General features: G+C 46.8%; 10 protein-coding genes, 1 long non-coding RNA gene, 3 other non-coding genes and 1 pseudogene across 45 annotated transcripts; 8 read left to right on the forward strand and 7 right to left on the reverse strand.

Moving 5' to 3' along the window:
- Positions 1-8,646: 8,646 nt before the first annotated feature.
- METTL16 (methyltransferase like 16) lies at positions 8,647-82,331 on the forward strand. 2 transcript variants are annotated; one of them, XM_027625846.1, is made up of 10 exons: positions 8,647-8,793; positions 16,526-16,653; positions 37,936-38,135; positions 42,682-42,822; positions 45,236-45,351; positions 47,669-47,811; positions 67,738-67,807; positions 68,844-68,933; positions 81,274-81,450; positions 81,582-82,331. In XM_027625846.1, exons 2-10 carry the CDS (start codon positions 16,526-16,528, stop codon positions 82,203-82,205), a joined length of 1,689 nt encoding a protein of 562 aa, XP_027481647.1. In that variant the 5' UTR covers positions 8,647-8,793; the 3' UTR covers positions 82,206-82,331. The 2 variants fall into 2 exon arrangements, with proteins under 2 accessions (XP_027481647.1, XP_027481648.1); XM_027625847.1 differs by lacking the exon at positions 8,647-8,793 and adding an exon at positions 9,532-9,550 and having other exon boundaries at positions 81,582-82,205.
- Positions 82,332-97,035: 14,704 nt separating this feature from the next.
- MNT (MAX network transcriptional repressor) lies at positions 97,036-113,237 on the forward strand. Of its 2 annotated transcripts, none has more exons than XM_027624869.2 (6): positions 97,036-97,559; positions 102,789-103,356; positions 103,920-103,961; positions 104,112-104,223; positions 109,251-109,443; positions 109,589-113,237. In XM_027624869.2, exons 1-6 carry the CDS (start codon positions 97,487-97,489, stop codon positions 110,344-110,346), a joined length of 1,746 nt encoding a protein of 581 aa, XP_027480670.1. In that variant the 5' UTR covers positions 97,036-97,486; the 3' UTR covers positions 110,347-113,237. The 2 variants fall into 2 exon arrangements, with proteins under 2 accessions (XP_027480670.1, XP_027480672.1); XM_027624871.2 differs by lacking the exon at positions 97,036-97,559 and adding an exon at positions 101,324-101,671.
- Positions 109,073-149,930, reverse strand: SGSM2 (small G protein signaling modulator 2). 9 transcript variants are annotated; one of them, XM_027624857.2, is made up of 27 exons: positions 149,542-149,930; positions 145,619-145,694; positions 132,852-133,014; positions 132,407-132,568; positions 132,065-132,132; positions 131,822-131,967; positions 131,348-131,482; positions 130,692-130,816; positions 130,260-130,327; positions 129,889-130,049; positions 129,600-129,726; positions 127,855-127,989; positions 123,910-124,063; positions 123,035-123,099; positions 122,801-122,946; positions 122,156-122,284; positions 121,930-121,952; positions 121,770-121,824; positions 119,625-120,011; positions 119,264-119,388; positions 118,775-118,857; positions 118,447-118,556; positions 117,923-118,019; positions 117,231-117,398; positions 116,979-117,040; positions 113,654-113,770; positions 109,099-109,253 (listed from the first exon to the last, which is right to left on the reverse strand). In XM_027624857.2, the coding sequence occupies exons 1-27, from the start codon at positions 149,596-149,598 to the stop codon at positions 109,215-109,217; spliced, it is 3,183 nt and encodes a 1,060-aa protein (XP_027480658.1). In that variant the 5' UTR covers positions 149,599-149,930; the 3' UTR covers positions 109,099-109,214. The 9 variants fall into 9 exon arrangements, with proteins under 9 accessions (XP_027480663.1, XP_027480658.1, XP_027480659.1 ...); XM_027624855.2 differs by having other exon boundaries at positions 109,102-109,253; positions 121,770-121,952; positions 149,542-149,921; XM_027624856.2 differs by lacking the exon at positions 109,099-109,253 and adding an exon at positions 113,323-113,343 and having other exon boundaries at positions 121,770-121,952; positions 149,542-149,920.
- Positions 149,931-150,518: 588 nt separating this feature from the next.
- Positions 150,519-159,818, forward strand: TSR1 (TSR1 ribosome maturation factor). Of its 3 annotated transcripts, none has more exons than XM_035724469.1 (15): positions 150,519-150,725; positions 151,139-151,242; positions 151,553-151,772; positions 151,889-152,023; positions 152,419-152,843; positions 153,644-153,803; positions 154,245-154,399; positions 154,835-155,031; positions 155,851-156,013; positions 156,354-156,464; positions 157,194-157,326; positions 158,632-158,748; positions 159,161-159,301; positions 159,406-159,480; positions 159,608-159,818. In XM_035724469.1, exons 3-15 carry the CDS (start codon positions 151,718-151,720, stop codon positions 159,784-159,786), a joined length of 2,046 nt encoding a protein of 681 aa, XP_035580362.1. In that variant the 5' UTR covers positions 150,519-150,725; positions 151,139-151,242; positions 151,553-151,717; the 3' UTR covers positions 159,787-159,818. The 3 variants fall into 3 exon arrangements, with proteins under 3 accessions (XP_035580362.1, XP_027480666.1, XP_027480667.1); XM_027624865.2 differs by lacking the exon at positions 150,519-150,725 and adding an exon at positions 150,801-150,956; XM_027624866.2 differs by lacking the exon at positions 150,519-150,725 and adding an exon at positions 150,814-150,956 and having other exon boundaries at positions 151,148-151,242.
- On the forward strand, positions 156,613-156,704 carry LOC113908387. The gene has a single exon (XR_003515460.1). It is a non-coding gene; the product is annotated as a small nucleolar RNA SNORD91 family (small nucleolar RNA).
- On the forward strand, positions 157,463-157,557 carry LOC113908386. The gene has a single exon (XR_003515459.1). It is a non-coding gene; the product is annotated as a small nucleolar RNA SNORD91 family (small nucleolar RNA).
- Positions 159,819-160,094: 276 nt separating the features above from the next.
- SRR (serine racemase) lies at positions 160,095-177,331 on the reverse strand. Of its 5 annotated transcripts, XM_027624873.2 has the most exons (10): positions 175,654-175,764; positions 170,709-170,893; positions 165,825-165,911; positions 165,149-165,320; positions 163,530-163,656; positions 163,238-163,341; positions 161,575-161,694; positions 161,376-161,450; positions 160,671-160,880; positions 160,095-160,340 (listed from the first exon to the last, which is right to left on the reverse strand). In XM_027624873.2, exons 3-10 carry the CDS (start codon positions 165,842-165,844, stop codon positions 160,125-160,127), a joined length of 1,044 nt encoding a protein of 347 aa, XP_027480674.1. In that variant the 5' UTR covers positions 165,845-165,911; positions 170,709-170,893; positions 175,654-175,764; the 3' UTR covers positions 160,095-160,124. The 5 variants fall into 5 exon arrangements, with proteins under 5 accessions (XP_027480674.1, XP_027480673.1, XP_027480676.1 ...); XM_027624872.2 differs by lacking the exon at positions 165,825-165,911 and having other exon boundaries at positions 175,654-175,763; XM_027624875.2 differs by lacking the exons at positions 165,825-165,911; positions 170,709-170,893; positions 175,654-175,764 and adding an exon at positions 177,225-177,331.
- Positions 175,781-404,129, forward strand: SMG6 (SMG6 nonsense mediated mRNA decay factor). Of its 8 annotated transcripts, none has more exons than XM_027624846.1 (19): positions 175,781-176,017; positions 178,174-179,914; positions 180,459-180,651; positions 181,128-181,238; positions 184,186-184,292; positions 184,548-184,626; positions 192,059-192,169; positions 192,541-192,753; positions 223,451-223,512; positions 230,530-230,675; positions 275,125-275,241; positions 276,800-276,968; positions 289,269-289,470; positions 381,313-381,489; positions 385,458-385,604; positions 395,426-395,579; positions 398,564-398,775; positions 399,079-399,160; positions 402,327-404,129. In XM_027624846.1, the coding sequence occupies exons 1-19, from the start codon at positions 175,930-175,932 to the stop codon at positions 402,455-402,457; spliced, it is 4,242 nt and encodes a 1,413-aa protein (XP_027480647.1). In that variant the 5' UTR covers positions 175,781-175,929; the 3' UTR covers positions 402,458-404,129. The 8 variants fall into 8 exon arrangements, with proteins under 8 accessions (XP_027480647.1, XP_027480650.1, XP_027480653.1 ...); XM_027624848.2 differs by lacking the exon at positions 175,781-176,017 and adding an exon at positions 176,308-176,901; XM_027624847.1 differs by lacking the exon at positions 175,781-176,017 and adding an exon at positions 177,461-177,540 and having other exon boundaries at positions 402,327-404,124.
- On the reverse strand, positions 217,524-217,901 carry LOC113939200 (annotated as a pseudogene).
- TRNAK-CUU lies at positions 225,580-225,652 on the forward strand. Its single transcript has one exon. It is a non-coding gene; the product is annotated as a tRNA-Lys (tRNA).
- Positions 404,130-404,231: 102 nt separating the features above from the next.
- HIC1 (HIC ZBTB transcriptional repressor 1) lies at positions 404,232-408,994 on the reverse strand. Of its 2 annotated transcripts, none has more exons than XM_027624868.2 (2): positions 408,838-408,994; positions 404,232-407,323 (listed from the first exon to the last, which is right to left on the reverse strand). In XM_027624868.2, exon 2 carries the CDS (start codon positions 407,301-407,303, stop codon positions 405,150-405,152), a length of 2,154 nt encoding a protein of 717 aa, XP_027480669.1. In that variant the 5' UTR covers positions 407,304-407,323; positions 408,838-408,994; the 3' UTR covers positions 404,232-405,149. The 2 variants fall into 2 exon arrangements, with proteins under 2 accessions (XP_027480669.1, XP_027480668.1); XM_027624867.2 differs by lacking the exon at positions 408,838-408,994 and adding an exon at positions 407,684-407,949.
- A 9,345-nt stretch (positions 408,995-418,339) lies between these two features.
- On the reverse strand, positions 418,340-419,837 carry OVCA2 (OVCA2 serine hydrolase domain containing). Its single transcript, XM_027625679.2, has 2 exons — positions 419,508-419,837; positions 418,340-419,174 (listed from the first exon to the last, which is right to left on the reverse strand). Exons 1-2 carry the CDS (start codon positions 419,815-419,817, stop codon positions 418,675-418,677), a joined length of 810 nt encoding a protein of 269 aa, XP_027481480.1. The 5' UTR covers positions 419,818-419,837; the 3' UTR covers positions 418,340-418,674.
- Positions 419,038-429,086, reverse strand: DPH1 (diphthamide biosynthesis 1). Of its 5 annotated transcripts, none has more exons than XM_027625674.2 (13): positions 428,312-429,086; positions 426,392-426,544; positions 426,211-426,274; positions 424,513-424,634; positions 423,928-424,085; positions 423,678-423,799; positions 422,097-422,165; positions 421,534-421,690; positions 421,301-421,401; positions 420,722-420,800; positions 420,126-420,266; positions 419,862-419,963; positions 419,038-419,174 (listed from the first exon to the last, which is right to left on the reverse strand). In XM_027625674.2, the coding sequence occupies exons 1-12, from the start codon at positions 428,370-428,372 to the stop codon at positions 419,880-419,882; spliced, it is 1,311 nt and encodes a 436-aa protein (XP_027481475.1). In that variant the 5' UTR covers positions 428,373-429,086; the 3' UTR covers positions 419,038-419,174; positions 419,862-419,879. The 5 variants fall into 5 exon arrangements, with proteins under 5 accessions (XP_027481475.1, XP_027481476.1, XP_027481478.1 ...); XM_027625675.2 differs by having other exon boundaries at positions 427,451-429,084; XM_027625677.1 differs by having other exon boundaries at positions 426,392-426,578; positions 428,312-428,363.
- Positions 429,087-432,229: 3,143 nt separating this feature from the next.
- RTN4RL1 (reticulon 4 receptor like 1) lies at positions 432,230-500,041 on the forward strand. Of its 4 annotated transcripts, none has more exons than XR_003525263.1 (2): positions 432,230-432,630; positions 447,684-448,865. XR_003525263.1 is itself a non-coding variant. In XM_027625673.1 (2 exons), exons 1-2 carry the CDS (start codon positions 432,618-432,620, stop codon positions 498,293-498,295), a joined length of 1,338 nt encoding a protein of 445 aa, XP_027481474.1. In that variant the 5' UTR covers positions 432,230-432,617; the 3' UTR covers positions 498,296-500,041. The 4 variants fall into 4 exon arrangements, 1 of the variants encoding a protein (XP_027481474.1); XM_027625673.1 differs by lacking the exon at positions 447,684-448,865 and adding an exon at positions 496,971-500,041; XR_003525262.1 differs by lacking the exon at positions 432,230-432,630 and adding an exon at positions 433,807-433,903.
- Positions 469,658-477,543, reverse strand: LOC113939495. Its single transcript, XR_003525266.1, has 3 exons — positions 477,189-477,543; positions 471,253-471,511; positions 469,658-469,784 (listed from the first exon to the last, which is right to left on the reverse strand). It is a non-coding gene; the product is annotated as an uncharacterized LOC113939495 (long non-coding RNA).
- Positions 500,042-525,186: the final 25,145 nt, after the last annotated feature.

Raw genomic sequence — 525,186 nt, forward strand, 5'->3', positions numbered from 1 at the left:
AAAAAAAGTATATGCATGCAAAATATTGATGTCAGAGCCCCACCTCAGGCCTACAAAGTCAGAATTTCCTGAAATGGGATCGAAGCATGTGGCTTTTTAAGAAAAAACCCTGGATTCTGATGTATACTCTTTGTTGAAACCTATTGCGTTAATGCAAAATTGTTGATTGTGGACCAATAAGAGAAGAACACAAGTAACTACAGAGAGAAAATTGGGGTGGGTACCTTAATAAAGACACACTTTTTTTTGGCTAGGGAGATTCAGGTCACATCTGGATGGAGGAATCAGGAAGTATTTGGGTGATGTGGCAATTTGTGACGGGACATAGGACGAGTAGGATGTGAACCAATAGAAATTGTGAGAAGAAGAGGAAGACATTTCAGGATGAAAGACCAACCTGAGCAAAGAAAGAGAGTCAGAAGAGAGCATGAAGTACATTTGGAAAACAGATTCTTAGGGAGTTTGACTGGAAGGAGACTAAACATGGCTGGAAAAGGAAGGACTCTGCTATGAATTGTCTTGTATGCCTGGATGAAGTCTTATTAAATACAAATGGAAGAGCCAATATTGTGGAGATGCTGATCTTCTCAGACTTGATCTGTATATTTAATGTAATGACAATTAAAAAAAAAATCCCCAAAGGATTTTTGTAGAAAACTTCACAAAATGGTTCTAGAGTTTATTTGGAAGCATAAACCTGTGAGAGAAGAGTTAGAAAATAGAAAGCTACGATAATTAAGACAAATGTGTACATGTGTGGAAATAGGTAGACAGGTCAGGAAAACAAGTCTAGAAATAAACCCAAGCATATGTGGGAACTAATAAATTACTAAGAGGACAATCCAAATCAATGGGTTAAAATGGTATTCAAATGAGATAAGCCAGTCATAAGAATACAAATACTGTATGATTCCACTATATAAGCTATGTAAAATAGCCAAATTCATGGAAACAGAAGGTAGAATGGTGGTTACCAATGCCTGGGGGAGGAGGAAGAGGGGAGGTGATGTTTAATGGTTTTAGTTTTGCAAATTGCAAAACTTCCAGATCTGTTTCACAACAATGTTCAAAGTTAGCACTACCTAACTGAACACTTAAAAATGGTTATGATGAGGGGCACCTGGGTGGCTCAGTCTACCTTCAGCTCAGGTCATGATCCTGGGGTCCTGGGATTGAGCCCCACATTGGGCTCCCTGCTCGTCGGGAAGCCTGCTTCTCCCTCTCTCACTCCCCCTGCTTGTATTCCCTCTCTTGCTACCTCTCGGTCAAATAAAATCTTAAAAAAAAAATGGTTATGATGGCAAATTTTATGTTACGTGTAATTCACCACAATAAACACAATTTTTAAAATGGTATTCAAAGGGGCGCCTGGGTGGCTTGGTCATTAAGCATCTGTCTTTGGCTCAGGTCATGATCCCAGGGTCCTGGGATCGAGCCCTGCATCAGGCTCCCTGCTCCGTGGGAAGCCTGCTTCTCCCTCTCCCACTCCCCGCGCTGTGTTCCCTCTCTCGCTGTGTCTCTCTCTATCAAATAAATAAATAAAATCTTAAAAAAAAAATAAAAGGCATCCAATTTGGAAAGAAGGAAGTAAAATGAGCTATATTGACCGATAACATGATCTTACATGTAGAAACCCTAGAGATTCACCAAAAGACTGTTAGAATGAATTTTAAAAATTGGCAAAGTTTCAGGATGCAAAATTAACATGCAAAAACAGTTGCATTTTTATACACTAAAAATAAGTAAAAGAAAATTAAGAAAACAATTACACTTACAATAGCAACAAAAAGAATAAAATACTTAATAAAAAATGCAACCAAGTAGCTGCATTCGTTTGCTAGGGCTGCTGTAACAACAACAACAACAAAAAACAAAACAAAAAAACACAGACTGGTAGTTTAAAAAGGCGAAAGATTTATGCGATCTGAAGAGAAACCAGAGTGTTCAGACTGGGTAGTTTAAACAACAAAGATTTATTTTCTCACAATTCTGGAGGCTAGAAATCCAAGATCAAGGTGCTGGGAGATTTTGTTTCTTCTGAGGCCTCTTTCCTTGGCTCACAGATGGCTGTCTTTTTGCTGTGCCCTCATATGGTTGTTCCTCTGTCTGCATTGTTTGTGACCTTACTCTCCTCTCCTAATAAGGACACCAGTCATATTGGACTAGACTTCATCCTAACAACTTGGCCTTTTAGAATTCATTCAGTTTGGTACACGATGAACTCTTCCAATTTCAAGACTTTTATCATTCTCAGCTTTAGGAAATTTTCTTCCATTATTCCTTTTTTTCTTCCACTATTCTTTTCTGTGTTTTTACCTTCTGGAACTCCTACTAAACAGAGTTGGAGCTTCTGGATATATCTTCTAAATCTCTTTTATCTCCTATTATCTAACATTGTTTTCCCTTCCAAGCTGTCGTTTCTTTCTTTCTTTCTTTCTTTTTTTTAAGACTTTTTTATTTATTTATTTGACAGAGAGAGAGAGAGCACAAGCAGGTAGAGCAGCAAGCAGAGGGAGAGGGAGAAGCAGGCTCCCCACTGAGCAAGGAGCCTGATGTGGGGCTCGATCCCAGGACCCTGGGATCATGACCTGAGCCGAAGGCAGGTTAACCAACAAAGCCACCCAGGTAACCTGAAGCTGTGTTTTTTTGGCAAACCTGATTTTGTCTTCTTTCCTTTTTCTTTTTATTATTTTAGATCTACTTTCAAGTTATACAAATATATCTTATCATTGTAAAATACTTAAGTGATGCAGAAAAAACATTTAAAACTCTCATGCCCCACCTCTAACATTCCAATTCAGTTTCTGCAAGTTAACCACTACTATTAGTTTAGTTTTTCCTTCCAGATCTTTCACTCTGGTTACTTTTATGTTTATATTTTCATATTAAATATGTGTTTTGTTTTTGCTTTATATAAGTGGTATCAAACTGAACTTACTGTTTCACAATTTCCTTTGTCCTTATTTTATATGTTGGAGTTTTATCGATGTATTTATTTATAACACTTACATAGCATTCCATAATAAACAATGTAACAACGAACATCTTTGTACCTACCTCAACCTCACTGTAAATATGTATTTCTTTGGGACATAACTTAAAAAAATTGAATTGCTGGTTAGAAGAATATGTACATATTTATTTATTTTCTCAATATACCCTTAGTACAAAATTCAAAAGGTACAAAATCAGTGCTATTGTGAAGCAAGTCTTCTTCCTATTTGTGTCTCCCAGTCATTAGTTCTTCACTCCAGAAGCAATCACTGGTATCAGTTTCTTCCTTTCACAGGTATTCTTGGCCTGGATATTTTGGGTTTTAATATGTATGTTTCCAAATGAGGCTTCAAAAGGCAATTTATACTAGCTATGATAAATTACAATTGGCCATAGATTCTTTGCTGTTCCTTCTGCCCAGAGGTGAATTCTGTTTCCCCACTCCTTGCATTTAGGTTGGCCTAGGCCTTAAGAGCGATTGCAGCTTACTTTCTCACTCCCTTGGAATGTTGCTGCCCTGTGAGTAAACCCAGTGTATGCTAATGGATCGTGAGAAACTGTGAAGCAGAGACAAGCACTCCCAGCTTGGGTTTCCTAGACCAGGGGTTGGCAGACTTTCCGTAAAGGGCCACATGGTAAATATTTTCAGCTTTTGGGCTATGCGGCCTCTCTTGCAACGACTCAACTTTGTTGCTGTGTTGTGAGAACAGCCATAAACAATATGTAACTAGATAGGTGTGGCCAGATTTGGCCCAGTGGGAGTAGTTTGCTGACCCTGACCCTGGACCAACCAGCCTGCCAACTGCCAGGCCTTTGAATAAGGTCATCCTAGACCATCCAAGCCCCAGCTTAACCTCCAGCAAACTGCAGAGATCAGTGAACCAGAATAACTGCCCAGCTGATGTACAGAATTGTGAGTGATAGTTAATGCTGTTGTTTTAAGCCACTAAGTTTTAGGATGGCTTGTTACACAGCAAAAGCTAACTAACAACTAACCTTTGCCATAATTGGACATTATCAATATATTTTTAAAGGATTCTATTTACTTATTTTTGTCAGAGAGAGAGCAAGAGACAGCACAAGCCGGGGGAGTGGCAGGCAGAGGGAGAGGCAGAAGCAGGTTCCCAGCCAAGCAGGGAGCCCGATGTGGGACTTGATCCCAGGACCCTGGGGCCATGACCTGAGCCAAAAGCAGATGCTCAACAGACTGAGCCATCCAGGCATCCTTATCAATATTTTTTATTTTTATTAATATGATGTGTTACAAATGGTATAGTTATTTAACTATGCCTTTCTATGATTACTTATGCATTTGAGCCTTTTTTCATATATATTCATTGGTTTACTATATATACTCTTGTGAATTTCTTTTTCATATCCATTGTTCATTTTAACATTGGATTATTATTGATTTGACATTGTTTGAGAATGTACCTTGGATAATAACTGTTACATATATTGCAAATATTTTCTCCCTGCTCATTGTCAATTATTTGTAGTATTTTTTATTATATTGAATTTTTAAATTTTTGTATAATCAAATTTAGCAATCATTTCCCTTATGGTTTTTGAGTTTTGTGTCTTTAGGAGACCTTCCCTATTCTTTTTATAAAAAACATTCTTCTACATTCTTCTAACACCTCTATAGTTGATTTTGTTTCCATAAATATTTTGTTTATTATCCATATGGGCTTTATTTTATGTGTGGTATAATTTTTTTTCCAACTGGAAAAATTAGCTGTTCTTGCACATTTTGTTTTCCAGATATATTTCAAAATCATCTGTAGTTTCCTATAAAAATCTCTTGGCATTTCAGTTGTTATTCCTATTTGTGTCCTGTTTTTTCAGAGTATCCTCAAAGTTTCTGGTCTGTCAATGGCACTATTTCTGGGTGTTCAGTCCTATTTGGAATTTCTTGTTTTTTAAATTAATATACTCTGTTTTATGAGACTTGGAACAGGAAGGAGAGTAGTCAGATGTACATTTAGATCCAGTTCTTCCACCAGGTATTAATTTTTGAAATTTATTTTTCAAGTCTTTAAAGAATTCAGCACTATTATCATTATTATTATTTAAAGATTTATTTGTTTATTTATTTGAGAGACAGAAACAGAGAGTGTGCACGGTTGGGGGGAGGGACAGAGAGAGAGGGAGAGAAACTTTAGCAGATTTCCACACTGAGCGCAGAGCCTAACACCGGGCTCGATCCCAGGACCCTAATATCACAACCTGAGCTGAAACCAAGAATCTGATATTTAATCAATTTTGCCACCCAGGCGCCCCATTATTATCATTATTTTTTAAAGATTTATTAGGGTGTCTGGGTGGCTCAGTCAGTTAAGCGTCTGACTCTTTTATTTATTTTAGAGAGAAAGAGTGCATGTGTGGCACAGGGGGTTAGGAGGTAGAGGCCAAGAAAGAGGGAAAGAGAGAATCTCAAGCAGGCTCCCCACTGAGTGTGGAGCCCAATGCAGGGCTCAATCCCACCACCTCAAGACCATGACCCCAGCCAAAATCAAGAGTCAGATGCTCAATCAACTGAGCCACCCAGGTGCCCCACAGCATTATTTATAAAATGAAAAATATAAAGCATCACTTGAGTAGCTCTCTCAGTTATGTAAATGTAGGCTGAGAAACAGTCATTGTTTTGGAATTAGAGTGTAGCTTTTGTGAATTAATTAAGGTGGCCATTAGATCTCTGACAAACTAACTTAGTCCCCAAGAAAGAACTGAATACATTTACATAAGTAAGTCATGGTCTTCTGGGGTATAAGGAATTGATACTCAATCATTACTCTCTAAGACATGAAGTTAGAGAGACCTGTGGATGTTGTCTGGCTGGCACCCACCAAAGGAGAGTGGCAGGGTAGAGTAACAAGTTCTTTGAAATCGTTAACTTCAGTAAAGTGGGAGTTCAGGATGATGCCCTCAAGGTTGATTTCAGCCCAGGCAATGGCTGATGCTGAAAGCAGGTCTGGTAGCAACTATGCAACATTTCAGAATTAGCAGCATTACCCACCAAATGTGCAGAATCAGTTTCCTACTACAAAGCAGGAGCAAAAAGCAAAGGATGTAATAGACTAATCGAATGCCTATACTGTCATTGATGGGGTATTGAAGTTGGACAGACTTCTCTTACAAGATTAAATTCTTGGGGATTTGAGGGTAAGTCAGAGAGATAAGCCCTAAGAGGCAGATGTTGAATATGTTACTAATCTCCACAAAATTGTGGAGTCTCTAAACAATATTCATTTAATGTAAACAAATTTTTTTAAAATGAGATGTATTTATCATTGTACCATAATTGTAGGAATAGGCCAATCTATGCCCACCTATAGGGAAATTAGTTTTAAAAATAATGGCACATCCATTCAATGGAATACTATGCTCCCATCACAAAGGATAATATAGAAATACAGAGGCGCCTGGGTGGCTCAGTCGTTAAGCATCTGCCTTCGGCTCAGGTCATGATCTCAGGGTCCTGGGATCGAGCCCCGCATCGGGCTCCCTGCTCTGCGGGAAGCCTGCTTCTCCCTCTCCCTCTCCCCCTGCTTGTGTTCCCTCTCTCGCTGTGTCTCTCTCTGTCAAATAAATAAATAAAATCTTTAAAAATATATATATATTAATTGAGGTAGGACAACCTCCAAGACTTATATCTGAGAAAAAAATATATGCTATTTCTATAAAAAAGTTTAGTTATAGATCCATATAAATATATATATATTTCATATAGAGGTCTGGAAGTAAGGTTAACAAATTTTGGTAATTGGCTCTAGGTGGTGAGATTTTAGATAATTTTTGCTTTCTTATAGTTTCCTGTATTATTTAAAATTTTTACAAAATTTTCTATAATGAACAAGTTTTATCATTATGAAATAATTTTTAAAAATGGAAACTGACCAAAGAAATTATAAGGAATAATAATAATACTAATGATAGCTTACTATGTGCCAGAAGCTATGCTATTTTATATGTATTATCTGATTTAATTCTCACAACAACCCTATGAGATTACTAACCTGTTTGGCAATATTGAACAAACCCAGGCTTGAACAGTTTAAGTAAACTGTCCATCATCACAGGGTTAGTATGTGGTTGGGGGCATGATTAAAGCTGATATTCCCTGGCTATAGAGCTAGAATCTCTCTGGTTTGGCCCATGGGGGAGTTGGATCTCTGTTTGGAGCAGATAGAGAAATTTGCCAGCATCTAAAATATAATCCACTTACAACCCTACAGTCATACCTCCAATGCCATTTTCTCTTTTACCTTTCCAGAAGCAAGCACTAAATACTGTGAAAATAACCAGTACCAAAATCACTACCAACCAAAGACAAAAAACTTTCTGTGGTGTTCTGTTCATTGGTAGATCCAGTGAACCATGGCTTGCAGTACTGTAGTGTATCCTGGCATAGTCCCCTCCTCTTGAATCTGGGCTGGCCCTTTGACTTGCTTTGACAAATAGAATTGAGTGAATAATGAAAGCACCAGTCTGGGCCTAAGCCTTAAGAAAGCCTAGCAGCTTACACTTTGCCCTTTTGGGAGCCCTGAGCTAACATGTAAGAAATCTGGCTACTCTGCTGGAGAAATTATATGGAAAGGTCACAGGGAGAGGGAGAGAATTTGAGACTACAGGGAGAGGGGAGCCCAGCCACTCCAGCTGAACCAGCCACCAGCTGATGCTACCATCAACAGCAAGTACAGAACAAGAATGGTTGGGCTAATTCCAACCCAGACTGCAGAAAAATGAGCAAATAAAAGAGCTGTTGTTTTAAGCTATACATTTTGGGGTGGTTTGTTACACAGTAGATAATGAGAACACCTCCTTGCTTTCCTTGCGTGACAAATGGTACACTTTGTTCTACATAAAACTTAAATCTTCATTTCTTTCTTATCTCTCAATTTTATAGCAATGCTTTGCCAGAAGCTTTCGCATTAAATACTGGGACACAGGAAAGCTTTAATGGAGTTACTAGGTGGGGGTCCAGAGGCTGACTTTAGTCCTAGCCTTAACTGTATCTTTTGAAAGTGATTTACCTTTTTGTCTCAATTGTGAAATGAGACTAATGCTCACTCTACTGGCCAGAGAGTAAAAATTAGTATAACCGAGTTGAAAAGAAAAACGAAAAGCATTTAATAGAGCTTCCAGCTCGAGAGGCAGGCGAGGAAACAAAAAGAACATGGATTTGATGTCATCTGGGTGTAAGATCTTGAACAAATTACTTAATATTTCTGATCCCCAGTTTTTCCTCTGTAAATGAGATTACTCCTTCTCATATCACAGGTTTATCTGTGATGATTAAATGAGACAACACATGAAGCAAGAGACCTGTTGCAGAAAAAACGCTAACTGTCCGCCATCAAATCCTAAAGCTCCCCGCCTCCGCCATCCTCATATTCCCGCCTAACCCCACAGAGTGTGATTCAGTAAGTCTGACGTGAGACCCAGAAAGCTACATCTTCATTTTTTAAAACCTACATTACAAAACAAACAAGGTCCCAAACAAATTCTAACGCAGGTGTCCTCACGCAAAAGACTCCGCTTGCTACCACGCCCCTTCCTTGGGTCAGGAGCGGCAAACTCCAGGTCTCGCGAGGGATTTTCTTTCTTCACACTCTGTTACGGGTCGCGCGAGAGTGCTTCGTCCAATCACGAGGCTGGATGCTTGCCCAACATGGCGGCGCGCTAGGAGCGTAACATCTGCGTTTCTAGGCGCTTCGCTCTGCGGGTGGCTTACGACTCTGGAGTTATAGAGGCCTAATCCAAACCGGTCATCTGGAAGAAACTTTGACTTCAGATGTGAGTCGTTTATCAACTGTCGGGCGGGTCGAGAGGTCATTTAACCTATGTATGGCCCAAGTTCCTTATTCTTGGGTTCTGGGCTGGTGAGTGGCTGACTTGGGGCCTAGGGAGACAGACGTGATGGGTGGGTGGCTTTGTGTCTGTGTATGTTGCGTGCGTGTTGCGCGCGCGGGTTCTGTACTGGTGAGGTGCTGGCTTGCGGTCTAGGGAGACAGACCACATGGGTGAGTGAATGGGCTGGATGGGTGGGTATGTTGCGTGCGCGCGCGCACGTGGAGGAGGATAATGGTGGTGGGATAGATGGGAGGAGTTGGCGCCTAGAATGGAGACTAGGATTGAAGTACGAAAGACCCCAGGGGCTGAGGAGGTTTAGAGAGATGCGAAACTGATGCGGGAAGACTGAGTGGATAAGATGAGCGTGTGGGAGGAGATGGAGAAATGGCACTGGCGGAACTAGAGGAAAAAGTCGGATTTATGAAGGAAGGCGACGAGAGAAAACGGCGTTTGGGGTTGAACTGGGAGAGATCTGTGCAGAAGGAATTCAAAGTTAGAAGCGGAAATTAGAATTCGAAGCGGAATTTAGAGTCTTTTGAATGTTAAGATAAACGGTAGTTGAAGAGTATTATTAAGGGTCAGGAGAAACCAAGGAAACAGTAGACCATGCAAAGAAAGTCGAAGCGTCAGCTTCAAGGGTGTACTGCTTTGGCTTTCAGGACTGATTTGGATAACCCAGAAGAAAAAGCTCCAGCCCTAAGTAGGGCTGATCCTTTTTGAGTGTCACGATGAGGACTGTTTACAAAAAACGAGAGTGCTGTGTTTCAGTGGCTTGGGACAGTGAAAAGAGTTCCATCATGTTTTCAGTAAACAACTTATGAGTGGTAACTCTCCCAGTCCCTAATTTAGGCAGTGGGATATTGCAGTGAACAAGATAGACAAAATATTTTCCCTCATGAAACTTAACTGGCAGGGCAGATTTTAAAAAGTAAGTAAGTGCTGTATATGGAATGTCAGATGGGTAAGTTCTGTGTTGAAGACTTTGAAAGTGTTAAGGGAGAGGAGTGTGTTCACTCACTGCACATGTAAGTGTTCACTCATTGCACTAAGAAAAGGCATCAGGGGTGCCTGGCTGGCTCAGTCCATAGAGTATGCTGCCCTTGATCTTGGGTAGTGAGTTCAAGCCCCAAGTTGAGCATAGAGCTTACTTTAAAAAGAGGTGGGGGGGGGAGAGGCAGTGAGAAGGTGAGATTTTATCAAAGGCCTGAACAAGGCGAGAGTACCTTGTACGTATGTATTTCTGGGGGAAGAGCAGTCCATACCGACCAAGTACAAAATCCCTGATGCAGGAGTGTGCCACACTTGGTTAAAAACAAACAAAAAACACCCCCAAAACCAAGGAGACTAATGTGGCTAGATAAGAATGAGCCAGGAAGAGAAAAATAGGCTAGAGAGAAGGGGGAGTGACAGTGTTAATGCCAGGTAAGAGTTAACACTGGGTTAAATTCTGAGAAATCGGATAGATTTAGCTAAGATTCCTTTGCCTTTAGGAGGTTGGTTAGCAAAAAAGTGGCTTTATTGACTCTTATCTGTTCTGACCAGAAAGTTTGATTAATGTAGGATATAAATTGAACCTGCCGTATCTGTAATTTAATTTGTTCCACATATGTTCAAAGTGTCATGTGTGTACACTGATGTCATCTGTGCAGTCTTTAGAATCTTAATGTGTTGCAGAGCTCTAACATACCAGTGTCTTTTGAAATTACTGTTAGAGTACTTTTTTTTGTTGTTGCTTGCCAGAACCACAAGAAAGGAAAACATTTTCCTTTTAAACTTTTTCTTTTTTTTTAAGATTTTTTAAAGTAATCTCTGCAGCCAATGTGGGGCTTGAACTTACAACCCTGAGATCAAGAGTTGCATGCTCCACTGACTGAGCCAGCCAGGCACCCCTTTTCAACTTTTTCATGGGAACTGGTTCTTATCCTAATTCTATGCTCCCCTCTTTTTTTTTTTAAGATTTTATTTATTTGAGAGAGAGAATGAGAGATAGAGAGCACGAGAGGGAAGAGGGTCAGAGGCAGAAGCAGACTCCCTGCTGAGCAGGGAGCCCGATGTGAGACTCGATCCCGGGACTCCGGGATCATGACCTGAGCCGAAGGCAGTCGCTTAACCAACTGAGCCACCCAGGCGCCCAATGCTCCCCTCTTTTTTGATAGTCTGTAAAGGGTATGTTAATGTTAGGAAATTGCAACTTGTATATAGTGAGTTTCTGTGATAATGTTAGGGGCAAAAGGTGGTAGCTTAGTATGCTGAAAAACTTCCAGGTGACTATTAATTCCTCTAAATTCTGAATTATTCACTCGAGTATTTATTGTATGCCAGTTGCTGGAGGATACAGTGAAGAATAAGATGGACATGGTTGCAGCCTGGAAGGTGGGGTGGAGGACAGGACAGACATTGTAAACTTAAGAGCTTTGAGGGAAAGCATAGAATGCTTTGAAAGTATATAGAGTGGGCATCTGATTGGATGTGTGGTGTCAGAGAAAGTCTACCTGAGAAAATGATGCTTAGGGTGTGATTTGAAGGACTAGTGGGCCTTCACAAGGAGAATGGATGGTAGGAGAGTGAAGAGAACCTCTTAGGCAGTAAGAATAACAGATGGTGGGACAGATCATTATACAGCAGAGAAAATGAAAAGACAAGTGTGTCTGGAGCATAGTGGCAACAAATGAGGTTGGAGGGATAGGCAAGTCTAGATTATGTATGCCTTGTTAATGATTTTGGACTTTATAAGCCTAATAGCTTTAGGAAGCCACTGAAGGGATTTAGCAAGGACTCCAGATTTGCATGGAGGGAGGGAGGGAAGACCTGTCTGTCAGGTGAAAAGTGGATGGCAAAGGCAAGAGTGATTATAGAGAGATCAGTTAGAGGCTATTATAGTAACCCAAGGGAGATGATAATGATCTGGGGGTAGAGTTGTGGAGTTGTGACAGAAATGGGTAGGGTCAAGAAATAATTAGAAGGTAGAGAATATTCAGGACATGGTGTGTTTGGAATGGGGGAGATGGGGTGGAGAAGATGCTAAAGATTTCTGGCCTGAGCACCACAAGAAAGGTAGTGGTGTTATTTGGCAAAAAAGGGATGATTAGAAAAGGACCAGTTTGAGGTGGGTAGAAATGACTTAATTTTGGACATTGTACATGAAGTACTTCTGAGCCATTCAAGTGACAAGTCGGGTAGGCAGTTGGATATATGATTTGGAAAGGTCCACGATGAAGACAGCTCTTTTTTGAAAATGGTTGTTAAATTTTCAGTGTAGAGGTTGATATTTGCAAATGACATATCCAGTAAGAGGTCAGTATCCAAAATACATAAAAAACTTATACAACTCAACACCAAAAAGCCCAAATAATCCAATTAGAAAATGGGCAGGGGCACCTGGGTGGCTCAGTCGTTAAGCGTCTGCCTTCAGCTCAGGTCATGATCCCAGGGTCCGCATCGGGCTCCCTGCTCGGCAGGAAGCCTGTTTCTCCCTCTCCCACTCCCCCTGCTTGTGTTCTCTCTCTCGCTGTCTCTGTCAAATAAATAAATAAAATCTTTAAAAAAAAAAAAGAAAATGGGCAGAGGACCCGAATAGACATTTTTCCAAAGAAGACATATGGATGGCCAACAGACATGTGAAAAGATGCTTAACATCACTGATCATCAGAGAAATTAAAATCAAAGCCATAATGAGATATCACCTCATGCCTGTCAGGATGGCTAAAATCAAAAACACAGGAAATAACAAGTGTTGGCAGGGATGTGGAGAAAAAGAAACGTTCCTGCACTATTGGTTGGAATGCAAATTGGTGCAGCCACTGTGGAAAACAGTACAGAGGTTCCTCAAAAAATTAAAAATAGAATTACCAGGCACCTGGGTGGCTCAGTTGGTTAAGCGACTGCCTTCAGCTCAGGTCATGATCCCGGAGTCTCAGGATCGAATCCTGCATCCAGCTCCCTGCTCAGCTTCTCCCTCTGACCCTCCCCCTTCTCATGCTCTCTCTCACTCTCTCTCTCAAATAAAGAAATAAAATTAAAAAAAAAATAGAATTACCATTTGGGGTACCTGGGTGGCTTAGTTGGTTAAGTGTCCAACTCAACTCACGTCTTGATCTCAGGGTTCTGAGTTCAAGCCCAAAAATGAAAAAAGAATTACCATCTAATCCAGTAATTCTGCCACTGGGTATTTACCTAAAGGAAATAAAAACACTAATTCAAAATGATACATGCACCCCTATATTTATGGCAGCATTGTATACAAGAGCAAAGATAAGGAAGCAACCCAAATGTCTATCAGTAGATGAATGGATGAAAAAGGTATAGAAAAAGACACATACCATATGATTTCACTCATGTGGAATTTGAGAAACAAAACAGATGAACATAGGGGAAGGGAAGGAAAAATAAGATAAAAACAGAGAGGGAGGCAAACCATAAGAGACTCTTAACTATAGGGAATAAACAGAGTTGCTGGTGGTGAGTGCGTGGGAGGATGGGGTAATTGGGTGATGGGTATTAAGGAGGGCACTGGATATAATGAGATGTTAATGTATAACTGATGAGTCACTAAATTCTACCCGTGAAACTAATAGTACACTATATGTTAACTAAACTGGAAAAAAAAAGGTATGTATATACACAATGGAATATTACTCAGCCATCAAAAAGAATGCAGTCTTGCCATTTGCAACAACATGGATGGACCTAGAGGGTATAATGCTAAGTGAAATAAGTCAAAGAAAGACAAATACCATATGATTTCACTCGTGGAATTTAAAAAAACACAAAAAAGGGAGACCAGCAAAAAAACACTTTTTTTTTTTTTTTTAAGATTTTACTCATTTATTTGACAGAGAGAGATAGCGAGAGCAGGAACACAAGCAGGGGGAGTGGGAGAGGGAGAAGCAGGCCTCCCGCAGAGTAGGGAGCCCGATGTGGGGCTCGATCCCAGGACGCTGGGATCATGACCTGAGCCGAAGGCAGATGCTTAATGACTGAGCCACCCAGGCGCCCCCAGAAAACAGACTCTTAAATGCAGAGAACAAGCTGGTGGTTGCCAGAGGGGAGGTGGATGGGGGGGATGGATGAAATAAAGGGGATTAAGAGTACACTTATCTTGATGAGCACTGAAGAATATATAGAATTGTTGAACCATTATATCGTATACTGAAACTAATATAACACTGTTAGTTATACTTGAATTAAAAAATTAAAAAATTTTTTCAGTGTAGAAAGCTGTCAAAAAATCCTTCTGAAATAGAGTGTTAGCGAATCTATTACTATGTAAAGTTATATCTCTAATAAAACCTACAAAGGAAGGGTGCTTGTTGCTAGGAAACTTTATAATAGGGGATATGACTTAACCAGGGGCATTAGGGAAGGAAAAACTTACCTGAAGAAGAGATGCTTGAATTGAGTAAGGATGAGTAGGAATTCATCAGGTGAGAAGGAGGAGGAAAAAACATTACAAAGGGAATAAACTGTAAAGACCCAATTACCAGAGTGGAGGGACAGAAAGAAGAGCAATGGGAGTTATGGCTTAACCTGATGGTGAAAAAATAGTTAAGGCCACACCATGCTGGCCCTTATATGTATGCTGAAGTAATGATTTTTGTTTTTAATCCTAAGTAAAATTTTGAGCAAGTGGGCATAGGAGAAGGAAGACATAGTGAGATTTGTGTTTAGGAGATGATCTCTGCAAGGTGGAAAAAGGAAATGTGAGAGAGTAAGAGTGGAGTCAATGTGACCAAGTAAGAGGCTGTCATAAATTCAGGTGACTTGTACTGGGCTGATATGGGTGGAGATAGGGAAAAACAGATGGATTTGAGAGGTATTTAGCAGGTAAAATCCACATGACTGTTGATTTCTTGGGGGTATGAGGGGTATAGAACTATCCAGTGATGCCTACGATTCTGGCTTACATAACACTGTTTAGATGAGTGCACCTTAGAAAAAAGTGGAAAATACAGAATGGGATATAACGAAGAAAATACAAATCACTTACCACCCAGAGATATGCACTAAAATAATTTTTAAAATTACCAACTGTATAACTTACTAAGCCACTACAATCAGGGCGTCTGGGTGGTTCTGTCAGTTGGGTGTCTGCCTTTGGCTCAGGTCGTGATCCCGGAGTCCCTGGATCGAGCCCCGCAGCAGGGAGCCTGCTTCTCCCTCTGCCCCTCACCCTGCTCGTGCTCACTCTCTCTTGCTCTCTCAGATGGATAAATAAAATCTTAAAAAAAAAAAAAACTACAATCAATGGCTTTTCTTCAGTTTTATATCTTGCTATAAATGTGTTAATTTTTTTTTTTGTAATCTGGAAGGAGACAAAATTGTTTTCATTTGGTTTTAGCTACCTAGGAATGACAAGACTGAAATTTATAAAATAGAAGATATTATTTTGAAACATTAGTGACTTTATGATGTGCTACCAAGTATTCAGTCCATACAAGACCCCTATAAAAACTAACCTCTGACTATTAGTTCTTGGCTATAGATTATACTGCCTTCTGCCCCTTTGATGCTTTCAAAAGAATAGTTTCCAGTTTTCATGGTTTAAAAAAAAACCCATATGTTGCGTATGCATTTCAAGCTGTGATAAAATATACATAACATAAAATTTACCATTTTAAGCATTTTTAAGTGTACTGTTCAGTCGCATTAAGTACATTCACACTGTTGTATAACCATCACCACTGTCCATTTCTAGAAGTTTTTCATCATCCTAAACAGAAACCCATTAAATAACAACTCAACATTCATACCTCCTCCCCAAACCCTGGTAACCTCTATTCTACTCTCTTTATGAATTTGCCTATTCTTGGTATTTACTATGAGTGGGATAATACAGCATTTGTCCTTTTGAATATGGCTTCTTTTCCTTAGCATAATTTTTTTTTTAACATTTTATTTATTTATTTGAGAAAGAGAGGGAGAGTGAGAGGGAGAAGCAGACTCTCTGCTGAGCAGGGAACCCATTATGGGACCTGATCCAAGGACCCTGGGATCATGACCTGAGCTGAAGACAGATGCTTAACCGACTGAGCCACCCAAGTGTCCCAGCATAATGTTTTTAAGGTTCATCCATGTTGTAGGATGTATCAGAATTTTATTCCTTTTTTTGGCTGAAGGACATTGCATTATATGTATGTACCACATTTTCTTTATCCATTTATGGACACTTGGGGTTGTTTCTACTTTTTTGGCTGTTGTGAATAATGCTGCTGTGAACATTGATGTGCAAATGCTGTTTGAATCCCTTCTTCAGTTCTCTTGGGTGTATACCTAGGAGTGGAATTGCTGGATCATATGGTGGTAATTCTATGTTTAACTTTTTAAGAACCGCTGAGCTGTTTCCACAGCCATTGTATATGTTCCCACCTGCAATGATCCAATTTCCTAACATCCTCACCAACACTTCTCTTAACTTTTTTTTTCTTTTTTAATAATAGCCATCCTACTGGGTATGAAGTGATACTGTGGTTTTGATTTGCATTTCCCTAATGACTCATTATGATGTTAAGCATATTTTAATGTGCTTATTTGTCGTGTACATTTGAAAAATATAATTTCTACTTTCTCAGTTGATTGGCAAAAATATATTGGCTATAACTGTTGACTTGGCAACCACAGCTTTTTCCCATTAATGTATTTTTTGACTAAATATGCTTTCCTTTTTTTCTTTTTAAAGATGGCTCTGAGTAAATCAATGCATGCAAGAAATAGATACAAGGACAAACCTCCTGACTTTGCATATCTGGCAACCAAATATCCAGATTTTAAGCAGCATGTTCAGATAAATCTGAATGGAAGAGTGAGGTAGGTAACATGAAGAATTCTTAATACTCTATTATTCTAGTATAATCTGAATGGACACAGGGTAGTGGAAAGCATACTGGACTGATAGTACACCTGAATGCAATGCTAGATATTTCCTGAAATTTCTCATCTGATCTTGGACAAATCACTTAACCTGTCTGGGTTTCATCCCTATGTTGGTGCGGGGAGAGGGAGAGAGAGAATCTTAAGTAGTCTCCACGCCCAGTGAGAAGCCCTACGTCGGGCTTGATCTAACAACTCTGAGATCATGACCTGAGCCGAAATGAAGAGTCGGATAATTAACTGACTGAGCCACCTAGGCACTCCTGGGTTTCATCTTTTCAAGTTATAAAATGAGAGGATTGGACCAAATACTTTCAGTTTCTTTCTGGCTTTAAGAAAACTTGATGTCCAAATTATTGCTTACCCAATAGGGATCCCAGAGTAAGTGCAGAAACCTTGGGATTGTGCTCTAAAACATGCTGATAAGGGCCTAGAGTTCTTATTTTATTTACTTGCTTATTTTTAGTGAGGATTATTTTGTTTATTTTTAATTTTTATTTATTTATTTTTTATTTAAATTAGAGTCCTTGTTTTAAGTGTGTTTTTACTTTGATGTAGGTAGGAAAATAATAACCAGACATCAAAACTGATTTCATAGATACTATTACTTAGGATGTCAATAAATTTATTAAAAAAAATTTTTTTTTTTAATTTGAGAGAGAGAGAATGAGAGCACGAGTGGGGCGGGGGGGGCGTGTGGGGATGAGCAGAGGCAGAGGGAAAAGCAGACTCCCCCCCCCGCCCCGAGCAAGGTGCCCGATGTGGGGCTCGATCCCGGCACTCTGGGATTATGACCTGAGCCAAAGGCTGCTGCTTAACCAACTAAGCCACCTAGGCGTCCTGGGATGTCGATAAATTTAAAGTTTAGTTAAGGGGCACTTGGGTGCTCCATTGGTTCAGTGTCTGTTGATTTCGGCTCAAGTCATGTGAGATCAAGCCCCGCACTGGGCTCTGTGCTCAGTGTGGTCCAGCTTGTCCCTCTCCCTCTGCTCCTCCCCCCGCTCACACTCTCTTTCTCTGTCTCGCTTTCAAATAAATAAATAAAATCCTTTTAAAAAAGTTAAATTTAGTTCAAAAGTTGCTTTTAAAAATTAAGAAAATAGGAGCGCCTGGGTGGCTCAGTCGTTAAGCGTCCGCCTTCGGCTGAGGTCATGGTCCCAGGGTCCTGGGATCGAGCCCTGCATTGGGCTCTCTGCTCCTTGGGAAGCCTGCTTCTCCCACTCCCCCTGCTTGTGTTCCCTCTCTCGCTGTGTCTCTCTCTCTGTCAAATGAATAAATAAAATCTTTTTAAAAAAATTAAGAAAATAATGAGTGCTTTGGGAAATGGCAAATATGATAATGGTGTGGGAATAACTGATGTGTGTATTACACCTTTGAGAAGGTAATCTTTAACTGCATTCCTAAACTCTATAGGAATTATAGGCTGGACATTCCAAGCCTTCCTGGGGAAAGATGTAGTGATTTAACTGTGAGGGACAGGAGGAGCAGGGTTGTGGAGAAAAGGGAAGGTAAGGAATAATAGTATCACAGGACTTGAGGCATTTTGATGACCTCTTCCTACTAGCTGTTTCCTTATGGCTTTAGAAATGGAGGTCCTAGGGCAGGATTTAGCCTGAGGGGCAAGATAGCCTAGAAATCACATAAAATCTGAAAAATATGTGTATTTAGGGACGCCTGGGTGGCTCACTTGGTTAAGTGTCTGCCTTCGGCTCAGGTCATGATCCCAGAGTCCTGGGATCGAGCCCCACGTCAGGCTCCCTGCTCAGTGGGGAGCCTGCTTCTCCCTCTGCACGCACACTGGCTCTCACTCTCTCTGTCAAATAAATAAAATCATTAAAATACATGTATATTTATACTCATTTTTCTGGGAGATAATCCTTAGTTTTCATCAGATACTGAAAGAGATCTGGGCTCCCTTCCTCCCCCAATACACAGAGGTTAAGATCAAATGCCCTAGAGTATGGCTTCCAAGCTTTTTTGTCTACTCAGTTCAAAGTTGAGGATAGTTCCATATCACTGCTTGTATAGGGGACTCTGTTAATATTAAGCACATTAAAAAACATAATTCAAACTAAAAATTAAACATTTAAATAAGAGTTCTAATATTTCCTTTGCATACTCTAACCTTAGCGAGATTGAGTTAGTATTTCTTCTTGTTTAGATCATCCCTACCATTGTTCTTAAATCTTTGTTCCATAATTATGTATGTGAATGTTTTATTTAGTCCATATAGTGTTAGGACAGCTACAGTTTTGTTATTCTTTGTTTTCTCTGTATACCTATCATTGTACTTAAGTACTTAAATACCTATTGATTAACCATTTTGTGCTAAGTTTTAGGAAAGCCATAATAAACAAGAAAGACAGTGACTACTGCATTTGGAGTTCACACATTAGTGGGGGAAGTGGACACATAAATAAGCGGTCAAGCTTTTGGTATGGCAGAACCTGTGGAATCACATAGAAGGGAGACCTGACCGTGACTTTGCAATTTAGAGAATGATTTGAAACAGAAGTGGGTCTTGGTTGTGGTGAAGAATGAATAGGAGTTAGCCAGATAGAAGTGTGTTACAGGCAGAGGGGGCAGTCTGCAGAGCACTGAGCAGTAAAGGAACTGGAAAAGCCGAGTGTGTCTAAGATGTTGTGGACAAATGACAGGAGGTAAGGCTGGGGAGGATTATGCTTGTACTTTATAAGGCCCACTTAGGAGTTTGGATTTTATTTTTATTTTTTTAGATTTTATTTATTTGAGAGAAAGAGTAAAAGAGAGAGCACGAGTGGGAAGAGCAGAGGGAGAGGGAGAACCAGAGCAGGGAGCCCTATGTAGGCTTGATCCTGCAACTACGGGATCATGACCTTAGCTGAAGGCAGATGCTTAACCAACGAAGCCACCCAGGTGCCCTAACTTTGTTCTTTTTAAGAGAGAGAGTGATCCCACATGGGAGTGAGGGACAGAGGGAGAGGGAGAGTTAAGTAAGCTCCACACCCAGTGCGGAGCAGAGCTCAGTCTCATGACCTGAGCTGAAATTAAGAGTTGGATGCTTAACCACCTGAGCCACTTAGGTGACCTAAGGAGTTTGGAATTTATTTTAAGGACATGGTGTGGAGGGTTCTTGTATCTTCAGAGTTACCCATCCCTGTCCTTATCCACTAAAGTTTAAAAGCAGAGGAATAACATGTTCAGAGTTGTGTTTAGATAAAAGTATTCTAGGAGCATTGGGGAGGATGGGTTGCAGGGGAAATTAAGATTGGAGGTATAGGGAAGTGAGTAGGAAATGGTTTCAGTAATCTGGATTAGACAGACATTGGTGGCCAAACTAGGTAGAGGCAGGAGGGATAGAAATCACTGATGAGTTTGACTGAAATTCATGAAGAGAATTAGCAGGACATGGTGGAAGTTAAGGAGTCTGAGCCAGATATAGTGCTTGTGATTTTTTTTTTTAAAGATTTTATTTATTTATTTGACAGAGACACAGCAAGAGAGGGAACACAAGCAGGGGGAGTGGGAGAGGGAGAAGGAGGCTTCCCGCGGAGCAGGGAGCCTGATGCGGGGCTCGATCCCAGGACTCTGGGATCATAACCTCAGCTGAAGGCAGATGCTTAACAGCTGAGCCACCCAGGTGCCCCAGGTGCTTGTGATTTTAGTTTACCAAGAGGATGGGTGGTAGTACCTAGTTTACTGAGTTAGGGAACAAGGGAAAACGAGCTCATTTGTGGGGAGATGAGAGTTTCAGTTTGGGGCATATGGAATCTGAGAAGGCTGTGGGATATTCAAGTAGGGTTATTGTGTTGGCAGTTGAAAGTTGGAAGAGAGGGACAAAGCAGTGATGTGGAGGGAAGGCCATGGGTCTTCGAGCTAAATCCTGATGAATGAATAGAAGAGGGAAAGAATTCGGGTATAGAGAACAGATTTTTGTGAAAGGTGTGTTTAAGTTTGGAGAACTGCGTGTAGGTGGGGTTGAAGTGGATATAGGATATCGGGTTGAGAAATAACGAGACTGAAAGGAAAACAAAGAACAGGTCACAAAGAGCCTTTTATAGCATGCAAGTTCACTTGACTGCTCAGACACCGGAGGAACCAGAGGAGGGTTTTTAAGATGGTTTAGGATTAATATTTTTTAAAATATCGCTCAGAGCAAACCAAACAGATCTGTTATTACAATGTATTTGAATGGATTAAAGGTGTCTGGCAAGTAATAGACATTCAATAAATTTGTTAAACTCTCGAGAATAATTCCTCCGTAAACTCTAACTCTGTGCCAATTACAAGTGGCATACTTATTTCTTCCTCCAAGTTTTTAAGTTCCACCTAATTAACATACATTGTAATATTAGTTTCAGGTATAGGATTTAGTGACTCATCACTTACATAGGCTATACTAGGCAAATGAGAGTTCCCCCAAATTAGAAAAAGTAAAATAGAAGGCAAAAAAGCATCAAATTGGAAAAAAGAGGGCTAGTTTACATTAATAAAAGCAATAATTTTGGGGCGCCTGGGTGGCTTAGTTGGTTGTGTCTGCCTTCGGCTCAGGTCATGATCCCAGAGTCCAGGGATCAAGCCCCGCATCGGGCTCCCTGCTCAGTGGGAAGCCTGCTTCTCCCTCTCCCACTCCCCCTGCTTGTGTTCCCTTTCTTGCTGTGTCTCTCTCTGTCAAAAAAATAAATAAAATCTTTAAAAAAAATTTGATTCAACGATGTATTTTGAATGTTTAACGTATAAATGTGAACATTCTCTCTTTTTTTTAAGATTATTAATTTTAGAGAGAGACAGCTTGCAAGCAGGGGGAGGGGTAGAGGGAGAGGGTAAAGTACAGAATCTCAAGCAGACTCCCTGCTGAGTGTGGAGCTGGGTGCAGGGCTTGATCTTAGGACCCTGAGGTCATGACCTAAGCTGAAGTCAAGAGTTGGATGCTTAACTGACTGAGCTACTCAGGTGCCCCACTTTTTTTAAAGTTTCATTTATTTAAGTAATCTCTACCCAATGTGGGGCTCAAACTCGTGACCCCAAGATCAAGAGTTGCATGCTCTGCCGACTGAGCCAGCCTGGCACCCCATCAATGTACATTCTTTTAAAATGACTTGCCCAGGCTTGTAACAATAAGAAATGACTGAGCTGGGGCGCCTGGGTGGCTCCTCAGTTGAGTGTCTGCCTTTGGCTCGGGTCATGACTCTGGGATCAAGTCCTGGGATGGGCTCCCTGCTCAGCAGGAGGGTCTGCTTCTCCCTCTCCCTCTGCCCATAGCCCTGCTTGCGCTCACGCTCTCTCAAATAAATAAATGAATAAAATCTTAGGAAAAAAAAGTGTATATATATGTGTGTGTTTTGTGTGTGTGTATGTATACACACATATATAAATATATAACTGTATATATATATATATATATATATATACATATACACATATATAAAAGTGTTGCTGCTTTCCCCAATCAAAATCCCTGTTTTTGGGAGACAAGATAGGTATAATGTTTCCAAAATTCAAAGAAAAGATGCTCAAAGCAATAAAAGAGTAATGGGTGGTAGAAAGGTGTAAGTGTGTGAACTTTAAGTTCACAATATATTTAAATATCTACCGGGATATTTAAGTTAAGATATTTAACATCCAGATATTTAAGTTAGAGTAATTAAAACATTAGTACAGTATTGGAGCAAGAATGGGCCATCAGAGTGGCATTCTGAAACACATCTAAGTCTAAATAGCAGAACAGTTGCATGTGCACATTAAGTGGTGGGATGATTCCTGCCTGTCACTTGACTCAATAGCGTACCTCCCAGAAGGAGTACAAAGTGAACAGGGTGACTCTTCCTTTCTTAATCAGTCTTGACTCTTGTGTATTTCTCATCGTGTGAATATCATACAGTGCTATAAATGATTAAAGAGATTTTCCAGTGTAAAATTTTGACCATATTGGATTTTCAGTTTATGTGCTTACTTGAGATCCTTTCAAGTAAGGTACCACCCTATGGTGAAAAGCTATAGTGTAGAATAGGGAAGCATTTCAGTTCATTAGGGGTGAGGCAGACAGTAATGAGTTTTTTTCAGTAATGCATTTTTTTTCTTTTGAGAGAGAGAGTGAGCAGACACTTAACCCACTGAACCACCCAGGCGCCCCTTTAGATAATTTTCTTAACTTTACTGAGACTAAATTTCCTCATCTAAAGAAGGGGGATAAAAGGACATACTTTGGATATTTGTTGTAAAGGTTGGTGATAATGCAGGTAAAGTGACATTATAGACACTTAGCAAATGATAGGTACTCTTACTGTTGTTATGCCTGGTATAATTGATAAGGTGACTAAGATTGCTAGTGTGATGTCCCTTTCTGTTTTTCTTCCCTGTACCTATCACTGCTTTGTTGTAATCATATCTGACGATTGTAAGTAGATTTTAGTTCATACTTTTTTCACGGTAACCAGCTCCATGGAGATAATCCTGCAATTTACTTGAACCCTGTCAGTTGAGCATTGAAGTTTTTTTTTTTTAAAGATTTTATTTATTTATTTGACAGAGAGAGACACAGCGAGAGAGGGAACACAAGCAGGGGGAGTGGGAGAGGGAGAAGCAGGCTTCCGCGGAGCAGGGAGTCCAATGCGGGGCTCGATCCCAGGACCCTGGGATCATGACCTGAGCCAAAGGCAGATGCTTAACCGACTGAGCCACCCAGGCACCCTTTGAAGGGTTTTCTCATACATTATGACTGTACATTTTTAACCCCTCAGTGAAGATCTAATTAATAGAAACCAGTGCCGGAAAATTAGGTTGGGAGGCTCTAGCCTTTATTGTTGTTACATGAGGTTCAGTCTCTGTAGTGTTAGAATGATTGTTAACCATGGGTCACAGAGTGTGTCCTTCCAAACTCTATCTATAATGGTAATACTGTATTTTTCAGTAGCAGAGCAGGAGTCATTCTGGGGAAATTGGACATGAGCCTGTTGACAATAGGCTATTTTGTGAAGCTGGATGTGTTAAACAGCAAAGACTTGATGGAGTAAATTGCTAATTTCCACGTGAGAGCTAATTTTAGTTCCGGTGATCTCAGAAATGAGAATGAGAAAAGGTTTTGCCTGTGTTCAGGATTTTTTAATGTCCCAGGGTGCTACGGTGACCTAGATATTTAGCTAGTAAAGCTGGATGACTAGACTTTGTCCTACAAAAGGATTTCCAACCCTTAGATTAGTGTCTGTGTTTTCTTGGAAGAAAGTGAATATTTGCCTTGCTAACAAAGTGTAAGAATCAGCTCTTCATAGATTTTTTTTCAGTTTCTTTAATTACACTAGTCTCTGCTTGATGTCTTGTACATTTTGGTGATTAGGATGTAGTTCCTTATTGGGACACCTGGGTGGCTCAGTAGGGTAAGCATCTGACTCCTAATATCAGCTCAGGTCATGATCTCAGGGTCGTGAATTCAAGCCCCGCATTGGGCTCCACACTGGGCATGGAGCCTACTTTAAAAAAAAAAAAAAAAGATGTAGTTCCTTATTAATAAATTGTATGCTGTAGTCCCTCAAGGTGAACATATATATATTTTTTCATAACAAAAATTGTTTATATAAACAACAACTCTCTTTGAAGACACTAAGAAAACATTAATTACAATGCTGTTTCTCTTGCTCCAAATGTTTCACGAAGCTGTGTAATTAATGCTTAGACTGCAGTACTCTCCTTGGTGATTGTTGTCACCGTGGGAAATCTCCTGGTTTGGTTTCCAACAGAATTGTCCCTCTTCCGTGGAAAAGTATCCTGGAGCCAGGGGCCTGTTTTCCGTTTTTGGGAAAGGGGATTTTTCTTTTTTGAAATTATACAGACATTATAGAACCCTTAATGGGAAAATTATAGAAATATATCCTTCCTAACTACATTTATGATGGTAATGTTGCAGACATAAAAGAAAAATGTCACCATTCTTCCACCCCCAGAAGACCAAATTGCTTTGTGTTCCTTTCAAAGTCCTTGTCCTTATGCATGTGTAGTATTTTTTGTGATTGTAATTTTGATACAGGTATAATAATAAGACTTTTTCTTCCCCCCACGTGACATTATGAGCATTTTCCATATGGTTATAAAACGCTGTTATGAAGGTGATATGTCAAATGTATTCAGATAAAACAAAAATATGAGGAGAGTGGAAGTGTCTACCCTATTCATCCACCTATTTGCATATCCAGAAGTGGCTCTTAACCCTTTCGGATTTTTTAGGGTGCCTGGGTGGCTCCGATGGTTAAGCGTCTGCCTTCAGCTCAGGTCATGATCCCAGAATTCTGGGATCGAGTCCCGCATCGGGCCCCCTGCTCCTTGGGAGCCTGCTTCTCCCTCTGCCTCTCTCTCTCTGTCTCTCATGAATAAATAAATAAAAATCTTAAAAAAAAAAAACCCTGGGCGCCTGGGTGGCTCAGTTGGTTAAGCAACTGCCTTCGGCTCAGGTCATGATCCTAGAGTCCCAGGATCGAGTCCCGCATCGGGCTCCCTGCTCAGCAGGGAGTCTGCTTCTCCCTCTGACTCTCTTCCCTCTCGTGCTCTCTGTCTCTCATTCTCTCTCTCTCAAATAAACAAATAAAATCTTTAAAAAAAAAAAACCCTTTCAGACTTTTTTTTATATATATACACACACGGGATCGTATTTTTCTTTTTAAGATTTTATTTATTTGAGAGAGAATGAGTGAGAGAGAAAGAGAGAGCACATGAGAGGGGAAAGGGTCAGAGGGAGAAGCAGGCTCCCTTGCTAAGCAAGGAGCCCGATGTGGGACTCATTCCTGGGACTCCAGGATCATGACCTGAGCTGAAGGCAGTCGCTTAACCAGTTGAGCCACCCAGGCGCCCCACACAGGATCATTTTTGTTTGGTTTTTGTAGGGTCTTTTTGTACAAGAATGTGATCATGATGTATGTATATGCTTTTATTCAAAGGTGTTTTTTTTTTCATATATACATATATATATATATATCTCTCTCTCTTCATACAATAATATGTGGCCCAGCCCAGTCTTACTCTTTTTTTTTTTTTAAGGTTTTATTAATTTATTTGAGAGAGAAAGAGTGAAAGTGAGGAGAGCACAAGCGGGGGTTGGGGGGACAGAGGGAGAGGGAGCCTGACATGGGGCTTGATCCCAGGACCCTGGGATCACAACCCGAGCCAAAGGCAGATGCTTAACTGACTGAGCCACCAGGCGCCTCTCAGTCTTAGTCCTTTTAGTGACTGCATACTAATCTCATTGATTACTTTTAGATTGTTCCTAAAATTTCTGTAATATGAAACTTAAATTTTTTTAAGGTTCTCTTACTGCTGAACTTTATAAAAGTTTGGGTTTTTTTTTTTTAAAGATTTCATTTATTAGAGAGAGGGAGAGAGTGAGCACAAGCAGGGGGGAGCAGCAGACAGAGAGAGAGGGAGAACCGGGCTCCCTGCTGAGTGGGGAGCCTGATGCAGGACTCAATCCCCGGACCCAGAGATTCTGACCTGAACTGAAGGCAGACACTTAACCGACTGAGCCACCCAAATGCCCCCCAAACTTTTTTTTAAAGATGTATTTACTTACTTGAGAGAGAGTGCAGGGGTGGGGCTGGGCAGAGGGAGAGGGAGCAGACTCTCTGCTGAGTGTGGAGCCAGACGTGGGGCTCTGTGGGGCTTGATCCCAGACTCTGAAATCTTGACCTGAGCTAAAATCTAGAAACAGCTGCTTAACTGACTGAGCCACCCAGGTTCTCCCAAAGTTTTTTTTTTTTTCTAAGTATTTTGTTTTTTGTTTTTAAAGTGAATTTAAGGTAAGTCACTGGGCTTTGCTAGAAAAGTTGCAGTACTCTTAACTGTACTTGGAAGGCCAAAGAGGTGTTTGGATGACTAGGTTTTTATTTCCTGTCATCTGCTTTTTAGCACAGGGATCTGCATTTAAGAGATCAGTTTGATCACAGTTTCTTGTAATTTTGCAAGTAGGATTTTGGGTTCTTTGGTTAGTCTAAGGTTGTTAATAATAGTCATTTCCACTGTTCCAGGATCTCTTTTTTTTTTTGTATGATATTACTATCTAATTGCTTATTTGACCTATGGGATGTTAAAGTTAAAAATTTTTAGGGGGTTGCCTTGGTGGCTAAGTTGGTTAAATGTACAACTCCTGATTTTGGCTCAGGTTGTGAGATCGAGCCCCATGTTGGGGTCCACTCTGGGCATGGAGCCTGCTTAAAATTCTCTCTCTCTCTCTGCCCACTTCTCTCCTCTTTCTCTCACCCCCCCCACCAAAAAATCAGTCATGGTTAAGTATGAGTTGGTGGAAAACACAACAAAAGACCATGGGTCTGCTTTTGGTTTTATTCAACAAATTATTATTCATAATTCTCACTGTTACTATTATTACTATATCCTAATCAGATCTGTCATGTGGATCCCATACTCTCCCTTCTTCTCAGGAACCTTCGTCTAATTTTCCTTCTACTAATTATTTAATCTCTCTCTATCAACTGGCTTCTTCTCTGACTTTTTAGAAATTTGAGATATAATTCACATACTATAAAATCATTTTATTTATTTTTTAAGGATTTATTTGAGAGAGAGAAAGAGAAAATGCATGCGCACAGCTGGGAGGGGCGGAGGGAGAGGGAAACCCAAGGAGACTCTGCAGTTGGCGCAGAGCCCCATTTGGGGCTCGATCCCACAACCGTGATATCACAACCCAAGCTGAAACCAAGAGTCAGATGCTCAACCAACTACGCCACCCAGGCGGCCCTAAAATCAGTGTACAGTTCAATTGTTCTTAATATGTCACAGGGTTGTGCAAGCATCACCACTAATTCCAGAACATTTTCGTCACCCTGGAAAGAAACCTATTCAGCAGTCCCTCCCAAATCCTTCCTCTCTCTCTTTAGCCCCTGGCAACCACTAATCTGCTTACTTTCTCTATATATTTGCATGTTTTGGACATTTCGTATAAATAGAATCATAATAGGTGGTCTTTGTGACTTCCCATTGACTTTAAACATTTTTGTCTTCAATTAAAAATTACTAATAGGGGTCTGCCTTCGGCTTAGGTCATGATCCCGGGGTCCTGGGATCGAGCCCCACATCGGGCTCCCTGCTCAGTGGGGGAGCCTGCTTCTCCCTCTCCCTCTGCCGCTCCCCCTGCTTGTGCTCTCTCTCTCTCTGTCAAGTAAATAAAGTCTTAAAAAAAATACTAATAAAATCTCTCCATCAGCACTACCACTTACACTGCCCCATCTCACTTCTCTCTTGGGTAACAACTTCTTGAAGAATTGTTTATTTTTACACACCATACTTAATCGTCAGCTCATTCTAGGGTGGTTTCTAATTCCATCACTACCAAAGCAGCTCTTGAAAAAGGTCTCCAGTGATCTTGTGTCACTAAATGCAATTTTGGTTTTCAGTTGACTTTTGAGAAGCACATTACTTTGCTGACACTGTTCTTCATGGACATTCTATTCCCTTGGCTTCCTTGGCACCACACTATTCTACCCTTTCTGTCCTTTTGTAGCTTCCTTTGTAATGATTGTATATACAGACATTCAAGGAGTCTTCAAGGCTTAGTGCAGAGCTCTCTTTTCTTCTAATTTCGTATTTTCCCCTTAAGCATTCTCATCCCTCCAGGACCTGACTTGTTTGCAAATCACCCATACATTTGTTTTCCCCAGACCAGTTTTCTGGGCTCTATACCTAGAGGTCACTGCTTCCTCAGTATCTCCACTTGGATGTCTCAGATTCAGCTCAGATTTATGATATTTATCCTAAAAAATGGTTTTCTGTCAGAGTTCCCAATTTTAGTGAATGGCAAGGTCTATCCTGTTGAACAAGCCAGAACCCTAGGGGATATCTATGTATACATCCTTTCTCTCACATACAAGTCCATCACCAAATCTTATAAATTTTCCCTCCTGAATGTCTCTTAATTCTTTTCACTTTCCCCTGGCTTTGCCACCACCACCTTTATCCAGCCTCTTAACCCATGTTAATGCGGTGTTCCCTTCCCTTAGTTCGTTCTTTCTTAATTTTTATTCTGCTCTCAGTTATTAGCTCAGTTACCTTTTCTGATTTTTCTAAGGTAGTTCTACTAATTACGTAGATTTCACAGCACCTTGTACCTATCTTTTACAGCATTGAGCACAGTGACAATTTTACATGTATTTGAGTGATTCTTGGATGAATACCTAACCTCTACCAGACTGTCACTGTCGTGAAGGGAGAGATCATGTCTGTATTTGCATACTGCAGTATCTCTAGCACTTTGCACAATGCCTAGCACATAGTTGATGCATGATAAATGTCTGTCGAATGAATAAAGGAATAAATGCCCACTGTCACAACTTCTTAAAAATCTATTCTGTATAACTCAGTTGAACAAAGTAAAGTAATCTCTACACCCAACGTGGGGCTCAGACTCACAACCCTGAGATTAAGTCAGCCAGGCACCCTGGGATTGAAACATTTTTATACCTCATCTTTTTTTTTAATGTTTTATTTATTTATTCATGAAAGTCAGAGAGAGAGAGAGAGAGAGAGAGAGAGAGGCAGAGGCAGAGGGAGAAGCAGGCTCCCCGCCTAGCAGGGAGCCCGATGCGGGACTCGATCCTAGGACTCTGGGATCATGACCTGAGCCGAAGGCAGATGCTTAACCATCTGAGCCACCCAGGCGCCCTATACTTACTTCATCTTTAAAAAAGCATAGGGGAGCCAAGTATCCCAGCTTTTTTTTTTTTTTTTTTTTTTTTTTTTAGAATTCCACTGTTTACAATATAGGTTACAACCTGTCAGCCTGTGAATTGTGTAAGGCTTGCAGTTGTTTATTGCCCACATAGATTTTAAGAATCAGGGAAATTTCATATAAAATTATGGTTTGTTGGTTTCCTTTGAAAATTTTAGAGATCTGGCAAAATGGCTGGTAAACTCAGTTGACATTAACTACCTGGAATTGAGTGGTGATCGTAATCTTTGAAATGGCCATTTGTGTCATCTAGCATAATGCTACTAAAAGTGTGGTTATTGAACTAGTGGCTTGTCCACAAACTATTTGTTACTGTCTGCAGAGATAAGGGCCTTGTGCTACATGTTTAAGTTCAACAGACGTTTCCTTGGTTGAATGCCTTTCTTCGGTGTGCTGATGTACAGGCTAGCACAAGCTCTGTGTCTTGTTAGGGACTGGCATTTTGAGTAACACCATGTAAATATTTGAGTGTGCAGTCCCTGACTTTCATAATTTTATTCAAAATGCCAATGCAAAGTAACATTCAGAAGTTATGGAATAGTAATTATGTCATGTCAGGGGTCCTGCTGTTGCTGTTACACTGTTCAAGCTTATTTTATAAGGTATCTAGGCTATTAAGTTTCTTTGATAGAAAAGTTGTGAATTTTTACATTTTGGATTTTAAGGCTTTGAACATAGACACTATATTGGGGCATAATTTGTATGTTTAGCAGTGAAGCTAAATAGATTAAGCTACTGTTATAGAATAAAGGATGTGAATTCATTTGAATGCCTTATTGTGGTACTCAGATGTAAACTTTCCATATGTAAAAATTTGGTTTTTATTTCTCTCTTATTGAAGGAAATGGAGTTGTCCCATCTTTTTCACATACTTGACAGATTTCACAGGAGTAAAATATAACATTTTTATTAGAATTAAAAGTAAAGTTTTTATAGATTTAATACCTCCCCCCTTTTATTTTTGCTACATCATTTATCTTGTTGAATCTGAGATTGTACTGCTTTTTTTTTTTTTTTTAAGATTTTATTTGAGAGAGAGAGAATGAGAGAGAGAGAAAGCACATGAGGTGGGGGGAGAGTCAGAGGGAGAAGCAGACTTGGGAGCCCGATGCGGGTCTCCAGGATCATGACCTGAGCCGAAGGCAGTCGCTTAACCAACTGAGCCACCCAGGCGCCCTGTACTGCTTTTAATTGAGGAAGAAATCCAAAGGTAATACAAGTCATTTTTTTTGAAAATTGAGTGAGGCAATTGCTGTGCAATTGAGTGAAGCAGAAATGTGTTTATGGTTGCTTTGCCATGGACTGATTCTCTTTTATCAGCCCCCACAAATGACAAAATTAATATATAACTACTTAGATGTCTAGGAATAGATTTAATTCCCCTTTAAATAGGCTTAATATATTTTTAATGAGACTTTTTATTGCTAGCCTATATTGATACAGTAAACTTCTACTTGCATTGTTTTGTAGAAACTAGTCTTTAAAAGCTCACCAATCCCCACCTAAATGGAAAGGGGTTATCACTTTTGAAATTACTGTCCTCCCCAGGGTGCCTTGCTAGCTCAGTTGCCAGAGCATGTGATTCTTGATCTTGAGGTCATGAGTTGAGCCCCAAGTGGGGGTAAAGTTTACTTTAAAAAACAAAAACAAAAAAAGGAAGAAATTACTATTCTCTGGACTTCGCTCTGGCATTTCGTATTTCTGACTCTTCCTACACAGTTGCTTCTTCATCTCATTGAGTGCTTTTTATTCCCCCTCAGAATTGATGGTTATCTAGTGAAAGGTAATGCCTGCCGGTTTCTCTTTTCCTTACAGTTGGCTGGTATACTTTTGCTTAAACTTTTATTTTCAATCTTTGGATCACTGTGTTTTGGCATAGTTTTTGTTTACAGGATAGATTAGTGGTTTTGTCTTTATAATCTAATCTGAGAGTCTTATAATAGAGTTTACCATTCACATTTATTTTACAATGTGCTTTGTTTTGATGCTTCTTTTTTCTCTCTTTACACTTTGTGATCTGGTTTTCATCTCCCTTTTCTTCACCACCTGATTTTATTTGATTATATTATTTCTCTTAATTTTCTAGTGTTTATATTCTTTTTTATATTCTTAAATGTGTACTTCTGTCTCTGCTATTATCAGCTTTGCATGAAATCTTTTGACCCATGTTGAGGAAATAATGTATTTAAATACCTCTTCTTTTTCCATCTCCCCTCAGTTTTAATTATGTGTACATGATTATGGTTTACAAACATTTACATTCTGTGGTGTAGCCACAGATTGTTTTAATCTTAGTTCTTTGGTTAAAATAGTTCACTGCTAGTCTATTGCCCCAATTTCTTTTTTTTTTTTTAAAGATTTTATTTATTTATTTGACAGAGAGATAGAGAGCACAGATAGGCAGAGCGGCAGGCAGAGGGAGAGGGAGAAGCAGGCTGTCTGCTGAGCAGGGAGCCCGACGCAGGGCTCAGTCCCAGGACTCTGAGATCATGACCTGAGCCGAAGGCAGCTGCTTAACCGACTGAGCCACCCAGGTGCCCCTGCCCTAGTTTCTTTCTTTGTCCCTTGGTTGGTTGAACTTTTCCATTAGGATTGTTTTTTTCCACAAAGGGATCATGGAAGCTATGTTCCTTGAGTTCTTGTATGCTCAAAAAATGTCATACTTGTACAATTTTGCTAAGTATAAAATTGTTTATGTGTTGTCATACTTAAAGTACAATTTTGCTAAGTATAAAATTGTTGAGTGACATTTCCCCCCCACCAAGGGCTTTGTAGTCTGTGTCCTTTTCTTTTCTGCTATTGAATAGTGCTGTGGAAGTCTGAAGCCAGTCTTTTCTGTTTGTTTAAGATTTTATTTTTTAAGTAATCTCTGTGCCCAGTGTGGAGCTTGAATTTACAACCCGGAGATCAAGGGGAGTTGCTTGCTCTGCCCACTGAGCCACGCACCCCCCTGAAGCCAGTCATTTTACCTTGCTGCCCTTCTTTCCCCAATAGGTGGTTTAACTTTTTTCCTAGATGTGTAGTTTTTTTCTCTTAATCCTTAAAGTCTAGTACTTTTCTGGTATATGTGTTGGTATTGCTAATTCTGAATTGGTTTTTCTTCTAAGGGCTCGGTTAATCTTTTGAGGAGAGGGGATTATCTTCTTTGGGTCTCTTATTCAGGAACACCAATTCTGTGTATGAGGGGTCTCTGTTATCTGCCTCTCCCATATTATTTTTTCTCTAGCTTTTTTTTTTTTTTTAAGATTTATTTATTTGAGAGAGAGAGCATGAGCGGTGGGGGTGGGGACTTGGCAGGCAGTGGCAGAGGTGGAGGGAAAGGGACAAGCAGACTCCCCACCGAGGCAGGGCTCTGGAGGCGGGGCTTGATCCCATGACCCTGAGATCATGGCCTGAGCTGAAACCAAGAGTCAGACGTTTAACTGACTGAGCCACCCAGGTGCCCCAATTATTTTTTCTCTGATTTTTAACTTCATGTTCATTTTATTTATTTTGATATAGTTCACATACTGTAAAATTCACCTTTTTAAATTGTATAAATCAGTGGTTTTTAGTATGTGGACAGTATTGTGCTGTTATCACCACTGTCTCATTCCTGAATTCCATTTCATTTTGCATGCTTTTTTTTTTTTAAGATTTTATTTATTTATTGTCATTGAGAGAGAGAGCACAAGCAGGGGGAGTGGCAGACAGAGGGAGAAGCAGGCTCCCCGCTGAGCAGGGAGCCTAATGTGGGGCTTGATCCCAGGGATCATGACCTGAGCAGAAGGCACATGCTCAACTGACTGAGCCACATGCTTAACCACCTGAGCTACCCAGGCACCCCTGTTTTGTCCTTCTTGATGTTTCATTGAAGCATATGATGTCAGTTTGTCCCATAATTAGTGGTGTTAACTTTGATCGCATAAGGTGGTATTCATCAGATTTCTTCATTATAGAGTTACTGTTTTCTCCTTTGTAATTGATAATTTGTGGGGAAGTACTTTGAGACCTTGTAAATACTCTGTTTGTCATTGAACTTTTATCTACTGTTTTTAGCATCCATTGATGATTCTTTTTTTTTACTTAAAGATTTTATTTATTTATTTGACAGAGACACAGTGAGAGAGGGAACACAAGCAGGGGGAGTGGGAGGAGAAGCAGGCTTCCCGCGGAGCAGGGAGCCCGATGTGGGGCGATGTGGGGCTCGATCCCAGAAGCCTGGGATCATGACCTGAGCGGAAGGCAGACGCCTAATGACTGACCACCCAGGCATCCCCGTTGATGAATCTTAATTGAAACAGGAACATGGTGATTGCCAAGTGTAATTTTCTAGCTCCTTCATTTCTTCTACATTTGTTCATTATCATCCCACTGTAAATAAGAGCTGTGTTTTCTCCCCCATTTATTTATGTAAGTATGGACTCTTGTATCTTTCTTTTATTCTGTGGCTATAATCCCTTGATAGCATTCTTCATTCAAATTGTGCCAGATTTGGTCAGTGGGAGCCTCATTGACTGGCCCATGTCCTTTTGACTTTCCTCATCTTTGAGCATGTCCTGTTTTCTGATATAACAAAGTGTTCCAGGCTCATCTTAAACTTTCTCCTACTTCATACCTGAAATAGCCATTCAGCTAAGGACCTCTGATTCCTTTTAGTGGGAGTGGTATTTGGAAACCAAGATTTGGAACACTAGGTATGCTCATTGCTTCTAGGTTCTGATTATATCTCTTGAGATTCCACGATAGCCATCTTCTTTCTGTTTGCTATAGATTATATTAAAATTTCATTTTTTAAAACTGAGGTGTAACTGACATATATCAGTTTTAGGTATATAACCTGATGGTTCAATATTTGTATATATCAAAAAGGATCACAATAAGTATATCTGTCATCATATAGTCACAAAATTTTTCTTGTGATGAGAACTTTTAAGATTCTCTTAGCAACTTTCAAATTTGCAATATAGTATTTACTGTAGCCACCATGCTGTGCATTACATCTCCATGACTTATTTATTTTATAAGTGGAAATCTATACCTTTTGACCCCCTTCGCCATTTCACCTACCCTCTGTCTCTGGCAACCACCAATCTGTTTCCTATCTATGACGGGGTTTTTTTGTTTTTGTTTTTTAAATAAACTCTACCCACAGTGTGGGGCTTGGGCTCAACCCTAAGATCAAGAGTTGTATGCTCTACTGACTGAACCTCCCAGGTACCCCTATGAGGTGTTTTTTGTTTTTCATTTTAGATTCTGCATTTAAGTGAGATCATACGATATTTGCCTTTCTCTGTCTGATCCATTTTACTTGGCACGATGCCAAGGTCCACCATTGTTGTTGCAGATGGCAAGATTTCACTCATTTATGGCTGAATAGTATTCCTCTGTGTGTGTGTGTGTGTGTGTGTGTGTGGTTTCACATTTTTTAATCCATTTATTCATCGATGGACATGTAGGTTGTTTACATGTCTTAACTATTGTAAATAATGCTGCAGTGAACTTAGGGGTGCATATATCTTTTTGAGTTAGTGTTTTCATTTTCTTTGGATACTCAGAAGTGGAATTGCTGGCCCATATGGTAGTTCTATTTTTTTTTAAATTCCAGTATAGTTTATATTACAGTTTTATATTAGTTTCCAGGTATATAATAATAGCGTTTCAACAGTTCTATACATTATTCAGTACTCATCACAGCATGTTCATTCCTTAATCCCTATCACCTATTTCAGACCTCTGATGGTAACCATCAGTTCTCTAGTTAAGAGTCTGTTTCTTGGTTTGTCTCTCTCTCTCTCTCTCTCTCAGTAGTTCTATTTTTAATTTTTTGAGGAACCACCATACTGTTTTCCATAGTGGCTGCGCCAATTTACGCTCCCAGTGAAAGCTTTGTTCTTAATATCTTTTACTTTTTTACTACAAACTAGTACCCTGAAACATTCTTGTTTTTGTTTTTGTTTTGTTTTGTTTTAAGATTTTATTTATTTGAGAGTGAGAATGAGCACGAGCTGGGGTGGGGAGGGCAAAGGGAGAGGGAGAAGCAGACTCCCTGCTGAGCAGGGAGCCCGATGTGGGGCTCCATCCCAGGACCCTGAGAGCATGACCTGAACCAAAATCAAGATTCGGATGCTTAACTGACTGAGCCACCCAGGTTCCCAACCCTGAAGCATTCTTAAAGGTCATAAGAAACCATATATTCAAGTAATAGAGTGCAGTTTTTGTATAGATAACAAATTTTGTATATATTCCTGAAATCTAATCCTGCTCATCATCACTCTTTGCAAATTCTTTTACTTACTAAAATTGTGTTTTTCTGAACAGTTTTTTTAAAGGGTAGATCATGTCTCTCAGGGTTGAGATTGAGCCCTGTGTTGGCTCCATGCTGGGAGTGTAGCCTGCTTAAGATTCTTTCTCCCTCTGCACCCGCCCTTAAAAAAATAAAGAGTAGGTCATGTCATCTACAACCATTGATTGTATATTCCTTAATATATGTTTAATAGTGTTATTAAATGCTTACTATCATAAAGCAGAAGAATAAAGATTTTGTTAGGTATCAGACTGGAGGATAATGGAAATGTTTACTGGTGTTTGGTTATCCTGTGTCTTCGGTAACTATTGATTGTTCCACGTCTCTGTAATTTGCTCTACAAATATTTAAGTGAATACCATTTTACTAATTCATAGTATACATCATAAACCCTTAAAATTTTACCTGGAAGCATTTTTTTGATTTTTGGTTTGGATTTTTATTATGTCTTAATTCCTTAGTTTTATAGATGGAGAAACTGAGACCTAAGAATTGAAGTGACCTTCAGTCCATGGCTAGTTGATTGCAGACTCTAAATTAGAGTCCAGATTTCTGAACTCCCATACTCTAGAATATTTTTGCTGTGGGTGATGGTGGAGCTTGGGTCCATGGTATCTCCCTGAAGTTTCCATGGTATCCAGGTGGATAAAGCGCTCTTCCTTCCATCTGGGCATTGAGTTTTTCAGAATGATTGGTCAATTGATGGCTAAGATGGGAACATAGAACTTTAGGCCAAAATTTAGAGCAGTTTCAAAGCTCCTTTTTTTTTTTTTTTTTTTAAAGATCTTATTTACTTGACAGAGAGAGAGACAGCAAGAGAGGGAACACAAGCAGGGGGAGTGGGAGAGGGAGAAGCAGGCTTCCTGCCGAGCAGGGAGCCTGATGTGGGGCTCGATCCCAGGACCCCTGGAATCATGACCTGAGCTGAAGGCAGACGCTTAATGACTGAGCCACCCAGGCACCCCTCAAAGCTCCTTTCTTAGTTTCAGTCCCATCTCCTGGCTTTCTGCTCTCTTTTCATTGCCCCATTTATAAATAAGGTCTTCAGTTTTGTTTTAAGGTTTCCACTTTAGGAACATTTTAACATTAAAATAATTATATTGGCACAAGTTTCTTAAAAAGTTAAATGTAAATATCATATATGAGTAATATCATACGAACACTTGCATGAGAATATTTAAAGTGCCATTGTTCATGAGAGCCAAAAGTGAAAGAATCCAAATGTTCATTAAGTGGTGAATGGATAAACAAACCACTAATGCGGTTATTCCTATAATGGAATGTTATTTGGCCATGTAAAGGAATGAAGTACTGATACATGCTACACTATGGGTGAACCTCAAAGGTTGTGGTAAGTAAAAGAATCGAGACATAAAGGCCACATATTGTATGATTTCATTTAGTTAAAATGTCCACAAGAAGCAAATCTGTGGAGACAGAAAGTACATTAGTGGTTGCCTAGAGCTGACAGTGGAAATAAAGAATGGCTTGCAAATGGGCACGAGGTATCTTTTTTGGGGTGATGGAAGTGTTCTAAAACTGGATTGTAGTGATGGTTGTCCAACTCTTAATATAATAAAAACTGTTGAATTGTATACTTATGAATTTTATGTAAATTATACCTCAGTAAAGCTGCTAAAAATACATTTTAAAATTGTTATCTATAATATTTAAGTATCTTACCCTGTTTTCATTATTAAGCATTTTATACTGCTTTCTTTCCACTTTTAAATATGATTTTTAAAAAGTGCTAAAGTCAAATGATGTTAATGATAATAGTAAAAATAGCCAGTGTTTGTATAATAGTTACTATGTACTGGGCATTATGCTAACTTTTCTCAGGTTATCTCACAGCAACACTATGATACAGGTATTATTATCCCCATTTTACAGCTGAGGAAATAGTCCCATGGAGGTTAAATAACTTGTCCAAAGTCACATTAACTAAGTAAGGAGATAATCGGGCAGGAATTGGAACAGAGGCACTCCTGTCCTCCATGTTCCTTGTATGAAAATGCAGTGTTTTCAGTGGAAATTTATACTGCCTTTCATATACTGTGGCTGTGTTAAGCACCCATATGTGTTTGTCACTGCGCTGAATGCTCTACATAGCTATGTATGTGTGGTCTCCTAGAAATCCAAGTGGGTGTTTGGTACTGTCTGGCCGCCATAGAGCTTGTATAGCACCGTGAATCTTACTAATCAGTTTTCTTTCTTTTTCTCCACTCCTCAGTCTTAATTTTAAAGACCCAGAAGCAGTCAGAGCTCTGACCTGTACTCTTCTAAAGGAAGATTTTGGACTTTCTATTGATATCCCGTTGGAAAGACTGATTCCTACAGTTCCCTTGAGACTCAACTACATTCATTGGGTGGAAGATCTGATTGGTCATCAGGACTCTGAGAAACATACTCTCCGAAGAGGAATTGACATAGGTATATATGGTTTTAAATTCTCTCTTTTTTTTAAGATTTTATTTACTTTTGAGAGAGAGAGAGCATGAGCAAGGGGGAGGGGCAGAGGAAGAAGCAGACTCCCCGTCTAGCAGGGAGCCGGATGCAGGGCTCGATCCCAGGACCCTGGTAGTTGCCTAATCGACTGAGCCACCCAGGTGTGCCCTGTTTTTAGCCCTTTTTTTTTTAAATGTTTTTATTTATTTATTCATGAGAGTCAGAGAGAGAGAGAGGCAGAGGCAGGGGGAGAAGCAGGCTCCCCGCCTAGTAGGAGCCCGATGCGGGACTCAGTCCCAGGACCCTGGGATCATGACCTGAGCCGAAGGCAGACGCTTAACCATCTGAGCCACCCAGGCGCCCCTAGCCCTTTCTTATTCAGCATCCTAACTCTAGGCAATTTCATCCACATCTATGACTATTTTCCACCTCCATGCAAATAACCCACAAATTTATGTAGTCTGCCTACTCAGATCTTGAGCTCTAGTTCCAAATGTCAGAAATACGGATATCTCAAGAACATCTCAGACTTTGCCATGTCCAAGACCAGACTCATACTCTTTTCTTTCTGATCTTGGTCCTCTTTCTTCATTCCTTATTTCAATGAATCTACCACAGTCCACCCTGTCATCCTTGATATTCCTTGATACATCTCCCCATTTTCACCAAGACTGTCTATTATCATTTCCTGTTGTTTTTTTTTTAAATTTTATTATGTTATGTTAATCACCATACATTACATCATTAGTTTTTGATGTAGTGTTCCCTGATTCATTGTGTATAACACCCAGTGCTCCATTCAATACGTGCCCTGCTGGTTTTGTCTCTCAAATATTTTTTGGGATGCCTGGGTGGCTCAGTTGGTTAAATGTCTGCCTTCAGCTCAGGTCATGATCCTGGGGTGCTGGGATTAAGTCCTGCTCCTTGCTCATTGGGGAGTCTGCTTCTCCCTCTGCCTCCTGCTCAGCCTGCTTGTGCCTTCTGTCTGTCTCTCTCTGACAAATAAATAAATAAATCTTTAAAAAAATATATTTCTTAAATCATCTACTTCTCTCCATTTCCAGTGTCACCATCTCAGTCCAAATCACTGTCATCTCTCATGGTCTAAAGAATTACTTTTTTGTTTAAGATTTTATTTATTTGTCAGAGAGAGAGCGCATGCGTGCAGGCAGAGGAAGAAGCTGGCTCCCCACTGAGCAAGGACCCCAACACGGGACTCAATCCCAGCACCCCGGGATCATGACCTGAGCCGAAGGCAGATGCTTAACCAACTGAGCCACCCAGGCATCCCCAGAATTACTTTTTAACTACTCTTCTCATCTACTCTGTTTCCTCTCCATTTCATTTTTCAGAAACTCTGTACCATACCTGGTCACATGTTTATCACTTTAATGACTTCCTATTGCTTCTGTGAGAAACACCCAATTAGGACTTGATCTGTTAGCATGTCCATTGTCTGTTCTCTGCCCTCTTCTTTGAGCTTCTCTAAGCCTCATCCAGTGTGCTTCCTTGTTTTTTACACTTGTGGTCTTTAGATCTTCTGATAAGTAAGACACCATGATTTTAGGCCTTTGTACTGTTGTTCCCTCTGCCTGTAACTTCACCACCGTTACCTTGTTAATCTCATTTATCCTGTAGTTGTCAACTCAAGCCTTATTTCCTCAAGAAAGCCTTCTCTGACCTTCCAGCAGAAGACAGTTTTCTTGATTATGAGCTTTAGAAAACCATGTTTCTTCCTTCATGGTATTTGATTTATTTTTAACCACACATTCACTTGTCTGATTAATGTCTTTCTTGACCACTAGATTACCAAGTGCAGAGCCTGTTACTTTTGTGCTTACTATAATATCCCAAGGCCCAGCAAAGTTTCTGGCACATTGTAGGTGTCCAATAAATAATTTGTTGAATGTTCATGGATAAATACATCATTCTTTTCTTTTTTAAAAATATATTTATTGGGGCACCTGGGTGGCTCAGTTGTTAAGCACCTGCCTTCAGCTCAGGTCACCGAGCCCCGCATTGGGCTCCTTGCTCTGTGGGAAGCCTGCTTTTCCCTCTCCCACTTCCCTGATTATGTTCCCTCTCTCGCTGTGTCTCTCTCTGTCAAATAAATAAATAAAAAATCTTTAAAGAAAAAAATACTATTTATGTATTAGAGTGTGAGAGCAAGAGAGATCACAGAGGGAGAGGGAGAAGCAGACTTGCTGTTGAGCAGGGAGCCTGATGTGGGGCTCGATCCCAGGACCTGGAGATCATGACCCGAGCTGAAGGTAGACGCTCAACTGACTCAGCCACCCAGGTGCCCCTAAATACATCATTCTTCAACATTCAGTCTCTGAACGCCCCATATGAGCTAAGCACTATGTAAAAATGAGGGGTTTAACAAAAGCTCTGCCCTTTTATGTTCATGGCAGATTGGCTGATGGGTATAGAAAGGTTAAAAAGCATAAGAGCCTACTTGGTACTAATTTATTTTAATTATGCCCCAAACTGTCTAAAGTAACACTTGAGGATATAGGAGGTTAATGGATTTTAGCTCTTCACAAGGGGCACTCTTGCTGAAATCACATTCATTCTAATTAGGATTTTACATAAATTCTTCCCCCAGACTCCATCAGTTTGCTTTAATTCTATGATTATACACTTTCCATTTTTATTTATCATTACAAGGATTATTACCCATTTTAAAATGTCATTCAGCTTTCTGAGGGTGTTAGAATTCAAGTCTTTTTGGTCTTAAGAATTGAGAAATTTGATTTTTTTGGCAGAGGACAGGTCCTTTACCTGTATTTATTACCCTGGAGGTACCTGATCTTTGGGCAGTTGAAGAAAAGTACTTTTTCTTTTTTGCTGTTTGCTTTTAAATGAATTGAAGTATGAAGAGAAAGGCAGTTGTGTGAGAATCAAGGCTTGGCATCTGGTCCAGGTATTTTTTTCCTACAGAGCTTCTTCCTTACTCTTAATGACTCTGGCTTACCAGAATGGCTAGCAGGGACTAAATAATTGTGGCCTCTGAGAGGAGCTTGAGTTCCCTTTACCACCCGTTCCTTCACTACCTCATACATCCCCAAGGAGGTGTTTGCCCAGTAGCCTCAGGGCCAGGATGATATAAGTAAACATGATAGGAAGTATAGCAGTCACGGTGACTGTCAGAGGGCTGTTAGTTATTGTCCTGTCTTTTTCTTTTTTTTAAGATTTTGTCAGAGAGAGAGAGAGTGAGTGAGCAGAAGCAAGGGGAGCAGCAGGCAGAGGGAGAAGCAACTGCTGAGCAAGGAGTCATCTCTCATGGTCTAAAGAATTACTTTTTTGTTTAAGATTTTATTTATTTGTCAGAGAGAGAGAGAGCGCATGCGTGCAGGCAGAGGAAGAAGCTGGCTCCCCACTGAGCAAGGACCCCAACACGGGACTCAATCCCAGAACCCCTGGGATCATGACCTGAGCCGAAGGCAGACGCTTAAGCAACTGAGCCACCCAGGCGCCCCTTTTGTCCTGTCTTTTATCATCCTGTTCAGAATACTTAATGAAGAAGCAGTACGATGACCCTGGGTTTCCTCTGGGTGAAGAGTATCTCTAGCCCTCATCTCTTCTTGCCAAATCCTTATAAGACTAGACTGGCACCAAGATGTGGTCAGGGGAGAGCAGGCCTGGAGTGGCTGGTAGGTGCTGACCACCATAGGCCTTCAGGAGAATCACTGGCTTTTCTTCTCTTGAATGTGTGCTTTGGATCTTATTGGCCAATATTAGTCAGTGGTCATAAAAGCAGTATTTGTGGTTAGTATATAGTCCAGTCTATGCTTGGGGGATACAAGTTTAGGACCAAACCCTAGTTGTCAAAGAGTGATTTTTGCCTGGAACATTTGCCTTCAAATGTCTCCCTTGAAACCATGGTGGGGCAAGCAGTGATTGATGTTTTGGATCTGGATCAGATGTCTTTCCATGTCATCACATCTAAGAAATGAAATCTCTCTTTAGTTGTTTTTGTTGTGGTTGTTGTTTTTAGGTTTTTTTTGTTTTAACTTTGATTTCCTTGAAGTAACAACTTACAGATATGTGGGGAATTGGTCATTTAAAAAATCTTAAAAATTTTACATCCTATGTATTTTTTTCTGCTTTTGGGGAACGGGATATACATTGATCTATTTTAAGCTTTGATTTCATTTAAGAAAATCGAGTTTTGTGTGAGATTTAAAATGAAAAATTTTATAAAGTAAATTAACGTGTTTTGATAATTTTTAATCAGTCCTGTAGTCCTTGATCACCAGCCTGGTAGCACACTTCATTTTAAATACAACATACAAAAGAAGAGGATGCTGTCCTCTAAGAAATTTGAATCCCATTATGAGGTAAGACTGACATACCTGAAATGACTAGAGAACCCAGCAGCTACAGTATGTATGTAATCAGGTACCAGCTTAGGATTTAAACTGTTAAGGTTACAAGAATTCTAAGAAGAGAAGAATGGTGTTTTGGCTTGTTATTCTCACCTCTCCCTCTGGTGTGTGCAACATGTTTTGCATTTTCGTTTTACTAGGTACTGGGGCATCCTGCATCTATCCTTTACTTGGAACAACCTTAAATGGCTGGTATTTCCTTGCAACAGAAGTAGATGACATGTGCTTCAACTATGCGAAGAAAAATGTGGAACAGAATAATTTGTCTGATCTTATAAAAGGTTAGCTCTACAGAATAAATACCCCTTTCAAGCACTGTTTAATAATCTGTTTTTATAATTTAACACATCTCATTTTTTGCTTTAATATACAGACTTTGGTAATTTTTAAAAAATATGGTATATTGTGGAAGGAAAAATAAAATAAGATAAAACAGAGAGGGAGGCAAACCATAAGAGACTCTTAACGTTGGAGAACAAACTGAGGGTTGCTGTAGGGGAGGTGGGTGAGGGATGGGCTAAATGGGTGATGGGAATTAAGGAGGGCACTTGTGATGAGCACTGGGTGTTATATGTAAGTGATGAATCACTAAATTCTACTGAAACTAATACTACACTATATGTTAACTAACTTGAGTTTAAATGAAATCTTGGAAGAAGAAAATAAATGAAACAAGTAGAACAGAAAAAATAAGGTACATTGTAATGGGGTTTTCAGCTTTGTTATCAGAGTTAACTCAGAAGGAAATATGGTAAATATAGTCGATCCTCATAATTTGTGGATTCTGTATTTGTGAATTTCCCTGCTTGGGGTTATGTTTAACCCCAAAATCAATAATCGAGGTACTTTTAGGGTCATTTACAGACATGTGCAGAGTGGCAAAAAATTTGAGTCATCCAACACGCACGTTCCCAGCTGAAATTGAACAAGGTGATGCTCTGCCTTTTTGTTTCAGCTCTCTGCTATAAACAAGTGTCCTTTTCATAGTCTATTTAATGTCACTTTTTTTTTTCATTTTTGTACTTTTTCTTGGTGATTTTGCTGTTTAAAATGGCCCCTAAAGAAACTGCTTAAGTGGTATCTAGTAGGTGTTCCTTCAATATAAGAAGAATGTGACAAACCTTACAGGGAAAATACATGTGTTAGATAAGCTTCATTCAGACATGAGTTCTAGTGCTGTGGGCCATCATTTCAGTATTAATGAATCAGCAGTGTATGTTAAAATAAGGTGTCTTTTAAAAATAAATAAGTGTCGGAGACGAACCATGAGAGATGATGGACTCTGAAAAACAAACTGAGGGTTCTAGAGGGGAGGGGGGTAGGGGGATGGGTTAGCCTGGTGATGGGCATTGAGGAGGGCACGTTCTGCATGGAGCACTGGGTGTTATGAACAAACAATGAATCATGGAACACTGCACCAAAAACTAATGATGTAATATATGGTGATTAACATAACAATAAAAAATTAAAAAAAAAATAAAAGTGAAAACTGAAAAAAAAATAAATAAATGTCTTTAAACAGAAATACACATAAAATAAAATTATATATTGATCAGTTGTTGAGACTGTTTGACCAGAGGCTCATAGTTACCTAACCTTACATTTCTCTTAGGAGCCATTGGTTCCAGTTCAGTGTTCATGGTGACTTTATAAAACAGAACTACCACGAGTAATGGAAATCAACTGTACATGAAGTAACCTAGTCACCAAGATTTTATTTTTTGTCATTTTAGAGAGAGCACGAGTGGAGGGAGGGGCAGAGGGAGAGGGAGAAAAGCAGACTCCCTGCCGAGCAGGGAGCCTGATGGGGGGCTCGATATTCCTACCCTGGGATCATAACCTGAGCTGAAACCAAGAGTCGGACACTTAACCAACTGAGCTCCCCAGGTGCCCCGTCACCAAGATTTTAAAAGGGAAACCCTGCTGTTGATTAAAGTGTACCATCTTTTTTATTTCAGTACATGGAACTGTGCCACAGATAGTCAAGTCCCCTTAGTGACCAGTTACTTTTAATTTTATGCTTACTGTATATTTGAAGAGCTGTTCATATTTGCTTTTTTTCATTAAAGAGAATTTATGTCTCTTTATGGAAAAACAAGGCTTTTCTTACTAGTGTTAAGCATATCATTATAAGGGGAGATACTAACATTGTTAATGTGTTTTTCAGTTGTCCATTTCTGTGTTACAAATTACTCCAAAATCTAGCAACTTTAAACAAATATCTCATAGATTGTGTGGGCCGGAAATTTGGGCATGGCCTACTTGGGTGGTTCTGGTTTAGTCTGATGAATTTGCAGTCATCTGAAGGATTGACTGGGGATAAGAGATTTGCTCCCAAGATGGTTCATATAACTTGGTCATTGGTAGTAGGCTAGATTCATTCTCGTGGATCTCTCCTCTAGGCTACTTGAGCAACCTTACAGTGTGTCAGCCTGGCTTCTCTTAGTGCAAGTAATTCAAGAAATAGGGCAAGGAGGAAGCCATTTTTCTTTTATGACCTAGCCTCAGAAGTGACATCCTTTCACTTCATATTCATTCTGTTCAGTAAAAGTGAGTCACTGAGTATAGCCTATACTCAAGGAGAGGGAAATTAAACTCTACCCATTGAAGAAACTAGTGTCATAGAATCTGTGGTCATATTTGAAAACTACCACAGCATTAATAGTAGTTAACAGTTCCTATTTTTTCTCCTAGTGGTAAAAGTACCACAGAAGACACTCCTGATGGATGCTCTTAAAGAAGAATCTGAGATAATCTATGATTTTTGCATGTGCAACCCTCCCTTTTTTGCCAATCAGTTGGAAGCCAAGGTAAAGTACCTTCTGCTTTAAGACAAATGACTAGGGGCACCTGGGTGGCTCATTCGGTTAAGCGTCTGTGTTTTTGGCTCAGGTCATGATCCCAGGGTCCTGGGATGGAGCCCCGTGTTGGGCTCCCTGCTCAGCGAGGAGCCTGCTTCTCCCTCTCCCTCTGCTGCTCCCCCTGGTTGTGCTCTCTCTCAGATCAATCAATCAATAAATAAAATCTTAAAAAAAAAGATAATTGACTTACTTACCTTGTTGACATTTGCAAAGATAAGAGCAGACAACAGCTTTTATTTTGGAAGCTATATGAGGATGTTTCTGGTATCAAGCACCTGAGGACTCAATTCATATTGACTTAATAAAGGAAGTTTATTGGCTTACATATCTGAGGAATCCAGCAGCAGTATATTTTATGTATATATGAAGATATATACATAAAGGTACCCATGCCATAAGTGTAAATTGGCTTTTCCAAAGTGAACACTCCTGTGGAACCAGCATCCAGATGAAGAAATAGAATATTACTAGCATCAGAACTAAATTTCTTTTTATATCAGTTTTATTGAGATATAATTCACATGCCATACAATTTACCCACTTAAAGGGTAGAATTTAGTTATTCTTAGTATATTCACAGAGTTGTGCAGCTATCATCACAGTCCATTTTAGAACATGATTTCATCACTCCCCTACCCCCCCATCCCCATTAGCAGTTACTCTGTTTCCCATAGCTCCTATAGTCCCCGGTAACCACCAGTCTGCTTTCTGTCTTTATGGATTTGCCTATTTTGGACATTTCATGTAAGTGGAATCATACAATATGTGGTCTTTTGTTACTGTGACTAAACATAGTACATTTTCAAGGTTCATCCCTACTGTAGCATGTATCAGTACTTAATTTCCTTTTATTGCCAAATAGTATTCCATTGTATGGAAATACCACATTTTACTTATCCATTCATTCATTGATGGACATTTGGGTTGTCTTTACTTTTTGGCTGTTACGAATAATGCTAATGTGAGCATTCATGTACACATGTTTGTGTAGACATTTCTCCTTGGTATATACCTAGGAGTAGAATTGCTGAGTCAAATGGTAACTCTGTTTAGTTGTTTGAAGAACTGCCAGACTGTTCTCCAAAGTGGCTGCATCATTTTTCATTCCACCAGCAGCAGTATATGAGGGTTCCACTTTCCAGTTTCTCCACGTGCTTGTTAACACTTGTTATTATATTGTCTTAATCATAGCCATCCTAGTGGGTATGAAGTGGTATCTCATCTTGGTTTTGATGTTTATTTCCTTGATGACTAATTATGTTAAACATCTTTTCATGTGCTTATTGGCAATTTGTATATATTCTTTCGAGAAATGACTGTTCAGATCCTTTACCCATTTAAAAATTGGATTATTTTTCTTTTTATTATTGTTGTAAGAATTCTTTATGTATTCTAAACATAAGTTCCTTATTAGATTTATTATTTGCAAACATTTTCTCCTGTGGGTTGTCTTTTCATTTTTTTTTTTTTTTTAAGATTTTATTTATTTGAGAGAGAGAGAGCGTGAGAGCAAGAGCACAAGCGCGGGGTTGGGGGGGGGCAGGTCAGAAGGAGAGGAAGAAGAGAGAAGAAGGCTCCTGGCTGAGTAAGGAGCCTGACTCAGGGCTCAGTCCCAGACCCTGGGATCATGACCCGAGTCGAAGGCAGACGCTTAACCCACTGAGCCACCTAGGCACCTCATATTTTCACTTTCTTGGTGTCCTTTGCAGCCTATAAGTTAAATTTTAAGGAGTACAATTTCTCTAAGAGACCATTGCCTAATCGAAGGTCATGAAGATTTACTTCTATGTTTTCTTTGGAAATTTTATGATTTTAGCTTTTATATTTAGATCTTTATTTAATTTTTTAATATGATTTGAGGTAGGAGGGGATTAAATATTTAAATTTAAAAAGTGAGATCATAAGAGTACTAGAAGAAAACATAAGTAAATATTTATATAATCTTTGGGTGCAGTATTTTCTGTGCATGATACTAAGACAAAACATAAAGAAAAGTGACAGATTAGGCTACATAAAAAAGGTAAAGTTTTTATATGTTAAATCACAAAGATGGAAGGTAAAAAAGACCCTGGGGAAGAATATTAGCATGAATCCAGTTGCTTAAAATGTAATATTACAATGGCTGAATGATTTTTAAATCCTAGATTTAGCATGATATTTGGAAACTAAATTACATCTCAGCATTCTTACTTTGAACTAGATTATAGTCAAAGACTTGGTCTCACGGTATAAGAATTTTTCACCACATGTTGTTGTTGTCGTGCAGGGAGTAAACTCTCGAAATCCTCGGAGACCTCCACCTAGTTCCGTAAATACAGGAGGTATCACAGAAATCATGGCAGAAGGAGGTGAATTAGAGTTTGTTAAAAGGATCATCCATGACAGTTTACAACTTAAAAAAAGATTAAGGTAAGTTAGTTATTACAACACGGGACTATTTTCTCCCCATGTAATTCTAAAAGAAACCATGTCACTTAGAGGAAATGTAATCATAGTAGTCTAAAGAATAAACAGATAAAGATGGAAAAGATTGCAGATTCCACAGCCTGTAAAGACCCTGTTTCTGAGGATGCTCTTACGGTTCTAATTGATTTGTTTTTCTTGTACTACATGGATAGAAAGGAGGAAAATACTGTATGATTGTATTGCTCCCATTGGCATGGTACTGTGGTGGAACAAAACTGATTCAAATATGGCTTTTGATTAGAAAACAGATGGGTTCAGATCTGTCCCATGAACCAGAATAAATTTGTTGCCTAGTCCTTGATGCAATTTATGTTCTTGGAATCAGTCTCCCAAACAATGACAGATGTGAGGACATTGAGCTGTCAAGAACTTAATGAAGGGAAACTGAGATCACTAACCAGTTCCAGAGGAGAGTTAAGGCTATTCCTTTTTAAAAGCTAATTATTTCAGGGGCACCTGGGTGGCTCAGTCGTTAAGTGTCTGCCTTCGGCTCAGGTCATGATCCCGGGGTCCTGGGATCGAGCCCCGCATCGGGCTCCCTGCTCAGTGGGGAGCCTGCTTCTCCCTCTCCCACTCCCCCTGCTTGTGTTCCCTCTCTCGCTGTGTCTCTCTCTGTCAAAATAAATAAATAAAATCTTTAAAAAATAAAATAAAATAAAAGCTAATTATTTCGGACAACACACCTGTAATTAAGCAGCATAAGGTACTCGAAAAGTGCTATTTGTCTCGCTTGACTTCTCACCCTGCCAAGTGTTGTTGAAATGATGGATAATGTGGTAGTTCAAAAGTGAAAGGGTTTATAACCCTAGGATTTAGTTTGGGACATAGAGAAGATTTTTAAAAATTTTAATAAAATACACATAACATGAAATTGATAGTTTATAAAACTATTAAAGTGTACAGTTTAGAAGTGTTAAGTACATTTATATTGTTATGCAGTGAATCTCCAGAACTCATTCTTATAAAACTTAAACTCTCTACACATTAAACAGCATTCCCTCATTCCTTCCTCTCACCCCAATGTCTGGCAAACACGATTCTTTCTGTCTCTGTGAATTCGATTATTCTGGGGACTTTTTATAGTGTTTGTCCTTTCGTGACTGGCTTCTTTCACTTACCATATGTGTCCTCAGTGTTCATCCATGTTAGAGCATGTATCACAATTTCCTTCCTTTTTAAGGCTGAATAATATTAATATTCCATTGTATGTATATACCACATTTTGTTTATTCATTTATTTTTTGATGGACATTTGGGTTGCTTTCCCCTTTTGGCTATTGTGAATAATGTTGCTGTGAACACAGGAATGCAAATATCTCGTAAGACCCTGCTTTCAATTCTTTTGTGTATAAACCCAGTGAAATTGCCAGATAAAGAATACTTTTTCTTTTGGATTTATATGTGTTTAAAGCTGCTTATTTTACTTAAAGGCCAATTCCAAAACAATGAATATCCTAATTTGTTAAATGTGAGTTTATACATTTGCGGGAAGCAACTGGATTATTGGGTGGTTTGCCTCTCAGAAGATTTACACATCGTTGAAGCCAAAGGTTAATAAATTTCTGCATTAAATTGATTTCTTCAAAGACCTGATAGGGTATGAAGAAGAAAGTGACGTAAGTTACACTGAGCATTGAGAAGAGTTTGAATAAGTAAAATAAGCTTAAAGGAGGTAACAAAGCACTGAAACTGTGAAAAGATGTAACCAGGGCCATGTGGCTGCTTCAGAATCTACTGTCGGCTTTTGAGGGACTGGAGCCGACCAGGGAAATGGGGAAGGTTGTTTTCAGGAGGCTTTTAATTGGTAAATTTCTATTATTTCTGAAGTCCCATTCGAACTACAAAAGTATGTTTTATTTTTATTTTGGGGGGGGATGTAGGGCAGAGGGAGAGGGAGAGAGAATCTTAAGCAGACTCCATCTCCTCGGCATGGAGCCCTGATACGGTGCTCCATCTCACAACCCTGAGATCATGACCTGAGCCGAAATCAAGAGTCACTCAGATGCGTAACCGACTGAGCCACCCAGGTGCCCCAGAACTACAAGAATATGTTTTGAAGAAACACCATTATTTTATTTTTTTAAGATTTTATTTATTTATTTGTCAGAGAGAGAGGTGGGGAGAGGCAGGCAGAGGGAGAAGCAGGCTCCCCGCTGAGCAGGGATTCCCAATGCAGGGTTTGATCCCAGGACCCTGGGATCATGACCTGAGCTGAGGGCAGATGCTTAACTGACTGAACCACCCAGGCGCCCAGGAACAGCAGGGAGAGAAATTGATCACTATGTTCCAAGTCTGCCTATACCTGGTTCAGTGGCAGCCCCCAAATTGAATGAAAGGTACATGTTTGCTAGGAAGGATAAATTGCTAGAGCCCATCATATCTCGTGAGAGTTGACCATTTTGAACTTGGTATCATAGAAGGAAAACATTGTCCATTTATGATTTATTTAAACATAGGGTTCAGCAGTCTTGTCTGCTCTGTTAGGACGCAGGCAGTTTGAGAGAGATAATAAAAGGAAGAGAAGAAATTAACTCATTTTTATTGAAAAGAGACTAAAACAATGTTTTTTAAGAGTATTTCTCATGTTGTTTACAATTTCACATTTGTTCCATGCTGATTTTCATTTGTACATAGTACCAGTTCGTGTCCTCCTACATATTTTTATAGTTGACATAATGTTTGTACCACTCTGCAACTCTCAAATTTTAGAATGCTGTGAAAACTGTATGCAGCCATACCTTGGAGATACTGTGGATTTGGTTCTAGACCACAGCAATGAAGTGAATATTGCAATATGAAACAAGTTAAATGAATGGTTTCCTGGTACATATGTTACATGCACATACTATAGTCTAGTAAATGTGCAGTAGCATTATATCTAAAAAAATGTACAGACCTTATTAAAAATACTTCATTGCTAAAAAATGCTGACTCTCATTTAAGCTTTCAATGAGTTGTAAGCTCTGCTGGTGGGGGAATTTTGTCTTGGTGTTGATGGCCGCTCACTGGTGGTGGCTGAAAGTTGGAGTGGCTGTGGCAGTTTCTTTAAATAAGACAACAATGAAGATTGCTGCATTGACTCTTTCACACCATTTCTTTGTAGAATGTGATGCTGTTTGATAACATTCCACTCACAGCAGAACTTCTTTCAAAATTAGAGTCAATTCTCTCAAACCCTGCTGCCACTTCTATACTAAGTTTATGTAAAATTCTAAATCCTTTGTTGTTATTTCAACAGTCTTCATAGCATCTTCACTAGGAATAGATTCTAGCTCAAGAAGCTACTTTCTTTGCTCATCCACAAAAAGCATCTCCTCATCCATTCAAGTTTTATCATGAGATTGCAGCTATTGAGTCACATCTTCAAGTTCTACTTCTAATTCTGATTCTCTTGCGATTTCCACCACATCTCTTCCTCCACTAAAGTCTTAAGGCCCCAAAAGTCATTCATGTGGGATGGAATCGGCTTCATTCCAAACTTTTGTTAATGTTGTTATTTTGACCTCTTTCTGTGAATCCCAAATGTTCTTAATGGCATCTAGAATGGTGAAGCCTTTCCAGAAGGTATTCCGTATACTTTGTCCAGATCCATGAGAGGAATCACTATCTATGGCAGCTAGAGCTTTATGAAAGGTATTTCATAAATATAAGATTTGAAAGTCAAAATTACTGCTTGATCCACGGGCTGCAGAGTGGATGTTGTGTTAGCAGGCATGAAAACATCATTTATCTCATTGTGCGTCTCCATCAGGGCTCTTGGGTGATGAGGTGCATTGTCAGTGAGCAGCAATATTTTGAAAGGAATCTTTTATTCTGAGCACTAGGTCTCAATGGTGGGCTTAAAATATTCAGTAAACTATGTTGTAAACATTGTGTTGTCACCCAGGCTTTTGTTCCATTTATAGAGCTCAAGCAGAGTAAATTTAGCATAATTCTTAAGGGCCCTAGGATTTTCTGAATGTTCAGTGAGCATTGGCTTCAACTTAAATCACTCAGCTGCATTGGCCCCTAACAAGAGAGTCATCCTGTCCTTTGAAGCTCTCTAGCTATGAAAGCCCTAGATGACATCTTGTTTCAATATAAGATTGTTTCATCTACATGGAACATCTATTGTTTAATGTAGTCACCTTCATTAATGATCTTAGCTAAATCTTCAGGATAACTTGCTGCAACTTCTGCATCAGCACTTGCCGCTTCACCTTGCATTTTTATGTTCTGAAGATGGCTTCTTTCCTTAAAACCTCATGAATGAACCTCTGCTAGCCTCAAGCTTTTCTTGGCAGCTTCCTCACCTTTCTCAACCTTCATAGAATTGAAGAGAAATAGGACCCAACTCTAGATTAGCCTTTGGTTTAAGAGAATGTTGCAGCTGGTGTGATTGTCTATCCAGACCACTAAAACTTTCTCTATATCAGCAAACTGTTTTGCTTTCTTATCATTAATGTGTTCACTAGGGTAGCACTTCTAATTTCCTTCAAGAAATTTTTCTTTGCATTCACAACTTGGCTAACAGTCACAAGAGGCCTAGCTTTTGGCCTATCTTGCCTTTTGACATGCCTTCCTCACTGAGCTTAATCACCTCTAGCGTTTGATTGAAAGTGAGAGAAGTGGACCCCCCTTTCATTTGAACACTTCGAGGCTGTTGTAGGATTGTTAATTGGCCTAATTTCAGTATCATAGTGTTTCAGGGAATAGAGAAGAGAGGGAGAGGGATGGGAGAACAGCTGGTTGGTAGAGCAGTCAAACACACAAAACATTCACTGATCAAGTTCACCATTTTACGTGGGTGTGATTTGTGACACCCCAAAATAATTACAGTAGTACTATCACAGACCATCATAACAAATACTATAATAATGAAAACGTTTGAAATACTGGGAGATTTACCAAAATGTGACACAGAGACACAAATTGAGCAACGGCTATTGGGAAAATGGTGTCAGTAGAGTTGCTCAATGCAGGATTGCCCCAAATTTCAATTTGTTAAAAAAAAGAAAAATCTGTGAAGTGCAATAAAAGAAGGCACAAAAAATGAGGTATGCCTATATTTTGAAGCTCTGAATAAGTGACTAAAAACAAGTATTTTAACCCTACCATCTGCTGCTTATCCCTCTAGAATTTTTTTCTTCTTATTACTGAAAAAGTGTAGGAACTAAGCAGAATTTGTAACATGGGGTGAAATCAGTTAAATTTGTTGGACTGATCTCAGTGGTGGCACTCAAGATGCCTCATCTCCCTGTTACAATTCATGCCTCACCTAAGTCATGCTCAGCAGCACCTGCAGTGTGGTTGTGTACCTTAAAGAATTTTACAGCCGGGAGGCTCTTGGGAGGTAAAGTTATCCAGTATCTTAGTTTTACAGATTAGAAGCTCGGGACCTGGATCTCCTGATTCTGGTCTAGTACTCTTCCCACCACCCTCTGCGGCAGCTGCAGCTCCAGCATGTGGCTAGACTTCTGAGTAGATAGCCTTTCTAGTGCTGATGAAGATTTATAAGTGCTTGTCATCCTTACCTTTCATGTTTTGTGCCTGTGACTTGAGCTTACTTCATAGCATTTTCTTTTTTAGAGACTCACTCACCAAAGCTTCTAAATAGATCAGCAGACTTGGTCAGACTCCTCATGGCCTTAATTCCAGTCTTGTCATTGGTTATTAGGTCTGAAGCTGATGCCCTTTATGGCAGTTATTTTACGATTTTTCCAGGAACCAGAGATCTGTATCTGCAAAGTTCTTTTTTTTTTTTTTTTTAAGATTTTATTTATTTGACAGAGACACAGTGAGAGAGGGAACACAAGCAGAGGGAGCGGGAGCAGGAGAGGGAGAAGTAGGCTTCCCGCCGAGCAGGGAGCCTAATGTGGGGCTCGATCCCAGGACCCTGGGATCATGACCTGAGCCGAAGGCAGACGCTTAATGACTGAGCCACCCAGGCGCCCCTGTATCTGCAAAGTTCTAACTTAATACAGATTTTACCATTTTTCCTCTTTTTGCTTTTTCCTTTCTAATCCCTACCCCCTACCAGATGGTAGATACTTCTTGGGTCTGTATATACTCTACATATTTGGTGATGGGCAATAAATCGAATAATCTGTGCCTTTTGAATGTAATTCTTTGACTTAAATTTTGTTTTCTTATTGGTAAAATGGGATAATAATAGTGGGTCATAGAATTAAATGAACACATATTTGATATAATGAATATCAAAGAGGATCATCTTAACTGTTGTAGGAATTCAGTAGATTTACATGTGTGGTCCACTGTGTTGAAAGGATGTTGCAAGTACTTTGTTATGTTATTTTAATAAAGAACTCCCCCTCCCCTTCTGTTTATTTTTTTATTTTTAAGATTTTATTTATTTATTTGAGAGTGAGAGAGAGAGAGAGCAAGCATGGGGGGGTGCAGAGGGAGGGAGAAGCAGGCTCCCCGCTGAGCAGGGAGCCCGATGCAGGGCTGGAACCCAGGATCCTGGGATCATGACCTGAGCCAAAGGCATATGTTTAACTGACTGAGCCACCCAGGCACCCCTCCCCTCTTGTTTTTTTAAAGTAGGTGCTAGTATAGTTATGGGGTACTATAAGTAATAGTTGCAGGGAATAATTGTAGATTTTATAACTGGGCTTTTAATCAGTTCTTCAGCTGAAAGACTCCATTTTCCTATAAACTTTGACTTGTCTTTATAAAAGGGTAAGCCACTTGATTTTTCTTGTCTATGAGATTGGGATAATACCTCCTACAGTTAGTTGTTCAGAGAATAAAGAGAAATTACATATGAATGTACATGTAAACTGAAGTGCTATCTAAATATTAGATGTTACTACTATTTTTTATAATTTTATCTTTCCTTTAAAAAAAAAGATTTATTTATTTATTTTAGAGAGAGTGTGCACGAGTCAGGGGAGGGATGGAGAGAGAGAGACAGTCTCTCAAGCAGACTCCCCATTGAGTGTGGAGCCTGACATGGGGCTTGATCTCACAACCCAGAGATCATGACCTGAGCCAAAACCAAGAGTTGGATGCTTAACTGATTGAGCCACCCAGGTGCCCCTATAATTTTAATCTTTTTAAAATAATCACCCTTAGAGAAAATTAGAAAATGAAGAAAACATTGATCTCAGCACTTTGACACACTATGAACTTATTTTGGGTGCATTTCCTGCCAATTTCCCCTTTTTTCATTCCCACAGTTGTAATCATGAATACCAATAATTTTGTCTTCTGCTTTTGTTTTTAACTTTATTTTTTTCATTCCTTTGTTTCTTTGTGGTTAATGGTATGTGCATAGCAGTAATTTTAAATAGCTTGACAACAGTCCATAATTAAGTAATTCCTTATAATTGGGCATTATATTTATTCTTTTTCTCATTGTTACAAAAAACATACCACTTCTCGTTTGTTACTGAACTGCTACAGATAAATCTAATGAGACTATTGTGAATGGCTGTCTTTGACCTCTGGTTTCATCTTTGATTGGGACCCATTGTAGGGTTGCAAATCAATAAAAGTGTTTTTTGGGTGTCATTAGAAAGAAATGCACCCCTTGCTCCAGTGTACCAACTCACTACACAGATACAGGATGTAGAAATGTATTAGGGGACAGATAGTATACCAGCCTATTCTCCAGGTAGAAGAGCTTTTTTCTCAATTTAAACCTAAAAGTATTTCTTAATTGTGAGCTCCACAGGAGACAGATGCTGTATTTTGATTTTTTTCTTCCTACTCAAGTAGGAGGATGAAGAATAAGCAGCTTGAAGGATGAGGGGCTACTATATGATTTTTTTTTTTAATGAATCAGTTTATGTGCTTTTCATCACCTTAATTTATGTATCATAGTTTAATTCCTTTCAAGTTTGATGTGGCAGAGCGTTGTTGATTGGTGACTGCTCAGGTCTTAGGGAGAAAAGGTTGAATCCAGTTGCTCATGCCATGACGAGCTAGCTGTATCTGTTTTTATGGCATATCCACCTATAGTAGGTAGTCACTGGTTCTACTTTAAGCGGTCAGAGAAGAGAGTTGTTACAATAAAACATGTATTTTTAGTTCATCAGGCAATTACAAAAAGGAATACCAAGGGGCGCCTGGGTGGCTCAGTTGGTTAAGTGTCTAACTTTGGCTCAGGTCGTGGTCTCAGCATCCAGCAATTGAGCCCTTATCAAGCCCTGCATCGGGCTCCATACTCAGTGGGGAGTCTGCTTCTCCCTGTCTCTCTGCCCATCCCCACACTCATGCGCTCTCTCTCTCAAATAAATAAATAAAATGTAAAAAAATGTTTAAATAGAAAGAAATACCAAAGAATGAAAAGCCTTGGCCCCACTCTTGGAGAATCTTGTTATAGTGTTTCTTGCACATGTAAAAATGTGTGTGAATTTACTTTTTTAAGAAAAACATAGAATGAAAGTTTATTTTTAGCCATGTGGATTTGTAATTTACGGTACTTTAAATATAAAATTTTGAGACTGGATAGACATTAGGGCTACTCTGCTGCATACTTAGGGGCATTTATTCTGGTAATTTGTTATAGGCAGCAAAATGTTAGGTTCTACAGCTAGAGAAGTTTTTAGACTATGCTCATTGCCACTTAACATGCCAAACCTCTGCTTCTATCTGTTTTTCTACATTACACTTCAGATTAAGATTTGGTGTTTTAAAATAACCAATCCCGGGGTGCCTGGGTGGCTCAGTCGGCTAAGCGTCTGCCTTCGGCTCAGGTCATGATCTCAGGGTCCTGGGATTGGGCCCCGCATTGGGGCTCCCTGCTCAGTGAGGAGTCTGCTTTTCCCTCTGCCCCTCCCTCTGCTCATGCTCGTTTGCTCGCTCTCTCTCTCTCAAATAAATAATCTTTTAAAAAGTAAATAAATATAAAATAACCAATCCCCACTAAAAAGAACCAGGCCCCTTGGAGAAATGGGTGATTCCAGTGCTGGGTAAAGGTAAGTTTAAGAGCCTGGAATGTCTTATAATACCAAAAAATAAGCAAGTGCTCAAAATACGACATGTCAAAAGGATATAGGAGCCAGTTCAAGCCAAATCTGTGACAATATGATTTTCTTTTTTTTATTACGTTAATCACCATACATTATATCATTAGTTTTTGATGTAGTGTTCCATGATTCATTATTTGCGTATAACACCTAGTGCTCCATGCAGAACGTGCCCTCTTTAATACCCATCACCAGGCTAACCCATCCTCCCGCCCCCCTCCCCTCTAGAACCCTCAGTTTGTTTTTCAGAGTCCATCATCTCTCATGGTTCATTTCCCCCTCCGATTTTCCCCTTCATTCTTCCTCTCCTGCTATCTTCTTCTTCTTTTTTTAATTTTTTATTGTTATGTTAATCACCATACATTACATCATTAGTTTTTGATGTAGTGTTCCATGATTCATTGTTTGTGCATAACACCCAGTGCTCCATGCAGAACGTGCTCTCTTTAACCAGGCTAACCCATCCCCCTACCCCCCTCCCCTCTAGAACCCTCAGTTTGTTTTTCAGAGTCCATCGTCTCTCATGGTTTGTCTACCCCTCCGATTTAGTCCCCTTCATTCTTCCCCTCCTGCTATCTTCTTTTTTTTTTTTTAAACATACACTGTATTATTTGTTTCAGAGTTACAGATCTGTGATTCAACAGTCTTGCACAATTCACAGCGCTCACCATAGCACATACCCTCCCCAGTGTCTATCACCCAGCTGCCCCATGCCTCCCCCCCCACCACTCCAGGAACCCTCAGTTTGTTTCCTGAGATTAAGAATTCCTCATATCAGTGAGGTCATGTGATACATGTCTTTCTCTGATTGACTTATTTCGCTCAGCATAACACTCTCCAGTTCTATCCATGTCGTTGCAAATGGCAAGATCTCATTCCTTTTGATGGCTGCATAATAATTCCATTGTGTATATATACCACTTCTTCTTTATCCATTCATCTGTCGATGGACTTCTTGGCTCTTTCCACAGTTTGGCTATTATGGACATTGCTGCTATAAACATTGGGGTGCACGTACCCCTTCGGATCCCTACATTTGTATCTTTGTGGTAAATACCCCATAGTGCCATTGCTGGATCGTATGGTAGCTCTATTTTCAACTTTTTGAAGAACCTCCATACTGTTTTCCAGAGTGGCTGCACCAGCTTGCATTCCCACCAACAGTGTAGGAGGGTTCCCCTTTCTCCACATCCCCGCCAACATCTATCATTTCCTGACTTGTTAATTTTAGCCATTCTGACTGGTGTGAGGTGATATCTCATTGAGGTTTTGATTTGGATTTCCCTGATGCCGAGCGATGTTGAGCACTTTTTCGTGTGTCTGTTGGCCATTTGGATGTCTTCTTTGGAAAAATGTCTGTTCATGTCTTCTGCGCATTTCTTGATTGGATCATTTGTTCTTTGGGTGTTGAGTTTGATAAGTTCTTTATAGATTTTGGATACTAGCCCTTTATCTGATATGTCGTTTGCAAGTATCTTGTCCCATTCTGTCGGTTGTCTTTTGGTTCTGTTGACTGTTTCTTTTGCTGTGCTTTTTATCTTGATGAGGTCCCAATAGTTCATTTTTGCCCTTGCTTCCCTTTCCTTTGGCGATGTTTCTAGGAAGAAGTTGCTGCGGCTGAGGTCGAAGAGGTTGCTGCCTGTGTTCTCCTTTAGGATGTTGATGGACTCCTGTTTCACATTGAGGTCTTTCAACCATTTGGAGTCTATTTTTGTGTGTGGTGTAAGGAAATGGTCCAGTTTCATTCTTCTGCATGTGGCTGTCCAATTTTCCCAACACCGTTTGTTGAAGAGACTGTCTTTTTTCCACTGGATATTCTTTCCTGCTTTGTCAAAGATGAGTTGACCATAGAGTTGAGGGTCCATTTCTGGGCTCTCTCTTCTGTTCCATTGATCTATGTGTCTGTTTTTGTGCCACTACCATACTGTCTTGATGATGACAGCTTTGTAATAGAGCTTGAAGTCCGGAATTGTGATGCTGCCAGCTTTACTTTTCTTTTTCAGCATTCCTCTGGCTATTCGGGGTCTTTTCTGGTTCCATACAAATATTAGGATTATTTGTTCCATTTCTTTGAAAAAAGTGGATGGTATTTTGATGGGGATTGCATTGAATGTGTAGATTGCTCTAGGTAGCATTGACATTTTCACAATATTTGTTCTTCCAATCCATGAGCATGGAACGTTTTTCCATTTCTTTGTGTCTTCCTCAATTTGTTTCATGAGTATTTTATAGTTTTCTGAGTACAAATTCTTTGCCTCTTTGGTTAGATTTATTCCTAGGTATCTTATGTTTTGGGTGCAATTGTAAATGGGATCGACTCCTTAATTTCTCTCTCTTCTGTCTTCTTGTTGGTGTATAGGAATGCCACTGATTTCTGTGCATTTTATATCCTGCCACTTTACTGAATTCCTGTATGAGTTCTAGCAGTTTTGGGGTGGAGACAATATGATTTTCATAATAAATAATGACAATAATGGGTTTTAAGCCATTAAATAAAATAAGCAAAGAGGAGAGAGGAAAAGTTGTTATAGTAGAATGCCAACTAATACATGTAGAAAGAATAAAGTTAGAAAAATCACCATTTGGCCATTATTTTATTTTATTTTTTATTTTTTTAAAGGTTTTATTTATTTATTTGCCAGAGATAGTACAAGTAGGCAGAGAGGCAGGCAGAGAGGCAGGCAGAGGGAGAGGGAGAAGCAGGCTCCCCGCCGAGCAGGGAGCCCAATGCAGGACTCGATCCCAGGACCCTGGGATCATGACCTGAGCCAAAGGCAGCTGCTTAACCGCCTGAGCCACCCAGGCGCCCCTGCCATCATTATTTTAATAATTGATTCATGGAAGATCAACAGTGGAAAATTTGAAGAGAAACAGGATGTTAATAGTTTCAGAGTATCTCCCCACAGATGACTTATAATCACAAAGAAATATGGTAACCTTACAGTAGAGAAGCCTGGGGGATTCCACCTTGAGCGGGTGATCACCTTTCTGATGCGCTGCACCCAGAAGGACACAATAGCACTCTGCTCTTTATGCCCATTGTGTATAGCTTCAACCTAACTCTGAGGAAACTTCAGACAAACCAACTTGGAAGGGTTTTGTAAAATATTTCTCCAGAAATATAAAGGTCATGAAAAAAAAAAAGGCTGAATGAGGAACTGTTCAGGATTGAAGGAGACTAAAGAGACTTGACACAGAAATGAAATGCAGGATCTTAGATTGGATCTTGTATCGGGGGAGAAAATTGCCATGAAGGACATTATAGGGATAATTGGTGACATTTGAAAATGGACTGTATTCCCAATATAAATAGTACTATGCAAGTGTTAAATTTTCTCAATTTGATAATTGTTCTGTGGTTATGTGGGAGAATGTCCTTGTTTTTAAAATGTACGTGCCAAAATATTTAGGGTGAAAGGGGCATGATGATGCTAACTCTCAATTGGTTTTAAAAAAACACAGAGCAAGCAAATGGAGGAAAATGTTGATTGATGAATCTGGGTGAAGAGTATACTGGAATCGTTTGTACTAATCTTGCAACTCTTCTGTACACTTGAAATTATTTCAAAATAATTTTTCTTGAAAGCTACTGTCTCAGAGGAGTTACTAAATGCTGTAATGACTAGAGTGCTACTTTCATCATTAAAATAGTGTAATGGGTTCAGAGTCTCCTGGGTAACTAGATTTTCCTTTTGTTCATTTTTTTTTTCTACTTGCATTTTGATTAGTTGTCACAAGATGCCTGTTGAGAGTAGCTAGGATCTAATGGGTAGGCATTTTCTGAAGTGAAGTCAACTCAGAATTTTAATACACCCTGTTACTTTTTTTTTTTTAAGATTTTATTTATAACTTATTTGAAAGAGAGAGCGAGTGAGCACAAGAGCAGGAACACAAGCAGGGGGAGTGGAAGAGGGAGAAGCAGGCATCCCACTGAGCAGGAAGCCCAATATGGGACTCCATCCCAGGACCCTGGGATCATGACCCGAGCCGAAGGCAGAGGCTTAATGACTGAGCCACCCAGGCGCCCTTCTGCTTTTCCTTTAAGAAATATAAATGCTGCAGAAAAGTTATTGATGAGATTAAATCTTAAAAGATTCCAATATAGTATTCAGCTTACAGCAAGGTTAAAAGAAATGTGAACTCTACCAAGCTATTGTTAACTACCAAGGACATATTTAACTGTGAGAAGACTTACTTATATAAATATTTACTTTCCTTCATCTCCTGAGGAAATGTATACTATCTTTCTTTTGTCTTTGTTCTGGGCTGTTTCTTGGTTTCTGGTGATTCTGATCTAATATGTTCAGGAATGCTAATTTTAAAGGAAAGGTGTTAACCTATTTTATATGGTTACTGTGTGAGCACTAATTGCTCTTAATTTCTTTTTTCCATCTTGTTCCTAACGTACCAAAGGCTTTTAATTCCTGGTTAATGATTTCTCTGTTGAAATAATGAGTTCTCTACTGTCTTCTTAAAGGGAGCATATTGTTTTTGTCCCAAACATTTTAAAGCCACCAAATGAAATTGATTATGCTATAAGTAAATTTACCCAGGTTTGTTTAAAGTAGTTTAGGTTAAACAATAATTTGTCTTTTCAAAGGGAAAACTGATTGACTAAACAAAAATAGGGGCAGTCACCTATTGTTAAATCCACAAACAATGAAAACAAAATATTGGTTAGTGCAAACTATTTCTATAGCAATATAATAGTATTTCTCATACTTCTATAAACAATGAGATTTTTATTTCTATTATTTAATGTATTAAGTTGGAACCAACTGCCAGTGTACTTACAATACAAAGCCAGAGGGGCGCCTGGGTGGCTCATTTGTTGGGCGTCTGCCTTCAGCTCAGGTCATGATCCCGGGGTCCTGAGATCGAGTCCCACATCGGGCTCCCTCCTCGCAGGGAGGCCCGCTTCTCCCTCTCCCACTCCCCCTGCTTGTGTTCCTGCTCTTGCTATCTCTGTCTCTGTCAAATGGATAAAATCTTTAAAAAAAAAAAAAATACAAAGCCAGATAAAAAAAAATTCTCTGTGATTGCATTTATGTGAAAGTCTGGAATAGGCAAAACGATTAAGACAGAATGACCGGCGGCCACTAGAGGCTGGGGTAGGGGGGCAAAGACTGCAGTGGGTCACTAGGGAACTTTTTAGGGTGATGTAAATGTTCTATATCGTGATTGTGGTGGTGGTAATATACACATTTGTCAAAACTCATTGAATTATATACTTAAAATTGGATAATTTTACTATATATGCTATATTTTGATAAAACTTGTAAATATAAAAATTCCTTCATGTTCCTTATATCTTTGCTGTCATTCATTTATACGTATATATTTATTAGCATACATAATCAAATACATTGTTGGTATTGTTATTTTTAACAAACTGTTACCTGTTACAGCCATTAAAAATTTTAAAAGTTTTGAAAAACAGTGAAAATAAAAATAAAAAGTTTTGGGACTCTTGGGTGGCTCAGCCAGTTAGTGTCTGCCTTCAGCTCAGGTCATGATCCTGGGGTCCTGGGATCGAGTCCCGCATCGAGCTCCCCACTCAGCAGAGAGTCTGCTTCTCCCTCTACCCCTTCCCCTGCTCGCGTGTGTGCTCTCTCTCATATAAATAAATAAAATCATTTTTTGAAAAAAAAAATAACTTTTAGGTTTTTTTTTTAAACCTTCACTTATTTCTTCTTCTCCCTTGTTCTCCATTTTTCTTATATAGATCTGAGTTTCTGACCCGATACCATTTTTCTTCTTGTAAGGTCTTGTAAATGTCAAGAGAAGTTCTCTAGAAAAGGAACTGGCAACAAATTCCCTCAATTTCTGTTTGAGGAAGTCTTATTTTGCCTTCACTTTTGAAGGGCATTTTGCAAGGAATAGAATTCTAGGTTGGTGGGTTTTTTCCTCTCAGTGTTTTAAACATTTCACTCCACTCTCTTCTTGCTTGCATGGTTCTTAAGAGAAGTTTGATGTAATTCTTTCCTTTGTTCCTCTGTAAATAGTGTAGCTTTTTCCCTCTGGCTTCTTTCAGGATTTTTTCTTTGTTTGGTTTTCTGTATTTTGAAAATCATATGTCTTAGGTATAATTTTTTTGGCATTTTGCCTGCTCAGTGATCTCTGAGCTTCCTGAATCTGTGATTTGGTGTCTGACATGAACTTGGTGGAAATTCTCAGCCATTATGGTTTCAGATATTTTTTCTGCACCTTTCTTTTTCTTCTGGAATTCCAGTCACACATACTTTACACCTTTTGTAGTTGTCCCATAGTTCCTGGATATTGTATTGTGTTTTTTTGTTTTGTTTTGTTTTCCTGTGCCTTTACTCTTTGCTTTTCACTTTTGGCAGTTTTATTGAGATAGCCTCAGACTCAGAGATTCTTTCTTCCTCTGGGTCCAGTCTACTGATGAGCCCATTAAAGGCATTCTTCCTTTCTGTTACAGTGTTTTTGATCTCTAGCATTTCTTTTTGGTTCTTTTTTAGAATTTCCATCTCTCTGCTTACATTGCCCATCTGTTTTTTCATGCTCTCTGCTGTATCCATTAGAGCCCTTTAGCATCTTGTGTGTGTTTTTTTTTTTTAAAGATTTTATTTGTCAGAGAGTGAGAGAGCACAAGCAGGGGGATGTGGCAGGCAGAGGGAGAAGCAGGCTCCCTGCTCAGCGAGGAGCCCGATGCAGGACTCAGTCCCAGGACCCTGGGATCATGACTTGAGCCTAAGGCCAACACTTAACCAACTGAACCACCCAGGCGTCCTGAGCCCTTAGCGTCTTAATCATAGTTGTTTTAAATTCCTAGTCCGATAACTCCAACACTCTTACCATGTATGGTTCTGATGCTAGCTCTGTCTCTTCAAACTGTTTTTTGCCTTTTAGTATGTTTTGTAATTCTTCTTTTTTTTTTAAAGATTTTATTTATTTATTTGAGAGAGAGAGAATGAGAGATAGAAAGCACGAGAGGGAAGAGGGTCAGAGGGAGAAGCAGACTCCCCGCTGAACTGGGAGCCCGATGTGGGACTCGATCCCGGGACTCCAGGATCATGACCTGGGCCGAAGGCAGTTGCTCAACCAACTGAGCCACCCAGGCACCCTGTAATTTTTTCTTGATAGAAGGACATAATATACTGGGTAGAAGGAACTGCTGTAAATATAAATAGGCCTTTGTAATGTGGTGGTGAGGTGTGGGGAGAGGGGAAACATGTCCTGTGAGTAGGTCTCCGTCTTTTAGTGAGTCTGTGCCTCTGGATTGTGAACTTCACACATGCTTCTCAGTCCCTCCTTACCTCCTCCCCCTCTCCCTTGTTGGGACAGGATTGCTAAAGTAGGCTGGAGTTGGATGATGCCATTCCTCCAGGTCAGTTAGGTTCTCATAATACCCCAACAGGCTAGGATCTGGTTAACTAGTTTCTCTTGAGGTCAGGCCTTGTTAAGAAGAGGATGCTCTAGCCTATTTCAAAATTACCCCTTTTTCTCTTTTCCTGCTGGAAGCACAGAGATTTTTTTCTCCCATATTCACTGTGGACCTGGTCAAGCTCCTGGAGGTAAAATTCACAGAAGTTTGGGGTCCTGATGATGGAGTCCTCCTGGGGTTTTTATTTCTCAGACTTGTCAATGCTGCGTCTCCAGCAATTTTTCAGTTACAATTCAGGTTTCCCTAGCTTAGCAATGATTGCCATGGTGGTTTGCTCCTGGATTTCTGTTTAGTGAGTTGTGGTTCTTTATATTCACCTGGTAGTCTAATTTTAGAGGCAGTTGTTTTCCTTTTGAGTTGCTCTGTGATGGATGTAGGAAGAGTTTTTAGTTTTTCAAATGGTTAGGTTTTTTACTTTAAACAGTGTACTGACTTCTGACTTCTTACATGTTGGACTAGAAACTAGAAGTCTCCCTGTATCTCTTTTTATCTGTTTATTAATCTTACTAAGTTTAGGAGTTCCTTATATATGCTGGATACAAGCCCTTTGTCAGATGTATTTTGCAAGTATTTCCTCCCAGTCTGTGGTTTGCCTTTTTAATTTTATAACAGTGTCTTTTGAAAAGTAAGCTTTGGGTACTTTGGTTTAAAATCAACTGATAATATAAGTGAATCTGTTTCTGGACTACATTCCATTCTCTTGATCTGTATGTCTATATTTATGCCATTACCATATTGTCTTAATATCAGAGCTTTATAATAAGTCTTGAATTCAGTAGTGTAAGTCCTCCAGTTTTGTTGTTCTTTTTCAAAAAATTGTTGTGGCTATTTGAAATCTTTCATTTCCGTATAAATTTTAGAATCAGTTTATCAATTTCTATGAAAAATCCTACGGGGATTTTGGTTGGGATTTTATCAATTTTTATAGATCAAATTGGAGAGAACTGATAGCTTACCAATGTTAAATCTTCATCCCAACATGGCATAGCTCTTCATTTATTTAGATCTTAGAATTCTTTCAGCAGTGTTTGATGGTTTTCTTGCACATATTGTGTTAATTTTATTCCTAAGTATTTCATGTATTTTGAAGCTATTGTAAATTGAATTTTTAAATTTTAATTTCTAGTTATGTATTGCTACTATAAGGAAATACAGTTGATTTTATATTGAGCTTTTATCCTGTGACCTTGCTGAATTCATTTACTCTAGTAGCTTTTCCCTAGATTTCAAAGAAATTTCTACATAGATGGTCATGTCTTCTGTTAAGAAAGACAGTTTTCTTTCTTTGCAGTCTGTATGCATTTTACCACTTTTTTGTACTGACTAGAATCTCTAGTACGATTTTTGAATAGAAGTGGAGGGTGGATATCATTCCCAATGTCGTCATACTTTAAACATTTTATATAAGATTTAAATGTTTAAGAAAACTATGATTCTCTTGTTACTGTTTCTAGTCTAATTAATTATTATTATACCCCTTTTCTGAAACACCACTTAATGTGTGCTGCTTGATACTGTCCCACAGGTCACGTCGTGCTGTGTGTGTGTTGTTTTTTTTTCCCAGTCTTTTTTCCCCCCATGTGCTTTATTTTGGATAGTTTCTGTTGCTGTGTCTTCCACAGGTCTTTTCTTTTGCAGAGTCTGGTATGTTGTTAATCCCATCCAGTGAATTTTTCATTTTAGGTATCATAATTTTCATGTCTAAAAGTTCCATTTGGTTGGTTTTTATATCTTCCCTCATGCTCCTCACCATGTCCATGTTTTGTTAATATCTGGTTATTTTTATTGGATACTAGACATTGCAAATCTTACTTATGTTTTGGGGTGCTGTATCATCGTGTTCCTTTAAAGAATGTCAGATTCTGATGCTTAAGTTACTTGTGATCTTTGAGCCTTTTGAGTTTTACTTTTAAGCTTCAATAGGGTAAATATAGAATAGCCTCTAGACTCATTACAAAGCAGTATCCTTTCTAGGACTCCACTAGATAGATGCCCTTTTTATTAACAAGGGCTTTCTGCTCTGGCCAGTAGAACTGCAAACTAGTCTAGCTATGTCTGGACTCCAGGAATTGTTCAGCTTATTGCTTTTTGGGATTTTTTTTTTTTAATATTTATTTTAGAGAGTTGGGGGTGGGGAGAGAATCCTTAAGCAGACTCCTTGTTGAGCGTGTAGCCCAACGCAGGGCTTGGTCCCAGGACCCTGACATCATGACCAGAGCGGAAATCAAAGTTGGATGCTTAATCGATTGAGCCACTCAGGGGCCCCTCTGGGAATTTTTTCCCTGGTTTCATGGAGTTCCACCTCACAAGTGCAAATCCTTATTCTGTAAAATATTCCAGGGAACTTTTCTGCAGATGCCTAGAATTCTCTCTCTGTGCAAGTCCTTCCTCTCTTGTATTTTGCTCTTCAAATCCTTACTGCCTGGGCCTTTGAAATCCAGGCTCTTGCTCAAAAATTCAAGATTATTGGACTCTGAGTTTCCTTTCCCTGTATTGCTGCTTGGAAATTTCCTTTAGGCAGTAAGCTTTGTCAATTATGGGACTCACCTGGTTTCTCTCCTGGAGATTATAGGTTTTCACTGCAGTTGTCCTATGTCTGAAAAACAACTGTTACATATATTTTGCCAGGTTTCCTAGTTGCTTATGATAGAATGTATAGTAGTTAATCTTTCATAGGCTGAATTCTATTTTACCTTTTAACCAGTTCATTCCATCTTCTCCCCACTCCCTCTTCTAGATTTGTGTTTACTATAGAAGAAATTGACTTCATATTCTTTTGAAACACTAATACATATCCTTAAATCATTTGCAGATGAGGCCATCTCAGAGTATAGGTACATGCCAGATTTTACAGTTTTTATTAAGATGGTATGGGGGGTGTTTATACTTTTTTTAGTTGAGGTATAATTTGACATACACTGTAGTAGTTTCAGGTATACATGTTTTTATTGTTATTTATTAACTAATTTCTGTCCTAAAGGCCAAATGGCCTTTATTCTGAGTGTCACAGGGGAGTCTCTCTTTTTCACTCTCTTTCCAAATATGTACAGCCCTGAATCATTGGAGAGGCTAAGTGGTTTTTGGTTTTTTTAAGTTGCTTTTGGCTTGTTTTCCCTTACTTTATTATTATTATTTTTTTAAGATTTTATTTATTTATGTGAGAGAGAGAGCACGAGCAGCGGGGGAGGGGCAGAGGGAGAAGCAGACTCCCCACTGAGCGGGGAGCCCGACTCAGGACTTGATCCCAGGACCTCAGGATCATGACCTGAGCTGAGGGCAGACGCTTAATGGACTGAGCCACCCAGGTGCCTTTGTTTTCCTTTGCTAGGTTTGCTCTTTGTCTAAATAAAATTTTTGTTATTGTTACTTATAACTTAACTCAAAAATTTTTTGCTGTGAGTTCCCATTTTTTTCATGTGAAAAATGGTTAATTTAAAAATGTAACCATGTAAACAGTGTTTTACTTCTCTGATTTTTTTTCCCTAGGTGGTATAGCTGTATGCTCGGGAAAAAATGCAGCTTGGCTCCTCTGAAGGAAGAACTTCGCATACAAGGGGTAAGTCTTTGTCAATACTATTCTGATACATCTACTTTGGATGGGAGTTAGAGTATGGAATTTTCCTTTATACCTTAAAACTCTAAATGTGTTTTGTTTTTATTTTTTAATTTTGTAAAAGAAGCTTTTTATAAATTATTTTTAAAAGGCCTTCTTTGACAATTAGAGAAAAGATGGAGGCAAACAAGATGGGTACAATGTCAGAGAGATACCAGAAATCAGAACACTTGGTTCTGCCTGCCACTCACTCCACATCTGACTGCTTTATGATCGCAGAAACTGACATACGTTAGGGGCCTGTTCTGGGTCACATACCTAGTTATCAAAGATCAGCTAGAACTAGAATGATACTCGTGCAAGTTTGCTTCCCTTTATGGTGCAGTCCACATGAATTCAGCCCCTTGCTTCTCTTTTGAAAAGCAGGTGGCAAATTAATACTGCCCCTTGACTCCGCTCCCAGTTTATGGTGTTTGGGCACAAGTAAGCATAAACCAGATGACTTTTCAGAGAAGGGGGTCAAATGTGTGGTCAGTGGTAGAGACCAAGTTTCTGATTTCTGGTTTCTCTCAGACATTGTACCCATCCTGTTTTCCCTATCACACCTTTTCTTTTTTAAAATTCTAACAGCAACAAAGTGGTTTCATTTTTTTTCCCCTAAAATCCGAGACAAAAGGGAGACTGCATAGTTGTATCTAGCCAGGCTTTGGTGGCTCTCTTTCCGAAAAGAAAAGAAAAAAACCATTTGAATCATTTACCAGTGGTTCTTTGAAGAACTGTGTTATTTTGGGTGTTTTGAATATTTGGACTTTGAAACCAGAACTCTAAATTCTCTCTAATGTTTTAGGAGAGAAAAAACAAAACAAAACACAACTTTGTTGGGAGATAATTTAGATAGCTATGCATAACTGTTTTGGGATAGTAGTGTTTGTTAACTGATAAAAAGAAAAACCAACACATAATTAACATGAGGCAACAACCCAAAACATACTGGTAGAATTACTTCAGTTTGATAAGATGACATGTTTGTTGGTTTCAGGTTCCTAAAGTTACCTACACTGAGTTCTGTCAAGGTCGGACAATGAGATGGGCTTTAGCTTGGAGTTTTTATGATGATGTTACAGTACCAGTAAGTAAAGACTTTGCTTTAGCTTCTCCAAATTCCAGCACATGATGGGTTTTAGTAGATCACAAATGAACTAAATCTGTACTGCCTTGGTTTCCCTGAAGTTTGCCCCAAATGCTTATTTCAGAATGGGAAATGGTTGTGAAATAAGACAGTCCTGGGGCGCCTGGGTGGCTCAGTTGTTAAGCGTCTGCCTTCAGCTCAGGTTATGATCCCAGCGTCCTGGGATCAAGCGCCACGTCTGGCTCCCTGCTCAGCGGGAAGCCTGCTTCTCCCTCTCCCATTCTCCCTGCTTGTGTTCACTCTCTTGCTGTGTCTCTCTCTCTATTAAATAAATAAATAAAATCTTTAAAAAAAAAAAAAGTCCTAGAAGGCTGACTTTGGTGACCATGGAGCCTTTCTCTGGGTTTGTGCAACACATTCTTGCTCAGCATATATAAATGAATTAGAAGTGTGTCTTTCGGGAATTAAAAGTTCAGGTAATATAACCTGTAGAAACACCTTGCAAATGTAATTATTCTGTTGGATATTCTTTAAGGACTGAAATTGAAGTCTGTTTAGTTTGATACTTTCATAGAGAAGCTGTTTCCTGGGGTTATTGGGGAATACAGAAATTGCTGTTTGGAGTTGCAGGCTTTTTATATGTAACATTCAGGGATCATTCCAGTAAAAGGTTCTGTGTTAGCTTTAAAATTACCAGTAGAATATTGGTCAGTTTTGAAGCTGGGTAATAGGTCATTATTCTAGTCTCTCTACTTTGCATCTGCTTAATAAGCTTGAACATTTTCTGGAATAGAATGTTTTTGTTGTTGTTTTTGTTTTTTAAGATTTTATTTATTTAGAGAGAGAGAGAGAGTGCACAAACGGCGGGGAGGGGCAGACAGGGAGGGAGAGGCAGACTCCCTGCTGAGCAGAGAACCCGATGCAATGCGGGACTCGATCCCAGGGTCCTGGGATTCATGACCTGAGCCTAAGGCAGATGCCCAACTGACTAAGCCACCCAGGTGCCCCTGGAATAGAATGTTTTAAAAAATAATTTGTTCTATACATCAAAAACTAATGATGTAATGTATGGTGATTAACATAACATAATAATAAAAATAATAATAATTTGTTGTACCAACTTCTCTTTGTCCTCTGTGCTATTGTGGGTAAAGGAAAAATACTTCTGAACTGGTTAGACTGAATAATTTTTCTGGGCTGTACTGAGAGGTGGTAATAGAATAGCATCTGTTTATTCTCAAAGTTCCTTCACAAGAGTGATCAACCTTTTTGCTGGAGCCATGGTTCCATGTTAAGTTTATGTGTACATTGCTCGGCGCTGTACTCCTGTAGTATTTGTGGGGGCCTGATACCTGGTCCTCCAGCTTTCTGACCCCCTGTCCATACAATATGCGTGTTCTGGGTGCTCCTCTCCCAAAGGCTTAGTTGCACTTGGTCTTTCAAGTCACCTTAAATGTTGCTGTGTCTAGAGCAGTAGAGACATGTGCAGAAACCACAACAGTTTGCAGATGCTTCTGATACATGGGCTCACATTGAAAACTCAGCCTGTCCTTTCTGCACTTTGCTACTAGGTGTGCTGCTGGGTTGAAAGAAGTCTCCCAGGGGCACCTGGGTGGCTCATCGGTTAAGCGTCTGCCTTCGGCTCAGGTCATGATCCCAGGGCCCTGGGATCAAGCCCCACGTCGGGCTCCCTGCTCAGCTGGGACCTGCTTCTCCTCTGCCTGCCGCTCCCCGTTTGTGCTCTCGCTCTCTCTTTCTCTGACAAATAAATAAATAAAATCTTAAAAAAAAAAAAGAAAGAAAGAAATGTGTCTCCCAGTCAAGTTTGAATGACCTATCATGTAGAAGTCTATACCTCTATACAATGCAGTAGGGAAGCTAGAGGTCAGTGTTTGAAATGTCCACTGTTTAAAAAAATGATCCTAATTTTTTTTTACCTCCCTATAGGATTATCCTTTCTGTCATTTTCTAGAATATTGGGGTTTTCACACCAAATTGTTAAAATCATTAGTAATGCCCTAGGTTATCCCTCTTTAGACACTGGGTTATCCCTGTGAGGATACTAACAGTTGCAGGAAGGTGGAACTGCGCCTGTTTCCAAATGCTTTTTGTTTAATCTGCTTCCTGCATTTGTTGGCACCGCAGGTGCAAGAGCTTATAATGGGCTCTGGCACTTTCCATGCCATCTCAGAGCCCAGAGTTACCTTTGCCCTCTTCGATTAGTAGGCATTTCAGATCAAAATATCAAAGGGCACTGTGTTTCTGTGTCAGCAGAATTAGCTTATTTTGAAAAGGAACCTTCTCCCTCCCTGTCTTCTAGGCCATGCTTGAGCTCTATTTGTAGTTTCAACCATCAAAGAATGCCTCTTGCAAAGAGGCATTCTTGCAAAGGGCCTTGGGTTTCTCCCATGCCAGAGTACTCCCTCCCCACCACTACCCTCAACTCAAAGCTGTTAATAATGCGTTCCCAAGTGTTCCATTAGGTGCACTCAAACTGCTACAGGGAAAATGGCAATTTCTGATTTGCAGTAACCCAGCAACAGTTTCTTAGCACTGGTTCCCTTGATCAGCAGCTGCTTTCCCAGGGGTAGTCCCAGGGCACTGGTGAGGTTTTCAGTGGGCTCTCCTCTTGGTTCTCCTTCCCTCCACCTGGACCTCTCCCCACCCCTTGCATTTTGAAATGCCTATCTGACTTTTTCCCCTCTTGTTCACGTTAGGGATGGGGAGATAGGAGGATGCTGCTTTCAATGAGAGGAAGCCAAGGACTAGAGAAGTAGAAATATTGACCTACTTCCCCACCCCACCCCCACTCCTGCCTTTTTAGGGTAAATGCGCAAGTTACTATGGCAACTTCTGTTTTCACTTATCTCAGGCCCACTGACTGTGTTTCTGTTGGTGCTGAATGCTAAAAAAAATTCTGATTCAAGTGCCTACACTAAGTCCACTGCTCTTGTCTGGATTTATTTTAGCAACAAAACGATGAGTCTTAGTGTTGATAGAATTTTTGTACAATCATTCCTGACTGATGATGAATATAAGGAAGCATATCGTGAGGACTGTTCTTTACAAATTTAACAAGCCACTTAGAATGTCTCTTTGTCCCAGCTTCTCCTCTAATTGCTCAGGGTGTTATTTTAGCTTTGCTTTGCTTTCAGAAGTTTTTTTATTTTTTTTATTTTTTTTATTTATTTGACAGGGAGAGACAGCAATGGAGGGAACACAAGCAGGGGGAGTGGGAGAGGGAGAAGCAGGCTTCCCGCTGAGCAGGGAGCCCGATGCGGGGCTCAATCCCAGGACCCTGGGATCATGACCTGAGCCGAAGGCAGACGCTTAATGACTGAGCCACCCAAGGGCCCCTGCTTTCAGAAGTTTAACACTTGTTAAAATAAGAAGGAAAAATAATGTGGTCCCAGTAAGTTGTGCACTCTTGGTATGAGCATTGCTCTAGAACTCTGGTTTTAAAAAAATTAGCCCTCTGTGTTCAAGACATTTCTTTTAAGCCTGGAGACTTTCCTGTCTAGGGAGTAAAACTAGAGGGATTTTGGAAAGCAGATGGAGGGAAAGGGTCAAATTAATCAGGTAACCTTGTTAGTGTCAGAGCTGGGTTCTGGCAGTACTGTCCTTACTACTGCATAGGTATTCACACTGGTTCTAGATAGATCAGGGATTCTGTGTAGGGTGCTACAGGGGAATGACAGCTGGGGCAGATGTCAGGTTAGTACTTCCGGCCTTGCTCTCATTTTAACCAGAGCTGATCTGCTTGCATCAATGTTAGTATTGATTTTATTTCTTGAAAAGATGCTGCTGTTAAATGGTTTGAAAACCAGTACTATACCGGGCTATACAGCAGGCTGTAAAACAGATGCATGGATTAAGGAGCTGAGCTTTGAGCAAAACCAGAGCCAGAGTCCGGAAGGACTCTTTTCTTAGTTACTTATTAAGTATGATCTTCATTGTGATAATACCGAAGAAAAAACACACCATTTTCTGTCCTTTCAGTGACAAGTTTTATGGGTGGGAAGCACACACAAAGCATTGCTATGGAATTATAACTGAGTAAGTGCTGAAATGAATGGTCAGGCGTTAGGGAGTTCCCAAAATGAAAGCAGATCTGGCTGGTCTAGTCAGAGCTGACTTCATGGAGGAGTTGTCAGTATCTGACTGGTGCTCAGTAAGTTTTCTTTGAATGTTAAAAGGAATGGTGTAGGGTTTGTACTAAGGTGCAACATTGTGAACAGGACATTAATAGATCTAATAGATTTGAAGCACTGGAGGTAGTCTCTGTTGTTATTTGAATGCATCACACACATTAATGTCATTTTTATTTAAACCTGACAACAGTCAAGTGAAAGTAGATGGTATTATCCCCACTTTCTATATGAGGAAACTGGGGGCTCTAAAAAGGTTAGTCCTCGGGGCGCCTGGGTGGCTCAGTTGTTAAGCGTCTGCCTTCGGCTCAGGTCATGATCCCGGGGTCCTGGGATTGACCCCCACATCAGGCTCCCTGCTCCGCGGGAGGCCTGCTTCTCCCTCTCCCACTCCCCCTGCTTGTGTTCCTGCTCTTGCTGTCTCTCACTCGTTCTGTCAAATAAATAAAATCTTAAAAAAAAAAAAAAACAGGCTAGTCCTCAACCATGCTAACATAATTATTCGTTTTGACCCACATTTCACCACAGCAGTTTCAAAAAGTTTTTATCGCTAATGATTTTTTAAATTTAAATGCAATTAATTAACATATAATGTATTATTGATTTCAGAGATAGAGGTCAGTGATTCATCAGTCTTATACGCAGTGCTCATTACGTCATGTGCCCTCCTTAATGTCCATCACCCAGTTACCCCATCCCCCCACCTCCCTCCCCTCCAACACCCCTCAGTTTGTTTCCTATGATTAACAGTTTCTTATGGTTTATCTCCCTCTCTGGTTTCATCTTGTTTTATTTTTTCCTCTCATCCCCTATGATGCTCTGTTTTGTTTCTTAAATTCCACATATCAGTGAGATCATATGATAATTGTCTTTCTCTGATTTATTTCACTTAGCGTAATACCCTCTAGTTCCATCCACATCGTTGCAAATGGCAAGATTTCATATTTTTTGATGGCTGAGTAGTATTCCATTGTATATATGCACCCATCTTTATCCATTCGTCTTTCTATGGACATCTGGGTTCTTTCCATAGTTTGGCTATTGTGGACATTGCTGTTATAAACATTGGGGTGCAGGTGCCCCTTCGGATCACTACATTTGTATCTTTGGGGTAAATACCCAGGAGTGCAATTGCTGGGTTATAGGGTAGCTCTATTTTCAACTTTTCCCGGGTGGCTCTGTATTCAAGTTTTCCAGAATGGTTTTACCAGCTTGCATTCCCACCAGCAGTGTAAGAGGGTTCCCCTTTCTCCACATCCTCTCTAACATCTGTTGTTTCCTGACTTGTTAATTTTAGCCATTCTGACCAGTGTGAGGTGGTATCTCATTGTGGTTTTGATTTGTATTTCTCTGATGCTGAGCGATGTTGAGCATTTTTTCATGTGTCTGTTGGCCATTTGGATGTCTTCTTTGGAGAAATGTTTGTTCATGTCTTCCAGCAGTCTCAAAATTAACATTACCATCAGCAAAATGATTTGTGAAAATAACTATTTTGTTCTTTTTTTCATTTCTTTTGTCCTTACGGACTGACTCCTGATAGATTTTAAAGTCATTTGGAATGTTTCTTTGTGGATTTATGCCACCAAGCCCATACACAGTTAGTAGGTTCATTTGTTTCATTTCTTAGGGATTTCTTTTTGTGAGCTATTTAATTTTGTAATTGTGAAAGATACATGGCTTCAAAGTCAAATCTCAAAAAAAAAAAAAGGTATAGTCAGTAGTCTAGCTTCTCTTGTCTCTTTGAAACATCCTAATCCTTCCCTTCTCCATGGGTCATTATAATTTATCCTTCCATTGTGTGTGTGTGTGTGTGTGTGTGTGTGTGTGTGTGTGTGTGTGTGTGTGTGTGTGTGTGTTTTAACATAGGAAATATACATGTAGGGTTCAGACTACCACGACTGGTTGGGTCATTTGGAAGAGCATGAGACTCTTGAATTTGGGGTCATGAGTTTGAGCCCCATGGTGGGTGTGGCGATTACTTTAAAAGAAAAGAGTCTTTATTTATTTATTTGGGGGGAGAGGTGGAGGTGGGAAGAGAGAGAATCTTAAGCAGGCTCCATGCCCAGTGCAGAGCCTGACCCGGGGCTCAATCCCACAACCCAGAGATCATGACCTGAGTCGAAATCAAGAGTCAGTTGCTTAACCAATTGAGCCACCCAGGTGCCCCCCGCAAAAAAACTTAAATAAATAAATAAATAAAACCAGCCCTTCTTAGATAGCATTCTACATAGACTTTTCTGCCCCTTGCTTTTTTACTTTTTACCGTTATTACATATATCCCAGGGATGATTTCAGGACATTTTATTTTATTATTTTTTTAAGTAATCTCTACACCCAGTGTGGGACTTGAACTCACAATCCCTGAGATCAAGAGTCACAAGCTCTTAGGGGTGCTTAGCTGGCTCAGTTGGTAGAGCATGCGACTCTTGATCTCAGGGTTGTGAGTTCAAGCCCCATATTGGGTGTAGAGATTATTTAAAAATAAAATCATTTTTAAAACAAATCATGGGGCGCCTGAGTGGCTCAGTCAGTTAAGCGTCTGCCTTTGGCTCAGGTCATGATGTCAGGGTCCTGGGATCGAGTCCTTCATCGGGCTCCCCGAAGCCTGCTTCTCCCTCTCCCACTCCCCCTGCTTGTGTTCCCTCTCTCGTGTGTCTCTCTGTCAAATAAATAAAATCTTAAAAAAAAAATCATTTAAAAAAAAGTAATGGGTACCTGGGTGGCTCAGTTAGCCTTGGGCTCAGGTCATGATCCTGGGGTCCTGGAATCAAGCCCCAGTCAGACTCCCTGCTGGGCATGGAGCCTGCTTCCCCTCTCCTCTGCTCCTCCCCCTGCTCTCTCTCAAATAAAATCTTCAAAAAAAAAAATAATAATAAAAAAGAGTCACATGCTCTATTGACTCAGCCAGCCAGCCAGGTGCCCCGATTTCAGGACATTTTAAACAGTAACCTGTCAGATTAAGATAGCAGTAGATATGCCCACTGAACTGTTTGTTAATAAGGGAGTTCACCCTTAGACAACAAAATATTCAGTCTACTTCGTGGCAGCAGAGCTGATACACATTCAAATAAGGCATAGTTGGTAAGATAGTCTGACTGTCCCTCCCGGCACACCTCCTGTCGATATTCAGGTGTCACTGTTGGCCCTTGGCTCTCTTTCTCCAAATAGTGAGAGCCTGTGCAGAATTACAGCTCTCAGGCATTCAGCTTCTTTCTGGAGGGCCGGGCGAGCGGCATCAGCCATTCAGAGTACAGCAGAACAGCAAGGACTCCACTGCAGTGGCCAAGAGCAAGAGCACTCCTGTCCGCTCAAGACCATTCTGGAGGTTGCTTTGTTAAAACAAGGAGTCTGTGGCTACAGCAGATCTCTAGTGAATGACTCCCATCTTTTCCTGCAGATCCTAGGGAGAACTTAATGATCTCTTGTAGCTTGTGGCTTCTCTGGGAGGTTTTGCCTTAGCTATAGTTAACAACAGGCAGCATAGCAGGTGCTACGTGGATCTGTGTCAAGTTGTACCTCATTTGAAAGTCTCTCGACTGATTGCATCACTGAGATCTAGAAATTAAGAGGGAGGATTCAAGAGATTTATAGAGAGCTCTGCTAGGTAAAGCATATTTTAAAATTTAAGAACTGTTATTGTTCAGTTTATGGTTTCGATCTACTGTATTTTCAATCTACTGTATTTTCAATGATGCAACAAAGTAGCACTTGAGGCCCCTCCCGCTGATTGTTATTCATTAAATCCTTGTAATTCAAAAGATACAAAGCCAATATCCCCTGTGGAGTCTAGAGTTCCTCACCAAACTTTCACATTGTCCTTTCAAGCTGGGGAATACAGTAGTACATCTTCTAATCCAAAATCAGTTGTAAGTTCACCTTCCAGTTCTTCACATTAAACTGAACTAGCCGTTGTAAATAAGTGATTTTGTTTTACAGTTTAAAATGTTGAATTATTTATGTTATCTTGCCTGTTTAAAGTACATTATGATAGTTTGAGTATAGCACTCTTCATTTAAAATATTTGTGGTTTTGGGTGCCTGGGTGGCTCAGTTGGTTAAGCGTCTGCCTTCAGCTTGGGTCATGATCATGGAGTCCCGGGATCGAGTCCCGCATAGGTCTCCCTGCTCAGCGGGAAGTCTGCTTCTCCCTCTGACCTGCACCCTGCTCTTGTTCTCTCTCTCACTCTCTCAAATAAATAAAATCTTTAAAAAATATAAAATATTTGTAGTTTGAGATCATAAGCATATTTGCAAATAAGTTCATCTCAATTGGGAGAAAACAGTTTCTATACTAGTGTTGTGGCAGGGTATAAAATTACTTGCTACTAGAGACCTGTGGGGTTGAATTTAAATATTAATTTCTCAAGGCCTACCTCTGTTTAGATTTTAGTCTGGCCCTGCCTACTAAGAAGTTTCAGTACAAACACGAGGGGGAAAGGAATAATTGCTGTAAGCCAGCTTATGATAAACTTCAATCATTTAAAAACTTTGAGAATTTCTAGGGGCTGCCTGCGTGGCTCAGTGGGTTAAGCGTTTGACTCTTGATTTCAGCTCAAGTCATGATCTCAGGGTCGTGGGATCAAGCCCCGTGTTGGGGCTCCACACTCAGCAGGGAGTCTGCTTCTCTCTCCCTCTTCCTCCTTTCCCTCTGCCCCTCCTCCTGCTCTTGTGTGCATTTCTGTCTCTCTCAGATAAATGGGTAAATCTTTTTAAAAATGTTTAAAAACTGGGAATCTCAGGACGCCTGGGTGGCTTAGTCATTTAAGCGTCTGCCTTTGGATCAGGTCATTATCCCAGGGTCCTTGGATCGAGTCCTGCATGCTGAGCAAGGAGCCTGCTTCTCCCTCTGCCTGCCGCTCCCCCTGGTTGTGCTCTCTCTCCCTTCTCTCTCTCTGACAAATAAATAAAATCTTTTTTTAAAAAATACAATAAAAAAATAAAAACTGAATTCTAGATTATGAATTATCTGTCTCTTGAGTGCCTAGTTTCTATAGTAGAATAAAACTGAAACGGTCCTGACTATGTTTATGTACGTGTGTGTTAAAGCAATTCACTAAAGGGGTGCCTGGGTGGCTCAGTTGGTTGAATGTCCAACTCTTGATTTTGGCTCAGGGTCATGGGATGGAGCCCAGCTGACCCTGAGCTCAGCAGGGAGTCTGCTTGAGATTCTCTCCCTCTGCCCCTCTCCCTGTGTGCGCGTGCGCATGCACATGCACTCATCTCAAATAAATAAATAAATGAAATCTTTAAAGCAATTCACTGAAAATATTCAGAAGTACCAGATTTATCAGTTGTCCATTACATATGAAAAACTGGGGCCACAGTGCCAGGTAAAGGAGCTTGTATTTGAGATACAGAAGTTTTCATTTTCATCCTGGGGTAATAGGGTAACAAATTGCCTATTTTGTTATTTCTGACTCCCTCAGAGCTTGGAAAGTGGATCCATGATAGAGCTCTTAACTAGGTTTGGTGAGGATGCATTTCTTTCCTTTAAGTTCTAGAAATGATAATGAGTCCTTTCTTTTTTTTGGAGAAAGACTATTGTAGGCCAGCTCTAGCATGACAAATTGAAAAACAGCAACATCTGCACTATGCTCGTTGGAATTTAAGCCCAAATGATTACCATCTCTGTCAGAAGAGATACGAGGTGCTGTCCTTTAGCCATAATTCTCAGTGGCCTTTGGTGTGCTGAGTGGGCTGTCAGGGATGATCCTGTTACAGTGACCTGTCCATAGTAACAGCCTTGGATATTGGGGAATCTGGTTCTTGTCCTCCAGCCCCCTCCTGCACACCATGAACTTTCTTCCTCCCCAACTTAAGCTCCTTAGTGAAAAGTATTAGACTCTCAGTAGACTGTAGGAATTATCTTTCTTATGTTGGGTGATTGAGTAATAACAATACTTCTGTGTTAATATGAATTTCTCTCATCTTGTCTGAAACATTAATTGAGCAAGTTCAGACTCAGAGCTTGGAGTCCATGATTCATTTTTCAAGAACAACTTCTTTTTTTTTAAGATTATTTATTTATTTATTTGACAGAACAAGAGAGAGAGACAGAGAGGGAACAGAAGCAGGGGGAGTGGGAGAGGGAGAAGCGGGCTTCCTGCCGAGCAGGGAGCCCGACGCGGGGCTCGATCCCAGGACCCTGGGATCATGACCCGAGCCGAAGGCAGACGCTTAACGACTGAGCCACCCAGGCGCCCCAAGAACAAATTCTTAAGTCATATACGTACCCTTTGTTTTTGGTCCTTTTCTTTTCTTTTTTTAAGATTTTATGTATTTATTTGACAGAGAAGAGCGCGCAGGAGAGCTCACAAGTGGGTGGGGAAGGGCAGAGGGAGAGGGAAAAGCAGACTCCCCAGTGAGTAGCAATGAGGGGGGCTGGATCCCAGGACCTCGGGATCATGACCTAAGCCAAAGGCAGAGGCTTAACTGACTGAGCCACCCAGGCGCCCCTGGTCCTTTTCTCCTAAGCTTGTTTTCTAGTGTTTAATTTCCTTTTTTTATTTTTATTTTTTTTTTAGTCAATATCTGGTATAAAGGGAAAATACAGATTATTTCTTAGAAGTATGATCTAGAAGTTTTCTAGCATAGAAAAAACTGCCTGTTGTGTATTTATGAGATGTGGAGTTGCTGGGTAGTTTGTACAAGGCCTTGCAGTAAGTGGGCCTGACTGTGTGTGTACGCATGTGTCTGTGTGTGTCTCCAGTGGAGTTGCATTTAGCGACACCAGCACTGAGGGGCTGCTGTTTGCGGGAAGTTCTTCAAAGCTGATAAGGTGTTTTCTCTTTATGAGCCTTCTCCTTATAATCCTTGCCTGCTCATTTTGACCCTAACCTTTAGAATTATCTTCATTTTTTTAAAGTTTTGATAGATTTTGCTGACAGGTACAGATCTGTCTCTTAAAGTGTTCATAATATGTCTGGTCTTAGCTAAGAGTCATTAAAAAAATTTAGTAAATTTTGGGGCACCTGGGTGGCTCAGTCATTAAGCGTCTGCCTTCGGCTCAGGTCATGATCCCAGGGTCCTGGGATCGAGCCCCGCATTGGGCTCCCTGCTCCGCGGGAAGCCTGCTTCTCCCTCTCCCACTCCCCCTGCTTGTGTTCCCTCTCTCCCTGTCTCTCTCTCTGACAAATAAATAAGTAAAATCTTAAAAAAAAAAAATTAGTAAAGTTTTACTTTATAAAAATAAGTTTTAAATACAGCAATGTCATTTAGTTTTTAAAATGGAACTTGAGTCCCTCTAGTGGGTAGAGTATAATTCACTTCCTAAGCTTGAAATCGAAAGACGACACTTGAATGATGTGGAACTAGCTTTTAAATCCACTCTTCTTGTCACTACTGGTGTCTCCTCTTCCAGCAGAGGCAGTGCTCAGCTAACTGTTGGCTTGTTCCTAACATTAGCCAAGATTCAGCAGGCCTCCTTCTCTGCCCATGTGACCCTAGTGGCCCTGGTCATTCCTCGAATGTGATCTCACAGGCTGTGGCTAACCAGCTGCTTTCCTTCAAGCCTCAGCAAGTATCAACTTAGACTACATATAGGCGATTTTAAACCATGCAGTTCTTTTTTTTTTTTTTTTTAAGATTTTATTTATTTATTTGAGAAAGAGAGCATGAGCAGGGGGAGGGGCAGAGCAGGGAGCCTGACTTGGACTTGGACTTGCGGCTTGATCCCAGGACCCCCTGGATCACGACCCAAGCCAAAGGCAGATGCTCAACCGAGTGAGACACCCAAGTGCCCCTAAACCACGCAGTTCTTTAAAGAAGAGAACACAGTGCTCCCAGAGCCTTTGAGTTGCCATGAAATAAATAATTGTACAGGTGTGTGTTGGGCACAACACGTAGATTAAGAACATTTAGTAATTGGAGGGTGTTATATACCGATAGCCTATGGCAAAGAACCTGGTTTTGGAGTTCAATTCTAACTTTGCAAATTACTAGCTGTGTGACCCTGATATGGTTACATATCTTTGTATCTTAATTTTCCTTTCTATAAAATGAGGAGGTGATAAATCTGTTTGGCAGAGTTGTTTTAAGTATTGAAAGTAAACATGCAAAGGCCTTTTGTTTTTAGTGCTCTGCATTTGGTAGTAGAAATCATGGAAATGTCCCTGGTTGAGTTCATTATAATGCATGGGATTTGATTGTTTGGATTACTTTCCCTTCTTCCCGCATGCCTTCTTTTTCTTTCAGTCGCCACCCAGTAAGCGAAGAAAATTAGAGAAGTCAAGGAAACCCATTACATTTGTAGTGTTGGAGTCTGTGATGAAAGAATTGTCCCTTAAAGCATCATCGTCCCTGGGCTCTGAGACAGTGGAAGGCATAGTAGTTGTGACAGCATGGATTGAAAAAATCCTCACCGACCTGAAGGTACCTGGTTAAGCACATTGAAGAAGTACTTAAAACAATCTCTTTTTTCCTTCCTCCTCTTTTTTTTTTTTTTAAGGAGTTTTGAGAGGAGAAAAGTGATTTCCTCTAAAATTCTGTTTTTCCTCCAATAGGTCCAGCATAAGCGAGTTCCCTGTGGAAAGGAAGAAGTTAGCCTTTTTCTAACAGCAATAGAAAACTCCTGGATTCATTTAAGGAGAAAGAAAAGAGAACGAGTGAGACAATTGAGAGAAGTTCCCCGAGCTCCTGAGGATGTCATCCAAGCCTTGGAGGAGAAAAAGTCCACCCCCAAAGAGTCTGGCAGTAGCCAAGATTTGGCCCAGGGCCCCCAGGAGAGTGTCCCATGTGGGCCTGCTTCACAGGAAGGCGAGTCTGCCACTGTTGAGGGCCATTGCTCAAACCAGGATCTGCTTTCCCAGGAAGAAAACCCAGAACCCATGGAGGATGAAAGGAATGAGGAAAAGGGAGGGATGGAGGTTTTGGAGAGTTGTAAAGGCTCTAGCAATGGAGCCCAGGACCGAGAGGCTTCTGAGCAGTTCAGCAGTCCAGTGTCTGAAAAGGGGAGCCATCTCCAAGGAGTGGCTGGACATTACCTATTCAAGTGTTTGATAAACGTGAAGAAGGAGGTGGATGATGCTTTAGTTGAAATGCATTGGGTTGAGGGCCAGAACAGGGATTTGATGAACCAGCTTTGTACCTATATACGTAACCAAATTTTCAGACTTGTTGCTAGTTAACTTCTTGCACAGTTGGGAAAGTTTCTATAAAGTAGCCTGCTTTGGGGTGGCAAGAGGCATTCCACCATAGGCCCACTGATAACATGTGCAATTATCTTTAAAATAAAATAAATCTATTTTAAAACACTCCCCACCCCCACCCCTTTAAAGTTATTGGACATTAGTATGGTAGTTCATGAGGAAAAATTGTTACCAGCATCAACAAAAAACTATCAGTAAACCCAGGAGGGATTTAAACCTTTAAGCTGACCACCTTAAATTTAGGCTGAGGCCGAAAGAATTGTTTTTGGAGTCTGGTCTGTGTCGGAACTACAGAGCATCCTGCTCGGTCATTCCTAGTTGCTTCTTGAGGAGGGATGGCTTTCTCGTTCTCTGAATGGAGGCAGTACATCGGACAGATAGGCCCTGTGCCCACTTCTAGAGTCACCTGCAAGGCTTCTCTGGGTACATAGGATTGATTACCCCTGCATCAGTCCTGAGGAAGGAACTGGCCTAATGGTAGGTGGTGGGAGAGTCAGGGAGAGAAAGTTTAGTAATGCCAGGAAGAAGGGCTGACCTGGGAGGGTGCCTGGAAGCGTCACATTCCTGATTCATGTCTGTTTTGGTGCTGCTTATTTCAGAAAACAGAATTAGGTAAGCAAAACTCCCACCAGATGTGACTGAGACACAACAGAATGAAGCCATACCGCTACCTCCAACCTGTTTGAAAGTACTGTTTTGTAGTGGTTTTACTGTTGTATGATTTTTTTTCTTTTGACATTTGAAGTGGAGCTTTGTTTTATTTTTAATATAAGAACATGCAGAATTGAAATCTGTCAATCCCGTTTGAATCCTGGGATTCGGGGGAATATTTCCATAGATGTGAATGGATAAATGACTGATGATAGAAATAAGAAATGGAGCAAGATAGTTATGAGCAGTAGGTTGCTTAAGAAAGTCTCATCTATTGGCGGACAAGTTGTAGCTGATCACATACTGCTTTTTGTGGGTTCCCTTGTAATCTCTTCGGTGCTTACCTGTTCACACTAGAAATTCTGAGGCCGGGATGACCATGTTCTTAAAACATGTTTCTCATTGGAATGTCTCAGGGCTCAGCAAGAAAATACCTCTGGAAAGGGGGTCTCTCTCTCTCTTTTTTTTTTTTTTTTTGTTCTCTTGGTGTCTCAGTTACCCTCTGCTGTGCTTAACTTTCACACCTTGAGTTTGATTTTACACCAGTGGTCCTAAGGCTGTGTCTAGACTGAACTCTTTGAGTACAGTGCCAGAGCCCCTTCTTATCCTCAAAGACTGGGGCTGAGTAGTTAAGCCATGCTTTTGAAAGGTGGCTATTGGTTAGGGCAGAAAACTGATGGACTTGGCCCGTCTTGGCAGCACCTAGACCTGGCCCTCAGCAGAGATAAAAGAACTAAAAATAGGACTATACTGTACTTCCCCCCTGTCAGTAGAGACAGAGCTGCCCAATAGAACATATTAACTGGTGTTCTTCACTAGAAGTCCTAGGACCTCTAGAGAATCCATAAACCTCCTGGATTACTTCAGAAAGCTCTGTGAACACCCCCTCCCCGCCACCCCTTCAGAGAGAAGAATCTCTGACAGGATGAGAAAACCAGTACCCAGGGTCACACAGAGTGCATGTGCTCATTAAAGATTTGGAAAATGAGAGTAGAAAACAGCAACAGAATCACCCCCTTGTCGCAGTCTTATGACGATTATTGTAGTTTAGTGTTTCCTTCTAGTCTCTCTTTCTGTAGATGATCTGGGTGCACAAGGGTGTGGGCTTAACTTTGTACTCATGCTGTGTATTTAATTTTATATTACACTTCTCTACATTTAATGTCTTGTATTTTTCTGTGTTAGAGCAATAGTGTATTTACATACATTCCCTGCCTGTTCAAAATGCATTTCAGGCACAGTACTAACTTTAGTTTAAGTCTGGTACTGAGGGCTGCCGGGAAAGTGCTCTGTGTGACTGGAGGCACAGAAGATGCGTCTTGCTTCTATATGTGCTTCAGTGTCCCAGGTTTAAGGCTCAGTGTCCTGGAGGAGGTTTTATAGGTGGTGAGCTCACGCTCTTAGAATTTAAAAACTGAATGATGAGGCTTGAAGCTTCCAACTGGAGCTGTGAGTGCCTTCTTTGCACTTGGATGTCTTCGTTTTCTTCTCTGAGAAGAACAGCTTATTTCTAACGAGAATATTGAAGACATTTTTAAAAGACATCCAGCAATTGTTTTAATAATGCATATGTTTTATAATTGCGTTATGTGTGGTAGCATACACTCTGGTATAAGGGAAAAAGGATTTTTCTTTTTAAGATTTTATTTATTTGACAGCACAAGCAGGGGAACGGCAGAGAGGGAGAAGCAGGCTTCCCGCTGAGCAGGGAGCTGGATGCAGAGTTTGCTTGGTCCCAGGACCCTGAGATCATGACCTGAGCCAAAGGCCGCCACCCAACCAACTGAGCCACGCAAGCGCCTTGGAATTTTTTTTCTTTCAAGAAATAGGTTATTGACCAATGTATCATAAGGTTGAGTGATGCTTGCCTTAGGTGCCTAGAGGTCACGTTCATGTTGATGGATTTTATGGACTTAAATCTTTGTGGTATTTATCTTAAATTCTAATTCTGGTCCCTGGCATTGGCTTCTGATCTCTTGGTAACTAAAGTAGAAACAGAAGCTGAACTTACTCTCCAAGGGGGACCAAAGCTGCTTTTGTTCTTTGGAATCTGCTTTGCTTCTAGCAGTTTGGTTCCTTCACCAGAGCACTGCTGCGTGTCCTAGAAGGGTTGGTGTCACCATGGTGGAATTTCAGCTGATCTGAAGGGTTCATGCTTGTCACTTAAAATTTTAGTATCTATTTTTTGATATAATGAAACCTCTCTTCTCTTGATGGAAATAATGTGAGCACACCACCTTCTAAGCTCTGACTAGTAATAAAACTGCAAGATGTGGAAAAGATGCAAAAGCCTATGGAAAATCCGAGCCCTCTTAAAAGAAGGGAGTAGGTAGCCCTTCATCTAACCTAACCCACAGCATTTTCCTCTCTAGCCACATGAGGGCATCTTTGGCCCTTTGATCAAGCACCTTCACTTTGCTGCAGGAATGGATAAAATGTGTCCTTGGTATTTTTTTTGAAATATCCATCTGCTACCCAGATAATATTTTTTATGCAAACAAGTAAATTTTCACATAAATAAAATTTGAAAACTAAAAGTAGAAAGAGGGAAAAACCCACCACCCCATGGTCTTTTTATCTGGGCATAGTATTTCAACCTTTTTATGTTTCTTTATGGTCTCAGTTGACAATATTTTATTTCCATGTGTCCTGCTGCTCTAGAAGATATCCAGGTTGGGTCAGTCTTTGGATTAACTTTTATCTAGTTAATGGAGGTACTGGGGGGGCTATACAGTAGTTTTGCAGAAGTCTTGGGTTCCAGGAAGAGTTAATATAGAGAGTTCTAAGAAACTGTTTTCATTGTTCTTTTGTCTTTAAATTCTTGCTTTGGTTTATCTGGTTGACTGGCATATATGTTGTTTACTTCAGAAGTTGGCACAGTTGGGTCTGTGTTTTGTACATTATATTGGTGAGCTAGGCCTTGTTTCCCACAAGGGATGTTTCTCTAGAACATAGATATTACTAACTCTGGGGTCTGTGTGGGTAAAGGAAAAGTTCCATCTACCCTTATCGTTATGGCACAGAATGAGAGAGGCCCCCCAACAGATCTGTCTGCACATTAGGAGGGAAAAGGTCCAGTTTGGAAAACTAAGGAGCCTCTTTGGAGAAGGAAAGTCTCAAAGGTGCCGCAGGTTTGCAGCCATCCAGGAGGTGCCCCTAGGAAAGGGACGTGACATACCTTGTTTAAAGAAGTTGGTGCCAGGAGATTGGGTTTGCTGAATGGGCACTAGCCCCCGTAAAATGCAGAAGACATTTACTCCTGAGACTGAATTGGCTTTTGCCTCCTGGAGCAGAGCGTGGATTGTCTGGAACCTTTCTGAATACTCCCCAGTACCAAGTCTTGGCGCCGGTGCCAGCACAGTATTCGAAAGCCCTGTGTGGGGCTCAGCCCACTAGCAGCAGGGCCTCACGCACATACCCAACAGCTCCCACTCTGCTCTGTGGAGACATTCAGATCCTCTGCCGTGACTCACCCAAATGACTAAAACAGCAGTTTATTTTTTTAATTACTGGTTGGAACAGCTAATGCTCCCTTTTAGAACAGCTAACGCTGCCTTATGGAGGCTGTGCTTTTACTGCATTGGGACTGAGTGAGGGCCTTGCACCTCTGTGCCCTTTGAGGTGTGGCCTATCTGCCTCTCAGTACAAACAAAAACATCAGGGACTCTAGGCTCTCGCCTGGGAAGTGGAGGGTCATGGGGGCTTGCTGTGAGCCAAGAAATTGTGATAAGAAGGAGTGGACCCGAAACTGCTGCTGGACTTGGCAGAATTGGCTTGTATATGATGTTCCCAGGAGGGCAAAGGATATTTAATCCCAGATGCTTCTCCAGCACCCTAGGAGAATGAAGAGCAGGAAAGAGACTTTGCATCATCAGACCTGGCTTTGTGTTCCAGTTCCACTCGCAGGGTAAGTCAGTTTCACTAAGCCTTGGCTTCCTCGTACAAAAGATGAGGGATTCTTGCTTCGCAGAGTTGTAGCGGCAGTGAAGTGAGAAGTACTAAGACACCTGGAGGAGTGCATAAGCAGAGCGGTCTTCTCAACTTGCTCATCTCTTTGTATTCTTCTTTGAGTTTTCCATTTCTGGTCAGAACATCTTCTACCCATAGACTCATGTCCGAAGGCCAAGACCTCAAGTGTGGAACTGCAGGTGTAGAGTACCACTTCTTGACCAAGAACAAACCCCCCGCTTCCATGTACTGGAGTGACAAACGGGGAACCAAATTGATTGGTCATCTTCTACATAAATTGTCTCGTTTAGTAACTCAGCACAGTGGTGGGGTGTCCCTCTGTGATAGCTTTAAAAAATGGAAGCTCGGAGAGCTTAAGTGACTTCCCCTAAGGTTATCCACAGAGCTAAGTCATGGAGATGGGGTTTGAACTTGGGTCCAGAAATCTGAGACTGGGGTCTTGTACCAAATCTCAAGATTTGTAACAAATGCTACACTTAAATGGAAATGGGCTTTTAGACTCATTTGACCTACCTCTGGGGAAGGAGACTTCTATTACATGGCACAAAGAAGAGAGAAGAAGCATCTCTCAACCAGCTTCATTTCATTTAGCACTTTAAGGTAGTATTTTCAAGCCTGGGATCAGTGAGCAAGATTTGATAAATGAAATTGCTTATAATTAATTCTTAATTTATGCTACCAAATCTTCATAGAATTTTGTATTTGGCAGCAGTGCAGATAATTAAGTAGTTAGTGGAACCACGTAATAAAATGTCTAGTGCAAGCACATGTTGGATCAGAATCAATGTAAAATAACTGATAATTAGGTAATGACTCTTTGATAATACATAATTGTATAATAATGGAAGAAGGGTTTTACTTTTTTAATATTTTAATAGGCAGCTCCAAATATTTCACTTACAGAGTTGTGCTTTTTGATCTTGCTGGAGAAAGTCACAATTGTCAAAAAAAACAGCAAGTCATCTTCCCCAGGTAGGGTGAATGAACTCACGGAAGTCTAGAGGAAAGAAGGGCTGCCTGCCATCTGGTGGACCCATTCAGGGAGTGTGGCCCAAGAGTCTAGAAACTAGAGCCAGGAAATTCCCAGCTAGGGGACTTGGCTGGCTTCAGCAGCCAATTAGCCCCCAGGGAAATGGCAGCTTATGCTACTGCTGTCCAAAAAGAGAAGGCTCTGCGGGGAGCACTGTGGAGCCAGACCCCTCCCGGGACAGTGGAGGAGGCATGGGCCTGCTCCCATAGATTCTGTGATTCAAGAGATTGGATGTCTCTTGCTGGGAAAGGGGGGTTCCCAGTCTGCTCTGGGGTAGGATCCTTAATTCAGGTGTGTTTGTCCTAGGATTCCTGCCTTCAGGGGCACACGTGGGGCTTTTGAACCAAACTCTAGCCTGTATTTCTCTGAACTCTAGATGAGCACTAATAAGGACTTGATTCATTCACAAAGGGAAGTATTTCCTCATCCTCTACAGTAGGGGCCAGGCAAGAAGGGATAGAGCTCATATTCTGACTAAAAGGGATTCCCATTGGTTGTTGCCATGCAAAAATAGTGTTTCTTGGATCTTCTGATTTTTTTTGCAAGAAGCCAGAAATCCAGATTTATGAGAAATTTACTTAATTGTAAATCCTGACAGCTAATTCAGTATTCTGTAAAAACGTGGTAGACCATCAGTTTTGTGACCTCTTCCACCACAGGTGGTAGAACTGTCTAAATATTTGCTGCCTCCACTTCCCTAACTCTCATTAACCTCACCTACTCAGGTTGGCTTGCATGCCTGCCTGCCTGTCTGCCTGTCTTTTTTATAAAAGAGTCCTTCTCACCTCTTAGGAGAGAATCCCGAAGATTCCATCCAGGGTCCTTGTTTGCTCTTTGCTCCTAGCACTTCTGGCTGATGGCATCCACTCCCATGACTTGTTCACCCATGGATTCATCATTCCCAAATCTAGACCTTTCCTGAACTTTTAACATCCAGTACCTAACCACCTACTGGACATCTCCCCCAGGACCACGGCAGTGTCAAACTCACCTTACTGTTTAAACCTGCTTCTCTCCCGGGATGCCTGGGTGGCTCAGACTGTTAAGCGTCTGCCTTCGGCTCAGGTCATGATCCCAGGGTCCTGGGATTGAGTCCCACATCGGGCTCCTTGCTTGGCAGGGAGCCTGCTTCTCCCTCTGCCTGCCACTCCCCATGCTTGTGTGCTCTCTCTCTCTAATAAATAAACTCTTAAAAAAAAAAAAAAAACCTTCTTTCCCATGTTCTTGATCACCATCCATCCAGCTGCCCAGATTAGGAATCGCTGTTCCTCTCTGTCCTTCACCACCAGGGACTAAAATCTTTCACGTTAGAAATATCTCCCAAATTCAGCCCAGTCTCTCCATCCAGACTGCCACTACCTTTGTGCTCTTCCTCATCTCTCATCTGGACTGGAAGGGTCGCCTGAACCATTTCTGGGGAACTTCAGAGCTGAATAGCAGAAAGAGATTTAGATAGATTTGGTGGTGGGGAGGGAGATGAAGAAACCCATGTTGGGGGGTGAAACAGGAGCACTTTCAGAAGAAGGACTGGGGTGGGAAGTAGATCCATAGCAACATGTCACATTGAGATCAAGAGATATGAGGCCCTTCCTGAGCGAGCACAGGAGAATTTTTTCCTCTTTAACTTGTTTCATAGTTACAAAGGTAATGCATTCTCATTATAAGAATTTAGAAAATAATGGATAAAAATTTATAATTCCACTATTCAAATGGAGTTATTTTATATGTTAGTATTTTTATATGCATATATATTTTTAAATAGCAAATGTGAGATATTGTATATGACTTTTTATAATCTTTTTCATGTAGCAATATATTGTGATAACTTTCTGATTATAAAACTAATCTGTGTCAGAAAACTTGTAAAAATAAAAATTACCAGTAATCACACTGCCCAGAGACAACCACCACTAATATTTTGGTTTGCTGACAACCTGTTTTCTTTACGTGCCATATTGTGAGTGTTACTTCACTGCCTTGCTGGAAATTTTAGTTTTCTGGTTTTCACTATTGTAAATAATGCTTTAGTGAATATCTTTGTATAAAAATCTTTATATGTGTGGGGGGGCTCCTGACTGACTCAGTAGAGCAAGGGAGGGACTCTTGATCTCCCCGTCTGAGTTCAAGCCCCACATTAGGAGTAGAGTTTCTTGAAAATCTTACTGTGCTTTCTTATTGCTTTAGGATAAACTTACATAAAAATTACTGAAGCAGAGGAACCTTTTTAAAGGTTCTTTGTGTATATTGCCAATTTGGTCACTAAAAAGGTTGTGCTAGTTTACATTTCCATTAAGTGCCAGTTTTTACCACTTCTTTGATAGCACTACAAGGCTAATTTTTAGTGTCGTTTTTTTAAGCTATTTATTTATTTATTTATTTATTTATTTATTTATTTATTTAAGAGCATAAACGAGCTGGGGGAGGGGCAGAGGAGAGGGAGAGAGAATCTCAAGCAAACTGCGCTGAGCACTGAGCCTGAGGCAGAGCTTGATCTCACAACCCTGAGATTATGGCCTGAACCAAAATCAAGAGCCACATGCTCAACTCACTGAGCCACCCAGGCACCCCAAGGCTAATTTTTTAAAAACCCTCTATTAGGATGCCTCGCACGCTGGTAGAACATGCGACCCTTGATCTGAGGGTTGTAGGTTTGAGCCCCACGTTGAGTGTAGAGATTATTTAGAAATAAAATCTTAAGGGCGCCTGGGTGGCTCAAGTCGGTTAAGCATCTGCCTTTGGCTCAAGTCATGATTCCAGCGTCCTGGGATTGAGCCCCACATCGGGCTCCCTAATCAGGGGGGAGTCTGCTTCTCCCTCTCCCGCTCTCCCTATTTGTGCTGGCTGTCAAATTTTAAAAAATCTTAAAAAAAAACCTAAAATCTTTAAAAAAAAGTCCCTTATCAGTTGATAGACAAGAATTTCCAGTGTTTTAATTTTATTATGGTATTGGCAAGGTTAGACATTTTCATATATTTATACCTACTTATGTTACATGTTATTTCATATATTTTATAAAATTTAGATTATGTTCATTTTTCTAGACAAGTGTTCTTTTTGTTATTGAACTGCAAGAGCACATTTGCCAATATTTCCCTCCATTTTGTCATTTACCTTTCCCCTTTATTTATGGTGATTTTGTTTTGTTTTTACAGTTAGGAGCTTGTAGAGGTTTTTTTTTTTTTTTTAAGATTTTAAGTATTTGACACAGAGAGCACAAGCGGGGGCGGGGGCGACAGGCAGAGGGAGAGGGAGAAGCAGGCTTCCCACGGAGCAGGGAGCCCGATGTGGGGCTCGATCCCAGGACCCTGGGATCGTGACCTGAGCTGAAGGCACACGCTTAACCGACTGAGCCACCCAGGCGTCCCAGGAGCTTGTAGAGGGTTTATGTAATCAAATCTGTCATGCCTCTGCCTTTATATTTTCATTTTTTATATATTTTTATTTACTTTTTTTTTTTTTTTTTTGAGAGAGAGAGAGTACACAAGGGAGGCATGGTGGGCAGAGGAAGAGGGAGAAAGGGAGAATCCCAAGCTGACTGCCCTCCCGACCCGAGGCTTGATCTCAAGACCCTGAGATCATGACCTGAGCCGAAATCAAGAGTTGTATGCTTAACCGACCAAGCCACCCAGGCGTCCCATCTGCCTTTATATTTTCTTTGTTTGCCTTCATGGGTAGAAATCTTCACTGCTCTTGGAGCAGAAAAAAATGTTTCCTTGTATTTTCTTATGGCTCCTTTTGGCATTTTTTACATGTAACATTTGAATTGATGTTGGTATATGATGTGACATTTAAGAACCTAACTGTGTTTAACGAATGCTTCTAGTCATCACAGAGTAACTCTCTGAGCAGTGACTGGGACGCTTTAGCACTGCTGTCTGAGGTGTCTGGGATGGGAAAGGTATGCCTTTGGGTGGGGGGGTGAGGTCATGTACTCTTATCAGCCCCCAGCCTGGAAGTGGGAGGAGAGGCATGGGCTGGTATGTGGCTCCTGGAGTGTCCTCGATTGTCCCCAGCACTGTCCAGTAGAGACTTTCCCAGTGGGCCCTGGGCCTTTAGAAAGAAGTCCAGTTGTGGAGCTGAGCCCTGGATCTAGGCAGTCCAGTCATTGACAGGCCACTGCTCAGAGCCTTACGTACTGTTCTGAGAGGGCGTCAGTTATGAGCACAGGGAGCTGATCTCTTGGGTTTTAAAGACTTGACTGCAGCCTGCCTTTTAGGTATGAGCTTGGATTGCTGGGACAGTCAACCTCAGTCCTTTCCATGGGGCATTACAGTCCAGTTCCTCTGCCCTTGGGGGGCCTCCCCTGTCATGGACACCCCCAACCCCACCCCCACTTGACCCAGTTGGCTCTTGACTCAGAAGACTATACCTTGCTCTGCTCATAACCTTGCCCCATCTCACTCTCAATGACCTGAATTAATTTTCTCTCATAAAGCCACCTCTTTTAGCTGAAGTTCTTGTCTTTTCCCTCGTGCCTTTCTGCTTTGATCAGCTTCTTCCTACCAAGTCGCCTATAGCCCCCATCTTTAGCTGCAGTGTCTAAGTAGCCTCTTTGGTTTCTCAGAAAAGCTCAAAGTGCGTGGCTCCTCCCATTTAGCTTCGGAACTGCATTTCTTTCCTTATTACTCAGTGTCCACACCCAGGGCGGTTGCCTGGATAAAAATCTGCCCCTTTCCCCAGTCACCTTTTCAGGCCAGACATAGGCACTAGTGAGGAATGGCTTTCTACCCAGGCCCAGTTAGAAGCTCTTAATTCCTCAGTGGCCTGAGTCTCAGATAGTCTGAGCCTCTGGATCCTAAGTCTGGTTCTTTTTCCTTCCCTTCTCATTCATCTGCTAAGTTTGTTTATTGGGCACCACTAAGCAAAGTTAATGATTATTCCTGTCTTTAGCCAGAAGGGGAGAAGTTCTCTCCTGTCATCACCCATTTCTGTGAGGTTATCAAGGACTCTGGACCCACTTCCCAGGTTTGGCTATCCAACGCAGTCAAGGGAGAACCAGGCTGCTCTCATCCCAGCTGACACTAAGCAGCTTTGTGACGTTGGATAAGACAGCTTCTCTTGGGAGGTTTGACTAGATAATTTCAACTCTTCGGGCTGGGAGATCATATGAGGCAAGGAAGAGGGGAAAGTCCGTGACTTGACTGTACCTGTTCTGAGGGTTCAGGAGAAGTCCATTCCTCAATGGGAGTGGAGGAAAGTAGGTGAGGACTTTGGTGGAAACTGCCAGCTCTGAGGAGCGCACCTCACTGATGACTGGATGAATACCATATGGGAAATACCTCTATCAAAGCGATTCAGAATCCTCATCATTCAGACTGGGCTTGTCAGGAATCAGGTTCGGTCCACTTAATTTCTTCTTCTCCTTCTTAGAAAAGTATGATGATCTGGGAACCTAACCTAAATGAGTACGTCAGCATGCTTATGGTCTTTGTGTGGTCATAGGATCTCTTATGCTATGTCCAGCACAGTGGTGGTAGAAGAGCAAACCTAAGCTTTTCCAGGTATTACTGTGGAGTTGAGTTCTGCTTTGTGACCTTTTACCCCACCCTGGCTTACCAAAGGTCACCTGGCCTTGGCTACAAGGTTACCTAGCCCAGTGCCTGGCACATGTTAGGCACACAATAAATATTTGTTAAGTGAATGTGCTGTTACCCTGGGTGTACTACTAGTCTTCTGTCCCTTCTCTTCGTCCTGGCTGGCTTTCTTTCTCCCTTTGGTCTTGTCTTAATTATGATACGTGAAAAGCTCCTTAAAACAAAACAAAAAAAACCCACTTGCAGAATTTTGAGAAGTTGGTCCTGAACAGTTAGGACATCTTCTGGGATCTAATATAAAATACCTGTACTTTGGCTTTACGTCCTTTCTGCCGTCTCATTATGTATGCATCTTAGGGGTCAGGAAACTGATTTTCATAGCTCTTGGAGTTGCATATGTATGTAATTCTTTGTTTGAGGGAGTGGGGTGGGGTGGAGGATGGAAGACCGTCTCATTAAGGGAATGTCTCTAGTTTGGCATATTAAAAAATTGAGGGATTTGAACTGGGCATTAGGATGCACCGACTTGAGGAAGACTGAAAATAGAAATCCTTTCGTGAGAAAGTACACATGAAACAACTTTTTGGAGATGGCTGGGCTTTGGATCATTCCCATGAAGTGCTCACCTTTCTGCTGAAACATCAGAAGACTTCTTTTCACTTTCCTTTGAATGAATACAGTTGCCAGTTTCTACCCCAGTTCCATCCCTTTGGAACAGGAAGCTGGGGCTAAAATGTTAAACGGCTCTCCTATTAATTCCCCTCTCCTTTTATACACCCCTTATAGGTATCTCCCACCCCAGTTGTGTCCATTCCCCAACTGGGGAAACCCTGGCTGATAAGAAATTCTGTTTAGCTATTTTCAGGCTCCTGTAGGCAACAACAGGCTTAGAAAAAAAGCCTCCTTTCTAAACCCTTGCTTTTGCCTAACATCCCCTGGCTGCTGTCCCCACATGACCCGAATAAACATGATCATGTGAAGCCAGTAAGGCTGTTTGTTTTAAATAGCAAGCATCTCGACTAAGCTCTGGAGCAGATGGGGTATTGGGGGCAAGGGAGAGACTGGCATTTGACTCTGTTCACCCCACTTTTATCTCTTGCTTACCCACCCCTGACGGAAAAGGTGTCTTCAGAATGCTCCTTTTCAGAGGAGTGTCTTCTTAATGTAATAGAGCTGGTACCTGACAAAGAAGAGTCAAAAATTGGGCTTTGACCTCTACAAGAGACTTCAGGACTACATGAGTGCTATGACCACTTGAGGAAAGCCGAAGTATGTATAGCTGGATGGAGCTCTCTGAGCATCTTGGGCCACTGGACAGAATAGTACAGTCTGACCCCAAACAAAATGAAAACTTGGTCAACAACGTTATTTCAGGTCACTATTATGTATATTACATACACTGTTTAGCACCCCATCCCAACACACACACCTGTGTATTGCCTTTAAACTTCTCATTTTCCTTGGTTGTGCAGTGGGCCAGGCCCAACCACACTAGTAGCAGGTGGCAGACATCTAAAAGGAAGCAATGTCAGGACCAGCACAGATCTCGCCCTCCCAAGAAAAGGGCATTTATTCCAGGGCACCTGGGCTACGTTGTTCCCACCCCCTCCCCCACCTTCCTTTCCAGCTCCATTGTAAGCAAAGCTAGTGGCACCTGGACGTGTGTAATGGCCTCTGCTCAGCTACAAACTCTGGGGCATTAAATGTGTAAAGATCAGATCCCTCTGTAGACTGCTGCTGGCAAACAACCCCCTTCCTTCTGTTCACTAGGGTCTTGATTTCCAAGATCTGTGCAAATTTTCTTTCCTTAGTATGCATTATGCCCTCAAAGGAAGGGAGCAAAGCCAGCAGGCATGCATTTGTACCGGCTTTCTGTGCCTCTAAGCTAGACCCCCAAATAGGAACATACCTAAGGGCACAGTGGGGATGGAATAGAAATGGGATGGGATGAGATAGATTGGCAGGGTGGTCTGCCACTTAGCTGTCCTCATAAAGTTTTGCTTTGTAGCTTTGTGTGATGGTGAAGCCCAGGCTGCAGGACCCTGAACCCAGCTGGCATTGTCCCACTCTGAACTGGTAGCAAAAAGAATCCGAGGCTAGGCCCCGAGGGCCATAGGACTGCTGGCATTAGGCCAGCAGAGCTGTACATGCTCCAGGGTGCCACCAGAGTGCCTTCAGCCGGCCTTTGTGTCACCACCAACTGTACCAGTGAGGCTTGTGTGGCCTGCACCAAAGAAGAACAGCGGGGTTTCAGGTGAAGATTTTGGAGACCCTGACGACAGTAAGTGGGCAGACCACTTCCCATGCAGGCAGTTTGATATTCCCCCATGATTTTTTTCGAATTGGGTGCCCTGCCCCAGAACTGCCTTCAGAAGAGTCGTCCATGGGGTCAAGGATAAATACTCCTCCCTCCAGGGCATGCAGCAACTGGAATACTGAGTGACTTTAGACAAATCCTCTCCGGTCTCTGGGCCTCAGTTTCCTTATCTGCAAAATGAGAGGATTTGGGTACCCTGACAAAGGTCTAACTTTCTGATTGTACCCGCAGGCGCCCCCAAATACTAGCGCAAGAGCGGCGTCCAGCGAGCGCCAGCCGGGGGTCCCGCCGTCTTGGCGAGCGCCGTGGACACCAGGCTGAGCGTCCCGACCCCACGCCCCGCCCGCGGCCTCAGTCGCCCAGCGGCTGGCAGGGCCAGGCTTCCGCCCTCCACGTTGTTGTTCCCGATTTGGGCCCCGCCCCCTTGGTCCGGGCTTCGGACGCCTTGCCTCAACTGCCCCCGCCCCGGCCCCAGAGCAAAGGGTGGCCTCTGGGCCATCCACATTAGACACGCGTGGACAAAGACAAGAATTTGGGGGAAGAAAAGAGAGAGACTTGGTTTTGAAGGGAGAGTGATGAAGGGTAATGGGTAGGCCAGGGCACAACTGCAGAATTTCCCTCTCGGCGTCCCACCCTCCGTTCTTACAGTGGACCCATCCGCACCCACGAATGTGACCGTGTTAGACTGGCCCTTTAAACAGAAGGCTGGCGGCGCGGGGTGTCCATGTGGAGCTGCTCCATGCCGTGTTGTCCTGCCCGCCCATTGGCCCGCGGCCCGGTGACGTCGCCTAATAGGATGCGAACGCACTGCGGGGGGAGGAACGGAGGCAAAACGCGGAACCGGATCATCACTCCGCTCCCTCCGCTAGTCTCTGGCAGCCTCCTGCCGTCAGCTCCGCCCACGGGCGGATCCCGGGGGAATTGCGACAGCCGGGTGGTTGCAGGAATTAGGTCACGTGTGGGTAGGGAGCGGAGACCCAGGGATCAGGTCAGTCTCTACCATCGTAAGGTTTCCCTGACCTGGAATATCCTTATTTGAGCTAACTTAAGTCTTAAAATTTTCCACCCTTCTTTTCCTTCAGCAGGACACACTTCGTTGTGAATGACCGCAACACGCAGCCCTTGCTCAACTTGTGGCTTCCCATCGGGGCGGGGCGAGGCGAGAAAGCGGAAATGCAGGGCGCGAGCGGGGCTGGATATTCTCCCACCCCCACCCAGGCCACGTGTGCGCGCGCCGTCTATAGTGGGCGGGGCCAGCCCGCTCGGGACCCCGCCCCTCCCTTCCTGAGACGCCGCGGCCCTGCGGGCGGGGGCTCCGGTCCGGGCTTTGGCTGCGGCCCCGGTGTAGTAGCGGGGGCGGCGGCCGGGGGCAGCGCGGCTCCTTCCCTTGTTGTGTGTGTCGGTGCCTCCTCGCCATCTTGTTGCAAAGCCTTTTCTTGTCGGCGGGACTCCCGGGGGCCGCGGGGAGGGAGGCATCAGAGGAGGAAAAAGAGAGGGAGGGGAAGGAGGGAGGCAGTGCCGCCTTTTGTTTTTTTGCATCACAATTTTTTTAATTTGTAAATTATATTTTGCAAATATTTTGGGAAACAATTTTTTCTCTCCGTGCTCTCCCGTTCTTCCCTGCGGAGTGCGCTGCGCCGCCCAGCCCTGTCGCCCCCCGGAGGTGATCCCTCCCTCCTGCCTGCCCGCCAGCCTGACCTGTGCCCGGCTCGCGGGCCGCAGTCTCGGCCCCGGCGCGCCCCCGGCAGCTCTCGGCGCGATGAGCATAGAGACGCTACTGGAGGCGGCCCGCTTCCTGGAATGGCAAGCGCAGCAACAACAGAGAGCACGTGGTGAGCGGCCGGGCTGGGCCCCTGGGGCACCGGGGAAGGGGAGACGAGCGACCCTGGTCTCTGAACCCACGCGAAACCGCGGGCAGGACCCCTTCCCGGGCGGCCTGCGAAGCCGAGCAGCGCAAGGTTCCTCACAGGAGCCGCCGCCCGGGGAGGAATGTTAGGGGCAGTAAAATTAATTAATGAATTCATTACCGTGCAGTGAGGGACCCGGCTCCTGTGGGCGCCACCTCAGCTGCCTGCCACCCCGTGTGCACCTTTCGTGGGGGCTCCTTTCGTGGGGGCTCCTTTCGCGTGGGTCAGCGGCGCCCTCGGTAGCGCCGAGGATGTGTGAGTCGGTGGGGGGTGGGGTGTGGAATGGTGTTGCGTGGGGGTGGCAGACCCGCGTGTGCGTGCGTGTGTGCACGGGGGAATGTGTGATGTGAGCCTCGAAGAGAGCGGATGAACGGACGTGTACACGGGCGAGTGTATAGTGCACACGAGTGGGCGTGTGTGTAACGGAGTGGGGGGTGGGAATTACTCTACGCCGAGCAGCTCCCCGGCTTCCCTGGCCCTGTGGGGAGGGTGCGGGGGGCGCTCCCGGCCGATCTACGCGCCGCTTGGGGCGGAGGCGGCCTTTGCAGAATGAAATGACATCGCGTGTCTTATGATCCTGGCCAGCCCCGCCTGACCCCGCCTCCCAGAGCTGGGCTGGGTCGCGCTTCAGGGGTTTGGGTGAGAGCTGGGCTGATTGGGTGTCTGCGAAACGGCCCGCAGGTCGCTGGGGGCAGTCCCCGGGCCCCCCTTGCTGCGCCCCACTTTAGCCGGTGTGGAATGTGGCGTGTCTGCGCGTTCCAAACCCGCTCTCGGCTGGAATGTTGCGTGTGCCTGCGTTCCAAGCCCGTTGGTTACACCGGGTGGTGACGTGGACGGGCCCCGCCTCCGACCACGTGCACGGGGGACACTCCCGCTGGGGACAGAGCAGCCCGGCCCCTCCCAGCTGCCTCGCGCTCGGCCGGGGGCGGGGCCTGGGCGGGGCTGGCGAGTGGCCTTGCGCCGGGTTGGGCCCTGGCTGCGGCCGCCGGGCACCTCCCAGGGAGAGCCGCTGGAAGGAGGAGCCGCTGAGCTCACCTGTCCATTCTCGCCCCAACCTCCTGTTTTTGATCCTGGGGCGAGGGAAACCCTCAGAATCGCAGGGCGACAGGACATTTAGAGCTCACATATGCCCACTGACGTTTTGGGGAACGTTCTCACCAGGACCTCCTGGCAATACTCCTAGCCACATTGTGGAATGAGCCAGGCTGAGAAGGGGCAAACTTTGGCGTTCCCTCGGCAGGAAACGAGGATTTCAGATGCTTCCCATCCCACCCGCTCTGTCGGTGGTCCCCAGCTTCAGGGCGCTGCAGGAATAGGGGTTGGAGGCAGAGACCTCCGTTTTCCGGACCCTTGAGAGGGCCTCGGCCCTGGATCGGTGTGTGTGCAGTATCCGGGGACTCATGTCCCCTCCAACCTCCCCTCCCCTCCTTCTGCCGGGTTCGTTGTGGTGGAGAGAGTGCTTCGCCCTCCTTTCCTTTCTCTCTGCCTATTGTTGCTTCAATGATGAGTCATGCAGGAGGTAGTAGTGTGTGTTTTGTGCGCGCGCGCCCTGCAGCTTTTGCCGCGGCCGCGGCGGCGGAGGGGGTGGGGTGGGGGGGAGCGGCAGCGGGCCAGGGGCGGGGGGAGCGGCGGGTCCGCCCGGCCTAGTCACTGGTCGACCGGCCTCTCAAGGTCAGGAGTCCCTCGAGATCTTTGAGACTGAGATGCTTAGGTTTTACGGAATTGATGGGCCGGGACATCGGCCAGCGTGCCCCTCCCCCTTATCTTCTGGGTCCCGAGCAGGGTCAGGCCCTGGACAGTGATGGTGGTGACTGAGAATGTCCTGTTTGCGGGCGCAGCGAAGGGGCGAGGGGAGGGGGGTACGTGCACAAGAATTGGAGAGACTTGAGTCACCTGCTGCCACCAGCAGAGTGCAATTCAGGAGTACCTATTGTGTCCTTGCTGTGTATCAGGCACTGTGCTAAGAGGTGAACAGGGTTGATCCTGCTTTTTCCCCAAGGGAACAACCACTTCACCTTCACTTTATCCTCAGACTGATTGGTCTTATGGGGAAGGGGAGAAGATCCCCCAACTGTCATCTCCCCCACCCTTTCCAAAATATGAAGTCCAGAGCTGACAGTAAGAAGGACAGGGATGATGTGTGCAACACTGTGAAGGAGCCTGGGAATGGTTCTCTCCTAAGAAGTTGCAGAGCTCTCCCCTCCCCCAGGTGGTGAGAACTGGGGGCAGGGAGCTGAGCAGAGAGGCCCAGTTTAACTGACCACTCACAGTTCCTTCTTGGTGGGGCCGGGGGATGGATGGTGCAAAGCCACATCTGCTCCAAAAGCTCACGTGCAGATGGCTAGACTTAGCCCCAGCACGTCAATCTCAAATTCATTTTTTCCCCTTCCTTGAGGTTCTGTCTTCTGACTTGGGGTGGGGACAGTGGGAGAGAAGGGGTCATGTGTGGACCTGCTGACCAGAACTGCTTTCCTGGGTATGTACCTGATGAACAGCTCTGAACAGGGATCCTCTTATCCATGTCCCCTTTCAGTTTCAAGGGTGGGTTTCCTGACTTAGACCAGCCGGATTGTTCCCATGATGCGCCTGAGAATGTGTGCGCACATGTATGTGTGAGAGGGAAAAAGTGGTCAGCAGGAGGGCCTGGTCATTTCCAGCTGAATTCATGGAGGTGGCTCAAATGGACCCTCTTCTACCTGACCTAGTCACATCCTGGGGCCTGCCTTATGCACCAAGTTTCCTATTAGCCTGAAGAAGGGGAGAACTCCCCCTGAACACGGGGCTACCTAGTGTAGACTCCTCAGGCCCCAGCCCTGTGCCTGCTGTGGCCCCTGAATCACCCCAGACGTGTCATGCTAACTTCTCTGGGGCCAGCGTCGTGGGCATGTTTGTGAGCGGGAGAGGGAGTGCACCCCTGGGTGCCGCAGAGCATTATTTTACAGAGCCTGAATCTGTTCTGTTCCTGAGGGAGTCCCCTGAGTGACTGCCAGCTTGCTCCCCCCACTTTGTTTCCCCCTCCCCAGGGCATAGGAAGAGGGTCACTGCTGGGTGGGGAGGAGGCAGGAAGCCTTGGTGGGCTGCATCTGGCCTGGGACACCCCCTCTTCACCACCAGTCAAGGTTTTTCATGCTGATCCAGGTGTGATACAGCCTGGCCATTCACCTGGGTCCCTCCCGGCACCTGTGAGGCATGGCTGCCTGACTCTGGAAAAGAGAGGGTAGGTGAGGTTGCCATCTCCTGGATGAGCTGTGGGTTCCTTTAAAATATGGGGAATATGAGGTTTACTTTGTCTGGGTTCCCAGGGCACCTGTCTTTGGGGCTTGGGGCCCTCTCTGTCCCACTGCTAATGGGAGAGTGGAACCCTGGTCCCAAAGCCAATGGAAGTTTGGGTCCCGGCTCAAAGGAATGAAGGTGGGCTGTGTTGGGCCCTGGAGCTGAGGGGAAGGGGATGGGAAGGGGGGAGGGGGGAGCAGGGTAGGGGATGGACTAGGTAGCTGGTCGGTGGCCTTGCGCAGACCACTCTGCCTGCGGGGTCTCTGGGCAGCTGGAGGGCAGAGAGCTGGTTTTCTCTGGGGCTGTAACAGAAGCCAGTGCCGGCTGGAAGGGCCTGGGAGAGCGCTGCCATCATTGGAGCAGGCCTGGCAGCTCCCCTTCCTGAAGGGCAGGGGCTACGGAAGAGGCCTGTGCTGCTGGGAAACCACTGAGCGCTTCCCTCTCACGACACCGCTCGACTTCCTCCTTCGCCCCTGCGGGAGGGAGGGCCTCCGAGCCGGCGGGGCTCACACTCACTTTGTCGGTTGGCCTAAGGGCCCCAGTGGGGGGTTGATGCCCTCCTCCGTAGGGGCGTGTGTGCCGGCTCCGCTGTCAGCTCAGTCAGTCGGCAGCGTGGCCAATCCCGGACCGCAGGAGCGCTGGTTGACCAGCCGGCTCCCTGGCCTGGGGGCTACGGCTGCTCCCCAGGGTCCCTGCCCAGCCCTGTGGCCAGGGAACCGGAATGGTGGGGCCTGGAGAGCACCGGGCAGGGTGGAGATGGAGAGGTACTTCTGGCTCAGGAAGGGCTCTCCCCTTCCCCTGGTCCCAGCCAGCTCCAGAGCAGGCCTCACCTTGCAGCAGGGCTTGCAGCCGAGATGCTGAACGGACAGGTGCAGGGCTGTCTTCCTTTCCTCTTTGCTTGCCTCTTACACTCTGGCTGTGCTGCTGGTGGGGCGGGTGGCTGGGGAGGGATCTGGGAGCAGTGAATTCTAGCACACAAAGGGCAGAGGAGGGCCGAATGTGTTTTGTGTGGTTGCTGAGGAAACCAGACACTGGGCCCTGGCCTGGGACTCCTGGGCCTGATGTCCTCATGTGCGAACTGAAGGTGATGTCCCAGCCCTGCCTGTGGCATGGACTCTTGTGAGGACCCAGGTGTGTGTGTGTGTGTGTGTGTGTGTGTGTGTGTGTGTGTGTGTGTGTGTGTGTGTACAGACGCCTAGTTAGCATGTGCTTACACAGCAGGTATGGGCATCTGCCAGGTGTCAGGATTCCTGGCTGGGTCTGGTTTCAGTGTTACCTGTGACTTGCTCTGTGACTCTCAGTAAATCACTTTGCCTCTCTGAGCTCATTTATTTCATCTTGAAATGAAGATGCTGCCTGCCCTCTGGAAGGTACTTGGTAAAAACTGTTGAAGGCCTTCCTCAGAAGCTATGATCTGTCCACCCCTCCTCCATTCTCCTGTAGTGGCGTGTGAGGTCTTTCACTGACTGGCCTCTGCCCACCTTATGGGGTGACAGCACCCCACTCCCCTCAGCCTTGTTGTTCCTGAACTTCCCTGCACCAGCCTAACCCCTCAGTCTTCAGGTTGCCAGGCCTCCAGCATCCTCGCTGACCACTCCTGCTCTTTCTACAGCCTCTCTCCTCTCCCAGCCTAGATTGTTCTCTGTTACTTGTCCTTCCCCTCATCTAAAGGCAGAGACCAGGTCTCTTCTGTTGTTCACTGCTGTGCCCCCCCGGCACTTAGCCCCAGTGCCTGGCTGGCTGTAGATAGGTATTTGTGGTGTCTCAGGCTGAGCACTGACTGGGACAGGGTCAGAGGCCGCGTTACGCTTGAAAGACTTCAGAAGCTGGAGGCCAGGACTGCCGGCCCGCTGAGACGCCCCTTGTGTTCTCTCTGCACAGAGGAGCAGGAGCGGCTCCGCTTGGAGCGGGACAGAGAGCAGGAGCAGAAGAAGGCCAGCAGCCTGGCCAGGCTGGCCCACGCCCTGCCTGTGGAGGAACCCCGCATTGAAGCACCACCCCTACCTCTGTCCCCCCCAGCGCCCCCCCCAGCACCTCCACCCCCACTTGCCACCCCCACCCCACTGACTGTCATTCCTATTCCAGTAGTGACCAACTCTCCTCAGCCTCTGCCCCCGCCCCCACCACTGCCTCCTGCAGCCCAGCCTTTGCCCCTGGCGCCTCGCCAGCCAACCCTGGTTAGCACCCCTGGACTCAGCATTAAGGAGTCTGCTCCCTTGCCCACCAGGCCACAGGTGCCCAACCCTGCTCCCCTGCTGCCAGACTCCAAGACCACTGGCAGCCCCAAGCCTTTGCAGCCCCTCCCCACACCCATCCTGACCATAGCACCTCACCCTGGAGTTCAGCCCCAGCTGGCCCCCCAGCAGCCACCCCCACCCACTCTTGGGACCCTGAAGTTGGCACCAGCCGAAGAAGTCAAATCCAGCGAACAGAAGAAGAGGCCTGGGGGGTGAGTGAGGTGTGGCCGAGTCCAGGCTGGTGGGATGGAGAGCTGCCCACACTCTGGGCTGTGTGTGCAAGAGAAAGTAGTCCCTCCTAAGCTCATCCTTCAAAGCCATGTCCTTTCTCTCCAACTGAGAAGCATCATACTATATTTGGACAGTTCTCACTGTGCCTATGTCCATTCCCCATTTCCTCTGTTGTTGTCAGGCTTCCGTGTTCTCTGACCCCCTCAAGGATGGGCCGATGGCATTGCCAGGCCTTTGGACAGAGTATTGGATTGGGGATCTCTTGGGTGAGGGCTGGGGTCAACTGGCTATTTCTGTGAGCCCCAGGAGGCCTTCTGTCTCCTCACAGGTGGACAAGGGCAGGATGGAGGATTAAAGGGATTGTGAATTATGAGCATACATGTGCCTTCCAGGGGGTATACGCGCCTCCGCACAGGGTGAATCTCTCCCATTGCTGCTTTGTACGGCGAATAAACCACCTGTGGCATTTGGGGAGTGGGGGCAGGAAGGCCACCTAATTGGGCCCTCCTCCCTGAACCTCCTTTGCTGTCTGTCTGGGTTTCAGGATCGGAACCAGAGAAGTCCACAACAAATTGGAGAAGAACAGGTGTGTGCGCGCGCGCGTGTGGGCCCGCCCCGCCCCCTACCGGGACTGGTCCCACCCTTGGTCCCCCAAGCTCTCCTGGGGCCTGCTCCCCCGCCCCCAGCCCCCGCCCCCCCCAGGCGCTGGCTAACCAGCGCCACTCCCTCTTCCCAGGAGGGCCCATCTGAAGGAATGCTTTGAGACCCTGAAGCGCAACATCCCCAACGTGGATGACAAGAAGACGTCGAATCTGAGTGTGCTGCGGACAGCGCTGCGGTACATCCAGGTATGGGGGAGGGAGGCACCGCCGAGAGGAGGGCGGGCGGTGGCCACAGCGCCAGCTTCCTCCCCACTCTCGCCCGCCCTCTTCCCCTCGCCGCGGCCCCGCCCCGCCCCGCCCTGCCCTCGCTCCCTCTCCGGCTCCCCCGCCCGCCTCCACGCGGGCGCTGAGCACATGGCCTGGTTGACGTCAGCGGGGCTCCCCGCCCGCCAGGGGGCGGGGGGACGGGCGCGCGTGCGCGGGGGAGGGCGGCCGCGGTGTTCCCCTCTACCCCTTCCCCCGCCGGGCCGCCCGCAGAGCCCCGCCATCTGCGCCGCCCCCGCAGCTCGGTCCCCCGGGGCCCGGGTCCGCGCTACCACCTTGCGTTGTTAATGCCCCCGCGGGTGAGAAGGGCGTGGCGCGGCCCCGGCGCCTCCACCGCGCCCGCAGTGCCTGGGCGGGAACCCGGACTCGGCCCGAGAGTCTGTAGCTCGTGGTGGGGTGGGGAGTCGCCTGGGCGTGGCTCCCTGCAGACGGCGGCGCGCCGGTGAGGCCCCCCCCCCACTCTGACCCCAGAATGATTAAGAGCCTTCCAGTGAGAGCACTGAGGTGCCACGACTCGAGTTTGGGGGTTAAACCGGGGAAATGTGGTGGTCTGGGTGACCAAAATAGTCCTGGGGTCACCGAACCTTTCAAAAATTACGCTCTCTTGCCTGGGTTTTTAAAAGCCCCTTTTCAAGGGGCCCTCCTGGCCGTGTGTTCCTCTCCCTTTTGGGCACTGGCTTCCCTCCGCAGTACGGGGTGGGGGGCTCCCGCCAGATAAGACAGTTGCCATGACGGCCCCGTGTCTCGGTTTCCCTGGAAACCGGCCGAGGGTTCCGTGTGCCGGGAAAGAAGCTGTGGGGGTGGGGCGGGCGGCTACGCTCGGCTGCCGCGGAGACGGAGTCGGAACCGAGCCGTTGGGGAGTGGGAGGGACTTAGCGCTGCCTACCCGCGCGGGGTGGGGGCGGGGGAAGCTTGGGGTCCCCCTGTCCGCGCGCTTGGGCAGCTGTTGGGGGGGGCGGGCAGCGACAAGGTCCCGCTGGGGTGGGGGTCAGGGAGGGTTCGACCGAAGTAGGAGCCAGAGGCATGGCCGTACCCCTCCCCCGGCCAAGACTGCGGGGTCACAGCCCTGAGGTAACCGGAGCCTGACTCGTTCGGGGGGTGGAGGCGCTGCTACGCGACTGCTCCCGGCCGGCGGCTCCCCCCCCCGCCTCCCGCGAACGCGCGCCCTTCCGCCCGCCCTGCGGGTGAGGGGGAGTGGCTGGCGCGCCTCCAGGCTGCTTCCCGGCACCCGGGAGGGGCGGAGCCGGGCTCGGGGATTGGCGGGGCCGGGTTGGGGGCGGGGCTTCCGCGCGCTGAGCGGTGGGGTGCCGCGGGCTGGGAGTGACGCTGCAAAGCCGGGTCCGCGTGGGTGCGCGCGTGCTCCGGGAGGGGCGGGGCCTCGCTTGCAGCAGGTCTGGCCTCGGAGGAGGAGGGGCCCGAGGGGTGGGGATTGGAGGGTCCCCGGGAGGCCTACTTCCTACATGTTTTTGTAGAACGTGATTTTGAGAATATTACTGGTTCTTCAGTTATTCCTAATCATATGGCCTAGGAGCAAATCCTTGTCAAGTGCTGTGACGTTCTCTTGACTATCAGTTTTTTTCTGTACTGCCACTTTGCTAAATAGGAAAGAAAAAGTATCTTCGTCATGGGGATGTTAGGAGGATGCGTCCTCTATAAGTACCAACTTCATAGCAATTACTGAGACACAGGAAGGATGGAATAGCACATTCCATTTTATAGACACATACTTAGGAAGGGGAGCCTTGTTTGCGTGACAATTGAAAATAAATTGGAAATAGAGACTCAGTAGAACCAGCAGGCATGGGCCTGGGCTGAGTAGGCAGTTAGGATTACCCAGGCTGTTCCTAAGAGATATTTGTCCTGGGGCAGTGGAAGCAGAAATAGAATACTTAACGAGGCTTTCTAAATCCTTAACCTCACTCATATATTTATTCATTTAGGTACTTTGGACAGCTCTGTGTCTGACTCTGAGAATAAAGCAGGAAGCAAAGAAAAAAGCGTGGGTCTGTGTCTTCATAGGTTTGGTCTTGATGGCAGATTATAAACAAACAAAACAAAGGACTGTGCCATGAGGATGTAAAACGGTCCGGGATCACAGAATCTGTTCTAGGGAGTGAGGGAAGTTGTTGCTGAGGAAGGGGCATTCGAGCTGAGACCTGAAGGTTTCAGGGTGACCTAGGCAAAACAGAGGGCAGAAGGCCCAGCGCAGGCCAGTTTCTCCAACAGGGGGGAGCAGGATGCAGTTTTGGAAGTTAAAGGTGGTCGTGAGGGTTGCCACGTGGAGATGGAGGCAGCAGGGCACTAGATGGGAGTCAAAAGGGAGTAGTAGAGAGACCACCTTAGCTCTGTAGACTGAAGGCTTTGGGTGTGTGCTGAGGTGGGAAGCTGTAGCCCCCAGGCAGACGCAGAGTGGCTAGGAGGTGCGAAAGGGTTTGAAGAAAGCCACAGTGAAGTGGACAAAAACAGGAAGAGGAGTAGGCAGGTAGCAAACTGTGCATCCAGGCAGTCTTAGGAAATGTGTTTAAAATGAAGCAATGTGGACAAAAATTAGACTCTGGGGAAACTTTCCAGTGGCCTCTGGGCCTGTGGAGAACTGGGCTCGTTAAGAAAAAGAGGTCTTGACCTCTGAGTTTCTCCCAGAGCCAGAAATCAACTCTCCTTGCTGGTGGGTAGAGTTCAGGATGGTCACTTCCAGCCCCCAGCAGCCAGGTTCAAGTGAGAGCTGACTCACCCTAGGCCCCATCATTGGTATGGCCTCATCTGATGTCATGTCCAGCAAACTGGCCTCTCAGGGTAGAGCCAGGTGAGAAGCCAGCCGTGTGTGTGTGTATGTGTTTGCATGTGCCTCTGTGTGTAAGGGAGGGATCTTTCTGGCAGAACTGTGGCGAGAAGCAGGTTAAATCTCAAAAGCCAGGATGTAGGGGAGGCCATGTGTGGCCTGGGACTGCGGGCAGAATTGTAAAGCTACCAGGTTTCAGGCCAGAACAGAGTATGGTTGTATCTGGGTTATGTGTTGCAGGCACTAATGGTTTGAGGCATTTCTGAGTGGTGAGATCAGAAATACAAGGAGTTTGGGGCTCCCGGAGGGAGTGGGTGAAGTTGAGGATCTTGCCATACCCAGGGGGGGCGAGGGGCAAGTGAACAGTCAGGAAGGCTGCTGTGAGACTGCTTGTAGTAAATGGAATCGGGGCAAACTCAGTCCATGGGGTGACTGATTCCCTGTGACAGAGGGACAGGACAGAGTTGGGAATCCACATGCCCACATCCTGACAGATCCTTCCCCCAGGGCTAAGATACGCATAGTTCTGTCCTGGCCGCTGGTAGGTTTGAGGGGAAAAAGCTAATTATGGAATAGTCCTTGCCCTTACTCACTGCGTTGGACGGGGACCGTGTGTACTGAGGTGGGAAAACAAAACATGAAGTTTTTAGGGGTCATCTGAGCCAATGTCTGATTAAGTACTGATGGTCTTCTTAAGTGCTTGAGTGTGCGCTGCCGCGGCAGGAAGAGCTCAAGGGCCTGGGACAGGGAAGGGTGGTGGGGGCTCGGGTGTGGGCTTGGAACACAAGCAGATAAGATGCAGGGGGGGCGAGAAAGGAGGATCTGTGTGTGGGATGGGGTTCAGAGAGGAGAACCAAGACGAGCTGGAGAGTTTGGTGTGTGCAGGGTCCATGGGTTCTGCACCTGCCGGGACCGGCAAACCTTGGAAGCCAGGAGCTCAGGAGCAGCGCAGGTTCGGAGGTTTTGGGGTGCGGGAGGGCAAGCGTGCCCGTGTTCAGTGGCCCCAGTGCTCGTGACGTGCCTGGGCCAAGGAGAAGCTGGCAGCAGGGAGGTCTGCAAGACTTCGAGGAGTCCGTTTAATAGGGCGTCAGAGTCAGGAGGTCATGGAGGACACAAGCTGGCCTTTTGGAGCTGCAAATAAGTCCTGTGTGAGGGGAAACTGGAGACACTTCCGACAGGGGAGGCTCGGCTCATGGCCCCTGTGTGAGCACCCCCCACACGCACAGCTTCCTGTGGCCCGGACAGCCTTGGGCTCCGTGGCCAAGGGCGCTCCCTCCTGGTGCTCTTAGTGAGCGGGGTGGCCTCAGGGTCACGGGGCAGGGCCAACCCGGAACCTGGGGTGAAGGACAGAAGTGTCTCTGGTGGTGCTCAGTGTCAGAGGTGATCAGAGCAGCTCAGCTACAGGTGTGGAAGGAGGGGGCACGTTCCAGGGCTGGGGGATCCGTCAGCAGCCTGGGGACTCTGGAGGGCGGCAGGCGGGGTGAAACCAGTGTTGGTGAGAGGCAGCGCAGGTAGGCATCTTGGGGAGCGGCCCCGGGCCGGGCGGAGGGTGCAGACCAGCAGCTGCCCGCGCCGAGTCAGACAGAGGCGGGTGGAGAAGAAATGTGGGGGGCGGGGGGGACTCCTCAGGGACACTGGAGGAGACTAGGGAATGATGCTGTGGAGGGAGGGGCAGGATCGTTGGGGGTTCTTTGGGGAATGAGTTCCAAGGAGGGTAGCTTGAGGCACGGTGACTGACTGCGCGGTTTGAGTGTGCCGGGGGCCTTGAGCGGCCTTGAGCGAGAAGTGTTTCCCCTTCTGTCCTCCGCAGGATGGAGCAAAGAGGCTGCAGGGCAGGTGGATGGGGCCAGAGGCCAAGAAGCTCCTCCGGACAAAGTTGTTGTGGGTGGGGGCGGGGGAGGGCGTTCATCCCGGGGACGAGCTGACCTGCAGCTGTGCTTTCTGTCCGTGGTGCCTGCTGGAGAGCCCGCAGTGCACAGGCCGGGGGGCCTCGTGGGGCCCTGGGCGCGGACCAGGGGCGGGTGTGGTCTCCTGCAGCCCCCTCACTGCAGACCTGGCCCTGGGGGCTGAGTGGCCAGGAGACCAGCGTGGCCGTGGGGAGAGGTTTCCGTACTGGGGGCCTTCTAGCTCCTGCTCAGGGTATCCTTCGGGCCCTTGCCTTGTTCTCCAGTCTCTGAAGAGGAAGGAGAAGGAATATGAGCATGAGATGGAGCGCCTGGCTCGGGAGAAGATCGCCACACAGCAGCGGCTGACAGAGCTCAAGCATGAGCTGAGCCAGTGGATGGACGTGCTGGAGATCGACCGCGTGCTCCGGCAGACCGGCCAGCCCGAGGACGACCAGGCCTCCACCTCCACGGCCTCTGGTGAGCCCGCCCCTCCCTGGCCAGGCTCTCCCCGCCCCACCCCGCCCCCCGGCTCCACGCCCCCCAGACCCCAGGGGCATTTACTCCTCCAGCCTCGAGTTTCCCAAGCCCTTCTGACCTGTCCCTGTCCCCTGCCCCCCCACAGAGGGTGAGGACAACATAGACGAGGATATGGAGGAGGACCAGGCCGGCCTGGGCCCACCTAAACTGAGCCATCGCCCCCACCCGGAGCTGCCGAAGCCACCGCCCAGCGCCGCGCCTGCGCCTCTGCCTCCCCATGCACACCCGCACTCCCAGCCTGTGGCCCTGTCCCCCGTCCCCCTGCCTGGGCAGCAGCCGCCAACACAGCAGAAGACCGCTCTGCCGGCCCCTCCTCCCCCACCGGCTGCCCCTGCGCAGACGCTGGTGCCGGCCCCAGCCCACCTGGTGGCTGCAGCTGGCGGGGGCTCCACGGTCATCGCCCACACAGCCACCACCCATGCCTCAGTCATCCAGACTGTGAACCACGTTCTCCAGGGCCCGGGCGGCAAGCACGTCGCCCACATTGCGCCCTCAGCCCCCAGCCCTGCTGTGCAGCTGGCGCCCGCCACGCCCCCCATCGGCCACATCACAGTGCACCCTGCCGCCCTCAACCACGTGGCCCACCTCGGCTCCCAGCTGCCCCTGTACCCGCAGCCCGTGGCGGTGAGCCAGCCCGTGGCGGTGAGCCACATTGCCCACACCCTCTCACACCAGCAAGTGAATGGCACAGCCGGGCTGGGGCCCCCAGCCACGGTCATGGCAAAGCCGGCCGTGGGGGCTCAGGTGGTGCACCACCCCCAGCTGGTGGGCCAGACAGTGCTCAACCCTGTGACCATGGTCACCATGCCCTCCTTCCCGGTCAGCACGCTCAAGCTGGCTTGAGGAGGAGGGCCACTCAGAGGCCCCCAGTGGGGGCAGGGAGGGGGAACCCGTCCCCCACTCTCTCCCACCCACCAGCTCCACACATTCCAGCCAGGCCGAGGCCCGCCGCACCCACCCCCACCCCCAGGCCTCTTAGGGGAAGGGGGTGCAGAGACTCTGAGCCAGGGGAGGGCGGGCCACCCCGGGGAGCTGGGCACGGGGCAGGGGGTCTGCCCTAGGACTTGAGCATGTGATGAGACACTCTGGTGAATGTGCCACTCGCCTGGCCTGGTGCCGGCTCCAGTGCCCTTCCTGCCTCCCCACCTTGTCTCCTGAAGCCCTGCGCCATGGGTGTTGTGTTTTGCAGACCTCCCCGCCCCGCCTGCCTCCCAGTGCTGCCGCTGCTCGTGAGGGGGCCGCGGGCCCAGGGCCTCCGTCCGGAGCCTCAGCCTTGGCTTCCCAGGCCTTTCCGGGGCTGGGGGGGTGGGGGGGAGCGGGCAGGGAGCAGAAGGAAAGCAACTTGGCCCAGAAAGCTGGGTGGGAGGGGGGCACTGCTCTGAGTGCAGGTGACAGATCCTAGGATGGGGCTGTGCTGCGGTCCCATCCAGGCAGGTGGGCCCCCCGGCCTAGGGCTCTCCGACCCAGCTGCGGTCACTGATTCGTTACCGCAGAAGCTAGTTAAGAGGAGTCGCTACCAACAACTACCCCATGCTGTTGCTAAGCTCCCTGAGGCCCCCCCCCCCGGCCCCCAGTCCTTGCCACTGGGCTCCTGACCTCGGGAGGGTAGGCTGAGGGTGGGGGCTGGGAAGGAAGGGCTTGGCTGGCCTGTTGCCATGCTGGCCCTTCCCACCACTGGCCTGGGTCTGGGCTGAGGAGAGAGCTCTGGACCGCCTGGCCCCACCCCTGGGCCTGGCTTTTGGCTTCCCAAAGGCAAGAGGGGATGGGGTGCTGTCGCATCTGGCGCCCTGCTTCCCTGGCCTCTGCTCAGTGCTATGTGCTCCCCCGAGTGCCTCCTGTAGCCTCGAGCTGGCGTCTGGTCTGGGTTCTGGGAGCCTGAAGCCACACTGCTGAGGCCCTCAGGAAGTCAGAATCTGGGGGCTGGGCCAAATGCCCAGGGCCCTTCCCAGATGCTCTCGGCGGGGACCTGTAGAGCAGGGAGGAGGGCTGCTACTTCTGCCCCAACTAATCTGTCTCTGGCATCATCTCTGTCTTTCCCCCGAACATCCACTTTTCTCCAGTGCGCTCTTCTGAGTGTGCCACAACCTTCCTCTCAGGAAGGTCCTTCGTTGGATCTAGGGCAGGGCTGAGCTTGGGGTGGGGAGGAGTGAGGGGGCCTGTGTGCAGGGCCTGCTGCTTTCCCTGCCTCTGCCGACTGCTTTGGCTTCTCTTTTTATGTGGGTATTTATTACAAGTGGCCTTGTGTCAGACACACACTCAGTTGTACACACATGCACACTCGCCTCCCCACCTGGACACACACAGTGGCCAGTGGCCTTTCGATGTGGGGAGGGGAAGCCAGTGTCCCCAGGTGTGACCTTTGCTTTGATGGGCAGGGGGAGTGACCTGCAGGATACTGCGGAGGCTCACAAAGGTCTTGAACAGATTTGGACACCTCAGAACTCTGTTCTTTCCTAGTCCTGGAGACTTCCCCGGGGCCTGTTCTCCGTCTCACCTGCGGTGGGGAAAGGGAAGGCCTCTGGTCATCTAGAAGCCCCCAGGAGGGAGCCTCACACCTGCCCCAGCATAGCACTCCCCACCCCACCAGCTTGCTGCCTTCCTGCCCCTGCAGCCACCACCCGCCACCCTGGTTCTTGGGGAAACCAGCGCCTGCTCTTCCCCGAGAGATTACAACTGAGGGAGTCTGATGGGCCTGGTGCCCAGGGTACAGAGAAGCACTGGGGAACCTGCCCTTTCCAGCTCTGCTCACCTCCCTGCATTCTGAGGCCATTCCGGAGTTGAAAGCGTGTCAGCCAGGGGCCTCTCGGGCCTGCACAGATACCTCATCCGCCCGCTCACCGCCCCCGCCCCTCCCCACCCCAGCAGTGGGGGCCTTCGAATCTAGTGCCGAATGACTATGTCCAGATTGGTGACGATGGGTGTTGTTGCTGTTGTTTTTGTTGTTGTTTGTGAACGCTGTGATGCTGTGTGCCCGAGAGGGCAGCCACCGCCCAGCCCTCCCTTGGGCATCTATCTCCCCTCTGAGAGCTGTCAGGACCACATCTGTCCTCACCCTGTGGGACCGCCAGCCCCTCCCCCTCCCTAGCCCTTCCAGCCTGGGGGACGCGTGCGTGCACACACATACACACACACACACACCTTACCTCTCATGCGTGTTTTACTTTTTGATGTTAAGAGTGGCTCACTGGCTGGGAGCCTTTACCTCGGGGAGAGGGGGAGGTTGGTTCCTTGGGGGGCCAAAGAAGGGCAGGGAGTGCCTGGAGGGGAATGAGGGGTCATCATAACCCCTGCTCTCCAGGAACAGCTTCTCCCCCATCCCAGGGTTCCATCCCCATCCCCCAAAGAGGTGGCCCTTGTTTACAGTGAGGACTCGGTCACTGTGTCTCCGTTTCCTGAAATACAAACTGTAGCGACCCCAGACTGTAGAGATTTTTATGTGTTTGGATACATCTGCTGTGTGGGAAAAAAAAAAAAAACCCTACAAAAACCCTAATTTTGTACATATTGTATTTTTACTATTGAACTGTATTCTAGTGGCTGTTCATGCTCCAAGACTTTAGGTATTGAGACATGAATACTATCCATGTAATAAGCACTTGCCTGGAATAAAATATAAAACTGAAATAAACCTGCACTGAAACCAGAGATGGAGCCGCCAGGCTGCAGCATCCGGGTCACTCTGTTGCAACAGGAGGCCTCCACCTATCAGGAAAGACCTCCGGCAAGAAGCATGGGGGCCTTACCTTGTCCTTTTGAGGGATGCGGGTTCCTCCAGCAGCTTTGATGCTGGTCAATTTTAGAAGATTCGGGACCTTCCGGTTCTGATGCCAATGTTCAATCCTAAACAAGCTCTGAGAACTGCAGTTCTGGTCTTCCTTATGCTTTTGTAATACTTTCTACTTCCTCAAACCATTTTTACAGACACTATCTTGTTTCATCTCTTAACAGCATGGTGGAGTACATAAGCCAAGAACTAGCCCTGTTCTGGCAGGTAAGGAAACAGGTTTGAGGTGGCCAAGTGACTTGTACAGTCACACAGGCTAGTAGCCTGGGAGCTTGGGGAGCTGCAGTCAGATCTGACAACTACGGCAGAGTTCCCCAGCGTGTGTCACGAAGCCCTGGGGCCCGCCGCAGAGCTGGGGATCCTGACCTTGAGAAAGTTCCAATAGGAAAGGTGGAGAGGGAGCGCCCTGGATCGGTGCACAGGACGGGGAGAGGCTTCTTGAGAGGGGATGTGCTTCTGAGGTGGTAAGTCAGGCCAGGTCATCTGGGGAGTCCATGAGGGAAAGGAACAAGAGGAGGAAGAAGTCGGAGGTCAGTACTCAAAGAACCGGGTTCTAAGATGGGCCTGGAAGACCCTTGTCCTTATAACTACATCTCTCCCGGTTTAGGGGAAATCAGCTCTTTGCAGGCTGTCTCAGGAGGAAGTGGGGAGGTGAGGAAGAGGCTTAGCTATAGCCCAGGCGCCGCCTCGTCCAACGCCCTGACCACACCTTCCCCACTCCCAGCCCCAGCCAGAGGAATGGACTCGACTTCTCTTCCTGGGAGGGATTATCCTTAGGGAAGGACGTGGTGGCCACGAATGTCTTGGGGTCCCCTTCTCTGAGGAAGCGCTAACTCAAGAAAGGCCAGACCCAAGTGCCCCTCCGCGGCCAGCCCCTTCACTTGTGAGATGCTGGCTCCCTCTGCTGGCAGCTCTAGGAAGAGCGGAGTCTCTCAGCTTTAGGGAAGGCCTAGGGTTAGGAGTCCCACTGTCTGGCACTGGGGACAAGGATGAAGCCTCTGCCCCTGACAGTGCTGACCCAGCATCACCTGAGGGCTATTGCTAGATCTTAAGGGTAGGCAGGAACTCCCCCAGCCCAGCTGGAGCCTGCCAGAGAGGGGCCTGTGATCAGAGTAACGAAAGTCCTGAGTAGGAATCCAGGTGCCTCTGTTTAGCAGCTCTGTGCGAGAGGGGCTTCCAGGGTTGGAGGGTCCCCGGGGGGGGGGTGTGTTCCTACTTGCACTTCGTGCTCCCCTTAATCTGCCTGTGGTGTTGCCCTCAGCAGACCCATCGCTGTGGCTGCAGGATTCCCTCTGGTCCTGGAAGCCCAGCTGAGGGGGTAGGGAGTGCCGACGATTGTGGGCCAAGAGGGAGCGGGGGGCGGGGGGGGGGGGGAGTGTAGAGGAACCGGGCCACTGCCAGGCTAGTTTAGCAGGGGCCTTGGTGAGCTTCTTTCAGGTGGAGTCCCAGCACAGGAAATTCTGAATGTTCTAGGCAACAGGATGGGGGGGTGTGGGGGGGTGCCTTGAGGAGCTTGTAAGGTTCCCTGGACCCAGATTTCCCCGTGTCAACCAGTTCTGTTGCTTTGGCAGCTCTGAGTTGCCCTAATGCCCAGAAAGCCCGTGTCTAGACCAGACCACATGCTGTGGCTGGAGAGCGCTCCACCTGGAGCCACTGACGATGGGGGGCCGTAGTCCTCTGGGGTGGGGGATGGCAGGTGGAAACGTGCTATTATGGCTGGGCCCTTTCCATGCCTCAGCCGCTTTGGTCCCTCCTGACAGTGTCCTCACACCCCAGCCTGAAGCAGGCAGCCTGGAGGGCTCCGTGGGAGCCAGGAACCAGAGCCAGAGGGGCAGGGTTCTTCCCCACTGGCTGGAGGGCCCAGGACGCTCCTACAGATTCCCATTCAAGCACCAACTCATCATTGTAGCTGGTCAAGAGGGCAGGCAGGCTGGGGAAGGGGTGGGACAGGGACCTAGGTCCGGAGGCTGGACAGGTCATTGGTCGGTCTGGGACAGGACCCCTGGCTCTGAGGTGAGGCCCCCCCCCCCCCCCCGCCCCACTGAGTACTCAGGGTCTGGCTGTCACACCTGCCCCTGGCCAGCCCACAGCAGAGGTCCCTCTCTCCTGGAAACTTTGGTTCTCTGTTCTCACCAACCTTGTCTTGCGGGGCTGGGTCTCCTTACAGCTCAATTGTGGAGCTTCTAGAATTTCCCAATACACAAAGTCACTCCATGTCCAGTGCCAGCCCACAAGCAGCCCCCAGAGCCTCAGGCATTGCCAAATGCTGGGTTTATTGGTCTGTTAACACTGAAGAGTATAGTTTCTGAGCCAAAAACACATACACACTCTGCTTCTCACAAAACCACTGAATCACTAAGGCACGCACACAATGGCCACCATGCTTGGTGGCAGCCAAGGACTCACGGACAACAGGGGTAGGCAATGGGGCGGCTGGCCCCCAGACTGGCTGTGCAGTGCCCAGGAGAGGGGTGGGCTGGGGAGACTGTGCTGGATGCAGAAGGGCCGCGGGGCCCTTTCCCGGCTTCTCAGATGCAGGGAGTCTCCAGACCGAAGGGACTGCTGCACAGGCCCTGGCCCCTGTGGCAGAGTGGCCTCCTCGCCCCAGGGCAAAGCCCTGGCCTCAGGTGTTTAGGGGCGGAGGGGGTGTGGGGACGGCACAGCAAGCAGCGCGCTAGGAGCTAGGCCCTTCCCAGCACCCCTGGGTGAGGCTCCTCCAAGGGCGCTTCCAGGCCTCTTGGCCTCTCCGCACCCTCAGCAGCCCGTGGCCGGCAGAGCTAGCCTTGCTTCTCACCAGGGACAAACAGGGGAGACCCAGGCATCCTCCCCTGCCCCCAGACCCAGGGCCTCAGCAGGTGCCTGAGATGGGCAATGGGCTGTCCCGAAGCGCAGGGCCTGTCCCTGAGAGGAGGCTATGAGAGGGTTTCTTCTCCGCTCAAGAGCCCCCCTGGGATTCCTCTGCAGCGAGAAATGCCCCCACCGCGCTCCAGATCACCCAGCGGGCAAAAGCGTCACTTACACAGTTGTCAGGGAAGGGACTAATGCATAAAGCGAGAGCCAGGCGGTGAGAGGGGACCCGTTCAGGTGCACGTGGGTGCCCTGGGCGGGCCGGGCCGGGCTCACCGCGGGCGGCCAGAGGCAGTAGCAGCGCCGCTGAGGTGGGCTGCTCCTGCACCCGTTCTGGCTGCCCCCACGGGGGCTGCGCTGGGCACAGGCATGCCGCCTGCCAAGGGACTCGAAGAAGAGGTACAGCACGGAGTCCGTTGGCTCACATGACCTGCGCCGGCTGGGGCCAGGCAGCTCCAGCCCTGTTAACTCTCCTAGGAGAGGCCGAGGCTACAGGTGACAGGGGGTTATTCCCAGGTGTTGGAGACGGGAGCAGAGTAGGTGTCCCCCAAGGCAGCCGCTCCCTGAGGCCAACCCACCCCCTCCCTACCCCTCCCCGGCCTGAGGCATCCAGGCCCCTGACTCGCCCCCCTCGCAGGGCCAGCACTGCCCGGAGTCGGATCTCAGGCTCACAAGCACTTTGTTAGGAACTCAGGTGGGCAGGCGGGGCCAGCTGGGGGTCGGGCAGCCTCAGCAGCGCTGCCCTGCACCTCTCCCTGTGCAGCCCGGGGGCCTGGAGCCCAGGCCCTAGTTGGCCGCAGCTTCCCGGCCGCAGCCCTCACTTGTTCTCTATGAGCATCTGCACCTTGTGGACGAGCTCCCGGGCAATCTGCAGGATCTCCTGGGCATCGTGATGCTCAGCCCGTTCTGGGGGAAACACACAGACCCTGTGGGGTTGCTGGAGCGGGGGCCGGAGTCTGGGAGGAGCCCGTGGCTGCCCACCCTGCTGTTTCCACCTGCTTCCAGGGAAGGGAGCCCTTCCAACCCTGCCCAGGCCAGGAGTGGAGGCCCCCATGCCGCTGCTGGGGGCAGCCCGGATGGCCGGAGCAGCTCCTACCGTTGAAGAACTTGATGATATCGGTGAAGTCCATGTTGTTGTCCCGGATAATCTCACGGTAGGCCTCCACCAGGGCCAGGGCGATGAACAGGACAAAGTGCTCTGACGAGATGTGCCGGGCCGCCCAGATCACCTCCCACACGGCAAACACATCCTCATAGAGCAGCTCTGGGAATTGCAAGGGGCTAAGGCTGAGCCTGGCTCCCCATGGGTCTCTAGATGGAGCCAAAGGTGGAGACAGAGCTCCAGGGACCCCAGTCCTGGGATTCTCCCCATTACACAGAGCCTAGTCCAAGAGGAGGGTTCCGGGCCCCAGGTCAAGACCCTGCCCTTCCCTAGGTGACTGACTCCTTGCACACCGGGCTCGGGCTGACTTCACACCTGCACTCTTGTCAGCTGAAGCACCTCTACTTGTACAGGCTTTGCTGCTTGAGAAGATTTGGTTTGAAAACAGTTCCCAAAACCACTGGTTTAGGGTGATTGTTGGCAGCACTTGGGAGTCACCGAAGGAGCTTTTAAAATTGTGATTGCCCAGGCAGCCGAGCTTCCTACGTCTGGGGCTAGGTGGGGCCAAGGCGCTGGCATTTCTAAAAGGCTCCCCAGGTGGTTCCAAAGTGCAGTTAGGGTTAGGAACCACTGACTCTGGCCGGGAAGGATCTCCCATGCCCTGACTACTAACCCACACCGCTTACCTCTTTTAAAATCCAGCAAGAACCAGCGGTAACAGAAGTAAAAGTGGGTGTAGTCTCCATTCTGATGCATCAGCTCGAACAGCTCTGAGTCCAGGATCTTACAGAAGTAAAGAAAGGGAGTGGGACTGAGCGCCGCTGCCTCTCCCGGCTGCCGTCCTTGCGCTCGACCGGGCCCCTTGGCTGCTCAGGCCGCCTGCCATCGCTCCCAAGCCCCTCTAGTCTCCTTGGGTGGAGGTTGCGCTCTGCTGCCCCACCCGTCTCTCTGGGAGCTACTCTTTTTGGAATTGTACCATTTTCTGGGTGTTTGATTCACTGTCAACCACACCGCTCACCAGAACTTTCATGAGCACAGTATTCACATGCTGACATTCCCCCTTGATTTGTAACATTGAAACATGGTTCTCAAATGAAAGACACTAAGCTTATATGGAAAGGGCATTGTTGGAACACTCCCTGGCCTCCTGTGGGTGATGGATGAGCCCAGTGGTGCTGGTCACGAGCCCACAGGCAGCTGCTGACCTCACCTGGATGAGGGAGCGCATGTTGGCAAAGTGGGTGTCCATGGCGCCCCCATTGGGGAAGTTCTGGCTCATCCTCTTCATGAGGTGGCTGAAACAGCTGTAGGCCAGCTGATCTGAGGGGAAACGGGAGTGAGGCTGGCAAGGCAGGTGACCCCAGGACCTCACTTCACAGGGGAGTCCTGTGCCCAGGGGACAGGGCTGGCTTACACCCCCACCCTTCTAGACCTAGTGGGGTCTTTTCCTTTCTCCAGCTTGCGTCAGCCCAATCCCAACAGCACTCTGGGAATGTGCTCTACCACCCACTCCCCCACCCCCGGGCTCGGTCCCTCACCGTTGTCCAGGATGACCAGGAGAGGTGCCAGCAGGTCGCACATGCCCTGCACATAACCCACGTCCAGGTGCTCCCACACGTAGCTGAAATGTCGGTATATGGTCACTACAGGGGGAATCCCTGGGGAGATGATCCCTAGAATAGCCTGCTACCCAGAAGTCAGCCTTTCCATGACCCTGAAATACTGGGAAGACCGTGGTCAACAGCCCACGACCTCGGTCCTCGAGGCCCTCAGAGGAAGAGACCATGAACTGGCTGGGGCGAGGGCAATCAGCTAGGCTTCCTGGAGGAGTCTGGCTGACGCTGTGATGTGACAGACCTCGAAAAAGGAAGAGGGGTGGGCTGGGGGGCACAGCAGGGAAAGCGTTCCAGGCAGATAGCGCCGAGTGTGATTCAGTGCGAGGGAGAGGAGCAGGGCACCTGCCGGACCTAACCGTTCCCACAGCAGGGCCCCTGCCTCCCACCCTGAACCCCACCCCAGAGTGGCACCTGCACATGATGTCTCTGAGCCTCTCGAGGTTGGGGGATGTGAAGTACCAGTAATTGCGGTCACAGCGCTGCACATCCTTGTCTATACGGTGCAGATTTAAGGCCATAGTATCCAGTAATTCTATCTGAAAGAGCGGGGGGCCCTCAGGAGTGAGTGGGGGCTGGCAGGGATGCCTATATAACCAAGGGACTCTGAGAACAGAGCCCTCCGGGGATGCCGAGGGATGGGCCCAGTGCCCCCTACAGGATGGTCAGGGCACCCCCCCACCTGCCACCCACCAGCCCCCGTCCGCAAGCCTCCCAGGGTGCCAGGAGGGCCTCTGGGGCTGGCTGACACAGTGCCCGGGGAACGTCCACGTACGGTGTAGGCAGCAGTGCACACGGCCACCAGCTCGGCCCCTGCCTCCAGCTCGCTGGCCCGCGAGGCCTTGTGCGGGCTGGTGTCCTGGGGCTCGGAGAAAGCGCCGGCTGCTGGGACCAGCCCACTGGAGCCTTCCTCCCCACCGCCATCCTCCTCCTCAAAGCCCATGCTCTGCCCCTCGTCTATGCTCGACTGGATGCCCGAGGTCACGGAGTAATTTCGAGAGGATGGCAGTCCCGAGTCGGGGGAGTCAAACTCCACGGACTGCTGCCGTTCCGCCACGGCAGTGCCCGGGGGCCCCGCTTCCAGCTCCTGCTCAGGTTCGGGTCTGCAATCTTCAGTGCCCGGGGGCCCTGGGGGCTCCAGGTCATCCACAGAGATAAATACCTGGTGGGGGTGAAGAGATGGTGGGGCTCACAGCCCTCCTCCAGCCCCTTCCCTCAGCTTGCTGTCTCCTTCCTGGGGTCCGAAGCAGGCCACGTCACGGCCTCCACACTGCGCCCCCACCCGGCTTGCCAAGCCTCCCCTTCTGACCCACACAGCCAGCTGGAGAGCCATCAGGCTCCAGGCAAACAGGACAACACCATCTTTGGCCCTATCCAGCGCCCCGCCCCCCCCCCCCCCCCCCCCCGCCCCGGCCCAGCCTCTCTCTGGGGCCTGAGAAAAAGCTGGAAGCACTCCAGGATTCCCGTGGCGGATGCAGGGAAGGACAACTGGAGGCTCAGACACCGGATGGCCAACGTGAGCCACGTGTAGTTCTACAAACACCAGCAGTCACAAGGCTGCCTCAGGGTAGGAGAGCTGTGCACGACCGAAGGCCGCCACGGGCCCTGGTGAGCCTGCTAAGGCAGCCCGGTGGGCGGCAGGCTGGACGTGTGAGGAGAACAAGTTCTTCCTATGTTCAGTACTGGACGTTTAGCAGGAAAGACAGGAAATTTCTCCAGCAATTGCCTAATCAGTTACAGGAGCTTCACACAAGCTCAGGAAGGGGGGTAAGAAGGGCAAGGTAACCTGTTCTAGATTTAAAACAGCCTGCCACTGTCGACAAGTCCTAGGGAAAAGAAAAGAGACACATGCAGATTGTTCTGTTTTTCTATTTGGACTACACAGGGAAAGGGACGCTAAAAGGCGTTTTCACTTTGGCAAGAAGCATGAAGCATTGGGTTAGCATCAGGTAAGGCAGCACCGAGCCTCACGTCGGTGGCAGCAAGGAAAGCTACTGCTGCTCATGGGCTAAGCAGCGAGGGCGCTGGTACGGACTCAGGACGGCACAAAACCCAAAGCCAGAGAGAGAGAGCATGTTCACGAGTAGGGGAGTAAGAACAAGGCACGTGGGAAGGAGCACAAGGAATTCCCTTGGTAGTTATATTTCTTTAAGTCTTGTTCCAGCTTCAGTTCTCTGTTAGTGTAAGGATTTAGTAAAGTAACAAGAATAGACGTTATCTAGAGAGACAATTTTAAAGAAAAAAACATGTAAGTTAATAAAAGAATATCCTTAAAATGGAAACTTCTTATCGTTTCTGGTTTGGCCCCACAGCCGTGGTCTGGGACTCACTGTTCATCTAAAGGCCGGGGTGATGCCAGAAGGACTATGTAGGCTCTGAACTAGCATATCAGTTCCACGTGGGGAGGGAGGACACCGTGGTGGGTGGGGGATGCTGCCAGTAGGCACCGATGGGGGCCCTCTGAGTGCTGTCCTGGTCTCTGACCAACAGCTCTTGGTGAAACCTCCACGGTCAGAGGGTAGCAGAGCTGAGAGGGACACCAGGGCCCAGAGGAAAGAAGTCATCTTACTGGCCGTGGACCTGGGATTCCAACCCTGCGCTGCCTGTTTCTAGCCTTGAGAGACCTCTCCCTGTAGGAAGGAGTGCCTCCCTAGATCCTGATACATCCTTCTTTCCCTGTTTGCCCATTAAACCAGAACACAGTGTACTATCTCATTTTATTCCTGCAACACTCAAGAGACGGGGGCGGCAGGGGGGGCCGTCATCGGGCTTCTCAGCAGAAGAAAATGAGACACAGACACATTAAGCCACATTCTCCCAGTGACTCCTAGAGTTCGGGCTGGTGCTCAGGACTCCGCTTTACTCCTATAAAACGCTGGTGGCCCCTGCCCCCGGCTCCCCCAGGTCCCGTCAGGCTCACGTCATTGCTGATGGTGGAATCTCGGTGCACGAGGCGCTGCACGTGGCTGTCGATGCTGCTGCCCGAGGAGAACTTGGTGAGTGGGGCCGGCTGAGCCTCCCGCTCCCGCTGCCTCACCACCGCCTCGCAGGCCTTCCACTCCGCCAGCACCCGCTTGTACCTTGCTGCCACTGCCGAGTCCGCCTGTCTCAGAGCACACCGTGACCATGGAGTGGGGGACCCCGGGGCCCAGCAGCGGGGGGGGCACAGTGGGGCTGCCCTGCTAACGCCTTCCTCCGCCGAGTTTCCTTCCAGCTGGGGCGGCACCGAGGCTGCAGAGGCCCCTTCCTGGGGTCCCTAGGCCCAGCTCCCCAGCCCCCTGCCCCATGGGAGTGCGGTCCCCTTACCTGCTCCATGTCTTTCTTGCTCATGCCAAACTTGTAGTGGCCAAGCAGAAAGGGCCAGACGTCCTTACGGATCTCGTGCTCCACGCCTCCACAGTAAACTTGCCGTAGCAGCTCCAGCTCCTTGTAGTTCTGAGGGGCGCAGGAAGTGAAGGCCGTACAGCCCCCACGGACACCGCAGCCCAGCTGGGTGACCCTATCCGCCTCCCCCCGTGGAGTGCGGGGGCTGGGGACAATGATTCCGTCACTCTGCCGAAGCCCAGGCAAACCCTGCTTTGGGATGGGCACGTCCTCCCTGCCCCAGATTACAGCTGGATGAGATCCAGTTCAACCTCCTTCCCTTCCAGGACAGGCAACGGAGCCCAGAGAGATGTAGAGATTTGCCCAAGGTTTCACAATAATGTGGATGCACACGAGAACCAGTCCAGCCCCCTTCCCATGGAAACCCACAGACCCAGCTGCCTGAGACTCTACCATGACCTGGGCCACCCCAAGGCCATCAGTCCCGAGCTCTACGACATTTTACTTGAATGCCCACCTGGTGTATGAGAGCTGCTCCGAGGGCAGGCTGCCCCTTACTCGCTGCTGCTCCCCGACCCCACCAGCCCCTTGACCCAGCCTCTGGCCCTGGCTCCCCAGAGTGTGCACCTTTTCGTCCTTCTGATACTTGCTCCACACATCCTTGGTGAGGCCCCCTGAGGCCCCCGGGGGCCGGGCAGGAGGGATGATGTTGTGACGCACCAGTGCTGACAGATGGGTCCGCACCGTGGACAGGTGGCGGCAGTAGGCCAGCCCTGTGGGGGGCAGGGGGAGCCAGGACCCATGACAATGGTACCTCCCCCAGCTCCCACCCCTCTTGGCCCCACCTCACCCTACACTCACAGCCATAGAAAGCCCGGGACACAATCTGCCTCTTCATGCTCTCACACAGCAGCCTGAGGGGCAACCTGTGGAAATAACCTGGCTCAGAGGGGAGGGGCTATGGCCCCTCTGGTGGGAGGAGGTTGAGAGAGAAGGACATTCTGGCCTGGGGGCAGGTAAGGTGCTTGGGCGGTGTGAGGAGGATCCACAGCCCAGCAGCACCTCTGCGGGCTCCCTGCGTCTGTCGGTCACCCTAAGTAGACCTGCTGGGGACCTAGCCCAGCCCCCAACCACCCAAGGGACTTTGGGCAACTAACTTCACTTCATGTTAGTGAACCTTGGTTTCATGTGAAAATGGAGAGAACCATCTCAGGGTCACGAGGAGTAGCAGGCAAAAAATGAAGTTAGGAGGTAAAAGAGAACAGCCCTATCATCAGGCGCTGGCTAGGACCCTCACACAAATGCTGTTCATACACCATTCCTGGCACATGGCAGATGCGCAGATACCTGGTGTGTGTCCTCAGAGGTATAGCCTGAGGGCAGCGTCCATGTCCACACTGGGAAGGACAGCTCCTGCGTACTGAGTAGCTACTATGTGCCGGGCACAGCTCTGGGCGCTCACTGAGTCACACACCTCATTTTGTCCTCACCAGTACCTTAGGAAGCAGGTGGTATTATTCCCATTTTACAGATGAGGAAACTGAGGCTCAGAAACGTAGAGGCTCACAGAGACTCAGTAACTTGTCAAAGTCACATAGGTAGCAAAAGGGAAATAGAACCCAGGTCTGTCCAACTTGAGGCCACCCTGTCACACAAGTGCCACAGCCCCTCAGGGCAGAATGCGCACAGGCAGACCCAGCCACAGGGAGCTGGTGTTCTGGGCCCTGCCCACTCACCGGTCGGGGACACAGCTGCAGCGGCTGGGGGTGGCATATGGGGAGCTGCGGGTAGAGCAGAAGAGGCAGGAGGAGCCCTGGCTGCACAGGGACTCCGGGTGGCAGGCTGGCAGGCTGGGCCCAAAGCCCTGCATTTCGATCATGTCACCAGCATCTGAGGACAGGAAGGGGGCCATGGTCAGGGCCTGGCAGGCCTCCTTCCCACAAGCACCCTGTAGCATGCCCACCTCTGTGCCCAGAGCTGCAGCATGAAGTCACCCACTGGTGGAAAACCACCAAGGTGGCACCTGCCTGATCCAGAGCCCAGAAATGGAAATGGTGGAGAGAGAGGGTGCCTGACACTTCCCACCCTCCACCTAGTCTTTCTGCGTGGGATAAAATACTTGGGCTGAGTTGTGGACACTTGTGTCTGTTCTCTCCATCTTGCTGTCAGCAATGGAATGAGCACTTGCTTTTCTAGAGGGAGGAGGAAAAAAGAGAACAAAAGCCTAAGCTCTCTAAAGCGCCGCCAGCTGGCTTGGCCCGCGACGGTGCAGCCTGGTCCTCCTGCACAGACTCTGAGATGGGTAGGAAGGTGCCTGGGACGCTGCAATGCTTTGAACCTCTCCACATCAGGAGTCTCCACTGTTCAACGCTCCCGAGGATCCCAGAGCCACTTGTCCCGGTCACCAGGCCTTGCCCCTCGGAGGGTTTCAGACCCTGTCACAGGTTAAGGAGGAGCAGTGCTCCCCCACCCAGCGCAGGTGCCCTTGCTGCCAACTCACATGGGTTCTTCCTGAGTTCCCCATCCTTGCCCTGCCTGACTGCATTTGGCATGGTGGCCTCCTCCAACCACGCAGGTGAGCTGGCAGGAAGAGCAAAAGTCCCAGTGCTGTCAGGCCACTGTGGGGGCGGTGCTGGGCACCTCGTTTCCCCCCCCTCCCCCCGGAAGAAGGTGCCTGCTGCAGCCTCGGAAGACGCCTCCTTGGACACATCTACCCCACCAGTGGATGGAGCCTTCTCAGCCAGCGCAGCTGGTCTGAGTCAGAACTCAAGACCCTTGAGAGATCCTAGGGCCCAATTGGGGCAGGACACTGCCCACAGGGGACTCTGGCAGGTCCAGTGAGTCACAAAGACGAAGCAAAGTAAGGGCAGAAAGCGTGAGGACCAGGAGATGACGCCGGGAGGGAAGGGGAGAGCAGAGAAGAGGGAAGAGGAGGAAAGAGAGCTGTATGTGTGGAGAAGAGGCTTTTCTCAAACAGCATTTGGTCGTACGAATCCCAGCCTGGGCGCTGGCCTGCTAGGAGTCTGAAGCAGACCTGGGCCCGGTTTTTGTCAGAGCCAGACTCCAGCTCTGGGTGTGTCTTGGTGGGGAGGGCTGAGCTGAGCCCCCTCCAGTCCCCTCAGGGGATGCCCTTTCTTGGCCTGAGACTCTCCTTCTCAGACCCACAGCTGGGGTTTCTGTAGATATCTGGCCCTTCAGCTCCACCAGGAGGCAAATTAAGGGAACATACGTGGTGTGGAGGGGCTGTGGCTCCGGAAGCGAGGAGTTGCAAGCCATGCCCAAAACTGGGAAGAAGGGGGAGGGGACAAATGCAGGTGGGGTGGGGCAGGAGCCCAGCTCATGCCCCTGCAACAGGCAGGAGAGAGGCCAGTCATGGGAGGGGGGTTTGGGAACAGGCCCAGCCAGGCAGGCAGCAGGCAACAGGCGGGCAGGCGGGGGGGTGGGGGAGGGAAAGGGGGTACGACAGGTGCAGAGGATGAATGGTGGGCACATAGGGAAACAAGCTCAAGCCCAGAAAGTAGGGCCCAACCAAGGCAAGAGTCCTGGGTCAATGCTCTTCACCTTAATTCTCCAGGAAGGAGCTGAACCAGCCAGCATTGAACACTGCATCTCTGAATTAACCCAGTGCAGACAGCTGGAGCTCTGGAGTGACTGGGTGAGGGGCAGCAGGCTGGACATGGGGGGAGTGGGGGGATCTGCTGGGCCAGCTTTGACTCTGACTCTCTCCTCTGAGCATGAGGAAAGTTTGAAGCAAAAATGATCAGGGTGGTTGAACCCCACAGCCCCTAAGACTCCGAGTGAAAGGTGCCTGGCCTGGAGCAGAATTAGAGTGAACAGCATCTCTGCTCTGTGGGGAGGTAGCAGGGAAAGGAGGAGAGGTGGGGGGAGGGAGAGGAGAGTCTGGACACCCGCCACTTGATTCACATGCACAAGTCAAGCATGTGGCAGGCCTGAAAAGCAACGGCTAGTAGAACGGACTCAACAGTGTTGTCATTATGGACTGGGGTGGAGGTGGGGGCTCCCACATCAAATCCCCAACCACCTGCCAATTCTCCTCTCAGGTCTCCTCTCCTTTCCCCAAGTACTGGGGGCCCAGGGGCTGTATATTGGGTTGGTCTGGTTCCCGAGTTCCCCGAGAGGAAGCCCAGACAAGCCTCGAGGCCTCTGAACTCCATGGGCACGGGGGCTTCTCTGACCCTGGAGGCCTCGGCCCTAAGACTAGTCGGGGTTGGGCTTCCTAGTGCCAAGTCTGCCAAGACAGGGGCTCTGTTGGGACCCCCAGCCTCCAGCCTGATATCAGTTCATGCAGTAAGAAAGGGATCCCTGACCTTCCTGACTCAGCCTTCCTACACTGCTCCAAGTCCCTTAACCTGTAAATAAGCATCAGCCCCGAGCCCAGGTTTGCAAGGAGTCAGACGGCGGGCTGTGTGCAGGCAAATTCAGAAGTGAGGCTCCCCTGGACTCCCACCCAAGGGGGCCTGTGGGTCCTGCCAGGAGGGCTACGAGGGAGGCGAGGCACAAGGGCAGGCATGTGGTAGGTGGGGGCAGCTGCGAGGGCTGTGCTGAGGGTCTGCTAGATGTGTGCTAGGCCATAGACTTAGTTTCCCAGGGAATGGGCCGGGCGGGGGACCTCACTGCTGATTTGGTGGCTGGGCTAAGGAACTGGGCTGTTTGGCAGAAGTTTGTGGAAGCATAAGGGGAGTGTCACATATTCTTAGATACCCTCTGTAGGGGCAGGAAAAGGGGAGAAGAAATTAATTCTGTGGCATGGGAATGGGTGGGGATAGGGAAGTTCCCTTAAGCTCCAAGAAAGCTGGCTTCATCCCCTTCATAACCAATTTTCCCTTGAGCATCTGGCCTAGACTTCTCAGGTCCCCTGGCCAATCACTTTCTGTAAAGAGTAGGGTTCTCCTCCTCTACCAACCTAACTCTATGCTAAGAAGGATGGGTGGTGGACAGAGGGACCAATGTGGAGGAACTCGGCACTGCGCAGGGTCGTTTACAGTGAAGGGACCTCCTCTGTCATCATGGACTCTGAGGTCTACGAGGGTCGGAAACACCTGTTTTAGACCTCTGGCACATTTATTTCTAGATTTCATGCTCCAGGCAGTACCTGCTAGAGCCATCAGCTCTGCTGAGTAAACCCAGCCCTGGGGCTCTTTCCATGGTGGCTCCAACACCTCACCTGAGCCACAGGACTCATTCGTGTGAGCTGTCCAGCCCCCATCCCTGCCCAGGAGGGGCCTGTACCTCTATCCTGTTTCTGTTAAGTCAGAAGTCAGAGGTCCAGGGCCGGGAGGCCAGTCTTCCCAGCCAGCAGGGGAGAAAGAAAGAGACAATGCCTCAGGTTGGCTAGCATGACCCTCAGGAGTGGGTGTAGTGCTTGGAAAGACATTCGGGGTTCCCCAGAGGCGACCAGATAGTCAGATCTTCCTACCGGAGGATCCTCACTCTCAGGCATGAAGCCCTCTCCCTTCCAGACTCACTGGGGGAGCCCCGAGCCCCCTGCTCTTTGTACCATCCCCTCTTCTTGCCAGCGCCTCTTTCCGCCCTCCCTGACCTGCCTCCTGGTGGGGGACCACCCCAGTCCCATAATGCCAACACTGCCGTCCGAGCCCCTGCGGTGGGTGGCAGGTGGGCCAGGGGATGGGGCGGGGCAGGGGCGGGGCAGGGATAAAAACCTTTCATCGGATTGGGAGCTGTGAGGTTCCGCGAGCAGATCATTGAGAGCATCGCGTGCAGTTTATCCTCCTCTTCCTCATCATCGTCCACCGAGGCCGCGCGGCTGGCCGCCAGGTGGTGGTAGTTAATAGTGACTGCTCAAAGAGAACAGCGAGAGAGGCAGAGGCATGAGGACCCGGTGCTGGCAGGAGGCACCAGACTCCCTCCTCACAAGGAGGGGACCAGGGTCTGGGTCGCCTCGAACCTGCTGGGCACTGAGAACGGGCTGGGGGGGACTGAGAGCTCTCGGGATGATTACGGGGGAGAGTGTGGAAGAGAGTGAGGGGAAGGCGGCAGCTCCAGAGCTCCCCTGGAGGAGGCCCTGTCCAGGAAGAGCAGAAGATGGAGAGCTGACGGGGGGGTAAGGGGAGTGAAAGACAGGGGCCAGTGGGGACAGGCCGGTGGCTCAGGAGCCCCCTAGCCCTGGCCAAAGGAGGGCCCGACTGTTGGCAGATGGATCCTGATCATTCCTCAGCTCACATCATGGTCAGGCTGAAGCAAGTCTGCAGGTTACCCCAAATCCCCCTCCTCAGACTGTAAATCCCAGCCTCCTCAAGGTCTGCCCAGAGCTGCACTTGAGCAGCCTGAGTCACTCCACCGGTCCCAACTCCCGGGGCCCTGGCTCGCCCTCTGAGGATGCAGTCCTTGAAGCAAAGTGACCAGAACTGGGCGATGCCAAGTCTTAGAGAGGGGACGTGGAGACTGAGTCATCTCAGCCGAGCAGCAGCCCGAGATTAAATGCCAGCTTTGCAAACACATTCTGACACAAGGCATGGCTCCTAGTTAGGCACCTCGGGGAGGGGGACCGCCGCGGCTTGGGCCCGTCAGGCCTGCTGGGGCTATCTGTGCTACGGCTGTGTGCTTGCCGTCTGGGTTGTCTGTCTGCTAATACAGAGACAACTCCCTGACAACTTCTGGCACCAGTTAGGAAATTTAGGGAGCAGGTGGTTCAGTTGGCAATAAATGCTCCGCGCTGGTAAATCCCCGGACCTCACCCCAAGGCCGGGGACTCTGGCCCAGAGAAACCTATAGAGGGCAATGGCACTCACACCAGAAAGGGAAGTCCGGTGTTGGCGGATACCTACACACAGGCCCCGTGGACCCAAAGGTGTGCGTCCAGGTGCGGCAGGACCCATGCGTGCCAAGCCATCTCTCAGCCCCCCCCCAGTCCCCAAGGTCCCCCGGCCAGCTCCAAGTTTCACCTTCTTCAGGTGCACCCCTACTCCAGCTAAAGCTCCTCTGACCAGTAGCTGGTCCGAGGAGGGCTCTGGCTCTAGGGGAGTCAGTGAACAATTTGCACCATCCAAAAAGCAGCACTAATCCTGCACCCAGGCTGCCTTGTGGAGGTCAGGCCACGGGCCAGGTTGGAATGGAGTTCTTCAACTTCTCTTTCTAGTCTCACCACGTTTTTTTTCCTTGGGCCAGGGCAGGAAAGGCTAAGAGAATATTGGACGATATTGGCTGAGCCAAGAATCTTGGGGTGATGAGGTGGGGGAAGACAGCTAGGTAGAAGAGAGGCAGCTTCTCAGAGGGATGATCCGCAGGGGAAGGTCTGGTGAGAGGCTGAGTAATGAACTGCCCCTCTCCACCTGGCCTGGTCAGTGAGTGGATCCTGCCTGCCACCCCTCCCGGGTTAGCACTGCACTCCCCCACCTCCCTGAGCGTCTTTCTCGCTTCCTCCACGGATGAAGCCTGAGACACTCACTGTGCTCGTGCCTGTGGCCGGGGTAAATGATCCGGAACACGTAGTCTGTGGCCCGCCCGGTGCCCATCTCCTCCACATCCACGGTCCGTATGCTGCTGCGTTTCCGTAGCTTGGGGAACACTTTCCCCTACGGAGGGAAGGGTGGGTGGTCAGCCTGTGCAGGGCAGCGTCTGATCCAAGGCCCCACCCAAGGCAGCCGCTAAGAACTCCATGTGGGGAAAGGAAGTACGTGAGCAGAGAACCCCCTTCACACATGCCTTTACTCAGAGTGTCCCAAGCCCTGAGGTACCTTCCCCTGCTGGGTCCAGAGTGGGGGCTCTAGCTGTCCTCGGGGCAGCAGCCCATTCTCCAGACAGGACAGAAAGGACAGCAGGTGTCCTCCCGGTGGGAAGTGCAGTGGTGGCCTCTGGACGCCATCCTGGCTCACCAGCACGAGCGTGCCGCCACCCTCTGTGGAGTGTACATGGGTGGGTGAGGCCAGGCCTCCCTGACACCCCCGGTCATCACCACAGCCCAGTCAGCCAGGCCTCCCGACTGGGTGCACGGGCATGACAGGAGGACAGGACATCCAATGGGCCATGCGCGGTATGTGGCTGGGAGAGGGCAGTCTCTCTCTCTCTCTCTCTCCTCAACCCTGTGCCCAGGACAAGGGAGGCTCACTTTGCTGGTGGCAGTGGATGCAGACGATCTGACTGAGGGGAACAACCAGGGCATAGTCCCAGTAAACGCTGGAAAGGAACCAGATCGATGTCACTGTGTTGCAAGGCCTGTCATCCCGCTTTCTTCATTTCCCACCGCCAAAACCTGTAAAATGACCCTAAAGACAGGAGGACCATGGCCGAGAAGTGACCTCAGCCAGCCATGTCCGTCTGGGCCCGTGCTGTCATGGCACAGAGCCTGGCAGTCTCAGCTGCCTAGAGCTTGGCTCGGACTAACCTCTTCATGCCCAGGCCTGGCTTGATCTTAGAGAGCTTGGGAATCTCTCCAGGCAGCCTATTCCTGCAATTCTTGGCATCGGGATAAGGAGTGAGGCCTGCCTCCTGGAGCAAGCGGAGTCTGTCCACCCCCTGCCTGGAGTCCCAGAGCCCCCACCTTTTCTCCAGCTCGGAGTCCCCCAGAGTCCCGTTCATGAGCTGGTTGGGGGTCCACTTCAGAGTTAGGCTCTCTGCAGACTGGTGCAGGGAGAGGTAGCCAGGGACGGCCTCCATGTCCTCCTTCTATGGGGAGGAGACACAGCAGAAGGCAGAGGTGACAAGGTGCTGAGGCTCCCAGGAGAGGCCTATGAGACATAAGCTCCAGGCGGGAGCTGGGGAGCCTGAGCTAGTACAGTCACAGGCTCCCGGAGTGGAGGCCAGGAGGAAGGACGGGAGAACATGAGCCACGCGCAGATGTGGGCACCTCCTCCCCCCGGCTGGCCTGGTGCTACTGGCCCTGTCCTGTCAGCCTCCCGGACGCCAGGTATGTCCTGGGCCAGCTGTACCCAAGCCAGGTGTTCACCCTGCCTGCCGGTTGCCATTCCCACCTTTGGACAGCCTGGTTCTCAGCTAGCAGGGCAGATGCTAACTGAGTTGGCTCCTGCCAACTCAAGGCTGGGCACGAGGCATGTGAAACTGTGAAGTGAGGGGTAGGGCCCTTCTCCCCCCTTCTCTCTAGTCAAGCTCTGAGGAAGGGGACTTTCCAGTCAGGGGAAGGTTCCAGTCCTGGGCCTTTCAGAAAAGGGAGAGGGGGTGGGCATTAAGTTCGCTTACCGGCTGCACCAGCACGTTGTTCTTGCCATAGAGCAGCCGTGTCCTTGAATTCTGGTGCAGGGACTCCACATACTCGCGGGCGCAGGCAGCCAGCCTGTCTTCTGACGCACTGCCACTCGAATGCCGCTTCCGAATCTGGGCAGAAAGGCACAGCTCAGCGCCCGGCCCTGGGAAATCCGCCTCAGACAACCTGAGGCCTCCACGCGGAGCCTCTCTAGCTGACCCAGGGGTCCATTCTGTCCGGGGTCTGCTCTCGGCCACCCTCTGCTCTCCAGCCATGGACCAGTGGTGGGCTCCTGGCATTTATGTAAGTGCCAGCAGGGATAAAAGGCTCTCCTGAGGTAGCCGCGACCTTGGTGCATCTCTTAAGGTCCAGCCTGTGTCTGCAAGGAACATGGAGGCCAAGCTGCCCTCCCCTACAGGCCTATGGGCATAGCCTGGATAAGTATAAGAGGTGGGGAGAGGGATACCTACTCCTAGGGCTGGGCGCTTTGCAGGGGAGTCCTGGCGACTGGGGGGACCCCGGATACGGTGCCTCTGGACAAGCTCATCAGCAGAGGGGTCAGTCCAGTAGTGATCAGCTGTCTTGAGCTTGGTGTACTCCAAGGCACAGGGTCCCACTGTGAAGACAGGGACAGTTAGCTCAGATGGTGCCCCCTCAGCACCTGCCCCTCAGCCCCCACTGGCCCAGCACAGGCCTCTCTGCTCTCAGCTCACCTAGAAGAGAGGCCAAGATGGGGCCAAACACAGGATCTGCCAGTAATGCCTCCTTCTCGTAGTACTTGCTGCCAGGGGGAGAGACAGACTCATTCCAGGGCAGTCAGCCCACCAAGTATGGCCATCCCCACAAGGACCCTTTCGTGTGAATCACTAAGAAATGAGTCCACAAGGACTGAGCTCTGGGGGGTGCCCTGTGTGGTCTATGCTTTCCGGGTGCTAGAGGGGAAGACAGGCACGCCTATACACTGTTGGGGACAATTACGCATGCTGAGGGAGGGCTGAAGGACTGCTCAGGAGGTGAGCCCCAGGGAGGGGCTGCTTGGGGGACGGGGCAGTCACCTGCAGTTCTCCACCAGGTACTGCATGACCTTGTCCAACACTTTCTCGATGAGCGCTGTGCGCACCCATACGTGCTTTAAGGCCTGTAGGCTGAGAGCTGGGGCCTTCCCGCTGGCAGAGCCCTGTCTCCGCAGGGCATCCTGGGTGCCTGCTAAGGGTTTCCTGCAAAGAGAGGGTGGGCTTCAGGAGTGGAGGGCCGGGGGGTAAGCCCCAGAGAGGTGGCGTTAGGAGCAGAGTTTGGTGCCACAAGAACCCAGAGGACTGACCAAGATGAGGGATTGAAGTGGGGGCTTGTGTCCAAAAGGAGCCAACCCCCCACCCTTAGGCTGGTCTCTCACGCAAGGGACCCTACAAGAAATGAGCCCAGGGAGCCAACCTGGGAGGGAGCAAATGACAAGTGCAAAGAGCAGATGGGAGTGATGGCAGGAGCTGGCCCAGGGCTCACCTGCCCTCTGCTTGTTGCTGTAGCTCCTGTACCTTGTGGCAAATCTCCCCAGCCACTGGGCACGTCTTCCCCACCTTGGTGAACAGGGCTGCCATCTTGTCACTGCGCAGGAAGCCCGCAGCACGGCGTCTCAGCTGATGTAGGAGGCAAGCCTCCACTGCACCTGAGCCACAAAGAAAGCCAGCACCTGAGCCTGGGCACGAGGGGGAAAGGGAGAAACACTCCTCTTCCGCACGCCTATGGAGAGCAGAGGGCAAAGGCAGGCCCTGACCCATGCCGGGAGGAGGGAGAGAGGTTTCAGTCAGAGGCAGGCCAGGCAGGACCTTCAGGGGCTGATATGCCATACCATCCCTCACCTGGTGGGCACATGCCTCCCGTGTGCAGCACTGCCCTGGGGCTGTGAGGACCAAAGCTGCCAGTTCCAGTGGCTCCCACCCCCGCCCACAGGGCAAGCATGGACAGGGGATGCAGGGAGCACACGGCCCAGCAGCCCTCCTGGAAAGCATGGATGATGTGGTTGCTAAGGAACAGGGCTATGGGAAGGAGGTGAAATATGGATGAGGCCACTACAGAGATCAGACCCAACAGTGGCTCCTGAATTATGGATGAGCCCTGCAGCCGAGAGAGATTTCTATTTCCCATGCTGGGAGGATTTCCCTTCACTCATTCATGTTTTTAGGGGCTAGGCTTATACTCTCCATCTGGCTCCTGCAGGGAGGAAAGAAGGACTTTGGGGGGAAAGGGTGGGGAGTTGCCCCAGGCATGTGTAGAGTCTAAAAATAGTATGTATGGGGCGGGGGGTGTGCGGCCATTATGAGGGAAAGGCCCAGAAAGGGGAAGGGAGTTGATCACAGTCATGTAGTGGCAGAGCCAGAACCATGACCCACGACCCCAAACCCTAGCCCAGCCCCTTTCACTTCCTCCAGGTGTGTTGGGGGGCCCACAGGTGGGAGGAGGAGCGCTCCCCTCATGTCACAGGTGCTCTTTCTCTACGGACTGACAACAGTGCTTTGCCGGAGATGGGAGTCAGAACAGGGTCTGGAGCTTAGCACAGCCACTCACCACCCCTGGGAAATGTGGGGGAAAACACTCTGAGCCTGTTTTTCATCTACGAAATGGGGCTACTTCTTAGGACTGGCATGAAACATTGCACCGGATGAACAGGGTAAAGTCCTTGCACGAGTCTGGAACCCAGGAGGCACTCCATCCTTGTTGGTTCCTGAGTCCTCAGCCCTTTTTGGCGAGATCCCGTTCCACAGTTAACCTGCAAGGGCTGTGTTTTTGCAAGACCTCTCCCTGGCGGGAAGACAGGGGTGGGGGGAGCCCCACAGGCTGCCCAGAGGTGGGTGGAGATGCCGTTCTCTCAGGAAGAGGGGAACTAAGGCCCCATCAACTTGACTGTGACTAGTGTTGTTAGAATATGAAGCCTGGCCTCAGGAAATAACCACCTTCCCAGGCTCTCACCTGGTTTTTGTTCTCATTTTCAGTAACTGACAGGCAGTCACTGCTGTCCTTAGGAGTTTTGTCTGGGGGCGCCCGGGTGGCTCAGTTGTTAAGTGTCTGCGTTCAGCTCAGGTCATGATCCCAGGGTCCTGGGGGATCGAGCCCCGCATCGGGCTCCCAGCTCCACAGGAAGCCTGCTTCTCCCTCTCCCACTCCCCCTGCTTGTGTTCCCTCTCGCTGTGCCTCTGTCAAATAAATAAATAAAACCTTTAAAAAAAAAAAAAAGAGTTTTGTCTGGCCCTCTCTGGTACTGAAGTCAAGAAGTTGGAAAGAGTCCCGGGGACTGACCTGGAGGCTGGACCAGGTAAGAGCATCCCAAGGGAGGGGAAATAAGGCAGGACCCTCCCTCTTTTAGGAGCTTCCTGCTGTGCTCTTCCCTGCTCAGGCCTCAGAGGACTTTATTTTATAAGGCACAGCCTTTCCCTCACAGCGTGTTCACACGTGTATGTGCACAAGTGTATATACACAGATATACCTACACATATCATGTGTATATGGGGCATGTGGGGGAATCTCTACTTGTGTCCACATACTCCACTCCATGACTGTCCCCTTGGTCCCCAGAGGTCCTGTGTGGCCCTGTGATGTACAGGTGAGTGAGTCCCAGTCACTTGGTCCTGGGGTTGCAGCATCTGTAGGAAAGTGGTGGCCATTTCCTGGGATTGCACTCCCCATTCAGAGTGGGAGAGAAGCAGCACTGAACACGGCCAGGATGGCAGGAGGTGGCACCAGTCCTGGAGGGAATCATGTGCCTCAGTGATGTGACTAATTGCTGGCATAATGAACCATTAGCCTTCCCACCTTCCCCAGGAGATTGCAAATGCAGCCAGGCTGGGGAGCCTGGGAATGGTGGGTAGTAGTGCTCCCATCCCGCCTGGCCTCCCCCACACTCTCAGGCAGCCTCTGAGCACAGGCATTAGGGTTCTCTGGGGTGAGCAGAGGCATCCCTCAGCAATTATGGCAAGTAGAGAATATCGAGAGAAGCCCAAGCATCATGCCCAGTACCCTCCTGCTCACCCCATGGCCCCTAAGTTCCTTCTGTGAAATGCAGGCAAGGTGCCAGGCAATGTCTGGGGAAGGAGAAATCACTCTCAACTCTTTACCTTCCAAGCAACGTAAACGACCATCTATGCCAGGTATTCTTAACCCAGTTCCAAGGGCTTCTTGGCCAGTGACTGTTCAAACTATACTTGTCCCTCCCCATTCCCACAGGGTTGCCTGCCCCTCCATCCTCCGAAAGTCAGCACATGCAATGAAAAATATTGCGTGCAACATGTAGAGAAAATAGTAATAACAATAACACTAACAATAATTGAGAACTACTATCCTAAGAGGAAAATCATTGGTGTGCTCCAGCATGCTAACCTGAGTGTTTTTCTGGATAAAGTATCTATGATTTTTAGCTCCTAAAAGGGGTACTTGATCCCCAAAAGCTTTAGAATCCTTGCTCTAAGACTTTTGGGTTGAGCTGAACCACAGACAGTGGTCAAAACTCAGAGGTGCAAGTATAAAGACTCTCCCTGCCCCACAATGTACAGTGAACACCACTCAGAACTCAGTTGCAGCGCCATCAGCAATGAGGTCCAATTCTCTCGCTGCCCTGGCTCCCCAGGGAGGGCCTCTCACAGACTGTCAAGCACCCCTTCCCAGGAGAAACCATCCAGAGGTCCATGCCTTGCCTTTCCTGACCGAACCAGAGCACCAAGCAGAACTCCAGCACCTCATTCTGCTTTCTGCCCCAGACTGCCACCATGACCCCTCCCCAGGGTAGAGGGCTGTGGCAGAAGATGGTCATCATGGCTTAAGCACCAAGCCAACCCAACCCATCCTCCTTCTACTTTTTTTTTAAGATTTTATTTATTTATTTGTCCGAGAGAGACAGAAAGAGAGAGAGAGAGAGAGAGAGAGAGGAAGAGCACAAGCAGGGAGAGCGGCAGGCAGAGGGAGAAGCAGGCTCCTCACTGAGCAAAGAGCCTGACGTGGGACTCGATCCCAGGACCCCGGGATCATGACCTGAGCCGAAGGCAGATGCTTAACCGACTGAGCCACCCAGGCGCCCCACCCATCCTCCTTCTAAGTGAAGGCTCAGGAACCCCTGTTCCACTAGGTCCCGGTACCACCTACAGCAATCCTGGATCCACCAGAAGAGGGATGAGACATCCCTGACATCATCTAGCTCGTTTCATATGGGACAAATGTGTACTAATTAATACAAATCAACACTATTTTTGGTCATTGGTTGTACTGGAAAGGTTTGCGTGAATAAAGAGAAACAAAACAGAGAAACAGACATGGTTCGATAAGCATAACCCTCTCACTCCTCACCTTGGTCTTCCAGTAGAACTTTGGAGCTATGGTGCCAGATGAGCCCATGGTACCCTCTCTACTCTGTCATCCCATCCCACTGACAAGAAGGCTCAGGGAACTATAAGAACCTTGCTGTGGACATCTCTCCCAAAAGGCGTGGCACCATCTTCCCAGGGAAAAGCTTGGAATGATAGGCCAAGACTAGCCCTGGAACTTTCCTTCACCAGCCTCTGATGTCCCAATAAGATCTATTAAAAGTTACGGGGTTTAACAAATGCTAAATGGGCTGGAGGCCACAAGTGCTAACGGAAGCCTCTAGGGCCCCTCCCACAAATCCTTACACACTGATTTAACGATTCCAAGGAGTCCAGTTTAGAATAGAGAAGACATTGGTAGACAGAGATGGAAGGGACCCGGGAAGTTACTAAATCTTCTCAGACCTCGCTGTGGGGAGAGCTGACTGGCACCATGCACCACTCCTGCGGGGCAGTGTGACACTATCCATCAGTAGTGCAAATAACCTCTAACCTAGTAACCCCTCTTCTGAGAACCTAGTCCACAGATATACCTGCAAGAGACTGGAAACTATCCTCACGTCCATCAATGGGGACAGGTTAAGTAAATATGGTATATTCACACACTAGCTCTGAAAACGAGGGAGGATGCTTCCTAGGAACTAACAATGAAAAGTTTCCTAAAGCAAGATGCAGGGCAGAATGATTGCATACCTTTTCATTACAAAAGGGGTGTGTACGGGGGAAACAGAGAATATAATTTCTTTTACTAGGATAAAAAATTCTGGAAGGATGCATAAGAAGCAAAAGTGGCAGCGGTTACCTGGGTGGAAATGGGTAAGTAGAGGGAAAGTGGGATGTGAATGGAGCTCAGTAAAGGAGTAAACTTTACACCGTATACCTTCTGTACAGTTTTGATTTATGAACCAGGTAATATATTATCAAATCAGAATAATAATTATAATAAACAGGTGACCATTCCAACCCAGATACCACGATTCTATTGTGAGATGATGCTAGAAACTTTCTCTAGCCTGGAGGTGAATCAAAACTCACAAAACCCAGAAAAGCTGGGTCTGTCCATGGGCACCCAGCCCTTCACCAGCTCCCTCAGCAATCCCTCCCAACTGGCTTGGTTCCCCACCCCCACAAGAGCACCAGGGCTCTGCTTAGCTTAGCCACAGGTGATCTGAGCTAGGCAAGGACCAGAGAAAATTCAGTGGGCTGGGACAAGCTACAGTATCTCCAGGGCCCATAAGAATGGACTAAAACGATGGTTGCCCAGGACATGCAGCAGTGGTTAGAAGGGTCCTCCATCAGCCCAGGGAGCTTCAGCAACAACCCTGGCTCTCACATACATACCTGTTTTCAAATTGTGCTCAGCAGCCAAGGGGCCTGGTAATAGAGGGATCCACTGAATGGCCTTTGGAGAACTAGGCCAGTTGGTTGAGACACAGGGACACTGCATCCAGAGTCAGCACAGCCTGACATGAAGGCTAAGCCCAAGGCTCTGAGCCAAGAAGGGATGGTAACGGGAAGAGCAGGAGTGGCAAGTAACTGCTGCTCCCCCACCTCTGCTGGCTGCCATCTGTGCAACGGGGGAGTTGGGTGGTTGTAGTTTCCATAGAGAATCCAAGTGAGGAAAGTGAGGGGTGGAGCAGTCAGCCACAGGTGGCTGGTTTGGATCCTGGAGTTTTTGAGGATACTACTTAGAGCAGAATTTTTATTTTTTTTATTTTTATTATTATTAAAAATATTTTATTTATTTATTTGAGAGAGAGTGTGCGCATGAGCAGGGGGTAGGGGCAGACTCCCCGCTGAGCAGGGAGCCGGATGCCGGGCTCAATCCCAGGACCCCAGGGTCATGACCCCGAGCTGAAGGCAGATGCTTAACCGACTGAGCCACCCAGGCGCCCCTTAAAAAATATTTTTAAAGTAATCCCTATGCTCAACGTGGGGCTCAAACTCACGACCCCAAGATCAAGAGGCGCATGTTCCAAGGACTGAGCTAGCCGGGTGCTCCGAGCAGAATTTTTAAAAGCAGAATGGCTTGGATGCAGCAGCCTCTCTGGAGTTAAAGGAGTGGGTGGGATGGGCAGCCTTTTTTTTAAGGCGGAACTTCCTCCAACTGCCAATGGGAGAAATCAATATTTTGTCTGTAGCAGATGAAGTGGGAAGAGCAAAGGGGAGAGGGCAGGCCTCCCCCACCTCTGTCCTCCCCACGTCCCTGGCTGGCTATTTCCACCCAGGATCTACAGCAGCTGCTTCGACCCGGAACGAGCATTTCTATGGTAACTAGAGTATATTTTCTGTCCGCCAGCCCTAGTGACGCTGACTGCTTCAGCTTTCAGAGGCAGTCAGCCTGGTTCAGTGCCCTAAGACAAGAAAGCAACTCTCCCATTCAGACTTTCTTCGTGAGGAGAAAGCACTGCCCTGATAATCCAGACCCCAGCAGGTGAGGAAAATGAAATTCCTCCCACATACATCTATCTTCTTCACCCCGATGGAGATGCAGGGCAGAATCTGCATGTACAGCACTCACAATGGCTTTCCAGGGAACTGGGCCAGTGCTGGCCTCGCTCAGCTCAGCGAGGACCCACTGTCTCCCAGAGTATCTCTGAACACCCCGAGTCCACTGTTCGGTGACCTGAGCCATGTCTCCACAAGGGCCAACTGCTCCGCAATGCCCCACACCTCAGGGCTCCTCTCCTAGGTAGGCCACACAGGTGGACCCATCCTTGGGTAGCAAGGGCTTTGGAGCAAGACGGATATGGATTCAAACTCTGGCTCCTTTCCCTACTCGCTACTGACTTTGTGCAAACCACTAAATCTCTCTGAGCTTCAGCTGCAATGAGGGAAAGGAACAGGTCCCATCTCCATAGGTTTTTGAGTGACTACAAGCAATAGGCTATGCAGAAGTGCAAAAGGCTCCTTTATTACTTCTCAAGCACCCTGAAGGTGATCATTAGCATTGGCGTCTTTCCTCCCTGCACCTCAGGCCCAGCCCCTGCCTTTTTCCTGTCCCTACAGATGGTCTGTGTGCTCCTCTCTAAGGCACCCTGTCTACCTACACACTGGGTTTCAGCCCCTTTCACCTCTCAAGAACATCATTCCAGCAAACACCACTTCTCTTCCCTGTATCTTTAATGTTTCCCCATTAGGTTCTTCCCATTTGTACATAAACATTCTATAACTTATCCAACTTAAAAACAAAAACAAAAACAAAAACAAAAACAAACCCCCCCACCACCACTACCACCTCCCTTGGCCCTATATCCCCATTCAGGTACTGAACCATTTAGCTGCTCCCCTTCATGTAAAATTTCTCAGGAGAGTCGTCTATACTCACTGTATCTCTTCCTCCTCCTTTAAAAAAAAAACAAAAAAACTTCACTATGGAAAATTCCAAATATATACAAAAGTAAAGAGGATGACAGAATGAACACCATGTACCCATCACCTAACTCAAGCAATGGACAGGTGGGTCATGACCCATCTTGTTTCAACTATACCACCTCCAACCACTTTTTCACTTATCCCCAGGTTATTTTGAAGCAAATTTTAGATATCATATATTTCTATCTATGACTACTTCAGTAGATATCTGTAAAAGAGATACATAAAAAAAGAGATACATAATACCTTTACAAAGTTATTAAAAAAGAGATACATAAAAGATACATAATACCTTGATTGCACCTACAAAATTAATAAAAATTTCTTAATATTATTGAGTTCCTGGAGTTCAAATTTCTCTAATTGTTTAGATGCTCCAAACTCTCAGAAACATGGATTCTCGGATGAAATCCTGGAGCAGGTTCTAGAAGGCTTGATGGGGAAGGTTATAGGATCACTTTTTTTTTTTAATTCCAATGTAATTAACATGCAGTGTTATATTAGTTTCAGATGTAAAACCTACCGACCCAACAGTTCTATATATTATTCAGTGCCCACCATGGTAAATGTCCTCTTAATCCCCTTCACTTATTTCACCCATCTCCCCACCCTGTAGGATCACTCTGAAGAACAAAGTAGAAAGTTGCTGGTGGTGGTGATGATGATAACGGCAACATTTACTGAGCACCTACTGTGTACCTGGCTCCATGCTGTGTGCTTTACCTGTGTCACTCCGTTGGTCCTCACATCAACATTCTGGGGTAGGTTCAGAGCTGCTGAGTAACTGGCCATGGTCACACATTTAGTGTGTGACCACCACCACAGGCCCACAGCCTCGTCCCAGTGCAGGGTGAGAGGAGTCACTTCCCCACAGGGGCCTTCCTTCCTACTCTGATTTTTTGCAGGTGAAAGGCAGAAGCCAGATACCCTGAGAATGAGCTGTTCATTCAGTATGGGTGGGAAGAAGAGAGAAGGAATCCCTTTCACAGACTAAAAACTGCCTGGAGTCTGAATCTCAGCATGTGCTGAAAGAGCTCTGCTGCAATGTCTCAGGTGAGAGGCGATCCTTCCAGAGCATTTGCTTCTCTCCCAGCTCATTAGCATCTCCTCACCATTCCCCAGAGGAGCTCACCACAGCCGACCTTCCAGTCTAATGAAAGCTGCTTAGCAACGGGGAGCGGGTCGTTAATAAAGCCCTGCTGCTCTTCCCAGCTCCACAGACTCCACCCCTGTCTCCCATCACAGCCCATCTTCAGCCCGAAGCAACAATCCGCAGATTGAGGATGTGCGCAGGGAGAGCTGGGACCCCGGTGACTGAGGGGCAGGGCTGACCTGGGCCTGGGTCCTGCCCCCAATGCCTTGCGTGGGGAGCAGAAGAGACATTATGAGTCTGAGAACCTGCTGCGCCAGGCCAGCTCTGTAAACCTGTTTTACCCAGCAAAGGTTACAATCCAAAGTCGGTGCCCAATCAGAGCAGAGCACACAGAAATACTGTGAAGGCAGCCACACCTAGCCATGAGCCCGAGGAAGGGCAGGTCCAGAGAAATGGCGGCTTCTCCAGTGCTCAAGGGTTGATGCCTGAATTACCTTAGATCCCCGACGGGAAGAGAGTAAAGTGTCCTTTTTAAGCATCGTACACTATTATTAGAAACGCAGAGTTCAAAGGCGAAATCTGGGACAGTTTGGTGTTTAACCTAACCTTGAGTTGCCCAAAAGCAAAAGTTAAAAGCACCATGGGTCACCTGGCTGGCTCAACAGGAGGAGACTCTTGATCTTGCGGATGTGAGTTTAAGCCCTACGTGGGGTACTTATCAAATAAATAAAACTTAAAAAAAGTTAAAAGCGCCTTGCCCTTGGGGTAGGAGGTGGCAGGAGACATCAGCTTACATCTGGGGATTTAAGAAGCCGCAGGAAAAACAAGGTGCATTAATTTGATTCAACAGGAGGTCTTTATATTAAACATTTCAAAGACCATTTTATGAAATGAAATGCAAACTTGACAAGCCTTTTTAAGATAAAAAAGTGAGATATCAGAGACTCCTTTCCTGCAGTGGTAGGTTTGGGCCTACTCCGCGAGCCCCAGCCTCTGGCTGCGGGCCTGATGCTGACAGCCATGCTGTGTGGTTGGAGAACAGCACACAGAGAAGCCCTCCCCACTGCCAGCCAGGGCTTGCCAGCAAAGCTTCCTCACAAGGTTTCCACCTACAGGGGCCTGACCAGCTTCTGGACAAACAGGTTTAGGAACAACCACAGCACACACACAAGAAACACACACTCTAACCAGTCCTGGGAGTCTGCCTCCTCCCGTGGGTAGTAGAAAAAGGGGTCTGGCACAACTTTCCTGGGTTTGCCCAGGGTCAGAGCTCACAGCACTCACAATGGCTTTCCAGGGAACTGGGCCAGTGCTGGCCTGGGATTCTTCAGTTCCATTTCTAAGGCTCTCCAGGAAGAGTCTGTTTCCAGTTCAAGTATCTCTAGTCTAAGGAAGCTGAGAGCAGCTCATCTTGCCCAGGCCCTGCCCTCCCCTGCCAATAACAGAGGGGCCCAGGGCCCCAGTGCTCTCCAAGGCTCTAGGGAATGTGGCCACTCCGTGGTTAATCCAACCTCCACAGCTTTTGCTCTGCTCAGATCTCTCAGTACCTTCTCTGCACTCCAGTTCCTCCCAGAACAAAGTTGAATTCTGGATGTGGTTGGGACAACAGCAGGACCCAGTATAAGACTGGATCTACTTCAGACTAGAAATGCATTTCTGAGCATTTGCCCAGGGGTGAAGGAGACTGGCACATCAAAATCTTCAAAAAACCAAAGGGGTGCAGTTTTCCATCAATACATCTCTATTCTTTCCTCTACCTCCTCCCAAAAATCCCCGATTATGATTCTATTGTATGATGCATGTAAATGGCTTGCAGTCAGGAAAAAAGTTTGATAGTCACTGCTTTAAACATACCTTATTTTGAGCCCAAATTGGGATTTACCTCAACACTGAATACCAATTTTGACAAAGCCCAAGGATTCCTTTTTCCATGGGCTTGACTTAGCTTTATACTGTTGGCAACCCCTCCTGCTAACATTCCCCTCAGTGACAGCACTGAGCCCAAGACAGGGGCAGCAAAACTGGCAGAGGCTTGGAGATGCCTTTTGTTTGGCCCACACATTTTTTAAAAATGGGAATTTTGGGGTGCCTGGGTGGCTCAGTCCATTAAGCATCCAACTCTTGATCTCAGGGTCACGAGTTCAAGTCCTGTATTGTGCCCCATGCGCCGACTTAGAATAAATAAAAAAACAAATACATAATGGGAATTAGTTGTCAACCTTTGAAAATTGGGAAATTTCATATAAAAGCCCAGACTTATGGCTTCTCCTAAAATAAAACAAAGGCCATGGCAAGGCTGGGCTGGCATTCCTGCAGGAGCTGAATGGTGGTAAAGCAATACTCAGTTCACCCCAGTCCCCACCACCACTGCCTGCAGACTCACACCCAGACAGCTTCTTATGTGGACCGTTCTAGTCTGATTGTGGTCATTTAAGTTTGCACTGGCAGACCTAAGGCACCTTCCTGAGATCCAGCAGAACCCTGGAGACTTGGGTCTATTTCACAGACCCCTGTTCTGTTTCAGCAACTACAACTGGCTGAAAGTAGAAGCATCATTCCTTTTGAGGGTAGTATCTCTGCCTGCTAGAAAGAGCCCTGGGCTTCCAGGCAGGAGACAAAAGTGAAAGCTCCACGGCTTCCTGGGGGCCCCTGGACTGATCAGAGGAGAGCTGACAGTTTGCTCATCCTAATTGGCCTGAATGTGGGATACCCACAACTCTTGTCCCTGCCTCTCTTTCCCCTATTCCCCCTTGGCCACCCACATGTGGTGCCCATGCACAAGCTGTTTGTGCTATTTTATTCTGTTTTCTGTATGTGTTTTATGTGGTCTGGATGAGGAATTAAGCCACGCATAACTGGGCCACCAGCAGAGCCCTTCTGGTGACAACGACAGATAGTGGCTGATGTCAAGGGGCACACAACACAAGTGGGAAGGAGTAGAGTTCTAATATTCTTCGAAGCCACTTATTGCAGACTACCATGCTTCTCCCCTAACGTAGGTTCTGCCTTGAGATTAGATTGCTCCTTGTAACTCTGGGAATCATAACATCTCAAAGAATTGGGAAACTTACCCAAAAGGAAGATGGTGGGAACTCAAATCCTGCACACCTAGTTTCAGCCTCAACATCCAAAGAAGGAAAGACAGACATTGCCTGAGCTCTTACAGTGCTAGAAATGCTCACATGCATCATCTCAATCCCCACAAAAATTCCTTGAGATAGGAATCCGTCCTCTTTTTAGGGGAGCAAACTAAGGGTGACAGAAGTTAAGAAACTTGTCCAAGATGACGTAAATAAGCAGAGCACCAGGATTCACGTGAATCCTTAGTCTGTCACTCAGGCTCTGCTCACAGGCCATCTCTCCCCAGCTGCTCTCCCTCATCTCTCTGCTTTATTTTTCTTCATACCTTTATTACAGGATATATTTATGTGTACATTTGGTTTTCTCTCTCCCCACAAAATGTAAGCCCTTGGGGGCAGAGACTCTATCTTGTTACTGCTGTTTCCCTATCCGGAGAACAGGATCTGGCTTGTGGCAGACCCTCAGCATTTGTTGCTAGATTGATGGTGGGCAGCTCTATCTGCCACACCACGGTACTGTCAAACAGTGCTCTTTCCCTTACTCACTCCTTTCGTTCCTTCCTCTCAAGAAATACACAACCTCCCTTCCACAAATCCCGAACACCAATCTCAGAGGCCAAGGAAAACAACATAGAGATGGCAAGCTGCCCCCTCAGAAAGGGAGCTGAAAGGAAGATTGAATTCCTGGAAACCCAAGAAAACTCTATTGTATGTAGAGACAGGCTTGCCGCTGCAAAGGCAAAAGTCTTCACAGTGAGGAGGAAGGGATGCTTCATTACGGACTTTTTCCCTTGTAAGGCAGGAGGGCTTTTGGCTTTCCCTCCTATCGTAGCCCATGTTGTTTTGCACCCAATCCAGTGCTTGGAGAGCTGGGATGCCAGAGCAACACAGGTGGGATTAATTAGAAAGTAGATGTGGCACAGAAAGCACCCAAAACTACAAACCCTTCCCCCAAAGTTAAAGTAAAAATAAACCAGAGCAGTGATTCCCAAACCAGAATTACCTAGGTCAGTGGTTCTCAAGGTGTGGTCCCTGGACCAGCAGCAGCAGAACCATCTGTCAGAAATGCAAATTCTCAGGCCTACCCCAGACCTACCAGAATCAGAAATTCCAGGGCTGGGACTCAGGAATCCGTCTTTGAACAAGCTCTTTCGGTGACTCTGATGCACACAAAGGATCAAAGGAACTAGATATACGTAGATCCTTGGGCCCTGGAGATCCTGATTCAGGACCAGGCTCAGGGAGATCTCAAATGTTTCAAGAGTTGGATTCTAACCATATTTGAAAACTACTAAACCTGAGGAGTGTTCTTTCCTCGGCCTAGGACAGTGTCTGCAGTTCTAAACCCACTTCCCGCAGCCCCCAGTCACTCACCACACAGAGCAATGATGTGGCTGCTATCCTCATGCACAAACTTCCTGGTGACAGCCTCCTCCATGATTTGCTTCACCTGTGGACAAACAGGCAGCATCTTATTTATTTTTCCGATCAAAGGCCTGTGGGCAAGTAAACGGTTTGGCCCTGCTCTCCTGGTCTGGATTCAGACACTTGCAAAATAGAGAGTAAATAGGGATAGGAGGGGTGGGGAAGCAAAGCGTTTCCTTGGAAAGGCAACCAGGAAGAGAGATGTCATAAATCCACCAAGCAATCAGTGCAGATGGTTCAGTCCAGGAGGAAGTACCCCACTGTGGAGAAGGGGAGGATGCCATTTACTCATCTGTACTTAGCTGGAGAAGGGCTTCTGGGCAGGCACACTGTCCTTTAGGGACAAACTAGCTCACTACAGGGTATAGACAAACAGCCTGCCCCTCATTTACTCCCTCTTCTCCAAGGTTAGGGTTCATGCAGGCCTCAGAGACACTCTCCACATGCTTGCAAGCCCAGCCTTCTTTCTGTCTCAATAAAATCCTGATGTTTTGGGTTCCTACCTGGATATAAAAGCTTCCAAATACCTTGTAAGATGAGCAGTCACATCTTTCTTTAAGAAAGCACTTTTAAAAAAACTACATGCATACAAAACTTTTTTATTGGATAGTAAAACTATAGAGAAAAGTATATATCATAATTATACAACTTGATGAATTTTCACAAGTTGAACACACCTGTCAAACCAAGACAGATGAAGAAACAGAACATGTGACCAGCACCCTCAAGCACCCACCACTGTCATACTTCCTTTCAGTCACTACTCCCTTCAAGGATTCCTGCTATCCTGACTTCTTATATCATAGAGTCGTTTTGTGGGTTTTTATACTTTTTATAGATGAAATCAGTGTGTAGTGTTTTGTGACTGGGTTTCCTTATTTATTTATTTATTTTTAAGATTTTATTTATTTATTTGAGAGAGAGAGAGAGAGCATGAGAGGGGAGAGGGTCAGAGGGAGAAGCAGACTCCCCACTGAGCGGGGAGCCCAATGTGGGACTCGATCCTGGGACTCCAGGATCATGACCTGAGCTGAAGGCAGTCGCTTAACCAATTGAGCCACCCAGGTGCCCTCCTTTTTTTTTTTTTAAAAGATTTTATTTATTTATTTGACAGAGAGAAACACAGCGAGAGAGGGAACACAAGCAGGGGGAGTGGGAGAGGGAGAAGCAGGCTTTCTGCTGAGCAGGGAGCCCGATGCGGGGCTCGATCCCAGGACCCTGGGATCATGACCTGAGCCGAAAAGGCAGATGCATAACCGACTGAGCCACCCAGGTGCCCCTGTGATTGGGTTTCTTTTGCTCTCTGGTATGATTGTAAGATGTGTTCATGTTGTATGTAGCTGTGGATCGTTCATTCTCTATTGTGTTAACATAGCGCAATTGACTGGCATTTGGGTAGTTTCCAATTTGGAGCTGTCATGAATAGCGCTACTGTGAACATTACAGATATGTTTTTTAGTGAACATAGGTGCTCATTTCCTTGGATTTATATTTCTAGACAAGGAATTTCTGATACCTATATTCCACTTTACTAGATTTTGCCAAATAGCTCTCCAAAGTGGTTATAAATTTACACTCCCATTAGCAATGTATGAGGTTCTAGTTGCTCTCAACACTTAAGCCAAGCATTTTTGATGTCCTGGGGGAACCTGCCAAGAGACAGATAGTAATACTGGAGATTAGAGGGACGGATTACCTCAACCCCAGCATAAAATCTTACAGATAAACTAAGCTCTAGGTAGTGTGTGGTTGACATTCTTTGGACAACACATGCAGTGTTCTGATGCTGCCTTGTTCCCAAGGCCCTAGGACTGTACAGTTTGGAAAATGGTAAAGCTTCTAAAGCCCGGGGAGGAGGGAGGAAGGACCTGGAGGCTTCTCTCTATTGGAAACTGCTCATGATTAGCAGTTAGAGGGAAATCAGATTGATCCTGCACTCTAAACTTTCTTCCCAAGGGGTGTTTTTATTAAACAGAGCATAAAGTCACAGCTCAAAGACCTACAGGCATCTGAAACAGGTGGGTAGGGCAGATCTGGGGGCTAGAAGGGCCTATAGATGACTCTAGAATTATACCAGAGGTTTTGTGTTGAAAGACCAGCCTTGCCTAAAATTATCCCCAGTTTCTACTCATAGAAGAGGAAAAGATATGTTTCTCTCTAAATCAAGTGCTGAAGAGAGAAAGGAGCTAAGAATTGAGAGAAGGTTAGACTTTGTCAGGTAATATACATAGCTGTGACATATTTTGGACATTTCTCACAATTGTTTAGTAATCATTCTTGGAGTAGTATAAAGAGCCTTCTAAGTATTGAAAAAAGAATCACGGTCTTCTAAGAAATCTTTCCTATATCACCCATCAACCCTAAATTTGGATCACACCAACAATCCTAGCACATCTGTCCATAGTTTAGGTATGGCTACTTTTTTTGTTCTTGTTTATACTGTTCATATGAGTCTCTGTCACTAGATTGCTTGTTTCCTTAGGATAACCTGAGACTTGGGATTTCACTTTTCCTTGGGAGACCAGGGCTGGGGTTTAAATGCCGATTTGATAATACTCCTGGCCTAAAATACTTTCTTGGCCACTTCACAGGAAAGTCACAACGGAGTTCTCACACACAGCTGGAAAGGTGATGGCTTCAACTTCTTCTTTGCCAGCAAGAGGGAAGGGAACAAATAAATGTTAGGGCACAGTAGCCAGGCCATAGTTAATGTAAGAGAACCATCCAGAGCCTTCCAGAAGTTTAAGAACCCAGAGTCTTCTCCAATCCTGAAACTCCAGGAAGGGGTAAAGGAACCAATATGGTAAACTTTTATATATGAAGTACATATCCTTCTTTCAGAAATGAAGAAATTAAGACTCAGAGAGGTTAAGTAACTCATTCAAGTCGCACAGAGCTAGGTTCATAGTATTCCAAGGTTATGAATGCCCACCATCTTGCAGTCTCCAAGATATTTACCAAACATTCATTGAATGCCTACTGTGTGCCAGGTCCTGAATACAGAACAGTGGACACAACAGACGGTTTCCTGCCCTCATGGAGATTGCACATCTGGTAAAAGACAGCCACAAAGGTAGGTGCGGAGTTCATGGTTCCAGAGGCCTAATCCATTCTAATCCACGCTGCAGTTTGAGCTCTCCAGCTCTCATACTCTCTGAGTCATTCATATGGGTACACCCCCACACACAATGAAATTGAAATGGGCTTTAGGGCAGGACCAAGGAAAAGGACATTAGTAGAGGGGAGGACTCCCGTCTTCCTGACATTTGGGTTGAGGGTTCCCTCAAACGGGGAAAAAAAATCTTAGTCTTAAAAACCATTCTCAAGCCGCCTCCCCCGTGGTTTCTGGGTAGGAACGTGGGCGTGGAGTGAGAAGCAGTGAGGTGTGCGACGAACCCCCCCGAAGCCGAAGCCGCGACTCGGTTCCCAGAGGGATCCCTGAATTGGGTGTAGGGCAAACCCAAGCTAAGCCCCCAAACCACCGGTTTAGCCTTGTCTGAGGCCTCGCGGGGCCCCGCCCCCTCCCCAGGAGGCGCGGGCAATGAATGGGCAGCACCACCTCTCCAGAAATCGCCGCCACCCCTTCCCCGACCTTGGTCTCCCAGGGCTGTTGCCGTCATAGGGTGGGGAACTGCGGGATCGCGGAGCAAACAAGCGCCGGAGGGCCGGCCTGGCCCCTGGGACCGAGGGGTGCTGTTCCCACATCCGGGAGGGAGGCGGGAGCCGCAGCCAGTCCAGGACCCCGCCCCCGCCAGGCCCAGGGCCGTGAGCTCCCGCGCCCTGAGAGGGGGAGGGCGGACCTTTTCGAGCCCCCCCAGTCCCGGGCCCGCGGGCACGGACGCGAGCCCCGGGGGTCCTTGCCCCGACTTTACCTCCTTTTTCACGTTCCACAGCAGTTTCTCTTTGACTGCGTCCTCCGCGCTGCCCATGGTGCGGCGGGTGGCAGGGAGGCGTCGCCGAGCTGCGCCCCCAAGCCCCCCGCGCTCCCTAGCCGCCTCTGCGCCTCTCAGCTCAGCGCCCCACGCGCAAGGCGGAGCCCCCGCCCGCTGCGCTCCCCGCCCGCCGCCGCCGCCGCCGCAGCCACTGCCCGGTGCTGGGCTCCGCAGCCATCTTCCGAGCCCCGCACAGACGTCAGGCGGCTGGCCCGGCCCCTTCCCACAGCTGGGGGCGGGGGGTGCGCTCTGCAACCGGGAGGGGAGGGGGAGGGGTCGGGGCGGGGGGAGCCTGCGCGCGCCTGGAGGTGGCGGGCCCCCCCCCCGGGCGCGCGCCTCGCGTGCCGCTGTCATGGCAACGCGCAGGCTCCCGCCCCGAGGGTGCGAACCCGCATTGTGAGCGCCCGCAGCCAGTTTCGCGCAGCGCTGCGCGGAGTGGTTGGCGCGCCCTGGACCCCACGGCTGAGGGAAAGTTGCTCACATCGGAGCTGGCCTCAACCCAGCTAGACGCTCCTTGATTTCTACTCGCTCGTTTTCCCGACGGGAAGGGCCGGGGTCCCTCGCACCTCGAGTATGGCTACGGGGAAGCCAGCGTTATTCTCCTGGCTGAAAGGCCAGAGCTCCCTCGTTCCTCTAAACCCCCCTGAGGGCTCGAGTGTCAAGGCCAGCTCTCCCTCTCCTGTCCCGTCCTTCCTGAAGCTACGTGAGAGGTGGGGGCGCGGGATGGAATAAATGAGATCAGCGGGAACTTATACGGAGCCCGTGAAGGTGAGAAAAGTGCCTTTCACGCGATTGGCCTTGTAGACTTGAGCAGCCCCACAAGAGAAACAAAGGGTTGCTCAAGATGGTAACCCCTGCTGCTGCAAACTGAGGAGTTACGTGCACAAATCTAGATGAGAGGTGGGGCTTAGCCCTCTTTCGCACGAATGGAGAAACTTCAACAGCTTCCTGATACAACTTGATAGCGCAAAAAAATGAAAATACGGGTAGCAAAAAGCCCTTCAGGACCTAGAACCCAAACCTCGAATCTACATCCGATTTTTCAAGGTCCCCAGCCCCAGACCGCCGCGTGGGAAAAGTTTACTCGGCACTTTTGCAGGGACCGAAGTGTCTCACTCTCTGAGGTTGGTTGGGAAAACTCTCGCGAGGGGAAACGGTGAGCCCCGCCCCGCCACGGGGCGGGCAGCTCAGAGGGAACCGGAAGCGCTAAGTCCGGCCCGGAACTGGTGCTGACTGGGTACACGTGAGCAGCGGCGGCATGGCGGCTCACCGTTCTGGCCCGCTGAAGCAGCAGAATAAAGCTCATAAAGGCGGGCGCCATCGGGGTCGGGGATCCGCGCAGCGGGATGGCAAGGGTGAGAGGATAGGGTTGGAGGAAGAAGGGCTGTTTAGTCGATATTAACTGCTTTCCTTTATGTCCAGACTGAGCTCCTTCCTCCGGCCTGGACCCCGCACAGAGGCTCTAAGGTGGGCCGAGAGGGTCCCCGTTCTTGACCCTCTGGTACCTTGCACAAGATCCCTTACTGATCTTCTCTAGGTCGTCTAGCACTGAAAATCCTAAGCAAGAAGGTGAGAAAAGAGCTCAGCAGAGTAGACCAGAGGCATCGCGCCAACCAACTCCGAAAGCAGAAGAAGGAGGCGGTGAGAGGAGCAGGGATTGGGGATTGGTGTGACTTCACAACTGTTCTAGGTGGATAATGCCTCGAACTAAAAAATGTGACCCTGGGAAGGGGTTGAGGATGTCACACGTCAGGCGTGCAGATCTAGGGTCATGCTACGACATTCTTTGCCTTGGTCCGAGTTCCGGCCCACTCTCCAGGCATACATGCTTCCTTTCACAAGAAAAATGCGGTGGGCTGGGAGTGGGGAGTGGGGGGTGAGGAAGGGGCATCCATACTGTGGGAAAGGCAATAGTGAAACGAAGTACTGAAACATCGATTCGTTCTGTTAGGTTCTGGCAGAGAAGAGACAGCTGGGCAGCAAGGATGGTCCTCTTCATCAGGTACTGGTGGTGCCCCTGCATGAAAGGATTTCCCTGCCAGAGGCCTTTCGGTTGCTTCAGGATAAGGACACCGGAACAGTACACGTGAATGAATGGGGAAGCACCCATAGCTTTATGCTGTTATGCCCCCGCTTGAAACATCGGTGGTTTTTCACATCTGCAAGGCCAGGTTAGAGCATACAACAGTATTTTCTATTGTTATGTTTTGAGTAGTGGTAATATTCTTACGGTATAATGTGCTGATGCCAAATACTGCTTCCCGCTAACTTTGTTTTGTATGTCTAGGGGATCTGCACACTGTGTTAGACATGGCCAAAGTCGCAGATACCATCGTTTTCCTCCTTGACCCACTAGAAGGCTGGGACAGCACTGGGGATTACTGCCTTTCCTGCCTCTTTGCTCAGGGCCTTCCCACCTATAGTAAGTGACTTGGGAGTATTAGAGGCAAAGGAGGGAAATGAATCAGCATTTATTATGCACCCCTAATTTGCCAGGCATTATGTCCGACACGATACAGTAATATAACAGGTGGATTGTATTTGGCTGATGGTGGGTTGTACCGGAATGGCCTAAATTTGGTCCATCATTTAGCAATTATCTATCAAGGTCCCTTTTTATTTCTGGAATGCCCTTTGCCCAGAGGAAGAAGAACATGAGCTTTAGTTTCACTATAAAAATTTTTAGGGTAGTTGAGTGTTGTGTTTCTTCGTGATTTCTGGGCTCACAACTGAACTGTTAGCTTGTCTGTGAACTACAGGGGGAAGTTACATGTAGTAAAGCAACAGGTAACAAAGCCTTTTCTCTCTTGTTCACAGCACTAGCTGTCCAGGGTGTTTCTGGCCTCCCACCAAGGAAACAAATAGATGCCAGAAAGAAGCTAAGTAAAGCAGTAGAGAAGCGTTTTCCTGATGACAAACTTCTCCTATTAGACACTCAACAGGAGGCAGAGATGCTGCTCAGGCAGTTGGCTAACCAAAAGCAACGGCATCTTGCCTTTCGAGATCGACGGGCCTACCTGTTTGCTCATGCAGCTGACTTTGTGCCAAGTGAAGAAAATAACTTGGTGGGCACCTTGAAAATCTCAGGCTATGTTCGTGGGCAGACTCTGAATGTAAATAGCTTGCTGCATATCATCGGACAGGGTGATTTCCAGATGAAACAGATAGATGCCCCTATGGACCCTTTCCCTTTAAATCCCAGAGTGATCAAATCCCAAAAGGACCCAGGCATGGCAATGGAGGTAAGACTGATGTTCTTAAAGATTGTGTACTTTTTTTTTTAAGACTGTGTATTGTAGATTCATGTGTAAGCTGGTGTAGGATGTGAACTAATGTCAGAGAAGGTAGTCTGAACTCCTAGACAACTATATTAGTCTTTGGAGGTAACTGCCAGTTTGAAGTAAGGCAGTTGTCAACTATGAACATGTTGACATATTACATCTTTATCCAGCACCTACAGGTGCCTTGCACAGCAATTGGCTTTGAGTTTATAGAAGACACACAAGATGTGGTCTTTCTCCTTGGACAACTTAATGAGGTCAGAAAAAATGGCAAACAGCTGTGCAATAAAGATTGAAAAAGTGTGGTTAAGGTATAGACCTGCTATGGAAGTTGAGAAAGTAGACTAGGAGCTTCATAGAAATCAGACTTGAGTCAGGTGTTGAGAGGGATGAATGTGATTTGTGAGTTGAAGAGAGATGAAACAGTATCAAAGAAGATAGAGACAGCATGAACTTAGGCACAGTGATAGATCAGAGGGTTTCTTTGAACTCTGAAGAAATCAGCTTGATGGAAGTAAGGTATGTAATAAATAGATAGGAGTGAGACCAGATTATGAAAGGCCTCAAAAGCAAGCAGAGGTATAGTCTTAAAATGCTAGGAAATTGAACGTTTGAAACATTTGACAAGTTTTGGCTTTCCATTTTATTGTTTCATTCTTTTACTTGAGAACTATGTTATTTTTGGATCTTTCTGGTTACTGTGTTAGATTTGGTAGATTTTTGGGTAACGTTTGACTGCTGTCAACTATTTTGGTTTTCAGATTTGTGCTCCGGATGCTGTAGCTGATATGGAGGAAGACCTTAAGGTCCTAATGAAAGCAGACCCTGATAAACAAGAATCTTTGCAAACAGAGGTTATCCCAGATCCAATGGAAGGGGAACAAACCTGGCCCACAGAGGAGGAGCTGAGTGAGGCTAATGGTTGGTATTGGCAAACTTGTTTGTAATTCGTCGGGCCTGGAATTGTGGATTTTCTCTAGCGCTGACAGGGTAGAGTGGAATGAGGATGTTATTTGGAGGTCAGTTTTTCTCTTCTAAGCTCTAAAGTCTGTATGTTTATGTGAAGCAAACATTGGACACAGCGTTGCTCCATTTTTCAAAATTACTTGTGTTATTGTTTCCTAGCAAACAGATGACTTTTATTTCTTGCTAAGTTATTTATCTGTGTAGTATTGCTAGTTGTTTTTCTCTCTTTTTTTTCTGAGGCAGCTGAATTAAATTTGAAAGTAGTCTCTTCTCATAGTGTCTGTTAGACTTTCTGGTGTTGGTAGCAATATCTAGTATCTTGCCTAGCTGAGAATACCCAGAGTAGTAGTGGAAAGGAGGTATATAATTTAGCTTAACTTGTTTGGGCTTTTACAGACTTCTTGAAGAAAAGTTCCAAGGTGGTAAAGAAGGTTCCCAAAGGGACATCCAATTACCAAGCTGAATGGATTTTGGATGAGGATGGTGAAAGTGGTGGGGAAGATGAATATGATGATATTGAACATGAGGATTTTATTGAAGAGGAATCTCAGGTAAAGAAATGGATCCTTGGGCCACTTCTGTGTACAGCCCCATATGCAAGGCAAAGTGCAATCCTGGAGGTGTGTGTGTGATCGGTTTCCTAGGAATGACTTGTAACTGCCAGAAATGAGACTTTGTCTCAATCTGTATTAGAATTGATGTTGGTTTGGACTGGGTGTCTAGTAAAATTATTTTATTTATTTATTTTTTTAAGATTTTATTTACTTATTATAGCACGAATGGGGTAAGGGGAAGAGGGAGAAGCAGACTCCTGCTGAGCAGGGAGCCCAATGTGGGGCTCGATCCGGGGACTCCAGGATTATGACCTGAGCCAAAGGCAGATGCTTAACTGACTGAGCCACCCAGGCGCTCCAAAATTATTTTATTTCTAGTTCAGTGGCCTGTAAGGTAGAGACAGGTGTGAAACTATAATCTTTATTCTATAGGATGAGGGCAGTGAAAAGGAAGAGGAGGAGGAATATGAAACTATGACTATGGGAGAGTCTGTGCATGATGATCTGGATGATGAGAACGTGGATGATGAGGCTGAGGAAAAAATGTTGGAGAAATATAAACAAGAAAGACTGCAAGAGATGTTTCCAGATGAAGTAGATACCCCCCGTGATGTGGCTGCAAGAATTCGGTTAGTCAGCAAGTCTAAAGTCAGTATGTTTTTATTTCAAATTTATGTGGCTCAGAACTATGTCAGTGTGATGCAAAAGAAGAAAACACATCGTCCTTGCTCCTGAAGGGCTAACATTTTATATGGGAAAGTAAGACGCACATACAGGAAACAGTAATATATAATCAAGTTCTAGACTGTATGGTAAAAACTAACAGTGTTACAGTACTGTAATGAAAGAGAAATACTAAGATGAATCAGCAAATGCTTCCTATAGGAGCTAATACTAAAAGTATAAAACATTTGTAGATTTGGGGGAGTTTGGGCAAGAATAAACGCATGAAGAGTAGATGATCATTGTCTGTTCTGGAGGCGAGTGACTAAAGCCAGAGGGTTTATGGTGGATATTAGGGAGGTAAGACTTTTATCAAGGACCTTGTTTGCCAGATTAAAGAGCTGCTCCCTGAAGGAGCCATTGTAAGGACTTTGTCAGTGAGGGACTGGGGCTTGGTTCTGAAAATACTCGTTAGAAGCTGGTTTTTTTGGTTTTTGTTTTGTTTAAAGATTTTATTTATTTTAGAGAGAGAGGGACAGTATGAGCAGGAGGGGCAGAGGGAGAGAGAGAATCCCAAGCAGACTCCATGCTGAACGCACAGCCTGACACGGGGCTCGATCCCAGGACCCTGTGATTCTGACCCAGAGTCAAAACCAAGAGTCAGACGCTTAACCAGCTGTGCCACCCACGCACCCCTGTTTAGAAGCTGTTTTGAAATATGGTTTTAGGCTGTTAGGTTATCTTGAGAGATAGTGTAAAGGTTTATTAAAATCTCCTCTATCTAGATTTCAGAAATACAGAGGCCTCAAGAGCTTCCGGACATCTCCATGGGATCCTAAGGAAAACCTTCCTCAAGATTATGCTCGGATCTTTCAGTTTCAGAACTTTACTAATACTAGGAAACGCATTTTTAAAGAAATTGAGGAAAAAGATGTTGAAGGAGCTGAGGTATCTGCCTTCCTTTGTCCATCCTTATAATGTGCTTCTGTTTGCCAAGGTGCCCTGTCCTTTACTCCTTCTCTTGGCATGAGTACCTTAGGTTTGTGCTGCCCATAGCTGAATTAAAGGAGTCAGTCACTGGTAAGAGTGATATTGAGAACAAAGAGATTTCAGATGGTAACTGAAAAAGTTTAATCCATGTATTGAGGCATCTGTGAAAGGCAGTTTTGAAGGGTGAGGGTAGGCTTTAGAGTAGTCTGAAAAACTTTTAACATATTTGGAGAAATGCTTCATCATTATTGAGACCTCAAGGGTAACTGCATGATTATTTTCTGTTTTCTTCTGGCAGGTTGGCTGGTATGTCACACTTCATGTCTCTAAAGTCCCTGTCTCAGTGTATGAGTACTTTAAACAAGGAGCACCCTTGATTGCATTTTCTTTACTACCTCATGAACAGAAGGTGAGTTAGTGTCTTGTGGGAAATGGAGAGTTATGAAACTTTCCAATCAGTTTTGTATTGTATGACAGTCTAAAATTTTATGTGGCTGACATTTTCCTCATTGGGATCGGAAAAATCTGCTTTAGGATTAGGAATCAAAAGACTATGATAGAGAAGTCAATGATGGTGTTACCCAACATGTCTGAACCTGTCTGAAGCATCTCAGTGATGCAGTCTCTGTGTTCTGAGACTTCTCTAAGTATGTTCATCAGATAAGATTTTAACCAAGGGTTGGCAGCCTTAAATGGGGTGGGGTTATGCCATGACGTAGATCTCTTTTTTTATCTTGGTGGCCAGCAGTCGTGTGTGGGCATGGATGTGAGAGCTCTGGCCTTTGGTCAGTTTGAGAGTTGAGGAGGGAAGGGTCTTGAATGAGTATGGTTTTGAGGCATGTGCTGAGTGAGTGACTTGAAGGCACTGATTTTGTGGCAGATGTTGAGCTTTTGCAATGTTAGACACCGGAAGGTTAGCTTGTATAGAAGGATATGTGAAAGGCTCTGAAAACCAGCCTATGTTTGACTTGAATTTCAGTTGTCAGTAAATGTAAAAGGTGAATCTCGTTTTGTCAGCTATACTTCTCCATAAGAAGGTATTAAAGGAAATTTGAACCTGCTAGTTTGGTTCACCTTCTTTCAATTAAGGCTGCTCTATTTTATATATGAAGGTCTCTTTTACTTATGTGGTCCCCAGATGTCAGTACTGAATATGGTGGTGAGCCGGCACTCTGGCAACACTGAACCTGTGAAAGCCAAAGAGGAGCTGATCTTCCACTGTGGGTTCAGGCGCTTCCGAGCCTCACCTTTATTCTCTCAGCACACTGCAGGTAAAGCAGTGGGGAAGCTTCTGGGTTCTTGTCCATCTTAATGTCTCCTGGGGGACTATGATTTGTAGTGGGGGTGTGTGGAATACACAATTTCAAACTCTAGGTTTCTGGGTTAGGGATATTTTCAGTACTCTGGTCTAGGAGCCAATGATGCTTTTATTCACAATGTCTGAACCTGTCTGAAGCATCCCAGTGATGCAACCTCTGTGTGGTGCTGAGGCTTTTCTGCCATGAGTATTTGTTGCAAAGTGGTTTTGAATAGGAGTCAGGGGCTCTATAAAATGGTGTCAAAGTGTAGAACCCTTGGCATCGGATGGTCAGTGGCAGTGTGGGTGAAGGCTAAGGGTGGCCCACAGTTGGGTAAGAGAGGTAATGTGGCTGGCATCTGAGATGTTGAGACTAGATGTTGAAGAGTGGTGACCAGGGACACTTTTTTATGGTAAAATGATTATACTCCTACACATTAGGAGTGGAAATATACTTTGCACTAACTTGGAGGCTTCTGAACATCACCTGTACACATTCAGCTCTCAGCAATGGCTGGCGGAAGATGATGAAGGCAGTATTAATGGATGCTCTGGATAATTTTTGTTCTTACTAGCCATGCTATCTAAATGAGTGATAAACCTCTCTTTCCCTTAAAATATTTTATTTCCCTATAACTTTAGTATTAAGAAGGGGGGAGGGTTTCATTGAAGATTAAAGCAGAAGCTTAGGTAGCCCTCAGGATCAGAGATCAGCAAAGTATGGCCCTTAGGCCAAATCTGCCCCACCTCTTGGTTTTGTTAAATAAAATTTTGTCGGAACACAGTTGTGGGGTTTTTTTCTTACGTATTATCTGTGGCTATTTTTCTGCTCTAGTGGCACAATTGAGTAGTAGTTGAAGTAGAGACTGTATGGCCATAGGCCTGAAATATTTACTATCTGGCCCTTTATAGAAAATGTCTGCCAATCCTTTCCCAAAACTAAGAGCTGTTGATTTAGTGGAGATATTCTCTGTAAAGCATTGTTTCTCAAATGAGGTGTAGGGGTGATAAGTATCAATCATAGGGAGAATTTTTTCAAACCCTAAATATAGTCCAAGCTCCAAAATTCTGCCTCCAGTTGAAAAATCACTCTGAAGAACTGAGTTGTATCTTTCAGTTGTATTGAGGTAGGAAAATATTTTGAGAACTAGCCTGGTAAAGAAGCATAAGTTGTCTTCGGTTTAAGAGTTACAGTGATACAGCTTTTCACAGGTTTCTAGATTACCTATGGTTTCTGAAAAACATTTTCATTTTTCTTTTTTAACCCCTATTATGGTAGCGGATAAACATAAGTTTCAGAGATTCCTGACTGCTGATGTGGCCTTGGTGGTGACAGTATATGGCCCAATCACGTTTCCACCTGCATCTGTGCTGCTTTTCAAACAGAATAGCAATGGTAAGTTAAGTTCACTGAGGTGAACAGGTCTGCAGGTCCTTTATAGGTTTAAAACTATTTTCTGTGTTTAGATTTAAGAGCCATTTGGTATGAAGAAGGTAATGATAGTTTTTGAAACATCCCAGTCTCAGCCTCACGATGGTCTGAGTTAAGGATGACAAATGGGGTTTTATCTAGCTTACAAAGCATAGCTAATTGGTGGATGCTGCTCAGACAATTATATTTAGGATAGGTTCTGGGGCCAGGCTTAGTGGGAATTTCCTTTAATCATCTTTGCCATTGATTCAGGAGGGCAGCATAACATATCCCTACTTTACGGTTTCTCTAAGAGTTTGTTTAGGTCTTTAAACGAACTGGAGCAACAAATGAAGGCCTTGGCTTACATGCCTGCTGCTCTGCTTTTGCTCCTTAGGAATGCACAGCCTCATTGCCACAGGCTCTCTCCTGTCAGTGGATCCGGACAGAATGGTCATCAAAAGAGTTGTTTTGAGTGGTCATCCTTTCAAAATTCTTACTAAGATGGCAGTAGTGCGTTACATGTTCTTCAACAGAGGTAGGTGTGAAGGATGGGATCAGATTGCCTTTGTGGGGTGAGGGTTGGGTTTACGTTTTGTGGGCATATGTTTCATCTTGGTCTTCTATGTGTTTCATTCTAAGAGGATGTGTTGTGGTTTAAACCAGTGGAACTGAGAACAAAGTGGGGCCGCAGGGGACACATCAAGGAGCCTTTGGGTAAGAAAACATGGGATTTGGTGCCTTGCCCAGGTTTTCCCAGTGCTACTAAATGACTCTTGGGTTAGAAGACTACTGCTTTAAAATATTCTATTTTAATTTGACTAACTTGCTGTTTTCTTTCTAGGTACTCATGGCCACATGAAGTGCAGTTTTGATGGGAAGCTAAAATCTCAGGACACAGTACTGATGAACCTCTATAAACGAGTTTTCCCCAAATGGACTTATGATCCATGTGTACCAGAACCAGTACCATGGATGAAAAGTGAGATTTCTTTAGCAGTGCCTGAAGTGGACATGGAGTAATGGATTCATTGGGATTCTGTCTCATTGTTACTAGGAAACACTCTAGGGATGGGAGCCTACAGGTTGTAATTAGGCAAAGTTTGTGTTTTCTACTTTAGCCTAGAGGTCTACTGCCTTTTTGCAAAAGGCTTTTCTTGGCCTTGACAAGGTATCTCAGTAAACTATGGATGTTTTTCTCTTGCTACTTAGTTAAAAAAGAAAAAACAACTATTACTGAAACATCTACTCTCCACTAGGAATTTGAAAGCTGTTTAAGAGAGGAATATAGAAGTTAAAGTAACCAGGAAACAAAATTTCCAAGTGTTTAGAGATACTGAATGCCATCTCTTTTGCATAAACTAAACAGAAACAGATTGATAAGGAGCTGGCCTTTCAGCCTGCTTCACCCAAGTTAGAGAGGTTAGGTCTACATTTCCACCACTGAGCACAATACAAATGTTCTTTACTTCTGGGGAAACTGTTTGAAAATGCTGAGACAGCACAGCAGCGACTCCAACACCAGCTGTAGGTTCAATAAGCAGTTTCATCCTCTCCCACACCAGCTGGGTTGCATACTGTTGGTATGGAAGACAGTAAGAATTAGTGAAATGGGAAAAGGGGAAAGAGCCTATTTACAATTAAAGGCCAGATGGGGTTATATACCCAGTCTGGTCTTTTCTTCCTGGCCATATGTATATGCTCGCCAATGAAAGGCAGGGCTTTTTTCCCATTCTAACTCTGCTTCTACTGTTGAGAGGGTTGTCTTAATACATCTGGGGCACCATCCCACGTCATGAAGTCACGTAGTTAGGTCCCCAGGGAGTAATTTGCTACTCAACAGATGACTCTCTTGCCCAAGAAGTTGCTCCATTCTTTCGTATTTTCCTTTCCTATCAGAGCCTCACCTTAATTTCATCCTCTGTGACCGTGAAGACATCATCAACAAGGTCCCTTATAATAGGCCAGGTGTTTAAGCCAATGCTGGATTTGACACCATCTGCTATGGTTTCTGGAGGATAGGGATTAGGAGTCAGTTCCCCTTTCAGCTTGGACTGGTAGCAGTCATCTGCATTCAGGGGTTCAGCAGCATATACCTTCACAGTAGGTCTCAGAGCCTGAGAAGAGGAATATTAGACATTTTAAAACCAGCCACAGCATTTGGCCTGCATACCTGTAGTAAAATAGGCAATATAGGTAACTCATTTCTGTTCAAGAGCCTTTCCCTTGATTGATGTAATAAAAATAGACCAAGCATTTTAAAGTATATGCCTAATACTAGCCTTTAGTTGCTTAGATCACATCTGGTTCTACTGGTAACTAGGGAAAAGAGTAGCGCCTGACTTGGATAGTGGGTTGTTGAGGTGGAATTCAGAGAAAGGACTCTGAGGATGCCACTCATTGTAACTGCTTTTGCCCTATAAAGTTGTTACAGATTAAGAACAGGGTAGTGAGGCAGAGAAGAGGCTTCCATTTCAAGTGCCAAGGGTTGATGGGAAGGAACAGCAATTGGGAATGTTGAGCCAAGTATCCGCAATGTACTATGATGTAAAATAAAATTCTCTATGTCTGAAGTGGGGAGTTCTCCAGAAGCTTTTTTTTTTTTTTTTTACCTTAACTGTAATTGCTATTCCAGCAACCATCCCTCCTCCTCCTACAGGTACCACCAGCGCATCTACCAAGGGTACCTTTAGTGAAAAGAATATAAAGTATAAATAGGTCTATTAATAACCAGTTTTATATGTACATAAAATAATTGTACAGCCAAACAGCAGCTTTACCGGTGGCTAAACAAGAATTAACAGCTCTAACCTGGTTTAGTACTTCCATGGCAATTGTCCCTTGCCCAGCTATCACTGCAGGTTCCTGGTTGGGATGTACCATGATGCCTTCTGTTTCTTCCATAATTCTTCTTATAACATTTTCTCTGGACTGAAAGAGTACATTAAACTAACATGCTTGTTTTGTATTTAAGAGTTCCCAACAAGGTAGATTTAGTCATTTAACACTTTATTAGCCATCTTTCTTTTTTCAGACTTTTTGGGCACTGGGGATGTAACAGTGAACAAACTAGTCCCTGTACTCAGTGGAGTTATGTTCTAATACGATGGCGACGGGTGGCATATAAGTGAATATATGAAAAAAAAAAAAAAATAAGTGAATATATGGTATGTCTAAATGCTATGGAGACTAAGTGTTTTATAGAGGGTGTTCAGGAAGGGCCTTTGGTAATGTGACATTTTAATAGGTTTGAACAAGTGCTGTGGATCTCCAGAATATTCCAGGGGGAGAAAAATAGCAAGTGCAAAGACCACAAAGTAGGAGTGCTTGGCTTTTCTGAGAAAAGGCTAAGTTAGTGTGGTTGGTGTGGAATGTTTGGTGGGACAGTAATAATGGGAGATGATGTCAGAAAGATTGAAATGGGCCAATTCATCCAGGCCTTAAATGACTGCAAGAATTTTGGTTACCACATGGGATTAGAGGATTTTCAGCTGATGAGACAAGTTTTAACTTATTAAATGGATAGTTGTGGTTGTTTGTTAGAAAACAGACTAGTTGGGCAAGGGTGGAAGGAGAGAGACCACTTAGGCTACTGTATCTAGGTGAAAACTGATGTTCATTTGAATTAGGGCATTGATGACAAAGGCTGTTAGAAGTAGTTGGATAGTAGAAACGATATTTTTTTTTAAGTTTATTTATTTTTAAGTTATCTACATCCAACATGGGGCTTGAAATCATGACCCTGAGATCAAGAGTCGCATACTCTTCCAACTGAGCCAGCCAGGTGCTCTGGATAATAGAAATGATTTGAAAGTAGGACTAAGATTTGGATGCAGGATGTGAGAGAATTCTCAAAGATGACTTCATTTATTTTGAGCAACTAGAAGGATAAAAGTTGCCATTTACTGAGATGGGGAAGACTGGAAGAGGAGCAGCACTGGGGAGGAAGATCAGGAGTTTGATTTTAGACATGTAAGTTTGAGATGCCTATTAAGACAGTCCAAGAGGGATTATTAGGTAGTCATTGGACAATATAAGTCTGGGTTAAGGGCAAAGGTCAGGACTGGAGTTAAGAGTACAGGTGATATTTTTTTTCATATATTTTTTAAAGATTTTATTTGAGAGAGCAAGAGCAGGGGGAGGGGCAGAGGGAGAGAGAGGCAGACTCCCTGCTAAGTGCAGAGCCCCACACAGGGCTCATTCCCATGACCCTGAGACCATGACCTGAGCCAAAACCAAGAGTTGGTTACCCAACTGACTGAGCCACCCAGGCACCCCAGAGTATAGGTGATATTTTAAACTGAGATTAATGATCTCATCCGAGTGAGTACAGGTAGACAAAAGGTTGGGTATGCTAACATTGAAAGGTGAAGAGGAAACAGGAGATAGAAGGAACAGCTGGTAGGCTAGGAAGAGAAGTTTCATTTGATGGTGAAGTTGTTAAGGTGATGCTGAACACTGCTCTCCTCCTTACCTCATCACTCTGTTCACTGTACACTATGGCGGCTCCATAGGCTTGTATTGCCAATTTTTTACAATTGGGAGCTGTTTGGGGCACCACAATATAAGCAGGAATCCCTGGGGGGGAGAAACACGTTTAGTTAGTACAAATCAGAAGAATCGAGGATAGAAACTTCTGTTCAATTTGCTTTAATGAGATAAGAACCTGGAAATAACCTCACAGTAATCCAATCTCACTGAGTAAGAATACTTTTCCACTCTTCTCTGATGATCCTACCCAGTACCCTGAGAAGTTAGTCAAGTACCTTCCAATTTGGCAGCATAGGCGAGAGCCTGGCCATGGTTTCCACTGCTGTGAGTAACCACAGCTTTGGGCTTCTCTTCTGAGGTGGCAGGAGTCAAGCCTTTGATTGCATTAAGGGCACCACGAATCTGGAAAAGGGATGGTGAAACCATGTATTTGATTAAAAAATTTCTTTTCAAAACACCAAGGAGCTTTTCTAGATTTTTCTCTTCCTAACACCGCACATCCATTCTATCACGAAATCTTACTGATTGTACCTCTGAAATATCTCATGTCTTTGCCACTACCTTGGTGAAGCCTCATTTCTCAACTTGGATGTTACCAAACCTCAACTGATCCTGCCCCAAGGATCATTCTCTAATATTTCCACTAGATTATGAAAGTGACCTTTTAAAAATGTTATCTTTTTATTGATGCCTATTTTGTAAGTACAAATTCCTTACAAGTTGCAGTCTTTCTAAAACATACTTACTGCTTCTGTCACTGTTGTAGCCATCCTAAATTGCTTAGTTCCCCTCCTACAGGTTAGGTCACACCCCTGTACCTACATATAGTTCTTTTCCTTCACCCTGATCTGGCTAAAAGTACTCAACCTATAAAATTTGGATCAAACATCACTGGGTTCAACTTCCTTCATCTCCCATGCAAAATTAGGCATTTCATTCCATGGTATTTTATTTGTATCTTTCAAGTTACTTGTCATTAACCTGGTTGTTGATTAGCTTGTCTTACCCCGCAAGTGTGAATAATAGTACAAGACCTACTGTGTATGTATATACATGTGTGTACGCCTGGTATAGTTAATAAGTATTTGATGTGTAATGAATGAAAAATAAACCATGGCAGAAGCAAAGGGCAAAAGAGAATATAGTGTTTAACATAAACACTCATAAAGTGCTCATTAATGGGTGGGGAAACGCAGTCTTAAAACTACGACTTAGCGGGTACAAATACCTATCAGGCATAGTGTTAAATTCAACTTTCAGATTTTTACCTGAAAGGATCCTAAAACTCAACTAACAGAAATTACTGCAGTGAATCAATACAGAAGTCTTTTATCTTTTTAAGTTTTTAAAAATTTATGTAAGTAATCTCTACACCCAACGTGGGGCTTGAACTCACAACCCCAAAATCAAGAGTTGTATGCTTTTCTGACATATTTCATAGAAAAAGATCTTATTGTATGAGGGCTTAGCTAGATTTAGATCTTTTATATTCATAATAAGGTATCAATGAAGAGCAAGTTGACACAAAGTGAATGCCTAAACTTGGTTGTATACAGAGTGATCACACTTGCCCATGTTGCCTTGCGATAACAGAGGCTAATGTCTATTGTCTCGGTTTAACCACAAGTTGCCCCTTTCATTCTCAAACATGTTCTAGTTTGGACAGTAAATTATATCATCACCCCAATTATAAGAAATTTTGAAATTATAAGTGGCTTATCAACACCACAATGTTAAGTAACCAGCACTTGACCAAAGGAAAATTTCTACAACCCTTTCTTCAGCTATAAAAATAGTTCTACCTACCACACTGGGTGGTCAGGAGGATCAAATAAATGTGTATAGGAAAGAGGTTTGAAAAGATACATGATACATTATCAAAAGGCATTATTACCTTAAAAGATCCAGTTTTTTGGAAGAGTTCACATTTGAAGAAAAGATTGCGCCCTGTTACTTGATTCAAAATGAAACTTGTTAGCACTGGTGTGAGGTGAATAAAATCTTGGATGTTGACATGAGCTTTTTCAACATCAGCAAAGGAGATGCAGTACTGAGCACACATGGTTCTGAAACCCAGGAATAAAAAAGGGGTCAGAGCAAAGCCCGAGACAATATGTTTAATGAAAAGATTTTGAAAATGGCTAACAGACCCATAGAATGTACAAAAGTGAATAATGTAAACCATGGACTTTGGTAATGCTGCATAATGCAGGTTCAATTGTAACAATCCCGTTCTGGTGGGGGATGTTGATAATGGGGGAGGCTCTGCTTTTGTGGGGGTATGGGATATATGGGAGGTCTCTTCAACTACTCATCAATCTTGCTGTGAAACTTAAATTGCTCTTTAAAAATTTCCAAAAAAAAAGGGGGAAGAAAATGTACAGCACAGAAAAATACACCTGGCATCTGTGGTGTTAATGGAATGGTCTCTAGTACTGAGGCTCCAGAATCTCTGTATAAAAGGGAACTTGTCTTGAAGCTGTGTTTCTTAGTAAATATAAGGCTGTTGTTTTTTTTCTGGTTAAGCTTTATAGGAAATAATTGGTGATTATGGAAGGCTTAAAGCTTACCCCTCACCCATACCATCCATCTCTTGGCACTGTCACTGGTCTCTACTTTTTCATCGTTGTGAAGCTTGAATGAACTGGGTTCAAAATCTGTTATAAATTTTTATTTAAAAAATTTAACAAGGGGAAAAATTGCTTACAATCCTATCATCCTAATCAGTTATGTTCATTTTCTGTCTCCTGTTTCTTCAATATACATACATTATATGACAGTTAAAATCATAGATAATTTTGTTTATTCCTATTCCAATTGGCTCAATTTCTTCAGTTTCTATAATTATAATTTTCAATAACTTATGCTTCTGTTTTTCACTATTTTTTTTAAAGATTTTATTTATTTATTTGACAGAGAGAGACATAGCAAGAGAGGGAACACAAGCAGGGGGAGTAGAAGAGGGAGAAGCAGGCTTCCCCACAGAGCAGGGAGCCCGATGTGGGGCTCGATCCCAGGACCCTGGGATCATGACCCCAGCCGAAGGCAGACACTTAACGACTGAGCCATCCAGGTGCCCCTGTTTTTCACTATTTTTAATATAGCATTTAAACATGAAGTTTCCCTTTATTCTTCTTTATGAACAAACAAAAGCAGTGCGTGTTCAATTAAAAAAACGATTTGATGTTTCCTCCCCCAAAACAATTGCTAAGTTCTAGGACTTATCTTTCCAGGCCCACATACATTTACAGACAAAACTTTTTTGACACATTTGGTAACTTGCTTTTTCTCAGACAGTATTATGAATATGAATCTTTGCTTATCAATAGATACACAAATTTTAAATGGCTACTTCTTTTAACAAAAATACCATAGTTTTAAAAAATGTTTTACATTAACTTGAACATTTAGATTCTTTTTTTCCTACAATTTTTTGTCTATAATAATGTAATGAACAGATATGTTGCAAGATCTTTGTGGGTAGCTTCTGCCAAAGGGTATTCTGCATCAAAAAGTATGCACACTTCTGGGCGCCTGGGTGACTCAGGTGGTTAAGCATCTGCCTTCGGCTCAGGTCATGATTCCAGAGTCCTGGGATCGAGTCCTGCATCGGGCTCCCTGCTCCTTGGGAGCCTGCTTCTCCCTCTGCTTCTCTCTCTCTCTCTCCCTCTGTCTCTCATGAATAAATAAATAAAATCTTAAAAAAAAAGTATGCACACTTCTAAGACATTTGATACCCACTGCCAAACTGACTTCCAGAGGAGTTGTAGATTTTATCAATTTACACTCCCAACAGCAGTTTCTAAGGAATGCCCTTTTCCCCTTCACCCTGCTGTATCATTTTTGATCTGTCAATTTAATGAAATATCTAGTAGTTTGAATACATATTTCTTTACTAGTGATTAAACATCTTTTTCCTGTATATTGGCCACATTCTTTTGTGAATCTTTAACATACCACTTCTGACCAAATCATCTATTTTTTCCTGAAATGCTATGTTTATCAAAAATTAAATTTCTGCTCCCCCTGCTTGTGTTCCCTCTCTGGCTGTCTCTCTCTGTCAAATAAATAAAATCTTTAAAAAAAACAACACTGAGCTGATTTAAAAAAAAAATTAAATTTCGGGCGCCTGGGTGGCTCAGTTGGTTAAGCGACTGCCTTCGGCTCAGGTCATGATCCTGGAGTCTTAGGATCGAGTCCCGCATCAGGCTCCCTGCTCAGCAGGCAGTCTGCTTCTCCCTCCGACCCTCCCCCGTCTCATGTGCTCTCTCTCTCTAATAAATAAATAAAATCTTAAAAAAAAAGACTTTATTAAAAAATTATATTTCTGTTAACGCTTGGGACCTTTCTGGACTTTATATTTTGTTCCACTAGTCAGACTGCCAATTCCTTCTCCATTTGTTCACTGTACTAATACACTGTCACGAATACTCTAAAATGTATTGGCTTTGGGGCGCCTGGGTGGTTCAGTGGTTGGGCAACTGCCTTCGGCTCAGGTCATGATCCCAGAGTCCCGGGATCGAGTCCCGCATCGGGCTTCCTTCTCAGCGGGGAGTCTGCTTTTCCCCCCGACCCTCTCCCCTCTCATGCTCTCTCTCACTCTCTTAAATAAATAAAATCTTAAAAAAATAAAAATAAAAAATAAAATGTATTGGCTTTTCTCATACATCAATCCTTTGAAATGAACTTTCAAAATACTTTATCAAGGCTGCCAGTTTAAGATATACAAATGAACTGGCAGCATAATTGACGTTTAAAAATACTGGGCGCCTGGGTGGCTCAGTTGGTTAAGCCACTGCTTTTGGCTCGGGTCATGATCCTGGAGTCCCGGGATCGAGTCCCACATCGGGCTCCCTGCTCGGCGGGGAGTCTGCTTCCCCCTCTGACCCTCTTCCCTCTCCTGCTCTCTATCTCTCTCATTCTCTCTCTCAAATAAATAAATCTTAAAAAAAAAAAAAGAAAAAAAAAGTAAAAATACTGAGCCTTCCCATCCATGAACATGGGTATCTTTCCATGTCTCAATTTAGTAAAGTCTTTTTGTTTTAGGTTTCTCAATAAGGTTTTCATTCTGTAAGTCCTGTGTAGATCTAATTAAATTTATGCCTAAGTACAAAATATTTTTGTTGCTTTTTAAAAGATTTTATTTGTCAGAGAGAAAGAGTGCAAAAGCAGGGGGAGGGGCAGAGGAAGAAGCAGGCTCCCCGCTGAGCAAGGAGCCCAATGCAGGACTCGATCCTAGGACACTGGGATCAGGACCTGAGCCAAAGGCAGCCGTTCAACCGACTGAGCCACTCAGGCATCCCAAGATAAGGTATTTTTAATTAGGTATTTAAATTGCTTACTGATGATGTATATGAAAATTAATAATTTTTGTATATTTAGCATACAATAGGATACTTAAGTAGATTAACTTGTTAGATCTAATAGTTTTATAGTTCACTCTCCAAACAATCACACTATCTGCAAATAAAGATGATTTGTCTTTACCTTGTAATTTTACCTCTGGTAACTTTTTCAGTGACTTCACAGTTAATTGGTTTATCTAGATTTGCCACTTCCACCTGAATTAATTTTGGTAATTTATATTTAACTTTTTGGGGAAATCATCTAATTTAAAATTTCAAATGTATTAGTATAAAGTTGAACACATTAATATTTCTAAGCATTCTTCCTATCTTTGGTATTCATTTATTCAATTAACAAATATTGAGCACCTCTTTATATTTGATCCTGGGATGTAGTATTAGAAAAATAGACTTGTCTCTGCTCTTAAAGCTTATAATCTAGTGGAGAGATGTGTAATAAATAATCCAAAAATAAATACATATTTACAAATATTGATAGGTGATATCAAGGAAGTGTGTTAAGTTTCTATAATGGGAGGATATTTAGATCAAGGAAGGAGGTTAAGGAAGGTCCTTTGTGGAGAAGTGAAATTTAAGTTATGACCCATAAGGTGAATGGGGGGAGTAGATGGAAAAGTGTTTCAGGTGGAGGGAGTATGTGTGAAGGCTTTACGGAGGAAAGGAACATGGCATATTCCAGAAACTACAAGGCCAGTGTATCTGAAAACAGTGATCAAAGGGGAGTATGATAAGAGAGAAGGAGAGTGAAATTGGCAGGGTCTACATCATAAGGGACCAGGACTCATGGATTTTTTTTTTTTTCTGAAGAGCAATGGAATGCCATTGGACAATTCTGAGCAGGTTAAGTGACATGTTAGAATTTGTATTTTCAGAAAATCACTCTGGCCACATTATGCTGAATGAAAAGGAAAGAAATAACATTGGAATCAGGGAGTCCATTTAAGAAGTATTGTCTACATGAAAATCCACAGGTGCTTGGATGGTGAAAGTGAGAGTAGAAAAAATAATCAAGTTACATTTTGGAAAAACAAATCTGATTTAAAAATGGGCAAAGGACTTGAATGGATATTTCTCTAAAGAAGATAACAAATGGACACAAGCACATGAAAAGATGCTCAACATCACTAATCATTAGGGAAATTCAAATGAAAACCACAGTGAGATACCACCTTACACCTACTAGAATGACTACTATTAAGCAAACAAGTGTTGGCCAGGATGTGGAGACATTGGACTTTTTGTGTACTCTTGGTGGAAATACAAAATGGCACAGCTGCTATGAACAATATGGTAGTTCCTCAAAGAATTAAACATAGAATTACCATATGATCCAGCAATTCCACTTCTGGGAATATACCCAAAAGAATTCAAAAAGTGTTTCAAAGACATATCTGTACACCTATGTTAACAGCAGCATTATTCATAATAGCCAAAAGGTGGGAGCAACCCAATGAGTAAACAAAATGTGGTATATACATACAATGGAATATCATTCAGCCTTAAAAAGGAAGGAAATTCTGATAGGCTACATGGATGAATCTTAGGGATATTATGCTAAGTGAAATAAGCCAGTCACAAAGAAATAAATACTGTAATGATTACACTTATGTGAGGTACCTAGAGTAGTCAGATTCATAGACAGAAACTAAAATGGTGGTTGCCAGAAGCTGGGGGTGGGGGGGTGGGTAGTTGTATAGTTTCAGTTTTCCAAGATAAAAAGAATTCTGGAGATTGGTTGCACAACAATGTCAATGCACTTAACACTACTGAACTGTACACTTAAAAATGGTTACAATGGTATATTTCATGTGGACTTTACCACAATTAAGGAAAAAACCACACACACACACACACACACACACACACACACAAAGAGATACATTTTTGAGATTATAATTAGGCCTCTTGGTTGCAAGTTATAGAATCCCAATATGAACTGGTTTAGGCACAAGATGGAGGTAATAAGATTTACTGGTTCAGGGAATCCAGGAAGAGTTGAACCATGGGAAGGGCAGGAATATGAAACTTCAGGAACAACTGGAACCAGAGACTTGAGATTTTTTCCAGGACTTTCTCATTATTTCTCACCTCTGTTGTTTTCTGCATGTTGGCTTCATTCTTTTTCATTGCAGACCAGCTGGTTCCACATGGCAGGACATTTGGCTGCTGACAGCTCCTGTTTTACATTTAATGGCTTCCACACCGGAAAGGGATTTTTTTCTTAGTTTCAGTTCAAAAATTCTGGATAAGGATTCTGATTGGCACATCTTGGCCTAGGACCAGTGGCCAAGGGTGTGAGATCATTTGACATATGCAACAGTCAGAAGTATTTACAGAAACGTGAAAAAGAAACAATGATTTCTATAACACAGTATCAATTATGTACACTTAAAACACATACATAAAATGATATAGTATATTATTCAAAGATACATGTATATCCAAAGACATATATTAAACACAATTAGAGTGGCTACCTAAGAAGGGAGGGAAGGAACATGAATAACTGGAATGAAGGAAAAAAAAGATAAAATGAGAAAGGACTTGTTGATGAAAGGGTGAAACAAATCGTATGATTGCCTCAAATCTCTGTACCTGAGGGAAAAATAGCAAACACAAGTGAGAAGAAAAAAAGGAAAGAAAAAGAAAAGGTACTTCTGAGTGAGAATGGGTGAGGGGGGCAGTTTTCGAGAGAAAAGATGAGAATGTTGAGGTAATAAATACCATAGCTGTCCACTACAGAGATAGAAGGCACATATTCTGATATTGGATTAAATGTGGGGCGTGAGGGAGGTGGGTTTTGACTTAGATGATGGCATAATTTATTGAGATATGGCTGGTGTACAAACAAGTATTTTAAGGGAAAATCAGAGATTTCATAAGTTTGAATTACTTGAGACATCTAAGAGGATGTTCTTTTTTTTCTTTGCCAGAAATGTGTCTATTTTTAATGTCTATTTCTGAAAAATGAGCTCTTCAATTTATTAAGTGCTATTCTTTTTATTAATTTGATTTTATCTTTATTTCTTCTATTTTCTCTTTTGTTTAATAATTCTTAATTTTCATTTTTTAAAAATATTTTATTTATTCATTTTAGAGACAACACATGCAATCGGGGAAAGGGCAGGGGGAGAGGCAGAAAGAATCTGAAGCAGACTCTGCACTGATCAAGGAGCCTGATGCAGGGCTCAATCCCACCACTGCAAGATCATGACCCTAGCTGAAACCAAGAGTTGGATGTTTAACTAACTGAGCCACCCAGGTGTCCCATTATTAATTTTAATTCTTTAAAAACTTTTAAGTTTTTTTTAATTTTAAATTTTATTTATTTTTAATTAAGTTTTTAATTTTAATTCCAGTATAGTTTACATACAGTGTTATATTAGTTTTGGGTATACAATATAGTGATTCAACAATTCTATACATTACTCAGTGCTCATCAGGATAAGTATACTTTTTAGTCCCCTTCACCTATTTCACCCATCCCCCACCAACTTCCCCTCTGGTAACCATCAGTTCTCTATAGTTAAGAGTCTTTTTCTTGGTTTGTCTTTTTCGTTTGTTTCTTAAATTCCACAAGTGATATCGTATGTTACTTGTCTTCTCAAATAGACTTATTTCATTTAGCCTTATACTCTTTAGCTCCATTCCTGTTATTGCAAATAGCAAAATTTCATTCTTTTTTATGGCTGAATAATATTCTATTGTATATCTATACCACATCTTCTGTATCCATTCATCTGTTGATGGACACTTGGGCTGCTTCCATAATTTGGCTATTGTAAATACTGGTGCAATAAACACAGAGGTGCATGTATCCCCCTTGAATTAGTGTTTTTGTATTTTGGGGGTAAATACCCAGAAGTGCTATTACTGGATCACTTTCTTTTAAAATTAATAATATAAGCACTCAGGCTATTAATTTTCCTGAGTATTGCTTTAATGATATACCATAGGTTTTGCTATGCAATATTTTCATTGATTTTAATTTTTTAAAAAAACGTTATTTAGTTGAGAGACCACGAGAGGGGGGAGGGTCAGAGGGAGAGCAGACTCCCCACTGAGCAGAGAGCCTGATGCGGGGCCCAATCCCAGGACCCTGGGATCATGACCTGAGCCGAAGGCAGATGCCCAACTGACTTAGCCACCCAAGAGCCCCAATTTTAATTTTTTTTAAAGATTTTATTTATTTATTTGACAGAGAGAGAGACGGCGAGAGAGGGAACACAAGCAGGGGGAGTGGGAGAGGGAGAAGCAGGCTCCCCGCTGAGCAGGGAGCTGGACATGGGGCTCGATCCTAGGACCCCGGGATCACGACCCAAGCTGAAGGCAGATGCCCAACGACTGAGCCACCCAGGCGACCCCCCCAAATTTTAATTTTTAAAAAACCCACAATCTTAGCTTTGTTTACTTTTTGACCTACGAGTTATTTAAAATTTATGTTTAGGGCATCTGGGTGGCTCAGTTGGTTAAGCAACTGAGCAGGAAGTCTGCTTCTCCCTCTGATCCTCCCCCCTCTTGTGCTCTCAAATAAATAACATCTTTTAAAAAAATAAAATTTGTTTAAAAAAATTTCCAAGTAGCAAGATTTTGCTTAATTTTTGGTTATTCATTTCTAGTTTTACTACTCTGTGCTCAGCAAACATGACCTGTAGAGTTTTTGTTTTTAGAAACTGAATTCCTTCCAGGGCACCTGGGCGGCTCAGACAGGCTGAGTGTCTCCCTTGAGCTTGGGTCATGATCCCAGGATCCTGGGATCGAGCCCTACATCGGGCTCCCTGCTCAGCGGGGAGTCTGCTTTTCCCTTTCCTCATGCCACCATTCCCTGCTCGTGCTTTCACTCTTTCTCAAATGAATAAATAAAATCTTAAAAAAAAAATCTGAATTCTTCCCTTCTCCACTATACAAACTTGTTATTTTTTGGATTACCCATATGTGACCAAATTCCTACTGTAAGAATTTAAACCATTACGGAAATATAAAGACCTTCCACTCTCTAACCCTTAAATCTATTCTCTTCTACAAAGATAACCACTTTAAAAAGTTTAGTATGTTTTCTTGCACACCTTTTTTGGATGTATTTATATAGAAACATATAAATAATAAATGGTTTTCGGCTGCACTCAGATAGTATCATACTGCATATATTCTGCAAGTGGCTTTAAATTTTTTTTAATTATATATCTTGACTGTTTCATGTCAAACACATTTTAATTCTTTAAACTCAGAAGCTTTCATTGTAATACAGGTCTAAATAGGATTGTCCATTTATTTATTTATTTAAAGATTTTATTCACTTATTTGAGAGAGAGAAATGAGAGACAGAGAGCATGAGAGGGAAAGAGGGTCAGAGGGAGAAGCAGACTGCCTGCTGAGCAGGGAGCCGGATGTGGGACTCGATCCGGGGACTCCAGGATCATGACCTGAGCCGAAGGCAGTTGCTTAACCAACTGAGCCACCTAGGCGCCCTGTTCATTTATTTTTACCTGGTCATTTCATGAACCTTTAAATCTGAGAGCTAAATTTAAGTCTTAAATTTAAATTTTCCCATCAACTTAGTAAATTTTCTTTTATTATTTCTTTGATTCCTGCTTCTCCTCAGTCAGTTCTGTTATCACCTTCTGGAACTTGTATTTTATTATTAGTTTTCTGGACCCATTCTCCATGTCTTCTTTTCTTGTCTCTCATAGTTTTATATTATATTTTCACCTCTGAGTTCTGGTAAATTCTCTTGAGCTGGTTAAACTTTTGACATATCTCATCTGTAGTACAGAGATGTTGCATTAATTTGGCAATCATGTTTTTCTAAGAATTTTGTTCAGATTATTTTTCCATCTTTTGAAAAAAAAATTGATGTAATGTCCTAACTTCAAAGTTAAAACATATTAGTTTTGGGCTGCCTGGGTGGCTCAGTCAGTTGAGCATCTGCCTTTGGCTCAGGTCATGATCCCAAGGTCCTGGCATCCAGCCCCTCATCCAGCTCCCTGGTCAGCGGGGAGTCTGCTTCTCCCTCTGCCGCTCCCCCCACTCCGGCTCTCTTTCAAATAAATTTAAAAGAGAATTATAGTTTTCAATATTTCTTCCTATTTCATTCGTATGTTTTAAAGATTGCCATTTGCTCTGACCACTCAAATTAATCTCCTTCTTTCGAAACACTGAATCTTTTCACATATCTATTGACTTTATGCATCTGCTTAGCCTTCTGGTGGCAAAATGTGTGTCACATAATAGGGACTGAACGAGTTCTGTCAGAGATTGTTCAAATCTTTTAGACCCAGTCTAAGGAAAATTATTGGTAACTATTCTTTGATGGTGTAGAGGTCCAATAGACTGTATGGGATTGGTAAGGAGCAACAGGTGGAGGGAAGCAGCCTTGGGAGAGGGAGTTTCACAAAGTTCTGAACAGGGGCTCAGAAACAAGCAGTTGAAGTACCAGTCTTCTGATCCAGTTACATTTTAAAGATGTAAAAAAACAACCACCACAGATGCAAGGAAGTCAAGTAATTTTTTCAAGAATCCACAATGATACAGAACTTCCCAAATCGACTTACAATACCTCTTGATTTACTTCCACACAACGTTCCCTCAGCAAGAGCCAACTTTACTGTATTTTTTTTTTAAAGAAAAGTCGGGGGGTGGGGAAAGTCAGGGGTCTTGGGGATGTAGTGCGCCACAAAGGAAAAGACTGATACTCTGATACTTATCCACTGTGTCACCCTGGGCAATTTGCTACGCTTCTCTAGGATTCAGTTTCCTCATCTAAAAAAAAAAGGCGGGGGGGGAGGGGGAGACGGATAATAACTGCTCTTACAAGACCTTTAAGGTCCTCAAGTAAAAGCCTGGGGCGCTAGTCCGGGCCTGTGGTGGGAGACCCTGGCCTAAGATGACTGGAGACGGCCGGATTGTGCGGTGTCTCCGTCAGCCCGAGCCCCAGACCAGCACCAGTGTCCTCGATGGCCACCACAGCAGCAACAGCAGACACCGCGGCAAACGCCCGCGTCGCCTGGCCTGCCTTGGCCTGGCCTCTCCTCACCTCACAGGCGCCGCGTTCCCAACTCCAGCCTCAGCTCACCTTCCCGACCACACCTCTGCGCACGCGCAGTGCCCGCCTCCCCAGCTCTCTGGAGCCGCGGAATTTGCGTTCAGAGATTTTCCTCCCAGTGCGGCCACCGTCGTTAGGGGAGGAAGGCGGGAGGGGGCGGGGACACGGGTGGGAGGTGGGTAAGCGCGCGCGCCGCCCGTCGGTCGTGGTTTCCTGGCTGCGCGCGGCGGTGGCGGAGTGGCTGCAGCTGTAGCAGCAGCCGCGAAGATGGCGGAGGGGTTGGAGCGTGTCCGGATCTCAGCGTCGGAGCTGCGAGGGATCCTGGCTGCTCTGGCTCCGCAGGCCGGGAGCAGAGGTGAGTCGCGCCGCCCAGCTCCTGGGCCGGGCCTGCCCGCCCCGCCTCCCTCTCCTCCTCTGCCTCCTCCCTGCTCAGTCCGCGGTGCTTCTGAGCCCCCGCCCCTTCCCCCAGCAGTGGGGGCGGGGGCCGAGGGCGGTCTCCTGGCTGTCTCACCAGCCGGAGGGCCAGTGTGGAATCGGGCTCGGCCAGCCCCGGCCCCCTCCGGGAGAGCCCGACCCGAGTTCCTGCCTCCGCCCCCTTTCTCACCGCGAAGGTGACTGTTCCCCATTGCCCCAGCCTTCTCAGAGCAGTTTGTGGATTCCCAGTCGTCAGGAGACGCGGCGAGAAGCGGGTGTTGGGGTCTAGGGGAGGCCCCGGGATGTATCGTTCCCAGAGGAATCATCCGCATGCCTTCCCTGTCATCTCTTTAGAGTTGGAGAGAAGGAACTGGGGAAATCGAGGAGAAAGATTGAACAGCTTGGGACTTCCTTGCTGAACTTTTTCCCCCAAGGCAGGGTTCTGAAGGCTGCGCCACCAGAGGGATCCAGGACCTCCGGTAGCGAGCTGACTCTACTCTGGTTTGCCTTTGGCATATGTGGGAGCAGTTTTTATCAGAGAGAATGCTCCTCTTGTAAATTAAATTCTCCATCCACACCAGGAAAGCTCCAAGGAAGATTCTAGTATCTCATCTCTTCTTTGTTAGGTGGTGGAGTTGTGTAGAATGGTAGTTGTGCTTCTGCAGGCTTGTGGCCAAAGTCTGTGAAATTGGTTTTCGTTGGTCATTTGAATGGGATTATTCAGGGTGTTTTCTCCCTCTGCTCTGAGTAGTAGTAGCTTTTCTCATTCCTCCTCCCCACCTCTAACCTAAGTTAAAAGGCTCCTGAGGGTGAGTTATTCTGGAGGTAAGCTGCTTTACCTTTATTTGCACTTGAAGAAATGGTTTTTTAAGCTTTTGAAAATACTGAAGCAGGGGTTTTGTGTTTTTGCTTCTTTCTGTTTTGTTACACCTGTGGGTTAAATGCTGGAGTTTATTATTTATTCCTGTTATGGGCTTGTTTGTATTGGTGTTTATAGAACAATACTAGGAGTTTATAAAGCATTCTGTTTTGAGTACTCTATAATCTCACTAATTGCGGTCAGTTTCCCATTGACAAGTTTAGTGGCAATTTGTAGTAGTCTCGCCCCTTAATAGGTAAAGGTAACAGATAAAAAAATTGATACTTGCTTATCTGTGATTCAGTAGGTTTAGGGAGCCTGGAGAGGAGTTTCGAAAATCCTGTACCCTTATTTTTAAGTACTGCAGTCCTCGGTATTTTGAGAGCATGTCACAATACTTTCATCATCCTCCAGAGAAAGCTCCTTTATGGAACTTTTTCCTTCTCATATTCCACATCATAGTAGCAGTTAGTCGCAGTATTCTAATGATGATAGTCTGAGCAGTATTTCCTTGGAATGACTGCTGGCTGCTGTTAGAGAGTTGGTGAGCATGAGTGGAGTTGAAGAATGTGAAAGGAACTGCTTCCTGTTTGCTTCAATAAGAGGTATGTGTTTGGGCAGTTGGTATCCTAAAAGAAGAGGATTGTCCTGGTCAAGTTCAGAGACTGGAGTTGCACATTCCCCCCCGCCCCCAGAGGTGTCCAGAACTGTGGATTGTTGTGCATACCCCTCTTTTTCTCCTTTATTCCCTACTACTACTATGTTAAAAAGGGCTTAGCCACCCTGGAAAAATGTTAGAAGCACTAGAAGAAAAGACTAAAATGGATCCAAGGGCTCCATAGCAGAGAACAGTCTGAAGCTCAAATAGTTAGACATCTTTTATTCTGGCAATGATAAAGTAGTTTGGGGTCTTGGACATCTGGATATGACTTGGGTAACACAAGAGGGTATGTTGTTGTTGTTGTTACTGTTTTTCCTATTTCCCTAATTCAAGTGTAGATAGCTCTGACATAATGAAGTTCTTAGCCTTGACAATTGCTAAACAAATAACTGTAAACCTAGTAGAATTTCTGCCGCTTCAGAAATTTTCTTCCATGTTCGCCAGTATTGGCATTTCAATGTGTTGTTCTTGCTTGGCTTCTCTGTTATTTAACCAGAGTGACGGTTTTTTTTCCTTCCCTCCCCTTTTATTCTTTTCTTCTACCTGTTCCTCCCCAACACTCTCTCCAACATCATAGAAAACATGAAGGAGCCCAGGCAACGCAGAGATAACCGGCGCCCAGATCTGGAAATCTATAAGCCTGGTCTTTCCCGATTGAGGAACAAACCTAAAATTAAGGAACCTTCTGGGAGTGACGAATTTAAGGATGAAATTATTAACAACAGAGATTCCTCTGCTGTTGGAAATGGTACACAGTTCGTTAAGGATGTCTGCAAGGAACTGGATAACCAACATCAAAATGGTCCTGTAGACCCAGAAAATATTGGGGCACAGGAGTCCTTTCCTACGACTTCTGGACAAGAGGATCGAAGTCTAAGAATTATCAAGAGAACAAAGAAACCTGACATGCAGATCTACCAGCCTGGAAGGCGTTTGCAGACTCTTATCAAAGAATCAACTAGCAGGGCGGGTGAGGAAGAAATCCTCAACCAGGTGGAGCAATTGAGAGTAGAAGAAGATGAGTGTAGGGGAAATGTGAAAGAGGAGGTCGTGAATAAACCAGACAAAGATGAGGCAGAAAAAAGCCTAAATGGTGACAGAGTAAGGGCTGCAAAGGGAGAAAAAGGAAAGAGGATTGAGAAGGGGGAGGGGATAAAGAAAGTGACCGATGACCTGGCACAGGGGAAGCTAGGTTCAGCAAAGCGCTACTCCCGCTCAGACAAACGAAGGAACCGCTACCGCACTTGTAGTACCAGCTCGGCTGGCAGCAACAACAGTGCTGAGGGGGCTGGCCTGACCGATAGTGGTTGTCGCCGCCGCCGACAGGATCGGACCAAGGAGAGGCCACGACTGAAGAAGCAAGTATCTATGTCCTCAACTGACTCTTTGGATGAGGACAGAATTGATGAGCCTGATGGGCCCAGGAGGAGCTCAGAACGGAAGAAACATTTAGAAAGAAACTGGTCTGGCCGTGGGGAGGGAGAGCAGAAAAGCAATGGGAAAGAAAATCGAGGCACTCTTCGTGTCACTTTTGATGCAGAAACCATGAACAAAGACTCCCCCCTCGTGAAATCAGCCAGGGAGGATGTGGATAGGATAAAGCTTGACAAAGGCCTGAGCAGTGGGGGCAAAGGCCCTGAGAAGCAGGAGTCCAAAAACCTGAAACAAGAACTTCGAGGCCGTGGACGTGGCATTCTGATTCTGCCTGCCCATACCACCCTGTCTGTCAGTTCAGCCGGTTCTCCAGAATCTGCACTTTTGGGACCTCGGCTTTTATTTGGATCTGGTAGTAAGGGATCTCGGAGTTGGGGCCGAGGAGGCACCACTCGACGATTATGGGACCCAAACAATCCTGATCAGAAACCTGCTCTAAAGAGCCAGACTCCCCAGCTACATTTCTTAGACACTGATGATGAAGTCAGCCCTACCTCTTGGGGTGACTCCCGCCAAGCCCAAGCGTCTTACTATAAGTTTCAAAACTCTGACAACCCCTATTATTACCCCCGGACACCAGGCCCTGCCTCTCAGTATCCTTATACGGGCTATAGCCCTCTGCAGTACCCCGTCGGCCCTACAAATGGTGTGTACCCCGGGCCTTACTACCCAGGCTACCCATCTGCATCAGGACAGTATGTCTGTGGCCCCCTCCCTGCCAGCACCATGAGTCCTGAGGAGATGGAACAGCACATGAGGAACATGCAGCAGCAGGAGCTACATAGGCTTCTCCGGGTGGCTGACAACCAGGAACTGCAGCTCAGCAACCTGCTCTCCAGGGACCGCATCAGCCCTGAGGGTCTGGAGAAGATGACCCAGCTCAGGTGTGCTGTGTTCCATCCTAGAGGGACGTGGGGGTAAGCTGGAGGTGGGTAGGCTCCTGTGGTGGAGGAGTGTAGAAACTGTTTTGGCAAGGCACTGGGCATTAAATCCCTTTCACATTGATTTTTGTAAGGAAGGAGTAGTTGGAAAAAAGAACAGAAAATTTGGTTTCTAGTCTTAGAAATGATTATACTTCCCACTTTTTCTTTAAGAAAAAAAATCCTTAAGAGAACATGGAATCTGGAAATGGAAAAGGAAAGACTTTCCAGAATGCCAAGAAGTGAACAACATATAACTTGTGGTGAAGATCTTATTTCAGCTGTTAAATTTAGGTGGAGGCATATGGGGAAAAACCATTTTCCTAGACATAACTGTCTTTAGAATGACATTCTGCTGTGCAGAATAAAAAGTCAAATGAGTACTATACCTGGTGGCATTTTGGATTTCCTGCCAAGGAAGGTGTTTAATTTGCAAGAAGCTCAGATCTTGGGTCTAGCCTTTCCTGTGGTGTATTTGGAGCTAGAAGTTGCATGTATTTTATTCCAGAGCTGAACTGCTGCAGCTATATGAGCGCTGTATCCTATTAGATATTGAGTTCTCTGATAATCAGAATGTGGATCAGATCCTGTGGAAGAATGCTTTCTATCAGGTGATTGAGAAGTTCAGGCAACTTCTCAAGGATCCAAATGTTGAGAACCCCGAACAGATTCGGAACAGACTTTTGGAGCTCTTGGATGAGGTAAACCATCATCTTTTTGTCCTCAGGATAAAGGCTTTAGCATTCTGTCGTTATGATGGGTTTTTATCACCTGAAATATGATGATTTATAGCAGAACATTGACTAAAAACGTTATGCTCTTTTCTTGGGTTTAGGCCTAACCCACCCTGTTGCTTCCTTGGGACCATAACTTATTGGCAATTGGAGTTAGTTCTGAGCTTGAAAATTTTCTGAATGTCTTGTTTGGGGGTGGGTGCTGTGGGGAGAGAAAGTGTGTATGGTATGTGTGTGTTCATATTTTTAAAACCATGGAGGGGCTTATGCTATGAATTTGTCTTGTGTTTAGTTGGTGACCACTAAATACTGTATATGCCTCTCTTTACATAGGATGACTAAACATTAGCAGAACTGTGGACAGGTTACTTGCCCCAGTTTCTGGTGGGTAGATTGGATCAGAACAGTCTGATTCAGCTGTTTCTTATTTTTTGTCTTTATAGGGTAGTGACTTCTTTGATAGTTTGCTTCAGAAGCTGCAGGTTACTTACAAGTTCAAACTGGAGGACTACATGGATGGTCTTGCCATTCGCAGCAAGCCATTACGCAAGACAGTAAGCCAGCTTCTTTATCTTAAATTTAATCATCCATTTAGTAAGCATTTGTCTAGTGTTATGTGCTAGGCACTATGCTAGGTGTTGAGGATACAAAACAAAAGATACAGTCCAGTGGGGGAACAGACCAATTAAACCAGCAATTATTATGTAGTAAGTACCATGGTAATGTTATATATACAGTGTGGAAGGGGCACAGAGTGAAATGGCTCTGATTCCGACTGGTGGAGTCAAGGGAGACTTCTGAGAGACTGTCAAGTCTTGAAACATGACTAGGAGTGGAAGGGGCAGTACAGGGCACAGCAAGAGAGAATCAGGCCTTGTTGGAAAGTGTAAGAAGTTCAATATGCTGGTTTTTGTAATGTGGAGTTGGGCTGTTGTAGGAGGTAAAGCTAATGAAGTAGAAAGGGATAGATCAAAAACTTTTGTATGCCATACTGAAGAGTTTGGACTTTATTCTGAAAGCAGCGAGGAGCCATGGCTTGATTTTCACTAAATGGATAGCATAGATTTCTTCTTAGAACGAGTCACTGGCAAATGGATGATTTTGGGCAAGAGTGTGGAGGTAGGGAGGGTCAGGTTGAGGGCCTGAACCTAAGGTAGAGGTAGTGGAGGTGGAGAAGCGGAGACAAATTGGAAAGATAAAAGGGAAATAGAATTGACTTGCTGGCTGATTTGGTGTGAATGATGAGATAGGAGGCATAAGGAGTCTAGATCATCTCCCAGTTTGTGGCCTAGGAGAGTGGCTGGGAAGGAAGAGGTTAGTTCAGTTTTGGCTCTGCCTAAGTAGAGGAACTTGAAAATGAACAGATGAATATTCTGGTCTGTTTGAAGCTCAGGGGAAAGAGCTAAGCTGGTGCTATAGATTCAGAAGTCATCAGTGTGTAAGTGATAGTTGAAGCAGAAGTTGGGTTACTGGGATACTGGCCAGTCAGCCAGAGAGTGAGGGACGGGGATCAAATTTCAAGGTGGGCAGAATTGTCAAGTGCTGTAGAGTCAGCGAATGCTGCTATTACTAAAAGTGTCCAGTGGATTGGATGAGCGTACCACAATTTATTTCAGTTGGAGAGGATGGAAGACAGATTGCAGAGAGTGAAAAGTGGGACAGTAGGTACAATGAAGGGAGTAATATAGACCATCCTTTTAAGAATCTTGGCTGTGAAGGCAAGGAGGGAAGATAGTAGTTAAAAGAGAACATAGTGTCAAGAGAAGTTTGTTTTTAAGCTGGAAGAGTCTTAAGGATATTTATATATTGAGAGGAAAGGGCCAGGGTAAAGGAAGAGGTTAAATAAAGATTCATTAGAGAAAGGCATATGATTTATGGAGCAGAGACTTCCTCTTGTCTTTCTACTCCTGATTATTGCTGTGCACAAACTCTATTACTAATCAACAAGTATTTATTGAGACCCTCCTACATGCCACGTGTCTTTATAAGACACATAATTCATTGTGGAACAAGAAAGCCATGATCCCAGCTCTTGGAGTTTAGAGTTTGCTTAGGGGTGAGTACAGGTGGTGGATTAGTAATTGCAGATGCAACGACTTCTGCAAAGGATGTTGTGGTGGGGGTGTAAGTTAAAGGGGTTTAGAGGATCATGGAAGACTGAGGAAGTCACAGTTAAGCTGGGGCTAAAAACCTGAGATGTTAGCCAAGTGAAGGTGTATGTGAAGATGCTAGAACATTCTATGGAGAGGAAGTAGTATATGTGCAGGTCCTGAAGCTGGAAAGAGCGTGGTGTGTTAGGGAGACTAAGGAAAGTCTAGTCTGACTGAGGTACAGAGAGAGAAGGGGGAGGTGGTGCTGTAGAGGTAAACAGAAGCTAGATCATCTGGGACTTCATCCAGAGGATAGTGGAGAGCCTTCGGTGGAATTTGGTTTTTTTCTTCCCCCCATTGAGATAGTAGAGTGCTGTAGTATGGAAACATAATCTGCTTTCTTGGTGCTTTGTCAGCTAACTACAAAGGGTTCTTGGTGTTCATAGAATGTGTGGAATAGTCAGGACTCTGAAGGTATATGGCTTGTAATGGTAAATAACTTTGCTGAGGCACACATTTTTTATATATGAGGAGGTTGATGTGCAGCAGCTAGTTATTTAGCTAGTGGATGAGCCTTCCTCAGGGGCAGTATCTACTTCTCCTTGAAGCTTTGTTCTTTATTCTGTGATATGTTAATTTCTTGTGTGTGAGGTGGAGTGGAATTGTATGTTGTGAAGTGATGTTCCTTAGGTTTTTTGGTTGGCCATATGTCTTAGGATTGTTAAGGGTCTACTCTCTTGTTTTCTAATGGAGGGACAGCTGCCAAGCCCATTATTGAGAAAACATACATATAGAGAGGGAAAGAGAACTACCCAGTCCCTGGCCATTTCGTAGGTGTTTGGTAGAGGGTAACTATGTTATCGTTTTAGGGAATTGTTATTGTTTTGCAGAGTGAATGAAATGCAGGAACACAGTGCAGTGATACTCATAGTTTGAGGAGAGAGAGACTATAGTGATGACAGGAAAATAACAGAATAAACAATTGTCTTAGTATTTGTATATCACTTTATAATTTGTGAAGTATTTAACACTTACTCTATGGAGTATGCATTTTTATATTCAGATGAAGAAACTTGAGTCCAAAAACAGTTCCAAAGACCTACGGAAGATCACACAACTCTTACATAGAGAGTCAGGTTTCCTGGTTTCCAGGTTTCAGAATGTTTTTTTCTGTTTACCTGGGACTAGAAATAAGAATGACCGCTCTCTTTTCTGCCATTCTTTCTCATTAAATTTTGCTTCACATTATTGGCTGTTTTTGCTAGGCAAGTTTAGACTGAAAACTTTTTTCTTTGTTGAGGACTACTAGTGCCTTATTAGTGCTGTTCTGTCACTTTGATCCTATCATTGTCCTTTGGTGTTGGAGTTAAAGTTTCTTGGGTACACTACTAACTGATCATTTTTCCTGCAGGTAAAATATGCTTTGATCAGTGCCCAGCGATGTATGATTTGCCAAGGAGATATCGCTAGGTATCGGGAACAAGCCAATGACACAGCAAACTACGGGAAAGCACGCAGGTACTTTTGCCTCTTGTTCATTGCTTCTCTTTCCTTGCGGCGTTAAGCTAAGCCCTATTAAGAGCAATGGGCCACCTGAGCTGCTCTCATATGGAAGTCCTACAGGTGTCCCTATTGGTCTTTGTAATCAGGCTTTACCACTCCAGCGTCACATCTAACACTCCAGCTTATGTCTTAAGCAGTTAGGGCTATCAGGTGATGAAATGGGAAAGCATTGATATGGAGCTAGCATTTTTTACTGTTTTTCTATTCCAGTTGGTACCTAAAGGCCCAGCATATTGCTCCCAAGAATGGGCGCCCATATAACCAGTTGGCTCTGCTGGCAGTGTATACGGTAAGCAATCCTATGGACAGGGCAAGTATTTTGCAGACAGTATCTTAGAAAGAATGGATTTTGATAGTATCAGCTTCTGGAGCTAGAGTTCCTCTGAACACTAAACCTAAAAAATATCCTTTCCTCCCATCCTCACATTCCTCTTGTTACTTTCAGAGGTAAGTTGTCAGTGATTCCTCATTCCAGTTGAATCTGTACTTCATCCCCTTTCATTGCACTTAAGTTCTTAAGGGAATGCTCATGCTCCAGCCAAACACCACTCTTTGTTTTTGACCAAGGCTTCTGCTCTGAATCTTGTCTTTCTTCCCTTCCCTGTCCTGTTGAATGAGTTTACTCATTTCTAGAAGGGAAAATAAGGCTCCCTTTACCACTTTTCCTTAAAGTCCTCATCTAGCCCTAACTAGTGAGATCCTTACTTCCTTTCCCCAGATTATCCCCTTATTCCTCTTAAGTTTTCACTTAACGAGCCTCCTTAGCAGAAACAATTAGTGCCAAATTGTATCTTCCTAGATCTTAACCAAACTCCTCTCAATATGCCTCTAACAGAGAGCCTTGGGAGCAGGTAACAGCCCCTCGTAAGGAAGCTGAATTGAAGGCGGGGGGGAGGTCAATGGTAGGTATCAAAGATTTAAGTATAAAGCAGCTAACATGCTCATTTAGCAGGAAGAGTTTTCATAATGCTATAAAATTTCATTGCCTGAATAATCTGTTTGAATTAAAATTTTTATTCCCCTTTATTCAACAAAAGATTCAAAGAAATTCCTAACACTTCATGATGGATTGAAATTGTTGATTAAGTAGTGTGGTTGACCGACACACTTCCTTCTACATCTCTAGAATATCTTCATCCACTTTCTTTTTTTAGATTTTACTTATTTATTAGAGAGAGAGATCACCAACAGTGGGGAGGGGTAGAGGGAGAAGCAGACTTCCCACTGAGCAGGGAGCCTGATGTGGGGCTTTATCCCAGGACCCTGGGATCATGACCTGAGCTGAAGGTAAATGCTTAACCGACTGAGCCACCCAGGTGCCCCTCTTCATTCACTCTTTATTTTCTTTAGTACACTAAAAGTATTATGCAACCATCAACTCTGTCTAATTCCAAGACATTTTCATCACCCCAAAAGGAAACCCCATACCCATTACTCTCCATTCCTTCTACCTCCCAGCCTCTGGCAACCACTTAGTCTGCTTTCTGTTTCAGGATATACCTATTGAATGTTTCATATAAATGGAATCATCCAATATGTGACTTCTTTATGTCTGGCTTCTTGCATTTAGAATAAAGTTTTTGAGGTTTGTTTATGTGGTTTGTTTATGGTTTGTTTTCACCTTTTAGCTGTTGTCAATAGTGCTTTGTGAAGTACAGGTATTTGAATATCTGTCTTCAGTTCTTCTGAGTCTATACTTATGAGTGGAATTGCTGGGTTATATGGTAATTCCATGTTTAGCCTTTTTTTTAAAGATTTATTTATTTTAGAGACAGTGTGCATGCTGGTGGGGGGAGGAGCAAAGAGAGAGAGGGAGAGAAGCAGACTCCCTGCTGAGCATGGAGCCCAATGTGAGGCTCGATCTCACGACCCTGAGATCGTGATCTGAGCCGAAATCAAGAGTCGGACGTTTAAATGACAGAGCCACTAGGCGCCCCCATGTTTAACTTTTTAAGGGATCACCAAACTTTTTCATAGAGGCTGTACCTTTTTACATTCCTACCAGCAATGTACAAGGGTTCCAGTTCCTCCATGTTCTCACCAACATTTTCATTTCTTTGATTATGACCCACCTAATGAGTGTAAAGTGATACTGCACTGTGGGCTTTTTCCCCCCACTTGGGGACATTTTTTTCTTCAGTGTTTTTTTCTTCTTTCCTTTCTTCCTTCCTTTCTTCCTTTCTCTCTTTTTCTTTTCTTCTTTCTTTCCTTCCTTGTCAGTTTCAGGTTTGCAGAAAAATTAAGCAGAAAGTACAGAGAGTTCCCATATATTCCCTCAACTCCTCTCCTGGTCAGTTTTCCCTGTCATTAACATTTTGCATTAGTGTAATACATTTGTTTATTATTGATGAGCCAGGATTGATACATTATCACTAACTAAAGTTCCTAGTTTACATTAGGGTTCACTTTTGTACAGTCTGTGGATTGTACAAAGCTTGTACAAATCTGTAATGACATGTATTCATCATTACAGTATCATACAGAGTAGTTTCACTGTCCTAAAAATACCCTGTGCTCCACCCTCCATCTGTTCAGCCCTCCTCAGTCTTCTGAACCTCTAGCAATCTTAATTTTTAGTGTCTGTAGTTTTGCCTTTTCCTGAATGTCATAGTTGGAAACCATACAGTATGTAGCCTTTTCAGATTAGCTTGTTTCACTTAGTAATATGCATTTAGGGTTATTTTTGTGATGTGACAGCTCTTTTCTTTTTATTGTTGAGTAATGTTCCATTGTATGGATGTACCACAGTTTGTTTATTCGTTCCCCTATTGAAGGACATCTTGGTTGTTTTCAAGTTTTGGCAGTTATAAATAAAAATGCTGTAAATGTTTGCATGCAGGTCTTTGTGTGGACATAAATTTTCTTCTTCTTCTTTTTTTTTTTAAAGATTTTATCCATTTATTTGAGAGAGAGAAAGAGAGAGAGAAAGCATGAGAGGGGGAGGGTCAGAGGGAGAAGCAGACTCCCTGCTGAGCGGGGAGCGCGATGTGGGACTCGATCCCTGGACTCCCGGATCATGACCTGAGCCGAAGGCAGTTGCTTAGCCAACTGAGCCACCCAGGCACCCCTGGACATAAATTTTCATCTCATTTAGATAAATACCAAGGAGTGTGATTGCTGGATTGTATGGTAAGAGTGTATGTAGTTTGGAAGAAATTGCCAGACTGTCTTCAGAAGTGGCTGTGCCATTTTGCATTCCTTCAGGCAGTGGATGAGAGTTCCTGTTGCTCTGCATCCTCATCAGCATTTAGTGTTGTCAGTGTTCTGGATTTTGGTCATTCTATAATAGATGTGTAGTGTTATCTCATTTTAACTTGCATTTCCCTAATAACATATGACGTGGAGCATCCTTTCATGTGCTTATTTGCCATTTGTGTATCTTCTTTGGTGAGGTGTCTATTTTGATCTTTTGCCCAACTTTAAATTGGGTTGTTTTTTTATTGTTGAGTTTTAAGTGTATATTTTGAATATCAGTCCTTTATTAGATATGTGTTTTGTGAATATTTTCTCTGTATGTGGCTTATCTTTTCATTTTCTTAGCACAGAACAAAAGTTTTTAATTTTAATGAAATCCAACTTACCAACTTTTTCTTTTGTGGATTTTGCTTTTGGTGTAATATCTAAGAACTCCTCACCAAACCCAAGGTTATCTAGATTTTCTCCTGTGTTATCTTCTAGGAGTTGTATAGTTTTACATTTTACATTTAGGTCTGTGATCCAGAAAGGTCTGTGGCATAGATTCATTGTTTTGCATGTCGATGTCCAGTTGTTTCAACACCATTTGTTGAAAAGATCATCCTTTCTCCATCGAATTGCCTTTCCTCCTTTGTCAGAGATCAGCTGGCTGTATTTGTATGGGTCTGTTTCTGGGCTCTATTTCATTCCATTGATCTGTTTGTCTGTTCTTTGGCCAGTACCACTATAGTAGCTTAATGGTAAGTCATGACGTTGGGTAGTTCGGTCTTCCGACCATGTTCTTCTTTGTCAGTATTGTGTGGGCTATTCTGGATCTTTTGCCTTTCCATATAAACTTTAGAATCATTTTGTTATTATCTACAAATCTATTGACTTTGAAGTAGTGTCTCATTGTGGTTTTGATTTGCATTTCCCTAACAACTAATGATGTTGAGCTGCATTATAGGCCATTGGAGAAAAGTCTATTTAAATCCTTTGCCTAGGGCACCTGGGTGGCTCAGTTGGTTAAGAGTCTGCCTTCGGCTCAGGTTGTGATCCTGGAGTCCCTGGATTGAGTCCCGCATCGGGCTCCCTACTCAGCAGGGAGTCTGCTTCTCCCTCTGACCCTCCCCCCTCTCATGTGCTCTCTCTCTCTCAAATAAGTAAATAAAATCTTAAAAAAAAAATAAATCCTTTGCCTATTTTTTCTTATATTAAAAAAATTAAAAAAAATTTAATTGTAAAATATACATAAGATGGAATTTACCATCTTACCCATTTTACATTTACATTGTTTTGCAACTGACCTCCAGAACTTTCTTCATCTTGCAAAACTGGAACTTTATACCCATTAATTAAGCAACTCCCCATTTTCCCCTCCCTCCAACCACTGACAACCACCCTTCTACTTTCTGTCTCTGAATTTGTCTACTTTAGGTACTTAATATAAGTGGAATCATACAGTATTTCTTTTTTTGACTGGCTTATTTCACTTAGCATTATATCCTAAAGGTCCATCCATGTTACAGCTTGTGTCAGAATTTCCTCTTTAAGGCTGAATAGCATTCAGTTATATGTACATACCATATTTTGTTTGTCACTTCATCTGTCAGTGCACACTTCCACCTTTTGGCCATTGTGAGTAATGCTGCCGTGAATGTGAGTGTACAAAATCTCTTTAAGACTCTGCCTTTAGCTTGGGTCCCAGGGTCCTAGGATCGAGTCCCACATCGGTCTCCTTGCTCAGCAGGGAGCCTGCTTCTCCCTCTGCCTGCTGATCGCCCTGCTTGTGCACTCTCTCTCTCTCTCTCTCTCTCTGTCAAATAAATAAATAAAATCTTAAAAAGAAAGATTTATTTATTTATAATTTGAGAGAGAGAGTGCACACGCAGATGCATGCATGTGCGCTGGGGGAGGGTCAGAGGGAGAGAATCTTCAAGCCAACTGCCCGCTGAGCGCAGAGCCTGATGCAGGGCTTGATCTCACGACCCGTGAGATCATGACCTGAGCGGAAACCAAGAATTGGACATTTAACCGACTTAGCTACCCAGGTGCCCCTCTTCTAAGAGTTTTTATAGTTTCTATATTTAGATCTTTGATCCATTTTTCATTAAGTAAATGGTGTGAAATATGGGCCCAACTTCATTCTTTTGCATGTGGATATCCAGTTCTAGTACCATTTGTTGAAGAGGCTGTACTTTCCCCATTGACTAGTCTTGGGATCCTTGTTGTAAATCATTTGGTGCCTGGATTTATTTTTGGACTCTAGTTCTCTTCCATGGATCCATATGTCTGCCCTTATGCCAGCACCTCATTGTTCTATACTATAGCTTTGTGGTAAATTTTGAAACCAGGATGTATGAGTTTTCCACCTTTGTTCTTCTTTTTTAAGATGAGTTTGGCTGTTTGGGGTTTCTTGTAATTCCATATGGATTTTAGGATCAGCTTTTTCATTTCTGCAAAAAGAGTCATTGGGATTTTCATAAGAATTACATTGATTGTTTAGTTGCTTTGGGGAGTATTTACACAGATGTTTTTGATTTATTTAGGTCTTTAGTTTCTTTCAGACGTGTTTTATAATTTTCAGTATATAAGTTTTACACTTCATTGGTTAAACTTATTCCTAAGTATGTTACTCTTTTTGATGCTGTTGTAAATGGAATTATTTTCTTAATTTCTTTTAAAGATTGTTTATTACTAATATATAGAAATGTAACTGATTTTTGAGCATTGATCATAATATCTTACAACCTCACTGAATTCCCTCTGTGGCTTTTTGCCATTCTGATTAAATTGGTATATTTTTCTTTCATAGACCTCTGACCTAAATTAGTGGTCCTTTCAAGCTCTTTTCCTCTGTCCCTCTTTTTCTGTCTCCCTTTTATCCTAGTTGTCTTTTAATATCACTTTCTTAATTTTCTGTTTCTTCCAGTCAGTCATTCAGTGAATCTCAAGAACTCAGTGAGAGCATGTTTGTACACCGCGCTTTGCTAGGTGCTGTGAGTGATGAATATGTGATGTTTTCTGCTCTGAAAAATGTGTTGAGAAGACAAGTGAGGTGTGTAGACAGTGATACAAATTAGACTTCATGAAATTTGATGCAATTGATTAGATGCACCATTATTTTCTGGACCACTAAGAAAGAATATGTGAATTATAAATAGGACATAATGGTAGATACAGATTGTAAGTTCTGTCTTGATTTCAGAAATGTTAAAATATGAAAAAATCATTGTAGAATCGACAAAACGCAATCTAAAATCAAGTGAGTGGTATAGGCTGAGATCAGTACAGATTGGGATAATATTAAAAATAGCCCCCATTAGGGGTGCCTGTCTGTCTCAGTAGAGTGTGTGACTGTTGATCTCAGGGTTGCGAGTTTGAGCCCCAAGGCGGTGTAGTAGAGATTACTTAAAAATAAAATCTTAAAAAAATAAGAAACAAAACAATAGCCCCCATTTAACTGACTGTAACAGTATATCAGATAATCTGTTAAACTGTATGTGTTATATGAATTTTATTCATTTTTGGAGCCATATGTGTATAAATGTCTTCTAATAAATATCTACCTAATAAGTGGCAGGACCTAATTCAAACTCAGGCAGTTGACCTTAGAATGTGTACCTTTAACCATGCTAGCTGAATAGAAGATGTGAGGTTTTTTGTTGTTGTTGTTGTTGTTTTTAAGATTTAAGTTTTGAAGAATGAGTTACAGGGGTGAGAGAGAAGTTAGTGTTCTAAATGCATTTTGAGACAGAAAAAAAGGAAAAAATATATATGAAGTTGGAGAAAGGCTTTTTGACATTCTTTCCCCCTTTGTTTCAGTGTTTTTCTTTCTCCTTTCTGATCTCCCTTTCTTTTACTTTTCCTTATTAATTGGTTGTGAAACAGACTTGAAGTATTTATTTGCTGAATTCATTGGATAATAGTTTACAGTTCCCTTTCTCTGCAGAATCAGTGTGGTATAGGGCAAACCTGAACTCAGGAGCCAGACAGACCTAGGTTTATATACCATCATACCCAGGATTTGGCTTGGAGGCCTTGATGGACAAGTTATGTTGTTGGACAGCAATCTTCCTGGGCTCCCCTTTCCTCATCTTTGAAATGGGACTAATAATGCCTATGGGGCAGTGTTCTTAGGTTTAGGAGTAAAATCTATGAAGTGATGGTCACTTGTCTCATTGTGCTTAATCAGTGATATTGCCATTGTTATTTATAATTTTTTTTAGCTAATAACTAGTGAGTTGAACATTTTCTTTCTCTAAAAACAAAATGTAATTAGATTTTATATTTGATGAGGCTCTTTATTCTTTTCTCCCTCTTGTGAGTACTTGGCTTTTAGAGTACCTCCACATGTAAGTCAGAGTCCTGTGCCAGGAGAGATCCCTGACGTAATTGCCGTGGTTCCTCCCATGGATAGCATTCTGATTTTCTTATTGGAATTCCTTATAGCCTGGGAGAGATAGTAACGTTTTCTAGGTCAGCTGACTCAGGCTGGAGTCAGGAAGAGAACTGGTTGACTTGATGTCTCTGGCTTCTTTCTGCAGAGGAGGAAGCTTGATGCTGTCTATTACTATATGCGCAGTTTAGCTGCCAGCAACCCTATCCTGACTGCCAAGGAGAGTCTCATGAGCTTGTTTGAGGAGACCAAACGAAAGGTGAGTGGGGATGCAGGCGGATTCATTCCTTCCTAAAAGAATGTGTTTCTCTTAGTGCTTCCGTGTCCTCAGAGGAATGCCTTATAATGCCCTCAGGGGGTCCCATTGGGCTGTGCTGATTAGTCAGTCAGCCCCTATACAGAACCAAACTCATCTTTAGGAGAGTTCTCCAGGGCCTTTGGGTGTGCATCTAGATTATGGAATTAATAACTTCTATGAGACAAAGCAGATAATACTTTGCTACTTAGGGAGTATAGAAAAGTCTTTATTTTTTATAGCCCCTGGGCAACAAACTCAAGATGAGGTGAGTGCCTCTTTTTATTAGTTGAATCCCAGGAGAGTCTGAGCTTATGTGTTTGTATGTTGTACAGGCAGAGCAGATGGAAAAAAAGCAACATGAGGAATTGGAACTGAGCCCTGACCAGTGGCGGAAAGGAAAGAAGTCTACTTTCCGGCATGTTGGAGATGACACCACTCGCTTGGAGATCTGGATCCATCCATCACATCCTCGGTCCTCCCAGGGCACTGAATCTGGGAAGGATTCTGAGCAGGAGAATGGGCTGGGCAGCCTGAGCCCAAGTGATGTAAGTTCCTGAGGGTGATATAATGATCAAGACTAGCTAAGTAAAAGTGGATGCCTCAGTACATGCAACTGGGAGGCACTGCACAGACATTTCCCATGAATCCCAGGGAAGGTAAATCACTTCAGGCTTTCTGACGTCCTCCTCTTTCTCCTCCAGCTTCACTTCTTCTTTATTACGTGCTTCCCTCTCTCACCACTATGTGGCACTGTAGAATTTAGTAAAACTAGTTTTTCTAAAGGAAGATCTCCTTTAGTATAGGATGAGAATTTTTTGCTGCTTTGGGTTTAGAGTCACCAATATGATGCTTTAGGATTCTGAAGGGATTTTGTGAAGCTAGTAGGAGAGAGTATAGTAGGAAAACTGCAAATGGCTGGTTCATTGTCCTTTGAGGGTAAAATTCATAGTGGAGTGGATGGTGGGGTGACCTGGGACCACATCCTGAAGGGTCATGCGGTAAATAGTTTGACCTTTATCCTGAAGATTGTAGGGAACTCTTGAGTGCTTTGAATAAGGAAGTAACTTGTCAGATACACATTTTAGAAGTATAACTGGCTGCTTTGTGAAAAGTTTGGAGAAGGGTAAGACTAGAAATGGGAAGAGTAGGAAGGGTACTACAATAATCCAAGTATGATGTGGAGAGGACCTGAACCAGGAGATGGCTTTGGAGATGGGGAGAAGTGAACAAATACGGGGTATGTTAATGAGGTAGACTCCAAAGGACTTGAGTGGACAGGGGGAGCTAAAAGACAGGAGGAATCAAAAGTAACATCTGCCCAGGTGTTTCTGGGTTGGCAACAGTGAGTGTTGTTCTCTTCCTTGAGATAGGGAATAGAGGTAGAATTGGTTTTAGGAGAAAAATGCTTGAGTTTTAGACATGTGAGAATTTCTCTAGGACATCGAAGAGAGATTTAAAGGCTATCCTGTCTGAAGCTGGGGAGAGCATTCTGGATTAGAGATGAAGATGTTTGAAGGCATCCTCTTATAGATGGAATTGAAGTCATGAGAGTTGATTCAGTCACTCGAGAAAAAACACAATGAGAAGTAGGTTGAAAATCGAAGAGAGAAAGGAGATAGATGGCGGGCAGGGAGAGGTCCTTGCAGAGGATTGGAAGGGAGAGCAATCTGGAGCACAAGTGCAGGGATTAGCCTGAATGAGGGTGAGAGATCCCTCTTTCTTATGCTTGAGGGAAAGGAGGAACAGGTAATAGGGGGTCAGGTAAGTTGGTGGGAATTGGAGGAAGATGAGGGAGGGCCTTTTTGATGTTTTCTTTTTTCGTTTTGAAGCTGGAGACACGGTTGTCTGCTAAGAATGAATCGAAGGTGGTGGGATAGGGGGACTTCTTTGGGGTTTAATTTAAAATGTCGATTTCTCTGGGGCACCTAGGCGGCTCATTCGGTTGATTGCCCAACTCTTGGTTTCTGCTCAGGTCATGATCTCGGGGTTGTGGGATCAAGCCCCGCGTCGGGCTCTGTGCTCACCACGGAGTCTGCTTGTCCCTCTCCCTGTGCTCTGACCCCTGCTCTCTCTCTTTAAAATAAATAAATAAGGGCGCATGGGTGGCTCAGTCGTTGAGCGTCTGCCTTCGGCTCGGGTCGTGATGCCAGGGTCATGGGATCGAGTCCCGCGTCAAGCTCCCTGCTCGGCGGGAAGCCTACTTCTCCCTCTCCCACTCCCTCTGCTTGTGTACCTTCTCTCGCTGTCCCTCTCTGTCAAACAAATAAATAAAATCTTAACAAAAAATAAAAATAAATAAAAAATAAAATCTTCAAAAAACAATAAAATTTCCACTTCTTTTCCTTTATCCTTTTTAGTCTTTAGCTGTTTTCTGCATGACTTGGAAAGTAGTCATTACTTATAAATGAAACTTCCAGTTTGCCATGTGCCATGGTTTGCATGGGGTGCTTCAGAGGAGTTGCCTCTATAGTAGACTCTCATGCTGCACTCTCCCAGTTTGGATACTGCAGCCCCAAATGGGAAGCCTATTTGAATAAGAGAGAAATTGTTCTATTGGGTTAGCTCCACTGTCTGTCTCTAAAATGAAAGAAACAGGGGCTCCTGGGTGTCTCAGGCAGTTGAGTGTGGACTCTTGGTTTTGGCTCAGGTGATGATCTCAGGGCCCACACCAGGCTTCACGCTCAGCAGGGAGTCTTCCCCCTCCCCCTGTGCTCTCGCATTTCTCTCTCGCTCTCTCTTAAATAAATAAATATTTTAAGTAAATAAATAAAATGCAGGTAACAACAATTTGGGAAAGCATTTTATGGCTTTCTTTGACCTTTACCTCAAGGTTAGGGAGTATCCTTCATAAGAGTTAAGGTTATAACTAATATCCTATAGATCTCTCTCTTCCATTAGGTTTTTTTTTTTTTCCATTAGGTATTTCATTGTCTTTTAAGTAATGTGTTTATAAGTCTGTTTTTATTTATTTATTTTTTAAGATTTTATTTATTTATTTATCAGAGAGAGAGAGAGAGCACAAGCAGGGGGAGCAGCAGAGGGAGAGGGAGAAGCAGGCTCCTCACTGAGCAAGGAGCCCGATGTGGGACTCGATCCCAGGACCCTGGGATCATGACCTGAGCCGAAGGCAGATGGCTTAACGACTGAGCCACCCAGGCGTCCCTATTTGTTTATTTTTTAATATTTTATTTGAGAGAGAGAGTGAGCATGAGTGGGGTAGAGAGGCAGAAGGGCAGTGGGAGAAGTAGGCTCCCTCCTGAGCAGGGAGCCCAATGCAGGACTGGCTTCCAGGACCCCGGGATCCTGACCTGAGCTGAAGGCAGACGCTTAACCAACTGAGCCACCCAGGCGTCCCTAAGTCTGTGTTTTTATTCTTATTTGCATCTCAGAAAATGCATTTTCAGCATATGGGCTGTCATTAGATCTATTAATTTTTATTAATTTTATTAATTATTTTAATAATTTATTTTTAATCATACAAATAATATATGGGTGTGTTTTTGGTAGAAATTTCAAATAATTCGAGACGTATACAGAGGAAAATGGTCATTTCTTTTTTAAACTATTTGTGAAGCTGTTTTTATATTTTCAGCCTAATCATCATTCACCCAGTTGTCCCTACAGTTTCCTTTTTTAAGTTAGTAATTGGACATACAGTCAGTTCTGTTACAATGTTATAACACACAGAGTCCTAAAAATCACTGTGCTTTGTAAAATTGCACAGAAAAAAAGCCACAGAGCTTTTGGGCAAGATGGGGTTAGGGGCACAACACTCAAAAACATCCGGAGTGACTTATTAAAAGATATGAACCTGAGACAGTTGTGCACTTTTATACACGTCCATTGGTTAAGAAATACATAAATACTATTTTGGAAAAGAAATGAACTTTAGAAGCGGGCTTTAGGAGGATTGCAGCTTGAGTGTTTAAGTGGTGGAAGGAGGGTTATTTGAAATTGGATGGATAGATGTAATACCAGATGTGGATCGGTGTGGCTTAGAACGAGTTCACATGGTGAACTGCGGTAGCTGGTAGATATTTGGAAAGTGTGTGTGTTTTCTGTTCCTGTGTAGCTCAGTTCAACCCAGTGTAGTTTTCTGTGTTCACTCAGTGTATCTCATGAACAAAATCACATATAAGGAGATGCAAAATTTGTGCTATGCTCAAATTGTTCCCCAGTATATTTATTACAATGGAACAAATAGATATTTTCAAAACAAGGATTGTAGCAGAACTACCTATATTTCCACTTGTCTAAGAATATCTTTTTTTGGTATGTTCTTAGTATGATAGATATTTCATTATAAGGGTATATGTCATGTGTTTACTTGTGTAATTTATGTATTTGCTGTGCATGCTTGTTCATCTTGGTTGTCTTTTTTGGGTGATTAGCCTTACCAGGAATTGCTCTTTTGACAATTCCTAGAGAGTTTCTAGCACAAACTACTAAAAATCACATCCATGAATAAGAAGCAGAAAGTTTGGCTTCAGGCGGTGGTTAGTAATGATAGTAGAGTCCCAACTAGTTTGTTTTCTCTCTGCCAAGCACAAGCTTTGGATCTCTCTCTGAATGGCTACAGAAGGTTAGCTTGTGGGTTGTTGGTTTTCAGCCTTGAGATGTGGTTTGGGTTGAACACGCTACCTGGGGAGGGACTGCCAACCTCAACTGTAAGTGGCATCCTTTTAAACTATTGAGACTCATATTTAAACTCTACCCCTCCTAGCTAGGCTACTCAAATTCAGTGTCACCAGGGTCACAAGCATTCTTTATTTAGTGGATGTGCCTTCTGCTATACCTCAGCTCCCTTTGGAAATCAGAAAAGGGTTACTGCTTAGCAAATGAGTTTTTATAGATAGTTAATTAAGGAGATTATAGCATCAGAAACAGTTTTCACACTGAGAGGCCAGGGTCTCTAATGAAACTGCTCTGTTTATATCTTGAATAGACTGTAACTTGAATCTGTCTACTGGGGAAGAATGAGCAAATGAGAATAGGAGCCACTGATAGATGTTTGTCTCTGAAACTTTAGTGAGTTCTCATATTTTGGCATGATTTGATTTACCATTCCTAGCATTTTCCCCAACTATGGTTTACTATACCTATAACATGGTTGGTGCTATGTGTAGAAAATGTCTTTAGGTAGTGAGATGTCATTGTATATTTGGCCAACCTCTTGACAAATCTTTCTTCTCCTTCACCCTTCTAAATGTGTTTTGGGGTTCAGACTGGACTGTACCTCAGTAGCTCCTAATACCTATTGTTCAGCCTTTCCTTATTTGAATCTCTTATTTCACCCACCAAATGGTTTTTATACCATACCGATATTTATTTTATTTGTTTGCATAGTATTGTTTTTCAGGACTTGTTTACATCCAGAATTTACTGCAGTTACTCTTGAGTTTTTGGAGAGAGGGCTGCTTCTGGGTCCAGTACTTAACCAGACTAAAGCTTTGTTTCTTGTCCTATCGTGCCAGCTTTGTGCTAGGGTTGTAAAGATGACTACAACATTATTATTACCTCAAAGAGCTTAGAGTCTAGTGCATGGGTCAACAAGCTTTTTCTGAAAAAGGCCAGATAGTCAATATTTGAGGCTTTGCAGGCCATATGGTCTCTGTTACAACTACTTACCTCAGCTGTTGGGGTGCTAAAATAGCCATAGACAGCACATAAATGAATGAACATGGCTGTGTTCCAGTAAAACTTTATTGACAAAGACCCGGGGCAGCCTGCCTCTGGCCTGTGGGCCTAGTTTGCCAAACTCTGATCTGGTGGAAGTAATGGCCACATAAACAGAATGTTTCAGTATACAGTTGGTTATTGTCATTTGTGGTAGTTATGTACTAGAAAGTCACCACAAACACTGAATTAGTGAATACTGAACCATTGCTTCTTTTTTTTTTAAGATTATTTATTTATTTATTTGACAGAGAAAGAGAGAGAGGGCACAAGCAGGCAGAGTGGCAGGCAGAGGGAGAGGGAGAAGCAGGCTCCCCGCTGAGCAGGGAGCCCAATGCAGGGCTCGATCCCAGGACCCTGGGAACATGACCTGAGCCGAAGGTAGATACTTAACTGACTGAGCCACCCAGGTGCCCCTGAACCATTGCTTCTAAGCGAAATACAGGCTTAGGTTTCTGTGAGCCCCTGGTTATAAGAATTTCATCAAGTAAACAGTACATACCTTTTTTGTTTGTTTGGTTGGTTTTTAGAGAGAGAGAGTGGGGAGGAGAGGCAGGGGTTGAGGCAGAGAGAGAATCCTAAGCAGGTTCCATGCTCATCGTGGAGCCCAAAGCGAGGCTTGATCTCACAACCCTGAAATCAAGACCTGAGCCAGAATCAAGAGTTGGATGCTCAACTGACTGAGCCACCAGGCGCCCCATAACCTTGTTTTATGTAGGTTTCTGTTTATAGCCACTTTATTTAATATATATTTTTGATTCATTAACACTGAACTCATGGCTGACACTACTATAACTTGTGCCTGAACAGACACATGTTTTCTCTCTAAGGCACATCACAGCCTTCTTGCACTTAGGAACACTAGAACACTTCAGCACTATGCTTGGAGGCCATTTAAAGAGTGAAATCACCAACAAAAAGCACACAAATGTGAAAAACATGGCTCTAAATAGACCATGAAAAGGGCACTTGCTTAAAGTATGAGAACTTGGACAAGAAGGCAGAGAGTTACCTTGTTGAACCTCAGCTGGGAACATGTATCAGTCGACTTGAATTTTTTGCCACTCTGGGTATGTCCACGAATGACTGCAAAAGCACCATGGGTATTGAGTTTGGTGTTATTGAGTTTTAGCAAGTAGCTGAATTCACAAATACAAAATCCACAAATAATGATGACCAAGTATATTGTGGTAAGTGTCGTGAGGGAGGTAAGCATTGGGTACCATGGAAGCACAGAGAAGAACACTTGGTGCAGTCCTGGTGGAAGTATGGGTTGTAGTGAGGAAAAGGAGAGTGACTTTGGAAGGCTCTCTGGAAGTTAACTAGGCCAAGTGAGAAGAGAGTGTTCCAAGTGGAAGGAACAGCATGGTCAGAGACAGAGGAGGTGTGTGACACAGCAGAGGGGTTGCAGGTATCTAAATCTATGATAATTTGGAGGATCATGTGAGAAAGGTGGAGTGGGAGAGAGACTGAGCCTTCTGTGGAAACACTTTCTAATTTGGTGCTGTGGTATGTATGGGTAATGGCCAGTGGGCTGGGCCCAAATAATGCTGGATTCTAAAAGTATTTGTATCTGGAATTTCTCATTGTTTACTTCTCATGTCTGCATTTTTAATTCAACAAAAGGAGTACTGTTTCATTCATTAAATTAGGAAGGGTGGAAACTGAATTTTCTGCCCCACAGTTTGTTGTTTAAAATTTGAGGGCTACTCTTTTAAACAGTGCTTTAGGCATTCCAAACTCAAATATGCAGAAGATACTAGTGTTTCTTTTGTTTTGGTTGTTGGAGGAAATTGCCAATGGCTTCGATTAAGTAGAGCAAACCTTCTTTTCTTTTCATTTTGATATTTTTATTGCTTTTAAAAATTTACAAAGCCGGGGTGCCTAGGTGGCGTAGTCGGTTAAGCTTCTGACTCTTGGTTTCGGCTCAGGTCCTGATCTTAAGGTTGTGAGATCGAGCCCCGTGTGGGACTCTGTGCTCAGTGCAGGGTCTGCTTGGGATTCTCTCTCCCTCTCCCTCTGCTCCCCTGCCCCACGCCCTCCCTCTCCCCTGACCCCGCAAAAATAAATAAATCTTTTTAAAAATTCACAAAGCCAACACATCCTTATTGTAAAAAATATGAAAATGCAGATAAACAATGTGTTTTTACCATCTAGCAATAAATACTATTAACACCTTAGGGTATGCTTTTCCTGCATGTTTACATAGGTCACAGCACTTAGATTGGAAATGTCTAATGCCCATTAACCTGGGAAATCAGAAGAGAAAAACCCATGCCTAATTATCAACTCAGAACTTGATTGGAAAAGTGGTACTCTAATTTCTGAAGTCAACATAGGTATCATATCTTGCTGTTCATCCAAGTAGCCCAATTAGAGTGACACTTAATGTCTTCCCTCTCCTATGTAAAGAGAAACTTCTTAAGCCACATGAATAAGGAAGAAGAACTTCAAGAAAGATTTGACATGTAATAGGACTGATTATTGTTTTGAAAGATTAGTCTGAAAGGGTCCATTTCATGGGGAAGCATCTTGAATTAATGATAAATTAGGGCATGAGAGATTAATTTGAGGCCCCCTGGGCGTAGAAACTTTGTGACTTTGTTTGAAAAGCCTGGGTTCTAGGGTCACCTGGGTGGCTCAGATGGTTAAGCGTCTGCCTATGGTTCAGGTCATGATCCCAGGGTCCTGGGATCGAGCCCCACATTGGGCTCCTGGCTCAGCGTGGAGCCTGCTTCTCCCTCTCCCCCTGCTTATGCTCTCTTTCTCTCTCTCTATCTCTGCATCTCAAATGAATAAATAAAATCTTTAAAAAATAAGCTGGAGGGCGCCTGGGTGGCTCAGTTGTTTAAGCGACTGCCTTCGGCTCAGGTCATGATCCTGGAGTCCCGGGATCGAGTCCCACATTGCGCTCCCTGCTCAGCGGGGAGTCTGCTTCTCCCTCTGACCCTCTTCCCTCTCGTGCTCTCTATCTCTCATTCTCTCTCAAATAAATAAATAAAATCTTTTAAAAAAAACAAAAAATAAAAAGCTGGATTCTAGCTGGAAAAGTTTATAGGCAGCAATGTTGGGGTTGGCTTCTAGGTTGGTAGGAATAGAGATTGAAAGATCTTAGCAGAGGAGTGATTGCCTTTTTAAATATTTTATTTAAAGAAATGTTTTTGAATAGGTAAAAGAGTGTGTGTGTGTGTGTGTGTGTGTGTATATATATGTACATATGGTTCGCTCCCTTCTTTTGCACTATTAGTGGCATATCATACACAGTTATTCATCTTTGCTTCCCCCCCCCCATATTACTGTTGCATTTGGGAGATCCTTCCATGAGTGCCTGCCTACAGGTCTGTTGTGTATCTCTTAGAGTCTGGCAGCTTGATAGATTTTATTAATTTTGTCCAGCATCTGATATGTCAGAGGAAGGATAATGCAGAGTTTAACAGCTTGGGCTTTGGGAACTTTTAAGTTCAAGTCTTAGTTTTATTGGTTATCAGCAGTGAGGCTTTAGGCATGCATTTCAGGTTCTTCATCTGTCAGATGGTGATACCGATAGACTAAATGAAGTAATGCATGTGAAGAACAAGGAGTGGCATATCACAATTTCCCATATATTGGTGGTGGTAGTTGTTATTTACATACTTATGTTTTTGTTATAATCTTTTATTTTTTTAAACTATTTTTTTTAAGATTTTATTTATTCATCAGAGACACAGAGATACAGAGAGAGAGAGAGAGAGAGAGAGCGCATGAGCAGGGAGAGAGGCAGAGGGAGAGGGAGAAGCAGGCTCCTCGCTGAGCCAGGAGCTCAATGCGGGACTCTATCCCAGGACCCTGGGATCATGACCTGAGCCGAAGGCAGACGCTTAACCATCTGAGCCACCCCGGCGTCCTGTTATAATCTTTTAAACTGTTAAGTTTATTTTTGCCTTTTTTACTGTTTCTAACCAAAGTGAACAGTGAGGCCTGATAATTCACAGACTGGGAGCCCACTGTTTAAATGCAGACCTGTTTTGTTTGACGTGAAGAGTTTTATTTAATAACAACAAATTTCAAACACACACAAGAGAAAATAATAAAATGAACCCCCATATACCTGTCACTCATATTCAGCATTACCAAGATTTTTCCATATTTGTTTCAGCTTTCCCTCATGTATTGTTCCCCCCTCCCCAGGTTGAAGTATTTTATTTTATTTTATTATTTTATTATTTATTTATTTATTTTTAAGTAGGCTCCATGCCCAGCATGGAGCCCAATGTGGGGCTTGAACTCACAACCATGAGATGAAGACCCGAGCTGAGATTAAGAGTCCAACGCTTAACTGACTGAGCCACGCAGGCGCCCTGGTTGCAATATTTTATTTATTTTTTTAAAGATTTATTTATCCATTTGAGAGAGAGAATGAGCAGTGGGGGGCGGGGGAGCAGAGGGAGAGGGAGAGAGAGAATCCTCAAGCAGACTCCCTGCTGAGCACAGAGCCTGACACTGGGCTTGCTCCCACAACTCATGAGATCATGACCTGAGCCGAAACCAAGAGTCAGATGCTCAACTGACTGAATCACCCAGGCGCCCTTGGTTGAAGTATTTTAAAGGAAATTCTAGATAATGCATCATTGCAACCCTACATACTTCACTTCTGTACACACCTTTTGAAAAGTAATAGACTTTTTCTTATATGCCGCAGCGCCATTGCCATGTCTGTCCGTGGCATCATTTGGTATCTGATCCATAACTTCATTTCCCACATTATCTAACATGTCTTCTTAGAGTTGGTTTGTTCAAATCAAGAGCTCCGTGTTATATTGATTGTTTTGTCTCCTAACTTTCTTTTAATCAAGAACAGTTCTGCCTTCCCTTTTAAAAATGTTCTTCATGTCATAAGCTTGTTAAAGAAGCTGGTTAGTTGTCCTGTAGAATTCCCACATTCTGGATTTGTCTTTGTTTCCTTGTGGTATCGTTTAACCTTTCCTTCTGTCTCTCATATTCCTGTAAATGAGAGTTAGCTCTAGGAACTTGGTTAGGTTCAGGTTCAGCCTTTTTGGCAAGAGTACTTCATAGGTGGTGCTGTGTGCCTCATTTTGCCCCGCATTAGGAGGTGTCTGATTATCTCGCTTTTAGCGATGCGAAGACTAATCAGATGGTTCAGGTGGGCCAAATAGATTTTTGCTTGTTTTGTTTTAAAGGTTCAGTCAGTTGCCAGCTAATTTAAAAAAAAAAATCAAGATCTGGCAACAATTTACCAGAGCCAGGAGCTACCCCCTTTTAATCAGGCTTGTGTTCTCCAGTTTACCCTGACCCTCCTCCCGCCCCCCCGCCCCCGTGCTTACATACTGCTCACTTTCATCACCTACCTTGTCTCTGTAGGCATTTGATTTTGTCATCAGTGCTTTCAAAGTGCCGCTAAAATGGGTTATTGCAATCTAGGCTTTTTTTTTTTTTTAAAGATTTTATTGATTTTTAGGGCACCTGGGTGGCTCAGTTGGTTAAGTGACTGCCTTCGGCTCAGGTCATGATCCTGGAGTCCCAGGATCTGAGTCCTACATCGAGCTCCCTGCTCAGCGGAAAGTCTGCTTCTCCCTCTGACCCTCCCCCCTCTCATGTGCTCTCTCTCTCTTTCATTCTCTCTCTCAAATAAATAAATAAAATCTTAAAAAAAAAAGATTTTATTTATTTTTGACAGAGAGTGTACAAGCAGGGGAAGCCCAGGCAGAGGAAGAGGGAGAAGCAGGCTCCCCGCTGAGCAGGGAGCCCGATGTGGGGCTCGATCCCAGGACTCTGGGATCATGACCTGAGCCGAAGGCATACGTTTAACTGTCTGAGCCACCCAGGCGCCCTGCAATCTAGGCTTTATATTGTTTCTCAGAGATTGTTTAGGATTGGCAAGTCCCTCTAATCAGTCCTCATTTTGGTCACAGTTTGGGAATGTCTTAATCATTGGACCATAAGTGTTGTTTTGGTTTTTCTTTTTCTTTTTTTTGGGTGGGGGGGGCATAAGTGTTTTGCTTGGCTTCACATGGTATTGTCATTGGTGTTGATCCAGAAACTAGGGATCAACCAGCCTGGGACCAACCAGGCTGGTTCCCTCTTTGTCTTCAGTCTAGTAGTGAGCCTAAGGAATCTGGAGGTATATCATTTCTGTTTCCTGATGAAATTAGTACCTCTGGGAATGGAATCCTACACACACAGCTCTGGGACAGCTTCTTTCCTCAACATCCTGTTGCAGCCAAATTTGGTGAAAAGTGAGAAGTTACTCTGCCTAAGCGTGTGAACTGAAAAGCTTCAGGCGGTGCTCTAGTTAAGTCTGAATGCCACCAAACCAGTTGATTGGAAATAAACTTTTTGGGCTCCTGGATGGCTTAGTCGGTTAAACGTCTGCCTTCGGCTCAGGTCATGGTCCCAGGGTCCTGGGATCGAGCCCCGCATAGGGCTCCCTGCTCAGCGGGGAGCCTGGTTCCCCCTTTCCCTCTGCCTCTCCCCCTGCTTGTGTGCTTGCTCTGTCTCTCAAATAAATAAATAAAATCTTTTAAAAATGCAAATCAAAATAGTAAGAAAACATTTTAAAAAAAAGAAACTTTTCTTATCTTTTGTAGTTTTCTCTAACCCCTGAAATCTCTGGCAGAGTGAGAACCTTGTTTCTCTAGGCTTGGAAATCATGGTTTCTGCCTGAAACTTTGCATGCTGCCCCTGCCTAAATCTCATGTGTCCATGTTTCCATGGTGGTTTTGTTTTTTTTTTTTAGAGAACGCTGTTAGAAGTTGAGAATGATGATTTTTCTTTCTGACTAAATGCATGGCTCTATGGGGCTGGGTAGTACATGAGTATATTTTTTCTTGGATTTAATAAAGAATCCAGCAAAGTAAACATTGGCCAACAAAGGAGCACAGCTTCACTGTGAGAAACCAGGTCGGGTGGCGTGTAGCACAGAGCTCTCACATGCTCAACTTGTTATATTTGTTTAAAGGCTTTTTTATTTTTAAAGTGTGTTTTGCAGGTGGCATTTTCTTCAGACCATTTGTCTGGTTTTTCAGTGTCCCTTGCATAGTTTGTGCACCTGAGCTGCTGCCGCCGCTGCCCCTGCCACCACATGCTGAAGAGAAAGCTGTGGTGTGTGGGTGGTACACATTGAATACCTCCCCACCCTCCCCCCCACCACCCCATGAACGCTACTGTAGCTCAGAGCATGGTCTTAGAAGGCCTGCTTTCTTAGGCAAGATGACCTGTCTTGGAGTGAGTTTTAGGTCCTAATGTGCTATTGTAAACCTTCAGGTTGGCACTTCCACAATTAGTGCCATGAGGTACAGCTCAGAAAACTCTTGGCCTGATTTTCTCTGGATGGCATAAGCATTGATTTGATCTTTAGTGAGAGAAGAATTGGGTCTCTGTGCTAATAGGTAAAAGTTTTTGTCTGTGGTAACTCGATTATTTCATTGCCCTATCATTATCAAAGCAGGGTGGGTACCATACAGTTTTGCAGGGTTGCCGTGGGAATTACATGAACATCTTGTCATTTATATAGCCCTTTACTTTTGTGAAGTAGTTTATAGTATGTGCCTTATGTCATATTCCTCCGCTCTGGAAGCTATTTGAAAGTATTCTTCTGTGAACTGAGATCTGGCAACATAGGATGACAGGAATTCGTAAAGCCTTTTTCTGTAGGAAGAGGCTACAGGTTGGCTCTCTTTTTCTTAGGCCTTAAGAAACAGAACTTGGTGAGATTGCTTCAAAGGTAGAACCAGGACTGGGTTTTTCAGATACCGATAACGTGTTCTGTGAGAAAGAGCCCCTAACAGGCAAGGGCTGGGGCTGCTTGCCTGGATCATTGCTGGACTCTTGGGCTGATGTCTTTCTTTGTGTCTTTGTGGTTGGCAGTGAGTGGAAGTTTCTCAAAGTACATTGGGCCTGCCTACAAACCCTTAACGCCCCATATGACCTCGGTCACCAAACCACTTCAGGGCTTTATTTTTATCCTAGCCGTTTCGTTTCAAGATGTGAGGTTGGTTTCTTTCCTCTAGCAGAGCAAAGTTCTCTGGGGGAAGAAACAGAGTGCCAGGGTGCAGTTGAGGCTGGTTAAACACCAAAACCACACTCTTCATCTTTCTGGGCTTGAGACGTGACATAAGCCATGCTGCAAACACCAGCTTCCACACTGTGAAGAAACCTTGTCAGATACTGACTTCATTTATTTTGTGTGTGTGTTTTGTTTTTAATTTTAGACTAGTAAAATGTGGGGGGAAAGAGGTGTATCTGCCCATTCTGCTCTAACCAGAAATTCTAAGAATGGACACCTTGTTAAAATCCAGTATTTCCGAGCTTAAGGTTTTTCATCTTCCCCAACAGTGTCGATGAGAACTCTCACAACTCACCAGGTCTCAGGAAACCGGATTACCAACATATCCTGTTCGCGTGCATGTGTGTATTCTGTGTTACCCACAGGCCACTTTCCACCCCACGTGACCTTTAGTTACCATCCGGAAAGTCAGGACCCAGATACCAGTCAGAATTTCCAGGCTTTGGTTTGGTTTAGACATTTTAGAAAATGTTAACAGTAGTAATTTTACAGAGACTTTCTGAGTGGCACACATAGTGAATAGGAAGTAACACATCCTGAGAAGATGGGGAAAGGCAGTACCAGTACTCTTCGAGAAACGTGTTTGAAAAGGAACATTCAGGAGAAAACTTGAAACCAAAATGCACAGGGGAGGAGGAGAGGACAGGAGAGAATTATTTAATTAATTAGAAGGAAATAATGCCCCAGTTTTTAGGTTTTAAGGCTAAATTCTGAAGCTCTTATTACGTTCATTAAAATTATAGTACACATTATTAAAGTTGTTTATTACACACTTCATCACATTTTATTTTAATCAGCATCTCTCAGTGTGAACAGGCTGTAATGAGTCAGGTAATGCTCTAGAACAGGGGTAGATAAAAGATTGCTAGTGGCCTGCAAGCTCAGAGTGGTTTATAACATACTTACATAAGGACTTGTTTAAAAAGAAGAACATGTGACAGAGATGTATGTGGCCCACAAGGCCTAAACAGTTTACTCTTTGACCCTTTACAGAAAGAGTTTGCCCACCACTGCTCTAGAATGGGAAGGGTGAAGGCAGTTAATACAGTGGTGGTCTTTCACTTAGGACATTGATTGTTAATTGTTATTGCCTTTGGGAGGGGGGTGGTTCCTCATTTTTCGGAACTGTCACTGCAGGATGTTTAGCATGCCCACTAGATACCAGTAGCAGCCCTCACACATTTCCAAGCACTCCCTGGAAGGAGTGCTGCCATTCTGGTTGAGAATCACCGATACAGGAGCTTGATGAGATCAAAAACACCTTCTTAAGGTTTCCTCTCTCATTTCCTCTCAGAGAGACAGGTTTGGGATGTGGCTTTTCGTGGCATAAGGATTGACCATAGAGAGAATGTGAGTAACTCATGGAACAACGAGAGTGCTCAGTAGGGTAGAATAAAAAGGTTTTAAGGAGGCCATTTAATGAATATGTTGCATGTTCACCCTTAAAGAATTGTTGAGATTGATGTTTAATTTATGAAAGCTTTGTTTTGATGTTGCACATGCTTTGTAAAGCATGTTCCTCTCTATGTGAGAGGAAGAGTGGCCATCTTCGGCCTTAATATCCAGATGATTTTGAGATCTGTGGGAATCTGTATGGTATACTTGAGAGACTTGTTCAAAGCTGATGTAAGGATGTAGTTTTGGCATCTTGTGAATAACCTGATATCCAGACTTAAGCCAGAACTCTGGGGTTGGAGAATTTTCCAGCCTGGGAGAGTTGACTGAGAAAAGTCCTCCTTTGGCTCCTTACCAAGTTAGACAAGGGAGCAATCAGCTGCTGAGTTCTAGCCAACTGGAATGTATGTGAGGGTGTACTATAAATTGTCCCTTAGGATCCAGCTCCTAGTCTGTGAAGAGCCTTCCAAATAAGAATGAGACCCTTACATAGGATCCTTGTCATTCTGCCACTGCTTTAGGAAGGAGTAGAGTAGTGATTTGATGTTACTGTGGGAGCACCTCACTTTATATAGTAACGTACTGCCTGTTGTGTGGGGCAAGAGATTGCACTGACCTTTTCGTTTTCCCCCTGTTGCCTTTCTCACCAATTTCCTATATCGTTTTTTATTTCTGACCATTCTCTTGGGGAGATGTATCTGCAGTTCTATCATTCTGTAATCCCCCTCTACTCTTAAAGGTTCCAGAATTTCATCTGTCTACTCTGTTTTCCCTGTCTTGGATGTAATGTTTGGGGTAAGATAGTGAATATGAAAAAGTTGTTTTCTTGGCTGGTGATTTTCTCCCAGTCGGCAGACTATTTGTTAGGCTTCAGGGGGATACTCCAGGTTTTTCCCCCCTCTTGGAAGCCTTTCACTTTACTCATAAATATTTAATATTGAAGTTACTGCTCAGTTTTATTTTTCCAAGTATTACTATATAGACATTAGACCAGAAGGACCTTAAAAATACTATGGAGACTCTTTCTGATGCTTGAGTCTCTATAAAATCTATTTACCACACATTTTTGAGAGCTTCAGTGATTTTTTTCAGTTGTCTGTCTTCCATCTGTCCCCTGTTCGAGAACTTGATTATCTGTTATGGAAATCACTAGGCATCTCCTACAATTGTTCTTTCCATGTCACTCATGCCTTGATCCATCAGAGAACTGTGTACATGGGTAACATATTGGTCCCCAGTAGTATTGCTTTGACTGAATTGTATTTTGGTGTAAGGTCATCAGCCTGTATTAAGACAAGTAATAAAGAGGTCTAGGGAATCATTGCTATTTGTATCACATGGTATCTTCTCTCTGGAAACCCATGGGAGAAATGTCTGCTTTTAGTATCAGAGATAGTCGTGCTGTGTGGGTTTTTGTTTTTTTTTAATTTAACTTCATGCTCATATATGAATTTGTTTTTAAGAATAATTCTGTCTTAATTGTCCCAGAGGTTAGTGTCAAACTTGTAACTTCCTTTAATAAATATGAAGGGCTTTCTGGCATTCATTTTGTGTCATGTCCTTACTACTAGTGACCTCTGATTTTCTTCTGTTTTGTTCCTTTCTTGTTTTCAATTTATTTTATGCTGCAGTATAGTATATACCTTCCTACATTGCCTAAATAACAGTTTTATATAGACATTTTTCTCTTTTTCTCTTGCTTAATCAGTTGTAAAACCTCTTAGGTCAGCTAGTCCTCTCTGAGGGGATCAGGGTTTTCCCTGTCCCCATTCAGGTTCTTTCCGTAAATATTTAGTGAGTACATTTATGTACTTACTATTATTATTATTGTTCTAAGCACCGCACACATCTTTTCCTTAAAGATACAGTCTAGTAGGAAAAATGGATATGTAAAGTATTACAAATGCGATAATAGAAATATGTACACTGTACAGGGATAATACAGAGGAGAAAGACATTAACTCACGATGAACAGGGAAAGCTACCTAGAAAGGTGATCTGTCCTTACTTTCGAAGGATGAAAGAAGTTCTTTAGGTAGATGGGAGTAGCCAGCTTTTCTGGCAGAAGGAACAAACATAGATAAAAATATGGTGTGGTTAGAAACTGCAAGTGGTTGCTCCTAGGATTCCTGACCAAGAGTCTGTAATTAGAATATCTTTAGGCCATGGTACAGATGTCCAAATTGATGTGTTTAATCAGTCAGCTGGAGCTGAAGATTCATCACAAAGTAGTTACTTTGGGCTTTTGATTTGGCCCAAGCTTAGAAGTGGATCCTTCAAATAGTTCTTCTCTGCTTTATTTTATGCATTAGCAAAAGTTGAGTCATTCTAAAGTCATGCCTTCCATCATTCTGGGAAGCTTTCTGAGCCAAGGCCAGTTTGGCTTAGGAGTAGGTTATGCTTTGTGTTGTAACCATTGGCAATAAGTCCTCTCCTTGCCCTACACACGCACAGTAGGACTGCAGCTAATGAAGCACATGGAAGGAGAAGCTGGGATGATAACCTCTGTGGATTTACATTTTTCTGGGGTGTTTCTTGGTAAAGGTGCTAAAACTTTACTCTGTCTAGTAAGATTCTGAGCTGACTTATGCCACAGATCTCTGAGATACTGGGTCCTAATTTGTAAAGCAAACTATGTGTAAGTCAGTTGACATTCTCTCTAAGGAATTTTTTTTGGCAGATTTTCCTTTAGACTTCTGGACAGATCTGTAAAATAGTATGGCTTTTAAAATACTTTGACATGACACATATCTAAAGGTTGAATAAGGCACTAATAGATGCCCTCGGTGTTTCCAATAAGCTGTCCCTTGTGGCTAATGGAGACTAGGACTTTCATCTTCTGGAATACATTCCTAAATTGTTTTTTATTTCCATTGACACATTTCTTAATCTCTTCCCTTGTTTCTACCTCTGTAAAGTAAGGCTATAGTCTATACCATCAACAGATCTGGTATTTGACACCAGTGTAGCTTTCTGCACTTAGATGGAGTCCCAGACTTTTAGCACAGTCACCTTCATTTCTACCACCTCAGAGTTAGAATCTTGGTGTGGGGGTTAGGACATACGGGGCAAAGGGTTATTGGCTATGGAATAAAGGCTTTTGGTGGAACAGCAGAAAAGATTGTGGTAATTATTTTTTTTTTTAAAGATTTTATTTATTTATTTGAGAGAGAGAGAATGAGAGATAGCACGAGAGGGAAGAGGGTCAGAGGGAGAAGCAGACTCCCTGCCGAGCAGGGAGCCCGATGTGGGACTCGATCCCGGGACTCCAGGATCATGACCTGAGCCGAAGGCAGTCGCTTAACCAACTGAGCCACCCAGGCGCCCAAGATTGTGGTAATTAAAAAAAAAACAAAACCTTTTATTACAAAATAATATCCATACAGAAAAGTGTATGTATCAAAGCCATACAGTTTGATAAGCTGTCACAAACTAAGCATATGTGTGTAACCAGCGGAGTTTAATTGGTTTTTGACTCATGTTACTTTTGTTCTTTTTAACTCAAACTCTGATATTCCCTATATGTTTAATAGTTACATTAACGGGGATAGAGCATTGTGAATAAATTAGGAAGAACTTAATGCTCATGTTTTCCCTTGCTAATGCTTTCTGGTATGCCTAAGATTGATTTTTCATTGTTGAGAGAAGAAAGGAGAATTGGACCAAAGATGAAAGATTTAAAGGTGTTTGCCCTGTCTTTTGAACTAGATATTTGGGGTCTGGGAACAAGCACAGAAAAGACATGACTGACAAAAAACTAGATGGAAGCGGGCCTTGCTTTCAGTCACAGAGAAACTGAGTCTCTCACCAGAAGTGCTGTGGTTTTTGGCCTTAATGTTGAACTATTTGGCTGTGGGGGCGTTGGAGGGTGTGTGACATCATGGCCCACCTGCTTCTGGAGACACTTGGAGCCAGCTGGGATGTGGAATCCCAGAAGTCCTGCGCTGCCATGTTTATAGTCTTGTCTTTGGTGTCCAGGTAAATGCCAGGCTGTACCAGGTCATGTTGTCTGTGTGTAACCCATTTTTATTCTAACAGTTTTCTTCTCTTTTTGCTGCTAGCTGACAGTGACATAGAGGTGTCTGTGTTGATAAAGAACAGATACAGAAGTTTGCATCCAAACCTGAATAACCATTTTTAACTTGAAACACTTTTCCTAGGAGTTGATGCACCAGAATCCTTCCCTTATTTGGTGCCCTGCTTAAATCTGAAGCTTGCACGAGGTTGCCAGAGCGCTCTGTATGCTGATTGTTTGCTTTTTGGTACCCACAGCAGAGTGGTTTGTGAAACCTTCTTTGTGACCACATCTTTCTTAAACTGAAGCTTTGTTCTTCTTTGGGTTTTTAGATTAGTTCTTGCTCCTCCCTTTCCTGAGAGATTCAGGGGTTTTCCTGTATCGTGGTAGGTGGGTAGGCAGGAGGGTATGTTTTCAGATATTTTTTCTGGATTATGCACAGTCCCTTGATGATGGTGTGTGAATGTACATATATTCTTTGACTCTTGAAGAACTATTTCTCTATTAACCAGGCAGTTTGTGGATTTATTTAGAAAAAATGTTAAGAGTTTTTATTTACTAGTTCTATTACTGCTATTTCACTGTTACAGAAAGCAAGGTTTTATTCACTTTTCTCACTTTTCTCTTCTTTCTTCCTGTTGGCATTATCCTAGGGTGCATTTGTTAAGTGCTTCCACTGACTTGCCAGATATGATGTGGACTGGAAGTATCTACTTCCCTTAAACTGTAAGACTTCTCAGTTGGTTTGAACTAGTGGTCTCTCAGTGAATGAGAGCTGGAACCATTAGCGGGTTTTTGCTTGGGGTTGCTTTAGCTTTTGGCCTTTATAAACATTCTGGGTGGCTGTCTTGGTTCTGCCAAAGATTGCCTTCTTTAAAGGTGAAAGATTAAGAGCTCAGACTCTGGAGCCAGACTGCCTGGGTTAACCTTGGACAGGTCACTCTCTGTTTCCTCATCTGTAGTATAGAAATTATAGGATTACTGAACTCATAGGATTGTTGTAAGGTTAAATGAGTTAATACACAAGGTGCTTAGAATAGTGCCTTACACATAGAAGGTGCTCTAGAAGTTTGGACTTTTATTATTAAGGTGCTTGGGTGTGCCACACTTGTTTGTTCAGCTGGAAAAACTTGAAGTCTTATTATCTGAAATGTGTTTGGCGAGCCTGGGGTACTTTTAACTCCTAAAGCACAGAGCCAACTCTGTAAATTCAACCCGTTCTCAGTAGGGGGGCTGTCTCCAAGCTTTTGAAAGTTACAGCCCAGTAAGGTGTTAGGCCACACTCCCCCCACTGTGTGGATTATAAGCTGAGTAGAACACTAGAATACTGGATAGGTTCTCCAGTTCTTTGTTCTCATTGGCTGAGCCTTTTGTTGTGCTTCAGAGTATGTCTTTTGTTCCTGCCATATGTCAAGCCAGAAGTTGTAAACATATGGGTATTAATAATCTTCGGAGCCAACTCTCTCACATCCATCCATCTCTCCATCTACCAGTCCATCACTGTTGATAATTCCTGTGTCCTGGGTTATAGAAATGAAACATTAACTAAAGTATATCTATCGGGCGCCTGGTGGCTCAGTTGTTAAGCGTCTGCCTTCGGCTCAGGTCATGATCCCAGGGTCCTGGGATCGAGCCCTGCATCAGGCTCCCTGCTCCACGGGAAGCCTGCTTCTCCTTCTCTCACTCCCCCTGCTTGTGTTCCCTCTCTCACTGTGTCTCTCTGTCAAATAAATAAAATCTTAAAAAAAAAAAGTATATCTATCACAGTCTAGAGCTGTGCTGACCAGTGTGGTAGCCATATTGGCTATTTAGATTAATTAAAATGAAATACAATTAAAAATTTAGTTTCTCAGTCACACTGGCCACCTTTCAGATACTCATTACCCACGTGTGGCTAGTGGCTGCTGTATTGGTCTGTGAAGATAAGGAACATTTCTGTCATCGTGGACAAAGTTCTAGGGACAGAGCTGGTCTAAAGACAGATGTGTATGTACTTAAGACGTACCGTGATGCACAGTATCAGAGGTGTATGAAATATTCTCTAAGCCGGCAGGATAAGGTATCAGGCTCAGCCTAGGGGTAGAGGGTTGGGAAAGCAAGGAAAAGTAGGACTTTATTAGATACAGAAAAGCTTGGCAGCCGAAAGAACATGGTGAATTTCAGGCACCATGAATAATTCTTTGTTGCCTGAATTATAGGCCTTATCAGCAAGGGTGGAGACAGGAGGAACAGCAGAAGACCAGACTAGAAAAGCCATTTGTTCACCAACTATTTATTGGTTACCTCCTTTGAGCCCAGTTGTGAACAAAATATACGAAGTCCTTGCTGTCATGGTGTGTGTGTGTTTGTATAAAAATTGGTGATAAATGCTATAAAAACAGGGTAAACTGGAGCAGTGGTTCTCAAACTTGTTCCAAAAACCTGGGGAGCCTTTAAAAATCCCAGTGCTCAGGTCTCACCCCCAGGTGTCACGCCCGTGCAAATTAAATCAGTGTCTGGGGATGGAGGCCAGGCATCTGTATTTTCAAAAGATTTGCACGCCATTCCATTGTGCTATAAAATTTAGGAACCCTTGTATTGGAACATAAAACTGGGAGCATGCTTGGCACATTCAAGGGACAGGAGGCTACAGGAGTAGAGAGTGAGTATTGGACAAGGCCTTTATAGGTTACTGTAAGGATTTTGGCTTTTTTTTTTTTTTTACAATTTTATTTATGTATTTGACAGAGAGATACACAGCAAGAGAGGCAACACAAGCAAGGGGCGTGGGAGAGGGAGAAGCAGGCTTCCCGCTGAGCAGGGAGCCCGATGTGGGGTTCAATCCCAAGACCGGGGATCATGACCTGAGCCGAAGGCAGATGCTTAACGACTGAACCACCCAGGCGCCCGGGCTTTTTTTTTTTTAAAGGTTTTATTTTTAAGTAATTTCTATACCTACCCAAAGTGGGGCTTGAACTCAGACCCCTGAGATCGAGAGCCATATGCTCCACCAACTGAACCAGCCTGGCGCCCCAGATTTTGTCTTTTATTTTGATGTTAACTGTGATCTCTTTTTGTCCAGTCTCTTGGGCCGGAATGTAGCAGAGGGAACTGCTATTCCTCAGGATCAGAATGCTTAATTCCTGATAGAACTCTGTTTTTTCTTTGAATACCTTTGTCTGGGCTTTGTCAAATTATCCTCCAAAAAGAAATAGATTTAAATTCTCAGGAATAATGATGAGTATGTTACTTCCCTACAGCATTAATATTAGTACTACACTATTTTTCTTGAGGGTTTTGTGTGTAGCACCTGGATAGTCTATTTAATCACTATCAAATCTGTGTGTTTTATATATTCTTCAGTCACTTATCGAATATGTACTAAGTACCAACCACCATGCTAGGTAGGCCATTTAAAAATATTGAAAGGAGGGTGCCTGGGTGGCTCAGTTGGTTGGGCGACTGCCTTCGGCTCAAGTCATGATCCTGGAGTCCCGGGATCGAGTCCCGTGTCGGGCTCCCTGCTCAATGGGGAGTCTGCTTCTCCCTCTGACTGTCTCCCCTCTCATGCTCTTTCTCACTCTCTCTCCCTAAAATAAATAAAATCTTTAAAAAAAGAAAATATTGAAAGGAAATAAGAATATCCAGATTATCTCTAAAAATGAAATCACTGTTTCATTTGGTTTGGGACTTTTTCTAAAGACTCATACCTGGTTTGGGGCCACTGCTGGTCTATGTAGATGGAGTTATTTAAAACTAGAACCCCTGGGAGTTAGGGACAGGGATCATGATTGAGTGTGGAATGACCATTTCCTTTATCTTCCCTCTCTTCTCTGTCTTCATTGCCATTGGGTGAGTGCAGTAGCTTCTTAATTGGTCTCCTGGCCTCCACATATTTGAACCTGGCCAACTACCCCCCGCCCCCCCCGCCAAAAAAAAAAAATCCTAAAATTTCTAAACAGTAGCTAAAATGTCCTTTCAAAAATGGAGGTTTGCTCATGTCACTTCTCTGTTCAACACTTTTCAGTAGTTTGATTAAGATCAGACTTTTTACTAAGGAGTACAACTTAACTCAGCCTATTTCTCCAGCCTCCCTCTTGCAGAATCCCTCACCTGCTCATACCAGTCTACCACATACCACTCTTGGGACCACCACACATGCTGTTCCATTTACTTATGACACATAGACAAGACTCTCTACCTGCTCCAAAACCAACTATTTACTCAGCCTTCAGGTTTCAACTCAAGGATCTCTTCCTCTGAGATCTCTCATGCCCCTGCTGTGGAAGTATAGAGCATCCTGTATGTCCCTCATCATGGTACTTTATTATTATGTCACCCACAGAGCAGGGATCATCTCTGTCTTTGTTCTTGGTTCGTGCAGTATCCTGTACATAGAAGGTGGACAGTTAGTTTTTGTTGAATGAATATATGACCTTAGCACCCTCACACTCCGTCAACCCATTCATTTATAAGATGGGTTTGAGCTTGTGTATGTGCCTTTGGAGAACTGTTTTTCTGGTCACTTGATCACCAAGTGGGAGCTTCAACCATTTTTTCTTCTCTCTCACTTTGTGCAGCGCACACAGGGTGTCCCAGCTCACCTACTTTTTGGGTAGATGGCCATGAGAGTTCCCAGGCGCTGAGAGAGATGAGTCAGAAAGAAGAGTCATTCAAAAAGTAGCCCAGTCAGAGCAACAGTGCTGCCCTTTGGCTGAACTTTCTCTCTTTCTCTGTATACCTTGACATGTCAGGCTGGTGGCACTTTTGAGCTGGTTGTTATAGATTGTCACACCACAGCACAGGGATTCATAAACCTTAATCTGGCACTTTCCCTCGATTACAGATGTTTTGGGACATGTCCACGGGCCCTCTAACCTACGTAAAAACTTTATTGGCTTTGGGTTTGTTCTGTTTCCACTTGGTCACTTAGCCCCATAGTGGCATTGAAGGTGGAAACCTGGACAGTCCCATTTATATTTCTTTGTAGCCTTCGGGGCTTTTGAGTTCAAAAGCTTTAAGAACAGCACTCTTTTGGCATTTGGTGGGTTTTTGTTTGGTTTGGTTTGGTTTGGTGCTATCATAGAATAGGATGGTGCTTACTCAAAAGCTGGCAAGAAAAGTTAGATTTAGTTAGAATCATACATTTGTGGGCTTTTTAGAATTGGAAGGAGCACTGTAGATTGGTGATTGCCCTCCTCCTCACTACCGTTCTTCACCTGTCAGCCCGTGAGAATCACTGCTGTTTCCAGTAGATGTGTGTGGTAACCCTCAAGTGTTGTGCAGGTAGAAAAATTTTTTGAGACCCTAATGTTACAAATCTAGCCCAGGGATCAGCAAACTTTTTCTGTAAAGGGCCAGATAGTAAATATTTTAGGCTTTTGGGCCACACACTCTACTGAGGCTACTCACCTTGCCTTTGTAGAGGTAGCCACAGACAAGATGTAAGCAAGCTAGTGTGGCTGTGTTTCAACAGAACTTTACTTATGGATACTGAAATTTACATTTCATATAATTTTTCTGTGTCACGAAATACTCTTTTGAGTTTTTTCACCCATTAAAACAATATAAAAAAACAAACATTCTTAGCTCCTGAGCCATATAGAAACAAGTGACATCCTACCTGTTGACTCTTGGGCTGTAGTTTGCTGACCCCTGATCTAGCTCGGTGGTTCCTAAATCTGGCCGCCTTTTAGAATTACCTGGAGACCTTTTGAAAAGTGCTGATTTGCAGTCACCTTCCCCGTCCCTGAGGATTCTGATTGTGTAGGACTGGGGAATCTATTTTTTTTTTTTTTTTTTTTTTTTACAAAAGCTGTTCTTGTGATGCATACACACTCGGGGTTATGGAATTACCAATACTGATCTCACTCAGCCTTCACATTTTATAGTTGAAGAAATAGCCTTAGAAAGTTGATGTGACTACCCAGTAGTTATATAGCAAATAAATGGCACAACCAGAATTTGAACTCAGGTCTTCAATTCTAAGATCAGTGGTCTCTGTTCATATCATTCTATATCATCCCTTTGCCCAGTAAACAAACAAGCAATAAATGCAGGATAGTCACAAACTCAGGGTTCCTTCTGTTCCTTTTTTTTTTTTTTTTTTCAATGAAAGGGAAGCTTTATTGAGGCCCCGGGGCCTTGGGGCTCGGGCAGGAGACCTCCCTACAGGCAAAGGAGGGGCCTTATTTGACTTTCTTCTTGGGGCACAGGTTGTTGGTGTGACTGCACTTCTTGCAGCAGGTGACAGCGCGGGGGTGTAGGTGAGCAGAACACTCAGCAGATCATCTTGTTTCTGGGCCCGCTGATGGAGAGAAGGCTGGGTGATGCCACCTTGCAGGCAAAGCACCAAGCGCAGGGTGGACTCTTTCTGTACATTGTGGTCTGAAAGAGTGCGTCCATTGTCCAGCTCTTTGCCCGCAAAAATGAGATGCTGCTGGTCAGGCGGGATGCCCTCCTTGTCTTGGATTTTGGCTTGGATTTTTGACATTTTCAATGGTGTCACTGGGCTCGGCCTCGAAGGTGATGGTCTTTCCCACTAGGGTCTTCACAAAGATCCGCATTTTTTCCATCTGCCGCAAGGCCACTTCCACCAAACCACTCTGCCACCTCATTGAAGAGATAGAGCAGGGTTCCTTCTTTTCCTTAGACCTAGTGCCAGTTTCCCTCCTGAGAGCCAGCTGGGTACTCTTAAGTTCTGCTGTCCCTCTGCTTGTTGGCTGGGTTTTCTGGAACTGACTGCTGATTTGACATTTAGCCTAATTTCCCTCCGGTCTGCTGGCTTTAAAAAGAGATAATGAAGTAATAGCAAGTAAATTGCTTTAACGTTAAGACTTTGTTGAGGCAGCACTAAGCTGCAGTGTGAGGATGAGAGCCGTTGTTTCAAGGGGTGCATTTCTTGGAAGAGGTGGTTTTAAGAGGCACATTTTACACTTGAGTTCACATGGCTCAGATCCAGCTGTCTAAGTAGGACATCTCAGCATGGAACTTGTGCTTAATTAGAACTAATTGAGCTGTCATTTTGCCCAGAACAGTTCAGGGGTGGAGAAACTAAAGGTGAGAAGTAATCACTGTCCCTACTCTACCTCAGCCTTGGTTTGGTCCAAGTAAGAAATGGAAGGATTGATTTTGATTTGCTCTGTCTTCAGTGAGGCATTTGAGTCATGCTACTTGGCTTGCCTGTCTTTCTTTCTTTATGTGTATCCTGGAAGGAGGAATACTGAAAGTCTAATGAATAATTTTATTTATTTATTTATTTATTTATTTATTTAATTTGAGACAGCACGCGCACACTCACACACAAGCAGGGGTGGGGAGGTGCAGAGGGAGAGGAAGAAGTAGACTCTCTGCTGAGCGGGGAGCCCGATGTGGGGCTGGATCCCAGGACCCCAAGATCACGACCCGAGCCAAAGGCAGACATTTAACCAACTGAGCCACCTGGGCGCTCCCACCATGAATACTTTTTACCTTTACCAGATGATTGTTCCATTACTAACTTACTGATAGGTTTCCACATTTGTGTGCTAGGTCCCCCTTCTTCACTTTCTTTATCATCTCCTTAGATCTTACCTCCTCCAAAGACTTTCCTTCGTAAGGAATAGTAACAAGGGAAACAGAGTGCCTCTTGACACCTTCATAGTCAATAGACCTTGTCTTAGGATTTGGAGCATAAATGGGGAGTTGGCAAGTTGGGATATTATTTGTCTTTTGTTCTTGGACTACAGGTTCCTTGACAGTGGCGACCCTGTCTTGTTGGTTTGTTCTTGATCATGCCTGGCATAGTAGCAGCAGCACAGGGATGAAAGTGGACAGCACAGCATCACCTCTGTGCTCACATTTTCCTGCACCCTGTGAGCTCAGTGCTTTAGGGAGACGGTAAATGGGCTTTTTAATTGCATGCTCTGAAAGTCCTGAACATTTGCTAACAGGTACCATTGAAATTTGGGTTTCTACCTATGTTGGCTCCTATCTGAGAGGATAGAGGCCCCTATTTAAAACATTACAAAGTTTTTTTGGTTTTTGGTTTTAAATACTTGGCATATCTATAGAAGTGCTCCAGATGGATAAATTAAGAGAATGATAATTTATGCTCTCCACAATACTGTAAAAATGCACACTGGAATTTCTTTTAATACCGACTACTCTTACTATCTTTAAAATGATTCACTTCTCAGAAATTCAGTTTTCCACACAGCTATTCAGACGGAGGAGCAACTATTTAGGAATTGAAATTGGGCATATTTCAGAATTCTTACCTCCTGTGTTGTATTGCTGCCTCTGAACAGCTTCTCTCTCCTTCCTTGCTCCATAGTTCACAAAGCATTTAGAGCAGTTCTGAGTGACAGTTACCAGGGCTTGCATAAAACATTTATTCCTCAAAATGCTTTAGTTTGTATTTCATTTTCTTCTTTCAGCTCTGAGGTAGGTGGTGTCAGTGGGTAGAAATTCTGTTTTATAGTTGAGGAACAACCCAAACCATTTCACTCATAATTCCGTAGTTAATGGCAGGACAGACTTTATTGTGAGGGTCCAGAGACCTACCCATCCGGCCACTGCCATTAATGTCTCTTTGGGTCATTGCTTTTAGATGGTTTATAAAAGGCTCAGGAGTCCATAGTGAATTGGTTTTGGACTTGAACTGAAGAGACAAGAGCCTTTTAATAATTCTGTTGTTGCCTGTCAGGGTATACCCAAGAAGCACTTTTAGTTTTTGGTGAACCATATAGAAATATGTGAGGAAGATCTGGAGACAGATAGTCTCACATTCAAAGAGTAACATTTCTTTCTGTACCTGAGTGAGACCATCTGAGTGTATTGTTAAGAATCAAAAAGTTGCCAAAATGGAAGCCAGTACAGGGTGATGTGTTGGAGAGGGAGGAAGCTCAGACTAAGACTTTCCTATGTGGACTTGGTATCAGTTGTTTTCCAAAAATTGTGCTGGAGTGTTACATTCACTGTTGCTTAGGCCCATTTGATCAATGTGTAACAAATCTATTTCCTCAGTATAACATGCCTTACCTCTCTCTAGAATGCATCTTCATTTTTAGCTCTTTTCTGACTTGAAGTATTATTGGTGACGATAAAGAGAAGATGTGTTTAGGGTGACAGATACTTTCAGACTAAAAATAAAGCAGTGGTTCTCATTAACCAACGTCAGGGATAATGTGTGTACAGTTTGAAAAAGTTCCCTAAGATTCCCTTCACTCTCACTGGTTGAAAAACAATGCATTGAAATCTATTTTCTGCTAAATACAGTTGAAATATGACAATGGCAAGTATGAACTGAGGTAGTTACATGGGCTTCATCTGCTACCCTAAGCGAAGGGTGTTTGGGAAGTATAGATAGAACCACAGTATTTTTTTTTAAAGATTTTATTTATTTATGTATTTAGAGAGTGAGCTTGAGTGGGGTGATGGGGTGTGGGGGGACAGAGGGAGAGAGAGAGAAAGAATCTCCAGCAGACTCCACGCTGAGTGCAGAGCCCGATGCAGGACTCAATCCCACGACCATGAGATCATGACCTGAGCTGAAATCAAGAGTCAGATGCCCAGCCAGCTCAGCCACCCAGGTGCCCCGATAGAACCACAGTACTACAAAGCTTCTTGGTGCTCTTAATTTTAATCCAGGAGGTATTGTAGCTCATACAGTATGAGTTTCCTACCTCATGGGGAAACTTAAAAAGTAAAACTGAAGTGCTTTTTAGTTACTCTTATTCCCTCATCATCCCTTCCGTTATGAATAATCTAATCAGTTCTCTTCCTGAGATACTTGCAGTACAAAGGAAGAAAAACTTTTCTTTGGAACCAGAAGACCTGGGTTCAAGTTGTAACTCTGCCATTTGCTGGTTTAAGTTGCTTAAATTTTCTGAGTTGCCTTGGGGCTTGGGAAATGGTAATTGGCTTGAATGAGGTGAGTTAATATCATTCTTTGCCTACCAAAGTACCCTGTATGTATAAATATAACCAGCATTCCTCCTGGTTATGGGTGGGTTAACTAGTCATGATTGATAGCTGTGGGAAAAGGGATAATTAAGTTAAAATAGGACTAGAGAGAGAGTACATACATTTTACCTTTTTATTTTTATTTTGTTATTTCTTTTACATTTTTACCTTTTTATCTTGAAATAATTTTATATCTGTAGAAAAGTTGTAAGAATAATCCAAGGAATTCTGTATATCCTTCCCTCAAATTCTTCAGTTGTTAACATTTTACCACTTGCTTTGTCATTCATTGGGGAAGAATGTTCAGCTAACAGCTGAGTGTTTACAACATGTCAAGCATGTTTTTACTTGCCTTATGTCATACACCAATCCACTAACATATAGGTACTATTATCTCCATTGTGTAGAAAAAAAACTTAGGGGTGCTTGGGTGGCTCAGTTGGTGAAGCGACTGCCTTCGGCTCAGGTCATGATCCTGGGGTCCCGGGATTGAGTCCTGCATCAGCAGGGAGTCTGCTTCTCCCTCTGCCTGCCACTCCCCCCTCTCATGTGCTCTCTCTCTGTCTCTCAAATAAATAAATAAAATCTTTAAAAAAAGAAAGAAAGAAAGAGAAACTTAGAGAGGTTAGATAAGTTGCCTGAGATTCCACAGCAGGTAAATGGCAGAGGTTGGATAGGAAAGTCCATGTTTTTCACCACCTTCCTCTACTAGTGGATCTGGAGACTTGCATTCTAGCCCAGGTTTTGCCAGTAACAGTGGTATGGTCACTGGCAGTTTTATTTCACAGCAGTTCCTTTGTTTTCCAGCAGTTTCCCTTCTTTTCATGGAACCCAGTGTCCCTGGCCCTGACTCACCTCACTGTAGAGACAGGTTACCATCAATGAAGTATCTTCAACTTTTTAGCTATATAAATCAGTGCTTGATCTAGTGTTGCTGATTAAGTATAATCTGTTTAAGCAAAAATAACTAAAGTTTGTGTGCAGAGTTTGCTGTTGAAGTTATGGTGAGGTGTGAGTACGCTCCTTTACCCACACCGAGCTTCCATATGAAGTAGATGGAACTGCCATGATTTGATTGGTGTTCTCTTTTGCAAAAGGATAAACCAGGAGAGTTTTTTCTGTTAGGCAAAGTATCCAGGGGTGCTGGACTATTCCTTGCTCTGAGCACTCTCCTGAGATCAAGATTATTGATCCTTCTTTCTGTTTGGCTACTGGGCCGTGAGCATTTTGGTTCTAGGAGACCGGGGAAGATGACAACAAGGTTTGGTCTTTAGATTATCTGCACTTTCTTTGAGTTGAATTTTTCCCCCCACCCTTGGTTTGATCAGAGGATCTTTCCCCTTGGTTTTGATAGAAGTAGATTTTGTGGAACCTTAAACTGAAGATTGTAAATTTGGTAGCTTGTGGGCCAGATATGGCTGGCAAATATGTGTTTTTGGCTTGCCTAATGTCTTAAACTTTTTCCATTAGTAGCCAACATTTAAAAGCCAGAGGTTTTCACGTAAAAACCTAGCTTTCAGCTTTTCTTTAAAAGGGGAGAAGATAAAAGGAAAGAGATGATGATCCTGGGCCTACAGAGAGCAGAAGCGGAGTGGAACAGCTGTCGAGCACTACTGTCCCCAGTAGCCTATTTTGTACCTGGCCCCTGTAGACACTTGAATTTTCAGCTCTAGATCTAGAACTTGAATTTTTGTTTTAAAAGCTGGAGAAGTACAGTTGGATGAGTTAGTGTTGAGTTAGATTATCTGTGGTTACAAGAGTCCTGCTTTCTTGGATGGGTAGAAAAATAGCTTATAAATAAGATTAGGAACTTACAAGATCAGAGTATTTTCCCTGTCTTTGTCATTGTTTCATTTCCATCATTGTGGGCCAGAGTGACTCCTAGATCTGAGCGCTTCGGTCATCCCTTCATTGCCTGCACATAGGCACGGCTGCCAGCAGAGGGTGCTGTCCACTCACTGAGCCTGCTGTCATGGTGGCTCAGCTGATCCACAGCTGTTGGGCATGTGCCCTGGGTCTGTGTGAGGCTTTGGGCATGTTCATTTGGTTCCCATCCCTAGTGCCCACCCCTTAGACCCTGGCCAGGTTATTGTGTCACTAGGGACTCTGTTCAGTAACAGGAAACTGGGGAAAGTTTAATTGTTTTCTCCTCTCTCTTTTTCCCATGCAGCTGAACAAAAGGTTCATCCTCAGTTTTCTCCATGCCCATGGGAAGCTGTTTACCCGGATTGGGTAAGTGTGCAGGATGTTTATTTTATTTTCCTACATTACAAGTCATTTTGGAATTTAATATTGTTAGCAACTAGACTGTGTTTGTAACTGAGGGCACAGGGTGTGAATTCTTAGAGGCCTCCACCTTCTCTTCACTCACTGTGCTCATGAAGTTTGGGAAATATTATTCTGCATCTGTGTCTCTTCTTTCTCTATCTTTACTAAAGCCCCCTTTTAAACATCCAACCCCCACCTCTAATCCCTCTGATTTCTCTTTCCTCTGCCTTCCAGCTCAGCCCCTAGTGAGCTTCTTAAGGAAGTCATACTCAATCCCTAGGTACAGCTGCCAGGGGTCCTCCTTGGGGAGAATGCTGTCCACTAATTTTCCCTTAAAGAGAAGAGTAACATTATCTTTCCTCTAACATTTTCTCTTCCTTCTGAACCATACCCCTTTCTTCTCTGCTCAGGTTTATGCACCATATTGTGATCTCCATAAATGCTAAGACTTTTCTTTGGTTTCCCCATCCACCATGGACTTACATGTAAATCTCAGGGAAGATGGTGTGTGCAAAACCCTGTTACTTCATCCATTAAATCCCTGGAAAGAGATCATGTTTTGAGTATTCCTTTCATGGATCAGAATTTTTCCTCACTGTATAAAACTAGTGATCCTAAAGCCTGATGAATGCCTGCACACCAGACTAGAGGTGTGCTGAGTGCCTCTGTAGTCTAGGAGACAAGTAAGTGGCAGCACTCTCTGATGGGTCTTCGTCTGCGTTTTCATATTTCCTGAGTTGGAGGTTTTATTATGAGCTACCCTTTGAGGTATATCTTTTGGATCCCCCATTGTTGTCAGTGTTTCCCTCACTTTCTGCCATAGCCTTCTGAGTTTATCTGTAATGCTCTAGAAGGTTTCCTTAGTGGGAGAAGCAGAAAGGCTTTGTCTTGCTTCAAGAAACACTGTGAAAAACATGGTGAACTAGAAAGTGTGCTTGTTACATACTCATTTGTCATCAACCTGGGCAAGAGTGACAGTGATGGCCAGCACAAGGGTAGTCTTGATTTTGAAATCACTAGGGAAACTTGGAGTAGTGCCAACAGATGCATCTCTATTGGGAGAACTAAGTGTAAAGTAATTCACTTGGGAAAAGGAAATCAGGTGTGTCAGTAGCTCCCCCCACCCCACCCAGTAGGCTCTACCCTGGCAGGAGTTTTTGCTCGACGCTGTTGTATCCCCAGCGCCTAGCATACAGTAGGTACTCAGGAAATACTTGCTGTATGCCTGAATAAATCATTACAAGAAATGGACAGATTGTCAAAGACTAGAGAGAAGGATCTAGTATTCTAGTAGGTTATAGTAGATCCAGGCCAATCACTAGTCAGTCGTGTCAAGCTGCACCTACAAGGTGGACAAGATGATATCAAGGTCATTTCATAAAATAACGCATCACAGCAGGAAATACAATTATGCTGCACTTAAAATATGGCTCCTTTTTATTATCTTTTTTCTCATTTTAAAAATCTTTCTTACTACCTTACTACCTTTCCACTCTATTTCTCTCCTTTTTTTCCTTTTCCTGTGTTTGTTCTTTAAATTTTCGTGTACCATGATGTTCTGAGTCAGTATTTCTCAACCTTTGTACCATTGATATTTTGAGCCTTATAATTCTTGGTTGTTGGAGTCTGTCCTGTGTGTTGTAGGATTTTAACAGCTTCCCAGGCTTCTCCCCACTATGTACCAGTGGTATCCCTGCCTCTCCTCACCAGTCATGACAATTACAGATGTCACCAGACAATGCCAAATGTTCCCTGGGGGGCAAACTTGCTCCTGGCTGGAAACCACTGTTCTGTTAGAGATTTGGGGAGCTAAAGAAGTTCTAAATCTTGGTCTAGAATGTAGGAATATTTAAGATATATTTTTGTCAGGTCTGAGTATTAGGTAGAATCTTACTTTTGTTCCCTTTAAAAATCCTTATAGTTAGATACATATATTTTGGAGGAACTTTGGGAAAGAACCATAATGATTGAAAAGCTAGAAAATTATTTCTGAGAGAAAAAATTAATCTTAATAAAATTAAAGTAAGAGGCACCTGGCTGGCTCAGTTGGTGGAGCATGTGACTCTTGATCTCAGGGTTGTGGGTTCGAACCCCACGTTGGGTGTAGAGATTGCTTAAAAATAAAATCTTAAAAAAAAACACACGCAAAACGTTAAGGTAAAAAACAAAAGTCTATTTAGAGACAGCTGTGGGGTACCTTACGTTTATAAAAGAGTCATAACCGGATAGTTTTGATTTCTTTGGGATGACAGCAAGAGAAAATAGGCTTATGTTGCAGCTGAAGAGATTTGGGTTAGGTATAAGAAAATTTCACAGAGGGAAGATGGGAATTTTCTTCTCTGGAAGTCTTTAAAAAAGAATAGATTATCTCATTTGTCAGAGGTGGTTTGCTGTGGTCCAGATTATTTTTCAGGATCTCTTCCATTCCTGCATATAACATATTCTGTTGGCAAAAAGATAAGGCCAGTCTACGTTCACCTTCATAAAAAATGAGTTACAGTTGTGTTCACATGAGGAAAATGTATGTAAATTCTAGGCACTCCAGCCCCTTGATGAGTATTCTTGTGCTCTCCTGGAAGGAGAAGAGTTGAGTCCCATATTTATTCTGGAAGGCAGAAACAGCAGTAACTTCTATTGTGGGGGGGGGGGGCGGGGGGAAGCATAGTAGTCTGTAAGACTAGAAAAGGAGTGAGCCCAAGCCACACACAACAACATGGACTGTTGCCTAATTACCAAGAAGATGTGAAATGTGGGAGGCGTTGAAAACGAATTAAGAGTGAGGAGATTGTAATGGGGAGCAGCTGAAGACACATCCACTGTCCCGCCTGCCTTTTGAGAAAAGCCCTGGGTTGCTTTGCTCTCCGGGCCTGTGTCTTCTCTGTGCTAGGTGTTCCGAATCGCATCTGTATCCGCTTGAATGCCAACTGTGTGCAACACGAGTCTCCCTCCTCTGTGTCCAGGGAAAAAGAGGTTCAGAGCATTAGGTGGAATCAGGTGCCCAAGGGAAAAGTTTTGTTTTCACCACTGACTAATTACAAGACCTCGAGAGGGAAAAAGTCAAAGCCTCTTTGGGCTTCAGTTTCCTTATCAGCAGTTTAAATAGATGATGTCCAAGGTCCTTTCCAGTCCTTATGTTCTGTAGCACCATGATTTTTTTTTCTCTCATCTCTATCCTGTCACATGGCTTAGTTTTGTTTGTTTTTGTTCTGCTACTGGATTGCTCCTATCTTGTTTAGTTTTTAAAAATTAAGAAGTTGAAAAAAGTTAGGAAGCGTGATTCTTTTCTGCAGAGAATGTCATCTAGCCCAGCTGCGTTCCTCAGCGTCTGAGAGGTTGGGTGCTGTCCCGTTAGTCACTGTCTGAGTCACTCCCAATTTAGGTCCCAGTGTTGTCTGAAAGACTGGTTTCTTGAAACTGCCATTCAAATGAGACAAGGTATCTCTAGAGATCACTTTGGAAAGCAGTCACTTAAGTCTGCAAAATGCTTATCCTGAAAATGATTGTATCTTCTGCAGTTTTTAAGGATAGGGACAGAATCTTCTCAGGCTCAGGAAGAGGATTCAGTCAGGGATTCCATATGGCTCCTGACAGACACTTGCTTTCCTGGTGAGAGGCAGATAAGACCTGCGCCTGGACTCTACTAAGAGAGGTTGGGAAGCTGGCAGCCTGGAGACTTTTGATTTGTGACAAATAGAATAATTTTGCTTCCCATTATTACATTGGTTAAAGTTGCCGCTTTAGTTTTTACTTGCTTGCTTAGTCACGCTATTTGCACAGCTTCAAGGTCTCTTGGAATTCAAAGACTGATATATTTATTTTGGTCTTTGAATTGTGAAAAATGCAATGTTTATGTCTTGATTTATTTTTAAAATTATAAATGTTTTATATACAAAAGTCAGATGTATTCATTGTAGGGAAAAATCTATTTACTGCATACAGTGCTCATTGTAAAATATTAAGAAAACCCAGCAAAAGAAGAAATAAAAAATTGCCCATCTTCTCACTATCCAGAAATAACTCTCCACGCTTAACACTTGGTGTATATTTTTTTTATCTATACATATCACACATTTATTTTTTTACAAATATGTATGACAAGGGACATTCAACTATTTTAAAAGTGTTTTCATTTAATATATATTGAACTTTTCCCCACATGATTAAAAATCTAATACAACATTTTTTTTTAAAGATTTTATTTATTTATCTGACAGAGAGAGAGACACAGTGAGAGAGGGAACACAAGCAGGGGGAATGGGAGAGGGAGAAGCGGGCTTCCCGCGGAGCAGGGAGCCCAATGCGGGGCTCGATCCCAGGACCCTGGGATCATGACCTGGGCCGAAGGTGGATGCTTAACTGACAGAGCCACCCAGGCGCCCCTCTAATATAACTTTTAAAAAAAAGAATTCAAGTACTGGGTGTTATATGTTCTGATCTAACTGAGGAATCACTAAATTCTACCTTGAAACTAATAATATGCTGTATGTTAATTAAATTGAATTTAAATAAAAAATTAAAAAATAGAATTCAATTATATGGATGTGCCGTCTTAATCTGCTGTTGTTGGGCATTTTAGGCTGTTTCCAATTTTTTGCTGTTATAAATTACCATCTTTTTTTTAAATAAATTACCATCTTTTTATGCTCTCTCTCCTCCTCCTTTGCTGCTACTGCTATTGCTGCTTTTTATAATTTTATAAAACTTCAAACATAAGTTGTAAATTATATTTCCATTTCAGTATAATTTTTATCCTATAATATCAGGTGGAGCAAAAAGAAAGACATAAAACTACTTACAGGTGGTTTGAGGCCCAAATCAGCATTTTAGTGACAAAACTGGGAAGCAGAAACCCCGCTATTGAGCTCTGGGGAAGGATCTTTTATCTGTGCGTCCCTCAGTTATTGCCTAACAAAGCTGCTTTAGTCTGAGTGGATTTGTCTTCCCTCATATCTCAGAGTTGAAGTTATTCTAACCGATATCCTTTTGTATTTGAGTTTTTCTTTTGTTATAGTTCTATTGTACTAGTTGAAAGACAAAGGGAGGATCTTTTTTTGTTGTTGTTGTTAAAAAAAAAAGAGAGAGAGAGATGTGGATATTTGACCTGGTGCTCATTTGAGACTTCAGTCTGACCTAGGGAGTTAATGGATCTGTTTCAGTTCCCATCCTGGGGAAGAGGCTTCCTCAGACACAGCTTCGAAGCAGGACTGTCCCACGTGACGCCTCTGTCCTGTCGTTTTGTGCTGGCTCTCTACTGCCTTTCAACACGGAGACACATGGCTCTGAAACTTGCCCATTGTGGCTGCTTTTCAAGCAGAGTGAACGCTGCTATTCTCGTAATGAGAAGTGCTAGCCCCCCTCCCCACCTCCGACCAGAAAGAGTGCTGCACAGTGTCAAGATTTAAAATGAAACCTTTGTTATAGCCCATGGGGAAAAATGGATCTATTCCAGCCCCAAACATATCACTCTCTGCCATTCCAAACCTACCAAGAGTTTTAATGGTTCTGAATTGGAAGGAAAAACAAGGTTCTTTTTTTTTTCCTTGTTTTTTGGGGGGGGCACTTGAAATGGCACGTTGGGGAAAAAAGCAAATACATGGCATGTTTTGTGCCAATGAAAATGAGGACAGCTCAGCAGAGAAGGGAACTGGAGTATAAACTGTAATTGACCCATAGCTGTGGCATGACTCCTGGGTACTAGAAGGTCAGTAATAGGAGTTGCCATCCAAGGGTAAGGAATGAAGATTGCTAAGATGCCAGAAAACTCTGGAGTTTTTTTCCTAACACGGGGAGGGTATTACTCAGTGGCGAAAGGGCCAAGGTTCAGGTGAAACCAGAAGCACCTTTCTCTAGGACTTGAAACTGTTTTGTATCTTTTGAGAAAGATTCCCTTCCCTGTGGCTTTCCAGAAGCTATTTATTAATCCAGCCCGGACCTATTCCTCACCGCCGCACCCCCCCCCCCCCCAGTGTACCACAAGGAGTTTGTTTGTTTGTGGGGTGGGGGTTGAGGATGGATAAAAGATACTCTGCTGACCACGAATTGTTTAGCATGGCTCTAAGGCCCATGTGCCTGGTTTCTCTCTCTAGCACCAAGTTTGAATTTGCTTTTTATTTTCTGAGGACTTGAACTGTGGTTTGTTCGTGTTTCCAAAGGAGCTCCAGGCATGCACCACTGTTTGGGATCCAGTGGCCACATTTGGCAAGCAGTGGTTTGAATGACCTCTCTTTAGGAGCCCTAGGTCACTGGCTGGATTTCTACCTCCCTACATTATAGGCTCTTCCTGTATTGGGAGTGGCAGTTGGCCAGGGCATTAGATTTCCACTGGCCTGAAAACATACAGACCCTGATGAGCAGAGGCTTGTGAGAGGGAGGAGGACAGCAACACAGGAAAGACTGAAACAGATCATGGGGGCCCTTGGTCTAGGGCTTCTTCAAGGGGAAGTCTGGGATCCCTAGGTGGAGCAATTAGTGTGATAGTGCCTAAAAGACAGCAGCAGAACTATGTCTGGTTTCCTGAAGCGAAGCCTTGAGTGAAGACACTCTAGATTCATGAACCTCTTTTTAAGGAATACAGTTTTCATACCAGAGAGTTTGGGGAATATGTAGGTTGTAGAGCTTTAAGGAAATTTGTTCACTATTCACAAAAACTGAGTGTTTCAGAGAGAAACTTTGATTTCAGCTTGAATCCAGTGGTTGCCAGGGGTTAGGAAATAGCATACCAAAGCCTAATAACTCATAGTGACGTATCCAGAGGTTGAGTTGTTTCCATCTCTGATCCCTGATCAATTCTTTTTCTTAAATGTGGTCACAACCTTAGGATACCAGGAAGGTTTGTGAAAGAAAACGTCCTAGGCATTAGTGGTCTGCTTTCAGAGAGACACGGCGTGGTGGGGTGGGGTGAGAGTTTGTGTGCGCGTGTGCGTGTGCACACCAACTGCTCTTGGGCACGTGCCTCCCTGAATGAGCTGGCTGTATTTGCAGGATGGAGACATTCCCTGCGGTGGCTGAGAAGGTCCTCAAGGAGTTCCAGGTGCTGCTGCAGCACAGCCCCCCTCCTATTGGAAGTACCCGCATGCTGCAGCTTATGACCATCAACATGTTTGCTGTACACAACTCTCAGCTGAAAGGTAAGGAATGGCTGGCATCTTTATCCACACAGATAAACTGAATCTAGCTTCTTTCGTATGCTACCATACCACTACATTCCCCCTGATACACACACACGCACACACACACTTCCCTATCATTGCCTCTCAGATTTTTAATTTACTCTCTGAAATCTGTATGACTCTGTAGTGCTTGGGTGGGATGAAAGGAAGGAATCATGGGTATAGAGCTTAATTTGCAAACCCAGAGATGCTGTTGCACATCTGGCCATGCTAAAGGCAGCAGCAAGGCCTCTTGGAGGCTACAGACCCAGAGCCTCTCCCAGGGGAGAGGCATTGCTGAAATGTTTCATTGCAGAGACCATACGCTTGGCAGGGATTGGGAATAGCTGTTTCTGGACGCATGTACCCTGTTTGTTCAATATGGAAAAGTCTAGTTCCCTATGGGCTATCCCTTGTGGGAGCCTGCCAGGGAGTACGAACAGTGAATTGATGACTTTGGTGACTCAAGCTGGAAGCACAAAAATCACCAGGCCTAGAATTTGGCCATTATACTGGTGTGCATTCTGAAATGCTTTTCTGAACACTGGGGTTTTTTTGACATGGGGGGTGGGGAGGGAGGGGCTGATTGGCAGGATTTTTAAATGTTCTTATGACCAGGTCACTGTTGAAGGATGTTACCAGGATCCCTTCCGTCCCCTCCACCCCACTTAGGTAAGGATGATGTGGTTTGACTTGAAGGAAATATGTAGCATGGGGGTGACATTGTTTTGTATGTTTATTTGGTCCACGCTGCCAAGAATCGTTTCAGAGCATTGACAGAGAGTGTTTGGTCTCAGGGCTGGAAGGTTATTATCTGAAATGCCAAGAAGTGGAAATTGTCCTGTGCAGATTCTGTTGTAAAACAGACCTGGTCTTTCTGGACAGAGTGTTGCTAGTTCTCTTGTTGCATCTTTTCTTAGTGCTTTCTCACTCTGAAGTTGATTTATTTCCCTTCCCATTTGTACTTAGGGGGTTATGCCTCAGCTTGCTGATATTGGGGGTGGTGGATTTCTCCCCTGATGAGTGTATATATGCCACACTTTCCCTTGAAAACTTGGCTTCTCCTGGGACTTTCTCTGCAAGGTCCTCTGCTCGTCCACCTGGGTTTTCAATCATATCTGAATCTTAGAGGATTTTCTCCCCTCATGCTGCCTGCTACAACATTGAGAATTCACAGCAGAAGTCGAGATGCAGAGGCTTGGGTGCCTTTTTGAGCTTGGCTAATTATTCCTGAGAATACCTCTGAGAAAGCATGCAACCTTGAGGGGCAGTGGTGGTTTCCAGGAAGGAGGAAATAAAGTTTGTGAAGTGCTGTCATGGTGGCTGTGAAGTCCAAAGGGGAGGGAGATTGATTCCTTCACTGTTACTCTGCTGGTTCTCCTCTACCAATTGGGAAGCTCCCTGGACTCAGGAGCTGGGGCCTCCTGTGGTGCCCTTCTATTTATTTTCCTGCCTACCTCTAACAGCAAAACAGAGTTCAATGAGTTGCTGCTCTGTCACAGAACTGCAGCCTCTGCCGAGGTATCATTCCAGCCTCAAGTGACCTGTGGTCTCAGGAGGTGTGAGTGTAAAGGACCTGCGGCTCTTGCCTGCGAAGCATCTGTTGTCAGCAGCTTCTGCTCCATGAAAAGGAATACCTTGGCCTTTTCATAGGCCACCAGTGAGTCCTTTTCTTGTAGCTGCTGTTAAGTAAAGGTTAAGAAAATATGGGTGAAAGGAAGGTGAGGTGGTGAGAACAGAAAAAGGAGAAAATAGGTGGTTCTCCCATTTGAGGCCAAGGTTCTTTTTTCAGGACTCTCTTCCATCCAGGGTTGGTCATAATGAGGACCTGCTAGCCAAGAAGGACAAGTCAGAGCCTGTGCTTGAGACTGCTCATTTCTGGCCTTGTCCTGACGCTTACCTCCGTGAGGCAGCTGGGGCCAAGGGGAGTATGAGCTGAGGTGGTCAGAAGCTCCAAGAGTGTTTCAGGGAAAAACAGCCTGGGCCACAGGATATAACACTCAAGTAGGACAGAGAGCTCTGCGGACGTGCTGCCAAGTACCCGGTGTGCAGTTGAGGCGGCCGTCCAGACCCCACTGTGTGGGCTGCCATTGGGAGAGGGGTGAGCAGAGCACTCAGCGGGGCCGGTTGGTGGGAAGATGCACTTTTCCATTTCCCAGCACATGAGTCATCTTCTCTGGGCCCCTGTGCTGTGCTTGCACGGACAGTGGCAAGAAGGGGGTGTTGTGGCTGAGTAGCAGCATCTGTGCCGGGGGTGGAGAGGGAAGGGGGTTGGGGAGAGGGTAAAGATTTAAATCCTTCACTAATCAACAGCAGTTTGAATCACATTTTTATGAGTAAGGAAGTGATAAATCAGCCCTGAGTGTTCAGCCCCCAAGTCCTGTCAGCTGGTGCCCTTCTGAAGGCTTCTCTCCAGGCCAGTCTGCTTGCTGTCAGAGTCGCCACCCAGCCGCAGAACCCTAGCTGTCTGAAACCGGGAAGCAAGGGACTGATGCTGCCTGGCCCTCCCAGGTGCTTGGGGTCTTGGTGATTTGGCAGTCACTTCGAGTTACAGAACATCTGGACCATCATTTTTCTTTCCATTCTTATTTGGACATGTTCTTCTGGGTGGGTGTTTGCATATGTCAGTTCCTGGACTCTGTGGAGAAGGAACATTCCAGCCTGAAGCAGAGGTGATCTGTGGCCCCCAAGGCAGTTGGGATCCTTTCAATCTGTGCCTGGGCCTTCCTTGTAGATATGGTACCTAAGGAGTATGATTTGAAGAGCAACAGGGACATCCTTACTAAAAAGTATGTTCTTTGTTGATGCCTCTGATTCATTTTTTTTTGTGTTCAGTGCCACCCTTGTATAACTGTCCTCTTTTCAAAATACCAGTAGTTCAGGGATAGAAATGATACTAACACTTTAGGGTGATTGCTTTTTAAATGTGCTTTCCTTGTGGTCAAGAGAGATATAGAACTGTTTAAAAGCTTTGGACACTTCACAAGTAAAAATGGAGGAAAAAACCCTCAGCTAGGAGTAAAAGGCATCTTTCCCCTTTTCCCAGGTTATAGTTTTCCCTGGAGCTCAGGAAGGCAGAGCATGTGAGATCAGATTTGCCCTCCTCCACACAGGAGGAAATAAATTGAGTTCTGCTACATCATTTAACCAACTAAACTTTCAGATCTCAGCAATGATCTCAAAATTCATGGGTTGAGGGCCATTGGTGGGGGAGACCTCTGTCTCCTCTTATATGAGCCCTTTGCAAAAATTCTACTTCATTGGAACTACAAAGTCTAGAATCCTGCACTGAAGTGATTGGGGACAGATAAATTTGAGGGATGTTTGGGGGGTTCTTAGCAAAGTGCCTAGTAGGCACTCAGTTAAGTCTGTACTGAATGCACAGATGAAGAAGGCCACAGTTCTGGGCAAGCCAGCTCTCATTGAACAGTGTGTTCCTTACCTGGCCTGTGTCCAAAATTGTCCTTTGGCGAGTGATGGGTAGTGGTGAGATAGGTGGTTCCCAGAGTGATGTCACAATTGGTAATCTCTCTACAGCATTCCTGAGCCCAAAGGGAGAAATGGGGCCTTCTCCACGTGCCTCAGCATTTAACACTTCAGTGGCCATCTGATCGGCTGACGTGATGCTGGAGGGTGAACTGTTGATCTAAACCAGAAACACTCCAAGAATTTTAATTTTTTGAAAATTCTGTAATTTAAGGAAATAGACTCTAGTTTCTTGAAGAGGAATAATTGAAGCAGCGTTTGTGGTAGGGCATCACTGAAACCCATTGCATCCCCCATCTGTGCCCAATTTGCTCCAATCTGGCCTTTTTTTTTTTTTTCCTTTTTCTCTCTCCCTCTTGCTCTTTCTCTTTTTAAAAAATATGTTTTATAATTCCTGGAATCAAAACCATCTCAGTCACACACTGTTTTATTTTACTGTATTATTGGATTATACTTCCTATAAATCATTGGATGTTATTCATTGGCCACCACTGGAATAACTTCCCTTTTCTATACCCTGGCCCCCTCTTTTTCCTCCTCCTTTTCCTCCTCTACCAGTTCATAGGCCAGGCCTCCGTTTCAGCCTTGCAGAAAAGCCCCGGTGGCAGCAAGAGGGCACCCAAGAGACACTTCTCTTGTGTGCCGTTGGTACTCCCTGCTTTTAGGGAACATTTCGGGGCAGGGATTGAGGTAGGGATGGACTGGCATTCCTTCCATTATCAATTATGCTTGCTCTTATGGCTCGTTAGTAATCCTGCATTGCAGGAGGTAGAGGGAGTGCCACACGTGTGTCTCCAGAGGAATAGAGAATCACAGCTGTCTACGTGGGACCGATAGTGGTTAACCCATATGTTGGGATGCTTGAGGTAGAGACCTCACACCTTCATGCTGTTGTTGGGTATGCTGGTTGACTCTAGTTGAGAAGTTTGATTCACAACCAGAGTTCCTTTGTTTTCCAGCCACCTCACAGACTTTGAGTACAGCAGTCTGCTTCTCTGTGGCAATTCACTTCTGTCTAAGTCTCTTACCAAAGCAGAATGTATGAAGTGCCTAATCCTCTGCTTGTCAGAACAGTTGTACAGGAAATCCACCTTTCATAAGGGGTTAGGCTTGAGTTTAGCTGTATAAACTGTCCTTCTCATTCCTCCTTCTCTAAGATCTCTAGTGGTAGAAGCCCTTGGGCTTTTTCTCCTAAAGGATCCATGGGTAGATTTCTCCAGGTAATCAGCACTTCCTGACCTTCATTTCCAGAACTGCTCAGTTTAGAGTAAATTAGCAAAGAAAGAGCCATCTTGGCCAACAAATTTTGTGAGAAATGGATTCAAAGGTCAGAAGAGTCTAGGCTTTAGAAGGCAGGCCAGAGGAGGACGCCTCCTTCAGCTATGCCCTCTATCCCTCTGGGGGAGATACAACTATCAGTAGGCTGCTTAGCATAGACTTCTTCCCTCAGAATTCCCTGGAAAAGAAGAAAAAGTTAAAGAAGTGAGTGTGTCAGGGGACCTCCTTATTTTTCCTGACTCTGATTTCCAGGGTCCTTGTTTTTAAAATATATCTGTTACTTTAGGTCAGGGGAGGAGAAACAGTTCTGAAACGCTAAAGAAGTGAGAAAATCCAGTCATATCCATAAAATTAAGCTTCTTACCGTGTCAGGTGAAGGAACGGTATCTGTTTGCCCCAAGGTGACGATGTGGTTTGGTGTCCTTGGTGCTTTGGTTTAGAGTGCTGAAGTGCAGTATCCCATCATTGCCCACAAGTTAATATGGGCTGGATATCTCCTCTCTCTTGCCATTTTATGGCTTCCCAATTTGATTTTATTTTGCTCCAGGAAGGACTTAACTCTGAAAGGAAGACATTATTGGCAGGAATGTTGGCAGCAGGGCTCTCAGCTGCCTTTCCTGAGTTCTCTGTAAGCTTTTCTTGAGAAAAATTCTACATGTGTAGCTTACCGGGGGCTCAGGCCAGATATGTACTGTGTGTTGAACACACAGGGGAAATGGGTGTTTTCTGGGGTTGGGGTGAGAGGGCATAAGTTGTACTTTGTATCCTAACCAACCGAATGGTGGCTGAGGAAGAATTGTAGCTTTCAGAGGTAGTGGCAGGTAATAACAAAAGCAAAACACTGATAATACCTGATGACATTTTATAGTTGCTGCATATGTGTTTTCATTTGATTTCTCCTATCAGCTGTCAGAGACAGGTGGGACAGATATTTTGTGTCCTGTTTTATAGATGACCAGGAACATAACCAGGAAGGTTTAATAATTTAAGCAAGGTTACGCAGCTAGCAAATTACACCCACATCTTAAGTGTCCAGCCTTCTGTATCAGAAGACACAGAAACTTCCCTGGACTTAATTGAGAGAGTTAAACAATGCAAGCATCTTGCCCCCCGCCCCCAAATCTGAGCAGCTGCTGTTTTTTGATGCAAAAAGTGATCCTTGAGTCTGATTTGAGACTGAAGAGGAACAGAGGTAGAGATGAGGGAGTTGAGGGGGAGTCAGAATTCCAGGCTGCTTGAACCTCTGGTGGGGCCACAGGTAATAAGCTGGCAGAAGGATATGGTTTGAGGATATCAAATTTGTCGGGGTTCCATATTTACTATTCTCATGGGTAAGGGGGAATCTCCCTCTCACAACAGAAAGCATTGTTCATGACCAGTTTGGGAAAAGAAATATTCATCTTTATCTTACTTTGGGAAATGTAGTCTCCTTCTCTCTCTCTCTCCCTTTCTTTTTTTTTTTTTTTTTAAGATTTTATTTATTTGACAGAGAGAGACAGCAAGAGCAGGAACACAAGCAGGGGGAGTGGGAGAGGGAGAAGCAGGCTTCCCGCGGAGCAGGGAGCCCGATGTGGGGCTCCATCCCAGGGTTCTGGGATCATGACCTGAGCTGAAGGCAGACGCTTAAGGACTGAGCCACCCAGGTGCCCCTCTCCCTTTTTTTTTTAAAGGACTTTTTAGGAACATTGTTTCTTATTCTCATGATCTTTTCTATTATCTTTCTTGCTTTTAAGAAAGAGGCTTTTCACATGCCATTCTTAGAGGAGACTATGATTCTTATTTTTGGCCTGGGGGAAAGTAGATATATCATTCATGAAGAAAAGAGGATGAGAGTATAAAACATTTGAAAGGATGATAAAGTGAGTACACATGGAACCCCTATCTGGGTTAAGAAATAGAATGTTGTTAGCACCTCAGAAGCTCCCTGTTGTGTTTTGTGCCCATGGTAGTTCTCCCTCACCCTTATAGGTAATTATCATCCTGACCTGTGGAGTTCATTCCCTTACCTTTTTATAGCATTGTTTTAAGTATGTACTCTTAAAACATAGTTTGGTTTTGCTTGCATATAGATGGAATCATGCTTAATCATATTATTTACATTCTTTTCTCTCTGACTTATTTTGTTCCATGTAACGTTTGTGAGTTCTGTCCATGTTGATGTGTGTGGTTGTAGTTTATTCATTTTCATTGCTACAATACTACATTTTATTCCTGTATTACAGTTTACCCATTCTTATTTTAAGGATATTTGAGACATTTGAGTTGTTTTCTCTTTGGAGCTATTATGAATATTGAATCCATTGACTGTTACTGTAATTATTGGAGTATTTGGATTTATATGTACTATACTATTATTTAAAAATCAGTTTTATCGAGGTAAATTTATACACAGTAAAATGAACCCATCTTAAGAGTACATTTCAGTGAGTTTGACCAACTTACATGCCAATTTATATACCTGGGTAACTAATCATCACAATCAAGATACAGAACGTTCCATCATCCAAAAAGTTTTCTTTGTGCCCATTCCAGTTGATGTCCATTCCTACCCCGGCCTCAGGTAAACCACTGATCTGTCTTCTGTCACCATACATTAGATGTGTCTTTCTAGAGTTTCGTATAAATGGAATCATACAGTGTGTACTCTTTTGTTTCTGGTTTCTTTTGTTCAGCTTAATGTGTCTGAGATTTATTCATGTTGTTTATATGAATCAGTATCTCGTTCCTTTGTATTACTGAATAGTATTCTACTGTAAGGATATACTACAGTTTTGTTTATCTGGTTACCTGTTGATGAACATTTCTGTTGTTTCTACTTTTGGGTTATTATGAATAAAACTGCCATGAACCTCTGTATGAAAGTCTTTTTGTGAACATGTATTTTATTTTATTTTTTTAACTGTTTTTTTTTTAAGATTTTTTTTTTTTTTTATTCATTCGAGACACAGAGATACAAAGAGAGAGAGAGAACATGAGCAGGGGGAGAAGCAGAGGGAGGGGGAGAAGCAGGCTCCCTGCTGAGCAGAGACCCCAATGCGGCGCTCGATCCCAGGACCCTGGGATCATGACCTGAGCCGAAGGCAGACGTTTAACCATCTGAGCCACTCAGGCACCCTATGTGTACATGTATTTTAATCTCTTCGGTAAATACCCAGGAGTAGATGTCCTGGGTCATACGGTAAGTATATATTTAATTCCATAAGAAACTGCTAAGCTGTTTTCCAAAGTCGTTGAATCATTTAAATTCCTTGCAGCAGGGCATAAGAGTTTCAGTTCCTTTGCATCCTTGCCAACATTTGGTATTGTCAGTCTTTTTTACTTTAGGGATTTGGGTGGATATGCAGTACCATTTCATTTTGGTTTTAATTTCATTCTGTGTTTCCCCTCAATGACTGAGGATGAGGAGTGACTTTTCATGTGCTTATTTGCCATTTGTATATCTTCTTTGGTGTGTGTTTAAATCTTCTGCCCATTTGAAAAATCAAGTTGTTTGCCTTTATTATGAAATTTTAAGAGTTCTCTCTACAATCTGGATATAAGCCCCTTGTCAGATGTATGTGTTTTGTTGTTGTTGTTTTTTTTTTTTGAGATTGTATTTATTTATTTGAGAGAGAGATAGAGAGTAAGAGAGAGCGTGAGAGCGGGGTGAAGGGCAGAAGGAGAAACAGACTCCCCGCTGAGCAGGGAGCCCGACGTGGGACCTGATCCCGGGACTCCGGCATCATGACCTGAGCCGAAGGCAGGCGCTTAACCAACTGAGCCACCCAGGTGCCCCGGATACATGTTTTGTAGATATTTTCTCCCAGTGCTTTCCCATTACCTGTTCTGTTCCCTTTTTTCTTCTTTCTTACTTTCTTTTGGATTTCTTTTTCCACTCTTCCTTTTCTTTTTTTTTTTAAGATTTTATTTATTTATCTGACAGAGAGATATAGTGAGAGAGGGAACACAAGTAGGAGCTGTGGGAGAGGGAGAAACAGGCTTCCTGCCGAGCAGGGAGCCTAGTGCGGGGCTTGATCCCAGGACCCTGGGACCATGACCTGAGCCGAAGGCAGATGTTTAATGACTGAGCCACCCAGGCTCCCCTTCCTTTTCTTTTATTAGTGGTTACCCTAGGAACTAAAGCATGTGCACTTACCTTGCCAAAAGTCAAGTTATTCAGCATTTTTCACTCTCCTCCCAAATAATACAGGGACTATGGAATAAATTCCAACCATTCTCTTCTCACTGTGTCTCCAATTTATTTGCTGCTGTTGTCATGTATTTTCATTCTTTTTTTCCCTTTAAACCCTCCAAGACAAATTTTTGTTGTTTTTGTTGTTTATTTTGTTGGTAAATGTTTGTTTAGACCCACCCATGTATTTACTACTTTCTTTTTATACCTTTTTGCATTTCAGACCCTCCACCTGGGATCATTTTCTTTTTGCCTGAAGTATATTCTTTAGAACATATTTAGTGAAGTTGTTTATTTGAGAGAGAGCGAGCGCCCACATGACCACATGAGGTGGGGGGCAGGGAGGGCCAGAGGGAGGGAGAGGGACAAGCAGAGTCCATGCTGAGTGCAGGACAGGGCTCAATTCCATGACCCCGAGATCATGACCTGAGTCACACATCCAACCGACTGAGCCACCCAGGTGCCCCTAGTGAAGTTCTTTTGATGACAGGTTTTTTTCAGTTTTTATTTGTCTGAAAAGGCTTTATTTTCCTTATTCCTAAAAGACCTACGTTCACTGGTAATAGAACTCTAGGTTAACAGTTATTTTTCCTTCAGCCCCCATTTCAGACAATTCATTGTCTCTGAGCTTTCACCATTGCTGATTAAAAGCCGACCATCAGTGAGATTGTTTCTCTTTTAAAAGTATTCTCTCTGGATGTTTTTCAGGTCTTTAAAAAAATTTTTAAATTTTTTAAACTCTTTGATGTACTGTTTTAAAGATTATTTATTTATTTATTTATTGATACAGAGAGAGCGATAGAGGGAACACAAGCAGGGGAAGTGGGAGAGGGAGAAGCAGGCTTCCTGCTGAGCAGGGAGCCGATGTGGGGCTTGATCCCAAGACCCTGGGATCATGACCTGAGCTGAAGGCAGATGCCCAGCGACCAAGCCACCCATGTGCCCCTCCAGCTGTCTTTCCAAGGGGCTTTATTTCTGTGTTTATTTCTGACTCACCCTCATACCTTGGATGTAGCTCTGTGGGATGCCGGCTTAATGGCAAAGATCTTGGGCACCCTCTTAGGTTAGCTTTACCCATGAAGCCTTGGAAACCAAAGCTCAAGTTCATCAGGTGGCAAGTGTTCTTAGGGTAAAGTCTGGCTGTGTTCCACTTATATCTCTAGTTTCCCATCTTTACTCAATCTCTGACCAGAAAATTCCTTTTTAATTTCCTAACTCATGTATGCTTTCTGAAAAGATTTTTAAAATACTTTTTCTAGGATAATTAGTTGTTTCCTTGGGAGAGTAGATCAAGGTACCTAGTCTGCCTGACGTGTTATTAGAGGAAATGCTGTGACTCCTTTTTTATTTTTACCAGCAGGCATGAACATTTGTGTAGCTCTGCTTGAGCAGTACGACTGGGGCACCCATATCCAGGATGGCAAGGGCATGTAGGCTGCGTTTCAAAGAGTAGCTCTTTTTCCAGCTCCTACAGTCTAGTCTTACGGCAGATGGTGTTACGGGGCTCACATTCTAAAATTTTTCCAAGAGGTATTCAAGGTATAGGCTACTTAGAAGGCTAATTGGGTGGGGAAGAAAGGTAAAGGTGAGAGGGAGGCCTGCAGCTGAAATGACAGAAACCATTTATTACCAAGAGGGTCTGAGCTAGAGATCTGGAAAAGAGTGCTCTCTAGTTTCAGTCACATTATGTTACATATCTGGTGAACCCTGTTGGCCCATAAAATCCTTTCCATTAGGGTGCTCTGTGCTTTTGTTCTTGACTTCTGCCGTTCTTAGAGCTGTTTGGTTTGCTTGTGTGTCTCCGTTTCCTTTTTAGAAGGCAGCTTGTCACATATTTAGAAATTTATTTACTGTAATTGCAGTTTTCTGGCTCTTTAGGCCCCTCTTCAGCTATAGGACTCCTGGCTTGAAGCGTATTTCCGAAAATGCCCGTGTGATCCCTTGCCCCAAGTGCCAACAGCAGATGCACCAGTTGACATGCTGTAGGGAATTTCCAACTGCTGGGCAGGTTTCTGAAATCCAGACACGTGCTGTTCACACTTTGGCTTCTGAAGCAAGGATCAGCAGTTGAAGAGAGGAGGGGGACTGGAGGGAGAAAGATCTTATAATGCCTGCCCAAGGCTTACGGCTGTGTCAGCTTGCTTCATCCCTTCTCCAGCTGGCGTTGGCAGGGTCGAGTAAATCACTGTAGAGTGGTTACGAGCTGAACTCACTGGGGGCTTCTTTGAGGCACACCTGTGACGTCATCCTGTTATCACTGCTTGTTCTGCATAACCTCTTTTCACCTCTCCCCTGAGAAAGGGTGATGCCCAGAACTCATGTCAGGGCAATGAGCAGAGAGAAATGTTTGGTAATCATTATTTTGAGATGCCTGCTAAGGACACAATTGCAGGCTGTTGACACATTCTTCAAGATTCCACACTGGAAGAGAAAGTCCTCTTTGCAAACATGGCCTGCATACCCCATAAACTTCTTTTTAAACTCGAAGAGAGAGACAACCCAGAAAGACTTGAAACTCCTAAGTGCTCTCTCTTGATCCCCCTGACTCCCCCTCTAAACACACACTCTCACACACACACACACACAGAGCTCTCTATACAGCAGTGATTCTTTTAAAAACATCAGATCATGTCACTCTGTTTAGAATCCTCCACTGGCTTCCCATTTCAGAGTAAAAGCCATAGTCTTTACAAGAGAACTCCCCCTCCTCCCACCCTCCCACATCGCCTGTCTCTGACCTCATTTGCTGCTACTGTTCTCCCCCCCCGCCCCCGGCTTGCTTAGTGTGCTTCAGCCACACTGGCCTTCTTGCAGGTCCTCTGATGAGCCAGGGATTCTCGCACCATTGAACCTTTGCATTAGCAGTTTTCTCTACTCGGAATGCTCTGCTTCAAGCTCTCTGCATGGCAAATACCGCACCTCCTATGAGTCTACTGAAGTAATACTGCCACGACGCCTGCCCTGATCATCCTGTTAACACCGCTGCACTCCTACCCTGAACTCCTTGATTGCCTCTATCCCGCTGTTTTCTTTTTTTCACAACTTGTATTCTAAATACTAAGTAACTTATTTTTTGTGCATATGTTTATTACTCATTTTCTCCTACTGCCCCTCTGCAAGAATGTAAACTCCCTACAGTTAGGAATCCTTGACCTGTTTTATTCACTGATGTATTATGGGCCTCTAGAACAGTGCCTAGTGTGCTGTAAATTCTCAATAAGTATGTTCAACAAGTCAGGCTGGGCAATGAAGATTGAATGGTAAGGCCAGGAGCATCTATCATCTGGGGTCATTGCTCATAATCTTACTATCTTTCCTTGTTTTTTTGTTATTGGTGACATTTCAGAAAATATAATTTCCAAATACAAATTTTATATCCTGACATTAAAATACATTAAATGTGTTTTGGTATTTACTGCTAATCTTGGAGTCAATGTCTTTGGGGCTCTGGAAAGCAAAATTTCTTGGAGAACAGCATAAGTTCTGTCCTTTTTCATCCCCTAAGTCTTCCATCCTTTACTCTCTATTCTTTCTTCCTGTACATAATATTCTTTTATTTCTCCTTCTTTACTCATTTACCATATTTTTACTCTCACTTTACTGGAGCAATTCTGTCCTGTTTACTTTAAATAATATTCTTAAAAGATTTAACGTTTTGGGTTTTGTTGAGAGTACCAAAACAAATAGGAAAAAAAGCTGGAAACCACCTGTAAACCATCTTCCCAGCAATGACATTCATTCCTATATATATGTATGAATTCAAGTTCTTTTTTAACACAATTGAAAAAATACTGAATATAAAATGTTTTGATTCTCCTGTTTTCATTTAGAGGTATTCGGTCATAGAATTCTTTATAATCATGTTTAATGGCTAAATAATGTTCTCATATGAATATGTTAACATTCACTTAATCCTTACCCTGTTTTCAGACATTTTTTCCCACTTTTATAGTATTGTGAATAATGCTATAATTAACATCTTTGTACGTAAAACCTTTGTCTGCATTTCATATTGTTTTATTAGAATATTTTTTTAGAAGCTCAGTTTTGGGGTTAAAGGGTTTGAAGTCTTCTAATGCTTTTGATACATGTTGCTGGATTACTTTCTTAAGAAGTTGTGCCAGCTTACACTCTTAACGCAGTGTTTGAGAATGCCCAGCTACCACCTCTTGCTGGCATTAAAGTGTTTTTAATGTTTTATAGTTCTTGGCACAATGTAGGCATTCATATATTTGTTGAATAAATGATAGAAGAAAACCCATCTTTTTTTTTTAAACAGACTTTCTTTTTTAGAGAAGTTTTAGGTTCATAGCAAAATTGATTGGAAAGAACAGAGAGTTCCCATATGTCACCTGCCCCCAAACATGCACAATCTCCCCCACTGTCAACATGGGGGAACCGGGTGGTACATTTGTCATAATTGATGAACCTATATTGGCACATCATTATCACCTACAGTCCATAGTTTACATTAAGGGTCACTGTTGGTCTTGTACATTCTATGGGTTTTGACAAATGTATCATGACATGTATCCACCATTATAGTATAATACAGAAGAATTTCATCGTCCTTAAACTCCTCTGTGATCTGCCTATTCATCTCTCCCTCTCCCTAACTTCTGGTAACCACTGATTTTTGTACCGCCTCCATAGTTTTGCCTTTTCCAGAGTGTCATGTAGTTGGAATCATATAGTATGTAGTCTTTTCAGATTGGCTTCTTTCATTTACTGATAAACATTTAAGGTTCTCCACATTTTTCTCATGGCTGGATAGCTCATTTCTTTTTAGCACTGAATGATACTCTGTTGTCTGAATATACCACAGTTTATTGTTTAACCTACTGAAGGACATCTTCATTGCTTCTTAGTTTTGGCAATTATGAATAAAACTGCTATAGACATCTATATGCAGGTTTTTATGTGGACATAGTTTTTTGACTCATTTGGGTAAACCGCACGGATTGAGATTACTAGATCATATGGTAAAACTATGTTTAGTTTTGTAAGAAACTGCTAAACTGTTTTCCAACCTTATCTTTTTTTTTTTTTAAGATTTTATTTATTTATTTGACAGAGCGAGACACAGTGAGAGAGGGAACACAAGTCGGGGAGAGGGAGAAGCAGGCTTCCTGCTAAGCAGGGAGCCTGATGTGGAGCTTGATCCCAGGACCCTGGGATCACGACCTGAGCCGCTTAAGGACTGAGCCACCCAGGTGCCCCTCAACTTATCTTGTTTTAAATTGCATATCTTTAGGTGTGCCTCAGTAGCTCAGTAGGGTTGCCTGGGTGGCTAAGTTGGTTAAGCTTCTGACTCTTGATTTCAGCTCAGGTCATGATCTGGGGGTCTTGAGATAGAGCCCTGCATCAGTCTCTGAGCTGGGCATGGAGCCTGCCTAAGATTCTCTCTCTCCCTATTTTTCTGCCCCATCCCCGCTGCTCACTCTCTCCCTTCCTCCCTCCTTCTTTCTCTCTCTCAAATAAATAAATGCATTTCTCTGATTATTGGTGAGAATGGACATTTTCTTCCTTTTAAAAAAAACTGGTATATATATACAATGGAATATTATGCAGCCATCAAAAGGAATGAAATCTTGCCGTTTGCAACAATGTGGACGGAACTGGAGGGTATTATGCTGAGCAAAATAAGTCAATCAGAGAAAGACATGAATCATATGACCTCATTGATATGAGGAATTCTTAATCTCAGGAAACAAACTGAGGGTTGCTGGAGTGTTGGGGGGTGGGAGGGATGGGGTGGCTGGGTGATAGACATTGGGGAGGGTATGTGCTATGGTGAGTGCTGTGAATTGTGTGAGACAACTGTTGAATCACAGACCTGTACCTCTGAAACAAATAATATATGTTTAAAAAAGAAGAAGGAGATAGCAGGAAGGGAAAAATGAAGGGGGGGAATCAAAGGGGGAGACAAACCATGAGAGACGATGGACTCTGAGAAACAAACTGAGGGTTCTAGAGGGGAGGGGGGTGGGGGGATGGGTTAGCCTGGTGATGGGTATTAAAGAGGGCACGTTCTGCGTGGAGCACTGGGTGTTATGCACAAACAATGAATCATGGAACACTACATCACAAATTAATGATGTATGATGATTAACATAACATAACAAAAAAAGATATTTTCAGCAAAAGGAAAAAAAATAAATCTTTAAAAAAAAACTTTATAGTTCTGTGTAGCCTTATTCTCTGCTCATTTTTCCATTCCATCCTTGTATCTTTTATATCAATTTATTTGAGCTTTACAGATCTAAATATAACAAGTCCTTTCTATGTTCACTGGTAATTTTCTTATTTGTGTTTGATTTTTAAATGTTTATTGGTTTTTTTAGTGTACAAAAGATTTAAACTTTTATTGAGTTAAAAATGTCATTCTTTATCGTTTGTAATTTATTCCATTGCTCTTAAGCTTTATCAGATCTTCCATTGGAGAAGTTTTTAACCAGCTCTGCAAATATATTTTCATTTCCATCAGCCGGAGGGAATTCTAGCACTATTTGTTAGGTAATTTCATTCAGTTGGGAAGAAATGTGAGGAACCCTGCATGCTTAATAATGTGACAGTAACATTGTGAGAGATTTTTTGGGGGCTCAAACCTGTGACCCTGAAATCAAGACCTGAGCTGAGATCAAGAGTCAGAGGCTTAACCGACTGAGCCACCCCAACACCCCTGTGAGAGTAGGTCTTTTGCATCAGATAGAAAAGTTCCTAACCAGCAGATCAGCCTGGTGTGTATATTTGAGTGAGATAAGGTTGGAGTCATCATGAACTGCATTGTCAGGGTCGGACCTTGTACTTCATGTCACCTCACCTTTGGTGAAAACTTACCAGCTGGGAATAGTTTAAGCTTGGTAGTTAGCATGGATATGTCAGGAATGGAATAGAAAACATTTAAGAAGTAGTAAATGAATTAAACCTTCTTATGTGGTGTGTGTGTGTGTGTGTGTGTGTGTGTGGAATGTATATATGTGTGTGTGTATACACACACACACACACACACACACACGTATATAAAGGAATATCACTCAGCCATCAAAAAGAAAAATCTTGCCATTTGCAACAATGTGGATGGAGCTAAAGTATATTATGCTAAGCAAAATAAGTTAATCAGAGAAAGATGATATGATTTCACTCATATGTGGAATTTAAGAAACAAAACAAATGAACATATGGGAGGGGGAAAAAAGAGGGGAACAAACCACAAGAGACTCTTAATGATAGAGAACAAACAGGGTTGCTGGAGCAGGGGTGGGGGGGGGAGGGGCTAGATGGGGGATGGGCATTAAGGAGGACATTTGTTAGGATCAGCACTGGGTTTTGGATATAAGTGATGAACCGCTGAATTCTACTCTTGAAACCAGTATTGCACTGTATATTAACTAGAATTTAAATAAAAATTTGAAAAAAAAATGAATTAAACCTCTTTGCTATGGTATGTTTGCCACGGATTTGCCAGTATTTCCCACCTTCCCTTAAGGGGAGGTGGTTTTCTCTTTTGAACTTTGAATTTCAAACAAAGCAACTTGGTTTGAGGGTTTACCGACTTTTGTTTCTTTTGACATTGCTATTCTTCAAACTTGCTTCTTTCATTCCAGATGAACCAACAACTTGATAGGTCAAGTAGAGAATATTCAGCTATTCTAGAAAATGCAATTATTTTATCTTCATAAAATGCATAGATCTCTCAACTAGAGTATGTACTCCATGAGGACAGAAGACTGTATGGTATTTTATCAAATCCCTAACAGTGTTCAAGGTAGATTTCTTTTTTCTTTTTTTTTTTTTTTAAGATTTTATTTATTTGACAGAGAGAGAGACAGCGAGAGAGGGAACACAAGCAGGGGGAGTGGGAGAGGGAGAAGCAGGCCTCCTGCTGAACAGGGAGCCCGATGTAGGGCTCGATCCCAGGACCCTGGGATCATGACCTGAGCCAAAGGCAGCCGCTTAACTGACTGAGCCACCCAGGAGCCCCTCAAGGTAGATTTCAAAATTTGGTACTTAATCAATAATGGTCGATTTGATTGACTAACTTAGGGTCTGGGATTGTATAAAATGAGTTTAGACATATAAGAAATTATATTTAAATTATACATATATGTGAGTTTATATATAATGAGTTTAGGCATATAAGAAATTATATTTACATTCTTTTAAACTGCCTTATGCAAGCTCCATGATGGTAATGCTATAGGAGACTGCTTTGAGAAGCCAAGATTAGAATCTGTGATATACTTTTTCCCCTTTTTTCTAGCCCCAAACTATGGGGGTTCTCCCTCTGAAGACACTGGGAAGCCAAATTTATAAAAAAAAAAAAAACCTATTAACTAATGATCTTTAAACCACTGATGCTCCTTGGCAAGGGAGACTGGAGTAGCTCATTCAGCCACTGGGGTACCTGCTGTCAGAGTTTCGCCCCTACTTTGAGGCCCTTAAAGGGAAAGAGAGTCCTGTTAGGAAGTGGTAGAAATGCTTCCACATATGTGTGCTGTTTCTTTAAAAGAAAGTCTAACGGAAGTGATGCTGTAGGGAACATCTGCACTTGGGGCTGAGTGGAGAGAGCGAGATGCGCTGCAGCTGGTGTAAGGGCCTGGCAGGCTGAGGCGCTGCTGTCTATTGGGGTTTACTTCTGTCTACATTGAAACATGGCTTGGGAGGGGGTTGGTGGCCTGCTGCCAGCCTCAGTTAGCCTGCCCCTCTCTTTCCTCTTTCCTCCTCACTACCCCCCCCAACTCCCCTCCCTCATGCTTTAAAGTCACATTTCCAGGCCAGACGTAGAATTAATCTCTGGGCACTTCACATTGCTGGCAGCTGAAAGCAGGATGTGGGATCTTTTTTTTTTTTTTCTCTTTCTCTCTCTCTGCGTCTTGGCTGACTTTTTTACCTCTCGAAGAATTTGGAAGGCCGTGAGATTCCCCCCCCCCAAGTACTGTGGAGTTTTTCAGCACGCTGATCACCCTGCTGCGGCTTCACCCTAATAGACTTCATATGTTGATGCAGTTGACATCAGTATCAAACTATTTTACATGTGATCTGGTGTATTTCCTGAGGAAATCTGCAAGATATTTATTAAGAACTAATAAAATAAACCTCTCCATGAGTTTTTAGGTAGTTTTCAATTTTTCATGTCTCTCTCGTTTCCTCTTATCAATGAGCTGCTATTTTCTCCCTACTCTGACCATCACAAAAGGAAACAAAAATAAATGTTTTAAACTGTTCCTGAAGGGACAGAGAGAGAATAGTTCTGCCATGATGTATCAGCCGGGGCTATATTTTTAGTGCAGCATTGTAGAAACTAAAAATATCCTGTTATAGTGGATCCTTTTTATAGGTCTGTGTGTGTATATGTGTGTGTGTGTGTGTGTGTGTGTGTGTTTATAATGTTGTACGCACAAGTGCCTTTGTGCATCGGCAGCCGCTCTTCCCATTACAGCTGGACTCCATTAGTCCTTGAAAATTAATGTAATCCCAGTTAAGAAAAAAATTAATTACTCTACCAGAGCTGCATTTTATCCAAAGCTAGTGTTAGCTCCCTAGCTGGCAGCTTAGTTTGAGAGGCTCCAGGGGCCTATGGAGTTGTGGCTTTGGTATCACAGCGTTTGCTGCTGTGTTTTTTCCTGTTGAGAGCATTCCTCAGTTCTTTAGGTGAGACATGTGGCACGCAGAGTAACTGCAGACCTCTGTGCCTCAGTGAAATACCATGTTCCATTCTGGTCATCCCCCAAAGGGTTGTCTGCTACAGGTTTAACTCACCTGCCGGAGCAGGTTTTCTTATCAGGATTCTTTTAAAAAGAGATTCTTCAGCAGTGGTTGATTTTTTTAGTGTTCTCTGGAGGACAAATACCGTTTGTCAAAGTCCAAGAGATGCATGGGATTGCCTAGGAGGGTTCTTCGTGGACAATTAAGAATGAAGGTCACATTTTGTCCTTACTTTTCGTCTGAAGTTGGACTAGTCTGCTTACTACACACCTCTTATTATAAATGAGTATGTCAGAGTTGGACTGCTGGCTTCTAGTCAGACTTCTCCACACCAGCCTGGATGAGGGGCTGCCTGGCTCGGCGTGTGAGTAACGTCTCCAGCTGTGTAATCAGTGTTCTGGGATGAGGTGCAGGGCACAGCCCAGAAGTTGTTGCCGTCCGCCTCGCCTTCACCATACAGCTCTTGTGCAGTTAGTTGCCTGCATTTGTTGTTTTGTTTGTTTTTCCTCCGTGGGGGTCTGGATCGGGGTGGAAGGGTAGATTGGGATAGGTGGGAAGGATGGTTGTTTCCTTACTGGTCAGACTCTCCGGGCTTTCTGCTGAGAGTCCAGCCAGGGTCCATCTGTGTTGGACTGCACTTCTCTTTTTCTGCTGAGCTGGGGCATGGGCAGCATAGGCCTGTGTAACTCGTGACCCGCCTCCCCAAATCCCATGATGGCATGGATCCTCGCGGTGCTGTTCAGAGCAAAAACAGGGTTAGTGCCCTTTTGTTTCTTTTTGGGCATGAGCTCTGCGGCTCGTCTGTGGACCTCGTGTTCTCTTCCGCCGGTGACTCCAGGTCCTCCCCGGAGCCCGTCCCCACCATCCCCTGGCTGACAACTAGTTGAGCCCTTGGCTTCCTGTACTTGATCCCCAGGCAGTGTAGTTCAGTAAAAGTAGTAATTAGGCCTTTTACAAATTTATTTTATTAGTGAAGAGAGTTGGTAGGTAATGGGCTGTAACTCTAACACAGCCAGTTTAGAGATTAATAAAAAATTTAAAAAGAGCAGTTTTTACCAGAGGCAGTGGGCCTGTTATTTCGAGTTCTCAGCTGAGCCGAAATCAGAGTGGCGTGGGACCCATGGCGGCCTGGCTGCTGGGAGATGCAGAGCCACGTTCCTTGTTGTTACAGTCTGTGCAGTGCCCGTCCTTGAGGGTGTTTTACGCTGGCATTGGAAAAAAGGAAACCTTGTTTTCCAAGAACTCTGCTCTCTCTCAGCTTGATAAGCATTTAAAAATAAAAGCTGCACAATTGAAATTGGCAGTGCATCCTCATTCTTTTGTCTTTCTGTTTATTTTTTTTCCCTCATCCCTCAACATGTGTGCTACAGCCCATGGTTATTACACCCTCAAGAATGATGGCCTGGAACTCAGCAAACTTGCACCAGGGTCTGCCCGCCCTCCGTTCGGCTGTTTGAAGCTGGCTGAGGCACCGGGACCCAGCACGGAGAGGTCTGGTGGATCAGCCGCAGCAGCCCCATCTGTGGCACATTTCCCTTTGCCCCTGAAGCTGCCTCCTGGAATTTTTAGCTTCTCCAGAATCTTGATTGTCAGCTCAATCTTTCTTGTTAGTTTTTGCAGTTAACTTAATTGATTTGTTTACCTCTCCATTGGAGGAGCTCAAAAAGAAAGTACTTTGGCACTAATCAGGAGCAGTCCTGGCCTTTTCAAAAGATTCTCGTGAGCTAAAATCTTAGAAGACTGACCCAGGGAGAATAAAAAAGCTCCTATGGCTTAGGCTAGGGTGATGGTAAGTCCTGGTTTGCCCAGAGATAGACCCTGTTTATGAATTATTAAAGCATACCCTTTCGTTCTCACAAATAGCCCAGTTTAGGAGATAAATTTTAGCATTACCCTAGCTTGGATGAATTTAGCAAAAAACAAACAAAATAAGTCCCTTACTACAAACTGTTAATACTTTGTCTAGAAATGTAATGGCTTGTAAGTCAGTGCCAAACCCTGCCTGAGCATTGCATGCAGATTCCACTGGAGTCATGCACATGTGACCTCAGAAAGAATTGCCATATCTCTGGCTCTGTAAGTGAGACTGGCCTTCCTGCTTGAGTAGGGCCTGGTAAAGCCAACTCTGAAACACCATGTCACTTGTTCTAGCATTTCTGATTATCACTGCTTAGTTGGTTGAGTCAGAACCTGGAGTTAGTTTTGGTGGGGTGTGGTTTCAGGTTTGCAGACTTCCCAGTTGATGCCTGTGAAGGGTTGGTGTCTGATGTAACTAAATAGGGTGTTACTTCAGGTTAGTAGTCCTTGTTTTTGCTTGCTGGTTGGGCTGAACCTGGTATTACTGTTTCCCAAAGAATATTTTTGGTTTGAAAACTGAAGGTCAGCAGTTCGCAAGCACCGAACTGAAAGCCAACTCTGTGGTTCGCCTTGTGCCACTGGGCAAGCAGCACTGAAATCCTGATCAATTGATCTGCAACAATATGAAACCACGAACAGCAACTGCCAGACAAAACTCCATCTCACCCCATTTCCTGTCCAACCTGTCTCTCTGCCCAGATCCCCTTTCTTTTTCCCTGTATGTCTGTCTCACTCTTGGTTATATATTTCACTTTTTTGAGTCTATCTTTTTCCATCTCCTTGTCTCTTTCCATAACAGTTTTTAATAATGTTTTAGTTAGTTCCAGCCTTTTCCCTGAATGGATCCCATTGGAAAATGCATTTGAAAGGAAACAGTTATACACTTCCCTTCCTTTGAAAGTCTGTGGCACCTTTTCCAGTGCAGTAAACCATACAACATGTATTTTCAAAGTTTCCAAACACAGACATGCTGGCGTTAAATTTATGAAAAAATATTTTATTCAGCTGTATGGTAACTGTGACTTTCAGAGATGCTGATCAGATTTGAACTTGGTGCTGACTTTTGGACTCCAACAGGTTTATAGATCTCTGCAGGAAATATAGCCACACTGGCTGTTGGGGAGTCCACGATGCTTTGTGCCATGGCCTTTGATTGCAGGTTGGGCAGGAGGAGTTCGGGCAAGAGATGTAGATGTGGGGATCCCCCCAGCCACACCCAGAGAAAAACCAGAGAAAGTCTGTGAGTCACTGATGAATATTGCATGGCTTTGTTGTGCACAGAAGCAGAAGGTAAATTCCTTCTGTTCATAGAAGGTAAATCTTTCTTTTTATTACTCCAGCCAAGGACTGGAGGTCAAATAACACCTGTTTGTGTGGTATGTTATTTACTTTAGAATGCCATGGCTAAGAAGGGTGTCTTTATTTGTATTCAAAGCAGTGATGATGTTGCTAATGTCTGTAAGTGATGATGTCACTCCTCCCTTTTTATACCTATAGGCCAGTGCCAAAAAACAAAAACAAAACAAAACAACAACAACAAAAAAACAGTTAGAATCAGTTCTGTGTATTTAAACATCTGTGGGTTTGACTGAGGTTGAATTTGGTCCCATAAGGACGGTGATCCTTCTCAAGGATCCTGGCTGTTTATTCAGAAGATCCCTGGGAATGTTCTTGATAGAAGCCTTTCGGAAGGGGGTTTCTTCCAAATTGCTGAAGCAGCTCAACTCTGTATTGGCTCACTTAAGTTTATGTAGCTAAGGTTTATGTACCATTTCAACTTTCCTTGCCTTGCCAGCCTAACAGTGGGTCTGCTGCAGGGCATTCGGATAGATTCTGTGCCTGCCGCCATAGGACAGAAGCTGCTGAAGACAGACAACCCACCAAAAAGCTGAGAATCCTGCAGGCTCTGTGTCCCACTCAGTTCAGTTAACAAGGGTTTTTTAAGCATCCATTCCGTATCTCATTCTTCCTAGCGTTTTGGGTAGCATTTGCCTTTGTTGACTGCAGACTTTCCAGAAATGCTTTCAGTGATCATAACTCTGTATTCTCTGTTCTCCCTTTCCTCTTCACCTGTTTTTGGGTCTTCCCTTTCTCATCCAGTGTCCTAAATGGCAGCACTGACTAAAGATACCACCTTGGCCATCCCCTCTTCAGTCTTTTCCCTATGCGTGTATTGTAAGATCTCAGGATTTACTTGTCACCTCCCAGTGGATTGCTCCCAGATCTCTTTCCTGCCCAGATCTTTTTCTGAGCTTTAGCCCACATTTCTACCCTCTTGGGCATTATCACCCGGAATCTCAGGCTTATTAAAAATTTATGCATCCTGTTTTTCATGTGTTGCAAGTCAGGTTTCCCAGGAAGCAAACTCTTGAGATGAGATTTGCATCCCCAGAAAGCTGGCTGGGGAATGCTCTCAGGGTCAGGACCTTGAGGGTGATGGGAAGAAGCAGGATAGAGCACAGGGAGGAGTTGAACTGCACAACACCTACACCTGTGACAAAGGTTTTAGCCAGTCCTATAAGGAGCTCTGCAGAGTAGCCCCAGTTGGACCAAAGGGGCTGGACCTTTCTACCCTTTTATACCCCCTCCACCAACCAGTGAATGGATAGGAGTTACCCATGGGAAGGGGGAGTGACATTGGGGAACTGCTTTTTCTTCAGCTGAGAGCAAGCTGGGGAGAGGGATCAATTGAGATCTGCTGCAACACTCCTGGTAGTTGGGAGACTGCTTCTATTTCTTTTTTGTTTTTTAAGATTTATTTATTTGACAGACAGCGAGAGAGGGCACACAAGCAGGGGGAGTGGGAGAGGGAGAAGCGGGCCTCCCACGGAGCGGGGAGCCCGGGTGCGGGGCTCGATCCAGGACCCCGGGATCACGACCCGAGCTGAAGGCAGATGCTCAACGGCTGAGCCACCCAGGCGCCCCTCACTGTTTCTATTTTTAAGTTGAGGTATAATTCCCATAGAGCAATAATGCACAGATTTTAAGTGTTCAGTTTGATGAATTTTGACAAATGCCAACCCCACTTTTTTTTTTTTCTTCTTTACCCTATATGTTAGGAGTGTTTGAAAATAACAAAAACCATCTTGAAATAGCTTAAACAAGGAATATATCACAAGGAGCTTGAGGACAGTGATATAGCTAGGCCAACAGAAGGGATTGGAACCAGGAAAAGCCATTTTCTTCTCCTCTGCTTCCTTCTGCATATTTCTTGCTGTTCTACTTTCTCCCCTTCCTGGCAAATTAATTATTATATAATTTTTGTGTAATGCATCTTTACCAATAGATTTAATCTCACCCTTTTCAGTGACTCTCTCTTCCATTGTATGTATGTCCTATAATTTAAGAAATTCTCTATTAATGGACATTTAGGTTGTTTGCAGGCTTTTCCTGTCCAAACTATGTAACAGTGAATTTCCTCATTCATATCATTTCATACATTAGCTTTACGTCTTGAGATATTTTTCACTTTCTTTTTTGATTTATAGTTAACTACATGCGTGAATCCTATTATATTTCAGCTCCTTGGGGTCCAGTTCATGTCTGATTCATCTCTGAAAGCAAAATGCCTAACACAGGGCCTTGCATATAGTAGCCACTTAGTAAAGGCTGGACTGTGTGAATAAGGAAATGAATTAATCCAGGACTTACTGATGTACTACTACCTAGAACATCTGATCATTAGGCCCTGTGGTAAGTGCTTGGGAGTTACGAGTCTGTATTGTAGATCCTGCCTTAGTGGGATTTCCAGCCAGTGAGGGAAGCTTGATGGATTGTGCATCCTGTGCTAGGGGACAGCTCCGAGCCATGTGCCCATTGTGTGTTATAGATAGAAGAAGAGGCCTATCAGGCAGCATGGTACAGGTTTCCTTTTGGGGGGGAGAAGGAGGGGAGGGTTGCATCTTGCGTTTATTTTTTCGGAAAGCTGTATAAGAAATACCAGAATGCATAACTGGCCCCAGGACCCCTGTATTGGAAGCTAATTCAGAGGCAGACTCTGCATGTCCTCTGACCCTGAGAAACAACTGAATTGCATTTCTCTAGATTCCTGACTTGGCCTAAAGAGGGGATAAGTAGAATGAAAAGAGAAGATGGTGACAATGTGAGAGGGAACAGAGATGGCAGGGGAGGGACTGTTGGTGGGAGGGGTGACAGGGAAAGAGTAGAAAGATGCTTATTGAGGGCCTTTGTCCTACGGGGTGAACTGGAAATCTTCTCCTGGAAGGGCAGGGCAGGTCAGGAATCACCAGCACACTCTGAGGACAGAGGAAATGGTTTTGGATGGGCTCCATGGCTGTGACCCATGCAATGGTTCCATACCTCCAGAACACCAAGTGTCAACTGGTTGAAGATGAACTGGTCTGTGCTCTCTTTCTGCTGATTGGCAGTCTTCAGAAGTTCAGCTGGGCTCTGAAGGAGACTCTCTTGTTTGTGTAGTTTGATTCTTAGTTCCAGAATTCCCTTTCATGGAATCTCCCATTTAGTTCCTGATCTTTGGGACTTGTGGGGCTGAGAAGGCAGATTGATATTTGTGACAGAACCAGTGAAGGATGTTGTCTCTCACCCTGTCCCCAGGCAGCACAGGGGCTGTGAGCACAGCAAGGCTGAGCAAGGTGTTTGCAGGGAGAGGGAGGAGAAGTGGTAACAAAAAATGTCTGGAGAGAAGATGGAGGAGGCTGGGAGGGAGAAAAGAACTTGAAGAAAGGACTTCGATAATGGGGAGGAGAGAAGTGGACTTCGGAGAGTAAGGGTGGGAGAATGGCCATTTGGGGCCACAGAGGCAGGTTTGCCATTTTATTTCTTCTTGGCTCCTGTCATTCACTGTCTTTTGGTGTGCCCCTCCCTTTTTAATTTTTTTCCAGTTTTATTGAGAAATAATTCATATACATCACTGCATAAGTTTAAAGTATACAGCATGATGGTCTGATTTACAGGTATTGTGAAATGATCACTATAATAGGTTCAGCTGACATCCGTCTTCTCATAAACATGCAATAAGAAAAAAAAGAATAAAAGAAAAATAAATGTATCCTTGTGATGAGAACTTTAGGATTTATTCTCTTAACGACTTTTCTATAAAATCATACGACAGTGTTAGTTACAGTCATCAGGTTGTACATAACATCCCTAGTACTTATTTATCTCACAACTGAAAGTTTTTACCTTTTGACCACCTTCTCCATCCCCCCCCTGCCGCTCCCCAATGCCTCACCTCTGGTAGCCACAAGTCTCATCTTTTTTCTGTGCGCTTGTTATGATGTTTTTTGTTGTTTCTTTTTGGATTTTTTTTTTAGCTTCCACATAAAGTGAAATTGTACAGTATTTGTCTTTCTCTGATTTATTTTACTTATCATAATGCCTTTCCAGGTCCATCCATGTTGCAAATGGTAGGATTTCCTATTTCTCTTTTTTTATGCTGAATAATATTCCATTTTATACACACACACACTACAACTTCTTTATCTGTTCATCCATGATGGACACTTACTTAGGTTGTTTCCGTGTCTTGACTACTGTTAATAATGCTGCAGTGAACATGGGGATGCAGGTATCTTTTTGAGTTAGTATTTTCATTACCCATGGATATGCAATATTCCCAGAGGTGAAATTGCTGGATCATATGGTAGTTCTACTTTTAATTTTTTGAGGATCTTCCAAACTGGTTTCCATAGTGTTTGCATCAATTTACAATCCGCCCCCCACCCCCACAGTGGTGCATAAGGGCTCCCTTTCCTCCACATTCACATCAGCATTTGTTGTATCTGGTCTTTTTGATGTTCACCATTCTGATGGGCATGAGGTGATATCTCGTGGTTTTAATTTGCATTTCCCTAATGACTAGTGATGTAGAGCATCTTTTCATGAGCCTGTTGGCCTTTCATATATCTTCTTTGGAGAAATGTCTATTGAGGTCCTTTGCCCATTTCTTAGTTACTTTATTTTTTTGCTATTGGGTGGTATGAATTATTTTTTAATTTTATTTATTTATTTTTGTATGAATTTTTTTCTATGTTTTGGATATTAATCCCTTATCAGATCTATGGTTGCAAATTTTATTTTTCATTCCATAGGTTGTCTTTTCACTTTGTGGATGATTTCTTTCGCAATGCAGAAGCTTTTAATTTGATGTAATTGTTTATTTTTGCTTTTGTTGCTGTGCTTTAGGTGTCATATCCAAAAAATTATTACCAAACCCCACATCAGGGGATCTTTGTTCCTGTGTTTTCTTCCAGGGGTTCCATGGTATCAGGTCTTACATTTAAGCCTTTAATCCTTTTTTTTTTTTTTTTTTTGGTCTTTAATCCATTTTGAGTTAATTTTATGAGTGGTGCTAAGATATGGGTCTAGTTTCATTCCTTTATATGTGAATATCCAATTTTCTCAGCACCATTTATTGAAGAGACTGTCCTTTTTTCCATTGGGTAGTTTTGGCTTTCTTGTCAAATATTAGTTGACCATATATGCTTGGGTTTATTTCTGGGCTCTCAATTCTGTTTCATTGGTCTATTCATCTACTTTTATGCCAGTACCATACTGTGTTGATGACTGTAGCTTTATAGTATACTTAAATCAGGAAGTGTGATAATTCCTGCTTTGTTCTTTTTTTCTCTGTATTTCTTTGACAATTTGGGGTCCTTTGTGGTTCCATATAAGTTTTTAGGCATTTTTTTTTCTACTTGTCTAAAAAATGCCAGTGGAATCTTGATAAGGAGTGCATTGAATCTATAGATGGCTTTTGGTAGTAGTGACATTTTAACAATATTAATTCTTCCAACCCATGAGCGCAGCATACCTTTCTATTTTTTGTCTTTTATTTCTTTCATCATTTTCCTTATAGTTTTCAGTATAGAGATCTTTCACTTCTTTAAATTTATTCCTAAGTATTTTATTGTGTTCATGCTATTATAAATGGGATCAATTAATTTTTTATTTTTCAGAAGTGTTGTTGTTTGTATTGTAGAAATGCTACTGAGGGGTGCTTGGGTGACTCAGTAGATTGAATGTCTGCCTTTGGCTCAGGTTATGATCCCAGAGTCCAGGATTGAGCCCCAAATCGGGCTTCCCCCTCAGCGGGGAGTCTGCTTCTTCCTTTGCCTCTCCACTTTCTTGTTACTCTCTCTCTCAAAAAAATAATAAAATAATTTAAAAAATGCTACTGATTTTTTTTTTTGCTACTAATTTTTATATGTTAATTTTGTATCCTGCAATTTTACTGAATTCATTGATAAGATCTAATTTTTTGGTTGGGTCTTTAGGATTTTCTATATCGAAAATCATGTTGTCTACAAATAGAGACACTTTTACTTCTTCCTTTCCAATTCTGATACTTTGTATTTCCTTTTCTTGCCTAATTGTTCTAGGTAGGATTTCTAGTACTCTCTGTTGAGTAGGAGGGTGAGAGTGGGCACCCTTGTCTTGTTCTTGATCTGAGAGGAAAAGCTTTCATCCTTTTAGCACTGAGTGGTGGGCTTGTCGTATAGGGCCTTTATTATGTCGAGATATGTTCCAGAATTCTATGCCTAATTTATTAAGAATTTTTATCATAACTGAATATTGAATTTGTTGAATGCTCTTTCTCCATCTATTGAGATAATCACATGATTCTTTTTCATTCTATTAATGTGATGTATCACATTGATTGATTTGCGTATGTTGAAACCATCCTTGCATCCCAAGGATAAATCCCACTTGATCATGGTGAATAATCCTTTTAGTATGCTGCTAGTATTTTATTGAGAATTTTTGCATTTGTATTCATTGGAGATATTGGCCTGTAGTTTTCTGGTTTTGGTATCAGGGTAATGCTGGCCTCGTAAAATGGGTTTGGAAGTGTTCCCTCCTCTTTGGTTTTTTTTTTTGAAACAGTTTGAAGAAGGATTGGTGTTAATTTCTGTAAATGTTTGGTAAAATTCACCAGTGAAGTGATGTGGTCCTGGGCTTATCTTTGCTGGGAGGTTTTGATTACTGATTCAGTCTCCTTGCTAGTAATTAGTCTATTCAGATTTTCTGTCTCTTTCTGATTTGGTCTTGGTAAGTTGTATGTTTCTAAGAATTTTTCCATTTCTTCTAGGCTGTCCAGTTTGTTAGCAGATGACCTCTTATAATCCTTTGAATTTCTGTGGTATCAATGTAATGTCTCTTTTTTATTTATGATTTTGTTGATTTGGGTCCTTTATCTTTTTTCTTGGTTAAGCTAGCTAAGGGTTTTTTCATTTTTTTTTTTTATCTTTTCAATGAAACAACTCTTAGTTTGGTCAATCTTTTCACTTGTTTTTCTGTTCTCTATTTCATTTATTTCTCCTTTAATCTTTAGTAGGCCCTTTTAAGAAGTAAGGCAGTGGTCTATTAATAAATCTATAAATAAGCCCCTTTTCAGCTAGGTAGAAGCAGGTCAATTCTGTACTCCAAATGTAGGAAATCTCACAAGAAAATAAAGTTGAATTGGTGCTTAAAAACTGTTTGGCAACAGGTTGTGATGTGCACTGGGTGTTATACACAACTAATGAATCATTGAACACTACATCAAAAACTAATGATGTACTATACAGTGGCTAACTGAACATAATACAAAAAAATAACATGAGTTTATACTATGGGAAAAAAACCTGTTTGGCAGGGAGTGCTAATCCCAGAGTTATAGAGCTTTGTTCTCTGTACCAGTGTTCAGATATTAAATTTAGCTTTAAATCTCTCTGCTTCATAGCATGCTGTTGAACTTTTTGTTTGGAAATAGCCCCAAAATGTACAGAAATTGAATTTTACAAATTAGACAGTTTCCCTTTAGTATCTATATATCTATGTTTATATCTACATAATTACATATATTTATATTATAAATTATATTATGTATATTATATGTACATTTATTTTTAGTAGCATATATACTTTTAAAATTGTCATTCGGTCCCTTTAAAACAAGAATCTTTTGTAGCGTGTATCATACATCACTTTCTCATTCATCTAGGGTTTTTCTTTAAGATTTTAGAATATTTCAGTTTTTTAGTCATCACCTGCATATAGCACTTGCACTTGGGTTTCTCTTACTCTCACAGTCTTTCTGTCACAGACTAAATGTTGGGCAAACAAATGCACTGGACATCAGGAGTCTTTTGCTTAAAGAAAACCCTACATGGATCCTTTTGAAATAAGAATCATCCACTCCTAACTTAGTTACTATTTTAACTTAGTTTTAAAGATTTTCTTTTTTTTTTTTTATTTGAGAGAGAGAATGAGATAGAGCATGAGAGGGGGGAGGGTCAGAGAGAGAAGCAGACTCCCTGCTCAGCAGGGAGCCCAATGCGGGACTTGATCCTGGGACTCCAGGATCATGACCTGAGCCGAAGGCAGTCGCTTAACCAACTGAGCCACCCAGGCGCCCCTTTTAAAGATCTTCTTAAGGCACTGTATACCTATCAGTATATAAATACTCCTATATCTATGTTTTTGGAAAAACATTGTTAGATTGTGATACTTAATGTGTTTTGTCTCACCATACAAATAACTTCAGGATATTTTTTCTTGGGTAACTTTTAACAGTATGTAGTATAAAGCCACATGCTGTAAAGCCCTTTCAAGATTATTTTTCATTTTTTTCATACAGTTCCCTTGCATAGAGTCCACGTTAAAAAATGATTTAGGGGCGCCTGGGGTGGCTCAGTCGTTAAGCGTCTGCCTTCAGCTCAGGTCATGACCCCAGGGTCCTGGGATCGAGCCCCACATCGGGCTCCTTCCTCTGCAGGAAGCCTGCTTCTCCCTCTCCCACTCCCCCTGCTTGTTTTCCAGCTCTCACTGTGTCTCTCTCTGTCAAATAACTAAATAAAATCTTAAAAAAAAAAAAAAAATTTAAAAATGATTTTAGAACTCAGTGCTGAGAAAAGATTTTTTCCCCTGAGTAACTGATATATTTATTCTTTTCCAATAATGACAACTATACAATTGTTGGTTTCCATTTTTGCTTTGGCTGCCAGGAAAATTCAGAGGTAAATTTTAAGTTCATTCATGCACATGATTGACATATTTGTATTTTCCTTTTCTTCATCCTAATTTTCTACATCTACTTTAATGGTATTTAATTGTAGGTGATTTTGCCCTAAGTTGTCACAAGTCTTTTGTGGGATGAGGTATAAAAGAATAAATACAGGGGGCTCCTGGGTGGCTCAGTCGTTAAGCGTCTGCCTTCGGCTCAGGTCATGATCCCAGGGTCCTGGGATGAGCCCCGCACCGGGCTCCCTGCCTCCGCGGGAAGCCTGCTTCTCCCTCTCCCGCTCCCCTGCTTGTGTTCTGTCTCTCGCTGTGTCTCTCTCTGTCAAATAAATAAAATAAAATCTTAAAAAAAAAAGAATAAATATAACAAAACAATTAAATTTAGTTTAAAATAATGTTTGTGGGTTTGAGTTTATATTGTTGACAACCAATCAGCCAACTGATTACAAATTTGGAAGGGCTGTTGCTAAAAAGGATGTCCTTTCTAGGGCTTCTAAGTCAGAGGACTAGCTGATGCCTCATTGGATTTCTAGTCACCTTCATCAGGTGCTACCTTTCCTTGGCATAACTGTTTTATTTAGCTAGTATTCTGCTGACCTCTTTTCTCTTTTAAACGCCTGGGTGGCTCAGTCGTTAAGTGTCTGCCAAATAAATAAATAAAATCTTAAAAAAAAACAAAAAACTACATGGTCCACGGGGGATGGGGTTGGATGAAGTCATTGCTTACTCGATCTAGTTGGGCATTGATCTTGGATTATAAAGCTTTGAGGAACTTTTTAGAGTGAGTTGCTGGAGTAGGAGCAGGATGAATGTACAGATTTGGATATTCACAAGGAATTCACCCAAGAATTGTGTCTTATCATTGGCCTCATTTTTTAGTACTGACTCCTCAAGATTTGTGTGATGGCTTGAATCTTTGCATTCTGTAAGCTTCTCGGAAGGAGTCCAAGAGATCCTTCCTATCCTGGTACCTCTGTGTCCTGCCTGTCTCAGAATTGCCTTATTTTGGCATTGTTTGCAAACTCTGTCATACTGTTTTTTAAAAAATGCTTCAGGAAGCCATAAAACGAAAAGAAATTGAGTTAATCTGTTAAAATGGAAGCTGAGCACTTCCCTGCCCTTCTGCCTGCCATATCAAAGGAGCTTTCTCTGAATCAGGTTGTCTGCAGGCATTATCTCTCATTAACTTTTACTTTAGTCCCAAAGTGCTCCCAAGCTTCATACCAACAAGGATGGGTTTCAAGCTGTTTTTCTAAATCAGCTGCCAAACCTGTCTACTCCATCAGAAGGGTTATGGCTGTATTAATTCCTTCTCACTGCTGCAGCAAAAGTTTCTTTCTAGATTGGCTCATGGGTATGACTTTTTAGGAAGCCTCCTTCACTTTTCTTCTCCACCACAACCCTAAATAATTTCTGACACAAGACACCCCAGTTCTCCTGATAGAATTCCATAGGGACACTTACCTGCCTGATGTAATTAAGAAGCTGCTACCTCTTTTTTTACTCCTCTTTGCTTCCCCCAAATATTGTGAGAGAGGCAAGCCTTGCAGAACCTCTGGTAAGCAGTGTAGAAACAGAAACTCTGTCCTTCAAGATTTACTTCCAGATGAGATGCTGGAATGGCAGGCCCTCTTCTCTGGGCCCCATCCCTGAGGGACCTAGCTGGTACCTGCATGCCATTCTGCCTAGCAGCTCTTCTTGCCCAAGAGGGGCCATGTATTTGTATAACCCTGGAAATCAGGCAGGAAATTCTGAGTGACAAAATATCAATCCAGAGACACAACTAAAGTGGAAATGGCCAGAGTGTGTATTGACTGGTTGCCTGCCTGCCCTTCTTCCTCCTTCTCTCTCCCCCGACCACCTCTATCTCTCTCTCCCCCCCTCCTTCCTTGCCTGCCTACCTGCCTGCCTTACTTCCTTTTCCAGGAAATCTATAAGTGTACCATTTCTAACATGGTATTCTCTGGAAAAAATGAAGCACTCGTTTAGGAGTGCTTTCATTTTTCATTGTAGAGAATAGAAATGGTTTGCTATCTTGCCAAGATGTTTTGATAGAGTCCCCAGGATACTTCTTGGCCCTAGAGCTTCATATAAAGGAGGAGGGTAAGCCAAGCTGTCCTCTTCAGAAAGCCTAGCACTTCTGGAGATCATTTTCTCACCTTCAGAAGGTAGCAGTTGTGTTGTAATGGTATAAAGAGCTTTGGAATCAACCGGATCAAAGGTTTGAACTCTCTATCCAGCCATTTATCAGCTGTGCGACCTTGATGAAGAAAGTTAATTTACCCTCTCTGAGGCTCAGTTTCTTTGTCTGTAAACTGCAATTATTGCTAGTTTGCAAGGTTTTTCTGAGTGTCAAATTGTGTACTAGGCACTCAGTAGATGTCCAGCTTTATCAAATCAGCCTCGGGCGCCTGAGTGGCTCAGTCAGTTAAGCGTCTGCCCTCGGCTCAGGTCATGATCCCGGGGTCCTGGGATCGAGTTCCTCATCAGGCTCCTTGCTATGCGGGGAGCCTGCTTCTCCCTCTCCTCCCCAGTTGTGCTCTCTCTCACTATCTCTCCCTCTCTCTCTCTCAAATAAATAAGTAAAATCTAAAAAAAAAATTTTTTTTATCAAATCAGCCTCTAAGTTATGAATCTTTAAAATCTTAAATGATGAGTCAGACTAATGGCCTTTTAATGTCATTCCTATTTTTAAAAAAATCTTAAGAGTTTTATTGAGATCTAATTGATGTTTATCAGACTATACATATGTAGACTGTACAATTTGATGAATTTTGACATATGTATACATTTGTGAAACCTTCACCATGGTCAAGATAGTGAACATATCCTTCACTCAGAACTAATACTTGTGCCCCTTTGTAATCCCTTCTTCCCTAACCTTTCCTTCCAATCCCCAGGCAACCACTGAACTGCTCTCTGTCACTGTAAAAGAGTTTGTATTTTCTAGAATTCGACAATATTTCCTTTCTCTCTGTCTTTGTCTTTTGGCCTGTCTTCTTTATTCCACAGTAATGATTTTGACATTTATCCATGTTGTTGAATGATTCAGTCGTTTGTTCCTTTTTGTTGTTGAGTAGTCTTCCATTGTATGGATATACCACAATTTGTTTATCCATTCTCTTGTTGATGGACATTTGGGTTTTTTCCAGGTTGGGGCTGTTATGGAATAAAACTGCTGTAAACATTCAAGTGTAAATCTTTGTGTGGACATATGCTTTCATTTCTCTCTCTCTCTCTCTCTTTTTTATGTTCCTGGTTATTTTTTTTTATCTTATTATGTTATGTTAATCACCATACATTACATCATCAGTTTTTGATGTAGTGTTCCATGATTCATTGTTTGCGTATAACACCCAGTGCTCCATTCGGTACGTGCCCTCTTTAATACCCATCACCAGGCTAACCCATCCCCTCACCCCCCTACTGCTTTCATTTCTCTTAAGTAAATTCCTAGAAGTGGTATAGCCAGGTCGTTTGGTAAATGAATGTTTTAAATTAACTTTTATTTTGTTTTAACTCTTTAATAAATTTCCCAATTGTTTTCCAAAGTGGCTGTATCATTTTATATTCCCAAAGTAGTGTGTATGAGCTCCCTGTACTCCACGTCCTCAGCAACACTTGTTCTTTTTTTGGTTACAGCCATCCTAGTGAGTATGGAGTTGTGTTTGTGGTTTTGATTTCCCTAATGATCAATAACGTTGAGCATTTTATCAGAAGTGCATGATGAGCACGCACTTACTTGCCATCCATATATCTTCTTTGCTCATTTTTTGTTTATTATTAGGTTGAAAGAATTCTTTATATGTTCTAGATATGAGTCCTTTGTCAGATAGGTGTTTTACAAATATTTTCTCCCAGGGAGAAAATTTTCTCTCTGGCTTCTCTTTTTCATTTTTGTCTTTTGAAGACGTGTGTGTGTGTGTGTGTGTGTATGGTTTGTTTTGATGAAAAAAAATTTTTTTTTGAAGTTTGGTCTACAGATTTGTTGACAGTTTCCACATGGTATTGAGGCTAATATTGCCAATTAAAAGAAAACTTCTTAATATTCATCTAATTAATGGTCCAAAGCATTGCACACTGAAAATGCATAAGCAGTTTCATTTATGAAGAAAACAATGCTAAGCAACATGTTTTAAGTAATTTTCCCCCCGACTGTCCTTGTTTAAAGATCACACATACCACTGATTTGAGATTTATACCTTCCCTTATTTTTTGAGCAGCAAGAACATGTTTAAACAGCTCACCTTAGCTTCTGCAATTTGTTCTTCTTGTCATCTTCCTTCACGTTCTCATCACCTCCACTTTGTGGTGCTTGACATGGATTTTACGGACGCAATGAGTCATAGCCTTGATAATGAAGTTCTCTTGCTTTACTCCTTATTCTTTAGACAGAAATTCTGTCTTCGGTGAACTTTCCTGTCTTTTTTCTTATTTTCCTTTTGGTTGCCCCTGGCAGTTTCTTGCTCAGTCTAGATAAAGAGCCACTGTAGCTCAGGCCAGGCAACACAAGATGAGAATGAGGGGCTGCAGCATCTGTGCAGAATAATCAGCTAATTGGGGAAATGTCCTGTTCTTCGTAAAACAGAAATGTTTCTGGAATCCTAGGTTAGATCTTTTTGGGGTCTGTTTACTGGTTTTAAACTTTATATTTTGAAATAATTATAGATTCACAGGACGTTGTAAAAAAAATGTACAGAGAGGTCCTGTGCACCCTTCACCCCTCCTTCCCTAATGTTAGGATCTTGTATGACTTTAGTGCAATATCAATGCCATGAAATTGACATTGGTACAATCCACAGACTTTACTCAGATTTCACCAGTTATGCATTTACACAGTTATATATTCGCCAGTTGCACATTTGTGTTTGTGTGTATGTACGGTTCTGTGCAATTTTATCACACAGGTAGCTTCTTGTAACTGCTACACAGTTAAGGTGCGGAACTGTCCCATCACTGCAAAGCTCCCTAAGGTTACCTCTTTAGAAATACCCCTGTCCCCTTCTCTCCCCAAATCTTAACCCCTGTTCTCTGTCTCTATAATTACATTATTTCAAGAATATTTTATAAATGGCATCATAGAGTATGTAATCTCTTGAAATTGGCTTTTTTTGCTCCACATAATTTCCTGATGGTCTATCCAAGTTGTTGTATACATCACTTTTCTTTTTATGGCTGAGTAGTATTCTGTGCTGTGTGGATGTTCCACAGACAGTGGAAGGATATTTGGTTTTTTCCAGTTCAGGCTGTTGTGAATAAAGTGGCCGTGAACATTTGTGTACAGATTTTTGTGCAAACATAAGTTTTCATTTCATTCGATAAATGCCCAGGATAATTGCTGAATCATAAGTACATTTTTAGCTTTAGAAGAAACTTGCCAAACTATTTTCCAGAATGGCTGTGCCATTTTTACATTCCAGTCAGCTAGGGATGTATGATCCCGTTCCTCTGCCTCCTCACCAGCTTGTTGGTGTCATTACTGTTTGTCATTTTAGCCATTCTGATAGATGTGTAATGATGTCTCGTTGTACGTTTAGGTTTCATTTCCCTAGTGACTAACGATACTGAACATCTTTTCATGTGCTTGTATTTCATCTATATACCTTTTTTTGGTGAAATGTCTGCTTGTGTCTTTTGTCCATTTTCTAATTAGATTGTTTTCTCACCGTTGAGTTTTGAGAGTTCTTTATATCATCTAAATGCCAGTCCTTTGTAGTTTATAGATATATGGTCCCAGTCTGTAATTTGCTTTTTCATCCTCTTACAGTTTTTTGCAGAGGTTTCAGTATCTCATTTTAACTTTTTGTAGATTGTGCTTTTGGCATTAAGTGCAAAAATTCTTCTCTTTGCCCTAGGTCCTGAGGATTTCAGTTTTTTTCTAAAAGTTTTATGGTCTTATGTTTTTTACATCTAAGTCTTTGATCCATTGTCACTTAATTTTTGTGTAAGGTGTGAGACTTAGGTCAGGGTTCACTTTTTGGCCTGTTGAAGTCTAATTGTTCTAGCACGATTCATTGAAAAGGCTCTCCTTTCTTTGACTTAACATGAGGAAGAATGAGTCCTCCCACTTTGTTCTTTTTCAGAATGGTTTTGGCCATCCTAGGCCCTTTGCCTTTCCATATAAATTTTAGAATAAGCTTGTCTTTGTCTACAAGAAACTTGGCTGAGATTTTGATGGTAATTGCATTAAACCTATAGATCTATGTGGGGAGAATTGACATCTCTGCAGTGTTGAGTCTTCCAACTTATGAACATGGTAAATCTCTCCGGTTATTTAGGTCTTCTTTGATTTCCTTCATCAGTATTTTGTAATTTTCAGCAAAGAGATCCTGTACATATTTTGTTAGATTTAATATTTAAAATAGCTAATATTGGGGCACCTGGGTGGCTCAGTCGGTTAAGTGACTGCCTTTGGCTCAGGTCATGATCTCAGGGTCCTGGGATCAAGCCCCGCATCGGGCAGGAAGCCTGCTTCTCCCTTTCCCACTCCCCTGCTTATGTTCCCTCTCTCGCTGTCTCTCTCTCTGTCAAATAAATAAAATCCTTAAAAAAATAAATAAAATAAAATAGCTAATATTTTATATGTAAGTATTTTGTTTTCTTTGGTGTTATTATAAGTGGTATAGTGTTTTTATTATCTATCTATTTATTTATTTATTTTAAGATTTTATTTATTTATTTGACAGAGAGAGACACAGTAGGAGAGGGAACACAAGCAGGGGGAGTGGGAGAGGGAAAAGCAGGCTTCCCACTGAGCAGGGAGCCCAATGTGGGGCTTGATCCCAGGACCCTGGGACCATGACCTGAGCCGAAGGTGGACGCATAACGACTGAACCACCCAGGTGCCCCATAATTTTAGATTCCACATAGTTGTTACCTTAGAGCTTTTTGTGCAGAACTATGGAGAGTCTAAGGTTTTCATATTCGTAGAAAGGGGAGAGGAGGAAGTGTAGCTTGCAGCTTGAATCATAGGCGTGTGACAACCAGCTATGGAAACAGCATGGGTACAAGAGCGAACAGACTTAAATTCAAATCCCAGCTCTGACACTGGCTTTGTGACGTTGGGCAAGTCATTTAACTTCCTTGTTTCCTCAACTGTCAGAGAGGGAAAATAATACCTCCTGGGCAAATCTTGTGTAAAGTTTTGAGATTTTACACACACACACACACACACACACACACACACACACACACACACACACACACTCTCTCTCTCTCTCTCTCTCTCTCTCTCTCTCTCTGTGTGTGTGTGTGCCTGACACAGGTCTAAGTATATCTTAGCTATTATTTCAGGCCACAGTGGAATCATGTCGTTTACGGTTAGGATTCACAAATGAGAGGCATAGTGTACCTACTGTTGTGAACAGCACACATGTCCTGAACCCCGTCATGGTGCTAATTTTCAAGGATGTGAAGTCCTGACAAAGCTGTTGTCCTCAAGGGGCTTATAATTTTGTTAGGGAAGCATGCTATATGTATAAAAATTGCAGGACAAACTGTCACTTGTTAAGTTCCAAATGTATGGGGCAGACAGTGGGTGCATCAAAAAACTTTGTCTTCCTGGGTTTTGTTTGCCCTTTTGTACCCTGCTCAGGGAGGTGGCTTTGGGATGTTGTTGATGAGAGAATGTGTGGGGGTGGGAGGGAGTGTGTACAGATTTAGGGGAAGGGATTCATGTGGGAATATGTAATTAATTTTTATACTTTCCCCAGTAAACCATCGACCCTTTTTATGATGTCATGAGGGATTCCTTAATTTTGCAGCTGCTTCCTGATTACGTCAGAGAGGAGCCTCTCACCCCACAGCCTGGAGCTGCACTCATACAAGAATTGGAAACAAATGAAGTGCTGAATATCTAATGGCTTCCACAGGGAGAGCCAGTTCAGACTTCCCAGGCCTCCTTATGCAAGGTCTTCCTCAAGTATTTCTGACCCCCTGAAGTGTCTTTGTTCTGGAAAGACAGGACTGGCTCAGAGCCAAGTGGACCGGAGCCTAGGGACTCCTTGATGCATACCTCCCTCCCTCCAGGTGTTCTGCAATCCCAAACTTCTGCCCCTTTCCTGGACCTCCTTTGGTAGGTGTTACCCTCTTTGAGGTCTCAGCATCCTCTGGAACCTGTCGAGATTATTAGTAGGGGTCCTTGGCCCCTTCCAGTGAATCCCTTCCCTCCCACACATCATTTCCACCGTTTTTGATTTTCTTTCTGCAGCATTTCTCACATCCGTACACTCCTGTCCTTTCCCTCTTCTAGTGCCTATAAGCAAGATGTTACATTTACTTAGCTTTATAAAGTTAACGAAGTGCACTACATATAATTTCTCTCGGTTCAAAGAACTTCATGCCTTCTTGGCTTCCCAATAAGTCTCCCTTCCTTTTACATTTTCCCAGCTACCCTAATCCGTCCTAAATGTTTAATCTTCAGAAAATACTCACCTGTGCTTCATTCGGAAACCTCGAGCGGGTGCCCTTCTCACCCCGTGCCAGGTCAGGTCTGTGTTTCTTGCTGTGGCCTCACAGGCCCGGTGCTTTGTGGTCCCCATCCTGTGGCACACTGAGTGCATCGTTTGCCGTGTGGGAGGGTGCTTGGTGTGCCCCTACCTGCATGCCTCCTCAGTAACGTGCGGTCTGTCTGTCATCCTCCCAATTCCATCTTTGTTCATTTTTTGCACCCTTGCTCAGAAGTGCTCTCTTCCGTGAAACCTTCTCTGCTATACCCTAGCTGGAAATGAAAGAAAGCATCTTACTTCCATCTTCCTTGAATTATAGTTATTTGGGTCTGTGTATTCTTCCTGTCTTCCTCATTAGATTATCATCTTCTTATGGCTGGATCCTATTTTCTTTTTATCCTCCACCACTGGGCTGAATAAATAACTTTGGGACTAATGGGAGAAGTCACTTTGTTAGGAGGTTGGGATTTCCTTTGCCCTCCGTCTACCCACTAAAAGAAGTCAGGGTTTTACAGCCTACAAAATCCAAAAGCGGTAGCAGGCATGCCAGGAGGGCCTCTTAGGGAGGAATCACTGCCTTCCATGTTCCTTGGTTTTGTTGCAGCTGTACCATTTGGGAATATGTTGTTCATGGCCAGCCTCGGGTCAACCTATGCTCTGCCATTATGCGTGAATATTTTGCTTGGGTCTGTTGGTGCCTGGTTTTTCTGACTCATTCATTTTACTTCTCAGGGAATAAAATGATGCCCTGATGGCCTGGACATCTCTGCTTTTGCTCTGGGATTTTATCTGGTTTCTATACAATGACTGCCTCTTCCACCCCACCTTCAATCAGCAACTGCCACAGGGAACTCCGTAGCTCGAACAGCAGCAGTCGAAAGATGCTCTCACTGCCCACTTCCTGTAGACAAGGAGGTTTTGGTGGGCTGCTCAGGAACTGTGCCAGCCCTGTGTCTGACTGGTGACTGACTCATGAGAAAAGCAGCCTTATGTCTGAAAGATAAGAGCCAACAAATCGCCTCCAGGTGGTGTTAGTTTGGAGGTGACTGACCATTCATTTCCTGTCTTTGGGAGGAGCTGGTGGGGAGGGAGTCAGTGAATAAAGTGGTCTTGCCTGCATTTTTCTCCAGCTATTAGTGAAGCAGCTGAGCAAATAGTTGGTTCTCTCTCCTGGGATGGCTAGTGGACTCCACCAGTGCCTGAAACCCTCTACTGCCGTCAGGGTACCAGACCTGTGTCATCCATCCTGTGTCTCCCCTTCAGCACTCTTGTCATCCTCTTGCCAGGAAGCTGGCGCTCTGCATCAGGGAAACTCTACTTGTTTCACTGCTGCCAGATTTTTCTGTGACCAGCCAAACCTCATCCCTACTGATACCGGTTGCCTCCAATGTTCTCCCTGACCCAGGAGTTGATCAGAAGCGATGGTTCTGAACCGCTGTCCCTTGGCTGGGCATAGAGGGTCCAGGCAGGTGGGCCTGCCTCCCCTTCCCTCCCCTCCCCCCTCCCCCCTCCTCCTGCCTCATTCCCATTTCCTGCAGGAGGATGCTTTGCCATCCTGGAGCCGTCAAGCACGGCTTTGCTTTGGCAGCACCGTTGCGCACACGCTGGTGGGAGAGGGGACGTGTTTATCACTTTTCCTGGAGATTATCTGTTTAAGCACTTCTCTGACAGTTACAATAACAAGGGCAGTGTGTTGTGTTTCCCAGCAGAAGGACACTTGCTGTTGAAAGATGTATAGCACTAATTAGAAATACATAACATCCGGCCACATGGCAGCCTTCTCCCGGCCGCTCCATTTCCTGATTTCATACAACTTTGACGACAGTTGGTTTATGTTTTCCATGAATATGTTCTCAGAAAAATGAGAAAGTCTCCCTGTTACATAGGAGTGAGAAGAATATTTCTGCCTGAGCAGGTATTTGGGCATAGGAATAGTGGGGGCTCTGGTCACCTGCCCATCTGAGAGCATGTGGGAAAGGGCAGAATCAAGTTCAGACCTCAGGTGACTTTCTTGGTAAGAAATACTTCTGTCTGACTCACTTAGCCAAAGCCATCCCCCTAAACCCTTGAGCAAGCCTGCTTTTGGAAAGAAGGGGACAGGCTGTTTCACAGTGTTAATGAGTTCCTCAGCTCATGTCAGGCTCCTGCTACCTGACACAAAGCCAGAGGAACCCAGGCAAATACCAAGGCAAACAATGCTTTTTCCTTCCCCGCCCCACATCATTTGTTGGTCTGACCCAGCCCAACTCCAGGGATATATATGGGCATTTGTCAGACTAGGGCCAGTTTCCTAGCTCTAGCCCCAAAGTGGGTGGACTCTGGGAACCTGGATGCTGTTTTCCTACTCAACTTGTATGAGAATGAACACTTCTCAAGGAGTGGCATCTTATGGCTTCTAGCCTACAGAGGCCGAAGTGAGGTGGAGAGTATCTCCGAAGATGCCATAACACTTAATGTAGTTCTCACTGGAGGCACTGGGTTTGAGTTGCCATGGTTACTTAGATAAATAGCAGTTTCTTTCACCCAGTTGTAAGGTCCTGTGGTTGCAGGGACTGTTTTATTTGTAGCTGTGTTCTCCATAATACCCAGCACAGGGTGAGGCACACTATAGATGTTCAGTAGGTGCTTGTGGTAGCACTGAACCATCGAGGAGGGCAGGCCTTCCAGAAAGTACTCTCTGTGACATGGTCAGAAGACTGACTGAGACCCAGGCATTCTGACCCCCATATAGCTGTGATACTACCACCTGCTTGATCAGAGCGAAATAGCTCAGTAGTTTGTGCCTCCCCCAGACCATTGCAGGGAAGTACTGTCAGGCCCTTTATGGAGAGGCAAGAAGAGGTGAAGGTTGAAGGTGACATAACCATGGCTAAGAACAGCGCATTCATGAAGCTGCCTTTTCAGGAGCTGCTCTGAGAGGTAGTTGAGGCTTTCCACACTTAACAGCAAAGAGGCTCCAGTTGTTGCTACCGTCCCTGGTCCCCAGACCTTTTTAATAGCAGGAGGCTTAAAAAAAGAGCCAACCTGGGAGCGCCTGGCTAGTGCAATCAGTTAAGCGTCTGACTCTTGGTTTGGGCTCAGGTCATGATCTCAGGGTCGTGGGATCGAGTCCCAAGGAGCCCGCTTCTCCCTTACCCTCTGAAGCTCCCCCTGCATGTGATCTCTCTCTGTCAAATAAATAAATAAATAAAATCTTTTTTAAAAATTAAGATTTTATTATTTGGGGAAGGGGAGGGAGGGGGGTCTGGGAGGGGCAGAGGGAGAGAGAGTCCCAAGCAGACTCCCACACTGAGCAGGGAGCCCGACACGGGGCTCATGACCTGAGCCGAAGGCAGACGCTAAACCGACTGAGCCACCCAGGCGCGCAAATAAAATCTTAAAAAAAAAAAAAAGGAGCCAACCTGGACTCCCCAGAGGTCACAAGTGTCATTGTTTTTAAGCAGTTCATTCTCCCTCTTGAGCCCTAGTCACAACTTTCCACTCTGAGAAATAGCCTAGCCTGAAATTACCATTTGTCTTAAAAATAGAAATGGGCTTGGTGAAAGTAATCTCCCTTTGCCACATCTTATCCTTATCCAGGTTAATAAGAGTATCTTATTGTAGTCTTGGGCTTCTCAAAATGCCAGTCTCTTTGAGCTAAGACACCTCCTTCTGTGCCTTTTCAGGGCCTTCTGTGTGCAGGTAATAACTTATGCCTAAGATGCCCCGTTGATAGGGGGTCAGTAATGTCAACTACCAGGATGTGGCCTCCCCTTAGCCTATTCTAGCTTCCTCTGTTCTGGACTTACTCCCCCATTCTGGGCTGGCCTTGTTTCTAATTAGAGGCAGGCTGCTGGCAGTGTTCAGCAAGGGCCTAGGCTGAGCTGGGGGCAGTACAGAGAGTGATGCTGCCCAAAGTAAGGGGTGGAGGGGAGAAGTTGCCATTTTTCTTAGGATGGCATATACATCTTCCCCTTCCCTGCTCTCTACTCTCTCCCCTCTTGGTTCTTAGATGCTTGTATCTTGGTCTCTGTAGCAGAGGTTTAGGGCCTTACCAGAAGAGGAATGAGAGTGGTGACCTATTCTAATCACATGGATTGTTACCACTTCCTTACTGCCTGCCACAGTTGAGTCGGAAAGTTAGAGGGTGACATTTGGGACCAGTCGGCATCTGGAAGGATGGCAAGAAAGCCACAACAGACGAGTACTTTGCTACACTGATGCTATTCATATGTTGGGACCTTCTGACCAGCAGCCTGTTCCTTCTCACTCCCAGAGCTCTCTAAAGTGGTTTGGGGCTGGCTTTATATACTCCAGTCATGTTTGCTCCTGTGGCCAAGGCGGTTAGGAGTAACTGTGTGGTTGTGTAGCATCTCCTGGAGTACAGACTTCAGTTAGGCCCCATTGACAAGACCTAGTGTCAATGAGGAGAGAGGCAAGAGGGCTTCCCTCTGACTATTGAGGTTAACATGCAGGCAGGCACAGAGATCAAACATGTGGCTAATTATCCTTTTAACACTCGGAGATTCGGAGTGTTCTCCTTTATTACGGAGGGAATGAACAGGTTAGATGGCAGAGCGAGTGACCAGGCGCCTGATTCCATATCCTGTGCGTATTGGGTGTCTGTCTCCTCCTCTGAGGCTGCAGTTGGACTGCTGCCTTCTGTTTGTCACCATTCCTCTCAAGTCTGGATTAAGTGGCTATCAGGGTGGGCCACTGACAAGGAGTAGGTACAGGCAGGGTGTTGAGAGTGTATGTTGTAGCTTCTGCCAAAGAATAGCTCTGGCCACCACCAAGGTGGCTCCTGTCGCTGACCTGCAGCCAGAAGGAAGTTAGGCTGAGAAAGTGAGAGGGAGAGGGTGCTGGGATTGGGAGCCAGAGATTTATTTTTTAGCCCTAGGGGAAAGAATTTGTGAAAATATGAAGTACCACTGGTTAAGTGCTTATTATGTGCCCATTTTCCTATGTAAAATTAACTCATTCAGTGAAAATAGGTTATTTGTAAGTGGAGGAGTGACGGAAGGTAAGGATGGAACCAAAGTTAGTGACTCAAGAAGATAACTTAAATTTGTATTTTTGTGATCTTAATTGATATTTGTACTCCTTCTAGCTGTATGTTAGAGAGACTGAGTTAATTAAATACGACTTCTTGTTACTATAATAGCTTCACATTATTAGTAGCCAACTAAATACAGAGAACCTGTAGCTCTGGCCCAAACTGTCCACCTTGGGGTACCTGGTCCTGGGGAAGTGATGCAGAATTTACACAGGGGATCCCTATAATAATGTTATCAAGTGCTTACCCATATACCAGCCATCGTGGTAAATGCTTCACGTGCATTATTTCATTTAGCCTTGTAGCGATGCTTAAGAGAGAGGAAATATTACTACTTAGCCCCAGTCTTAGATGAGGAAGGGGAGCTCAGTGACATGACCAACGATGTGCACCTAGTGAGGTAGAGAAGAGTAGCCCTTGACCCCCCAGGGCACTGATGGAGTTTCATTTGCCTCTCCTCAGACTGCTTCTCGGAGGAGTGTCGCTCTGTGATCCAGGAGCAAGCCGCAGCGCTGGGCTTGGCCATGTTTTCTCTCCTGGTGCGGCGCTGCACCTACTTACTTAAGGAGTCTGCCAAAGGTAAGCAGATGAGGGACCCCCTGACTGATGGCCTTTCCCCTGCCTGGGCCCTTTGCAGACAAGCTCAAAATGCCACCCTACCTTCTCAGCATCTCTTCCCTCTACTTGATATTCTTGCTCTTCCCAATAACCCCTCTTCCGTCTGCCCACCTAACTAGCCCCACCTCCTTTTGCATTCTGTTTACCTCTGTAGCCCTCTGTTCTTGGGGGAACTATCCCCTCCCCCTTTTCTCTAGTAGTTAAGATTTTTACTGTATCTATAAGCTGCTGTGGGTTCCTGCAACGTTAGAAAACCAGCAAAGAGTGTTTCCGTTCTTGTTCATAATTGATATTTTGGTTTCTCTGCTCTATCTCTGTGTCCTTCTTTGTCTGGTACTGGTGGGTGTTGTAACCACTGTGGACCAGCCACCTTGGAAGACTCACTGAACCAGAGCATGGGCTGTTTTTAGCCCTTGAGTTGATCAATGCCCCCATATGCATTAAGGTTGCCCTTAGAGAAGTAAGCCTGACTGCTGAGCTGTGTAAGGTAGGGCTGAAGGTTGCCCCTTTCTCTCAGCTCCTGGATCAGTATTGGTGAGTATTGAGGCCCCTCTGTTATCCCCCTGCCACTTCAATTTTGTGAATGCCTCCAGACTCTGGAGCTGCCTTTTTTTGGAGGGAGGGTTGAGGTTACTTTTTATTTTGAAACAATTTCAAATTTATAGAGAAGTTGCAAGAATAATACAAAGAACTCTTACATATCCTTCACCCGGATTCCCCATTTGTTAACATTTTACCGTAGTTGCTTTAAGTTCTCTCTCTTTCTATACACACACACATGCTTATTATTTTTGTTCTGAACTATTTGATTGTAAGTTGTAGACATGGTAGCCCTTTCAGTTGACTGAATATTTCCGAATAACACGGACATTCCCTTACATGACAGTGCAGTAATCAAAATCAGGAAGCCAACACCGATACAGTACTGTTGTTGAATCTACAGACTTTATTGAGTTTATACCAGTTGTCCTAAAAAAAGTTGTTTTCTGGTCTAAGACCCACTCCAGGATCACACATTGCAATTTAGATGCCATGTCCCTTTAAATTTCAGCAGTCTGGCATTGAATGGTTTTCTCAAGTCTTTCTCTCTTTCATGACCTTGACATTTTTGAAGCATACGGCCCACTTACTTGGTCGAATGTCCCCCAGTTTGGGTTTCTCTGATATTTCCTCATGGTCAAATTCAGGTTATGCAGTTTTGGCAGGAACTCTGGTGCCATCTCGGTGCGGTGCTGAAGGAAAGCTAAAGGGGGGGCTAGAGGCCGGAGTGGCAACTTCAGCCAGGCCACCGGTGGAGCAGAAACAGCTCTCTGCAGGGGCAGACTCAGTGCACTGGTTCTCTCTTTGTCCTGCTTTTCAGAATCCTCTTAGGTGCTGGCACTTGTCCTCCGCTTCTGGGCCCAGCTTTCCTGTGGACTTGGTCTCCCTTCCCTAAGAGCTTGCTGCCGTCCCAGCGCCCCAGGCCTCCCTCGTGGGCCACAGCAGACCTAGGCCCAGTTCTCACCCTTTGCCTCTGCAGCTCAGTTGTCCTCTCCTGAGGACGAGGATGACCAAGATGACATCAAGGTGTCTTCCTTTGTCCCGGACCTGAAGGAACTCCTTCCCAGTGTGAAAGTCTGGTCGGACTGGATGCTCGGCTACCCAGACACCTGGAATCCTCCACCCACATCCCTGGACCTGCCCTCACAGTGAGTCGGCCTGCTCATTCCTTCAGCACCGCTGGCCTCGGCCCACCTGTGATGCCACAGCTCCCCTCCTGGTCCTCTTTGTTTCTTCCCGACCGCTGCCTGCTTGTTCCTCTCTTCCCTCCTCATTTGAACTTTGCCTTTTCACTTCCTTGAACCCCTTCCTTGTGCCCTGAGGCTTTAGGCTGTTTTTCCCTGTTGTCCAGCCTGTCCCTCCTCTTCTCAGTCTGTCCTCTGTCGCTCTGTAGCTTGCTCTGTTTTGTTCTTTGTCCTTGCTCTTGCTCTCTTGCTCTCACTTCATGCTCTTCATGCCTCCCATGTCTGCAGCTGCCTGTCCGGGCATGTGTCTGTGTGAGGGGGAGGCCTGGTCTCTTGCTCTCACTTTGAGTCTAGCTCCACACGTCCGTCAGGCTGTGTGCTGCCGCTGCTTGTGCCACCAGAAGCACTCCGCTCGGGCCTTCCTCTCGTACACTGTAATGCGTGAGGAGGGCAAATGCGCACACCTCTCTCTTCCAGTCACTTTGTGTCCCATGTCCCTGTCTCTGTGTGTCAGCGTGCTGTCTGTCAGAGCATTTTAGGTGTGGGGCGTGTTGGTCTGGGGAGTATGTGTGTCTGCCTGGGTGCGTTTATGTAGATCTGTTTGTACGCTCGTGTGACTTTTTTCTTTCTTTTTGCAGATTGTGGTAAAATATATATGTAACAAAATTGTCATCTTAACCATTTTTAAGTATCTGATTCAGTAGCATAGTATATTTACGTAGTTGTGTAACCATGCATGGCTATTTCTTTCTTTTTTTTTTAGATTTAATTATTTAAGAGTGTGCATGAGTGGGGGAGGGGCAGAGGGAGAGGAGACAAGCAGACTCCCTGCTGAGCGGAGAACCCAACTCAGAGCTTGGTCCCAGGACCCTGAGCCAAAACCAGGAGTTGGACGCTCAACCAGTTGAGCCACCCAAGCACCCCACACGCATGGCTGTTTCTTGTGTCCATATCTGTGTGTAGGTTCTAGCTCTGTGTGTGCCTTTGGCTCTGGTTGTCTGTGTATGTCTGGGTATCTGTGTCTGAGTGTGAGGGTCTGTGTGTGTCTGTCTAGGGGTCTCTCTGAGGGTCTTTTGGTGTACCCGTCCATGTCTGCCCGTGTATATGTGTCTACATGTGTCTGTGTCCATGTCTCTTTCTATCCTTAGGTGTAAGGGGTCTCTTTAAGGGATTCATGTGTCTCCATGAGGGTCTGTTTCAGTGTGTCTGTCTGTGTCTCTCTCAGATTCTGGGTCCATGTCAGTCCATGTGTGCTTTGGTCCTGTCCATGTCTCTGCGTGTGGGACTGTGTCCTGTGGGAGTGTGTATGTATGTTCCTGACTGTCTGCGTCGCGTTTGTCCGTGACTGCGTCTCTATGTGTAAGTCGGCGTCTGTGTGCTGGAAGGGGCATTTTTGTGTATGTGGGTCTGCCTGTAGCTACCTGCCTCTGCCTGCCTCGTCTGTGTCTCCCTGCCTGCATCACCTCTAGCCTGCCTGTCTTTGCCTGGCTTGGCGCGTGCCTGCCTGCCTGCCCCTTATTTATCTGCCTCTGGTGTTTGTGTGTGTCTGCATCAGGGGTCAGCAAACTGTGGCCCAGGAGCTAAGAATGGTTTACATTTTTAAACGGTTGAAAAAAAAAAAAGAATAGTATTTCATGACTTGTGAAAATTATTAGGAAAGTCAAATTTCAGTGTCCATGAAGTCCTACTGGAGCACAGCCATGCTTATTTGTTTACACTTTGTCTGTGGCTGCTTTCGCAGTGCAGCCGAAGAGCTGAGTAGTTACAATAGAGACGTTCTGGCCTGCAAAGCCCAAAATGTTTACTATCTAGCCCTTTACAGAAAGTTTGCTGACTCCTGCTCTCTATGTGTCCCATTTTTTTCTTGTGTTAGTGTCACTATGTGTGTATGTTCATGTTTGCACAATAGTTTCTTGATGTGTGTGCATGTTGGTGCTGCCCATCTCTGGTCAACTCTGTTGATTGTCCATCTCTCCCTCCCTCTACCTTTCTCTCTCTTCCTGTCTCTGTCTCTTTCTCTCTCTTTCTCCTTTTCCTTTCTCTTTCTCTCGCCCCCCTGCCCTGTGGTTTGTTTTGTGGTGTCTGGCAGGTGCAGCGTACTCAGCTCCTTCAGGCTCTGTGCTGGGCGTGTGTGTGTGTGTGTGTGTGTGTGTGTGTGTGTGTGTGAGAGAGAGAGAGAGAGAGAGAGAGAGCGAGCATCCATGCCCAGCATTTCATCATTCTTCAGTGCTCTCCTCTGGAAGGGGCACATACTGGAGGACAGAGTGTGGAGACCTAGGCTGCTGCCGATGGTACTTCTCTGGGCTGGGCGCTGCCCATGTAAGTCTCTCCACTCATGGGTGACCCACAGAGGGAAGGCTGCAGGAGAGATTTCTGGCCAGTAGTTTATTGACCTCTCTGTGTGAACTGTGTGCCTCTTTCTCCCCCTTCCCTCCCAGCTCTAGCTCTGTAACTGTGTGGCTGATGCTCACAGCATCAGACAGTTCTCTGCATCCTCCTGTGAACCCTCCTAGGTTCCCAAAATGCACCCCAGGCTGAGGCCTTAGGAACCAGGGATGAGCCATCAGCTAAGCAGCTGGGGTCACACAGAGGAATGGACTGATCTGCTGGCTAGGGGCAGCCGTTTCCTGGCGGTGTTCCCTAAACAGTTAACATGTACAGCCTCAAACTTTTCAGGCTGTTGTTAATCTATAATGCCGACTAGGCAATTTGCAGTTTTGGAAAGAAACTGACAAGGAAGGTCTCAGCTCTCCAAGTATCTGAAGCCACTGCTTCTGAGCCTGCACAGGGGTCACAGAGTGTTCCTCCCTTCCTCTTAGGGGGTGGGGAAGCAGACCATCTGTCCCTGGAGCTTGGGCCTTCCCTGGGTCACCTCAACTCGCAACCACAGGTCCCTTAGATATGGTCCATCCAGCTCCTGTTTACCCATATCCTGGCCATCAGTCCTGTTAACTCTCTTCTGTGACCCATCTCCCTTTATCCCTCCTCCCTCTCCCACTCCCTTTGGCTTTTGTTTGGCTGAGGAAATGGAAAGCTCACACAGGAAGTGCTGGGCCTCATTTGCTTGAGGTGCTGAGTCTGTTTTCTCTTTGGATGCTGTAGCAAATGGCCCGTTGCCGGCGTATGCAAGCTGCTGCCCATCTTTGGGCAAGGGCTCAATCTGCAGCTGGGCACGTGGTCCAAGCTCCAGCCGTCCCCAGCTAGGCTTCCCCTCCAAGGCTACAGAGAGGCAGAGGGGGTTGGGACACTTGAACAGATTTGCTTTTTCTTTTCAGACTGTTCTTCACAGGGAGAGCAAATTTGATCAAATAACATATTGAATCTGATTGCCTAGTAAACAAGTTCCTGTATAGCTGTGGGCACCACTGATGAATCCAGTCTAGGCTAGAGCCAGTGTGGTAGGGAACGGAGTCCCCTTCTGCGCTCTCTCTGCAATCGGGATCAGCAGCTGGTTGTTTCTGGAATGCAGGTTTAAGCATAAAAGAGGAGCTTTGCTGTCCTGGGGCCTGACTACAAGACATGGTAGTTTGAGGGCTGGGGCCTCTGGTGGACAGAGCAAACCTGGCCTGACCACCACTGAGGGTAGTCCCACCTCATAGCTGTCAGATCCAAGCGCTGGAAAAGTGGAATGAGAATTTACCTTCCTCCTTTCCAGTTTCTCATATAGCTGCCTAACACTCACTGAGTAAATACTATGGTTGAGAGATTGGCAGGGTATGGTGGTTCTACGGATTTCAGAGTGGCCTCTTATGCTCACTGATCTTTCATACTCTGGAGCCTTTTCTTTTAAGGCCATTGGGAATAACACACTCCAGATAGTTCTGTAGATGTCAGAATAGTAATCCCTGTGACACTCCCAAGGTCCTTGTGCTGATCTTCATTTTGGAGGGTTTAGGAATGCTCTCAAGAGAGTAGGAAGGAAATGGCTTCTACTTAACATCTCTCCTTTGCAGGTTTTCACTGGTTTTCGCCTGCATTTGTTCTCTGCAGAGACAGATCCCTCAGTGATTCTAACATAAGGTGATCAGATGGCTTACCTTTGCAGTTTGCTTCTCCTCCAGAAACCCTCATTCCCAAATTGTCTCCCTGACACACTTGGACCCTTATTTCATCTATCTCCCTTCATTCCCTCCCTGTCTTTCATTCCTTTACCTTCTTTCTCTGGTACAGTTACAGAATCATTCCAAAGCTTTCTTAGGGGAATTCCAGAGCTCATCATTAGTCTCCTTGGTTCTCTCCTTTTTTGCCCCTATTCCTCTTCTTTCCAGTCAAATCTACATTTCCTGGGCAGTAGCCACTTAGGCACATGTGGAGCACATAGGATGATGATGACAGGACACCACCAACACCGCAGAGTGATAAGAGCAGGATTTCAGGGCTACTTGTGCCTTCCACACCGTGACACTCATAGGTATGTGTGTTGGGGTCAGCAAGTAAGTAGGTTGGCTTCCCATTTGTACTTGTGATAGGATGGCTTTATATCCCCGGAGATTTTGGTACAGGGGATTGTAGCAGGGTGTGGAAAGTTGCCTTGGGCTGCTGTAAAAGACAGTGTAGAGTGCTTTGGTCTATTTAGAACAGACCCAGTGTTTGGAGGGACCATCTACTTGTGGGGTGTGGGGGAGGAGGAGTGGGGAACATGGTTTCTACACTAGGCCTCTTGTTAGGAAGGAGAGGTAGCTACTCCCCACTTTACCACGTGACCATGAAGTAAGCTGTGAATGTCAGGTGATGGAGAGGAGCAGAGCAGCAGGCTTTCACGAGCCTAAGCATAGTGACCCCTCACATCCTAGGACCTTTGGCAAGCTAGGGCAGTGGGACAGCCTACCTCATTTCATAGTCTCTGCTGAAGCCAAATCTTCCCTCATCTTGATCTCTAGTTCTCAGTAAGTGAAAGAGTCAGGGGACTTTGAGAACATCCAAACCTAGCCCAGCTGTGGCAGTTGGTTTATTGCTTTCAGCTGGTACTTGAACCCAGGTCCTGGTCTTGGAGGCTTTCCCAGGTTTAATCCCCAGAGCTTTCTCTGCAGCTGTATGACACTGCGCTGACCCCGAATGAGGATAGGAAAATAGAACCAGTGCCAAGCCAGAGTCTCTTTTTCATTTGGAGTCTGGCTGTCTGCCCATGACCAGGGTTACATAATGGGAAACATAGCTGGGGCTCTGGAGAGCCCGCGTTTCACCAGGCTGCCCAGACCTTCGCATTCTGATGCTATATATCTTCCTAATTGTAGCTCGGATGCATTTATCACACTGTTGGATTGGAGTACTGTTAAAAAAAAAGAAGAAGAAGAAGAAAAACTCCAGAAATTCCTGGACTTGCTACTTTTCCATGGCTTGTCTTGTATAGTCTACAGAGCATGCTGGAAAAGGCTTGTAGGGAGCCCTCTGAGTGCTGTCACACAGGGAGACATAGGGATATGTAGGGAGTATGCAGTAAGCTGATTTCCTCAGGGAGCCTACATGTGTTGACCCTGTAGACGAGATAGAAATTCTTGAGTTAAAAAACAGCTAGTTTACTCACCCTCACAGGGCAGCTCTGAAAATAACTAATCCCAAGTCTAATCGGCACCCCTTCAAGGACGCTTAATACGTCTTCCTAAAAGGGCATTTTAGGAGGTCACTAAGTAATAGTCCATCAGCACTTCCCTGAAGGAAGTGGTGGTGACTGTGGGAAGCCCCTTTGCTGCCCTGGCTCCCCACCCAGTCTCCCTGGCTCCGGGTTGGGGCGTCAGCACTACAGCCTGGCACCAGGGGGTTCCTCTTCCTCCAAGTGCTGAGTGTGAGACACACGTGATCTCTCCCACGGCAGGAGCCTCTGTCCCCTCCCAACTCCTCTCACAGGACTTGTGAGAGGAAGGGGTGTTGGCCTAAGGCTCCAGTCTGACCCCAACAGGGTACAGCAGCTGACCCCAGGGAGCGTACTTTCCAGCTCTGGGCTGAGGTTATTTGGGTCCAATGTGTGCTAAACTAAGAAGACGTGTTGGAGTGGTTACAGCTAAAAATTGAGAGAGGCAGGAACCGTGAGAATCCGCACCAGGGAGGCCGCCGAGGGCTTCACTCATGCCGTGGAGATGTTGAGGTCCCCTGGGGGCTGCTCTTTCCCAAACACAGAGTGCTGATGGGTTTAACACACCAGAGTGATGCAACAGAGGCTATACATGTTGAATGTAGCTTGGGAAAACTGCAATCACATAAGGCACTGACCTAGATAGAGGTTGAGGGAGGCACAGTAGAGGTACTTGAGAAATCCTGGAGTGAGGTTACCGTGACCTGTTGTTGGCCAAAGGGCTCCAGCTGTACTGCTTAGAACATGAAGAAGTTTATGTTCCTGGAGTAATGCAGGGTGACTGGGCTTCAGAATTCAATTTGCCCTCTTGGGCAGAATTCGTTTAAGTTGGACACTCTCCCAACGGCCCAAGTTGACTTGTTTGTATAAACTACAAAGGCAGAAGGGATTATCTTTTACCAAGTCTTAGGTTCTTATATTCACCTAATAAACAGCTGTTATTCTTAGAGGATGGTGTCTTGCTGCCCATGTCTTAACTCCTAAAACAGTGATCTCTGACACCCATGTCTCCTCTTTAAGTCATGGTGGCACCTGGAAAATGCACTACAGTTCCTTAATCTCAGAGAGAGCCGCAAAGATTCCCACCACCCTCATTTCTACCCCATTCCAGAGCCTGTTGAGCTACTTGGCATCGTTACCAGACCAGATCCTCAGCCCACTGAAAACAGAGTTGGCATGACATCTCAGCTTAACAGAGGGGCTTCCTAAGCCATTTTAAGGGGAGGTACTATTCTTTTGACTCTACCAGACCTATGGGCTTCATTCAGGTCCTTTTCTGCTGTTAGCTGCTCACCACCTGCAGTTTTCTCCAGTTGAGTGGGAAGTCCTCAGGGCTGCAATGGTCTTATGTTGGCCATGGAACCCCATGTTGGGAGTTGTGAGCTGGAATATAATGGTCCTTAGGCAAACAAGTTTTTAAAAGAGCATATTGCATATCTTAAGAGCATTTCTCTTGTTGTGGCCTTTTGGCTTTCCCCTTGTATGTATAGTCCATGGGCTTTCTCTTTTCCAGCTTCCTTGTGCCTAGTTTCTGTGCCACCTTGGCTATATTTCCAGAACTCCTCATCCCAGGAACTAAAAACCCAACTTGTTCCCCATCTGTACTACAGCTCTGATCTTCCATAGCTCTGAAACACAATGCAGGGCTTCTTCTCACTCAACTCTTTCCGGGTTTGTTCTGCAGCTGTGGAGTTTGAATGTTAGTGTTTAAACAAGCTGGTATTACACAGGAAATGGCCACCTCCACAGGCCCCTGCAGGCTTGTAACATGGGGTCATTGTACTTGATATTAATCACCAGTCAGCCTGTTCACCCAGTAAAAATATGAAGGGGTGTATGAGGGCTCAGTTCTCCTTAGACTTGCCAGAAGGATGGACTGAGACCTGGTTGGACCTCAGCACTCCACTCTCTGAACTGTCTCCCTCCCTGGCCCCGCCCCAGATGGAACTTGTAGAAAAGTTCCTACCTGACCATTTCCCTATAAAGCTGGCAGATCTGCCTTTCTGAGTTCTAGATAGGAGTTCTTTTGTGGTATAACTTGCTTCACCTGTCTCACACCTTAACCTTTCAGAGCATTTTGTGGAATAACACCTTGTGTGAGAAAACTCCAGAAGTGCAGGAACACAGAAACCTATTAGTCTACCTGATACCAGGCTTCTCAGTTCCTTGGACTGAAGCTGCTTTTCCAGTGGTGTATGCAGAAATAACCCCAGCCTGAAGGGTTAATCTGATTCCCCAAGTCAATATCCCCCAAACAACCAGCCAAGAGTGTGTATTGGTTCATTTCTGTGAAATGTGTTTCCCCAGTCACCTGGGCTGGCCTGGGCTGCATTGTATCGGCCAGCAGCTGCACCGCACTCAAACTGACAGCTACATTAAACCTTGGAATTCTGAGGCAATAAAAAGTAAATTAACTCTTATTTTTTTCCTTTCCTGGTGGAGTAAGTGAATGCATGTCTGTAGGGAAGTGAGTGAGCCTTGGTCCTGAGTACATACCTCTTAACTAGCCACTGCTGGTCTGTCCCAAGCTAGGATCTGGTGTTCAGACTCCAGCCAGGGGTCTGCTTTCCTGGTGTGTGGTGTTTCTGTGGGGTTGGTCCACTGGGTCACCCAGCAACTGCTGATCCTTGCTCACTAATCACATTACAGCTGCTTGAGAGGTTCCCTTGCCACCATTCTGAGAGCCATAAACGGACTCGTTGGACACAGTTTCATATTCTCTGCCTGCTTTGTGTCTGCTTGGTAAAGAATGCATCCGAACTGTAGTGGGATTTTGTGGATTCTGGGAGCTTCCCCAAAATATGACTTGGGACCAGAATAAGCCAAAGGCACTTGCCCAGGCTCATAGCACTATTTAGAACCAAATGTTGTTTGAGATTATCTGAAAAACCTTTCGGAGAGTCAATTCCCAAGTGTTTCTAGAAGATTGGGAAAAAACTCATAGGCACCAGAATTTGACTTTAGGGCTCCTTGGCCCAGGCTAACTTCGAACCCTCAGAACCCAAAGGCTGCTGAGGGTTGAAACTTGGGAGGTACTCCTACCTGGGATAAGGAGCTAGAGTGGGAAAAAACTTAAGCTTTTCCCCTTCCACTCAGACAGGAAACCCTATGTTCACCCACAGAACTGACCTGAGGGGTCAGGTTGCCCAGAGGCCTGGTTGGGGGTAAGCTGAGGTGATGATGCCCAGGTTCCAGGAATTACTTCATCCTTAGCTTTAGAGGTCAGGCATCTCACCTAGTTTTGTTTTTGTTTTCTTGATAGATTTATTTATTTAGTTAGATGAAAGAATGTGAGTGCATGCGAGGGTGGAGAGGTGCATGAGGGAGAGAATCTCCAGCAGACTCTCCGCTGAGTGCAGAGCTGATGTGGGGCTCAGTCTCACAACCCTGAGATCATGACCTGAGCCAAAACCCAAGAGTAGGATGCTTAACCTTAAGACTGAGCCACCCAGGCGCCCCCTCACCTAATTTTTCTAAGTACCTCTTCTTTTTATTTTTATTTTTATTTTTATTTTTTTTTAAGATTTTATTTATTTATTAGAGAGAGAGAATGAGAGAGAGAGAGCACGAGAGGGAAAAAGGTCAGAGGGAGATGCAGACTCCCTGCCGAGCAGGGAGCCCGACGTGGGACTCGATCCCGGGACTCCAGGATCATGACCCGAGCCGAAGGCAGTCGCCCAACCAACTGAGCCACCCAGGCGCCCTTTATTTTTTTTTTTTTTAAGATTTTATTTATTTGACAGAGAGAGATAGCGAGAGCAGGAACACAAGCAGGGGGAGTGGGAGAGGGAGAAGCAGGCTCCCTGCCGAGCAGGGAGCCCCATGTGGGGCTCAGGTGGGATCATGACCTGAGCCGAAGGCAGACGCGCTTAATGACTGAGCCACCCAGGCGCCCCAGTACCTCTTCTTTTTAGTACTAGTTTCCTGACACTTCCCTTCCCCTCCCTCTGTGGAGAGTCACGGTATGGTGCGTGGGTACCTAATTAGTGTGTTCGTGTCCATGGTGCGTATGGGGAGAGGAGGTAACTGATGAAGTGATCTCGAGCCGTCCCACTAAGATACCAGAAGAAAGCAGCTACTTAGAATCAGAGTTCAATCACAAGACCAGTCTGAATGGATCAGGGCAGAAGTGACCTTTCATTGAAGCATTTTGTGTATTCCCTTGGTTCTGGTTAGTGCAGCGTGGCCCTTGGGCCCCTTTATATTTCTCAGTTGGAAACTCAGGACACTTCCTATGTCTTTTGGCACCAGCTGCTATCTTACAAACCAACACTGGGGTAGGAACTCTCATCCACTCCATTTTTGTAGTGAGTCTTAAGGTTTTGGCACAAGGTGGGTGGTAATGGGCAAAAGGCAGCTGTGGACAGGGGTCCCTAGTTGTGGCCAGCAGTCTTTGGGAGGAGTCAGTTTGGGTTTATCTGAGCCTTAGGGGACAGGGGAGCATGGTAATGAGAACCACATGGTACCACATATTTCTTCGTCTTGGATCCAAGATGGTAGGGGTGGGAGGATGAGAGAGGGATGTGGGGCCTCCCACTGTGGCAGCCGTGGGTAATTTTCTGCTGCCTCTCCCTGACTGGGGTGTTGCTGCCCACACCTCCCCACCCCCAACTACGTCCTGAAGCAGTCAGGTCCTTGACCTGCACAGCACCAACCAAGGCCCCTAAGCCAAGAATTCAGCTGGGAGACTTTTCACCTTCTTCCTTCTCACTGTCGTCTTTCCTGTTTATTTTCCAAATTGCTGCTCTGCAGCCGAGCACTGCCTGTTGGCCAGAGCTCACCAGCGCTGTGGGATTGGACTCAGGCAGTGGGCTCAAGTGGCCAGCAGGGCACTGGGGGAGGAAGTGGGGAGCTGGAAGAGCCTCCCTGTGCGTCTCCCATGGGCAGCGCTAACCTCGGAGGCGGCCCTGAGCAGCCCTATCACATCCGGTGCTTGTCTCTGCAGCCGGGACCGGAGGATAAACTATCAGAGCTGTGGGGCAGTGCATCATTCCTCTTATTATTTTCTTCTCTGCAGATGGGGTCGTGGAAAGTTCAGTTCCTTTTAACCCTCGAAGTTCTGTTTATTCTACAGCTGGTAGCCTGAATGCCGCGTTTCCCATTACATCACAAAGGGGCTCAGGCAGATCTCTGCACAGAAACGTGTTGCAACTGTTTATTTTTTTCCATATTTAAACATTTCTGACAGCCAAACTCAGCTGAGCCAAAAGATGGAGCTTTGTGAATGAGTCTGGTTGTCGGTGTCTGCAGAGAGAAGGCTTTAGAAAACTCTCGTCCCTCCGGTGATTCTTCCCAAACATGTTCTCTTTCCCGGGCAAAGCCTGTGAAGCAAGTTACTTCTGCAGTACACGTGTGTTGATTATGTGCCGTTGTGTGATTAATGGGGCTGTGTTCCGCCTGGTTCCCAGGACACTCTTGAAAACAAGATGTTTCATTTCATTGCCTTTTCCTAGTGTAGTGATTACAGTAAATAAACCAGTGCAGGCTCCTTCCACCTGGAGCCAGTCAGAGAGTCCCCACACCCCTACTCCACTTTCTCCCCCAGCATCACCTTCAGTGGCATGTCCCTTGAATGCCCTTTTTTCTGCCATCTCCCAAAGGCTCCTAGACTGCGGAAGAAACAGATTACTTAAGGCCGAGGCCCCTCCCTAGCAGATTTGGCTCATGCGCAGTAGCTCCTCTGGGAAGATCCCAGGATGGAGCTCATTCGGAGCTCTTTGCTTCTTGCCTCTTGCCACTCCACCTCTTGACCCTAATTGTAAAGCTTTTCTTTGTAACTCTCCTGTGCAACTCACTCCTTTTGAAGTACGACATAGGTACAAAAGCTGGGACAGTCCCAGGCAAACCAGAATGGTTGGTGACCCTGTATCTAACCTTCCACAAATGAAAGAGAGGAGAGGGAGTGGCTGGCCAAGGGAGCGCTGAGACTGGTCTATCTGCTGAGATGCATGGGAAGCTTTACTGTCCTGGGATGATCTTAGCAGGCCAGGAATGAGGTTTTTTAGATGGGGGCTGGGAGTGTTTAATTCCAGTATAGTTAACATACAATATTATATTAGTCTCAGGTATACAATATAGTGATTCAGCAGTTCTATAGGTTACTTGGTGCTCATCATGACAAATGTACTCTTAATCCCCTTCACCTATTTGTGTTAGTTTGTTTTCCTGCTTAGATGTAGGAAGAGATTTCTAAAGCATCATAAGGGGAAAAAAACCCACATGACTCTCTTCATGGCTTCATGGTGTGACTGGCCCCTCTCGCTGTATGGGAGGAGGGGAGATTGGCGCTCTGTTGCTATCTTGTGGCATATACTTGGCTGGACAGAAGTGGGGGAATTCTGGGAGCTGCCTCAGGCACTGGGTGTCTAGAGTGTTTGAGTAAGTGTCTCAGGCACACTGTCTGGAAAGGTGACAGGACCTGCATTAGGCAACTGATTCTCTAAATTCCTTTTCCTCTCTGGTTAGGATTTTAAAAACTCCCCCTAATCAATTTCAACTTTGCATAGATGGACACTTGCCCACCAGATTGCTGCCATGGATGCAGTTTTGTACCCTAGCTTTTTGGGTAAGATTTTCTGGCAGTTGCCAACCATAGACAACATTTGCCACCAGTACCTCCCTTCTCACAAGAGCTTAAAATACTTTAACTGGTCCCTCTTTAGAGCTGTTCTTCTTTCTGACCTTATTTCTCACAGGGTTGCTATGGATGTGTGGTCGATGCTGGCTGATTTCTGTAACATATTGACTGCGGTGAATCAGTCTGAGGTGCCACTGTACAAGGACCCGGACGATGACCTCACCCTTCTTATCCTGGAAGAGGATCGGCTTCTCTCAGGCTTTGTCCCCTTGCTGGCTGCCCCTCAGGACCCCTGCTACGTGGAGAAAACCTCGGATAAGGTCAGCCCCAGGCCAAACATCCCTCCCCATTCACCCCTCCTCTTAATTCTCCAGACTTTTTTTATTCTTGGGAAGTTTTCTGTGCAAACGGAACATGATTAAGTCATTGAGAAGGGTGTTAAGGGAAAATATCGACCTTTTAGCCGCTGACATCCAGCTCTGTGTCCTGAAAAAAAGCCCTCTCGACTTCCTTTGGTGTGTGTGTGTGCTCGCTGGCATGTTGTGTATACGATCATTTCCTCACTTGTTTAAATAGTGCAGCTTGTGTTGGCAGCGCTCTCACTCAGCTCCAAATGGTTTGCATCATGCTTGAAGCACCCTCCTTCCTCCCCCCTCTCCTCCTTCCCCCCAGCCACAAAACTCTGCGCTAGGAAAACAGCCAGGGCTTTTTCCCTTCTCTAAGGAGGAGAGTGATAAATAGGTGACTAGAGAGAAGCAGACACCATGTGTTAACTTACAAAAAAAGCTTTTAGGAATATGAAGCATTCCCCGCTGCCTGGTTTCTATTTTTCTTCCTCTAAGGACTGTGTTTTAACCTGAACGTTTTTCTGGTCTGTTTATAGAAAACAAAGCTCGTTGCCTGTTGCCTGGTGGGGACTATGGAACTCTTAGTCTCTGCTTAACAGTTGGGTCTTTGGCCAGGTGTGGAGGGTAGGGCAGTCTGCTCTGCTTCATGTTCCCATGTAGCAGTTGCTAGGGTGGGGAAGTAGCACCCATACACCCTGGGAACAAAGTCTCCTGTGCTGAGCTGGGGAACCCTGTGTCTGACTTCTCTGCAGAGTTGTTAACATCATATCCCCTGGGGAGGCCTTTGGGGAAGAGGCCATAAATGGCTTCTTAGGTGGAAGCCTTTTGACCTGGATGAAGTATATAGACAGACATAGGTAGATGGCTTTTTTTTTTTTTTTAAGACTTATTTATATGTCTTAGGGAGAGAGAGAGAGCACGTGCTAGCAGGGGGAAGGGGCAGAGGGAGAGGGAGAGAGAATCCCCATGTGGACTCCCGCTGAGCATAAAACCGAACACAGGGCTTGATCCCAGGACCCCGAGATCATGGCCTGAACTGAAATCAAGAGCCAGCTGTCTAACCAACTGAGCCACCCAGGCGCCCCAGGTAGATGTTTTTTAAAAAAATGTCAGATAGTAAAAACTAAATCCCAACCATAAACTGCAAATATGAAAGAGATTGTACTGAATAAAAAATATTGCTATATTGAAGATTTAAAATGTTTAAACTTGTTCTTAGTAGAAAAGAGTTAATATACTCATTAGACAAGTAAAAAAAAAAAAAATTTAGCCACAGTCCTTTTACCCAGTGGTAACATCACTGTTATTTTTGCTAATCGTAATCATATTTAACTACTAGTATACACACTTTTAAATATAAAACTGAGAGTCATTATACAGACTGCAATCTGCTTTTTTAATGTATTCTTATATGGAATCATTTTTTAAAAAAGATACTTATTTGAGAGAGAGAGAGAGAACAAGCGGGAGGGGCAGAGGGAGAGGGAAATAGAATCTCAAGCGGACTCCATGCCGAGCACGGAGCCCAACATGGGGCTCGATCTCAGGACCCTGAGATCATGGACCTGAACCAAAATCAAGATTCGGATGCTTAACCAACTGAGCCACTCCGGCACCCTATATGGAATCATTTTTGATTATCACTTTGTATTCTTTTGTATGCCAAGATTTCTTTAACAAGTCTTTGCTTTATTGAACCAAGGGACTATTCTCAATTTTTGCACTACTGTAAACAGTGACGTAATTCCTCATAGAATTTTTGCATAGATTCCCCTTGGTTAAACATATTGACTTATCAAAAACTCTTCCTCTTTGGATGTGTTAATGACTAATATGGATCTTGGGAATGTGAGAGCCTCTCTCTCCTAAGAGGAATACTCATTTTATGTTTTTCCAATGAAAAGTTAGAGTGAAATCCTGCTCTTCTAGTGTCAGAAGGGGATAATAATGGGGAATTATAGTATGTGAGGCTGAGGATAACTCATACAGTGTTTACGTGTTGTGGAAAATGGTCAGTTAGAAGAGAAACTGGATAAGCGTGGCTTGGGCCAGGGGATCCTAGTACTGTTCCTCTGTGACCACAAGGTGAGTTTGACTCTGGAGGGTACTTTTGGGAGTCAGCTACTGGCTTAGCTGCCTTTTGGTGCAGAACAAGGAAGGAGTCCTAACCAGCTTCACACTTCCTAACCCCTATCTCCTCATCAACTCTCCCGGCGGCAGTGTCAGTATGATACGTGTATGTGATACAGCATATGGTACACTGCAGCATATGATAAGTCTATGATGTGGCCAGAGAAGAATACAGAGCCAGCAGTCCATGCCCTCAGCCTGTAGTAGTGGTTCACAGGCTACCCCAGGGCAGTTGTAGCTCGTGGCAGCTCGAGACTAAGGTAGGTCTCCGCCTCGAGGACTGTGAAATAGGTATGTCAAACCTAACATCTCCAGATCCATACTCTCCCCTAAACCTGGTCTTTCTTTATTCTTCCCATCTTGGTAGATAGCAGCTTTGACTTTGGGTAGCTTATATCAAAATTCTTGGGGTTATTGGCTACTCTCTTTTTCTCACACCTTCATATCTAATTCATCAGCTGTTCATGTCTTCTTTACCTTCAAAATAAATGCAGATACAACTCTTTCTTACCACCCCACCCTGGATCAGCTCATTGCAATGCCTTCTGACTGGTTTCTCTGGTTCCTCCTTCCTCCTACTCTCCAGTCTGTTTTCAGCACAAGTGGAATGATCTTTTTAAAACATCAATAAGATCATGTCACTTCTTTTTCAGAACCTTCTGATGGCTGCTTCTCTCACTTAGAGTAAAAGCTAAAGTTTTAACAACATCCTGCAACACTCTCAGTGATATGACACCACCTCTACCCGCCCTTAACTCTGACCTCAGCTCCTACTGCTCTCCTCCTACCCAATATGCTCTAGTCACATTTGCATCCTTGCCCTTCTTCACACAAGCCAAGCACTCATGTCTGAGAGTCTTTGCACTTGCTTTCCCTTTAACCTAGAACACTGTGTCCCCAGAGAGCTGTGTGGCTCTCTCATTCCCTTCTAAATGTCACCTTGTTAGAAGGGTCTTCCCTAGCTACTCTGTATGACATGTTCCCTTCCTTTTCTTTTTATTCTGCTTTATTCTCCATTGCAGAGAAAAATAACATCTCTTCAATATCTGTCATGTATTGGTCCCTGGATTAGGTACTTCTGTATAGTATTTCATTAAGCTCTCCCAATAAGCCTGCCAAGTAGGTATTAGTACCTTTGTTCTTTTGTTGTTGTTGTTATTTTTGAAAGAGGTGACTGAGGTTCAAGAGAAGAGTGAAAAAATGATGATAAAGTCCTATGGGTCATCTCCATGGCTGACCTAGAATATTAGTATGGACCTGTCAGGGGGAATCTTTAGGAACTTTGGCCTTTTAGAAGTCTGAAAAAGATAGATATTTTCTCCAGCTTTTAGTGTTCAGTACCAAGAAATGTAAAATATGTCAAGGACTTGTCAGTAGCAGCAACATGTGCAATTTCAGTGCTGGTCCAGATTGGTCACATGTTTGGTCCCACCTTGATGCCCATTCAACAGGCATTTACTGAGCATGTCTGTATTACACTGTGTTGCACACACAACAAGAGAGATCCAGACTTGTAAGGCAAACATCATAGTTTGGGAGGCAGTTTATGGCGTGTACAAACGTGAGAAGCAATATAAGTTAATTTGAACCTGTAATTAAGGAGGAACTCTTGAAATCTTGTTGAGCTGGTAGTATTCCAATGAAGGCATTGCTTAAGGAGCACTGATTTGGCATTAACATATCATTGTATTTCCTGAGCATGTTCTATGGAACGCTAGTTTTATAGGTTCTTAATTGTTAGGTGAAAGGAAAAAGAGTTTCGTGATTATATAAGTTATGGTAATGTTAAGCAAGGTGGCTCAGTCGGCTGGGCATCCTACTCTTGATTTCAGCTCAGGTCATGAGATTGAGCCCTGCATCATCGAGTTCCCTGCTCAGTGGGGAGTCTGCTCTTCTCTCTCTTCCCCTCTCCTTCTGCCCCTCCCCCCACTCATGCGTGCTCACTTGCTCTCTCTCTCTCTAAAAATAAAAAAAAAGTAATGTTAAACAGAATCCAATACTGCAAGACTTACTAGAGCTTTTAATATAGTGTACTGTGAGAATAGCCTTTGCAGTCTTTCCCAAACTTGCTTCACCCTTGATCTTTTTGATTTATTGAACATCTTGCAGGACTAGTATTCAGCTTAAAAAAAAAAAAACAAAAACCTGGGTATGTGATGAACAAGAGGTAAGAAAACAGATTGCTATTGGAATTATCCAGAAGAAAAATAAAGAGTACAGATGAGGGTAAAAGCAATAGAGTGGAGCTGGGTACATTCTGAGAGAAACATCACAGATGTTGAAACCAATTAGAGCCAACCAGGGCAAAGAAAGTGATCTTAGTTAGGTTCATTGTGTGGCTGCTGGACATCTAAGTTCAGAAGGTTAAGTGATTTACTTACCCAAGGTCATGTAGCTAGTCAGGAAGTATAGGATTAGAACCCTTCCTTTTCTGTAGTACTTTAAAACCTCATGTTCTGGGACTCCTGGCTGGCTCAGTCGGTATAGCGTTGATTCATTCATTCATTCTTTAATTCTTTCCTTCCCTCCTTCCTTCCTTCCTTCCAGAGAGGGAGGGGAGGAGTGGCAGAGGGAGAGGAAGAGAGAGAATTTCAAGCAGACTCCCTGCTGAACATGGAGCCTGACTCAGTGATCAACACAGGAATCGAACTCATGACCCTGAGATCATGACCTGAGCTGAAATCAAGAGTCAGACGCTTAACCAACTGAGCCACTCAGGTGCCCCAGGCATGCAACTCTTGATCTCAAGGTCATGAGTTCGAGCCTCGTGTTAGGCATAGGGTTTACTTAAGAAAAATTAAAAAATAAATTTTTAAACCCCTCATGTTCTAATGATTTGATGTCTAGGATTTGCTTCAAAAATAATTTGTGAATAGAAGTATGAATGAAAAAAAGGCCAAATATTGATCTTTATTACATCTGAATAATGGGTGGGTTAAGTTCATTATAGTATTCTACTTTTGTATGTGTATGAAATTTTCTATAATAATTTGTGGTTAAAATAGAGCCATCCTGAAAGGAAGCAAAACAAATAAAATTCCGTGTCTTCTTTGCCGCATTATAGTGCATAAGTGATTGAAAAAGTAATTGAACTGTAATAATAATGGAGTTAAGCTCTTGCAGTCACTAATCATGTCCCAGGCACTGCGCTAAACTCTTTACATGCATTTTCTCGTTGAAACCCCAACAACCCATACACAGGAGAAATGATGAAAAGGAAACTGTTTTAGGAGAAAGATGTTCAGTTCATGTTGTGCCTTAGTCAATGTAAAAAAAAAACTTAATTATTGTCTTCAAAATCTGTGCATCTGACTGTATAGCTATAGGTGATACTAACCAAGGATCTATATGTAGTCTTTCCTTAGGCTCTAAAGAACTTTCCTAAAGCTCTAGTTATTTAATGGTACTAATGCATTTATGTCATAAATAGATGTAAGCAGTGCTTATTCTAGCATCCCCGGGTAGATTTTTTTTTATAGTTTTCTTTGTCTTCCTTTCCATATTGTCTGACCAAGAATTAAGTGAAGAACTTTTCAATACAATGGTGGGGCTGCTATTGTAAGTCACATTATATAAGTCAGTGTTTTAAGTCTGACATTGTGTCCCATTCATTCTTTTTTTTTTTTTTTTTTTTTTTATTTTTTTTTTTTTATTTTTTTTTTAAGTTTTTTTTTTTTAAGATTTTATTTATTTATTTGAAAGAGAGAGAATGAGAGATAGCATGAGAGGGAAGAGGGTCAGAGGGAGAAGCAGACTTCCTGCCGAGCAGGGAGTCCGATGTGGGACTCGATCCCGGGACTCCAGGATCATGACCTGAGCCGAAGGCAGTCGCTTAACCAACTGAGCCACCCAGGCGCCCTGTCCCATTCATTCTTATAGGCATCTTTGCTTTCTGTCTGGATGTGGGATCCTAGGAAACTTTGCCATTCTTAAATAGTTGTTGAGGTTAAAGATGGGGCTTAAATTGTCCAACTTTTGGAACTCCTGGCTTGTCTGCTTATTTATTTGTTAAATGACATTTTTGGAGTGTTGTTTGTTTTATACATAATTACCCCAAAATGTTTTAAATGGAAAATACAGAAAATCACAAAAAATAAAAATCACCTGCAAACTACCACGTAAAATTAACCAGTGTTAATAGCATAGTTTACATCCTTCCAGTCTTTTCCCCCCTATGCTTATATGTGTATACTTATTCTTTTCTTTTCATAAAATTAGACCATACAGGATATGCTTTGTTCTTGTTTTATGTTTTTTATATACTTATATATAGTATATAAGATAAACATACTATATATATATATATATATATATGTATACATGGGCACGTGCATACATGCCTATGTATATATATGTACACACATACATGTAGTTTTGGGGGAAATACTGCTTTTGTTCTTTGGTGGTATGGAAAATATTTTAAGTCCTACCAGTAACTAATTTATTAAAAAACATACGTTGATCCTCTATTCTCAAAGTATCAACATCAAGAATAGAAAAAAAGCCAAAACTATTGACTCATATTTAAGATATAAAATTAGGACTGCTTACAAATATTTTCTTTTTCACACACTTGCATGTTGTTTCTAAATTTACAATAATCATTTAGAATTAATTTTATATTAAGTGTTTTCAGTGCTCACCATCATACTCTATGGCTTTCCCATTCTTTTTTTTTTTTTTTTTAAGATTTTTGTTTGTCAGAGAGCACAAGCAGGGGGAGCAAAAGACAGAGAGAGAAGTAGACTCCCCACTGAGCAGGGAGCCCGATGCAGGACTCGATCCCAGGACCCTGGGACCATGACCTGAGCCAAAGGCAGATGCTTAACCCACTGAACTACCCAGGCGTCCCGGCTTTCCCATTTTTATTATGTGCTTTGATTCATCTGTTATTCAAATCCAACACTGAAGAATATTTTCATCAAAGATGACCTGGATGTCTTTTAAAAATTAAAGTGAGTTTTAGGGGCGCCTGGGTGGCTCAATCATTAAGCGTCTGCCTTTGGCTCAGGTCATGATCCCAGGGTCCTGGGATCAAGCCCCGCATCAGGCTCCTTGCTCCGTGGGTAGCCTGCTTCTCCCTCTCCCACTCTCCCTGCTTGTGTTCTCTCTCTCACTGTGTCTCTCTCTGTCAAAAAATAAATAAAATTTTTAAAAAAAAATTAAAGTGACTTTTATAAAATATAGTAGTAATATACGTACTCATGCGAAAGAATCAAATAATTCACAAGAATATACAGTCAAAAACCACCCGCCAGGAGTAACTGCTGTTAACAATTTGATATTTACCTTTTTAGACTACTTCTATACTGAACGAAATATGTTTATACATGTATATACCTAAATGATCAAAATGATAGTGTGGTATGCATTCTTTTCCTTACTTTGCTCTTTTCATTGAATGATCCACCAAGGACATTCTTCGTGACTACTTTTGAACACTTGCATTTTGAAATTGTTCTTATTTTGCCCTTGCACATGAATGGCAACTTAGCTTAGGTCAACATTTTTTTCCCCTTAAAACTATAGGCATTATCCCATTGCATTAACGGTTAGGAAAACTTGGAGAAAAGTCTGACTTCTTCCTTTGAAGGCAAACTCTTTTTTTGGTCCACAGTGGGTAACTTACAACTTTTTGTAATCCTAAATTTCAAATTGTATGAGGATTTGTTTAGATGTTGGACCAGAAAAGTTTTCATCTCTTATGTCCTTGATTGTTAATGTTCTGTTTGTTCTATTCTTCACTGTCTTCTACATCTCTTTTTCTGTCATCATTTTAATCTCTTTTTGCTTTGCCTCAGCATTGTCAGAGAGCTTCTCAAGTTTATCTTCTCTGGAATTGATTGAGATTTTTAGAATGCTTATCTTACCTTTTACTGCTTCTAATTCAGTTTTTAAGTCTGCTATTGTGTTGTGTGTTTCCTTACATTACTTCCCTATGTTATCCTGGAACCTTTATATTTTTGCCCACCTTTTATCCAGGTCCGTTTTATCTGTCTTTGTTTTGTCCTTTTTCTTTTATCATTACCTCACAGTGTCTGTGATTTTAAAAATTCAGTTTTAAGACTATCTTCTTCATCTGACATTCCCCACACTCCCTGCAAATATGCTTTGTTTCTCTATCTCTTTCTGTGCTGTGTTCTCCCTTTTTTATGTTGCAGATCTTTTTCATAGGCCCCAACTTGGATTTCTACAATCTGATTCTGGCCAGTTACATTTCTTTGAACAAAGAAAGGTTTCCTCAGGTCTGATATCTGCTCCAAAATAGGTTATGTAGATTCTCATGGGATTCCTCCTTTGTCTACAAATACTATTTAAAAATCTCCTTCTCAAGTCTACAGCTGGTATAAGTTTGTATTATCAAGTCACAACCCTGAAGGGAGTGGGGAGGAGGCCAGGTGATATGCAATCTTAATAAATGAATTTATTTTCTACATTTGCTACTCTGTATATAGTGGAGCTACTACACCAGAGCTAGTTTCCTGTGTCTGATCTCTATTTCATATAAATGATACGACAATTTCCGACCTCCTCACTGGAGCTGTGGCCTACCATGTCAAGAGGAAATTCTACTCTCTGGCCATTTCTCTTTATTTAAAGATTTATTTATTTATTTTGAGAGAGAGAGCACAAGAGGAGGGCGAGAGAGAGAGAGAATCCCCAGGAGACTCTGCACTGAGCTCAGAGCCCAACATGGAGCTCTATCTCACAACCCTGAGATCATGACCTGAGCTGAAACCAAGAGTCGGACACTTAACCAACTGTGCCTGCCACCCAGGTTCCCCTGGCCACTTCCCATTTAGTATGGTATTTTACCCCTGAAATGCTGACTGTGAGTGCTACTGATTTGTAGCAATGAAAAAGCTTCCAAGTGGTGTTCTGCATCTGCCCTATGTCCTCACAATTTGTGGTAGACAGAATAACGGCCCCTTAAAGATGGTCCACATCTTAATTCCTGAGACCTGTTGAATGTTACCTTGCAAGGCAAAAGTGCCTTTCCAGATGTGATTAAGTTAAGGAAGGATCTTGAGATGGGAAGATGATCCTAGATTGCCCAGGTGTGATTAATGTAATCACAAGGGTCCTTTTAAGAAGGCAGGAGTGTCAAGAATGAGAAAAAGATGTGATGACGGAACTAGAGGTCCCAGTGAGAGAGATTTGGAGATAGTACGCGCTGGCCTTGAAGATAAGGGGAAGGACCATGAGCCAAAGAATGCAGGTGGCCTCTAGATACTAAAAAAGACAAGGAAGCACAGAGCCTCCCACAGAGGCTCCAAGAACACTGTCAACACCTTGTCAGCTGACAAAACTGACAACACTCTGTGAACACCTTGATTTTAGGATTTCTGATCTTTAGAACTGTAAGGTAATAAATTGAATTATTTTAAGCCATTAAATTTGTAGTAATTTGTTACAGCACCAATAGTTAACTAATACACCCTTCCAAACTGGAGAATTTTGCCAGGCTCTTTATTGTTTACTTCTCTTGCTGCTTGCTTTTTCTTTTTTAACTTTTTTAGTTATGACATGTACATATGGAAATGCATTAAACAAAAAGACCTGTCACAAAATGAGGAACTATATAACCACCAAGCAGGTCAAGAAATAGAAAACACAAGGATGGTAATTACCAGTTGCATTCAGTTTTTGTTGGGGGTCCTAGCCAGTACAGTAAGACAAGAAAAAGAAAGTATCAAAAGGATGATTGGAGGGGCACCTGGGTGGCTCATTTGGTTAGGCATCTGCCTTCAGCTCATCCTGGGATCGAGCCCCACATCCAGCTCCCTGATCGGCAGGAAGCCTGCTTCTCCCTCTCCCACTCCCCCTGCTTGTGTTCCCTCTCTTGCTCTCTCTCTCTGTCAAATAAATAAAATCTTAAAAAAGCTTTTGTGCTTATTGGTATTACATTTCTTATAAACTGCCTTGTATTCGTTGCCCATTTTACTGTTAGAATGCTCATCCATTTTTTTCTTAATGATTTGTGATGGATTTTTTTTTTTTAAGGATTTATTTATTTTAGAGAGAGAGTGCATGTGTGAGCAGAGGCAGGGGCAGAGGGAGAGAAAATCTCAAGCAGACTCCCCTCTGAGCATGGAGCCTGATGCAGTGCTTGATCCCAGGACCCTGAGATCATGACCTGAGCCGAAATTGAGAGTCAGGTGCTTAACCAACTGAGCCACCCAGGTGCCCCTGTGATGGCTACGTATGAATAACTTTTGAATTTTCTTTGGTTGCCTTTGTACAAGCGGTGTTTTATTTTTATATTAAATGAGATGAGAACTTTTGAAAACTTGGGAGGGGTGCAACATTCTATGTTTTAGGTAATAAGAACATGGATGTTCCTTTGTCACCATGCTAGATAAGATCTTTTGTTTGTTTTCACCCTTTGAGTCAGTTTCTCCTCCTCATACTTCCCTATCAGTCCATAGATACCTAAAGAAAAACCATGTCCAGCACAGATATTTAGAAATGAACTGTGAACTGTATCTTTTCTTTTTCTGTTTTGCCTGTTTAGTGGAAGAAGCTCTTGGTACGGATATAAACTTAGTAAAAGTTATGTAGTGTTTTGAGAAGGCCTCTGGTTTCTATCTAGCAAATGTTATAAAAAAATTTTCCCCTTCTCGCTTGAAGTGCAGTAAATACCTTGATGGGCCGCTTTGTTTGATGATTCATTTCACCAGTGGCCCTTTGGCGCTGACCGTTTGTATTGTGTATATCTCTCTGCCTGCCTCACTGTTGCCCTCCCTCACCTTTTTTGTGCTCCCTCTTACCTCTTTACTAATTGTTTATAAATTTATAGAATTACTGATTACTGCTTCTGTTTACTCCAGTACTTTCAGATTTATCAGTTACTGCCTGATTTATAAACCTAATTCCCCAAAGGGGCCTTGTGGAATTCCATTATCTTTATGCTCATGCAATGCATAGGTCAATGACTAGGTGTTCTTTTTGTTCTAGGATAATAATTCTCATACTTTAGCATTCATCAGAATCACCTGGAGGCATTGTTAAAAAAACCCGATTGCTGGGCCCATCACCCAGTGGTTTCTGATTATTCGGGAGGGAGAGACAGAAATAAATTGCATTTCTAACAAGTTCCCAGGTGATGCTGATGGTTCGGGTTCCATACTTTGAGAACCAATGGTTTTAGGAATTTGGTGGCTGCCAGGGTTGTAGTCATCAGGCAAAGATTTTGGCTCAGGTAAAAATAATAAAGATTTCTGGTATAAATAATCTTCCTCATTCTGTCTTTAACTTTGGAATGGAGGGCATATTACCAAAGAGTTCATATACTTTGCCTCCATGTTTGCCAGACAGGTTTCTAAGCTCTTCAGAAAGAAATTATATTCAGAATGCTAAAAAATATGTTTTTCCAGAGTATATATGAAGAGTCACATATCTGGATCTCTTTTCCCAAGAGGGCCCTGAGCAAAACATCTGACTTTTCAGTGAGTGTTTATCATGTGCTAGGTACTGTTTTAATGTTTACATTATCTCATTTAAATGTCACAGAAGCCCCGTGGGAATTTGAACTTTATGAAAGAACTTGCCCAGGATGACACAGGTAAGAATGAAGGAATCAAATCCAAGCAATCCAAGTTTAAAGCACACACTCTTAATTAAATATAAGTACAGTAGTAGAGGGGTTGAACAAATATTTCTTGGTATACCTCCAGTTCTCTTCTTAACTTTGACAGTTCTTTTACTTTCACTGGGAGCTTGATTTATCACCAGGAGCTTGGGAATTCTTTTTCTTTTTTTTAAAGATTTTATTTATTTATTTTGTCAGAGAGCACAAGCAGGAGGAACGGCAGGCAGAGCAGGCAGAGGGAGAAGCAGGCTCCACGCTGAGCAGGGAGCCCAATGCGGGACTCGATCCCAGGACCCTGGGGTCATGACCTGAGCCGAAGGCACACGCTGAACTGACTGAGCCACCCAGGTGTCCCGAGCTTGGGAATTCTTGACCTGGTTTAGGGAGATTATCTGATCTCCCATAATCGTTCTTGAGAATGAACAAAGAAGTAAAAGTTCATATGAGGGGAATGGATGCTCAGATTGAATTTATCTGCTGCTTTCTCTCTCAGTTGAATGTTCTTCACATCTTCGAATGCCCAAAGATAGCTGAGTGTCTACAATATGAGTCTTTGGAGAGCGAACTTATTTCTGGGAAACCCTTGAGAGTGCTCTAAGAGGACTGAATTTATGCACAGGATGATCTACATCATTTTGGAGGTGTGCCCAAGAGCAAAAAAATCTTAAGAGTAGTGCAACGTTATAAAGACCAAAAAATCAGGACAATGCCTTGGGCTCCAGACTTTGCAGGCAGGATTGCTTAGAGATGAACAAGCACTCATGGAATTGGTTGATGGGGGTAACTGATACATAAAAACCTGAAGGTGAGTGATGGAAGTTTGCCTGCCTGTCTGCAGATATACATACAAACCATCTTTGGCTCAAGACTAAATAAATATGGGCCATAATAAAAAATAAAGTTGAGGGGTGCCTGGGTGGCTCAGTCAGTTAAGCGACTGCCTTTGGCTCAGGTCATGATCCTGGAGTCCTGGGATCAAGCCCTGCATAGGGCTCCCTGCTCAGCAGGGAGTCTGCTTCTCCCTCTGACCATTCCCCCTCTCATGCTCTCTCTCTCTCTCTCTCTCTCTCTCTCTCTCTCTCTCTCTCTCTCAAATAAATAAAATCTTAAAAAAAAAAAATAAAGTTGAAATGGGTAAGAGGAAGAAGTATGTTACCTAGAGAGAGGACTTAACTATTGACAGAAATGTCTGCCTCCGTACTTCCTGTCCCACCCTTTATTTTCTTTAGTGTAATTCTCATATATGTAACAGAATATTATGTTTTTACTTTATAATTTTAGATATCTGAAAATAATCTATTTTAAAGTTAATACCTTTACTTTTATTAATCAACTTGTTGCTATATAATTTACATACAATAAAATCTTACATTTGAATGTATTGGTGGTATATATATACCTGAGTAATGACCACGCAATCAAGATATATAATGTTACCATCCCCCAAAATGTTCCAGGTTCCCCTTTGCAGTTAATCTCCCCAGTCCCGCTCCCCATCCTAGGCAACTACCAATCTAATTCTTCTTTTTTTTTTTTTTTTAAGATTTTATTTATTTAGGGACGTCTGAGTGGCTAAGTTGGTTAAGCGTGTGCCTTTGGCCCAGGTCATGGTCCCAGGGTCCTGGGGTTGAATCCCTCATGGGGCTCCCCACTCAGTAGGGAGCCTGCTTCTCCCTCTGCCTGCCGTTCCCCCTGCTTGTGCTCTCTCTCTGTCTCTCTGACAAATAAATAAATAAAATCTTAAAAAAAAAAAAGATTTATTCGAGAAAGCGCACCAGTGGGGCCGGGGGAGGGGTGTGTGGGGAGGGGTGTGCGGAGAGAGCGAGGGAGAAGCATACTCCCTGCTGAGCAGGGAGCTCAACGTAGGGCTCAACCCCAGGATTATGACCTGAGCTGAAGGCAGATGCTGAAGCAACTGAGCCACCCAGGCGCCCCTAATTATTCTTACTTATAGATTAGTATTACCTGTTTTAGAATTTCATATAAGTGGAATCATACAGTATGTTCTTTCACTCAGCATGGTATCTGTGAGATTGATGCATGTTGTGTTTTTCCATGGTTCATTCCTTTTATTGATGAGCAGTATTCCATTATATGGATATATAACAGTCTGTTTATCCGTTCACTTTGGGTTTTGACATTTGGGTTTTTATTCTTTGGCTGTTTTGAATAAAGATGCTGTGAACATTAATGTACAAGTCTTTTTAAGGACATATGTTTTCATTTCTCTGGGGGTAAATAGCTGAAAGTAGAATTGCTCAGTCATATGATAAGTATATTGCTAACTTTAAAGAAACTACCAAACTATTTTCCAAAGTGATTGCACCGTGTTATATTCCCACTAGCAATGCTTGAGAATTCTAGTTGTTACACATCCTTGCCAACATGTGGTATTTCTAGTCTTTAGAATTTTAGCCATTCTAGTAAAGTGTGAAGTGGTCTCATTTTAGCTTTATTGGCATTTGTGTAATTAATGATGAGCATCTTTTCTTGTGTTTATTAGCAATTTATAGGTCCTCATTTGGGAAATGTCCAAATCCCTCGCAGCCCATTTTCAAAATTTGGGATATTGATGTTTTCTTATAGAGTTGGTGAAAGTTCTTTATATAATCTGGACACAAATCCTTACCAGATATGTATCCTGTGAATATTTTCTCACAGTGTATGGCTAGCTTTTTAAATTTCTTTTAAGACAGAATCTTGAAAAGCAAATGTTTTTAATTTTGATGAAATTTGGGTCTTTTAAATTTTCCTTGATGATTAGTGCTTTTTCTGTTTTAAGAAATCTTTGTTTTTCCTTCTTAACAATACCCTTAAAAATTTTTTTTCCCAGTTGTTCTAGGGCTAATGATTTGCATCCTTACCTTTTCAGAGTGTATTTTAACCTTTTTACACTTCACACCTTTGCTTCCTGTCTCCTGCTTTACAAATGTGATCGTCTTAAAATAGTAGAATTCCACTTACCCATTCCCTCTTATTTAGTGCATTTGTCTTCTCTTTGGCTTTTCATATGGTATAAACCCTACCGTACCCTGTTATTATTTCTACTTAAATAGTTATCTTTTAAGTAAATTACAAATAAGAAAATATAAACTTTTATATTTATCTACTTATTTACTGGTGCTTTCCATGCTTTTCATTGTTTTCAGTAGATCTAAGTTTCCAGGTGATCATCATTTCTCTTGAGCCTAAACGACACAGCAGGTGGCTGGTGACAAATTCCTGTAGCTTTTGTTTATCTAAAAATGTCTCTTTCTCCACACCCCCCCCCTTATCTTTGATTTTAAAAGATTTTTTTTAAAAAACTAGATATAGAATTCTGGATTGAAGTTTTTTTCTTTCAGCATCTTCAAAATGTGTTTCTCTTATTGTCTGGCACCCACTGTTTTCTCAGGAGAAATCAGCATTCATATGCCTCTCTGTATATAATGTATCTTTTGGGGGGAGTCTGCTTTGAATATTTTGTTTTTATCTGTGGTTTTCAGAAGTTTGATTGGGATGTGCATAGGTGTAATTCTTTTTACATTAATTCTGCTTGATGTTCACTGACCCTTTTGGATCTGTAAGTTGGTGTTTTTCATCAAATTTGGGATATCTTCCAGAGATTATTCTTTTTTTCCTACCCTACTTACCCTTTCTTCTCTTTCTGGAATTCCAATTATGTATATGTTAGACATTTTTAAATAGTCCCACACATAAGTGAGGCTCTGTTTATCTTTAGTATTTTTTTCTCTCTAGTCTTCAGATTACTTAGTTTCTATTTTTTTTTTAAGACTTATTTATTTTAGAGAGAGGGAGAAAGAGAGAATACATCAGTGGGAAGAGGGGAAGAAGGAGAGGGAGAGAATCCTAAGCAGACTCCCCGGTGAGCATGGAGCCGGCTCAGGGCTCCATCCCAGGACCCCATAGGATCACCTTCTGAGCCAAAACCAAGAATCAGACACTCAACCGACTGAGCCACCCAGGTGCCCCCAGATAACTTAGTTTCTATTAATCTGTCTTTACGTTCATGGGCTCTTTCTTTGCCATTTTCAATATAATGTTTATCCAGTGAATTTTTTATTTTGCTCTTTTGCTTTTCAGTTTAAGAATTTCTACTTGGCGGGCACCTCGGTGGCTCAGTCAGTTGAGTCTTGGACTCTTGGTTTCAGCTCCGGTTGTGATCTCAGGGTTGTGGGATTGAGGCCTGCGTAGGGCTCCGCACTCAGTGGAGTCTGTTTGAGATTCTCTCCCTCTCTCTACCCCCTCTGCCCCTTCCCACGCATGCTCTCTCCATCTCTCTCTCTAAAATAAATAAATAATATCTTTAAAATAATCTCTCTAAAATAAATAAAATCTTTTTAAAAAAGAATTTCTAGGGTCACCTGGGTGGCTCAGTCATTGGGCTCGGGTCATGGTCCCAGGGTCCTGGGATCGAGCCCCGCATCGGGCTCCCTGCTCCGCGGGGAGCCTGCTTCTCCCTCTCCCACTCCCCCCTGCTTGTGTTCCCTCTCTTGCTGTGTCTCTCTCTGTCAAGTAAATGGATAAAATCTTTAAATTAAAAAAAAAAAAGGATTTCTACTTGATTCTTTTTTTATAATTTATTTTCCTCTGCTGATATTCCCTATTTGTTTACTCATTAAGGCTATATTTCCCTTTAATTCTTTGAACATCCTTCTTATTAATATTTTGGACATATTTATAATAGCTGCTTTTAAAATCTTTGCCTGCCAATCCCGACATGTGGGCCATCTAACATTTGATTTCTCTTGAATGTAGATTGCATTTTCCTGTTTCTTGTGTCTAATGATTTTTGTTTACAGTCAGTGGACACTGGATCGTTTGTTAGATTCTGGATCTTGTTACCTTCCTCTGTGTTTTTTTTTTAAACTGGCAGTTAAATTTCTGCTTGATCATCTTGAACTTCTGTAGGCTTGGTTTTTACATATTTTGAGGGCAGCTACATAGAAACCTAGGATATTTCCCAAGCCCCAGTAACATGTCAACCTCCAAGCTCTGTCTTCCCTGCAGACTTTGTTTTAGGCTGGGTTTTTAGGATCTATGAATGCAGTTTAGATTAGCTCTCACTCTAGGGTGTGGCTCCTCTGGAGTCTCAGATGGTTGCCAAGGGGTGTTAACAAGGTGCTAAAACCTTCACTCTAGCAGTGTTGGAACTCCCAACTCCCCCATCCTGAGTCAGTGCTCTTTCCGCACCACTGCTGCATCTTTACTATCTCATTCTGTTCCCCCTAGCCCTGTAGCAGCTGCCTTTTGGTCAGCCTCTGGTGGTCTTGGCTGCATATGTACACTCCAGCCTTTATCCCCTTATTCACTGAAGATTCTCACATGTACTTTATGCCCTTTCTTTGTACAACTTCTTCCTGTCCATTTCCCTACTTGCTGATTCCATCCCCTTCAGCTACCTCAAATTCTGCCTCTGCCTCTTCCGCTCATCAGGAGCACCATAATTTCCTTGGGACTCAGCTTTCAGTGTCATGGTTGGAAAATTATCCCCAAGCAGAGGACTGAGTGATCATGGGTTCATTTTATGAATTTCTCTTCTCTCAGAGAGCACAGTCTTTTTTTCCTCTCATGAAAGGGGAACAAACTTTAATCATAAAATATTTCTAATGTTTTTCCCAAATTGTATTGAGAAATAATTGACATACATCATTGTATATGTTTAATAAAATAATGGTTTGATTTACATATATTTTAAAATTATTGCCACAGTGAGTTTAGTTAATACCCATCATCTCATGCAGATGCAATAAAAAGCAAAGAAAAAAATTTTCTTGTGATATATCATACAGCGGTGTTAACTGTAGTCATCGTGTTGTATATTACATCCCTAGTACTTGTCTTATAACGGGAACTTGGCACCTTTTGACCACCTTCCTCTAGTTTGCCCTCTCCCTACCCCCACCTCTGGTAACCACAAATCTGAACTATTTCTCAATGAGTTTGGTATTTTAGGGATCACAGTCTTGCACTGCCTGTTGTCCACTGCCTACAAGCAGTTACCTCAGATATTTTATAGCTGTTTATAGTGGGAGGACTAGTCCAGTACCACCTACTCCATCATGCTGAGAAACAGAGCTGTCTTTATTTGTTAATTACAGAAGTAATCTACTATCTGAAGTATTAAAATCATATAGAACTGTAGAATATAAGACTACCAGCCCCTCCTCCCAAATTTGCTTTTACTTTAGTAAAGTCTGCAGCTGATCTTCATCAGGAGGTGTCAGTCGCCATTAAAAGCAAAACAGGCAAAAACTGCTAATAACAGTCTGGTAACCATTCTTGCAGACATACATATACCGAATATTAACTTTTCTAATAAAAATGCATGTTGTGTATACATTACTCTTTTTTAGCTTTCTATATATATATATATATATATATATATATATACACACACACACCTTGCAACTATTTCTGAATCAGTATGTATAAATCTATGCCAGTCTTTTTCAAGCTGCATCATATTCCATTGTTATAGATATAATTTATCCATCTTTTTTTATTGAGGTATAATTGACACACAGTGTCCTCTTCGTTTCAGGTGTACATCATAGTGATTTGGTATTTTTATACATTGTGAAATCCCCATGACAAGTGTAGTTATCTCTCACCATACAAAGTAATTACAACACTATTGACTATATTCCCTATGCTGTACTTTTCATCCCTGTGACTTATTTATTTGATAACTGGAAGTTTGTACCTCTTAATCCCCTTTACCTTGTTTCACCCACCTTCCCCCCAACCCCTCATCACTCTGGTAACCAACAGTTTGTTTCCTGTATCTGTGAGTTTGTTTCTGTTTTGTTTTTCATTTGTTTTGTTTTAGATTCTATATATAAGTAAAATCATACAGTAATTTGTCTTTCTCTCATTTTGCTATGGCAAGATTTCATTATACATGGCTGGATGATAATCCATTGTATACATACATCACACCTTCTTTATACATTTATCTACTGATGGACACTTAGGTTGCTTCCATATTTTAGCTGTTGTAAATAATGCTGCAGTGAACATATAGGGTGCTTATATCTCTTCAGATTGATATTTTCATTTTCTTCAGATGAACACCCAGAAGTGGAATTGCTGGATTGTATGGTAGTTCTATTTTTAATTTTTTGAGGAACCTCCATAGTGGTTTCTGTAATGGCTGCACCAATATACATTCCCACTCTCTGTCTTTAAGGTGCTGTTTAGTTATGTCCAATTTTTGTTATTACAGTACTAAAATGAACTTTCTTGTACTTAAATCCTTGTATATTTATAAGACTTGTTCTTTTAGAATAGATAGCTACAAGTGGAATTCCTTTATCAAAAGATACACAAATTTTACTGTTTTTACAAATACTGCCAATTGCTCTCTGAGATGATTATACCAGTTTACACTCCCATGACAGTATACAAGTGTCTGTTTCTTCATACTTTTACAAATACTATATATTATACCAATATTTTTAATTTCTGCTAATTTTCTGGGTTAAAAAATGCATCTCACTTTAACTTGAATTTGCTTACTAGTGGAATAAAGGATCTTTCTGTATATTTACTGTCTGTTTATATCTCTTCCATTCTGACTTGCATGTTTATGGCCCTGCTCATTTTTATATTGTTACATATTATTGATATGTAGGAGTTTGTAAACACTGTAGTTTTATTTTTTTAAGATTTTATTTATTTATTTGACATGAGAGAGAGAGAGAGACAGCGAGAGAGGGAACACAAGTAGGGGGAGTGGGAGAGGGAGACAGCGAGAGAGGGAACACAAGTAGGGGGAGTGGGAGAGGGAGAAGCAGGCTTCCCGCCAAGCATGGAGCCCAATGCAGGGCTTGATTCCAGGACCCTGGGATCATGACCTGAGCCGAAGGCAGCCGTTCAACCGACTGAGCCACCCAGGCGCCCCAATAGTTTTATTTTATATGTTGCAAATATTGTCTCCTGGTTTGTAGCTAGTATTATAATCTTTATATTTTTTACAGTGTACAACTTAAAATTTTTATGAAGTCAAATCTGTCTTTTCCTGCATGACCTTTGGGTTTTCTTGTCATGCTTTCTTCATCTTTGTATACACCTATTAATCATTCTTGTTGATTGTTTAACTAGATTTCTCTAAAAAGAAAGGTTTGTGATTAATAAGACACACTGTGATTTACCCAGGCTTCCACTGGAATTTTGGCTGCAAAGTAGGGACTGCTACTTTTAAGTACTCCAGATATTCCAGAATAGCAACCATTTGGAACAAAGGCTTTTGAAGGTTCGATGTTTTCGTGGACAATTTTTTGTGATATCATTATTGTCAGTGACAGGAAAAATGAATCTTTAGCTGCCTAAGAGTAAATCCAAATGTTTCTTAACTACGAGTAAACTCAGAAATAACCAGATGAAATAATGTAAAACCTCATTTGTAGTGAATGCTTATCTAGCAGTAGATTTTTTTCCCTCATGCACACAGCCCCCCTAAAGTGAAGAAGAGAAAAATGAGAAACTGTTCCTAATTCTAGAGTGCAGTGGAAAACGTGGTTTGCACATGTGCAGCAAGAAGCTTTAGAGGGTTAGAATTGCACAATGCGTGTAGGTTGAGCAATTGCTTAATAAGGCATCCACATTGGGGGGTGTCCTTTGCTCTTGTGCAATTAGGGAACTCCAGAGCTGCCTGAATAGGGGATTTCCTTTTATTTCTTACATGCCATTTTAAAAATTCACTTTTTCCTTTCTTTTCAATGTTCATTCTTTTTTTTTAATTGTTCTTTTGAATTCTTACTTGTTTATAGTTTTCTTCTTCCTTTTTTTTAAGGGTGGAGATTAATTAGCCACACAGCCATATGTCCCTACCTCTGTGATTAGAAATGAGCTTGGGCCGGGTCCCACAGACGGTGGGAGGATGGTTGCTGACGCTGTAAAGATTTCTGGTTCGGCTTCTCACAGCTGTGATACTCGGCTCGTTCAGAGTGTTTGAAACATGGGTTACTGATCAGCCTATATTCTGTTTTCTGAGTACTGGAATTTTGCAGGCTTTGTAATGAGTTTTCTGAGGTTTTTGCCTGTTTTGCTTTTAATGGCGACTGACACCTCCTGATGAAGATCAGCTGCAGACTTTACTAGAAAGTAGAGCCAAACTTTAGTACTTGTTTCTCTCTTGGCAAAAGAGACGTCCTTGTTTTCTCCCTCCCCTTTAGCTTGCTCAGTCATACTCATGTTGGGTAGTACTTAGTAAGCATGCATCTGATTCTGACTCTCTTCCCCTTACCTTTGTGCTGGGGGTACTAGAATCTCTTTTCTCTCAACTTTGCTCTGTTCCAGAGGAACAGGAGAGGTAGTTGGGTCAGAGTGCCAGAAAAGCAGAAGTTAAGTATGTGGATTTCATAGCCACATGTATGAGTGTTTGTGGGGCAGGGAACTTCTAATGGAAAACATTTGTGTTGCATCGAAAACAGAGTGAGGCCTGGTTAGAGTCTGTCTGCTCTGTCTGTCAGTCTGTTCCCCACCAGCACTAGTCATTGTTCTCCTGGGAGTCTCAGGCGTATTGTGGTTTCTTCTGCTCTTGCTATCCTCTAATCTTGCCAGAGTTTTTGTGTCACGGGTGGCCCCGTTCGCAGTTTGGAGTGAGGCTGCAAGGGTGGTGACTAATGGCTTTGAAGGCACTCAAGCCCACATACTAGCTTGGAGACCCTTTTTAGGAAACCTGAGGAGAGGAAAGGGTCTCCAGCACGGACAGTGGGAGAAGCATGCTTAGACTCATTCAGATGGTGTATCAGTCCCTGCTCTTACTGCTAGCAAAGCACAAACCAGAAGAACAGAGACCAGAGGCAAAGGCTTACTGTTTGGGCTTGCCATTTCATTTGTAAATGCTCATAAGGGATGCACCTGGATGCCCAAGCTTGTCTCTGATGGGCTGATATCAATCAGGTTGTGTGGCTGGATCCCCTTTGGGAAATAGAGAAGAGAAAGTGCTAATTTCCCTGAGGACATTGTCACTCAAGATATGAGGGACCTGTAACTTGAGCTGTTTCTTTTTTTTCCCCCTCCAGACCCTCTGAAATTCACATTTGTTCATCATTTTTAAAAGAAAGAAAACAATAAAAAAGCAGCAGCTCAGAGTTTTCTGGGTCCCCAAGAAGGCACTTCACCAATGTGGTTTTCACATTTTCAGGTTTTTGGCTGGTGAATAAGATTGAGCAGAAATGCTCCTTCCCCTGATAACAATACATTCAGATGCAGGATCAGGAGCGTGTGGATTAAAACCAGACGGTGGATGATTAATATTTTTGCTTATAGAGGTAGACATGGCAGCTTCCTCCATTTAAATGAAAAAGCTCTTTCTCTGCATTTGTATGTGTGCGTATCCCTATATGCTTGGGCTCTTCGAAGGTAGGAGCTAAATTTCTGGTTTAGTTAGTTTCCAAGTACCATTTCCTTCTTCTCGCTTGAGGCACCCAAGAAGTACTAGAAGGAGTAAGCTGTGAAGCAGAGGTGTGAAGATAAGCTACTAAAATGAGAGTAGGAATATGCTCTCTTTTCCAAGCTGACTGTTTTCACAGCTCTCCAGGTACTGATGGAACACACATCTTTAGCCACTCGACCCCCTCACTCCCTATGGACCTGTGACCACACTATAAGAGGTATCATTTTTCTTTCAAAATATTGCCCCTTCGGAGGTGCCCATCCCCATCATTTCACTATTAAATAATGATGACCTTAAAAGAAATTCTATTTTTACAGGTATACTTTATGTTTTTTGACTTCACTCACTGAGAGCATGACAGATTTCTGGAGAATACTTTTAATTAGAGTTTGGAAGGTGTTTATTATTTTAAAAAAAGGTTTCAGGATTTACTTTTAGTAGGTGCTCTGCACATTAACTCGTTTAGACCAAGGGGTCTGCAGTTAGCCTAAATCTCTGATTTCCCTCTTGATTTTTAAACTTGCATATACTTTGCCCGTTGTAGAAACAGAGATCTCTGCCCAAATGAAACAGGAAAGGAAAGGGGAGGAGGAAAACCAGGCCAGGAGTTGATATCTTTCTATCTGTATAAAGAAGATTGCATTGTCTCTGCAACAATGAAAAGTTTGGGGGACAAAGAGTATAAAGTTCCTTTTACTTCAACAGAAATCTGGGTCTGTTTTAATATTGCCTACAATTTCGGGGTGAAAAGAGGCTCTGTGTCAGCCCTGTCACACTCTAGCCATATGCATTCCCAGGTATCCCTGAGCACGGAGTGCAGCGATGTCTCTCTAGTTCATTCCCTTCCCGAGAGACCCAAACTTGTTTGTTTGTTTGCTTGCACACATTAAAATCCACTCTTTGTTATACAGTTCTGACAAACATGTAACCATCACCACAATTTAGATACAGAGCATTTCCATCATCCAAAAAAAACTCCCTCATGCAACCAACCCCTCTCTCCACCCCTAGTCACCTCGGTCTTTTTTCTGCCATAGGGATGACGTTGCCTTTTCCAGAATGTCATATAAATTAAACCATACAGCAGTTAGCTTTTTGAGGCTTCATTATAACATAATGCATTTTTCATCCTTGTTGCCTAGATCACTAATCCATGCTTTTTTGTCGCATAGTAGTGTTCCATTGTAGGATAGACCACGATTTGCTTATCCATTCACCAGTTGAATATTTGGGTTGTTTGCAGTTTGGGTGATTATGGATAGAACTACTACAAATATTCATGTATAAGTTTTTATGTGAACTTATGATTTCATTTCTCTTGGGTAAATACCTAGATATGAATGTATGGGTCATTTGATAACTGTATGCTTAATTTTGTTAGAAACTGCCAAACTTTTCCAAAGTGGCTATAACCATTTTGCATTCCCACCAGCAGTGTATGAGAATTCCAGTTTGTCCACATCCTTGCCAGCACTTGATTCCACATTTTGTTGTTGTCGTTGTTGCTTTAAGTCATTCTAACAGGTACCTCAAAAAAAAAAAACAAAAAACAGGTACCTCATTGCAGATTTAATTTGCATTTCACTAATGGCTAATGATGTTGAGCTTCTCTTCATGTGTTTGCCATTTGTATATCTTTGGTAAAGTGACTTCAAATCTTCTGCCTATTTTTAAATTGTATTGTTTGGTTTTTTTATGTTATGTTAACCACCATACACTACCTCGTTAGTTTTTTTTTTTTAAAGATTTTATTTATTTTTTTGAGAGAGAGAATGAGATAGAGCATGAGAGGGGGAGGGTCAGAGGGAGAAGCAGACTCCCTGCTGAGCAGGGAGCCCGATGCGGGACTCGATCCTGGGACTCCGGGATCATGACCTGAGCCAAAGGCAGTTGCTTAACCAACTGAGCCACCCAGGTGTCCACATCATTAGTTTTTGATGTAGTGTTCCATGATTTATTGTTTGCGTATTATTGTTTATTTTCTTACTGAGTTTTGAGAGGTCTTTATATAACCTGGTTGCAAGTCCTTTGTCAGCTATATATGTGTCACAAATATTTTCTCTTGATCTAGCTTGCAAGTCCTTTTACTTCAGAGACTAGGTTTTGACTGATTAGATGCTGAGAGCTAGAGGTTTCAGGCTGTCTTGGTAGAGGAAAGTAAGGAAATCGAGACCTTAGTCAGCAGAAAAATGTGAGGACCACCCCTTTTGAAGCTGTTTATTTAAAATTAAAGGGGGGGTGGGGGAGAAGGGTGGGCCAAGATTGAATTGTGCAGACGGATGTCTGAAGCTTTTTTAAATTCCTTCTCTCTCTCCTGTCCCCACCTACGATGTGGATTTAGGGCTCTTACCTTCAACTGGGTTCTTCAGTTTCTGCCATCACTCCAAATCTACTGTGGCCTCTCCAGCTCTGCAGACCCCAGTGGAACACCCGAGAGGGCAAGCCAGCTTCTTGCCCAGAATATATTCCAGACTGAAGGCGTTTTTGATAAGTAATCATTCCCAAGCCCTAAAGTGATAGCCTCCAAGGAGTCACCCCCTTTGAAGAGCTTCTTTCATCTCCAGCTGGACTCTTTTCCAAACAAGCATCGGCAGAGCCTAGTCAGGGCTCTGCCACACAGGGTTCTGCCATGAGAAGCAAATTGGCAGCAACAGGCAGCCCCCTTAGGCAATGGAATTCAGTTCTCAGAACATGTATTAAATGTGGATGAGATATTTATTTATCATGGTACTCTTTCATGTTGCATGGAGTTTTTTCCGCAAGGCAGCCCACTTAGGTACAGTGGAGAAAATAGGTCCTGCCCCATTGGACAAAAGTCAAGAAAAGGTATTATGTGGAATCTTGTCACTTTTTAAGAAAATAGATCTATATTTTTATACTGGGGAGAGGAAGTAGAAAAGAAAGCCTCTATACTGGCCCTTACTTAGTGGCACCTTCTTGTTTTATAAGGTTAAGGAAGACTTTGAGGAAATAAAAGTTGTTTGGAAAGATCCAGGTGTAGTTGCTTTTGCATGTTGTGATGGGCGGAGCGATGAAGTGTAAAAGCCCCTCCCACCCTCCATCTTGCCTCAGACTCTGTCCTGGAACCCTGGGGCAGAGAAAGCACCACTTTCATTCCTATTTCTTGGGATTGTTGACAGCCACGTAGTGATCAGAGAACAGCAAGCAGGAAGAGCGACACGCCGAGCATGTTGGCAAAGATGGTGAGCTACACTTCTGTGATCCTCCTGATCAGCTGGGCTTGTTCCCAGACTCTTGTCCCTTTTTAATTGATGACACTCTTAAGGTATGTTTCTTAAATAACATTTGCCACTGACTACACACGAGCAGAGTTTCTTTGTGCACATGACATGGATCACTAACACTGCATGCGATGGTCAGAGGAGGCCTGCTTTAGTCCCAGAGGTCTGTCCATTTCTCCAGGATAATGTAGTCTGGTCGAGGCTTTCTGGCTTTTGACCCCAGTAGGAGTGATGTATACAGAGAAGAATTTCTGACCGTTCACAATCTCAGTTATTTGAATGCCTTTTTGTAAACAAAACATCTTTTAGGCAGGCTTAAAACTGTGTCTGCTCATGTAGGTACAAATTTCTCACTTTACTAAGGACAAATAAATTTAATTAAAGATAAAATTGTAATGTGGAATAATAGTTCAGGCTTTAACAACAAAGGGAGGGGTTAAAAACAAGTTCTGCAATAAATCTGCAAGTGTGGAATCTAAGGGAAATGATCCCATCTGGAAAACTCTACCAGTGGTGCCCCGGCTGGTTTGTGGAGCAGTGTGGATCGCAGAGTGAAAAAAGACCCTGCAGTCTTGAAAGATGACAGGTTCCTTAATTGATGTCCATTTCAGCTGGTGCTGTGCCAGCTTATGTTGGCCCCAGTCCAGCGTTCCTGTAATTTGGGAGCCAGGTGTGAAGCATTTTTGTTCCATCTTGTTCCCCAGTATCTACAGAAGCCTCACGCATCTCACTTGCGGCAGCAGCACTCTGTAGGAAACAGATGTACAGGTAGAGGTGGAAGGAAGTGTCACAGCTGGGTTATGGATATTAAAAAAAAAGTCCTCCATACTCAAGTGAGATCTGGGCTTGCGAGCTGGGGGGAAGAGTATTTCACCGCCTTGGTATGAGGTGTAACTACCACATACCCTAATTACTCTGATACTCATTTGTGATTTTTTTTTTTAACCTGTCTTATTACTTTAGACTTAACATTTCATACAGGCAGAGATCTACAGTGATTCGCCTTCTGTCTAACTCTGGGAAACAGCATATAAAGAATATCAGAGTTGGGTCTGAGCACTTCCATAGCATCCAGGAGTCAAGAGATTAGCTTCTGAGAGATTAGCTACTCCTGACTAGGTGGGGATGTAGCTGTGTTCTTTTGGAGTATCATGATGAACACAGTAGAAAACATAACATCATCTGTCCAATGCATTGATACTAGGCCCTTGATGCTCAAGAGAATGGATGCAGTTGGCCCCCACCAAGAACACCTTTTTCCCAGAATTCAGTCTACATTCCCTCTAGCCTTCAGGTTTAACTGAATGTTAAAGAGCAGGCAGTTCTGCCTTTCAGGATTACAAAACATGAGCAGGGTCCTCCCTGTGAGAACATTGAAGTCCTGTGGACATGGAACTTAATGTTGGAATTTGTGTTTTGCCCCTGGCTTACATTTTGATATAAGGTAAGTTTTAGCCTTCTAGACTAAGAGTCAACTCTGTTTCCTGGAGGGCCCAACCCATAAGCAGATGACTAAACAGAGGCTTTGGTGTTCCTTCCTTTAACTCAGAATCTCACATGGAGTCCAAGATAGTTTTTGGCCTTGAGAATCAGACCATGAAGTCAAAGAGTAACTACAGGCCTGGGTAGGTTGCTTTTTGCTCCAAAATGTACCAGGGTCAGAGTGCAGCTTTTGGTCCACCGATAGCTTTAATCTGTTCTTCCTTATGTTGTCAGTGTGCCAGAAGATGGAAAATGGCTATACCAGATTTCAGAGAGGGGGAGGAGCAAGGAGGGGGGTTTTCCTCTAATTAAAGTTTTATTTAAAACAGGCTCATTCCATTTTTTTAAGTTGTAGTTTTTAAAGTATACGTAATATAAAATTTACCATTTTTAAGTGTATGGTTCTGTGGCATTAAATACATTCACATTGTTTTGCAGCCATCACGACCATCCATCTCCAGGACTTTTTCATTTTCCCCCAACTGAAACTGTGCCCATTAAACACTAACTCCCCATTTCCTCCCTCTCCCAGCCTCTGGCAACCATCTTTCTCTGAATTTGATGATAAACCTCATATAAGTGAAATCATTCAATATCTGTCTTTTTGTGACTGGCTTATTTTACTTAGCATAACATCTTCAAGGTTCATTCTTTTGTGGTGTCTGTCAAAATTTCCTTCCTTTTTAAGACTGAATAATATTGTGTTGTCTATATACACCACGTTTTGTTTATCTCTTCAGCCATGGGATGGACGGTTGGGTCGCTTCCACCTTTTGGCAATTGTGAGTAGTGCTGCTATGAACATGGGCAGCGTACAAATATCTGTTCAAGTCTTTCCTTTCACATCTTTTGGATGTCTACACAGAAGCGGCATTGCTAGATCATATGGTACTTCTATGTTTAGTTTTTTGAGGAATTACCATACTGCTTTCCACATGGCTGCACCATTTACATTCCCACCAGCAGTGCACAAGAATTCCAGTGTTTCTGCATCTTCACCAACACTTGTTATTTTCTGGTTTTTTGATAATAGCCATCCTAATGAGTGTGAAGTGTTACCCCTTTGTGGTTTTGATGTGTATTTCCTTAATGACTGACGATGTCGAGTGTCTTTGTTATGTGCTTATTGTATACATTTTAAAAATACAGTTTCTACTTTCTCACTTGATTGGCCTTGGGATACCCGAGCATTAACTTTTTCCCTTTGAGGCAAAGGAAGGCAAGGTAGAATAAAAGAAAGTGTCACATGTGAGCTCTGATCCTGACTCTGCTATAGACTGGTTGTGTGGCCTTGGACAATTCATATAGACTCTCTGGGCTTCTCTTTTTCTTTTTTTTCCCCTCACCTCTGGGTTTCTGTCTCTTTTTCAATAAAACTAGGAAACCTATAACTGCCTTATCGACCTCAAAAATGGTACAAGAGATGTTCAGGTCTGTGAAAGTACTTTGTAAAGATATTATAAAAGTAGGGAAATGTGTATTCAAAAAGTTTGCCCATTTTTAAAAGTATTGTCTTTTATTGTTGAGTTGTAGGAGTTCTTTATATATGCTGGATAGAGTCCATTATCAGATACATGATTTGCAAATATTTTTTCCCTTTCTGTGGGCTGATTGTTTTTTCACTATAATGAAATTTTTAATTTTTTTTAAGATTCTATTTATTTGAAGGAGAGAGAAAGAGAATGAGCAGGGGCAGAGGGAGAGGGAGAAACAAACTCCCCGCTGAGCTGGGAGCTCCACGAGGGGCTCGATCCTAGGACCCTGAGATCATGACCCAAGCTGGAGTCAGATGTTTAACCAACTGAGCCACCAGGTGCCCCTGAAATTTTTAATTTTGATGAAATCTTTATTTTTTTCTTTTGTTAGCTGTACTTTGGTGTTACAAAGACATTTTTAAACAATATGAACTGGGAAAGTTTATCAACCAAAATGCCCTTAAAAAAAGGAAGTTCTGGGGCACCTGGGTGGCTCAGTCGTTAAGCGTCTGTCTTCGGCTCAGGTCATGATCTCAGGGTCCTGGGATCGAGCCCCGCATTGGGCTCCCTGCTCAGCAGGGAAGCCTGCTTCTCCCTCTCCCACTCCCCTTGCTTGTGTTCCCTCTCTCGCTGTGTCTCTCTCTGTCAAATAAATAAATAAAATCTTAAAAAAAAAAAAAGGAAGTTCTTTCTATCTGAAATAAATGCTTTAGAAAACTATCTCAGATGCAAAAAGGGATGGTTTGCCATGATGGTTACTATCAAATTGGATCGAGTTAATTACAAAAGAGTCATGAAATTAGGCAGCCCCTTAGAAAATATCATGGTCAGTGTTCTATCTAATTAAGAAGTAATCTCCTGTGTCCTCATAGCCTCTGCTTCAGGTACTTCCCAGAGTTTAAGATATCATGAGATAGCCACTATTAAAAAGTTCTTTCCCAAACTGAACATAGTCTACCTTTTTATGGTTTCCACTTACTGGTTTTAGAGAGATTCTCTTAGAATTGCAGAGTCTGTGTTTTTAATACCTGACACCATCTCAGTATATGTGAAATTCTCCTTAAGTTTTCCTTTGTCTAGGCTAAATACTCACCAGCAAAATCAAATGGATTCTTTTTTTTAAGGTTATTTTTTATAAGTAATCTCTACACCCAAAGTGGGACTCGAACTCATGACCCCGAGATCAAGAACCGCATGCTCCACTGACTGAGCCAGCCAGGTGCCCCAAAATCAAATAGATTCTTGACCAGCGCTATCACGTAGAACTTTCTGTGGTAATGGAAATGATCTGTTTCTACACTCTCCTATATGGTAACCACTAGACACGTGACTTTTTTTTTTTAAGATTTTATTTATTTGAGAGAGAGAGAAAGAGAGCATGAGAGGGGGGAGGGTCAGAGGGAGAAGCGGACTCCCTGCTGAACAGGGAGCCTGATGCGGGACTCGATCCAGGGACTCCAGGATCATGACCTGAGCCGAAGGCAGTTGCCTAACGAACTGAGCCACCCAGGCGCCCAACACACATGTGACTCTTGAGTACTTGAAATGTGACTAGTGCAGCTGAGAAACAGAAATTTTTAAAGATTTATTTAGAAATTTTAATTTTAATTAAATTGAAATATCCACATGTGGCTAATGGCTACTGTATGAGACACTCCAATTCTCAATTATTCTCCTGACTAGATTCCTCTATACCACTGGTTCTCAAATTGTGGTACTAGGACTAGCAGCAAGGGATTCACCTGAGAACATGTTAGGTATGTAAAGTTTTAGGCCCTACTCCAGACCCATGAATCAGAAACTCTGAGTGTGGAGCCCTTCTTCTGCTGATTCCAGCGCGCTAACACTTGAAAGCCAATTCTAGTTTTTCAAGGTTGTTCCTGTTGAAAGCAGTGCTTGGACATGGCCTGACGTGCAGAGATATCACCTGAAGACCATTTAGGTGGCTTAAAAAAACTTTGAATACTATTACCTAGATAGCACATTGACTGGTATGTTGTAAAATAAATAAAACGTGGTTATGAAGAAAATTTTTTAAATAAAGTACCAGCTGCAATTCAAAAGAAAAAGAGTTAATGAGAACTTTCCCCTCAATCTCATGCACAGTCTTATATAAGTGCTGAAATTAGAACCTGGAGATTCTCATTCTCAGCCTGGTATGCTTTCCATCTATCAGGCTGTTTCATGAAATAGGCCCCACCCTTGGTTTGGTTTTGGTCTCCCAGAAGGGAGAAAGATCTGGTTCCTCTCAGCATGTATTTCACTCTTCTCCCCTTTGGGGGGCGTGCCTGCCTGCTCTTGTACCACTTCCCCTTCACTAGGGTGCCTCTGTAGTCACAACTGATGCCTTGGGTTTAACAGACTTCACCTATATAGTTCTCTTCTTTTAATATGATTTTTGTCCTCTTACGCTTAAAACCTAGAAGAGGAGCTGGCATGTTCTGTTGCTGGCCTTGAGCCAGATGTCATAACTTCAGGCAGTGCCACGCTACATAACTCCAGCAGTTTGAAATGGAGAACGGAGTTAGAGATAAGATCAGCAGCTTTAGGTGATGGCATTGTTTCAAATAAACCATGCATGACCCAAAGCTTCCACTTCAAATGGGGAATGAAATTGCTTCATCCTTTGACAGCTTGCTCCATGAAAGAAATTTATCTTCACTTAATTGCTTTAGATCCCAAGAGGCTACATACAGTAATTTCTAGGAGATAATTGTATCAGATTTTTAAAATACGCGACTGTGAACATGAATATGCAACTGCAGTGGAGGACCAAAGGTCCTGGTGAACTTGCTGGTGGGTTTCTGTTTTCATTCTTGGAGTTCCCTGGGGTCCTAGACCACCAACTCTCTGAATCTGCTGATTGAGAGGCAGGACCCTTGGTATGGCCCTGTGCTGCTAGGGTTAAACGGTCTTGCCTACTACTCCTTTAGCTGGGTAGCATTTTGCTCAAACTCCTCCCAAAGCTGGGAGGGGTCGGGCTGGCTGGCTGACTTCCGGCTACATGTCTTCATCTAGTCCGGCTGGGCACAGTCTGTCTACACTGTGGGCCAGAGCCACTGGGGGTTCCGGTCAGTGGCAGCTGAAAACCAGCAAACTTGTTGATTTTAAAACATGACTATTTAGATGTTAGGGATAAACTTCCTGTAGATGGGGACAGGCTCCTTAATCTAGGCATGTTTCAATTTCCAGGCCTCCTTTCCCTGGCCTTTATGTTTGAGAGTCTAAAGGTTCCACTGTATCATTTTCATTAATCCCAACTACTACCTGCCTTTACTCCATATTTTTTTCTCTCATTTATGAAATTCCAGGGCTTTTTTCCCCCTCCACCCCCTACTAAATAACTATATTTTCATGTTGTGGTGTAACAACAACTCCTAGAAAGATCGGGGGCATTTTTCTAAGTGTGGACACAGTTCTTCTGAAAGCATCTGTCACCGCTTTCTGCCTGCATCTGCCTTTTTTAAGACTACACACTGAACTTTAAATTGTGAGCTCCTTGAAACTGCTCTCTCATAGACTTCCCTATGTGGGTAGCCTGGTGCTGCAGAAGAGCCAGTGGGGCATAGCTGGATGACATGGTTTATAGGCACTGCTGCCCTAAAGATAAGGGAGAGCTGACTTAGAGGTCTGGGGGACTTTTGGATTCTACACTAAGATCAGTGAATATCTGAGTCAACATAGGAGAGGGAGGGGCTGCCAAAAGTCAAGGTGGTCCGACTCAAGCAAGAATCTACAGAGCCAGAGATTTCCATTTCCCATCGAGTTCTGTCCTGGCCTGTCCCACGGAGCTTTCTCACAGGGGTCATCCTCCAGGTGTCCTTTGTCCCTCCTTCTCACTTAGTCAGGGTCAGCCATACTCTTCAGATCAGAGCATAGTGTTGCCTTTCCTTTAAACTCTTCCCCAAGAAACCTGACAGCTATAATGAGTAAGCCAGTTTGCATTTGAAAAAGGTCAGAGTGGTATGCCTCCAAGGGAAATCTGCAGCAAGTGCTGTCACATCATTTCTTGGATTCACATCAAGGAGTTTCTGAAGGAATTACACTTTTGCTCACATCTAAAACATGAGCACCTGAGTAGCAGCCTGGAGGGGTCATCAGGGTCAGGGTATTTGTTCTAGTATGTGTTTTTGAAGCTAGAAAGACATTTGTCTGTATTATCACCACCTCTGGGGCCCTCTTCTGGAGCTTCTTTTCTGTCTTTCCTGTCAGACTAATAGTAGACACCTAAGAGAATTTTCCCAGTCCTGAACTGAAATATGTCGATCTTATAAATGCCTAGAGTTGTCCAGGCAGATGGAGCAGGCCAGTAAATTGTTGAGTGTTACTTCATGAGACTGAGTTAGCGTTGTTGAGAGGTATCAGTCCTTCATGAGAAGTTAAATTACCTGCAGTATTATTTTAACCAACTTCCCATCCCCCATCACGAAGATACTAATTCCTCAACTTGACAGATTGCTTTTTTTTTTAAAGATTTTATTTATTTGAGAGAGAGAGAGAGAGAGAGCGCACAAGCGGGGTGGGGGGAAGAGGGAGAGGGAGAAGCAGGCTCCCCACTGAGCACAGTGCCCAGCGATATGTTGCTCAATCCCAGGACCCTGGGATCATGACATGAGCAGAAGGCAGATAACAAACTGAGCCACAGAGGCACCCGGACAGATTTCTTATTTTGACAGCTTTATTTACTATACCAAGCCTTCCGTGGTTGGTAACATTGCTTCAGGCCATTTCTTTTAGTTTAATCTTCTCCTAGGAGCAGAACTTGCCTGTTTCTCAACCTGTTTTATTTAATTAGAACATACTAGTCTTATATTGAATATATAAGAGCTTATCAAGAAGGATAATTGAACTTCTGATGTCTTTTTTTTTTTTAAAGATTTTACTCATTTGAGAAAGAGAGAGAGAAAGCACAAGCAGGGGGAGTGGGAGAAGGAGAAGCAGGCTTCCCGCTGAGCAGGGAGCCCAATGTGGGGCTTGATCTCAGACTCTGGGATCATGACCTGAGCCGAAGGCAGACGCTTAACCAACTGAGCCACCCAGTTGCCCAAACTTCTGATGTCTTTAGACCAAAAAAGCAAAAGAAGAGTCTGTCCTTTTCAGGGAAGTAATCATCTTTTGTGCATTTTTTGGTGGATTCACTGAATCCAGTCATTCTGGTGTGTTCAGTAAAGCTTTACCTGAAGGATGTTTGTCTCAGAACTCTGTGTTTGTGTGTGTGTGTGTGTGTGTTTTGAACAAACCTGCTTATTCCTCTGAAAAGAAAGCAGTAATTTACTCAAATCCCAAATAGGGAAATATGGGGACTCTCCAAGGATGTAAGGCAATCAGGAATAGGCTAAGAGAAAGCATTTTTGCATAGGTATTGTGAAGAAATGAGATCAAACAGGAATGAGGAAATGACAGTTTCCTCCTCTTTCCTAGAGCTCACTCTATAGGCTGCACTGTCCAGAAGTAGTAGCCAATAGCCATGTGAGTCTATTTAAATTTAAGTAAAATTCAAAATTCAAAATTCAATTCTTCTGTCACACTAGCCACATTTCAAGTGGTTAATAGCGACATGGGAGTAATGGCTACCATATTGTCAAGAGTAGGTAGAAAAAATTTTTATCGTTGCTAGAAGTTTTGTTAGCTCTGCTTTGTGGTAAAGTCAAGAAGTATGACTTGATTATTAAGATTAGGGGCTGGGGCGCCTGGGTGGCTCAGTCGTTAAGCGTCTGCCTTCAGCTCAGGTCATGATCTCAGGGTCCTGGGATCGAGCCCCGCATCAGGCTCCTTGCTCAGTGGGGAGCCTGCTTCTCCCTCTCCCACTCCCCTGTGCTTGTGTTCCCTCTCTCGCTGTGTCTGTCAAAAAATAAAAATTAAAAAAAAAAGGGGGTAGTCACAGGAAGAATATAGAAAGGGAGACATTGGGATTTGAAGGGCAAAATTCATCTAATTAGGAATGAATCAGGATCAGAGATAGTGGGCTCCAAAGAATGGGACATAATGAGATTCCTATCAAGATAATTTAGTAATGTATTTTACAGGATTCAGGATACAGGATATCTATTATCTCTTCTGAGTGATCAGCTTTCGTGATCTTCTGCAAGAACCTCTCATAGTACAGTGTCTATTCCTAGACTTTTTCTAATCCTTTTCTAAATCTGTATCTTTGTGTTTCTCATCGATCATTATCACACCTGCGTTTCCTTTCTGAGTGTCTCTTGTTTCCATTGATAACAGTTACATCATCATTTTAAATCTTTTTTTTTAAGATTTTATTTATTTGGGAGAGAGAGAACATGAGAGGCGGGAGGGTCAAAGGGAGAAGCAGACTTCCTGCTGAGCAGTGAGCCCTATGCGGGACTTGATCCTGGGACACCAGGATCATGACCTGAGCCAAAGGCAGTGGCTTAACCAACTGAGCCACCCAGGCGCCCACATCATCATTTTACATAGTGCTGTTATGATGTGTTATTTCACTTGATTCCCACAACTCTATGAGATATTTTTTTACACTTAAAAAGACTAGTTTATCTGCAGTTGTGTAATAATAATAGGTCAGAACCCAGATATATCATTAAGTTCGAGTGAATGTGAACCCCGTCTACTAAGTCCTTCATACATACAGCTTTATTCTCTCACATCACGGTCCGGAAATGGACAGTCCAACGCTAGTGTGAGGGCCCCACCAAGTGAGGCCTCTTCCAGCTCACTACTCCAATATCACAGGATGTGACCCCATCCCAGGTCGGCTGCACAGCATAATGGAGGAGGAGGACAGAAAGGATCCCCCTCACACTTCTAAAAAGATTTCTTTGAGGTTTTACATAAAACTTCTGCTGACGTGTCAGTCGCATGGCTGCCTTAGCTGCAGAGAAGGTTGGAAATATAGTAGTCACCTAGTCAGACAGAAATGTACCCAGCTAAAAATCAAAGTTCTTCTACTGAAGAGGAGGGAACTGGGTACTGGGAAGTAACTGGCAGTCTCTGCCCCAACAGGCATTTTGAGTTTTGGTCTACTGCTTTCCCACTGTTTCATGTTGTCTCTGTTTCATTGGCTAATGATTTAGTCATCCAAGTCTCCAGGGCAAGCAGTTTTTTCAAAGAATTAAGCATTAATGTCCCTCTCTTCCAGATAAGTAATAAAATAAAAGCTACCATTTATTGAGGGCTTGCTGTGTCTTAGGTATTATTCTAAGAGCTTTACATGTATGAAAACATTTAATCCTCACAGTCCTAATCAGTAGGTACCATTATTAGCCTCCGTTTTATATTTACGAAACTGAGGTGTAGAACCATTGATTGACTTGCCCAAGGTTACAAAGGTAGTAAATGGCAGAGTCAGAATTCAGGCCTAAGAAGCCTAATCCCAGAGCCCATTTGAACCACTGTTACTCTACAGGGCCTCTTAAGAAAGTGCCGTAATTACCTAAAGGTGGATGGTAGCCTTCACCACAGCCCCCGGGGCGGGGGGCGGGGGGGGGGGGGGCGGCCTTTCCAGATACCCCCTACAGGCATGCCATTCTCCTCCTCAGGATTAGTCAGGAACTGTGTTAAAAGCAATACATTTGATGTGTCTTCTTGTTTTTCCATTCCCTGTTCTCTTTCTTCTTCTGTTCTCCTAATCCTGAACCTGGAAAAAGGGATTAAGTGACATGCTTTATTTAGGTTTTTAGAAAGTTCATATCCCTGAACTCATGTTGGAACTTGTATGAGATGGTTGTGCTGGGTAATTAATTAAGTGTCTGTAGAGAATCCAGAGTCTTGAAGTTTCTCTATCTTGTTAATAGAAATTTTGTCTCCAAATATGATTCTGTACTTGCTCTTCATTCCCGCTCTCCCTGCTCCCGCCCTCTCCCTGCTTCAGTGTTCTGGTTGTAGCTGTGGCTGCTTTCTTCCACATGACGCCTCACTGAGACTGGTGCTTGAACTCATAGCAGTATGTAACCTGGGCTTTCTGCAAGAGTTAGACATTTCCCCTTAATTTACGCTGATAGGCTTGACTCCTAATATTCATTTAACATTAGATATTTATTGAGCACTTACTGTTTGCCAGGCACTATTAACATATGAGGAATTCTGTGGTAAATGATACAGATACTATCTCTTACCTTATGGACCTTACGCTCTAGTTAAAGGGAGACAAAGAGTAATCAAGTAAAGAAATAAGCTAAATAGGGGCACCTGGGCGGCTCAGTTGGTTGAGCGTCTGACTCTTGATTTCTGCTGGGTCATGATCCTCAGGGTCGTGAGATCAAGCCCGGAGTCTGGCTCCATGCTCAGCAGGGAGTCTGCTTGGGATTCTCTCTTCCTCTGCCTCTGCCCTTTCCCCCACTTGCTTGCTTGCTTGCTTGCTCACTCTCTCAAATAAATAAATATTTTAAAAACCCGGAAATAAGCTAAATAAATTCGGCTTATGTTAAATACCAAGAAGGAAATAAAATGGCATAATGTGATAAAAGACTGGCTGTGGAAGTGGGTAGAATCCATCACATAACCTGTTCTAGCACCTACAACTTGGAGCTATAGTTCTCTTAGCACCCTTAAAGTAGAAGAACTGACGGTGAATGGTGGTCGTAAGCAGAGGCTGACCTCCACCCTTATGCAACATAGAACTATCTTGGTAAGTGATCCTGATCTCTGCTCAGTTGTTTGAGGGTGTTTTGTTTTTTTAAGAAATCGTTACATAAAGAAAAATAGAATAGTTAACAAACACCTGGGTACATTCCACTCTTTTTTTTTTTTCAAAGATTTTATTTATTTCTTTGACAGAGACACAGCAAGAGAGGGAACACAAGCAGGGGGAGTGGGAGAGGGAGAAGCAGGCTTCCCGCGGAGGAGGGAGCCCGATGTGGGACTCGATCCCAGGACCCTGGGATCATGACCTGAGCCGAAGGCAGACACTTAATGACTGAGCCACCCAGGTGCCCTAATTCCACTTATTTTTAAAAGAAATAATACAGGGGTGCCTGGGTGGCTCAGTTTGTTGAGCATCCATCCAACCCTTGATTTCGGGCTCAGGTCATGATCTCGGAGTCATGAGATTGAGCCCCGACATGGAATCTGCTTGTCCCTCTCCCTCTGCTCCTCCCCCTGCTCTCTCTCAGATGAATGAATAAATAAAATCTTTTAAAAATAAAAATAGGGCACCTGGGTGGCTCAGTCGTTAAGTGTCTGCCTTTGGCTTGGGTCATGGTCCCAGGGTCCTGGGATCGAGCCCTACATTGGGCTCCCTGCTCAGCGGGAAGCCTGCTTCTCCCTCTCCCACTCCCCCTGCCATGTTCCCTCTCTCACTGTGTCTCTCTCTGTCAAATAAATAAATAAAATCTTTAAAAAATTTAAAAATTTAAAAAATTTAAAAAATAAAAGAAATAATTCATTATAGATATGGTTGAAACTCTTTCTATATCCCTCTTGGATCCCATTTCTTTTTCTCCTTCCCTAAAAGTAACCACTATCCTGAATTCATTATATTTGTGTATCTTTGTTATATATATATATATAAAATACAATATAGTATTTTTGCATGTTTAGACTTTATACACGTGACATACTGTGATTGGTCATCTCCTTTGCTTTTCTTACTCAATATTACAGCTTCTAGATTTATCCATGATGTGTGTAGTTGTGCTTCTTTAATTTTAATTGATGTATAGTAGTCCATTATATGAAATTGATCTCTGTCTTACACATGCACAGTTTTTTTTACCACTACCAGCAATACTGTACTTTCTTTGTACTAATATAGGCTTTTTTCTAAGAACTATATCTAGGAGCAGAATTGCTGCATTGTAAGGTATCCTCACCATCACGTCTGCTAGCTGTTGCCAAATTGCTTTCCAAGGTGATCATACCAGTTTACACTAGTATAATAGTATAAACTATACTAAACTATATACACTAGTATAAATAGTATAAAATAGTATAAAAGTATATGAGTTCCTACTTTTCTACATTCTCACCTATACTAGACATTTCTAAACTTTTTATTTTTGCCAAATCGATGGGTTTTAAATCCTATCTTGTTTTATTTTTCATTTTTCTTATTAGTAAAGGGGTTAAACATTTCTTCATTTATTAATTAGACATTTGAATTTCCTCTTTGAATTCCATGTTCATATTCTCTGCCCATTTTTCTCTCCTTATTTCTTCTGATTGCTTCTTATTTATTTGCAGGTTTGATGTGAATCCTTTGTCAGCTATGTACATTACAAATCTTCTAATCTATAGTTTATCTTTTAAATTCATTTATAATGTTTTCATTTGTATAGAAATTCTTTTTCTGACAAATTTATCAATTAGTTCCTTTATGCTTTATATCTTATTTAAGAAATTCTTCCTAGATGTGCATATAATATTGGCCTGTGTTGAAACGGTGGTGGTAATCAGATTTACTTGTACTAGTCTCTGCTTTTTTGTATGTTTGAAATATTCCAAAATTTAAAAATTTAAAATAAGTCCACTGGAATACATTTCATAGCAAATGTGCTTTAAGTTTTATTGTATAGAAAAATCAATTGCCCTAATAATAGGCCAAAGCTTATAATTTGGTGGGGTAAAGAGTTACTTTCATCTCTATATAAGATTTGTCATTTGGTCTTTTTTTTTTAAAACCACTTTGTTGTTAGGTGAAACTGTCAACAAGAGGAATTGCAATTCTGTGGGGGGCGTGTTGGAGAAAGAGGCCTTATCTACCCTGAGGTCACAAGGAATATGGACCTACATTTTTTTCTTAAAGTTTTATTTTACTTTATACATTTATATCTTTGATCTGTCTGGAATTTATTTTTGTAAATCAGGTTTCCCTATATGTGGGTCAGTTTCATGGTTCTCTGTTCTGTTTCATTAATCCATTGGTCCAATCAGTACCACTATTATGGTTTATAAGTCTTTAAAACTAGGAGGGCAAGTCTCCACCTTTTTCTTGTTTTATAGAAATATCTTGACTCTTCTAGTCCTTCTTCCAGATGAGATCAACTTTTCAAATTCCAGCAGAACCTCTGTAGGGATTTTGTTTGTAATTGTACTGCATTCAAAGATTAATTTGGGGAAAATTGCCATATTTACAATATTAAATCTTTCTATCCATGAACATGATATACTATTAATTTAATTCAGGTCTTCTTTTACACCCTTTCAGGATATTTTATAATCTTTTCCATAAAAACACTTACACCTGTGGGGCACCTGGGTGGCTCAGTCGATGGAGCATCCGACTCTTGATTTTGGCTCAAGTCATGATCTCAGAGTCATGGGATCAAGCCCCAAGTCCGGCTCTGCGCTGAGCACAAAGTCTGCTTGAGATTCTCGGTCTCCCTCCACCCCTCCCCCCACCCGCTCATGTACTCTCTGAAATAATTTTTTTTAAAAAATAGTTGCACAGCTTTTGTTATATTTTCCAGTTGACTATTAATGGTATAAATATGAGTGCTATTTTTTCTGTTGAGCTTCTACCAACTCTACTATTATTTGTTCTGGAAATAGTTGCCATAATAAGAGAAATCTTTACTTTGTTTCTGACCTTAATAGCAATGCTTCTAAGCTTCTAAAGCTGCTATATTGCCATCGAGTCTTTTTTTTTTTTTTAAGATTTTATTTATTTATTTGAGAGAGAGAGACAGAGAGAGCACAAACGGGGAGGGGCTGAGGGAGAGGGAGAAGCAGGCTTCCCGCCGAGCAGGGAGCCCAGTGCGGGCTCAGTCCCAGGACCCTGGGATCATGACCTGAGCCGAAGGCAGGTGCTTAACTGACTGAACCACCCGGGCACCCGCCATAGATTCTGATAAATAATCTTTTATCAGGTTAAGGATATTCCCTTCTATTCCTGGTCTGCTGAAGTTATTTTTAATCATAAATGAATGAGGGTTAAATTTTATTAAATATTTTTTCTTCATCTGGTGATAATCATGTGATCTTCCTTTTTTGACCTATTAATATGGGGAGGGGGGGCACCTGGGTGACTTGGTCAGTTGAGCGTTTGACTCTTGATTTTGCTCAGGTCATGATCTCAGGGGCTTGTGGGATCGAGCCCCACATCAGGCTCCACGCTCAACACAGAGTCTGTTTGTCCCTCTCTGCTCCTCCCCCTGCCACTTGCACTCTCTCTCTCAAATTCAAAAAGAAAACACTTTTAAAAATAGGGATATACATTAATAAATTTCTAATGTAGAACTATCGTTTCCTTCCTAAAATAGCTCAGTATGTTCTTAAACTTATTCTCCCATCCACAAAAAGAACATATTCTTGACTGTACTTTTTTCATGGAAGATATGTTATTTTTCATTTATTTTCTTAGTGCTTTTATTATGCCTGCCTGCCATTTATTCTTTTATTATTTGAGCGACAGCTACATGTTTTATACCATTCATTGTGCTAAGGGAATACAATAGAGGAAACCTGAAAACAAATATGAGTGTGCGGCACTAAAAGGAAAACCTTACCTTAGTGAGGATTTATGGGAAATCAGTTTTAAAAGTACTAAAAAATACCTTACACTTAAAAAATGTTTTTATCTAAAAATAAAATGTTGGGGAAGGGAATAGCATGACAGATTTGGAGGTACAGAGGACTAATCTGGTGACAACGTTTAGGAGGGGAGGGAAAGTACAAGCAAGAGGCCAGTTAGTAGTATAATGTCTAAGATTATACAAATGACAGTCTAGTTCAGACTACCATCCATAGTAACAAAAGGGAAAAGGTAGGACGTGAGGGCACCATGACAGTATGACTTGGTTATTTGTTTAAATATAACTAGGTTAAAGGAGGAGAGAATTGAATATTCTTACAAAATTTTGAGATTAAATGACTAAAAATTTTGAGCTACTGTTGATTAAAATGGGGAAGTTGGAAAAGGAAGGCTTTGGGGATACATGTTTGAGGTTGGACACTCCTAACAGATGATGACCACCTCTGCACAGCCTCCAGGATATTACCATATGCAGCTGAGTGAACACTTTCTGGTGACATCAGTGTGATGAAAATGACAAATCCTTCTGAGAGGCAGTATGATACAGAGGTGGAAAGAACACAAAGTTCAAAATCAAGAGTTTGCATCCCAACCCCATTAATAAAACTGTGGACCTTAGTTTTTACACCTAAGAAAAAGGAATACTACCAGCCCTCGTCAATTGTTTTGAATATTAAATGAGATGGCACTTGTGAAATAATATTGTAAACTTTCAAATTTATAATATTAAGGGAGTTTACAGTAGTTAGGCTATTGGGTTGAGTAGGCGGGACAGTGGTGACGGATAAGGCAGCTAGAGGCAGCACATAGGGCAGTGCTACTAAAAAGAGGATCAGGTAGTATTCCTTGTTGTTCTAGAGCAGCACTGCTCAGTAGGACTTTCTGCAGTGACAGAAATACTCTACTCTGCATTGTGCAGTATGGGAGCCACCAGCCACATGTAGCTATTGAGCCCTTGAAATGTGGCTGGTGTAACCTGAGGAAATGACTTAAAACATTTTTTTAATTGTGGTAAACTATACATAACGTACAATTTACCATTTTAACCATTTTTAAATGTACAATTTAGTGACATTAAGTACATTTACAGTGTTGTACAGTCATCACCACTATCCATTTCCAGAACTTTTTTATCATTCCAAACAGAAACTCTATATCCATTAAACAAAAACCCCATTCTCCCCCTCCCCAGCCTCTGGTAACACCTAGTCTACTTTCTGTCTCTGTGAGTTTGCCTGTTGAAAGTACCTCATATAAGTGGAATCATACCATATTCATCCCTTTGTGTCTTGCATGTTTTCAAGGCTCATCCATGTGTCAGAATTTAGCTCCTTTTTGTGACTGAATAATAATCAAATATGTATACACCACATTTTCTTTCTTCATCTGTTGATGGACACTTTGGTTGCTTTTATGTTTTGGCTACTGCGAATAGTCCTGTAATGAATATTATGGTGTACATAGTGATGTGTCCAGTATCTATTTGAGTCCCTACTTTCAGTTTTTGGGGGTGTATACCTAAGAGTAGAATTGCTGAATCATATGGTAATTCTGTGTTTAAATTTTTGAGGAACCACCAAACTATTTTCCACAGCAGCTGCATCATTTTACATTTCCACCAGCAATGCACAGGGCTTCCAATTTCTCTACATCCTCCCCAAAAGAGTATTTTCTGGTTTTCTTCATAATGGCCATCCTAATGGGTGTGAAGTAATATTTCATTGTGGTTTGGGTTTGCATTTCCCTAATGACTAATGATGTTGAACATCTTTTTGCATGCTTATGCCATTTGCCTATTTGGAGAAAAGTCTTTTCTAGTCATTTGCCTATTTTTGAATCAGGTTATTTGGTTTTTTGTTGTTTAGTTATAGGAATTCTTTATATATTTTGGGCATCAATCCCTCAGCAGACACATGGTTTGCAAATATTTTTCTCCCATTCAGTGGGTTGTCTTTTCACTCTATTGATAGTGTCCTTTGATATGCAAATGTTTTTTATTTTGTAGGTCCATTTTCATTTTTTATTATTTTTTAAAAATTAAAATCTTTTTCTTTTTTATTGAAGTATCGTTGACACACAACATTACATTAGTTTCAGGTGTACTTATAGTGATTCAACAGCTCTATATGCTGTGCTCATCACAAGTTTAGCTATCATCTGTCACCATACAACACCATTACAGTACCATTGACTATATTCCCCATATTGTACCTTTCATCCCCGTGACTTATTTATTCCATAACTGGAAAGAAGCCTGTACCTTCCATTTCCTTTCATCCCTTTTTAGCCCATCCCCCAACCCCTTCCCTCTGGCAACCACCAGTTTGTTCTCCGTATTTGTGAGTCTGTTTCTGCTTTTTTAATTTATTTTTTTGTTTGCTTTGTTTTTTAGCTTCCACATATAAGTGAAATCATATGGTATTTGTCTTTCTCTGTCTGGCTTATTTCACTTGGCATAATACCCTTGGTCCATCCATATTGTCTCCATATGGCAAGATCTCATTCTTTTTAATGGCTGAGCAATATTCCACTGTAAATGTATACCATATGTTCTTTATCCATTCATTTGTCGATGGACACTTAGATTGCTTCCATATCTTGGCTATTGTAAATAATGCTGAAATAAACATAGGGCTGCATATGTCTTTTCAAATTAGTATTTTTGTTTTCTTTGGGTAAATGCCCAGTAGCAGAATTACTGGATCATATGATATTTCTATTTTAATTTTTTGAGGAACCCCCACACTGTTTTCCACAGTGGCTTCACCAATTTACATTCCTGCCAACAATGCATGAGGGTTCCTTTTTCTCCATATCCTTGCAAACACTTGTTATTTCCTATCTTTTTTTTTTTTAAGATTTTATTTATTTATTTGACAGAGACACAGCGAGAGAGGGAACACAAGCAGGGGGAGTAGGAGAGGCAGAAGCAGGCCTCCAGCGGAGCAGGGAGCCCGATGCAGGGCTCGATCCCAGGACCCCGGGATCATGACCCGAGCTGAAGGCAGACGCCTAATGACCGAGCCACCCACGCACCCTGTTATTTTTTATCTTTTTGATACTTGCCATTCTGACAGGTATACGGTGATATATCATTGTGTTTTTGATCTGCATTTTCCTAATGATTAGTGATGTTGAGCATCTTTTCATGTGTCTGTTTGCTATCTGTATGTCTTCTTTGGAAAATGTCTATTCAGGTCCTCTGTTCACTTTTTAATCAGATTATTTGTGGTTTTTTGGTGTTCAGTTGTGTACATTCTTTGTATGTTTTGGATATTAACCTCTTTTTGGATATATCATTTGCAAATATCTTCTGTCATTCAGTAGGTTGCCTTTTCATTTTGCTGATAGTTTTCTTCACTGTGCAAAAGCTTTTTATTTTGGTGTAGTCCCAGTAGTTTATTTTTACTTTTGTTTCCCTTGCCTGAAGAGGATAAATCCATTTTATTTTATTTATTTTATTTTTTATTTTGTTGTCCATGTTTTTGGTGTCAGATCCAGGAAATCATTGCCAAATCTAGTGTCATGAAGATTTTTTTTTTAAAGATTTTTTATTTATTTGTCAGAGAAAGAGAGCAAGCACAAGCAGGGGGAGAGAGAGGCCGAGGGAGAAGCAGGCTTCCCACTGAGCAGGGAGCCTGATGCAGGGCTTGATCCCAGGACCCTGGGATCATGACCTGAACCGAAGGCAGACGCTTAACCGACTGAGTCACCCAGGCATCCGAAGTGTCATGAAGATTTCCCCCTGTACTTTCTTTTAAGAATATTCTGGTTTTAGCTGTTACATTTAGGTCTTTGATCCATTTTGAGTTCACTTTTAATATGCTGTTAAGGTAAGGGTCCAACTTCATTCTTTTGCATAGGAATATCCAGCTTCACCAGCACCATTTGTTGACAGCTATCCTTTCCCCATTGAATGGTCTTGACACCTTTGTCAAAAATCAATTGACCATATAAGTGAAAGTTTATTTCTCGGTTCTCTATTATGTTCTACTAGTCTGTATGTCCTTATGACAGTACCACACTGTTTTGATTACTGTAGTTTTATAGTAAGTTTTGAAATTGAGAAATGTGAGTCCTCTAATTTTTATTCTTTTTCAAAATTGTTTTAGTTATTTGGAATCCCTTGAAATTCTGTATGAATTTTAGTATCTCTTTTCCCTGTTTCTGCAAAAAATGCCATTGGGATTTTGATAGGGATTGCATTAAATCTGTAGATCACTTGGGTAGTATTGTCACCCTAACAATATTAAGTTTTCCGATCCATGAATATGGGATGCCTTTCTATTTACTGAAACAACTTTTAATTACATTTAATTTTAGGTAATTGAAATTTAAGTTTATACAGCCATCCATGTGGCTAATGTCTACCATATCAGATAGCATAACTCTAGAGAATCATCCTCAGATTTATTTTTCTTCCTAAAACATTGAACTACAGTAATATCTACAGAGACTTCGTAGCACCTGAATCATCATTGGTCTCAGGGTAACTGCACCATATGGAAAGCATGGTTAGAGAGACCTGCATACAGGATAGTTTAGGTTCCTCCAGGTGATCTCTGTCTCCTTCTCTGTTTTCCTTTTGGAAATGCCTGCCTTCCTCTGGAACCAAAGAGAACCTAGTGCTTTCATATTAGCAGAAAAACAAACTCTGCCTCTGGTAGAAATGGAATTTTTTCTGCCTTTTCCTATTTCCATATAAGCAGAGACAATGGTACCCATATTTTAAAAGAAATTCCCTTTCTAAATAAAGATGACTGTATTAAGGCACTTATACTTTATTCATCGCTTTGTTCTTATGGGAACAACAACAAAAATACCTTTAGGCATTGCTGTACATCCAATTCCATTTTTAAATGATAGACACTTAGGTTGTCAAACTAGGAAACGCCTTACCCTCTCCATTTTTTTTCCTGCCAGGTAAGAAGTAATGATAAGATACAAAAAAGGTGGGTCCTTAGTATTCTTCACAACAGTTTCCCTGCCTCCATGTTCCCTAGCATCTCTCTAAAGGCTCCCTAGGGAGTTCTACAAATCTTCTTGGAGTAAACAAGAAAACTCAATAAATAAAGTTGGGAGTCTTAAAACCAAAAGGCTGTCAGACACAGTTCTCTAGGAAGAATATGCCTTTGGCCTTAGACAGTCAGGAACAGTAGGTTTGTGGTGGTTTGTATAAACATTCTGTTATGACTCTCCTGCAGAGGAGTCCTCCAATCAACTCTTAGACCAGAAGTGGAGCTTGTATGTCCTGGCTTTCCCATAATCACTCTGCATCAGCTTCTCCTGAAAAGAGGCTGGAACATCCGTGTGTATTCAGAATTAACAGCTACCCAGTTCTCTAAAAATGATTTCTCCACCTTATTGCCGTATAGTCTACACCCCACCCTCGTTCTCACCCCTCTCCTTGTACAGAGATAAGTTCTTTATTACAGCATGTGGGTTTTCCCACACTGGAATTGACCTGTCACCACCCTACCAAAATGGCTATACTAACCACTTGGGTGTTCTGGTATCAGAACTTAGAAGTGTCCCAACTGTCCCACCCAGCCTCCTCAGCTCTCTTCTCTCTGCTGGATTGTTATGCTGGAATGATATTCCTCTTGGATTTCAGTGTGTGCAGTCTTATTTGGGTGGAGCCTTGAGCTGTTCACAGGAGTGCTGGTAATGTCTGGCCTTCAGCGCTGCCAAAGGCAAAAAGCTGGCCTTGTCTCAGTTTAAAGCACATAGTTGGATTGCTGGGCCAGTGTTAGATGGAGGGTGGGGTGAGCAAATACCATTCTCTTCCTACTGTGTTTTCAGGAAATGATTATAAAGCAGCTATAAGTGCGAATGAAGTCAAAAGAATGGATTGGCACCCTCCCCCCCCAAAAAAAACCAGATGAACACACACACGCACACGCACACGCACATGCACATGCACACTCCTACGCTCCTTCTTTAAGTTCCATCCCAGATCCACACCCTTATTGTTCTGCTGGACTTAACTTTGCTACTATTTCAGAGCAAAGAACCTTTGTTAAACTATCTCCATTCTCTTCCCTGGAAGAGAACTCAGCCATAGTCTGCTGAACGAGAGCTGAACTTCCCTTTAGGCGAACTGTGTGTTCCACTCCCTGTCCTCTCCCTTCCCAAGAGGAGTGTGGGCAGAAGCATATAGACGGGAGGAATAACCAATGCCAAGATTTAATCTCTCTGTTAGGGAGTGGGGTTTTCAGAACTAGTAGTAAAATTGTTTGCAGAGACAGTTGTCAGTTAAAGGAATCTCTGTCCCATCAACATACTTCCATTCCTTCCTTCCAACTGCCTCTTTCCCTTTCACCTGGTAGCTTTGTGGAGTTTCAGCCATATGGCTCTTAATGAATCTTGTCTGAAAGTGGCAGGTTGTGCTGTGCAGAGCACAGTACTCCTGGATCTGCCTCTCCATCTCAGCAGCTGTTTGCCACTGACCAAGGTGGCGACTGAGCCTGTGTGTGTGGCCGGAGTCAGTGATGAGACTCCCACCCAGGCCTGGGGAAGCCCTCAGCCAGTGTGGTTCCTGTGGCATCTGCCAAATACGCCAGAGCTCCTCATACCTTCAGGGCTGTGGTGTAACAGCCAGCTTTATGCGGTGGCATTGTTTACTGTTGGTTGACTTGACTTCTCTGTCCCCACCCTCTGTGTTTAAAGGAATCTGGCCATGGCTCAGTAGAAAAGAAGCTGGCATTTGCAGAGTGGCTTCCTGCTGCCTCTCTTGGAGTAGGAGCCAGGACCACCTTCTATCCCTGCTTCCCTACCCGTGTGGCAATGGCAAGAGGCCCCTCTGTGTTCAGCCTCCTGTTGTGAGGTTTCAAGTTGCCTAAGATCAGGACACGGCTATCTGCCAGGTTATCTGCCCAGATAAACATTTATTGTTTACAGGGACGTGTTTCAGCTGCTCTGGCTGATCCCACTGGTGAGATCTTCTAGTTTCTTGAGGTTTTTAAGCCAGTATGTGGGGCTGACATCCAGACACAGAACTAACTGCTGGAGCTACAGAGACTCTAAGTGACCAGCCACTTCTAGCTTAGCTTAGCCATTGCCTCCTCTCTACCCAGTGCTAGAGCCAAATTTATCTCTCAGTTCCCAGTCCTGCCTCCAGGGTATTGAAACTGCCTCTGCATTTTGAACATTTCTGGCCTTTAGAATTTGGGGGTTTACATAAGAGCCAGTGTTATGACACAAGCTGCTGAAGACTTCTTTTAGGTGGCAAAACCAGCATTCTAACGCTTAACATGTTTTCTAGTAGCTAGTGAGGCAACCGTTTAGGGAAGGCAACAGGGATAAAGAGATTTTCTTTAATCCGAACAACCACATCCATTGCATCCAAAGGTACATTGTCTTTTTATTTTTTTAGTGGTATAACTGATTTCCAACCTTTTATTATACTACAAAGTTGAAAGAATTTTCCAGTGAACTCACTTATCCCTAGCATCTAGATTCTGTCACTCTCATTTTACTATACTGGCTGTATCATGTATCTATACATCTCTCTCTCCTTTCATCATCAATTTCTTTTTTTTTTTTCCAATTTTTTTTTAAGTAATCTCTGTACCCAACATGGGACTCAAACTCACAGTCCTGAGATCAAGAGTTGCATGCTCTGCTGACCAAACCAACCTGGTGCCCCTTTTCATCAGTTTCTTTTTGATTTATGTCATCAATACATTTTCTCTAAAGCCTTCAGCATGGTATGTATCATTAGCTAGAGTTCAGTATTTGTTTATGGCTCTCTTTTTTTGAGTTAATATTTACATAAAATGAAATGGACAAATACTAAGTGCACCTTTGCTTTGTTCTGGCAAATGCATGTAACCCAAAACCTATCAAAATATAGTGTCTTCTTATTCTGATCCGTTATATCCACCTAAATCCCCAGAGGCAGCCTCTATTCTAATGTTGTCCACCAAAGCTTAGATTTGCCGTTTTTAGAACTTCATGTAAATGGAATCATATGGCATATACTCTTTTTAGAAAGGCCTCTTTGATTTGATATACAGTTTTTGAGATTCTTCCATGTTTTTACATTTATCAGTAGTTTTATTTGTTTCTATTGCTGAGTAGTGTTACATTTTATGAATATGAGACAGGTGAGCTGTTCTCTGACTGATGGATTGATGGACATCTAGCCTCTTTCCACTTTGGGGCTATTATGAATGAAGTTGCTATGAATAGTTCTACACAAATCTTTTTGTGGACAAGTGTTTTCTCTTGGGTAAGTGCCTAGGATTGGAGTTGCTGAGTCATAGGGTCGATGTATGGGTTTTTTTTTTTATTGGAGACTCCTAGACCTTTTTCCAAAGGTGATTGCACCATATTACACTCCCAACAATGTGTAAGAGGTCCTGTTGCTCTGCATCCTCATGGTCGTTGCAGGGGCTCGGGAGTTGACAATATATTGTTTTGGCTTTAATTTGCATTTCCCTGATGACCAATATAGAAGTTGCCTGTTTTTTCATCCCCTTACTGGCTATTTGTATATCTCTGTGAAGGGTCTGTTCATATATTTCGCCCATTTTCTTTAATTGAATTGTTTTATTGTTACTGAGTTATAAGATATCTTTATGTATTCTGGATACAAGTACTTTGTCAGATATAGGTTTTGTGAACATTTTCACTCAGTCCATGGCTTGCCTATTCATTTTCTTAACATTGTCTTAGTGAGCAGAAATTTTTCATTTTAATAAAGTCTAGTTTATCATGTCTTTCTTTTATGGCTTTTACTTTAAGAGAGCGAAAATACCCAAGTCACATACACTCTCTCTCCTGCCACCTCCACCTCCCCCACAGTTTCTCTTATTATTAACATCTTGCATTAGTGTGGCACATCTGTTATGACTGATGAGTGGATATTGTACATTATTATTAACTGAAGTCCATAGTTTACATCAGCATTCATTCTTTGTTTTTTCAGTTCTCTGGATTTTGACAAATGTATAATGACATGTATCTACCATTACAGTATCAATACAGAATAGTTTCACTGCCCTAAATATCCTGTGCTCCACCTATTCATCCCTCCATCATATATAGCCCCTGGTAACCACTGATCTTACTACTATCTCTGTAATTTTGCCTTTTTGAGAATGCCATATAGTTGGAATCATATAGTATGTAGTCTCTTCAGATTGGCTTCTTTCACTGAGCAATATACATTTAAGGTTATTTTTGTGGCTTGGTAGCTCATTTCTTTTTTTTTTTTTTAAGATTTTATTTATTCATTTGAGAGACAGAGAGAGAGAGCACAAGCAGAGGGGAGAGGCAGAAGGAGAAGCAGACTCCCCGCTGAGCAGGGAGCCCAATGTGGGGCTTGATCTCAGGACCTGGAGATCATGACCTGAGCCAAAGGCAGATGCTTAACCATCTGAGCCACCCAGGCACCCCAGCTCATTTCTTTTTATTCCTGAATAATATTCCATTGTATGGATGTACCACAGTTTTTTTTATCCATTCACCTATTGAAGGACATCTTGATTGCAACCAGGTTTTGGAAATTATAAATAAAGCCACTCCAAATTATGAATAAAGCTGCTCTTTTTGTGTGCAGAATTTTGTGTGAATATGTTTTCAGCTCCTTTGGGTAAATACCTAATTTTACCCAAATCTGGAAATTGCTAGATCATATGTGGCAAAACCATGTTTAGCTTTGTAAGAAACTGCCAGACTGCCTCCAGAGTAGCTATACACCATTTTGCATCCTACCAGCAGTGACTGAAAGTTCCTGTTGCTCCACATCCTTACTAGCATTTCGTGTTGTCTAAGTTTTGGATTTTAGCCATTCTGATAGCCATGTAGTAGTATCTTGTGTTTGTTTCAATTTGCAGTTCCTTAATGGCTTATGATATTGAGCATCTTTTCATGTGCTTGTTTGCCATCTGTGTGTCTAGTTCAGTGAGGTGTTTTCTCAGATCTTTTGCCCATTTCATTGGGTTGATTGTTTTCCCATTATTAAGTTTTAAGAGTCACTGATGGATTTTTTTTATTATTTTTTTAATAGAAGTCATCCTTTTTTTTTTAAAGATTTTATTTATTTATTTATTTGTCAGAGGGGGAGCATCAGGCAGAGAGAGAAGTAGGCTCCCCACTGAGCAAGGACCCCGATATGGGACTCAGTCCCAGGACCCTGGGATCATAACCCAAGCCGAAGGCAGACGCTTAACCAACTGAGGTACCCAGACATCCACTGATGGATTTTTAAATGTTTAAACAACCTTGCCTTGGGGCGCCTGGGTGGCTCAGATGGTTAAACGTCTGCCTTCGGCTCAGGTCATGATCCCAGGGTCCTGGGATCGAGTCCCGCATCGGGCTCCCTGCTCCGTGGGAGCCTGCTTCTCCCTCTGCCTCTCTCTCTCTCTCTCTCTCTCTCTGTCTCTCATGAATAAATAAATAAAATCTTTAAAAAAAAAAAAAAACATAAAAAAAAAAAAAAAAAAAAAAAAAAAAACATTGCCTTAATTGAATAAACCTTATTCTCTATATTGGATTTGCCGGTATTTTGGTAAGGATCTTTGTGTTAGTGTTCATGAGAGATATTTATAATTTTGCCGTTGTCCTATCTTGTCAGGTTTTGGCATTAGAGTTATGCTGATCTCATTAAATGTCTTAGAAGTATAACTTCCTGCTCCTCCATTTTCTGGAAGAGTTTATGTAATATTAGTGTTAATTCTTCCTTAAATGTTTGATAGAATTTACTGGTAAAACCTGCTTGGCCTAGAGTTCCTGTGGGAAGCTTTTTGATAATGAATTTCATTTATTTAATGTATGTAATTACTGGGGCGCCTGGGTGGCTCAGTCGTTAAGCGTCTGCCTTCGGCTCAGGTCATGATCCCAGGGTCCTGGGATCGAGCCCCACATCAGGCTCCCTGCTCAGCGGGAAGCCTGCTTCTCCCTCTCCCACTCCCCCTGCTTGTGCTCTCTCTCACTGTGTCTCTCTCTGTCAAATAAATAAATAAAAAATCTTAAAAATTTTTTTTAAAAAATGTATGTAATTACTCATATTTTCTGTTTTATCTTGTATCAGTTTGGATAAGTTGTAGGTTTCAAGGAATTTGTCCATTTCATCTAAGTTGTCAAACTTGTTGGTATAAAATGGTTCATAATTCCTTGCTGTTATTTTGATATCTCTAGGATCTGTAGTGATGTATAGGTGATTTAGAAGTGTGTTATTTCATTTCCAAATATTTGGGGGTTTCCTGGATATCTCATTGTTATCAATTCCTAATTTAATTCCATTGTGATCAGAGAGCATTATTCAGTCCTTATAAATCTATTGAGACTTGGTTTATGGAGCAGTACATTTCTGTCTTGAAGAACATACTGTATGTATATGAAAAGAATGTATTGGGTAGTTACAAGGTGTAGTGATTTATAAATATCAATTAGATCAGGGTGGTTGATAGTATTCAGATCCACTGTGTCATTTTTTTTTTAGATTTTATTTATTTGAGAGCAAGAAAGAGAGCAAGCACAGGTGCCCAAGCAGGGGAGAGGAGTAGAGGGAAAAGCAGACTCCCTGCTGAGCAGGGAGCCCAACACGGGACTTGATCCCAGGACCCCAAGATCATGACCTGAGCCAAAGGCGGACGCCTAACTGATTGAGCCACCCAGGCACCCCTGGAGCCTCTCTGTCTTTACTAATATTTTGTCTTGGTGCTGGATGAGTTTTTGAAAGAGGAGTGTTAACATCTCCAAGTATGATTGTGGATTTTTTTGCCTTTAATTCTATTAATTTTTGCTTCCTTTATTTTGGTGCTCTGTTATTAGGCACATACACAATTATGATAGTTTTATCTCCCTGATGAATTCATTGTGAAATGTCCTTCTTTTATCTCTGGTAATACTTTGCTTTGAAATCTATTTTTTCTGATATTAATATAGCCCCTCCAGCCTTCTTATGTTTATTATTTGCGTGGTATATGTTTTCCCATCCATGTGCTTTTAACCAGTCTATGTCTTTATATATAAAATGTGTCTTTTATTGACAACATATAATTGGGTCTTACTTTTTAATCCATACTGGCAATCTCTTCTTTTTAATTGGGGTAATTTAGCTTTTTACCATTTGATGTAATTGTTCTTCTGGTTGAGTTTAGACTTAAGTTTTGTTATTTGTTTTGTTTATCCCTCCTGATTTTTGTTCCTCCTTTTTGTACCTTTTGTACTTCCTTTCCTGACTTCTTCTTCCTGAATTCCATTTTAGGGGCACCTGGGTGGCTCAGTTGGTTAAGCATCTGCCTTCAGGTCAGGTCATGATCCCAGAGTCCTGGATTGAGTCCCGAATCGGGCTCCTTCCTCAGCAGGGAGTCCACTTCTCCATCTGCCCCTCTCCCTGCTTGTGTGCTCACTTGCTCTCTCAAAAAAATAAAATCTTTAAAAAAAAAGAATTCCATTTTAACTTACTCATTGGCTTTTAATTAGATCTGTTTATAATTTTTTTAGTTTTGGCTCTGTAGATTATAGCAGACATCCTTAACTTTTCAGTCTAATTAGAGTTACTATCGTACTTGTTCATGTAACACATAAAAGCCTTGTACCCATACAGTCCAGTTACCAGTAGCTCTGTATTTTATTATTATGGTTGCTATATAGTATATACCATAACATACATACCTATGTAACATATACATTATAAACCCCACATGACAATGTTAAGGGGTTGTTTTGTTGTTTTTGCTTCATAGGCATTATAAACCCCACAAGACAATGTTAAGGGGTTGTTTTGTTGTTTTTGCTTCAAATACATGCAAACTTTATTCCTACTAATTTAATATTAGAAAACTCTTTAATTTATTTATTTGACAGAGAGAGATATAGTGAGAGAGGGAACACAAGCAGAGGGAGTGGGAGAGGGAGAAGCAGGCTTCCCGTGGAGCTGGGAGCCTGATGCGGGGCTCGATCCCAGGACCCTGGGATCATGACCTGAGCCGAAGGCAGACGCCTCACGACTGAGCCACTCAGGCGCCCCAATTTCACTTATTTCTTTAAAGATGTCTGGATGTAGAAATTTTTCAGTACCTGGGGCACCTGGGTGGCTCAGTCAGTTGAGCCTCTGACTTCTGATCAGGTCATGATCTCAGGGTTCTAGGATAGAGTCCTACGTTGGGCTCCCTGCACAGCAGGGAGTCTCCTTGTCCCTCTGCCCCTCCCCCTGCTCATGCTCTCTCTCTCAAATAAATAAATAAATAAATAAATAAAATCGTTAAAAAAAAAAAAACAGAAAAACCAAAAAAGAAATTTTTCAATACTTCAGATATGTCCATCCATTGTCTTATGACATATATAGTTTCTGGTAAGACTTCAGCCCTCATTCAAATTGTTGTTCTTTGTATCCAGTGTGTCATTTATCTCTGGCTGCTTTTAGCATTTTCAGTAGTTTGACTATTTAATGTCTAAGAATAATTTTCTTTGTATTTATCCTGCTTGGGGTTTGCTATATTCTTGAATCTATAAATTGTCTTTTACCAAATTGGGGGAACGTAGACATTATAACTGAATAATAATATTTTCTTTTCTGCTCCAAGCTCTCTCTTTTGCTTCTGGGATTCAGTTACACATATGTTAGGCCTTTAGCTATTGTCTCCCAGATCTCAAAGGCTTAATTAATTTTTTTTCTATCTGTTCTTCAGATTGGCTTATTTCCATTGTTCTGACTGAATTTACTCACGTCTTTCTCATCTCCATTTTCTTTAAGTCCATCCAGTGACTTTCTTATTTCAGATATTGGTGTGTTTTTTTTTTTTTCATTTCTAGAATTTCCATTTGGTTCTTTCTCATAGTTTGTTTCTTTGCAGAGATTTTCTATCTTTTCTCTTATTTCAGTCATTTTCCTTTATTTCCTTGAACACAATTATGATAACTTCTTTGCCAGTCTTGCTATTAATTCTAACATTTGTGTCATTTTGAAGTTGGTCTCCATTTACTATATTTTCTCTTGAGAATAGATCACATTTTCCTGTTTCTTTATATATTCTTATTTATATATATATATATATATGAGTAATTTTAGATTTTATCCCGGAACTGTAAATGTCATGTGGATTTTGTTTTATTCCTCCAGAGAAGGTTGATGCTTTATTTTAGCTGGTAGTTCAGTTGGTTGGACTCAGACTGCAAGTCACACATCCATTCCATTTGTCTGGTTTCTTGACTTACATTAATTCCTTTATATTACATTTAATCTGTGCATGCACCATTCAGAAGTCAGCCAGAAATTTAAGCATTGTGTGTATACAGAATATGGGACCTCCTCTCTGACTCCCTCCTATGATTTCCTCACTTACTTTCTAGCAGCTATGATTGTCCCAAACTTTGCCCTCTCTTTCTTTCTTTTTTTTTAAATAATTGTTATTTGAAATTCAAATTTAGTTGAGTGTTCTACATTTTATTATTATTTTTTTAAAAAGATTTTATTTATTTATTTGACAGAGAGGGAACACAAGCAGGGGGAGTGGGAGAGGGAGCCCAGTATGGGGCTCCATCCCAGGACCCTGGGATCATGACATGAGCGGATGGCAGACGCTTAACCACTGAGCCATTCAGGCACCGCTTGCCCTCTATTTCTTTACGCTATTAAAGACTGGATTTTCCCACAGAGTTTGAGCGGTCCTGTATGGGATGCCTTCCGTAAACCTGTAAGTTGGGAGGAGGAGGTAAAGTTAACTGTCCCAGCTCCTTCTTCTGAGTATTGGTACCCCTTTTGAATCTTGCCTGTTTTTGTTCACCTCTCTAGGGCCTTAGGTATGTGTTTTTATAATTTTGCCCTGAGGGGACACCTGGGTGGCTCAGTTGGTTAAGCGGCTGCCTTGGGCTCGGGTCGTGATCCCGGGGTCCTGGGATTGAGCCCTGCATCGGGCTCCCTGCTCAGCGGAGAGCCTGCTTCTCCCTTTCCCTCTGCCTGCCGCTTTGCCTACTTGTGCTCTCTGTCTGTCAAATAAATAAATTAAAAAAAAAAAATTTGCCCCAAGTTTATCATTGTTGTCTGCAGGAAATGTGATCCGGTAGGAACTTACTCGGCCATATTGGAAGCAGAATTCCTGTACTGGCTAACAGAAATTTGTATACATGTATGTTAGTGTTATTTCTATCACTTAGGGTTTTGTTTGGGACCTCTGCTTTCTGGACCCCATGACACATTCTTCTGAATATCCTTAAGGATGACAAATTTTTAGACTTTAAGTCTAGTTTGTTGTTGTTGTTTTTTTAATAACCAGAACAACACTTGGGAGTCAAGAATAGTAAATATATTTTCCAGTGGACAATAAATAAAATGAACAAGTTGAGTTATTCTTTTATTGGGTCAAAAATAAAATGGGTCTGCTTGCCTGGGTGGCTCAGTTGGTTAAGCGACTGCCTTCGGCTCGGGTCATGATCCTGGAGTCCTGGGATCGAGTCCCGCATCGGGCTCCCTGCTTGGCGGGGAGTCTGCTTCTCCCTCTGACCCTCTTCCCTCTCATGCTCTCTATCTCTCATTCTCTCTCTCTCAAATAAATAAAATCTTTAAAAAAATAAATAAATAAATAAAATGGGTCTTTTTTTTTTAAAGATTTTATTTATTTGAGAGAGAAAGAGCAAGAGAGGTGGGGTGAAGGGCAGAGGGAGAAGCAGACTCTCCACTGAGCAGGGAGCCTGATGCGAGACTCGAACCTGGGACTCCAGAATTTATGACTGGAGCCAAAGGCAGATGCTTAACCAACTGAGCCACCCAGGTGCCCGGTAAATGTGTCTTTGACATAATGAGAATTACCACTATAACTCATAAACTGATTTTGAAAATGTTTAAAAGAGGAATCCCTCAGGTACTTTTGAACATTGACATTTATTTATCTTTGTTAGGGAGTTACGTTGTCATATTCTTTGCCCATTATTTATTGGAATTTTTTTTCACTTTTTTTTTAAGGCCTTTCTAGCAAGGGTTGTAACTTTTTTTCAATCATTTATATTGAAAATATTTTTATACAGCTTGTCACTTATCTTCCATTATCCAATTTCCATTGGAAATTTCTCAAATACAAATGATTTACAATTTTTTGTAGTCAAATCTTTCCATTTTCCCTTTATGAAATTTGTTTTTATGCTTACAGAAGTCTTCCTAACCTCCAATTAGATGACTAATCATATGTTCTGTATTATTTTACCTTTTGAAAAATTATTATTATTTAAACTTTTATCTGGAATTTATTGTGCTGAATGATGTGAGGTAGAGATCTAACTTAATTTTTCAAAGTAGTTTACAAATGGTCTTAGCATCATTTATCAGATCATTTATTCTATCCTTATTTAAAAGTTAAGCTTTATCATATACTAGCTATAAATATATGCTATACTAGAATCTATATGTGTAGATAGGTAGACGGGCACACTAGCATTTGTTCTCGGCTGTTTTATGTTTGTATATCCTTGAAACACAACTTTACTGTTTGAGTTACTGTAGCTTTTGTCATACGTTTTAATACTACTGATGTGAATTTACACACACCCCTTTTTATATATGGTGCAATATTCCTTTGGCTTTTCCCACCTACATAACACTTCATACAAACTTTAGAATACTTTAAGTCCCATTAACTCCCCTTCCCCCACATTCTCATGGTACTTTTTTTATTGAGATACAGTTAACAAATAACATAATAGTTTCAGGTGTGCAATGTGATTATTCAGTAATATATGCAAAGTGGTCACCATAATGTCCAATTGGCATCCATCACTACATGTAGTCACATATTTTTTTTTCTTGTGATGAGAACTTTTTTTTTTAAATAGGCTCCATACCCAGGTGCCCCTTTGAGAATCATTCTTTTTTTTATTTTTAAAGATTTTATTTATTTATTTGACAGAGAAAGACAGCAAGAGCAGGAACACAAGCAGGGGGAGTGGGAGAGGGAGAAGCAGGCTTCCCGCTGAGCAGGGAGCCTGATGTGGGACTCGATCCCAGGACCCTGGGATCATGACCTGAGCCGAAGGCAGACGCTTAACGACTGAGCCACCCAGGCGCCCGAGAATCATTCTTGACTCTTTCTCTCAGATTCTGCCTTCAGACTCTCAGCAGTCCTATCACTCTATCTTTTTTTTTAAGATTTTTATTTATTTATTTTTGAGAGAGAAACAGAGAGCATGAGTTGGGGGGAGGGGCAGAGGGAGAAGTAGACTCCCCACCGAGCTGGGAACCTGACACGGGACTCGATCCCAGGACCCTGGGACCACGACCTGAGCCAAAGGCAGATGCTTAATGACTGAGCCACCCAGGTGCCCCCTATCACTCTATCTTTAAAATGCATATAGAGGGGCGCCTGGGTGGCTCAGTCGTTAAGCGTCTGCCTGGGTGGTCGTGATCTCAGGGTCATGGGATCTAGCCCTGCATGATCAGTATGGAGTCAGCTTGAGATTTTCTCTCCCTCTCCCTCTGCCCCTCCCGCTCATACTGTCTCTCTCTCTCTCTCTCTAATAAATAAATCTTTAAAAAAAACTCCATGCAGAATCCATTTACAGTAGCACTACCTTGGTCTAAAATGTTCCTTTCTCTTGCTTAGTCTATTACAGTAGGCTTATTCTGACCTTTGCCCCTTCCATCCAGTCACAAAACAGCAACCGGAGTGATCTTTTAAGATGTAAATTGGATTATTTACCACCACTGTTCCAAGCTCCTCCAGAGGGTTCCTCTCACTCAGAAAGAAATATCAAGCCCTGACTGGGGCCTACTTCTTTCTGACCTCATCCCTACCACTTTCCTCGTTGCTTACTCCTCACTGGCCAAACCGGCCTACTCATTCTTGAGTCATGCCAGACAGTCATGCTCTGGGCCTTTGCACTTCTGCTGCATTCACTGCATAGTTTACTTTTTGTGTCATATAGATCTCTATTCAGGAGTCAGCCTTATCAGAAAGTTCTTTACCCATGATCTATAGAAATCAATACTCTACCTCAGGCACTCTCTGTCCCCTACTGGACTTTATTTCTTAGCCCTTACCATCACCTGACAACAGGTTTTTGCTTTTGCTTTGCTTATTTATTGTCTCCTACCAGAATGTAGAAACTTTATTTTTATTTACTGTATTAATCTCTAGTGCTTAGAAAAGTTCCCGGAGAATAGACCCCTTCCCACACCACTAATAAGTATTATTAACCGAACACATGGATGATTTGAAGGAACTCTGCTTCTAGTAGTTTTAGAAAGAAAAACTTGGACACCTCCCTCCTTTTTCCCTTCTTTGCTTATTAGCCTTTTCTGGTTTTTTAGCTCTTGTGTCAAATTTTTAGGCAGAATTATCGAGACACAACAAACACGTAGAATGAGTAATTCAGTAGTTTTAAATGTTCAATTGGATGAGTTTGACAAAAATACACTAGTGTAAACACCACCACAATTGTGATTATGGAACATTTCCATCACTTTTGTATTGATTTTGTTAACCTTATCCAGAAAATCATCCTTTTCTCTAACATCACAATTTTTAATCTCCTTACTAACAAAAAATTAAGACTGTATTGTTATATCCACTTTCCATTGCTAATTTGATTTATGTTCTCCGATTTTTTTCTTAAATTCGTTAGCAATTTGCATTTCTTAGTTTTCAAAAACTAGCTTTTATATTTGTTATTTTGTCATTTTTATTTCTATATTTTTTATTTTTTATTGTTATGTTAATCACCATACATTACATCGTTAGTTTTTGATGTAGTGTTCCATGATTCATTGTTTGTGCATAACACCCAGTGCTCCACGCAGAACGTGCCCTCTTTAATACCATCACCAGGCTAACCCATCCCCCCACCCCCCTCCCCTCTGGAGACCTCTGTTTTTCAGAGTCCATCATCTCTCATGGTTCGTCTCCCCCTCTGACTTACTCCCCTTCATTCTTCCCCTATTTCTATATTTTCTTTTATTTGTCTTAGACGTGGTCTGTTCTACTTTTGTTGAATCTTCTATATTTATCTGTTTTTTATTAGTTTACTTAAAAGTTTTATAGCTTTGAATATGCCATTACTAGTACTTTGGCCACACTTTAATCCATTGAGATGTATACTATTCTACTGATCGTTTCCTATATAGGCTCTGATTATCATTTTGATTTTCTCTTTGATTCTAAAGTTCTTTGGGAGAATTATGTGGGTTTTTTTAAGTTGGATTTCTTAAACTTTGTTGTTTCTACTTCAGGATATTTTTTTAAATTTCTGTGACCCAGTTCATAATACTTTTTTTTCTTTGAGCTTTTATGGATTTTGAGAAGAATGTATTTTTGTAGCATACAGAATTCAGTATATAGCTATTGGATTATCATTTTTAATTACACTATTCTAATTGTATTATTTTTACCCGCTCAATATGTTAAAAAATGAATGGTGGTATTAGTCTACTACTACAATTGCGCTTTTGCTAGTTTCTCCTTGTATTTTAAAGGATTTTGTTTCTGTATTTTTATTTCAGTTCGTTCTTGCCTTGTATCCTACTTTGGTTTTTTTGTTTTGTTTTGGTATTTATCTTTGCCTAATAGATTTTTTTCTTATCTTCCCCTCACCCCCTTTTTTCTAAATCTCATTGCTTTAGGTATGTCTCTTCTAAACCGTATTTACAACATTGCATTACAAAATTATTGAGATGAATTCATATAACATATAAAATTAGCCATTTAAATGAATAATTCCCTGACATTTAGAACATTTACAGTGGGTTGTGCAACCACCACCTCTATATTCATTGCATTTTAATTCCACTTCTTTATCTTTAATTAAAAAAATACTTTAAATTATTTTTCTCCACTTCTCAGGAAGAATTAAACAGGATATAATAGTCTCTCGTTTTAGTTAGGATTACGTTCAGCTGCAAGAAACAGAAAATTCCAAAATACAGTAACAGTAGGGGCGCCTGGGTGGCTCAGTCGTTAAGCGTCTGCCTTCGGCTCAGGTCATGATTCCAGGTCCTGGGATCGAGCCCTGCATCGGGCTCCCTGCTTGGTGGGAAGCCTGCTTCTCCCTCTCCCACTCCCACTGCTTGTATTCCCTCTCTCGCTGTGTCTCTCTCTGTCAAATAAATAAAATCTTTAAAAAAAAAAAAAACCAAAATACAGTAACAGTAATAACAGTAACTTAAATAAGATAGAAGTAGATTTTTCTTTCAAGTGAAAGAAGCTCAGAGCTTTTCTGGTTTGGCACTTCGTGGGTGTCACGGACCAAGGCTCTTTCCATTTTGTTGCTCTGCTGTACATTGTTTTCATTTCCAAAGACCCATAGAGTCTGAGATGGCTGTTGGAATATGATGCCTTTTCATCTGCATACGAGCCTGTGGGAAGTAGAAACAGTTAAAAGAAGGCATGCAAGACTGCCAAGGTTGTTCAGTCGGTTAAGCGTCTGCCTTCGGCTTGGGTCATGATCCTAGAGTCCTGGGATTGAGCCCCACATTGGGCTCCCTGCTCATTGGAGAGCCTGCTTCTCCCTCTCCCTCTGCCTTCTGCTTTCCCTGCTCGTGCTCGCACTCGCTCGCTCTCTCTCTAATAAACAAATAAAATCTTAAAAAAGAAAAAAAAGAAGGAATGGAATTCTAAAAAAAAAAAAAAAATTTAAAGATGCCTCTCCCTTTAAGTACCTGAGAGTTCATACACACTTCTAATTCTTTTGGCCAGAACTGAGTCACATGGCCAAACCTAGCTGCAAGGTAAACTGGGAAATACTTTTATTCTAGGCAGTCATATGCATAGCTAAAAATCAAGAGTTCTGTTACAGAGGAAGAGTAGGAGAACAGATCATGGAAAACAGCTTGCGGGTTCTGTCACACCTCCCCATGCATAAATGTAGGACTTCCTGTATCCCACTTCTCTCACCACTCCTCCATTCCCTCGTTTTTATAGGTGTCAGTGAGAGTTTTAGATAATAGCAGCTATTTATTTAGACTTACATTGTGCCAGTATTTAATCTTCATAATAGTCTTACCTGGGGTAAGCACTGCTATATCACCGTTTTACAGATAAAGAAACTGAGACTCCGATTAGGCACTTTACCTAAGGTCACACATCTGTAATTCAAACCTGTGCTGTGGTGTCCAGATTAACCACTTTATACTCTCAACCCTATTATCATTAAATGTTTTTATACTGTGTGTACATTGTGTATCATCTCTTTAAAGAATAATTTTTAACATTGGTAGTATTTTTAGAATCCTGTTACCATTGCTAATACAGAATGAACTATCTTTTACTTTTTGCTTTTTGCCATTTGTTTTTTAAAACAATGTATCTTAACATAACAATAAAAAATTTAAAAAACCAAAACAAATGATGTAATATATGGTGATTAACATAACAATAAAAAATTAAAACAAACAAACAAAAAAAAACAATGTATCTACTTTTGCTCTTCGGTTTTTTTTTGTTGTTGAATTTTTTTTTTTTTTCTGGTAAAGGTTTTATTTATTTGACAGAGAAAGACAGCGAGAGAAGGAACACAAGCAGGGGGAGTGGGAGAGGGAGAATCAGGCTTCTGCCGAGGAGGGAGCCCGATGCGGGGCTCGATCCCAGGACCCTGAGATCATGACCTGAGCCGAAGGCAGACGCTTAACAACTGAGCCACCCAGGCCTTTTCAAACATACAAGAGAAGTAAAGAGAATAGTATAATGAATCACCATGTAGCTTGAGCAGGTGTCAACATTTTGCCAATCTTTTTTTCAATCATTTTCCTTGTCCCCCTGCCAGATTTTTATTCTTGGAGGTTTTAAATCAAACCCCATTCATCATATTGAAAATACTTCAGTAGATGTCACTAACTTGTAAAGCTTTTTTCCCTAACATGACCTCATAACATTATTATACATATCAAAGTGAATAATTTGTAAATATCATATAGTCCATTTTCAAATTCTCCAGATTATCTCAAAAATGCCATTTTGCTGGCTAGAATCAAAAACATAAGAAACAGCAAGTTTTGGTGAGGATGTGGAAAAAAAGGAACCCTCATGCACTGTTGGTAGGAATGCAAACTGGTGCAACCACTCTGGAAAACAATATGGAAGCCCCTCAAAAAATTAAAAAATAGAACTACCACAGGATCCAGTAATTCTACTCCTGGGTATTTACCCAAAGAATATGAAAACACTAGGGGCACCTGGGTGGCTCAGTCGTTAAGCGTCTGCCTTCGGCTCAGGTCATGATCCCAGGGTCCTGGGATCGAGCCCCACATCGGGCTCCTTCCTCTGCGGGAAGCCTGCTTCTCCCTCTCCCACTCCCCCTGCTTGTGTTCCAGCTCTCACTGTGTCTCTCTCTGTCAAATAAATAAATAAAATCTTTAAAAAAAATATGAAAACACTAATTCAAAAAGATATGTGCACCCCTGTGTTTATGGCAGCATTATTTACAGTAGCCAAATTATGGAAGCAGCCCAGTGTCCATTGATAGATGAATGGATAGATAAAGAAGAGGTAGTATGTGTGTGTATGCATACACACACACACATACAATGGAATATTTCTCAGCCATAAAAAAGAATGAAATTTTACCGTTTACAGCAACATGGATCAATCTAGAGGATAAGTGATATAAGTCAGAGAAAGACAAATACCATATGATTTCACCCATGTGGAATTTAAAAAACAGAAAAAGCAAAGAAAATGAGACAAATAAAAAAAACCAGACTATTAACTATAGAGAACAAACTGGTGGTTACCAGAAGGAAGGTGGGTGAGGGCATGGGTGAAATAGGCGATGGGGATTAAGAGTACATTTATCACGATGAGCACTGAGAAATATAGAGAATTGTTAAATCACTATATTATACACCTGAAGTTAATATAACACTCTATGTTAACTATGCCAGAATTAAATTTTTTTAATGCCATTTCACAATGGCTTCATTAGAATTCAGATCTGATAAGCAAGCTCCATACTTTGTTTTTGATTGATATGATATCAAGGTCCTTTTAATGTATAATAGTTTCCCCTCCTCCCTTGTTTTACTTTTTTGTTGTTTTTATTATGCACTACATTAATACACTGCATAACCTTCTAGAAGAATTAGATGAACATAACCGAGTTATTTTTCATCAGTCAAGAAAATGCTTCCTTAATCAATAATTTTCTCCAAACCCTTTGACACATAGTAATGATTAACTTCAGAGACTGCACCTATCTCTTCCCATCAAATTCCACTGATATGGATAATGGGCAGCCCTTTTTTCCTTGCTCATTAGTGAACCTGGGGTGTGCACACTGGCTGTGCTGGGGTGACCAAGCACATGGCCAAGATGCCGATCCAGGGCAGAATCTCAAATCCTTCCCAAGTCCCTTTTTTAAATGCCATTTAATGCTATTTGTTGAAGATATTCTTGATTTCTTTTTAAACAGTGTTCTTGAGTTTTTACTAGTATCTTGTTTTACTGGGATACATATTTAAGTAGTATTTTTTTCGAAAGAAAAATGTTTTATTATCTTTCTAAGTCTTAGTTTATCTGAGAATGTTTTTTCTTTTGCTCTTCTCCACACATGGCTAACTAGTGTTCGGGCAGAAAAGTCTGAAGCCAGTTGGATTTGGTGGGGGGGGTGGTTAATGTGTATAGGATTATTTTTTCCCTCATTATCCTTGGAAATTAAAGACTGAACCAAGATACATCTCGCAAATGTCTGATAGGTGTCCTTTCATTCTGTGCCAAAGACAGGCATTACTAATTGATCATGGCACTCTTTCCCACTGAACACAAATGAAGCCCCAGATTCCTTAAAACAAAAAACAAAACACTTTTTTTGCCATCACTAATGAAGGTGTTGGTCTCTTACTAAGTTTTTTATTTTTTTATTTTTTTTTTTTTAAGGTTTTATTTTATTTTGACAGAGAGAGACACACAGCAAGAGAGGAAACACAAGCAGGGGAAGTGGGAGAGGGAGAAGCAGGCTTCCCGCGGAGCAGGGAGCCCAATGCGGGGCTCGATCCCAAGACCCAGGGATCATGACCTGAGCCAAAGGCAGTCGCTTAACGACTGAGCCACCCAGGCACCCCTCTTACTAAGTTTTTTAACATGCACTCAATGTTCAGGCTTTAAATCTTTCAGGAGAGTTTCTCTCTCTTTTTTAATCCTTTTGTTTCTCATTTTTTGAAATCATTGCTCTTCTCCTGTCTGTCTTGATCTCTCTGAAGTATCTTTTATTTTTTTTTAAAGATTTTATTTATTTATTTGAGAGAGAGAATGGGAGAGAGAGAGCACATGAGAAGGGGAGGGGCAGAGGGAGAAGCAGACTCCCCGCCGAGCAGGGAGCCTGATGTGGGACGCGATCCCGGGACTCCAGGATCATGACCTGAGCCAAAAGCAGTTGCTTAACCAGCTGAGTCACCCAGGCACCCCTCTGAAGTATCTTTTTAAAGATTAGGGATCTGGGGCCACCTGGGTGGCTCAGTTGGTTAAGCGACTGCCTTCGGCTCAGGTCATGATCCTGGAGTCCCAGGATCGAGTCCCACATCGGGCTCCCTGCTTAGCAGGGAGTCTGCTTCTTCCTCTGACCCTCCCCCCTCTTGTGCTCTCTCTCTCTCTCTCTCTCTCTCTCTCTCTCTCTCTCTCTCATTCTCTCTCTCAAATAAATAAATAAAATCTTTAAAAAAAAAAATAAAGATTAGGGATCTGGAGTGCCTGTGTGGCTCAGTCGGTTGAGCATCGACTCTTGGTTTCAGCTCAGGTCATGGTCTCATGGGTCCTGGGATAGAGCCTGCATCAGGCTCTGCGCTCAGCGCAGAGTCCGCTTGAGATTCTCACTCTCCCTCTGCCCCTCCCACTCATGTGCTCTCTCTGTCTTCTAAAATAAATAAATATTTTTTTAAAATTAAAAACTAAAGATTAGGGATCTGTCTCCACATTTCTTTACTTAATTTTCATCTCTGTTTTTAATTGTGTTGTAGAAGAAACTCAAGCAAGTGTTCTGTTTCACTGTTTTTGGTTTTCTGTTATTCTTAACTGCTACTGACTGCCTTACGTGTAGTCTTTCCTAATCATTTTCTCATTTAACTGCCTAATTTAATTTGAAATACAATTTAGTATGTGTGTTTTTTTTACCTTTTTTACTGAGCTTTAACTTTCATAAAGTAATGTACACTACTCTTAAGTTTAAGCTCAATACATTTTTATGTGTGCTTGTATTCATGCTAACTGCCACCCAGATCAAGATACAGAATATTTCTGTGGGACGTCTGGGTGGCACAGTCAGTTAAGCATCCGACTCTTGGTTTTGGCTCAGGTCATGATCTCAGGATGATGAGATCAAGCCCCACATCAAGCTCCACACTCAGCATGGAGTCGGCTTGAGGTTCTCTCTCTGCCTCTCCCTCTGCCCCTCCCACTAATACTCTCTCTCTCCCTCTCTCTCAAATAAATAGATCTTTGGGGGAAAAAAGATACAGAGTATTTCTGGCATCCCAGTAGTTTCCTTTATGCCCCCCCTTACTTATACTCTCCCTCACACAGGTAACCATTATTCTCACCTCACTATCAGTTCGTTTTGCCTGTTTTTGAACTGTATATAAACGGACTCATATAGTACATACCCTGTGTGTCTGGCTTCTTTTGTTCAACACAGCCTATGAGATTCATCCCTGTTGCTGCATGTAAGTAGTTCATTCTTCATGATTGCTGTGTAGTATTTTTTTGTATGAATACACCACAATTTGTTTATTCTACTATTGATGAAAATGTGTTTATTTTACCAGTCTTGGCTATTATGACTAAAGCTACCATGAACATTTTTATGGTCTTTTGGTAGACTTATGCTCTTATTTCTCCTTGATATGAACCTAGGAATGGGATTGTTAGGTCATAAGGTAGGTGTATGTTACTTCAATAGATACTGCCAAACAGATTTCCGTCATGGTTATACCAATCTGCATGACCATCTACAGTGTATGAGAGTTTTGGCATCTTGGCAATACTTGGTTTGGTTTGGTTTGGTTAAATTTAATTAGCCAACATATATATCATTAGTTTCAGATGTAGTGTTCAGCAATCCATCAGTTGCATATAACATCCAGTGCTCATCACATCATGTGCCCTCCTTAGTTCCCATCAGTCAATTACCCCATCCCCCTACCCACCTCCCCTCCACAACCCTCAGTTTGTTTCCTGTAGTTAGGAGTCTCTCATGGTTTTTCTCCCTCTCTGATTACTTCCCATTCAGTTTTCCCTCCCTTCCCCTATGATCCTCTGTGCTGTTTCTTATATTCCACATATGAGTGAAACCATATGATAATTGTCTTTCTCCGATTGACGTATTTTGCTCAGCATAATACCCTCCAGTTCCATCCATGTGAAGTAAATAGTAAGATTTCATCCTTTCTGGGTGCCTGGGTGGCTCAGATGGTTAAGTGTCTGCCTTCGGCTCAGGTCATGATCCCAGGGTCCTGGGATTGAGCCCCAGGTCAGGCTCCCTGCTTAGTGGGGAGCCTCCTTCTCCCTCTGCCTCTCTCTCTGTGTCTCTCATGAATGAATGAATAAAATCTTTAAAAAAAAAAAAGATTTCATCCTTTCTGATGGCTGAGTAATATTCCATTGTGTGTATGTACCACATCTTCTTTATCCATTCCTCTGTTGATGGACATCTGGGCTCTTTCTACTGTTTGGCTATTGTGGACATTGCTGCTATAAACACTGGGGTGCAAGTGCCCCTTCAGATCACTGCATTTGTATCTTTGGAGTAAATACCTAATAGTGCAATTGCTGGGTTATAGGGTAGCTCTATTTTTTAACTTCTTGAGATACCTCCATACTGTTTTCCAGAGTGGCTGTACCAGCTTGCATTCTGAACAACAGTGTAAGAGGGTTCCCCTTTCTCCGCATCCTCACCAACATTTATTGTTTCCTGTCTTGTTAATTTTAGCCATTCTGACTGGTGTGAGGTAGTATCTCATTGTGGTTTCGATTTGTATTTCCCTGATGCCAAGTAATGTGGAGCATTTTTTCGTAACACTTGACTTTGATTTTGGTTATCATTTTACCCATTCTGGTGGGTGTGAAGAAGTATCTCATTGCAATTTTAATTTGCATTTTCCTCATGAATAATAATGTTAAGTACCTTTTCTTCTGCTGTAGGCCATTTGGATATCTTCTTCTATGGAGTGCCTATTCCTGACTTTTTTTTCCCTGGGGTGGTTTGTCTTTTTTCTTACTGATTTGCAGAATTATTTTTTTAGTCTGAATATTAAGATCTATGTTGGATGTATATATTGAAAATATCTTCTCTCAGTCTGTGGCTCACATTTTTACTCTTGGTGTCTTTTGATGAAAACAAGTTCTTAATTTCAATGAAGTCATTTTTTTTTTCTTTTATGGTTAGTGCTTTTTGTGTCCTATTTAAGCAATGTTTGCCTACTCAAGGGGCACCTGGGTGTCTGTCAGTTAAGCATCCCCTTTTGAAAGAGAGTGCATGCACTCTTGTCTTTCAAAAAAAAAAAAAAAAGAAATGTTTGCCTATTCCAAGATCATGAATATATTCTGTATTTTCTTTTAGAAGTTATTTCACCTTTCACATTTAGGTCTGTAGTCCATCTCATATTTTTAAGGCATGAGGTAGAGGCAAGGTGAATTTTTTTCCAGATATCCAGTTGCTCCAGCACCATTTATTGGAAGTTCCATTTTCCCCATTGAACTGCAGTGGTGTCTTATCATAAGTTGGGTGATGGTATATATTTGGGTCTTTTTCTCACTTTCTGTTCTGTCCCAGTGGTCTTTTTATCTGTCCTTGTGCAATTACTATTAAATCTTAATTAGTACTGGGGCGCCTGGATGGCTCAGTTGTTAAGCATCTGCCTTCGTTCGGTTCAGGTCATGATCTCAGAGTCCTGGGATCGAGGCCCGCATCGGGCTCCCTGCTCAGCAGGAAGACTGCTTCTCCCTCTCCCACTCCCCCTGGTTGTGTTCCCTCTCTTGCTGTGTCTCTCTCTGTCAAATAAATAAATAAAATATTTTTTTAAAAATCTTAATTAGTATTAATTTTAAAAGTTTCCAAAATTTTCAGTGACTCTCCTAGAGAGGTACTTACTTACTCCTTAGATTTGTATCCTTCTGTTCACTTGTAATACCTTTTTTTTTAAGTAATCTCTACACCCAACGTGGGGCTTGAACTCACAAACCCCAGGATTAAGAGTCATATGCTCCACCAGTGGAGCCAGCCAGGCACCCCCAACTATACCTTTTCATATGTTTGGTGATTTTTTTTTTCATACTTATTGGGGCAGTCTCTATTTGTTCATATTGCAAACTTTGATGGGTCTCTGTTAAGATTTTCAGGTTCAAGAGCAGGCACCTGGGTGGCTCAGTCAGTTGAGCATCCAGCTCTTGATTCTGGCTTATGTCATGATCTCAGGGTCGTAAGATCGAACCCCTCATTGGGCTTCACACTCATCAGGGAGTCTGCTCCATATTTTCTCCTTCTTCCTCTGCCCCCTCCCCTGTTCATGCTCTCTTTCTCTTTCTCTCTCTCTCAAATAAATAACTAAATCTTTTTAAAAGATTTTCAGGTGCTGGGGTGCCTTGGTGGCTCAGTTGGTTAAACGTCTGCCTTCAGCTCAAGTCGTGATCCCGAGATCCTGGGATTGAGTCCCTCATCGGGCTCCTTGCTCAGCGGGGAGTCTGCTTTTCTCTCTCCCTCTCCCTCTGTGTGTGCTCGCACTCTCTCTCTCTAGCTCTCACTCTCTCTCAAATAAAAAATAAAATCTTTAAAAAATAAATAAAAGATTTTCAGGTGCAGATAAAAGGAAAAGAGAAGCAGTTGCTGATGTCAAACTCTGCTAAAGGAGAAAGGAAACCAGAGCTAGAAGTAGTTACAGCAAAGAGCTAAATCCTTGTTTTTTGTAGTAGACCAGTTTTCTCCACTTAGGTTTTTGTTTTGGGTCATTGCTTCTTTTAGAAGCCAACCTCAGCTTTGTCTTTTCTCTGCCTCATGTGGCCACCCACACCAATTATAAGCCAGCAAGTGCTAAGTTTCTTCTGATACCCTGGCAGGATCCAGTTGTGCCCTTCTGAGAGTCCTGTGGCCCACCGTGGCGCTTGTCCTAGTTGCTCCAAGATCAGGGCATTAGGGGGGCCCTGCTGCTAAGGTCTCATCTGTGTACTTACCAAACAGGCAGAGGATTGAACATCAGTTACGCTTTTCCTCATTCCAGTCCCATCTGCAGTTTGTCTTGCAGAAAATTCCTCATAGTTTCTGGTATGTGGTTGCCTAGGTCTGATATATGCATTTCAGTGGAAAACTGGAAGGATGGACAATATAGTTAGAAACATGCACTTAAAGCCATTCTAATTAGAAACCAGGGCTAGTTTTGTTTTTTTTTTTAATGAGTTTCTGGCCTTCCAAGTTGAATATTTTGAAAGTCATGTTCATTTTATTAAGGTGAGCATTGTTCTTAAAATATACTTGCATGGATTTATATGTGTCTTAATACTTCATAACAAGTAGCTGTACTCCTCTCCTGTAAAACTCAGGAAGAAGCAGTCCAATGATTGATGAAGATGTCCCCTAAGTCTTTCTGTGTTGGTCTCAGCTCTGCAGCTTGGTATATCCCCCACGCCCCTAGCCTGAATATGAGGAGCACAAAGGTTCAGTAGGCTACACTGAGAAAGATGAAGGCAATGTCAGAAATCCAGAATGGGGTGGGAATGGTTGTTTTGAAACTCAGGAGTTTCAGACGATCTGCCTGTGTGCCTTTATTTGATAAGAGTTCCATGTGGATCTTTTGCCAGCTGGGTAGGAGACACCAGCCTTGGCATTAGGGCTAAGCCAGAATTTTGTGTACTTGTGGAGAGAGCCCTTGCCCAAGCCAGCTCATGAAGACGCAGCTGGGGAGCAAGGACTATTTCCTATATTTGCTGTAACTCTAGTGCTGGTTATAATTCTCAGGAATTGGTATGTAAATAACACACATCTAGAGGCTTGGGGCTCATTACACCTGGCTTTTTTTGTTTATTTGTTTTGCTTTTTAATGTAGCAAAAGTATGTAGATTTACTAAGTTTTATTTGTTTTATGCTCTATGGTGAAAAAAAGGCACAGAAGTTTTTAAATTTTTACATTGTAATTCAAATACAAGAATCAGAACTGACCCTCCAGTGATATTTTTTGAAGAAGAAAGTGGTAATAGGAAATTTAGGAAGACCCTATACTTCAACTGTAAAGATACCTTCTTTCTCCAAGAATTAGTCCTGATTAGGGTTCAGACCCACTAATACAGAGTGGGAGAGGGTAAATCACAACTAAAGACCTTGGCACTTCTATAAGAAATTTAAATAACAGGCAGACATATAGAGAGTCAAAAATATGTGCTTGGTGCCAGCTAAACCACAGAGAAGATACTGCATTTGTGGTCCAGGGAAGTTAAATATTTGTGGTCAGCTTAAAATTCAACATAAAACTCTCATCTGTGATGGAAATTATCCAGAAACTGCATGGAGGGCGTGCAAGTTGCATAAATTCTCAAAGGCTTCTCTCATGCGGCCGGGCTAGAAGAGCCTGTTCTCCTTTCTTTACCCCGTGTGTCTAGCAAGCCCTTCTAAGGCTGTCTCTGCTTTGTGGCTCACCACTTCACGTCTGCTGTAATGGCACTTTTTCCGGGAGCCTTTCCCTGTTCATCTTTTATAAAATAGCAGTACCCTCGCCACCCTGTTACTCTCTGTCCCTCTTACCCTACTTATTGTTTTCATAGGACTTCTCACTACTTGTCCTGTGTTTATTTGCTTATTTGTTTCTGAGTCTCACAAGAACATGAGGCTCCGTGACAGCAGGAACATTGTTTTATCCACTCCTCTATTCCTTACACCTTGAATAAGGCCTGCCACACATAGCAGGTGCCTGTTATTTATTGAATGAATTCAGTGGAATACCTTAAAATATTTTTAGAAGTATAGTCTAGGGAGCAAAAAACTTAGTAGAGGGTACCTTTACACAGTAAAACCTCAGACTGTGAAATCAGCCTGAAACACCTCAACTGTCTTACTTTCTGTTCAGTGGTAGCTGCATATTGTCCCTCACAGCGAGACTAGTACTTGCAAGCAGTGCCTGAGCCTTCGGATGTACAAGGTACCTCTTGCCATAACATCTGGGTTACACTTAAAGATGGAATTAACACGTTTTAACTTTCACAGTAAAAAATGTTAGTTTTCCTGGCCTTCACATTTGTTGAAGACCGTCCTGACGTTGATTACTGTGGTAAAAGTAAGCTAGAGAAAATACTGTTAAGAAAATGTTAAGAGAAAATGCATTTTATAGTACTGTATACCGTATTTATTGAAAAAAATCTGCATATACATGGACCTGTATAGTTAAGAGTCAACTGTAGTTTGTGATTGTTTGCATGTCTTCCTATGTGTGTGCTTCAGAAATAGCGCCCTTTCTGGGCAGCACGCAGACTGGAGCACATGTATATGCCTCTCCTATTCTTTCGTGATATGTAAATGCAGCCTCATCTGCCCAACCTTTGTGTCATTTGAGACCAGGTCTGGTGGAGGGGTCTCTTGTTGCTGACCACTCCCAGGCCTGATGGATTTGAGTAACAAACAGGATTTTTCTCCAATCTGCTTTGTTTTGCTTCCTTTTCTAGGTTTTTCAGTCCTCCCAACAGAAAAACTCTGTTGCAATAAACTCATTCGGTTTTCTGGATGTGTTCCAGAACTTTATTGTTGATGATCTTTAGCATTTTTTTTAAAGATTTTATTTATTTATTTGAGAGAGAGAATGAGATAGAGAGAGCATGAGAGGGGGGAGGGTCAGAGGGAGACGCAGACTCCCCGCTGAGCAGGGAGCCCCGATGCGGGACTCTATCCCAGGACTCCAGGATCATGACCTGAGCCGAAGGCAGTTGCTTAACCAACTGAGCCACCCAGGTGCCCCTGATCTTTAGCATTTGATACGAAATTTGTTTCACAAATGATGTTGATGATCTCTAAAAATGCTGTTAAGTTTAAAAAAATGGCAAACTATATCATCATTGATATAAATATATTTATAAAAGGTATAGGGAGAGCCCACAGTTAATCATATATGGCAGTGTATGCATAAATATCTCCGAAGCACACCCCGGAAATTGGCAACAGGGCTGGGGAACAGAGGGTCTAGAAATCAGAAGATTTCGTTTTTTAAAATTCAGCATTTTGTACTGTTTGTTTGTATTTGCCATGTGCCATGTGTTTAAAGTACACATTACTAAGCAACTTCAGTTTGGCCTGATACTAGAAGCCGAGGTGCCACCATATCTTCAGTGCCTCCTAGAAGATGCTCTTTTTTTTTTTTTTTAAGATTTTATTTATTTATTTGACACAGAGAGACACAGCGAGAGAGGGAACATAAGCAGGAGGAGTGGGAGAGGGAGGAGCAGGCTTCCCGCCGAGCAGGGAACCCAATGCAGGGCTCGATCCCAGGACCCTGGGACCATGACCTGAACCGAAGGCAGATGCTTAACGACTGAGCCACCCAGGCGCCCCTCTTTTTCTTTTTTTTTCTAAAGATTTTATTTACTTGACAGAGAGAAAGAACAAGCACAAGCAGGGGGAGGGGCAGAGGGAGAGAGAGAAACAAGACTCCCTGCCGAGCAGGGAGCCCAACTTGGGGCTTCATCCCAGGATGCTGGGATCATGACCTGAACCGAAGGCAAACACTAACTGACTGAGCCACCCACGCACCCCTAGAAGATACTGTTATTGAACTTCTTTTCTACTTTATCAGCAGCAAGAGTGGCTTTAGTTTAATTTTAAAAAAGTTCAGGCTGTGTGGGGGCTTCTCTAGTATAGGCTGGTACAGAAATTTTGTCTGTCTTACCAGTATGAAGCACTGAAACTATACTTCAAAGTACAGTTGACCCTTGAATACCATGGGGCTTGAGGGTGCTGATCCCCCTGCGCAGTTGGAAATATGCCTAAAATTCTTGGCTCCCCCAAAACTTAACTACAAATAGCCACTTTTGACCGGAAGCCTTACCAATAACATAAAGAGTTGATTAATACATATTTTGTATGTTATATGTATTATATACTGTACTTTTTAAATAAAGTAAGCTGAAGGGAAAAAATGTTAAGGAAATCATAAGGAATGGAAAATACATTTACAGCACTGTACTGTATTTATCGAAAAAAATCTGCGTACAAGTGGACCCGTGCAGTTCAGACCCGAGCTGTTCAAGGGTCAGCTGTAGTCTCTGACTGTCTGCATGTCTTTCTATGTGTGCTTTAGAAATAGCGTAAGCAGCATTCATAGTTACTGGCTTGCTATCTTCAAGCCTGTTCTTAGTCCAGTGACTTGGAAATATTTAATAAAAAAACAGAAATGTATTCTGACAGCAGCTTTTTGGATTATTTTGCAAATCCCGTGAAGATATACTACATAGGCTTGGTGATCAGAAATGGATCAGATGAGATACCATCAATTCTAAGGATTTTTGCCAGAATGACCTGTAGAAAAATAAAGCTCCCTGAATTAGATGAAAGTCATAGTCTTCATTATGTTCTGTTTTGGTTGTAAGAAATTTCCATAGAAGTTATTTATTTTGTCTGGGCTTGAGTTTACTCTCTGTAAAATGGGGGTGACAGTAGTCCGTCCCTTCATAATATCTCATTAAGGATTAAATGAGATAACGTAAGTGAAAATGCCTAGATTTTAAAAATAAAAGTCTCCCTCAATTTATATGTTCTTCATAGTGAGTGGAGGGGCAGTTAAGCAGACTCCACATGAATAATGAGTCACAATTCAGTCCCACACCAGATTCCCATATCCCTTGCAGATCACCTTGCGGTTGCTGTTGCTGTTTTCTCTAATTCAGAGTAAAGATTCCCTCCGAACCCTACAGTGGCTCCATTTTCTGCCCTTCAGCTGTCACCATTATCCTGTGGCTTTGGATGCAGAAAACCTGTCAGATTTACCTCCTAAGCCTAGGATTCAGGTAGTTTTTCCGAAGGCAAGGCAGGTATTCTTAACAGTTACATTATCCCAGGATTCTCCTATAATGGAAACCCTCAAGTGAGGGTTTGGGAGCCCTTCAGAGAACAGCAAAAACACTTTGGAAGTAAAATGCTGTCCTGGGCATTCCAGCGCTGCCCATGCTGGCCGCCTTCCGGCACCATTCCTTTCTGCAATCCCACCCTGCTCTCAGTCCTGGCACAGAGTCTCACGAACATGCCACCTGCCTTTCTCTCTCTCTGGCCCCATCCTTTGGCTGCTCAGTTTATTTTTTCCACATCCTCACCCTCTTCCAGTTCCAAGCTAAATAACCCTCACAGATGGCTTGTTCCATCAGAGCTGTTTAAGAACACAGGACAGTGAACTGAGGTCCTGAAGGAGCTGCCAAAGCCCAAGGCTGCCCTCCCTATGGAGGTCCAAGACAGCTTTGTCATCAGCTCCCTAGAAGTCCGTGGACAGCGAGCAGAAAAGCTGGCAGGTTGGGTGGTGGAGTATCTCTTTAACAGTATAATCCTCTAGAAGCTAGCAACTAGTTCTCACTTAGATTTACAAGTCAGAACCTGGAGCCGGATACATTGCATACTCCATTTTCCACAGAAGACAGAGCACTTTGTAGTTGGCATTTCTCCCCAACTTTTTTACAGCATGGAAACCCAACAGGAAATGGCAGTCCCATTTGTGTTTTGGATCGTGGTTTGAGTCCTTGCTGAATCTCTTTGTGAACTCCTGGAGAGGTCTAGACCCCTGCCCTGCCTGACCTGGAGGGCAGTATTCCCAGCTGTCAGCACATCCTTGGGAAGAGGGTGAACTTCAGACGCCTATTAGAAATCCTGCAGATGAGAGGAGACCCAGAATTTCACTATTTCTTTCCTGTCAGCAAGGACATGTAAGTTTCCTGTCTGCCTTGTCATCAGCTTTGGAACACTTTTCTCCTACATCCCCTCATGCATGCTGTGGTCTGTAAGCTTCTGCCCCCATTCATTATCCCAGCACTCTCCTTCCCTCTGTCATAATCAGATGGGTCTGGTTAATTTTGCCCTCATGACAAGACGGCCTTTTCCTCGTCCTCACAGTTATTCCTGTGGGACTTAAAGTCTCTCTGATCATGGTCTTCCTCTCTTTCCCTTCCTTCTCACTCCCCTCTCTGACTGTACCCTTTGTAAGTAGGTTCCTCTGAGGTCACTGAGGAAGGGCAATCTGTGCCATTTGCCACTCTAGGAGTCTCTTTTTCCTCAGTAAGCAGAGTTCCCTTGAGAGACCCCTTCCCTTCCTCTACTAAAAGCCATGTAATGGGGCAGAGAACAATGGCATGTGTGGAGTGGTCTAGCTAGACAAAGGGAAGTTCCCTCTCAGCCACAGAGAGCAGACAGTTAAGGAAGCTTCCTCTGGAAAGAGACAAGGAAAGACAAAATTCTGTGACAGGGAAGTACTCCCTGAGACCTCAGTCAGGAATCAGCATCTCCTCCCTAAGCCTGATCTTTCTACCGAGAACTGAACAATTGTTCTTTCCCTTCTCTGCCTTCGTATCTTGCTCCAAGATCAAGAGTTGCCAGATGAACAACACACCCTGTTGCTCGCACAGTAGAAGTTTCTCAGATTAACGGATTTGGGGAGCCTTTAGGGTGCCAGGAAGACGGGGGTAACTTTGATTTCCTTTTTCTCATCCCCATGCTCCCTGGTGAACTTTCCTCTTTATAGTACATCCAGAGTTCAAGACTGTACTGCAGAGAACTTTCTGGGGACACTCATACATAGGTCTTGGCATCCAGCAGTGACGAGTTTCGCATATTCATTCAGTTCATCAACTGATCAGCTAAGGTCTTGCCCATACTGTGTCCAGAGAAATGAAATTAATCTGAATGTTAGAACTCCTTTTAGGACAGATACTCTGAGAAATTTTAAATTTCAGTATGTTGGGGCGCCTGGGTGGCGCAGTCAGTTAAGCATCTGCCTTCAGCTCATGATCCCAGGGTCCTGGAGTCAAGCCCCACATCAGGCTCTCTGCGTAGCGGGGAGTCTGCTTCTCCCTCTGCCTCTGCTGCTCCCCCTGCTTGTGCTCTCTCTCACTCACTCTCTCTCTCAAATAAATAAATAAATCTTTTTAAAAAAAATTCAGTATCTTTGTTCTTGCCCATACTTAGCCAGGCATCCATTTGGTTTGTGTTTACCTGAATACAAATTCCTCAGAACTGTGTATTTTGTCCTGGGGTTGGGCCTTTGGGCTGCTGCTGAGTGGGGGTGGGGGAGGGGTATGAAAAGAACTTGAAGTAAGTCCCTTTCTCCAAAAGTAGCATTGCCTTCCTTGGAGGCTAAAAAGTATAATGAGCACAGACTTTGGAGTTAGACAAATTTGAGCTTCAGTTTCCTCTTCCTCTTTCTGTCTCAAAGGATTACTATGATAGTCAAATGAAATAACATAATGCCTGGCAACCAGCAGTTACCACTTCATCTCCACCACAGCTTTCCCAGTAAAATGGGATATTTCAGCCACTGAGAAGCTGTGACCAGTGAAAACTGCAGAGGAAGTAAAATGCTGACTTGTTCTACATACTGCTATCCTGAACCTCCTTAATGCGCTTCTTGCACACTCATGAGTTTTTGTTTCTAGAATGTGCCCTGCCCTGAGTTTGTATTCTGATCTCCAGAGACCACTCCTCACCTCTTTGCCCCTTGGCTTTTTTTAAGGGGCCCTTCTTGTCTTTGAATCTGGTGAGAAGTTAGCCAGAAAGCTTGCCCTCAGCCTCCTATGGGGCAGGCATACAGTTTTGGCTCAGTCCCTCCAAGTGGCCTGGAGGGAGCTCCAGGCTGTCGGAGATGGCCATGGGAAAGAAATGGCTCACAAAAAGATCACGGTGTGTGAGCCAGCAGCTCCCCACTGCCTGCTGGAGCACGCTCAGTAAGGCCGCTGACAGGAGTCTTCAGAACACTAAACAGGTGATTAAAACATCAGTATAAGTCTTTCCAAACTTTACAGAAAGCCAAAAACTTAGTTTGGACACCAACAGAAATTTTCCGCTCTGGAGCTTTATAAACTGGTCTGCTGTTTCTTCCTCTGCTCTGTGGCCAGAGGGGAGCTCTGTGCTAATGATTCCATAAAACCCTCCAAGTCCTCCTGAGTGGCTTATCAGATGAGAAGAACTGATACCACCTTTTTCCATCATGAATTGTCTCTAGCCTCTCACTTTAGTTCAGATTCTGAATCTTTAGCCCTTCTCAGAAGGCCAAGCCCCGCTCTTGGCACTGTCCCCTGTGACAAGAGCTGAACTGCAGTATCAAGGTCAGTGGCAGAACTGTCTTTCCTCTCCTCCTTTCCAAGATGACTGCCCAGAATCATAGAAACCTTTAAGGATGGAAAGAGACCTTCAGAATCATCTGCATTTTACAAACAAGGTTCAGTAACTTGCTCAAGATCACATGAGTTAGGAAAGCATGCTCTCCTAGACCCTGCTCTCCCCCCACCTGTGGCACGTCAGCCGCCTGCGGGAAAGAGTACCACGCCCAAAGGAGGTCAGTCTTCAGGCCCTAAGCAACAGGAGACTGCCCGGTTTGAACTTCTGTACTAAATCAGACCTTTCCCCTTGTGGGGGCTGTGGGAGTCTCTGCCTGAAGCACAGGTAAATGCTCTGGATTCATTGAGAGCTATGGGCAGTGCAACACTGATTAAGAGCAGAGGCACATGGATGGAGGGATGGGGGAAATAGGTGATGGGGATTAAAGAGGACACTTACCATGATGAGCACTGAATAATATATAGTATTGTTGGATTACTGTATTGTACACCTGAAACTAATATAGCACTGTGTGTTAACTATAATGGAATTAAAGTTAAAAACTTAATTTAAAAAAGAGCAGAAGCACATTCCAGCTGCTGCATTTACTAGCTGTATGACCTTGAGCAAGTTACTTCTCTGTGCCTTAATTTCCTCATCTGTAAAATTGAGATAATGACAGCACCTACTACGTAAAGCTGTGGGGATGAGATGAGTTGGTGCATGTCAAGTATTTGGCACAGTGCCCGGCATGTAGCAGCCATTCACTAAGTGTTAGCTCTCGCTGGTAAGGAGGAGTGAAGCACACAGCAGGTTCTGTTGTTATGCCTAAAGCCCTGTGACAGAAAGCTCTCCCAAGAAGTGGCTCAGTGAGGTGGCATGAATACTAGGCTAAGAAGTCCTTGCATCTGGCTTCAGATCTCACTAAATTTACTCAAGTTTGTTTCCTCTTATCTATTATCATTACCTAAATGTAATAGTAACTGCTTCATAGGGTACTGAGGATAGCCAGACCCTAAAAGTGCCATGGAAAACGTAACATGGGATTTTTTTGTTGCATTATGAAGAATGGACTAAAATTGTGACTACCTTCACCTAGTCTTCCAGCCTTTAAAGGACTTGATTCTCAAGCTTCATTGTTCATAAGTACCTGGAACACTTGCTTAGAGTGCACATTCCAAGGCCCTAGCCCTAGCAACACTTATTTAGTCCAAAGTGAATCCAGGAGTCTGCATTTTTAACAAGCTCAGTATGTGATTCCAATGCAGGTGGTTTTTTAAAATGCTTTTTACTGTTGGGGCACCTGGGTGGCTCAGTCAGTTGAGTGCCTGCCTTCAGCTCGGGTTATGATCCTGGGGTCCTGGGATTGAGCCCCACATGGGGCTCCCTGCTCAGCATGGAGCCTGCTTCTCCCTCTTCCTCTGACCCCACTCATGCTTGCTGTCTCTCTCTAGTGCTCTCTCTAATTTTTTAAAAAATGCTTTTTAGTGTTTAGAGGCTTAGAAAAGGGAACGATTATTTCTTGAATTTCTTCTGTGTCCCAGACATTTACCTTACTTATACCTTATCTCAAACTGTGGATGGACTTTAGTTAGTTAACTTTAGTTAGCCAAGGTTGTCTTATATCCAGCTGTGAAGCATGGGCCACACATAAGATTCAGGTCTCTAGATATAGAACCTGAAAATAAGACTTAATGTGGCCTTTCTACCTCAGCCCTAATCTCAAGAGAGTTTCTGTGTGCCATATTTTTAATATGCCATGGGGAGTCTCGAGATATGGCTGCAGTTTTTTCTCAGAGCATGATATTGGTGCTTTGAAGAACATGTCTTACCTCTTGCTGAGGTGTGCTATGCGTTGCCCTGGGGCAAGAGCCTCCAGTTAAGACAAGTCAAAACGTGCCCAGAGTTTGGCTTGTTGTGGTATCTTATTTCAAACCCAAAACTCTGTAGGCAGCCTGTCAAAAGAGAGCACCTGTCCCTTACTGAGCCCACACCTCCATGGGGAGCACCACCCAAAGCAGAAGGTAGCATCTTTGAGTCTGTCCAGAGTGTCTTTGTTGCACAACACAAGGAGCATGATTCACATACTGTACAGTGTGGCTGGCTCCCCTCCACAATCATGTCATCCGTGTTGTCCATGGACCCAGTGCATGTCAGATGCTGCAGATAGATTTTTCTTTAAATATACACATACTTAGGTGTGTGTTTGTGTGTTTATACAAATAACAGTGCCTACCCTCAAGAATCTTACTTAGGAGAGAAAACAGGACAGATTAATGGGAGAAAAATACTGAGAAGCATAAACAAATCAACATCAAATTTATGGATGTCATGAATTTGAGAAGGAATGCATTCTCAGGTGACAAATTTAGGATGCAAATAGAACTTGATAAGCTACAATGAAAGAAGTAAATAACAAGATGAAATCAGATAGGAATAAATGTGAAATCTTACCTTATCCAAAAAGTCAGCTGCACATAGCAAGCAGCATGCAGTACAATAATAAATAAACAGGTTTTTTTATGTAGTACGTGGAGGCCTCAGTGAAGGACTGTTTAAAAGGGAATAGTAAGGGGGCACCTGGGTGGCTCAGCCATTAAGCATCTGCCTTCGGCTCAGGTCAGGGTCCCAGGATCCTGGGATCGAGCCCCACATCGGGCTCCCTGCTCGGCAGGAAGCCTGCTTCTCTCTCTCCCACTCTCCCTGCTTGTGTTTCCTCTCTCGCTGTGTCTCTCTGTGTCAAATAAATAAAATCTTTAAAACAAAATAAATAAAAGGGAATAGTAGGGGCACCTGGGTGGCTCAGTCAGTTAAGCATCTGCCCCCAGCTCAGGTCATGATCCGAGGGTCCTGGGATCGAGCCCCTAGTTGGGCTCCCTGCTCAATGGGGAGTCTCCTTCTCCCTCTCCCTCTGTGCTCTCTCTCGCTCTCAAGTAAATAAATAAAACCTTTTTTTTTTCTTTAAGGGAGAATAGTGGAGGGGCCCCTGGGTGGCTCAGTTGGTTGAGCGTCCGACTCTTGGTTTTGGCTCAGGTCATGATCTCGGGGTCATGAGACTGAGCCCTGCATCAGGCTTCGTGTTCAGGGGGTGGGGGGTGGGGATCTGCTTGAGATTCTCTCTCTCCCTCTGCCCCTCCCTCCTCTCTCAAATAAATAAATCTTAAAAAAAAAGAAAGGAAGGGGGCGCCTGGGTGGCTCAGTCGTTAAGCATCTGCCTTCGGCTCAGGTCATGGTCCCAGGGTCCTGGGATCGAGCCCCGCATCGGGCTCCCCGCTCCGCGGGAAGCCTGCTTCTCCCTCTCCCACTCCCCCTGCTTGTGTTCCCTCTCTCGCTGTGTCTCTCTCTGTCAAATAAATAAATAAAATCTTAAAAAAAAAAAAAAGAAAGGAAGAAAGGATGCCTGGGTGGCTCAGTCAGTTAAGCATCTGCCTTCGGCTGGTCATGATCCCCGGGGTCCTGGGATGGAGCCCTGATTCAGCCTCTCTGCTCAGCGGGGAGCCTGCTTCTCCCTCTCCCACTACCTGCTGCTCCCCCTGCCTGTGCTCTCTGTCTCCCTCTGTCAAATAAATAAAATCTTTTTAAAAAATTAATAAAATAAAATTTAAAAAGGGAATAGTGGAGGGCTTGCACTTAGTGCAGGGAGATATTATTTAGCCATTTATGTGAAAACAATTTGGGGATTTGTTGATTAAAAAGTTCACAATGTGGGGGCACCTGGGTAGCTCAGTCAGTTAAGTGTCCTACTCTTGGTTTCAGCTCAGGTCTTGATCTCAGGGTCGTGAGATCAAGCCCCCACATCAGGCTCCATGATTAGTGTGTAGTCTGCTTGAGATTTTCTCTCCCTCTCTGTCTGCCCCTCTCCTGCTTGCCGTCTCTTTCTTTCATATAAGTAAATCTCTGAGGGGGGGAAGCTCACAATGTGTCCTTATTACAAAGTGGTGAACAATAAAAACAGTACAGTTTTGGCCTCAATTCAGAGAACTGAGGTATCTATAATGAAACAAGGAGGAGATGTTCCATCTGTTCTCAGCTGTCAGATCACACATGGGCACTCATCTAAGAGACATGTTAGTCTTAGTGAAAGTCTTAGTGGAAGAATAAGCAGGGTGTTGAGACATTTGAAGTGAGGGACAGTTGAAGGAAGTGCGACTGTTTAGCCTAAGGAAGATATAACACAGCCAACTTCAAATAATTTGAGGCCAGTCAGGTAGAAGCCGAATTTGGGCTTTTTTACATGGCCCCAGGGAACAGAATTAGAAGTACCAGAGGGCGAGTTGGGCTTAAAAGGGGTGGTCATTTCTACCAATTAGAAAAGTCCAAAACTGGAACAGTTTCCCTAGTAGGAAAGGAACCCCCTTCTAGAGTCAGGGTAGTAACAGGCCTATCCGACAGCATGGCCAAGAGTGGAAGGCAACAGAGGAAACAAACCCGTTAAGTAGGTGATAATACAACTACTTACATGGTTCTCAAACAATAGGTAGTGATGGTTTTAAAAGCTTCCCCAGGGACTTGAGTTCTCTCCACCTGAAATACTCAAAAACAGGTTTGGGTCCCTAGGAGATGATACAGAGGAGGTTCCAGCGTGACTCTGATGACCAGTAACTCTCTTTGTGGCACGGAAGTAATACACATGCTGAGGGCTGCTGATGAGGTCAGGTGAATGAAGTGGAATCCGAGCCTGCAGGTGCTGAAAGGATGCCCATGGGCTTGGGAGAATTAGTGTACGTTACTCTGGAATCCCTCTCTGGGCTCAAAGTTCTGTGAAGTCAAGGATTGCATCTGCCTTGCTCTGTCTTATGTGCCCAAGGTGTCTAGCATATAGTCCCTATCACATAGTAGAGCCTCAGGAAAAATGTGTGGGCAGTGGGCTGGCACATTAGATAAGACGTCTTTTTTTTTTAAGATTTTGTTTATTTGGGAGAGCATGAGCAGGGGAGAGAGGCAGATGGAGAGGGAGAGGCAGACTCCCCACTGAGCAGGGAGCCTGACACAGGGCTTGATCCGAGGACCCTGGGATCATGACCTAAGCCGAAGGCAGATGCTTAACGACTGAGCCACCCAGGTGTCCCTAGCTAAGACTTCTTAAGAAGAAAGACTTTTTCATGAAACTTAAAGGTGAGGGAGTTAATTGATTGCATAAAGGCATAGTCACCGTAGGTTGGGGGAATAACCTGTAAAGTCCCTCAAAAGGGAGCAAATGGCAGGTGGGGGAATATCAAATAGGGTTGCCTGGGGCCTGGAGTTGAGGATTACGGAATAATAGCAAGAAGCCAGAGTGGTAACATACAATGGGGAGGGGTGGGTTGGTGGTTGAGGGCTTGGACAGGTCATGGAAAGCATTAAGAGAGGTTGGGATTTCATCTCGTAGCAAGGCTGAGCCCAAGGGAATTAATTCTGCATCCTGACTTCCTGAGGACCCATCCACCTAAATGGGATAAAGGAGCAGTGTGCCAGGTCTCTACAGGGAGCTCTTCTTCTCCGTGGGCTGCCTCTTCCTCCTCCTTGAGGGAAGAGGAAGGAGGATTCGGCCCCCCGTGCGCTGTAGGTAACAGGGCCAGAGTGATGTGTTTCTGTCTTGCTACGGGGAATCTTCCATATACCTGATCTGAATGTGACCCACCGCCCACTGGAGCCAGCAAGGACTTTGTTTCCTACTGAATACTCAGAGTCTGGAATAGTGCCTAATGCACACAGTAGGCACTTAGTAAATACTTCTTGAATTGACTGTCAACTAAATATGTTGAATGCTGCAGATGTCTCAGAGAGGATACTCTCCCTGACACACATAAAATAAAACTGGGAACAAATTTGGTGAAGGAGCTTGAACACAAACTAAAGGGTGGCCCCCCAATCCTGGCTGTTTAGAAGGCAAATAAGAATGTAGCTCAGAGTGACTAGAGCCCAAGATGTAGTGCTCCTGGCCCAGAACTAACTGGCAATGTAGAAACAGACTGCATGTGGATATTTGCAGGCTGAGACAGACATGAGGACTTTCATCCCCAGGGGCTGAGCTTGTAGCCTCCCCTGCTGGTTCAGTAAGTGAGGGCCCCAGCGCCTGTGTTCCAGGTTTCAGAGTAGCTGAAGCCAGCCAGACCTGAAAGGCTTGTGTTGGCGGTGCCAGTGTCCGCCTCTGACTCCTGCCAGTGTGGGTGGCTGCTCTCAGAGCACTGTGCAGGGGAAGCGGATTGGACTGCTGCCCAAGCTACTGCTGCCTATGGTTTGCTGTCTGCAACGGGCTCATGTCAAGAATATACCTTGTTCATTCAGCTGGAGCTCAGAGCTCTAGAAGAGGATAATTTTCTTTCCATGAGGGAACCGTTCAAGAAAAGCAAGCTGTACTTTGCTCAGGAGAATCCAGACTCCTGTCTGGCTTTGGTCAGAATTCCAAGCTCAGGCAATTCAGGTGGGTAGAAAATGCCACATTGGGGATTTTCTCATCATTTCCTTTGTATTGAGGAACCTGGAGCAAGGATCCAGCTGGGTCTCATTTAAGGAGGGTATCATTAACAAAGACAAAGCCACCACACAACCCCAAAATGAAGGGACCAGATGGGCAAGGCAATCATGATATTCAGTACAGGATTTTACTTCTGTTGTGTGAATTAGTGGCAGGTTTGTCCTAAAGTCCGGGGCCTTGGGGCCTCTAGAGTCCCATTGAATTCGTATCTATGGTTAGGTCTAGGAATCTTTTTGGAAAATAGGAAGAGGCACAACAAGAGAGAGGCTGGGCCTTGCCTCCACCAGGTGACCTACCCAGCAGCCTGGATCCAGTACCTTAGTTCTGAATAAGATATTTCAGCAGCTTCAACAGCCAGGTGAGCATTCCAGGGAAGTGCCAGCCCCATGCTTCCTTCCTTACCTCCGAGTCTGGCTTCCACACATCTCTGAGCAGAGTGAGGCAGCAAGGAAGAAAAAACAACAGCCATTCATTTATCACTGGCCCAGGCACCTTGCTAAATATTTGATATGCATTATTGCTTTCAAACAACTTGGGCAAACAGAGGCTCAGAGATGCTAAGTAACTTTGTCTAAGGATACACAGCTAGGAAGTTGTAGTTAAGACTTGAGCTCAGGGGGGTGGGGGGTGGGGCCTGGGTGGCTCAGTCAGTTAAGCATCTGCCTTTGGCTCAGGTCATGATCTCAGGGTCCTGGGATCAACCTCCGCATCGGGCTCCCTGCTCAGCGGGGAGTCTGCTTCTCCCTCGCTTGCCCTCTCTATCTCTCTCTCTCTCGAATAAATAAAATCTTAAAAAAAAAAAGACTTGAACTTGGGGCGCCTAGGTGGTGCAGTCGGTTAAACGTCTGACTCTTGGTTTCTGCTCAGATCATGGTCTCAGGGTTTTGAGATCGAGCCCTGTGGCGGACTCAGTGCTCAGTGTGGAATCTGCTTGAAATTCCCTCTCCCTGCCCCTCCCACTTGTGTGCACATGCACGCTCTCTCTCTCAAATAAATAAGTAAATCTTTAAAAATAAATAAATAAAAATTAAGAAAAAAGTCTATACTTTTTGTTAAAATTCAAAGGGTGCCTGAGTGGCTCAGTTGGTTAAGCGTCTGATTCTCCATCTCTGCTCAGGTCATGATCTCAGAGTCGTGAGATCGAGCCCCACATTGGGCTCTGCACTCTGGGGAGAATCTGCTCGAGGATTCTCTCTCTCCCTCTCTCTCTGCCCCTCCCCCTGTCGCACCATGCTCTATCTAAAATAAAATGAATAAATAAAATTTTTTTAAAAATTAAAAAAAAAAGACTTAAACTCAAGTCTGACTATGAAGCCCAGATTTTTTTTTAAAGATTTATTTGAGAGAGAGCACGTGTGCCTGGTGGGGAGGGACAGAGGGAGAGAGAGAATGTCAAAGAGACTCCCCAATGAGCAGGGAGCCCAACATGGGGCTCAAACCCACAACCCTGAGATCATAACCCGAGCCAAAACCAAGAGTGGGACACTCAACCAACTGAGCCACCCAGACGCCCCTGAAGCCCAGACTCTTTATCATCCCCCTTTATTGCTTCAACTTGCCTCTTTCCAGAATGGACCCATTGTTCCTACTGTTGTAGTTACCTTCTCACTGCCAGTGTATGCTTCACAGTTTTGTTCTCTCAACTCTCCCTCCAGGGTAAACATAGTCTCCCTTTCAGTAGCCAAGTACCTCTACTTTTTGGAATATACAGTAAAACTATTACGGTAGCCTCTTCTCTCTCCCCCAAATCTTCCCACCCACCCCTCTCTATGAGACGTACGGGCAGTGCAGGGGTACAAGTGCATGCACACACACACACACACACACACACACACACACACACACACAGTAGATGTGGGTGAGGCAAGCAGGCTGCCATACCAGTCTGTGCATTGCCAGCTGATGGGTAATGGCCCCCATTGCCTCCACTAGGAAAAAAAACAGCTGTTGGGACCAGCCATGTGGGTTGGGGTGGCTGCTGTGGGTTGATCTATGACATTAGCATCTCATCTTGTGATTCACTGACCTCTCAACTAACACAGACTAACCGTAAGACTCAGGAGTGCTGGGTCTGGACATTGGGATCAAAAGTGACTGAGGGAGGGGCCTACGTTTAGCTGCCTTGCATAGGTATGGGGCCCTGCCGCAGCAGGGATAGGGAAAGCGTGAAAGATGATATGCCCAAGGGTTGTCAGGTTATGCGTCCAGCACAAGGCCCATGCCTCTTCTCCCTCTGTCCCCTTTATCATTGAGCACCTGCATAGGTCTCCTTTCTTTCCCCTCTGACCTGTGACCCTCTCTCACAATTCAGTACCAATTTCTTCTGATCCAGGTAGGCTGCCAGTGTCTGTCTCCCCATTGTAAGCTACTTCCTGTGTCTTCAGAGTCCTTGTGCATCCTTATGGCCAGCTTGCCTCCTGCCTCTGGAGTCTGCTCCCTGCCTGGAAGCCCCTCCCTCTAGGAATGTGAATAAACCACTTCCTCTGTCCTCCCAGCTCCAGAGGATTCCCTGTGTCTGAACTTTCATTGGCAGACCTCTTAGGCTGACCCACCCTTGGCCACTACGGAATTGTCCTTCCCACCCTGCAGGCTCCTGTGAGGGTGAGTGGGGAATAACTAGAGGTTCCCAGTTTGTGAAAACACTTTAGTCTGACGTTAGCTTCTCGTAGCCAATCTTGTAGGCTTGGCTGATTAAAGATGATAATTAACCCATTGCTAATTGACCTCAGAAGCCAGCCAAGCAGCCTCTATTCAGCAGCCTTGGTGGTGGATTTGTAGGCTATTTTAAGCTTTCTTAATAATCTTAGCAAGACTTCACTTTCCTGTTTGCATCTTATTTGCTCTAAGGACATTCCGTAAAATTAACAACCTATAAACTTTGATTGAAGGTTTCAACAAATGTGAGAATAATTGGCTCCATTTAGAGAAAAAAACCAACCTGTAAACTTAAGTTTATAGAGGAAAACCCATGTGATTTTTCTCTTTATGCAGAGGAGCAGTAGCAAGCGGGACTTCTTTAAGACCAGAGAAAATAGACCTGACTGATAGTAGGGGTTTAAATTTTGATTCCCCCAAACCAAAAGTTCAGAAAAAGAAATTTTGCAAAATCTAAGCAGCCACTGTTGTGCTCTCGTGCCTTCCAAGAGGCCTGTTTGGAGATAACAGGAACCCAGTTAAGATGACATGAGCCCCTCATTCCCTAGACTTGCATCCAGAGACCTGGTTCAGCTCTGTGACGCCTCCTCCTATTCCTTGGCTACATGGGCACGGGGAAAGGAGGAGTGTCCTCCCCTCCCCATGGCAGCTGTAAGGTGTTAAGTCTTGCAATTCAGAGTACAGCAGCCTGGTACCTGGTGCTCAGTTCCTTTACTCTCTCACCCTCCCCCATCTTCCTTAAGATGGCTTAGATCTCTTTTTCTGTTCCTTCCAGGGCATGTCTGCCCAGGCTGGGCTTGTCCCCTCCCAAGTGGCAATAGAGAGTTTCCAGAGAACTCCATTCCTTGCTTATCTACCACCGCACCCCACCCCCCAAGGTACCCCACACTGGTAGCTCAGTCTGCCTTCCCTCTTCTCTCTTAACCTAGAGGTTTCTTTCTGCTTTCTACAAGACCTAACCTTCCATGTCGCTCCAACCTCCACTCACCCTGTGCATGCTCACATTGTATCTCTAAGGAACTGAGCCTCGGACAGGCCAGGCTCTTGTATCGCCTTGCCACATCTCACTTTCAGTTTTCCTTTCTGCTTGGTTCTTTGCGTGTGGACCTGATCCAGTGATAACTGGAGCCCTGAAGCTAGAGGTTTCAGTTCCCACTGGTGGGGCTCATTGCCTCAGATGGGCTTCAGGGGAAAGGAAAGGGGCTTTCTCTGGGTGCCCTTCTTTTAGTTCTTCCCTGCCCTAAAGCCCCAGTTTTCTTCTCAAAGCTGATTAGAGTGATTTGTGTGAGACATTTTGTCCATCAACTTTGGAGTTCCTGATAATCTCCTACACAGTGAGTCTCCCTCCAGAAGGCCAGGACTACTACTGAGAAGGTGCTGGGTCCCAGGTTCCCTGGGGTATTCCCTGGCCAGCAGCCCTTATACCTGCCTCTAGCTCTAGACCAGCCCAGCCTGTTAACAGCCCGGAAGGAGCCCTCCTGCCCAGCTCTTTCTCCTCTAGAGAATCTAGAGTTTGCCCAGAGCTGCAATATACAGATCACTTACATTCTGTGTTTTTCATTGATATAGAATGGAAAAATGTACTCATGAACAGAGCTATTGTGGAGATTATGTCATAGACTTTAGCTGGACTCCTTCCTCTCCAAGCAGGGAGCCCAGCTTTAACCCCTGTCCTACCAGGAAGTCCTCCTTGGCCAGCCAAAGATCATCTTGGAGTTGGCTCTTTGTGGGTGGTTTGAAGGGCTTTTTCCATCATGATGTCTCTTATTAACCATATTTACACTTTTTTCCCCGACTCAATCGCTGGAGGCTTTATCTGGGAGAATATTGCCATGAGCCTCATGTAGACTCCGGGACCAAGAGAACTGTAGTCCTCACCCTTCTGGGCTCATTCCTCCTGCCTTAAAGCAGAATGCTTTAGCAGATAGGCCAGCGGGCTGGAGACAGAGGCTAGGCCCCTGGGCAAGCCCTAGACTTTTGTGCCTCAGTTCCCCCATCCACTAAATAACTAGAGGCCCATTCTCACTTGCAGTGCCCTTTGGAAACCTAAGGACCGTGCACAACCTTGGCTGTCCTCCCTACTAGTTGGATTGCAGGGGAAAGAGTTCGCAATTCCAAAAGGCTAGGTGGCTTTTCTCTCTGCAAATGCATGGAATTCTCTCCACACTTCTTAGTGGTAACTCAGAGATCCCACAGGATCAAAGCCCTTTGAGAACCAGCCAGGAGTGCCCTTGCCCTGGGAAGAAACTAATGGCCATACCAGACAAGATCTCCAAGGAAACCATGTTCTTCTAAACATTTGGGTGACAATCGAAGGTGGGGGGCACTCCTTTTTGTTTTTGTGTCCATGTGAATGACAATCCCCACTGATCCCCTAAGGATGTGCTGCAGGCAGGCTCAGGATGTCTGCGTCCCTGGGTCCTGCTGTGCCCTGGAAATCCCCATCTCCAGGAGTCCCATGTCCACACATGTGCCCTTTCTCCCTCTTGGCCAGGAATCACAATCTCTTCCTGAGCCTCTGAGCATGCCACCCAGCGCATGCTAGAACAGCAGGAACTCTCCTCACTGCCTGTCAGTGGGCACACACAGCCATGGACATACTCTCCAATTCTGGGCAAATTTCTGCTGCACACTCGCGGCAGTTCCTGCATTCTTCTCACCATCCAGGTGATGCCAAGGACCATGACAAGCTTTTTCTCTGTCTTCCTCTTACCCTCTACCCCCACCTCCTCTCCATTCAGTGGTAACAGCCTCACACTGAAAAGGAAAGTCCTGGACCCATTACATAATTCTCCATCGTGCAAGCAGTAGCTGGGGCATAAGGTCAGAGGTCATAGTGGGGTCAGGTGGCTGACACACACTGTAACGACAAGGTGGTTAAAATTAGACCACAGAGAGGAAACTGGCAGTCTTGTGGAAATGCAGAAGTTTCCTCTGCAAGTGAGAGGCTGGGGATGCAGGGAGGCCACTGTGCGTGCTGCCTGCCAGGCCATTACTCATTGCAGCTCTATTCTTTAATGCGTTTTAGCCCCTGCTTCTGTATTTCTAGCCTTCCTCATGACATGTTTGAACACACGCAATGGAACCTGTGGTTACCTGCCCTGGCCCAAGCCCAGGACTGGACACCCCAAACTCAAGATGGCTGTCCTTTCCTAAGCCTTCCCTGGGTAGCTGAGCACCTGTTAGGTCAGGTGGAGGTGGTCAAGGTCCTGAGCCTGAGATTCAGGCCTATAATGCTCCCAGGGCCATTGGTGAGAGTGAGCAGGGACCACTCCTAGGCAGAGAGAAGAGTGGGTTTGGTTCAGAGAGACAGCAGAGGACAGAGTCACGGAGTTGGAGTCCCAGCTGACTGGTGTGTGTTGCATTTGCCCTGGCTAGCCAGTTGGCACAGTAGTGCTCATTTCCCCAGTGTCCTAGAAGACTGGGACCGTGCCTGCCTCAGGCCCCTGTGATGCCCTGCCAAGCCTCCCCATGCCTATCCGTTATCCCTGTGAGCCTCCTGCGCACCCCACTTGTCCTTAGCACCCCTTGACAGGAAAGCAAGTACAAGATGTATCCTTTGCTACCAGTGGGGTTATTGTCCAGGTGAGGGACATATGCACCTGTGAAACAATGAGCAAACAATCAAAGCCAGTCTCCAAGTTAGTACTTTACAATGTGATACCGACAGCGAGATCGCTTTCACATTCTGGAATGGGGAGCACTCTGCAGGGGCTAGAGTCAGTGCTGATGAAGGGGTGATGGTCTTCACCAGTCTCCAAGCTCCAGAGCAAGCAGGGCTCCTCCTCTTCCTTGGAGGCAAGGGCCCCAGGGGCCAGAGATGAACAGCAGGTCATGAGAGGGTTCGAGCAGCACAGATGGGTTTGCAAGTGAGGACACACCTGTGTGGTCTAGCAGGAGAAGGACCCCAGACAGAGTGACTATGGAAACTTCATCTGAGACACTTACAGATTTGATGATTGCTCAAGATATTGAATTTCATTTCAGCTAAATCAGCCCCAGCTTCTCTGCCAGCGCTAGCTTACGTGCTGATGTGGCCACATGGGAGCAGGATGGCGTGAAGCCCTGGAGGAGCAGAGCTTTGGTGAAACACCCCCTACCTGCTTTGCCTGCCTCCCTTCTCCTGACAACAGTTTCCTGCCTGACCCCAGTCTCTTGAGCATGAGAAGCTCTTGGGTGGGGCAGGAACCTGTCAGGGGAAGCCCAAAGTGATCTAGCTGAAATGAAACAGCCAAGAAAGCCCTCATCATTCATTTTACACTCAGGCTAGAAGTGCTCCTCTTGGGAGCCTGGAGAGAGGGGAGCTGGGAGGGGAATGGAGAGTGGCAGTGAGGGTATCAGGAAGCTGTGTTCTGGGAAAGCCAGTGTTCTATGCTCCACCCTTCCTTCTATCAATTAAGTACTGAACTTAGACGAATTTAATTTACTCTTTTTTTATATCAGGCCCTCAGCAGAAGAAAGGCAAAAGGCCCAGAGGGCACCTGTCGTTGGTCATGGGGTTGTCTGCTCCCCCAGGGATGACCTAAATAGAGATAGTGACTTTCTTCCTCTAGAGGAGCTTAGCCCTCAAACCCCCACCCAGCCCCTCCTTCACAATCCCCTACACCCTCGAAGTCCCACTCGTCCATGCTACTGCCTTATCCGGTAACTTTGACGCGCTTCTCATGTGCCCCTCTGCCAGCAAACAATGCCTGTCATCTTCATCTTCCCTTTCAGAAAATGCTGTTTCTCGTCTCTCCCTCTCGCCCTGTAGGTTATTGCAGCCGACTGCAAAAGGGTCACAGTGCTGAAGTATTTTCTGGAAGCCCTTTGTGGACAAGAAGAGCCTCTGCTGGCATTCAAGGGTGGAAAATATGTGTCAGTGGCACCCGTCCCAGACACCATGGGAAAGGAAATGGGAAGCCAAGAGGGAAAACAACTGGAAGATGAGGTACTGTGCGGGGAGAGCCCGCTGTGGCAGAGGGGAAGGCGCCCCACCCCCACCCCCACCCCACCCCTGCTCTGCCCGTGGCTGCCGCTTCTACCCGGTTATTTATAACCACTCAGAGAAGTATGGATGTGGACGTGAGCAGCCAACTTCTCAAGAGTGCACTCTGCTGGTGCCCCTTCCTGCCAGTCCCACCCCAGTGTCTCCATCTCACTCTGCTACAAGTTCCAGATGCTTCTTTTTAACGTTGCATTGGAGGAGAAGGGAGGGAAAGAAAGAGTTTAATAATGTGCAGCTCGGGAGGCTTAGGAAAGGGAGTGGGGGGGGTGTTAGGGTTCAGGCTGAGGATCAAGTTTATAGATGTGTGGAGCTCAGCGCCGCACAGGCCTGAACTCCAGCCTCCAGCACACGTACAGGAAGAGCTGACATTGCTGGCCCCGTGTGGAAAATCACCCCCTCCCCCGGCCTACTCTCCCTCCCTCCCTTGCTCCCTCCCTCCCTCCTGCACATCCTGATGTGATTAAGGAATTCTCCTCTTGTTTGTTTGCCCTTGGTTGTTCCTGTAGCCCTTGCTTCATTCCAGACCATGTGTATATGTGTGTGTGCCCGCGCGCGCATGCGCACAAGCCTGTGTGCCTACCCTGGCTAAACCCCACCAACAGTTGCCCTCCGGCACGTGTATGTGTCCTTTTGAGGGTGATTGTTGTCGTGGGTCTGTATGTGCTGGGTTTGTGTGTCAGTTTAAGTTGAACTGTGCCACCAGCTTCCCTGCTGGCTGTGGGTTCTGAGTAAATGTGAGTGTGTGACAGTGTCGGCACATGTATGCTTTTAATAACACCACCGCTGTGCTGCTGTGTGTCTGAGTAACTCCGGGTGTGTGTGCACAGCTCGCTCTGGCCTGGAGGTGGGCTCTCCTTCTTTTTTACCCCACAGTGTTAAAGGCAGAGGAGACTTAGGTGGGAAGGGACGTAGGACTTCAAGAAGGGACGGAAGTGATTCTAGCCAGAGGCCAGGTCAGCCGCAGGCCAGCACAGTCATTTGGCCCACAGCAGTCTCAAGCGCCTGGTGGAGCAGGGTGGGGTGCAGGGATGAAATCAGCAACAGGCCAGGGAAGCCAGATGTCAGCTGGAAGCTGTCGTTTGTGATCGGAGGCAGTGATAGAGTGGCCACCTTTGGTTCAGAGTCTTCAGAGCAGCAGAGCCTTGGACTGGCTTCATCAGAATAGCTGGAGAACCCCACCCCACCCCTGATGACACAGGCTCAGCTTCCAGGACAGAGGTGGTTCCAGGGATAAAGCTGAGCCCATGATTCCAGACTCCAGATGAAACCTGGGCAGGGAATAATGGGAAAGAATGAGCTGTCATTACGGGAGGAGGCAGTGGGCTTGCTAAAGCCATCGGGGTATCCAGGCTTCAGGCGGGACAGAGCAGTGCCCCCCAAGCCCTGGGCATTGTACAGGGAAGCATGGGTGGGGCAGCACCTCAGCCAGCTGTCTCACCCACACTTCAAGGCTGAGGCGGACAGTGGAAAGGAAGCAAGGCCAGCTCTCCAGGATTGCTAGGAGAGGTGTCCTCTGGCCAGTGGAGCCTGCAGTACCAAATCCGGTTAGGCAAGTGAGGCCCACAGACAAGGACACAACAATGTAAAAGCCAAGGAAGGTCTCTGCCACTCATGAGGAGCAGGCCAGCTCTTTGAGCCCAAAGTTTGGCTATGCCACACTCTCTTTTCTCCTAAGGCTTATTGACCAGACAAAGGTTGTGACCCCTGCCATGCTGCCCACTTCTTCCTTTTCCCACGAGCCTCCTGGGTTCCTTTATGTTAGTGGCCCCTGGGAAACCCTGCTTACCCTCGTCTGTGTAATTTCATAACCCTGCACTTCCTCGTTTGCTGTGAGAGCTGAGTGAACCTCAGACAAGCCTCACTGACCCCCTTTTGACCTCAGTCAAGCTCACCCCAAGCCCCATGATAACCCTGTGTATCCCTAATCAGAGCAGGCAGAGGCAGTGTTCCCCCACGGGGTGGTCACCACCTTGTCCCATTCACTCCAGTTCAGGTTAACCCCACGAACAAGGAAGTAAATGTGTAAAGAGAGTCTTCCTCCCTTCTCATGTGCTGGGCCCCCTGGAAATGAATCCTGTGACACCATAGCCTGTGGGTTGTGACATGCCCGGTCAGTGTAGACAGTGACCCAGATCCCTAAGACTTCTGGGATAGTGACAGTTCCAGCCGCATCCTGAGGCCACCCGTCTCTCCCAAAACTGCAAGACTGAGTCACTGAAGCTAGGTAGGGGAGGAAGAAGGGGGTGGTGATTCTGTTTGTTCAGATATCATTCTTCATGAGCAGAAGAGAGTCCTATTCCTAGGGATGCTGCCAAAACACCTGTCTTCCTGCCCCCCCCAGATTCTGCTCCCAAGACAGAGCATCACCTACCCACCCACACACTTTACCAACCACTTTCAGCCAAGAGAATCCATCAGAATATCATCTCGAGATGGACAGTTAGAGGAGAGAGCAGATTGTGCCCAACACATCCCAGCTGGGCCTATGGGAAGCCTGGCAAAGCTGAGCCACTCGGGGCTGGTCTGGCCTTACTGTCTAGAGTCCAGACCCCAGCCCTGTGCTTCTTGCCCACTCTTACTGCAAAGAGCACGTGTTTTGGAATCAGGCTCACTGCTCTGCCACTTAATTAATTGTTATCCCTGAGCAAATTGTTTAACTCTCTAAACCTCAGTGTGTTCATTTATAAATTAGGGATGATAGTAGCATCTATTTCAAAGACCATTGTGAGTATTCAATGAGTTGATATGTGAAAAACACTTAGCCCAATTATCTGGCCAGTAGTGAGCATTCAATAAATGGTAGCTGTTACTGTCATAATCAGTGTCATTATCGTCAACCAGGTAGAAGCACAAGAATCTTCTCCTACTGGGGGCTGGGGGGATGGGTTAGCCTGGTGATGGGTATTAAAGAGGGCACATTCTGCGTGGAGCACTGGGTGTTATGCACAAACAATGAATCATGGAACACTACATCAAAAACTAATGATGTAATGTATGGTCATTAACATAACAATAAAAAATTTAAAAAAAAGGAATCTTCTCCTACTAATCACTCCGTTACCCATGCTAATCCTGTCCCTCAGAGGACATGCTCTTGGGCAGCTGCATGTTCTCTGCTGACCAAGGTCAGAAGTGAGAGAGTGAGGAATGGAGCCTGCGACCACCCGGGGTGTGGGGGCTTCTGAGGGTGAGGCTGCAAGCTGGGGGTGGGGGGGGGCGGGGGGGAGGCCATTCCTGGGGAAGGCTCCACCAGCCTGGCAGGAGGCTCCTGAAGCTAGCCAGCCAGCCGTCTCTTAGCCTGCCCAGACCGCGAGAGGGTAGCTAAGCAAGGTCATGTCATGTGAATTCCTGTAATGGGGCTCAGCAGCCCCCACACCGCCAGGCTGTGGTCTTAAAAAGAAATCAGGGCAAGGTCTGCTGAGCTACAGCATCTGCTCCCTGAAACCATCTGGAGGGCAGGGGAGCTTCTACGCCTAACTCCCAGCTCTTAGAATTGATTCCTATCAGATCATTAGAAGGAATTAGATTTAAATTGAGTGGTTTAACATTCTCTGTTGTTTTCCCCCTTGGTGATATCAAAATGAAAATAGGTTCAAAGCTTGACTTGGTGAGTGTGTGTATAAGCATGGAAGTATATGTGTGTGTGAGTGACTTCTGGTGTGGACCTGTGACTCTCCAAGAGGAAAGAGCCTAGAGTGCAAAAGGGAGTAGTTGGTGGGGGAAGGAGAGGTGGCAGCTTCTCTCTGTTCCCTCTCTGCCTGAATTGAGGGAAGTGTACACCTTGGGGCCCTCTGAAAGGAAGATCCAAAAAAGCATGGAATTGGGAGTGCTGGAAGGACAGGAGGGTGGGTCTGGTAAGTGCCATGGGTTCACAGTCTCCTCTCTCCCCTGGCCCGCTCCACCACCCAAAGGAGGAGGACGTGGTGATTGAAGACTTTGAGGAAGATTCAGAGGCCGAAGGCAGCGGGGGTGAGGATGACATCAGGGAACTTCGTGCCAAGAAGCTGGCCCTGGCCAGGAAGATAGCCGAGCAGCAGCGTCGCCAAGAAAAGATCCAGGTGGGGCCTGCCTGGGGAGGGTGGTTCCCATCAGGGTGGTGGCTGTATAGGGCAGGAGGGGAGTGTGTCGTGAGTAGGGGTGAGCAGGACCCTCTCAGGAAGAGACTGTCTTGCAATGTCCTTTACTGGTTCTACCCATTTTCCTTCTCTATCACCAATTCTGGTTGCACTTGTGGTGCCTGGAGTCTCCCTCCTCGTGGACTCTGAGGCAGAAGCAGGTTCTTCTCAGAGAATCTGATGAAAGCTTCTTCCCCAGTGATGCTCTCTGAATATGCACCCACACGTACACAATCTTCCTCACAATTTCAGGGGTTTCAGAGGTCCCCTAACCCTTACCCAGGTACTGCTGGAGAGGTCACAGATGCTCTGTAGAGGACATCTCTTACCACGTAAGACAGTGGCATAGCCACAGTCTGCTTATCTGGGTTTCCAATGTCATGGCCGAGCCCCTCTGGACAGGACTCTGTGGACCCTCCCGGAGAGAAACTGCTTCATCTCCATACAAGATTCCTCCACCATCAGCTCTGTGTGGACCCATTCCTGCCCTTACAGCAAGTTTTGTTTTTTTTTTATGGCTCTCCCAAGTCCGTCCTTTTGCACTAGAAACTCACTTCCCCTTATCTGGGGCTCAGGGCAGACAGAAGAGCCAGTCATGCTCCTCCCTTTAAGGACTATAAGCATGGGGAAACATCAGGACTCTAGGAATGTCTTGTTTTCAATCCTCTCTTCAGCCGCCCCTGCCTTTGGTGCAGGGCTTAGTGCATTGTGGTCAGACAGACCTGATCCCATTCTGGGCTCCACCACTTACTGGCTTTGTGACTTTGGGCACATTGTTTAACTTCTCAGAGCCTGTTTCCCCATCTGTAAAATGAAAGTGGTAATAGCACCTACCTCCTGGAATTGCTGTGCAGACTACGGGAGCCAGTGTGCATACAGCAGTTAACACAATGAGTGGCACACAGTGTGTGCTCCTTAAATGGTCGCTGTGGTCTGATAATTTGTCTGAACACCAATCAGAACTCTACCCCGGGAAGGGGAATGAATACCAGTTGGGATCCATTGTTCTTGAGACATTCGTGTCCCCTTGCCAATTGGAATCAAGTGTGTGATGCCTCTCCCAGATCATCATCATGGTGTGGCTGCCTCCTCAGCCCTTCTGGGGTCTGTACGGAACCCTCAGTTGTGGCCTGCACAGCACCTTCATCCTCAAGCTGTCTTTCTTCCTGTCCTGTGGTTCTTTTCTTCCTACTATCTGTACTCACCACCTCCATATCTTGACCCTCAACCCAGCAGTTATGGAAACTGTTCTTTCAGAAGTCCCCAAGTAGGGGCACCTGGGTGGCTCAGTCGGTTAAGCGTCTGCCTTCAGCTCAGGTCATGATCTCAGGGTCCTGGGATCAAGTTCCGCACTGGGCTCCCTGCTCAGCGGGGAGTCTGCTTCTCCCTCTCCCTGGTGGCCCCCCGCTTATGCTCTCTCTCAAATAAGTAAATAAAATCTTTAAAAAAAAAAAAGAAGTCCCCAAGTACCTGTCTTTATCAGGTCTCGATCCCCGTTATAGTTAGCACCCCTGTAGCGTCAGGCCCTCCACCCGCAGTGAAGCTCAAGTGAGCCCTGGTCTTCTCCCTGTCTGTTGGCCACACCACCCTCCTAGGCTTCCTCACCACCATTCTCTTCTTGGTCCCCTCCTTCCTTTCTGTTACTTCTTAGTCTCAGCGTGCAGAGTTGGCACTCAGCAAATATTTGTTCAGTGACTTATAGACAGTAGCAACTAGAGAATCCTTTTAAAATTCCTCGCTGGCTTTTAACCCCATGTGTCTGATTTCTTATCAGACCCTCTCTATTCGCTCATTTATTTCCTTCTCACTTGTTCCCATTGCCACAACTGCCGTTCTGGTCCACGTACCGACTTGGATTGTAGCAGGTGAGGCCCATGCACTGCACAACGCCAGGGGGTGCTGTTCACTTGGTAGTCTGTGAATGGCAGCTCCTGGAGTCGCGTGACACCGGGACCCTGTCCACCTCAGCGCCTCCAGTGCACCTCGAGTGCTTTTATCACTCTCCTCCCAGAAGAGCCACTCCCCTGCTCAGAAATCATCAGGACCTTTGCTTCGCTAATAAAGTTGAATTTCTTACCATGGCATTGGAGGTTTTCCCATCTGTTCCCAGTCTTTTTCTAGCCTCTTCTCCTATCCCCAATGTACCTTACTAGCTATATGACATTGGGCAAATTATTTAACTCCTCTAAAACTGTTTCCTCATCTATAAAATGAAAATGGTGACAACACCTACCTCAGGAAGTGTGTGTACAGTGCCTGTCCAGACAGGCCCTTCTCCCTGGACAGCAACACTAACTCTCCTCTCCTCTCACTGCCCTCCAACGTGCTCTACCCTTCCCCACTCTCAGGTCTCAGTTCGTGCTGTTCCCTCAGACCAGGATACTCTTTTTCTGTTCCACGTTTCCTGTTACCTGTTGAAACTCTATTCTTCCTTCAAATCCTCAGACGAAACTTCACCTCCCCAGTGAAGCCTTCCCTGATAACCCTCAGGAGGAATTCATCTCTCTTTGCTCAGTGTTCCTGTGGCACTGATTTATACTTCATTTGTGATACTTATATCATGTCTCGTATTACAGTTATTTCTGGACTTGTTCCCCGCCTCCGCCCGCCCCTCCCCCCCGCCCTGCCGGTACTGTGAACTCCTTAGAAGCAAGTACCGTGTCTTCAGTTTAATAAGTGGTGATGAGCATCTGTGAGGCTGGCGGTCAGGGGACACAGGAGTGAACCAGAAAAGTCCCAGGCCAGGATGTACAGAGTGTACAGTGAGTGGATGAGCCAGCGATCAGAGGTGCGAGCGTGCATGGTTGCTGAAGGGGAGTACAGGATGCCATGGGAGCAAGTGCCATGGGGGCATAGCCTTGTCAAGAGCACTGTGCTCGGCTTGGCCTCTCCAGAGCAAGCAGTGCCTTGCAACCAGGAGGTCTTGTATGAGACTTGATGTCCGGTGCCTCTGGCCGCCCCTGCTCGGGAAGCTTATTGTCCCTGTCCCCTCCTTCAGAGCCGGCTGCTCAGGCCTGGGCACCAAAGGCCTGCTGTGGGCTTGAGGTTGCTGTGGCCCCTTTAAGAACAGGCCCCACATGTACCACTGCTGGCGGCCCTGCCTCCTGTCAGCCTTCTTCCTCCAGCCTCACAGCCACAGGAGGATTTCTCAGCAGAGGAAAAATTCCCCCCTTCCTTCCCCCCCCCTTTTAATGCCCGGGGCCCTTCACTTCCATAATTCTTCATTTTCCAGCCTTGAACGTAAGCCAGACACATCTGTCTGGCCATATGCGTGAACCCTGGAGTCTGTGCCGAGGTGGCTGTAAAACAGGGCCGGTGAAGGCCCTTCTGGGAGAGCACACACATGTGTGTGCCCTCGGGCCATTGGCTCCCTGCCCAGAACCACGGGGCTGCAGCACTCCAAACCCATGTTAACCTTTTCTTATTTTTCCTCTTTTTGTTTAATTTAAGGGGGGAAAATCCCAAGGAAAAGGTATAAATTGTCCTGGGAGTGGGGGAGAGGCTCCTAGCTGGAGAGGCCATTATTGTTGGCAGGTACCTGGGTCACACTAATACAATAAGGAAGAGAGGAGCATCGGGTGAATTAAGATTGGAGAGATGGGCTGTAAATTACACTGCTCTGAACTCCATCAGTCTCCAGGGGTGTTAACCGAGAGGTGTAAGGCAAGTCCCCAGCTCCCGGCGCCTTTTACAGATGCAGCAAAACAGGAACCACACATGTTTGGGGAAGGGGATATGAAGATGGAGTTGAAAAAAATCCTGGTCCCCACGATGACTATAAAGTCCAACTGAGATCTGGGGCTGTGGCCACACCCCCACTTCCCTTCTCCCACCTAGACCCCCTGGGCCCAAGCTCATCTGTGGGTTGGGGGAGGCGAGACCTGGCCTCCGTCCACAGCCTGTCCCTCCCTGCTTCCGGCAGTGCACAGAGGCTGGTGAGTGGGGCCGAATGGAGGTCAGAATAGGGGTGTGGGCAGCTCTCAGGCCTGTGCAGCTGGAGCCACGGCACCCAAGCCAGTCCCTGAATACTGGGGGGCCAAGTCCACCCACCTGGGGCTTTGAGGCCGCACTCTCTGGCTCAGCCCAGGCTTTGCCTGTTACCTGAGACACCTCTTGGTATTAGGTCGGTTCTGCCCACCTCGATGCTTTCTGACCAAGTCCTTTTCATTCCCATTGCCATTCTTGAGGGCTGTCCAGAGACCAGAGCGCAGGGTACCTGGTTTGTCTGGGAAATTGGTCAGAGGTGTCTCAGTCCTAATCAGGCCCCTCGGGCAAAGCAGTCACTGAAAATCCGCCTCTAGGGATGAGGCGTGGCTTCTTGGCACCTCATCCTGGCCCCCTGTGACTCCCCCGCCTCCTCTCTGCCTCCACGAGGCTTTGCTGTGATTTGTGCTGCTGTCGGGCGGGGTCGGGTTTCCTGAGCAGTTGCAAACATCCCACCTGAAACATAACAGGCTCTTCCTCTGGCCACAGCTATTGTTTCCCTCGGCATTATGGCCACAGTCTTGCTCTGTAGCCAGCAATGACATGTGTTCTGAAAATAGCTTGGCTCCCCTGTCCCCTTCCCGCCCACCCACCCTCCTGAAGATGCAGTCACTCCTTTGTGGTGGCCCCAGGAGTTTCACTCTAAATATAGCTGCAGCCCATTCACACTGCCACCCAGCTGGGGGAGGGTGGTGCTGTGGAACAATGGGGCACACACAGAGCCCCCCACACCTGTATGGAAGCTAGCGGAAGGCAGACACTCAGCCCTGGCTCCTAGCTGTCGGAGGCAGGGTGGGAGCCGGTGCACTACCAGGCCAGGGGCACGTTCACGCCAGGGCAGGAAAGCACATCAGCCTGCAGAGCTGGGCAGCCGCCCGCCCCGCTCTTGTGGTTCCAGAGCCCATTCCAGCTTCTCTGCAAACTGTGGTGCTGGGCCTCCAGTTTGCTCCAGCAGCATCCACAAGGTCCTGTCCTCCTACAGAATGGTCAGGCTATTGGCTGCAACACCCTTAGGCTAGCACTGCTTAGAGCAAGCTCGGAGGGTCATGCCAGCCCTGCCACTCCCTCTCCCTCAGGAAAGGGTATACTTCTTGGGCATTCTCACATTAAGACTGAGCAGATAACATTCAATCGGATTATCTTTTTTTTTTTTAAGATTTTATTTATTTGTCAGAGAGAGAGCACAAGCAGGGGGGAGCGGCAGGCAGAAGGAGAGGGAGAAGCAGGCTCCCTGCTGAGCAGGGAGCCCGATGTGGGACTCGATCCCAGGACCCTGGGACCATGACCTGAGCTAAAGGCAAATGCTTAACCAGCTGAGCCACCCAGGCACCCCAATCAGATTGTCTTTAAAATGCCCTCCAACTCTGAGATTCTGTGATTGAGTTCATTGAGTTCCTATAATATATCAAACCCTATGCTGGGTATTATCAAAGAAACTACAAGAAAAGAAGGCCATTCTCCTTACAGCCTAGTTTAAAAATAAAATCAGTCTTCATAAAATGATAAGTAGCAAGCAAGTCATCCTAATTGTAACTTTTAAAAAGAAAGCCAGTATACATACATTAAGGTCTGTGTTACTGACTGAACATCCAGAGGAGGGATCCTAAGCAGAAAGTTTCCCATGAGCGCCCACCCTACTAAATGCAGAGGTCTACCGTACCGTCCCAAGGGCGGCAGACGGCGCTGCCTGCTCTCTGTAGTACATGCAGCATCTGCTCCCTTTGCTTTCTGTGGCTCGAGAAGGAACTGCCTGTCTGCACTTTTGGTGGTTATCTCACCAACTCTTCCTATTTTTTTATTTCATTTCCATTTTCATTTAAAAAAACAAAAACAAACCTATGTCATTAAAGAAAAAAAAACAGTATCATGAGTCCTACAGAAATCAGTAGTCCTCTCTGTCACCCCTCCCCATCTCCCACTTTGCCCCCAAGTGGTTTCCCCAGAAGTCCCCCCCCCTCTCCTGCATCTATAGAAGGTGACCCATGGAGCTGGGCAGGAGGAAAGAAAAGTGACACCTGTGAAGTTACTGATACGTGGGTCAGGCATTTTCCTAGATACTTTCCCATACAGAGTGAGCACAGAAGTTTGCTGTGGTACAGAACTTCTCATTTCTGGTGAAGACATGGCTGTGGCCAGAGAGGCCCAGGGATAAATGACTCCATCAGCCAGGAGAGAGGAGGAAGCAGCCCCACTCCCTTTGGAGCCCTAAGCAGAAGGAAGACCCAAGAAGGCCTTCTCTTGATGTGGCTCTGCTTCATGATGTGGGTTCTTCAAGTTCCACAGTTCCTGTGTGAGCTAATTGTGTTACCTTTTATTTGTAATTTTCGGTGTCTCAATTTTTACTGGGTCAGCATCCCCAAATCATCCCCACTGTCTAGAAGGAACTTAACCTGTGAAAGAGCCCTTCTCTTAAGCCTGTCAGCTTCCTCATTAGATGTTATTGTGGATTATCTCTTTCCCTGTTTCCCACCGGCTTGCTCAAGGATGCTGTCATACTTCAGAGAAAGTTGGTTACTTAGCACCTTCTCGAAACAGAATTGAGTTCTTTTTTCCTTGCACACTTGATGACAACTTGGTCCTTATTCCCACTGATCTGATTCAAAGCATCCATGCTTTCCTTGGGTTCTCAGTTCATTCTCCAAGGACCACTGTGGCCCAGTCTTAGCTGCAGCAAGGAGGGTTCCTGTGGAACTCTCCTTCCGGGTCAGCACGCTTGACTCCAGGCCAGGGCCAGTCTGTCTGAATCACAGCATTCCAGTGGAGCCCCCCCTTACCCCCACCAGAGGCTTCTGCAGCTTTTTACTCATACAAACAAAAATAAATCTCACTACCGGCCTCTGAACTCCGCAGCGGCTTGCTTCCCCCGTCTCCCCAAGCGTCCTATGGCTGTGAGTAGGGACTTGGCACTCTCCCCACCGACATCACTTTTTCACTCCCTGCGCATCCTGTGTCCTTCTCTCACCGTGCGACCCAGAGATCGGAATGGGACGTGACGGCCGGCACAGGCGCCGTGCACAGCTGCCAGGAATCTGACGGGTAAAATCTGGAAAAGTTGGGAGGGCAAATGCTAAATGCGCGCATGCATGTGCACGCGCACACACACACACACAGCGCCACTCAGAGAGGGCCGGAAACACAGACACCCACAGAAGAGGGCCTGCAGACTCCCGATCCCTCCTTGGTCTGCCATTCTTTTGAAGGGGACTGGGCCAGTCTCATGACCCAGGTATGACACCCCCCCCAGGCCCACAGGTACCCCAGGAGAAGGGGGAGCAGCTTCATGTAACCTCCTGAGACTCGTGAGGGCATGTGGGGAACAGGAAGCAGTTGTGTGGTGACTCACTAGGCAGAGCCAGGTTAAGGGAAGTTGTCTGCGGGCGTCCCTGGGACCGGATGATGGCAGCACAGCTCCAACCACCCTCATACAGCTTGACCCCACCCCACCCCTGGGGAACCAGCGAGGCTGCCACCTCCCTAAAAGGCTGTGGCCTTTGTTCACCTTTCTGGCCCTGAGCCATAGCTCAGAGAACTCCCGACGGTTAGAGCTTCCCTGTGCCCTGCTCCTAGGTGCTTCTCCCCCACCACCACCACCCTGCCCACAGAACACACAGGCGGGCTGTCAGCCCCCGGCCTCCTTTGGCCACCTGGCTTCAAGGCCAGCTCTCTCCAGGTGGGATGGTACAAGGTCCGAGGAGCTCATTCTTGTTCGTGCAGCCATTTTCTCTTTAGAGTCAAACCAGAGCTGGGCTGTCGTTTCTGGAGGCAGGAAAACTAAGACGTGAAGAGTCGCAGTGGGGCGGAGGCGGAGATCTAGTGCTCGCTTAGGACCCTGAGCCCCTGCCCTCTCGCAGCCTGTGTCCCTGTCTGTTGTGTTCCTTCTCACCCAGAGAGACAAAGATTTGGGTGCCTATGATACCAAGAAAAATGTTGCTGGCAGTGGAAAAGCTGCATAGAGACCAGCAAGGCCGGGGGGAGTGAGCAAGAGGAAGGCTGCTGCTCCCCTGTGAGGAGAAAGGGCAGAGTCCCTGTCCTTACGGAATGCCCGAGCTGCTGAACAAGGTTATGTGTCAGTTATGTCTTAAGAAAAAATAAATTGTTTTAAAAATGCCCCAGGCCGAGTTGAGTGGAATGCATGTCATTCTGTAGTTGGCAGCCCCATGGGGAGGGACTGTGACCCGAGTCCCCTGGGAAGATGGCCAGCAGCAGGGGTACTTTCCCCTGATGAGGTGAGAGCAGTAGGAAGACTGCAGCAGAATGGGCCTCTCAGCCGCATTTCTCATGCCTGCCAGGGGCCTGTGGCCTGTGCCTTCCACCAGCTGTGGTGGCAGTGGCAGCAGTGACTTAGTCATAGGAAGAGGTCCCCAGTAGGTCACAGAGAAGCCACCCCCAGCATTCGGAGGCATGCCCTTTCAGTTTTACTGTTGCTGCCAGCGAAACCTGAGCACCTCCCTCACTGACTGTTAGTGGCCAGGCCCGGCACTGTGGGACCCGTCTCAGTTGGCACGCACATCTCCTCCCCTGCCCTGAGCCTGTGTCTCTGTCCTTCCAAGCTGGTGTGTGACAGATCATGAGGGGGGTGACAGGACCGGTCCCCGCCAGGTTTGTGCTGGTGCCCTCCTCCTGCTCTGTGCGCGGGGAGCACACTGGGCAGATGCCAGCAGATCATTCTGCTTCTTGGCTGTGGTCCCCATAAGAGGAAGCAGCGCAACAGTGACCGTGTTCTGTAGTGACTGACGTGCCCAGAGCCTATCTCAAAGAGCCTCTGGCACTCAGGGCTCTGTTATACTTGGGAAAGTCGGGCTTTCACAGATATGCATGGAGCTGCCCTGAATGAGGTGAACAGCCATCAGACACAGGGCCTCGGCCACGTGCTTTTCAAGGTGTGGTGTGCAGACCACTCACTGGGGCTATGTCACGTGGTTTTTCAGGGATGCACAGGAGACGCTTTGGCTGCTTTTTTTTTTTTTTTTTTAATGGAAGGATAGCTTGCACAAGTAAACTCGATACCGTGGTTATCGTTGCTTAAGAAGTGGCTAAGCCAAAAAAAGTTGAGTTGGCTTAAAGTCCATTTAATGAAAAACACCAAGTAAATGATGGTATAGATTGTATAGAACTGCAGCAAAGGAGCAGAAGTAGAGCACACAAAGACTCAGGTTTAGGAAACACTCTGCTGGGGGTGGGGGGTGGCGGTTCTCATCAGCCTGGGTGTTGCTCTTTACAAGCATGTGAGTTGGGCCCAAATCCATCATACCGCATGGACTCCCCTTGCTGCGGTGTTAATAATTCGTTGTCAGCATCACTGTTTTTGTATAGCCTTTGAGTGTAATTTTTTTTTTAATCTAACTACACAGTGAAGTAAACTGAAATAAATGATACATGTATAAAGTGTTTGCACTGAGCCGTACCCCTCTTTGCTGTCTAGATAATGTGTGCAAAACCACTTTCATATCCAAGGAAACTGACTCTCCCTTGTTGACTTTTAGCCCGGGGTCTTACTTTCAGAAACCTGTTATTTTTAATACCATCAGGGTCTTCCTCTCTGTCCTAGGCAGGGTTTTAGTCACACCCCATTCCTCAGGCCATTTAGTCCATGTTGATTTTTATTGCAGTACTTTGCCCAGCCCTTGCGTCAGTCCCTCAGGCCTGACGGGCTGGCTGTCCCTCTGGAGGGGGAAGAGTTTCAGGGGGCAGGATGCTGACACACTGTGAAGTCAGGGCCCTGGCTCATCCACCCGCTTGCCTACTCACTCTGGCTCACTCACCGTTCTGTGTCCCTGTAGGCTGTCCTGGAGGACCAGAGTCAGATGAGGCAGATGGAGCTCGAGATCAGACCCTTGTTCCTTGTACCAGACACCAACGGCTTCATTGACCACCTGGCCAGTCTGGCACGGCTGCTGGAGAGCAGGAAGTACATCCTGGTGGTGCCCCTCATCGGTGAGTCAGGCCAGAGCACCCCTGCACACGTGCTGCAGCCCCCTCTCCACGTACGCCCCACGGCCCCGGGGCCAAGCAGCCAGAGAGCCCCGCTATGTGTGTATGGCAGGATTTGCAGGCAAGTAGGGTCTGCGTGGGGCAAGGAAAATTGTTTAATAATCAGAGCAGTTCGAATTATTATGGCTGATCCATGGCTTAAACTGCTTGAGCAAATGGACTCCTGTGTCCCAGCAACCCGAGGCTGCATGAGCCCAGCCCTTGTTTTTATCCTTATAAAGCTTGCAGTAAAACAGCAAAGCTGGTTCCCGTTATTGGTAAACACTCAGCCCTGGCAGATAACGGCAGTGCTGCTGGGTGGTCTGGCAGGGAGGCTGGGAGGATTTTGAAGTGGTTAGATGCCTTTGGTCTGATTGTCTTGTAGCTTTTCATGATCATTCTGTTGGTTCGAGGTAGCATTCTTCTGGCCAGTGTCACCGTAAGGCCAGGCTGACGGAAACCCTCCAGAGCAAGCCCTTGGCTCATGCCTGTGGATTCCTGCCACTTGGGCCCTTACCACTGTCTGGTCACTGATGCTGGTGCAGGGTCAGCATCTCAGGACCCAGCTAGCTTGCTTCCACCCTCAGGCCAGAAGAGCCCAGCTGGGCTGTCTCCAAGGGACTGTCTAGGCACTGTCTTAGTTCTTGGAGCTCTGCGGTGGGTCAGCCTGAGGATGGGCTTTGGGCTCTGGGCTCCTAATATAATTGAAACAGCTAATATAGCTGATGGCTATCCTGTGGAGGGAGAGGGTCTAAGAGGTGATTGGCTTTTCAGTGTCCCCTTCTCAGCAGCCACTTGGAGCAAGTTTGGTATCCTTGTCCTCTAGAAAAGCTGCCAGACTGGCAGTCTGCCTGCCAAGCCACCTCTGACATCCATGCCAAGATGTTCCATTGGGCCTCCCCTCCTAGTCCCAAGTGTCTTAGTGCCAGATGAGGGTGGAAACAAAGGGCAGGAAACATCCGCCCCTGCAGAGGCTATAGAACCCTGGGGGGTTGTGGGAAACACGTTAGCACCACCTGAGAATGTTGGCACTGAAGCAGCCTTCGTCCCGCCTCCACCCTCCCTGTCTTCCTTCCCCCTCCCCATGTGGCCTGGCCAGAACCTCTTAAACCCAGGCCTCTGGACCTAAGGAAAGGCTTTCTGTTCTTCAGAAGTAGAGCAGCAAGACCGTCAGGTTGTTCCAGCTTCCCCTCTTCCCTCACTGCATCCTGGGGTAGGGTAGCTACCAGGATAGTATGTCCCCGTGCTTTCCTACCCTGGGAGATTTTTAAGGGAAAGAGAGTAAGTGGTCACTTTTGCTAATGGTCAGGAAATGGTATAACTGAGAGAGGTTGCTGATGTCCACGGAGTTCCCTAAGACTGGAAAGGGGCCTCAGACACCATCCCAGGCTAGCAAGGTTCTTGGTCCCCAGCACTGATTGTGCCCCTACTGTGTGCCCGGCCTCCCTATTCCTGGGGGATCCAGGGAAAGGTGGAACTGCAAGCCCTTGGCCTTGATGAGCCTGTGGTTTAATAGGGAAAGCCAGATCTGGTGGGGAGGGAGCAAATACATGCTCAAACCCCCAGGAAAGGACACAGGTAGAATAAATAGATGCCTCCCCCCCCAGTGCTGGGAAATGACAGCTGTCCCGCAGAAGTACAGGCCAGCCTCTTCGCACCTTCTGGGGGAGGGGGGCGCTCGACTTTCAGGGGCTTTGCAGGCGACTCCTGTTCAGCGAGCCTCCCTCCGTGCATTCCCAGTCTGTGTCCAGAGCACAAAGGGTTAAGCCGACAGCCTTCCCTGCTTGTTTCTTGTGCTCTTTAACCTGCTCCTGCTCCTTAGGCCTGACCCTAGCATCAAGAAGCCCCGCCTGGTGCAGAAGCACAAACAAGCTTCCCCTTTGAAGCCTGTTTAGTTTGGAAGCAGGAAAGGAGATTTTGGGATGGAATACCAGTTTTTCGTGTTTGATGTTCTGTTTGCTGTACCATACACCCATCCACCACTACTTCCCAGCCTCTACCATACATTGTGTGGGACATGCAGCAGCCTCAGGTTGCTGAAAGCATGGGCTGTGTGTGTGTGTGTGTTCCCACATGGGCCCTTTCCAGAAAGCGTCTCTGAATACCCAGACAGTGAGTGCCAGGCTCACCATGGAACAGCATGCTCATGCCGACTCCCCGAGCCATGAATCACTGCACTGAGGAGAGGCCTCAGACCCCAAACTCTCCCGGAGCCCCCAAGGAGTGCATATTTCCCACTTGACCTCAGGCTTTTGGCTGGAATTTTGGAAAGAATCTTCACCAGAAAATGAAGCCGTGTCCCAGACACATAGGCAGGAAGGCGCGCGCGCGAGCGTGCGCGCGCGCGCGCACACACACACACACACACACACACACACACACACACACACACACGCAGTATCAGAGGAGTAGATGTGCCAAGGGCATGGTTTAAAGGATACCAGGGTCCTTGCAAGTAAGGCTGTGACTGTTGCTTCCCACTTGGTGACCTCTCTGCACTCTGCCAGGGGATGGGACATAGAACTTTGCCCCTTGTGAACTGCTGTGGTTGGGGATCCAGACTGATGAGGGGGAGTGCCTGTTGTCCTTTAGCAGCTACCCTTGTCTCTCCTGAGAGACCCTTTCAATTTAATCCTGTAACTGAGGAATATGATAGTAGAAGGGCCAGGTTTCTTCCTATGAATACAGCAGCTCCAGAAAATCCCTGTAGGTTCCTTCTAGGAGGAGGGTGGGGCCCAGGGGAAGAGGGAGAAAGATAGAGCTCTGTGGAAAGTCTGGCATACTTCTTGCCCCCTAAGTTCCTCTAGTGTCATTGGAAGACTCCTGTGGGGCAAGATAGAGTCTGTGGTCTGGGAAGGGGCTGGCTGGGAAAGTGAGCCTAGGGTAAAGGCAGACATCATTGCTGCTTGCTGAGGCTGATGATACCTTGTGGGACTGTGTCTCATCAGTGATCAATGAACTGGACGGCCTGGCCAAGGGGCAGGAGACAGACCACCGGGCTGGGGGCTATGCCCGTGTGGTGCAGGAAAAGGCCCGGAAGTCCATCGAGTTCCTCGAGCGGCGATTTGAGAGTCGGGACTCTTGCCTACGGGCCTTGACCAGCCGTGGCAATGAACTCGAATCCATCGCCTTCCGCAGTGAAGACATCACTGGCCAACTGGTAAGACCTGCGGCAGAAAGGGAGAACCCATAGCCAGCCTCAGAACAGGGTCTCCAGGAGCTCAGGCACCTCAGGTGGCCCAGGCAGCTGAGGGGGGCAGCCACCACCCAGGCCCAGGAGGGGCAGTTCTTGGTACCCTAGATCACTCTTGTCACAGTCGCACCCCACCAAGGAGGACCAGAACATGTATGGAAGGGACTCTGGGATGTGATTCTCCCCAGGACCCCAGACGTAGAGTATACCTGTGCCTCCGAATGGCGCCCCCTCCTGCCCAGCGGCACTTCTCACACTTTCTTCCTCCAGGGTAACAATGATGACCTGATCCTCTCCTGTTGCCTCCACTACTGCAAAGACAAGGCTAAGGACTTCATGCCCACCAACAAAGGTACAGCTTTGCCTCTGCCTCAGGATCGTCCATTTCCCCCCCACCCCCCTCCCCCACCCCCACTTTCCCATCCTCAGCCTTTCCCTAGGGAGGGGCTGGGGAGTTGGATGTAAGTCTGAGGCCAGCCTTCTGGAAATCCCACCTCACTGTCACAGCTCCCCCACTCCCAGGTGGACCCTGGGCCAACTAGGGTGGACCTAGCCCTGAAAGCCAGGCTCTAGGCAGTGAGCTTTCCCGCTCGGCATGTATCCATTTCCTTTCTTGGGTCCTCAGTGAGTCTTCTGACAGCAAGAATGTCTTTATGATTCAGTGCAGCTTATTCTGGCCATGGTCTCCTGAACCCAGCCCTCTGCAGCTCTGAGAGGGCAGTCCCTACTGGTCCCTAGGGCCCACCTCCCTCTTCTTGGCCATGCTCAGCCTCTCAGTTCATCCCTGAATGTTTACCCTCTATCTGGCCAGTACTGGAGGTACTTCCCCAGTGAGTAGTGGGCCTTTTCTTCCTGTCTCTGTGTCATATGCTGTGGTACTTTGGGGGCAGTTGACAGCTTGAGGACTGAGCCCTCAGCCCAATTTTCAAGGCCTTTTTGGTGGCCAGTCCCATCTTTGAGCCAAAGGCCCACCCTGGGACTCTTCCAGGTGCTTCAGCACCTCATCCTCAATCCAGAATGTTTTCCTGCACAGCCCCTCAGAGTCAGCAAGGCTCAAGTGTTTTCTGCTCCTGGCTCCCAGGAGTCTGACATTTCTTCCTAGGACGTCCTCGCTCCGTGTCATCTACAGACACGAGCATTCTTACTGCTTGGTTTCTGTGTATAGGTGACTACATCTTGTCATTTTCCTCTGGTGGTTGTTGCCCAGCTCTTTTCCCTGCTGCTCAGTTTCCTCGCCCTGGCTTCCAGGCTGGTCAGGAGATTGTCTTCTCTCCTGCTGCTCCTGCCACCTGTGTCACTGCAGCCTGAGTCTCTGCACCAGGGGCTGAGAATGAGCCCACAAGTGCTGTTCTTCAGAGGGGTCCTGCCACCTGGCTTGCACGTTCTGTCCCTGAGGGACAGACCTGGAGAAGAACTGGTAGAAAGGAGTCCTGGCTGAGCCAAACAGAGGAGCTTGGGCTCTGTTTCCAGGCAGCTTCCTAGAGGGGCACTTTCTGAGGGAGAGGTAGGCGGCATTGCAGAAGGCCTTGTTGGGAAGTATGGTTCAGATACTGCTACGGCCCCACCCAGCCTCAGAGCTGTTTCTTTCTTAGCAGAGACACATTTTGGCTTTGGCCTTACTAGTCTTTCCACCCCCCCCACTTCGCCCCAAACAGCCTGCAGGAACCCATTGCCATCCTGGGGACCGCCCCTATCACAATTACATCAGCAACGGCTAGTGTAATCAAACCCCATTTGTCAGTGTGAATTCTTAGCAGATTAACTTGTCAGATACACAGAGAAACCGTCACTAAATGTTTATGTGTAAACGATGTTGAATTTTAAAATCATGTGGATTATGGCGGATGGGGCCTGACAAGATGACAGTCTCTGGTTTCTAACAAAGTGAAGTTACCAGTGTCAAAACAGAGGATGTTTATTGTTAAAAATGTCTGAAAGTATCCACAGAAACCCCTGCAGACCCCTGCCAGCAATGCCGGGCCTTAGTCGACTATCCTAAGGCCTGGGACTCTCGTTCTGAGCCCCAGGACAGGAGTGGCGGGGCTGCGTCGAGCAGCCAGCTGGGAAGCTCAGAAAGCACAGCCCGGCACCACCCACGCCTGAGGGGCCAGGCCCAGGCCATGGAGCCGTCTGAGAGCATCCTCTCTGCTCATGTGGCCTCCCTCTCCCCATCTGCCCACCGTCTGCCCACCGCAACCCTCACCTCCCACCCCTTCTCCTTCCGCCTGGCCCCTTCTCCCACCAGCGTCAGCCTCACGAGCCTCTCCCTCCCTCTTCCCCCAAACTCCTCCCAGGCTGACAGCCAGTTCTCAGCCTCCCTGCCTGGAACTGGCAAGCCTGAAACTGCTCAGGTCCAGACCTGGACATTTGCAATTGCCCAGCCCCGCCAGCCCCCCGCAGTCAGTAAGCCCCGCAGGACATTTCCTGTGCCTCACTGTCTGCCGGACCTCCGTCAGGAAATACCCAGCCCTGGACTGAGGGGTGGGCCTGCCACTGAGCGGCCTGACCAGGGCTGGGGATGTCACTTGTGTGGGGACTTGGCCCTGGCTTAAATTCTCTCCAATACATTAAAAGTTAGGGAATTAGGGAAAAGTAGTGGAAGACATCTTGCTAAGAGGTCATCTAAAAAGAACAAAGACTGCTGGTGCTGATATAGAAAGAGCTTAAAGTTATATAAAATTTGAATAAAGTAAATACGGCTAGTATGATTGTAATGTTGTTGGGAAAAAAGCTTATGTAACAAGGATATATACTTGCACATGTGCATTAAAAAATCCAGAAGCACGCATAGATCTAGCCCTGGAGAACAAGACAGAGACACACGAAGGGAGAAACTAGGAGGATGGCTTTGGTTTTTCCTTTCATTTGTCCTCTTCTGTATTGTTAGAGGTTCTCACCATTTACGTCGCTTACTTTCATGTAATAGAGGAAATCATTTGGCTCTCACTCAGGGCCACCTTGGCACGGCCTTGCCAGGGACCCTTGCCCTCCTCTCCTCAGAGGTCCCTTGAACTAACCCCTCTCCTCATCTCTGGGAGCCTGGATTCACTTTGGATTCCATCTTGAGCTTTCTACCTCTTGATACCTAAAGCATTGACCTCCTAGCCTTGGAGGGAAAGGATGTGCAGGAAGAGAGGAGTACCTGTGAGCCCAGGACCAGCCATACAGCCCAAAGGAGCAGAAGGAAAGGGGCTTCCTCTACTCCCCTCAGTTCAGCGTCCCAGGAGAGGGGTCTGTGGAGGCTAGTGGCTTGGGCAGGTCTCTGGACACGAGGCAGCTCCATCCCAGGCTGGAGGCGGGGGTCTAAAGCAGAAGGCCAGCCCTGGCCCAGCATGGTCCTCTCTAAGCCAGTAGGGGAGGGGTACCCTCGCTGATCGCGTGAGGGAAAGACTTGTAGAAGGGCCAAGAAATGGCTGGCACTGACCCCTCCCAGGCCACATTCCCCTCGGAGGGAGGAGAGGCAGCCCGTGCCTCTGCCTCCTGCCCTCAGCGACGTCCCTCTGCTCTCATGTCTACAGAGGAGCCGATCCGGCTGCTGCGGGAGGTGGTGCTCTTGACAGACGATCGCAACCTGCGCGTGAAGGCACTGACGAGGAACGTGCCTGTGCGGGACATCCCGGCCTTCCTCGCGTGGGCCCAGGTGGGCTGAGGGGGCCGCACCGGGGCCCCCCCCCCGTCGTGGAACCATTCCTGAGAGGCCACCAGGCGCCCAGTGTAGCACCGGCGATGCCCACGTGCCTGAGCCACCAATCCACCCAGACAATAAACCATCCTCTTCCAACCCACGCCGTGGCCGTGCTGTGGGGGAGCTGCTCCTCACAGAGCCCCTCCTGAGGGTCGGGCGGAAGCTGCTGGGACCCTCCTGGGCTGCCAAGATTTAGCAGGGCGGTGGCTGGCTGCAGTGACAGCAGGTGGGTGAGCCAGATAGGCCGCCCACGGTCTCAGCCTTTCTCCCTCCCCCTGTCTAGTTCAAGGGCTTGCGGAAGGCCTTCTCAGCCCAGGGACTCCGCCACTTTCTCAGCTGGAGACAGGGCAGGGGGTTGCATTTCCATCAGGTGCAGGTGAAATGATCTTCAGAACCCCTGTGCTGAATGTGTCCCAAGAGGCTTTGGTCATGCCATGAAGAGAATGCCCAGGGTGTGTCTCTCTGAGGCCTGGATTCCCCGATGGACCCCAGTTGGGTTCTGGACACCATGTCCCGAACAGCAGCCTTAGGCCCCACCTTTTCTACCCCCTACCCCAAACACACATGCATCCTGCTGCTCTTCTTCCTGTCCTTCTCATTCTGGGTCCATTACACTTTGCCCCTCGTTCCCCTTTGGATGGTCGTGGGTCTAGAGGGAAGGGACATCTGGTCTCAGACTCCTGCTTCCTGGGTGGCCTTTGCCTTCTCCTCTCCCTCATTAGCCTTCCTTTTGCTCTAGTTCCCATTTCACGAAATTTCTTCAGACTCTTCTCAGTTCCCCCTCCTCTCTCCTCCCCCTCTCCCTCCTGAACCATCCCCTTGGCCTCCTTCCCTTTCTAGTTGGTCCCTCTTACCTCCCCAGTCCCCTCAAAGTCTTCACTTCAGGTCCTTGCTGTGGGGGTTCCCAATCTGAATCGTCCTCCTCTGGTACCTCCTCTGGTACCACTTCCTTCTCTGTGCCAGGAACCTAATAAAGCTTTCCTGCCCTGACCTTCTTTCTCAGACCCCTTGTGCTCTGAGAAACTTCCAGGCTCCTGCAGACCAGCCTGAGGGTAGGGTGGGCCAGTGCCTGAGAAGGGCATCGCCGAGCCCTGACTGTACACCATTTCTAGCTTTGCCCTAGAAGAACTTGACACAAGGGCCTTTTGGCCTTTGAGGTTTTTGTTGCCTCTTTAGCTGGCACCTGTGTCCGGAGCCTCCCTCGAGGGGCTTCCTACTGGGAATGGGCTCTCCCAACCCAGGGACAGGGATGAAAGGAACTTGGAGGAAGACAGGACTTTGAGGAGGAGCCAGGAGTCAGTTTTGATGGGACCAGAGGGGGAATCCCCCAGAGCTCCCCGTCTGGACTGTACAGGCTTCCTAGAGGATGGGAGCAAAGCGCTACCCTCCCAGAGGCCCAAGATTATACCAGGAGGAGGGCGTACTGTGCAGGAGAGCCACCAGTGGTTTGGGGGTATGAGTCCCCCAAGGGCCTCAGAAGACCGGCTCTTTGGGGTACAGGGTCCCGGCCTCTTCTTTGAGATCCTCTCCCCTGGGTGAAGGCCAATGACTGGGTGGGTGGGAGACCCATCTCCTTTCTGTCCCATTTGCAGCACTGGTTTTGTTTCCTTAATAAATTTTTAGTTATGAACATGCCTGACCTCTTTGCCCATCTGTCTCTGGGGCTGGGAAGGGAAGAAGGTCCAAGCCTCTCTGCACTTGTATGAGGGAGCTGTGTCTGGCCCCTCCACCCACCCAGGTCCTTGTACAGGGCAGAAGAGAGCAGCGGGGTCCAGGGTCCTTGGTTACTGCTTTATTGCTGTTTGGTTTCGAGTATAGAAAATGGAAGCGGCTCTGGAAGAGCCTGTGTACAAGGTAGGAAATATACAAACGGGGAGGAGGGAGCTAAAGAGACCACGTTCCAGCCCAGCCCAGCCTGGGCTCGGGGTGGGGGGCCGCCCGGGGCGCATGCAATAAATATGGTCCGGGGGGGCCCCAGGGAAGGGAGGGATAGGGAGGACACCGCGGGAGTGGGAGACCGGTAGGCCAGGGCTGCCTCAGCCCTCTGACTCCAGAGGGAGGGAAGGGTTGGCCCTGGGGCTAGTGCCACTTGTGCAAAATGAGGAACTTCACATTATCAGTCCCGGGGCGGGCGGGAGCGGGGGGCGGGGGGCCCTCCGGCCGGCTCAGTCCCCTCCCCGCTCCCCAACTCTGCCCGACGCTCCGACCCCAGCGGGGAGATTCACAGTGAGAATGGGTGTGGTCGCAAGGGCCGGAGGTAGGGCTGGGAGCGTCCCAACAGTGACACCCCTCCCTCCAAGAGCAGCACGGAGCCGGGGGGGAGGGGGCCAACGAACCACAGGAAGAGGCGGAGAAGGGCCGGGGGTCTCCTTTGGTCAAAGCTGATATCAAAAATATAAATCTCCCTTCCCCCATCCCACCCCCGTCCCGGGGTTTCACCCCCACCCCCACCCCCGGGCTAAGGCACAAAGCAGTGAGGCCAGGTGGGGCCGCCGCCAGTGCGGCGACGCTGCCGGGGCTGCTACAGTCGTCCGGGCGCCGTGTGCCTGCTCGCGGCGGCTGCCGTCGTTCCCCGGCGGGGGGGGGGTGGGGGGCGGGGGACGGGCACGGGCCGGTGCCACGCGGCGGCGACGAAGGCGGGCCGGCCAGAGGCGCTCTAGGTGGGGGAAAATCGGTCGATGGTCCGGCCGTCGGGTCCGGCGGCCAGGTGCGCTCCCTGGCTCAGCACCTCGGCCGCCTTGTCCGGGCTGAGGCCCAGCTCGGCGGTGAACTTAGCCAGCGGGTAGAGGCTCTCGAGCGCCACCTTGGGGTCGTGCAGGAAGTGCGTGGTCTGCGCCAGCAGCTCGGCCGCCGCTGCCTTGTCCTGCTGCTTCAGGCTCAGCTGTTCAGCCGTGAGGCGGGCTACAGCAAAGACACCCTCGGGGAAGTCGAGCTTGCCCTTGCCGTCGGGGCCGGGGACGCCGGGCAGCGCCCCCAGGCCGGCCAGCGCTCCGGCTGCGCCTGCCGCGCCACCCACGGCGTGCATCTTCATGTGGCTGATGAGGTTGCGTTGCTGGGCGAACTTGCCGCCGCACACCTGGCACTCGTAGGGCTTCTCGCCCGAGTGGATGCGCATGTGCTCGGTGAGGCGGTACTGGCGCGTGAAGCGCATGCCGCACGCGTCGCACGCGAAGGGTTTGAGGCCCAGGTGGCTGCGCATGTGGCGCGTCATGGTCCCGCGCTGCGTGAACTTCTTCCCGCAGATGGTGCAAGGATAGGGTCGGGTCAGCCAGTGCGTCTTCTCGTGCTGTCGCAGCGTGGCCGGGTCTTTGTAGCTCTTGTCGCACGACGCGCAGCGGTACGGCCGCAGCAGCTCACCCAGGCCGCCCGGAGCCCCAGCGACCTTGTCCCCACTGCCTCCAAAAGGGGGCCCCAAGCCGGCGGCCCCCGCAGCTACCTCAGCCGCCTCGGCCCTGCCGTACAGCGCCTCCTCCTCCTCCACGTGAGCTTCCACGTGCGCATTCAGCTGCTCCGAGCTAGGGAAGCCCTTGCCGCACGGTATGCACACGTACAGGTTGTCACCGAAGCTCTCGGGCTCGCCGTAAGCCAGGTGCGGGCATGGGTAGCCCTCGAGGTGGCCGCCGGGCGGGCTGGGGTCCTCGCTGCTGCCTGTCTCCTCGCTGCTGCTCTTATAGTCGTCGCCGTCGCCACCCGCGCCTGGCCCGTCCAGGCCGCCGTGGTAGCGCGGCGGCGCCAGGCCTAGAGCAGGCACCCCGGGCGAGGCGGCCGGGTCCCCGCCGCGCTCCTCGCAGCGCTCGCTGGGGGAGCCGCGCTCCCGGCCCAGCTCGTCGCCGTAACTGCCCAGGCCTGGTTCGTGCTTCATCCAGCGGTAGAGGAGGCTGGGCCCGTCGGGGCGGCCCGGGGGCTCGGGTCCCGGGCTGCCGCCGCCGCCGCCGCCGCCGCCACGGAACGGGTCCGGAGGCGGTACGGCCTCCTCCAGCTTCTGGAAGGGCAGCGGCGGCAGCGGCGGCAGGGGGAGCGGGGGCTCCTTGTAGGCTGCGGGGCCGGCACTGGGAGGGCTGTCTGGGCGCGGGGGCAGTTCGCGCTCGCCGGGCGGCCGCTCGGGAGGCGCGGAGCCCGGCGGGCTCTTCTTGGACAGGTCCAGGCCGCAGAGCGGGGAGCAGCGGCGCTCCGGGGCGCAGAGTGCGGAGGCCGGGCCGGGGCCCGAGGCGTACAGCTCCGCGCAGTGCGTGTTCACCGCGGCCTCGGGGCCCGCGGACGGCTCGCCGGCTGGCGGCGGCGGGGGCCCGGCCGGGGACGAGTAGCAGGCCTGGATGACGGGCGTGGCGGCCCGAAGGCCCCGGCCAGGCCTCCCGTAGGGAGCGTAGCCGCCGCCGCCGCCGCCACCGCCCCGCAGGTGGCAGTACTTGCCGTGGCGCTTGAGGCGCTTCTTGCACAGCGCCACGAGGTCGGGGATCTGCAGGTAGCTGGCGGCGGCCAGCACTGCGCCCAGGCTCGGCTCGGCCCCCGGAGCCACGGCCGCGGCCGCCGCCGCCTCTGCGCCATCTGCCAGGCGGCCGGTGTAGATGAAGTCCAGCACCAGGCGGAACACGGCCGGGCTCACCATGTCATGGTCCAGGTTGAGCAGGTTGTCATGCACCACCAGGGACTTGAGGTAGGCGCTGCTGGCCGCCAGCACGTTCTTGTGCGCGCGGAAGAGGGCGTTCTGCACCACGATGATCACGTCGCACAAGAAGCCCTTGGTGCGCTGGTTGTTGAGCTGCAGCAGCAGCTGCCTCGAGTGGCCCGGCGCCTCCATCGTGTCCAGCATCGTCTGCCCAGCACACTCTCCTGCAGGGATACACAGCAGCCGGGTCAGCGCCTCACCCAGCCCTGGCCGCCTCTATCCAGCTGGGCGCTTCTCCCCGCGCCCCCCCCCCCAACTTCCCCTTCCCCCTTGCCCTCAGCCAGGCAGGGGCATCGAGCACCGCGGCCTGGGTACTGGCAGTGGGGCGGCGGCGGCCTCCGAGTGTGCAAGCCTGGGCCGGGGGCCTGGACCCAGAAGAAGGGCGTCTGAGCGTGGCTGCTGGAGACGAGGCCAGGCTGGCCTGCACGGCCCAGGCCCGGGTGCCACCGGGCACACAGGCTGGGCTCTGGGGACTTCCGAGGAGAAAACTGTTTGGGGGAAGTGACCCCTTCGGAGACAGTTACCGGATTTGAGGAAAATGTCCGCTTCAGGAAAAGTCATTCAGGGCCGAGAAGTTTGCCCGATTGGGATATAAGGGAGCCGAGTAAAAAAAAACAAAAACAACAACAACAACAACAAAGCGCCTCCCGCCTCGGGAGAAGTTGCCCCAGCTGGGGGAAGTGATCCAGTGGAGGGGAGCGCGGTGCCCGCCGTGGCGCCGCCCTGCCCGGGGGCTGTCAGGCCCTCAGATGGGGCCGAGGCGCGGCCGCGGCGCGGGGAGCGGAGGCAGAGGCTGCCGTGGCGGGCAGAGCATGAAGGCCGGCCCCGGCGCGGGGAGGGCGTTATATCGGGGCAGGAGGCTGAGGCAGGAAGCAGGTGGGGGGGAGGGGGGAGCCACGCAGCTCCCAGGGGAGGGAGGGGGCAGCGCCCCGGGCGGGCACGGCGCACAGCCGGCTGCGGCCCTGACCCCGGCCTGCGCCCCACCCGCGTCCCGGCCCCGGCCCTCGGCCTCGGCTCTGCAGTCGCGGGCCCCGGCGCCTCCCGCCCCAGCTCCCTTCGGCCCCCTCTGCAACGGGAACTCCGCCGCCCCAAACTTGGGGAAAAGTTTCCCAACTTCTGACAGGCCGGGGAGAAGCGCGCCAGCCCCAGTCCCTCGACTCCTAGCTTTTCCTCTCGGCCCCCAATTTTCGGCAGCCAAGCGGCCCTGGAGCCTGAGCCGAGCCCTGAGCTCCCCTGCCGGCTCGTCCGCCCGCCCACCCTGTTCCCGGCCTGGCCCCGCAGGGCCTCGCGGCCCGTTACCTGCGGCCGCAACGCGACCCGGCTTCCCTCCCCGTGGCGGTGGCAGCTCCTAGCCGGCGCCCCACCCGCCCCGCTGCCAGGCGCCGAGCTGTGCCAGGGCAGCGCCCCTGCCAGCCCCGCCCGCCAGCTCCCCTTCCCTTCCCTTCGCCTCTCCGGCCCATGTGCGGGCAGAGTCGGCCCCGGGCCGCTGACCCCGCCGTGAACCCAGCGCAGAGCAGCGTCCCGGCGGTCCTGAGTCCTCTAGGGAACGACACCCGGAGTCCTGAACGCCAGCCGCCTTGGGGCGTCCGCGCCAGAGGATGCGCCCGAGACGGCCAGCGCGTAAGGACCGGGCTGTCCGGGTCCCCTGTCCCTCCCGGTCCCGAGCCTCAGGACCCACCTGGGGGGCATGTCGGAAGCCCCGGGCCCGGCTGCCGGCGGATCCAGGGGGGGACGTGGCTGCGCTGCGCTGCCCTCCGCCCGCCGGGCCCCCGGTCGGTCTGTCCTGCTGGTCCGTCCTCCCCGCGTCCTGGTCGCGTCTCAGCCCCGCCGCGCTTTCCGCGCACTCTTATCTGGAGCGGCCCGGGCCGGCACGCGCTCCTGCTGCTATGGCGCCACCTCGCGGCCGTGCGGGGCTTTGCGCGGCACCTCCGCGACCTCCCTCCCGCGCACCTGGGTTGGGCTGGAGGCTCACAGATGCGGAGCTGGACCCGGGAGAGGGGCCTGTTCACAGGGCCACCCTCCCAGATGTGCCCACGTAAGGACCCAGGCCCCGAAACTTCGAGCCCCACAAACTCTGGGGTTTTGAGCTCAACGTTCCCATGTACATATTTCTAGATTCTCACATTGCCTCAGTTTGAAGAAGTCCGGCCCGCGGGCGCCTGGGTGGCTCAGATGCTTAAGCGTCTGCCTACAGCTCAGGTCATGACCCCAGGGTCCTGGGATCGAGTCCCGCATCGGGCTCCCCGCTCCTTGGGAGCCCCTCTGCCTCTCTCTCTCTCTCTCTCTCTCTCTCTCTCTCTCTCTCTCTCTGTCTCTCATTAATAAATAAATAAAATCTTTAAAAAAAAAAAAAAGTCCTGCCCGCAAGGAGGGGACCCTAGGGACAAGTAGATGGGGGGGGGGATGGAGGTTACGGAAGTCGTGAGAGAGAAGAAGGTAGACAAGATCTTGGGGGGCGACTCCTTAGACATTCCTGGATGGGACTGTCCGCTTGTACCCACCCCACCCCCAACACACCCAACCTTCACTCAGCCACATGGGTTTACGTATGCACGGAATAAACCCATTTGCACCCATACCCTCTCCAGGCACTGACACCTGCGGGCGCGCATGTTGGCGCAAACACATCTGCCCCCTTCTAAAAGGCTCTCTGGGATACTCCGGAGGCTGCCCTCCATGAGCCTGGGCAGGGCCGTTACCCAATCAGCCTGCTCTGAACTTAGAGGTCTCTGGAGGGACCCCAGGACGTTCGACTGGGGATGGCTGGACGGCGCCTCCTGGGGATCCCGCAGAAGGAACCCCAGGCCCCAGATTCCCCGTGTGAGCCATTTTGAGGGACCTGCTTGCTCAACCTCGTCTCCAACCCACCAACCCGGAACGTGGCCGCAGGGACTGCAGCCCAGGGTCCCCCGGCAAGGTTCTGCATCCCACGTGAAGGCCCGGTTCTTGCAGGTGACGCCCCTTATAGGAGGGAGGGGACCCCGCACTGGCGCGGGCACTCCGGAAGTGTCCCCGCGCGGCCCCCCGCCGCCTGGGGCCTGTAGTGAGTGCCGGGTCTCCGCGGCCCACGCTGTGCCTCCTCCCCGCACCTCCTGACCCCTGCCCACACGTCGGGGGTGGGAGTGGGTCCCCGAGAACGCCTGCAGCTTCTGATTGGCTGCGCCTTCCTCAGCCGTGGCGCGCGAGCGGCTGGGGCGCAGAGTTACCATAGTAACCGATGAGGTTCGCGCAGATCGCGTCTCTCTAAGGCCTTGGAGAGCTTAGCAACCGCGCAGGGCTGCTGGGCGGGTGGGTGCCGCACTCACCGCCCCTCGCGCGGTCCTCCACCCCTACGCCCCCGCCAGAGGTAGTAGCTGAGTCACTCATTGAGGGGCCGCCAGCGCGGCCACGCGCGGTCCCTGACAGACACTAAGGTCTCGGGCGCCCCCCAGAGGCTCTCTTTCCTCCGCAAACATCTTCATGGCCTCGGGGCCATCCGTTGGCTCTTGGTCCCCACCGGTCCTCTGACTCCCACCGCGTCCTGACCCTGTCCTCGCCCTGTTTCTACTCCGTGTTCTAGATCCATTTTATCCCAGTCCTCTCCTCCGTCTACCCACAGTCTCCTCACTAGGGTTGCGGTGAGCTTCCAAGAACGAAAACGGTGGGTTCCGGGGCGCCTGGGTGGCTCAGTCGGTTAAACGGCTGCCTTCGGCTCAGGTCATGATCCCAGGGTCCTGGGATCGAGCGCCACGTCCGGCTCCCTGCTCGGCGGAGAGCCTTCTTTCTCCCTCTCCCTCTGCCTGCCACTCTGCCTGCTTGTGCTGTCTATCTGGCGAATAAATAAAATCTTAAAAAAAAAAGAAAAGACAAGGGTGGGTTCCGGGGCTACCAGCCTCTAGGGGAGATGGACCACGACATCTTGGCCGAGGGGTGGATGTGTTGTGCGCTGAAGCGGAAAAAGGTGTATGGAGTGCTGGAGAAAGGTGGGAAGGCTCCTCAGAAGAAGAGCTCTTAGAACTGGGCTTTGATGGATGAATAGGAGTTCTTCCTCCACAGAGAAAAGCAGTCCTGGAGAAGAGAACCACAGGGACAAAGGCTGGAGGCAAAAGAAAAAGAGGTGGTGGGCGGGGGGGGGGGGGACTCCAGGAGGCTAGATTCCAAAGGTTGTGCAGGATCTCTCCGACTGCGTTTCTTTTCTTTTTTTTTTTTATTTTTTTTCTTTTTAGATTTTATTTATTTGAGAGAGAGAGACAGAGATAGTGAGAGAGAGCACAAGTGGGGAGGAGAGGGAGAAGCAGGCTCCCCGCAGGGCAAGGAGCCCAACGCGGGGCTCGATCCCAGGACCCCGGGATCACGACCCGAGCCGAAGGCAGTTGCTTAACCGACTGAGCCACCCAGGCGCCCCTGCGTTTCTGCTGGAATCTTTTATCCTCTTGATGGGACCAGATCCTAGCCCCACAAGGAGCCCCTCAGCCCAGTTTCACTTTTGTGCAGTGTCCACTGTGCCCACTGTCTTTGTTTTTCTTCAACACTCTCCCCAAATCCCCACTCCCTGAATTAACTCACTGCCCCCATCCCTACCCTCAGGCTGTCCTTACGTCCCTGTGGAAGGGTCTCACAGACCTGCAGCCAGCCTTGCTGCCTTCCTGTGGACTTCACTCTTCTTCAATCTTTGATCTTTCCCTCCCTCCCTAGTTTCTACCTACCCTACCTGCCTGGCACTGCTCCCCACCCCCACCCCACCCCACACAATCCATCTCCTCTCTGAACACATTCACCCTCCTCCATTTAGAACTTTCCTCAATTGATGGAGCCAGGGTCTTTCATTTCCCTGCTCTTGTTCAGGAGACTTCTGCCCCACATGGCTTAGGGCCTTCCTGTCAATATCATACCTCCAGGAACTCTAACTCCTGCAGGAAGTGGTCTTGCCACTCTGCCCCTGGAGATCCCTCTCTGCCAAGCTGCTGAGCCCTTGGTCTCCCTCACTCATTGTCACTCATGAGCTCTGCCAATGCCCACAAATGGGTCCTGGACGCGGTCTGCTTGGTGCAAGGCTCTGAAACTGGCAGTGCCCACCCATCCTCCTCCCCTTCATTTGCTGAGGCTTCCTCTTCCACTCACCCCCTTCTCCTGCCGTCTTTCCCCCAACACCCCCATAGAGGAACCCCTTACTCATGTCCAGGGAGTGCAAACCACACTTCTCAAGTTTTCCGGGGTCTCCAGCTCCTGACTGGTGCCTAGACCCCCCCCCATTCCTTCTAGGCCCAGACTCCTACAAAGCTTCTGCGAGCCCTGGGCTCCCCCACTCTTCTTCCCCCATGTCCCCGACGCCACAGCTCTAGACGCTGCTTTAGACCCCCTCCTCAGGTCCAGCTTCCTCTCCTGTACCTCCCACCCCAGGGTGACGACACTGCAGCGGCCATGCGGGGTGTAACGCCACTGAGGGTCATCTTGTAACGTCACAGAGCCGTCGGGTCCCAGAACTGAGGAGTGGGAGAGGGGGCTCCCGGGTGAGCCCCTCGGAAGGCCAGGCGGGAAGTGGGATTGCACCCCCAGGTGTCTCAGAGTGAATAAAGGTGTAATGGACCCGTCCGCCCTCCCGGCACTGTCCTCCCGCCGGCCCCCAGCCCGCAGTTCCGGAAAGTTAACCCTTTGTAGACCCGTACAGGGGCCCCGGGCTCCCCCTCCCTGTTCCTGCTTCCGTGCGCCCTCCTCCCCCTCCCAGCTCCCCGTCGCCTTGGTCCCCCCCAACCCCCCGCCTCGCCACTATAAATAGCCCCTCTTCCCGTTTCCTAAATTCCCTGCTGACGTCGGCAGCGCGTCAGTGTGTAGGAGCCGCGGCCGCATGAATGAGCCGCCGCACGAGTACTACGCGCGCCTATAAAAGCAGCCGCGCCAGCCGGGCTGCGGGAGGCGAGCGGGAGCGGGCGCGACGCGGCCCGACAGGTAAGTGGGACTGACCGACCGACGGGCTACAGATGGACCGATGCACGGACACGGACGGAAGGGCAATGAGGAGACCGGCAGACGGCAGGTTGGAGGGCCCCTAAGGGGTGGGACTGGGGACAGGGTGGGGGACGAGGATCCCCTCGCAGCTGGTGGAGCCGGGCCGGAGGCGTACCCAGAACCCCGTTCAGCACCTGCCCGCGCCGGAATGAAGACGCAGCCACTTCGGAGGAGCATCGAACAGAGGACGGACCCCAGGGTCCCTGCGACATTTCCTGGGGCTCCTGCGCCATCATCCCAAAAAAGTGGGGCGAAGGTGCTGACGCCCCAGAAGACGCGCCCCCTCCTCCCCCTCCCCGCAGCGCAGTGACTCAGCCTCGCTGCCCCCGGCCGGCTGAGCGGGGCCGCCGGCGAAGGACAGACGCCCACCTGCCCGCCGACCTAGCCGCGGCTCTCTCGGGACCCCCACCCTGCATCCAGTCGGGCGCCCCCTCCCCGTCCCATCCCGTCGGGCTGGTCCCTTTGCGCCCCTGACTTCCCGCCTCCGCGCGAGGAGCTGTCCTCTCAGGACCAGGCGGGGGCGGGGCCTCGGCCGGACTGCCCCGCCCCCCCACTAAGCGCCCCCCCCCCACCCCGCCGCCGGAAGTGCCTCTCCGCAGGGACATATTTGACGTCACAGGGCTTTAACGTCAAGGGCCGCGTGCCTGTCCGCGAGCGCTGGGGCCGAGAAAGGCGGGAGACGCGGGGGAGGAAGAGCAGCAGCGCCCCCAGCTGCGGGCGACGGAGGCACCCCCGCCCGCCCGGGCAGCGCGCCGGCACCTTGGCTCTAGACTGCTTACTGCCCGGGCCGCCCTCAGTAACAGTCTCCAGTCACGGCCACCGACGCCTGGCCCCGCCCCAGGACCGCGGACCCGGCCACCTGCCGCGCCCCCGGCCCCTCTGTCCCCCAGGGTCCCTCAGCCCCGCGCGCACTGTCCGCGCCGCCGCTGTCCGCGGTGCTGATCCAGCGCAGGCGCTGCCATCCGCCCGTCCGGTCCCTGGTCACCAGAGGCTGCGCGCGGCGGCCGGTTCACACGCATATCGCACGGCCCCCGAGCCCGGTCCCCATCGCGCGCGCTACCCCCCGCTACCCCCCCTCCCCAACTCGCAGTCCTGACGTCTGCCTGACTGGAGCTGCCACTGTGCCGTCAGCAGCGCGCGTCCCGCCCCCGCGTCTCCAGGGCAACCGTGGCTTTCGATTGTTACTGTGGGAACCGGAGGTAACAGTCTACAGCCATGGTCGCCCCGCAGCACGCCCACGCGCCGCGCCCGCCGCGCTCTGCCAGCCCCGGATGGGGGAGACCAGGAGCAAGAGGAAGCGGGGGCGGCGAGTCAAGATCGGATGTATTTGTGGGGGCGGAGGGAGGTGCGGTGCTGGGGGGCGGGCTACTCTCGGGTCTGCTGCGTGTCTACCAAGGCAGGGAAAGAAGCACGGTGGGCAGTATGTCTGACCGCCCGCCTCAATGACCATACTGTTCTCTTAGCCGAGGTTGTAGCCAAGGAATGGCGAGAGAAGGGGTAGTTCTGGGATTTGTGTTCTTTTTATCTCCTCGGTGCGAGGGAGGCTGCTGGGACCTGAAGGCTTCCTGGAGACTGAAGGGAGTAGACGAAGCCAAGTTTTCCTAAATATGCCACAACCGCGCCACAACCGCATTCTTCCAGGAACCCCTCTGCTGAGTAGGCAGAAAGCGAGACTAATCCTTGAACCCATTTCCTGATGGAGTTACAGCCTTCCCTCACTCTTTCATCCTCTGATTCATGTAGGATGATAAGAAGTGTCCCCAACCCTCAGGAAGCTAGTGTGCTTGTAAAGTTAACCCAGTCAGTAAAGCATTGTCTAAAAGCAGCCTCACCTCAATCGGTGCCGGATTATAATTTGAGAGACGCTCTAATGTGGAAGAGTGAATATCAGAGGGGTTGAAGTCCTATTTGTCCAGTGAAGCGGGAGCCACAAACTCTTCAAAAACACGCTTATGTCACCTGCCACCGCCAACATCACCCACTGCAGGGGCTGACTGATGCATATTGGGTGCAGGACTTCCCTAGGGACAGTGCTGGGAATGGTTAATGCAACCCAGTCCTGCCACTCATTAATCCAATTTTTTGTTACCTCTCCATAACCCCTCCTTCGCTAAACTAGTTTTAAGGCAATTGGTGCTGGTTTTACAGCTAATCAATTCCCACATGCTTCCTTCCTCCCACTCAAGGACTCCGAGGTCTTAGATTAAATGTACTTGATTCTGGAATCCAGTAGACATCGGTGGGCAGATTGTAGTATGTGCAGATGAGACTAGTGCACTGGGAAGCAGGAGGTCCAACCTGGCCTCATCACCAACTGGTTATTATTTAAGGGGCTGGGTTTCTGAGTCTTGAGTAACATGGGATAATAATCATTCCTCTTTGGCAGATTTGTTGTAAGGATCAAATAGGATCACATGAGTAAAAACCTTTGAAAACTGCAGAAGCCTATTTCAATCTTAAGTATTCTACTAAGCTGTTATGTCTTTGTGAGAGACTGGTGTTGATGGGGAGACCCCAGCTCTGGGCACTTAGGCAGAATGAACAGGGGAAGGGGGCACATCTTTCTGAGCGGGGCCTGTTGAGGGGCTTCTTTGCTCAGGGACTCTCTCTCAAGAGCTTTAGGTATCTAAGGTGGAGTGAGAGGTAGAAAAGGGAAACGGGAGGGATATTCTGAAGGGACCAAGTTGTTTGCAGTTTGAACCCATCTGGAGAAGATGGTCGGGGGCGGGGGGAACAGAAAACTGGCTGTAGAGAATTTTTTAGTATCTTATAACTCATTAAGTGCACCCCATCCTATTTTATGGATTAGGAAGGTGAGACCCAGACAGGACATAGAGCCCAACAGTAGCGGGTGTGGGTGGCCTCTGCTCACCTCTGAGGTGCAGGAGAGAAAACCATGACTAGTAAAGGTTAGGAATGTGAGCTGTGGATCGGAATCCAGCTTTGGATAAGTTACTTAACTTCTCTGTGCCTGTTTCCTCAGTTGTAATATTAAGTTAATAGTATCTACCTCAGGAAATTGTGAGATTAAATTGGGCAACTCTAAGGATTCTGCTTATCACAGTATCTGGTGTGGTTAGCACACCGTAAATGGTATTCCTCTTTCTATCCTCTGGACCTCATTTCCCTTAGATATAAATTGAAAACATTAGATGAATGGTTCTTAATTGGAGAGCTTTCTCCCCCTCCCTAGTGGAGTGCATGAGAATCCCATGTTCGTTTTTTTCAAATAGCACATATTTACCAGAGACTTGTATTCTACCCTCTAAGGCAATGTTTTTCAAATATCATGTTGCATGGGAATGTCCAGGGAGTTTGCCAAAATGCAGATTCCTGGGTCCAGTAATTGGCTTGGTAGGTCAGGAGTTGGCCCCAGGAATCTAAGTTTTAACACAATTCTGACGCAAGTGGTCCACAGAATGTGTGTGCGGGGTGGGGGGCAATGACCCTTAAGATTCTCTGTTGTTCCTGGAGGATGTGACGGGAGAGGACATCTCACTCGTTGGGAACCAGTGGACCACATGATCTCTTTCCTTCTAGCTTGGACATTTTCTGATTCTTGAAGCAGGAGGTGGAGGAGGGAGAATTCTCACCCTGAGCACTGAGCACTTCTGCTCCACCTAATACTGTTCCGCTCTATCCTTATCCTTCTAACTTTAAGGCCTGGCTTAAAATCCATTCCCCATCATACCTTGTTCTCTCTCTTTTAATCCTCACAGTAATTCCAAGTAGCAAGGGCTGTGGTAGCAACTGTCATTTTCACCTCTTGGGACCTTGCTAAAGGGGGCAGCCTAGGATGGCCATGGGGGTGCGTGAGCTCCCAACTGCAGATCCACTGCATTCCATTCTGAACTGCTCATTTCCAGAGAAGCCAGGAATCTGACTTTCTGTGTGTGAAATTCCTAAGATTTTAAATACTGTAAGTCCAAATTTTCTAAAATTCTATGGGCCAAATTCAACATGTCTGTTGGAGTAATTCAGCCCATTTCTGAGTCCCCTCCTTTTGCCAAAGAAAGGATCCCTTTAAAACACCAAGTGCAGGGCGCCTGGGTGGCTCGATGGTTGGGCGTCTGCCTTCGGCTCAGGTCATGATCCCAGGGTCCTGGGATCGAGTCCCGCATCGGGCTCCCTGCTCCTTGGGAGCCTGCTTCTCCCTCTGCTTCTCTCTCTCTCATGAATAAATAAAATCTTTAAAAAAATAAAACACCAAGTGCAAGCAGAGGCATACCGTAGGAAGGGGGAACTATCCTCCCATCCCCACTTTCTGCTGTAAAGGTCCTAAATCCAGCAAACTGGGTCTGTTGGGGGTGGGGGTGTAACTCCAACTTTTTTTTTTCTTATTTACTATCTGCAGTGAAGAATTCAGGATTTGGGGTAATTTAAGGGATATCAGTCTGTCTCAGGATGGGCTGGAGTATTTGTGCTACATCCCCTAACCCAATTCCTACTCAATTCCTAAACTCCTTGGGGGCAACCATGCTTGAGGGCTAGATCAGGGCCTCCTGTGATCTTCCAGAAAAGGAACAAGTGGTGACCCTGCAGAGGCAGGGCTGAAATCAGAGAGCAGGGTGGGCCACAGGTGGGGGAACTGGAAGTAGGGCAAATAGCTAAAGTGGACAGTCTATATAGAGTGCCTAGGAACAAATGTACTATAAAACTGGAGGGGCTACTCAAGCCTTGGCTGGATCACTACAGAGTAGCAGATCAACCCCAGAAACTCTGTAGGTGAGGGCAGGTTTGTAAAAGGGTTTCTTCCGTGTGGTCTTGGGCCTCTACCCAAGGTCTACTACCATCCCACCCTGCAAGCTCATAGTTCAGAGCTAAAGCAGTTCTGGAGGAGAAAGCAGAGAACCCTAGAAGCCAGAGTTCGACAGAAGGCCAGCACACAACCCTCAGGGATCAAGATGGAGGAAGCCTAACTCCGTGGAGCCCAGGCAGCACCTTGCCAGGTGATCTCTTCCCAAAACTCAGATGTAAATTCTTCCAACTCCGCCACCAAGGCCGCCTTTCCTTCAGCTTGGGACTTGAGACACTTCTACCAAATGTGTGCACACATGAGCTTTTATCCTGGGGGCTCATAACTGGAAACACGTCCCTCTTTGGAGCAGTGCTAGAGGCTGGGTGGGTGGCCAGGAATCCAGACTTCTGTTACAAAATGGGTTTTTCTGTGTGTATGAGAAAAAAGATGCTCAAAATCGCCATCACCACTTTATTATGTGGCAGTCACAGCAGCACCAGCCCCCATGTCACCCTCCACTATCCAGGGGTCCACCGGCCTTTTTCATGCTGGACTATCAGATGTCAAGGTCCACTAAGGCCTCCTGATCCCTTTTTTCTTGAGTGTAGAGCTAGGCTTACAATAATTTGAGTCTTAGAACTGATACTTGTCTCTTAATTGGTGATGGTGAGGAACACTAACAGCAGTTGAGCTCCCAGGGGAGGTGGGGTAAGGGGGATGACTGGTTACAGAGGCTGTCCCGAAGTCATGTGGAGGTGGGGGATGTAGGGGCAGAGCCATTTGTTGGATCTTTCACTCTGCAAACTGGTCCAAGAACTTGAGGTAGGCCTGGCGCTGGGCCGCAGCTGCTGGAATGAAGTGGCCACCAGAGTGCGTGAGGGTGATGGCCCCAGTGAATCGGCTAGCCAGTTGCATACTTTCCTGAGAGGGGATGACGCAGTCAGTGTCCCCGAAAACATGGAGTGAAGGCAGTAACAAGGGGCCCTGAAGGATGGGTTCCTTGAGTCCAAGGCCTCGGGGGCAGAAACCAGATACCAGGATGATAAACCTTGGCAAGGGGAAGCGGGTATCGCCAGCTTGGCCAAGGGCACACACAAGGGCTGCTAGCGCGGCCCCCTGGCTGAAACCAAGGAGCCCATCAAAAGGCCCCAGTTTCTTCAGTGCCTGTGCCACGGTTCCCAAGGCTTCCTCCAGACCTCTGCACACTGTGGGCTGGCTCAGGGCGTTGAAAACGTCTGCCTCCTGTTCTGAAAACCACCAGCCTCGGGGCTGCTCCTCCGGAAGGCAGGGCTCTACAGCGATATGGGGGAAAGGATGGGGTTAGGGCAAGCGGGTATCTAGGGGATGAGAAATGAAAAAGGGAGGGGACGAAGGGTTTGGGAATGACAACGAGCAAACAAAGAGGCGGTCGAAGAAGAGAAAATCTGGGGGAAATGAGTGGAGATCAGAGTAGCATGGCAAGACGGGGAAGACTGATCAAGGTGGAAGCCTGGGACGCCGGGATGGAAGAAATGAAAAGTATGGGCAGCGGGAAGGAACGAGGTGAGGATACAGCGTGGGGGTATGCCGAAAACGAGGCCGGATCAAAGACTCAGAGGGCATTTCCCGGGCACGGCCCGTCTCACCGGAGTCCGGCCCGGCACCCTCGGGGCCTGCGGCATCCGTGACCAGGTGCGGGCCGCTGAGGCACACGAGCTCGGCGCGGCCCCGCAGCGCCTTCCTCAGCGCTCCCGTCTTCTCGCGGAAGCCCCGCTCGCTCTGCCGGAAGCCGGCCAGGGCTAACACCCGCAGGGGTTGCTGCGCCGCCATCTTGCCGGGCAACGCGCCAGGGACCGGAAGCAGCCTTTCCCCGAGCGGAAATCGAATATACGCGGGGCGGAACCAAATGCCGGCACCACCCCGAAGGCGGGCCTCAGAGCGAGCGGGTGTTTCCATAACAACGGGGAGGGGTCAGGCGCGGCCGGAGCAGGGGCGGATACCTGAGACCGAGGAGCGTCTCACCGAGCGGGCGGTGCTCCCTTGTCGTCTCTGCAGCTGCAACCGTCGCAAGCCCCGGCTGGAGAGAGGTGCGTGGCCTCCTCCTGCATCGGAGGTCGCGGACTTTGCTCAGGGTCTCCATCCTGCGACGTCCTCCACCCTGCTCCCCTACATTTCCCGTAGCGGCCGCACGGCGGCGGCCTCGGCTCGCGTCGCTAGGGAGGCGGCCAGGGCCAGGCCCCGCCTTTGGTCTCTGTCCTCCCTACCTTCTCCAGCGCTGGCGGGCTCAGGGCCTGGGGGGGCCGGTTCCGTCCGTGGTTCGCTGTCCACGGCCCCAAGGAGCTGCCGGCGTAGAAGTCCATAGGGTAGGGCTGCTGCCAGGATATGTCCCTCAGGGCCACCACTGCCTAGGGGAGGACAACCGGACATTTGCCAACTTTTTTTTTTTTTAAGATTTTATTTATTTATTTGAGAGAGAGAGAGAGAAGAGCAGGGGGAGAGGGAGAAACAGGCTCTCCGCAGAGCAGAAAGCCCCATGCAGGACTCAATCCCAGGATCCTGAGATCATGAGTTGAGCCAAAGGCAGAAGCTTAACCGACTGAGCCACCCGGGCGCCCCTTTGCCAACTCTTTCTGCGCAGAATTAATTAATTCAATCTTCACGATGGCCTATGGAGGTCCTATTATCCCCATACCACAGAAAGGAAATTCAAGGCTCACACAGGTCAAGGGACTTGCCCAAGGCCACACAGCTAGGAAATGAGTCAGCTGTAACTAAGTTGCTGCTCACCCCACTGCAGATCCCTCCCTTGACAGAACCAGGTGCAAAGCCCACTCTCAAGTATTTCAAAACTTAGTGTTACCTCATAGGGTGTCAGCAGTGGCTTGGGGAAGGCTGTGCCCCAGTCAATGGAAAGGCGTGGACATGCTACCTGCACCCACCTGGGAAGGGAAGTTAGGTCAGACCCAAGGGTGGGGGGATCCTCTCCTTCTGGGCAGCATGCTGAAAAACATGACTGTGTCCCCAACACACCCAATGAAAAGACAGTCACCTACTACTGCTCAGAGTAACACTATAGTGCTGTTTGTTTTCTCCAGGAGAGCTCTCTGTAAGCTGAGGGCAGGGCCTGGGCAGCTCATCGGTGATCGTATCCTCAGAATCAAGTTCAGTTTAGTTCTGGTACACTGCAGGTGCTAACCACCCCACAAACTCATCTCACACCGAATGACTGTGATGTTGCAGTTACCTGTGAGCCCCCAAACCGAAATGGGTGTGACCCATAGCCAAGGGTAGCCCCTGCTGAATTGAGTGCTCTGTAAACATTAAAATTTCATGGAAGCAATTCCCACTGACTCCAGCCTTCTATATGTGCAGGGCAGGACTCAGATCTAAGCTTCCTTAGCCAGAGTCATAGCTAGAGAGGTAAGGTGAGAAAACTTACACATCCACTTCAGGAAGTAGGCTAAGCTTGCTGGGGAAGATCTCAGAAAGCAGCAGCCTCATGAAGGGAAGTCCCAAGGCTTGGAGTCGAGATTCCAGGTGCTGTTGGAAGAGGGAGGCCAAGCTCAGGTCACCATGATCGAGCAGCCAAGTCCAAATCCCTTAGTCTACTGATTTTCCCAGCTGGGTTTCTAGTCAGTTCCCTCCTCCAGAGGCCATCCCAAGCCCTCTGACCTCCAGAATTTTGGGGCTGCCCTGGCGGCCCAAAGTGCCCAGAATAAGGCCCCAGGATTTAGCTGAGCGGGCTGTAGCTATGGCTTCTTGGCGGTTGGTCTGCATGCGCTGATGGTCATAGTGCTCTCTGGATAGGACTTTGCTGTATGGGTCATATCTGGAAAAGAAGCTATCAGGGTTATGGCGACAGCCATCCACAGCACCTGTTGTATACACAGCTCCCTGACCCAGCCTTGGTCTCCTAAATCTTTAGGTTCCATGCAGGTGATTAGGAATAGAGGCGAGAACAGAGATCGTCGCTGGAAAGCTCAGTCCCACAGCTGGAGCAGGGGAAAGTAGGAAGGGGGGGGTTAGGATCTCAGTGTGACTCCCAGGGGATGGGTGGGTACTGTGCAGCACCAGCCCTGGGTCTGACACCTGGATTCAGGACCCAGTTACCTCAGAGCCTTAGAACTGTTGGCTGTCAAGAGGCCAGGGAATGAGGAAATTTCAGCCAATTGAGGGCTTCAGTGGCAGGGAAATCCCACCCCCTCCATAGCTGGTCAGCCCAGCTCAGCCCGTACCGGTAAGCGGGAACACTAGGGTTGGCAATCATGACAGACTCCAGATGGAAACGGCCATCTCCGAGATATCTGCGGCAGGGAAAGGGGATGATAAGTATGGGGTGGGGCGAGGCAGCAGAAAAGGCAGGCACTGGCCTGGAGGCCCAGTTTCTGGATGAATGTGCTGCTGTGTGTGTGTGTGCGAACTGGCCTAAGTCATCACTCGGCCTCCCGAAGCCTTGGTTTTCTCACATGCAAAACAAGGAGTTTGAACTGGATGAGCATAAGGCCCTTCTAGTTATGTAATGCAGATCTAAGAACTGTTCCGTCCCCCAGCCTTCTGGGGGACAGGTAGAACGGCAGCCAAGGCCATGGGAAGGCCACACAGGGCTCTAGAGATCCTAACTCGGAGGTGGTGGGACAGGTTCTCCTTTGCTTAGCTCAACACAGACATGGCAAGTACGGTTCAAGGTGTCATCAATGTTGTAAATGAAGTTTCGGGGTATACACTGGCTCTCTGTGCCCAAACTGGTTCTCAGGTCCTGCTATTGAGTTGTAACAACTACTGTTTACTGGGTTTGTGTCTTCTGTGCACCAGGCCTGGACTAAGCACTTGCCATGTAGGACTTCACTCAGTCCTATCAAACAGTCCTCCAAGCTACCTATAGTATCCCCATTATACAATAGCTACAACTGCCGCTCAGGGATGTTAAGAAACTTGCCCAAAGTCACACAGCTATTAAGCAGTAAATATGGGACTTGACTCTAGGCTTAACCACCAGGCTCTATCAAGCCTGTCCCTAAAAGTAGCTTCCCAAGCCATGGAGAAGGCAGAGCACAGAGAACAATCTGCCATGGCAGCTCCTACTTTCTTGGAGACCACACTGATTTTTGTGATAAACGGCCAACACTCAGGGTGTCTCTCCCTCCAGCACACACCTTGAAGCCCCCAAGGGTGGGCACCTATGGGTTCAGAATTATGCGGGCACAGGAACAGGGGGAAGGCCCTTTGGGGAACAGGGCTGCCAGGTCTGGGCTGGGGAAGGCCCTGATGTGGGCCTGTCTAGGGGCAGGGCTGAGTCAGGGGAGTGCCCCTCCCTCTTTCCCTGCCATCAGCTAGGAATGGGGCTCCCCTCCCCAGTCCCCGCCAGGGGAGCTGCTGGCTCTGAGGCTGGCTGCATTCACACAACATTAAGCATTTCCATTACTGAAAATAATTAGGCGGCAGGAGACACACTGCTCCTGCTTGTTAGCTGTCCGGATGCTAAATTAATGGGGCTGCAGCCTGGGCGTGCCCAGCCATCTTCTCCAATTATATTCCCATCATTTCTAGCCCACCCTCATCCCCCACCCCCCCACCCCCCCCATGAAGCCCTCTGATTTCTGCCCCACCCTGGCCATAGCCTCCTATGTGGTGGACAGAGCACCTGAGAGGGAGACAGGAAACCTGAAACCCTATTTGGTCCCCATTTTGCAGGGTGACCTTGAGCAAACAGTTAAAGAGCTTGAGACTCAGCTTCTTTTCCTATACAACGAACCTCTAGCTCCCTTCTAGGGTACATTTCTTATGTCTCTACAACTGGCCCCCCATTTTTCACTTACACAACAGCCTCCACCTCTTTGGGCAGATGGGGAGCTGTGCAGCCCAGAATCTCCCCAGGGGACAGGGGCTTGCACTGTGGGACACTCACACGGTACTCAGCTTTCAGCTCCTTCGCAGCTGCCTGTAGGGATGATGAGGGAAGGGAAGCAAATGGGTGAGGAGGGCGAGCCAGGGCCAGAGGACCAGCCTGTGGCACCTAACGTGGGCCCCAGGAAGAGCCTGGAGGCTGGCTGCTATCTGTCCACTTACCTGCAAGGTTGACACAAACTGAATGGTGCTGACCAGGGCAAGGGAAGTGGCAGGGGGAAAGGTGAGGCGGATAGAATCCAGGAGGTGGGTAGTATCTATTCGGATGTCCACAAAGACGTACAGTACCCGGAAGTCTTGGGCTGAGGTGTCCATGGGAACTGGGAGGAGGCAAGAAGTCAGGAGACTGTTCTGGAAGGCGAGAGGGGCAGGGGGCCTACCTGGGCTAAGGTCTCTGGAGCAGCCAGGACCAGTGGCTTCAGCCTAGGGATACAAGGAGTGGGTAGGCAGCGGGCAGGGGGGCGGGGCAGTCACAGGTCCCTCAGAAGCTCCTTTTCGGTCACTCGGCCGGGGGGCCCAGGCTGCTCTACCACCAACAGTCTTTCAAACACCCACATCTGGGACAGCAACACTGTTTCCAAGGCAACCAAATCCAAAAGAAAGATCTACCTGCAGAGCAGGAAGGCCAAGGCCATCCCAGACACTGGGAGGGACCTGCTGCCTGCAAGCAGGACAAGGCACTGTGATGGGGGATTAGCATGCAGTCCTGCCCCTCTGCCTCCCCGCCGGGGTCCCGGCTCACCATACCCAGGCAGCTGTGGCCATAGTGCACCAGGAAGTCAGCTCCCAGGGCCCTTGCAGTAAAGTCATCCACACAGCAAGCCCCATACGTCACATCGCCCATCACCATCACTTCAGCCTCCGTGAACCTGTGGGGGCGGGGGAGCAGGGGGAACAATGAGACGGTGACACAAGGGTGAGGTGGGAGAGAGACCTACCCCCGTGGGGGTATCTCAGGACCCAGCTGCCACATCCCCCGGTCCTGGCAGCAGCTCCTGGGACCGTCGCTGTATGATGACGGTCTCTGTAGCGCCCCGGTTCCTCTGTCCAAGCTCAGACTGCAAGGAGGGCCCCCACCCCTCAGCCTGGCATACACAGGGTCAAATACAGACCTCTGACGCCCTGACTCAGCCCACCCAGAGCAATGAGCATGTACACACACGCGGAGGCACCCACTCCCATGCCTTGACACTGCGGTGTGCGTGGGTATGCATGGGTGGATACACACAGCCTCCCTGTCACCCAGACCCCCTGCTACCTCCCCACCCTTAGTTAGGGCCCTCTGTGCCCAGGATGGGGGGACCCATGAACAGCTCCCCCACAGCACATGGCACCACCCACATACCTCGTGCGTCAGAAAGAGTGGGCTCTGGCCAACACATTGCCATAGGATCTGCTGCCAGGCTTGAATCACTGGGGGACAGGGGTGGGTGGGGAAGACCCCGCACTCCCCAAATTCACCACGGGAATGGAGCTGGAGGACCAGGTCTTCCTTGAGAGACCTGCCCCTGGGGCAGGGGGCCTGGCTTGGTGACTGGGGTCTCCCCATTTCTCTCCTGGGGGCGTGGTGGGGAAAGCTGAGTTGCTGTCAGTCAGCAACCCCCCTCCTCCCCTTCCCCAAATCAGTCTGTGCACAGAAGCAGATTATTCAACTCCTTAAAATGCAGCCCAGGCATCTGAGTCAGCCAGAGCACTTAATTTTTTATAGATTAAAATGTATGCAAATTGGCCTGAGCCCCAGAGAGCATCCCCAAGGGGCAAGAGGGTGGGAGCTGGGAAGTGAGTCTGTGGCAATGGATGAGAAGCAGAGTGGGGGAGGGCAGCAGCAGGGAAGTGGGAGGTTCCCATCACGAGATGACCTCCCCTTTCCCCCCATTCCCCCTCCCTGTTCCTGTGCTGGTTCCAGATGGCTGAGTACTCCCCACCCCCACCCCCCAGGATGGCTCACTGTAATGAAGAAACTTGAGAGAGGGGAGAGGAACTGAATACCATCTCCTAGACACTTCTCCCCCACCAAGCCCCTCTTTGCCCTACTCCCTCAAATGTGCCAGAGAAAAAGGTTCCCCTTGGCTAGACCTGATGCTGACAACTCAGCTCATTCCAGGTCAGCTCTGAGGATTCTTAAGTTCCTCCTCAGGCCCCACCACCTGCACCTGCTCTAGGCCCAGCTTTGAAGATACTGTAACCAACTCATTCCCTACCACCCCCGACCCCCCACCTTAATATTTTAGGGAAAGAGAGATTTATATGGACAAGCCAAGCCAGACAGGCTGGGATCTCAGCAGGCTGGGAGTTTAGTTTTGGCTTTTCCCTTTGTGCGTGTATGGTTGTGTGAAGGGACAGGGTACGGCCAAGGTCCAGAAGGAAAAAATGTCAAAAGGCAGAGCTACAAGGGCCATGGGGAAGGTCCTGGCTTAGCTTCTTCTCCAGAGCCCCAAGCCTCACCTTTCCAGGATATCCACAATGGTGCAGGCGAAGAGGAGAAGGCCCTCAGGCATTTGCAAGGCCACTGAAAGAGCAGAGACATGAGAGCAGAGGCTGGGAAAATGCTGGAATGGGGATACTGCCCGTGACTGACCCAGGCAACCTCTCCATCCCTACCCCATCTCAAAGCTTGGGGGCTCACCCTTCTTGGCCCGGGCCTGCTGAATCCTCCAGATGGTCTTGGGAATTTCAAAGTTATAGTTGGAAGGCAGGACTTGAATGGCTGCCTGCAGCTGGGGGTTGTTCAGGATCTCAGGGGGGAGCTGATTGGCCAGGCGGCCCCTAGGGGCTCGACCTAGGACAATGCAAGGCCTGAGTTGGCACCTGGCCTAAAACAGAACCAGACCCAGTTAAGCTGTTAACACCACCCAAGTTTCAGGCCCAGATCCCAGATGCCAAGGGGGTTGGCCCAGCCTTCTTCCTCACTGAGTTCATTCTGAAGCTGGAAAGACAACCCATTAAGCCAGGAAGAGATCTGCATAATTAGGTTCCATGTTGTGAGATTACTGGGAATCAAAGACTTGAGTCCATGAGTTGGGTACAGTTCACCCCTTACCTTTGGAAGAACGGAGGTGATACCAGGAGACTGAACTGAGGGGCAAACAGGAAAAAGTCCAAACAACTGCTCCTTGATAAAGAACAACTCTGAGGAAAACCCAAAAGCCTAGCGGTCTAGGAAAATGTTCCCCCGTCCCTGAGAACACTTTGAAGTTCTGAGGTCCTAGATATGAGATCTATAAGCAAACTGTTATAAGTACTAAAGACTTTTACCCTCTTTACTCAAGTCCCACTAACTCTGTCTACACTGATGAATCCCTACACTCTTCCCTCTCCTCATTTTTAAAAGGGAAATAAACACCAAACATTTAACTGATTTAACAGGTTCCTTAGTCCCATTGTTCCACCCCGGGAAAAATGAAAGAACACACTCAAGTTAGAACTGTGGGCAAACAGGTTAGGAAAGAGAAGTGACCTCGCCCTTTAGTGGCTAGTAGTCTGGCGGTGGCAAATGCATGTATACAAATTACAGCCTGATTAAAGGAGAAAACACTGTAGCCCATTAGCAAAACTGCAGCCCTTAATTTGCACCCTATTCCCCACAATTCAGTTTAGCTCAACCCCTATTATCTTTTTAGGAACAAGATAGTTTGGGAATGCGATAAGTAAATAAATTAATTTATTGAACAAATATTTATTGAACCTGTACTTTGTGCCAGAACTTCTGCTAGGGCCCTTAACTACTATGGGAGGGATCCTCTCAGATTTGACCCTTCACCCTCTGCCTGTGGGTGGATGATGGTAGTGATGATGGTGCAGTGGAGAATTAGCATTGGCAGGCTGGGATCCTGAGACCATATTTGAACGTTACCACTACCATCGTTTTTGTTCAGTTGTTTCAAAGGCCTTGGAACAACCAGTCCAGAACCCTGGGCCCCTCACAGAAGCTCCTCTGACAAGGCAAGTCCCTTGTGGTCGTTGGGGTGTGGGAGCTGCTGGTCTTAGCTCAGTTTGTCCCCAGGACTAGTCAGGCGCCTCCTCCTTTATCACGTGTCTGTGACCTTCTGTTTACATCAGTAGTCTCCGGTAGACGGAGACCCGTGAGGGCAAGGCTGTCGTGTTGTCCCCTGCATCCAGCAAGGGCCTGGCAGTTAGTGAGCGCTCAGTAAGTGCCTGGTGAATGAAGCCATGTGCCTCTTTCCTGAAGGCATTCCCTGTGGGCCCACTTGTGGGATGACCGCTGCAACGCGCCCGGCTCTTTCCTTCCCCATCGGGTCCGCCTTATCCGTGAGTCCCCCTGTGCCAGCCAAGGCAGAGCGGGCAGCGTTTCCGGTTTGAGGATTACAAGTTCCTACGAAGCGCTGCTCCCGATCGCGCCCTAAGGCTGCAAAAGGAAGACCGGTCCCTCTGTGCTCCAGCGAAAGCCGCCGGGGCAAGCGACAGCGGGGCCTTCCGGGTCTGGCGGAGAAAGGCCGCCGCCATTAGCGGGAGATGGTTCTGTTCCTGACTTGGGGGCCCTAACTCGCGATGCGAGGTCCGGAGGCCGCAGCGTAGTAGCACCCACCTCTACCAGTGCCGTTTCGGCTGCCCGGCTCCGCCGCCACGCACTCCGCCAGCGCCGCCATCACTGGCCTGTCCACGTGGAGACCAAAAAGGCAGCGCTAGAAGAACGCGGAGAGCTCAAGCAATTGCGATCAACCGCCGGTCGCTAGCGAGGGGCGGGGATTTGCTGGGCGGGGACCAGGAAGGAGACGATCGGGGCGGGGCTACCGCGGGACCCCTCCCCCCCTTCAGCCCGGAAGGGCTGGGCTCTCCCCCGCCCCTAGCAGTCCAGTACTGCGCTCCCCCGACCCCCCAGTCTTCTCCTCCGCTCCCGGTTTGCCAGACCTGGCGCTCCCGGACCAGTGCTCCCCTATTTGCCGACTCCTTGCCTGAATTCTGTGGGCCAGGTCTTGTGAATGGGACACGCCCCGGTATCCCTTTTGCTCCTCTCCCAGTCTCATCTCCTGGTAAGCAGTGGAGGCCGTGTAGGTAGGGCCACAATCCGTACCTCAGAGGACCGCACTGCCCAAACAAGACAGAACTCAGCTCCCATCAGCCCAGCTCCAAGCTGAGTCCCGGGGTTGATTTCTGGAGCGCCAGAGTGCCCTTACCTTTAGAACCAACAGTGCGGATGCGGAAGGCTCCCGTGTTAAAAACTGCCACCAGGGGAAGGCCCCAAGCCTGAGGGTGCTTTCCCGGGGCACGGCGTGGGGGCGGGAGGCAGGGGGCAAGTCCAAGGAATCCAATCGCCTAAACCAATCCAACCGTTTTCCCTGCCTCAGCTGCCCCTCAGGCCTAGATAGCCTTTCTCTTGATCAGGCCTGGGCTCCTGGGATCCCAAAGAGAAGGCATATAGCAGCCAGGGAGCCGGCCTTGACCTTTGGAAGAGCAGGGAACCTGCCGGACTGGCCCTTCGCACTGTCTGCCCCATACAGCAATAGTCCCCAGGGCTGTTTGCCCATTCAGCCCTCTGGCGCCATCTTGCTCTCTCTGAGGGGGTGCTGTGAGCACGGCTGGCCCTTTAAGGTAGCTCTGCGGCCTGGGGCTCCCCTGGAGGCCCTCCTTGCTTGGAAACTCCTAATTAAGGTACACGGAGAAGTGAAAAACAAGCAGCCAGGGACAGGCCTCTGCCCAGAGAGGAGGGATGTGTGGGCTGGCTGAGAGTGAGCAGCCGAGGGGAGGACCAGAAGGGGTCAGTGCTCTGACCCTCAGGCCACCGACGGATACTCTGAGGACAGTCATAGCTTTGGACGGGACTGTGGCCAACATGGGTCCCAGGAACACCCCTCTTGCCTTGATAAGAGCCCAGCCTGGACTTCTCATCTCCCCCAGGTTCTTTGAACTCCCAGAGTGCAAAATCTCAATTCCAGGGATCCCCGGAGTCCAGCGGCCCAGCCTGTGGACAGCTTTAACTCTGGCTGCAGCTGTGAGTTCCCAGGGGGTGAGGATTGACTCCAGCAGAGTAGTGGCTTTTCCCCAGCAGGCACCCCATCCCTTAGGGCCTTTCCCTAGGCAGAAGTGGGGCCTGTGGATGACTGAAGGATCTCATCCTCTTACAACGTTGCCCCACAGCCTCTTGTGCTGAACGAGCTGCCCTAGCACCCATTAGGAAACCAGGTGATGTCTAGGGAGCATGTCCCCTAAGATACTGTAGTGAAGGACATTGGGGGCTGTCCTTCAACTTGGGCTGAGAACACCTCCATCTGTTTGTGGGGGGGTCTCCCTGCCTGAGTTACTCAGCAGGCTGAGTAATTACTGCCTGACAAGAAGGCGGGCACAGTGCACCCCCACATTATACCACAACACCCGCCTAAGAGTCACCCCCACCCCCTGGCTGGACTCCAAAGCAGCACCCAGCCTTCCTGAGGCCCGAAATAACGCTGCTTCTCACACTCATGCCCAGCCCCAGCCAACTTTGTCTGAGATGCTGGAGTTTATGGGGCCGGGGGGGTCATGGGGAGGCAGCTCAGGGAGTTGGAAGGAGGATTAGCATACCCCAATTCAGGCCTACACTTTGGCACTGATCTGCTTTGTGACATGGAGCAAGTTGTTCAGCCTCCCTGGGCCTCAGTTCTCTCACAGAGAGTTTCTGCAGCACCCAGTGCCTTCGAGACCAGCTTTAACGTCTGGCAGGGTGTGGGGCCGAGTCCAGCCCTGCAGCTGGTCAAGGCTAAGAGAAAGAATACATCACCTTCAGTTCCATCCCAAGATGGACCAATCTTCTTAATCTTCAGAACAAGGTTACTTTTTCACCTTCAAGCATTTGCACCTTCTCTCCTGCCTGGAATGCCCTTTTTCCTTCTCAGACTGATGAACTCAGCCCTCAAGACCCAACCTAAATGGCATCCCTTTGATGAAGGCTTCCTTGATCGTCCTTCACCCCTCACAGAGCTAGCAGAGCCCCCTCCAAAACTTTGTGTCTCCTCCTGTCACATTCTAAGATGGCTTGTGGGTCTTTCTTCCCCAACTATGCCCTAGGCTTTTGTAGTCAACATGCCAATGTAGTTAGCTGAAACCCAGAGCCTTAGTGCCATTGAATGCATGTGTGAGTGAATGAATGATACTGGTCTTCTTTTGAACCTTCCAGTCATACCAAGTTTTTCTCCAAGGGATTGCAACTCATTGTCTCACTTCAGTTAGCTCTCTTAGATGTCACCGGCTCAAAGCAGCACTCCCTGACACCCTCATATCAGCTCTCTACTATACCCTGCTTGCTTTTCTTCCATGCATTGTCTCATCTGGACTTTTCTCATTTGGTGCCTATTAACTGTATTAAACTCTACAAAGGCAGGGACTTTGTCTTTTTCATTGGCCGAATCCCTAGGAATAGTAATGCCCCACACGATTGACCCACAATAAATGTGTGTTGAATGAGCGACAGCCCACTCTTTCTCCTTTCCCAGGACCCCTCTTATCCCAGGCCAGTAGGGGGTGCCGCCTCCACCCAGGATCTCACCTGGCCTGAACCTTCTCAGCTCAGTGCAACTGGCCCCCTGCGGGACCGGCTTTCTAGGCGGTGCCTCCTTGCATTTTCCAGAAAGCCCCGGGCGGGGTCTGTGTAGACTGAAGGAGATCAGGGACCCCCCCCCCAACCCCGTCTAGGCGGGGATAGCCCACCTGAGCCCACATTGGTCCTCCCCTCTCTCTAGGATTTGCAACGGGGCCTCCCTGAATGCTAGGTGCATGGACGAGACCAGCCTGGGGGCGCGCCACACCTACCCACCAAAAGAATAGTATCCTGGGACGCGGGATGCGAGGCGGCTGGGCTTCCCGGAGCTGTCCTGGGCAGGGAGGAGCCGTCGAGCCTCCGAGAAGGAAGCGGAGCCGGCTAGAGAGGATATGGGCAAGGGTGCAGACTTGTGATCGGGGTCTCTGGGCGGCAGTCCTCCCGTCCCAGCCGGTGGGCAGAGCGCACGCTTCCAGCCGCCTCTCAGTGACCTCCAGCCGCGAAGGGCGAGCGGGCGGGGGTTGGGCTGCGGGTGTGCGCTCCGGGAAGCCCGCGGGGCCCGGGAGGGGCTTTCGAGTGGCCCGACGGCGGCCCAAGGGCTGGGGCAGCTACTTGGACCGACGTGGGCCAAGGATCGTCCCCGGGGGCGGGCGCAGCGAAAACACCTTGGGAGGCGGCGCCGCGCGGCTGAGCGCCGCTGCCCTGGGAATAGGACGGCGCTCGGCACCGCGAGCTGAGAGCACTTTCATAAATTTTGTATGGGAGGCGCTCCGTGAGCGGGGGCGGGGAGCGGAGCGAGAGGGAGGGAGCTAGCGAGCGAGGGAGGGAGGGAGGGAGGAGGAAAGGTGGGGGAAGCCGGGGGGTGGGGGGAGGAAGGGAGGCGCCCCGCTCCGCCGATCGCTGGGTCCTGCAAACGCGCGCCGGGCGCTTTCCCCGGAGCTCGGCGGTGCGTGCGAGCGCCCTTTTGCAGCAGCCGCGGCGGCGGCGGCGGCTGCGGCCCGAGGGGGCGGAGAGGAGGGGCCCGCGGCCCGGCGGCCGGGCGGCCGGGGGGCGGCGCCCCCCCTCAAAACCGCCTGCAAAGAGCTCGGGGCTGCAGAAGCAGGCCGCCGGCTCCGCGACGCAAGCCGCTTGTCCCGGGGCTGAGCGAGCGCGCCGGGCTGCCTGGCAGAGCCGCGGTTGCTAGTGGGCGCCGGTGCCCTCGGCGCCGGGCTCGGGCTCACCATGCCCCTGAGGGGCCGGGCTGCCGGGCACAAGCGGATCCCCGGCTTGCCCCCGCCTCGACGCCCTCGGATTAGCTGCAGCCGGCGCCCAAGGATTTGAATCCGGACTCCGAGAGCGAGGGCGCCTAGGCCGACCTCGGAGTGGCGGCCCCGCGGCCAACATGCTTCGCAAAGGTGAGTTGGAGCCGAAGGGGCAAGTTGGAGTTGAGTGCGCACGCGGCAGAGCCTCGAGCCCGGGAGCCACCCGAGAGCTCCCCGGCGCCCGAGGTTCTGGCCCGGGAAGCAGCCGCTGGCGGGCTGGCGGGCTTTGCGGGGACGCACCTGCGGAGGGTTTGCCGCTGGAGCTCAGCCCCTGTCGGTGGCCGGTTGCGAGACACGGGATTTGCACCATGGATCAAGCGGCCAGGCCTAGGGATCTGGCTCGGCGAGGTCATTTCTTCACCACTGTGAGCTACCCATGATGGAAGGGGAGACGGCCTTCCGAGACCTTTGCTTTGCCATTATAAAGTTTTGCAGTTGCAGGCTCCATCCCCTGCGTGGGCGCATGCTGCCAGTTCTGCCGCTTCGGCAGCGCCGGGTGCAGCCCGCGCTCCAGGGCGACCAGCGGTCAGTCACCGCGCCGCCTGGGCGCTCCCTGCGCGCCCTCGCTTCTCAGGCGGGGCCGGGACGCGGGCACCTTCCCTGCAGTCCTGCTTTGGTCCTCAGGGACGGGCTCTGGGCACGCAGCAGCCCAGGGGAGGTGGCTAGCGCCTGATGTCCGGTTCTTCAAACTTTCCTTATGCCTGGAGCAGAGAGATGGGACGGCGGGGGCCGTACCGGTTGCGTGCGGGGCAGGTGCCAGGCTCAACTTGAGGAGAGCTGGCCCCGCGACCACCTTACCACAACCCCCTTCCCATCCCCCCGCAGCCCGGCTCATTGCAGAGCGTTGCAAAGTTGGCGCGGGTGCTGGGGAAGTCCCGCCGCGCCCCCACGTGGCTGCCGCGCGGGGACCTGTCCCCGGGGCCCAGGGAGGGCAGGTGACCACGCCGAGAGCCCGCAAGCCCTGTCTCCCGCTGCTCCGGCCTCGACGTCTGCCTCTCTCCCCTCCCGAGTCGGGGCGAGCTGCGACGCTCCGTCGGGACCCTATCGTCTCTGGGCCGGGCCGGGTGGCCGGCGAGCCGCGGCGGCTGCGTCTGGCTGCCCGGGCCCTGCGGGAGCCGGCTGAGGCGGGAGCTCAGGTAGCTGAGGGGCCTGATCCCTGCGCTCCGCGCTCCTGCCTTAATCCGCCCCTGTTTCCATGGCAACAGACCGAGGTGTCGTAAGCACAGGATTCTGACCTCACAGTAGGATGGGGAAGGAGAAAACGGGCAGGGGGAGGTGGCGAAGGAATGGGCAGCGAAGCCCCAAGATGGGCGGAGAGGAGCAGATGTGGGGGTCGTGGAAGAGACCCCACAAGCAGGTGGGACAGGTGGGTGAAGAAACCACGCCTTCCCTGGAAACAGTAAAGGCTGTGTGGTGGCCCCGGCTTGCTCAGGCCTACAGGGGAGCCTCGGTTGCCCCATGTGTCAATAGTCACAAACTTGTGTGTGACTTGTGTCTTCCACGTGGGTCGGGGCGGTGCCGGGGGGAAACGCTGACTGCCTTTTACTGTGGTGTGGGGAAAGTCTCTGCGGCTAGTTGGAGAAACCTCTTCACTGATACACCCCGGTTCCTTTTCCGGGCAGAAAGGTACTAAAAATCCTTTCAGCAGCTAGCGGTGCTGGTCAGTGTCTGCACACAGAGGGTGATTTTTACAGAACTGAGCAGAAGCCGGGGTCTGAGAAGCTTGGGCCTGGAGTGTGCACACTGGCTCTGGTGGGTAAGGCTTCCTAGGCAGTTTTAAGAGGCCACCATGTGCAGGTTGCTGGGTCTGTGATGGAGATAATAGAGGGGAACTGACATCTCATTTTCCTTCTGGTCTTTTGTCTTTTGGCAGTTAAAAATGAGCCACAAAGCAGCCCGTGTACTTTATTTACATGGCTTAGGTGCCTAGGGAGGCTATTTTTCCCTTCCTGCATGGCTTGGTTTGGTGGGAGAAGTTCTACCAACAAAGAGGTTTCCACCTGGATTGGCTGGAGGAAAACAGAGCAGAAAAGCCCTTTGCTAGGCTAGGCTCAGCTCCAGTGGCCTGCAGCCTGCTGCTGGGACATTGTGTGGGCAAAGGACTTTTATTTTGGTCCTTTGCCGGACAATCTTCTCTCTCAGCCCCTGGTCCTGATCCGTAGGACTTGTTTCTTTTACACACATATACGGGACACTCAGATACTCTGTGTGGATTCCAGGTGTGTGCTCAAAGCCAAAGGTATGCCTGAGGCTAATGCCAAGGGAGGTGGCCATTGCAGTTTCTGCTTCTCGAATTCTTCCCAAAAGCTCCAAGCAACAATGTTATAGGATGGGTTCAGACCATTGTTGCAGTTTCCCTGCCTATCAGCTGCAGAGCCCTGCATGGAGTCCTGGACCTGAGGGAGTATCATAGTCTCGATTTGGAAAAGGATTTGAAAAAAGAAAGAGCAGCTATCCCTAGATCCTGGGGGTAGGGTGGAAGAGAAACACCCTCGTACTTTTCTGTAAAGGGTTGGGCTCATGGTCTTGACAATGGAGTGCTTTGTGGAGTGAGGAGGCTCAGTGGTCTGAAGAAGGCGAGTGTAGACATTGGATCATGGGGGTCATTGCTCTGACTTCTGGTTGTCCTAATTACAGCAAGCTGGGTGCTGTCCCCTGGCAGGACATTTTAGGAATTGGGGGGTGCTGCCTTGTGTCTCTTAATGAAATGACTCTACTGGCCATAGCTGCACCTCTGTGAACCAGAACAGCCTGAGTTGTCAGTGGATCCTGCTGCTGACAGTGCTGGTAGTTGGAGGCTTCAGCAGCTGCCTGCCCTCTTTTCCGTCTCCTGGCCTACCCTGGCAGAACCAGGGATATAAAAAGCAAGCCTCTGGTCAGAGATGAGAGGCAGGCAGGGCAAGCCATGCCCGGAGCCACCCAGCATCATCCAGGAAGAAAGGGAAGCCTGTTGGGGGTTTTGCTTTGCCAGAAGTGGCCTGCTTAAGGTCAGGATCTATGGTTTTCATTTTTAGAGCTATAAAAACAGAATGCAAATCAACAGCCTCTGGTCTAATACAGAACCTATCCTTAAAGTTTTTGTCTTGTTAAGCAAGGAAATAGAGTGCCAAATAGGCTTTGTTAAGTGGCAGTCTAATTAATAATTTAAAATCTTGTAGCTGTCTTTCATTAGAATATATCTGTACATCAACCACAAAATCAGTCAAACACACTCATTTATAAGTTAATGCCATCCTTGAATAATTCAGCAAGAGCTAGATTAAGGCCTGCAATCCAGTAAGAAGCATTTTGTTCTTTTGGTTTCCATAGCCACATGGGCTGGCCCGGTGGCTGGATTGGGTCTCCTTTGTGTGAAGAAAGGGAGGCAGTGGGAGGAAGGGACCGCGGGGTCGTCAGTGCTTGGTGGATTTGAATCCAGAGGTTCCCTAGGTGACCTGAGAGTCTCCAGCTGTCCAGGTGTCAGCAGGCTCCATCTCTTGGAGCTATCCATAACAAGGTCCTCTGTAGCTCCAGTAGAGAAGAGAAGGGAGGAATATTCCATGGACAGCCAAGACACACTTCTTTCTGCTGCAGAGGAAGTAGGTAGAGAGGAAGTTACAAGAGCCCTGCTCGGGAGGGTTGAGATGTGAGGCTTTTTTTATCCCAAATCCTGGTGCAGAAACGAAATCTCAGTCTTCCCCACCTAATTGTGTCCCACCCAGGGAATGCAGCCTGGTTGTACCAGTGTCACCAAAACAGCTTCTTTCATTGGGAGGCTCTGGGCTGCTTCCTTTCTCAAAGCTCCTGGTCCTTATGCCAGAAAAGAAAAGCCAAGGGGAGGAATTTTAGGGGAGCACCAGGACACAGCAATAGAAGAGGAGCAGCGGGAGTTGCTCAGTAAAGCCCGTGCATGCACTTTCTCACCAGTGGCCAGAATAAAAGCAAGGCGAGCAGTGCATTGTTTCCCTTGTGAGCTCAGACCACGTAGCAAGTGTGTTTTGGTTCGATTCCCGTCAGGCCGATGTGTGGCCAAGCCTCGCTGCACTGCTCAGGCCCATCTTCTACAGAGAAACCGTTCAGGACCCAGACTCCCCGTGCGGGCACACTGGCTCCTGCACCACAGGAAGGCAGCCTGCAGTTTCCGGTCTGTCTCAGGCCACTGATCCCGAGGCCTCTGGAGGGTTTCAGGACACTATTTGTAAACACCAGGTAGATAACTGGAGCAGACTGTGGACCTGACGCCAGGAGAAGGTTCTTGGCCAAGTTTGAAAAGGGGAAGTCTCGTTGGGAAGAGGAAAAGGCGGGGGGAAAGGTGGGTGTCTGTCCCCTGATCTGTGGCCGCGTTGACAGCAGATGGGACTGAGGAGGGAGGCTTGTGGGGTGAATCCAGCTCCAAGCTTTGGAGTCATAGCCTGAAAAAGGACAGAGCAGAGAGAGGTTCACTTGCTGGAGAGGAGAAGGAGGGGGCAGGCATCATGCAGGATGTCAAGAACGGATCTGTTGGATACCATCTGCAGCAAAGTAGTGGTTAAGGTTAAAGCAGAGAGGAGATGACAGGGAGGGAACAGATGGCCAAGGAAGCAAAATAGCTGGCGAAACGGGAACAGAGCCTCCAGGGACAGCAGAAGGCAGGACCTCCGCGCAGAATGCCGGAAGCAGCCCTTCCTTGGGGTGCGCTGGCCAGGCCACCCTCAATAGAAGTGAGTCAGAAAGAGGAGTGGGGCAGGGACTTCAGAGTGAGAGCTTCCTCAAGGCCTGGGACAACACCTAGGGAGACATCAACTCCAAGGTTAGGGGGCCCAGAGCAGGGACCTCCTTGGTATGCCTTTGAACTGGGGAGAGGAGGCACCCTGACTTGGAGTCCATCACCAGGGCAAAGCCACGCCGTGTCGGGTCTCAGAGCATGCCCGGTTGAGCCCCCCGGGAGGAGGTATGGATGCTAGCGGAGACAGGGGCAGCAAGGACCCACCCGTGCCAGTCCCTGTCCGTGCACTGCCAATACCTGCTTATTATTACTGATGGGCCAAGCTAAGCGTACTCCATACCTTTTGTCATGTCATCTCCACAATTGCCCTTTGAGGTCAGTCTGCTACTTGTCCCTGCTCTACAGATATGGAAACTGAGGCACAGACAAATGAAGTCCCTTGCCCTGAGTCACTCGGCTGGCACATTATTGAGTCAGAATGCAATCCCAGATCCGCCGGCCACCACACTCTTTCTCTTGCTTGCTCTCTTAGCCCCTAAGCTCCACTGTCTCACACACCCATCTGCCTTGAATTTACGTGACATTTGTTTTGCGGGGTGCTGAATCATTTGTATCTTGTTACAGAGTGCCCTGGTAGTTCCCATGCGCTCCCCTTCTGCTGTACCTCCGGGAGTGTCTCTGGCTGGGACCTGGGGCTCTAGGACCCCGAGCCAGGGTCTCATCTGTCCTCCTCTTCCCTAGCCCTGGCTGTGCTGGGCAGACACACCCTCACCTTCTGCCTCCTGCCTCCGGCTGTGGTTTCTTCATGGCAGAGACTGGGACCCTGGGCCAGCACCATCCTGCCTGCTTTCAAGCCCTTGAGAAAGGCTGGGATATGGTTTATTTGGGGGCTAGGCCTTCCCCATATGTTGCTCTTCCTGGCTAACCTGGTGAGCTTGTTCACACAGCTACACCCCAGACTGGCGGGTGCTTGTGTAGGGCGCAACAGCCCCAGGTATGGCCCAGGTGGGTGGTAGCTGGCAGGCTGGGTGAAGCGGGTCCCTCCACCTGTACCTACCCCGCACCTCTGGAGTTCTCCCTCACTCCCAGGGCGGTGTTCCCATGGCCCAGCCCTAGTCTGTTAGCTGGACTGTAACTGCAGAGCTCAGACCTGTCCTCCAGAAGGGACTTCTCCTGCCCCCTTCCAGCCATGGTTGAATTCCAGAGGCCAGTTTTCCCTGTGGTTTGGAAAAGAAAGAAGATGGGTTAAGGCCGAGAGTCTAAGTGGTCTTGGGAGGTAGAAGGGCAGACTCCCACCTCTGAGCGAGGAGCCCCCGCTGCCACGGTGAGGCAGGGGGTCTGATCGCACAGATAAGCCGGTGCTTCTGAGCCTGTGATCATTGTCTAATCAGTCAGCGAAGTTGGGATCCAAAACAGCCAACAGCCTCTGCTATCTGATTCAGAAGAGTTGCTCTGGAGGCCTCCGTGCTGGCATGGCAAGAGCGTTGGCACAATACAGTGTGTATGTGTGTGTGTGTGTGTGTGGGTGTGGGTGTGTGTGTGCAAGTGCATATTTGCAGAAGCACACCTGGCAAGCATGCAGCAGGCTCCGGAAGTGTGCATGCCAAAAGTCCGCTGTTGCAGAGTAGAGCGCCCCCGTGCCTGTGCCCCCCCACTGGTCGTGGAGCCTAGGTCGGCACCTACACCTCAGGGCTAGTAGCACGGCATTGGTGCCATTAGTGGGCTGGCGAGCTGGTCAGTGGGAAGGCCTCCAGGAGTGAGTGGGCCAGCGCTCTGTGCACCACGCGTCGGGAGCCAAGCTGGGTGAGCTGCTGTGTGGCTCCCCCGCAGGGGTGGGTTCTAGGGGACAGGCCCCAGCAGACCCTGGAGAGGGGCCTCCTGGCAGCTTCCTGGGCTGATTCCAGAGGGCTGTGGCAGCGTCGTCAGGGTGGGTCTGCAGGAAATTGAGCAGAAGTCTTCCCCAAGTCAGGAGAAAAGCTGGGCTCCCAACTTGCAGCCCACTGAGATGGTGTGAAAGTTTGCTTCTGCCTCTAAAATTGCCCTAGCAGAGTTTGCCATCTCTCTCTGGGCACCTGCACCAGCACAGTGAAGGAGGCCTTTACATATGGTTGGATAGAGAGATTCATGAGGCCCTAGGGGGAAAATTGGCATTCTTCTTACAATGATTTATTTATAGGGTGATTGGATGATGGGGATATGGAGGCTAAGGTGCCTCCATTAGTGAGAAGCACACGAGGCAGAAAGCCGTGCTCTGTATTTGACATTTAGTGGGGCGACTCCTACCAGGGAGCTGCTTTTTCTTTTAGAAGGTTTTGCCTTTAATGTTCTATTCATGGGCTTGCCCGAGCAGGCAGGGAGAAGGAAGGAGCATGCAGTGCAGTGGGCTAGCAGGCTGAGGCCAGGCAGCCTAGGGGGCAGGCAGGGCCCGCCAGGTCCCTCTGTGGCCAGTGCGGGGGCAGCCAGGCAGGCCCGAGCTGTGGGGAGCGTCTCCGTTCATACTGCGGGCTGCCTCCTCGGGAGGAGCTGTGGGCAGCGCGCCCTTTTGTGTTTACTTACTCTCCTGTCCGTCTCCGTTTTCACTGGCCACCCGGCTCTGCCTCTGACAGCGGCTCTGTGCGACCCTGGCTTCGGCTTGGCCATGGCCCTTTTCTTCCTAGGGACCGTGGCGTTGTAGAAAGAATACTGAAGTTGGAGTCCCAGGGCTGCATTAGGTTCCATCTCTGTTGGCCGAGTCTCTAGGACCCTGGGTACATTTCCTCCTCCCTGGGCCTCAGTTTCTCCGTCGATAATAGGACTGGATTGATGGCTTTTCAAATGTTTTTTGGAAGTAGAACAGTTTTTTTTCAATGATACCCACTGTCGGAGCCCAGAATGTAACTCAGAGAAGCCTAAGTGGGCCTGGTCAGAGCTGGGGAGAGGCGCGTCCAACTCTGGCCTCACGGACACCCTGACAGCCCTCCAATTTGGAGACGGGGGAGTCTCCTGTGGCCCCTTTTGGCAAGACAGTGCCCACAGGAAGGCCACTGGGTGTGCTGGGTGTGGTGTGTTAACAAAGGGACAGAGCCGTGTCTGCAAGGTTCGAGGTGCGAGCTCTCTCTCTTGCAGTGGGAGTGGGTTGTTGCCTCCTCTCCTTTTGGACCCCTGGTGACCACTTAGATCTCTGAGAGGAGCTGTCTACACTTGGCATCTCCTTGCTTTCCTGTCCTCTCTCACTCCTCAACCCAGACGCCAGGCTGTGTCCTCTGTCACTCGACTGTCACCGCTCTGGCCTGAGGCTGACCCTACCACACGTCTTCCTCTCGTCCCACCTGACCTTCTGGTGGCATCGGACTGTTGGCCGTGGTTTCCCTGTGGCTCCCCTGATGGCAGCTCCCCTGGTCTTTCTCCTCCTTTGCTCGCCCACAGAGCCGGCTGCTTCTTCTCAGCCTTCTCTGCCAACCCCACCACTTCTCACCATGCTCAAATGTGGCACCCACCCCCCAGCACCGCCCTGGGTGCTGTCTCACCCCTCCCTCTCCTCTGGGGGCCTTCAGTGTGTCCTTGTCCGTGGAGGTGCTGCCCTGGCGTCTAGGGCCTTCTACCCCCCTGCCCCCCTCCCCGCCCCACCGGCCCCTTCAACTCCATGTGTCCGAACCTGTACTTCTACTTGAGCTCGCAGCAGACCCACTCCTTCCCCACCTCCCTCCATCTTGGTGTCTGGCACCATCAACCTCCCAGACCCCCTCAGCTCAAGCACGGGACCCCCGATGAGCCCCCTCACCCCACCCCTCCCCATTAGTCCATCTCCAAGTGCTGTCCTTTTCCCCCCATGGCGGCCTTCACACCCCCTTCCCCCCCTGCCTGCCCCCCAGCCCAGGCTGTCTTCTTCTCCCGGACCGTATGGGCAGCTAGCTCCCTGCCACCTCTCTTGCCTTCACCCAATCCAGTTTTATGCTGTGCCTACATTCTACAACGCCACCTGCTCTCATCCCGTCCCTTAGCTTAAAACACCTACAGAGATTTCTTTTTCTTCAGGGGATGGTCCAGACTTCCCAGCTGGACGGCCCATAATATTCTGTGCTTCCTGGTCATTGTATCCAGCCTGTTTTTATTATCTGCCCTCCTCACTGGAAAGTAGGTTTCATGAGGAGACCCGGTTAGTCCCCCTCCCCCCGCCCCTCCAGACCTGCTCTCTGTCCCAGGAGGTTGGCCTGTCCAACATCAACAATGAGCTCCCACACCCTCTTGCTTCCAGTTGGCTTCAACCAATGGTGAGTCACCATGAGTTCTCCTGCCCCTCCATCATCCCCCAAAGATTCTTCCAGAAGTGCAGCCTGAGATGAGGATTCAAGTGTAAATTGTATGTTTGGGAGGCATCCTAGAAAATGTCAGTAGGTGAGCCGGGAAGTGAGACAGAGAAGGGAAGAGGCCAATAAGGGGCCCGTGGTTGAGCAAATGAACACTGTGGGCAACCAGAACTTAATCCCATCAGGGAACTTGGGGATACAGTTTCGAACATGCACCTCAAAGTTATCTCACTGAAGGGAGGGAGCAGGGGTATTTATACACAGCTCCTACCCATCATTGGCTGAGTGGTGTTCTTGGTGTAGAGATGAGATTCCCCCCTCACTTTTGGCCTGCTCTGTGGGTGAGCGGTGCCAGCTCCTCTGCTAGAAAAAGCCCTCAGGCAAAGAAATGCAGGTTCTGCCAGTTGGAAGTCAGGCTGGTGTGTGCTAAAATGGTGAAAGCAAGGGATAGGCAGGCCTCCACAGCATCTGCTACACAGCTCCTGCCAGTGAGCTCCAGGTTCAAAAGAGCTCCCTCCCGTCAGCCCCAGGGCGGAGCAGAGGTGGGGGCAAATGACAGTCTCTCTTCCCCGTCTCCCTACCCAGATTCTCTGAGTTCTCTGTACTCATCAAATTAACTACCAGGACCCGAGTAAAACAGCACCCTGCACAAAAGAAAATGGAGCACATAGTGACATTGGGTAGCGCTGAATCAATAACTAATGTCACGTCTCCATGAATTGGTTAGAAATGTTGATTCAGTGATTGTACACAACCACAGTCACTGGTTTTGGAACCCAAAAAACGTAGTACCAAAACCTCATTTTGAAATTGTTCTGTGGGGCACCTGGGTGGCTCAGTCGGTTAAGCGGCTGACTCTTGATTTCAGCTCAGGTCATGATCTCAGGGTCCTGGGATCAAGCCCCACGTCAGGTTCCTTGCTCAGCACAGAGTCTGCTTAGGATTCTCTCCCTCTCCCTTGCCCCTCCCCCCATTTTTAAAAATTAAATTGTTTTGTAATCATAAGAAAAATCAAACCATGATAACCTAGTGCTTAAAAAAAAAAAAGGAAAGAAAAAAGAAAGAAGAAAAGAACAGAGGCTAAGTAAAGTATGAGAGGGCTCTCTGTAGCTATCCAGTTTCATCTACTTGGGAAGAGCTCTCCAGGCCCAGGGAACAGCAAGTGCAAAGGCCCTGAGGCCGGAGTATTCTTGATAACAATACATGGCTGCCTCTGGGGCTGGGGCTTTAGTACCAGCAACCAAGAGAACACACACACATTTTTTTTTCTTTTTTTAAATCTTACAGCTTTCCTGTGCAATGTTTCATTAAAAGCAGAAAAGGCAGGTCTTACTGGCCCCAAGTTACAGATGAGGACACTGAGGCTCAGAGAGGCTACATGGCTCATCCAGGGCCCGGGGCTGCTCACCGCCGCCTCACCCCAGCCCAGCTCTTCTCCTCTGTGGACCCACGAAGCTAGGAGGCATAGAAACGATGAGGCCAGCTGGACCACAGAGGACATCTGGCAGGACAGGAGCTATGTTGGGAGAAGAAATAGAACTCTTACTCTGAAAAGTTAAAGGTGTACTTGGCAGATTTTTATGGAACAAAATTTGCACTATTGATTCCATGGCAAATAAAAACCTCTTGTGGATGCTCTGGGCTTCAGAGGTCTGAAATGTTTGACTGAGACTGGCTCGAACATGAGATCAGCCAAGCTTGGGTGGGGCCTGGGGTGAGGAGACTGCCTGTTTTGTCTTTTTTTTTTTTTTTTAAGATTATTTATTTATTTATTTGACAGAGAGAGATACAGTGAGAGAGGGAACACAAGCAGGGGGAGTGGGAGAGGGAGAAGCAGGCCCCCCGTGGGAACAGGGAGCCCGATGAGGGGCTTGATCCCAGGACCCCGGGATCATGACCTGAGCCGAAGGCAGATGCCCAACAACTGAGCCACCCAGGCGCCCCACGACTGAGCCACCCGGGCACCCCGCCTGTTTTGTCTTCTCTGAGAAAATGACTTGTTATTTTGAACTGCTTCCTCTCCTCCTAGGGAGGGAGGCTCCAGGGTGTTGCCCAGGACCCAAGCCTGCAGCTGAAACAAAATCTCTGAGCCAAGGGACAGAGGCCAGGGTGGTTCACAGGGCCACACTCAGGAGAATGCACCAGCCAAGGGGGACATTGTGCCGCCCAGCTGTGGGCCGCCAGTTGGCCCCGGGGGCCCCCTGGAGGTGGGCGTGGCTCTCATCTTCCTGTAATCGGCCCACCACCCCTGGAGGGCTGCTATTTCTGCCTTCAGTGGACAAATCTGATTGCAGGGATTCAAGGTAGCTCGTGGGAAGTGGGGGATTATTGCGAGGAGATGAGTGACGGGGGCTCCGGAAGTCTCCAGGAAACGGAGTAGCTCTAGGAAGTAGCAGGCTTTCTGTGGTGCCTCTCCTTCCACCCAACGCAGCTGCCCCTGCTTCTGCCCCACGTCTGTGCCCATGACTTGTCACCTTGTACCAGGACCAGTCTGGTCACCCAGGACTGCTTGCTCTTCAAAATGGCCTTTCACCTCCTCCACTGCTAATTGCCTTGCATTCTTTGTATCCCAGCCTTAGTTCCCAGAAGGAAGACCTCGGTTGAGGCAGCCATGTTTCTCTATGTTATAGATCACAGTCACCTGTGAATTGTCTATCCATGGATGAGCTGGCTGCCTTTTATTCTGTCAGCCAAGAGGAGTATGGGAGGTGTCTCTCCATGTGACAAACATTTAACAGCTATTGAGTGCCTGCCTACTGCTGGCTTGGCCGTAAGCATGAAGCAAAGAGTAAAAATCTAGTCCCCTGTTCTTATGGAGCTTGTGTTCTAGTGGGGGGAGATAGACCATGAATGACTCACTATGTTCTGTCAGGTAGGGATAGGTGCTTAGAAGAAAAGCCTGTTAGAGGGTGAATTAAGGAACAGAGGGTGACCAGAGAGGTGTTATTTTATTTATTATTATTATTTTTTAAAGATTTTATTTATTTGAGACAGAGAGAAAGAGAACACAAGCAGGGAGAGTGGGAGAGGGAGAAGCAGACTCCCCCCTGAGCAGGGAGCGCAACGTGGGGCTCGATCCCAGGACCCTAGGATCATGACCTGAGCTGAAGGCAGACACTTAACCCACTGAGCCACCCAGGCGCCCCTAGAGAGGTGTTATTTTAAAAAGACTGGGAAGGGGCGCCTGGGTGGCTCAGTCGTTAAGCGACTGCCTTCGGCTCAGGTCATGATCCTGGAGTCCTGGGATCGAGTCCCGCATCGGGCTCCCTGCTCGGCAGGGAGTCTGTTTCTCCCTCTGACCCTCTTCCCTCTCGTGCTCTCTATCTCTCATTCTCTCTCTCTCTCAAATAAATAAATAAAATCTTTAAAAAAAAAAAAAAAGACTGGGAAGCCTTTCTGATAAGGTGACATTTGAATAGAGGCCTAAGGGAGGGAGGGCTCTCTGCAGCTATCTGAGTTGCTTCTGTTTAGGGAGAGCTCCCCAGGCAGAGGGAATAGCAAGTGCAAAGGCCCTGAGGCAGGAGTGTTCTTGATACAGTACCTGGCTGCCAAAAGCCATAGGCAGGGCTGGCATTCTGAGGTATAGCCCATGAAGTAGTGTCAGGTTCCTTTGGAGAGGACTAGAGCTTGGTGTCAGTCCCAAGTTCATCAGCCACTTGGCTAGGGGGAGGAGCCAAAGTACAAAGCAAAGCAATAATATGGCGGGAGGAGGAGTGATGGGTCTAGGGATCACCGTTCCCACTGGGGTCAGGCGCTTCTCCTCCGTTAATGTGGCCCAGTCTGCAGCCTGAATACAGGGTCACAGATCACTTCCCATAAGCCCTTCCCTTTATCTCTGAGCATGAAACACAGAACTTAGTTCTGTGGATGGTCTTGTCTTTTTCATTTATACATCAGCCTCTTCTCCCCAATTGGACTGTCATCTCTGACCAGGCCTGAGCCCCTGTGCTTCCTTGTAATTGTTTCCTAAATAACCAAACTCTCACTACAGACCAGGTGCCATGGGGAGTGAGTGATAGGCTGAAGATCCGTCCCTATGCAAGAAACTTGCCACCTGGTGGGAGAGAGAAGCCCCACACCAGGGGCAGTGGAGGCCAGGGAAGGGTGGGAAGGATGGTGTGTTTTCAAGCCAGTGGGTCAGGTGGGGAGGTCCCTGCTCAAAGGCTTTGTGGGTGGAGCAGGGCCTGGTAGGAACAGGCAGGGTGGGAAGGTTGGAGAGCAAGGGGACAGCTGTTCATAGACCATGATGGCTGCATGGGGTGGTGGTGGATTTTGGTTGTAGAGCAGATTGAGGGCAGCCCAATTGTTTCAGAGCCCTAAGTACCAGGGAGGAGGAGGGTTGGTTGACTCATCAGCCACAGAGTAAAATTTTTGAACTTCCCAAATAATGCATACACATGACAGAAAACATTGGATTGGCTAAAGGAAGAAAATCACTATAATCCCACAGCCCAAAGAGTGAAGTGTGGGAAAGCTAATCCCTCCCAGGGCATTTGGTGCATTTGGTATAGCCTTCTGTGCTGCTTCCTGCATTCATGCAAATGTACCCTGTGTTGTTGAATCTACAGTATAGGACACTAGGGTCAGTAATTTATAGATGGGTAATTCTTCTTCTTTTTTTTTTTAAGTTTTATTTATTTAAGTAATCTCTACACCCAACGTGGGGTTCGAACTCGGGGCCCCAAGATCAAGAGTCACATGCTCTACTGACTGAACCAGCCAGGCTCCCCCCTAGGTTGGTAATTCTAAACCTATTTTAATGGCTGCAGAATGTTCCATTGCATGACTACCCGTCCCCTCAGGTTCTGCACAGAGGCTGTTTCCGGCTTTTTGCTGTTAGACGTGTTAGCCAACACCTGTGCCACACGCCCGTGTGCTGTGTGGGCTTCTGAGCAGGGGAAGGAAAGAAGTGTGAGATGTCAAGGTGTTCACAGGGAGCCAGGTGTGTGGAGGCCATCGTGGGATGTCAGTGACGCCCCTTTGGTGGGAGGGCTGGATACTACCCCAAGTAGCAGCCAGCCAGACCTGAAGCCTTCTGGGGATGTGGAGAGGAGGCAGATCCGGAGGAAGGTCCGTGTGCGCATGTGTGCGCACGTGCATGTGTTGTGGCCGTGAACATGGCCTAAGTCTCCAGTGAGGCAGGCTGTGGTCAAACCAAAGGGAAAGGTGTACAGAGGCCTTAGTTTTCCTTGGGGTTGGGTGGCACCAAAAACTGAGGATGGGAGTATGAGGAAGAGCATGCCCCTTGCTTTTGGTTTGGACCAGGGGATCTGTGTGATTTTGACAGTTTTGTAGGCTCTTTTTTTTTTTTTTAAGATTTTATTTATTTGAGAGAGAGAGAAAGAGAGAGCACAGAGGGAGATGGAGAAGCAGACTCCCCAGTGAGCGGGGCGCCCAACACGGGGCTCGATCCCAGGACCCTGAGATCATGACCTGAGCCGAAGGCAGACGCTTAACGACTGAGCCACCCAGGCGCCCCAGCTCTGGTTTCTCTGAACTTAAGTTTTTCCATCTTTAAAATGGGGCTACTGATGAGAATACCTGCCTTGTAAGGTTGTGTATATTAAACGAGACAATCCTGACAAAGTTCGTGGCCCTTAACTGTCCCGGGAGCTCCGGGAATGTTGCCCTCAGTGTTAGCAGTGATAGTGAGAACTTCTGTGTCACCCTTCCCGCAGGCCAGGCCTGAGCACGGTGTGAAGTTTTGCCTCCTTGTGACCAGGGCTGAGTCTGAATGAGTGGCCCGGCTGACACGGGCCAGCCCTGGCCAGGAGCAGGAGTCTCAGGACTAGTAGGGATGGGTCAGGTCACCTTGGGCAGAGGGGGCCACCCTGTCTGGGGAGGACTGGCTCTGTCCTGAACTCCCTGCTCCCTCTGCCCAGGGTCAGGGAGGTGTCCCCTAAGGCAACGCAGGGGAGCAACGGGAAGCATTCTCAAGTGGGTTTCTTTGGCTTAGAAACCTGAGATGAGGTTGGAGGTTTCTCCCGAAAGCTGGTCCATCATCGGCGACCGCCCGCCTAGGCCCTGACCTCTACTCAGCGGCCTTCTCTTCAAAACAAGGTCTTCCCGATCAGAAAAGAAAGCCCAGCCCCAGCGCAGAGCCTTGGTCTCTTGATCTGTGAAATAGTCAGTGGTTTTTGCCTGATTCCTCTCAAACTTATTTCTGTTCTTCCCAGGTTTTCTCTCTGCGTCTACAGCGGAGCGGATGAGAGCAAGGGCCGTGGACAGGACAGGCGGGACCCCGGGCCCTGCCCCGCCGCTTTGACCTTGGGCAAATGCTTTTACTTCTCTGGGCCTCAGTTTTGTCATCTGAAATATGGGGCTACTGCCACCTGCCTCTTGGGGCTTGGAGAATTTTTTTTTTTTTTTTTAAGGGGTTCTGAGCATTCTCGACCAAATGGACATGAGGTGCCTTCCTGGCATGTACCAAGGCCTCAGTGAGTCGCTGCAGCTGTTCTGTCTTCATCACGCAAGCCTATTACTCAACAGCCATGTGCCGAGGCCTACTGTGTGCCAGGCTCTGTGGGGACTCGGAGAACCGAAATGAATGCCACAGTCCTGTCCTCAGCGGCCTTGCCTCCCCTGCCTTTTCCCACATGGTAGATCTCTCTCTTCTTTGTTCTAGGCCCCACCTTGCCCTCTTGAATATCAGGCCTCAGGGGACCTCGGTGTCTTTGCACTAGGCTGACGACCTGACCCCTTTTCAACAGGCTGATACAATCATAGGAGGAGAAGGGTGTATCTGGGGAGCTGGCCCTGGGTGAAGCCCTCAGAAGCTCTGGGGTGAGCTGTGTCACTGCCCCTAGGGAGGAATGCAGAATGGATTTCTCTCTCTGGCCACTTCCTTGAAAAGAGTAGGAACCCTGAGAGAGCCGTGGAGGGAGAAGAAAGAGCTGAGGATCCCTGCCTGCCAGGGGCTCAGCCTGTGCAGCCCCAAATGGGGCCGAGACCCCTCCCACCCACCCCCTGCCCTCCATGGAGATGAGGTGTGGGCTCTTCCCTGTACCTGCGGTAGGAGGTCCTGCTCACCTGTCCAGTACCCCAGCCTCCCTCCACCCGCTGGAAACTGGCCAGGGCGGTTTTCCTAACCGGCTAGCCACGTTACAATCTCAACAGAATTAACCAAAAAAAAGAGAGAGAGAGAGAGAGAGAAAAGGGAAAGAAAAGAAAATAGTCCTTGCGCAAAAGCCGCAGCAGTGTCTGCCAGGACCTAAGATCTGGTACTATCTATTTTTTAATAATTGAGGGTAATAAATATGTATTTCTTTCTCCTCACCAACCCCCCCCCCAATCCTCTGCGGCTTGTCAGTTCCCTCCATCTCTCCTGTGATCAGACCAAGTCTTCCCCAAGCAAAAAAAAAAAAAAAAATCCTTTAAGCAAAAAGGATTAAAGCCTTGAAAGTAGGTCTGCCTGAGCTCTCCCCCACCCCCTCCCTTCCCCGTCCCTGGGGTTGGTGGAGAAAGGCCCCTCTGGGGAACTAAGGACTGGGGGGAGGGAGGGGGAGCGGTGGCGGTGGCAGGAGTCCCGTGTCCCGGAGTGGAGGATCTCTGGAACCAAGGACCACACCATCCTCGCTCTCCGCAGCCCATCCAGTTCCAGTCCCAGGCTAGCCTGGGGGAAGCAGCCCAACCCAGCCCTCCTCTGGCTCCTGAAGAGGGGCTTGCCTGGGGGCCCGGGGAACCCTGGTCTCAGACAGCCCCAGCTGAGCTTTGCAACCTGGCTTTGTGCTTTAGCGGTCTGTGTGACCTTGGAGCAGGCAACTGAACATCAGTTGCTCAGTCTATAAAATGGAAATACAAACTAGCTAACAGGATCAAATAAGCCAGCCCAGGGCCTAGCGAGTGGTAAATACAAAATAAACTAGGGCGCCTGGGTGGCTCAGTTGGTTAAGCGACTGCCTTCGGCTCAGGTCATGATCCTGGAGTCCCGGGATCGAGTCCCGCATCGGGGCTCCCTGCTCGGCGGGGAGTCTGCTTCTCCCTCTGACCCTCCCCCCCGTGTGCTTTCTCTCTCTCTCTCATTCTCTCTCTCAAAAATAAATAAAAAATCTTAAAAAAAATACAAAACAAACTAAATAATTACTGGTCTCTTGATCCAATTCTTCTCAGACACAGAGCGCAGCCTGTAATCTCCCCCATCACCTGGTGCTCCACAGTTCCCCGGGGCCTGCCAGGCATACCTGTTTTTCATGCAGCCTTGCCAACACCATGTGAAGAGGGGATTGAACCCAAGGCCGGCTGGTGTGGTTAGGAGCCTTGCTCAAGGATCAGTAGGTGACAGCACTGGAACTTGAAGTGGGACTTGTATTCCCTCCTCCACTTCTCCTCCACCCTCTGAGGCTTCCTGCCTCAACTGTGGGCCCAAGAACCAACCTAGGAACCAACCCAGGGAAGGCCTGGCCTGGCTGGGAAGACAGCGCCCAGGGCAGGTGTGGCTAATGCTCGGCAGACCCATCTTCCTTTCCCTGCAGCTGCAGGCCTATGCCGTTCTGCTAAGGCAGCCGGCCTGGCCCAAGTGGGCCTCCCTCCCTCTGAGCTGGGCACGTGCTCCCAAGGCTGGCTGCAGATGGGGGCCTCAGAGTCCCTGCACCCACCCAGGCCCAGAGCCCCTGGCCTGCTTCGGTGGTCAGTGCCTGGCCACGTGGCCTCTGGGGCCCCATGGCCAGCCCCCCGGGGTGGGGGCGGGGGAGACAGCGCTGCCCTGGCTGCTGTGGGCCTGAGCTGGGAGAGGAGAGGCAAGGGCTTGAGGCCGGAGGGCAGGAAAAGCTGGGAGGGAGGTGGCTATTTATAGCCGGCTTTGCTTTTGTTCCTTTCCAGCAATGCTTCTCTTTAAATAGGAGCAGGGCTGAAGGCTGCAGCCTCTTCCCCAGCCGCCTGTAGTCAGCGCGCATGCGTGTGTGTGTGTGTGTGTGTGTGTGTGTGTGTGTGTGTGTGTACGCGCGCGCGCGGGTATGCAGGGGTGTCACGCGTGTATAAGGATGGAGTGGGGGTGGACACTTTGGTGCATTTATGTGTGTGTGCAGGGATGGATGAGGGGATAGTCCGCTCTGTGTGCATCTGTATGCAAACATGTACAAAGGTAGAGATGGATGTTCTTTGTGTGTAAATGTGTGTGTGCCAGCATACACACGCACACACACACACACATGTATAGGGATGGAACAGTTCTTAGTATGTATGTACGTGTGCATGTTTATAGTAGTGGGCGCACACGCGACGGTGGGGTGGCCACTCAGTCGATGTGTGCATGTGTGTGGGCATATGTACACATATATATGTATAGCTGCGGTGGTGTGGACACGTGTGTGTATCTCCCTGTGTGTAGTGTGATGTGAGGAGCTCTTTAGGGTGAGTGTATATGCATGAAATCGGATTGTTGGAGGGAGGCCATGCCTGCGTGTATGCACGTGAGCATGCGTCACAGCGCACACGGGCGCAGAGGGACTGGACACCGCGTGTCTACCCGACTGCTCTCGGTGGGGCGGGGGCTCTGTTCTCCACCCACAGTGGGGCCTCTTCCGTGTGTGACCAGGAGGTGTGCGTGAGCCCGTGTAAAGGGACTCCGGGGTCCTATCCGGCTGCCCCCCAGCAGGCAGGTTCAGAGCAGTCCCAAAGCCCCCCATCCGGTCCATGCCAGGCGAGACCACTGACCTTTGCTCTCTCTGCTCCCAAGCCCGCCAGGCCGGTGGGCAGAGCGCAGGGTGAGCCAGGTGAGGAAGCCACCAGGCTTTGGGGCTCCGCACCTGCCCTTCTCTGCCTCGATTTCACATCTGTGAAATGGGAGAGTGAGGCCCGCTGGGGCTGCTGGTGGGCCAAAAGAGATGGCACTAGTGTCGCGGTTTAGGATAGCCCGGGCGCTGGGTCGCGTGGGGCCGAGGCCGGGTTCCGGAGGCGGCGGGGTTAGCAGAGCGCGGGGCGTCGCTCGCAGCCCCCCGCCCGGCCTGGTCGCCCGCGAGGTGGGAATGGTTTCCAGGGCGGGCCGCGCGGCTCCCCGCGGGGTAACCCAGATCTGTCAGCGCGGCCTGGCGGCTCCGCAGGGAGAGACCCTCGCCCCGGGGAGGGGGCGGGCCCGGGGGGCACGCTCAGCCCGGCCAGCAGCTGGGAAGCGGGGGGGGGGGGGGGGGGGGAGCGGGGCCTGGGCACCGCCCTCGCCTCCCGCCCGGCCAGCAGCTCGGGGTCGATGCGACCGCCCTCCCTGCCCCTCCCCCAAAGGCCAAACAAAACATAGTAAATATTTAATCCGGGCCAGGGAGCCAAGGAGGCCTCCCCACCCGCTCCGCGGCCGTCTGGCTCCTCCGCCAGCCGCGGGAGCTCTGCTCGGTAATGAGCCCGGAGTGGCAGGGATCGATCGCGTCCCGGGCGGGTGGGGCTGGGGGGGGGTCTGTGCCCTCGGGTGGCATCGCTGTCCACCCCGGGCCCCAGACCCGGGAGGCCCGTGCAGACCGGTGCCCGCGCTTTTCCAAGAAGGCCTTAGGAGGGCGTAGGGATCCAGCTCCCCCCACCGCCCCGCCCCTGCCCACTCGATCTTAGAGTACCTGTTTGAGCTTGTTTTGGGGGCGGGGGCAGCCCGGGGGAAGGGAGCCGTGAAAGTGGGGGGACATCCCAGTTCCTAGGCCACACCTGGCCTCCAAGGCCTGGAAGCCCAAAGCGTAAAGCGGCCTTGGGTAAAGCGGCAGTGGGGCAGCCAGAGAGGCCAAATAGAGAGGCTGGCAAGATACTTCTATAGGGGTGTGCTTCGGGACTCCTGGGTATTGCCCTGGAGGATACCTAGAGAGGTCACATCTTTGCTGTTCATTCATGCAGCAGATAATTATTGAGCACCTACTATATGCCGGTCATAAGCTTCACCCAAGGAGACGTACAAGTCTGGGTCTGTAGAGAGTTTACATTCTTTTTTTTTTTTTTTTTTTTTTGACAGAGAGAGACACAGCAAGAGAGGGAACACAAGCAGGGGGAGTGGGAGAGGGAGAAGCAGGCTTCCCGCTGAGCAGGGAGCCTGATGTGGGGGTCAATCCCAGGACCCTGGGATCATGACCTGAGCCGAAGGCAGATGCTTAACGACTGAGCCACCCAGGCGCCCCGAGAGTTTAAATTCTGAAGGAGGAAACAGTTAATAAGTGAACACGTAAGGTGATTTCAGATAGTGGCTGAACTCAGTGTAGACAGTAAAGTGTAATGTGAGAATGCATTTGGCTAGGGAGAGAAGCGACACTAGCTAGACAGTGCACTGAGGCCAAAGCATCCCAGCTGATTTCGGGGAGTGCAAAGGCCCAGGAGCAGAAAAGAGACTGGTGTTCTAGGTCTGGGCAGAAGGCTGGGGAGGCTGGAGTGTCATGAGTGGGCAAGTAGGCAGTGGCATATCCCAGAGGGTTTTTGTAGGCCGGGGATGGGGGGGAGAGTTCGGATTTTATTCTAAATGCAGTGCAAAGGCATTAGAGGTTTTAAGCAAAGGAATGGCATGATCTGATTTACATTTTTTAAAAGCTTCCGCCCGCTGCGTTATGGAGAATAGAAGGTAGGGAGTTAAGGGTGGAGGCAGACAGGCCAGGTTTGGGGTGGGGGGGAGCAGCGGTGTATGAGAAGGGACAGTGGTGCCCTGCCCGGTCTGGGCAGTGACTGTTAAGTGGCCATGTAGGCTTCTGCAGATGAGAGGGTCCCCAGCCGGGGGAACAGTGGGCTCCTGAGCTTCTGGGCTCCAGCCTTGGAAAGTCCCATGGGACCTGAGCAGAGGTCAAGACCCAGGTCGCCCTCATCCTATCTCCCCGACCCAGACTCCACAGTGGGCAGCCCAGGAAGTTTTTTTAGGAGCATTAGAAAATGTTGACATGTTTTTTGAAACAATTTCAGATCTGATATCTCCGCCAGATTGAGTTTGTAACCAGCTTTATTGTTTAAGCCTGCTGGGATTTCATCAAAGGCGGCTGCTGTTTACCCAGAACCATTTCATTGGAGAAAACAGCAAACAGACCTGCATTTCTATCTGATTTCACTTTTTCCCTTTTCTCATGAATTTAAGTGCTTGTGAAAAGCAAGGCTGATAAGGCAAAGCCGTGCGGATCAAACCCCAAGGAGGGGGGCTCAGAAGGAACTCAGCTGAGGTTTATTAACAGAGCAGAAAGTTAGGGGAGGCTGGCGAGGGGGCTGAGAGGCACTCCTGGCCAGCAGTTGGCCCTCCACAGGGTGGCACTGGGGAGTGAGGGCAGGCGGGAGGGCCACTGTCCACCCCCACCCTGGCCAAGGCTTCTAGGCCATCTCCTGGTGGCTTTTGTCTTTACCAGTTTCCAGACCATTTCAGACACTGGCAACACAAAAGGCTGAGCATCAGCTCCCACCTGGAAAGCAGCAATGAGCCAGCCTCAGAGATGGGTTCAGTGAGACAGAGCCGAGCTTTCCTGGGAAAAGGCCGAGTGAGGAAACAGATCAAAAGGCCGTGTAAGCCAGACAGATCCTGAGCATGCCAGGAACGTTGCCCCCCTGCGCCTCCTGTGTCAGCACTTGGGACGCAGCCCTTTCCCTGCCAGGTGGCCTGAAGCAGGGCAGGGCCTGGGGACTCTTGTCACAGGCTGGGTGCTCCTCCCGCCTCCCTGAGGAATCTACACTAGTATTATCACCACCCGCCTAATAGGATCCGATGCCTTTAAGCAGGCCTGTTGACCCAGCAAATGTTTTAGCCCAATAGGGGAAACGCTGTTGCTGCAGCCTATCAGGAGAAGGTGTTCTGAGAAATTTGGGTTAATGTGCCTTGTTCAGTTGCTTGACCGACAGCTGGTTAAAAGTGCACGGGTTGCTCGGCATCCAGGCCACCTTTTACCAGTTGTACATTAGACCCACTCATAAGGTCAATCGATTTGAACCAATTAGCAAGAGGATAAGGACTTGTTTCTCTTTAACTGACTGTAGGTCTTGCAGCAATGCATCTAAGGGGATGATACAGATAACAGAGGTGTTTTTTCAGTGCTGAGGACTGGGCGTAACTGCAAAACCATGGCAGATGTGCTTCCATCCATAGCCGAGTCGAGCCCCCTCATCTCTGGGCTGAGCCTATAAGGAGGCGAGCTGGGGAAGGCCAAAGGTCTTGTCCTCACAGAGCCATTTCTAGGCCATCCTGCTTGTGGAGGCTCCCCTCCCCTGTCTCATTTCACGGAGCTCAGTGGGCCACTGGGGCCTCAGTAGCTCGTTTTGTCCCTGTCAGCTCAGGGTACGGTCCCAGGCTTCCTGTGAGAGCAGACAAGCCACACGTTGCAGGCACAGGGCCTGCGCCAGAGCGCCATCTGTGAAGGGCCTACATCGCCTTCTTTAATCTTTATAGGCCCCCTTCCTGACTACCACCCCCCAACACATGTATGTATTATTCCTTTTCCTGGATGGGAAAACTGAGGCTTGGGGGTGGGAGGCAGCGGAGCCTACTTGTCTGGTCTGAGCGATTTGCACATGGACCTGGCTGCTCTGGAGTCAAGTGTCTTTTCACTTGGCTGGATGGACGGGCAGCATCCTTCTTACAGGTTCGCTAGGGGCAGAGGCTTTTTCCACATTGTGGGTTTGGGAGGAACAAGTCCACAATGAGCTGGCCACAAGAGGATGCGGGGGTCCTTTGGCATTTTCTGGCCTGAGACTTTCTGGGGATGAGGCTGAGGAAACTCAGAACATAGGCAATGTTTGCCCTGCTTTTGCCCCAGGAGGGGCCAAGTGGGGCTCCAGCTGGGAGAGTTGGTGGGTTCGTTGTAACAAAGTGGGTGTGGGCACAAGGGAGATGCTGTTCTCTGTTCCCTGAAGCATCCCATCTCCAACCCAGAATCCCTGGCTCCTTCGTCAGTATCCCCTCAAAGATGGAGGGCAGGCCACTCCCTCCCCTCAAACTCTTGCCATCACTTTCCTCTCAATGCCTTATCCTCACACCCAGTGTCTCTGACTGACATCTGAGCACACACTTCTCTGAGGCAGCAACATCTGCTTTTACCCCAGAGACAGGGACATGTGAGCCACAGAGTGGGACCGGGGAGCCACAAGCCACATTTTCCTGCAAAGAGGTTTCGACTGTAAGTGTCCTAAGGAATGGGCCAGTTCAAAGTAGTCAAGGAGCCGGGGGGGGGGGGGGGGGGGGGGTGTTGGGGGGGTGATGGCTTTGCTCTTATTCCAGTTCTGCTGTGCTAGCTCAAAACAGTGGACGAGTCCTTCCTGGGAAATTGCTTCAGATCTCACAGCATTTTCCTCTTAATAGCCTCGGTGGTGGCAAATCCTTGACCTTTGAGGGTCGGTTTGATTTTTTGGAAAAGGCCAAAAGTAATTTGAAGCTGTGTGTTGTGAATAAAGGGAATGAGCAATTTGCAGAATGTGGTTTGTTTTGTTGTTGGGATTTTTTCTTTTTTAAGGTTAAAACCAAGAATTTAGCCAGTTTCTCAGGAGGACGTTCCAGAAGTGTTTCAAGTGATGGCAGCACCCTGCAATGGGGGGCCTGGATCCAAAGGTGACCACTTTGCTAGAAGCCCAGGGGAAGGGAACCGATGCCTTATTGAGCTGTTACTATGTGCCAGACACTTTACATACATTATCTCAACTGCCTGAAATCATTTTTGGAATAAGGCCAGTCTATAAAAAAAAAAAATTCATAAATAATTCTTCAGAGTAATCTGAAGAGTAATCCTATTAGAACAAGCACTGGGCCCATTTCACAGGTGAGGAAATTAAGGCTCAAGGAAGTTAACTTCCCAAGGCCACAGAGCTCCTAAGTGTCAGAGCTGGGATTTGAACCCAGATCTGATTGACCCCAAACTCAAGGCTAATTCTTTTTTGGGTGTGTAAGTTCTGGTGTATCGACCCCACTTGTGCTTGCCCTCGATAACACACAAATTTAGTTTCATGATGTCACGGTGGCATCGTTCAGGATGCCTCCACCACTTAAAAAGGAAAGCAGGTCATAAAGGAGCCATGTGCCAAGGCGAAATGCTGACTGTGTGCGGCCGCAGACGTCAGCAGGCGTCAGGGGATGCATGGGTGACAATGGCAAGGCATGAAGTATGGTGTTTATTAGGTACTGGCAGAGGCCCGGGAATTCTAGATGCCACGCAGTGATAAGTGGGAACGGCCTGTCTCCACTCTCACCCAGCCCCAGATCCTGAGGAGGTCCCAGTTTGCGGCCTTTGAATCAACTGGACTGTTGAAAGGACTGACTCTGGGAGCTCTCCTGGCCACTGACCAGAGAGGGACCCCTCTGGATAATAATAATAATAATAATACCAATAAGAGCTCATGCTGATGGAGCATTGTGTTAAATGCCTTAGCATTAAGCTTTGATCCCTTTACACACTCTTAGCCTCTGATTGGAGGGGCCCTGTACTCTTAGCTCCCACCGGGTCCCCAGCCACGTAGGTCCGTTCTCTCTGAATTCAAAGAGGGGCTCTTTCCCTGCAAGCCATGGCCACAAGTCAGTGAGGGAACTGGGCGCTTGTGTGGGCTACAAGGGTGGTGGTTTGAGACGCTACACACCATCTCCTCTCCTGGAGACACAGCTCCAACAGGACTTCTCAGGCACATTCCCAGTCACAGCTGTCTCTACACTTAGCAGTTCTACTTCCAGAAATTAATTTTACTGCTACCCTTGCACCTGTGGGCAGAAACGTACCTACAGGAGCATGTGTGTTATCACTGCTTGTAATAGCGGGAACTGGCAACAACCTAAATGTCCATCAGTGGGGGAGCGATTGGGTAGATTACAACACCCCCACACAATGGGATTCTGTGTTCTGAGGAATGGATGCCTTGTATGCACTGATATGGGATGGATGCCAACTTGTATTGCTAAGTGAAAAAGCAGTGGTAATATACTGCACTACCATTTGGTTTTAAAAGAAAGATATACTCGTACGTGATAGAAATTTTCTGGAAAGACACAAAAGAAACTGTTAACAGTGGGATGCCTCTGAAGAAAGATACTGGGAACTGGAGGTCTGGGAGAGGAAAGGAGACTTATTTTTCATTGTATACCCTTTTGTGTTCTTTGAAAAAAATTTTCTTTACTATGTGCATGCATTATCTTTTCGATTAAAAAGGTAGTGGGGGAGGTTTAGAAAAAAACAAATCCTCAGGCTTTATCTGGCTTCGCTGTCTGCAGCCAGGTCCTACCACCCTGACTTACTGGCCATTTCTCAGCTCCTTTCTCCTGGCCCTCGCCTATGCCCCCCTCTCCCCAAGGCATCCATTACCGCCTCTTATAGGTACTTAAAACCTACCCTTTTGCCTTGAAATACAAATAACTCTAATCTGGAGAGAAAGCTGAGCTTCATTGCACTTATAGAACAGACAGAAATCAGTTGGCGCTGAGATGCTCGATAAATGTTTGCCGAGTTGAATTGGATCTGTGACTCAGTTGGTTACACCGAGCAAGGTGCTAATTGGCCAAGGTCAGACATCCAAATCCCACATAGCTTGGCTCTTTTTGAATCCAAACCCTTGCTCCCCCCAGCATAGTCATGAGGCAGCGGGGGCCTCTGTGTGCAAAGATAGAAGGTGAGTGCCAGACAGGGTGGGGACACCCTCTCATCTCCTGGAGACACAACTCAAAGCCATTTTAGGAGGCAGCGGGACAAACATGGTGGAATAGGCAGGAAGGCCCAGCTCTGGAAAGATTCTGACTCAGGAGAGCTTCTGTAGTGGGGTCCAGAAGCTCCATGATGACTTTTTTTTTTTTTTTAAGATTTTATTTATTTGTCAGAAAGAGAGCACACAAGCAGGGGGAGTGGCAGGCAGAGGGAGAAGCAGGCTCCCCGCTGAGCAGAGAGCCCGACATGGAACTCGATCCCAGGACCCTGGGATCATGACCTGAGCCGAAGGCAGATGCTTAACTGACTGAGCCACCCAGGCGCCCCAACTTTTTTTTTTTAATATTAGCCAGTTTTTTCGAAGAACTTTCTAATAAAGCTGTGAAAGATGGAGGCCTCTAAGCATGGTAGTGAATTGTCTGTTGTTGTGTATGTTCAACCATAGGCTGAAAGACAACCAGCTAGCAGGCATTTTGTAGAAATTAAAGTATGAGGGAGTTGGTTATTTCAATGGACTATAAGATACCTTTTTTATTATTTACTTTGTTATATATAACACAAAATTTACCACTTCAGCCGTTTTTAAGTGTTCAGTTCTGTGGCGTTAAGTACAGTCACTTTGGTGTGCAACCCATGATCATGGTTTATAACGGTACCACTAGCACAGTTGTTAAAAGGTGGGGAAAGGGGCGCCTGGGTGGCTCAGTTGGTTAAGCGACTGCCTTCGGCTCAGGTCATGATCCTGGAGTCCCGGGATCGAGTCCCGCATCGGGCTCCCTGCTCAGCGGGGAGTCTGCTTCTGCCTCTGACCCTCTCCCCTCTCGCGCTCTCTCTCTCTCATTCTCTCTCTCTCAAATAAATAAATAAAATCTTTAAAAAAAAAAAAAAAAGGTGGGGAAAGCCTGAGAAACGCCTCTCCGTGGCCTTTGATTTCTGTCTAAGGAGGGTACCCTGGCTCAGACTTGGCCCGAGTTCCACTTACATCTTCCATACCCTAGCTTCTGGAGCCTCCACCTCGATGGATTCCTTCTCTGGTCTCTGAAATTATGCATGGCATTGGCAGTCCAGAAGAACATGGGTAGTGGTCATGGAAGCCTCTAGAAGCAGAGATCCAGGTAGTACAGTGTGGTGACATTTCTCCTCCAGTTGCTTCCTTCATGTCTCAAAAATGCACTAGCTTGGAGGAAGGAGAGTGTATCTCTTGCCCAGGACTACTTTTCATTCTCAGAATGAAATTCTCCCAGTAGTTCTCTGGCCTTAGCCAGTGTGTGATGCCCTGGTACCTGTCTCAAGGCTGTGATCCAGCAGCTCGCCTTGAGCCCCGGGACCCATCTAGCCTGCTTGCAGTAGAGACTTCTTGTCCCTGTAAGGGTTATTATGATGAGAAAGCGTTTGTCTGCAGGCACAGTGAGTCAGAAAGTTTGATGTGCCTTCCAAAAACAACAACAACAACAACAGCCCCCAAAAAGCATCTGTAATCTTTGGCCACATTAATAGAAGTGTCCAAATCTGGGATGGCAACGGAACTGCTTCACTCTCTGCTGAGCACCCACTGAGTCATCCTCTCTCATCTTCTACCAGTCCAGTCCATCACCAGCACCCTGCTTAAATTCATCCCCATCTCACCATTGCCCTTGCCTCTACCATCTTAAACCAGGCCCCCACGTCTCTTGCTTAGACCGTTGCAGTAGCCTCCTAATGGTGCTCTAGCTTCTTGTCTTCAGGCTCCATGCTGCAGACTGTTGATGTTAGAGGAATAAACAATCTGATCATATCACTTCGATTGCTTAAAATCCTTCAGGCTTCTCACAGCTCTGGGAATAGAGACCCCTTTTTTCTTTTCTTTTCTTTTTTTTTTTTTTTAAGTAATCTCTACACCTAACGTGGGGCTTGAACTCACAACCCTGAGATCAAGAGTCTCATGCTCTTCTGACTGAGCCAGCCAGGTGCCCCTAGTGGCCTGATTTGTAACAGGGCTTTCGAGGCCTCATGTAAGCTGGTCCCAGCCTCCCCCTCTGCCATCACCTCACACCACCTGTTCTCATGGAGCTCACAGTCCTACAGTGGACAGGGGTGGGGGTGTGGGGGTCTCGTGGACAAGAAGACCATGGAAGGGTTGATGAGGGCAGGGCTGATGAGGACAGTCCCCAGGGGCGGTGGCTCAGGGACGGGGGTGGGGGAGGTGGCAGTGTGGGCAGATCATGCAGGTGTATGCTCAGTGGGATGGGCTGGTATACATGGTCAGGGTGTACATGGTCAAGGGCTTTCTATTTTTGGAAGTTCACCCTGACTGCCAAGGGGGAAAGAGACTCAGGGGAAGAAGAAGGGAAGAGAACAGAGAAGTTAGGAGACACTACAGTGCCCCTTGAGAGTGGTCACTTGGACTAGCTGCCACTTGGTGGTACGTAAGGGCTGAATGGCTGCCAGTCACTTAGTCACGCACACCTCTCGACTGGGCGCCGTATGGAGGATGGGCATTGTGTCACTTGTTTTTTGTTTTGTTTTTAAGATTTTATTTATTTATTTATTGGACAGAGACAGAGCGAGAGAGGGAACACAAGCAGGGGGAGGGAGAGAGGGAGAAGCAGACTCCCCGCTGAGCAGGGAGCCCGATGTGGGGCTCGATCCCAGGACCCTGGGACCATGACCTGAGCCAAAGGCAGACGCTTCACTGACTGAGTCACCCAGGCGCCCCTCGCTTGTTTACTCCGTATCCCTAGCTCTCACCTGTGCCTGGTGCGTATTAAGTGCTCAGTAAATACCTGTTGCATGAAATAGTGAAGATGCTAAAAACTGGGTTATGTTAGGAACTCCTGAAGGAACCATGTGAGTGCTTGCCCTGAAGAAGAGATGTGGGGGGCCTCCGTCTTCAGAGGCAGAAAGGAGCTAGACTCAGGGGCACCTGGCTGGCTCAGTCAGTAGAGCATGTGACTCTTGATCTCAGGGTTGTGAGTCCAAGCCCCACGTTAGGTGTAGAGCTTACTTAAAAAACAAAACAAAACACTTCAATAAACTTAAAAAAAAAAAAAAAAAAGGGAGCTAGACTCAGAGGCTCCAGGGTGTTACCTGGAAGACTTCAGGAAAGGTTTGGTGAGGCTTGGTCTGGACCCCAGTGGACCAGTGGCCTCCCAAGGGAGGTATCAAGCAGTACAGCCTTCATGATTTCTCATCAGAGATGTTGGGAGGATCCTGTGTGGAAAGGACACTTGTGCACGTGTGTCCGGGAGCTCACACACATGTACATTGCCCACCACGCACTGTGGATTTTCTGGCCCTGAAATCGCACTGCTTCACAGCCAGAGGGATGCTTGGAAGTGGTCATGACTGGTAACCTGAGGTTTGGCAGTCTCTGGTTACAAATGACAGAAACCCACACTCTTGGGACAAAAAAGGGATCTTACAAGTTCATGAAACTAACAAGATTCATCTTCAGGTACAACCTGATCACACAGTGTCACCAGGACTTGATTTCTTCTTCTCAGCTTCTTGGCATGGCTTCCCCTGACTTGGCATCATACTCAGAAGGTTCCAGCAGCTCTAGGTTCACATTTTTTCTCCCGTCAGAAAGAGAGAGGTTCTCTTCCCCCAACACTTTGGACAGACTTGTGGGCCTGTTGTCATCTGCCCAGATTCTGCCTCACACCAGTCACTGAGGCCTGGGAGCAGGTGCAGACTGGGTACGTGCCCACCCTGAAGGTGGCAGCTGGGGTCAGCTCACGGGTAGAGAGTCGAGGAGGACCAGTTCTCCCAAAGTAAAATTGGCGTGCTGTGTCTAGAAGGAGGGGAACATATGGTGGGTGACCAGAAACCCACACAAATTGTAGGCTACAGGTGGTTTGCTAAGTTTTTCTTTTCCTTTTTGTACCTGTCTTCCTCAGAGCTCCATTTGTCCTGTTGCTGTGGCGGCCCCTGAGGCACCCCGCTTATGTCATCCAAACCCCTCACTTTGTAGATGAACAGACTGAGGCTTAGCAACTTTCTCAAGGTCACACAGCTCCATTGTGTAGGGGATCCAGGGCTGGCACCCCGGCCCCGGGGCCTGGCAGCATCACCTGGTGGGCAGAGCCTGAGTCTGGGGTCAGCCTGCCAGATCTGAATCCTGGCTTTGCCATTTCTTTCTTTTTTTTTTTTAAGATGTTATTTATTTGACAGAGAGAGACACAGCGGGAGAAGGAACACAAGCAGGGGGAGTGGGAGAGGGAGAAGCGGGCTTCCTGCCTGAGCAGGGAGCCCGATGTGGGGATCCCAGGACCCTGGGATCATGACCTGAGCCGAAGGCAGACGCTTACCGACTGAGCCACCCAGGCGCCCCAATTTTTTTTTTCTTCTGACTTTGCCATTTCTTAGCTGTGGGACTGTGTTCATTTCCTAGGGCTGCCATAATAAACTGCTACAAATTTAGGGGCTTACAACAGCAGAAATTTATATCCTCACAGTTCCGGAGGCCAGAAATCCAAAACCCAGGTGCTGGCAAGCTCCCTTCGAAGGCTCTGCTCCTTGCTGTTCCCAGCTTCTGGTGGCCACATCACTCAGATCTCTGCCTGTCTTCTCCTCTGTCTCTTGAAAGGACGTTTGTCATTAAATTTAGGGCCCATCTCGGTAATACAGGATGATCTCATCTCAAGATCCTTATTTGCATCTGCAAAGACCCTTTTTCCAAATAAGCTAGCATTCACGGGTTCCAGTGGACATATATATATATATATATTTTTTGAGGTCACCATTCAGTACATTCCAGGGACTTTAGGCAAGTCACTTAGCCTCTTCGAACCTTGGTTTGTCACCTGTAACGTGGGGATGATAACAGTGCCTATTTCCTAAGGTTGTCATGTGAGATAATCCTTGCCGAGACCTTTGCTGAGGTCCAGGCACTATGGAAGTGCTTAGGAAATGTTAGCTGTTGTTAGTACTCAGACCCCATGGGCACCTGCTCCTCCTTCTCTGAGGTGGCTTTCTTCACAGTAGGCTGAGCTCCCCTCAGCTAGCAGTGGTGAGACTAGACAGGGGGTTGACGTCTTGGTGGAGACAGAGCTGTCAAGGTTAGGCCGGGGTCCTCCCAAATGCTTTCAGTTGGGGCCTGTGGTCTGGGCAGGCCCGGATGCTGAGGCCTGTAGCTTGTGTGTATGGGGGGCGGGCAGCCTGAGGAGGCCTCCTGCCAATCACCCTCTCACGCTGGCTCTGGGAGGCCAGCCCTGGGGGCGGGGGGACCCTAGGATTTAGAGTGATGAAATGTAAACTGCAGAGATCCCATGCTTGATCCTATCAGCATCTCATTCCCCTCACCTGGGGCTCCTCCAGGTCTCATTTGGTAGATTGTGTCGGCAGAGCACCTCCTCGGCCACTACAGCGGCTCGTCACCTACATCTATCACACCTGCACCGTGACAATGTAATTTTTATCTCTGGTTGTTTATTTCTCAGATGGAACTACTTGTAAATTCCAAGAAGAAAATGTATCCCTGTGTGTGACAGAAGCAGCCCAGGGCGATTAATCTGGGCTTTTAAGCCAGGACTGCAGACCTGGTTGATGCTGCTCCATGCCCGAGCATCCAGTAATCAGCCACGGCCGTTAATTGTTCCCCAACGAAGCAGTGGCCCAGGAGGGGTCAGGCTCGGTAGAATCTGATCCAGCTGGATGGGAGTGGGGTCCTCATTTCCCATCTGCCAGGGAGCTAGCAGGCCCTGGGGACAGAGAGTGGGAGGCAGGTGGCTCAAGGCCAAGAAGTGCAAGAGGTGGAGGGAAAACCCCATATTTCAAGGCAGAGTTGACAGTGGTGTGAAAGGGAGGGGACCAAGGGTGCTGGCTGTGGCCGTGGGTAAAGGCACAGGCTCGTACCGTGCAACAGACCCAGTTGCACAACCGAACCCCACCACCCACCAGGAACCTCTGGGCAGAGGGATTTCTTGATCTTCAAAATGGAGCGAAGAATATTTGTTCCACAGGGTAACTGAGAGAATTAAATGAGCAATGCTTGAAAAATGCTTGTTGCATGTATCACAGAAATCGGAATTCTAGAGTTGGAAGGAATTTAGGGAACACTTCATGCAAAGCCCTGAGGAGGGTTGGGGAAGTGAAGAGACTTAGAAATCAGGATGGAACCCAGGTCCCCAGCTGTCACCCAGGGCTCATTGTTTCACCATGCTGCCTCCTCCGTAGCAGGGGCCTGGCCTGGGCTTCTCCGAGTCCTACGGGACCAACCAAGGGGACTCAGGCATCCATAACCCCCTCAAATGCTAAGTACTGCTCCTTGTGTGGGCATAGTTTAGAGCATCTAGGCCTTTCATTCTCATGAGGGCCCCCCCCACTCAAAATGATTAAGAACCTTTTGGACTCTGTGATAACGGGACTAAATGGGGTAAAGGGAGGGATTCTGCCCACCCCTCACCTGTATTTGGTGTATATGTGGCCTCGATTGTGATCAAGATCTGACTGTCACTGGGGTTTCCTTGGCCTCAGGGCACCGACCCTTGTCATTGCGGCCTGGTTAGAAGATGGCGAGCCAGCACGGAGCAGGGTGCGGGTCCGTTGCAGGCAGAGGGAGTTTCCGGGTTTGGGCATTCTGAGCCAGATCTGGATTTCATGGAGCCTGAAGCTTATGCATTTTGGGGCCCCCTTCTGTGAAAAAGCATAACAAGTCATGAATGCAGAATTAGGTGCAGGGCCTTGGGAGGGGCCGTGGATGTTCCGTTAGCATCGCTATAAGTCGGCCTCCACTGGTGTCATTTCCTGGACAAGTGTCCTCAGGAGAATGTGGGGTGTCAGCATAGCTCACCCACCACATGGCCCCCTTGTCACCCCCGAGAGGCATTTGCCCAGTTTTCTGGTTGCTGCCCCACTGGGTACTTGGGTTTGAATTGTGAACAGACCAGCCCTGCCCTCAGGAAGATCCCAGTAAAGGCAGACGCAGTTTGCCAGTAAGCAGTGACTTGTCTGCCATTGCCCCTCCCCTGCTTTCACTTTGCTCCCCACTGAGCCTCCCTGTTCCTTATTCCCCCAGCTCAGCAAGTTGCCTGGCCCCCCTCATGCCACTCTCAGCAGGCTGGCGATATAGGGGAGCCCTGGCAATCTACCTCTGCTCAAGAAGAGGTGAGGGCCTCCTGCAGGGCATCCAAGGAAGGGTCTCAGTGTTTGTGATTAGCCCCTTCCCTTCGCTTCTGTCAGGATGAGCAGAGCATGACTCTTTGTCCAAGCCCAGGCTTTGGGCAGGTCCACTGGAAGATGGAAGGTTGGGGTCTAGAAGCTGTGGGCTACCTCTACCCCTGACTTATTCAGTCTACTAGTATTGGGTCCCTGCTGTGTGCCAGGCACTGCACTGAGGATTGATGGTGAGAAAGATGCTGTCATGAGCAAGAAGGTGACCACAGGGGAGCTGGCTCTGGCTCTGCCATTTTCCACTTGTGGGGATTACGGCAGCCTCTGATTCTCCCTGACCTTCGAGTTTGTCATCTAGAAAACAAATAACCACACCCACCTTGCTGGGGTGTTGAAGAAGATAAGGATTTCACACATGTAGGGCTGAGCCCAGTACCTGTCCTACAGTTATTATTCTGGAAGAGCCGACCCTGCCCCTTGGAGTTGACACCCTTTCCTGTCTAGCATCCCGGTAAGTCTCCTTTCCTGTTGGGTACAGAGAGAGCTTCCTGGGAGAAGAGTGGGCCAGGCTGAGAGCTCCTGGGGCAGGGCCTTGGGCAGCATTAGCCGCATCAGGCCAGAGGCAGGCTGAGCTGGTCAGGAGCAGAAACGTGTACGGGGGTGGCTCAGGACAGGCAGGTGAGGCAGCTTCAGGGAGGAGAGAGGGTTACCCCCAGCTGCAGCCCATCTCCCTAATGTCCCTGGAGAGACAGAGCCGGGGGGGGGGGGGGGGGGAGGGAACTACCAGGGTGGAGGCAACTTCATTTCTAGGCCTCATAGGAAGGCAGTTCTGGCTGGTGCCCGGGCAGGTGACTGCTAGGAAACTGCTGGCCTCTTGCTGCCCGCTGTGACCACAGCCATTCCCTGTTGGGCTCAGACGGGGCTCATCTGGAGCGCTTTGTCCTATCAGGGCCTCCCTGCCCTTCGTGCCCCGTGTGGCTCCAGGAAGCATCCCAGAGCCAGGAACAGGGACCTGTTCTGGCCCCCTGGGAAACCCTGCTCCATTGCCGATAAAGATTTAAACAGGTTGCTCAGCAGGCCCAGTCATGGATCTTCTGTTTTTGTTTATTTATTTTTACTAGAAAAGTAAAACATGCCATCTGGGGAAATTTTAAAAAGTACAGAAAACCGTAAAGAGGCAGGGAGGAAAAACCCACACACCAAAGCAGAGTCAAGCACAACTGTTAACATGTTAATATGTTGGCTTTCCACTGAAAAGCAGAAGCTTTTAAAAACCCCATGTAAACGGCAATGTCAAAGGCGGCCCGGGATACCATGGATTGATCTTTTAAAGAAAACACATCTGAGGGGTGCCTGGGTGGCTCAGTCGGTTAAGCGTCTGCCTTTGGCTCAGGTCATGATCCCAGGGTTTTGGGATCAAGCCCCGAGTCTCTTAGGGCTCCCTGCTTGGGGGGGGAGCCTGCTTCTCCCTCTGCTCCTTACCCCACTTGTGCTCTCTCTCTCTCTCTCTCTCACTCTGTCTCTCTCAAATAAATAATCTTAAAAAAAAAAAAAAGGAAAGAAAACACATCTGGGCCAAGCAGATTTGAAGTACAGGGATTTGGACGCGCCCCTAGGCAGGGCAGTGTGGGACAAAGTCTGGGGCTTCAGCCCCCGGGGTCCAGCAAGCTTCCCAGGAGCCTCCCAGAAGGTTGCGTAAGGCTGGCCTCAGTCACTGATTTCCTTCTCCACACACTTCCTGGCTTTCGCTCGGCCTGCCTGCTTGCCTGCCTGTCAGCAAGTGGAAGGCTGGAAAGGGTAGAAGATGGAAGGACGAAGTGGGGGAGGTGCTCTCCAAAGAGGAGAACTGCCCCACCTGGCAAAGGATGGGAGACGGCTGGCTTGTGTCCTCTTTTCTTTCCTGAAGGGGTGTGTGTGTGTGTGTGTGTGTGTGTGTGTGTGTGTGTGTGTGTGTGTGTGTGTGTGTGTTGGGGGGAAGTGGCCCGTCATGCTGAATTGCATGTGAGCAGCCTCTGCCGTGGGAAGGCAAGTCATTAGTGCAGGCTGATGAGGACCCCATGGAGAATGCCACCTTAAGGGAGAGAGAAAAGGCAGGGCCAGGAGAGGGTGGAGTGAGTCAGGCAGAAATCTTGAGGGCCCACACCAGCTGCCCCCTCATTTAGCATTTCTTTAGGATGATTGTAAATGGTGCCAGAAGGCAGCAGAAGGCAGGGCCCCCACATGGGGAGCAGAGTAACCCACTGTCCTTCACTGGGCCCCACCTCAGAGAGGACACCTGCATAGGTTACCGGAAGTGGGGGTTGGAATGCCCTCCTCTGGCTGGAAGTCTCTCTGGCAACTCCATGACTTGTTCCTGATGGCAGTGGCTTCCAGGCCCTAATGGAACGATCGGTCTTTCTGAGATTGAGGACTAAGAATTTGCCCAGCACCATGAGAAATGTTCTGTATGTATTACGTAATCTGCACAGCAGCCCTGTACAGTGGGTCTGTTTTTCCCCCCTCATTTCACAGGTGAGCAAACTGAGAGGTTACATGACTTGCTTAAGGTTACACAGCCAGTCAGTGCCCAGCTGGAATCCAAATGCAGGCCTAATTTCAAGCCAGCCCTCTTGGCCACTGTTTCTAGCTGTTGGTCCTGGGAGGCCGGCTGCAGAACCACCTGGATGCTTCTAGTCAGTTGACTGTTGAGGGAGTCCACCAGATCCCTCCTCTGAAGGCTTTGCTCCATTAGCACTTTCTCTGGGGACGGAAGGAAGTCTATCTATGTGCCAGTGGAGAGCCCGGATCCCGGAGAGGGACGTGTTGCCCGTCCCCACTCTTGGGTTTCTCGGAAATGCGTGGTTTGGGCCGGAGCGTGTGCTGGGGCTCGGGGATGGGGGTGGGCAGGAGGCGGGCAGCAGCAGGGTGGCGGGAGGCCGGGCGCGGCTGCGGGCCCCGCCCCCCAGCAGCCCCCACCTGGGGCCCGGCCGGCTCTGGTTGGCTCCCGCGGAGCGCCGCTCGCCCTATCACACACCTGCGCGGTTGCCAGGCGACTGGGACTGAGTTGTAACACCTCGGTGGCGAGAGCCAGGATGGTGTTTTATTTCCTAGCTGCTCCAAGTCTCTCCTTAGAAGTTGTAGAAGGATGGCGTTTGGTGTCCCTCCTCAGACGTCCCCAGCCCAGGGGTCTCTGCTCCGTGATTCCCTCACTCCCGGGCCCGGGCCTCCGCGAGGCAGGCAGGCAAGGGGCCTCTGGCGGCTCTTCACCGTGCCCTCATTTTGGGAAAGTCATCCTCAAGGAAGCTGGGGACTTCCGCCTGGACAAGATGGTGGATCCAGGGGACGACCTTGAAGGTGAGGCAGGGCGGGCTCCAAGGTCCCTGGCCTCTGAACAACCTGGGGATGGCCATGGGGTGGGCACGGGGCCCGGCTTCTGCCTGGCTTCTGGCTTTACACACAGGTTTTTGGTGTTTCCCAGACTTCAGTCTCTGCCTCACACCTTCACAGCGGCTCACCCATCTGTGCACCACCTGCACTGTTTGTTCACTCTTTTCCTTCTGTATATTGACCCAGTTTAGCTTAAATAAATGCATTTAAAAAGGAAACGGTAACACTTCTGTAAAAGGAAACTCAGTATCACGTGCCATAAGTAGAAAGTAACTACAGAAATAAATACAGAGAAACAATGTTATTACATTTTAGCACATGGAGTCTGATTTGGGAGGGCCATAATGATAACAAAATAACTGTTTATTAAGCATTTATGCTGTGCCAGGCACTAGCTAAGCACTCTCCGTGGGTTAGCTCATTTGATCTGATATTACATGTTAACATTCCCATTTCACAGGTGGGGAAACGGAGAGTCAGAGAAGCTAAGGGCTTTGGTCAAGGGGCACATAGACACTAAATGATGAGCTGAGATTCAAAGCTGAGTCCCATCCAAAAGCTGGGCTTTCAGCCACAGCCTGTGTTATTATTTCTCTGCATATTGGCACCTTTGGTTCTCTGTCCTGGTAACTGGGTGGTGGCCCTTTCCAGGACTAGGGCAATGATGTGAGCCCCAGCTATAGTTGTGTTTGCCTGTCCTCAGGGAACAGAACCCATTAGGTGCTCTTACAGATAAACGACACTTTCTGCCAACAGCCCTGTCAAGTGTCTCATTCTACAGCTTTGGGGACCAAGACTCAGGGAGACCAAGCCACCTGCCCAAAATCACACTGTTGCTGAGTGGCAAGTCTGGAATGTGTCCTGTCTCCCTCTGCAGTACTGACTCTGTTTTGCACTTCTTTGTAGCTCATTCAACCTCATGTGGAAAGAGGAGTCTTTTATTCCGAGCAAATCTTATAGCAGAACGAGCCCCCTCCTCCTCACAGGGGATCAGATCTCCACCTGGGGAAGGAAGGTGGGCATTTGTTGAATCCAGCTTTGGCTGTGGATAGACACCTCCTCAGAGCCAGGTCTGCTCTCTGGGACTGTGGCCTTCTATGGGTAGGTGAAGACCCCTGGGACCAGCCCCCAGGCCCTGGGTCTCCCCACACGCAGCAAGACTCCTGCACCAGTGGGCAGAGATGCTTGTTTGGCTTTCTTATCTGCCTTCCTGGAAACATAGTCCATCATCCCCTATCAAAACGAGCGACTGCAGTTCTCCCTCCAGAGCTGGCTCGTTCTTACCTGGAAGAGAAAGAACAAGGGAGCCTTTGGAGAGGGAGGAAAATCATATGTTATTTTTAAAAGGATTTTAAGTGAATGCTGAATAGAGTTCAAGAAAATTGCCTTAAAGACCTGCTCTCCTCAGGGATGGTGTTTCTGTTGGCTCCCAAGTATTTGGAAACTTAATTGCACATTTGTATGGGCTACTGTTTTTATTTCTTTCTGGTCTCAGAGGTGGGCTTTGAAGATTGTGCTCTCTCTCTGTAATGGTTTTCTTTATCTCAAATAAATGTTGCACACCTGCAAGGTAGAAGTGCTTGAAAGAAACTGTGTCAGAATTGGCTCTCGATTTAATAAATCTGCAAATGGAGCGGGGTTCGGTGAAATGATGTGACATTAGCTCACCCTGAGCTTCCTGTCTCAGGGGTGCAGCCTCACCCTCCCCCAGAGGGGTTGGGCAATGTGCTGATTCTCTGAACTGTGGGGAGTCAGCCCACACCTTTGCCAAAGCCCTTTCTCTACCCCAGGCTAGAAGCCAGTCGGCGTGGGGGAGACCCATTTCTGTGTGGGTGTTTGGGCCCTTTTAGGCCAAGATGCTAATAAAAGGCTTTTAGGTTAACTGTAGAAGCACAGCTCCCCTCTGCTGGGGACTTCCTCCAGCCTCCCACACCATATCTTCTCAAAGAACTACAAAGTCCATTTTGGGGTCAGAACTGCATAGTAAGCAAGATAGGGGGTAGACCATAATGCTCGGGATTGACAGGGTGCCAAAACCCAGGGCAGTGAGGCACCTCAGACTTGTGTGCAACCCCCTTTGGGCCTCCCCAGCTTCCCCGCCAGGGAAATACGGTAGTGGAAGGGCAGGCAAGTCTGAGTGGTGGTCGCCTCCGCCATTCTCCAGCTGGTGAAGGTGCTAGAGGATTCCACTTGCCCCCTTCCCCGTGGCCAGAGGCTGACCTGTATGTTAACACCTGACTTCAGGTTCGGGAAGCACCGGCAGGTGTTTGGACAGAGGAAGGAGAGTGATTGCTGGCTATTTATCCCCCTTCCTACAGGCTGGTCTCCGTCTTGTCAAAGGGTGCTCTCCACATCTCTTCTTTGTTCTGGGTTCTGATTTCCAGTCCCTTCCCTCCCCGCTCCAGGCCGAGTGGTGACACTGGTTTCTTGCCTGTTACGTGCTATCACTGTGGATTCCCTAGGGCCTGCCTACCCCTTTGTCAATTGTCCTTATTAAACTGTTCTCAAAAGATCTAATGACATTTGACTAAAACAGCAGTCCTGGGCAAGTCATTTACTTCTGGAGATTTGTTTCCCTCACCTATAGAATGAATTTTACTATTGTGTGGTTGCAAGTACAAAGTGATTGACCCAGGGCCTGGAGGACGGTAACCTTACCCTCAGGCTGGTCATGAAGGGCAGGGACCAGCCTGCAAGGACAGAAATGGTGTGTATAAGGTGCAGAAATGGTATGTGAGGGAGTGTCAATCACCTCTGGCCTTGGGCCCATCTTCCATCCTGCTCTCTGCTTTCCATCCGTGAGCCGGGCACTGCTGACCGGTGGCCCAGTTTGGGTGGAGGGCACCATAAGAACAGAATCTCATGGGATTCAGGAGGTTGGTATTTCCTTTGTCTTGTGATCTCACATAGAAGCCGTCTGTTGAACCAATATATGTACATATTCTTTTCCGTCTTCATTCATTGTTATCGGGAAACAAAGCAGCCACAGATTTCACACAACATGGTGTCCCCTGAGAATGCAAAAGAAAGAAACAGATGCCAACGGCTACCCCTGCTGGAGTGACCAAGTTGGGGGTAGGGGGCGGTGGCTCGCTTGGCTTGGCTCTGACACAGCATTTCAGCTGTTGCTTCCCTGCCTAAAGGAGACACGTCCAGTTCCAGCCAGCCCCTCTCTGGCCTGGTCCACTCTGGAGTCTCATTCAGTTTTTGGGTTGGAGGATTCAGGAACCAAAAAAGAGCAGAGGAAAGAGGCCTGGGAGGAGTCTGTGAACAGTTAGTGTGTACAGGAGTGTCTGTCTGGGAAGGCGAGAAAGACTGGAGGATGGGTCTCTGATCTCAAGGGGATCACAGCTAAGTTGGGAAGTTAGCACTTCCTCAGGAAATGATGAGAACCCCAAGCAGATGGGGGAATAAGTCTGGGGCAGACTAGCAGGGAAGGCTCCAGAAGAAGAGAGCCTTGACTTTTGGGTGAAGACCACGGGTAGAAAGAACATTTCAAGGGAGGGACCATGACGGGAGAAGGGTCAGGTGGCCAGGCAAAGGCAGCAATAGGTATGGTCTCAGAGTAACCAGGCCTCCAGTGGGGAGCACAGGGTAGGTTTGGCTAACTTAGGGCCTTGAAGCCAGGTAGGATACTTAAATCAGGAAGTGAGACTTTGGGAGCTCTTTTGAGAGGAAATCTTAATTCATAGCCAGACTTCAGAGCATCCTGGAACCTCCCTCAGCTATCTGGTGCAGTGGCTGGGAGTGTATGGGCTTCGCTGACCTTCAGCAGGTCAGCCTGCTCTGAGTCCCAGTGCCAGTTGCTCGTTATTCCTTAACCTGTTTGAGCCTCAGCTTTCTCATCTCTAAAAGGGAACTGAATGGTGGTGTCTAGCTTGCAAGCGTGCTTGGGGCAATAAGCGCAGCTAGGGGCCATGCTGTGCTGCACATTGTCCGGGGCATGCAGGAAAGAGCTCAGGAAAGGGCAGCTGTCTGGTGTGCCACTGAACTGTGAGCGATTATACAGAGGAGCTCTTCTCTAGGGAGAGGGTCTCCTGCAGCTTTCATGAGATTCCCTAAGGGGTCCTGATTCAAAAAATGTTAAGCACCACTCACTGCTTGAGAGGTTTAAAAATAGAGAAGTGTTAAGCGGCAGAGAGCAGTGTTTATGGTAATGGAATGTGGCGGAGTGGGCCTGGGGGCAGGGAAGCCAGTGTGGAGCCTTTCTGTCCATCTGTTGGACCCACCGTCCTTCCATCCATTCACTGGATCATTAAGCTGTGCTGAGCACGGGCTCAGCCTGGCCCCCTGCAAGGTGCTGAGGGCCCAGAGACCAAGGTCAGTGGGAAGGAAGATGGGCTGCGGCCAGGCCCCTGACAAGCTCCCACGATTGTGTCCTTGTGAGGGTCCCTCCCCACAAGGAATTGGGCTGGCCCGCTCCTTGATTCAGCCATTGGGATGCACTGCAAGTGAGGCTCTGCCATGTCCAGTCTCAAGCCTGAAGCAAGCCAGCAGCCTCACTTTTGTGGTTTTGGGAGATTGAGCCGCCATGTAGGAAGTAGGGCTACTCTGCTAGAGGGGTCATGCGTGCAGGGACCACAGCGAGAGAAGCCTCGGGACCACACGGAGAGGGGGAAGAGACTCAGGTGTCCCAGCATCTTACTTCCTGCAACCACATGAGAAACCCCAAGTGAGAACAGTAGAAGAACCATCCTGTGGAACCCACTTGGCCCATAGAGCCATGAGGTCATAAAGTGGTTTTGTTTTAAGCCCTCAAATCTAGACTGCTTTGTTACACATATGGAAATAAATGGACACCCATCAAGTGAGAACAGGTAAAGGCTGTTTATTCAGAGCCCTGCTTTTCCAAGGGAGTCAGCCACTGTCACGTACATTTTGGCAAAGCCTCAAGTCAGGCAGAGGAGTGGAAAAGTTTGGGTAGAGAAAAGACAAGTCTTCAGGTGTGCCCTGGTTGGAGACGGTTCTGATGGGGAAACTGGACCCGGGCTTACAAGGAGTGGGGCATCCTCTGGGACTGGTTAGGGGAGCACATTTGGTTTTCTCTGCTTGGTCCTAAGTTGGAAGTGGGGACAAAAATTAGGGAAGCTCGGGGCACCTGGGTGGCTCAGATGGTTAAGCGTCTGCCTTCGGCTCAGGTCATGATCCCAGGGTCCTGGGATCGAGTCCCGCATCAGGCTCCCTGCTGGGTGGGAGCCTGCTTTTCCCTCTGCCTCTCTCTCTCTCTCTCTCTCTCTCTCTCTGACTCTCATGAATAAATAAATAAAACATTAAAAAAAAAAATTAGGGAAGCTCATCAGGTCCTGGCCATTTTGGGTTGATTGTCACAGGAGTGACTGTGGCCCATGGTGGTCTGAGGTCCTACAAGTCTGACTTCCTGCAAGAAGCAGACTGGCTTCTTGGGCTGGTTACTATAGGTAACGGGATGGTTTCTGGGGCCGGTTAGTGTAGACCGGGGGTCAGAGTTCTGTTTATATATGTGGTCTGGCACTGTCTGTTTGTATATTCAGTCTTTCACACAATAGATACCTATATGCACACTGACAATTATGAGGCCCTGGTGAATGAACACAGTGATCTAGGTAAGCCCAAAGTAGGGAGAATCCCTCCTGTCCTGTGCCAAGTATGAAGAACAGGTGAGAATTAGCAGGCAGGTGAAGGAAGGAGGGACATCCCAGGCAGAGAGACCCAAGCATGAGCCAAGGCCTACAGATAGAAGAGGACACAGCATGTGCAAGTGACTGCAGCAGGGGCGCCTGAGTGGCTCAGTCAGTTAAGCGTCTGACTCTGGATTTCGGCTCAGGTCATGATCTCAGGGTCGTGAGATCGAGCCCCACATCAGGCTCTGCACTGGGCTTGGAACCTGCTTAAGATTCTCTCTTCCTCTGCCCCTCCCCACCATCTCTCTCCCTCTCTAAAAAGAAAAAAGAGAGAGAGAGAGACTGCAGCAGGCTGACATGGCTGGGCTCATGATGGGAGGGGAATGTGTGCTTAGGACCCAGGGCACGAGGCAAAGAGTTAGACATCCTCCGGAAAGAAGGGTCACAAACATTTAGATTATAGAGTCAAAGCCAAGTTTAAGAAAAAGTCTTCAGATGGAGAAGAGAGGGCAGGGCAAGGGTGAAGGCAGATTAGCCAGGGGCAGCTGTACCATCAGGAGAGAGTTCCCGAGGCAGACGGAGGCTTAAGACCTGGGGAACGGGACCCAAGGGAGAAGGAGAATGCAGAGTCCAGGTGTTTTGCAAACTGAGAAGGTAGTGATCCCCAAGAAGGTGACCCAGGAGGAGGGGAGGAGGCCTGGAGGGTGATGTTTGTTTCATGAATGCTGAGTAGGAAGAGTCTGGGAGATCGGGGGAACGTGTCCAGGGAGGCATTGGAGATTCAGAGTTGGAGCCCGGAGAGAGCTGAGCACCGATAAAGTGGCCAGGGTCATGGTGGCCCCCAGGACAGTAGGTCAAATGAGAAGCGGAAGACGTGCCCATGACAGGGGCTGAGAGGGAATGTCCGCAGTAGACCCAAGTTGGGGTGCACCCCCAAGAGAGCTGTGTCAAGGAGATTTGAAGGGCTGCTTTGTGCCTGGGGCAGTTGAGGCAAGCCGGGGATGGAAACTGTTGGATTTGGGCACACACTGGGAGTTTGTGTGTGAGAAGGGGTGGAATCCCAGGTGTGGGGGCTTGAAGAGAGAGACAGGAGAGGAAAGGGGCCCACTGCACCGAGGCCGACCTTTCGAAGGGTTTGCCAGGGACGAAGGAGGCGGTAGCGGCAGGGAGATTGTGGTTGGACAGTGTTTGTTGTGCTGTGGGAGAGAGCCGAGCGGGTGTGTAGGCAGAGAGGGAGCAGAAGGGGTGGGGACCGAAGATTCCGGGATTGGGGGCACACCACACCGGGAGGCAGCTGTCAGAAAGGCCAGCTTAGATCAGGCTGCAGGAATTGTGTTGGCCCACCCTGTGTTTTCTCTTTGTTTTGTTTCGTTTGCTGCCCATCAGTGCATGCAAAAATCCTGATTTCCAGTCGAAAGACCTGATAACCCAGGGCCTCCCTTCTCCCAGGGCAACAGTGGCTGGAGCCTGGGGCCCTCTGGATGGCTTGGCTTCCAGGTTGCCACCTGCCCATCTCTGACCTTTTCTGTTTCCTGCTTGGCCCCTGTGGGCATTTGAATTGAAACCTTGGCATGCGGAAAGGTAAGTGGGCCGGGCCAGAGCCAGCCTCAGGCAGAAGGCCTGAGGCCTTTAGCTCTGAGGCTGGATGTGTGAGGGTGCTGTAACGGTGAGGCGTCAGGCCCAGAGGCCAAGGTTTGGAATGGCCTTAGAGGGAATAGGGACAGGAAGCTGTGAAGGCCACGTGGAACGATGCTGAGGTGGCCACAGAGCTGAGACCAGCTAAGATTGTGAGCCAGGGATCTGCAGAGGCGCCGACTCACATCGTGAGGATGGAACAGGGGCTGGATGGACAGGAGGGTGCTAAGGAGCCTGCTCCATCCTCCAGGAGCTTCCACACCCAACTGAGTGTCCCATGACTCTGGCAGTAGGTGTGGGCGGTCCCTGAGGCTCAGGGCCACACAGGGCCCCAGAAGACAGCCTGTCCCCCCCCATCATAGGGACTCTCCCAGGCTGGGAACACGCTGAGAGGCTCCACTTGGCCTGGGGAAGGAATCAATCCAAGGGAGCCCTGCCTTAAGTTGGAATGCTCCTGAGATTCCTGATCAGAACCACATCCGATCCCCTGTTACAGGCTGTCGGGAAACACACATCCTTCCCCCGGCTGTCCTCCCTAGGAAGTCTCTCCTGCCTGGCCCTCTGTGGCCTCAGGGCTAGTTTTATCAGTTGCCCAGGGCAGGGCATGCTCCTGACCCAGGGACGGTGTCATTCTGGGGCCTTCCCAGGTAAGGGCTCTCGGTGCACACTTCAGGGTTAAAACATACCTGTTCACGCCCTCCCCGGGAACACTCTCCTCCCAGTCTTAATAGGAATTGTGTGTGTGCCTGGGACGCATGTCGCTGTATCACATAGAGCTGGAAGGTAATTAGGCGATGTTGGGGAAGATTCCGTCTGTCTCCTGGGAATACTGGAATAATGAGCCATCACAGAGGGCCGAGGAGGCAGGTGGGGGACTGCTGACCTGAGCCGAAGGCTCAGATCACTCATTAGCTCTGGAGATGCTCCTGATGTGTTCCTCCTCATGGGCCGTGGAAACTGAGCTGGCCCTGTTCTGGAGCAGGAAGCAGGAGCTTTAGTGGAGAACCTAAAAAGGGTACTGTGGGCTTTGAAGCAGGAAAGCAAGCAAGTCGTCCCTTTCTGGGGCTGGGGGGGAGACAGAAGCCACAGTCCTCCACAGTGGCACGTGTTAATGAGGCCCGGGGTAGGGGCACAGAGCGGCCAGGGGTCTTTTGCCAGCCCTGCCCTGAGCCCCAGGGAGGGTCAGCCAGACATCCGCCGAAGTGCTCCCAACCGGCCTCCCTCCACGGTGGAGGAGCACACCGGGTAGCCCTTGAGAGGCACTGGGGAGAGACCACCAGGAGACCAGTTTCCCCAGCGCAGCCTTCCCAGCAGTCCCATCACAGCCCCTCCTTCTCCATCAATAGCCCCAGCTTGTCCCCACATGGTGCCACCCACAGCTCCCAGTTTTAGCGAGAACATGTTACCCTGGGCGGCCTCCTACCGCCCCCCCCGCCCGTTCCCATGCACAAACCTCCAGTCAGCTTCCTGGGCCCATTCTGGGCACCCTTTCAGCACCACTCACACCTTCTCGCGCAGCCTCATCCGTGCTCAGCACCAGAGCCGCACCCTGCACAGGCACCTGGCTCTCTGTCTCCACTCTCCTTTCTTCTTTCTTTAGTTTTTCTTCCTCTTCTCTCTTTCTTCCTCTCCTCTTTCCCTCCTCAGGTCTGTGGCATTCCAGCTTGGGGATCGGCAATGCCAACCTTCCCAGAGAGTTCTGTTTGCTCTCTTTGCTCAGAGCCACCTCCTGGGGCTCTCGGATTCCTGGGTATACCCCTGCTGCCGCCCCTCCTCCTGGGGGCCACAGGAACCTGCTGTGCGCCTGCCACCCCGTGACCGCATGAGCCACCCCAAGGTAGCCACCGGGTCTGTCCCACACAGCCGTGGTTAGCAGTGCCCGGCCAGCACCTGGCACCAGCTAGGTGCTCCAGCTGTGCTGTGCTAGAGGGACAGTGAATGACAGCAAAGGCCACGCCCCTTCCTGGGGCCTGTCTCCAGGACCTCTCAGGGCCCTTCCTTCACTGGTCCTCCAGCTGTGCTCATTTAGGGGAGCCGTTTGAGTGGGTGTCAGGACTGGTTTCCTCCAACTGAGACCACCCTTTGGAGGGTCCTGCTCTGGCCCCCTTCCTATTGCTCCCCTCCCCTAAGGGCAAGGAGTCCAAGGAGCCAAGGAGATGTGCCCACCTGGAGCCCGTGCCCACCACTCGAGGGCAGTTCTGTCCAATAGCAATGGGAGCAACAGGTACTTTATATTTTCTAGTAGCTACATTAAAAAGGTAAAAAGCAACAAGTGAAATTCATTTAAAATATTTTTTATTTTGGGGGCGCCTGGGTGGCTCAGTCGTTAAGCGTCTGCCTTTGGCTCAGGTCATGATCCCAGGGTCCTGGGATCGAGCCCTGCATCGGGCTCCCTGCTCAGTGGGGAGCCTGCTTCTCCCTCTCCCTGATGCTCCCCCTGCTTATATTCCCTCTCTCACTGTCTCTCTGTCAAATGAATAAATAAAATCTTTAAAATATATACATTTTTTATTTTTATTTAAGCCAGTATAGTCAAAGTACTATCATTTCAACATGTAATCAGTATAGCGAGCATCCTTTTTTGTACTAGGCCTTCAAGGTAGCCGCATTTCCAGCGTTCAGAAGCCACATGTGGGCAGCAGCTTGTGCCCTGGACAGCTCTAGACCACACACTAGGCATAGACATTTGAGACTTCAGCATTCTCTGCTCAGATGGCCCCAGCCTGCTTCCAGGGCCTCTTCCCCATTTAGGACTTTTCAGGGCAGATGGCACCAGAAGTTTGAGGGGTGGGAAGGGCCAAGAGCCTGTCTTGCCTCCGAGGAGGGTGAATTCCTCATGGACTTGCTTTCCTTCTCAGCTCAAAATCCACTCTGACCCTAGAGGCAAGAGTGAGGAGAACTATGGGGCACTGAAGGACAGAGGAGGCCAGGAACAGCCCAGGGGCAGCAGCGGGCCCTTGGGATGGTGGGAGGCTGGAATCTGGGAGAGGTAGCCTGGACAGGCTGACTGGCAGAGGGGAGAGGGAATGGGGGTATTGAAGTCCACAGACAGGTTAATGGCTCCTTCCTGCCTTGCACACAATTGAATTTGCCCTCCTGAGCCTCCTGGCTTTGGGGAAGGGCCTCTCCTCCTGGGAGCTCAGCTGGACTCCCAGAGCCACAGGGCCTGGGTCAGCCAGGCCTGATTCGATCAGGAGAAATGAAAGACACAGGGCTCACAGACAGCGCAGTACCTAGAGGGGCCGGTAGCTTAGTCCCGAAAGGTAAGGCCAGTGAAGAAGGCCCATGTGGGCCATCCTAGCTCTGCCTCCTTCCTGGGAGGCCCCCCATCCCCCACAGCTGACAATTATCTATACTATACCTCATCATGCTTTCCCGCCTTCCCATCTCTCTCTCTCTCTCTCTTTTTAAAAAATATTTATTTTTAAGGAATCTCTACACTCCGCATGGGGCTCAGACTCACAACCCCGAGATTAAGCGTCACATGCTCTCCTGACTGAGCCAGTCCTTTCCATCTCTCTTAAAGGTGGTCGCAGGCCAACTCAAAAATCAGAAAACTTGGAACAAGCCTGTTTTCCTTTGTGTCCATGGGGATGTGCAACACATGCTGAAACTAGGGTGAGAGAAACAAATGAAAAAGACTCTGTGCTTTCTCTCCTGCCAGTCCCTTACATCTTGTATGAAAACCAGTGCCCTGCCATACACTCTGTCCTCTCTGCGGGAGGCTGGGGGACAATCAGGGGACACATCACAAACTAGAGAAGACACCACACTGGACCTGCTCTCTCGTGCCTCCAGGCCTTTGACTGTGCAGTTCCTTCCCACCAGAACATCATCCCCCTTCCCCCTTGAATGCCCTTGGAGGCTGCCTTCCCGCTGGGACTCCACTCCAGGCAGCTGCTTGCTTTCTACCTCCTCCATGTTTCCATAGTATCGTAGACGCTCCATCCCAGCGCTGGGAACGCACTTGTTCATTCAATCCACAAGTCATCGCCCAGCGAGCCAGTGCCTCTTGGGTGCCTGGCACCGTCCTGGAAGCTGCGGACATCCTAGGGAATAAGCAGACAAGGGGGAAGACAATAAACATGTAAACAAATAATTAAGCAAGATACTCGCAGTGAGTGTTCAGTGCTAAGAGGGAAATAGAGCAGGGTACTTATGTAATCAAGAGGGACTGGGGCTGGTAGGGACAGCTGCTTTAGACAGAGAGGCGATGCTCCAGCTGAGGCCTGAATGCTAAGAAGGAGGTGGTCTTGCGAGGGCCGGGGGCAGAGTGTTCAGTCAGGAACAGTCGGTGCGAAAACTCGCAGACAGACAACGGTGTATCATTCCGTTTATATGAAATACCCAGCATGGGTAAATCCACAGAGACGGAAAGCAGATTAATGGTTGCCAGGGGCAGGCGGGGAGGAAGAATGGGGAATGACTGCTAATGGGTATGGGATTGCTCTTTGGGATGATGCAAATGTTCTAGAACTCCATAGTGGTGATGTTTGCTCAACATTGTGAATGTACTAAATGCCACAGAATTGTACGCTTTAAAATGGTGAAAATGGTACATTTTAGGTTATGTGTCTTTTACCATTAAAACAGCAAAACAAAAGCCTGAGCTTGCTGTGGTCTAGGAACAGGAAGGCTAGTACAACCAGGGATGGGGGGAATGGTGCGGGGCGGAGCTGGAGAGGTGGTGGGGGGCCCGTCAGGAGGACACTGGGGGTTGGTAGGGAGTTTGCATTCTGTTTGGTGCAATGGAAAGCCACTGGGAGATTTCAAGCAGGAAGGTAACCCGATAGCTCTTACTGTTTTCGAAGATCCTTGTGGCTGTGGTGTGGGCTGTGGGTGGTGATGGAACTGAAGCAAAGGCAGGGAGACCAGTTAGTGAGACCACTGCAGCGGTCCAGGGGAGGGAGGATGGCGGCTTGGGATGGGGTGCCCGCAGTGGGGGCAGAGTGATGTGGACAGAATTTGGAATCTATTTAAAGAGTAGAGCCCACGGGACTTGATGGATTAAAGGGAAAGAGAACAGGGGAAGAGGAAGCATATGGAATGATGTCTACATCTTCACTTTGAGCAACCAAAAGGATGGAGTTGTCAGTTACTAAGATGGGGAAGCCTGTGCGCAAGAAACACCTTTAGGGCATGTCGAGTGGGGCTGCGGGTCAGATCTCCAGGTGGCAATGCCAGGTGGGCTGGTCTGGAGTTTGGGAATGAGACACACATCTGGTCTTCCACCCCGGGGAGATTGTACTGAAAACCTGAGCTCCCCCGATAGATGCTAGGGATAGGTGGGGCTGCAGAAGATGGAAGGTCCAAGTGCTGAGCCCTGGGGAATCGGGATGTGCAGAGATCAGAGGAGGAATGGCCGGCAGAGCAGACCAAGAAGAGCAACCAGCCAGGTAGGAGGAAAAAGGGCAGAGCCCTGTCTCTGAAGTCAGGAGAAGGAAGTGTTTCCCAAAGGAAGGGCCAGCTGTGTCCAGTGCTGCTAAGAGGGTGAGTGGATGAGGGAGTGACAACAAAGTCACTATTGGATTTGACAGTATGAATGCAGGCCAGCCTGTCTGGTGCACCTGAGCTCATGGCTCATAGTTGGCGCTTCTTAAAGGTCGGAGGACTCGAGACAATGATGCTGTGCAGCGGGCAGCATAGACTGCCCAGAGCCTAGGGTTTGAGCAAGAAACCAGGTTTCACAGGGAAGTGGCTGAGGGGCTGTGACCACCCAACAGCCATCGCTGAGGGGAGGCTGGGGGAGGCTGCGGGAGGCTGGTGGAGGCTGGGGGAGGCTGCAGGAGCCCAAAGCAGCCCAGGATTGCAGTTCACCCACCGGCACATTTTCAAAGGGCCTTCCCTCTGCTGCTTTTCCCTTTTTCCTCTCAGGAGAGGTGATTCATATTTCAATACATTCCACCTGAAAAAGGATCAGATTTTGAGCAGGTGGTAAGTCAGTACACGGAAATTTGATATATTTTGACTAATGCAGTTTGAAATTTGAAAACTGCAGACAGTTTTATTCAAGATCCATTTTTATACCAACTCATTATTGGGGGGAAAAGGCAAGATTTCAGGTTTCCGGGGGAGGACGTGTGAACCCAAGCCTGTCACCACCAAGCCCCGTTAAGCAGGCTTGACCTGGCCGTCTGGCCAGCACGCCTCCTGCTGCTCCCATTCCTGCCGGAAACGCTTTCTTTAGCAACTGCTTTCAAGTGTCCCCCTGGGGTTACTAGTCCAATTTAATCTGACCTTCAGCCCCACCTCTGTCGCACCAACTCCAGCAAATCCCTGGGGCTGGCACTTAAGACAAGTTTTGTGATGCAGACAATGGTATTACACAGAATTTCCACTTCCTTCCCCAGCCGCCTTGTCCATTTCCCCAGCCTCATGAGTGTGAGGCACCAGGAGAGAAAATAAATAAGACAGGGGCAGGAATGAAGTTATTGGCAAGGGAGTAAGACACAGTTTGTGGGAGGTAGGGGAGCTGCCTGTTGGGGGGCCTGTGAGAGAGCTCTCTCAAAAGAGAGGTGTAGGGGCACCTGGATGGTGCAGTCATTTAAGTGCCCGACTCTTGATTTTGGTTCAGGTCATGATCTCAGGGTGATGGGATCGAGCCTCGTACCAGGCTCCGTGCTCACCGGGGCGTCTGCTTCTCCCTCTCCCTCTGTCGCTCCGCCTGCTCATGCTCTCTCTCCCTCCCTCTCTCTCTCTCTCAAATAAACAAACAAACAAACAAACAAACAAATAAATCTTTTTTAAAAAAGAGAGAGCGGTCTTGGTTTGAATCCTGGCTCCACCATCTTGGGTGAATCCCCACCTTTTATTGAGCCTTATTTTTCTCAACCGTAAAATGGGGATATTAATACTTTTGTAATAATTTTTTTTGGAACATTCAATGAGTGTATGTGATACCTCCGGCTATGGATGGGTCTGACACACGGGAGGGATTCAACACACATTCATCGCCTTTGCTTCCCTGCCCCAGAGATCTCTCCATATGAGGCACACAGCTCTTGTCTCTTTTGAGTAGCTCAGTCTAGTTGGGAAGGCAAACGGGGAAGAGTGGGGTCTCTGAAAGTCCCTATGACCGGTGATCTTCTGGGTACAGAACTTAAGGCTCTGTGAGCTAAACTTTCTGGAAGGTGATTTGTCATCTTGCATCGAGGGGACCTTGACTCAATGAATCTGATTTAGGGAAAGGCCAAGAAATTCGGACAAAGCTTTATGCACAAAGATGTTCATTCCAATGTTGTGTAGTTTAGCTGACTCTTTTTTTTTAAAGATTTTATTTATTTATTTGAGAGAGAGAGACAGAGAGCATGAGCAGGGAGGAGAGGGAGACGCAGGCTCCCCGCTGAGCGGGGAGCCCCACGTGGGGCTCGATTCCAGGACCCTGAGATCATGACCTGAGCCCAAGACAGATGCTTAACCCACTGAGCCACCCAGGCTCCCCGCTGACTCTTGAAAGAATCAATAAGAGGGGCTCCTGGGTGGCTCAGTCGTTAAGCATCTGCCTTCGGCTCAGGTCATGATCCCAGGGTCCTGGAATCGAGCCCCGCGTCGGGCTCCCTGCTCCGCGGGAAGCCTGCTTCTCCCTCTCCCACTCCCCCTGCTTGTGTTCCCTCTCTCGCTGCGTCTCTCTCTGTCAAATAAATAAAATCTTTAAAAAAAAAAAAAGAATCAATAAGAACATTCACATGGCAATAAACCAAATGTATGATGTCAGGTATGCAGTGACGTTCCCCTCTCCTTAGTCCCTGAGCTTCTAGTAGTCCTCCCAGGAGGCAACTAATATTACCAATTTTGTCATGATAATCTGTAAGAGTGAAAAATGAGAAACAATCGAAATATTCCACAGATAAACAAATTATGGGCTGTCCACACAGAAGGATACTCTGCAGTCTCCGCACCATTACCACACCGTTCTTCTGTTACTTAACTGTGTGTTTCCTCTGGCCCAGGCCCTCCGCATAGGCTGTTCCCTCTGCCCAGAACCCCACCTCCCCCCCCTCCCAATGGAGTTCTCAATCTTCAAACTCTCCCAACCTTCCCACTCCCACTGCCAAGGGGAGCCCCCACATTCCTCATAGCTACTTGGATCTCTCTCTACGGGCTCCTCTTTTCAGGGTGTGATTATATATGGATGTGACCGTTTGATGACTATCTGTTTCCGACTGTACTCTCCTGGGGGGTGGGGTCACTGTGCATGCCGAGCCGCCTCACCGTAGAGCCTCACAGAGGAAGGCACCTGGAGGGCTGCTGAATGGATGAATGGTCTAAGTTAAGCAGAAGACACAGGATACAGAGCTCATATACAGCACGACCCCAATTTTATTGCTTTAAATAAAATTTTTATTTAAATTTATATATCCCTACATAAATGAAGGAAGTACAGAGAGAAAGCACAGCAAGGCACTGCCAATGGTTGTCAAGGGTAATGGGATTGTGATGGCTTTTCTTCCTTTTCACTTCTCTACTTTCCATGTTTTCCACAATTGGCAAGTATGATTTTAGAATTAAAATAAATGATGAAGAGTGGCTTTGAAGAAAAACCTTCTGGGGGAGCATAGGGTTTGGGGCCCACACGGAGAAAGCCCGTGCCACTTCTGCCTGGGTCAGAGCTCCCAGGCCTGTGGTCAGAGGCTGGAATGTGTTGCTGACTGGCTGGCTGGCTGGCTGGCTGGAGGTCGGGCCCTGGAGAAAGCACAGGGCTCGAGACAGCAGGGAGGAGGAGGCCAGTAAAGGCCTGGGGCCTGAGATTCCTAGACTCTGCAAGATGTCTTTTTTTTCCTCCCTGATTTATTTCCTTTGTTAAATATTAAATGCATGCATCAAAATATAGTATGTTTAAGGTATAGAGAATAATAAAACTAACATTCCCCGAGTCCATTGCTCAGATTAAGACACTGAACACCACAAATACATTTGAAGCATTCCCTGCAGGGCTCTTAAGTGGCCAGTCAGGACTCTGCTGATGATGGGTCAGAAGAAAAAGTCCTTTGAGGCAAGGCCCAAAATGCCTTGTAAACTCATTTATCCTCTTAGGCATGAGATACCTGGTGGCCTCTGGCTGCTAAAACTTATTGTATATCTACACCTACCCACAATAAGCCTGCCTCAGCTAAGGAAAGCACCTGGTTTCTTCGCTTTGGGCTCGAATTACATCAGCTAAATCATCCGTTCATTCCTTCACTTTCCAGACATGTATGGATGAGCTTTGTGCACCAACTGGGCACCCCAGCAGTTCCGCACCCCTGGTGTTGGAGGCAGGTGACTTTAAGAGAGTCATGAGTGCTTGGAGAGGAGGCAGCACGGAGGAGGGTGGGGGGTCTAACCCAGAGGGAAGGGTCTGGGGAGGCTTCCTGGGACAGGTCCCGTCTGAGCCAAATCATGCGAGTAGTAAGTTAGGCTTCTTTGGTTGTAAGCAAGAGAAATCTAGTCTGACTGACTAAGCAAAAGAGGAACTCACTGGAAGGTGTGTTTGGGGCTGTAATTAAAAACCCAAATCAGGAATGCCTGGGTGGTTCAGTTGGTTAAGTGTCCGCCTTCAGCTCAGGTCATGATCCCAGCGTCCTGGGATCAAGTCTCATAGGGGGCTCCTTGCTCAGCAGGAAGTCTGCTTCTCCCTCTGCCTGCTGCTCCCCCGCTTGTGCTCACTCTCATAAATAAGTAAAATCTTTTTTAAAAAACGAAACTTAGAAAAAAAAAAACAACACCCAAATCACAATGGCTATAACGAGAATTATTATGTCCTATAAGAAGTTTGGAGATCCCAGGACTGGTTGACTCCTTGGCTTAATAAGGTCATTATGATCCAGGTCCTCGCCATCTTTTCACTCTGCAGTCTTTGGTAAACTGGCTTTGGCCTTTAGGCCTTTAGGTCTCCTCATGGCCGAAAGATGGTGCGTGGGCACCAGGCATTTGATTCTCATCCAACCACCCTCAGAGGCAGGAAGAGAGAACATCCCTTCCTTGTGCCCCTTTTCCAAAAGAAGGAGGAGCATTGCCCCGCCCCCAAGTCCTTCAGTTGACTTTCTTTGTGTCTCATTGGTCAGAATGGAGTCACATGCTCCTATCTAAACCAATCACTGACAATGGAGTAGATTAATAGAGACTGGCTCCCGCCGGCTCCTGGGGAAGGAGTTTAGCTCCTCTAGGGCGTCCGGCTACCCGGTAGCTGAATGAAATCTGGATCTTGATAGCCAAGAAGGGGGGGGTGTTAGGTGGGCCGCTGCAGAAAGCAAATGGGACCCAAAGAAGAAGCTGAACAACCCCAGGTTTGGGTAGGGCAAGAACCAGGGTGGCTCTGGGGGTCTTGGTGGAAAGAACCATTAGGCGGTGTCCTCAGGATGGCCCCACCAGGGTGATGCAGCTCAAGCCGTGCTCAGCTGGAGGGACCTCACATCAGTGAGGATTCTTACTTGCAAGCAACAGACACACCAGCCTTGACTAATTTAAATAAAAAGCAGATCTATTTACAGGTAACCCACAGAATCTCCCAAAGGGTCGGGGGCTCCACAGACAGGAGCGATGCCCCAAACAAAGACAAAGGGACTTCCAGTTCGTACCTCCAATGTTCCTGTCACAGTCACCGCCCACACTGGCTCTGCCACCATCCTTGTAAGCATTGCTCCCAGCTTAATTGCACCATTAAGTCCTAGTTCAAAGTCTGGGTTACGGGCCTTGCCCAGTCTTCCAGGAAGGATGAGAAAGTGAGGGCTTGACCTTTTCAGCTTCCCCAGGGAGGGAAGGACTCATGTACCTAAACTGGGAGATCTCCCAAATACAGGAAGAGGGTTTAGCAGCTGGGTGGCCAAGAGGAGTGACACGTGTCCACAACACACTCTCCTGGAGGCATCTGGGGAAGACTGTGAGCTCGTGGAAGCCAGGAACTGGGTCTTTTGTCCCCAGAGCCCTCCTGGCACAGTGTCCGGCCCAGAGGAAGGGGAGGGGCGAATGTCTGCTGAGCGAATGCAGCTCCGTGAGCGGGGGAGTGACGCAGCAGACGTCATCAGAGGGGCCGGAGAGCCCCAGCAGTCCAGCGGCGGTGAGGAGGACTTGGGCAGGGGCCTGGCGGGCAGTGGGCGCTGGAAACCTGGGTTTGCGAACGTGCAAACGTCTCATGTGACTAGGGTAGTTTGATTTCCCACCAAATGGAAGGCCTGCTTCATTCTGTCTTCTTTCTCTTCAAACTCCTGCCCTCCTCCCTACCTTTGCTCCCAGCTAATGACCCCCTTTTACTTCAGGGAGACAAGAAGGCTGGGGGGGGGCAACTCTGTCATCTTGTCATTCGCACAGACCTGCGTCCCTCCGCTGGCTGCGGGAGGGGGTTCTTTCAGCGCTCTGGGCCTCTGGTCCTTTGGCCCTCCCACTCCTGCTGCTTCGGCTTCTTTCTCTCCCTCCTCCCAAATCACACCCACAAGCGTGCAAACAAGCTCTAGTTTCTTCCAGCTTTAAAAAGCAGACGACCTCCCAGGACTCCACGCCTCTCCAGGCGCTGCCCTGTGTCTCTGCCCCCTTCACAGCCAAGTTTCTGAATGAATGGCCTCTGGGTGCTCACAGACACTGCTCCCGGACACCAGCACCCCAGGATTCTTCCCTGGCCGGGTGGGGCTGGGCTGGGCCCCGTGACTGACTCTGACCCATGACACACGAGCAGGAGTGCTGCTTGAAACAAAATCCCATGGTGACCATGGCCTCTGTGCTCTCTGTTGTGAGACAGCCAGGGTTCTGGGTGGAGGATGTGTTCTCCACCCAGATCCCTGAGCGAGAAACAAGGCTCCGTCGTGAGCCACCGAGACCCTGGGGCCGCTGGTTACATTCGCATGCCCTGACGTGTCCTGGCTGACCCAGTGCTGTCTCCCCATTCGCTCTTCCTCGCCCTCTAGAATGCATTCTGCCCGCCTCTTTCTCCCGGAAATGAACTTTCTGGCATCACCAGTTACCTCCATGTTGCCAAAACAACTGCACTTCATCCTCACGGAACTCTCCCAGCCCTCATCATGGCGGAGTCCACCTTTCTTCTTGAAACACTCTTGGCTTCCGTCACACCAGGCACCATGGCTTTCCTTTGACACCGCTGGCTGTTCCTTCTCCTTTACATTCCAGAATTGTGTTGCGGGAGGCCTTGATCCTGGTTCCCCTCTCTTGACAGGTGAACTCGTCCTTTCCCACAGATTTAAATACCATCTCTACGCCCGTGACTCCCAAGTGTGCCTCTCACCTCCAGTTTGGTGTATCCACCTGCCACCAGTTAAACAGCCCTGTAAGGCTCCACAGACTTCGTGTGTCCTAAACGGAGCTCTTGTTGGCCCCCGAGCCTGCTTTCCCAGGCTCCTCCAGTCTCACTGTACCCTCATCCTCCGGAGCCACCCCAGGTCCCTCCCAACCTCTATCCCTCACACTGGTCCACTTCTATGTCCTGCCAAGTCTACATCCTAAACATTTCTCATTCTGTCCACTGCTCTCTGACTCCATGGCCCTGTGCCTCCTTTTGCCCCCACCCCCCATCTATGCTCCAGTAGCAGTCTCTCAAATCCCATCATATTGCTCCCACTTCAGGCTCTTCCATGGCTGCTCACCATACCCAGAATTAGATCCAAACTCTTCCACTGAGGCTTTCAAGTCCCTACAAAGCCCGCCTCCTGCCTTTCTGACTGCATCTCCCGCCCTGCCCTGCCCTTCTTCCCTCATCTATACTAAGTTTGGTCCTGTCCCAGGGCCTTTGCACCTGCTATTCCCTCTGTTCTTTGGCTCCTTCTTTTCCTTTGGGTTTCAACTCAGGTGTCGCTGCTCAGGGAGGCCCTTCATGAGCACACAAACTAATGTCAGCCCCCCCATTTGTCTGTCTTTTTTTTTTTAAGATTTTATTTATTTATTTGACACACAGAGAGAGAGAGCACAAGCAGGGGGAGTGGCAGGCAGAGGGAGAGGGAGAAACAGCCTCCCCACTGAGCAAGGAGCCCGATGTGGGGCTCGATCCCAGGACCCCAGGATCATGACCTGAGCCAAAGGCAGTCGCTTAACCCACTGAGCCACCCAGGTGCCCTCTCAGTTTTTTTTTTTTTTTCTTTTAAAGGTTTTATTTATTTATTTGAGAGACAGAGAGAGAGAGAGAGAAAGAGAGCACGAGTGGGGAGGAGAGGAAGCAGGCTTCCCGTGAGCGGGGCGCCCGATGTGGGGCCTGATCCCAGGACCCTGGGATCATAACCTGAGCCGAAGGCAGACGCTCAACGGACTAAACAACCCAGGTGCCCCCGTTTGTCTCAGTCTTAACCCCCTTGTTGTGTCCCCAGTGTCTACCGCCGTTTGTCAGTTTGGTCTTGTCTGGTCCTTTGGCTTAATCATCTCCCTGCTGGAACGTGTAGGCCCCGTGAGCGAAGGAGCTGGATCTTGCTGTTGCAGCACCAAGCACAGAGTGAACTTGGGTATGAATGAAGGAGTCAGGGGACAGGTTCAGAATGGGGTGACCAGGTGACCGATACCCCAGGTGTGAGTTCTGAATGCCTTTTGCGGACAAGGAAAGGGTGCTGTTCCAGGAACTAGGAACAAGGGGTCCTGGAAGAGAGTTCTGCACCTGCTTCTCACAGGCTGCGTCCTATCTCCTGTTTTCTGTCAGCCAATGTCAGGGCCGTCGGGATTTGGTAGATCCCCACCCCTACTCTCTCTCCCTCACAACCCCTCAGCAACCCCCAGGCAGGCAGTAGATGCTTGCCCCTGGGGACTGTCCCGTGCCCACAGGGGTTCACCTGCCCCATCAAACACAACTAAGATACCATTCCAGTTTCAGTGAGCCTGTCTGGGTACAGGTGGGTCCACAGTTTACTGTGGTTCTGGGGAAGGGACAGTAGGCTCCAGGGTTTGGAGGGAGGAGGAAGGATGCAGAGCCTTCTCAAAACCTCCTGGGAAGGACTGGATCTCAGAAGCCCACAGCCGTCAGCCTTGGGCTGCCACAGCCCAGATTCTGGGGCCCCCAAACCGAGGAACAAATTTGAGTAACATGGAACACATTTTATGAGCCCCAGAGGGGCTTCCCGAGGTGAAGGAAGGGGCATTCTGCAGAGAGCTGGCAACTCCAGATGGAGATGGATGGACTGGGAGGAAGGGCAAAGCAGAGAGGTCAAGACCCCATCCCCACCTGCGGTGTCCTGGGGGCAGCCAAGGCCTGGCAGGGAAGTAACTTGAACCTGGGTCTGAGCCCTGACTCAGTGTCTGATCTGTCAGGTCCCTCTGCCAGGCCTCTGGGGTCTGGGAGCACCAGAGTAGGGTGGGGTGAAAGCCAGGGTACACTGGGGTTGGGGAGAGCACTGAGGGGGTGAGCAGCAGCTCCTTTGATAACAGTACCGGTAACACAGTCATCACCCTTGGCAATGCCTAAGGCAGCTGCTCGGCCTCCCAGTTCCTGGACTAAAAAACTGAGGCCTTGGAGGTTTAGTGACCTGCCCAGGTTGCCTAGCTGAAATGTGCTCCCAGTGGGGCTGGTCCCGAAGCCAGGCAGTACCAGGCTATAGAGCTGCTCGCGCCAGCCTCCCGCATCCCACCCCCCAGAGGGCACCCCGCAGCGAGGAGGTGGCAGACACGGCTAGGCAAAGCCAGGGAGCCTGAGGTTGCTCCAATGAGGCCCCCTGAGAGCTCGGCAGCCCAGTTAGCACAGCATCCCGGCCAGACCTGTGCAGGGGCTTCGCCACGGCAGGTAAAAGCCAAGGACTGTTCCAGTAAGGGGCCACCTGTTTCCCAGCTGAGAGTGACCCTGGAGAAGGTACGGAATTGAGCATGTTGGGAGGAGAGCAGGAGCTAAAGGCAAAGCCAGAGTGAGTGCCGAGATAAGACAGGGATATCACAGACCCAGGGGCCCCCTCTCTGGGCTGGAGTTCGGGGATGCTGCAGGAGAAAAAGGCCCAGGCTGCCAGCCCCCTTGGTGGCCTCCAGAGACAAACATGAGCTTGCACACACATGTGCCCGTACTCAGATACTGCAAACACATGCATACGTGGCCGTGTATACATACATGGCTAAACACACAGTAGCACACGCATGCGCAGAGATGTACTCAGATCCGTGCGCACACACGTACACATGCGCACACACAGGCTCCGCGTAGGCTGGGCCTGCCTCCTGGGCTGCAGACAGTAGACCTAAGGTGTGGGTGTCTAGAGAACACTCATGCTTCGTGCCTGCCTGTGTGTCCCATCCCCTTTCTGGGCCCAGAGAGTTTGGTTTTTGGAAGGATGGCACAGTGTTGGCCTCAGATAGGGTGACTGACTTGTCCTGGTTTGTTTGGGACTTACTGGTTTTAGCCCCGAAAGTCCCAAGTCCTGGGAAAGCCCCGAGTCCCAGGCAAAGCTGTGTTGGTCGCCTGCCCTTTGGACAGGCCTGGTGTGTAACTTCCCTTGCAGAGCTGTCCCCACCATCTGTCCCCCTATGATGGCCCAGGGGCCCTCGAGAAAGAGCCATGGCCGAGGATGCTCTTACCAGAGGCCTTGGTACTAACAAGAACTGCTATGTTTATTGAGCACCTGCTATGTTCCAGGCACTGCTCTAGGCTCCAGCGGCTCAGCGGGGAATGCACCAGACAAAAGCACTGTCCTCATGGAGTTGACACTCAGTGGGAGGGGACAGAAAAGGAACAAGATAAATAAATAAATGAAATAATTAGACGAGGATGACTATTAAGGGGAAAAGGAAAACAGGGATGGGCTCCTTCCCTATTTTAAAATAGGCTGCTCGGGAAGGCCTGGCTGAGAAGGTGATCCTGGGAGAGACCTGAACGCTGGGCCCTGCAGGTATCCTGGGCAGTGCTCCAGGAGGAGGGAGCAGCCAAAGGCTGGAGGCAGGACACACCCAGCATGTGAAAAACAGCAAAAGGAGGCTGGGCGAGGGAGGAGAGGCTGTGGCCAGGGCCCCAGTAAAGACTGGAGGGTCTTACTGAGCATGATGGGGCCAAGGAGGGTTTGAGCAGAGGGGTCACGTGCTCTGACTCAGACTTGTGCTGCTGTGTTAGCCGACACGTAGGGGCAAGGGCAGGAGCCCGGGGACCCCTCGGGAGACTGTGGCAATAGGCCAGGTGAGAGATGATGGGGGCCCAGGCTGGGCTGGTGGCCGGGAGACATGGGTGGATTCCGGGTACATTGTGAAGGTGAGCGCACAGGACTCCCGGCAGACTGGGTATGAGGTGAGAGAGAGAGGAGTTGGCATGACTCTGAGGTTCTTGCCTGAGCTGCCAGAATGAAGGTGCTGCCTTCACCTGAAGCAGAGAAGATGCGAAGATGCTTGTGGAGGAGGCTGGGGGGTGAGGGAGCTGCAGCTCACCTTTGGACAGACTGCATTTGAGGGATGGAGATCTAGAGGGTAAGTGGGTCACAGGCATCTGCAGCGGGGGGCGGGGGGGGGTGCCGAGGAGGGAAGCCCAGCCTCCCTGGGCTGGCTTCCTTGTCTCCAGGGCTGGGCCAGGCTGGGGTGGGGGGACGCTTCAGAAAGTGGCGTGTGCTTGGGTGTGACCTGGAGGGACCGTGCCAAGTGGCCTGGGGCGCCAGTAGCTCCGTGAGCTCAGCCAGCCTGGCCCGAGGCTGTTCTCTGACCGCCGAGCCATTTGGTTAGCATCGATTGGCTCAGAGAAGAGCATCTGGCAAGGCTGGGGCGGGTGGAGGGGGGGCCCGGGCCTGTGCGGAGGGAGGGTGGGCTGCAGAGCCACAAGGATTGGCCACATGGCTGACAAGTCTCTGAGGCTCAGAGAGCCCCACAGACCTGCCTGGGGGCCTTCAGGGGATTCCAGGCCATGGGGCTGTCCCTGTACAGGTGTAGGGAGAGGTAGTCAGGGGGAAGGCTGAGACCGCGGGGCTGGGGATGGCTGAGACCGCGGGGCTGGGGAGGGCTGAGCAGCCGTCCATCCGATGATGAGCCGATGAGGCTGCCCTGCCTGCCCTTGGCAACTTGGAGCTTCTGGATTTGAAGTCAGGGGTGAGGCCTGTTCCACCACCCTCTTCACCAGCTGTGTGGCCTCAGCTAGCCTCTCTCCCCGCCCCCCCCCCCCCCCCCCCCCGCCACTCTGCCTCATTTCCTCTTGGATGGTGTGGTGGTGCGAGGGTTCCATTAAAGAACCTTGTCCGTGATGAGAACTGGGTTCTCCTCCTTGGTTAGCTCCGTCCTGCTCCCAGGGTGGGCAAGCTGCAGGACCCCTGCCACTCTGGCCATCTTGGCCTGGGACTGGAGCAGAGGTCCTGTCAGTGCTGGTTCCCCTGGGGACCTCTCTGGCCTCCCCAGGCCTGGGTGTCCCCAGCCTCGCAGAGCTGGTGTTACAGCTTCTTTGGGAGCTCTGACTACTTAGAGGCTGAGAGAAGAGGAGGTCTGGGGTAAGATGGGGGCACACGGCCTGTTTCCCCACCTCAATGCCTTTGCATATCCTGTGCCTTCTGCCTGTTATGCCCTTCCCACCCATCCCGCCAGGTCCAGCCCCACAGGGCCATTCATAAGCACATCTGGGGTTGCTCAGTAGACTGGGTGAGGTCTACTCGCCCCCTCCCCTACAGGTTCCTGCCCAGCAGGTGAAGGGTTTTGGGATTTGCGGGAAGGAGGACATGGAAACAATACAGTCTCTACTGTGTATTCTCTATGCTAGCAGGGGAGCAGAAGGCTTCCTGGAGGAGGTGGCATGGGGCGGCAGGGACCTTCCCTGAGCTTCCCCTTACACACACACCCTTAGGTGCCTACTCTGGGCCCCGGCACCTGGCCAGACTGCCTGGGATTGGGGGCCCCCTATCTGCTATTGAACCATGAGGGCTTGCGCAGTTCTTCCCCGGGCTCCTCTCTGCCCTAGCGCATTGGACACTCGGAGACTCAGGGCAAGTATTGAATGGAGGAAGGAAGGAATGAGGCTGTGGAGCCTCAGGTGAGCTTAGATGTGTGGGAGGCCAGGAGGCCTGGGAGTAGCCGAGCGGTCAGTCACGTGCATGCCCCTGGAGGAGAGGAGGAGAGCCTGAGGAAAGGGGAATGAGGCCCAGCCTTGCTTTCTTCAGCCCCCTCAGGCAGAGCAACCCCTGCCCCACCCAGGAGAGGGCTGAGGAGGCAGATGGGAAGGGGTGCAAGGCTCCTCCACTGAGCCCGGCTGCTAATTTGCGATCTTAAAGTGCACGGCAAAGGTACCCGCCTCATTGTTGGTACATTAATCAGACCATCAGTGGGGTTGGGGCCCCCACTGGCACACGGCGGGGCCGGAGGAAGAGCTGTAGTGACCAAGTGCCAGCCTCCCTGGGAAGAAACCTGGCAGGGTGACGATCCAGGACCAGTGCACCCATTGGCTTGAGCATAGGTGCCAAGGGTGGGGGAGTTTGGCTGGGAGGGCTGGTCCAGGGCCTTGGAGATGGGACCAGCTTCTAGGGTGGAGAAGCAGATTCAGTGGAGACCCACTCCAGTGCCCAGTGGAAGGAGGCAGAGGTAGTGCAAGGGCAGCTTCCCTGGCCTGGATCCCTGGCATCTGGGCAGCACTGAAGGATGGAGAGCAGCTCCTAGCGGTTGGCTGGGGTCCCTGCCTCCTTCGGGGCCCCTCTCGTAGGAAGGACATGGGGGGTTCCTGCCCTGGGTCCTGCGTTTACCCCACACATCTGCCAAATCGTGTTCACAAGCTGGCTGCTCAGCCCATGCTTAGATTTTTGGGCATTTGTTTTTTTCATCCAAGCTGGGGTCTCTGCCTCGTTTCCCTGTACTCCGACATTCCCTGGGGCACCTGTCTAAGGAAGGTTATGGCTCTCCTTGGGGCCCCCAGCTTCTCTGGGAACACTTCAGAGAAGCCCAGCCCCAGGGCCTTATGGATACATAGCCACAACAGCAGGCGGAAGGGTTGTCTGCCCCCATCCAGGTCAGGGGGGCAGGAGAACACCCCCCACCACACAGTAATGCTGAGGATCAGAGGAGAGCAAGCAGAAGCACTTTGTAAACTTCATAAGCTGCACAAATGTTGAGTGGTGTTAGTGCTGAGCCTGCCACAGCTTACCCCTGCCCCCATGGTCGGTGTCTCTCTGCTGCCAGAAATAAGGGCAGGAAAAGCCTTTTTCTTTGCAGCATCGCCCCCACCCCCCGGGTCTGGTGTGGCACTGTGTGTCCCACAAGCACCGGTTTGTGACCGTGGCTTGGTCCCCTGCAGCACAGTGAGTACTGTGAACGCCCTTGAGGTGGGAGAGGTCCCCTGGGTGCCCCCCCCAAACGGCAAGGAGGGGGGCGCTTCCCTGGGGCAAGGTTCCTGGGAGACAGCAGCCTAGGCAGGGGTGAGGAGTGCCAGCAAGAGAGGGGAGAGGGGTGTCAGTCTCTGTGGAAGCTGCAGCCAGTGTGTGTTGGGCCCTCCTCCCACCCCTGGCTTTCGGTGGCTCAAGGCACCAGGCAGGATCCAGGAGAGTCAGCTGGGGCTTGGGGTCCAGGCTCCCAGCCCCTCACACTCTTGCTTCCCCCTGCACAGCTGGGGCCCCCTGCCAGACTGAGGTGGGCAATGGGGGCCTGGAGGTCAGACCCGAGCCTCCACGTGGGGCATGCTGGCAAAGCGATCGTGTCCTACCTGTGTTACAGAGAGGGAAACTGAGGCTTAGCCTGCAGGCTGTCCAGTGGTCGCAATGACTGAAGACACTGCAGGAACCACCTAGAGCGTGGCCCGGCCCGGAAAGGGTCCTCACAGCTGCACGGCCGCCGCCGCCACCGAGGTCATAATTGCTCTGAAATCGCAACCGAACCCAATTATGCAAAAACGAAGTTATATGTGATGATTTTTATGTTGGAAACGTTCAGTGGAAGCCGGGTGATTACAGGGGGATGGGAAGCAGCTGCTGCTCTCTGCGAGCCCGTAACTCCCAACAGCTGGGAGCTGTCACTTATTTACCATGCCATTTCTGCCAGGAATGAGGGGGTGGCAGTGGTGGCTAGGCCTGCCCGAGACTGGCCAGGATGCTGGCCTGGGAGCCTGGCCTAGTGGCCCTGGTGAGGCCGGGAGCGGGCCAGTCTGAGAGTGGCGGGGAGTGTTGGTTCTCTCCACCTGCTTTGGGCAGAGCCCACAGCAGGAATCAGCTGAGCTGCCCCAGGCCCCAGCCTCCCCCGAGAGGCCCAGCTGGCCAAGCTGGAAGGGACGGGCAAGAGGCCAAGCCCGGGCAGGGACGAGATGGCTGCCTGGCCCTGCAGGGTGGGGGTCTACCGGCCTGGAGCCTGTCCTCGCTAGCCGGCGCGCCTGCCGGGCAGCCTGGGGCAGCTGCGACCCTGGAAAAAGGCAGGTAATGATGATCGTCTATAATGAGGCCGCTCCGATAATGAGCACGGGGCTATTATCCGACCACAGGCTGGACACATCCGAAAATAAATTATTTTAAGGATCCATTAACGAATGCCTAATTAATGCCCAATTAGAGGAAAGCTACAGAGGAAATGCTCCGGACAGTCGAGAGGCAAAAGGCCTGGTTTGCAACCACAGCCTGGGAGCACACAGCCTGGGAGTGAGGTGCGGAGAGGGGAGGGGCCAGAAGATGGACCCGATGGGGCGTGGGGGGCAAAGCCAGGCAGCCCTGGTGTCTCCCCCAGTCCTTCACACACATGTCCCCTTAGCACATCCTCGCGGCTCCGCAAGGAACAACTACTACTATTTAGAAAGGAAGAAACTGAGGCACAGAGCTGTCACATTATTTGAGGACACAGAAGGCACCATAAATGAGACATCTTTTGAGCTGAACTTTGGTGTCTTGCATGCATACTTTGTTATTAAGAATACATAAAAAGACTCCTCAGGCGTCCATATATTTACTTTGTTACACCAGGAGTCTGAAGCACTACCTGCTCATGCGCTGTTAAGGGAGTAAGTGACAGAGCTGGGACGGGAACGAGAGGCTGGGCGCCGCGTCCATGGGTTGTGACGCCCACCCCAGCAGGGCGCGCAGAGCCTGGGGGCGGGGCTAGGGCTTAGGGGCGGGACTGAGGGTACGGCGCGCGTCCCCGAGCTCTCCTCGCCGCCGGGACAGGGGAGAGACGCCTCCGCAGGGGCGGAGCGCCAGAGCGTTTGTCTCAGGCCTGGTGAGGGCCCCGCTTGGGCCCGACCCCCGCCTTCCTCCCTGCAAGAGCCTCCCCCAGGGGGCTGCCATCCCAGACCGCCGAGTTGGGCACGGCCCAGGACAGAGCCCGGCCGAGGGGGGCGGCGCGTCCCCCAGCCCCGCAGCCCCGCCGTCCCCGCCTCCCCTGGCCGACCCTGACCTGGCTGTGCTCTCTCTCCCCCCCGCCCCCCCGCCAGGGTGCTGTGTGGAACTGTTGCTGCTGCTGCTGGCCGGGGAGCTGCCCCTGGGCGGCGGCTGCCCGCGGGACTGCGTCTGCTACCCAGCACCCATGACGGTCAGCTGCCAGGCGCACAACTTCGCCGCCATCCCCGAGGGCATCCCGGAGGACAGCGAGCGCATCTTCCTGCAGAACAACCGCATCACCCTCCTCCAGCAGGGCCACTTCAGCCCCGCTATGGTCACCCTGTGGATCTACTCCAACAACATCACCTTCATCGACCCCAGCACCTTCGAGGGCTTCGTGCACCTGGAGGAGCTGGACCTTGGCGACAACCGGCAGCTGCGGACGCTGGCGCCGGAGACCTTCCAGGGCCTCGTGAAGCTCCACGCCCTCTACCTCTATAAGTGCGGGCTCAGCGCCCTTCCAGCAGGTATCTTCGGTGGACTGCACAGCCTGCAGTACCTCTACCTGCAGGACAATCACATCGAGTACCTGCAGGACGACATCTTCGTGGACCTGGTCAACCTCAGCCACCTGTTCCTCCATGGCAACAAGCTGTGGAGCCTGGGCCAGGACACGTTCCGGGGGCTGGTGAACTTGGACCGGCTACTGCTGCACGAGAACCAGCTGCAGTGGGTCCACCACAAGGCTTTCCACGACCTCCGCAGGCTGACCACCCTCTTTCTCTTCAACAACAGTCTCTCCGAGCTGCAGGGCGACTGCCTGGCACCCCTGGGAGCCCTGGAGTTCCTCCGCCTCAACGGGAATGCTTGGGACTGCGGCTGCCGGGCGCACTCCCTGTGGGAATGGCTGCGGAGATTCCGGGGCTCCAGCTCTGCCGTCCCCTGCGCGTCCCCCGAGGCGCGGCAAGGCCAGGACCTGAAGCTGCTGAGAGCCGAGGACTTCCGGAACTGCACGGGGCCAGCCTCCCCGCACCAGATCAAGTCGCACACGCTCACCACCACCGACAGGGCTGCCCGCAAGGAGCACTACCCGCCCCGCGGCTCTGCCAGGGACAGGGGCCACCCGCATGGCCACCTGCCCGGCTCCCGCCCAGGCCACCGGAAGCCGGGCAAGAACTGCACCAGCCACAGGAATCGCAACCAGGTGTCCAAGGCAGGCACTGGAAAGCAGGCCCACGAGCTGCAGGACTACGCCCCTGACTACCAGCACAAGTTCAACTTTGACATCATGCCCACTGGGCGGCCCAAGAGGAAGGGCAAGTGTGCCCGCAGGACCCCCATCCGTGCCCCCAGCGGGGTGCAGCAGGCCTCCTCGGGCAGTTCCCTGGGAGCCTCCCTCCTGGCCTGGATACTGGGGCTGGTGGTCACTCTCCGCTGAGGACCTGGGGCACCGGCACCCAGCACTGCCACGTGTCCACCAAGGAACAGAATCTCTTTTCTTTTTTTTAACAAGTGGAGGATCTGCTGGGTTTCAGGCAAAGGCTGGTAAGGTCTTCGGCTGTGGTCTGGGCCCTGCCCGGTGGATTATAAACCCAAAGTGTACAGCCCCAAAGTGGAAAGGGATTAGGGAGCACATCACACCCAGCTGTCCAGCCAGGCCCTGCCGAGCGCCCACGGACAGCATCCATCCAGCAAGGTGGTTACAGCCCGCAAAGTGAATCCTTCATTAGCAACAATGGGACAGTGCCCCACAGGAGCTGGGCTCTGTGGAATCCTGGTCATTGGAGAGGTCTGAAGGGCCCCCCGCCATCCCTGGACAAAGCAGAACTCAGAGGAGAAGAGCCGAGGCTCACCCAAGAGGCTGGGTGTCCCAGCCGCTTGGGAACACAGAACCAGCTGGTATTTTGGCTCTTGCCTGAGACCACGGAGTCTACCTGCCCTCACTCCGACCCTCAGCCCCTCCCTCGGGGGTAATGCCTCTCATTCCTGATGTCTCAGGCAGCCCTGGCCGACCCAGGCCCAGCCGCTGGGCTCCAAGAACCAATTACCAAAGGAAAGATCATCAGAGGCTGAAATTCAGAACTGCATCAAGTGCAGGGAGATTCTCACAGGAGGTGCAGTTTTATAGCTATGTCCACTTATATATATATACGCACTCTCCACATATATATACACACAAAGGCCCAGGGCCCCCCCCCAAACTGTATGTCTTCTCATGTTTATAAGCTATACGGAAAACTATATCTGTTGAACTAAGGATTGTATTGGTGATTTCTAGCAAGAAAAGAGTTACAGGGTTTTTGTCTAGAATCCCAACCTGGCAACAACAGTCCCCGTTGTAACCTGTGCTTGCCAGGGCCTAGGGCAAACGGTCAGTGGGAAGGGCCAGGGAGAAGAAGGGGAGGCAGCAAGAATCACTTCAGGGGACCAATCTTCTTCGATGTTTAGAGCATCACCTTGTTTTTATATGCAACACAAGTCCGGCTGCCGCCCCAGAGCACCCCATCACCCCCACTGTACTAGGTGTTGTCAGGGCGAGAAGCGAGAAGCAGCTCATTGGACATCAGGGAGCCAGGCCCTGGGGACGGGCTTCATGGAGAAGGGGACGGAAGGGGCTCTGGGTCTTTTTTGCCGACGGGCAGGCAGCATCCACAGTGTTAGCCCAACAGGCTGGGCAGTGTCATCAGCCTAGCGTTTTTGCCAGCGACGGTCTGGACAGGCCAGGGAGACTCTGGGCATGAGCCCAGGCCTCCAGCATGGCTCAGCTGCTGAATTTTTCCTTGAGGCTCTTTGATGGCCATCCCAGCAAGGGTCCTGTGTAGGCGGCAGGAGGGAAAGCATCAGGTGGCCTTAGCAGAAGGGGAACAAAGAGGGCATTTCAAGAACCATCTCAGGCACTTCTGCATTACAGAGGCCCCATCCCTCCTGGCCCTTCTGAAGACGCCCAGGGATGGGCAGAGGTGGGGGAGGGGGCCAGACTCAGGGGTCAGGAGTGGGGACGTGCAGGGCATGGAACAGTCAAGCCCAGCGAGGGGACAGTGGCTCCAGTCAAGGTTGGCCAAGCTGCCGGCCAGGGCCCGGCAGGTGCAAGCTCCTCTGAGCTTTGCACAAACCCAAATTCCCCACCAGAAAGGATGTGTGTGAGGAGCAAGAAACACTGAATCCAGTCAAGAGAGGAAAATAATAATAAAAAAATTTCTCTTGGACAAGAACCCTGTTTCTCATTTCCTAACCCTGCATTCCTTTTCTTTTTTTTTTTTTTATGATTTTATTTATTTATTTGACAGAGAGAGACACAGTGAGAGAGGGAACAGAAGCAGGGGGAGTGGGAGAGGGAGAAGCAGGCTTTCCGTGGAACGGGGAGCCCGACGCGGGGCTCGATCCCAGGACCCTGGGAGCATGACCTGAGCCGAAGGCAGATGCTTAACTACTGAGCCACCCAGGCGCCCCTAACTCCGCATTCCTGAAGTGGTGGCAGATCGCAGGCTTTTGTGGGGTGGGCGAGTCTGGCCGGGCACAGCACAGTTTTTTGGCGGGAGGAGCCATATGGGGTAGGGGCACACTGACTCACTGGGATGCATGTGTGCACACGCGTGCGAACACACACACACACACACAGACACACACTTGTTCTCTGTGCTAGGATTCTTCCCGCAGCCTCACAGAACATGACTCACTTCCCACAGCCTGGCTGTGCTGGGTCGGCCCAATCTCTGCGGCTCTCCCTGGAGCAGGCTGGTCCTGGATCCTTCCTGGTCTGTTCCCAAGAGCCTCACCCGCAGCAGCTGAGCTGTGGATTCTTAGGGGGCTCAGGAGTGGCTGGAAGGGAGCTGCCGGTTCCTGGGGCCCAGAGGGGTTGCCAGGAGGCCGGGGACCCACCCAGACAGCAGCAGAGAGGGTCTGGAGGCTGCACCTGCCTCTCCTGCTTCAGCGAAACGAGGCAGTTCTCCAGATAGAGAGGGGAGGGCTGGGTTTCCAGGCGCAACTAAACAAATCTGCCTCGGTACAAGGCTTGAAACCCGCACAAACAGGAGTGCGGGGACCGCAGAGCAAAGTGCGTGCTCTCCCAGGCCGGTGCCAGGGCCCAGCTGTCCCTCAGAACCCGAGGATGTTGTCCTGTTGTTGATTTCATTTCCAACATTAGACAGCAAAGCCCTCAGTGGGAAAATCGAGTCCAAGCACTTTATTAAATTTTTTTTTAGAAGACTAAGTCCTGTAATATGAAAGTGAAATGTCAGTACAAGAAATGCTAATGTTTTATAAATGATCCGCTTCTGTCAAGTGCAGCAGAGTCTCTGGTTGCCGACTGTTATTAGAGGCGAAGCAGAGGGGCGCAGGACGCCAGGTGTATTTTTAGCAGCTTTCTCCTCTGAGAGGTGGAGGGAATGAAAGCAGCTCTATTGTGGATGACATCACTTGTCACTTGGCAGTCCACATGCTATGCAGGAACGATGACACCATTGCCCAAAGCACCAGAGCAAGTTGACAAGTCAGGGGCTAGACCTCCCTGGTCACCAGACGCAGTATCCCTCCTGGGTGGTCAGGCCCGGAGACGTGGGTCCTTGCCCCTGGGAACCCTGCCCTCCTCTTTTGTTCCTAGTGGGGCCAGCCCCTCTGCCATCTTTGCTCTCGGGTCTTTCCCTGAGCCTTGGGAGAGAGCCATCTCCTCCCTCTCTCCCCTCCTACCACACAGCAGTCCACTCGGTGGGGGGGGGAGGGGTGGCGGCCTGTGGGAGGGTCTGGGTGGCCACTGGTGGTCTCAGCGGCTCATCACAGAAGCTCTTCCCTTGACCCCAGAGCTCAGTTGCCTCCTTACCCTTCAACACTTGCTGATCAAAGGCCTATACGTGCCCGCCATTGGCGCAGGCTCTGGGGACATAAAAGTGGGAAGATGTGACTCTCCTATAAGGAGTGCAGGGCCTAGATGTGGAAACAGGTATGAGATTGGTGCCTCTGTTAGTGCCCACCCCGCCCATCATGAGAAAGTCAACTGGGGTGAGGACGGTCCAGGAGGACTTCCTGAGGAGGTGACACACAATGGCTCTAACAGGATGAGGGCGTGGCCAAAGAAGAGGGTGGGGGAATATTCGAGGCAGAAAGCTGGAGGGTTACAGCAGCACCATATGCTGCTTTGGGGTACCAGCAAAGAGCTGTGAGTTGAAGACTGGGAATCCTATGGGGAGAGGTGTGGGAGGCGAGCCTGGCAAGAGGAAGGTTGGGGGGAGTCCTACTCAGGGACTTGGACTTGACTCTGCAGTGGAGGTATGGCCCCCTCTGCGGTCTTCTTCCCTACCCCACACCCCCAGCATCTCTCCGAGCACGTGTCCCCCACTCGTGGCGTGCTTGCCAATGTTCCTCAACAGTGGGTTTCATCATCCTAACTTGCCTCTTCTGCTCAGCCAGATCCTTCCCTTGTGCCAGCATGCTGGAGCGCTCCCTGGAAATCTGCCTGGGCCACAGTCCCATTCCCAGACACCTGCTGCTTCCAAGCCCGGAAAGTACCCCATAGCCGTTTTGTCTCCCGTGCTCCCTCCTTTCCCATCCACGCAGGGCTCAGCCCTCGGCCCCTCCCTTGCCTCCAGGCATGGCCACCTCTACCTGTGCCCACTTTGGCTGACCATCAGCAATCCCTAGAACCCTCCACACAGCATCTCCCCCTTTTTTTTTCTCCTGCTAGGGGCTGTTCATTACTAGGGAGCCAAGAATCCCATTTAGCAAATGTTTACTTGTCACCTAACTAATCACCCAGCACTCTGCCACCATGGTGAATGCAGTTCCAGAAGGCCTGTTGGCAAGTTTGAGAGAGCCAGGGCATGGGGGTCCGGAAAGCTTCTTGGAGGACAAGAGGCAGGGCCCAGGGGTCAGAGAGAATAAGTTTGCTGGGAGGGCTCCCTGGAGCCGGCAGCAAATCTTCCCTCCTAGTCTTAACCGCCTCCCCAGGCTGTCCCCATCAGTCCAGAACTCCCCTCTGGGACCCGGCTCCTCAGGGCCCTACTCCACACAGACCCAGAGGATGCCAGCCTTTCTCTGTGCACATCCTTTGATTGACTGAGGTGCATGTAGCTTTCGATGGGGTCTGGGCCAACACGTGTTGCTGAGCCTGCTGACCCAGCCGTGGTGACATTCTGGCTCATCTCCTCCCAGTCTGGCTCTCTGGACTCACCTTCCTCAACTAGGAGTTTAGCATGTCAGCCGTTACACCACCCTGTGTCACCAATCCCCCACTATCAGCTTGTAATGGGCCAATTTTCTTATACCTTCTGTCTACTTGGAAAATATCTCAAGAACCCTTTGTGCATTAAAATATCCTTCACAACTCCATGCTCGATATCTCTTTCTGCTCCCCTAATTGTCCCTTTTAACTCACTGTGCTTTCGGAATAAATCTCACAGTCTCCCCTTTGCAGGCTGTGAATAAATACAAGCTCTAAAAAAATATACATAAACATCTATTGTTGGCTAAATAACTCACGACACAATCAAAAAGGCAGGAAAAAAAGGGAGGCTCAGTGCAAGGCGTGCCCACCTGTACCTTCTCCCTCAGACTGTCCTCGCCAGTCTCGTTCAAGGGGGCCGCTGGACTCAGGGAGCTTTATGGCCCTAAAATGTCCCCCGGGTGAAGGGACCAAGGATGCCCCAGAAGCAAAGCGAGTAGCTACGGTGCCACGTTGACAGGCCTCCCTCCCAGAGGAACGAGGGAGAAAGGAGGACAAAGGAGAGCCCTGTGTAAGGAGCAGTGGCTAATTCGAGTGGCATTTCAGTGGGCTGGTCCACAAGGCCCCTTACCTCCAAAAGAAGTGGGTCAGCCTCCTCCAAGATATGGCTCCAGCCTGCCCTGATGCGGCCTGCTGCCCATGTCTCTCCTTTCAGCTCTCATTTCTCATTAGAGCCGGGAGTTTCTAAGCCCTGGCAGGGTGGGAAGGGCTGTGCCTTTTGTGTCACGGGTTTCTGTTTGCGCACACTGATGGCACGCCTGAATGGCCGAATTTGACACGACCGCTGCAAAATCTGCTTGGGTCACAGTGCTTTCCAAATTGGCTGTGACTCCACGCCGCCCCTCCTCTTTCACCCAGGCGTCTCGGGGAGGGGGGGGGGGGCCCGGCCAGCCACAGCTTCTGCCGCTCCCTCTCAGGGCCTCGGGAAACAGAGAGGAAGCGAGAGATGCACGAAACTCTTCCATCTCTGTAAGTACCATCTCCCCAGGAGGCAGCCTCTAAGGAAGAAGGAAAGGCAAGTGCTTGAGGTCTAACCAGGTGGGAGGTCTCCCAGGCAACCGGCTCCATATCACGAGGCCTCCACTGCCCAGGTTCAGGGGCAGGCATGGGCCGGACCGTGATGCCCTCTGCACAGCAGCTGACTGGAATCGAGATGTGGAGCATCCAGGTGGTCGCTTGCCGCTCCGGCCAGAGAGAGATGCGAGGATCATCTCCAGGTAAGACTGCCTCGGTGGGGAGCGGCCAGCCGGACAAACCCAGCGAGGGACTCCTGGCCGGGGCTGGGGTCATGGACTGGGTGGGCAAGGGAAGGTGAAGTTCCGAGTGAGACCCGTACAGTGTCTCTAGGAGACAGAAAGCACAACCCTATGGGTCTGTCAGGTCACCAAAGAGAGGCAGAGAAAGATGCAGACAGACAGACAGACAGGAGGGTCAATAGGGAAAGAGACGTTTTGCACCTGCAGGCACACACACATCGCTCAGCCACCACCTCCTGTCACTGTCCCTCATGTAACTGAGTGTGGGACATGCATGCTGTCCACAGATCTGGTCACCAAGCACGTGTGCAGCCCAACCAGGCCCTGAAATGCCATGGAACAAGAGTGCCCCTCCACGAGGGGCTTGCCTGCCAGCCGATAGCAGCCCTTTTATTTGATTACGGGGGGGGCGGTCAGGAGAGGGGCGGAGGACCCACTGTCCCCACACGCTGGTGACCATCCATCAGGGACACCAGCAGGTGTGTGATGAGAGGCCGATTGTAGTCTGAGCCCTGAGCCTCCGAGTTTCCCAGCGAGCCCTGACCCTGAAGGCGCTTGTCCAGCTCCCAGAACCATGGAGGTTCTGAAGAGGCCACTAGGCCTTAATCTACAGATTCTGTGCCTGTCCAGCACGTGCCTCAGCTCGGGGCTCCAGGCCACCTGGGCTGCATTGACATTCTCCCCCCACGCTCAGGGTCACAGGGGTCTCCAAGGTGTTTTTATTCTTTATCCCGGCATCTGAGCCTCAGAGGCCCTAGGGCCCTGACCTCTCGTCTCGTCTGCCACCTGGAGAGTCTCTCACTTTTTATCTGTGGCATTTAAAGTGCCACCGAGCGTCTGGCACTTTGTGAGCCTAAGATACAGACTTTTCTGAATTTCCACACCAGCCCTCTTTCCAGAAGCCGCTGCAAGCTTGCCTCCTCACCTATGTCCCTGCCAGTTGTGACTTGAGTTCATGAGAAAGGGACTCACGCCCAGCCCGGGGGGGCCCCACTTTGCTCTCAGCTCCACACCCAGAAGGGGAGATGGGTGGAACTGGTATGGTGCTGGAAGTTGCTGTAGGTGCAGCTGCTGTGAACTGCATGCCTCCCAGCTGCCCCCCAACCCCAGGTTGGCCCCGCCGTCCTTCCCGTCTCTGCCCCAGCACCCCACAGAAGGGCCCTCCCAGCCTCACAGACGATGCATGCCAGGCACCGGGTTACTAGCTCCTCTCTCCTCTCCTGCCGGCCCCACGCTGGGCCCAGCACTGGCAGCGGCCTTCCCAGGGCCTGGTCAGGAACCGTGTCCACTGGCCCACTCCCCCTTGGGCCTCTCGCTCAGACACCCTTCACCCCTTAGTCGCAGGCTCACTTCAGCTGCTGACTGGGCTCCCGCCAGGCCACAGCCTTGTCTTCCTGCAGAGGTTTCCTCCTCGTCCACTCCCTGTCCGAAGTCCAGGGAATTGGATAGCATTTCTGGTTTTTTTAAGCCCCCTGGGAGACACAGCCTCATAACTAACTGGGAAGTGTCACCTCTGAGAAGATTTGACTGTAATTCCCACATTACAGATGGAGAAATGGGCCTCCCGGTGATTTTTTTTTTTTAATTTTATTTATTTATTTGAGAGAGAGAATGAGAGAGAGAGAGAGCATGAGAGGGGAGAGGGTCAGAGGGAGAAGCAGACTCCCCACCGAGCAGGGAGTCCGATGCGGGACCCGATCCCGGGACTCCAGGATCATGACCTGAGCCGAAGGCAGTCGCTTAACCAACTGAGCCACCCAGGCGCCCACCTCCTGGTGATTGAAAACCTGTGCTTCTAAGTCCAAGGCAGCGGCTCTTCCCCAACCCAGCCCTGGGCTGCCTTCTCCTGAGTGGAAGACCCCATCCCACATGACCCATGGCGAAGAGTGGAATCAACACTGGGGGGCCTATCACTTCCTTCCCACCCCCAGGAACTTCAAGCTCAGAAGAACTGATTTGCGAGAGCCCTGCAGAAGAAGTCAAAACTTTTTCCTAGCAGTTCTCTGCTCTCCTGACCCCTTAAACTTTCCCAAACTAGGTCGCTGGGGTCACCAACCTGGCGAGTGAAGGAACTGGCAGGACCCCTGCTGTCTGGCTTCCTTTCCACCAAGAATAGGGGTGCAGTGGAGGAAACTCCCATGGTGGCCCGCGTGGTTTCAAAAGTTTCCTTCCTCCCTCCCTCCCTCCCTCCCTTCCTCCCTTCTTTTCTTATTTTATTTTATTTATTTTTTATTTTTAAAGATTTTATTTATTTATTTGAGAGAGAAAATAGAGAGAGAGAGAGAGAGCGCATGAGAGGGGGGAGGGTCAGAGGGAGAAGCAGACTCCCTGCTCAGCAGGGACCCTGATGCGGGACTCGATCCCGGGCTCCAGGATCATGACCTGAGCTGAAGGCAGTTGCTTAACCAACTGAGCCACCCAGGCGCCCCTCTTATTTTATTTTTAAGTAATCTCTACACCCAACGTCGGGCTCGAACTCGCAACCCCGAGATCAAGATTCGCATGCTCCACTGACTGAGCTAGCCAGGTGCCCTCAACAGTTTCTTGACAGCTATAGCTGGGTCCCTGTTTCTGAGAGGACCCCACATAAAGTGCAGTGGACTCCAATAGTGAGAGCAGAGAAGGAAGACCCTGCCCCACGAACCCTCCCCCTGCAGACGCTATGAGGGGATTTCTTCCCACCATGGGAAAGGAAGACAGTGGGCCTAGGGCTACTGGAAGCTGATGATCTTCCCACGTGGGGGTTCCTATGTATCAACATAAAGCAGGTAACTTCCTGGCTGTCCCCTCAAGGGGCTGCCTTTTTGACAGCTCTTTGTGCTTTAAGCATTTTTGATCATTGCTGTTTGGCCTCGATTCAGAGTTTTTTATGAACCTTGAAGTCTGTTCTAGGAATTTGTGTTTTCATTGTTTTTGTTCATTTGGAAAATTAACTTAAAAATCATCATAATAATTTTCAGTCAAATATGTCTGCTTTCCTTGTTTGGAATATTTTCATGAATTTTTAAATTTTGTATCCAACTTTAAATTGGCTATAGCAAATTGGCTTAAAAAATGAACAAACAACCACTGGTTCATATATTAATTTTTTTTTTTAAAGATTTTATTTATTTATTTGAGAGAGAGAGAATGAGAGAGAGCACGAGAGGGAAGAGGGTCAGAGGGAGAAGCAGACTCCCTGCCGAGCAGGGAGCCCGATGCGGGACTCGATCCTGGGACTCCAGGATCATGACCTGAGCCGAAGGCAGTCGCTTAACCAACTGAGCCACCCAGGCGCCCCTGGTTCATATATTAATTTATCCTAAGTGATAGAATAACCTTTTACGATTTATCTTAGTAAAACTCTTTTCCTTTTTTTTTTTTTTTTGGTGGGCTCAACGCCCAACCTAGGGCTTGAAGTCACAACCCTGAGATCAAGAGAGGCATGCTCTATGGACTGAGCCAGCCAAGCACTCCTTTCCATTTAAAAAAAAAACTTTTTATTTACAAATAAAAGTTGTCCCCCCACCCAAAAAAAAAAAAAAGGTACAGGGAGGTTCCATATATCTTCACCCAGATTTCCTCAATGGTAACTTCTTGTATAACATCAGGTTATTTTGCCTTTTCCATTCTAAATTTATTTTTGGCCAATGATATTTACTTTATCTATTTAGGTAGAGTTTTCTTATATTTAAACAAAATTGATGAGGGAAAAATAAAGCTCCTGACAGAGACCAAGATATGAACGGTCACATTTTTGCTTGGATATTTCTGAGTGAAATATTACAATTTTAACTGCAAATGGATCATTGGACTGAGAAATGACAGATGAGAAATGTTTGCCCAGATTTAGGGTTCTTAACCAGAGTCCATGCCAGGGTTGGGGGAATGAGGGAGGAGTGTGTCCATAAACCTCTTGGAATTTGATGCAAGTCCTTCTGGGTGTGTGCGGGTTTCTAGAGAGAGCTTTCCATCAGACCCTGGGAAAGGTTCCAGGCTTGGGGTGTAGACCGCCCTAAGCAAACCTTCAGGCAACCCTCCGCGTCGCTGCAGCTCTCCACCCTCTCCCACAGGTGGCGCTCTGCCTTTGGGTTGATGTCACTGGCTCCTGGGGCAACCCGGGCAGGAAAAGCCACAAAGGCTGGGGTGGAAGTAGACTTTCTTGACCAATTTGTCCTTTCAACCCATTTGGCTTCGACCAAACTGTCTACTCTTCCCCGCTCTCTCACACAAGGGAAAGGGGGTGAAACAAGGACCAAGAAGAAGACAGCAGCAACGTTTTAAAGCCCGGCTCCTGCTTCCTCATTATTTCAGAAAGGGGCCGCCCTGGTCTGAAGCAAAGCTCCCTGGAACTGCGGTTTGCAAACGCCAGTTCGGAGACCAGGGGAGCCAGTGATTGCGATTCTACAGATTTGCGATGAAATATTAACATAGCGAGGTTTTCATTAAGCCAAAATTTATTCAATCTAGAGATAATCCTTTATTCTAGAACCGTGTCCCTGTTTTTGGTTGGGAAAGGGAGGGGGTGGCCTTTTACAAACTAAATGCTATTGGTGAAGCCTGTCGCTTCTCAACGTCTCCAGTTGGCCAAATAAACATTGGCCGCCCCAGGTAGGCCCTCCAGTATCTTTCTGCACTTTCACTGCTCTGGGGAATCCTGAACTCTGGGAATGGTGGTCCTGGAGGCGTGCACTGTGCACCCTCCCAGCCCCAGCCTCACCCCGCTCTGGCCCCGGGGCCTGCTTACCTGCCCGAGAGCCCCTTTGAATAGCCCCATTTCTCTTTCTTACCTGCCTCTCCATTATTTGCAGACAATTATCTGCAATAATTAACCAATTACCCTTAAAGACAGTTATACTTTTCCATCAGCAAACATTGATGTTCTTTTCCTGGGTCTTTTAATGAAGGCAATATTAAGGAGACTCTTATTTACATAAAGCCAAATGGTCCCCTTTGAGGAGGGTTTGGGTTCAACCTTAAAGTTTTAAAATCTTGGGAGCCTGGGTGGTTCAGTTGGCTGTGTCTGACTTCGGCTCAGGTCATGATCTTGGACCTGGGATCAAGCCCCTTGTAGGGCTCCTCACTGGGCCGGGAGTCTGCTTTGTCCCCTTGCCCCTTCCCCTGCTCATGGTCTCTCTCTCAAATAAAATAAATAGAATCTTTAAAAAAAATAAAAATAGAGTTTTAAAATCTTAACTGGGGGCTGGGAGCTGGGGCTGATGGTCAGGAAAGGAGCTGGGAGGGCTTTTTCCCACTTGAAACAAAAGGTGCTGCATTAAAAGGCAAGGTGCCCAGGGGGCCTAGTACAGTGTGGCCTGCCCGGGCCCAAGCTAATGAGATCTAAAAGTATCAATGTGATGAGCTCAGCCCTGCAAGTGAAACCATTCAGATAGGCAATCCTCGCCTCTGTGCCTGCCTCTTACTGACCACAGCTTAACCCCCCCTACCCTCCCCCAGCCACCCCTGGGGACCTCCAGAGCTAATCACTTCAGGGAGCTTGATTAAAATGTGCTCCTCACCCTCAGCTGCTCATAAAAGCTTTATCCTGGGCAAAGGCTGAACCAGAATGAATGGAGGCATCTCTTAAGTCAGGAGACCAGAGGTGCTGGCTGAGGCAGGATCTAGGCTTATAGAGATAACTCCTTTATGGTTGTTGTATTAAAGGGTTTGGGGGCGCAATTTTATCTTTTCCCAAGTGTCCCTCTCTTTATGGTTCAGACCATACCTGGTGGCTATTTGCACTTGACTCATTGGTAGGCAAAATAATAGCAAGAGGCAGTTTCTTTCAAAGCTAGAAAAAAAACAACCTTAAAGTCTGCTCCTGCTGGGTTTATAAAGAGCTGTTTTCTTCCTGAGCTCTATGGCATGGTGGTTCTAATCTGAAATTTCTTTTTAATCATAGCAGGAGTCCCAATTAGCGTGTTGGGTAGTCTTTCAAGTAGAACTGCGAGTTCCATGACCAGAGAGAGCAGAGGAAACCTTGTGTGTGAAGCCCCCGAGGAACAGGGCAGCGAGGGCAGAGCTGTCAGGCCCGTGCACATACATGCGTGGGAATAAACGTGGGTCTCTGCAGGCTGGCCCCACACTCACCAGACCAGGTGCGTGTACCCCGGGTCCCTTGAATGCCAACACTGAATGTGTGGAGTGTTGCCCTCAGTACCCGTCCATGAGCCAGGGTGCAAGCGCACAGTAGGGGGTGCGCATACCTACCCTTCCACCTAAGGATACAGGACCAACCGACTCCATTTGCAAGGCAGCGGCCCCCTCTCCTCTGTCGGTGAAATGGGCCGAACCCCTGACTCAGCTGACACCAGGGCGCAGCTCCGACCTGGAACTGCCAGTGACCTACTTTCCTTTGTTGTTGTTTTTGGAAGTGCTGATGTCAATGCGGAATTCAGCAGAGAGGCCGAGTGAGAGAGAGAGAGAGGAGATGGGGAGGAGAAGGGAGAGAACGAAGGGGAGGCGTGGAGAGGGGGGAGCAGTTGGCGGTAAGCTAGCTCTCATGGTGGCAAGTACCTGCACCAGTGCTAAACATGTACCCTTCCATCCCCGCAGGGCCGACCCTGTATAGCTGGGCTCAGTCTGGGCCCTGCTGCTTTGGGCTGAGTAAACAGGGACGGGGCTTGCTTCAGCTTCCTCTCCCCAGCGTGCACTCACAAGGGGTGGAAGTGATGCCCAGGCGGGCATGCCCAGATGTGTCTGCCTCCGGGTGCTTGGAGGCGCTGGTGGGCATCCACCTGCGGGGCTGCGCTTGAGATGCTGAGCCACAGCCCCCCCCTCCCCACCACCACGCGGGACTTGGTGCTGGCTCTGCACTCTGGCTGGTGCTGGAGGAAATTGGACTTTGGGGACATGGCAGGCAGTTTCCTCCTTTTGGCTGCTCCTTGGTAACGGATAGGACAGAGCTCCATGAGCAACTCGGCTACTCTCACCTCCCATTCCTGGCACCCGGGAGAGCTGCTGGGCCCGGAGGGTTCCAGACAGTCCAGCACATGGGGGCAGAACTGCGGAGACTTGTTGCAAGGCGCTGCCCCTCCCGTCTCTGAATCTCCTCCCTCTGCCTCACTTCCCGGCTTCCCCATCCTACAGTCAGGGTTGAGGTCCAGGCCCGTGCGACAAAGACTCAGGCACTGCGCCCCGCCCCAGGCCCCCCAATTGGCAAACCCCAGCTCAGTTCGGCTGCTGAGCAGAACCCACGGCCGAAGCACCTGGCTACTTCTCCCGGGCGCGGCCCTCCCGCGTGACACTTGGTCAACATGTCCCTAATGAGAAAATAATTTCGGGTCTACATTTTCATGAAACCTCGGGCCACAAGCGTCAGGATTCCACATATACAACGCATTTCCCCTTCCAAATGTTCGTCCATGTGTGGAAGGGAATCCATTCAGGTGGGGGCTGGGGGCCGGGCTGGGTCAGATGCTCCTGCTCTCTTGCACTTGAACCCTCGTTCCCCAGACAAGCGTGGTGCATGGTTACCGTAGTCCCCTCCTGCTCCATAAACTCATACATTTTTCAGGCAAAGAAATATACGGAGGAGACAAAGTCCTCATGTGCTGAAATTAGCCCCCGAAAAATAGGTTACCTGACAATTACTTGCTTCTAAGTGGAGCATGATCTAGTGGCGGAGACACGCGACGCGCTGCTGGGACTGCTGTCTTCCGCTCCCCGCTCAGCCCTCTTAGCCTCTCTCGGCCCCTTGCTTTAGCGGAGGGATAATAACTCTCCCACCTCCACCCTCTGCGGGCTCTGGACAGCGCCATGAATCAACGTCTCTGGAGAGGCCAGGCTCGGGACGCCGGCTAAGTACACAGCATCCTCAGCCACCTCTCGAATCTACATGGAGCCGATTTATTTACTTCCGGTGAAAGAGACAACAATCATTATATTTACACTTGGTGTGGCGCTTCCTGCCTCTCCTTCCATCGCCCCTCCCTCTCCACCTCTGCCGATGGCCCCATCACAGGTGCCGCCTGCTCTCCGCCCGCACCCCTCCCACCCTGGGGATCGCCACCCTCGCCCCCAAATCACAATCTGTTGCCCCACGACGTGCCACCCCACTGTCTACGTGAGGCCACGGCACGTGCACGGGAGGAGGGAGGAATGGGTTCCGTGGGCAAGAGAGGCTTCCTTGGAAGTCGAATGACGCCAGTAATTAAGCGGAGCAGAGGTGCGTGCCAGGTGCGTGCATGGAAGCAGCTTCGATGTCGCATCATCTGGGGAGTACCCTGGTGCCCGCAGACTGGCGGCCGTTGGGCTGGCCCAGGTTCTCCGTCCCACTGAGGAGTGGAGACGGGCCACGACGCGCCTTTCAGCTGTTGCCGCCGGGGGTGACTTTGATTTTTCCCTTCCCTTCTGACTTTTGACAGCTCCCTTCATTTTTAGCAGCATTCAGTGCTTGGTGCTTTCACACAGACAGAAAAGAATATGAAAAGGAAGGGGGGGGGAGAAAGAAGAAGAAGAGCAAAAGGTTTGAAAGGTTCATATCAGTCCCAAGAATTAGAAAGGCTGCTGCTCCTCAGACATCGGAGCCTGGCAGGGAGAATCCTCAACGACCACAATGTTTGATATTCTGTAGCGACAGGGTCCAATGCAAGAGCTCCTCGGGTACCACCTGCCAGGAGACAGGATAAATGTATCCTCTCTCCTCAGAGCATGGCCCAGGGACTGATTCCCCAATACTGATGTGTGAAGGAGATGTCAACAGAGGTCCCCTAAAGAATGATGTCTCTATTTCCATGCTAATTCTGGGCTGCACATAGAAGAAACATGATTTCTGGAAAAGCAGGGGTGGGCCACCATAGCTCAGAGAAGCACACTCAGTGGTCCCAGGGTTCTCTCCGGGAGAAGGCAGGAGTGAGGGTGGGGGCTGCTGTGGGTGGGCTGGAAGGGCCCAGCACGCCCAGCCCTCCTGCGGGGTCTGCCTCCAGACCCCTTTCGGGCAGATCTGCAGCTCCTGGAAAATGGCGTTGGCTAATGCTTGTCTCCAAAGGAATGTCACCGCTGGGCCTTCCAGCCTATCTCCCCAGTGCTTTTGAGATCAAAAACCCCAAACTCGTTAGCTAAAAACTTTGCTGAGGGAACAATGCCCACCAAGGTGCAGGATGTGATGCCAACTCTCTCATTAAAGTGTCTTTCAACTTGAAAACTCACTGCCAGTGACAATGGGCACTTGGCTGCTGCCAGTTCAGAAGAAGATGCTGAAGAAAAGAGGGGGAAACAGCTGTGTCCAGGTCAGAACAGATTAAATTTATGCCTGGCAGACTGCGGCTCAGAGCTGTTTATGACGTGTTCGGTGCTACTTTTTTTTTTTTTTTTTTTTAAGGTGATTTTCAGAAATGTTCTTCCGGTTGGTGATGTGTCTTTTTTTTTTTTTTTTTTTTTTTGCATGGGGCATAGGCCTGGTGCTAATGTCCCCAGGTTCCTTCATGCTGTGGCTCAGACCTCATTAAGCAATAAAACCCTAGCCATTAAGAATACAACAGCATTGTACCTGATGTGGAAGAAAGCAGATGCCAGGAGGCATCTGGGGTTAGAGACAGGGAGTACTGAGCTGAGGAGCCTGGCAGCACAGCCCCGGAAGGAGAGATCACGGTTGGTCCCAGACTACAATGGAACTGAGTGACCCCCAGGCTCCCCTCACTGACCCAGCTGAAAGAGCGTGAGGGAATCCAGGATGGCAGAGCAATTGCTGTCTGAGTTTCCTAGGGCTGCTGAGCAAACGACCACAAACTGGCTGGCTAAAAACAACGGCAATTTATTCTGTCCAGCCTGGAGGTCAGAAGTCTGAAATCAAGGTGTCAATAGGGTCTTTTCCTTCTGGATGCTCTGAGGGAGGCTCCGTTCCATGCTTCAGCAATCCTCGGTGTCCTTGGCTTGTAGAAGCACAGCTCCAATCTCTGTCTTCACATCACCTCCTCTGTGTGTCTTCTCTCCTCTTCTGAGGACACTTGTCACTGGAGTTCAGCACCACCCACAGCCAGGATGACCTCACCTGGAGACCCTTTTTCCAATAAGGCCCCATTCACAGTTTCCTTTAGATGTATCTTTTGGGCAGCTGCCATTCGACCCACTCTGACAGCCAAAGCCACCTGCAGAACTGCTCCCAGGACAGAGCCTTCCCTCTAGGACTGGGCCACCTCCCACTGGATCCTCTGCCTGCCCTTGGGACACCTGTGATTGTGGCTCCCTAACAAAGCCACCGGGATGCTGGGCCTTTCCTCAAACCAGGCCATTCTTTTCTTTTCTTTCTTTTTTTTTTTCAGGCCACTGTTTTCAAAACCATTTCCCCGCCTGAGTGCCACTCAGCCCTGAAAGCCTTGTCTCCAAGACAGCTGTTAAGATGGCAGACCACAGCAGAGCATCCCACCCACAAGGCATCCCAGGGAGCCAGGAGTCGAGTGTAGCCAGGACATACCTGCTCACCGACTGTCCTCACCTGAAGCCCTGAGTTGCCAGGGCCAAGCACAGGGCATCTCTCCTACAGGGGCTGCGCAAATGTTTACCAGCCTTTTCTTAATTGAAAAGGGATGGAAGCTCATTATATTATAAAGTGACCTATTATATCATCGGTCGGTTCTAATAATTAGAAAACACTTCCTTCAGTTGAGTCAAAACTGACCTACCTGTGATGCCATCCGCACCCACTGTCCCAGATCTGCCTTCAGGAACTCTAGAGATGAAGGTCACCACCAGGCTCTTAGAAGCTGTCTCATTCTAATCAGTTGAGGGGATGAAAATATCTCCCCCGAGGTCACAGGACCCTGGCAGCTGGGCCAGACGGAGGAGTTTCAGTGCTTCCACAAGCACAGGTAGCAACCAGCACTGCAGGCTGGGAATGTGGACCACTATCTGCTAGGTGCTTTAAGTATATTATTTCTAATCTTCACGACAGGCCCAAAAAGGCGTGCATTATTATCAACTGTGCTTTGTATGCGAGGGAATGAGTTCTGTCAGTTAAGTAGAAGATATGGGACTTGAACCCAGATCTGGCTGACCACAGAGAGCCCTCCCCACCACCTGCCCGCTGCTTGCCCTCAAGCGTGAAGGAACAGTCTGTTTCCTCTGCCTGGGGGCTGGAAGGCGGGGAAAGGATGAAAGTCGTCCAGGGAGGGTTAGGATGAAGCAGAATCTCCAGTTTCACATCTAAACCAAGCAATAATGTTTTACTTCAATTTCCCTGAACACAGAGTTCAGTTACCCTTGGTTTTTTTTTTTTTTTTTTTTTTTTTTTTAAAGATTTTATTTATTTATTTGAGAGAGAGAGAGAATGAGAGATAGAAAGCACGAGAGGGAAGAGGGTCAGAGGGAGAAGCAGACTCCCTGCTGAGCAGGAAGCCCGATGTGGGACTCGATCCCGGGACTCCAGGATCATGACCTGAGCCGAAGGCAGTCACTTAACCGACTGAGCCACCCAGGCACCCAGTTACCCTTGGTTTAAAAAAAAGCACAACTAATGCTTGAGAAATGTCAAGTATTACATTTCAGTGGACATGTGCAGAACAATCCAAATGTTGAACATCCCCAAACAGATGCAAACCTTCACCAAAGTATCTTGCAGAGGCACATCACTGAGGTTTAGAAAAGAGCAGCTCATGTTGCCAGCCCAGCTGATTTTTCCAGAGGATTCGCTCCACACCTCCAAAGGCTGGATCATCCAGGAAAATGGAATAATAATTATTTTTATACCGTTATGGAATGTCTTATGCTTTCTCTTTCCCACAGACCTTTGCATTTGATTGTCCGTTCTGCCCTATGAGGCACGGGTGGGGGTGGGTGTCAATGTTCCCCTCACTGCAAAGGTGGGTCTGCCCAACAAGGAGTCTGCGCAACAGGGAATCGCAGGGGAAGGACGGCTAGTAGCCAGGGCACCTCTTCCTCGCCTATCCTCTTTACGGGAGTCCCATGGTCCCCTTGCAAGCTTCAGAGTCCCAGAAAATGTGACAATTTGAGATCCCACCAAAGAGTTGGGGTGGGAGGAGACGGGAGAGAGAAGGGATGGTCCGAGGCAAGACGAGCAGTGGTCACTAAAGCCGGGGCGGGGTCAAGTCAGAAACCTGATTGCCGCTTCCACCAGGGGCTTGGGGGATGAGCACCAAGCTCCTTCAAGGAGATGGGAATCATAAGTCTTTTGAAATTAAGTGGTCTGCCCACTTGTAAGACCCTTTCCTTGAGATCACAGGTTTGCCCGCAACAACGACAATGCCTGCTCCAGAGAGATCTCGAAGGCTGGCAGCAATTAGTCCCCTCTGGTGTGTCTGTGGCCAGAAGAGATCTTAGATTCAGGTGCTTCTCTGAGGTCATATTGTCTAATGAATTAAGGTGAACAGCTGAACAGCGAAAGAAAGGGCACTGAACTTTATTCTGCTACCACTTTGCTTCTAAGTAAATACTTTCGGGATTGCCTCACTTAGTCATCAAATGCCAATACCTTCCCTGAACAAGTTGACGGCAGCTGATGAGGCCTTCAGAACTCATGAGCAGACCCATCCCTTCTTCAGAGGGTCAGGCTGGTCTTCACCTTGTGCAGAACTCCCAGGACACAGAAAAGGTGAATAGTCACACTTAAGAAATTCTGTTGACTTAATAATTTCCACCAAGAAGGGCACTGGCTCCTGCAGCAATGAACTCCTCGCCCTTGGCCCCTTTCCCTGGTGACCGGGGATAGCCTTCACTGTGGAAGAATTCCCCGTAGCCCACACTTCTATTTTGGGGGGCCACTCTGCTCTGGTACATGGAAAAAAGAAGGGTTGAGGTTTACATGGTCATTTTTGTTCCAGTAATGAAATCTTGAAATGATCACAAAAGGAAAATGGGAAAATATGCCTCCTAAAAAGAGCTGAGGCAAATTATTATAGCAACTGAATCCTAAAAGGAATTTTCAAGTAAAAATATGGCTCATGTGAAGTTGTTATGGCAACTGACATTTAAAAGTAACTGGATTTGGGCAAGTTTCTTCCTCCACCCTCTCTGCAAAGTCTTGCAGGAACTTCATGCTAAAATTATGCTTTAATTTTAATTAGCCAAATAGGTCATAAATATAGCTTATTCCCAAATCCTTACAATTTCTACCCTGCAAGCAGCTGATCTACTAATGAGAAAATATTTCTACAAAAACCCACTTACATTAAAACATCCTATCCAATATTTTTCTAATACAATTTATCAATTTAAACACATTGCATAATGTGATATTCTGTAGCATTCCATTAAAATGATAAATAGCAGTGGGGGGGCTGGTGGGGGGGGAAGCAAGAGATTAAACATATTGCAAGCAGTGTAGTAACCGTATTTAAATAACCTGGGCCATACCGAGAAAAACACACTGCTCTCATCCTCAAACACAGTCTAAACTCAGCGGCAGATTCCTGACTGTAAGGTTATTAATAGGATGGAAGAAGGGGGGCAATAAGAAATGACAGGCAACTTCAGAAGAAATAAAATTTCTATTAGGCTTTGTTATAAGATTACATCAAAGCAATTCATATGTTTTAATCTGGGGAGAGAAAAAGCAACTACTTGGGGTTTGTGCCTGGGGGCTGCCTCTGTGTGTTGAACTAGACAGTTTGCATAATGAACAATTTTCATTCAATCAGGATCTCAGCAGAGATAGCTCCCACTCCAAGGTCCTAGGCACCGGCTCATAGTTTCTATTCTCCCAGCACCCCCTGCTGGAGAAACAACGCTTAACAGTGAGGAAAGGATGCAAGGCGCCGGTTGCGAGCCGCTTCTCTACCTTCAGGCCCGGGAAGTTAGCTGACTTTAAACGTCTCCTTCCGGAGCCCAAAGGGCCTGGAAGGAGCCTCTGTAGGATTCTGGAGGGCGCCCCCCTTTAACAATTCTTGCAGGAGGAAGGAGGCTCCAGGGCTGTGGCATGAAAACCTTTGCCTTTGCTACTCTCTACTGATTTAGGGATTTTAGAAATTGCTGTTTACGTTCTGGGCCCAGCATCGGGGAGACTGAAGTTGCTGGAAGGCTGTTTGCCTGGAATGACTGGTGGACGTTCTTACCTGGCTTGTCATCTTTCAAGCCTCCCCGCTGTCCAGGTCTTCATAAAATAAAATGAAGAGGGAAGAAAACACACACACACACACACACACACACACATACACACACACACACACACAAAACAAAACCGACAAAACCCCGACCCAAATGGACTTGCCTTTTCATGCACAATGGAAAACTTAAAAGCTGAACAAACCGTTTTGAAAAACTGGCACAGGCCACGTTGGCTTGGAGGAAGGAGAGTCCTGGGCAAGCTGGCTGAGCCAGGGCCCGGGGCTGCGGCCTAATCCCCCTTTATCCGAGGGCTTAGAGCGTCCCGGCCGCCCCTCGGCGGCAGAGACCTGGCATCACCCCGCGCGGCCGCCCGGCTGCCTGGGGGGTGGGGGTGGGGCGGGGGAGGGCGGGAGAGCCACTCGAATTCGTGTGAAACTGTTTTCGAAAACCTGGGATGATCATTTAAATGTTTAAAATATGCACATGGTAATTCAAAACTAATTACCCTGAGCACATCGGAAACATTTACGCTATCAACTCTGCATCCTGCGCACTGAATGTACCGTACAACTCACTCCAGTGTTTCTTTTCTTTTTAAAGATTTTATTTATTTATTTATTTGAGAGAGAGAGAATGAGAGATAGAGAGCACGAGAGGGAAGAGGGTCAGAGGGAGAAGCAGACTCCCTGCCGAGCAGGGAGCCCGACGCGGGACTTGATCCCGAGACTCCAGGATCATGACCTGAGCCAAAGGCAGTTGCTTAACCAACTGAGCCACTCAGGCGCCCTCACTCCAGTGTTTCTATAAACTGCTCCAGCGACTTTAACTTCCAGCCTAAATCCGGCAGCCGCAGGCCCTGCCCCCCGCCCCTGCCCCCCGCCCCTGGTGGCTGGAGAGACCCCCTTCCCGGACTTCCAGGAGAGGAACCTGAGCCCGGTTTCCCAGGAGAGCCGATTGTCTGGGTCTTGTAGTTCCGGCTGCCCCATCATTGCCCTCGTTGCTGTTCATAATTGTCATTCCCATTATTTAATTTAGGTTAAAATAACCTCGTTCCCACGTATGCCTCGTCTCCCAGTCCCTCCCCATTTCCCCACCCTCTGCCTCGGCATGCGGCCTCCGCTTCCTAATTCGCACCAAAAAGTTTCCTTGACATTGACCTGGCTACTTCTCCATTTGGGGGTGAATCTGAGACGTTTGCAGGAAGGCAAACGGGTTGTAAGGTGGCCACACCCACCAGCCCTCCAGAGCGCGGGACTGAAGTGGGCCAACGTGAGCTGGCAGCCGCCATGGCTGAGCACGCCTTACTGTAGCCAAGGGCACACGCGTTCACATGCCACCCGCGCGTGCACACACACCCCATACACGTGCACACACGCCTCGGACGCAGAGCAAGCCCTGCTCGCAGACTGGACTAAATAGACCCGGGCAGGTCCTGCAGCAAATTCATTTCCCCACTGTCCGGAATAAAATGAGTTCTCTTCACTGGGGGCATTAAACCAGCAGCGACGAGACTGCCAAGGGGGACGCTGTAGCCGAAATAATTTCGGCTTCCCAAGTTTATCCAAGGAGACTGACCTTGGGCTGGGGAGCTGGAATGGGAGGAGGCACAATTCTAGAGTCAAGAAAGGAGCGCTGGCTTACACGTACGCTCCAGGAAACAGGCGAGGGCCGGCCAGCTCCCTTGTAGCACTTTGAAGATACCAGTGGCAGGTTTTAGACATTTAGGAATGCGAATCTGGGTTAGATTCCCACAGCCGGCTGAAGGCTGATGGAGTGATATTACCAGGTTTAGAGCCATTAAGAGACCCTTCATTATCCCCACACCACCGCCACCAAAGTTATCACATGAGCCATAATGCAAGAGAGAATTTTCATCCCATCAACAAGAGAGGGAGCCAGTCTATCTTTGTCCAGAGAAGATGAGCAGCCCAGCATGAAGCTTGTGAGGAATCGAGTGTACACCACTCCAGTAACATCCCTGCAGGATTTCCTCAGCTCTTTAGTTGGCTAAGCAGAGCAGGTCGTGCTGGAGCCATCTTCCCCCCCCCCCGCCCTGCTTAGCCAGAAGCCCCGCTCTAGGAGCGACTGAAAGGTCAATTAAAGACAAAGGACACTCGCTGAGACCTGCATTCCACAGGGTTTAAGCCTTAAGCTCCCAGAAAATCACGGTCCAGACTGCACTCCTGATGTTCCGCAATCTCGTTTATTATTTCTCTACAAAAGGCTACCACTCGAACCAAACTCACTTCCTCGGTATCCCCTGCACCTGGCCCACTTTTTTCCTCCTCCCGTGCCTGTGCAGCGGGCTGGTCCTTCGCCTGGACACGCGTCTCTCTCTTCTCCCTGCCAGTCCATTGTCCTCACCTTTACGATGACCGCTCACCTCTACCAGACGGGTTTCCTCCTCTCCCCCACCATGTGCTCGGTCTGCTCTGGGTTACTTTGCTTCTTTATAAAAAGTGTGCTTCCATTTTGTGGACTCCCATCATGGGTTACAATTGAGAGAGAGGGGACCAAGTCTTCTATTTCCTTTGTGTTTCTTGTGGCATCCCAAACGCAGGGTTTTCATGTTAGAGACACCCCCACTAGATATACTGACCGACCTAGGAGTTTTATGGCTGGAGTTAGACGGCCCGTGAGATGACCCAGCACCCCCGCCCCGGACCCCCAGCAACAGTTGCGCCCCATTCAGATGTTCTCGGCGTCCTATAACTTGCCCAGAGCCAGATTTATTGCTCCCACTGTAAAGTGTATCTTCTGTAAGCCTCACTTAAAAGCCACCACTTGGCAGAAGATCAAGTTAGAAGTGCAGGATAGCAGGTGATGGTGAGGGGAGGAGGGGGTGGGGGGAATAATTGAAGCTCTGAGAACTACCAGCTCAATATTTAACCTAGCTGGTAATTTGCTGTGACAATGATGCCACCAACGGAACGCAAGAATGTGGCTCTCTAATTAAGAGGGCTCTGCTTTTCCTAGCCACCCCAGATTTAATCACACACGCAAAATGAGACTTGGCTCCAGGCGCCGAAGGTTCTACTAGAAGGCACAGACAGCCGGGCCCCGGGAAGCCTGCTCACACCCTCCATGCTCCCTCAGACCCAGGGGGAGAGATGCTCAGGCCTGTCACCACCCGAAACCCAGCTGACTGACAGGCATCTGCCCTGAAAGCTGGCGCGTGCCTCTACTGCAAATGGCACGCTTCCCCACAGCACCGCTCTCCAGCCAGGAAGGCTCGGCGTGGGTTTGATCCTGAAAGAGTAACTTTAATAAGGATTGTCATAAAAAGGAAAGTCCGGGGCGCCTGGGTGGCTCAGTTGGTTAAGCAACTGCCGTCGGCTCAGGTCATGATCCCAGGGTCTTGGGATCTAGCCCCGCATCGGGTTCTCTGCTCGGCGGGGAGCCTGCTTCTCCCTCTCCCACTCCCCCTGCTTGTGTTCCCTCTCTCTCTGTCTCTCTCTTTCTCTGTCAATTAAATAAATAAAATCTTAAAAAAAAAAAAAGGAAAGTCCACGGAAAGGGATCTCCTTTTAAAGATGGGAGAACAAGACAGGGACAGGGACAACCCCCCCACCCCCACCCCACCAACCGCAGGCAGAAAGACAGAGGAATATTATTAAAATCATAGCTATAAAGAAGGATGTTGCCATCTTCTAAATTGACTGTTGGATTCATGGAACGTGGCTAAGCAAGACAAACCGTTTCCTGCTTAATTAGTGGCTCCTTTATGGAAGGTTTGCTGTCTGGAGAGAACCCATTACAGGAGGAGAGCTCATTTACAGGGATGCACCTTCTAAAGCTATTCAAATTTTAAGTAAATAGTGGAGAAGGAAATGGTGGTGGTGGTAGTAGTGGTGGTGGGAAAAGGGGTGCTATGGAGACGGAGAAGCGTCTACAAAAGACAGGCTTTGCATTTCAAGCCTGAGTGCTGGGGAGATCAGCTTTGCTAGGCAAACACACAAGCCTCTAAAATTTTAGGCCAATAGGAATGACCTCTGCACCATGGCTGACTGAAGATATAAATAAACTTCAACATCAACAGCAGTGTCAACGGTGAGAGGAGAGATGAGAGTCCAGTTGGGGCTTATTTTTAAAAAAGTGCTGCTTGTTCTGACTCCGTTTCGGGGCAGGGCATTGAGGAGCACAAAGCTGCGGCTCCCTGCAGCGAGCTCCCCTGCATTCCCCCAGGGCACCAGCCCCTGGGTTACCTCCCCGCTGCGAGGAAGCAGCACCACACACGTTATATATAGGCTGAGTTACCTGCATTTTACAAGCACCAAGCATGTTATCTGAGGAAGCTGTCACTTTTAATGACAGCACAAACTTCCAATTACCCACTGGGTAATACACCAGGGAGCAGGTCCAGGTCTATAAGAACAGCTCACACTTATGAAAAGTTTACACGATTACTTCTGAGCTGGATATAAATATTTCTCACGAGGCAAGGTGGGACTCAGTTTTTCACGTGGTCTGTAGTCAAGGCTGGAAAAAGGAGGACTGTTTTCTTGAAAATTATACATTTTTGAGATTTATCAACAGCTCCGAAGTAGGGGGTGCCAGGGGACGGTCATCAAGAGGCCTGGCAAAGCCGAGAGGCTGTTAAAAATGGCCAGGTTCAAGGTCTCGAGCACACCCACAAGTTGCTGGCAAGTCACAAACGCTCAGGTCAGGCCCAATGCAAGAGTGAGGATCTGGCAATAGAAGATGTAAGTTAAGCCCCCTTCCCCCACCGTGGTCAGACATTATTCGCAGAAGGGATTCCGTTCCCTTTGGTGTCATCTGCCTTTCATGGTGTCTACACAGTCTCATGTGCAGCGACACGGAACAAACGGCCCTTACCAACTGCAGCACGTGCTCTTCCACAGAGATCAGACGGCCCCTGATCGAAATGAAGGCTACAATTTGTGAGGCTCAAATCACTCAACCCTTTGTGAAATCTTTCCTGAAGACTCCAGTCTCCAGGGATCTCTCCATTTACTGATATATTATTTCCTTAAGGAATCTCTGTGCTCAACGTGGAGCTCGAACCCACAGCCCCGAGATCAAGAGTCACACGCTTCTCCGGCTGACTGAGCCAGCTGGGTACCCCTCCATTCACTGAATTTTAACTTGACTTGGGATATTACTACTTAGCCCCAAGCCTTGCTCCAGATGGACCAAGTTCTTGGGGACAAGGTGTCTTGATTTGAAATCGCTTACAAGGAGGGCGGAATAGGCAATCAAAGGAGACAAGTGCCCCATACTCAACAACAAAGCCGCCATCACAAATATAATTAAAAGCCCTAATAATCATTAACTAATAGTTTTGAATGAAGAATCATTGGCATATACTGATTTATAAAGTGAGTCAAATGTGTTCTCGAGGCCATTCCTGCCACACTGGCAGAGAACTGGAGGATCTCGGCCTCTTCAGAGCCACAGCCCCGTCCGTGTGGTAGGTAGGGCGGAGCCATCTATGGCTTCGGAGCCTTCCTTTCCCCTCTCCCCCCTACATTCACCTACCTGCTATTGCTCCAGAGGATTCTAGGACCTGCTCAAATCACTTGCCAGCCTCTGATGGCACACAGAGTTATAGGAGGCATCACTGGACTAAGGCACCGAGAAAGCCATCAGAAAAGCTAACACAAGTAGAGAAAGCAGACATTTTCACAGTGCCACAAAGGATGTATGTTCCTGCCCATCAAATACGGGGTTTATGAGAACAATCAGGAAGTATATGTAACTCTAAAACGAACACCATGTCATATACCAATTATATCTTAAGAAAAATAAAATTTAAAAATTGGAGAGTATAAACATCCAGCAAGTGAATTGGCTCAATAGATGTATACATCCATATAGCTAAATACAAAATAAAATTATGCAGATCTATTTTTATTGAAATAGAAAAGATGTCCATCCTGGAGTGCTAGGAGCAGTGTTACAGAATAGTATAATCCTATTTCAATTAAAACTACATTTCTATGCATGTATGCATAGAAAAGTCAGCTCTACAAGTGGTTATTGCTGATTTGTGGGATTATGGATAATTTTGTTTTTTCTTATCTGTGGGTTATTTTTCTACAACAAACATGGATTCCTTATATGAGATAATCAATGGGCCAAAGAGACCCTATTCCTTTCCTTCTCAACAGACATTAACAATACTCATTAGCTTAGTAACAAATATACTTAGTTGAGGTTTTTTCAACAAATGAAAACATCTAAATTCTATCCTTTTTGAGAAAAGCTCATTATTTCCAAAAGTGTTTATAAAAGCCAGAACTCTACCAAGAGTGGATTATAAGACTAAGAGCTAACAAATCACATTTTATGGTGGTGGGGGTAGGGGTTGGGGGTGGGGTAGAAATCCTCTGAGATAAGGAAACATTCAATTTACTAGGGGAGCAGTGGCCTTCTAACAAGTGAAAAGGAAAGGAGACTTGACAACCTGTTTCACTTTCTATAAATAAAACCTTAGAAGGCATATTGCCAAAGAAACACAAGTCAATATAAACCTTTATACACTGGGCTGCCAAACTTCACTTTTAGACAGTATATTAATTATGTAGTCAATAACCACGTGTTTCATTAGTGTATTAAATCCCAGGATCAATATTATTTATACTTTTCCAAGACAGGCCACTCAGGAAAAAAAAGTGGGGGAGGGGGAAATTTCTGACCCTGCAGTTCAAAAAAGATTGGCACACTAGAGATTAGCAAGGCTTTAATGGAAAGCATAAAACACTGAAAATATGGACAGAAATCAGATTATTGCCCTTTTATTTTTTTTCCTTGCCTCTCTCACAATGAGACTGGAGGAGCTCCAAGAACCATTTAAAATGAAGGCAAAATGATTAGATTTTTTTCCTAATTGCTTAACGCTGATGTCATGGTGTACGCAAA

The sequence above is a fragment of the Zalophus californianus genome, chromosome 16 (genome assembly GCF_009762305.2).
Source record: "Zalophus californianus isolate mZalCal1 chromosome 16, mZalCal1.pri.v2, whole genome shotgun sequence".
NCBI classification, from domain to species: Eukaryota; Metazoa; Chordata; class Mammalia; order Carnivora; family Otariidae; genus Zalophus; species Zalophus californianus.

Coding starts and splice junctions, on each gene's coding strand:
- SMG6 (XM_027624846.1), top strand. CDS start 175,930: ATGGCGGAGGGGTTGGAGCGTGTCCGGATCTCAGCGTCGGAGCTGCGA. Junction 192,170..192,540: donor TTGAGGAGACCAAACGAAAG/GTGAGTGGGGAT, acceptor TATGTTGTACAG/GCAGAGCAGATGGAAAAAAA. Junction 395,580..398,563: donor CCTGGTGGTGCCCCTCATCG/GTGAGTCAGGCC, acceptor GTGTCTCATCAG/TGATCAATGAACTGGACGGC.
- HIC1 (XM_027624867.2), bottom strand. CDS start 407,720: ATGACTTTTCCTGAAGCGGACATTTTCCTCAAATCCG. Junction 407,324..407,683: donor GGACATTTTCCTCAAATCCG/GTAACTGTCTCC, acceptor GTATCCCTGCAG/GAGAGTGTGCTGGGCAGACG.
- OVCA2 (XM_027625679.2), bottom strand. CDS start 419,817: ATGGAAACACCCGCTCGCTCTGAGGCCCGCCTTCGGGGTGGTGCCGGC. Junction 419,175..419,507: donor GGGTGCCGGGCCGGACTCCG/GTGAGACGGGCC, acceptor ATATCGCTGTAG/AGCCCTGCCTTCCGGAGGAG.
- TSR1 (XM_027624865.2), top strand. CDS start 150,860: ATGGCGGCTCACCGTTCTGGCCCGCTGAAGCAGCAGAATAAAGCTCAT. Junction 152,024..152,418: donor TCAGGGCCTTCCCACCTATA/GTAAGTGACTTG, acceptor TCTTGTTCACAG/CACTAGCTGTCCAGGGTGTT. Junction 153,804..154,244: donor GGAGCTGAGTGAGGCTAATG/GTTGGTATTGGC, acceptor GGGCTTTTACAG/ACTTCTTGAAGAAAAGTTCC.
- SGSM2 (XM_027624855.2), bottom strand. CDS start 149,598: ATGGGCAGCGCGGAGGACGCAGTCAAAGAGAAACTGCTGTGGAACGTG. Junction 118,858..119,263: donor CTCAGAGACATCATGTGCAG/GTGCCACTCTGG, acceptor CCGACATTTCAG/CTACGTGTGGGAGCACCTGG. Junction 113,771..116,978: donor CCCGGGAGCTCGTCCACAAG/GTGCAGATGCTC, acceptor TGGACTCCCCAG/ATGACCTGGCCTGACTTACC.
- DPH1 (XM_027625674.2), bottom strand. CDS start 428,372: ATGGCGGCGCTGGCGGAGTGCGTGGCGGCGGAGCCGGGCAGCCGAAAC. Junction 424,086..424,512: donor CTATGGCCACAGCTGCCTGG/GTATGGTGAGCC, acceptor GCCTCCTCCCAG/TTCCCATGGACACCTCAGCC. Junction 419,964..420,125: donor GCCCGCCAGCGCTGGAGAAG/GTAGGGAGGACA, acceptor CCTCCGATGCAG/GAGGAGGCCACGCACCTCTC.
- METTL16 (XM_027625846.1), top strand. CDS start 16,526: ATGGCTCTGAGTAAATCAATGCATGCAAGAAATAGATACAAGGACAAA. Junction 42,823..45,235: donor TTTGTCTGATCTTATAAAAG/GTTAGCTCTACA, acceptor TTTTTCTCCTAG/TGGTAAAAGTACCACAGAAG. Junction 81,451..81,581: donor AAATCCTCACCGACCTGAAG/GTACCTGGTTAA, acceptor TTCCTCCAATAG/GTCCAGCATAAGCGAGTTCC.
- MNT (XM_027624869.2), top strand. CDS start 97,487: ATGAGCATAGAGACGCTACTGGAGGCGGCCCGCTTCCTGGAATGGCAA. Junction 103,962..104,111: donor AACAAATTGGAGAAGAACAG/GTGTGTGCGCGC, acceptor CCCTCTTCCCAG/GAGGGCCCATCTGAAGGAAT. Junction 104,224..109,250: donor CAGCGCTGCGGTACATCCAG/GTATGGGGGAGG, acceptor CTTGTTCTCCAG/TCTCTGAAGAGGAAGGAGAA.
- SRR (XM_027624872.2), bottom strand. CDS start 170,737: ATGAAGCCAACATGCAGAAAACAACAGAG. Junction 165,321..170,708: donor ACATGCAGAAAACAACAGAG/GTGAGAAATAAT, acceptor CCTGGGTTTCAG/AACCATGTGTGCTCAGTACT. Junction 161,451..161,574: donor CCATGGAAGTACTAAACCAG/GTTAGAGCTGTT, acceptor TTTTCACTAAAG/GTACCCTTGGTAGATGCGCT.